General features: G+C 40.4%; 3 protein-coding genes and 1 long non-coding RNA gene across 11 annotated transcripts; all 4 read right to left on the minus strand.

The window, feature by feature from the left end:
* Positions 1-1,347: 1,347 nt before the first annotated feature.
* On the minus strand, positions 1,348-110,570 carry LOC144017270 (uncharacterized). Its single transcript, XM_077518641.1, has 5 exons — positions 110,560-110,570; positions 39,415-39,475; positions 25,672-25,796; positions 2,203-2,324; positions 1,348-1,533 (listed from the first exon to the last, which is right to left on the minus strand). The coding sequence occupies exons 2-4, from the start codon at positions 39,472-39,474 to the stop codon at positions 2,204-2,206; spliced, it is 306 nt and encodes a 101-aa protein (XP_077374767.1). The 5' UTR covers position 39,475; positions 110,560-110,570; the 3' UTR covers positions 1,348-1,533; position 2,203.
* Positions 49,553-51,169, minus strand: LOC144017433 (uncharacterized). Its single transcript, XR_013283188.1, has 3 exons — positions 50,959-51,169; positions 50,027-50,270; positions 49,553-49,926 (listed from the first exon to the last, which is right to left on the minus strand). It is a non-coding gene; the product is annotated as an uncharacterized LOC144017433 (long non-coding RNA).
* Positions 53,512-59,152, minus strand: LOC144017095 (uncharacterized). Its single transcript, XM_077518347.1, has 2 exons — positions 57,794-59,152; positions 53,512-53,591 (listed from the first exon to the last, which is right to left on the minus strand). Exons 1-2 carry the CDS (start codon positions 58,905-58,907, stop codon positions 53,512-53,514), a joined length of 1,194 nt encoding a protein of 397 aa, XP_077374473.1. The 5' UTR covers positions 58,908-59,152.
* A 22,878-nt stretch (positions 110,571-133,448) lies between the features above and the next one.
* Positions 133,449-432,238, minus strand: zfhx3b (zinc finger homeobox 3b). Of its 8 annotated transcripts, XM_077518496.1 has the most exons (15): positions 400,410-400,469; positions 370,294-370,334; positions 349,490-349,542; positions 345,163-345,219; positions 315,662-316,019; positions 242,512-245,022; positions 239,965-240,544; positions 235,889-236,385; positions 205,054-205,285; positions 160,147-160,254; positions 149,315-149,451; positions 148,624-148,824; positions 146,582-146,699; positions 140,924-146,395; positions 133,449-139,917 (listed from the first exon to the last, which is right to left on the minus strand). In XM_077518496.1, exons 6-15 carry the CDS (start codon positions 244,984-244,986, stop codon positions 138,179-138,181), a joined length of 11,559 nt encoding a protein of 3,852 aa, XP_077374622.1. In that variant the 5' UTR covers positions 244,987-245,022; positions 315,662-316,019; positions 345,163-345,219; positions 349,490-349,542; positions 370,294-370,334; positions 400,410-400,469; the 3' UTR covers positions 133,449-138,178. The 8 variants fall into 8 exon arrangements, with proteins under 8 accessions (XP_077374622.1, XP_077374625.1, XP_077374624.1 ...); XM_077518499.1 differs by lacking the exons at positions 349,490-349,542; positions 400,410-400,469 and adding an exon at positions 432,033-432,238 and having other exon boundaries at positions 235,889-236,382; XM_077518498.1 differs by lacking the exons at positions 349,490-349,542; positions 400,410-400,469 and adding an exon at positions 432,033-432,238 and having other exon boundaries at positions 149,315-149,448.
* Positions 432,239-576,716: the final 144,478 nt, after the last annotated feature.

Below are 576,716 nucleotides of genomic sequence, written 5' to 3' on the forward strand. Positions count from 1 at the left end.
AGATTCATGAGATTTGATTCTAAATACGTTACATATACAGTTTTGAAGATAATTATTAAAAATAGTTTTAAAAATTGTTGAGGACAGCAAAGTATTGAGATACATAGGCATTTAACTTTTTTTTTTTTTTTTCTCTCTCACCATTTTTGGGCGTTTAGGACTCAAACAAGTAGGAGTGCATGGCCATAAGAAATATGATGAAAGTAGCATCTTTATTAAGTGGAACATAGGTAAAGTGTATTCAGTGGACACGCCCACAGCGTTTGAGAGAGGAGACACATGCTTGTTTTTTTTTTTTAGTTTGTTTTAAACAATTTTGAAGCATTTTTTTTTCATACAGTGGAACCCCACATATTATATACTATATAGTTACTTGCTCTTTGAACGTGAGGCATATTTTATTCAGCAATGTCAGAAGATAGCTCACGTAGCATCATTGGTTTTATTTCTGGCTCGTTTGCTGGAAACCTGCATCACTATAATGACAAGGTGCATCAGTAGAAAACTTAAAAATAAAGGCATACAATGTTTTGCATAGGTGTCACTATAACACTTTCTCAAATATAATAAAAATAATAATAACAAATAATAATAATAATAATAATAATAATAATAATAATAATAATAATAATAATAATAATAATAATAATAAATACAGTTCTGGGAACTGGGATTGCTTCATGTTCTAATAATTTACTCTTAATTTGAAAAGAAAAACAGACTGTTATTCTCATCAATGTCCAGCATGAAACGCTAATGCCACCTAGTAGCAGAACAATTCTGTGCACATTTATCTCAACAAATCTGACAAAATTTTTACACTCCTTTGATTGGTAATGTATCTTTTTAACTTCAGATAACGTTGAATTACTTTAAAAAGTACTTAATGAAATAAAAGACAACAATATTTCTATGACGTAAACTTATATAGACTTAGACTAATCAACGGCTGGCCTGGATAGATAGATAGATAGATAGATAGATAGATAGATAGATAGATAGATAGATAGATAGATAGATAGATAGATAGATAGATAGATAGATAGATAGATAGATAGATAGATTGTTTTTTTTGCTGTAATTTTATTTAATTTTGGCACAATAGCACAATAATGGCACACAGTTTTAAGGTCAAAGATCTCCTATTGTATCCCACTTCTGGTCTTCTGATTAATTTCCAAGTAAGCTGCTTGGATTGTGGCGACATTAGCATAACATTTCCACGCATCAAGACCAACTATGAAAGCATTTTATCAAGCTCCTTGTCAAATAGCAAATTTCTCATTTTGTTTGTAATATCACTTCCATACTGGGTTCTGATGGCTGCAGACATGGCGGTGAGGGGTATTAGAGAATTGTTATTCCAAGGATAAATGGAGTCATCAATCAAAATTAATAAACCCTCTAGGTTGGGAATGATGCAAGCACACAGTCATGCATGCATGCTTACATATGCACATGCAGCCAAGGTCAGAGGTGGGAGAAGGTGGGTAGCAGTGGAGGAGGGGTGACCATTGGCTTGGTTTGATCTGGCTAAAAAAACAAAAAACAAACAAAAAAACAACAACAAAAAAGCCCATTTTAATCTTTCATCTTTGGCACTTGAAGTCAGCAGCTTCACTGTCAAGTACGGCTATCTATCAACGTACAAGGCAGAACAAACTCATCAAAAACATGTCACTCTGCCTCCATAAATAATTGGAACCGCTGCTTTGATTACAAATTGTCACCGGTGCCTCACCCTCCAAACTGCCACGCTCCACAATTAATTGTGAAAAATAAGGACGAAGAGTGTTGGAAGGGGGTGAATGTAAATAAGGCTGCTGAATCAATGCATTTTAATCATTTATCCATCTAAAGAACTACCGTATATTGTAAAGCGATCAAGGTGGATAAAGATTAGAATGAATGTACAATGCCCAGATATGTGTGCTGTAATTAAATGATACAAATTGTCATTCAGGCTGTGCTGTTAATTGACACCTTGAAAGAGGAGATTGTGACACCTTTGATCAACTGTCATGTCACCCACAACAACAAAATTCATTAGTCACTGACAATTCATAATACTAAGCTAAACACCTAGCACAAATTCAAAGTCATAAACCTCAAACTGCTTGTGAATTCCATTTTTTTTGTTGGGTGTGCAATATTACAGCCTCACTGTTTGCTCTAAACTGATGATGTAAGTGGTCCGCTCACCTTAATTCGGTGTAGGCAGCGAATCCGTATATGTGTTCTGTGATTGACTGGTTACCAAGTCCTTTGTGATGTTTGCCTTTCGCCTGAAGTCAGCTGGGACAGGTTCCAGCTCGGCCGTCACCCTGAAAGGAATAAGCGGTATTGAAAATATACGAATTCAATCATTTGTAAGGACTACAGATTTTCCTGGATGATTGACTTTTTTTCCCCCTTAAAATTCTCATGATTGACTATATCCAAGACATTGGACAATAACAAGAGGAGGGTGTTAAAGCATAGATACAACCAATGTCACACACAGCAGACAACAACAAATAGTCTTCAGCTCTCTTGTTTTTTGTCAACGCTTTTCATCTTCAGTGAGCCATTATCTGAAGAGTTTAAGTAAATACTACATAAGCAATTACTAAAAAGCCTACACCCCACCTCACACATTTGTTTTTTTTTTTTGGTGTTTGTGTCTGGCAGGATAGAGTGGGGCCAAGTGCCCTTCAGCAAAAATGAATTTTCCAATTTCAGATTTCAGTTAGTTCTTCCATGAATAAATAAACACATGAATAATTGAAAAGAGCAACATAAATAAATAACATCACAAACATTTTCGCTGGTACTCATAAGTATTCTGTAGATAACGCAAGCTGCATATTAATGGTAAAACAGTACATGTAGCACTTTGAGATGCATTATTCACCTTTCAGCTCTAAACCAAATTAAACTTCTCTCAAGGAACTCCAAAATTCTCAGCGATGATGTTTCAGGTTGGTGCAATTTATGACATGCAAGGACACTGGAAAACAAATGAGTGACCAGTCAAATGGAAGGGGAAATAAATAAACCAGCAAAAAGCCGGCAGACATTAAAATGATTTCTCCAGTGCTCTCAGTAAAATAGACTTTTTGGGACATTTGGACATAAAGGTAGTGAGAAAATTGTCTGTGATGGACCCAAGGTTCCATCCATCCATCCATTTTCTTGACTGCTTATTCCTCACAAGGGTCGCGGGGGGTGCTGGAGCCTATCTCAGCTGGCTTTGGGCAGTAGGCGGGGTACACCCTGAACTGGTTGCCAGCCAATCACAGGGCACGGATCCAAGGTTGTGTTTTATAAAACTGTGTGGACAAATCTACTGCAACAAATGATAGAGGAGCCCAGCAATGAGGGGAGGGGGATGATCACAATTAGCAGATCACATTTATTTATTTTTAACAGTATTAAACTGCTGGTCCTATATTATGGGTGCCACTGCTAGAATATCCACCAGGATTTAACTTGGATTATAAATGTAATGAATATGTGTTGTCTTATCTTGTGCAACATGGATTAGACAACACAAGGATTTAAAACAATTTCATACTATTATGAAGATTAACGACCTCATCAAGAACGATCTCATTACATGAAGAAAGGATTGCCTGTATAATGTGCTCGTCCCCAATTGGGAAGGAGGTGGTGGAGGTGACGTTCCTACTGAATGAGGAGTTAAACACTGATTACGATTGGAATGATATTAGAATAGCCCTGCTTTTGGCTGGCAACCAGTCCAGGGTGTCCCCCGCCTACTGCCCAGAGCCAGCTGAGATAGGCGCCAGCACCCCCCGCGACCCTTGTGAGGAATAAGCGGTCAAGAAAATGGATGGATGGATGGGATGATATTAGAATAAAGAAGAGCGCATCGACAAACAATGGAAGTAGTTGCCCTTTGTCCTCTGTTGGGCTCCTTTTCCACAAAGCTCATTAAGGGATATTGCTAACACGCCTTCAAAGCTCAAAATGTTAATTAAAAACGAGCCGGCTAGTATACATTTTAACGCCTTGCTTATGAATGCCACAGACACAGAAAAAAACAACTAATTTCCTCTGTGGTTCTGTTGATTGCGGTCTGACACGGTGTTGAAGTTAATTACAATCCTTTCATGTGATGTGATGAGGGGCATGACCGCATGGCACGCTGCCACCAGCTCCCCTCCCTCGCCACCACAACAGCAAACACCCCCGACCTCTTCATAATTACTGTGGAAGAGTTTGCAGATCTTGTTCAGATTCAAGGTCCCCATCTAAATTCAAGTCATCAACCTTTACGGACATTCCAGAGCCTGAGGATCTGGTTCTGTTCCAACTAATGCCAATCTTGGACCAAGACCAGACTAGGTTGTTTATTTGGAGCAGTATAGTTCTGTTCTGTGAAAATGTGCATTTTCAAATAGACACTTAACAACTGATATTACACGGCAAATTTAAACCTTATGATTGTATATGTCATCAGCCAACAAAATTGGACAGGAATTCAATGAAAAGAAAACAAAATTCAATATACAGACTGCCAAAAGTCACTATTTGAGTCATTTTTATTCAGTTTCAGGTATCATGCAAACAAATGTGAGACCATCAGCATTTGATAGTGGAAGTTTTGCAGTTTTTGTTGACACATTATTCCATCGCCTATGGCTTGCAAATTAACATTGAGCAGTGTTGCAAATTTGCCATTGGGCAATACAGTTTCCTCTCCCTGACTGCAGTTCTGTGCCACTCTGCTCTAACGCTTTGTACAAAGTACAATTCCTGCTATCCATGGCAAGTTTGTCGAACAATGATCTGATCCTGACAAACCAAGCCATGGAAAATCCTGCCACACCAACTGCTAATGAAAACACCCAACTCCTATAGCAGGCATTTTGGCAAAGCCAAGGACAGTCTATCCGGAGGTCTGCACTGTATAACTCAATATCAACAAAAGCTCATTTCAGCAGATGTTGTTGAGAGTGATAAAGCTTCTCAATGGCTTCAAGTTGAAGACGCTGAACAACCTACATAGCATTAACTGCACTACACGTTGGAGCCAAAGTTCTCAAACTGGCACATACTGCAGTCTGGGAAAAAAATAAACAAAAAAGCACTGGAACTGCAAGTGTATGGAGTAATCGCCGTCCTATTCTCCACACCATAGAATAGCTAGTTGGAAACATTGCTACTGCCATGACCTTCAATCATCTGTGTATTGTGTTGTGAGAGAGCCTCAGAGACTTCATTAAAACAACACGTCTGTCAGAACGCTGATAAGTTTTTGCAAAAGCAACACCCAAAGAGGAGGTGGCATCACTTTTATGAAGTGACAAACTCACACAGTGGCAAGATCAGCCCATAAAAGTCCACCGCGGATGAAATGAGCGAGTGTTCGCTAGCGTGATAATATACTGTGGTGTGCACCTCTGCGGACCCTTCAATTAATCAACCTGTCCGCACTTTGTTTTGAGAGTAATCTCGGCCAATCACCCCAGAGGCACTCAGCAATAAGTGCTGTGCTTTGAAGGCCGTTGGTTTACCGCGTGCGCTGTAAAAACACCTCGACTCAAATGCCATACTTTCCTTGCACGAATGTGAACCACCAGCGAATTTGGCAAGCCCATCAAAATGATCTCTTGTAAGGGTTTCGTAACCCTCGGCTGCAATTCTAAGAAGAGGCTCTGACATTAAAATTAAGATTTGCATATTAGGACCAAAACTGCCAAAATTAAAAATAAACAAATGAACTACAACAAGATAGTTGTTGCTGGAGGTTTCCATGCAAGCCGATGAGACTTCCTTGTTCGTCAACCCGTTCATTCGACCATGGAAAGGCGGAGTCCAATCTAAGAAAAGTTAAGGACCGCCCCCTCATTTAAATAACGCTTTTTGCTGACAGTGTCTGCCACATTGAATAAATAAATGTGACAGCGTGTATTTATTTATTGATTTATTACTATTTATATATTTATTTTTTATTTAATTCCACCTTTATTTATGTATATTTTGTTTCGTTTTGTTTTTATTTCCATTTATATTTATTTTTTGCATTTAATTTTCGAATTATTTTATATCCCTTTTTATTTTCACTTTTATTTAGTTATTTATTTATTTTTACTTACTTACTTACTTACATACTTACTTATGGCTTCGTTTTATTCCATATAAAATTTAATTTATTATTATTATTATTATTATTATTATTATTATTATTATTATTATTATTATTACTATTATTACTATTGTCATCAACAGGTAATTTTAGAAGATTCATTTCTAATTTCTATTTATAATCTTCATCTCATCTCCATATCAAACTTCCTGCGATTCATGTGTAGTTTACAGACTACCGGTAGTAAACCTTACTACTCCACAATGTTTAATGGTGATGTTTAAAGGATGATGTTGACTATAGCTAATGGCATAATAATTAGCCCTCTTGACTTATGAATGGATCTTGATTGTCACAGCACATGCAGACTGAGCAATGAACTAGTCGAACAGTTGACTAGCAGCTAGTCAATGTCAACTGGACTTCATCACATTTATGTAGACTTTAAAAAAAATCTGAAGTCATGCAAAAAATAGGGAGAAAGTCTGATGGTCCCAGTTTTCAACCATGCACGTGCATTGCACAACATTTTCACTCATAACCAAAACATGACGATATCCATCAAAGATGTTGAGTGAGACAGGGTCAAAGGTTGTTTTTTTTTGTCAGCACTCTAATGGCCACATTTCCAATTCCGCAGGCTGCAGCACCCGCAAGAGTAATGGTCATTAGATATTTCAGTCTTTCCCTGACATTTCGGGAGCTACTATGTTAAGAAATTATACTGAGGTGACTGCAGGCTTGAATGGGCAATAGAGAACACAATTTGCTATTGCAAAGGAAATTAAATTTCAAGCTGGAATGACTGTGTGTGAAGCCAGCCTTAGAAAGTGATTGCTCTTAAAATGGATGACCTCCTGCCTCTCACGACCATGAAGGATTACTGCGGACCATTCTCTAAATATTTGACCAGCATATGCGAATATACCATTCATTCGTCGAGGCCATAGAGAATGAATGTTTTCCTCCTGCACTCGCTTTGAAAAGAGCTTCTGACCTCCATCCTGAAGGCAACATACGTACAGTATGTGGCAGCTCTTTTTAAAGTGGGAACTTCATTTTCCTTGAAAAGGAGAGGTCAGGAGGTCAAAACATTCCAAAGTCACTGTTTTGTATGAAAAATGGAAATAACATCAATGAAACCAAGGCAAAAGCCACACATGGTTAAATACAGGACATAAAGTACTCAACATAAATGAGTACATTCTGACATTTTTGTTAGAAAGCCACAAGTTGCCTTAGGTGAGTAGCTACCATTCGACAAAATACTCTCACAAATGTGGGCCATTGCAATTTTATTTAAACCAAGTCCTTTAACATTACAATTATGAATAAACACTAATATATGCTAACTCACACCATACTAGAAAATTCATGTACATCCAAAATGTCTTCTTCTTTTTGTTTTAACATCTATCCGCTTTATAGATGAGTTATTTTGCCTCCTCTAAAAAAAACAAAAAATAAATTAAAACAAAACAACAAAAACAAAAACAAAACAGCAGTATGGGATTGAATCTGTCTCAATTTTTTATAAAAGTGTAAGCACACCTTACTGTTTTGCGTAATGCATATCACACCTCTGAGATGATCCATTAGCAGGTTACTGCCAGAAAGCTCAAGCAATAAGCTGACGAGACACACTACAGTGGCTGCAGACACACGCACACACTGGGTGGGATCGTCCCTGTGGGGCAAACTTATGTGTCGCTGCATTTAAAAACCACTTTTCCTGGGCTCTGACCTTACATCGCCTCCGGAGAAAGACAAAGTGTGCGAGATTAAGAAAAAGAGAAATAAAGCCGAGGATGAACATGGAGAAGAAGCCCGATTGGGAAAACACAAGTAGGAACTCCCCCACACCTTTTTTCCACCCTGCACTGCAGACACTGATGTATAATTTTAATATCTCTAATTTCCACAGCCGGGGCCATTTTCCAAATGTCATTTTCCAATTTGTGTCAAACCGGGTGACCATTTTTCTTAATACAGCTTATGACAAGCTTGGTGGCGAGGCAGATATGCAATTCAGATGGAGCGTCTTACAGGCGCAACAGCAGACACACTGGGGTGTTTGCGTGTTTATCTTTATCAGTGTCAGCTCTCAATGTTGTTTGGCCAACGACCCAGCCAAATATGTGCCTTCGGGGAAAACAACCATAATTCCGTCATAAATGGGATAATCATCTTTATCATAATAAGAGTTACAATGGTGGTAATGAGAATGCATTACAATAAGAATTGACATTAGGGGCTTGAAATGGAGCGACGGAAGATTTGTAATGTTAATTAAAACAGAACCTGCTTTTTAGGTAAATATTGTTGTGATAAGACACATGAAGCAAATATTAGAATGACATGAATATTATAATGACACATCACAGGAAACATATGATATGCTAATAATCTTGATGCGACATTTTGATGATCCAGAAATAACTGACCAGTGGTGGTTTTAGATCTGAACCTTACCTTGAAAAAGTAACTCACCTACTTTACTGATTATCTGCTTTAAACGTAACTAATTTAGATTACAAGTACTTTAATAGTTACATTCAGCAAATACCTACAACCCTGCTTAAAGTAAAAAAAAAAACAAAAAAACACTTGACAGCACAGTGTACAACAAACTTTAATATTTTTGTTTTTAACTGACACAAAGTCAAAATAGTGGCTATACTTTCAGCTTGAAAATGTGAATCTCTCTTCTTCCTCTATTGCTGTTTTGAATACACATACATGCATGTGAGTCGCCAGTGCTGAAAACAATAATGTCACTCACTCAGAGTGAATGGGAATTTGAATACTCCCACAATGCGCTTCATTGTGTTCAATATCGGAGTTCTCCTTTCTCATGTGATCTATCTATCTATCTATCTATCTATCTATCTATCTATCTATCTATCTATATCCAACCATCCATCCATCCATCATCCATATATATATATATATATATACATAATCGCATAAAATTGAGTTAAAATCAAAAAGATGTACGGTACTGTAAAAGTGTGATAATGTTTTTGTTGAGGTCATTTTTCTGCCACTAGATGGCATAATTGCATTTGAAAGATGTTGATAAGAGCTTAGTGCATTTTTCTTTATATATGCATTATTATTAGGCTACATTTATTACTGCTAAATTTTGACATGCACGTGTCTGCTGCATTGAAGCTGGAATTCCCCCAGTACAGGCTTTCCAAGTAAGGGGCAGTCATTAATTGTGCGTAAAAAGAAAAAAAAAATGTGGCGTGAAAGGAACCTTAAATTAACGGAAAATTAACACACTAATTTTGACACCCCTAGTTTTAGTGACTTTAGTATACAGTACAGTGTTAGGAATCAGGTATTTTACAATACAATTTTACAATGGAATACGTGTATGAGATGGGCACCATGTCTGTGATGTATGTGTTGTTTATTTAAGTCTTGTCAATTTTCTCTCACTGTTGTATTCTGCTGGCAGTAGTTTCACCTGATTGCAATGATGAGAGCTACCACTTTTATCTATTTTTCTTTCTACCTACAGAACAACCGAAAGTGATGTTGGAGAAGTCACCGTACTCAGGTTACCAAGTGGAAAAAATAACATTTTAGATTACGTTTTGAATAACGCGCTACTTAGTCATGCATTAATGGCATCAATGTTAACCAGTCCCTGTGAGGACACTCACCTCTGGACAGCCAACACAAGATCCCAATAGTGTAGTGGAGATGGATGGGGGTCAAAATAACAAATAGTGCAGGGGGGCGGGGTGGTGAGGGGTCAAAATAACAAGAACAAGTTGCTGGAAATGAAATTTCAATTCATCCAAGTCCCTTTTCGACACAGTTGCGAGAGGCTGTCGTTGAGAGGGAGGGATCAATAGAGTTTAGACAGCAGGGCAGCTTTTCTAAGCGCCAGATCAATAGGAAGGAGAGAGGAAAAAAGACCCTGGCTTTTCTTTGCCTGTTGTAGTAAATACGGACAAATCAGTGGCCTAAGGCTAAATGGATTGATCAGCTGTTTCCGAGTTCTGTGTTGTAAATAAAGATCCATTCTGAAGTCTGTAAGTGAGGCCCATGGGCGAGCGTGTGACCATTTGGACCAGTTTCTGAAAGTGCTCTCAGACTCAGACAACACCGGTATATCTAACACATCTGTGAATTCTCGACTCCTGTTTTCCTCCTAAAAAGTTTCAAAGTGACTTATTCAAAATCGTTCACTTGCATTTGGGGGGGGGGGGGGGGGGGGGAGTCTAATCTAATTTTCTGGCTGATACACATTTTCAACAGGCGTGAAATGTGACCTTTTCCCCAACTTGTCTACTGGGCCGTGACATAGGCGGCTGTGGCAGATTAAAGCCTCCGCCAATATGTTGGGTGATAATCAGAGGCTAAGATCCTGACAGGATGACTGATCACATGCCTGCTTTGCCTCACCTCTGGACTTATTAAAGAACAACACCACCAGGCCACGCTTTCACGAAATGTATTGGTCAACCAAAGTGAAACGTGTGTGGGGAAATTCGTCACGATAAACGCAAAGAAAACTGCTGTTCGTCTTTGTACCCGAAGAAGATGTTTGTGTATGTCAGATGTGAATGGAGAGGGTTGGTAGTAGGGCGACAAGAGCAAATAGAAATAAAAGACAAATGTTGGCTTTTCCTCTTAGAAAATGTGTCCATGTGTCTGAATTCCTTTCCCTGTTGCTTTGTTTCCTGATACAAAGGTCACGGCTAAATTGCAACATACTAACTCGGACTTGTATATAGATAGAAGAAGGTCTTTGGACTCAAACTATAATTGACATCCTGCATGCTTCTCTTAGAATTACAGTAGATTTACAGACTACAAATGATGTCAGGTTTTTGTGATATAACCGAATAAGACCAAGGCAAATCATTTTAAACATTTTTCACCATTAATGTGATGTTGTGATCTGTTACCTGTAAAAGTCACTAGGGAAAAAAAAAATACACATGGAAAGTAAAATTAAACTGCAATGATTTGGTTGCTCAAGTGTGCACACCTGCTTATAAATAGGGATATGTCTGTGGTCAGAATTAACCAATCACATTCAATCGCATGTTAAATGGGTGTGTGCAAAAACATCTGCCAACATTTAAAGATCCTACTAGAACATCTGAAATTAATTTGTGGTTAATCAGGAGACACTTTATATGGTGAAAAGCTGACTCCCATTTAACATGAATTTTAATGCAGTTGGTTCATTCTGAACACAGCTACATCACCGTTTAAAGGAGGGTGTGCACACTTGTCCAAATCACTTTATCTCAGGTTTTTTTTTTTTTGTTGCACAAAACGATTCCAGTTTGTTTTCTTCAAATTAATTGTATAGGTTATAGGTCACAATAATGGCGGAAATGTTTTGAATTGATTTGTCTTTTTGTCATTTTTAATATCACAAAACCTGGCATTTCAGCAGGGGTGTGGAGACTTTTTATATCCACCGTCAGACAGAAAAGCTAGTTGTATTTTGACTTCATTCCAAAAATCATCCAACCATTAAATGGCTTAAGAGCTGTAGCTAATATTTCACATTATAGTGTTAAAGCATAACTTTTATGTGGGCACACATTTATGCTTTTGTACATATATCTCGCATATTAACATACAATAATAAGCCTCCAGAGGTTACAACACAACACAACTCGCTGGCTTCCTGAACACATTACTTTAATAATGTCATTCTTCTAATATATGTATGCATCACATTTTGAAAAGAAGCAGCAACAATATCTATTAAAATGCTGAAATGTCTCCAGGAGCTATTTACAGAAGCAATAGATATTTATTTAAACAAAAACAAAAAAAAACAAAAAAGGTGGGGCAGCCTGACATAAGAGTGACAGCCCTGGCTCGCTTCCTTCACCAAACGCAATGACAAAGTCGTCACACAGGAGCGGTCATTAAAAATTTAGATTACAGCTTCCTCCTCCTGCCTGTGAGAAAGAATTGTCTTTCTCTGTTTGTTAATAGCATTGTTTTTCTTTCAATATTAACATGCTGGTGGTGACAGATAGTGAGCCAGCTGCCTGCTTGCGTATCTGATCAAACCTCATTTACTTGACTGGGAGATTGAATGAAGCTTGTGATCATTAACAACATGTCTTCCTATAAAAGGAGGGCTGGATGTTTGCTACCAACACATTTCATCTCCTGGTGCATCTCACTTGAAGCTGCTCTTTTCCATGTTGTCATTCAGTGAACCCAAATACATCCTTAACAAACTTAAAGCAAGAAGAATATGATGTACATCAATGTCTTGATGCCGTCTCATGTCAGCGCTAACGTCTTCTTAGCTAATGCTACAGTTGTGATACAGATCCATCTTATGAATAGCTTACTAATTAAATGTAATCAATGTAAATCATTAATGAAAGACCTGTTTAATAATCGGAAGTTGGCTCACTAACTGGCTAGTCTAAGATAAAAGTTACTGTAAGCTATTACCTTTTTTATTTTAGTATAATAGCTAATTGCCTTAGTCATTTTTAACTTATAGTATATTATACAAAAGAATTTTTTATTTTTTTTTCATTATGTCTAGTGATTTATGACAAGTAAAAAGAATTATGAAATGTAAATGCACTTAACTTTTTATAACTAGAGCACTACATGTGGGATAACTATTTGCAAAAGAGGAGGTCACTCTTGCTGCTAATTACAGTAAGATTATTAAGCCTGAACAACATATTTACATATGAATTCAAAAGCATCTGACAGTATAGCCACTAGTTGAACTCTAAGGAGTATATCACTAAGAATGCGCTGCATCCGGTAATAGCGTGGAATATTGCACCACAACTGCACGCGCGGTCTGCGCCCAGTTACCCACCTATTCACTAAGGATATTGCTCTAATCATCTACCGGCGCAAACACGCCCACAAAACTGACAGCGTGGAGCAAATTTGCGCCTGATTTACCACACATGGAAATGGATTTACGCCAACAACATGGTTGTTATAGTAACAGTTGCGAGAAAGATGACATTATCAGAAAGCGAGGTTGGATCGAGAGTAAGGGTTTAGAGCGTCATTTTAAGCTGCACAGAGCAGAGAGGACGACAACGACGTCATTAATTCATAAAGTACAAATTATTGGTGCTATCGTTTAAAAAAAAAAAATGTTTTCAGAGGTTGGCGTGGGCGTACAGTATGATTTGGCACGTAAAAATTATCGTAAAATGCCTCCTCGCCATTGCCGTTCAGCCCGGGTTACGCTACGTGTCTTGAACCAACATAGGGACATGTCTGTCTGTCTCTGTCTCTCTCTCTCTCTTTCTCTCTTTCTCTCTCCATTTTTACCGGTTAGCGCCGTGCAAAGGCGACACAAGACTTTAGTGAATAGGCCCCTCAGTTGTTAATTAAAGCTCGAATTAATCTGCTTGCGGGTCAAGCTGTTTCCACCATAAAAACTTTTAACAATCTTTAGTAGTAATTCAACATACTGTTATATTCCAAACTGTTGTTACTTTTGTGTTAATGGACCACCCTGGTAAGATGTTTTCTGACATTTTCTTACTAAAATATTAAAACCACCTCTACTCTCATACTGTTACACTCTGATGATCGGCACATCTCAATGAGTGCTTCGTCATTTGGTCAAGTCCCCACAGACTATCTGTTCCATATCGCCTCTTTCCACCCAACTGTTTTGAGGTATTTGGTGTATTCTTGGGAGGAGAGATGAGCTATTGAGTGTTTATGTTCCTGACTTGTAGAGTGCCTTCTAATATGTAACACAGCACACTTTGGTATTCAGATGCCTGGGGCTATTCTCTAAGTGGTCTTTACTTTGAAAACACAGGAGCCCTCCAGGGGGCGACGAGCAGTGGTTGTGTGCTTGTGAGCGTACGCATGAGAAGGTGGTAATCTGGGAGGGAAGATAAAGAAGATGAGGAGTCGGAATAATATATCCATAAACTATCGGTCCGTGTCGGACCGTGATAGGGATTGGCGGTCTTATGGAATCCACTGAGGCTTTATCTGTCATAATACATTCTTCTGATGCATATGGGGGGATTGACATGGACTCCGTTGGGAAAATCATTCAACATGCATTGTCACTGGGTCACACCGCATCGGATTTGAACGAAAACCATTCAGATATGACAGATGTGAAGATTGCGTGAACTTTTTGAACAAATAGTGTGATAGCCTGTGGCGGCTAGTCAATATAGGGCACTAGGGCGCCACAACATTGCTCGGATGAGTCACGCTGAAAAACACAAAATGAAGTCATCATAATGAAATATTATAATCATAATATATGAATGTGTGTACAGTATATATTTATCAATGTTTAGTTGAGCAGGATTGTCAATGATGCGTAGAGTTGTTTTAATCAACTGATTTTATGATGTATTTGTGGTCTGGGCTGCACGATTCTTTATCCATTGACTCTTGTTAAAATTTTTTACATGTGCTTTAGCTCCTCTTCAATTAAATTTTGTCCATGTCTGTCTTTAAAAAATAAAATAAAATCCACTGCCCTGCTGCTTCAGTTTGTTTTGATAAAAACTCAAGGTGTAACTATAGATTTTCTTCAATAATTTATTTCATGTTTTGGTAATAAGATCATGATGTACTTTGCAATTGCCATCCTTAATTGCATGTCTTCTCATTGCTTGGTATCAATGCTTCTAAAAGGAGAACATCAATGGAGATAGAGGAAGAACACATATGAAACATATCAAACCTCTCTGGCATTTTTTTGTAGCTCTAATTAATCAAGAGTTCAACAGATACAGCACAAGCACAAGAGCAGAGACGAGACGGTGACCCAATTAAAATCAACTTGAAACTCAGACTCACTCATCAAAGTAAGTGTGGCGCACAATGAACAAGAATACAAGGAGAACAAGCTCCATCGGTACCTGAAAAGACTCGCTGCATTAATATTCCAACCTAATGAAAGCAGTCACCCCTTTCCAATTCCCTTGCACTTATCTGCCGGTGTTTGGCTCACAAATATTGCGTCTTATAATGATCATCACGTCCCCCCACAGATATGAAGATAGGATCAGAGACCATTACCAGAATGACAGGTTAAATTAGAAAATGCTGTGAAAAAAGGTTGCCAAGGTAAGTTGACCAAAAAAAAAAAAAAAAAAGCCTATTAAACTTTGGCCATTTGCCCACCATTTGGACAAGGGGATCCTTAATGGCAAGCTCTAAATTTCATCCATCCATCCATCTATTTTCTTGACCGCCTATTCCTCACAAGGGTCGCGGTGGGTGCTGGCGCCTATCTCAGCTGGCTTTGGGCAGTAGGCAGGGGACACCCTGGACTGTTTGCCAGCCAATCGCAGGGCACACAGAGACGAACAACCATCCACACTCACAAGCACACCGAGGGACAATTCGGAGCGCCCAATTAACCTACCATGCATGTCTTTGGAATGTGGGAGGAGACCGGAGTACCCGGAGAAGATCCACGCGGGCACGGGGAAACATGCAAACTCCACCCAGGAAGGCCGGAGCCTGGACTCGAACCGGAGTCCTCAGAACTGGGAGACGGACGCGCTAACCACTCAATCACCGTGCCGCCAAGCTCTAAATTAATTGGAGAAAAAAAAATGAAAAAAATAAATAAAAGTTGGAACTGGTACATTATAGTCAAAGTTGACTCACTACAAAACCCTTTAAATATAGTATGGAAAGGTTTTTTTTTTTTTTTTTTTGGGTATGGTGGCCGTAATTGGGCCTAACAGTATACGAGGTGGGAGAATATTAGCAAAAAAGGAAATAGGATGTCAGTTAAAGAAAAATGCAACACAATTTTTGGTCATTGGATGTACACGTTAAGACATTTGGGACATTTTAAATTATGGGGTGAAAAAAAAGGAATAATATGCCTTACTTAACTATAAAATACCAACAGTTTTGTCCTGTATGTATGCGAGATGTAACAAAATACAACTAAGATTCGTCATCAACAGTCACATTTTAGAATCACAAAATATTTGATTTTATACATATATATAATGCAATGTATGAAAGCCATTCAAAATGTGATGATATACTGTAGTGGCACTGACTTTCCAGAAGTAATAAAGTGACAGCAAATATACTGTAGGCCAACATGAAGGTACAGTTTTCTTATCTGGCTGCTATTTGCATCATAACACAGTCTGCAATATTAATTCCCGAGTTTACTGCTTATTGGAAATGCAACGTATGAAAAGCCATTAAGGCTCCAAATAAGAAAGCAATTCGCCATCGCGTGGATTCGGCTCTATTAAAAAGAAAAATCTTGTTAACCATTTGGAATTAGAGTCATTTGCCAACAAGCATTCTGCTGCACTCTAGTAAAATAAGTAATTATGCTTCTCTACCTTCTATCTGGCTCCCCCCAATCTGCACAAGCAAAGTGGGAAATGGCGGGACGCGAGCGGGCGTGAATGCAAAGGTAATTAAAGTGCTCGCTATCGGTTTGTTTAATGTCGGCTTCAGGCCGGCTGGAGGCGAAGCAAGATGAGAAACATGCTCATTGTTCTGTCTCTGTCAACAAGCCACAGGCTAACCCTCTGCAGGCCTATACATCACTTATTCTGCGCCCACAATTTTAAAAATTAAATGGGGAACTATCTGCATGATAAACTTAATCTGACGATTTCTCTGGCCTTATCTGGCTAATCGAGTGCAATTGCATTATCGGTTTTCTCGTACTGATCACTTAAAACATCCAACAGGCCTAAGAATTTTAACAAATTTTCTACTTTTTCACCTTATAAAACTATGCTAGGTATCCTTGCAATGTGACCACTAACTACAACTTCTATAATGATTAGAGTACATAAAGGTAAAAATAATCGTCAAACATTGGCCGTTTGGCCGATGATTTTGGTCGATGTTTGAGAGGCTGTAGTCGGCTAATTTAATTGGCTAGCCGATTAATTCGTCCGGCCCTCAGACTCCTTTTTCCACAAAGGATAAATAATATATGTCTGTAAATATTGTTATATCGCCTGTCTATATGAGTTGTACCACTACTTGTGTAAACATATCTGTTGCTTAACCCAATCATCATATCAACGTATCATATTAAATACAAGGCATTTTGAGCCTTCTATTTCATGAGCATATATTTTTTTCCCATTAAAACCCTGACGTATATGATCTGAAACATGCATTGCATGGATAATCCTTTAGAGGGCAGTATCACCCAGCTGATGGCTTTTCCAGCGACCTTGCAAGATCGCCTCAATTGAGAAAGGAAGAGACACCGATACTTATTAATAGTGGGAACTGTTCTTTCTGATTTTTGGAAATAATTATATGTTTGATATGTCTGTTTATTATATATTAATTGTTATAAATTTACAAATTTAAAGCATTGTGACTGGATGTATCATATGACACAAAAGTCTTATGTAGAAAAAAATGTTTGTCTGTTCAAAAGGACCAATAAATACTCTATTGTATTTACAAAGAATCAGAATTCTCTCTCATAAATTTCATGGTTCAAGCTTTACAGGGTTAAAGAGTAAAAATGTGATACCAAACAACATATATCGCAATTCTATGTTGCTTTTTGTCAAGTTATTGAGTTTGGTTCACTGCCACTGTGCAGCATACTGTATGTATCTCAAATTTAAGAGGATGGATGTTTGGATGGATGGATGGATGGATGGATGGATGGATGGATGGATGGATGGATGGATGGATGGATGGATGGATGGATGGATGGATGGATTTTTTTCTTCTAAGCTTCTTGTCAAGAAACTACAATGACCTTCAATGGAGAAAGACTTTTTGTTGAAGTATAAATTAGTGCACTCTCAGTAAAAAGATCCACAGCTGAGGACCCCTTAAAGTTCACATCTCAGAATTGCTCCGGAGATACAATTTCTTCATTTAAAATAATAGCAGTAGAACATAAAAGGCTTCCAAGTGTCTGCCATTTTGGAAGCACTTTCTACTGTTATTAGGGATGTAACAATAACCGCAATATCGTGTTATTGTGATATTAAAATTGCCACAATATTGTCGTTGTCATGCTACGATATTTAAAACACAACATTTCCCTCAAAAAGTTAAACAGAACAGTGGACTATTATTGAATATTAGAGTGTGTTATGTAAAGATTAAAAAAAAACAACAACAATAACAACAACTTTGCCAAAGTTACAAGTAGCTTGAGTGAACAGAGGAATTGCTGGGTTGTCCTGTGACTCCTTACTTATCATCTTCCTGACTTAATGGGTGACCCGTCCGCGATGTTTTCAGCCCTGCTCATTCTGTCATGGGAGACAAAGTAAAAAAGGTGACTTATGGTGTGGCATGTACGGCCTCTAAGGTGTTTTATGGCTGGACCTTCAGGGCCTATTTAGGAGGCCCCGCGTGCTCCGTCCTGACCACAGGTATTGATTGTCAGCAACGGCCGTGGCATGGCGACTACTTAAAGCCCTGCGTGTGCGGATGAGCAGGGAGAGGAGACCACAGAGACGGAGAAGGAATTAAATCATTGCTTTGCTCTTTGAGGAGAGACACGTTGCAGCTAGCCATGCTTGGCCGCTTAATGCCGGCTCTGTTTTTGAGAAGGAAATTAAAACGAGAGCAAGGAGAGAGTGAAAGGAGGAAAGGGAGATAAATGGGTGTATGTGAAGGCGGTAAATGAGAGCATCCTGATGCAAAGAGCTGTGAGCGGATGTCCCTAATAGGAAAAGGCTGGTGTGAGCTGACCACTATGTTTACGCGCAACCTTGTTTCCGATAGCCCACACTGGGTCCTCGCAGCAGTGAGATAACCACACTTCATGCTCATTGGCAAAAAAACGGCAGCGTATAACAAACAGAGGAGATATAGGTCTAATTTGAAAGCGGGCGAAACGATGGATGAAACGCTTCTAATCATACGAAGGGTATTTTCTAGTCTGCCAAGCCAGAGGCCTCCCCCTGCCTCAAGAGAGCAACAAACCTCCACTGCGGTTTATCTTCAAGTTACGCACACACATCTTGCTTTAGGTCATCATTAGCAAAAGCTATAATTCCGGTCACTATAAGTCTCAATTTCATTGTCTACCACTGGGTGCACATCACAAAATAAATAAATAAATAAATAAATAAATAAATAAATAAACAGATAAATAAATAAATATATATATGTGCCCGCGTGGGTCTCCTCCCACATTCCAAAGACATGCATGGCAGGTTAATTGGGCGCTCCGAATTGTCCCTAGGTGTGCGTGTGAGTGTGGATGGTTGTTCGTCTCTGTGTGCCCTGCGATTGGTTGGCAACCAGTCCAGGGTGTCCCCCGCCAGCTGAGATAGGCGCCAGCAGCCCCCGCGACCCTTGTGAGGAATAAGCGGTCAAGAAAATGGATGGATGGATGGATGGATGGATGCAAAGGAAGCAGGTACCAAACAACAACACAAAGGCTTTTCTAGCTTTTTTCCCCTCTATGGATGTTTGTCACAAATGTAATAAAATTCAGTCACTCTGTGCCTATGAACGTGAACTACAAGCTTAATTTGAGAGTGGTATGATGTATGTGAATTAGACAATCATACCAAGTGACACTTCCTCTCTAAATGCTCAGCGAACCAAATAAAATAGAAGCAATGGTGGGTGGGAGGATACCAATTAGTGACCTTGCATTGTGTTAGTCAAAGCACAATAACACCTTCAGCTAAAATATAAAACGAATGATCACATATCGTCACTGTCAGACAGAACCTTGCATGTCCAAATATTTCTTTATGTCATCATATTTAAAAAAAAATTCGCACATTATTTACTAATTTAAAGTGTATAAAATAGCTTGACAACATATCTTTTATTTCTAATTTCACCACGTTTTCATTGTTGGAGAGCCTTGCAGAATTATGTTGTCTCAAGATTGTAAAGTCTGGATGCTTTTTATACAATATGAGTGAACATACCCAGATTTGACACATTTGAGTAGGGCCACTTTTTTGTTTCAAAAGGAAGCCAGGCAGCCACAAAGGTAAATTTGTGTGCAGATTACAATCCGACAATTATGCTGTTTAGTTAGCTCATCATTGTTTTATTGCATCTCTCATGGCTTTTAGAGCTTTTCAAAAGAGTTTAGGGAGAGGATATAAGCACAGTTGTTTTTCTCCTGTATTAAAGGTTTATAATTTCCTTTAGATGGTGGAAAGCACAACATGTAGCTCCCAAACTCACTTCAATGTAGTTCCTGGGAACCGCAATAGCACAAGATGGTGGAAAAGCACTATCAAACTCATAAACTCACTTCAAAGTAATTTCTTGGCCACAACATGGCACCAAAGCAAGACTTTTATGTTAAACAGATTTGGACTGAGCACAAAAAACAGGTGAGTCCCTATGTAGTGGACCATGAATATATGTGGAACATGAACATTTTTGTAATGTAGTTTTTAATGAAAAAAAAAATAGCACTCTATAATATTTGACTTTATAAAAACAAACAGTAACCAACATAGTCAAATTGAATGTAAAGAATTAAACAGTTTTCCCAGCTTTTTTGCTTCAATTCAAATTCAATAAGCATTGTGCTGCTCCTTCTGGTGCATGTCTTGGCCATTTGGGAGCAATATAATACAGACATAGTGACACACAAGGAAAAACACGGCGCACCGTGACGCAATCTGTTCGGCAGAGCACTTAGTGACGGATTTCCCCATCTGCGCGTGTTTAGTGAATTAGGTGATCCCTAAATGCTCCATTTTTTCCAGTTAGCGCGGTCAAAGGCGGCGCAAACCTTTAGTGAATAGGCCCCTCTGTGCGCTGCCAACCAGATTGTGCCACGGTGCGCTGGTGTTATTTGCGTGTATGTAAATTAGGTAATTTGGATACATTTGACGCAAACTATGCCCACCCCAATGCAAATGAGACTCATTGATATGCAGCGTCTATTCACTAACGCCAGCGCAAATAGCCACACAGAGTTTGCGTGACGCAAATAACGTTTTTGGAAAGCATGTATAAGCTTGTATTGGTTCCATACTAGATAGAGCACAGGTAGACCTGGAAAAGACTTTGTACTGCCTTTTCGTTTCACCTCAGTGGCCTCATTAAGTAAGCCCTCTTTCACATCATTAAGAGGTTTGTGGTGAAATTAACTAAAAGGCAGATTTAAAATAAATTAAGAAAAATGCATTGAAAAATGTGCGCACACACTTCATAAATCACTAGGGCAAAGCTGGAGCTGGCTTTCCATAATTAACTGCAGACTATTTATTTTATCCTGACGGCCTGTCTACAATGCGGAACTATGCTGAGGGGAGTGTGGAATATTTAAAGAACAGGGAGAAAGTGTGTGCTAATGATAATACAGTATGGTAAGGCAGACATTATGTTAATGCATACGAAGCAGAAAGAGACATTTCTGTTGTGTGGAATAAGTATTTACTCAAGTAGTGCACAAAGAAACAATAGACCGGATCAGTAAAGTGCAAATAATTCCACTATTGGAGGAAATTTACTGATCCACCACCCACCCCACCATAAAATTTCAACTAATCCACGCTCAAGCTAACTGCTGCGATCTTAACATGTTTTCAGACATAACTATTTTAACCGTTACTCATGTGATCAGAAAAAGATATTTATGTATTATTTATTTTTATGTTTACTTATTTTCCAACTTGGTTTGTTTTTGATAAGTTTGCACAACAGATACAGATAGCACACGATCAAAAACTTAATTACAACTGATTCACAACTCTGTTACTGTAATAAAAGGGTAGGTATGTATTCAAATTAAATTTATTTTTAATCAAATGTACATGATTATTTGAAGATGTATACAAGCTAACAGCACTATTTACACAAAAGTAGCGCCTTCTTTTATGGAGCACCTTTGAAAACATGTTTACTAAGTGCATTGACAGGCACAATAGGATATAACTCATAATAAAATATCAAATGGAAAGCTGTCGTATCATTTAAAACCTTTCAACAACAACAACAACAACAAAATAAAAATTGATGACAAACCCATGCAGATTAACGTGTAATCTGTTTGTTTGTCTTGTCGCTCCCTTGATGGGTCAATTTAAATTAAGTCATACAATTTTATTTTTACAATTAAGAAATGTAATTTTATAGTTATGTTAAAAATTTGGACTTCTTTGAAAACCATTTTCCAGGAAAAGATTTGAAATTGATTTTTTGGGATTCACATTTTTGTGGAGTAGTGCCTCACTAGTCATGAACCTCATCCCGCACGTCGCTGTAAAAAGTGTACCATTAACGATTGAGCTGCAAGAATCATATATCATTGTTTAGGTCCTGTTTTTCTTGAAACCATAACAAAAATTGAGGGAAATAAATGGTACGTTAAAAAATAAAAATATTCTGCATTGACCCCAAACAATGACTGTCATTTTCCAGTGATGTCGTCATGGCGCACTGACTGCGTCATATCATAACCTGACTACTTCACATGTAAATGCCGACTGGACCACTCCTCCAAGTCAGCTTCAACCCTTTCCTGCCTCTCCTCACATACGTGGGATTCGGGCCCTGCTACCGTCTGCGTGTCTCTTTGCCACAGTCGGTACTGCCTCCTCGTGGGCACAGTGCCCAGCCTGGCAGCGAGCCACATCAGTAACACCATCTTCTCTCTCGTTACATCCTTACATCAGACTGCCTGTGGCTCCTTCCTCTGACTTTATTCCGCACCACAGCTGCGATCAACACTTTGAAAGCATGCCCTCCAACCACTCAGGGAAAAATAACACAATCTCTGCTATTGGGAACAAATAGAGCGCTCGCACATTTGATTTGCTCGATTATTATGCAATCACACTGAAGGCAAGTTATTCATAAACAATGTTACATCAAGGCAGGATGCCAGGTGTAGCAGGTGCAAATGCTTGGGTATGAGCCCACGCTGTGTGCGTGAAGATGAATTCAGTTTTGCACATTTTTATGAATCAACACAAAAGGATGGAAATTGAGCTTCATGTTGTTGTTTGGCAGTATTTACACAGACATGACAGGAACCCTGCCAGCGGCACATTCAAAGTTGTAGGAGGTACAGTATTATTTGATCTTTGTTTCAGCCTACAGCTAAGGTGTATGTGCTTTATTGAAGATGCAATCACTGATCTTAAAACTTCCAAACAGTAAAAAAGAACTACTTGAAAAGTATTGAAAATGTAGTTTTTGTAATCATTTTTATTGTGTTGTATCATAACCTTTTAAGGCTTTTGCACTCTGTTGTGCTTTTTTTCACACAACGACACACTTGACTTAGAAGAAATGAGTGAATAAGCTTTTTATTATCTGGCAATATTTAAGTATGTGATAGAAAATGCCGCCACTCACACATTTAATTGAAAACCCGTTGGTCTATGTTACAGGGTTGTAGTGTATTACCACTCATTGGCTCAAACATTCTTCACACTTTCACAGTCTAATTAGGTCCAAACTTAAGTTCAATATCCAAAAGTTTGAACTAACCAATGTTAAATTCACTGTGTTATCTGAGAGGTATTTTGGAAATCTCATTCCTTACGTTGAACCAAAATTTGGCCAATGCTAAATATATTTCACTATAGGCTACCGTTACATCAATACATCTCCAGTAGCAGGCAGCGTGGGTTCAGCACCTTCTCAGTGAGCGTGAGGGTTCTATTTTTGTAGACTGGCGCTGGGTGTAGGAGCAGATGCATCTTCATTGTCGTTCTGGGACAAAGTCTAGCTCTATTTGGAACTGCATTGCGGCTGGTGTTCCAGTGTTCACAGCTGGTAATTTGGTGACAAAAAGTAGTCTAGGTTTTAGACTGGATAAAACTAGGTCTAACTTGTGGCGCAGATGGAGTAACGCAATTTTGGTGGATTTGATTGAGGCACAAACAGACAGATTCGCTCTGCAGATGTATGTGGTGAATGTCATCGTATTTCATTAATAAATATCACAACAGTGTGGGACAATCTCTCTGATTCATTGTAGAAATTAATTTCATTGGAAAAATTATTATCATTATCATCTTAACACACAGCACCACTATTATGGGGGTTTTGTACCTTACCCACATCACATTCGTGGCCGATTACATCATCCGCAAGGGGATATCTTGGAGTTAACCTACATAAACACAAACGGACTCCAGCGAGTCAATTTCTGTCTCTGCCTCAACCGCGCTGATTTTGAAGAGAATGAAGGGAGCTCCTTCGATTGGTGAGAGTGAACTGTGTTCCATCCCATAATGGTGCACAATGTCCGTGCTAGTCATGCAAAACACCAAAAGAAAGCAAACTCCATCCATGTGCACAATCGGACTCCGAATGGCACTTGACTTGAGCCTGGCATGAAAATAGGGCCCTGCATCTGTATCTATATTGTGTGCTTCGACTGACTGGCGACAAGTCCAGTTTGCCTTTTGCCTAAAGTCACCTGTGATAGGCTCCAGTTCCCTGTGTCATGTGTCTACACACCCAGAACAAACAAAAACCCAACAACCCACAGAACTGAAACATGACACCCTGTGACTTGAACCACGATAAGCAGTATAGAAAACATAGATGGATAAGACTTTTCCTGTTATGCCATGTCTGTCAAAACTGAACATTTGGATCTCTGACAAACCTAGCTTGAATGACACCCTGTGCAAGACCACCTTCCCACAACAGAGACTTCTGAGCTAACCCCAAAACATAGAGATTTTAATACAACAGATCTGTCATACTACCTTGAATTAATAACCTCTTATTTGAACTTATATTAGCAAAATCCTTGAAGAAATTCACAAGGGCGCACAAATTCCCCATACAAATTGTATCATCACTCTAATAGTAAACATACCATAGTTTAACATAGCATTTTTGGGAGGGTGGCACGGGAATGCTGCTGGTATCACACATACCAGAAACTACCATTGATTAGGAATTATGTAAAGCCACCTTTTTGATATCATTATTGCAGTGGGTCTCATTTTAACGTGTTATTGTGTAATGTGATGATTCAGCACTGTGACTGACTGGAGACCAGTGCAGTGTGCCCTGCCTCTAGCCCATCGTCAGCTGGAATAAACTCCTAACCCTAATGAGGACAAGTAGCACTGAGGATGGATGGATGGATGGATGGATGGATGGATGGATGGATGGATGGATGGATGGATGGATGGATGGATGGATGGATGCTGCACTTTGGCGCACTATAGGGGTAAAGCTAAGCGGAAAAAAAAATCTGAAAATACTGCTTGGCCGTCTTGAAATATCACAAATACTGTAGAAACAAAACACCTGCATATTTGTAGAAGCACAATGCAAAATTTCAACAGACACTGCACGAAAAACAAGTGTGTCTGCCTCAGATTTATAATTTGGTTTCCCGGGTGAGTAAAAAGCCTTGGAGGTGAGTGCATGCACAGCAGTCATGTTTGTTAAGATACATGGTGAGAGTCTCCCCTTTTTCCTCAAAGAAAATAAATATACACTCATTACATTCTGCACACTGCATATTTCCACATCCTTAACATATTGCACAGGCTGAGAGCAAATGTGCATTGCTGCACATGGGGAAATACATACCATGAAAAATGACAACAGAGTGGGATAACTGCGGACCTGGAATATAATGGGGCGGTGGAGCGGAGGAGAAATAATCATACCGTGAGGTGGGGGGGATGTAGGAGCAGTGGGAGGAGCGAGAAGATGAGTCTTTGGCCCGTGGCGGGGGAAATGGAGCTCTACTGCTCTGCTGCTGACTGCCTGGTTCCCCCAATAAGGCTCCCTTCTATGTGGAGACAAAAGGAGACACACACAGATAGGCTGCAATATTGTTGTGATATTGTCCATACTGTACAGTTAATCAGTGAGGTCGTTAGAAAGATCCAAAGCAGACAAATCACATTCTAATTACAGTGTCGGTAAAAGGCAGCAGTGTTCTCGCTGGCCCCACGGAGCCATAATCACCCTGCAGTTCATGCTGTGAACATTAGGTGTCTCTCTTTCACTTTGCAAGGCTTGACCCAAGCCTCTGAGTGGAGCTCTCTGCTCCTGAACTCCCATCTCCACATAATATATACGCCATCATTTGAAAATGGCAGCTTTTTGAAAATTCACCTTGATTATCAGACATTAAAAGTGACTTCTCCAGAGCTGAGTGTCTGGCTAGGGGGATGGCTGCAGACAGCGGAACAATACAGCACGCTTGGTATTAATGCCTGGCTGGGGTGTGCAGGGAGAAGAGAGGAGCCAGCCCTTTGTTCTCTCCTCTAGCCAATTATTTTTTACGTGTGCCTCTTTTCACAACAGCAAGAGAGAATTTAATTTTAATGCACTGTCCGGAAAAAGGGGAGCAAAAACATCTACAGTGTTCCTAAACAGATACGAGGACTATATAGTATCAGCAGCTAAATATACGTATGTACATGCACACATCTCTGAGGCATAGATGGATGACAAGGGCAACTAGGATGACATCAACCCCAACGCACACTCACAGAAAGAGTGAGGGAATAGCATGAAATATAAAACAAACACCGCCTCGCTTCCAAACTCGTGCCAAAACACAACATGGGTGCAGCCCAAACCTTAGACGAAAAAAGAAGAAAGACACCAAAATAATACCAGGCATGTTTCTTTATACCACATCGGGGTGAAGTGATGGGGACCACATTAACATGTGCATACCCAAGACACGGCGATAAGGAAGAAAGCTCCCTGTAAAAATAGCGAGGATTCCTGATCAAATGGCATGGAAAATAAATACCTACAAGTGCTGTCGGTAGGTATGTGGCCAAATATTTTTCTAATTGGGAGGGCACTTTATCTTGCTGTCAGACAAGCTGTAAAAAAAAAAAAAAAAAAAAAAGCAGAGCAGTTCCCAGAAGGAGAGAAGCACAGCTTGCTGGCCTTTTATTAGTGCTGGAGCTCTGATATATGCCGATGCTCCAGGCTTTCATCAGGAACCTGTACTATAAACACACACAAAAAAAACTTACAAGCCATTGTGAAAAACCAAGGCAACCACTCCTGAACATTTCGGCTGTATTTTCCAACATGCAATTAGTATGCACAGATTACTGCCGAAAGTTCTACAACACACTGCCAACTGCACAAAGGGCCATTTTTCAAGTTTACAGGTTAGCATAATGATAACACATCAAGTGCTCAAATGCAGAAGAAACATTAACATCCAAAAGCAACAGAGCAGAGAGAACAAACAAACACTGCTGTGCATCCGAAGCGTGAGACAGTATCGTAACAACCCGTGTAAAATGATTAAGTCACAAGAGAATCAAAAAACACACAATGCAGCTTGCACACAATCTACAAAAAAATAAAAATAAAAATAAAAAAATTCTTACAGTTCATGCAAAGCAAGTTTGGTGTTCCAAACTGACTCATGCAAAGACAGACAGACAAATGCATTTTGTGCACAACTCACACACCCACGGACACTGACAACACAGCAGCTAAATTAAATTTCAGTCCTTGGGCAGACAACTAAACTGCTTGTGTGTGGGACTCACTCTGAGGCACAGCAAAAGCAATTCTCTGGAGACGCTGAAATTAAAGGGCACAATCCCGCTTGTTTATGGTTCTCACTCTCCTCTCCTCTCAATCACATGTTTTATTAGCAATCATTCGGCCCTAAAAGTCATGCTTTTCGGCAGGCCACCAGCATGATGACAGCACTTGCTGGACTTAGCTTGCACGGAGCACTTGCATTTACTCACACCTGAAGCCTTCCATCGCCAAGAAGATCCAATCAAGCCCATGACAATCTTTTCACGAGAAAATACTTAAGCCTGAGATGCGACCAGTTTGTCAACACAATTGTATAATCTGTGTGTAATTATTATTTTTAATGGTGGCTATGATTTTAAACAATTTCCCCTCAAAATGTTGTGCTATATAAGCACATAAAGGGAAAAAAATAAGCGAAGTTTGCGCTGGTAGAGACAGGTTGCTGCTGGTAAGATATATTACAACTAGACTTACCATGTTGAAAAATAATAAATATAATAATAATTACTATCATTACCAAGAAAATTGTTATTATTGGAGAACATACCAACAAAGGTTAAAAAAAAACAAACAAAAAACATTAGGAAACAAAAACAGTAAATCCCACTCCATTGCAGGTTCCAAGTTCACGGTACTGCTACTTGGCAGATTTGGTCAGAAAACTATTTTGGTGTCTTGTTTAAATTGGGTCTAATTCCAATGTTGACCACTAGATGGTGGTACGTCCATTTACTGGTAGTTTGCGATGTGAAAGAAGAACAAATCAGGAAGTATTCAAGTTTTCATAAGGGTCAGCATTCACTGTAATCCTGCTTTTTACACCGACAGAATGTTAAGTGCACTATCATGTAAAATGTGTAATATTCTGCAGAAGAAATGTTGACATACATAATGGTCAGTATATTTTTGTATATATGGTGCCGACCTCCAAAATTTGCCTGGATATTGTATTATTGAGGCATCTCTTTCTAAATTCCATCCCCCATCTACTGTAGCATTGCTTCTCTGTCCTCTGTCTGGAAGAAGAAATCTTCTTCTGAGCTAGCACTGTTGAGATTAGCTAATGACTGCAGATGGGATATATGCATCATTAAAGTGGAGAGAAGGCTGTAACACAAGTTCAAGTCAACAAAAGAAACACCTTCAAACTATTAGAGTAAAACTTTATTATTTCTCAACAAAACTCTACAAAACTTCACACATGAATGTACTTGGCCATGCTGAATTTCTCATGAAAATTATTTAAAGACGGGTTCTAGTCAAACATCCATCCATCCATCCATCCATCCATCCATCCATCCATCCATCCATCCATTTTCTTCATTGGTAACTTGGACAGGTCGACCACAAAAATTGATCGACACAAACATTTCTGCCTCAAAACTATAATTATTAATGTTAAAGCTATATTTACGGCACTGGAAACAAATGTTTGGCCACTGTGGTGTTTCCGCACAAACATTTGTTGCTGACAGACCATGTACGACTTCCTTCCTTCCAATAGAGTCATTCTCAAAAATGAAAAAGATGAAGGTTTGGGGACATTTTAAATTAAAAAGGAAACACTTTTATGAAATTACTGCAAATACATGCACCATGTACACCTGACTAGTCAGCCGCCACTTGGTGGATATCTGTTGCTTGAGGTAAATAACAACTCAGTTGCGCACACTATACGTCCCATCACTATTCGGGGCGCGGATGACCCGAGTAATCAATGGAAACATCGATTCTAAAATTATTTGTTAGTGACAGCCCTAATATTATACAGCCCTAATATATGTGTTATAGTGGATAGTATATTTTGAGATTTATGAATAGTTTGGCTACTCATGACTATTATGGTTGTGATTTTTTATTTTTATTTTTCACAGAGCTTTGGTACAGCTGTGGTTGTTGTGACTGTGCTATATGAGTAAAGTTGAGGGCTGAGCTTAAAAACATACAGTCCAATAAAGTCAAGTGCTATAGAGGATGGAAGGACAAAATACACTCACCAGTCACAACAGTGGGTGTACCTGCATGTGCCATTTAATACCATAATATGGAAGGACCAATACTATAGTTTACACTAACCACCAAATTATTAGAGGAAGCTAAAATATTAACTTTCAGAAGGTAGAACCACAACCACAAAATAACATTAATACCTATCTGACAGTTCATTAAAGGCCAATATTTTGTATCCATCTTACCTGTAGTGTTCTCCCTAGTTCAGCTCTTTTGTTAGTTGCATGTTGGCTATAGCACTACTGCTACACCTGGAGTAAAGAATGAGACAAGCAAATAGTTAGAAGGAAATGTGTCAAATACATGGCAGACAGGTGGGGCTGTGCCATGAGTGCCCAGATGATCATTTATTTATTTATTTATTTATTTATTTATTTATTTATTTATGTGTCTGACAAGGCAAATCATTAAAGGTGAGGTGTCATCTAAATGTAATATATTTTTCATGGAGCACAGTGCAAGCAGTGCAATTTAATGCAAACAATTAAAAAAAATCTATATATATATCCAAAATATTGTTGCATTTTTATTTTTATGTTCATCTGGTATTAATGTCATCCTAAAATGTTTTGAGATGATGCATGCGGTAGCTTAAAACAAGTGTCCCTCAGAAGACACTTCATCAAGAAGCAACATGATGTTAATGCTGACCACATGGGCTCAAGGTCACTCGATTGAACCTTTTCTCAAGCCCTACAATAAGTTGCGACACCCACAAATGTCAGTTCAAACTTTACAGTGCCAAAAGGAAGCTTTTATGTTAACTGTGCCCAGGAGCACTATTGACTTCTATGTTCTCAGAGGCCTCTGGGAAAACATATCACACAGAGGACACGGCAGTTCCAGGAGAAATACAAATAAACATATGTTGTGTGCTATAAAAGTTGGAAGGATTAAGGTATGGCATTTGTACAGAGGCATTTTGGAGTGATGCAGAGAGAAAGGCTTAACTGAATGAGGAAAATGTTTAAATCCAATTATTTGAACATGCGTATGAGGTAGTTAGAAGGCCGCCAGCTATAATGAAACTATTTTTTTAAAGTTATCGAATAATCATCAAAACATCCACCCATCGCAGCAAATTCTAAACTTTTCTTCCTATTCTCTGGACCAAAAGTGCCAACATTAAATAAATACATAAATACACCATTAAATAATTAAATAAAAGTGTCATTAATTAATTAAATGTTTCATTAATTAATTAAATGTGTCATTAATTAATTAAATTCGCTCTGATTATTTATTTATTTATTTATTTATTTCTCTATTTATTTCTCTATTTAATTATTTCATGGTCACTGTGTTGCGGTGTTTCATGAATTTATTTTATCTGTCAAACTAGCCCATCAAAGTTAGTGGGCGGGTCCTAACACCTGATTGGTCAATCTGCTCACCAAGTCAAGGCAAATCCATTTCAGAATAGTCAATTGATGCGGAGTGAGTAGCCAGTAATCACAATTGATAAGCTGGTTGGCGCTTTTCACCTAAATAGCTGCGTTTCCTTTAGACATTAGATTTACGCTTTCATTAGGTGCTTTTTGAGACGTGCTGAAATGGAAGTTGTTCGCAAAATTTTAATGGAAACACTTTTTTTCCGCGTTTCCTACTAGTCATGTGACTCCGCCCGGTCATGGAGAAAAGGAAGTACAGGATCAGTGGCACAGCGAGAAGCCACAATGGTGGCCAGTCCGCCACTTTCTAAAATGCTCTATTGAACAACTGATGCAAGTCCAAAAACAAACATCACCAAAACGATCAAAACATTGCAAAAAACAAAAAACAAAAAAACAAAAAAAAAACGAAATTTGCATTTATGTATGTAAAACGTTACTAACAATAGTAGCCAATTTAAATTCAGCTCAACTTTATTTTGAGAGCACTTAAAAAAAAGTCGCTGCAATGAAAACTGCTGTAGCCAACATGGAATAAAAATCAAACATACGAAAACAATTAAAACATTAAATTAACAACATACAAACAGTAAACACTATCACATTCCAAAGCAATGTCCACACTCGTGTGGACCTGCATCTATCTATAATATTTTTCTAATAGAATTTGAGATATATTTAAAATCCCTTCAATATATCAAGTCTGAAACACGCAAACAATTTATTCTCGTGACATTGGATGATGCGACCGCCTACATGAACTGCAAGATCTCGCAAGAGTTGAGGCGGGACATTACGAGAACTACGCCTCAGAAGCAAATTACTCTTCAATGGAAGGCAAAATTGTACTTTATCGAAATAAAAGAAATATCGCTTTTATTTTGATGTTGGTTTTGCACAACAACAAGCCTCGATCACTCTATATCAGCAAAAAAATCCATCACCGTAGCCGCCATGTTGACAACCACTTCAGGTCAAAGCAGTCGCTTAGACAAGATCTGAGTGAATCAGGCCTCAGCCCCGCCCACTAACTTTGACGAGCGAGCTTCACAGATAAAATAAATTCACGAAACACCGCAAAACAGCGACCATGAAATAATTAAATGGAGAAATACATAAATGAATAAATAAATGAATAAATAAATAAATACAGTCTTCCCTCGCTATAGCGCGGTTCACTTTTCGCGGTCTCGCTGTATCGCAGATTTTTTTTAAGTGCAATTTTGCATATTTTTTTGCAGTAATATACCCATTTTATAAAATTTATGAAGTTTTGAACATTATCAATGTTTGAACAAGAGAGAAATGTGAGAACATGTAAATGCCTCAATGAGAAAAGTGTCTAAATTGTGTGGTAGGGGATTTTAGAGCCTTAAAACATTTATAAGAATTGTATATTGTATATATATATATATATATATATATATATATATATATATATATATATATATATATATATATATATATATATATATATAATCACGGGGAATTTAATTAATTAATGACACTTTTGTTTAATTATTTAATGGTGTATTTATTTATTTAATGTTGGCACTCTTTTGGTCCTCCATGCATACCACCGCCCACACTAGCCATTCAAACAAACATCCGTTCACACTATATTCATTGCCAAAGTTTGCACTACTTTTGGTCATCTTGTCAAGTTCCTGCACCAAATTAATGGCACACTCTGTGACAAATAATAAAACTCAACTTATTCATTCTGCACCATCTTCGTTTAATTAGTGAGCAATACCGTAAATTATCACTGCATCTGTATTTAGCCTGTTTTTAACCTTTTATTCACCATGTGATCATTTGAAATATTAAGTACAGTAACTATATCCCCATTCTTAATTGCCTAAATAAATAAATAAATAAATAAATAAATAAATAAATCATTTAATAATAATGTAATAATTTAATAAAGCCTATGTGTAATGGATACCAAATCCAGACTAAATTATTAATTATTGTATCACAGTTTCGAGTTTGCCCCTCTCATGCTGCTAAATACGGCAACCAAAAATATTAGAAGCAAACTATTACAAAAGCCTTAACCCACATTTTCTACTGGACAAGTTATTTATTTATTTATTTATTGTACTGATTTGGACCCTTTTCCTACATAAGAACAACATAAAAAAAAGTGTTTGGGGTTTTCTCATGCTTTTATTTGTTACAGCGGACGCCAGGATACTGTAGTATGGCTGTAACATGTTGTAAACCTACCAAGCTTGCAAATCAACTTGCGATTGTGGTTAGCTCGGATCCAATCATGAACCAGAAATTATGTTTTTTTTTTTTTTTTTTTTTTTTTTAATTGGTTTACTTTAGTCATGCAAATATGTCATGTCCACTGCACTCCAAAGGGGTTAAAGCGTGGTTATAAACCACCACTATAATTATTATTATAACAACCCAGTTTTCCAAAACACCCTGGCAGTTTCAAGCAAACAATCGAGTATCATTATCATTTTAAAGGCAGAATTTGGATTGGATTGTGCATAAAACGCACCATATATGCATTATGTCTATCAAAAACATGTTCAGTGAACAAGTAACTATCACAGGGAAATACAAAAAGAAGAACATTGTTATGCTCAGCACACACTGGTAAAGATGAGAATATGAAACGTGATGGTTCTTAGGCCTACAGGAAAGACCAGGGCCTTGCAGAGAGCACTGTGCCTGCATGTTGAATTCCCGAACCTGGTGGCCGGGCTCTGAAGCTACCATTGGTAAAGCTGCAATCAACTATGTTCCTCAGTAGTTCATGTTTGATCTCCGTTCTTCCGAATAGTACTGAGACATCAGTGCTCCTGTTTGTCCAACTTATTGAACCACAAAAAGAGGCAGGGCAGCGGTTTGGTGGAAAATCAATCCACCAAACCTATCCTCAGACAGCATATTCACACTGTGGTGTGAATGCGCAGCATACACCTTACATGTATATACTTGATAAAGATAAAGAAATGCCAGTATATTAAGTACAAACCTGGAACTGCTTGTTTTGTGTCAGGGGGTTGTAGAAAATGCTGATAAAACAGATTAGTGTCTTTGATCTGATCTTATCCTAAGATCGCAATTTCTCATTCAGTTATGATGGACTTATACTGTTTGAAAATCTTGATTCACTAAAAAACTGCAAACTGGAACTCAATGTTATAAACAATGTCAAGGAATCCACGTAGCTATGAACAACGTTGTTTTCTATGGCGAGCTATACGGCATACAGTTGCCAATCCAGCGTCAACAACAATAAACAGGCTACTAATTAATACAATGATGCTCTACTCAATAACATGAGAGGATGGGATGGAAGGAGGAGAGAGTGAGCCAAGGATGATGCGAGAGAGAGAGAGAGAGAGAGAGGAAGAGCAGGGAGGGAAAACGGAAAGGATGGCAGCAAGACAACACGGCAAACAGACCTAGATTCAGCTTGACTTGGACCCTTTTGCCCAGTGCGTCCGAGGCTGCGACATCATCGACGAAATGACGGCCAAACAAAATGGAGACTCAATCTGGAAGCAAACCAAACAATTTCTGAGCTTCTGCATACAGCCTTGGCAAGTATTCCATGGAATTAATAAAAATCCTGAATTAAAAAAAATTGAGACACTTTCCATCTCCGTCCTGTTAAAAGCATCATTGCTGTTCCAAGTCAAACAAAAGAGCCTGGTGCTTATTCCTGAATTGTCATTAAAGATTATGCAAAAAGCTATTTTGCGGATTCACTTAAAACGTGTCTCATCCGTTAGCGCTCTCTTTCTGTGTGCGATCCACACGATAACCCTGGTCTTGCTGTCTTTGCCTCACAATCGCTCCCTCTCTCTCTATTCTCCCCAACTGATCAATACTTCATTTAAATCCTGACATTAGCACGCTAATAACGGACAAAGGAGACGAAAACAAATACAAGCAAATGTGCAGTATTAGGTGACACAAGAATGGGTGTTTTATGACATTTGTAGATTTCATGAAAATATGTGACGTGGGGAAAAATAAGGCACAACTATGGTATATGCAAGTATGGGGAGGCTCCACCGCTGTTTTGATTTGAGCTCCTGAGACTGATCAATACACATTTAAATCCAGACGGTGGAGAGCGACCGCAATATCTCGTCTCATCAGGAAAAAAGGCAAACACGCCATCCCAATTATCATCTCAAATGACTGGTGTCGAGGAGACACAAGTTGGATGCTGATAGAAGCATATTTCATATTTATTCAGCAGAATTTTTACATTAGCACCTGGGCTCATAATTGGCTAATATATATGCACGCTCACACTTTTATCTATTCACATAATTCACAATGAGCACAATCAATACTGCCCTCTCCATACGCCATGCTCCACACTCATAAAGTGTGTCTGCATTAGATCATATAATAAGCCGTTCAGAAAAACCCAGACGAGACCAGCTAATTTCTTGGCGCTCAGCGAAATTGCCAGCGAGTGTAACTAGCTAATCTCCCCGCTCGTCATTAAATCCGTATATTTACCTGAGGAGCCTGGAAGTCACGGGCCTGCGCGAGAGAGACGCATCTCATTGCAATCTCATCCCATCGAGATAACTGAACAGATCCTTGTAAAGTCAGGTTTTGTCCATTGCGGACACAGACAGATGGCGGCAAGAACGAGGCATAGACAGAAGAGAACAAGCCAAACACCGGGTCGAAAGTGTTACGAAACGGAGGCAAAGACGAAGGTTACGCTGTGGAACATGCACTTGCAAATGGTCTGGCGGCAATGTCGACCAATGAGCAATTAGGAAGACAAGACTTAGGTTATTGATCCTGGTTTCAGGGTTTTTTTCTCTGGGCTAAAAAAGCTGCTGGGGGTTGTGTGATGGCTGCTGAAGCTAAAAAAAAAAAAAAAAAAGAGAGAGAGAGAGAAAAGCAGTAGAAGAAGAAGCAGGAGGAAGGGCAGGTCTTTCTCTCCCAGGCCTTGAGCTCTTGAAATGGGTTGTGGGCATTCGGTCGGTCGGCTGTCATTGATTACATCAGACTTAGGCCATGAACACACATACTATACATGCATATTGTCAAAAAGAAACAGACTTCTATACAGTATATTTCATTGTTTTGATCATTTGCCCACACATGAATGCAACTTTTGGTCCTAAGAAACTGAGCTTGTGGAAAGCACTGGCTGAAATCATTTTAGCTTGTGTCATTTGAAAATTGAAAATTTATGTCATTTGAAATGTGCAACAAGATGTAATGTTTTGACACTTAATTTTACAATAGAACATGTCCAATGATGCCAGTTCCTAATGGGTTTGGATTTCATTTTGTGCAATGTGTACTGTGTGACGCGCAGCGCACAAATAGCTGACTAAAAATATATTCACTTCATCTCCTGGGCTCCGTATACACATGCTCAGAATTTTAAACACGAATCACATCTAGCATGGCAGAGGTGTCTGAAATGCGCTGCTGAGTCAGCTGTCGTTGCTGTTTCAGGCTTATGATTACAATTGAGAGCTTTGTTTTCATCTTCCTAAAATCCTGTTTTTGTGTGTCTTGATCTCATCAGCTGCATAAAAATCGCCTATATGAACCACTAGATGACCAGTGACCCTCAGTCATCGCAGGGAGTTCTTCTTCTTCTGAAGCCCGGTAACCCTGTGACAAATCTAATGCTACGTTTTCCAAGAGACATAAAAAACAATGACCAACATGGGGAGACAGACATTACCTCTTTAGGCTTGGCTCCATCAGTGCAGGCTCAGTCACCAGGCACTCACCATTGAGCCTCACCTCCAGGCCTGGATGCAAAGGCATCCATCCGTCCGTTTTTCCACTTATCTGGGGTAGGATCTTGGGGGCAGCAGCTTTAGCACGGAAGCCCCGACTTTCTTCTCCCCAACCACTTCATACAGCTCTTCTTCGAGAATCCCAAAGCATTCCAAGGCCTGTCAAGAGACATAGTCTAGTGTGTCCTGCCTCCTCCCGATGGGATATGCCTGGAACACCTCACCATGAGGCATCCATCCTAACCAGATGCCCGAGCCACCTCATCTGGCTCTACTCTGACCCCAAATAGTCAGTTAAATAAAGGTTCTGCCAAGGTCATAAGTAAAAAAAAAAAAAGAAAAAACAAAACAAAACCCAGTAATATTTAGAATGGAAATCCTGTGGATGAAAACCGAACGAACAAACATGACATTCTGTAGAAAGGGTGCATTTCCCAAAATTGACCAAGGCTTGCCCCTTTTAATTACGGCTATGGTGTTCTGCGTCTGTGTTTTCTTTTTGAAATCACTTCCAATATGTCAAAAGATAAATGAGAATCACTCTGAGGTGATTGCTCATTCCTCCTCCATCGCCTTCTGAAAGAGGACACCTTCAACATTTGGACCTGTCACGTCACTCTCGGCTAAATCCCTAGCAACCACCATAGCAACGGCTGAACTTGAGGATGAACGTGAAACGCATGGCAAGTTCCCTCCTGCCACCAGGCAGAGAGAAAAAAAAAAGGCTCAGTAAGAGAGAGGCAGATATTCCTGAAATACCTGTATTATATGTTACATAGAAGACAAGTGTATTCAGTACACAAAAACTATGCCCCACTGTATTGATAACCTCAAATGATTATGTGACATCCACCCAATCGTGAACAGCAATAGGATAGCGCTACTTTGACCAGGCTAGATTTACTGCAGGCTGTTTGAGATAAATGATTATTTTTTCAGTGACATTACCTTTGAAATGTAAAGACCTGAGTGTTTATTGGCCATTGATAAGATCCCATGTGTATATTTCCCACATTGACTCGCATTGCTGTATATGTGTAAAATAATAATAAGAATAATATAGAAAGCTTTTCCTTTTATCAGAACAAACTATTCAGGTTTGACAATAAAGTCTATGCAAAGGAGAATTCACTGCATTAAACTATTTGAAAAAGAAACCATCCTTTTAAAATGAGAAAGGGTAAACCTTACATAGTCCTTCAGTGTTTATTGGCAGTCAGGGCAAAAATACACTCACTAAAGTACTCTGAGTAGTTATTAAACAAGCGTGGAAGTGACCTCCGGTTTGAAGCGTTTTTCTGAGAGCCAAAGCTGCAGAGGCCATCTTAAATGGATTTCCTAAAGTTTCATTCTGGATTTCAGAGACAAGACAACCTGACAAAAGGCTTTGTTCTGGTCATGGTGCACTTTAATTGAATTTTGTTCACATATTACAATATTATATTGTAAAAACTGCAGAAAAAAAATCATGCAAATGTAGCCCTATATCAAAAGAGTAACACAAGAAAAAAAAATAGTACTTATATGCACTAAATATCTGGTACATTTTCCATTGTCATTTGCAGAACCTATCGTCCATCTATAGATATGTATCTATAATATGATTACCATTCAAAATGTATTATTCAAGAATGTGAATAGTTGGTTTGAAACTCAATCTGACCTGAAATGAAAGGTGCTGAATGTTTTTATACTAATCCACAATGTGGCCAAACTTTCAAAGGTAAATGAAAAACAGGAATGTTAATACCCTCCACTAGCCTTTGAGGCGTCTGTGCCTTTGTATCGTGAAAGCTGAGGAAAGCAAGTTCTGATTCAGCTAGATTGCGTCCGTTCTTAAATGCAATTAATGAAGCTCACAAAGGCGGTTTATGCTGACAGGATTTTTTTTTTTTTTTTTTTTAACAACAATGCAGTAAACACTGCAGGTAACACACACACACACACACACACACACACACACACACACACACACACACACACACACACACACACACACACACACACACACACACACACACACACACACACACACACACCACGGGTGCTTCTCAAGTTAAAGCGCAACTTATTTCATCTCTGTTGTTATCAAATACTTTATTATTTGCAATGCAGTTTTACATTATATTCACTGTCCCTTTGAGATCATTTTACAGGCTTTGTTTCTCATCTTCATATTTCCCCCCTACCTGCAGCCGAAAATAATGTGAAAGCAGCATCTCAATCAGAAGCAGTGAACTTTGCAGAGGAATGATAATGTTTACCTTGCTTCAGCATTTAGCTCAAATGGCAATCCGGAGAGGTCTGGCATTTGTTGGGGCAATGCAAAATCAAATTAGTGAAAGCAATGTTAATTTCAAGCAGCATTTCATTAAAACAGAATATTATCGGAAACAAAGTCTCCAAGTCCTCTTGACTAATCTAATAATGTTTAGTTTGTTGGCTTTAATCACATTAAACCATGAAGAAGCAGAGACAAGGCTAAATCAAACAGGCAGAGGATTCCGTAATCTGTCTGTCATGGCCACCATTTGATTTCCTGACATTCGTCACAGTGTGGAGTGCATGAATCACTTCAATAGCATAATCATTAAACAAAAATAGAAATAAAGGGGAAAAAATGAGATGGTTGCCATTCGCCCAATAGTCATGTTTTTAATTTTGTAAAATAAGGAGCACAATTGTAGGCCTACTGTACATGTGCCATTCGTCTCACCTGAGAGTGATGCAGTTCTGCACCTTCACCACTTGAGGCCTTGAGCTCAGGGGACTGCATGCTGAGAAAATGACATCAGAGACAATTGTTAACTGTGACATATTAATCTTTCCTTTTTAAGCTTTCTTATGTTTATATGGCATTACAATCCTGTGGCTTTGGATACAAAAAAAAAAAAAAAAAGTCGATACCCCACTGTTTAAATACCAATTTGTTTGTAATAGAAACAAAATACGACCAAGATTTTAAAAGAATTTCTGCCATTAATTTGATATTTCTAAAAAAAAAAAAAATCTTTTTTTTTTTTGTGAAGGGGAGCAAAAATAAAAAATCTACTGAAATAATGTGCAATAAAGTGTACACACCCACCTATAACGGAGGATAAATTAACCACATTCAAGTGTATGTTAAATGGCTCACTTGTCCTCATTTATAGTGCCTCTGATCACCCCCAAATGAAGTTCTAGTAGGCTTTTTCAGACCTTTGCTTTCTGGTAGAAGCTGCCACCTTGTCTAAGGCCCCAGTTGCAGTTTTTAAGAAAAACAGCCCAAAATCATAATGCTTTGCTTTAGGTATATTAAATTGTGGCAGGTGTATGTAGGCTCCCATTTAACATGAGTTTGAATGTGACCAGTTCATTCTGATCACAGCCACATCCAAGCTACAAGAGGGTGTGGAGCTAGATTATCACAGTTGTTTATTTTGACTCCCACGCTCTAAATTCACTTGATTGTAAAATTTAAAAGTCACATTACTGCAGAAAAAAAAGCTTTGAAATGATTTATTTCTGTGTCATTTATTTACGTCAAGAAAACCTAGCATTTGAACAAGGGTGTGTAGACCTTTTATACCCACTTTAGTTGGCACAGCTATCACCGTGCTGCTTAAACTTCTTATGGTTCCCAAACTGTGATTAAATTTATTGATCCGAACTGTATCATCTTGTAAACTGAAGTGTGGCACATCCCTTGATGGGAACACAACTTTAGTTAACAGCTGTTTTTATTTTATATACAGTACAGTGCAGATATTTTATTTTTCCTGTTACTGAGCATTTAGAAACACAAATTTTACACATTTTGCACGTTTTGAAAGAAAATAATGCAACTTAGTAGAGGACAGTGTTCCCTGAAGACCAAAATAGTGATGTTAAATACATAAGATAAAGAGAACAGGACAAAGCTGAGTTTGTGGGAAATTGAATGTCTATTAGCAGACATGTGCTGTAGTTTAAAAAAAAAAAAAAAAAAAAAAAAAAAAAAAAAAAAAAGGCAACCGTGAATCACATTTTTAATATTCCACTCCAGTCCTGTAGATGGTAGTGAAGCATATTAAAAGCTGGTTGTCAACCACCTGCTAAGCAAATCGAGTCAGTTAGGAGAAAATAAATAAATAAATAAATCCCAGATCCGCACCTTTAACCAAATCTGTGTGATAATTTAAGGGACTTTTTTAAAATTCGTCTTTTAGTGGAGATTGAAAACGATATGGCCGTTTTTCTAGAATGAAACAGGGAATCACCAACTGTGTTGATTTACTGTTCTTGCTGTGTTAATTCTCTATGACTCAACATTCTTTTCCACTCTCTAGATAGAAATAAATACAAACAGGTAACAATGTTTTAATTTCACTGCAAAAGAGAAACAGAATATGGGCTATATCTGTGAAGGGGAATGTTTGCTGAATAAGGAATTGGTAATGAAAATGCTTCTGATGAATTTATAAAAAGAAAGGAAAGGGGGGTGGACCTTCATCAGATCCTGCTCCCCGAAGAAAAAATAAATAAACTAACTCATTCCCCATCAGTGCATACGATCACTTGAATGGAATCAATCAACTGTGTTCCGCTTGGCTTTGCTCTTCGTTTCCAAATCCAATCTCTTCTGTCATCTCAGAGCACATTTATAAGGGCCCAGCCTCTTGATTATCTCCCTCCCTCGCCTCAACTCCCCCGCTTCTGCATGCTCCAATGTATTAAATTAAATGAGGTGTCTGTCCAGGTCACCCTCACCCCAGCTTCACATAGCCCTACCCTTACCGCTGGTAATCAAGGAAGAGGACCCCTCCCTGCGAGTGTTGTGCCAGCCAGGCTGCATAAATTAGCATTAATGAGGGCTGGAGAGACCTGCCGTAAAGGAGACAGAAAGGAAGAAGAGAGAGTATTGGAGATATGATGCATTTACAGCTTCAAACATCCACAAAGGGATTCTTTATCATTTACAGTGTAAAAAAAGACATTGCAATTTCTTTTTAACAATGTGGGACATATTTTTCTTGAAAAATCCCATTTGTGCTTTCCTATTTGAGCTTGTAGATTCGAAAATAATGCATCACTGCAAACTAAAAACCGAACACAATCATCCTGAATTCAATGTTAGACATCTGACAAATAGAGTCAAAGAAAAATAACATACACACACTAGATATTAACATATCTATTGAAATACTCCCCTGTCTGTAAATACTCTGTACTCTGTAAATCTACTGAAATGCTCCTTAAAAGTGACACAAATACTCATCTGAGCCTGGAAGGGGGATTTCCACATTTGCGTTCCTTCTCGAGGTTTCTTATTTTTCCCCTGATGTCATTAATATTTGTCAACTGTGGTTCTGTAAAGCCCTTTGAGACTCTTTTTTTAGGCTATACAAATAAACTTGACTTGACCAACTGAAAATGTTAAATTGAAATATATAGTTTTAAATCTTTTATTGTTCAAACTTGTCTAAACCTGCCTAAATACTTCCTAAATTACCCAAATCTATCAAAATACTGTACTACCAAAAGTGACCTAAATATTTCTAAATCTACTGAAGAAATTCCCAGAAAAGTCATTTAAATATAGTACTCTTAAATTTTACATAAAGACTCCCTTAAAGTGACTCACCTGTATACACTCAAATACTTCTTAAATGTTACCATAATATTCCTATCTCTACTAAAATATTGTAAATTTATATTGTGCCCAGTGACTATTATGTATTCAACAGTAGCTCATAAAAACGTGTTATGGCATGTTAAAAATAATTTTAATGGCTGTAAAGGTGCAGAGGAAAAGAAGTTACATTAATTTAAAGATAATGGGGCGGGGTGCGATTGTTGGAACGCGGCCAGCAGTGTCCGAAAACGGCACTGTTGTGTGAAACCCGGAAGTAGGAAGTCCATGTCATCACCCTCATACTGGACCATTTTGACAGCATAGCCTGTTAGCTCCTAGCCTAGCTTGTGTTTCAGTTGCTTAGAGAGTGAATAAGTGGCAGTGAAACTTAAACCTTGAATCACAGAAAACAAAAACATTTTTAAGTGACCAAGGGACACACTCCTGCAGTGTACACGCATCTGCAGTCAGCCATTACTCAGTTGTGGTCTTCTCTTGACAGTAGCTTCAAGAGTGGCCATTATTAAGCAGATGCCAAGAGCCTACAGTGCTTGAGCTACGGAGCGCAATAAAAATTCTTTTTTTCTTTAATTAACTTTTACGAGCTATGAGGAGAACATGCTGTCACCTGACTACAGCTCCAGCACTGATTATTTTTTGCCTTGCCTCTTTTCTGCTTTACTTGAAGCACTGGAGTAAATAATAACATAAAAATGGGCATTAACATAAAGCAAATTTCTGATAAAACAGCTGCAGTGAGGTTATATGAGTCAAATAACATTAAGAAGTGTTGGTGCTTTAATGTATAATTTCCAAGAAGAAAAAAAAAACACTTCTTACACACCCACATGCACATTTTTGACAGAATGTGATGGATAATCTTCAAATGAAAAGGCATTTACAAAGCAATAGCACGGAGTTCAGCTGCAGCTATGAATGTCACACCTCCATAGAAATTTTAATTAATATTTCTCAGTCAGCAGCATAGCAACCCGCTTCTTTCTTACAAACAAATAAAAGCAGACATCTTTTCATCTTGAAGTAAAATGCATAGGTCTTGCTGATCAAAATGGCTACTCTCTGCTTAGTTCATTTCCTCTATCTTGTAAGGTATAATAAAAGGAACGTTATAAAGGAGCGGAAATTGCATTTGTGACAAGCCTGGGCTGAAAAGAAAGAAAAATACATTTATATAATGGACAACATTTACATCAATATTTGACATGGACAGTGCTTTTCAACTGCTGAATACACCAAGATGTTAATATTCTGACTTAACTGACTATATGTTATATATCCTTTTTGTATTGGATGCTATGGGTAGTAAGGCAGCACTACATACAGTACAGTCTATAATAGTGTATTTGTCCATATGAGAACTTAATTAAATCTTGTTCATGAATTCCCTTCGTCTTTGGTGTAGCATTCATACTAAAAATAAATGTTGGGCTGTTTCATCTATGGGCGGCACGGTGCATGAGTGGAACAAACAAACAAACCTAACAGAGGCTGCAATTAATTCTGTCCTTGCAGAATTACTCACCTTTCCTTGTTGAATGTTAACAGTGAGAGGTGCTTCGTGCATTTTATCTGGTAAAGATGTCAGTGCTTTTTTTTTTTTTTTTCTAAGACAAGATCGAAGATATTTCCATCCGTCGCCGTGATTGGTCAAAACGTGCACAAGATGCCACATTGTCCAATCAGCTCAAAGTATTGTACAGAATAGACATCCATTCCCGAATGGATCTACCAAGTGAAGTTCCAGATTGATAATGTGAAGAACTCCCTTAAGTGAATCACAATTATCAACCTGGCTTGTGAGGTTATCATGACGTCATTGAGCCGTCACATTATCTGATTTCCATCCATTCATTCAACCTGAAGTTTCCGCACCTTGCCAGTCTAAGCTCTGTGAGGGTGCAAATTACTACCTGGAGAACCTACCCTAATAGTGAGGTAAATTAATGATTTTGTGGACATTATATATTTAATTTGCATTGTCTGTTTTGTGTTACCTACTAAAGCAGCTGTACTTTTTAAGATGAAACTTGCCACACACCAAGGTTAATTAATTTTACTGTATTTAATAAAGTTGTATTAAAACAATTTCTATGAAATGTTTCCCAAAAAGTTTAAAAAAGAGAAAAAGAAGGGACACTAATTGATGGTCAATGACGAGCAATTAGAAATATTGATTAAATCCTCCATTACAAAGCATGCTGATGGAACCAATTACAGCACAGTAAACATTTCACTGCACTCTTCTTTAATGAAAGGGAAACTGTTACCGTTATCGCCATTATGTTCAAAGCACATCCTCTGGGCATCCAAAAACAAGGTAATACTATCCTCTAAATGAAATAATGTCATCCGACCAATATTATACTAATTATTTGATTGGAAAACACAATCTCAATAAAAAAAGAAACAATTTGTTACAAAACAACAGTGGCAACAAAAGACAGTAGCTCTACATTCTGGTCACAAATCAAGAAATTTGGTGTTTCTCATGTCAGACTCCTGTTATGATGGTTGGTATAAATAAACAATCAGCTGGACATTATTCTGCAGATAACATGAGGTAGTTATCTGTGTTGCAAATTTTATATAATGTGAAATCACGAAGCAGTCAGAGTGCCTGGACCTCTGCCAATGCTAAATAAATAAATAAATAAATACATAAATACAAAAAAGTCAATCTGCAAAAAGCATGACTGAAAGCCTACATGAACACAACATATAACATGATCAGTTTGGATTTGACAGAAATCAGACATTTAAACATTTGAAAATATTAAATGTGAAATATGTGTTCAAATACTAAACAATTTCACACAACTATACTGTACTAGTTTAACCATAATAAACAATAGTGCTTGTTTGCACAAAATAATGCTCGCCAATGGCTCTAAAATTTACAGACATAGTATGACCCAATCAGGATGTAATAATATTGATTTTTGGAATGGTGAGAAGAAATGGGATAGTACTGGATTTCAGTGCTGTACTGTATTTTGCAGAAAATGTGCAAGAAAATGTTGTCAAGCAACAAAAATGTCTCTGCACAATGGCTGACTATAAAAGCGGTGGAGGAATGGAATGAAAATGAGAGTGAGCCAAAGAGAGAGAGAAAGGTTGAAAGGCTGAGAAAAGAAATTAGTTTATGTATATTGCGGCCCATTCATACACACACATTCCATCTGCAATCCCATCAGCTGTCAAAATGGGAAAACGATGTGGATGTGAGATCTGCAGGAAGACCTGAACTTGGTGCACCACTGAGAGCTAATCAAAACACAATCACGTTCACTGCCAGAACAGATGCACACAGGCCTGCGTTTGTACACTCATTCGCTCTGCTCGCACTCACAGCCCAGAAAACGGCTCGTCTCTCCCTTTCGTTTTCACAAATCTGTACATAACTCACAGAAGAATATTAACTTGCAGTCACACGTGGGCACACATGTATTCCATTTGATTTTCCTTTCAAACTATCCAACATTCTAAAGTGGGAAAAGCCATATGAAACCAACATGTTGCCTTCATTCTAAAGTGGAACCTCTGGTTGTATCATTTGGCAAATATATACTGTTCCTCCAAATTTGCACTGAACTTTCCTCTTTCTACACCCGCGGGGACATGATATCACAAAATGTTAAGATTTGGGAATAGCATTGGTTAATGACTTTTTGGTAGTTTGGAACATTAAAATGTTACTATCAAATGATGGAACTGATTTTTAGCTACGATCTTTACATTATTCCTTAATCCTGATACAGTGGTGCGTTGAGTTATGTATTTAATTTGTCCCTTGACCACACTTGTAACCTAAAACATTCATATTTTCCAATTGAAATAAATGTAAATACCTTAAATCCATTCAAGCCTACCATTAAAAAACAGCATTGTATTTTAATAAAAAAATATCACTGTATTAATCAAACATACAGTAATGACATAATTAAAGACAATTAATAAGAATTCAACTGCTTATGTCACACTTTTTCAGTTCTGCTTCTTATTCTGGTGTGCATGTTTTTGCCACTTGGGGGCAGTGTAATAATGACACCAATGAATGGAGACCCAATTCATCTTGGCTCCTCAGTATGGTGGTTAAAATTAGTCACTCTTTGCAGAGGATAAAGACTATATGCCTGTGAGTATTCTCATACGGTCTGTCTACATGTGTTGCAGCAACGTTTGTGGTCAGATATTTGTTGATTAATTAAAGGGTAACAACACCACCACATACAGTAGATGCAAATTGTTAGCCCATGTGCATATTGAGTTTTCCAATGTTTATTAGCATTCAGATAGGGGAGAAATTGTGTTTGATTTCAATACGTATCGTGGAAGTTTTTTTTAATTTTTTTATCTTAATTAGTTTTACCTTTAGTTTAGAGTGGCAATCAACAGCTTGTAGCCTAATTTTGCAAAAAATATTTACCCGCAAATCGAATAATCTGCCAGTATAAAGCTCTCATATCCCAAGTTTCTGCTCACAAAACAAAGCAAAAATAAATAAAAAATCGATTGACAGGTCATATGCTGAGCAATTAATTTGACACTTGTATCTCCAAATTCTGTATTTTTCAAATTGCTTAAGAGTAGATCCAAGTGGATATAGCTTTTCATTTTATCTACCTGGACCCCTGGACAGTACAAATTGTACAGCCCAAGTTGAGGCAAGGATAAACTTACTCCCCACAGCATTCTAAATATAATATAAATGTCTGACAAGTGTACAAATGTCTGTTGCTACATCAGATAAGATGTACTGACTTTAAAGCCTTTTCCATTTGCTACCTTCCACTGAATTTGGCATCCTTTTCCTATGATGAGGTTTGGAGACTCAGCTTTGTTAAACAAATAATAATAATAATAATAATACAATGAAACAACAACAATAAAAAAAAATCAAATACAAAAGGTCCACAGCAGAAAGGAGAGGCTATTGAGAAATGCAAACCCTTGACATAGTAGTAATGCACAAAAATATGACCGTATAAAACAGACCTGTCATGAATAAAACAATATCCAGTGCACTTTAAAAAAATTCACAAAGCAAACCTTTGCCTCTACCTCTCAACATAATTGACATAACATACTACACTTATAAGTGGATCTGTCAGACAGTGAAGGAAAAATGAGATACCCGTTGGGATATTATTGTGATATTATATGGAAAGTGTAGATGGTTCACTGCCAAATCTTTACCGCTGCAATTAGATCTATATTGTGAAAATCATTTGTCCTATCTGTCAGGCACAAAAGGGTCAACTGAAAGTTTACATCTCCAATTTCTGTTCTCACTGTCTTCAGTTTAAGACCAGGAAACGTTGAAAATAAAGTGTTTTGAATGATCAATTTAAAAAGTTTTCACTTTCAACACTTATTTACCAAGTTATTTACTTATAGTTAGGTGCAAATAACACTTGTGGGGACTGACCAGTAGTGTGTATGTATGTATATATATATATAGTAGGGGTGTTAAAAAAAATCGATTCGGTAATATATCGCGATACTACATCGCACAATTCTCGAATCGATTCAATAGGCGGCTGAATCGATTTTTAAACTTCCATTTTTAAAGCCGCAGTGTGTAGCTCACGACCGCCATCTATCGGTCAAACAAGATCATGCAATGATTTTAAGCACACGAACTACGGCGTCCCAGAGAGACCCTACTTCAACAGCCTACCACCAATTTCACCGGAACAGAACGCAAACAACTTCTGGTATGATGATGACGTAAGTGAATTGCATTTGTTAGACATACTGTACAGATCCCTAATATTTGTGATTTAGTCATTTAATTTCAGAATTAATATTTTTGTCGGCATTGTTAGGAAATACTGTACGTCCGCTAATGATAATGGCTATCTATGTTCATATTTGTTAGTGCAACTAAACCATGCAACAGAGAACACACAGTTATGTTATATGTTTTATAGACATGTGGACCATCTCAAAGAGGGCGAGGAGGGGGCGAGGGAGACGACGAGGAAGAGAACGCGGAAGAGAACGCGGTGTCTCGTAACGTACAATTATGTCATCATGGAAAAATAATTCCATTCGAGCATGCATGTGAATGGCTCAAGACATACCTTTGCTTGGAATATGTGGTATTTAGATTACATCGTTTGCTGATATGTTTAGTATATCGTACAAAAATAATGGCGTTAACTGAACTACACATCTGCAACTCAGACTCGTAATTCCCCCCGTGTCTTGTTGCTACTAACCACTCAGAAAAGTGCTGCTTACAAAAACATTTGAAACCCTTTACTCAGATATCGATTTGTCACCATATTGAACAATTTTACCTAATAAATATCACTAAGCAACTTAATTAGATTTGATTGAAGATACAACAGCTTCCTTGTACTTCGATGTGCAGGAATTTACATGGCTTTCACAAATAGTCTTGCTCATGTAATAATGTACTTCATTGGCTCAGTGACTTTCAGTTCATTGTTTGGTACCTCATCTGACATACAATTGTTACCTTCTTGCAGAGACTCGTACAGGAAATGACCATGGAGGAACATGAAGATATCCAAGTCCAGCTGATAGACTGACACCAAGAAATACTTTTTGACACATTGGTGACACATCAGCACCACCATGATTTTCCTGTACCTGGATCCCACATCAGCACCACCATGATTTCCTGTACCTGGATCCCAGACTGCAGGACCTTGGTGGACTTGTGGCAAATAAGTGACACTTTCCCAGATCCTCGAGGACAATACAAAGGTTTTTTACCTGGCATATAATTAGTCCATGTCTGACACTTGTTGTTGTAGTTTGTATAACTTGTATATTGTTGTTGTGTGTTAATTTGTACATTTTGAATAACTAAAAAATACTATTTCCTTTGGCGTCAACATGCAGTGTTCATTCGACACCTAACCTAACACTATTTTACATGACCAGAAATGTAAAAAATCAAAAGCCTGGAGAATTATTATAAATGCTTGCAATGACAAGGAATTCTTCATTGGCCAATGAATGTAAGGTACAGTACATGAAAATGAATAAATAAAATAAAAGTACATGAAATGAACATATTAACTAAAAAAAAAAAAAAAAAAAAAAAATGCTGTTAGAATATAATGAGCTACATGAATTGCAGTTGTTCCAGAAATTTACTAATACGCTGTGCATTTCAAAATATGGAAAATAGACATACAGGTTTGGGCCAAAAGTAGTGTTACAGAGCAGGTATGTGTTGTACACAGCTAAAATATCTGATTACCTCAATACCATGATGTTTTTTTTTTGTGTGTGTGTGTGTGTGTGCTGACATTGTCCCCCATTAACATTGCAACATTCCTCAAACTCTCCCGAACACATAGTATGATCTGTAACACTACTTTTCGCCTACTCTATGATGTTATTGGGGCAAAATTAAGGAAGGCTTGTCCATTGATTGTGTGAACAGACTGCAGTAAAAATGAAGTCACTTCAATGTTTGCTGGTTTTATTAAGTTTGACATGCTCCTTGACTGCACAAGTACATGTTATGGAGTGAGGGCATGTTCCCACCAACGATATCATATTCTTCAAAGGCTTGCTGAGGAAAGTGAGGGAGGAGTCACTCCATGGCTTCAGACACCTGGTCAGCAGGTCCTGTGTAAAACAAGTGGTGCTTGTACATGTGACCATTCCGTATTGCTTCACACAAAAAGTTAATGTAGTGTGCAATGCCGTCCATATGTAAATGACATACCAAGACGTCGGCTGACTTCAGTTTGTTGCAGCTCAGATATTGTAGGTGGAGATACTGGTGGTACAACACCGAAGCCTTCTGGGGTCCTCCATTCAAGTGTCCTCATTCGGGGCATTCCAATTTGGCTGCTGACTCTCCCCTTGATATTTTTTTTTCTTGCAGGTCGGTGATGTATTTAAACGGTGCATGAATGCTTGTATACATCAGAATATGGTTCTGGAACCCCTCAAGTTTGGCTGTTGATCTAGTGTGACACAAACAAAAACACAATTATAAATAAAATAATTGATGATACTACTATATGTTACCAACTTTCCAACAAAGCCCCCAAAATAGAGGTAAGATCTTTAGTTTTTGGGCCCAAAACATTGTATTAGCTAGATAAAAGTAACTTGACTGCATAGAATATGCAAAGGCTGCTTGCTTGTCGAGTTTCCGTGGAAAACGTAGCAGCCTGTAAATTCTTGTGCACCCAATTACACAATGGACCAGTACACACTTGAGTGAGAGAGTTCAGACTAGCAGTGCTTACGGTACAGCCAGCATTTAAGTCCAGAAAGTTATTCCCTGCCGAAAATTAATTTCGAGAACACTATTTTCACCAACCACAACGAAAATAATTTTCAACTCCTCCACTAATACAGTATGCTTTAGATTCTCCATTGAAGTTATGGGCAAATATACCTCCGAAATCACAGTTACATTACATTACACAATAACTTGCGCATTTACTCTAAATATAACGTGCCAGCGGGAATCTTTTTTTTTTTTCAAAGCAAGTAGCTACATAACGAAATCGTTCGAGTGGTGCGGAGTTGCTAATCAACAGCTACAGTGATCGTAAAACAAAGGTACGAACATCGTATTAATTAGTACGGTGTATACTTTTTCTCTCGCTCTCAAAACGTAAACACAAATGTACTCTTACTTACCGGTCAAGTATAAAGCAGTCGAAGGCACCGGCACGTCCCAAACCTAGTCTGTTGCTCATTTCTCTCCATCTGGCAAATGCGGCTACAATATAAACTCTTGTTTTGTCGCGCTGAAATAAAATAAATTCCCAAAGCAACTGTGATGCTTGATAATGCTCTCTTCGGGGACCGGAAACTCTTCTTCTTCGTGTACATGCGGTCGCCATACAAACCGGAAGTGCGTCTGCAAAGGCGTTCCAAAAACGCGTTAAGAAATGGAGCGCTGAAATTTGTCTTTGACGGCACCCGTAGCAGAAAGATGCCGGCGAAACATGGCGGACACTAGCAGGCGAGGCGCGGTCATGTAAAATAATTAGTGATTTATATACTTACCGTTATATTTTAAAAAAGTATGTTTATGCGATACAACATATCTTTTTACTTACTACTAACACAAACATTTGTTTTTTTTAAATGAATGACTTTTTATTTCACCACTAGATGCCACTGTATAATACTGAGTGTACCTTTAAAGGAAAAATATTCAACAAAACGTCTTATTTCGGGTTAGGGTTCACACCTTAAGCATGGAAGAATGTTATATGAATGGAACATTAAGCCTTAATATTTTATTTTAATGCTGTTCAAACATGAAACAGATTACAAACTGTATAAGACTGGAGTTTCAGATAAATAAATAATACATTTTCATACAAATCTTACACTCCACAAGTTTACTGATTAGTATTTTCTAAATTTGAATGAAAAAAATCGCAACAATCGACTTATAAATTCGTATCGGGATTAATCGGTATCGAATTGAATCGTGACCTGTGAATCGTGATACGAATCGAATCGTCAGGTACTAGGCAATTCACACCCATAATATATAGTGTGGGTTGCAACCACCCTTGACGAGTAGAACTATTTCAGCTCATTGATCCAATCTCTCCAACCATTAAGTTCAAGTCACATTTTTTCCTCTTTTTTTTTTTTTTGGGCGGGACATGAGCGGACTGATCACCATGACTTGGCAGGGACCTGGGACAGACTTGGCAAGGCGTGGGCAAGCTTGGCAAGGCGTGGGCAAACTTTACATGACATGGGCAACTTGACCAGACGTGGACGAGGGTGAACTTGACAGAACGTGGGCTACTGAATGTGACAAAGATGAGTGGAAACTTGACTGGAGACCAACAAACAATAGTTCTTATAAGACTTGACTTGACTTGAGCAACAACACCAACACAACTAGACAAGACAAGACAATGCTCCCACACCACGTGAACAAACACCACTGACAAAATACACCAACACTAACGAGACACTAACAAGACACGCCTGGGAAACACAATAGGCTGAGGGCACTGATTGGTAACACATACTGGGAAGGGAAGACATGCAGGTGGACAAGGTTAATGATAACGAGACACGGGGAGAACACAGGACAAAACACCACAACACTTAAAACTAAACAAAACCCAAACACCCAGAACCAAAACATGACAAATACGAAGGTTACCGTTATTTAAATCAATAGGGGGGAGAGTCAGCCCAGGCCATGGTATTAATGGTATATAATATTTTACATTTATTTTATTTATTTATTTGTAGTGCTTGTGAATTGCAATTTATTTGAATTTTGCATTGTTGATGACATGCAAATATGACAAATTGTTGTCCACTACTAACTATACTGACCTTGTGAGTGTGGAAACTAAAACTCACTCAGTCATCAGAGTACTTTTCAAACAAAAACCTTTTGGGACACTGTATGATCACTTGATTATGTCAATGCCAACGTGAGTCTAGGCTACATTTATAATGTATTTACATATCATGTTGGTTGCATCACTTTTAACTACTCTGGGTGAAGAGACACAATGATTTTAAGACATCCATCCATCCATCCATTTTCTTGACCACTTATTCCTCACAAGGGTCGCCGGGGGTGCTGGCGCCTATCTCAGCTGGCTCTGGGCAGTAGGCGGGGGACACCCTGGACTGGTTGCCAACCAATCCACACCATCCACACTCACACACACACCTCGGGAAAATTCGGAGCGCCCAATTAATCTGCCATGCATGTCTTTGGAATGTGGGCGGAGACCGGAGTACCCGGAGAAGACCCACGCGGGCACGGGGAGAACATGCAAACTCCACCCAGGAAGGTCCGAGCCTGGACTCGAACCGGAGACCTCAGAACTGGGAAGCGGACGTGCTAACCACTCGACTACCGTGCCGCCCTGATTTTAAGACATCCATTGCCAATTTGAAACAATAAATTTATAATTATATTTGTTGACCCCCCCCCACACACAAAAAACAAACAAACAAACAAACAAACAAACAAACAAACAAACAAACAAAAACTTGCTTGCCCCTCCATATCCCATGGTAAAATTAGGGAATGTCTGAGGACATCTGCTGGACGGCATGAGAATGTAAGGTTTGTGGGAGTTAAATGTAAGTGTATACTGTATAGTGCACTTTATCAAAATACTACCCTCCTCCATCCTATGGCTGAGCAGTACAAATAGACAACCAGGACAATCACTTTTTTACGGCTGTATGTTACTTGTACACCATGCAGCCTTCATTGTCACAAGCACTAGATCTAACCTTGGTTATGTGTAACCTTGTTAGCGCCAACACTGCAAGGATAAAGAATAAGATAGCCAATGCCCTTAGTTTCCCCCCTTATGTATCAAAAGCACACGCACGCACATGCACACGCACTCAAACCACGCACTAACACACACATTCGCTCAAACAATCTGTTCCACTTGTATTTCCTAGTCTTTTGACCAGTGTTTACAGAGTTGAATAATTGTTCAATTATTCATGCTGTTAATAACCAGCTGAGTCTCGGTGGTACAGAGTATCCCTGTTCAAATATTGTAGGGTGTGTGTGTGTGTGTGTGTGTGTGTGCGCAGAGCACAAAGAAATTGAGAACAATGTTTGAACAGTGAGGTGAATGTGTACGTAGAATGTGTATGTGATCGCAGCATGAGTTATCACAGACTGAGCTGAATTGACTGATATGCTGCTTGAGGGTGGTTATAGGATGGGCTTCTGTGTCAACATAAAGGGAAACAGTTTTTGTCAAACTCAAGGTCACTCTACAGGCACAACACTAAAAAAAAAAAAAGCTCACATTCGCTCCACTCCCCTCCAAAAGTATTGGAACAGCATGGTCAATTCTTTTTTTTTTTTTTTTTTGACTGAGAATGGGTTTGGCATCAAGAGATGAATATGAGTCAAATCAATCAACATTTTACCATTGATTTCCTTATATTTAGGCCGTAATATTAGGGATGTCACGATAAGGGCAATATCGTGATATCGTGATATTAAAACTGCCACATTATTGTCGTCGTCATGTTCACAATATTTAAAAGAAACACATCTGTTAAAAAAGTCAGGTTGATTTCCATTTGTGCAGTTCTGGCACCCTCTAGTGGCTAGTTTATGAGTGCAATTTAATTTTCGATAGGGATATTTTGGCCTTCTATGTTTAAAATCTATGCTAATTGTCAGATGAAGGGCAACCTAATTTGCTTGTGAAGCGATCAATGTGTGCTTGCATTCACAAGTAAGTGCCTCAATATTGTTATTAGAGATTGTAGGTGGTTTATATGTATTGCTGTTATGTACAAAAGCACAGTATTGTGGATTTTTTTTTTTAGTATGAACTCTCTTTTTTACAATATTGTGATCTTTTTTTAAATATCGCCAACGCCCCCACAATATCATGATAATTATCGTATCGTGACCTTCAATCGCGATAATATCGTATCGTGATGTTTGGATATCGTTACATCCCTACGTAATATGACATTCAACTTACTAATATTATTTGTAACGAAACATTTTAATTGAGCAAAAGTATGGTGAACAACACCCGTCAGTGTTCAGTCAGGAAAATTCATGCTCAAATAATGTAGCTCACATGAACAGTGGGTGTATTAAAGGCACTGTAGATGTAAGCATCTTTAAATAAAAGCTCACATGGCAATCTTGCATCTCATATTCATCTACAGCAGAAAGAAGTGCTTGGCCTCAATGTTCCAAATCTTTTCTCTTTGTCAGTCTGAAACAAACAAAAAAAAAGTACCTTTTTTTTTTATTTTATTTTATTTTTTTTTAAATCTAACGTGAAATTTCAATTGGATGGAGCATTTGTAATGGCCGGTTGACGTATAGACAAAAGTATGACTACACTCAAACTGTCAGGGCTCGGAAGCGTGGTGGTGGACCCAAGTGCAGGAGGTGGAACGAGTCAGGGAGGCAGAGGTGCTCAAAAGGAGTCAATTTAATCAAACAAAAAACTAAAGTGGCAAACAGGCTTGGTGACAAAGAATAACAAAATACCGACAGGAAAAACTATACAAGAGTAGACTTAACTATGGCAAGCAAGAACGTAGGGAAACAGGAAAAACAGAACATAAACATGACAAACTCAAAACCCAACAAAAAGCAAAGCAAAAACCCACCCTAAACAGAACCAAAACATGACAGAACCCCCCCTTCAAGGGACAGCTCCCAGATGTCCCATAAGGTCCATAAACAAAAAAAACAGGCGGGAGGGTGCACGGCCCACAATCAAGGGTAGTCCAAAAAAACCAAACAAAATGCCAAAACCCTAGAGGTGGCCAGACGAGGAGTGCCCAGAGGGCCAGTCAGGTGGGCGTCCCGGACGCCAGACGAGGAGTGCCCAGCGGGGCCAGTCAGGTGGGCGTCCCGGACGCCAGACGAAGAGTGCCCAGAGGAGCCAGTCAGGTGGGCGTCCCGGACGCCAGACAAGAGAGTTCCGACGGAGCCGGTCAGGAGGGCGTCCTCGACGCCCGACGAAGAGAGCCCGGCGGGGCCAGTCAGGAGGGCGTCCCCGACGCCCGACGAGGAGGGCCCGGCGGGGCCAGTCAGGAGGGCGTCCCCGACGCCCGACGAGGAGGGCCCAGTCAGGAGGGCGTCCCCGACGCCCGACGAGGAGGGCCCGGCGGGGCCGGTCAGGAGGACGTCCTCGACGCCCGACGAGGAGGGACCGGCGGGGCCGGTCAGGAGGACGTCTTCGACGCCCGACGAGAAGGGACCGGCGGGGCCGGTCAGGAGGGCGTCCTCGACGCCCGATGAGAAGGAACCGGCGGGGCCGGTCAGGAGGGCGTCCTCGACGCCCGATGAGAAGGAACCGGCGGGGCCGGTCAGGAGGGCGTCCTCGACGCCCGACGAGGAGCAGAGGTGGCGGCGGGGTGTTCGCCGCCGGAACTGGTGCATGCGAAGGCGGCCGCTGACCGGGCGCCGCCGGAACTGATGCTGGCGAAGGCGGCCGCTGGCCGGGCGCCGCTGGAACTGATGCTGGCGAAGGCGGCCGCTGGCCGGGCGCCGCCGGAACTGGTGCATGCGAAGGCGGCCGCTGGCCGGGCGCCGCCGGAACTGGTGCATGCGAAGGCGGCCGCTGGCCGGGCGCCGCCGGAACTGGAGCAGGCGAAGGCGGCCGCTGGCCGAGCGCCGCCGGAACTAGTGCATGCGAAGGCGGCCGCTGGCCGAGCGCCGCCGGAACTAGTGCATGCGAAGGCGGCCGCTGGCCGAGCGCCGCCGGAACTGGTGGAGAAGGCGGCCGCTGGCCGGGCGCCGTCGGAACTGATGCTGGCGAAGGCGGCCGCTGGCCGGGCGCCGCCGGAACTGGTGCATGCGAAGGCGGCCGCTGGCCGGGCGCCGCCCGAACTGATGCTGGCGAAGGCGGCCGCTGGCCGGGCGCCGCCGGAACTGGTGCTGGCGAAGGCGGCCGCTGGCCGGGCGCCGCCGGAACTGGTGCTGGCGAAGGCGGCCGCTGGCCGGGCGCCGCTGGAACTGGTGGTGGAGATGGCGGCCGCTGGCCGGGCGCCGCCGGAACTAGTGCAGGCGAAGGCGGCCGCCGGCCGGGCGCCGCCGGAACTAGTGCAGGCGAAGGCGGCCGCCAACCGGGCGCCGCCGGAACTGGTGGAGAAGGCGGCCGCTGGCCGGGCGCCGCCGGAACTGATGCTGGCGAAGGCGGCCGCTGACCGGGCGCCGCCGGAACTGGTGGTGGAGAAGGCGGCCGCTGGCCGGGCGCCGCCGGAGCTGGTGCAAGAGGAGGCGGCCGCTGGCCAGGCGCCGCCGGAACTGATGCTGGCGAAGGCGGCCGCTGACCGGGCGCCGCCGGAACTGGTGGTGGAGAAGGCGGCCGCTGGCCGGGCGCCGCCGGAGCTGGTGCAAGAGGAGGCGGCCGCTGGCCAGGCGCCGCCGGTCGAGGGACCGGAGGTGGCGGCCGCAATCCATGCGCCGCCGGACGAGGAGCAGGAGATGGCGGCCGCTGGCCGGGCGCCGCCGGAACTGGTGCAGGCGGTGGCGGCCGCAATCCATGCGCCGCCTGACGAGGAACAGGAGGTGGCGGCCGCAATCCATGCGCCGCCTGACGAGGAACAGGAGGTGGCGGCCGCAATCCATGCGCCGCCTGACGAGGAACAGGAGGTGGCGGCCGCAATCCATGCGCCGCCTGACGAGGAACAGGAGGTGGCGGCCGCAATCCATGCGCCGCCTGACGAGGAACAGGAGGTGGCGGCCGCAATCCATGCGCCGCCTGACGAGGAACAGGAGGTGGCGGCCGCAATCCATGCGCCGCCTGACGAGGAACAGGAGGTGGCGGCCGCAATCCATGCGCCGCCCGACGAGGAACAGGAGGTGGCGGCCGCAATCCATGCGCCGCCTGACGAGGAACAGGAGGTGGCGGCCGCAATCCATGCGCCGCCTGACGAGGAACAGGAGGTGGCGGCCGCAATCCATGCGCCGCCTGACGAGGAACAGGAGGTGGCGGCCGCAATCCATGCGCCGCCTGACGAGGAACAGGAGGTGGCGGCCGCAATCCATGCGCCGCCTGACGAGGAACAGGAGGTGGCGGCCGCAATCCATGCGCCGCCTGACGAGGAACAGGAGGTGGAGATGGCGGCCGCTGGCCGGGCGCCGCCGGAACTGGTGCAGGCGAAGGCGGCCGCTGGCCGGGCGCCGCCGGAGCTAGTGTATGCGAAGGCGGCCGCTGGCCGGGCGCCGCCGGAACTGATGCTGGCGAAGGCGGCCGCCGACCAGGCGCCGCCGGAACTGGTGCAGGCGAAGGCGGCCGCTGGCCGGGCGCCGCCGGAACTGGTGGAGAAGGCGGCCGCTGGCCGGGCGCCACCGGTCGAGGAGCAGGAGGTTGCGGCCCAGGCAAAGCGGCCAGGGGCTGCGGCGGCAGCGGCGCAGGCGAAGCGGCCAGGGGCCGTGGCGGCAGCGGCGCAGGCGAAGCGGCCAGGGGCTGCGGCGGCAGCGGCGCAGGCGAAGAGGCCAGTGGCTGCGGCTGCAGCGGCGCAGGCTGCGGCTTGGATCGCCTCTGCCTCCTCCTTCGTTTTCGGGGAGCTGGGGCTGTCGTCACACCAGCCTGTTGACCAAGGGACCGGGGAACTCGAGACAACGGGGAACCAGGTGACGCGGAAACAGGTGCTACTTGACATGACGGGGAACGTGAAAACAAAAAACTATAAAAGCTATCACTCGCACTCCAACCAAAATCAGTGTGCTCACTCACTTCACAATCATCCTCTAACTCTGAATCAAAATCAAACTCGGGATCGTGGTCAACAAAAACGTGGGGTGACAAAATCGTGTCATAAGGAAGTGCCCGGGGAGACTTACTAGGTGAACAAAAACTGGTGTCAAAATCAGAAATGTTTAACTCAGTGTCTGTGACTTCCAAATCAGAATCACTTAAATAACTGTAACGGGAATCATAAGGTGGTGAACTGGGTAAATAGGTTTTAACAGGTGAGGGGAACACGGAGACACAGGAACTCGAAAAGAAAGCTGAACCTACACCGAGGGAACGGGGTTGGTCAACAGGCTGATGGCGTCTGGGAGCCGGCCGACGTCGTGCCGGTCGGCTCCGGCTGCTCCCTGCTGGGTCCTTTCGTGGTCGGTCCATTCTGTCAGGACTCGGAAGCGTGGTGGTGGACCCAAGTGCAGGAGGTGGAACGAGTCAGGGAGGCAGAGGTGCTCAAAAGGAGTCAATTTAATCAAACAAAAAACTAAAGTGGCAAACAGGCTTGGTGACAAAGAATAACAAAATACCGACAGGAAAAACTATACAAGAGTAGACTTAACTATGGCAAGCAAGAACGTAGGGAAACAGGAAAAACAGAACATAAACATGACAAACTCAAAACCCAACAAAAAGCAAAGCAAAAACCCACCCTAAACAGAACCAAAACATGACACAAACAGTCTGCGGAAAACATACGCAATATCAGTGCAAGACATTAATTGTTAAACATTCACCATAGTTATTGTTATTATCCTGCCCGATTGTGTGTTCTTTGTGTGCCTTTCTTTGTGACTTGGAATCAGCTAGACTGTCTGTCGTTGTCTTCAATATTTTCCAGCATGTCTGTTTTTTTTTTTTCTTTCAAGATGTGAGGTGCATGTTAAAGGCGGGGGCAATGGATGACCTTGGCAAATGTCTGAAGATTTGTGTAGATTGGCAATACTGATAATAATGGAGAAATTAATAAGCTAAGGTTGCACTGGCCTGAGGGATTGGCTCCAAGGTTGGAGGTGGGGGCGCAGGGCAGCGGCGGTCTGCAGTTATTGGGGATGATTGGGTTCGGGGTTGCAAGGCAAGAATCAGGAAAGGGTGGAGGGGGTCGGGAGGGAGACGGGCGCAAAGTGCACGATTTCCTTAGCAGCGGTGTGGTGCTGCAGTCCATGCTGTCACACGTCAAAGAGGGAGCAAATCAAAGGCAGCTCTTTTGATGAATATAAAACAGAGCCCTGCTGAGAACCACTCTCCCTCCCTGCTTTTCTAATCACAAGGCTGCAGAGGCGACGGGCTGCATCAGTCCCCCCACCCCTACCCCAACTCCCTGCAACCCCACCCCTGCCTGTGCGGCACAAAGTGAGCGAAAGCCAGAAACTAGGAGCGGAGGACAAACCGCACGAGCGATCACAACAATGGCTGCTTTATAATGACAGTAAACATTTGTGCTTTTGAGGCGTGTGCACAGACGGATGGGTTGGGGTGTGGCAAGATGCTACAGCTGGGTTTATGTTTTATCTATAAACATCAAACACTTACAGTTGCTCGCCTACCCGGCTTTTTTAAAACACGTCTGACATATGCTCAAAAATCTATTCTACGGAGAGAATAAGATGATTCTGATGTGAATTATTAGCTTGTTGTCTTTCACTAGGCAGGGATAAGACAGGTTTAACAAGCATTTCTAAACACCCTTCTTGATTTCCATTCCATCTGTTCTATTGTTAAAAATATTAGTGACATTCAATAAACCACATGGAATTCAATCTAGAGTAAGACCAGTTATTTTATCATCTAAAGGCGATGTCTCCTACATTCAACCTAAACCTCTTTTATTTTCCATTTCCATCTCAGATATTCTTTTATTATTTTTTTAAATCACATTTAGACACTCCTATTGAAAATACTGCATCACTAATCAGTTTCAATACGATGTAATGCTGTTCTGCTACCACCATCAAGAGCATTCAGTGCAAAACTTATTAGATTGTACAATTTTTTGAGAAATTATGCCTCTAAAGCAAGGTTATTTTAGTTAACTGAAACTAATGAAATAACTAAAACTAAAATTCAAAAAACATTTTCGTTAACAAAATAAAAAATGAAAATACTTTTAAAAAATGAAAACTAATTGAAACTACATTTTACATTTACAAAACTTCCTAAAGTTAACTATAATTACAGTGAAAATGTCTTTCATTTTCGTCTTTGGTAATTAATTTAATACATGAGCCTTTGGGGTTGATTTGAAATGTGATTTAAGTATATTTATTTTGATATTAACCGGAATAAGGATGTTTGAAAGTGTGTTGCACAGCAGCGACGTCATCTAGTAGCAGCCAATAGAAAAGCACCTTCAGATGATGTCGTTCCTAGGTTGATAATTTTGCGTGTTTGACTTTTGTCTCCAATGGCGCGCCTTGCCTGCTTTTCATTTAATTCAGCCGAAATGCAATGCTAGGTAAGAAGTGCATTACTTTTTTTATTTTATCGTTGTGTTTATTAGATCTTGCACACAAGTAATATGCTTTTTTTTTTTTTAATGAAAACTAATACTCAAACTAACAAAAAAATTAAATTAAGCATTTTTTTAAAATAACAAACTAATTTAAAAAATAAATAAAAAAAATAAAAAACGAACAGAGCAGCCCTGAAAACTAATTACAACTAACTAAAGTAAAAAAAATAAAAATGAAATAGAAACTAAATATAATGAAAATAACTACAAAAAAAAACTACAATAACTCTGCTCTAAAGTCATGCAAATGTTCAAACTGCTCTCAAGCGTGTTGTCACCAAACACTTATTGTGCAAGATCTTGTCAGACTTTGCAAGACCTTGCTGTTAAGGTTCCGGTGCGACCGGAGAGTGGATCCCAGAATCACAGAACACAGAGGAGTAAGCGAGAGATTTTATTCACCAAAACACGTGAATATGAACATAAAGCGCTGGACACAGCCAGGAAAAAGGTTAACAAAAGGTGCTTGCAAATTGCAAGGAGGGAAATTAACAACACAAAAAGACCCGAAGGCTACAAACCGCAAACACAAGAAAGCAACAACTTACTATAGCTATGAAACACGCCACATAAAAGTGGGAACAAAAAGAGACGTAGCAAAACTTACGTAGATGAAAATCGAGAATCTTGGACTATAATAATAATTAGCGAAGGCGAAAAACAGTAGAAACACTAGACGATGGCTGTGAGCAGACGGAGCAACGACCCGACAGTGGCTGCAAGGAGTCCCAGTCCTTATGAAGGCCTAATAGGTGATGCCCTGCAGGTGTGGTGCAGGGGACACGCCCCTCTCATTAATCAGGCACTGTGAGACAAGGAAAACACACTGAGAGCCCAGCAACATGACAGTACCCCCCACTCAACGGACGCCTCTTGGCGGACCACCTGGTTTTTCCGGATGTGCCGCATGGAACACACGCAGGAGGGACGGATCCAGGATCCAGGAGCGGGGAATCCACTGCCGCTCCTCAGGACCGTAGCCTTCCCAGTCGACCAGGTACTGGAACCCCCTGCCCCGAGCTCTAGAGTCCAAAATCTCCTTTACCGTGTAGATCGGTTCACCATCCAGAGTACGTGGAGCGGGAGGTGAAGCCGCCGGAGGGTTCAAGGTACTGGAGGATACCGGTTTGAGCAGAGAAAAGTGAAAGACAGGATGTACCTTTAGGGTCGGTGGAAGTCGCAGCTTCACAGAGACTGGGTTCATGATGGCCTCCACCTCGAACGGACCCACGAACCTCGGTCATAACTTCTTGGCCCCACCGGCCAGCCTGAGATCCTGTGACGACAGCCAGACCATGTCACCCGGCCTGTAGACAGGGGCCGGTCGACGGCGACGATCCGCCACCTGGCGGTTGCGCTGAGCAGTGCGGGAGAGAGCCGCACGGGCCTCCCGCCAGACCCGATGGGCTCGCTTCAGGTGCAATTGAATCGAGGGGAGGACCACCTGCCCTTCTTGGGAAGGGAACAGCGGAGGCTGATAGCCATGGGCAACATAGAAGGGTGATTGACCAGTGGCAGAGGAAACCTGAGTGTTGTGGGCATATTCAACCCAAGGCAAATGAATTGTCCTAGCAGTGTGATTATACTGGCATACGCACCGCAACATCGCTTCGAGGTCTTGGTTGGTTCTTTCAGTTTGTCCATTGGATTGCGGGTGGTATCCAGATGACAGGCTGTAGGTGGCCCCCAGGGACTTGCAGAACCTTTTCCAAACTTGAGAAACAAACTGTGGTCCACGATCTGACACAATATCCTGTGGTATGCCATGCAGATGGAAAACGTGCTTCACCAGTAAACGCGAGGTCTCCAAAGCGGATGGCAGCCGGGATAATGCGACGAAATGAGCAGACTTAGAGAATCTGTCCACAATAGTCAGGACCACGGAAGATCCCCGGGAGACCGGGAGGCCAGTCACAAAATCCAGAGCAATGTGTGACCATGGTCGAGACGGCACTGGCAGGGGATGGAGCAAGCCCGACGGAGGCTGGTGAGAAGCCTTTCCACATGCGCAGGCGGCGCATGCCTTAACGTAGTCCAGAACATCCTGCCTGAGAGCCACCAGAATCTTTGGGAAATAACCTCTCGCGTACGAGTCGCTCCAGGATGACAGGCCACCCTCGACTCGTGCCCCCACTGCAGGACCTCTCGTCGTAGTACGTCAGGGACAAAGAATAGACCTGCTGGGCATTCCGCAGGCACAGGTAAGTCTCGTAGAGCCTCCACCACCTTTTCCTCAATCCTCCAGCGCAGCGCCCCCACCACGCAGTGGACCGGAAGGATAGTCTCGTCCTCAGTAGCCTCTCCACGGCTTGAGTCAAACATCCTAGAGAGGGCGTCTGGCTTCTTGTTTTTAGTGCCCTGTCTGTAAGTGATAACAAAGTCAAAGCGTGTGAAAAGAAGCGCCCACCTGGCCTGTCGGGGATTCATCCGCTTGGCTGTTCGCAGATATTCCAGGTTACGGTGGTCTGTGAATACTGAATGGTTCCTTAGCTCCTTCCAAAAGGTGACGCTATTCCTGAAGTGCAGCGACAATGGCCAGAAGTTCACGGTTTCCCACATCGTAGTTTGCCTCGGCAGGTGTCAAACGTCTGGAGAAAAAGGCACAGGGGTGGAGCACCTCGTCGACCGGAGACCGCTGAGAGAGCACAGCCCCCACTCCTGAATCCGATGCGTCCACCTCAAGCACAAAAGGAAGAAGAGGGTCAGGGTGACGCAAAACAGGCGGGCAGGTAAATGCCCTCTTCAAATCATTAAAAGCCTCCTCTGCCGAGTCTAACCACTCAAAGCGAAGCTTAGGAGATGTTAACCTAGTAAGTGGTCCAACCTTCTGGCTATAATTGCGGATGAACCGACGGTAGAAGTTCACGAACCCTAAGAATCTCTGCAACTGCTTCCTCGAGGTTGGCCTTGGCCACTCGAGCACAGTGCGAATCTTCCCAGCATCAGCTCGGATTTGGCCATCCTCCACCACAAACCCCAAAAATTGTACGGAGGATGAATGGAACTCACACTTTTCAGCTTTAACGTATAGACGGTTAGCTAGCAAGCGTTGGAGAACCAGTCTAACGTGTTGTTGGTGTTCCTTAAGATCGCGGGAGTAGATTAGGATATCATCCAAATAGACAAAACAAAATACATTAATCATATCGCGCAAGACATCGTTCACAAAACATTGAAAGACTGCTGGAGCATTAGTTAGCCCGAAAGGCATCACCAAATATTCGAAGTGACCCAGGGGAGTCTTAAAGGCAGTTTTTCACTCATCCCCCTCCCTGACGCGGATAAGGTAGTAGGCACTACGTAAATCTAATTTTGAGAATATTTTGGTGGCTTGGAGGGAAGCGAAAGCTGAATCCAGCAACGGTAACGGGTACTTATTCTTTACAGTCATTTCGTTTAGGCCACGATAATCTACACAGGGGCGAAGTGATTTATCCTTCTTATCAACAAAGAAGAACCCAGCTCCCATAGGGGAAGTGGATGGCCGTATACGCCCTGCCGCTAGTGCGCTTGAAATATACTCCCGGAGGGCTGCCAGCTCAGGTTGGGAAACATGGTACAGCCGGGAACTAGGAAGTGGCATATTAGGAATTAAATCAATAGCACAGTCGTAGGGGCGATGGGGCGGTAACGTCTGTGTCCTCTCTTCACTGAAGACTTTACTCAAATCATGGTATTCGGGTGGTACGTTGTCTAGACAAAGAGTTTCCTCTGAGGAAATAGCAGGCAGACAACTGCCCCCCTCAGCAGCCCGCAGGCAATGTGCGTGACAGTAAACGCTCCAGTTTTCAAGTGAGGGTTTAGCCCAATTAATCTCAGGGTTATGTAACTTTAGCCAAGGCAAGCCCAACACCATTGGTGCCGATCGTGACGACATAATCAAAAAACTGAGAGACTCGACATGGTTACCTAAAAGACGTAAACGCAAAGGCTCAGTGGTGTGAGTTACTACCCCCAGAAGGCGCCCGTTGAGGTCGTAAACCCTACGTTCCTTCGGTAAGGCTGTAGGCTCGTAACCCAGGGCCGCTATTACACTTGGATCAACAAAATTATCGTCTGCCCCGGAATCGACCAGGGCCACCACCTTAATTCTTTTACAATTAAAAGCGACCTCTCCCGGGAGCTCAAGTCTCTTAGTCTCAGAGGAATGCGTGATTGAGGCAGCACGGTTGTACTCACACTGTGTTGTGGTGTGTGAAACTATGGTTGACTTGGGTCCGTCTGTAGCCTGCTGACTGCCCATCCTGACCAGTCGTGTGGAGTGACGAGCCGACAGCTGAGGACACTGTGCCACCAGATGGCCCCGCAATCCGCAGTAGTAGCATGCTCCATATCGGGCCCGGCGTCTCCTCTCCTCAGCCCGAAGCCGGCCAGCTCCCAGTTGCATGGGTTCCTGCCCCGCCTCGGGAAGTGCCCACACTGGGGCTGCAGCAACAACCTGAGAGCCGACGTCACCAACATGTCCATGCCTGGCAGGGTTGGCTGATTCGGACGAACGTTCCAAGTCCTTCTCCCGCTGTCTCTCATGGATCCTGTTATCCAAGCGAATGGATAGAGCAATGAGCTCCTCCAAGCTTCCAGTTTCGTCCCGTAAGGCCAGTTCATCTTTAACGCGAGAATTGAGTCCACGACGGAAAAGAACACACATGGAGGGCTCATTAAAGCAGCTCTCAGCGGCCAGCGAGCGGAACGTAATAGCATAGTCAGCTACGGAGTGATGGCCCTGAGTACAGTCCACGAGCTGATTACCGGCCTCCCTGCCTCGAATAGGATGGTCAAACACGCGGCGTAACTCGGCGGAAAACAGAGCAAAAGATGCTTTTAGGTCCGGACGAGTGTTGCTCACGGCCATGGCCCAGGTTGCCGCTCGGCCAGTCAAAAGACTCATCACGAAAGCCACTCGCGAGTTGTCGCTATGATAGGTGAGTGGCTGTTTTTCGAAAATTAGGGAGCAGTGATGAAGAAAGGTGCCGCAATCCCCAGGCTCCCCCCCATAGCATGACGGATGTGCGAGATTTGGCTCCCTAAGTGTTACCGGTGGGTTGGCGGGACCGACAGCAGCGGAGGCGTCTGTTCTGCCGCCAGCCCCCAACTGTCCAACCTGGGCACCGACTTCCTCCAGCCGGTGGGCCAGCAAGGTGACCATCTCCCTGAGCTCAGAGATGGTGGACTCCTGCTGACTCACTCGGCGATTTTGGCTGGCCAATGCGTGACGGACCTCCTTGTGTTCTGTAGGATCCATGGTCGGGTCGTTCTGTTAAGGTTCCGGTGCGACCGGAGAGTGGATCCCAGAATCACAGAACACAGAGGAGTAAGCGAGAGGTTTTATTCACCAAAACACGTGAATATGAACATAAAGCGCTGGACACAGCCAGGAAAAAGGTTAACAAAAGGTGCTTGCAAATTGCAAGGAGGGAAATTAACACAACACAAAAAGACCCGAAGGCTACAAACCGCAAACACAAGAAACACGGCACATAAAAGTGGGAACAAAAAGAGACGTAGCAAAACTTACGTAGATGAAAATCGAGAATCTTGGACTAATAATAATAATTAGCGAAGGCGAAAAACAGTAGAAACACTAGACGATGGCTGTGAGCAGACGGAGCAACGACCCGACAGTGGCTGCAAGGAGTCCCAGTCCTTATGAAGGCCTAATAGGTGATGCCCTGCAGGTGTGGTGCAGGGGACACGCCCCTCTCATTAATCAGGCACTGTGAGACAAGGAAAACACACTGAGAGCCCAGCAACATGACACTTGCCCAGCAAGCACAAAAACGGTTAACTGCATCTTTTGCTTGTTCAGTTTTCTTTCTTGGCGAATAAACCTTTCTAAGGTGACATGGTAGGCGAAAAAAACAACTTTGCGTTCCCTCGCAAAACAACTTTCTCTCGCAAAGATTGCATTCCCTCGCAGTCTTTGCAAGGGAACGCAAAGTTTTTTGGGTTTTTTTTTTCCTACCATGTCACCTTAGCGGCTCTGTATGTTATTTTCGAAGTGTGTCTAAAAAAAAAAAAAAAAGAAAGAAAAAAACAGTAAATATACAGTATGCAGTTTTTCACTATCACCCTAGGAACATAGCAGGGGTCCATGTTTTAAAATTTAATATTCACAGTGGATACTTTTTAGCCAAGAATACTGAAAAAGGAGCCGCATAAGGTGAGTATATTTTACTTTTGTACGTACATCATCATCAAAGTATGAGTTATTGCACTTACGTTTTAATATTAGCAGTGATGAACTTATTTTACACTTGAATTAAAGTGTCACTTGAGAAATTTGTACTGTTGTGAAACGCAAAGAAATTGGAGGTCAACGAGTATCGCTGAGGGTTATGTTCCACCCTTGAGGCTTCAATGTGCTATTACATCACTACCTCTCTGAAAGTGACATCATTAGCCTAACCCTATCAAGGAAATTAGGATTACATTGCTGCTATTTCTTTCAAAGTTATCAAAAAAAAAATCAGCAACGTACTGAGCATAAGAAACGATTCGATTCAAAAGTAAGCATTTGCTACAACCACACAATCTTGTCTAAAGTCTCACAGCCTGTAATAGTCAGTCAGAAGTCAGCTTCGGAAGCACTGCCTAGCATCTACTCCTCAGGGCAGTGTTCTACTTGTCCCAAGGCGGCATTTGTGTGTGACACCAAAGTCCACTCCCACCGAAGCTTTAGGCCCGGAAAGTGACACATGCATCGGTGTCACTGCTGTTTCACCTCTTGCCTGCTGAAGTATGAGGCAATTTCCTGTGAGTGGTGCATGGCGAGAGAGTGAGCGAGAGAGAGGGATGGTAGGTATAGCCCGGCTCTACCGTTCTCTTTGATACTGTCAAGGAAGAGTAATAGCTCTCCGCAGCAACAGCCACCACTAAACTAATGTAGTGTGACTTTGCTTCTCCGTTCCAACGCATTACCGTCGCAGTGAGTAAGAAGGGGGTGGCAAGACTATGAACAAAGTGTGAGCAGTAGGAGACAAGATACATGGTGGAAATCTTCACAATTAACGCTCACATTCAATTCTAAATCACTAAAGATTGGTTAGTACTTGCCAGATGGCTTTTACTTTTATCCACCAAACTATTGCACTCTACTGATCTGACCTGGCTAAACTTGCTCTGTTTGTCAGAACACTTTCTTTATAGTGATGTGTCATCTTTTTCTCAACACTTCACAACAAAAGTAGTCTAAGAGTTTCGTTCAGGCTGTTTTATGCCAAGCTGATGTTGATGATGCTGGTTAAAGTGATGGCAGATGCATGACGATTACTACCAAAATCTACCTTCCATCTATACTATCAGGCGGCAGTAGTGTGTCTTACTCGAAAAAAAAAAAAAAAAAAAATTAAAAAAAATAAAATAATAAAAAAAATACAGAAGCTCAACGCTAGAAAATCAAAATCTTATTGGCTTATTTTACCTTCATAATCGTAACCTGCATCCCAGCGGTCATTATAGCATTTCTCACCATATAAATTGATCCCTCACGATCTTGAAATAGCCAAGAAGATATCCTTGCATAACTCTAGTCGCACTTCTAAAAATATTCTGAAAATATCTTGACTTCAACGGTTATTAAAATTATGAAATATTGCTATCCATAAATATAGAATTAATGTGACAGTGATTCTCCAGAGATGCATTCAGATGTAAGGAGATGGTGGGTCTATAAGGCCTCAGAGCTAGGAGCCAGCCTATGATTCTGACCTTGACTTCTATAGTGCCATCATTAGAAATCCAATTAACAGGTTCCACAATGTTATAGTGCTGAGCCAGCTCTCCAACTATGTGACGTCTGCATTAAAAGGTAGCCCAATGCGAACATGATTTACTTATTAGGTCATTCCACTTTAGTTGCTGCACTGTGGCTCACTGTGATGCTGCGTTCTCACTAAAAGCGGGGGAAGGCATTCCGGCGGCGTGTTTGCATAGTAGTCAATGGAGCTCGCGCGCAACGGAATGAAAGTGCGTGGGGCGGCGCGGAGGACGTGTTTGGCGCGCTGGGACGCGGTGCGCCGCAGCGAAAATCCGCACATTAGTGACGAAAATCCGCACAATGGCATATTCGCCAAAGTTAAAAAAAAAAAGAAACTTTTTTCGCTTTTCGCCTCCCGGCAGCCAATCTGCTTCGAGTGCAGGCCACGTCACACACAGCGTCCACTCTATTGTCACCCCGAGCGCAACAACACGGCCAGCCGGGACAGAATGGTGAGCAAAGAAGCAGCATTCAAGTACTGGTAAGTCTGTTTACTTGCTAATGAACTGTAGCGAGGTAGCAGCAGTGTTTACCATCTATGTCAAAGCTATTTGTAGCACAAATGCCGCCAGATAGCCACTAAAAAAGCGAAAGTGCTGTCATGTACCTCAAAAAAGGAGAAAATAGTGCCACGGCTGTTTAGTCCCAGGAAAGAAGTGGAAGTAGTTGGTGGTGCTCACTTTTGGCTGACTCGCTAAAGTGCCCCACTTCCTTGTTCACGCCTCCTCCGCCCCGGGGCGCACGAAAGCGCAAATGAGTGGCAATTGTTACAAAAAAAATCTTTACGCGGCGAAACGCTCGCGAAGGAAGCATTCCGGTTCGCCTTTTCGGATTTGGTGAGAACCCAGCATGAGTGGTGGTTTCCCAGCTACATACACAAAATTCAATAAAGCAAGTTAATTTCATTTATTTGCACCAAAGGACAGTCCTCTGTGTGCACTCAAACGTGCTCTCTTGACACTTACTGTACATCCCATATGCTCTCGGCCAAGGCCTCCCACCTCTGGAAATCATGCACAGTGACCTCGGTCACGGCCTGCTTAAGCTTCTTTTCATTCACAATTTGACAAAGGTCTCTTTCCACTGTATCATTGCACCATCAGAGGTTTTGTGTTTCTGAATGGGCTATTATTACAGGTCATTATTTATGCCTTGGTGGCAGCCACAGCAGGCCTAGCTTACCATTTGAGTTCTTCTTAAAGCTCAGTACTAAGGAGGCTCTTTGATCTCTCGCCACTGCGACAAAGCAGTACCACCAGGCTTCCTAAATGAGCTTCGTACAACTCTAGGAGCAGACAGCTAAATCAAGTACAGCCCTGCAAAAACATATGCACATATAAAAAAAAATGCAGCGCTTTCGGTTCTAATTAAATATGATGAGCTTGGGGCAGATGTAAGACTTGGAAAGATAAAGCGAATACTGCCAAGTTTTTACACAAATGGCTCTGAAAATAATGTGTTTCCACAAATTTTATTTGGTTAAAGTTATTTGTTATCGCCCAGCACACATAGAGAAAACTATTTTTCAAATATTGTAGACTAGTGCCCATCAGGGGGGCGTGTACATTTTGAAATTAGGCACTCATACACTTTCACACACAGCATCTACTGTGTGTATTACTGCCATTAAAGAACATTCATGCTGTGGTTGCTAGCTCAGCAAAGCTGCCACCTGCACTTGTCATCAGCACTAGTTCTTTTTTCCAACCAGACACTTTGGCTTTAATGCCAGAGGCCCCTTTTCTCATTTAACAAGAAATCAAAATGATAATGACTCCTTATTAGAAATTCTATCTGGAAGGCCACATAGGAAACATCAAAAGGTGCTGACAGGGTGACTGGGGGCAAGCATGGGGCTTAATGATAATCCACATCAAAGCAGAGGCCAAGGGTGTGGGGACATCTATCAGGCAAGCAGGACTGTAACACAAAAATAAATACCCAGGCAAAAATTTCCAATCGGCGGCCGGGATAATTCACTGCTCTGAAATTGGAACAAATTATTGGTGACCGTTCCCAAAAGAAAAAGGCACTTCTGTGGGTCTGATGAGTCTAGTGAAGGAAAGCCTGTGCAGATGGAATGATGTTGTTTGGTAAATTATAAATGATAGCCCCTCTGAAATAGCATAAAGGAAATAATAAAATAAAACATGTGCTGGCGCCAGGATGACCGTGCACTGGAAATGTGCACTTCAGTAAACAATCAGCCAGGAGCAATTATATCAAATTGGACTTGTTATGGAGCATTGCTATTCTGGCCACAGCACAGTCAACCCTCCATTTTGAATTCCCAATAAGCACTTTTCACACAGATCCAACAAAGCATAGCTTGGCTAGGTCTTGAAAGTGACCTTTTTCCCAGGGAACTTAACCAACCATTACTCTGTCCATAGCTATGTGGGTACAACCTCTGGAGGAAATCTGACCTTCTTGCAGCTTTCACATCAGACACAGTGAAATGTGATTATCATTGCAAATCTCAGTACATGATTGCCAACCTGGAAACCTGCTACTTTTCTTTCAAATTTTTACCCCCGGTTTTGTTATTTTTCTAATAAATCACATGTGGTAGGATGGACAGTCGACACACACAAGTAAAAGTCTTTGCAATACATTGTGACATTCAAAAATATGTGGTCACAAATAATTTTGTTGTTGTTGGCTGGCAACCAGTCAGGGTGTCCCCTGCCTACTGCCCATAGCCAGCTGAGATAGGCTCCAGCACCCCCGCGACCCTTTTGAGGAGTAAGCGGTTCAGAAAATGGATGGATGGATGGATCATATTTTCTATTCATGATTTATTTTGTTATACAAAATGTAAAATTGAGTGAAAAAGTATCTTTCACATTTATGTTAACATGGGTAGGAAACAAAAGAACGGAACAAATATGTTTACGTGTTGTTTCGCCCAGGTTCCTACTTTGGTGAGGGAACTCGCTCTCCCCTCTCTTCAGAAGAAATTTGGGATGAAACCAGCTAGTTCATGTCTTCACTCCTTCTCCACATCACTTGTGGTGTACAGGCGTTTAGACGCCGAAACCAAAAATATGTTTGTTATCCGGGATTCCAAGGCTTTAGGACCAGTAACAACATTCACAGATCTGCACGTTCACTGACTGTAATTTGGCAGCTTGATGAGGAAGTGCTGCCTCCTCAAGTGAAAACACACCCAATATTGTCTTTAAGAGGGATCACCCCTAGTCATCATGACGATGAAAGTTGGTTGTTCTTGTGCTGTGCATTGGTTTTATTACTATAATACTTTGCATTTTAACAATTGAGATTACATCCACACAAGAATTTAATTGTACCATTAAACCAGCACAACACAAATGCTTTGCCAGGTAATAAAGAAATTAATATTTTTAAATGTAATAAACTGGCTTTCCGCCTAACGTAAAATTATGTCTACAGAGGAAACCCAAGCACAGCTGTTAAATAAAGAATGGTTGAAAGTTAGCTACTGCCTTGTGTATGATGTATTTCTTGAACATGAATGGTGCATTCAGTGCGAATGGATCCTACAGCAGCTGCACAATATCAGAAATATGTACCCTTATATGCAAGTTGGAGTAAAATCCAAACCTAGATAGGTGATGGATAGGTAACAATGTTGCCCTTGCTCACATAGTCTACTACTTAAACAATATTCTTCTGGACACTTGGGGAATTTTAATTAGTGGTCATATCAAAGCATACATTCCTCCTCTGATTACAAATGCATTTCAAAGAAAACATCATTATATCTTCCAGACCAGTATTTCACAAAGAATGTTGAAAGAAGCTTTATGCTGGCTCCCGGGGGCCACCTTCTCTTTCTCCGTTATGCTCTTATTAGCGTGTCTCCCCCAATGCCGGCTGGAGGATCCTGCTATTCATTCTCTGACTCTCTTGACCTCTGTGTGGATGGAATTTCTGGCTATCAATTGTTCGTTACATTACTTTGGAGATGAGCAGTTGTTATTTGATGCAGCTGTACATAAACACCATTACATTAAAAAAAAAAAAAAGCGCAGAAAGGAGTCATGTGAGAAGAGAAAAGCAAGGATAGGAAACTTTTCTATGGTGCTGATAAGCCTTCTCTCCATGGCGTAAACAGTCCCAAATGCATCGATAACCACCTGAAATAGCTTTGCTAACTAACAGCTTGGCCAACAAAACAAATGAGGCTAGGATTATTTTTCACTTTGTTCATAGTTCAGCCTAGGCAGGTATCTACTGAGTGGTATTCCAGATATGTATGGTCATCAAATCATTGCTAAAATAAGTGGTGGTGGATGGTGCATTTTGGTAACTGAGCTCTGGGTGGAGACTTACGGGTCATGAACTACCGCTTAAGGCCACCACTAGAATGAAACCAATTTTAGAAACCATTAATACTGTACAAAAATGTAATATAACACCACACAACTTTGCCACACACAGCAGTTCTGAATGAGTATTTATCAAATAAGGTGACAAAAACAAAACAAATGAAATACATCATACTCACCAGAGATGCTGATGATTAAATGTATTAATGTTTCACTTGCTCTGACCAACCATTCAGAGGATATGAAACTGCTGATGTTGCTCAACTTTGGGAGGACACATTTGAAATCTGATTGGTGAAAGAAACTTCCCGTTGCTGATATAGCTAAAGTTACATCAGGTAGCAGTATGATTCTGAAGGCCGTGGGTAGATTAGATTGACCTGGCAACACAGACAGGCTTAAGTATGATTGGACAGAAACATACACTACTGGAAACAGTGCAGCCAAAATAAATGCTATGAAATGAAGACAATTGAGTGGTGGGAATAAATTACTATAACTTCATTCAAACAAATATTAGAATTTGTGTAGGTTTGACAGTAGGTCAATGCATTGGATAGTGTTCGTGTCTTGCTAGCACTGATCTGCAGCCACCAAAAACAATCATGCTAGCACAAGCCTTCTGCATTGTTTACTCTTTTAAGAATGTATATGGTACATAAGAAAAATGGATATGACTAACTGTGGAGGTAAAATCTTTTAATTATTATGTACAAGGTACAAGTGTATTCTTGTTCTTTGCATTACAAGGCATTTTTTTCCACACTTCCCTTTTTTTATTATTTTTTTTTATTTTATTTTATTTTTTTGCAGGAGGTCGGTATCCAAAGTAGGATTGTTTAGTTGACGTGTTGATGAAAGACAAATGGAACAGGATGTTTGAATGAATAGAGGGGATTGAATGTAGTTTGACTGAGTAAGGGGGCTGACTTTTACTGCAGTAGTCTTAATGTCAAGCTTGAATGGCTAGCCTGGCTAGGACGCCAGCTTTGGACTTGATGAGGTAGTCCAGCTGAATGATATACATCGGCAGCCGCTGAGAGCTGTCCATTAGTTGCAGGGGCTGCTGTAATATCCAGCTCCACTACATTATTTCCAAATACATCAGTCAGCGTCGCGCAACACAGATAAATTCTAATGTGGAGGAAGTGTAATGCATTGCATAGTCTCACCACTGTTATATTACACTGCAGGTTAGGAGGGCAGTAAGAGCGAGGGGTGAAAAATGTAATTCATTTTACACCGCAGCCAGTATTCTTCCCATTAGCTTCAAACATGAAGTAAGTTATGGACTTTAACAAGCGCTTTTAACCACCAGAGCACGTGGCACACAAGAATGCACACACAAGAGGTTAGAAGCAGTGAAAATGTTGAAGACAGAATGGGTGATTTTCTAAAAACTTCAATTTGTTTTAGTGGTGAATCAACACAATGCCCACCTCATTCATTTTCTTTGTGTCTTTTTTTTTTGTTAAGTCATAGCTGAAATCATAGCACAATTTATCATTTTTCACGATGACATTTTTCTGCTTTGGTATAGCGAAATCAGCTCATTTGTTTTCTGAAGCTGAGCCATGATTGGCTGTTACCTAAGCCCTGACTAACTGATGGGATTTTCAGTCACCAGTAAGAGGCAAGAGGACAGAATATCACAGTTTGAGTCACTATGGGGTGGGTGAGTGGTTAGCACGTCCACCTCCCAGTTCTGAGGACTCGGGTTTGAGTCCAGGCTCCGGCCTTCCTGGGTGGAGTTTGCATGTTCTGCGTGGGTCTTCTCCGGGTACTCCGGTCTCCTCCCACATTCCAAAGACATGCATGGCAGGTTAATTGGGTGCTTCTTTTTATTTATTAATTTTTTATTATTTTTTTAAAGAGCTCAGAATTGTTCATTCGGTAGTCTTACCGATTCAACGTCTTATCATCATTGCTCTTTTTTTAATTTTTTTTTTATGTGTGTATGTGTGCGTGTGTTTGCGTGCGTTTGCGTTTGCGCGTGCGCGTGCGTGTGCGTGCAAATATGTATACATTTATACTCATTAATTCACCTAAAACCTTATAAATATCCCATTACCCTTCGCCTTAACCAGGTACTTCAGAGTCTTACCAGAGTCGTGAGGTTCAAATGGTCAGGAGACCAGAGAAAAGGTCAGAAAAAATAAAGAGAAAAGAAAGATAAATCAAAGTGAAATCCAGCACCGACCAAACACTTCCTGCCTTCCCCATGGTTACAAAATCAAAGTCTTACGCCAACCCCGGAAGCCTCTAAATTCCAACAAATTAACGAGATCTCAAGAGACCAGAGGAAAAACTAAAGAGAGGAAGGAGGGAAGGATCGATGAGGCAGAGTGAGATCCATAGAAGCCAGTACATCCAATCCATCAAAGTGAAATCCAGCACCAACCAAACCCCTCCTGCGTGGTTACAAAACCAGAGTCTTATGCCAACCCCAGAAACCTCAAACTTCCAATAAATTGAGATCTCAAGTGACCAGAGGAAAAACTAAAGAGAGGAAGGAGGGAAGGATAGATAAAGCAAAGTGAGATCCACAGACACCAGCACCCACTGATTCAAGGGGCTGTGGGAGGGAGAGGCAAATTCTGTTTGAGTTTCAGTACATGCTGGTGCGATGGATCTGGCATGCATAAGGACCACCACCAAAGAAAGAAGCCGTCAACCGCGGTCCAGCAAAGCGAGCACCGCCCCCACCCCCCCCAGAATCCCCAGGCCGCGGCAGCACCAAGGCCACCCCCACGCCACCCGAGGGGACACCGGTCGGCGAGCCGACCCAGACGCCCGGAACACCCCCGCCCCAGCCCCGGCCCACACCTCCGAGCCCAAGGCCGCAGAACGAGGACCGGCGGGTCCCCACAGCGCCCCACCGGTCCCCCCCGCACCCCACCCAAACCCGCCACCCGCCACGACCCAGGCCCCGCCACCCCAAACCCCCGAACACACCCCGACCCCCAACACCCATGCCCCCCACCCACCCATACCCCCCCCCCCCCCAAACAAGCCGCCACCCCCCCCGACCACAGCGCTGCCAGGCACTGCAGTCCATCCCCCCTGATGGCTCCCCGCCCCAACTCACCCCTCCCCTTGGACATGAAGTGCATTAAAATTGGAGAGGAGTTGAAGGGTGAAGACGGTGTTTCCACCCTTCCCCACCCCACCAAGAAATGTGTTGTGTGCCCTATGTGTATTAGGGGTGTGAATTGCCTAGTACCTGACGATTCGATTCGTATCACGATTCACAGGTCACGATTCGATTCGATACCGATTAATCCCGATACGAATTTATAAGTCGATTGTTGCGATTTTTTTCCATTCAAATTTAGAAAATACTAATCAGTAAGCTTGTAGAGTGTAAGATTTATATGAAAATGTATTATTTATTTATCTGAAATTTCAGTCTTATAGAGGTTGTAATCTGTTTCATGTTTGAACAGCATTAAAATAAAATATTAAGGCTTAATGTTCCGTTCATATAACATTCTTCCATGCTCAAGGTGTGAATCCTAAAAAAAATAAATAAAATAAATAAATAAATAAATAAATAAATAAATAAAAATAAAAAATCGATTCTGCCGATTATTGAATCGATTCGAGAATCGCACGATGTAGTATCGCGATATATCGCCGAATCGATTTTTTTTTAACACCCCTAATGTGTATATTTACAAAGTGTATAGTGCAAAACTAGTGAAGTGAGTAAGAGGAGAGACCAGCGGGGCCTCACCCAACCCAGCGGGTGTAGGTGGCAGGCCTGTCCCCCAGCATTTTTGCTATTTTTTTAGCAATAGTAAGGGCTATAAGTATAGATTGAGATTGTTTACATGGTAGCTCAGTTATTGTTAAGTCACCTAGTAAACACAATCTTGGAGATAAAGGAAGCCTACAGTTTAATATATCAGTGAGCTTTTCCAAGATTTTAGTCCAGAAATGCAACACTGGAGTACATGACCATAAAGCACGAAGATAAGTATCGGCAGTGTTTTGTGAGCACTGGAGACAAATGTTGGAGTCAGAGAGTCCCATTTTTTTCATCATATATTGTGTAATATATGTTCTATTAAGTATCTCATATTGGATAAGTTGCAAATTTGTCTGTTTGGTCATTTTAAATACATTTTCACAGATTTGGGTCCAAAAGTCTGGTTCCGGAACTATAGACAAGTCTTTTTCCCATTTTAAAGTCGGTAAATACGTTTTATTTGTGTATAAAAATAACTTATATATTTTTGATATTTTCTTTATTGTTGTTGGAGAAAGCTTTATAATATCTTTAGCTAAGACAGGCAGTTGGAGCGTATCCTGAAGTGTTGGGATTTGTTTCTTAACCATATTTTTAACTTGTAGATAATGTAAGAAATTTCCGTTTTTTATTTCATATTTTTGGACCAAGTTTGTATACGATATAAACTTATTATCTGAGAAAAGATGATAAAGGTGTGTAATTCCTTTCTGCTCCCATAAGCTTAAATGGAACGACTGATTATTAAGTTGAAAGTCGGGGTTATGCCAAATGGGAGAGAGCCCACAGGGCGCCAATTGGGAGTTTGTAATTTCTAATGCCTTCCACCAGGCAGTCAGGGTGGCAGCTATCATTGGGTTTTTAAAACAATTATGTCGTTTTATTGATTTTGTAATAAAGAGTAAATCTAACAGTCTAAGATTATTACAATCCTTCTGCTCCAATTCCAACCAACAGTTAGTATCTCTGTTGGGTTGTGTCCATAGCACAAGATATTGTAGTTGATTAGCTATATAATAGTACATAAAGTTTGGTGCCTCTAAACCTTCTTTAGATTTACTTTCCTGAAGAGTAGATAGACTAATTTTGGCTTTTTTTTTATTCCAATAGAATTTTATGATAGCAGAGTCCAGCGATTGGAACCAGTTAGTCGTAGGTTTAAATGGAATCATTGAAAATAAATAATTTATCTTTCGTAAAACTTTCATTTTTATAGTAGCTATCCGTCCTATTAAAGCGATCGGAAGATTATTCCAGCGCTCCAGGTCACTACGGATGCTATCCAATAATGGTAAAAAATTTAAAGAAGTTAATTCAGTTAACTTAGGTGAAATTTTAACACCTAAGTATTTTAAATTACCTGTAGGAAAGGAGTAGTGTGGATCCTGACTTGTAGGGTTCCATGAATTTTCTGTAATAGTTCTGTAAATGTTGATTTTGTCCAGTTAATAGAGTAATCTGATAAGTGAGAGAATTTAGTTATTAAGTTAAATGCTTCCCCTAGCGAGATAGCAGGTTCTTCTAAATAGAGTAATATATCATCGGCATATAGATTAATTTTATGTTCTATTGTCCCGGAGTGGATTTCTTGGATCCGTCTATCCTGACGTATAGCTAATGCAAGCGGCTCAATAAATATAGCAAATAATAAAGGAGACATTAGACACCCTTGTCTTGTACCCCTTTGTAGAGTAAAACTCTGTGATGTAATCCCATTAGTAGTAACTGTAGCTTTAGGAGAATCATATAATATTGAGACCCATTGAATGAATGACTCCCCGAAGCCGAATTTATTTAAGACAGCAAAGAGGAAGGACCAGTTAACTTTATCGAAGGCTTTTTCTGCATCCAGCGAAATAACAACTGCCTTTTTATCATACCGCTGTGACATACTAATCAAGTTAAAGAGCCTCCTAATATTATTAGTAGAATGACGACCTTTAATGAAACCTGTTTGATCGCTATGAATAATTGTCGAGATTACCGTCTCTAATCGAGATGCCAAGGCCTTAGCGATAATTTTAATATCGGTATTAATTAGTGATATCGGTCGGTAACTTGACGGGAGGGTAGGGTCTTTTTCTGGCTTTAATAAAAATTTAATTGCTGCTATATTCATATCTTGACGTATATCACCCTTACTTTTAATTTCAGTTACTACTCTTAGAAATAATGGAGCAAACATTAACCAGAAATGTTTAAAAAATATAGCCGGATAGCCGTCTGGACCAGGTGCTCTGCCATTAGGCATACTGTCTAAAGCACGATACAACTCATCTATAGTAAGCGGGGCATCTAGAATATCTTTATGTTCAGTAGATAACTGAGGTATATTTAAGCTATTTAGGAATACTTCAATATATTCAGGGTTAGGTCTATTAATTTCTGAGTATAGATTTTGATAATAGTTATAAAAAATATGGTTAATTTCTTCTGGTGATTGTGTGCATTCACCATTTATATCTTTAATAGCCGTTATAAGAGATTTTTCCCGATTCCGTTGAAGTTGATTTGCCAGAAATTTTCCTGATTTATTATTATGTTCAAAATTATTATATCTCAACTGTTGTATTATACTCTATCTTTTTATATAATTGGGCGCTTCTAAATTGTCCCTAGGTGTGCTTGTGAGTGTGGATGGTTGTCCGTCTCTGTGTGCCCTGTGATTGGCTGGCAACCAGTCCAGGGTGTACCCCACCTACTGCCCAAAGCCAGTTGAGATAGGCTCCAGCTACCCTTGTGAGGAATAAGCGGTCAAGAAAATGGATGGATGGAGTCACTATGGAACTGTCCATAGTGACCTGTCCATAATAATTGGGCCTTGGCGGTGGTCTGCACTCTACATTTGACTACATCCTAGTAGTATACTGCATTAACTTTTCAACTGAACTATTACACTTGAAATGTCCTACAAAGTCAGCTGAGCATTGAAGTGTCATGTCGCCTAGTCTAGTCATCATGTGCCAGCTCTGTTATTCCCAACAAATTCCCAGTGCCGGGCCTTTAACAGCAATGAATTATGAATAGGACAAGACGTTTAATTACTTCACCCACCCAATCTGAATAATGCAATATTCTGCTTTACAACCATGTTTGTGCACATTGCATGCAATAGTTAACATAATTGCTTAACACAGCTGTGTTCTCTTTGAAAGGTGTGTATTTCACGATTAGACTCAGAGATGTATTTGCATGCATGGACGTGTTTAATGCCAGTGAGTGTGGCATTTGTGTGCATGCTAAATGCAGCCGTTCAGGAGAGAGACATGTGGCAATGCACATGTTTACCCTCTGGCACTTGTCTATGGTTCACCAAACACGCGAAAACGGAGAGAAAAGAGTGACGCTCGGTGAAGCAGAAGACATGCCAAAATACACACACACTCTCTCTCAACGTTGACACATGCACATACCTGCACAGGAATTACCACGCGGCATTGTAAGAATACAGGTGTGCAAGCTGGATAGTGAGTTTATCTGTTATGCAACAGCGGCATGAGACAGTGCTCGACATGATGCACAACTTGGCTTTCAATTTGTCAAGAGAAAGCCTTTCTGCACTACTGATTTATGCATATAATCAGATTGAAGTTTCATTTTGCACTGACGAATACCCCGGTCTTTTTAGTCATTAACAACTGCAAAGTAATTTGTAGTTGTGCTGCTTTTCCATTTGTTTTGCAAAGATGGGACATGCCAACAAAGCTGTGTTGATGCTATATACAGTAATGTATAGTGTTTCCAAAACACATTAAATCCCAGGACCTCAAGTTTATGATCAGTAATCATTATGATAATCAGAGATATGGGTATTATTTTAGGACATATATATATATAATATATATATATATATATATATAGGGGTGTTAAAAAAAAATCGATTCGGCGATATATCGCGATACTACATCGCGCGATTCTCGAATCGATTCCCCACCAAAAAAATCGATTTTTTTTTTTTTTTTTTTTTTTTTGTGTGTGTGTGTGTGTGTGAATCGATTTTTAAACTTCCATTTTTAATGGAAAAATATTCAACAAACGTCTGACTTCGGGTTAGGATTCACACCTTGAGCATGGAAGAATGTTATATGAACGGAACATTAAGCCTTAATATTTTATTTTAATGCTGTTCAAACATGAAACAGATTACAACCTCTATAAGACTGAAATTTCAGATAAATAAATAATACATTTTCATATAAATCTTACACTCTACAAGCTTACTGATGAGTATTTTCAAAATTTGAATGAAAAAAAATCGCAACAATCGACTTTAAATTCGTATCGGGATTAATCGGTATCGAATCGAATCGTGACCTGTGAATCGTGATACGAATCGAATCGTCAGGTACTAGGCAATTCACACCCCTAATATATATATATATATATATATATATATATATATATATATATATATATATATATATATATATATATATATATATATATATATATATATATATATATACACACATATGACCTTTTGCATTAAGTTTTTAAAAGGTTGGTGACCTTTGCCCAAAAGTTTCCACTGTGGTGTTTAAAAAGTACTTCCCAGCAGACCATCATACCACTAACAATGTTTGTCAACTTTGGTGTAATATTTTATTTGTCGTTTGCAAAAAAAAAATCATTCATTTGCGGTACTGATGACAAAGATTGTCTCAAACATAAAAAAACAACAACAAAAACATAGGTTGCCATAAGTTATTGTTATTGCAGATGTGGGTTATTATTTGTAATGACAAAACATTTATAATAGACAGTTGAGTTCCACTAAAACTTGGAAGGCAGTTGCACAACAAAAAAAAGACATTTGTACAGAAATGTATTAAACATAAATTTAGTAAATCATTGGAAATATGAGGAAACTGTAGGCACAGCAATCAAAATAAACTTCAGAAAATGAAGAAAAAGTTGGTGCGTTCATTCAAAATTAGCCCTTTTCTCTTTATCCAAAACCATGGCATGGAAACAAATATAACAGACCAGTTTTTGACATATTGTTGCTATTGTTCACGTTAAGGACAATGTAATCCAAATTGATTTTTGCAAGCAAAATGCCTCTTTGTGCACACACTAAAGAACATGCAGTAGCTTGTCACATAAGAAGGAAAAGCAGACGGTCTTTTGGTAGAGAGAGGTGGGCACACAAACTGTATCCACAAGAATAGTTAACATTTAAGTTTGTCCTTTGCCAAGAGCCAGGAAGCAAGCATAGTTCCAAAAAAAGAAATGAGATTGAAATTTCAAGGAGGCCAACATTGATGTCCAAAATTAAGCGGAACGAAGTTGTGGAAATCTGTAATACAATCCCCCGTTTGTTGTCCTCTTTTGAGTTCAGAGTAACGTCCGTTCAGACCAATTATTACAATCGAGACGTCAAGTTAATTGCAGCAAATAGAATCCAGTTTGCGAATCAGAAGGACAAGCACTCGTCTTGGCTGCTCAAAGCATCAACCTCATCCACTTCTCCTTGGTTACCGTATCTGAACTGGGCTGGTGCTGGCACTGGTGCAGACTGACTAGAGCCCACATATGCGTACCTTCTGACTTTTGCTTCCTTCTCCTTGTATAGGCTATTGCTCTCTTGCATATATTCCATAAAGCTTTTTTTTTTTTTATCCAAAGAGGAAAGCGGTGACAAGAAAAAGTGAAAAATTGCAGAACAAACAAGGCAATGAGTCAAAAATTGTCGGTGCTCCACCCAGTCGAAATCCTCTGTCTTTGATTTTCTCTCCGGTTAATTTAGTTTCGCAGTCATTTTAGAGAATTAGCAACTGCTATTAAGCTTTTGTGGAGGGATTTGGGTACACCCTCCCCTAGAAATTTACCAATACCACCTCCCACTCCCCTTGCCAACCCCTTCAGCCCTCTATCAGTCTAGCACATAAGTTTTTTTTTTTACCCAGCCAGTCATCGCACCCTCTTTGTGGGTGTGCTCGTTTAGTTCTGTGTGGTCATGAGTGTGATGCGTGTTGTGCCAGCTTGGATAGGAGGAGAGAGAAGGAGGGAAATACCTCTTTGTAAGTTATGGGAAGGCTGTAAAAACAGCACAGCCGCTCATAAATTATGTGGACATTTGCATATTCCGCTCATAAGATATTATGCAAATACCAGCCATTTGCATAATGAATTCAGCTTGTTGCCTGCATTGCCGCGATATTAAAACAAACAATGGTCGGTTCACACCCAATGCAGCAGTTTGCCGCTGTTTTTTTTACTCGCCAGTAAGTTTTAAACTACATTACTGCAGTATCGCTAATTGTGAATGTTGATGAATCTCCCTAAATTAGTCGATTCAGTCTTGACTATTAAAGCAAGGGCAGCATTGCTAATTATGAGCAGTGGGCATTCCCCTCCTCTATATGGGGGGAGGGTATTAAATAATTAAACGACATCTCCGGTTTTTAATCAGTGCCTTACTAAACGAGCAGAATTAAGAGCTGGGGCAGAGACATGCAGACGTGAGTAAGATTTAATTATGCGGCAATGACAAAACCGCTAAACGAAGAAAGGAAGCGGTTTTATTGGGATCTTTGGCAAATCGACAAATACGCATTTGTTTACAACCTCATCTCTACGCCTTTTATGCATGTCTAATGAATGTTAACGACAAGGCAGATGGTCAAAAACGTAAAAGAAAAAAAAAGATACACGATCATGGTATGATGAAAGACAAAGGAGCACATTGTGTTACGGGCAATAATCAACTTCAATCAAATACAATCTAAAAAGGAGCTCGAAATTTTGCGATGGCATATTCAGACCCAGCCTTACGTTGCTTTTGTCGCATTGAGGTATGCCCACTGTGACTAGCGATTCTCTCTTTCTCCATCCAATGCGGAGGCAGGGCGACACACGAACGCGGCTAACGCCAGCTTTCACTCGTGCTTTTAGAATCAATTAACCCGCATGTTAATTAATGTCAAGTCCGTAGAACAAAAGAGGGCAGTGCTAGATGGGCGCACCGGGCATGTGGAAGGAAAGCAAGGAAGAGGAGGAGGGTGGGTGAGAGGGACTGCGAAAGGGGATGGGCAAATATGAAAAAAAAAATAAAAGAGCGAATGCGCTTGATGGCAGAGAGAAGTTGGCACAGTGCCAACCACTCAGTGGTAGCACCAAGCCAGACTTGCGTTCGCTCTCCAAGATAGGTGCTTAGATGGAGCTGGAAGTCAGAAGGGTATCACCATCATTTTGCTAGTCTCAAGAATCAGATACTTTCTGGGAACATATTCATGCCATCACGCCTAGCCACGGTGGACCGCAGAGTATCTGCTGATGGACATTGGAAGACATCATGAGAGAGGGAATTGTGCAATGGACTTGGCTGATCGAATAAGTTTCTTCACGCGCCACGATGGGATCGTGGCCACCCAGCAAAATACATACAGGAAGTGAATCCAGAGTCAAGGGTATTGCTAACGAGAGGATGACGATCATCTTGGCAGACCTTTGTTGGATTAATTTGACTGAAATTCTAAAACATAAACAATGGCATTGTTTTGTTTTTCTAATAATGAAGGGGGTGTGGTGGCGGCACAAAAGAAAACTCCTCCTACTCTTTCAGACGAGCTCTCTCTCTAACCATCTGAGGCACAGCGCTGTGTGCCAAGCAGCCAGTCGACCATCTGGGCAGGACACGCCATGCCAGTTTGTGTGGTTCTGTGGACATGGACGTTGGCGATCCACGCCATTTCCATGTCACAGTTGGCAGCGATGGACGGGATCGAAGGAACAGTCATTTGGCCTTGTCGGGTCGAAAACTGGTACGCCAAGCGGAGTCATACAACATCTGGCAAGACAAGTGATGAAGGACAAACAAAGCGGGACATGCACTACAACTTGTATCCCGATCGCCTCGTCGACCGCCGGATCTGTTGGATTCTGTCATTGGGTTGCGCGTCGCTTCACAAAAACAAAAGATAAAGGAACAAACAGAGGAGCGACAGCACCCGATATCACTAATTAGCGCAACATTTGCTTCGTTAATGAAGGTGGCGCTTCTGATCAAAGGAATAATCCAACAAAGAATCATTAACGGAAATTAAAAAATGAGATGAGTGGCAAACCGAAGCGGGTGCTGTGCCAAACCATGAAGATTTCCATTTGTTACTGCATTGGCTGGCAGCCATCTCAACCATGGCACTGCTTCAACAGATGCTGCCAGTCTTAATTGAGGACGGGGGAGGGTGGACCTGGGGGACTGATTGAAGCTCAATGGCAGCTGTTGAGGAAAACATGCAAATGAGAGGACGCATACTAATGAACTGGCAAAGCAATTTGTAATCAACAAAAGGACAAGATCGAATCCACTTTTGTTTCCAAAGTGATGGCATCTTTTCATAGATTATGGAAGTCGTACAAAGACAGTGGGGTTCTATCTCAGCAACAGCCAGAGCATTTTTTCAAAAATCAATATTTGCAGATATTACCTCAGGACTGGATCCCTACAGGCTGAGTACGTCAGACAGCAGGGATGGCACACCAGCAAAATGAATGGGTGCAGAAGGCACATTTCAAGAGGCACTAAGGGGGAGGTGCTGGCCTGTCTGCACCCAAACGGAGGCTAGTGAGGCCGTGGGAACTCATTACAGATCTCACACCCACATCTCCACCACTCTTTTTTTGTCCCCTTATTGCCAACCACCCAAAAGAAATGAACAAACTCCACCCTTTCAGGATTTTCCCCCTTGTGCTAAACTATCATAAGCAGATGCAATGCCGGCTTTACAGGGTTGACTTGGGAGATGGTGTGGGTCCGAAGGAGCAGTTCTTTGGTTCACGAGAGGTCTGCTGGCATCGGGCACTGAGTCAAGATTGGCATCGACGCAAAAGGCAGACAATGGAGGATTTTTATCAGCTTGGTTTTCACATTCGGAATTAAGGCGGAAATAAAATGTTAATCAGCAATGCTAGGATGCCCATCTGCATCCAACATTAACTCTTTTTTTTCCACTGGATTGAACAAGAGGCATGGTTGGGGAAAAAAATGAATAATTAAGGAAGTCATCCAAAGGGAGGGATTATCACATCTTTGTGCTTGCTTCTCTGCTATGGCATGCACAACCAACATGTCTGAAATTGGATGTACCATCATCAACGACGAAGGCATTGATTTTGAATTGTTTTCGCTCATCTCAAGCGCGATAATTGCGATCGCGACAAATACCATTAATTTCATTTTTAATTACAGTATTCTTTCGCCTTCACGGCGAAACGCTTGGATATTACAATCTTCGACGCTAATTAACTTTGGATAATCATCTTTTTATGTAATTCCATGGGGGATGCTAATTGCACAGTGTCTTCATTACGCAAATGGATTACAAAAAGGGGGGCTTGCACGAGCAAGCAGAATGGAAGGGGAGGTGGAGTGTGTGCATGCGAGTTTGCGAGAGGGAAAATGAGAGAGGGAGAAAAGAAACGCAAAAACAAGGATATGTTTCTTCCTTCGTTGTATTCCAGATGTGATTTAACTGTATTGGCAAACAAGCAGGGAAAAGCTGCGCTGCCAGTGACAAGAAGGGCTCCCCTTTTGGAAAACATTTTCTTTCTGCCTGCTCTCCAGAGTGCCAACTGTCACGTATAAAGACAGCTGCCTTTACTGCGCCTGGATCATACAATGCTGGAGCAAGAAGAACCCTGACTGGATTCTAAATTTCTCCTCAACTGGATTCTTCTCGTGCTATTAAATGGAGTCCATGAGAAATATAGATTTTAATTGTACTACGATGTTGGCGCTTGGGCGAAGCGGAACGCAAGGGAGAAAACCAGACTGTGGCGGGCACTGGCTAATGTCCTCTGTGCTTAATCATCCCACCGCAGAGTCGTTTTATGCATATTTCATTTGCATATCATTAAATCGCTAAGGCATACTGGCAAATGGTAGCGGGGAGTGAGGGGGTGGAAACAGAAATGGGTAAAATATTTATAGAAAAAAAGCCGACTCATTAGCCGATGACAATTCTTAACGCTTGTTAACTCTTAACCTGTGCCTGTTTTTTTTTGTTTTTTTCTCACTGTTAATTAAAAACATGCTCGGAAGCTTTACGGCTGATTCACTGGGAACTTTACAATGACCAATTTGCAATGAAAATCTCATATGCTGTTCATATCAAACTGATATGTTTGCGGTACACATGTTATATAGTAGACTTTACATTTGCTTCTTTTTTTTCACTTGATGACAAAAATGGTTATACAAGTGTACAATGCAGGTATCCCATAGGACACATGCTGAATACAGATTGAGAGCTTCAAGTAAGGGAAGTGACTGAAAATAAATACAAATATAAATAAAATATTTCATATAGTTCACAGCTAGCACATGCTAATGATTTATTTATTTATTTATTTACTTATTTACGTATTTATTTATTTATTTATTTATTTATTTATTTATTTATTTAATTTAATCAAGGGCAGGTCCTATTGAGAACATAATCAACGTTTTCTTATAGCACGCCTCATATCGCAAGCTTGAACTATTAGTAATTATTTTTCAAAGATGTCAGGATTTAAACGTGTAATAACACAAATCTGTTGCGCAGTGTGACAGACACATTGTTCATATTTTAAAACAATATATTACAGTATTAGAAGCGTTGAGAGCAATTCCACGGTGCAATTTATTCCACAGAGTCTTGTGTGTCTAATTGCGGATCCTCCCTTCTCCAGACATCCTTGCTTAATTCTCTCCCTATGCAAAGGCAAATCCCCCCCAAAGCCAGAATATTCAAATTAAGTGAGCTTCACGCCTCACACAATTAGCCATGTTTAGTAATTTGAGTAATGAGCGCCGCAGGGGATGTGGAGGAGGGGGCGGTACAGACGGTGGGCAAGGAAGGGAAGCCCAGCGAAGTGGGTGGGTATGAGCATGGCGCTTTGTAACCATGGCACATGCAGATGTCGCTGTAGTTCTTCCAAAAGCACCTACTGTACCAATCGAGTGGTAACGAGAATCTCGTTTGGGATCACACATCCACCGTGTGTTTCCTAGGGGTGTTGCATGTGAAGTGCAGTCTGGGAACGAGATGACGTGTGAGGAAATAGGGTGAGGGGAGATCCCTCGCCGTGTGTGGGAATGTGGATGCAAATAACTGTAATGTCTAGGCAAGGAAGGGTTATATCAGGAGGGTGTCTGGGAGTTTCTAGACAGAACATGGAGATATTATGCAGAGTGCTGGCATTAATATGCATGTGGCGCTCATTATTATTCAGCTCGGCAAGCAGTTACTGTATATCAGTGGGCTGTTTTGCCATGCTGTGGTTACTGTCTAAAACATGTTATCCATCTAGGACAAATGCACCTCACCCCCTCCCCTCCCTTTTTATTAAAATGTTTATTTGTCATATTAATAAGGAATGGGGATTTGGAGCAAAGCCAGCAACAATAAACAGCAGGATATAACAAACAATAAATCTATATAATCCACTAATAATGATTTGTATTTATGGAATCTTGTAAAAGGAAGGCTATGCCATTTGGAATTGTTGCATTGACCTAATTGAAAGTTGTGGTATGCTGAAAAATGGGGGGTTAAATTTTGAAAAGCTACCGTGTTCCACTGAAATCAACCCAGGCTCTTTTAATGAAATGTCATGTCTGATGTCATCAGATTAATTGCTACCTTGTAATTCCTTCCAATTAGCATTAATAGGTATCACTGGGGCAATCAAGTTGATCCACTGCATCTAGCCAGCTCCTTATAAACCTACGTGAAGGTCAACAGTCAATCAACAGACACAATATGATAATTTCATTCTCAAAGTCAGCACTAGGAAGCCATTAATAGCATCTGTAATGGCACATGGAACAATTGTTCGAATGAATATGTCCTATCCCATTGGCTAGAATATCTTTAAATAGGTTTGGGGTGGATCTGGCTAAAACCCAGCCTAAATGACATCAGCACTGTCCAGCAGACAGCCAAAAGAGCCATCAAACAAAAGAGGGTCGTTAGCAACATTTAGCAATATCAACTTCTGTTTATCATCATGTGTATCATTAGACATGTGATTGTGTATGATGCTGTCAGACAATTGGATACAGAAGCCTATACTTGGCAATACAGTAGTGCACGAGTGGTATGCGGATATGACTTAGTATTGAAAGGCCTGTCTTTGGTGTGAGGTTTCAATTTTGAAGAAAGAAAGAAAGAAAGAAAGAAAGAAAGAAAGAAAGAAAGAAAAGGAAAGAGGGAGTGATGAAGATCTAGTCTACTGAGGGTGTGCCTGTATGACCTGGGCAAAACGTCCTAAACCCTACTGACAAAGAAGGCTTTGCCATGTGAAGTAATCACTAAATGTCACTCTTGATTCCTATGTTAAAATCTTCAGGGATTTTGCCATGCATACATTTTGTTATTAGGGCAACACAAAATAAAATAAACAAATATATACAATATATGATAAGTTGCCTGTTAAGGTCCATATGTAATCCGAAAGGAAAGAAGCGGCTGTAGAAGGTGACGGCGAAGGAGGCAGAGGGAGCGTGAAAGACTTCATGAGGCGAGCTAGTGTGAAAGAAATGGTGTGTCAGTGCCGTGTCCCACTGGACTTGAACTGGGCAGCAAGCAAGGGAGCCATTACATGCGTGTCTTTGACAGCTCATTCTCATTACAGCAGCAGACAGTTAACACTCCTGCTCTCAGCCTCCAGGATTTTAATGCAGACTGCATCATCTCATTCTGGAAGGGTTTTGTAGTAGATTTGACAGGACTGGAGTGTGCAACCTTGTGTCTTAGCCATGTGGTGACATGGGGCAAAGATAAGGCCCTATTTTGCTACACAGGTGTGTGCTCGGTGTAAAAACTGGTGGATTGTCATTTTTGTGCCCAGTGTAAGTCTAGTTTACTGTGTTTGAGAATTTGGCTGACCGTGTTGTGCCTAACTGGGCATTCTGATGGACCGAGGGTGTTTTCTATTACGCGCCTCTGGCTCACCTGACAATTTGGTGACAGAAAGTAGACTAGAATATACACACAGGTGTAAGTTGTGGCGCAGGTGGTGTGACACCATTTTTGGTATGTTTAATTGAGGCTGCAGGCTAACAGATTATGAGATGTTTGTGGTGGATGCCATCGTATGTAATCGATAAATATGACAACAACATACATCAGTCCCACTGAATCATTGTAGAATTCAGTTCATTAACACTAGCTCCACAATTCAGTACTAGGTAGTTTGTAGTCTTATTTTGTAGAACTTATCGTCAAAATGTCTTGTATTTATACAACAATCTAAGATGTGTAGTTTCTATAGTAGTAGCATACAAAAGTCTGAATTGCCATGAGAGTTTATTTGGATTTCTAATGACAGGCTTTGAAGACTTTTTTTTTTTTTTAAGTTAGCGAGCTACATCCTGATTCTTGGAGGTTCACAAACAGATCGGTATTGCCGTAGTAGACTGTTTTAGCTATAGAGGCATCAAATGATGGTAATTGGGTTTTATCTGCACTTACAGTAGTATATCCAGATTCTTATTGAAATGTAAGAAAAAAAACAGCTATGTGCAATCTGCTGGTTCCTGGTGTCAAATTAAGTCCTGAGAAACATAAAAATTAGTAGTGACCTCAGATTCCCCCCCACATGATTTGGAGTAGGTATACATACATGTTTTGGGCACCATATACTGTAGTGTAGATAAAAGTGCTGGATAAAAAGTGATCCATTTAACATATATATATATATCCATCCATCTTCTTCCGCTTATCCGGGGTCGAGTCGCGGGGGCAGCAGCTTCAGGAGGGAAACCCAGACTTCCCTCTCCCCAGCCACTTCAACCAGCTCCTCCGGTGGGATCCCAAGGCGTTCCCAGGCCAGCCGAGAGACATAGTCTCTCCAGCGTGTCCTGGGTCGTCCCCGGGGCCTCCCACCGGTGGGACATGCCCGGAACACCTCCCCAGGGAGGTGTCCAGGAGGCATCCGAACCAGATGCCCGAGCCACCTCAGCTGGCTCCTCTCAACGCGGAGGAGCAGCGGCTCGACTCTGAGTCCCTCCCGGATGACCGAGCTTCTCACCCTATCTCTAAGGGAGAGCCCGGACACCCTGCGGAGGAAACTCATTTCGGCCGCCTGTATCCGGGATCTCGTTCTTTCGGTCACGACCCACAGCTCGTGACCATAGGTGAGGGTCGGAACGTAGATCGACCGGTTAATCGAAAGAGCTTTGCCTTTGGGCTCAGCTCTTTCTTTACCACGACGGACCGATACAGAGTCCGCATCACTGCAGACGTTGCACCGATCCGCCTGTCGATCTCCCGCTCCATCCTACCCTCACTCGTGAACAAGACCCCAAGATACTTGAACTCCTCCACTTGGGGCAGGATCCCATCCCCGACCTGCAGACGACACTCCACCCTTTTCCGACTGAGGACCATGGTCTCGGATTTGGAGGTGCTGATCCTCATCCCAACCGCTTCACACTCGGCTGCGAACCGCTCCAGTGAGAGTTGGAGGCCCCGGCTTGATGAAGCCAACAGCACCACATCATCTGCAAAGAGCAGAGATGCAATGCTGAGGCCACCAAACCGGAACCCCTCAACGCCTCGGCTGCGCCTAGAAATTCTGTCCATAAAAGTTTTGAACAGAATCGGTGACAAAGGGCAACCATGGCGGAGTCCAACCCTCACCGGAAACGAATCCGACTTACTGCCGGCAATGCGGACCAAACTCCGGCAACGGTCGTACAGGGACCGAACAGCCCGTATCAGGAGGCCCGGTACCCCGTACTCCCGAAGCACCCCCCACAGGACTCCCCGAGGGACACGGTCGAACGCCTTCTCCAAATCCACAAAACACATGTAGACTGGTTGAGCGAACTCCCACGCACCCTCAAGGATCCTGCTGAGGGTGTAGAGCTGGTCCACTGTTCCACGGCCAGGACGAAAACCACACTGCTCCTCCTGAATCCGAGATTCGACCTCCCGACGGACCCTCCTCTCCAGCACCCCTGAATAGACCTTACCAGGGAGGCTGAGGAGTGTGATCCCTCTGTAGTTGGAGCACACCCTCCGGTCCCCCTTCTTAAAAAGGGGGACCACCACCCCGGTCTGCCAATCCAGAGGCACTGTCCCCGATGTCCACGCGATGTTGTAGAGGCGTGTCAACCACGACAGCCCCACAACATCCATAGTCTTTTGGAACTCCGGGCGGATCTCATCCACCCCCGGGGCCCTGCCACCGAGGAGCTTTCCTCGGTGGCAGGGTATATATATATTAGGGGTGTGAATTGTCTAGTACCTGACGACTCGATTCGCATCACGATTCATAAGTCACGATTCGATTCGATACCGATTAATCCCGATTCGAATTCATAGGTCGATTGTTGCGATTTTTTTTCTTTGTATTAAAATTTAGAAAATACTAATCAGTAAACATGTACAGTGTAAGATTTGTATGAAATGTATTATTTATCTGAAACTTCAGTCTTATAGAGGTTGTAATCTGTTTCCTGTTTGAACAGCATTGAAATAAAATATTAAGACTTCTTTCATGCTTAAGGTGTGAATCCTAAGACGTTTTGGTGAATATTTTTCCATCAAATATGGATGTTTAAAAATCAATTCGGCCGCCTATTGAATCGATTCGAGAATTGTGCGATGTAATCTCGCGATATATTGCCGAATCAATTTTTTTTAACACCCCTAATATATATATATATATATATATATATATATATATATATATATATATATATATATATATATATATATATATATATATATATATAAGAACCAAATTGCATTAATCTTTCTTACCTTTAAGAGAACTCCTTATGCCAGCTGGATTACTCAGTTTTGCATGAATATATGCAGTCACACTAAATGTAAAAAACAAAAAAAACAAAAAACAGGGACTGGAAGGTGACACTCTACGGTGCTGCATCATTAAAAGTTTCAATACAAGTACTTAGTGCGGTATATGAATGCCATGCAGAAAAAGCTACTTTCTTGGTAGACTCTACTTGTCGTACAGTATCACACCCCGAGTTGATCGTGTTTCACATAAGTCTCCAGCATGACACTGAACACAAAAAATATTGAAACAATGAACTCTTGCCCCAAATATGCAGTTTTATAACCCAGAGGAGGACCTTTACAACCCACCAACAGGCAAAAGTATGTCCAGCACTGCCATGTAGTGTATGTCCTGAGGCAATGAAATTGTTTACTATTTGACTACTTTGCTCCTGTTCTGCTGCTGGGTGACTTGAAAATACTGTATATTGAATGTAAATGAAACAATAATTTTATGTGCAATGCTAAACCACTTTAAAGCGAGGTGAGTAAGTATTCACAACAAGGCCAGAGCCAGGAGCGAACACAAGTTTGTACTGCTTGAATACTTGATGACTGCTCCTAGAAAAATACTTTAATAACTCTTCTGACATTAATTGTTGAAAATGCAGGATTCATTGTATTTTGAAAGTATTATCTTGATGTAGTGGAGCTTTGAAAATGATTGTCAGAGTCCTGTGTTTTTATTTTTTGCTGAATTTCACATGAAAATGATGTTGCTGTGGCTCACTTTAATGGGGAAAGAAGTAGTAGGGTTACATTAGGTAACATGTTTAGTATAATTCAATAAAATATATACAGTACAAGACCAAACATAAAAAAGTTTGACTTGTGTCTATAGACTGGATAAAACTGCAATTACATTGACAAGAATTTAAGTTGTAATTAGAGCTACCAAACACTTAAATGTTTTAATCAGATTAATCACATCGTTAGCACGTCCGCCTCCCAGTACTGAGGATTCTGGAGTCCAGGCTCCGGCCTTCCTGGGTGGAGTTTGCATGTTCTCCCCTTGCCTGCGTGGGTCTTCTCTGGGTATCTCCGGTCTCCTCCCACATTCCAAAGACATGCATGGCAGGTTAATTGGGCGCTCCGAATTTGTCCCTGGATGTGCTTGTGCGTGTGGATGGTTGTTTGTCTCTGTGTGCCCCGTGATTGGCTGGCAACCAGTCCAAGGGTGTCCCCCGCCTACTACCCAGAGCAAGCTGGGATAGGCTCCAGCACCCCCCATGAAGAAGCAGTTCTGAAAATGGATGGATGGATAGATAATCACATCTTAGAATTTTGATTCATCATGAATAATCACTTAATTAAGAAGGCTTTTCATCAACATGTTTTCCCGCTAAATTTGGAGAGCACCTGTTATGTTAATTCTTTCTCCATTTAATGTTACGAGTACGTCTTCAACATGTTTTGATCCACTGCACTCTCATCCTCCTCTTTTTCAAACAAGTTAATTACTTGCATAATTTAAACTGAAAAAAAAATGACCCCAATGGTTTGACATGAACAAATATTCTGGATATCATATGGAAACATTTATTAAATGTTTTATTTTAATGCATATAATACCTGTGCAACCTTAATCATCCGCTGTCAAGCTAAAGGATCACCTGTGGTCAAAATCAATGGTGTGATTAATCTGTATTAATACATGATTAATGCGATAATTTTTTTGTGATTCATCAGTGAGTTCAAGCTTACTTTCACAGCATTTGTTGTATGAATAATGTTGTCCTGAACATGCCAAGAGATACAATGATAGGGAAACAGTAGCCTACTTTTTAGATCCCAAATATCCTCACTGACAATTCGGAATACTGTCTGTACCTCATCATAGAAAGAATGTTACAAAAAGTTTTGGTTTGTCTGGAAACACTGAAAGTCCTTAGCAAACCTCTCATTGTTTTATGCTGTTATACTGGTCAAGAGACCTTTGGCCAACAGCTTGACCGGATATCAGTGGCAAGCTGGAGGCTAAAGCGTCTTTCAGCACTCTCACTTGTGTTCACTGGTGTGGTACAGCTAGTAGCAATGCTTGACTTCCGCATGAACTCAAAAACCAAAACGGAAGAATCACACTATAGTGAACCTTCGTGATTCCTGAGGGTTAAGAGACAAGCCCAAGTAGGGGGGGGGGAATGTATTGCTGAAACATACTCCAAAATATGATCCCAAAACACACAAATAAAATTCATCTTGACGTTACTCTTAAATATAAATGGTTTACAGATACTCCAGAAGTGAGGACAAACTTTACTTTCCTATTAGCCATTATGTTTTTCAGTGATACATATTCTTGTTTTGCGCCTTAGATGGTGCAGTGCATTGGGCGACATCTTCGGGTGTTACAGAATGAGAAACCAGTATGTGGCTAGGTATGAATTTAGTAGGTGAGAAAAAAAAATGGTGATTCATGAAAGTAGTGGGGGCTTACTGTATTAGTAAGAGAATGTCAAAATTTGACATGTTAGTGTGGAAGTCTTGGCTCAACAAGTCAGTAGAGATCATGAAGTCCTTCCTTCCAAGTACCAAATATGACTATAAGATTGATTTTGATCTGCATGAAATATGTCTACTTCTGTTTAAAAAATACAGCAATTCAAACGTTCACTTTTTTCTTTACCCACCCATTTAAGAAACAAAAGTTTATTTAATATAAAATATGACTTTTTTAACAACAGATAGCTGAAGAATATACAGGACTAGTTTCCTTCTTCTTTTTTTTTTTTTTAATCCTGTAATTTTTTTTTATTGTCAAAAGATTTTAGTGAAACTAAGCCAAATATATGGGGGATCCTTGAAATGTACAATAAATGAATTAATGATTGTTCCAATTTAGCACTGTACCTTGTAAGTATATAAGCTTTATTGAAATGCCTTAATTGTTTTAATTGCTGCAGTATGTATGAGGGTTTTTTTTGTAAATAAATACACATTTATAGAATGTATTTGCAAAATGATTTAATATTGATTATTGAATGTTACACACCTATAGGCCTACAAAGCCTAAGAATATTTTTATGTATGTATGTATGTATGTATGTATGTATGTATGTATGTATTATTATTATTATTATTATTATTATTATTATTATTTTCAACCAATTTAATTAAAAAAATCGTGTAACTTCTAAGATCATACTCTATCCCTTCAATCTATCTATACAATATCAAACTGGACACATTTTATAATAGCATGTGGTACATGATTATAAAATAGTAAATTATATTTAACTTCCACCCTAAAATGTAAATTCAATTTAGACTCACTTTCAATTGCTGAAAAATGTAATAAAAATCATAGCACAGTAGCAATTAACCATGAGGCTGTTGGGGAAGAGCATGTTAGGGACGAACTAACAGTAATTAAGGGAATTGCGGGGAATCTGAATGTCTAACTTGTAATTTGAAATAATTGTACAATGTTTTAAAAAAAAAAATTTAACTTGTGGGTTTCAAATGACCAGCTAGTGTTGAAATCACATGAATAATTCATATGCAAATTTCTGAAACAGTGTTGTGTATGAGTCTCCTTGATGATTCTGTCATGTCAGACAGGACAAGGCGACATACACGCTGTTTTCAATGCCCCCCACCCCCGCCGCACAAACAGAGTCTGGTGGTGGCACAGCTTTCAAAGTCACCCATGAAATTCCTCTCCATAAAAGCTCCTGAATGTCCTTTTGTAATTCTGCTATGTATTATCAGTACATTGCAGCTAAGTGTTGTAATTAGACTCGGCCTTTTTCATGCAAATCGGTTTGACGGCACAACAATCAGTCAGTTATGCTATAGCTCCTGCTTCCTCCAACCTTTCCTTCTTTTCTACCTCATTTTCTCTGGCATTTATAGAGGTTGCTACATTTGAATTATTTATCATATAACGTGAGCAAATGTGCCACTAAAGGCCTTTACTTTTAAGCACAGATTTGCAAATGATAGATTCAATACTGTACGTATGTTGGCCTTCCTCATGCTCGAATGCATTCAGCACAAGAAAACATGATCAGATGATATTCAAATCAAATATGGTGTATTGTTGGCAGAACCCAGCTATTAAATTCATGAAAAAAAAAGGCATACAACGAACGCTAAGTACTCGCATTCCTCTCTTCAGCTTCAGACATTAACCCCGGGTTTTCACCGGATGCGGTTGCGGTGCGGTTGCGGTGCGGTGCGTCTTGACTGCGTGCTCCGGACGGGTACATTTTTTTGTCAATCCACACCGGCTCCGCACAGCTGCGGTCCGGCAGCTCCGTCGCCGCCCACTTCCCAACGTGTCTCGCGGGACCGCGCGCGCGCGATCATGTGGCATTTCACAACAACAAACATACAGAAAGTCTGTGCTCAACAGAGAAGCAGAAAGAGAGGTGGACTTCTTTTGATTTAACCTTTTCTTCTTCTTCTGCTATGAGATTCCATGCAGCATCCTTTTTTTGGTTGTCCTTGTAAAGTATATTAATAACGAGAGTCGGGTCAGTGCGGGTCCACTCTTTATTTCTGTCTTCCGGGTCCGGCTGCCGCTCAGTACGGCAAGCGAGACGGGCACAACAAGCAATCGCGAACATCAAACTCACAATACATTACAGTCCTTATAAAAAGGATGTGCCGTGTCATATATTATTTTGTGGTTTTCCACCTCCAATATAAACCTCTCCTCGTCCATGTTCGCTGGTGTCTAAACCGTGAATGAGCACATGGCCCGGCGACGCCCACGTCACGTTTTGCTGAAAAACTTGCGAAATAGGAGCTGGCGAGTGTTTTATTCTGAAAGGTAACCGGAAATTTATTTTGAAACTGCCTCGGTCTTCCTGTCCCGCTCGATGTGTTTTGTGCTAGCTTGCCATTTGCCGGAGGCCTACCGCTGCGGCGTCCGGCAAAAATAGAAAATAGGTCTATCCTTGCGGAAGGCTTGCGGCACGCCGCAGGCCTTCCGCAGTCGACACGCAACGCACCCGCAAGCGGTGTAAACTGCACCATTCGAATGAATGGAATCTAATTGCTTGCGTCGCCGGACCGCACCGCAACCGCACCGCAACCGCATCCGGTGAAAACCCGGGGTAATAATATCATGTTGCCAAGAGCCACTTGACAGGCAGCACATGTCTTTGTACCTAACGCAAATGGTCATTTTTAATGGCTCCTTGATGATATAGTAGATGAGAGTATATGAGAGTAATATGCTTAAATTGTGACCAGGATGGAAAAAAGTTAATTTAATTTTGCTTTCTTTTTGCTTTGTTTTTTGTTGCCATCAAATTTCTAATGTTTTTAAAATGTTTTGAGAGTGTCAAGCAAGTGTCTATGCAACATTTTGAAACATTGAACGTGTGCACACCCTCGCCGCTTGGTCAGATGTGCGCTTAATGAAGTGTCTTTTGAATGTTCATTGTTGATGAGCCAGCTTTAAGATCCTTGTTGTGATGCATTTGTGCTGTTGGATAGCTGCTTATTAAGAATATAAATAGATACTATTTGTCCTGAAGATGAATCCCATCAAGTCTCTTCATAGTCATGTGATGGATAGATGAGGCATCTTTGCCATTAAAATCTAATTTAGACGTTTAAGATAAATGGGGGCAAGCGTTATGAACAATAGCTGCTTAATCAACAATAAATGGAGAGTCAAAAAGGTGTTTTCGAAAATATGGTAGCTAAGATAGTTAAATGGTAAAATTCATTTTGTACAAGGATAATCAAGCATATGACTAACCGTTTTTCTGAAGTCCTGAAAGATACACTGGAATGATCTATTTAAGTAACTTTTGTAATAAATAGTGCTTGGCAAGAGTGCAACATACTTACACCTTCACTTGAGTATTTGTGTAAAAAAGTAAAACTACTTTTACTCTGTTATATACAGCTCCCTAAATTGCACTCGCTGCATCGCTATCTGATCTTGATTGCTGTCATGATCTGTGTTGTTTGGTTTGGTTTAGTGAGATTTTGTCATGCTTTCCTTGTGTCTCCCACGTCAAGTTTTATCAGGTCTACCTGTGCTTGTCATCCCAGTCTCTTGTGTCATCCAATCATCTCCCTCAGCCACATATATCTTGTCTAGGTGTCTCTCGTTGTGTCATTAGTATGTGTCTTTTTTTCCCTGCTTTTGTTCAGTCTTTGTTGGTTCAATGTCCAGTCTTGTTAATGTTATGTTCTTCCTATGTCTTGTCCCTTGTGTGGTTCTCATTTTTAATCTTGAATTTGTACTTTTGGATTTTCACTTTTTTGAATGCCCAAGCACCTTATTTGTGTTTTTGTTTAATTAAATTGCCTTTTTGAGTTCACACCTGCCTTGCCTCCATGCGTTTGTGTCCGGCACAACATGAATCCACACAATTGCGTGTGTGTCTTTAAAAACAAAAACAAAAACAAAACAAAAAAAGTCCACATTTCAGTCTACAAGAGCTCCACTTCGAGCTTGGAAAACAAGCTGTGATTTTCTGTGTAATCTCTGCCTGGTTATATTAATTATTATGCTGTTTCACAATTGTATAAATAATGTTTATTTAAGATGATTTATTGTGGCTGAATTTGCTGTAATGCATGTTATTTTGTAATGACTTTTTTCAATGTTTTAAAGTGACTTTATTGTGCAATATCACAACGTTGCAAAATCCCTTAATTTTAAAAAAAATCTGACCTTCATGCTATGATTTAAAAAAATAAATCAGAAATCTGAACTTACTCGACAATTACTCAGTACTTGAGTACTTTGTCATACTCAGGAAATTATTTGGATGATTGCTTTTTTTCCCCTATTATTATAAAGTACTAGTACCGTTATTTGTGTACTATTTTTGGCCACTCTACCTACCTAGAATATATGCAAAAAAAAATCATTCGTAAGACAATGTGAAGTAACCTTTATTCTACTATTTTTAAAGCACTAAGGTTGAACTGTGTACCTCCAAAGTAACATTTTGAGGTATTGATGGTGAAACAGAGCATATATAATAAAGTTTGATAAATGTCTGGTGTTCCCATTTTTGTGCCTAGTTTTGTATTTGCCAAAATAATTTGGCTTGTTCATTTTTATACTCGTTGCCATGTTTGGTGCGGATATGACGTCAACTCAGACAGGCCGTCACTCGCATCCATTAGTTACTATTGAGTGAGATGCCAGTTCGCTTCCCTATGGATTTAAGTCTGTCATTCTGACTCGATTATTTATTTATTATTATTATTTATTTAATTAAATGGAAAGGATTTAATCTGACCCAGCGTCCAGCTTTCATACAGGGGGGAGAATACTAACATACGTGATAGCACCTGTTGACTCTGAGAGTTGTGACTCATATTTTTCAAATTAATCAGAGGAGTCAGTTGAACCAAGATGGCATTCATTGTGGTTGACGTCACGGTTTCACTCCTCCCCAGTAAATATGCAAAATTGCGACCAGTAGCTGTCATGGCATCTCAACAAATACATTCTGGGAGCTATCGCTATTACAATCTTACAGCCAGTCACACCCGTCACCATGGGCGGGCCATAGGGGTCCGTGCCCGCCCACCAAGATGATTTTGCCCGCCCATTTGAGGCATGGATCTCTAAAATGGTTCTCCTTTTTTATCATTATATTTTTCCAATCATTCGGTTTAGCACTTATATCCGAGTGTCAGTAAACGCAACACAGGTCTCGCGGGGTCGGAGGTATGTTACGTTTGTTAGCTGCTTCAGTTCATTGCTTCTAATGCTCGCCCCTCGCCGAATTGTTCCTGTTTTTTTGGCGTCGGCTACGGCCAACGGTGGCCGTTTGTACAAGACAACTAAAAAGGGTGACATTTCCAAGTAACGTTTTCTGGCGGCATTCTTGCAAGATGTCACAATATGAAGAAATAGTTGTAGTTATCTGCAACAGCCATCACAGTCTTACTGAAAATAATGCTAGATATGCCTTACGCTGACTTATACGCATACGCGACAAATATGTCAATGTTGGCGTGCAATGCAAGAGTCATGTACATTTTGTACAAGTGAAGCTGCATGTTTCTGAGGACGCTGGCGCACAAGACAAGTGAGGAGGGACATACTACAAACTACTTTCGTGTCGGTAACTAAAGAGTCACTTGGAAAAAAAAAACAACCTACGGGACCCACATATCGTTTTGGCATCTACAATGAGGTAGGATTTTGCTTTCCTTTTTTCTTTTTAATTCTGCTGCCGACACCGTTCAAACAGGTGGCCTGTTCGAAGCAATATGTCAGCGCATCCGCCCTATTGGATGTGGCAATTGTATTTGCCATTACATCGGCAAAAATAGTAAGATTGACTTTGAATGGGATAATATAATCAAAGGTAATAATAATTCCTTATTAATCCAATGAGTTGTGGCTTTATGATACATCTCCAAGGAGAAACAGAAGGAGGCATCTTTACAAATAGCTTCACTTTGCCTCATCCAATATGGCTGCGGCGTCAACGTACTCACGACGCCACTGCAGTCTACTTTATGTGTGTGTACTGTAAATGCGGTCTATGATAAAACTGTCAGCGGGCGCCATTCAATGGATAGATGCACGACAGTGCTACATAAATTTATCCAAATATATTGGCCAAGTTAATGCTGTCAGTATGGTATTCACAATAATTGGGCCCGCCCATGCATTTCATGTGCCCCCCTTAAGCCTGGGCTCTGGTGACGGGTCTGCAGCCAGTGTTACAAAATACGTGTTTTGATGCACTTTTTCTTGTTAAATATTTCTCCTTCTGAGCACCACAGGCACACTTTAGGCTTGGTGTACTTTTGGGACCTAAATTACAAGTGCTTTGTAGGTATCCTAGTATAAACAGACAAAAAGACCAATTAATTTTAACTCATTGGTCTTTACAATATCTTCAAACTCACCCTGTCCAGAGTATTATTATATCGTTATTTTTAAGACCAAGCAGGGCGACCATAATAAGTCCATCTCTGCTACTCTTGGACAAGCGTGTTCATGCATGACCATGGGGCATTTTAGTCTTCCAGTGGTGGCGCCTCATTAATGACGGCCTACAAATGGGAGATAAATTCTCCCTTTCATCAAAGTCCATAGCTACTGTAAGTTCAGGGGCGAAATGGGGAGATAGCCAAGGAAAAATCATAAGGAAATAACTTCATGTGATCTTTTTTTCTTAGGGTCAAAAAAATTTATTCTGATATTGAGGGAGAATTTAATTCAAAGAGATTTAAAAAAAAATAAATAAATAAATAAAATACAGTGGTTGAGGTGTATATGTGTGGAAGAGGACATGGTGTGTGTGCCTTTAACATGGAGTCTCCAGTCTCACATAGTTTTGTTCCTTAAAAGGGAATCGGGGGCTTAGCTCCAGCCTTGCCTTGAAAGTCATGAATAAACATCAGGCTCCCTTTCTGTGCGTACATCATACATCACAAGATGACACAACCTAATGGAGGAGGAATCCTCACCCTCGGAAACATGAAAAGCTGTGAAATTACCCACCAAAACATGCAGCCGTATGGTTTTAAAATGGACCACTGAGCGAGAGAAAGGAAAAAAAAGGAATCTCTTATTAAAAATGGCTCCCTGAGATAACAGCGCTCTCTTGCATTCCCTCAGCTGTGATAACCACATTGCCTGTTCACACCAGAAAAATGATACATACACTACAATACTAATCATTTACTGTTACAATGAATTTTCCTCCTTTTCTGTGTCTCCTGGGACTGGTTCTCCTGCCATTTCTGCAGGTGTCATTTTTAACATAATGTGGCAGTCGCCATTTTAGACCAGGGTTATTTTTATTGTACAAGAAATTTAGAATCCCAGCCTTTGCACAAAGGTATTATTATTATTATTATTATTATTATTATTATTATTAATAATATTATTATTATTATTATTGATAGTTATGATTTCACAGCAAAGTTTCATTTGTATAAGATTCCAAAAGTGTTTATTCTATCCTGTTTGAGGTTGCAAGAGAGAGTTGAAATCCTGCGGAACCAAAGCATGTACATCGGGACTGATTGTTCAACTGGTGTCTGCTTGCTTGATGAAAACGGCAAAGGTGCCAAATCATATCTCATAGTGCCAGGTGCCTGGACAATGCTAATGCCAGCAGTTAAGATATCAAACTGTTACTGAACCAGACTAAATCAAAAGGGATAAAAAAAAAAAACTGGACTTGATTTTAGGGTGTTTAATACATTAAAACAAATCATTTTAAAGTGAACCTTTCATTCTTTTTGTATGCGACCCTAAAACGAAAAGGTTTGGACACCCTTGTTTTAGCTTCTTCCACAGGTGAACAGGATTTAGATCAAGGCTCATCAGAATAGTCTGATTTGCTCTTAGCCATTCCTGGGTATTTTGCAGTTTTGTGCATTAGTTTAATAAGCTGTTTGGGGACCTGTGACCTGCTCCAGAGACACACCTGTCTGATATTGGGCAGCACCTTTCACTCCAGAATGCCTTGAGATTTCAAGACACTTTGTGCTATATGTAGCAAAGCAGCCCTCGAGAATAACCCAGTCTCCTCTACGTGGCCAATAACTTGGATAATAGGGATGTCACGATAAGGGAAATATCGTGATATTGTGATATTAAAACTGCCACAATATCGTCATCGTCATGTTCACAATATTTAAAAGGAACACATCTGTTAAAAAAAGTCAGGTTGATTTCCATTTGTGCAGTTCTAGCACCCTCTAGTGGCTAGTTTATTAGTGCAATTTAATTTTCATTAGGGATGTTTTGGCCTTCCATGTTTAAAATCTAATTGCCAGATGAAGGCTCTTGTGAAGCGATCAATGTGTGCTTGCATTACCAAGTAAGTGCCTCACTATTGTTATTAGAGATTGTAGGTGGTTTATATGCATTGCTGTTGTGTGCAAAAGCACAATATTATTATTTTTTTTTTAGTATGAGCTCTCTTTTTTTTACTATATCGTGATCTTTTTTAAATATCGCCAACGCCCCCACAATATTGTGATAATTATCGTATCGTGACCTTCATATCGTGATAATATCGTATCGTGATGTTTGGATATCGTTACATCCCTATTGGATGATATACAGTGTTCCCTCGTTTTCCGCTGGGGTTAGGTTCCAAAAAATATCCGCAATAAATGAAATCCGCGAAGTAGTTAGCATTATGTTTTACAACTCTTATAAATGTTTTAAGGCTCTAAAATCCCCGACCGCACAATTTATACACTTTTCTCATTGAGGCATTTACATGTTCTCACATTTCTCTCTTGTTCAAACATTGACAATGTTCAAACCTTCATACATTTTATAAAATGGGTATATTACTGTAAGAAAATTGCACTTAAAAAAAAATCTGCGATACAGGGAGACCGCGAAAAGTGAACCGCGTTATAGAGAGGGAAGACTGTACATCAATGGGAAATAATTACAATATCCACGTCTGGCCATGAGTGTGGGTTCAGGCTTGTGTTTGTGTGTCAAAGAGGGGCGGCAAAGGGATGCAAAAGCAGGGAGGCGTGCAAGCAGTTTGTACCACCGGGTGCAGTCATTTCTTTGATCATTTTTAATGGACATTCTTTCATGCGAGGGTGCAGCTTGCATGCGACTTCTTGCAGGTGCCATCTCATTGATGCAGTTGTGGGATTAGTATGTGGCAGGTAATAATAAAAAATAAAAAAAAAGACAGGCCATTACACTGCACAGCACACATTGCATAATCTCAACACACTGGGATCATTACCTATTCAAAGGATGATAGTGTACAGTGAGACAAAGCGAGGGGAAAAAAGAGAAGGGAACAAAAGAGCTAAAATGGCAGTGAGGTTTCTAGATGGTACAGAGAGACTGAAACAAAAAAGGTCAATCAGTATTGCAAATAATTGCCATGAGGTAGGCAGGTAGAGGAAGATAATTCTCTCCTTGCATGCGCATAAGGACACACAAAAGACGGACCCAGTGATGAATATATTCCTAAATAATTCCATTTTAGAAAGGGAGAACAAATGTTGTTGTTTTTTCCGTTTGTTTTTGTTTTTAAGAGTGGCTCTATCAATTTGGTGTACATCCCTCAAGATTATTTGCTAATTCATAGCCATCTTTACGATATTAAAGAGATTTAACAACCCAGCACATTGGACTTGAGCAGCTGGCATATATTACTCTGACCCTAGACTACCTTAACATGAATGAAGTGGTATCAATTTTGATAATGAAAGAATGAACTTTATAACCAAGCAGTACGCACTACCATATACACCCACGTCCAATTGATTCAACATTCGCTGAATCTAAAGTCATTGAAGCAGCAGGCCTCCATCATTAATTTTTAGAAATAAATATAAATAAGCAGTTATGCAAAGCTTGACTTTTACATTGCAAAGTGAATTTGCCAGAATCTTCTATCGTAATAGTTTGTTTCTTGCTGTAAAATGTGCAAAAAATTATGCAATTACGGTATTCATTCATGGAAATATTGCTTTAAACTATTTTTTGCCTTTTCAGTGTTAAGGTTTTTTTTTAAAGGGGGTGTAAACTGTGCCATGTGACACGGTTTCGAGTCCAGTTTCACGGCAACAGTTACCCCTAAGGACGTAAGCTAGCAAGCTGTGCCTACGCTCCAAAAATACATTTTGCCTTTAGATAGCCAGTTGGTAAGACCGAAGAGCCGTTTTCTGCTGGGACTCAGCATGTCACGCCGAATGGAAAAAAAAACACAAAAAAAAGTCTGACGTTACAGCCAGCGTGTGGACTAGGGCTTCACACTGACATGGGTTTTTTAGAGCTCCTCATTGTTGTCCCACGTCGAGCCGGTGAGATATACAGTATTGCATTACAGCCACCAGAGGCTCTAAAGCGAAAGTAAACACAAAACTTTTCTTGGCAATAATAGGTTCTATGTAACGACGAGTCGAAACACGGTATTCTCATTAATATTGTGTTTGTGTAAAATGAGGTAAGCAGTTAAAAACAAAATAAAAAACAAAAAAACACCCAATTTAACCATTTTACCACTTCAAGTCAGCTGCGTAGTGATGAGTTGTGTAGTAACAACAACTGACAACATATTTGGGTTGACTTCCTTTTTAAGCGTATATATTTTTTGTGGCTCAAGCGTAGTTATGTGCAGGCATAAAATGATGCTAGACGAAGACATTGATATTTGACAGTTGAGTGTTTCTATGGCCTTCAGCTGACACGCCCACAGCGATTGAGGGCATATAAAATGTCTTGATTTTTCATGATTTTCAAGCCTCATTTTTTTCCAAATTTGGCAGGATTGTTAACAACCCTCTTATCTGTCTTCTTTTACTTTTCATTCAACTTGAAGTCTGTATTCTGTCCTCTGTGGAAGCCTGAGGCCTTAGATCTTGGATGGCCAATGTGGATCATTGACCCAAAGTATGCAGGATTGTTAAAAAAAAAAAAAAAAAAAAAAAAAAAGTCTCCAAAACCTCAACAGCTAAACTAGGCTATGTTTCTGTGCTCGTCTTGCTTGTCTTCCATGTTCATGCCTCTCTGAAGACTTCACAACACATTTGCACTTAACACCGCAATTAGCTGACACCCGGGAGATGCATAATGTGAGTGAGGCTTTACACTCAAAGCTGCTAAGTCTCAGTATTTTTCACTAAGCTCATAAATCACCAACAATCTGATGATATCAATTATTTCAGTAAATAAGTGAGTCGAGATCAAGCCCTTTCCCCTCACTCAATGCCAGCGCTGAATTAGCACACTGACAGCTTTAGGCAGCTAATTAAAGCAGAATGAAGCTTTCTAAAGGATTACTGGAGAATGTTTTGTGCTCCTGTATAAAGTAAGTACGTAATAAAGTAGCCAATAAAAAAAAAAAAAAAGATGCTTGGTTTGACTGCCTACAACATGTCCACAATCTTTGATAAATGCCTACAGTATAAAGTCATTAATATTTGATTCAATTGATCAGGCACACAATATCCCACTGGTTTATTTTATGGTTTATATACTTTCTGTGGGCTTTGGCCAGTCTGAGAAGTCTCCTTGCGATTCAGCATTGGCCTCTTTTTGGGTCAGAATGAATTATTTGAAGTAAAAACATCTGAAAGAGATGTCTGACAGGCGATCTGATTCCCTGGGTGCAGAAGTGGGGGGGCTCCCACTGGTCCGATAAAAGGCCTGGCTTCTTGCAGCAAACCATGCCTTTCTTCAAATGCATGTCTACGCTCCACTTTTAATTGGACGCTTTCTGTAGCTGTGAAACTTAATGACTTTGTTCCGGGATTAAAAGCCTCAGAGTGTTCAGGCAAAGGAAAGGTCCTAACCTTTTCTTGGCTGATCTGTCTCCCATCCCTATAACCCACCCTTTCCCTCGATTCGTATTCTTCTTTCCAAAACGTGCCCATTTTGTCTTACATAGTTGCACAGGACTGTACTTTAACTGTATGGAGGTTTGCCATTCTCTGTTCACTTTTTTTGCACAATAATTATTTCTGCTCATGATGCATTTGGACCTTCTACCCCAAGTTTAGCACCCTGTACTTTTTTGACCTTGCTGTCTATTTTTTGCTCATGGTTATAGAAATCTGCATGTATTCCAAATATTCCTTTCCTCTGCGTAGTGGAGAGAACATTGTGACCAATTAATACATGACCGAGGTGCTTGCACTCTAGAGCGGAAGCAAATGGGTTGTTAGTATTACTATGAGTCTGATAGTCACTAATTTGTCATTGCATTATATCAGCTTTACTTGGCTCTACTCACCAGTTGGGAGCAGGCAGTTTTTCTTATCAAAATAGTACTACAAGAACTCCATTGAAAACTCAAATAACTGTATTATAGACCATCATGATAGTTCATTTCGTAGCCTATCATTTACGCCACAAGAAAATAAAATGCCAACTTTACATTACAGACAGACTACCAATAAGGGCAGTGAATTTCCTTCAACAAAAGTTTAGCTTCTAAAAAAAAGTGGTGACAGCCTAATTTAAATAAATGTGACGGGAGTGCTTTTCATAGTTTACTTTTGGATAATAGTAGTTTCACACTCAATAGTGATCACCGTCATGTGATGGTTGAGAAGAGAGCAGTTCTATTCATTTTAAACAGTGCTGTCAACTCCTACAGTATGTTCAAAAGGAAGAACGTTTTGATCTTGCGTTGACCCGATGACATTTTCCACAAAAGTTAAGTAAAGGTGAGAAAGAGGTTAAGAGAGCTGACTTTCTGAAGAATCCCTAAGAACGGGAAAGCTTTGTCCGTCCACGTATGCCCTTTTCTCACATTTAATTCTAAAGTACTGAAAGTAAGCTTCTGTAACTGAATGTACATGTGCAGATGCTATGTTGTGTGTCCAATCATGAGGTCATTCTTCATCTGAATCAAGTCAAGTCAAATGTATTTATATAGCCCTTAATCATAAACGAGTCTCAAAGGGCTTCACTCACCCACAGTTGACAGTCCAGATGTCTGACCGGGCAAGTGCTAAGTGATAGCCTAATCGATGTGCTGCCTAATCAGACAGCTTAACGTTAATACCTTGAACAGGTCCACAACATTCTCATATCAGCATCCACACATTTTGAGGTGACAAAGAAGAGGCCAAAGATTAAACGTAATCTTGTAAAGAGGCAGATAGTTTTTTCTTTTCTCTTTTTTTTTTTTTTTTTTTAGCCTGACCCAAAAAAATCTAGACATGAATTCAGTGTCATTGTCATTTGTGCTTCGTGCAGCCAATAAACGTCTATTGAATGAGATTTTCCTTGTGAGAATTGTGATTGTAATATCTGCAATGTATTTGGCATTAAAATAAAATGCCCTGATTCACAAACCACTTCGTCAAAACGTGTGTTTTTAAATGACATTAAATAGAATTAAACCTTGCCCATGTGTGTGTATATATATATATATATATATATATATATATATATATATATATATATATATATATATATATATACATACATTGTTTTCTGCAGAGGATAAAGAATATATTACTGTGAGTACTGTTATACTATCTGTATGCATGTGTTGCCACACTATTTGAATTCAACTATCAGTTATTAAAGGATTTTAACACCACCACATAGATGCTAATCGTTGCTTGAGATCGCTCTTTTTTTTTTTTTCTTTTTGACAAATATTTACAGATTTAAAACGGTTACTTGTTTGTATAGGTGCATGTATGTGTGATGTATGTATGTTTGGTGCAAGGAGTCTTTAAAGTTTAATATGACCATTTTTAGTATGTATTTTGAAAACTCAGCCCGAATAGCTTTTACTTTCCAGTACAGATTTGCTTAAATTAGACTACTTGAAAATGAAAAGCAGTGGCATATAGTTGAGGCAAGAAATCATCATCAACTATAGTGTTTTAGAAGGCCAACAACTGTGCTGTCAACACAGTAATTGACATGCCAATCAATGGCGGGTGTGTGGCCGGCTTTTAGAAGGTCCCTAAGGTGGCTGCCTGGAGCACGCTCAGTTTAACACAGTGGAAATGCCAGAGTGTAAACAGAGACTACATATTGACTGTCTCATCAATGCTGGTGATCAATTAGTCAACATTATTTCCAGTTCTCTTCTCTCAGGTCTTTAACAAATACTCAATCGCCAGTTTGCAGCGCACACACCTGTCTCTAGAGGGAGACAGAGCAAAGAGCAACAAAAGTAATCCATGGATCAGGGCTTGGCCATATGAAAAACAAAATACTACTGATGCTGTTATCTGTTTTTTTTAATTTTTATTTTATTATTTTTTTAAAGATATGATATGAAGCTTCCCCCATTTCACAATTTATATTAATTGTCACAAGATATGGTCATTGCAAGGTCCCACCCAGGTTACTTGTAAGAAACCCTTGACTGCTAAGTTTTTTTTTTTTTGTTCCACACACAAAAAAACATCCTTTTTCTACAAATCACAGTGCAAAGTAGGCTCAAACATGTCACCATTGTTGCATTTCAATGTAAGTACAACAATTGGTTTTAAAAAATATATTATTCGCCAAGACAACCATAATAATATTTAATAAAATTTGTCTTTAAAAAATACATGTTCTTAGTTTTATTTAAAAAGGAACATTTCATCATTATTATTATTATTTTTTGTTTTAAATTTTCCTTTATTTGCAGCACTTTCAGCACATTTCATCTGTTTTTTGTTTTGTTTTTTTAACCAAAGTGCCCTATTAAGTTCAACTGAGTTTTAAGCACCATTCTTCAAATTGTATCACTGCTCGGTTAATTGATATCCTGTATATACAGCACGTCATTGATATAATGATGATAAGTGCTTCAAGTGTGCGCATGCTTTGCAAAGCCTCTTTTAAAATTAACAGCACCGAGTTACAAGGCAAAATCAGTCTCTACGACCCACTACTTCAATTATAAAACTGGCTGCATTCAATGTGTAACTTATATAAAAATCAAGGACACTCCTACACCAAGCTATCAGCTCTATTCTCTACACCCCAGAGACAGGAAAAGCATATTGGGTGCTTGCTCCACAGAAGAATTAACTTTTTTCTTTTTTTTTAAATATACATATATATATATATATATATATATATATATATATATATATATATATATATATATATATAACATAGGACCACAATCATTAGAGTATGCAGCAGTAGTAAAGAAAAAAAAATGTTTAACATGTAACCAGCTAGGTGCTATGTTCTCTCTGTTGGGTCATCATTTAAAAAAAAATAAAAAATAAAATCTATGTCACTATTTGATGATTAAATGTCCACAGGTGTGAATGTGAGTGTGAATAATTGACTACAGTAGCTTGTGATTGCTTAGTGCCCAATTGAGGGTGTTTCCTGGCCTCTTGCCCAAAGTCAGCTGAGATAGGTTACATCTCATGTGCTTCTCAATCTCATCACAAGGATGGATGGAAAATACTAATGCTCTTATGCTTAATCACGTAAGTAAAAATGCAAGTAAGTAACCTTTTGTAATATTGTTGCAATATTACCTTATCCATCCTGTTTCCATGTCTCCAACAGCCACCACAGGTGTTTCAAACAATCAGCTAATCAGCAAGCTCTGCATGAAGCCTGAAAATATTCAGCTGTGTTGGCTGTCATGGGGAAAACCTTGAGATATGACTCATTATTTTGAGATACGAGCTGCAGTTTGGCTATTTTTTATTTTTATTTTTTGCTATGACAGAGAAAGAATTAAGAAGAGTGCTGTAAGGTGGCAGTGAAGTAGTAGTGAACAATTATTATTAGGATTATTATTATTTTTTAAAAAGGTCCGAGCTGTGTATTTCCACACACAGTCAAAATCAAACTAAACAAACAATAAAAAAATAAATAAAAACATAAATGTTGTCTCAACCACATAGCTTTGTCTTACAAAAGTCGATTTGGCCTAATGCTTAAAAAAAAACCAAAAAAAAAACAGACGAGCTAACGAATTGCATTTGTAACTCTTTAAGCAATGGATAGAGCAACAAATGTTGAACATAACAGTAAATGCAGGCAAATACTGCATTCTGTATCTATGTGAAGAATTGCAACTATTGCGACATAAGTTGTGCAGTAGCACTTTTTTGTGTCTCTGTGTCTGTATTATCCTGCACCTAGAAAGAGCAGCACTAAGTCCATTGAATTGAAGAAAAAAAAGTGGCAATAATGGTTTAATTCATTAGATCGTTCTTAGTTATGACATACTGTATGTTTTTGTGAAGTGCAATATATTAAAGAGTGCTATTTTCTTATTAAAAACACATTACCAAAAAATGTGTTTTTTTTTCTTCTTTTTTTTTTGTTTTGTTTTTAGGGAGGCTTTCTATTTTTTTTCAATGGGAAAATTGATTATAGGTATGACTAATATTTTGAGTTCCAAAGATAGTTCTTTGGATTTCATAAGTTTCTTGCACTGGGTTAACTCACAAACTCACATGAAGCATACATGTACTGTATTCTCATGCTACTTGCCCTTACCCAGAAATATATTTTTTAAGAGTCTACACAGTGTTTTGCTCTCAATAATAGTTGCCATACACACAAAAGACAAAAAGGACAGAGTTGCATTATCTTTAGTTAAAAACAATCCTGGATAAATGGCTCCTAAATCTGCACAACCCTTGAAATCCATGATGAATTTTTATTTTTGCTCTCCTCTCAAAGCATCCACTTCAGATAGATGAAAGAGTAATATTCCAGCAATAAAGCTTGATTTACATCCCCTCCACCGTTCTCCTTCTTCCTTTTTTATTTGATCATTTAGACGGGATCATATAACTGTATATCAGACACAAATGAAATCAGGTTCCGTGCACATTAAGGCCATGTCTTTCTGCGGCTAACATCCCCTCCAAGCCAAGCAGGCAACTCTACGGCAAGCCAAGGGCAGAGTCCCATTCATTTTCAGGCCCATTTCCTCTTATGATTAGGCGATCAATCAATCCCAGCATTCAGTCTCATCAGGCGGACGGGATTATCTGCCCATCTTCCCCTCTCCCACTTTCAACTCCCACCCTCCCACACACAGAGCAGCACATTAACATCAGCTCAAGTATCAGCCAACAAAAGCAGCGTGCCACATCCCCTGACCGCAATCGCACTACCTCTCGTCTTAGTCATCCCTCAGTCAGCCATATATTCACCTTATACAGCCCCCGGTGGTGCTCACGCATACTCATGTACCTGCATAACACTTTGTGTGTGAGATGAGTCAACGCAACGGGAGTTAAAAATATATAACATTAATATATAACATAATACAACCCAAGCACACTCTACGGCACTTGTTAGACCTTTCCAAAAAAATGCTTATGCAATAATGCTATTCCAACTTGCGCTATAAAGTCATATAAGGTGATGGCAGATAAAGTGAGGATAGATGTAGCTGTTAAAAAGGCAATAACAATGCTAATTGGAATTGGAATATGGTCATATATCAGGGTTTGTGTTGGAAAAACAAATATACCTGACTAAATGTATTATTTCTTCTTCACAATCTATATTCCTGATGCCAACATACTTCACTTTTTTATAATACCTTATTTGAGAGCATTAACAACTAAGGTGTCAAAGAGAAATGGATCTATTAGTAATAAATATCGACTGAGAAGACATAAAAAAATTTAAATTACTTTTAAATGCCATCACTAATTTTTAATATTTATATTTCTTGCAGCTAACCACTTGCTAAAAAGGAACATTTTCCCTCCGCACTAAAAATAATCATTGAATTCCACTTAACAGCAAAAAGCTTTTTGATGTAGAAATGCTAATTCCGCACAGAACACTGTCACGCTTTCAATACACTAGCTTTTAGTGACCATGTTCTAGGTTAATAAAGTCTCACGCCTGAGAGACAACATTTCTTACTGTGCTAATGTCTCATGAAGGTAGAAAGCAATTGAATTATCACACTGCCCCACCCCCTCATGCACACCGAAAGAAAAGAAAATTAGCTTGTACATTGGAGCTAAGCAAGTGTAGCTTTAATACATAGAGAAAAATGTGGACTGTTTTTTTTTTTTTTTTTTTTTTACTTAAAATAAAGATGATGAAAACCTTGTAGACATGGTACACGGTTTCTTGTATGGTGTGCAATATGTATGGCTGCAACGTGCAAAAACACACAAAAAAAAATTCCATGTGAAACATTAAAATCATAATTACTGATGTCAGCAAGGTATGACTTCATCTTTGTTGGAAAATCTCTATGGGGGAACAAGCTAAGGTTAGATTGTTGTTGGTTGAAAGTGACTCAATGTAATGAATGCCCGCAATAATTTAGATGAAGAAAAAAAAAAAAAAAAAAAGCAATGACAAGTTGTGTATCAAATGAATTGACATTCCATCAAAGTAAGAGTAAGCATTTTCATTTTATTTCATTTTTTTTTTTAGGTAAAACGTAGGTGGGAAGTTGTAGGTCTACTGAAATTTTAACAGTTATGGCACTCAATATGCATTTAGTATATTGAATTAATGTTCTTAAAGGGGGATACACCAAAGTGGGAGGTCCCACACAGGTCGTACCATTCAAGGTAGAAATACCAATGTATTCAATAATGTTAAATAAAAATAAAACAAATAAAATTAATAGATTGATTGTGAAACCTTATTTGCCCAAGTTTTCTCTTCAATATATGAACGTAGCTATTGCTTGGACTTTGGTTGAAAGGATATTATGAGGTTAAAAAAAAAAAATAAAATAAAATCTAAGAAATTTATCATCAAGAAGCCGTGACCCGCAGAATGATCTTGATGTGGCTTCTGTAGATTTTATTCATATGGATACACTGCAAAGAGTGGCAGGGGTGTCAAACTGGGGGAAAAAAATGGAAGTACATTCCTAGGGCCCCAAGCTTGTGAGGGGCCCCAAGGATGGCCCCCACATTTCACCCCATCCCCAATAGGTTTGGGTTAGGGAATTTTAATTAAAAAAACATTCCAACATTTTTTTTTTATATTGTTTTGAGGGGAAGCTGAAACGGATTAATGGCATTTCCATTCTTTTCAGTGGTGAAGATGATTTAAGATACAAGTGTTTTATGTTACAATGGTGGTCAAGGAACAACTTTGTCATATCCCAAGGTACCGATTGTCTGGTGAAAAGGGAAGACCTCCAAAATGCTACAAGTTTGAATGAAAATAGCAGTTGTTTAAAATCTTGATGTTAAACAATCGTGATGGCTCGAAGAAATCATAAGATTAGTCAGATGTTTTTTTTTTATTCTTCTGCTTTTTTTTTTTTTTTTTTAAATCAGTGAAGTGCTCGGGGCAGGTGTGAATTAGCTGGCCGATAAGCCTCTCTAGGTTCATAATGGGACTATGACTTGGCAGCATCTTTGTTACAAACTAAGATTATTATCCTTTGGCAGCTCATTAGACCGTCAGCTCAGGCCATTCCCCCCCTACAGGCTTTAATTAAATTGTAATGATTATAAAAGTACAGATTAGTCAACAGCTATGTGACTGCCAGTCTTAACTGCATAATGCCAGCAGGCACACATTTTTAAACTTTTTTTTTTTTTTTTTTTTTTTTTCACGAAACAGTCAAAGCTTCCATGACTGTTAGTCCTCACAATGTTGATGTTCGCCATTGTCTCCATCCTCTTCATTTCATTTGGTACTCTGTCCTCTTGTGAATTGATGACGCCTTTATCTTCTTGCCAACACATTTGCAACAAATTTGATTTCTTTAAAACCTCATTGCAGATGAATAGATTATCTTCATTTGCCGTACATTTACACCCCGAGGTTACTGTGTTGCATGAGCTTCATATTGTGTATTTGACTTCAATAATACAATTAATTAAACTAAACAAAGATGAAAGAGCCTTTGTGATTTGAGCTATGGAACTATCTGCCTTGTGACCTCAGTCAGGCTACAATACATCTTTGTTTTATTATAAATCTCTTCTTAAAAGCTTACTTTTTCTTGCCTGTTTTTTGTTTTGTTTTTTTTTGTTTTTTAGTTAACTTCTACTTACTTTTTCATTTATTTTATTATTGTGGAAATGCTGAAGCATTCCCACGTTATTGTGATTTTTATTCTCCACACTTCTTTGCCACGTAACAACTCCTACATAATACTTCCAATTTACATTGTTCAAATTTCAACTAGCTTAAAAAATTCACGCCTCCCGGGGTACATATTGTCTGATTCCACATTACTTATGGTATTTGCACAATTTAACATTTAATATCAACCTTTCCCCATTCATTTTTAATGGGGCAGACATTGAACTTTTTCTAAGTATCACTTTCCACGCCCACTTCCATACTTATAAGTTATCATTACCAGGCATCTGATACTGCTCGGTGGCACAGTTGGCATTGTCCACTAACCAGAAGGTTGGAATTTCGTAATTTATCTCTCAATTTACTTCATAAGCATTCCGCATGCATTCAAATCTTAGCATTCAGCTTTCAGCACTCCCACGCAATTGTTCCAGAAATTGCACTTAGTGTAGTTTTTAATTTGTTATGGTTATTTGTGGAATGTAGAGCACTTTTTAAATTTGTTTTGAGAAGTGCTATTAACATTATTTATTATTTATTTCTTATTACCAACAACAGAAGCACTGCCTGAAACATTTGTTCCAAATTAATACATTGTTATATGGGGAAAAACTCTGTGACGCTCAGATGAAAAGAACACTCCCAAAAGGAGATGAAGGATGATATTGATCACCTAACAACAACCTAACAACAACCAATGCTCTTTGGTAGCATTGGATTCCACCTAAACAAGCGCTAAATGACTTTTTAAAATGGCAAAGTATTGATTATTCAATAGATGGAACTGCTAATGTACAGTTGATATATAGTCTACGCACCCATGTTCCAAAGGCAGATTTATTTATTTATTTATTATAAAAATGTGAGGTCAAGATAAGTCATTTCATAACTCTTCCCACCATTATGAGGATGATCAGTACAACTCAATTGAGAAAAAGAAAAAATATATATATTTTAGAGAAGTGAAATAAAAATAAACAACTAGGACTCACCCCGGGTTTACACCGGTTGCGGTTGCGGTGCGGCTGCGGTGCGGTGCGTCTTGACTGCGTGCTCCGGACGGGTCAATTTTTTGGCCAATCCACACCGGCTCCGCACAGCTGCGGTCCGGCAGCTCCGTCGCCGACCACTTCCCGCCGTGTCTCGCGTGACCGCGTGGTCATGTGGCATTAAAAACAACGACAAACACACAGAAAGTCTGTGCTCAACAGAGAAGCAGAAAGAGAGGTGGACTTTTTTTATTTTGTGGCTTTCTACCTCCAATATAAACCTCTCCTCGTCCATGTTCGCTGGTGTCTAAACCGTGAGCACCTCGCACGTTAACTCCAGGCCCGTCTACGCCCACATCACGTTTTGCTAGCATGCTTGCGAAATAGGAGCTGGCGAGTGTTTTATCTTGAAAGGTAACCGGAAATTTATTTCGAAACTGCGTCAGTCTTCCTGTCCCGCTCGATGTGTTTTGTGCTACCTTGCCATTTGCCGGAGGCCTACCGCTGCGGCGTCCGGCAAAAATAGAAAATAGGTCTATCCTTGCGGAAGGGCTGCGGCACGCCGCAGCTGAGACGCAGTCGACACGCAACGCACCCGCAAGCGGTGTAAACTGCACCATTCGAATGAATGGAATCTATTTGCTTGCGTCGCCGGAACGCACCGCAACCGCACCGCAACCGCACCACAACCGCAACTGGTGTAAACCCGGGGTCACAAGCGGGCACACCTGCCACCTTTTAAAGTGCCTTTGATTAACCCCAGGGATCCCCTTGTTCAGGAGAAGGTTACAAAATAATTTCCTTGGCATTAAATCTACCATGGAACACAGTAAGCACAGTCATCCTCAAGTGGAGAACATGTGGCACATCAGCGACATTACCAAGAACTGGATGCCCCTCAAAATTGATTAAAATAAGAGATGAACTGGTCAAGAAGGCTGCCAAGAGGCAGACATCAACACTGAAGGAGCTGCAGGAATTTCTGGCAAGTAATGGCTGTTTAATAGTTGAGATGTAACTCTCCCAACATATGTGAGAAATCTTCTTCAAAAACACATTTGAAATCTAATAAATGTGTTTTGGTCCGGATGAAACCAAGGGTGAACTTTTTGTCATAATTCCAAGATGCATTTTTGGCACAAAGACAACATTGCTCACCACTAAAAGAACATCATACTGAAGCATGGTGGTGGTAGCGGTATCATGCTTTGGGGCTGGTTTTTTTTTCAGCTTTACCTGGGGCTTTGTCAATATAGAGGGAATTAGACTTCAGATTTATGCCTGAAAGCAGAAAAATGCCAAGGAATGCTAACCAGAACATCTGAACTTAATTTGGGGTTAATCAGCAGGTATTTGCTGACTTTTTTATGTCTACACAACTGTATTCAAAAGCTCCCATATCCAACCAAGTATGTGACTACTGGGAAAAAAAAAATAACCGTCAAGTAGGATTGTCAGCCATTTTCCCTGCAGCCCCTGTTTAAGCTACAGTCAAAGCACAATCTGATTATGAATGTGATTAGTTTGCAGAGTGGTGTTTCTGCTTGGGCCTGACAAGATGGACCTGCCATTAGATGAGTGGAAAGTGACCTTGGATGCACCTCTAATCACTAACTATGTTAAAGGTAGAATTAAAGGTTTATACGACTTGGTACATGTGTTTGGAATAAGACTGGATTATCAATCTACTTTATATTTAAAAGTAATTAGAATTTGTCATTTCTTTCCAAGTCTGGGCTGAAAGACGTCGGGTGGTCTTGGTGGGGGTTGACAGGTTAATTGAGGAATAATACCCTTCAGAATGATGGATTTTGGTGACTTGAGATGTCAGAATCCATTATAGGGAAATTTAAAAGTGCAATTAATGGGGGAGGCTGCCTGCAAAATTCTTTATTTTTTAATTCCCCCTTGCCTCTCTTCTGTTATTATTAATGTTCTGCATTAAATGTCCAGACGCTCTCGTCTCTGTTTTGGCGCTCGCCCACCGTCCAATAGAGTTTGGCACAAACAAGGCTTAATTAATGATCTCATTCCTACGGTAAATCAAATAGCTCAGGTCTGAGCATGATGAGGGACATTTTATGAGATAAGTGAGTATATACAGATCATTGCGTTTCAAAAAACAGGACCAACATAAGACAGGAGTAGTCACAGCATAGTAGTAGCGTGAAATATTTCGACAGTGGGCCCCGCAAGATAATTTTCCAAGATGTTGTTTTCGTTCCGAAAGGACCAAGACGGTAATGTGACGCAGATAAACAGGTGATTACTGGAGCGGCCATATTTTCAACAACCGGGTGTTGGGTGTCAACACTTGTGTCAATAAATTTGAAGTGTGACATGTTTTACCACCTGCTACAGACTAAATTGTGTGTCACCGCAGCTCAGGAAAGGCTGATTTTAATGACACATCTTCTTAATCTTGTTATTGTTATCTCTGATGGCAGTATAGTGCCAGCATAAATTATGAATTATGCACACTGTGGTCGTTACTGGAGTATACACTAAAGATTCTAATTTTGTGGGTGGAAGAGGTGGTAATAAGTCTGATTTGATATTAAAGTTGACGTGGCAAATGAATTATGTCTTTTGCTGAGGCTGTGCTTGTATATACACACATGAAGATTATGCATAAGAGAACAAATGGTTGTCTTAATATCTATTAGATGCACTCTTCTCTCTCTCGTCTGCTCGTCCCCCATCATTCGGACAGCTGGAAACAAAATTCATCCGATTCGTTCTGCTGCTTTTCTCTCTCCCCACTGCCCCCACCATCCCCCCAATCCCCCTCACTGTCGTAATAGGATCTGCAGGAATCATTCAAAGGCTAGATATAATTTACTGCTTGCCGTGCACAATAACCCCTCCCACTTTCACCCCCTTTCCCAATCGCACAAGGTGCCCTGCGGATGAACTAATCATACTTGAAATATTATTTCTGCTTCTTATTCCTCCATTTTATGAACAGTGCCTTTTTTATGGTGCGATGGGTTTAACCCCTGCCTGGTCCTACCCACATCAGTCTGTAGGAGAGGGAGAGTGGGTGTGCGTGTGCGTAGGCCGCAGGAGACCGACAGAAAAAGCTATGGCATATATATTTCTTTGTTTACATACATGGTTTTGATTTATTTCTGTGGTATCGAGGAGATGGCTCTACAGTGAAAATAATATACTGTACACAGTGTAATAATACAACAATAAAATGTCATCAGAAAATGACAAAATAAAAACTATTTACAGGCCTCCATATTCATCTGCAGCCAATGGTCTTTCAAATGTACAATATGAACTGCAGTAAATGTCATTATTTTTATCACAAACTAAATTTAATCCTGTGCCTTTCAGATGATGGTGTACCACTAACCGCAGTACTTTAAACAGTTATTGATGTATCACTGAGGCAGACCCTACACATGTTTTGACAAAATTACAAATATCAAGCTTTTTGGACAAAATACAAGAGCTTTAGAAAAAAGTAAACATTACACCTCTGGCATAAACATGGAATCCACGAGAAAGGGAAGGACAAGGCAAAGAAGACCAAAGACACCTTGGAGGAGGTCAACCCAAGACTGCCAGTTGGAGGTGATGGCCCGAGATATAGTGATGCAGAGGTGCCTAATTAAAGACCTAAACCCCACCTGAGGCACAAGGGTCCAAGAAGAATGTTCTCATCTACCACACTTTCAGTTTACAGTACTGTAAAATCTGATCGGAGTCAGAGGTCAACCAACCTGGAGTCCAATCAATGTGATGAGATTGGAGGAGTCGGTAAAATTTACCATGCCCTATTTAAGAAAAAAAAAAGAAAAAAAAAAGATTAAGAAATGTTACCTTGCAGATGCTGGAAAGGATCACAAAAATCTCTAAAATCATTGTCGTTCATCACTCCATGTGACGATATACATTTCACAAGAGAAAGTTCAGATCTGTTACTAGTCTCCATGGAAGTGTCCACTCTGTAAAGATGACTGGAAGAGCACAATGCAGAATTGTTAATGAAGTGAAGAAGAGTCCTATAGTGTCGGCTAACGACTTACAGAAATCTCTGGTGCATGCATGTCTGTTGACAAATCTACGACGGATAAACAATAGACGAAATATCATGGATGTCTGGGAGAATACCCCATAAGAAGCCATTGCTGTGCAAAAACAAACAAAAAAAAGTTTGCAAATTAGCTGCTCCACGGTAATATACAAGAAAACATTGTGTAGACATTGACAGATAACTCCATCGTTACGCTATTTGGAAGGATCACCCAAACACTATCTGCAGAGGAAAAAAAAAAAGGTTGCTTTGCTTCCTCAGGGCTTGGACGAGTCCCTATAATCAACAGAAAATGAATCTTTGAATGTATCAAAGCATTTAACAGATCATCTGTCTGCTAAGTTAAGATCAACCGAGGACAAAGGACAAAAGTAAATCAACAATCCACCATTTTGGAGTGGCCCATTCAGAGTCCTGACCGCACAACCCAAGACCCCAATAGAGCGACTCATACCCGACTAGGAAGGGTTCAAAATCCCTCCTGACTATTATGTAGGCCTGATCTACAACAACAGGAATTTTTGGGTTGATACTATTTGATGCCAAAGAAGGCTCAGCCAGTTATTACATCCAAAAGTTTGCATACTTTTTAAGTACAACTTGATCATTTGAACAGAAAATAAGAGGACGTAAGGTCTAGTAGTCACTTTCAACAAATGATTTACTGTAAATAACTAACAGTTACATAAGAGAAGCAATTTTTTTTATGATTATTACGTATGCATAGTGGCTGAGCAGATGTGATAATACGATACAGGGTGGAAAAATGTGAAAAGAAGAAAAAAAAAGAGGCCAAACTAGACAAGGTAGACCACAGGCAGCCATCTGCTGTTCACTTGTACTTAGGGAACACATTTACTTCTCATTGATTCCCCAGCTTTAGTCAATTTCTTGTCACTTTTCATTGCCTGTGCATGTGATCTCAGTTTAGCCGCTAGTAGAAAAGAAACAACAAATGGATCATTTAGTCAAGAAAAGAAGCGAATAGTCCTCTTGATCAAAACTACACGGCGCTTATTTTGCATGTAAAATAAGACAATCAAATAAAACATCTGGAATATTATTGCGTAACGTGCAAATTATACGCTAGGGGGGAGTAAGTGTATATAGTAAGACCATCATAAAGCTCCTATAGCAGATTATGCCAGATGCAACTCAATAACTCAAACTCAGCAGTCAACTGCAGTTAGACAACAGATGTTCTGACCCAACACTTCCCATAAATCACTCGGAAGAGGTTATTATGGTTTAATTATTTTCTTTTCTTTGGTTATGACTGTCTTGTTTTCAGCTGCTTCTTTCACATTTGTTGTTTATGCTCTGAGCAATGAGCGTACACATTTGATTTTGTTCTTCAACCTATTACCTTTCAAGTTACATTTCTTGACACAAATATATTGTGGTACTAACCTGTATTTATTAATATGTTTATGGCTCATGTAGTAAATCAGATCCAAAATAGAAACACTTTTCAGTCGAATGTACTGCAGTCCGACTCAACCGTAGTTACAACCACAAAAATAAACACAACCAATAAATAATACTGCTCTGTTAGTATTGAGTATATATATATATATATATATATATATATATATATATATATATATATATATATATATATCCATCCATCCATTTTCTTGACCGCTTATTCCTCACAAGGGTCGCGGGGGGTGCTGGCGCCTATCTCAGCTGGCTCTGGGGCAGTAGGCGGGGGACACCCTGGACTGGTTGCCAGCCAATCGCAGTACATACATACATACATACATATATATATATATATATATATATATATATATATATATATATATATGGAAGCTATATCTCAATTTGAATAATGCACCTATAGAAACACATCCTACACACAGCCTCTCTATTTGGCATCACACTCCATGTTGACTGCAATGACATTAGCTACCACTGCTTGTTTGTGGCTCTAATGACAAGTAAGAGGGGGGCTGCTGTCGCCATAGCAACAGCCAAGATTTAATACATCATACCTTGTTATGGTCGTCAAGAGGGGATGTTTTGGTCAAAAATGAATATATCACAGGAAGGGGAACAGTGTGGGACGATTGCTCAGCATTCATCACAAGGTTGCTAATTGCAACATTAATTTAGTGCTGCGGAAAGAGGCAACGGTCCATAGTGGATGTTCAGTGACCTTGGCCTGATATGTTGAGAGTGTCATGTGTGCATGAGGAAGACAGTGAGGATGATAAAGAAGCTGAACAAAGATTGGGGTGTGTGCTACTGGGGGGTGGGGGTGGGCACAGGCTCCCGGCAGAGAATGCTGCACTTTAATTGCATATGATTCACAACTGGGCAAAAACAGACAGACTCATCTGCAGCTTGACTGAGGAACTGTTATTGTGTGGGTTTACGTGTTTACGATTAAATAAAAGTGGAGGTGAAAGAAATGTGATATTGTATGTTTGTCATTAGCTATAATGCTAGATATTCTTACTGTATTATCTTGGCTGGACAGATACAGACATGAAACACAAACTCCGGCTTACTCCTATATGTTGAGCAGCTGAATTAATGTTTTGTTTTGTTTTTCCACTTTTTTGTGCAGTAACTCATGTAGACAGACAATATAACAATATTCATAGGCACAATTCTTTATCCTCTGCAGAGAGTGACCAATCCTACTGCCATTTATTGTGTCACTAACAATAATTGACTAAAAGTGTTGTTCATGTGTCTGCATGACTGAATAATAATGCTATCTGCTGGCAAAGTCTCACATCAATCGACAAAAGAAAACTATTCTTTACATTTCTATCAAGCTATTACTACACTCTAAAAAAATGGTTGGGTCAGAAATAAATCAATATGGGTAAAAAAAAAAAGACTGGCCCAACTTTTTGAGTTCTTCATTTCACCTAAAATACAACATATTAAAGCTACTATATGGAGGATTTCCCCAAAAAATATCTTAACAATAGCCTTTTTATTTGACCATTTATGACATATTCAACATATTCTAATTAGTAGATCAACATCTTAGCTGTTCACAATGGGTACTCCTACAAGCCTCTGGACAATATTATTTAGGAAGCGTCCAGTCCGAATCCTTCGAATTTTCCGCCCTCTGTCTGCGGGATGTGACGTCATGCACTTTCTCGTCAGTTGTTTCCTGTAGTTGCGAAGACGGAACTAGTACAGATTTTCGCTGCCCCAGACACCTACTGTTACTCCGCGGAAGGCTGCTTTAAAAAAATGAAAACAATGTCAAGTGCCACGAAAACTAAAAAAAAATTAAACTTGATAGTGACCGACGCCGGGCAAGACCGAGAGTGAACATTGGTTTGACATTTCAGTGGTGGAGAGAGTTGAGATCGGACCTGGATTAGAAAAGTGATTCACAGCTGGCTTTCGTTCTACTCCAAAAGGTAAGAAGCGAGTATCTTGACATTTAGAAGAAAATGTGTTGTTTTCAAATAGCAGTAACCTCAAGATCGATTACTTCTCGGTCGTAACTATTGGGGTGAAAGTGAGGTGGACGGCAACATTTAGCGTGAAAGGGGTGGCAAAGTTGAATGTAATAGAACAGAATGACTTTATGAAGAACAGACGTTCCATTCCGCGGCGTTTCAATCAGGCTAAATGTTGCCTTATTTTCCTCCGTGAAAACAGCCTATTGTAGCTACATTATGCTAACGGAATGTGAACGGTACTACTGAATGGCGATAACATTCACGGCCGTATCACACTAAGTAGTGAATGGGTCTATATGTTTTTCACAATCGGCAATTTCCATAACTGACAGCCCACCTTTCGCCTAATGCACAATGACGTTAGCCTGGGGGCGACATATACTAATAATGACTAGAATCAGGTTGACGTCCGTCGAGCGTGGTGGCTATAATATGTAACTGCATATTAACATCAGAATGAGGTCCAATTAATTGACGTAATTTGCACATCATTTTGGAGTACAGCACAGGACTGGACTTCGACCGACTAAAGCAATATGATCTGCACGTCCCGTGGACATCGATTGTTTAGTGAGGATCGAGAGTCTCATTCCGTGAAGTGGCCAACTTTGTATAACATTATAAAACTTCTTACCTCTGAAAACATAGTTTAATTGGATATGAAGAGCCCAGTCTTCAGTGTTGAGGTCGTGCACGTACGAGTGCGCGCAGCGTGTACGAGCGTGCAGTTTGTTTTCGGCCACAGGTGGCAGTAGCGATTTGAAATTTTAAATCTTCCATATAGCTGCTTTAATGACCGACAAAAAAACAAACAAAAAAAACCACCTCATTTTGAGGGTTTAAATGAGTAACCTAAAGAGTGTTTTTACCGTGTACATGTTTCTATAAAGTATTTCATTATAGGATGCCATTTTCCTTATTTAAAAAAAAAAATGAATGAAATTAATGGAAATTATATGAATCCATCACCAGGAATGGATTCATATAATTTCCATTAATTTCAATAAGGAAAGATGATTTGAAGTGTTTGAAATTAAGAGGCTGGTCGTGGAATGAATTAAACATGTTTCTCAAGGCACCACTGTATTATATTCCTTACGATTATTTACTTACTGTCACTGCCATTGCTGACTGAACACATTTAAACCATAAGATTGATGTACCTAATGAAGTGTCCAGCGCGTGTACTGTATGTGTAGTCTTTTGTCTTCAAAACCCAACTTGTATAATTAGTGAAACAGTGTCTGCATTATTCCCTTGTACTCCCTTGCATGCTTGTTCATAATGTCGCCACTGTCATTAGCCCACATTCAGTGAGAATAATGAGCAATTCACTCACTTGACAAAAAGCCCTCAGTAGAACTCTGTTAGGTTTAATTATAGGATAATCTCAGGAAGACAATGGACAATGATGATAAGAAAGTCGCTGCTATTTGTGTGTAATCAATGTTTAATATGTAAAGGCTGTTGGAGATAAGGCGTTAAGTGGGACTTTTCCGCCTTGAGAAGCACTTCCTCATTTGAGGCTTTTTCCATTTGATTTACTGAGCTTCCAACGAGGGGGGGAAAAATGGAACGAGGGGGGAAAAATGGGACAAAATGATTCTCCCACAGGATTTGCTTGCAATACATTCTTGGAGTGTTCCTCTTAAGGGTTAAATTGTTGATGTTAAATGGCATCCTGGAATCTGCTATCTACCCGCTAATTAGATAGCAATTACAGCAGAGCTATGCGAGCCTGTCTGTTCCAATTAGAAACACTTTTAGCAGTCAGTCCGCCTGACCTTTGCTTTACTTTCTCTACTTTAAATTAATGGCAGATCCGAAGGGTAAAAATGTTCTTGGATGGTCAGTCTTGTTGCTAGGCAAACCAAATGTATTACCACGCACACGCTGAGATAAATAGTGATTCATAAGACAAATTCAGTACATATTTTTATCCATCTAGCTAGCCATCCATCCATCTATTTCCTGTACAGTGTATCCTCACTAAGGTCCATGTGAGCTGGAGCCTATCCCAGTTAACTTTGGGTGAGATGCACAGTGCTACCTGCAATTAGGGTTGCCAACTTTCTCATCCCGAAATAAGGGGCAGGTGCACGGCACGGTGCCATGGTGGTGTGAACATGATATGTGAAATCAGTGTATATTCTGATTAGATTCGAAATGCACAAAGTTTCTACATTCCCTTTAATCCTTACTGCAGGCCATTATTTTGTAACCTCACACTAAACCTCAAAGAAACCCCAATTTGTCTCTTTCCTTAAAAAAAATAAAAAATAAAAAATAAAAAAATGCAAAAGAGGAGCGTGACTCACCAAATTTACTTTTTCCTTGGATACTTGTAACAGCACAATCTTTTTTTTTTTGCCTTACAGGTTTATCCATTCTCTCTTCCTAACCGACCGGACAACACTACACATTTTCATTATTATTTTTAAGCCACATGTGCAGTATAAACCGCTACAACAAATGCACGTGACGATGCCTGATGCCTGTGATTGGCTGACAGGTGCCGTGCTTTGTGATATTGCCATTTTAGCTGATCTAGGACCTGTAGAGTGTAGTTTGCTGTGTTAAGCGCTGATTGCGAAACTTGCCAGCAAGCTAAATTCTCGCAGTATTTGTTCATAAATAGTACGAGAATACATCTTGTATTGCTCCCACTGATACGTTCGCAGCCGACGTATTAAGATTGGCGTTTAGAGTGTAGGTGACATGAAGCTGTGACGAAACCAGTAAGTGCCTTTTTCTCTCTCTAGTTGCCTCTCTTACCTTGCAAGATCTCCACATAACGTCACACCCAACGACTCATTTTATTGGCTACAAGCAACTTCCTTGTCACCTGTCAACCTACAGGAGCAGCCGTGGTCCAAAAATGGCAAAGATGTGGTTTGCTGCATTTCGTGGAAGAATTGAGAATTATTTTAGGGGACATTTGAGGTCCTGAACAGGACATCACAATTTAGCCCAAAGACGGTACGTTCCGGCTAATACGAGATAGTTGGCAACCGTCACCACACGACACATGTAGACAAACAACTGTTCACGCCTAAGGGCAATTTAGAGTTGTCAATTTCATTGTGTAAATAAAAATAGTTAAATTGAAGTCAGATCATTTTATCCCAAACTGTTATTTGAACACTCAGCTATTTAGGTAACACCCAACATCCACTCCAACACTCAAGGACATTTACTCTGAGTGTAACTTTTGATCCTAACAGTGATAAAATAACACTGCTTACTGCATATTTGAGCCAACACTGGAAAATTAACACTGGCCGATTTGCTGTGTCGCCGTTCCATTGGATAACACCAATTTAATTCGTTCTAACGTAAAAAAAAAAAAACAAAAAAAAAAAAAACGCTGTCTCTTTAGCCCACAGCAGGTTGCAGCCACTCTGTTTGGTGGTGGTTTGCCCTCCTTCTCACTGAGAGGAACTCTCCGAATGACTGAAGAGTGTCTCAGGCATCCACAGTCCACCTGGTCTCTATTATCTCTCCATTTCACAGGCTTGCACCCCCTAACAGGGCAGCCTGGGAATGGGTCTGGCTCTTTCATCTTCCAATCATTATAGCAGCCAGCTCAGGGTCATGGGCCCATGCAGGCTGACAGGCATTCCAGCAGCAATACACTACAAGTGATTTTGGTTAGGTTTTTGCAAAACACAAAAAAGCCGAAAAAGCCTGAGAAATATCCATATACCAACAAGTCTCAAAGCACTTATTGTATTAAGAATCCGTCTCAGAGTTCACATCCTATGTGAAATATGATGCTGCACCTCCAAGCTGTGCCTCTCGCTTCCCTAATAACAGCGCCCTTCCTCAGCCGTGGCCTAAATGGAGCCTTTTTTTGTATGTGGCACAAACACAGAGGCACACAGGAAAACCCAGACTAATTTTGTTTTTTAAAAACATCTTCCCATATGAAAGTGTTCTTTACATGTGTAAAGTGACATCATGTTGTCCCCCCCGCCCCTTTCTGCTGTTTTATTACTCTTAAATCATGTCCACCGAGGGACATTTGAAGACAGATCAAGGAGAAGCCAAATTCTTTCCCTTCAGCTTTAACGTCCAAAGGGATTTAACAGACTCTTCTCAGACAATCTGTGAAACACATTTATGGAGAAAGGATACACCACCTGATGGTTCGGCTCTGACATGGTACACCCATTATCATTTTGCATATGAGAGCAGAATGAGGTGTAATAATTGATCTCTCATGTACTTGCACTCACACTCGCACAACTGTCAGCGCGCCGTTGTTTCAAGGGGAACGCACTCACGAGCAGAGCGCACTAGAAGCCTTTTCAATGCATCATCACATTGAGGTTACAGAAATGACACGAAAGGCACTTTGAAGTTGAGGAAAATTCTGCTGTATTTCTGCCCCGACACATGATTTATTAAGGGCTAAACGTGGGCAAAGGAGACAAGGAAAGGGGCAGATAAAGGATAATGAAGGACAAACACATTCCCTGCACATATTCTCTTCATTATGAGTGATGGGGGGAGGCGGGAGCTGATCATTCAATTACCGACTGCCGTCACAGGCTAATATTCCTGCCTGTCAGGGCCCATTCGGACTCAGTTTTGGTCGGACTTTTTCTGATGGATCTCATTTCCTGTTAAACAGAACCAGAAGGTGCTGCGAAAATGCTGACACTTGATCCTGTGTTCAAGAGTCGGGAAATAAATGTTGAAGCACAGCCCCTCAGCTTGCTATGATGGGCAGCACACCTTCCCAGCATGCATCCTGGAGGGAAGCGAGTTTACCTGCCACTCACTCCAACAGCACAACTGGGGACTAACAATGTGTTTCTTTGAAAACGAATGGCTTGTTTGTATTTCAGTCTAAAAATGTGAGACTGAAATCAACCCACCATCATTTGTTTTTATTCATCTGCCGCATTACACTTGAAGGGGAGGTCAACCTTAAACATTTCTTCACAATAATATGTAATATATGATATATATCATTATGATTATTATGAATATATGACCTCACTAGTGTAAACATGACATTCTGATTAATATTACATTTGTTGAATATGAGCTATGCAGCAAAATCCACTCGTTTTTATCCATCTCAAGGGGCGGCCATTTTGCCACTTTCTGTCAACTGAAAATGACATCACAGTTGTGCAGGTCTCAGGCAACGACCAATCACAGTTGACCTGTTTTCTGACGCTATGATTGGTTGTTACCTGAGACCTGAGCAACTGTGATGTCATCCCGGCATCTCGACACTTCATGCTCAAACCTCCTCTTACTGTTTTGTTTGAAGACATCCATCCATCCAGTTTCTTCCACAGAGATAATAAATCACAGAACTTAATGTGGCATCCATCATGAATACATATAGCCAATTTACTAACCAAGTTACTATTTTTCAAGTGGGATGTTCTGTACTTCCTACCAGTCCTGCCTCTGCCAATGTCAATCAATCCTTAACTCATTATTTTGAGGGGGGGGGGGGGGGGGGGGGTGATGTTAAGGAGCGTTAAAGCTTGACGTTAAACCTTGCATCACAGTGCCATAAACAGCACTTTTTTTCTTTTTTTTTAAACCACACTTCATATGCTACATCACTGCCCTACTTGGTCCCAATACCAGCAGACTATAACAATTATGGGTTCCAATTATTAAAACGATGAATCAATATTGGTGCAGTTAAATATCATCACAATCATACATATTGGATAAAGGTTCATATTATCTACTTCACATTTGAGTATATATCCATCCATCCATTTTCTTGACCGCCTATTCCTCATAAGGGTCGCAGGGGGTGCTGGCGCCTATCTCAGCTGGGTCTTAGCAGTAGGCAGGGTACACCCTGAACTGGTTGCTAGCCAATCGCAGGGCACACAGAGACGAACAACCATCCACACTCACAAGCACACCTAGGGACAATTCGGAGCGCCCAATTAACCTGCCGTGCATGTCTTTGGAATGTGAGAGGAGACCGGAGTACCCGGAGAAGATCCACGCGGGCGCGGGGAGAACATGCAAACTCCACCCAGGAAGGCCAGAGCCCGGACTCGAACCGCAGTATTTGAGTATATAATAAGGTTGAAATGTTGGTATCCAAGTGCACTACTATATATTAGGAGTGCCCACGAAAGGGTTAAACCTTTCAGGGTAACATCATCCATCATGGTTAAAAAGAATGCCAAAGCAGAGGCAGTCCATCCAAAATAGACATGCTGTCCTTTTAAAAGACATATTTCAGTGTTTTTTGAGAATATGTCTAAATTTGACTGGTAAGAAAAGACAGCTGATGCCCCATCACATATTTACAATGAATGCCTTATTGAGGCACATTGAGAATTATAATTAAATATGGGGGCAAGTATTACAGAGGTGGGCTATTCTCCTCACACTGCCCAAGGCCTGTGTTAGGCCGAGGCGCTAACCCAATTTCACACTGTGTGACTTGGTCTGGCCTCTTTCAATGCACTATCACAGTGTGAGTGCCATCTGGTCCTGGCCTGTGAAGGAAATGGCCTTGCTTTTCACACAGATCAGATTAGGGTGTTTTTAATTCATTCGGGATGTGCCCTTGTGTGTTAATTGGCTCAACATGGCCAGTGTATCACGCCTGTTGTTTAACGAAGGACGGCCTCTGCTTTTGACGTGTAAGTATCCTTAAAACCCCCTCTTTTAAGCCACTTTCACACACTTCTTATAAATTATCTGTTGGACCTTTACCTGTATAAATGTGGAGTGTGGAGTGGAGTTCTTCTATGAAAACTTTTGTCAACTGTTTTTAATAAATTCAAAGATGGGTTTAGTAATGGCTTTTTGCATTGGTTGACCAGATATTTAGCTGTTACAGTATGTGGTCACAATGGTGGCAAGGTAATGTCAGCAAAGAAAATATAAACAAACCAATGAGTGGAATGAAAATGACACGATACCAGCAATTAAATATTTACGACTACGGATATTCTTCGCGACTAAGGTTGAATAAATTAGTTAAAGAGGAAGTCAACCCCCCCTAAAAAAATTGACAATATAGCTATGCAGCCCCACTAGTCTAAATACGGTATTTTGGTTAATATTGCGTACGTGGAATATGACTTAAGCATCAAAATCTAGGAGTTTTTAATCAATAAGGCGGCCATTTTGTCACTTGCTGTCGAGTGAAAAAGACATCACAGTTGCCCAGGTGTCAGGTAACAACCATTCACAGCTCAGCTTCAGAAAACATGTGAGCTGTGATTGGTCGTTGCCTGACCCCTGAGCAACTGTGATGTCATCTTCAGTCGACAACAAGTGGCAAAATGGCCGCCCCCTGCGATGGATAAAAACGACTGGATTTTGCCGCATAACTTATATTCTACAAATGTAATATTAATCAGATTGTCATGTTTAGACTAGTGAGGTCACATAGCTTGACAATAATTCAAGAAATGCTCAAGGTTGACTTCCTCTAACTATCCAATGGGTCTACTTTACTACTCTGCGTCTATATTTAGGCTCAAATTTCAGCAATTACGAATGCTGATGGTCTTAAAGCTGTAGTATACGTAGTATTGAAATTGCTACCAAAATTTGAAAGTAGCCTTCCTTACTGGCATGGCTGCTCAAAGTAATGCCCCCCAGCTTGCCATGACAGCTACCCTGCTAGCATGACTATGATGTAGTAGGCCTTTTGGCAAAAATTAAATGTTTCTGGCTATGTTGTATTTTTTGGAATGTACAATCAATTAAAAACATGAGAGGTGCCTCAAATAGCCTACCACCATTACTTCCCTTAACATAGAGCAGAAAGTCGTATGTAGCCGATCACAGTTTGCATACAGATGCGACTGCCAGGGTCCGTGTACCTTTCGGCCATTCGTTTTTCCTTCTGAAGCTAGGACACGGAAAATGGGAAACAAACCGATTTCCGTTTTTTGTTTTGATGTATATGAACAAATAACGGGAAACGAGTCGTCTCCTGTTTTGTTGAAATAAAAATGAAAATTAAAAACGGGAAACGAGCCGTTATCCGATGTTCTATTATGTGTTCATTTAGCACAAATCGGGAATTGAAATGTGGCCGTCAACCGTTTTTCGCAAGCTGGTTTCTCCTTGACCCGGAATTCAGCCGTTCATCTTTTGCGGCACGTCCCTGCTGCTGCTGCAGTGGAAGCTTGCTGCCCCCTAGTGTCTATTTTGAGGCCTCTGACAGACAATGATCTAAGAGCTGTGACATATTGCAATGTTGTTGTGCATGTGTCATGTGACTTCTGTATGGTGTTGAGAGCGCACGCCCAGCGAGACCCTGCAGTTCCGGGAGTGGCTCGTGGCATTGATTCCGTAAGCGGCTAAAATAAAAAGCAGATTGTTGAACGCAGTGCAGCACGACCTGTCGTTATTCCATGAGAAATAACACGAGCCACCTTTGGACATTTCTCTCCGAAAGTCCTCTTATAGGGCCGAATTGGCTACACAAATGTGCTGCGATTTCACTAGACGTCATGTCGTTATTTTTCATTTCCACTATCAAGTTGTGATAGCCATCAAAGCCATGTTTGGAAGTCCTGAAGTCTAGGCGCTAACGGTGGTCTCGAAATAGACACTAGGGGGCAGCAAGGTGCCACTGCAGCAGCAGCAGTCACGCCGCAAAAGATGAACGGCTTCCGGGTCAAGGAGAAACCAGCTTGCGAAAAACGGTTTACGGCCACATTTCATTTCCCGATTTGTGCTGAATAAACACGTAATAGAACATCGGATAACGGCTCGTTTCCCGTTTTTCATTTTCATTTTTATTTCAACAAAAATGGGAGACAACGTTTCCCGTTATTTGTTCATATACATCAAAACAAAAAACGGAAATCGGTTTGTTTCCCGTTTTCCGTGTCCTTGTTTCAGAAGGAAAAACGAATGGCCGAAAAGTACACGGACCCTGCCAGGCCTGCCTGTCTTGCATGGCTCCCACAAAGTACAACAACTCCATTCAGTGTCATGGTGAGCTGTAGGCTATTGTTGACAATTAGTTTTGGATGCACGTCCGTCAAAATATGTCTTTACATACTTGTATCGTGTCAACATTCAAGACCTCTGTACTGTGCTAAAAAAAAAATAATAATATCAACTACATCATTGATTAATCAACTTTGACTTGACTTTCATCACATTAAAGTTGACTACAAAAAAATCTTAAAAAAAGGAATCAATAAATATTAAAGTGTCAATTCTGCTTATGACATCACCATTTCATACATTACCAAATGTAAGCCTAGTTTAAGTTTTTGATCATATAGTATGTAAGCTTCAAGTTTTTGAACATATAGTATAGACTATAAAAAATAAAAAATTAGTAACAGAAATACAATTTGTTTCTGAGAATTAGCACAATCATACGATTATAAAGATTATAAGTTTTTAGTGTGACTCTAGTTCCAGGAAATTACTTTGTTGCTAATGTACAGTAAAACCACTCGGATGTGATTTTTCCTGTCAATTGTTCAATTTAAATATCAAAAATCTTTATCAAATTTATGCATCAAAATATTGCCCACTTACTCACTGGACACTCATTAGGTATAGTTTCACAATATGTCTTTATCGTTAGGCTTAGAGCTGTATCAAAAAGTGTTCCTTTACAAACAAACGTTTTGATCTTTTCATTTAACAATGTTTGTTTTTGTAGTCATATTGCCAAAGAAATGTCAGTCAAATGTCAGCATGATGCACATCAAACTAGCGTACATCTGTCCTGTCAATCAAAAGTGAGCATGATCTTTGTAAAGGAACAATTGTTGTTCTTGTATTGGATCTCATCAAAATGAGGTGTACCTAATTTTCTGTCCAGTGTGTGATGATTACAAAAAGGATGCATGAAATCAGAGAATGGGATGTATATATTGCGAGTAAAAGAGAGTAATGAGTCCAAAGGCCATGAGTCAATGCTCATACTTATTTTAATGTATCACAATGAGCAAGAAACATACTTGATGAAATATTTTCAAAGGAGTATATTCAATTAACATCTACAATCAACTAAACTAGGACAACAAGGTTTTGTGACAAAAGTTTCTTTAAAAGTCTGAAGTTCCATGTGGTTTGTATGTTTGTCAGTTTCCATGTCATTTGGTACAGTCTGGAAATCTTCATCATATAATTACAGTAACAAAAAAGCTAACAAGACTACAGTATAGAAAAGACATCAAGAACAACATTTTTGGTTTAACTTGCTCTTTTTTGTACATTGCAAGGCTGTTTTTTGTTTTTTTCTACCCTCAGCTGGGCTGCGTGGAGCCCCAGAGCCATGCTTATGAGGCTCGAACGAGGAGTCATCTCAGGAAACCAACAACAACAAAACAAAAAAAAGTCTAAAAGGTTTAAAAAACAAAACAAACCAAAACAAAACCAAATTGTGGCACCAGAAGTCACAAAAGGAACAAATCGCCCCAAGTAACAGTTCATCTTTGAAGTTGGAGCAAACGGTTGTTTGGTTGTTAGTTTGGTTGTTGATTTTGGTTAATACGCTTTTCTTTAAGTGTACAACTGCCTTTTTCCCCCACAAAAAATGACAGTTTGGAGAACCCGACGCCACCCTCTGCAGTTAATTCCTCTCTTTTCTTTTTCTTTGATGACAAAACAGAGAGAGGGTCGAGCTGCCGCGCGACGAGAGCTTTACTTGTCTAGCGAAGACAAGCGGAGGGGAAAGGGGAGACAGGTAGCAACGTGGAGGATGGGAAAGAGGCGAGCGTCTCTGTCCGTCCTGTCCTGAAATTTGGGAAACGTCCATCAGGGAGGCAGAAGCGGAGAAAGAAAAGAGGAAAGAGCAGCTGGAGACAAGATTCAGTTTTCTCTCTCTCTCTGTCCGTCGGTTCCAGAGTCCATTCTCGTTGTCACTAATCGGATAAGGAGGTGGTATTTAAAGCTGTTTCGGAGCCTGCCCTCGGCTCCCATGCCCAGTTTTGGTGTGCCCACAGCCTCTCCTGTCCTCCTGACAAGAGCTCCAAAGCTTCCCAGAGTCTTAGTTTGTTTTTGTTTTTTTTGTTTTTTTGTTTTTTTTCAGTCCTTCTTCATCTCAGAAACAAACAAACAAAAAGTGATGTCTTGTTTTAAATATATCTTTATCTGTATACTGGTACACAATCCTTTTCACAGTGGGCAAAGATGACCTCTACGGCATAACCTTGTCGCTTTTTGAATGTCCATCAAGTATCCCAATGAAGGTTTTGTGGAGACAGATATCCACAGTAACATTTCAATAAAATATACACTTCTTTTTTTTTTCTTTTTTTCTTTTTTTTAGGGGTGTGTGTACAAATGTTCTTTTGTTAACTGCAAAAAGCTTTGGCCACATTCATCTGATCAATGGAAGTGAAAGCTATCAAAGCCACTTTGATCATTTGATTTTCCCAATTACTCAGAATTGTGGTTCAGTTTGTTTTGATGTGTAACACATAAACATTAATCGGCTCTTATGAAACACGTGCACGTACACACATTCTAATTCGCTAACAGGCCATGCTGGGTGCATCTGATGTAGGGATTGGAACTTCCTCCACAAGAGAGCAAAAATGATTATGCTTGAACTTTGGAAGTAAGATATACTGGAAATAGCTTTGAAACAATTATACATATATTAAAAAAAAAAAAAAAAAAAAAATCAATAAAGTGACCAGGACATACTTTTGTATTTGTTTCCTAATTTTAAAGAATTAATTCAAAGCTAGTGTTAATTTATGATTTAAAAATAATATACTTAAACCACAAAAACATACAAATACTTATAAGAAAATTACATGTTGACGTTATAGGGAAATTAAAATATATTTAAGGGAGGAAAACAAGATAAGTTAATTTAAAAACCAAAAAAGTACACAATTTCAGGCAGACTGAATTTGAGAAGTGGCAAGTTTGCAATGTCAATCTTTGATCTTAACAACATGCTATGGTACCAACACCAAAAGGCATAAGAGATTATTGGGGCGTATACATATATCTATATAAATTGGCTGTACAATATTGGTCAAAAAGAAGTTCTTCACAAATTTAAATAAGTCTTGGTTTTGGTTGAAAAAATAGACATTTTTGTTTGCTATCAGTGAAAGGGCGGGGGTACCTATGCACATCAATTTCCATTGCGATACGATGAAGCGGGTGACTTCTTTGGGACACGAAAGCCTCCGAGCCGTTTGAACCGAGGGACATCTCCAAAAAAAGCTCCTAGCGAGCAGAAAGAATGCTTTGGAATGAAGATGCCCCTCAAGACCTGTAATCTATGCGTAAAAGTGGCACCCTGCTTACACACGGGACAAGTCATTGCTGGATTTCCCTTCAAGGAGGGGGGGCAATCGCACCACAGTTAAAAAGCTATCATTCGCCTTTGAAACTAGTATTATGTTGACTGGCAAAAATATGATTCAAACCTAGGAGACACATCAGTACCAGATGTATTATATACACTTTTTTGGTAACCACCATTACTTGCTTAACAAGTAAGCAACAATCACGACTGGATGGAGTATTCCACGCCTGCACAAGTGGATCTTTCAGTAAAAATGTACACAACAGTGGAAACATTGAGTGAAAATAGATTCATGACGGCTAAAAGAATTCAAATGGCAAAAAGATCAGTCCTTGCGTCTTAACAAAGAAAACATTGTGGTATTTGGAATGCACTGTTCTTCACAAACGTCATTGGCTTCAAAACATTGGTCTGTCCAAAAAAGAAAAATCAGCAAAATGTCCTTTGGAACATACATATTCACAGTCTTCAAAGTTCCGTTTTTGCAACAAGAAACAAAAAGGTGTTGCAGAGAGGCAAGGAATTGGTTTATTGTTTGTTTTCGTTAAAGCTTCGCCAAAAGCAAAATGAGCATGCATCTAGGTACTTTTTTTTTTCTTTCAAAATACTACATTAGCAGCAAAATGTATGTTCTTGAAGACCAGACCAAATACATAATCTTTAAAACAAACAAACAAACAAAAAAAATGGACATTTGAATGTGTCAAAAGTCAAAGAAAGATTCAGAACTATTATACAAACTGCAATGGCTCTGTAACGGTGCTACTCCACAATGCAAGGACGAGGGCCCTTTTTGGTTTTTGGTATTTACGTAAAAAAGCCACCTGTTTGCTTGCTAGGAAGCAAAAACGGCAACTCTGATGCGTACTCCTTTATCTTTTAAAACTTCTTTCCTTTAAAAACAGCAACAAATTATCAAGTATAAAGAAGCCTCTTTTCTCATCATTATGCACCAATGGTGAAAAGTGTTCAGTCTTTGGATTTTCTTTTTGTCTTAAAGCGTGAGAATTATTATTGGTATTCTTTTTTTCATTTTCATGAATGACGATAAAATAAAAAGTGTAGCCACACTACACGGACAACAGAGGACCTGCATCGCGTCGACAAATACAGGACAGCCAAGGGAAATAAGTGCGAAGGTAAGAACACGTAGAGTGAGAAATGAGAATTAGACAGTAATAAGTGCACAAAGGTAACAAAAAAAAATTAAATAAAATTAGAATTTCAGTATTTTTTTCACCCAGTTGATGCAGTACCAACTGACCCATACGTTTTAAATAACGCTTAAAGCGGTTCCTTCCTCGTCAGGAGGTGAATCTGGATGAATATCTCCCAAGAAGGTTATGAATAAGACAGAAATCTCATTTTGATAAATGACCTGCCCATCATCTAATCTATCGGAATGATCAAGACAATATCAAATGAAGCTAAATGTACACAAGTTATTTTTTTCTTTTTGGCTACCATACTGCTTCAATTCATTTCCAATCCAACAATCTACATAACACCAAACGTGTTTGGAACTTTTATAAATACTGAGGGTTGTTATTTTTTCCTTTGAAATCTAAATTATTCATGGCCCATTCTTATGTCTGCAAAGCTCTCTTTGTCTTGGTATGAATGGATAACAATTCTTCGCCATCGAGACTTTTGTTCAACAGTTAAACTCTGCCAATTAACTGCCATTTTAATGCCCAGAAAATGCCTTGTCAACTTCCACTTAAATTAAAATGTTGTGGTAAATCAAGATATGAAGAAAGCAAGCGTGTAAAACATGGATTTGTGTAACAGAACAAAACATTTGCGAGCCATTGACCTGAGAATAAAATAGACAATACATTATTATTTCACTTTTGCAAGCCATTGGTATCTGAATGCTTAAATAGCAAGAACATGGACTGGACCATTCTCCCATACAGTACATACTGGCTTTGTGTGAGTGTGCTATTAAATATAAATTATTACGAAACAAAATTTGGACTTGAAAATTTTCAAAGGGTTTCTTGGGTCATTTGTCAGCATTCCTCTGCATCAATCTTTTCCGTTCTGATATTATTATTATTATTATTATTATTATTATTATTATTATTATTATTATTATTATGCATGTGTTTCAGTTGAAAAAAACAAAAAAAAACAAAATGGAAACCAGCATGTTGATATGGGAAAACAATCCACTAACATTAAAGTTTTTGGTTACAAGCTTTGGAATTGCAGTAAGTCTTTACATCTTTTTTTTTTTTTTCTGAAATTGGTTTGTATACCTTTAACGTATTTAACATTGCTGCTTTTTCTGTTTTTTTTCCATTTGTGGTTTTTTTTTGGTCATTTTTGTCTTTTTTTAAACACTGTCCATCACCGAAAGCTCTTTTACAATCTGATGGAGTCTGTTCCTACACTAGCGAGATTACTACTACAAGTACTACTGTCTTTGACAAAGCCAGGTTGCTGCGGCTCGTCTGCCGTCCTGCCCAGTCTGTCTGCCGACTTCTGACTGCTGTCAGAGTCAGACTCGTCAGTAAAGACGTCTGTTGGTATCGAGGTCTGAACTCCTGAGGTGCTCAATGAACTTGAGGTAACCGTTGAGGGTGAGGACACTGGAGGAAAGAGGGAGGAAGCATAGGAGGGACTGGCATTGGGCTTGCCGACTAAAGCTCTGGAGAAAGGGGCCTGGGGCCAGGGTTTGCTGGCAGCTGTGGCGTTAAGCTGGGTAGCGGCGGAGGAGGAGCAAAGGGGGGTGGACACGGCAGATGATGGCATGGTGGCTGATGTCGTTGGCGGCGGAGTGGGGCTGCTGATGGGATGAGTGGCAGACTGCGAGGTAGATGTGGTGTTAGGAGTGGGGAAGCAGGCTGAAGAGTGAGGTAATAAACTAGGAGCGTGCTCTTTGGCATTTCTGGCTGATCGCTTGATTGTTCTGTGTTTGTGCAAAGCCGATTCCAGATGTTGACTGAGAGCTTTTTCCCCATCCAGCGTAGTGTCACAAGCCAGGCAGTCATAGAGACTCCCAGCCCCCGGACCCACGCCACTGGGGACACGCAGCAACATCTCTTGCAGGTTTGCCACAGACTGACCAAAAAAACAGTTAGACTTAAGGTGGGTAATAGCCGCTTCTTCCTTGGTGAAAACTGCTTGACACTTCCGGCATGCCAGTTTATACTGCACTTTGGGGACGATGAATTGGTCTAGATGGGGGTCCACAGCTTTGCCATCCAACTCATTCTGCTCAGCGCATATTTTATTATGAGTGGAGGAGGAGGAAGGCGTGGTGGGAGATGCACTGTGGTGGTTGCCCTTTTGCTCCTCTGCTTTCACTGGATCTTTGGCAGGTTCTTTCCGATCCCCCGAGGATTTAGAGGGAGCTTGAGTTTGGCTTGCCTTGGGTTGCTGGATCTGCTGAAGCTGCCGCTGCTGCTGCTGCAGTGCCTCCTGCAAGCTCTGCTGATATTGCTGGTAATGCTGCAGCAGGGAGCCTGGAGACAGGCCCATCAGTGCTTGTGACAATGCAGGGTTGTAGGGGAAGAGGCTTTCCATACCATACATCGGTTGCAGGTAACCACCTTGGAGAGCGCCAGGGATCTGTGGGGTGTAGTACGGGGAAAAGCCAGGCATGAAGTAGGGCAGGAACTGGTTTGTGAGAAGAGCTGTAGGGTCTGAAGCCAAAGCAGCCTGCAGGGCTTGAAGCTGGGCAGGATCTACCACGTACTCCATACCAGGTGTAGGCATAGAGGTGGCGGGAACAGCTGGGTCAGGCTTTTCCTTCTTGGCGCTGGCAGCAGAAGTAGAAGGGGCAGGGGTGCTTCCGGTTGATGACGGGGTTGAGGGCTTCTCTGTCTTTTCCTTGGGCTTTTCCTTTTCTCTTAACCTCTCCACTTCACGCTCTTTGGGCTGTTCAGACCGGGAGATGGACGAGGTGCTTGAGGAAGCGGAGTTGGATGTTGAGGTTGGGCTCGAGTGGGAGGCAGATGTGTTTGTCTGTGCTGGGCTGGATGTGGACAGAGACGATGATGATGGAGGCTTGTTGGGCAATCCAGATGTGGGCAAGCTTGGCGAGGGAACACTGGCACCAGGCATGTTCAGCAGGTTTGAAGGTTTAGGAGGAGTTAAAGCTGGTAGTACAAAACACAGAACAACAGAAAGGGCATTAACTGAGTTCAGGTAAGAGTATATCCCCTTAAGACAAATCTACTATCCAATACATAAACAAAAGACAAATACTTCCTTGCCCCAGTTTCTAATTACTTGCACCTTCAGAATTAGTTTGAGATGAATATAGGAGCTAATGGGAGCAAGATTCAAGATAGGTACTATGAGTTTTCTGCTTCTTTGACTTTGCACTACTAAATGTGAATATAAATATGTACATTGTACAGCATGTTTTCTTACATAGTTTACAATATAGTTTAGTTTACAACAGGTTACAGTAGTAGTTTACAATTTTTATGTATAGTTTAAACTATTCTTACTACTACGCTGTGAAGGCTATGCTATTCCTATTTTTTGTTTCTACCACTGTTTTGACACACTTCTCCTTCCACATAATTCATTCAATTCACACCATTCCAATTTTGAAGCATTCTAAAAATTCACAACATGGAGGTTTATATTTTTTTTCATTTAAATATTCAGTTTTCCATAATTCAACATTTTTTCACAAAAATTCCCCATTCATGCCAAGTGAAGCCAAATTTCCTCCCAAACCTATTTACCATTCATTTTCACTGGCATATTCAAAATAACAGGTTCACATAATTCCCATTTGAAATTTAAAACATTCTATTATTGAATTCACCTGATGAACAATTTTGAACATGCCACAATTTTGCACATACTAACAAATCCCCTTAAAAAAAATCCCATACCAAGACAAATTCTACATTATTCACTCCTTCCTCAAAATTACTTGACTGATTCAAATCATTCCAACTTCAAAATATTCAGATCATTCCATATCATTCCAAAATTATTCCACATACTTCATTCTTTTCCTTAAAATTTAGCATTCCAGCATTCAAATGCATTTTCTCCATAACTTTATCTAGAGATCTCTAGTATTTAGAATGAGATTTTTTTTTTTTTTTTTTTGTCATAGCATGCAAAATAACAGCAACATACCTGAGTTAGATGAGTTAAAGCTGGAAAGAGAGGGGCTTGCAACCCCTGGCAAGAGGACAGGTGGAATGCCTTGCAGATTGGAATAGGCTGACTGGAGATTCAGCGCCTGCATTGCAGGGTTATCAAACATTCCCTGTTGCTGCATGGCTTGCTGTTGCGCCAATCCTAAAACTTCATTGGCCTTCTTAATGCGGTCCATCTCTTGCTGAGCCATAAGTTGACGGACAGTGGCTGGGTCAAAGTATTCTTTTTCTTTGTCAATCTGACTACCAATGGTATCTTTCACCTTGGAGATGTGCTGCTGGGAGAATATGTGATCGCGAACAGAGAGGCGGGCACTGTATTTGACACCACACAAATTGCATTCAGTCTTCGGCCCCTCATAGGATGTCTGATTAATTCCAAAGTGCTTGGCCATGTTGAGCTTTGCCTTTTTTTCCTTGGCACGGGCATTTTGAAACCACACCTGAACCACTCTCTTTGGAAGTCCAATATCATTGCCAAGTACCTCACATTCCAACATGGTGGGAGTCCTGTAGTCATTGAAACAGGATTTCAATAATTTAAGCTGGAGATTTGTCATCTGGGTTCGGAAGCGCTTTTGACCAGGACGATCACCGCTGTCAATGCTCCTGGTGCCTGAAGCTCCAGGACTTGGCGAGCAAGGATCCGCCAGGCTAGATGTCTCACTGTGGTCAATTATATGTTCATTTTCACAGTCCTTAGCATAATAGCTTGTAGCAGGGCTTACGAGCCCCGAGGACATCTGGTCATCATTTTCAAGGATGGGGACAGTCCCCCCAGGCTTCGGCAGATACTCACTACTACTCTGGCTGTGTTTTGCATCAGCACTGTCGTTATCAGCGTTAGCCTCATCACCTGTAGTTGTATCTGTGATGGCTGTATTAACAGAGGAACAGTCGTCATTATCCAGTTTGTTTTGATCAAAGCTGAGGTTCACAGCAGACATCGCTGAGTTCTCAAAATCTTCCATTCCTTCAACTTTAATTGACGAAGGGCTCAGAAGTGCCCTGGGAGATGAATCCATTCCTCTATTTACAGGAGACATGGAGGAGCTTTGTCCATCCATATTTGAGGACACCATTTGGGAATATCCTGATGCCTCCAAGGCATCCAACTTTATTTGGATCCCCTCATGGTCAGGAAACATACCAGAGAGGGTTAAATTATAGCCAGCACGTTTGGCCTCGTGCCAATGACGAGAGCGAATGTGTGCCTCAAGGGCAGTTTTTGCTTTAAAAAGAGCTCTGCAAAAGGGGCATCTTCGATGAGCTTGAGCTGGCCCCACTGCTCTGAATTGGCCTTTTCTCTCTCTTGCTCTAGTATTTTGAAACCAGACTTGCACTACTCTCTTCTTCAGCCCCACCTCATGTGCAATGTGGTCAAGCATCTTGCGTGTTGGATTAGAATCCAGTAAGTACTTCTGATACAAAATCTCTAGCTGCTCAGGTGTGATGGTGGTTCTAAGCCGCTTGTCTCTATGTGGCTCTTCACTGTTTGTACTGTCATTTTCTCCTGGGCTAGTGCCAGCTTTCTCCTCCAACTTCCTCTTCAGGGAGTTCATTGTAGATGTGGGGGTGGATGGAGAAGTGGCAGAGCTGCTGGGGATCTGGGGCATTGCCCCGGAAAGTAACTGACCCGCCAAGAGAGGATTGCTCGGGTCAAATAGCATGAACGGCATGTCCATCGAACGGTCAATGAATTGTGGGTGGATGAACTGATTTTGCACAGAGAGGAAGTGTAACTGCTGGTGCTCCTGCCAGTGCTCAAAGGAGGGGAAGCCAATCTTGCACTGATCACACTGGTATGGAATTATTTGCTGTGCCATTTGTTGTGGAGCCGAACTCATGTGGGGATTGTGGCTCAAGTGAGAGCTTTGGGAGGCGGGCTGGCTTGTCTGAGAAGCAGATGGACCACACTGCAGTTGCTGTTGAGTAAAGGAAGAAGAAGAATGTTTGTTGGGCTTGGAAATAGGTTGGATATTGTCTTCTCTCTGATGTCTATGCTTTTGTGACTCTGATTGGGTTTGGGATATATTTTCCTGCTTAATAGAGGTCTTATTTGGGGGATCAGCTGAAATCTCTGGTGCCTCTTTTGACTTTTCCTCATGGAGGTTTGAGGTGGTTGCTGGTGTTGCCTCCTCCTTATCAGCTGAAGAGAGATGGGAGAATGCTGAAGTTGTAGGTGGAAGTGGGCAGAGACTTGAAGAGGAGGGCATTGGGGTGTGGCAAGAGGAACCAGAGGGAGTGTAACATTCATTAGGAAGATCAAATGAATCCTCATTGTGGCTGTCATACTGTCCATCCTCATCTTCATCTTTGTAGCACAACTTCTTTTGATGTTTTATGAGATCAAATATTCTCTGGAAGACCAAGTTGCATTTTTTGCACTGGTAGTTCAGATTTGAGGTGCGAATATATCGATCGTTTGAGAGTTCTCGTCTCTCGCCATCTTTCCCTCCATCAGCCTGGTTTTCATAATTCTTTCTTGCCTTCTGGCGAGCATTTTGGAACCAGACAACAATAACACGAGTGGGGAGGCTCAGAAGGTTGGAAAGCTGCTCAAACTCATCGTCCTTAGGATAAGCATTGGCATCAAAGAAATCTTGTAAGATTCTCAGCTGGTAGTCTGTAAATCTAGTCCTAGAAGATCTCTTACTTCCATAGAAGTCTTGCTTTTGTGGTTCAGGGGAAGGTGGTTTGGAGTCAATTTTAGTATCATCAAGTGTTGTGGTTGGTGGGTTATTGAAGTTGTATGGCGAGTCTTTGTTACGTTGTCTCTCTTTGAAAAGCGTGTTTCTGAACCAGTGCTTTATGACTTTTTGCTGCAGACCTGATTTATCTGCCATCTCTTTAATCTGATCTTCGTTAGGTGAATTGTTTATATCAAAGTACTGTCGCAGGACCCGGAGCTGGTCATCTGTGATACGGGTCCTTGGCCTCTTGTTCTGTTGCTGCTGCAGCATGGCCGGGGTGAGCTGTTGTTGGTAGAGCTGGGCCAAGTCTGAGGCCAGGCTGGGTTCAACAGAGGGTAGCTGAGGGGTCAGCTGGCTGGGCAAAGACTGGAGCGACATGGGCTGCATCATTAGTGGTGAAAAGATCGGCAAATCCATTGCCATGGGAATTTGAGCCATTGGAACAGGAGGCTGTGGAGTAGGTACAGTTGGAGGTGTGAGTGAGGGTGCAGACACAGGAATATTTGGTGTAGGAGCTCTTTGGGGTGGAGGGGGTGGGGGCGGAGGTGGAGGAGCTGGAGCAGCCTCTGGTGTAGGGGGTCTCAGTGGATATAGTTTATCATAATTCTCTCTGTATTCCTTGGCAAATCTCTCAAGGGATCGAAATGGGAAGAAAGCCTGGTGGATATGCTCCTGGTGGCTCTTTAGAATCAGTATATTTGAAAACAGCTTGCCACAGGCTTCACATTCCAGTTTCTCCAATCCCTCAATGGGATCCACCACTCTTGTGATCCCACCTGGTCCACTTGATCCTGTCGGGCCAGTTCCCCTTTTCTGGGCTTTTTGTTTATTTTCATTATACTGAATGACTAACTCAAACCCAAAATTTTCCAGCAGGGCTTTGGTTGCGTTTCCACGAGCATCTGAAGCAATCCTTGGCGGAAGTAAGCCGGAATCGTGGTTAATACTAGTTGAAATGTGTTGAATGTCCTTCCTTTCTTTTAGTTTTTCAATTGAATCTTTGTTGACATCCTCGTTTTTTTCAGTTGCATCTTTGTCTCTTTGAATATCTTTTTCGTTTTGCAAGGAGGGTGGCTTCTGCTTTTTTTCAACCTGCTGGTGGAGAGAAGCACTTTGTTGCAGCAATGCCATCTGTCCTTGTGCCTGTGAGTGAGGAGGTGGCTGCTGCTGCTGCTGTTGCTGCTGCTGTTGCACTTGCTGCTGAAGATGGTGATGCATCAGTTGCTGCTGCAAGCAGCTCTGTTGGGCTGAGTTCTTGAGATCTTCGAGCAGCGAGGAGGTGGTTGCTCCTGTTAGACCAAGTGCTGAATTACTGATGTTGATCTCTGGATTTAGCTGAAATTCTGCTCCAGGGATATAGAAAGGAAACAGCAACTGCTGTTGCTGTAAGGGGAGAAGTGCGTCAGTTGTCATGGGGAAGTGCTGCAGAAGTGCTGGGTTAAAGAGCTGGGATTGTAGAAGAGCAGCCTGCTGCTGGAGCTCTTGCTGAAGCTGAGCTTGGGCTTGAGCGTGAGCTAATTGCTGCTGTTGCTGAAGCTGCTGTTGTCCCCGTGAAGACAGCATATCTGCATATTTAGCCTTTTTTACATCATTGTTCTCTGATGGTGAGGACCGGCTGCTAACTAAGCTGCTAGTTTCGTGGCTTTGACTTTGGGAGGTGTTGTTTCCTCCAAGAATATTCAGAGCTGTTTGAGACCCAGAAGTGCCATGGTTGATAGAGTTTGTTGTTGAGTTGCTTGCTGGGCCTGGACTTGCCGTAGAAGTGCTGGTGATCGTACCTCCTCCACCTCCACCAGTAGCACTTGCAGAGCTAGTTATCCCTCCTGCGGCTTCAAGCTTGGCTGCCCTCGCTTTTGTTTGGTGTAGAACAGAGCGCATGTGGATCTCCAACGTGGAGCTCTGGCTATATGCCACATTACACGTGCTACACTTGAATGGCTTGTTGTCAGGGCTGCTCGTAGGCTCCGGCTGACCAGTGGTGGACTCCTGAAGAGCTCTCTTCACCTTATGGAGGTGGGAGACAGAGTTGTAGTGAACTAGAAGAATGTTCTTCTGTGTGAATGACTCTTTGCAGACAGTGCACTTGAATGGACGAGATGGATCTAAGAATTTCTCCATCGTAAAGTTAGGACCTTTTCTGAATGGCAAAGCACGTTTTGGTTCAGATCCAGAATCTTCCAGCAGTGAGCCAGAGTCACTCCCTGTTGGGCTTTGCTTTTCCTCTGGGTCACTCTCATCCCCGTCTTTGTCATCTTCTCCCAGACCGCCATGTTCTTCACCAAGGGCTGGGTCACCCATGACCATCATGTCACCGTTCATCAATAAGCCCCCATACAGCTGCTGGATATCAGCTTCACTCAGCTCCAGGTGGCTTGTTTCCAAATGTTTCTTCAAGGCTTGTAGCGTTCTGAAGCTCCTCTGGCAGAGGCAGCACATGGTTGCTGCTCGGATCACATGATACTGGGAATGGAGCTGGAGCTTCTCCACAGTTTTGAAGGCCAAACTGCATTGGTTACATCGATACTTGTACACATGGCGATCAGAAACAGGTAGCTGAGGCCTTTTGTTGTGGACTTCATTGAAGTGCATCTGGAGAGAGTTGGATGATTTAAACACTTGATTACAGCCTTTCTTCCAGCACAGAAATCCAGTTGCATCATCCTTCTCTGTTTGTTGATCCTCTTGAGGTGACTTGCGAGACTCAGCTATTTCTGTAGGAAGTGAAACTCCCTTCTCCAGATCAGCATCTAAAGCATCTGTGGAGAAAACAAGAGTATTGACAAATGTCAAACGCTAATCTGTACAAAATTGTGTATAGTCTAACTGAATTTACAAGCATACAAAATGTGATTTAAATCCTTATTTTTCCTAAAACCTGAAAAACGTGTGGAAAAAAAATAAATAAATAAAAAAAATCTTGTGTGACAAAGCCAGATACTAACCAGCTTGTTTTGTTGTATCTTCAGTGTTGGTAACAGCATGAGAGGAATTCTGAGACTCTCTTTCTGGACCAGGAACAGGTATGAACATGCTTGCTGGTAGGACATCGGTTGCTGTCACCTGAGGGAAGACAAAAAAAAACAAAAAAACATTCATTATTATCATTCCAGGTGCTAAAGCAGGGTGCCTAAACATTGTTGCCCAAGATTTACATTTCAATTAGTGCGCCCAGGGATCGAACCTCTGCAGCTACCATGACTCAGATTTTGGACCATAGAGCTTTACCAGTCAACTAAAGTAGCTCAGCACCTTATTTGAATTCTTATTTGGATGAGAAGCTGACTTCTTTATTTTTTTAATGTGGTCTACCAATATTACCTTTGCGATTGACTGGTCAATCGGGATTTAGCACCCCTGTTCTAAAGCATCCACAACTAATCTAATCGAAGCAGAGTGATTCTTATGGAACAGAGTTTAGTAGTGCTATATATTAAACAAAATGTTTAGAAAACTTATGATTAGTGGTAGGTAACACATTAAAAATTAACATACTGTAATAATTCATTCTGTGCCTCTCACTATTGTCTGGCAGAATGGAGCCGCAAACAAAAACAAAGCAGAATGATTTGAGACAACTACTTTATTAGGCTATTAGAGGAAAGAGCAAAGTATCCCAAGGTCACTTTTGAATTGGCCCGTCTAATTGGCAAACGTAGTTCAAAATGGCTATCATCCAGCCAGACCCAGAATTAATGAAGCTCATTTTCATTGCTGCAGTCTTACACAGACTGATAATGAAGCAGAGTGTGAGGGACGGCCGGGGGATATAAAGCACTGTTTGTAACTTGTATGCCCTTACACAAAAAACGTTTTGTTTAATTAGGAAATTCATATATGCGATTAAGAAAACAGCCGTACTAGTAGCCAAATAGCTGGGGGGTATAATTAAACATTTATACCAATTATATGATGATGAACTAGCATGAGGCTTTAATTAAAATCCTGTGCTAAAACATTGAAAACGCCCATGTGGGGGAATACAAGTGTCTGGAAACAAATCCTCGAAAGAGGCCCGAATGAATTTGGGTGGACAGAACTGAAGGAGGACGGGCGGGATGTGAAGACAATGGGATGATGAAAGGAAGGCGAGAGCATATCATTATGCATGCTTGGCAAGAAATAAGTCACCTATTTCAGAATTAATTATGCTCCTCTCCTTGTTGAGAGTAAAGGATAAAGTACTTTTCCATCTGCATTCACTAGTTATAAAAATGTGTTGGCTTTAATGTGTCTCCTATTACGGGTCTTCGTCATGCTACTCTGTAGTGGTTCAGTACATTACAACCTCTATAAAAGAAATAAATATTGCAGTCTACCATACTAATGTGCTTGCCATTTACTTTCAAGATGGGGGGGATGAAGATGGCCAGGCGGTAGATGGAGCAATGTTTTACTGTGTGATTGTCCGGCCAGCTATTGAGCCGTACAAGATAGAACAGAACAAAGATTTGCTCAGTGATTTACAAGAAAACGGGGCAAATAAAATTTTATTCCCCCTTTGATGAGCATTATTGGAAGCAAGGAGACTACTTTTGGTTGAGAACAATGCAGCAGTACACTGCAGTTGATATAAATCTTAACTACAGGCCTTAGTATCTCCCCTTCCATCTGTTTGTTTATGGAAGCAAGCTCACCGATTAATTAATTACTTAATCATTCAGGGGTTGGGGTTATTGTTCCCACTGAATTCTTCATCTTGCAGGGTATTTTGGACATTTTTTAGGTAAGGCTCTTTTCTGTTTCTGCCCACTTGGATAAGGTTAGTGCACTGCTCATCACTACAAAAGACAAAAACCTGCCATTTGAATCGGATGTGTTGTTGACTTTTTACATCCACTGTACTCAATTGCATTCAATTCCGCCGTCACTGGATGATAACAATAAATTACTTTGAATAACCTAAGCACAAGCGTGACATCCACCAGTCGCTGGCTGAAAAGGGTTGAATATAGGAGAACTCGTTCTGATGATGTCATAGACTTACTGTGGCGATGAGCTTGTCGACGCAGTCGGGCGCGACACTGTGCAGGTGCGTGAGGTGGAACTGCAGGTGGATCTTGTTGTTGAGCATGTCCTGGCACAGCGGGCAGCGTAACATGGGCTGGACAGAGTGCTGCGTCATCACGTGCATTCTGAGACGATTCAGGTCCGTGTTGGTGAACTTGCAGTAAGGGCACTGGTACATCTGAGTGAAAGCAGATGAGAAGGGTGGGGGGTATATTCACAGAGGGTTAACAGGGTGAAATGGCTTTGTGAGAGAAGAGAAGCTGTAGATGAGGAGGGTAGGGTGAGGCAAGCCTTCCCTCAAGCAACCAGATTCCTCTGATCACAGACAACTGTGTAATAGTGAGAACCACTCACTCTTGGCACCCACTTCAAAGTGCTCTCATCTGTCAAATACCTTATTGATTTTCCACCTTATACACAATTAGCAATGCGACTGCAGCAGAGAGGCTAAAATAATTTTGAGGAGAGTTGAAAAGAAAGTACTGAATACTATGAAAAGGCTCAGCAAGATTAATACAAAATTCATCCAAAGTCGTTCTACTCCTTCTAATTGGAGTTAAAGTTTTAAGCTGATAATGAGGGCTTACTAATTGGAAACCAAAAAAAGTCGGACTTTCATGAAGCGCATGCATGGGTGCTCCTAAACTTGTGTGATTTGTGGCGCTCACCTGCTCTGCAGCTCGCTTTTCAGCTGCCCGGGGACGCTTTGAGGACAGCGGGCTCTCAGAGGTCTCCGAGCGTGACGAGGGCCTTTTGCTAGGGATCGGGGAATCTGACTGGTGCTGTTCCGAATGGCCGGACACTGCTGAGCACACACACATGCACAGAGGGATAAAGAGGAGACGTCAAGATGAGTTGAAGGCTTGGCAGCACGAGACAGGTCAATCAATATCAGTGAGGGTAAAGAGCTAAAGGGCCGTCTTTCGTAAATGTGCCATATCTACATTTAATGGGAAACGGGCAGTATATCACACACATTTAATCCTTTTTTCACGCTGCTTTTAACGCCAGTGCTATAGACAACATCATATACAAATGTTAGTTTACCGCAGGGTGCAGCTTTAGGTTTCACCGCGCCTCATATTTTCAGTCCACATGAGTCTTTCAAATCAAGACAAAGTACATAAACACTAACCTTTTGGTTCATATCCATGTGCGAACTCTGTTATGTTCTGAAAAATCCTACGTATATATTCTTGTTAAAGCAACAGTATGCATCAACCTTTTTTAAAAAAAAAACAGCATCATACTAATTCTACAGTTTACCAGCTTGGAATAAAAGGAGGATGGATCGTTTGTTGTCATGGTGAAGTGGTCTATAACATGGATGGACCAGCACTCAAATGATGATTAAAATCATTGCATCATAAAACCATTAAGTACCATTGGTAATATTCTAATGGGATTCTCAAAATAAAAATAAACAGCCTACAGAAAGCAATAGTTAAATTTGACCAAATTCATGTGATGTTCCATACCTTCTGAGTGTAAATGACAACAATGCATATTAAAAGACCGATCCTATGTTTGAAGAGCAAAGTCTCACACCCGAGCAGGTGCAAAGCACTTTAAAACCCCTCAGCACTACAAAGAAAGAGAAAATGGAAGTGGCACAAAGTGAATCATCACACTTAAACGCTCAGTTAAGCTGGAGCTTACACAGGACCTGAATTCACTCAGAGCCAGAACGAGGACAGCTACAAATTCACGGAGGAACATAAGGAGGTGCCTTGCTACCCACTAACAAGCCCATAAAGAGTTAAAATTGGTCTGATTTGTACAGTCGTAGAAGGGCAAATTGAGAACAGAGGGCATTGGTAGGGTGGGGTGCTTTGGCAGAGGGTCAGGTTAAGCGGGGCTGACCACGCTCTCGCTCCAGACATTAAAATGTCACCTTCAATCAGGAGGAGTTGAGCTGATTACCCAGTGGGGAACCTGGCTTTGGACAACGCCGCCTGCTAGATCTCCCAGAGACACTGGGATCAGTCACCAAGACCCTGTTAGGGTCCAGTCACAGCCAATCCCATTAAACACATCCTTCTATAAACAATGGCAATGTTAAACAAAAGGAGACTCCCATTCCTGACACCAACCAACCGCTCAGTCATGGCACTATCCTCGCCAAATCTCCATCAACACTATTTTGGTACTCTCCACCTTCCTAATCTTGTGGTAAAGGCAGGCATGGTTGGTTTTCTAGTCAGCATTATTTGGCAAAAACAACACATTCCTGAAATGGAAACCATGAGTTGGGATTTCAGTATTTTCTGTGAATAATGCATGAAGTTGCTATCCTGAATGAATTCAGAGGCAGGCAATTTCCAGAAATTTGCTGTTCCGTTATTCGTCATCGGCTCGGGCACACTACTGTCATCGTCAGTCCATCATTTTATTACATATCCGTCATCACTTAGTCATCACTATTTTAGGGCATTTAGGGCAAAGTTGGGCATTCCGTCAGTACTGAAGGACTGAGACGTCTGTCGTTACTTGACCCGATTAGTGACAATTACACTGACGGATGAAAACCCAGGTTTGAAACCAAAGTTTCTCATCATTCGTCAGCAAAACAGGCATCCGTAGACTACTGATGTACTGATGGAAGACCACCTCTAGTAAAATTTGTAGCTGATCCATATTAAGTCCAGCATTTCAATCCTTCAAGTTAGGAATTCAATCTTTGCAGATGCCTGAACACTAAGTGACAAATTGCTATCCATGTGAACACCAAGTCCTTGTTCCCCTTGACTAACATGTCGTTCGCACCGTTTTAGTGCAAACTGCACGCAACAAGACAAATGCATCCTCCAAGCCTCATAATTAGAAGAATTAATAGGATTTATTCCAAGCCAATTCTACGTCAATTAGCGTGAGAAGTGACTGTTGAAAATGAGGGGCTGAGAGCTTCCCTCAAGGGACCTAACCGGCTTTCTATCACGGTGTGACACAGTGACTGGGAGCTGACAGTCTGGGGAAGCTTACTTGGGACACAGTGTCTCTGGTCATGGCCAATTGAGACGCCATAAAATGTGATCAGTTGATTTTCTCTTAGAATTCCTCCAGCCCAACGCCTTCACCAGCACCATGACTAACATCCAACTAGCGCATGTATCCTGTTTGTCCTTGTCGAGGGGAGGATGGAAATAAATGACCGTCAAAATGGAGAGGGTAGAGTGATGAAAACAGTTGGATATCGGTATCCGAGTGCTGTTCCGCACGTTAGACACGCATATCTGCTGTACAATATGAACAGGTGGTCACAACCAATGACCGCAACATTGACACCAGATAGAGAATTACTCTACTATAGCTTTTACAAGTGTTGACAAGAGGAAGCAGGAAGGAGACTGAGCTTGGTGACACATGCTAGGAAAATGGTGGAGAGAATATGTAGCAGAAAAATGAATCATTTTTGATATTTAACAACAGTTGATCTTGAGTATTCACAACTTTTGTCGTGTGTCCCCCATACAACCGCCATCCTTAGCAAATCTCTTTTGGCACATTGACAGTGTGGCACCCTGCTTGAAAGCACAAATGTCACAGCCAAAATGGAGTCAATTCGATGATTATTAATTCATGCGCATTTTCCATAAACCAGAGGCTTTGGTGCTGTTGAGTCCCATAAGTGAATTGGACGTTGGCACCTTGTCTCACCTCTCACTTGGCTGCAGTGTATTATTTAGGCAGCGGCGCACATTGCAAACGTGGCTAGAGTCTTGTTGTGCTTTCGAGAGGAACAAGAACGACTTCTGGACAAAAAGTGCGCTGACTGAAGGATCGGAAACAGGTCATCTGACGTTGAAATCCATCAGCGCAATCACAGGCCATCAATCTAGTTTGTCCTCTAGGGACAGTACGGCTCAGGTGGTAGATGGAACAGCTGTCCATCCATCCATCCATCCATCCATTTTCTTGACCGCTTACTCCTCACAAGGGTCGCGGGGGCTGCTGGCGCCTATCTCAGCTGGCTCTGGGCAGTAGGCGGGGGACACCCTGGACTGGTTGCCAACCAATCGCAGGGAACAGCTGTCCGTTCTTTGAAAAGTTGCTTGTTCAACTCCTGTGAGCAGCGGATTTGCAGTCTTTCTAGTTTCTTCTGATACACAGTCATCAGTGTGTGAATGAGTTTCGTGGATGTTTGGGTGAATTATCCATGTTTCATGTGGAGGTGCTGCTTGACGTTCTCACTTTTTATGAACACAGTCTTCCTATCTATCCGCACTCCGGTGCATGTATCCAATTGAAACCAGTTAAGACCATCAGGTCGCACCTATTCATACGGGCGAGGCTGAGCCGCCCCTCGTGTGTGTGGGCGGCCAAGACAGTATAAGAGGGGAGATAATTTAGAATAGATCAGACCTTCTTCTACACTCAGTAGAAAAGGCTCCATAGATGTGTACTCGGTTCTGGCATCTATAGGACAGAAAAACAGTGACGTGACGATGTCCATGCTTTATCTTTATTTTACAACAATTGATCGTGTTTATGTGCGTAAGAGACTTAAACTTGATCCAGATCCGGACTTCAGTCCACCAATTGTAGATACCTGCTGTAAACCTTTCTTGGTCATTAATCTTGAGTCAATTCGCACAATGACACAAGCTCTTCTCTTTTCGTAATGTTCCAACAATACCTAAATGTTGTCTTTTCTTATCCCCTGTATTTCTATCCAGTTTCTTAATCTTCTTGCCTGTGTCACTGCCCAGACCATTAAAGCTGTAATTATGGACTGAAAATATAAAATGGAAAAATATGCAGAACACATTTTTCAACCAATAAATGAAATCATTTCCTGTAACATGTCAGTTCCTTATTCAAACAAAATGACACACTTAACGGTAAAAGCAAGAGTGACTTGGGCATGACTAAGAGCATAGTCTCACAGTGGGCCAAATGAACATTATGACATGCATAGCAGCTATTAATTAGCAGGATTGTTATTCATCAGGCTGACTGGACAACAGGATGACGTGGCGTTCACCTTTACAGGACACACAACTGGAGCTGGGGCATTAGACAGCCTGCGCTACAACTCGTAAACAGCGAGCTTTCAGGGGCCTGGCTCGCAAACAAGGACAATTTACGGCCTATTATCTTCAAAGACAAAGGGAATTATAATTTGAAGGATGACAAGCATCCAGAGGATGCGTTATGAATATGTAAACATTTTATATTGCTTCGTCTCCTGATTTGTCATCCTACTTTGACTTTAACAGCAATCTCAAAGCCGGGCTGCAAAAAAAAATGCCTCGTCTTCATTCGATAGGAAGTCACCACAAGCAGGTAAACAGCTTATATTTGTCTGCTGTTTTATGCAAAACAGAGCCTAATATTTGTCTTGTGCCGAGGGAGCACAGACTGCAATGCCTCCGTGGTGTGTCTAGGGGATGCTAATTAGCATGTTCATTATTCTGCCGACATGCAGCTTCTGCACAGCAGCTTATGCGCTCCTTCAGAATCACACCTGGACATGCAAAAAGTGCATGGTGCAGGAACAGCCGGGCCAAGTTGCTGTGCTGCAGTGCTAGTTGTTTTTTTACTGTGAATATTTATTGTCACTTACCAGCAGAAACCAAATTTCTATATAGATAATGAATTGCTAAGCATGGCAGTGTAGGAAAAACGTTGTCAACCTAATTGCATGCCAAATAAAAACTTATCGAAAACGGTTAGGTAGAGCAACATGGACATTTTGGTCTGTGTGATCGGCACTGAAGCCACACTTAAAGTTAAAACGTTACAGATGCAGCCTCCACTAAGAGCTTCAGCATTAGAGCAAATGCGCACATGTGAGCGTCATGTTTTCAGTTAGGGCTGTCATTTGTTGTCTTGTAAAAATGTCAGAGTGTGTTTTGGACAAGAGACATTTAAAGTCCTCCACATGTGGGTGAAATCCAACAATTTCAATCCCCCCCCCCCCCCCCCCACACACACACACACACACACACACTTTCCGGGTCCCAAAGATCCAATGCAAGGAGCAAGGAATGAAAAATATTCTGCAACAAATCCCTCAGCAGGGTGTCGTCTAGCGTCGCCATCCTGCCTCATCTTGATTACGTCCTCATATGTGGATATATATACACAACTGCTTTAATGAAGGGACTGTCCTGATTCCTTTCCTTGTGTCAGATTGCTGTCTCAGCTAGGTACGAGGAGAGCAGCCTTATGGCTATTCCACATATACATATTTCATAGCCAGCATTAAAAATGACCTCGTGAATTGCTAACCACGGAAGGTGATTAAACAGCTGCGGCAGCCAGCATGCTATTACTTTACATCACTGTCCAAAATTTCGGTCTTTGATGGTACCTTGAGATACAAGTGAATTAATTCATGTGTTTGCGAGCAAAATTTTAACAGTGGTGCATGGTGGCAGCAACTCACTTGAAAATCAATCAAAGTAAACAAAAACAGTCAAATATTAAATGAATTGCTAATTTTGGGTAATCGATTTATCATTTAGAGACCTTGTTTTATTTAAAATTGCCCAAAACATTAGAATTTGAACTTTTCAACAGTTAATATTCTAAATGTCTGTCTGTATGAAAGCAAACTGATTATCCTTGTGATCAATCAAAATAAGATATTTGCAAACATCTGCTTTTACATTGGAGCACTGATCAGAATTTTTGTTTATTTTCTGACATGTTACAGACCAAATCTGTAACTGAACCTTAATACACTTCTGTTTGTGTATTTCCTGCACTGGCAATTTCAAATAATGTACTGATTTTGAATAAAGGAATTGTAATTTGAAACTTTTTTTTATCCGATTCTTTGATTAATCAGCAAACTAATTGTTAGTTGCATCCCTAATCTATAAAATAAACATAATAATTGCGCATTGTGTATTGAAAATAACCACACAACTTTGCCTTAAAGTTAGCTAGCTTAATGCTAACCAAAACGTCATAGAGCATTGGTGTTGTGGTATCATTTCTAGCAACACATTTTGGCGGAACAACACATGTACACAGACCACATACCAATACTTACATGGATATATTCTTTATTCTTTGTGAATAACTACTACTATTAATATTAGTTATTATATATTATAATGACTAATCTCTTCTCATGATTCTCATGTCATATAGTAATGTTTATTTTTGACTGACGCTGCATTCATCGATATACTTATCATTTGTGACTGTAATAGGTACATGCACACCTCATACAACCACAATAATAAGCAAACATTGTCAAAGTGTCAGTTAAAAAAAAATAAAAATAACAAAAAAAACGATCATTATCTTTGTGAACGCAGATTTTTTTTTTCATACAGCTATGGCTAGACCTCATTAGGCGTACCTAATGAAGTGACCGGTGTGTAATGATCACAGCAACCTGCCACGTGTCTACTACGTGCGCAGTAGATGACGTTTACTAGTGTCTGCATGGCGACAACGAGCGCATGAAGGCATCATCTTTGCGATAAACACAACTAAATAATGAAGGCATCTTTCAAAGTAAAATGACACACAGAAAACATATGCATTTTGCAGCCGCTTCTGATGTACTTTTAAATGATTTTAATGAACAGAGAGGAGCCGGAGAACAAAAAAAGGGAAAATGAGATTGACAGCGGCTTTGCGCCTTTCTTGTGTGCCGGCGAATGTCGCCTGCGTGACAGTGACTGTCATTTGTAAAGGAAAAATTGTGCCCTGCTCCGCCAGCTACATGACAATGATGAGAAGGAACACTCCAGTAGTTGTAAGGGTGAACTAAGAAGAAAAAAAAAAACAGTTGGGTGCCTGAGCACCTTTCAGATAACTAACAGCACTGCTGAGACATTTATTGGCCATATTGTAACCTGCGCAACATCTGTGTGCCGCCTGTGTAAACATCATCAGGCCAAACAAAGCGCTCGTCTGTTTACCGCATCCACCGCCGGGCGCAAAATATGCTTTTCTGCACTTGCTTTCAATGACCATTGTGTGCATCAGTCAAAAAAAAAAGAAGTTTCAAGCACAAACAGGGACTCTTGCATTAAAAGTACAGCTGTCTGCCTTTTGCTGACAACACGGCAGCCCAACCTCTCCACCCACCTTTTTCCCTGACATCAAACACAACCTCAGACCCGCTTTCCTAATGCACATGCTATTTTTAACTAAGCGTTTCTAATAAGCTGCTGGGAAGCTGTAAATTTTTCATATGCAAGCACATATTTCCTTTGTGAAAACACAGAAACACACTTATTTGGTGATTAGCGGCTGACAGAGGGGAGGAAAAGAAGGCAATGTATCAAATTGCATGCCTTTCAAAAAAAGGACGAATCCTAATGCGAGCCGTCATCTTCCTGCGCACACCAGGTACGAGTGAATTATTAATCGGCCGGCTCATTTTAATGCTTTTTAAAGTGCTTTATTTTGATGTGCTAAAACATACTTTTAGCCATATTCAGTCAGGCATGCATATCATTAGTTCTCCCATCAAAGAAGAGTGTCACCCTTTCAAAAGAGCACAAACAACTCAGCCTCATTTAAAATAGAAAGTTCCAATATCAAAGACGTTTTACAAAGAGCGGGCTTCAAACGCTGATGAAGTTTTTCTTTTCTTTTTGTTATTTTCCAGCACTTTATTAAAACACGGGGAAAAAAAAGGGCTGGATTTTTTCCCCAGCTCTTAACCTAACGAGTGTAAATCAAAACATGCTGCAGTCACACAAAAAAAAACGAAAAAAAAAAAAAAACTGACAAGTGAGATAGATCCACACAGGCCTGTTCTTGTGTTTAGTGCCACCATGATCAGAACTTTCCTATCCTCAGTGCCGCACCTGCAACGGCATTATTGATTTTATGACATTGTCAAAAACTAATATGTTGGATTTTGCGCTCAAATGTTTTGGGATACTTGGCAATATAGCACCAACAGGAATTAAACAATAAGGAAAAATGTTATACATTTGTGAGAACAGGCGTCCACAAAGAGGACCCAGCTCACAATCCCAGTTGTAGATGATTCCAAAATGCGTTCGATGGGGTTGAGGTCAGGTTCTGTGCATCAAACGGATTCCTTTTTTTTTTTTTTTTAACCCTGCTTGCACACTGGGAACAGAAAAGGACTTTGGACAACATGTGCCCATGAAGTTGTCAAAAATGTGTCAGAAAGATTGGCACTTAAGGTGTTGGTGAAAATAGCTCAAAAGTAATGGGACATCGTGATTTCCTAGCAATGCTGTCGAAGGGATGATTTAAACATGTAGAAATTTGTAGAAACTTACAAGAGGTTTCGAGAAACACTGTTGCATACTTATGTGCCATTTAAAAAAAATCTGCCACTAAAAATAAATAAATAAATAAATAAAAATCAGATTTTTTTTCCCCCTGCCAAATCTCAAAATTGTTGGCCTAAAAATAAATAAATAAATAAAATCCATACTGATCAGGCCTCAATTAACATGTTTAGTGTACAGTGGTACCCCTACTTATGAAATTAATTGGTTCTGGAAGAAAGTTCTTAAGTAGAAAATTTCGTAAGTAGAGAAGCATTTTCCATGTAAATGCCTTAATCGGTTCCAAGCCTCTCAAAATTCAGACATAAATGTTTTATAAAGCATAAAAATGCATGCAAACATGTAACATATACATGTTACAATAAGATTATTGCACAATAAATGAGAGTTGTGCATAATGTAAAAAACAAGTAATAAAGAATAAAAATGATGGTCATTTACCTTTTTAACTGCTGTCCTCTTCATTTTTTGCCCTCTTTGATTCATGTTCACTCTGTGTTTTTGCATGGTGTTTTGTAAAGAACTGATCCAATGATGTTCGGGTTTTTTTTTAACAATCTTGTTTATTTGTATTTTATTTATCTATTTATTTATATTTATCGCTCACTCACGCACGCTTACATCATGTAAGCCGCACATCATCTCCTGAAGGCAAGTGACGGTTCCACTCCTCCACCTGGAGCCCTTTTTTTGTTTTTTGTTTTTAACAATCCTTCGAAAATGTCCAAGGCAAACATCATCATAGTGAGCGATTGCCTGAATGGTGAAAACTTTTTCTGGGTGATTCTTTTCAATAAATTCCCAAACTTGATGGAAACTTCAGGTACGGTGAGGAATCTTTTTCCAAAAAGGCCCGTCTCGTCGCAATTAAAAACGTACTGTGCAACATAGCCTTCATCAATCGTTTGAATTTTTGCACAAATTCGTCGGCCGTTAGTTAATACATTTACGTAAAACTATATAAACGCCTCATGGCCCGAGGGGCGAATGACGAGGACACTACATAGACACATTCTATAATGTATCTATGGTCACATACGGTACAGGTCCCTTTTAGCCAATGGGATGCCAGGAAGATGCCAGTAATAGCCAATGGCAGAGCAGCTGTAAGTATGTTGCATTCAGGAAACTCTGGGAGCTGCGAGTAGCAGCCCATACTATATTTTTACCTTTCGTATCCTGAAACTTGTTTCGTAACAAGAGGCATTGTTTTCCTGTCGAGGAATTTCTTAACTTGAAAATTTCGTATGAACGGGCGTTCGTAAGTAGAGGTACCACTATATAGTGGTTATCGTTTTTTTTTTTAAGCTGAATTTCTTGTTAAAATCGTATTTTAAAAAAATTTGCAGGGGTATTTTGCCTCATTTTAACATTTTATTTTTTTTTTAAACCTGATATTCGTGGATTTTTTTTTTGTGGCTGTTTTTGGTACTGTATTTCCAAGCCTACTTATAAACATCACAGCAGGACAATTCAGACTCTCAAGACTTGCATTTCTCCAGAGTTGAATTTTTATGCTCACTGGCCAATTGAAGCATGCCAATGAATCAACTGGGGTGAAATAATTTGCTGCCAGATGAGAGATAATTGCCCATGCATTAATTATCCAATTGATTGGATCATTAATGATTAATTAATCAATTAATTGAATATTAATTAATCATACAATCACTGGATAATTAATTATTTATCCAATACATTGGATAATTAATTAGACAAAATCAGTAATTAATTTAGTTTTTTGCATTTTCTGCACTGTCAATTTGAAATGATGTACCTTTTTCGAAGCTAGAGAAAAAAGAATATTTTTTTTTAAATACAATACATGGATGAATCTACAAAATAATTAACAGATCAATTGACTTAAACTAATGCTTTGCTGTGAAAAAGTTACAAAAGTATATAAGTTGAATTTTGATTGTCCAAGTGCCAACTCAAACAATAAAAGAACACAAACTGCTCTGAAGCTCCGCTCAAGTCAAGTACAACAAGCCGTGCAACACATTAAACTCTCACTGGTGGGAACTGTCCAAGTGAAGTGTGTGAGTTTGTGTGAAGGGGGCGGTACTAAACACGCACGTGTTACAATTAGCACCAACAGCGCACAAACGAGCTCTCGCGATGTTGTTGAAATATGCTTCAGTTGGACAAAAGGCCTCATTATGTGCGGCACTATTCAGGTGTGGGGTCCCCACATCGCTCCCCACCCACTTGCAGCGCTCCCCGAGAAGTGTGTGTTTGGGAAATGTCGGCCTTACCTGTCCCTTTGGTGAGCTCCTTCTCCCCCCCACTTTCTCTGTCTTTGGTTTGGTCCTCCTGGTCTGTGGTGGTCTCACTAGCAGCCTCCACATCCTCACTCAGCTCTCCTGAAGGGGGAGGGAGGACGGCAAATGTAAATCAACCAAGCCATCAGAATCGGTGGAAGCACTTAAAGGGACGGCGGCGTTTTGTTTCTATAGGAGCCGGCAACAATTACATTTGCTGACACGCGCTTACCAGGCTTGCAAACAAAGAGGACACAATTTGCTGCCTGCTTTCACTCGTATGCCTCAATTGGAAATATATTCAAAGAGAAAATGTTTTATTTTTTTTTGCGGTCAACTCAATTTTGTTTTAATGAAAGACCAAAAATCATAAATATTTAAACCTCTCAGGGTTTCAACTCCTTTGACTTTATTTCAAGTCAATCCCCATCTTAAAAGCCTGCGCTCGATATATCAGACCATTTAGCTTGCGTCGAAGTCCAAACAATGGATCTCCGATAATGATGTTTGTAAGTAACACACAAAGGAAAAAGATAGCGAAAACAGATAATAAAAAGGCCATCAATCACCTTTATTTCCCTCCAGTGCCCTTTCAAAATCCCCTTTGCCTGTAAACTTTGTTTAAAAGTAGCGGGACGCCGCTCGCACGCAACCGTGCATTGATCCGACAACAGTAAACTAGGCCGCGTGGTCAATAAGCCTTATCAGTTATTACGCAAGTCAGCTAATTCTCAGCAAATGTGCTTAAATGCTCTTTGGAAAATGCTTTCATGCTCAGGTCCCGACGATATTGACGTATTGACGACGTTACAAGAGCCGTACTGAAATATCCTGTTCAAGTATTCAGCCCTGCGGTCATCACATGGCCCGGCTCAACTCGCCACATGACTAGCCGCAGTCAAAACCACTTTTATGATGATCCCCCACACTTATTGTTTATACCCGCGGTGGTCAAATGCTACAAGAGGGGATGTCGTTATGAATCGTTTGACAGACATATGCAAAAAAATTGTCAAGAAATGTTGTTGCAAAAGGTGCCTCATAAAGGACAGCTCAGACATGAATATTACAGGAAATTAAGTGTTAAACTATAAATAGCACATAAAACAATAGGTGTGGCATGCCAAATAATTTGCTGAACGAGTCAAAGGGACGTTTATCGAGGTCGGTGTCAGGCCACATCCGATAATAATGCAACCTAAATAGTAAAGTCATAACTTTTTTTCTTCAATTCTTTAAAACAACAAAATTAAAATGTAATTTATAAAATGAACAAAAAAGAAAACATGAACCCTTTCAAACATGTTTATTTTTAAATGTGCTATTTGCAATAACAATGCAGTTTTTATTATCTTTTCACACCTTATTACATTTTCACTGATCATGTCAAATTTGACAGACGATGTAATATTAGGGGTGTAACGATATCCAAACATCACGATACTATATTATCATGATATGAAGGTCACGATACAATAATTAGAACGATATTGTGGGAGGGTTGGCGATATTAAAAAAAGATCACAATATCCATCCATCCATCCATTTTCTTGACCGCTTATTCCTCACAAGGGTCACGGGAAGATCACAAAAAACAGTAAAAAAAATAAAAATAAATAATAATTAAAAAAAAAAAAAAAAAAAAAAGAGCTCATACTAATAAAAGCACAATATTGTGCTTTTGTACATAACAACAATGCATATAAACAACCTACAATCTCTAATAACAATATTGAGGCACTTATTTGCTAATGCAAGCACACGTTGATCTCTTCACAAGCATATTAGGTTCCCCTTCATCTGACAATTAGCATAGATTTTAAACATAGAAGGCCAAAACATCCCTAATGAAAATTACATTGCACTAATAATTAGCCACTAGAGGGTGCTAGAACTGCACAAATGGAAATCAACCTGACTATTTTTAACAGATGTGTTCCTTTTAAATATTGTGAACATGACGACGACGATATTGTGGCAGTTTTAATATCACGATATCACGATATTGCCCTTACCGTTACGTCCCTATGTAATACTGTATATACGTTCATTTTCAGTCCAAAGTTCAACATTTTGAGTCTTGAAAATCCAAGAATTTTATATCACAGCAACAATTGGTGTATTAAAATGTTGGTGTTAAATGTTTCAGAGTTGATGTCAATCCCCGGGCTATATCTTTAACATTGTCTGATTTAAATGGAGATTAGTGTTCGAGTTCATTGACAGAGTTGATTTATTTAGTATTAAACTAACTCTTCAGAGAGTTAATCAAAGTAAGCTCCGCCCATGTGATTAGAACTGCTCTGCCGTTAAGACTTCTGGGAAATGATATCATATATATGATGTAATGAAGTAGTTTTAATGCATTGTTGGTGAAATTATTACATTATTGGTTTTTATTACATTTTTGATCAAGTTAAGTGCAAATTTATTACACATTCAGGAAATTATTCAATTATTGGATGCTACGGGCTTGACTCTAGAGTGTGTGCTGATGCATGTATTTGTGTGTAGTTTTCTAAGAAACTAGAAGTACAGGAAAAACATTGGGAAGTGAACCCAGACATACGTTGAATAAGAAAAATTATTACAAAAAAAGATAAAGTTATCAAAAGCGACTTTTGCCACAAAAACATGACATAAACACAATCATTTGTCACACACTCGTGGGCACACCCCCAGAAAGCACCCCCTTCGTAATGTGCCCGCAAATGCATGACAAATATTTGATTGACACCTCATAGGTTTCGGCTTCTGTCACTGATTGGTTGTTTTTCCACGGATGTGGTGGTTCCCAGTATATCAAATTTAGATGGGATTTAGATGTCACTGATTGTTTTTTATTATTATGTTCTAGTGTTTTAACAAATATGACAATGTGATGTTTTTTACATTTTATATGACACAGTATGTACATGTTTAGACTTAGACTTGACTTTATTGATCCCTTTGGGATGGCTCCCTCTGGGAAATTTACATTTCCAGCAGCAATAAGAACAGATAATAAAATAAAAAACAATTCAATCAATCAATAAATAAGACCAGATTGAATGAATAATAATAATAATAATAATAATAATAATAATAACAATAATAATAATAATAATAATAATAATAATAATAATAAAAATAAAAATTAATCAATCAATAAATAAGGTTATTACACTAGAGATTGAATTAATAATAATAACAATAATAATAATAATAATAATAATAATAATAAAAATAAAAATTAATCAATCAATAAATAAGGTTATTACACTAGAGATTGAATTAATAATAATAACAATAATAATAATAATAATAACAATAATAATAATAATAATAAAAACAAAAATTCAATCAATCAATAAATAAGGTTATTACACCGGAGATTGAATTAAATAAATTAAAATAAATACAGTACAGTACAGTAAAGTGCCATATTTGTGAAGTGCACTCTACACCAAAAAAAAATAAAAAATAAATCACAAATGCTTGATAAAAAGATTAAAGCCATGAAGACCACAATTAACAAAAGGTCAAAAGTGGCCTAAGAGTAAAAGGTCGGCAAGAGAATGAAAATGGTAAAAACGTGGCCCTCCAACACTCCAAGCAATGGCGGCAGGCCACTCCTAACCCAAATTTGGGATATGCAAAACGCGATGGCCCCAAGGTTGCCTTGTAATTAATTGTCTTCATTAAACGTCCTAATACAAGCAAATGAAGCACTTCCATTAATCCAATCATGCAGGCTGAATAAACTCATGGCTGACACACAGATTACACTCATTTGTTCCAAGCAGACCAGCATCAGATTTGCTCTGCCACTCACTCTGTGGGGACAGTCCACACTCACACGCACAGCAGACATCGAGCAGCTTTCCTTACTCTTGTGTGTGTGACAGCGGTGAGTGCAGGGGCTTAATCAGGCCCATAGGTGTCACTCTTTACAAGCCGGGAGAACTCACACACACTAATGAGGTGCACAGAGGGGGAGGGGGGAGAGGGGGGAGCAAGAGAGAGAGAGTAAGGGGAGGGAAGAAAAAAAACCCAGCAGAAATGTTTGGAGATGACAAAAGCAGATGCTATGCAAAGGACGTCCGGTGAAGATGAGACTGAAAAAAAAAGAAAAAAATATTACCTTCATGATGAGCGGGAACGGCCTTGGTTTCCCCCACCCTCACACACGCGCAGTGATTACACTGACGCTAATCAGACTGACAAGCACAAACGTCCCTAATAAATAATTGATGGTGAGCACCGCACTTTCCACTATTCCTCCTTCCCAGACTGTGCAGAAGACGAGCGGCAAGTAATAATCGTCAGCGGGGATATCTTGGACTAGGTCAGGCTCCGCCCACCCTGCTGTGGGCCTCGGCAGAGATGTGCGCTCCTACCTGGGAAGGGTTGCGGCGCTTCCTAAATACTGTACGCACTCTCGTCTCTTATGATCACCGAGGATGCAATCGTTTGAACCAGGTGGCTGCTGTCTAACTCACAGGTGAGCTTGCATTGCCTTATCCCGACTTCGACAACTTCCTTTTTTTTTTTGGGGGGGGGGGGGGGGGGGGGGGTTTACCACCACACTGTCAGATAAAAAGCAATCTTATTTCACAGTTCATAGACCCTTTCTCTCCCCCAATATCTCCATGATGCCTCGCACCCCTTTCCTGGTATCAAAGTTGTCCTGACTCCAGACTGGAGGGTGCAAAATGGTAGTGACAGGAGGGGCAGGGCAGGACAATGAAACACAGGAGGCATGCTGGGGGTCTTTCATGGATTGTCCTCATATCAGCACCTCCGCACCACACATGTGCAACATGAACACCCCTCCCAACACGCTCGCATATAAACAGAAGGACAACCCCCTTCCGATACACACTGACAAGCTGTTGGACTTAAACTCGCCATTTATGGGGAGCCAAATTTAAAATAGGGCTCGACTAATATGGATTTGTTGAGGCTGATGCTGATTCTGATATTTGGTGGAATAAAATGTAGATAAGTGATTAATTACTACTTAAAACTAGGGATGGGTGAGTACCAACACCCGGTGTCAGTATCAGGCCTTCTTTCACGAGATCGGTACTTTCACCATACTGTGGCCATTTTACAATCAGGAATTACAAATTAGAAATAAGAAGAATAAACAAATGTTATTAAGTTCATGCAATTTTAAGAAAAACAAATGGGCATCTTTCTTTACAATTATTCTGTCATTATTGTTGTTGTTGTTTTGATGTGTCAAAAGTACCAGTGGTATCAGTACTTGGTATCATATTGGACTACTCAAGAGTTGAGTACTTGTATCAGTCTGAAAAAAATGGTATCAAACATCCCTACTTAAAACAATAAACATATGCAATACAGACAGAACAGTTGACTGTTTTGTAATACCTTTTTCTTTTGTAACAGAGAAAAATCGGTAACAAATCGGCCGATTTTTTTTTACTGATTTTGTATCATTCTGAAAAAAGTTGCATCATACATCCCTATTTAAAACAATAAATATATTAATTATATAGACAGAACATTTGTTTCACAATTCTTTGTCCTTTTTTATTTTTTTTATACTACAACAGAGAAAAAAATGTCAAAAATCCGCTGATTTTTTGCTGATTTTGTTTCGATCTTAAAAAAAGTTGTATCATGCATCCCTATTTAAAATAATACGTTTATAAATTCTAGGCAGAACATTTGACTGTTTCACAATACTTTGGACCTTTGTATTTGTTCAACTACAACAGAGAAAAATCCATCAAAATTGGCTGATTTTTGCAGATTTTTGGGGGGCAGAGAATCTTTGAATATCATATTTGTCTTATGTTGTAATATTTGCTATACTTAAATAAATGCTAGAAAATGAAGTATTTCCAAATTTAAAAGAGCAATTAAATCAACTGACCGATTAATCGGTCAGGCCCTAGTTAAAACGTGCAGAGGAGCTTACAAAGTGGCCAAATATATTGTACTGACTCAGTCAGGCTCGAACGTCCTTCGTCATGTTAGCAGATTATTTTTGGACAGCTATGTGGGGACAGTTTGGGGAAGGCCCTTTTTCTGTTCCCATGGGGAGGAGTTTGCTGTGGAAGAACCTGGCAAACATGACCTAGACTGATCCAGATCTGAGACGTTGAGTCAGGACACGCGTCACAGACGCCATCCAGCATATTGTACAACAGCTTGCCAGACAGATCCATATTTTCTCCTGTAGGTGTCCCTATATGTTTGGCTACATAATGCAAAATGTGGAATGTTACAGGAAAAAACGATTTGTGGATACTCGCCACTCGCCAGCTCCCACACATTTTCTCATACAGGAAAGAAGCTACCTCAGCGCTGCAGCTCAACGTTACGTGTTAGATTCCTGACCTGTCTATTGAAAGGGGAGCACAACGCAGGCACGCACGCACGCAGGCAGGCATCTCCCTCTCGCCGCTGGCCCTGCTGTGACCTCAGGATCTAAATGTGAATGAATACTTTGTGTCTCCATGGGGCCGAGGGCGAGCGTTGAGGAGGGAGGGAGGAGCCTCGCAAGATGGAGGAGGGGGGACGAGGTTTAGGGCAGCTAATAACTAAAACAACTTTAAAGGGCAAGTTAATCACAAACAGCAGCCGTAGCTCACACCGACCCCCCCGTATGCCCCCTCTGCTCATCACACATGAGCCCCACAGGTCTTCTACTCAAAGCTCATCATCTTCATCCCCCTTGTCTATACATCCAATTTTGAGCAACTATATGAATGAATGAATGGAAATGTCATTAATCCGTTGAAGTTTCCAGCACAAAAAACTTGTCATGTGTTTTATAATAAGGGATAATGGCACTCTCTAATATTGTGTTTTATAAAAACAGTAATAAGATAGTAATAACAACTAAATGGACTATAAAACAATTCAACAATGTGTGCCTTGTGACAAATTTGTTGTAGCTCATTCCGGTGTATGTGACTTAGCCGCAAGGTGGCAGGACAATATAGACATGCAGACACAAAGTAGAAGAGTTTCACAACTACTGCAAGAGACTCAGTGAGCTGCAATTATACTAATTTCCCGGATGATAAAGAATATGTGACTGAGTCTTGTTAGATTGTGTGTCTGCATATGTTGATACATCTTAAAGGGTTGTAACTCCACATTAGCCCATCTATGGTGTTTTCCATTATGTGATAGCATTAAGCTAGCAGACTTTTTTTTTTTTCATTGTAGAGCTTTGTTGAAGATGTTTGAGTAAGAATTGTACAACACAACAAATTCCTTTTTTTTTCCTTTTTGTTTTTACACGTTCCAATACAAATTAAGACATTTGCATAACTCAGTACATTAATTCACCCTAATAAGAACTAAAATGTTCACTTTAGTATGTTGTAAACAACAAGCTAGCAGACTAAGGCAAAGTGGTTGTTTTCAGGTTACAACTTGTAATTCTATGTTTATTTTAACAATAAATGTCACCTGGGAGTAAAGAAGTACAGCTAGATGACATTTTTTTCAATAATTGCTGACTTTAGGGGTCATACATCTTAAGGCAAGTAATTAAATTAAATATTTAAAACAACTTCACAATGTCCCCAATGGCCCATGTTGATGTTACCACGAGAATCATTTGCTAAATTATTATTATTACTATTATTATTATTATTAGTAGTAGTAGTAGTATTATTAGTAGTAGTAAATTTATTTTGAGATTTGAGAGAAATTACAATAAAAAAGTTTAAGAATTTTGAAAGATTGTTTTAACATGATTTAAGACAAAGTATGACTTAAAACGATTTAAGACATTTTAATGCCAATTAAGGATTCACTGCTTTTTATATCTCAAATTTTTGCAAAAAAATAAAAAATCTGAACATCGGCCCGAATCTTGAAAAACTTTGCATCTCAAAGCACGGCTGTTTGTCTTCAAATGAAGAGCTGTTATTTAGCAACAGGCAAGATGAATTTGATATTTTCCCCCTAAAGTGGTGTGTCTCCCATGGGAAATATCGCTAATTAGAAATAGTTCACCATAATGGCATGTTTAGATACATTACCCCCCACCAAAAAAAAAAGAAGAAAAAAAAAAGAAAAAAAAAAAGTGAGTGGCGCTCTACTTGTCTTTGTGTTGAGTGATGAAGGAGAAGGATCTAGGTTAATGTGGCTGCCCAGGGAGTGAGCATTCAGGGACTGCTCACTCTTCTGCCCCACCACACACCCCCACACACACCCCCACACACACCCCCACACACACACTGTGGATTCCTTGAACGTCCGCTCACTAACAAATATGATGTCCACAAAGGGGGGAATGCTGGCTGTACTTTTGCCTGCTGTAAGATGTGCAACTAAAAGCCTGCATTGGGGCAAAAGCATGACTGGCCGCTGCTCTTCCATCTACTGTGCCCGAGGGACAATGTCCCGCACAAAGGGTCATTCTGGCTGGGTGCCACCCCTCCCGTGCATGTTTGCGCTCGTTCTCTTCTGCCTCCTCTTAAATCACCCTCCTTGTATTAATGCATCTTTTTTCACACTACAATGCTTTCACCTATTTGCAGTTATTCAATAGGACCTTACAGAATTGAAGTGTGGGGGGAGGGAGGTGGTGAGGAGGGCTGAAGGGGTGTCTGGGAAAAAAAAAAAAAAAAAAAAACGCTGTCATGAAGGGCAATCACATCAAGTCTGAAATATTCACCAGTGGCTTGGAAAATGCGATGGTACAGTTATGACAGGCGAACAGGCCACTCTCACCCCCCCCCCACACACACACACACATGCCCCCGCCCTCCCCATTCAGCACGGTGGACACTCTTTATATATGTATAGCCCGGAAAATGTATTGATTTTTCATTTGGCAACAACTAAAAAAAAAAAAAAAAAAAAAAAAAAAAAAAAGGACACACTCATGCACAAAAATCATCTAACCTGAAACTGTCACAACTCTTTTGTTCATATCTCATCTCTCCTGATGTTTGGCTTTTGCCACAAACTCTCTTTAATTACCAGGTACAGCCCGCCCGCTTCACAGCCTCCCCTCCACTGAGACGCAGCCACATACAGCCTGCTGGGCTTAACAAGACAGCCCACATCTATTATATATGACATACACCCAGCAGCTTTTGTCTCATATCTGACTAATAAGTGCGCCCGATATGACTATACCTACTGTTTGTTTTGCTATTATACAAAAGGTATACCTGCTTACGCGGGAGGAAAACTTGACAATTAAAAGTGCAGACTGCTGCGAGGAAAGAAGCACTTTTAATGTTCTCTGCTGCAGTGCTCATTTTGGAAAAGGCAAACAATTACATTATTTTAATAATCGATTCAACTGACAATTGCTTTTTCGACTAATTGACGAATTGGATTAAAAAAAACTGTTTTTAATTTCCATCCCTTTTCCAAAAGAGGAAATTATTAATACATTTTATTGACATAAATGACGACATAAATGGATTACACTAGTTTTGCATCAGTCAGAAAATCAGCAACAAAAGTTGATCATTGCTTATAATCAGATGTTTGCAAATATTTCTTTAAGAAACACAAAGATAATCGTCTGTTTTCAATGCATGACATAAGAAATCAGAGAATATTTCATGTTGAGAGGCTAAAATTTGGATATGTTTGTTTTACAAGGTCTTTAAAACAATGTATCTATTATTAAAATAGTTGAAGATTAATTTGATAACTGTTTAGTTGTTGATTAATCAATTAATTTTTCCACGTCTACAAACAATATATAACGGCAACAAGCAAGTAAGACTCCAGCATGTAACTGCGACCCTAATGATATTAGGCGTACAGAAAATGGATAGATGGACGACAACAATGACGAAAATAATAACAATAACAACCACAATAATAATAATAATGATAATTATCACTTCTGGAGGAATTACCCCTTTCAGTTGAACCTTCTTTTCTCAAACTTAACGAATGCCTCCCATCGATCTTGCCGCCAACAGACGCAAACGTGTACGCGTGTGTCCATTAACAGGTGCTTATCTGTTTATCTCCACTTTTAGGCACCGCAGACCAATAGAGTGGACGGCGCTGACTGAAAAAGATCTCCGCCTGTCGATTTATTGAATGTGTCATTTGCATATCTTTGTAGTACATCCATCTGCCTGTGGACTGTTGTGTGGAGGTATTAGCGGGGAAAATCAATGTTGCCATGGCCGGGAGTATGTAAGCGGCCAAGCCGACGCATGTTAGGTGTCCGTCTAGCAGCTCTCGCGCAGAGCTTATTAGCATACTGGGCCATTCATTCAGTGTTTGTAAAGTCGAAGTAAACACACAAGTTTCTTAGTATGCCCGTCCATCGTGGGCTGCTATGGTCATCCCGCCCGCCTGATCCACAGCCGTGGGCCTGACGGGTTGTTTGTTTATGAGAGCGCAGGCTGAGATAAAAGAGACTCGGCTGAGTTATGAATATCAATTTTGCTAATCAATTTAATTTCAAATATAGGGCATCATTGATGTGTGTTTGCTCTCCGAACTTTAACAACTTGCGAAGTAGAGATTTTCAATGATACATACAAGTGGAGGAGAAGTGGAGGATGGAAATTCAACTTTTTACCTTAGCCAGAGAGAATTTTTACCGCTGTTTGTTTTTCAGGTAAAACTGGAAGGGATAATTACAGCTCCAGTACTACAAGGTGTATTATTAGGGCTGCACTGAAAAGAACAAAAATACCAGAGGAAAAAAAAACAACTAAACCTATGACAATGTCATAATATCACAAGTAAAAAAGATGTTTATTTATTTATTCTGCACTTCCTAATAGAGTATAGTGGTGCCTTGATATATTGAGGTATTTAAATTGAGGTATTTATAATTTCAATAATTAAACGTGCTGCTCCCTCTGATGTTTCATTCTATACAGAAGACAAAGAATATGCCTATGAGTATTGTTATATTTTCCATGCATCACTGTTCGTGTTTAAATATCCGGGTTAGGAATCCAGGTCCAAAAAGTAAAAAGATGCTTCTACTCAAATGGCAGGTAAATGATCTCATCTCCACCAGTTAAGTGGAAGCACCTGTGGCTAAAGCAAAACTGTTTCAGGTCTTTTATTTTTTGTACCCGGATTATCCAACCCTGTTTAATATCTATGGTTAAAGCATGGTTAGGGAACCCTGGTCTTCTGTTTGCCATGCCTCCCTCCTCCAACACAGCTGACTCATATTGTCAACTCATCAGCAAGCTCCGTAGAAGCCTGATAACAATCATCAAATCAGGTGTGTTGGTGGTTGTGTGGTTCAAGGACCAGGGTTCCCTACCCCTGGCTTAAAGAGTTAAAAGACAGCAACACCAAAGCTATACATTAGCTAGTCTAGGACATTTCCCATTATATGTTAGCATTAAGTTAGCTGACCTGAAAGCAACGATTCTCTTTGTTTAATTTGACGGTAAACTTCAACTAAGAAAGCCCGATGCCTCCTTTATGAAGTTATTTACTATCTGCCAAACGTGAAGTTTAGCTCGTAAGTCAAAGCAAAAAAAAATCATCCAGATGTCTTCCCATATTAAAAAAAAAGTCATTACTGGATTGACTGACCCGCATCGCAAGGCACTACTCTTCTCATTTGTAGGCTAAAAGTGCAGAAGCAGCACTTTTTTTCCTGACAAACTGTCGGCATATACAGGAAACGGGTGTCTATGAAGGCGTACAGTTTAGCGTTCCCAATTAGGATTGTTTGGCCTTGGTGGAGGTCTGCGCTGTATTCATTACATCGCGCAGGGGGGCATATAATGGATATAGGGTACATTTTTCTCCAGGAGAATGGAGTGGCTAAACCGGGCAACCTTTCTTCTAACAAGCACCCTTGCTGGTTGCTCATAGCTAATTGCTAAAGAAATCCAATGATTACACTGCACAGGCACTTAAACCATCCATGAGAGTGCTCGCACTTACTGAAAAAAGCTCTCTCTACCTCGATCCATTCCTAATACAAATCAAACACGGGGGGCTTTCTTTCACCATTTGTCTTTCTTTCGGTTCCTCTTTGCATAGCCCATCCATTACTTTCACATGAAATATGAAAAGGCAATATCCTCTCTGTGTTTGTACTGAAGCGTAATGCGATTGTGTTGTCATTTATAAGAAATAATCGCAAACCTCTCTTTCATTTTCCAGTTCAAATAACCATGAAAAATTAGCCTTCAATGTCAGGGAGGACAACAAAGGGATGCACACAGACGATTGCTTCACCACTGCGCTTGACATTTCTCCTTAATAGGAAACCGGCTGGTTGTTCCTATCTTGCCTTTTCAATCTAACCTTTTTTTTTTTTTTTTTTTTTTTTTTTTAACCCAATTAAAAAGCTCTGTACTCAGATCTTTGCAAATGTTTCCTTCATTCTTTATTCATTGTGGAGGGTCTGGAGGTTAGGAAGGATATGGAGTGGATTACAATACTCTGGCCCCGCTCATTAGCACCCTTGCCACAGTCCGCTAATGGCCACTGTCGGAGGGAGACGTCAGTAGACGAGCGCTACGGGCCCTCGGTCGCTGTGACTACCGTCCGGCAGACAGATAAATAATTCAAAAGCTATAAGACGCCCCGGTAGCGGGGGGAGCGGTCCCCCCAAAAACACACACTGAAGTGCTAGCTTGCGGAGGACGCGCTGAGGAGCTAGCTTGCGCGGGCCACCCTCACTGATAGGCATTTAGCCCTCACTCGTGATGTACAGCCAGATTTCAGGACACACAATTAGACTTGCTAGTAGTCAGAGGATGCTTTTCATTGGCAGACATCTTTAGTTTTAGTATGTGCAGCAAAGTAATGATAATTGCTAAGTGTGCTGCTGCCATTAAAGGCTTAAAAGGCTGGTTGTTTCCCACTGTAATTATGTACGAAATGATCAACTTTGCAGTGCAATTAGGTGATGTAATTATGTTTTTGGCCAAAGTATGGAGAGAATGAAAGCAACCAAATATCACTGTAAGATTGTTTGTCTTTTTAAGTGGTATGTAAGTCAAAATCTTTTACATCTTGTGACTGCCACTGACAGTTTTGATTCACAAACAGATCATGTAACACAATGGTTCTTAACCTGGGTTTGATCGATCCAGGGGTTTAGTGAGTCAGTTTCAGGGGTTTGACGGAGGTCAAGAGACACCCGACTTATGATTTGTGATGATATGCCTCTCTTGGCAATCATTGGCTGGAGTTGATCACGCTACATTGCTTGACCAATTGTGACTGTTGTATTTCGTGTGATTTTGTTATTATTGTAACTTTGTTGAGCAAAAAATGAAAGTGGTCAGACGAGTTTGTGCAATTTGAATTCATATGTATCACGGAATGTATGGCGTTTCACAGGGTTCAATTCTCGTCTTCTCGAGCAAAACTAAAGGAACACTTAAGCTTCATGAAGATGGGGAATATAAGAACGAATCACTTTCTGAATTCTGTTCATTTTGTTTACCAGTAAACCCTATTTCTATGTCTCGAATTTGGGAAAAAAAAAAAAAAAAAAAAGTCTTTTTTTTTTTGTTCTTGTCAGTTTGTTCGGTGAATGTGCATTGTAAACAGGTAGTGATCACTTCCGACAAGGTTAAGAACCACTGATGTAGCTGTTTAGTAATAGTGCATTATTGTAGTAGAACTGAATGGCGGCATTATAAAATGAACACCTAATCAATACGGATCATTGTTTCTGCAGGTGTACCGGATATTGTGGTTTGTGTCGCTCAACTTGACTTGTGCTCGCATATTCCTGTCTTCTTGATTTCATCTGCGCGTATGCCTCGTGATGCATATAATGAAATTCCCTCGGAAAAGCCTAATGAAAAAGACTTGCATCATGCAATTAGCTGCTCCTTAATTCCTTTCTGGTAATGTATTAATTCATTATCACAATAATTGCGTCCGTATGATTTATTTATTTATTTATTTACTTGATTATAACTACAAAACCGACTCGGATCCAGCCGACGAGGATGCATTGTACCAACTCAACCGTTATTTTGGAACTAGTTATGCTATTCTCTGTGGTACTTTCAGCTTTAATCAGTATGCCGATCTGTGCTTTAGGCTTTCAATTTCACCTGAGATTCAAAAATGCCCCTGAACGACACTTGACAGAACGCGCCCACACAGTTCATTGTGTATGAGGGCTTCGTTTTTTTCCTATCTCCCTTTTTAGTTTTATTAAATGACTAGTTGTACCACTTCAGAAGAGCGTACCCTCTCACAGCAGGTCATATTTACTTACTCTCTAAGCACAATTTGATTTGAGCCAATTCTGAGAGGATCCAACAGTCCGAACGACATCAAGATAAAGAGGCGAACGTTCTTGTGCATTAAATGAGATAAGTGTGCATAAGTTATCTTCCCCTGATTCTCCACGAACGCACCACGATGCCGTGGAAGTGGGCCGAAAACTCTCGGAGGTTTGGAACTGTGCTGCCCGCTGTGCTGCTCTCCAGAGGAACAGACTTGGAGTGATTACAGTCAAACTCAGTTATCTTTGGCGAAGCCACAGGAGAGGCAGAGTAAAAGACAGTAAAGGGAAAAAATTAAACTGATGATGTGGCTTAAACGTGAACCGGCTGTTTGAAAATACACAAAGCAACTACTTCTGTACTGTTCTTGCACTGTGATATTTGGAGCAATACTAAATTGTACATCTTGAAATGCATACACCTTGTACACCTTTTGTGTAGACTATAACACTGGAGAACATTTTGAAAAACAATTTAAGTATATATCCCTAGGGTATGTCAACTTTCAGACAACTAAGTTCTATTTGTTTTATGTTATTTTAGTTTTCAAAGCTTGTAACTATTCAATCTTAGTCTTTTATTTACATACATACACATTTATTTCATATTTTCAATCAGGTATCCTACTGTTCAAAAACTTAACGTGATCAGTTTTGGATTCCGCACCAAATAACGAGTTCAAACCAGCACATCTAGCAACTTGGCCAACAGCGTTTGGAGGCTCCACATGCAATACATTGTGTTGTATTATTTTTTGCTGAACCACAAAAACATGGTGTGATTGTCAAGGAAGAAGCGGACTGGAACAAAAAGAGGACAAAAAAGGAGAGGGTGGGTAACAGACGCTCCACTCGACACGTTGATAACTGAAATAAATATCACGACTCAAAGCAGAAAATAAAGTCAAACTCCCCGTTATGCTTGCTCATACATAAGAATATACACAGGCACTAGTGAGACATTCCACCTGCCAGTTACTAATGACAAATGTCACCTAACACAATAGAGATAAACAGAACACCTTGAATTACTGGTAATAAAAAGGGAAGCTGCATGAACTTGTATTGTGTATTGTTTTATTAAGCGATGGAGCATACAAAGGTCTGGATTAGCAGCAAAATGTTAGATTTTCTTCCTTAGTTGTATGTATACAGTACAGCAAATACTGCATCCTGTCATATGGAAAAATATTTCGAAATACCATGACCAAAACAATTTCCTCCGCCATTACAGCGTAACATGTTAAAAATCTTAAAAGAGACCCTCGAAACCCCCCCAAATGTGGTGTACGCTCATTCATCCTACACACTGCTGCAAGAGACGATATTATTCAAGTGAATTTCAAAATGCCCTTGGATTCTCAAGTGGAAGCCAATTAAAAAAGCTTTGCAACAGCCATTTTGTGCCAAGTGAACAGGTATGAGCAGGGAAGGGGGGCGGAGGTTGGGGGGGGTAGTGATTTGATGGATGCAGCAGTGGAGACGGGAGATTGCACAGGCAGGTGCCGTGCCCGATTTGCTCTGCCAAATCACGACACTCAATGGCTTTTTAATTCATGCACATTGTGGAACGTTATATTTAAAGTAACTTCGACTTGAATGAATGTCACATGGGCAGCATTTGTTAAATGTATTTTTTCCCCTTCTAGCTTTGGTGCTGACCAGGCACATAGACATGGAAATGAGAACTTATTTTAATTCTAACCTCTATAAGGCATTGTGAGGGATTAATAACCGCTGCCCTGTGGCTATGCTCTCCTATTTTTTATTGCATGCACGACCGTGTGTTCGTGTGTATGTGTGTTTTTACAGCAGGTCATTCACTCATTAGTCAGAGTTGGGAGAGTTTGGGGTGAAAGCCCAATAAGACAGCAAATTAATTATTCATTTGTGCTCCTGGTGTTGCTGGGTGCTGCATGGGGCCTAACGAACAGAGGTCGGCCCCGGGAGGACTGCTGGAATAAACACTTTGGACAAATTGTATATTGTAGGTGTCAGTAAACCAGGAAAATGCAAACACTAATCACCAAACTCATCATTAAAACAAGCCGCTGACAATAATGTGGCCCTGTGCGCATTGTTGCTTCCTCCCCTGTGAGCTGATCCAGCATCCTAATGCTCCATCATGCCCTCAGTGTACAGCAAGCCATTGGCTTGTGAATGGAACCAGATACACCCTCCTTCCTCTCCATCCAGCCCAGGACCAGCGGCCTCCTGAGAAGGCTGTGATAAGAATTCATTTCTCCCTATTATGTGCACTTGTCCGTTGCCTCAGTTCATCAGTCCAGTGCAGCCAAGTCAATGAAAGGCCCTGTAATGAAGCAATCAGATGCAGCCTGCTTGTCTGGGCCCGCCACTCCATTGTCAGCTCGCGGGCCCGAGCTCCCAGTGCAGGCCGTGGGTTGAGGCAACATGGACGCCGCCTGCACGCGGGCATTAATTCAAGATCTTGCTTTTCATTGAGCACAGGATAAGCTGCTCTTACGTGTGCTTCACACCAGGTTCACCGCGTCCTGTGGGCACGCAGAATCATCCACTTTTAGAGAGCTCCATTAGTTTAAACAGGCTTCTAGATTTCCGCTAAACCAGTAAGTCAGGTTGCTGTGGGATTCCACACTCAGATTACCAGTGGAAGTGGTCGGATGGAGAAACTTCTATCTACCGTCTCCGCTCTCCTTAGTGCCACCTCTTACACAGCTTCGACATGTGGAAACTATTAAGAGGATTTGGTGGGAGGAATGTATGTGTTGAAGCTTAAGCTGCTCCTCAAAGTAGAGGATTCTGTGTCTCATTTGTTTTATATTGCTATGGAAGTTTCTTTTCAAATTAAAAAGAGGAACTTTTTGATCTAACTTATATTGTTATTTCTACCTTCAGGGGCTGGAAATGGCTTAAATGTTGATGGTATGGGGTTGTGGAGCAATCATTGTTTGACAAGATGAAAGTCACGGGGTGCTGTAGAAAATCATTTTGAGGACACTGACAAATTGTAGAGGCATGTGATGCTGAGAAAAAGCCTGGACGCTATTTCACCCCCTACAGAATTTGGATTACTGATTTTTAAACTCAAGTCAACTCAACAAGCACTTTCAAGGGATACTTGACTCATTGAACCATTTTCAGCAGTAAAAAGTTAATATTTTGCCCAGAATATATTTGATAACTTCATTATTTTTCATGTACAATTAATACCTTTAAAAGGTATTTTTTCCACTTGCTGTTGACTGAAGATGACAACACCTGTGCTGAGGAAGTAAGTAACGACCAATCATGGCTCACCTGTTTTTTGGGTTTAGTCAGCAAACTGAGCCATGATTGGTCAGCACAGGTGATGTCATTTTCAGTCGACAGCAAGTGGAAAAAAAAAACGTTTTTAAAGGTATTACGTGTACATGAAAACTGAAAATTAATTATGGAGAAAATAACTTTTTACTGCTGAAAATGGCTCAGTGAGTCAAATGTCCCTTTAAAAACAGTTTAAACAAAGTGCAGTATCAAATATAGGACAAAAGACACAAAAATAAGGGCTCAAGCATCATGCTGTGTTGAACTCCAATAAGTGTTTTAGGTGGCTTGAGATTTGATCATAAATAGCATAATCTTAACCAGTGGAGCAAGATCACAATAGGAATTACTGTATATGCTCCCTCTTATGTGTTGCAGTTAAGTATGTGCAATTTGCCCTTCGAAGCAAAAGTGTCCCCTCTTGCAACCAGCAGCCAAATTTAGCAAAAAAAAAAAAAAAAAAAAAAAAAAGACCCCACAGCAGCATTCTACCTGACAGCGGCTCCTTAACAAGCAGCAGTCCTTAACCTCAGGAGCAGGCAGCTGCCATGTGATGTAGTACACTCGGCCCACTGCAGAAGGGCCCTATTGATCCCAGACATACTTGGTGCCTTCCTGGATGTCTCTAATCAATATGCAAATGGCCCACGGCATCGATTCAATATTAATTTTCAATTAGGGAATTCTCAGTGGGTCTTGAGGGGTCAATACAGACGTATTCAGAGCAAAGGCTTAAGCAAGTTGCAGGCATTGACGTTCCTCTGCCCAAGACAACTTACTTACTGTTTATTTAGCCGGCCCCGCTGTACATCCTGATTAAGGCTTCGAGTAACAGGCCGAGAGATAGATGGGCCTTTCCGCACTATCCCAACTAATAAGTCATCATCTTACACTTTTTGCTCAGATTCGCTGTCTTGTTTAGTCTGCTACTTAGGAAACACAATTGTGGATTTTTCAAATATCGCTAATATATACGCCTACATGCAGACAGTTTCCACAATTTAAATATAAACCGTTGTATATTTATTATACAATAATATGTTTTAGATGAGCTTCCATAATTAATTTAAACAGCCATCTGAGATTCAAGTAAGTGATTAGAGCAGGCAATAAGTCACGACTAAGCACAATCTTTTCCAAAGTCTCATACTTCCTTAAACATCAGCTTTTTGCTCTAACAAAACACGTCATATTTTTCCTTGAAGCTACAACGGTTGAAAATCACTCACGAACAATAACAACAATACAAGTTTGCATTTCAGGTGTGGACAACCCCTCCTCTAAATAACTCAAGGTAAAACAATGACGGCATTTAAGCCTTCTATTGTGCGTCAATCCAAAAGCCTCGCTGCTTGACGCTTGGCTCTGACTCACTGTCATGTTATGTGTTGCAACTGTCACGGCAATCAGGTTCTTGTGGCTCTGGATTCTTGCCATCAGCACGTATCAACACTTAACCTAAACTACTTGTAATATTTATAATTACACATATAATTGGACATCGTTAAAAAGTATAAATGGGAGGGAAAAAAAAAAAACAATGACTAAAGAGCAGTAAAGGAGGGCGGGAGAGATAAAAACATAGAACAGAGATAACCTGGTCTTACTTGCTGCAGATACACTGCCCAAGGTAATTGGTTTAGGGATAACATTAATTACCACATTGCTCATTAATGGCCGACGCCTTTATTGGCTGCATTGATCAACAGGACCTGTTAGCCATCATCCCAAGCAATGGTGGATGTAACAAGCTTACATATTGGCATACCAATTAATGCAATCAATTCCTGTCTAGATGTTGCTATTACCCTTGTCTACCCACCCCCATTACAATTGCCCCTTGTTTCTCCTATATTAACTTCACAGTAAATGTCACAAAAAAACTAAAAATGAATTCCCTGTCAGGGAATCTTATTTATAATGCAAACAACCTTTTTACATGAGAAAAAAATGTCATTGCACACCAACAAACAACAATACTGAAATAATGATGATCTTGTCTCAATTTACTCACAAATTGACTTTCTCGCCATGAAATCCGGGCCTGTTTAATTGAACACAATACTAAAATACTTCCAAGAGGCTACAACTTTTTTCACTTATATGAGTGGCAAACATGTTTATTGTATCATCTAATTGTTCTGCCTGTCACTATATGTCGCAGGCATATATAGATGAACAAATGTATTTTATAATGATTGAAACATGGTCTGGACATTTTTTCGGGAATCACTGACATTGCACGTACTCCAAAAAATGTCCTTCCTTATTACAGAATGCGATAAAAGATTGTGAATACACACCTGCTTCTTTTGCTGCTTCTATGCTTCTTTTCCTGTTATTAAGCATTTTGTGTTTACATTTCACAGCAATAATATTTTTAAAAAAAATGGCAGTATGTGCCGCCTCACATTCACATTGCGACTTTATAATGATGGTTAATATGGAATGCTTTATTGGTTATGTCTATTACTATTAAGAGTTATTGATTAATGTTTACACTTCGATTATAAAGTCCCTTTAAAGTCAATTCATACATTTGTTTTTAAACATACTATACATGTTGGATGATAATTGCTGAAAAGACAATGTACTATGTAGTACAGAATTGTGGACATATAGCAAGGAACTGAGCACTCCCTGCCCCTCCCCATTATATAAATACTTTGTATTGACATAAATATGTTTGACCTGTTTAATGATAGCCCAGTTGCAAGTGTCTCATGTTAGTTGAAGCCATACAAATAGATTTTGTCGACTTCTAAGTGGAAATGGATAAATTCCATTCTGGTGTAGACTGAAAGGAGCGAGGTTGATTTTCAGAGTTCAGTGTCTTCTGGTTCATAACTGGATTCTGGCTCTGATGGCTCAAACATGAAGGAATGTATAGGCATACAAAAGTTGCTAAACAAAGAAGTGTCCACCTTTTAGGGTCATAGTATTGTGGACTTTGATTGGCAGCTGACCGAGGCCCGGTGAGAACGTAGACAACAACCTAGAATTTCACGTTGAGAGGAGGGCTGAGTGACACAGCCTTAATTTAAAAATTAAAAACACACTTTTGCTCTGCCTCTAACTCAATAAGTAAACCTTGCAAGCCCACCCACACAGATCAATGTACTTTTAAAGGAGTCATTGATTACAAGTTGAAATCCGCGTCACTCACAGGAGCCGCTTTCTAAAGAACACAAAACGGCGTGTGGCGTTGTGAAATGAGTAGAACACTGGCAATGAATGAGGGTGCGCGGTGCGATAACTGAGAGCACACCATGACAAAGTGAAAGGATTTACCGTTGGGCCCGGAGCACTTCATTTGCTTAATAACAGATGATTCTATAAGAAAGTAGCTGCTCCGAGGCGGGATATCACCCAACGAGGATGTCTCACTCGCAGAAATCCTATTTGAAGACAACACCTTCCGAGCACTCATCCTCCTCCGCGCCTAAGACGATCAACGTGCATGACAGGCCCCATTAATATGACGCCCCGTGTAACTTTGCTCTTTCCCCCTCATCCAACAGGAACAAAACTGATATCCACGTAAGGCGCTGCATTATGTTGTGTGTGAGCATGTGTTCATTTTAAAGAGATGCCTCACGTATCCCGTTCTGGCAAACACGTCACAAAAGGTGAGGGAGAGCTGAAAAGTGAGATGGCCCACAAAAAGCTTTGGACTCAAGTCACAGCTCACCAAAACATTTTTATCTTCATTTTACAGCAACAACCGGAACAACCAGCAACCCATTGAAATGAACTGAAACCTACACTAACAGTTAGGGATGTTCAAAACCATTTCATTTTAGGACTCAACCGTAGCATAGTCGCCGATACTGATACCAACTATCTAGTGCTTTTGATACATAAAATTGCCCCCAAAAAAGAAAGTCTTATACATTGCTCATTTAAATTGCATGCAATTAATGGCATTTTCAATTATTTTTTTTGCATTTGTTCATAAAATACTTATTTTTTATAGAACACACAAAAAATAAATATAGTAATTACATGAATTCTTAATGGTCATCTGTCAGACATGTGTGCCTTATGTGCCTGATTGTAAAACAGCCACAAGAGAGTATCAATACCTAGGTATCGGTACTCCCCCATCCGTACTAAAATTATATTATAAACACATACTTTTCTATTATGTTTTTGGTCAGTGTGGGAGAAAATAATTTCTAGAAACAAACAACACAAAATTTAGGGGTTTTTTTTTTCTTAGAAGAATTGAATAGATTGAATAAAATGAATTATTTATTGTTCTAATTTTGAACAATTTCACTGATTGGTCACATTTGCATTTCCAGGAAATAAAATGCAAACATTCACAGGAATATATTAACTGTAAAATGAACACCTACACCTACAACATTAGAAAAAATAAATAAATACCCACATCCTAATACTATACTTTATCTTGAAATATAATAATTAAAATTCTTTGGAGAGGTTATATTTTTCACATATTTGCAATGTCCTTCATTCCTAACTGTATTTTAAGTTTATTATCGTAAAAAACAAAACAAAACAAAAACAGTGTAGATTCCTTGAAAAGTGGTTGTACTAGCAAATATTTTGCACGGTATTTTTCCATTGGATAGTTGCATCTGATTGAATATTTTAAATGTTTTTTATTAGGTGGGGAAAAGATTGCATTTAATTTTATGTCATTTTAAGGAATTACAATATATCTGGATATATATCGATATGGAAATATAAAATGAGTATGTATCAGGATTTTTCCTTTTCCCTATGGCACAGTGTTACTAGCTGGAGCCCACACTTGCCCACTGTGGGACCTCCTGAAGCAATGCACAAGTGGGCTGAGCAATTAACAATTTCATGCCGATTGCCTGAAGCATGTTTTTCTATGCCATAAAGATAATAACGTGATGGGTGCTGTGCAGCGTAACCCCTCTTCCTCCCTCCACCCCCGGCCGCCTCCCACCACCTCTGCTCTTCCTCTATTGCTTCCATCTCTCAATTCTCTGCCGTGCAATTCACATGTTGGAATGACGCTTGCCTGCTTGCTTTATTAAAGACACTCTCCCTGCTTAGACGGCGCATTTAAGAAAAAAAATCAGAAAGATGACTCCCTGAAGAGTAAACAGGGATGATTATTAAAGGGAAGGAGAAAACTAGTGTCGCGGTCCCCCACTGGCTTCTTGATTTGAAAGTCTAATTTGGCAGCCGCACACGACAGGCAGGTAGACAAAAACAAACAGGTTCCATTTTCCCAAGACAAATGGAGCATGCTCGGAGGGGCCGCCGGTGACCGCCCTCGGAGTCCTCATTCTCCTCCCCACCACGACGTGACAGAAATCCACTCCGAACCGCGGACCTTGACGCTGTGCGACGGGGAAATGTGTGCCACCTATTTTGTCTGTAGAACACAAAAGGCTGCAAGGACATGACGTGTGACTTTTTCCCCTAAGTGATGTTTGCAGCTGAACAAAAAACGGAAAGGTCCAGCTGATAAAGACTGATTTCATGTGTGAATCAGACTACAGTAGTCAAGTAAGAGGCTAAGATAAATTGAGTAACGGTGCAGTTTGGTGCCTCTTTTTTGAGTTGAAGTTGACAAAGAATGACTTTTTTATTTTAAAGATTACATATTTGATTAGTAATATTGCTTATGTGTTTATAACGCTACTTGAGCGCAACAAATGTTCTCTCTTCAATATTGAGAGTTATGAATTGTCGTGTGATGATTAAATGTTCTTTCAGAAAACAACACATTTATTAGACCACCTGCCCAAATTTGCCACACCATGAAGTGTCTTAACGCAGACTCCTGCACTTCTGTGATATTGATGTTTTACCATCTTTAACAGGAATGAGTCATTTCACTTGATTTTTTTTTTAAGGCAAATTTGATGCAGAAAGACATTAATTCACCATAACATTCTAAATGATTTCTGCACAGAAATGCAGTAAATTACTATAATGTAATTTGAAATCTGTAATTTTAAAACTTACTATTAAATATTAGCATTTTTTCCCAGTTTTTATAGTAAAAACAATCAGTTTGAGAAGAGCATTTACAAAGTGGAATCGATTAGTACTTTAAAATACAAATAACCTGACGTAACAGTTTTTAAAGATGTGAGATGTCATTTGGTTAATTTTTTCTTTGACTTGCAAAAATTTGACATTCAAGTCTTGTATGGTGGCAGTGAACTAAAATCACTTCACAATAAGCAGCAGTTTGATAGATAATTAATAGCCGTCGGCTATGTTGAATTAAAGAGATGCTAAAATTAAGTAAATAATACACGGGGATGGGCGAGCACCATTAATGTATCGGTATCCAGCCGATACGCTCTGCCTTATTTCAAAATATCGGTATCAATACTGTGGCCATTTTATGATCACAAACTAGGAATTAGAAATTAGAATAGAACATTTCAATCAATTTCATGCAATATAATATATATATATATATATATATATATATATATATATATATATATATATATATATATATATATATATATATATATATATAAGTTGTCTGAAAGATGTTTGTGTTGCTGGATTAGTGCTCTCTGTTCCTGTGTACAGCTCTCTTAATTTCTGCCTCTCAGTGTGAATAAATAGATAAAATCTTATTTGTGTCTGCACTTTGGGATCCAAACCTCTCAGCACACAACAGAAATCACTTAATTCGCGGATTGATCGCACAGATTATGACGTTACAGTCGATCACCGATTTTGCATAAAATGGAAAATATCTCGATCTAGTTGATCATATGGGGAAAATGGATAACATCAGTCTTGAAGTACATGTTACTTGCTAAAGAACTGAGACTGTCACCATGTGTCCTTATTATGCTTCTCCCTGGTGGCCAAGAGGTGTATACCAAAAGGAGCAGTCCAATGTCCATTGAATTTAATGCTTAATTTTCTTTAGTAAGAATATAAGCAAATCAGGGGAGCGTATAATCCATGAGTACAAAGCAAAATCACCTTTTTAAGGGCAATTTTCAGGGTCCGTATAATATACAATTGTGTTATTCTCAATATTACAGAATCATGTTGGGATTAAGCAATGCTGTTAATTTAGAGCAGCAGTGGCATAAAGCTGAAATTGGTTGATGGTGTAATACATTTGTTCAGCACTGAGGGGAACATATTCAGTACCATAAACAATTGGGGGATCTCCAGTGGGACACATTGTGCATTTGCAGTTAACATAGCATCTTACTGCATTCTACCGACCACGTAAAACTGTATTATTGTTCTCTGTAATGATGTGAACAGCTGAAAGAATATGATATCCCCCGCGGAAGTAGGAAGTTACGAGGCGTCTTGCCAATTAAAAATATAGAATATACAATTTCCAACTTTGCAGGTGCATTTGATAGGATTTTCAAAGAAAGCAAGCGAGCACAACAAATGCGAATACAAGAGTGAATAGAACTGAGGGCCATCTAAGTGTCCAGGCGTCAGCGTTATTAATCACGTACCGCCAGCATCATTGTTCCTGCGATGTGAAAACAAGGCCTAAAGACATAAGGAGGAGCTGCGGACAAAGGGTAGCGGCACCAGCCCCCTCAGACACGCCCCCGCCGTGACCCCCCCGATCACCTTCCAGGCTTCTGGGGCTGCGTGTGAATGTCCAGCTGGCGGACTGAGCGCACACACCGGAAGCAAACACAGATGCAAAAATCCTTTTTTTTTTATGATATGACTGAATTTTAAATGTATTCAGAGTGTTTGTGTGTTCACTTATAGGACACAACAGCGCATCCTCACACTTATAAATTGCAGTCACATCCTCCGCGCAAGAAGGGGATGATAATTGCGGACAGCCAATAAATTACTGTTGCCTCCACATCAATTATAAGCATCACGTCTGGCAATGAGGAAAATGAGATCTTGTGACAAATTTCATGAGGCTGGGCTGCCCGGCAGCCTTTCTTAACATGCTACAGATAGCAATCCCTTATCTAGCCTCTGTAATGGGGAGCTACGGATAGAGAGATGGAGCTGCAGCCATTTAATTAAAAAAGCTGGGGGTAGGGGGTGGAGAGGTGTAATTCATTGAAAAAGGCACAGGAAGGAGACAAAGCCTTTGTCTCAATACATATTTTGCTCGATATTGTCACTCATCAGAGGCCAGCTTTATTTGTGACACATTCAGGAGTCTTTTTGCTCCTGCTTTGTGCACGTCTTTCCTCTTCTTTTTTTTCTGCTCCTTGCCATTTTCTCCTCTTGTTTTTTATATTTCCCAGGAGTCTGCCGCAAGGTTTCTCCATTGGGACACCTTTTTTTTTTCTTTTTTTAAACAAATGACTGCTGCGGACAGACAGAGGCACTGAATGAAATGGCCCCTGCATCTAATTGTATTCCCACCTGGGGATGGTAGGCAAGGGCAGAGGCTTCAAGAGCACAGCAATGAGGATTTATGGCAGATGAGGAGACGGGAAAATAAAACACCAAAAGGGATGTCTCTTAAATCTCATTTCCAGCGCAATATTCATTGTAGTTGCAATTGGGTACGCTGATAGAGAGCTGAAAAAAACGACCGCTGTGTTCAAATTATAGCTGTACTCTCTACTAACATTTAACATCATTAGAAAATCATTAGAAAACCGTCATAAAAACTGGGATTATGACCAGAGCATTAAACACAATGATTATGCAGTGTGTTCCTTCTCTGCTTTGCCTTGTAAATGTGATTTGCTGTGCTGTGGCACCCGTAGCCAAGAACTAAGAATATTTTCCATAATTACTGCAACATTTGGAAAACATTGGCATGCATAAACTTATATACCATTATGCATTTGTCTGCGCAAAGAAATATTTTCTAAGAGATTATGTATGGGATATCATGAATCCATTTCCATGGTAATATCTGTAAGAATAATAACAATATTCCAATAAACCAACTTAATGGCATACATAAAATAAAGCCTTTTTGCTGTGTTTTGTCCTATCGCTACTATTAGCGGACTGTAGCAGACTTTGTTAAAGGAACCATTACGAGCATCTTCAAAATCATTTTGAGAGTACATTGATGTAATAAGAAGAATAGTGACCCGGAACTAGCTATTATTAGTTGTTTTTAAGTTTCCCAACCTTGATTGAAAAATCTCACTGCACACCACCAAACAGTCGGTGTCCAAATTGACAAATTCAATTCACAAATTGACTAAACGGTGTGAAAGCTGGGCCTGTTCAATTGAATATCAAGCTGATACTCTCGCAACAAGCTTTGACTTAATGTTCTATAAATGGCAACAGGTGCTTTATTGTACTTTCTGCCATCATCGGGCGGCGTGGCTCAGTGGTATGGCGGTTTTCTCCCAACCCAGAGGTTGTGGGTTCGATTCCATGTCATTGACCACGTCGAAGTATCCTTGAGCAAGATACTGAACCCCCAACTGCTCCTGGTGCTGCGTCATCAGTAGGTGAATGGGTAGTCAAAATGTAAGGCGCTTTGAGGGCCTTATAAGGTGGAAAAGCGCTATATAAATGAAGTGCCGTTTACCAGTGCCATTTGCCATCTAATGGGAGGGCATTAAATTGTTCTGTCTGACGCTAAACATATCTGGCATAGAGAGCCAGTACAGCATTTGTAATTAATAAATAATAGTCTCTGGGCAAATCAAGTGAAATCGGATTGTTGTGTGGAACATGGTATGCTAACATTAGCATCTGTGCCTCAATGTTATTATTGCTTTGTTGCACATTAAAATGATTTGACAATGTTTACTAATTGGCCTCGTGAACTTATTTTTCAGTTAACAGATACAGTTTTAATGATTTGTATTTTCTATTGTAACTGAAAAGGTTACAATTTTTTGAAATTATGAGTTAGCACTTGGGTAAAGATTTATGCAAAGCGTTACCAGCTTGATGCACACTATTGACATAACAAAATGGCTCAAGTTACCTTTATTAGGAATGTTTGATAACACTTATTTTTTAGGCTGATACCAATACGAGCATAACTCTTGAGCAGTCATTGATACCGACACCAAGTGCTGATACCACTTTTGATACATACAATTTTCCCAAAAACAATGGCATATACTTTTAAGGAAAGAACTATAAATGACAATGTAGCATATTTCCTTAAAATTGCAAATTAATGGCTAGTCCAGTTTCTTGTTCCAGATTGTAAAATGTCAACATGATGGCTCTCACGAGTACCGATACCTTGTATCAGTGCTTGTCCATCTCGAACCTTTACATATTACTAATAATCAATGATATTCGTCTATGTAAAGAAACTGATGGTGTTAATAATTTATTACAATATGTATCAACAATGATTTAAGAAGGTGGCAAACATATAAATACAAATATCCAACACTTTATTTCTACAAAACCAAATTATTTCTAATGATCAATTCTACAACATTCCTTGGAAATTATAATGTCCCATCACTGGTGATGGTACTGGCTACTCATGTGGTTCTTAGTGACACCCTGTTGCTCAAACTAGAAGTTACTGGGCTGGGACTCGTAAGAATGGCACAAAATGCAAACATTTTCAAAATAACAGCTTTTTTTCACTTACTGCCACTATTTCGTGTCATAAATGTATTTGAATATAACTATAAGTAGATTATACTTTAAAGGGCGTGAAGATATTGATTATATTACAGCAAATTACTATATCACAATAAATATGCATCATACATGAATTGTTGCATATACAAATTGCTTCTTAAACGTGTTGTACCGCAGTGCATGTGCAGGATACATGATCGGTGTTCTTTGAGGTGTAGTTACCGTGGCTGACATCTGCATTCATCACCACTCATTACATTGCATGTTTTGCTTACAATGTCTATATGCAGCTCATAAATGCTAAGTGGGTCCTAAAGTAAAGTATCAATGGACGCATATCTGCTTTTTGAAGCAGCAAATACGTCTATACGTTTGCTATACTCTGTGATGTATGGCTCTACTTAAAGCGTGCCAATAGTGTCAGAGTTGAGTCTTCACTTTTTGGGATTTCTCGGCAGCCCCATTATCAGGAGCAGCCATCAGCACAAAGATAAAAGATCCTAATGGAGCTGGCCCTCGTGGAGATGAAAGGTGCAGAGATGGCACACAGTTATGAATCTCTAATGCAGCCCATGTTTGGACGCTAATGACTGACACAATAGGACGCATGCAGTGCAGAGATCCTCTTCCTTGTCACTAAAGAGTAGTCTGGAAAATCACCAGTCTAAGATGGGAAATAAGATGTATGTCTATTCTTGTTTACTAGCTAGACCGCTCCATAATTGACTGCTAAATAATGCTTATTTTATATATATTTGATTGAAGCTAACAGGAGATGGTTTAATTTCATTGTCAGCCATATTGTACGGAAGGCGAATATATAGGCGCAAATCGTCGTCGAGCTTCTCAGCGTAATTGAAGTGACACTTATGAGAGGCAATGTTCTTTTGAAAGCGTTACTTGGCAGATATTCAGCTTTTGTCCCTTCAACTTTGCCAGCGAGAAATTACATTCATTGAATGACAGGCAGAGGTGGAAATATACACGGTGAGAAAGAGCAAGTCGTCTCCCCCACCCCGTCCCTTTCACAGAACCTAATGGATTGTGAGCACTTAATGCATTAATCAATCAATATCTCTCACTGTACATCAACAGTACGACCAAGTTATGAATGACCTTTCTAACAAAAAAAGGACACTTTAATGCAGAGAAAATGACTCCTGGGTTAGTGACTTGGTCCCGGGTTTTGTCACGCGTGATTACACCTTCACAAGGCGCAGGGCCATTAACGAAGCACTAACTGGACTCGTCAGGCTCATGCAACTTGCATCAGCTGCTGACTGGAGGTGGAGCGAGCCTGTAACCTTGGTCGAGGCCTCATTCAATCACCTGTTACGAGGGCTTTGTTGTCACCGCGCAAGACCAAATTCGTATAATTTACTGCGCCATTATGAGGCCGCAATGTCTTGTTCACATCATCTGCATCATGAAATGCTTTCAATAACAGGCACAATATACAAGAATTGGGCCGAGAAGACATCATGAAAGGTACAGTGCGTTAAGTACACTTCTTTGCAGCATATGAATACTTTTGTAACTCCTGTAAAAGAACACGGATAAAAAGCTTGAGTTGAGAGATGCCATATTGGATGCCCATTGTGAGTCATGTTCAGAGTTATTTTGCTATGTTTTATTGAATGTCATGTTTGGAAAACTCGTAGCTACTATACATTGATTTTGATTTACCTTTTCAAGACTTTCTGACCTTTAGCGCAATCAGTTATAATAATTTATACAACAGTTAGTTGCGACCAAGCAAGTGGAAAAGAATCATTCCATGGATGATGATAATACGAGTATATCTAGTGCACTGGGACTTTTTACTTTACATATCACCCTGTCGTAAAGCGAGGGCTGTCAAAATTATTTGATTAATCTACAGTAATAAATTATCAAATTAATCGACAACTATTAATCGTGTAATCAGTTGGAGCCATTTTTTAATTTAACATTGTCCAAATCCTCTGATTTCAGCATATCAACAGTAATTGGTTACTGATTTCTGTAGTCCTAAATGGGAAAAAAAAGAAAAAAAGAAAAAAGAAAGAGACTGTGTTTAATAAAAATAAGACATTTAAAAATATCAGTTTATACTTTGGAAAACAATGACCAAACCGGTACAACTGTACATCAATTCCCCCTTTTTAATCACTATATCAATACAAAATGCGAATGAAACACCAATCACCAGTTAATAAACAGTAATCAGGGAAAAACATGCTTTTGTAACACATTTTAATGCAAAATTAAAGAGAATGTGATTAGTCGCTTAATCGATTAAATGAGATTAGATTCATTGACTCTAAAATGATTTAATAGGGATGGCACAATGACAAACCCTATAGAAGAATACCGTAATTTCCGGACTGTAAGCCGCAACTTTTTTTCCACACGCTTTCAACCCTGCGGCTTATACAATGATGCGGCTAATTTATGCATTTTTTTCTAACGACCGCCAGGGGCGCTCGAGCAGAAAAGGTAAAAGTGAGACAGGTGGAATACATGTGTCGAGGAAGATGCAAGTTTAATGTAACCGCGCTTTGTGCGTGAATAAAATTAGCATGAACAGACCCTCATCATGGAAAATACAAGACGTCTCAGTCTCAGTGACTTTTACCGGTATGTTCTTTTTAAGCAGCCTTAGTTAGTTATTACCGTATTGCTGCTGTGTTACTGCCGTGTCACAGGCACTGTTTGGAAAGAAATGTTAAGGTATATTATTAAACCTGTGAAAACTCTTTCTGTGTACCGTCTTTCTTTGTAAATATCTCATGTTTCAATGAAGGCATATGCGGCTTATAGACAGGTGTGGCTTATGTATGTACAAAATGCTTTTTCATTCAGAAATGTACCGGGTGCGGCTTATAATCAGGTGCGCCTTATTGTCCATAAATTACGGTCCGTTTTTTTTATTTATTTTTTTATTTTTTATTATTTTTTTTTTATATATAATAAAAGACTGCACTGTATCGCCCCAATGCGAGGGATTACGTGGAAAAATAGCCAACTGGCTTTATTTGCCTGTCAGAGTCCACACTTTGGCTAGCTATCATGTGCTAACTGCTACCTCTGCGACTGACGCCACTGTTTTCTGCTATTCATGTTGGTGGTGTTTAAAGACAGACGTTCCCAAAATGTACAGTCTATGGTTAGCTTAAGTTGTGTCAAATGTTGTTGTTGATGTTGTTTTATTCATTGTCAATTGTCACTGATATGTTAGTTGCACTGATGCTAATTTCAAAATCGTGTTGTAGCGTTAGATGGCATTTATTCATCCAAATGTGGCTGCTGCAAAGGCAAGGTTTTCTCATGTGGGTGTTGAGGTACACCACTTTGGTAAATGCTGTGGTGACGGTGGGGAAGAAGGTGATCGTGATGGGGGGTATCTTTCCTAGCCGCTTCCTCAGCACTGGTGGAGCGTGGAAGTGAAGCAAAGAGACAGAGTGGAACGGATATGAGCTGACTGCAGAGAACTGGAGAAAAGAAGGGCAAAAACTAATGCTATTGTGGCCGTTGCACAATGGATCTGGCAAAGTGACTGCAGAGGACCGTTAAACAAAGACGCCATTGCCATTCCGTGCTCCCCCAGCCAATTAGATTCTTTTGCACCATTTTACATGACAAAAACGGCCTATTTTTCCTAATTCGGGCTGCCATGCCGGCCCCCGCGCAACCTTAAATCTAGCCTCAGAACATTAGCCTGTTGGACTGACGGTGACATGTGACATGGACGCCAACACACGCACTCCATTGTATGCCTCACACACCAACATGTGCCCCATCTCACTTTCCCAAGTGCTTGAAATATTTAACATATACATGCCAGGCTCTCATTTCCAGTATACCTGCACACATCAGGCACAGATAACACCTCATACGTCACACTTCTTGTGTGTGCAGATTTTCATGGGAGAAACAGATTTCATGAAACAGATTTCCAGCAAAATAAATGTTTCATTCAATATTGTTTAAAGCTATATAAAATATGAGGTATCACCATTTCTACTTTTTACGGGAATAAATATGAGTTTTAGATCAGTCTCATGTAATTAGATGGGAAAATATGTTGCATAGAATTAATATGTAAGCATTTTACACATGTAAACACTCCACTCAGTACATCAATGGGTAAAACATTTTTATTTCCTATTTATAAGCTGAATAATTCATCGCCTTATGTTCTTGGAGAAACATCAGCATGCTCATTTCCAGAGCTACACATATCATTACAACACGGCAACGTCCACAAAGTGAGAGTGACAATCCTCAGTGGAAAATAGAGGGAGATTATTTTTTTATTTATTTTTTTATTGCAGCTCTTCTTATAGCCAAATAACTCCAACGGGGGAACAGGAATTGCAAGCCCTTGACTCTCAACAGTGCACTGCAGCTGAACTTAATCGATGCGCTCTGCTGTTTGCTTACTGAGCAAGTAGCATGAAAATTGACCTTTGCTTGCTTTCTAAACAGTGGATTATTCATCGTAATGCTTAGAGATGACTTTCTTCTCCTGGTCCCAAATATTTCCCCATTTCTATTTAATAATCAACTGCCGAATTGCTTTTAAAGGACAAGACATCTTTAAGGAATACTAATATATGTGCAGTCTCAGTTTAAAATCATGGGAAGCTATATTGAGCTGAACTTGAACTCATAACTTATAACTTGAACTCTGGCTATATTTTAATTGTTTTGTGTACACACTGTGCTTATATGCTTCAAGTATGTTCTGTTTACCTTGTTCTAAGTTTGCTCTGAATTTACAATGTAATGATCTTTTACATATGTCAGAATCAGCGTCATTTTTATTGGTCAAGTAGATAAAAAAAAACACGAGAGATTGTTCTCTGGTAGTTTCAGCCACTCTAGTATTACAGCAACAAGCAACTATATTGATAAGAACAATTAGGATGTAACACAAAGAGAGAGATTTGACAATGATAATCATACATTTTTAGATGCTACCAAAGAGTTGTGCAGTGGTGTAGAATACATTGTAGCATGCTGAGAAAGCTTTCTTTTTTTTTTTGCTACTATTTTCAAGTTCTATAAAAACAGTGGCCGTTTCTCAATTTGTGAGAGTACAGTCTCGTGAACCCGCCAGTCTTCCTACGAACGTATACGAGAAGTCTCTATAAATTGGAATGACTGTGTACTTATTAACTCTGACGTGTTTCCGTGATAACAGCACAAAAAGCATCTTGGGATATTTTGCTAGCCAAACCTTCATAATTAATCAACCGAAGCATTCTTGGTTTAAGCTATAGCTTACAAGAACAACATTCCAGGCGTTCTTGCTTTATGCGTACTTTCAACTGGAACAGTAGGCTACTTGGGCCGTGACTGATGAGTCATCAGTGATGACGTTTCAGGAGTTCACAAGGACATAAGAATGGACAAGAACACAAATTCAAAAATTGCTAACGTCATCCTGCTTGCTAGCTTGCTGTCATCTGACAATACACGATACAAGGACAGTGAAACTCGGAGAGCTCACCCATAGCGTAATACGGCTCGAATTATGAAAATGTCTGTTATTCGCCTTTGTAACATACACCTGCGTCCATTTACAACAAATAGTGCTCAGTGACACAGGCATGCTAATGGTTAGCCAGCAGAATTAGCAGGGGCAGGAGGGTGAAGCAGTACAACTAGAGGTATATTTCTTCATTTGAGGAGGGTTACCCCAAATGTCATTTTCCGCCATCACTGAGCTGACGTGCGGCAGTTTTCCTCCCACTACTTTTGTGATTTTTTTTTTTTTTTAGCAAAACTCAACCATTTCTCTTCACGCACCCTCCTCTTCCCTCCTCAGGTGCTGCGCTGTCGGCCACGGCGTGAATCAATGGCTGATGCTCACGCCCACAGGTAAAGGTTAGAGAGGTTCTCTACTGAATTATTTCTGCACCTCTCCCATCGCTGCCATCTGCCCGACTGCTTTTATTTGATATGGTTGAGAAGCTGGAGAGGACTCATTTTGCTAATGCGAGACAAGGACGTGTGCGGTTTTGTGTGTGCGCGCAACAACCACGATAGAGTCCATGTTGTTTGGCTGTAGGGATGTTTTACACTTATCCGCGTTGCGCAGGCTCATGTGTCAGAGTGGATAATGAATCACAACGTCTGTGCTTTCACATAAGTCTTTGTTTCATCTGGCTTCATTCTACAGGGGCCTTGGAAGTGTGAGGGCAACATGCTGCAGTATAGGGCATCCTTCACTCTCTGGTTTTGTTTGGCTGTCAGCGAGGCCAGTCGTCTCCTCTGGGCCCAAGGGTGAGCTCATCCATAGTACAGATCACGGCCTTTGATCCAACACATCTCTTGGGGAGCACAAACGGCCTTATTAAAAATGCCTAAATAAAACTTTCCGAGCCTAAACTCAATAGTTCCCAAACTCAAGCCGTACTTCTTCCCTCACGGTGCCTATGGCCAAATTGAGACTTGTGTGCATCACTGTTCACTCAATAATGCAAAACTGTTAGTAGACTCTCAGAAACTAAAGTACATGATTGTACTTTTAGGGGCAAGTGGCTTGTCACTGGGGTGGCACATTCTAATGTAATACTTTTGTAGCCTTGAAATTTGGAGTTTTAGGTAAGTTTTCACAAAAGCATAATTCAGCCTTTAACCTATTTGGTCGCGGAAATAGTACAACACATTAACAAGTCTGAAAAATGAGACCCATGGGATGCATTAGTGTGGACTGACCTTGAAATAGAGGAGCAACGACTGTGCCCCTATTTCTGAGAAGGTAAACGCCACTAGTTTTATGATCGATATTCTATAATTTTCTCACTTTTTCCTTGGATGCATGTACTTATATTCAACTGACATGGCATGGCTGCTTCTATAACGCAAGCTTCCCCCAACCATTATGTCTTTGTCACCTAATCTGCTCGCTCTTCTGCTGTCTCTGTCTTTCCCGAGCCACTGACTTCTATCCTGCACTCCTGAGTGACAGCCCCTCAGGGGGCTGTGGTCACTCCGTGTGAGTGGCATGCAGGGCTCCTAGCTTGCATTACTTCCTTCTGCTCAAGATCCTACAACCAGGCAACTCACACCCACCGCCGTCACCTCTGCGCCGATATTCAGCGGCAAAGTGTCTGCGCCTGAAAATAGAACTCATTAACAACTAAGAACAAATGAGATGACTGTCTCCTGATGGACTGTCTATCTTTTGGATCAGTTTTCAAAGAGAGCCTGGTCTAGTCATGATGAGCCAGGGAAACCAATATTATAATGTGCTGCCAGGCCCCTCTGAAAGTGGGCTTGATGACAGGCAGAGCCCCTCGTACCCTGACAGAGCCCAATCTGACACCATGTGTATGCTGATATTATACAGGATGTCGGTATGCCAGTTTGAAGGATTTAACATGGCTGGTATTTACAATGTGGCATAAACGGTGGCAGAATAAGGCAATGGGTCGTATTGCTTTTTCTAACCTGTGCTTAGCAGCTTATTAGCATCATTATTAGCATAGTGAAAAATAGACGTTTTCACGCTTCTCCCGACTGGTAACAGTGAGAATGAATACACTAAGTGCTGTGTGAAAAGGCCTTTTCACTGCTGACTGGGTGAAGGTTAGATTACAGTGTTTTACTTAAGTCATTTGCTGTGCTAGGCCACTTTTAAATTTGATTATGTCTATCAATTAATTATTCTGCGGCACGGTGGCTTGACTGGTTAACACGTCCGCCTCCCAGTACTGAGGATGCAAGATCGAGTCCAGGCTCCGGCCTTCCTGGGTGGAGTTTGCGTGTTCTCCCTGTGCCTGCATGGGTCTTCTCCGGGTACTCCGGTCTCCTCCCACATTCCAAAGACATGCATGGCAGGTTAATTGGGCACTCTGAATTGTCCCTAGGTGTGTTTGTGAGTATGGATGGTTGTTCGTCTCTGTGTGCCCTGCGATTGGCTAGCAACCAGTTCAGGGTGTACCCCGCCTACTGCCCGAAGCTGGCTGGGATAGGGCCGAACACCCCTGCGACCCCAGTGAGGAAAAGCGGTGAAGAAAATGGATGGAAGGATGAAATTAATTCTTCTTTTAATATAAAGTCTGATATATAATCATTGTTTCTTTCGTTGGCTGACATATGTGAAACTGTATCCACAGCACAAAACTGGACACAATAATAGCTTACATAGTGGCTTTTCTTTTTTGATGCGGGATTGGATTCAAACCAAAGTGGATGGTAAAGGGAACAGAAGACTCGCTTGTATTGGGAAAAGCAAGGGGTTCATCCAAATGCTGATAGGGAAATCTTTAAAGCCATCATTTTGGCTTTTTAATAAACATTGTGTGTTTTGTAACATTTTCAAAAAGAAACGTAAAAGAGCATTTCTGAATTTCCTGGCACGTTCCGTGGACAGCAAACAATTTCCTACGCCGTCTCGATGCCCTTCGGACAGGGATTAGGAGGCAGGCGGCTGACGGAGGTCTGACTGAGCTGCAGGCCCCTCTGGGGCCCGGACTCATCCCAGCCCGCACGGTCGTCATCCTCATATCCACTCTGCATCACCAGGGCAATAACCCGCCTTTATTAAAAGCGCATTGCACCACTGTCTGACTATGCAACGCGCTTTCACATTGGTCATAATGTGGCATGGATAGGATTCTGGTGGTTAGGAGCTACAATATCCTGTTTCTGGAAAGGTTTACTTTGCTTTTTTAACAGGCCTGAATTTAAGAGGACATTCCAGAAAGGGCTACTGTCTGTTTTGCTCTCGTCTGTGGGGAGAAAAAGCTTAGGTATGACCCCTTGCACGCCATCAGAGCGTGGCTTGGCTCAACTCTGATATTACCTGGCTCTTTCAGCTTTAGCCTGGCCACTGGACATGCAGATAGTTCATCTTTAATAGCAACAGCGGGTAGCCAGGCATGTTGTGTGATGGAACGAAACAAAAGGACAAATACGCATAGTCCAATAAAATGGCGTTTGTTAAGAGATCCGAGTGAAAGCATGTGATCTGCTAGTGACTTCCTTGCATTTGCTTCATTAGAGAAGGCATTCTTTGTCACGGCCTATTTTGCAGCTTTTTGAATGTCTCAAGAATTATGCATGAGACAAAAGGGGGGAGGGAAGAGAAATGCATCTGTTGTCAGGACAGGCCTCGCTATTAGGTGTGTGACCCTGGAAGTGCACCCCTTTTAGTGAAACAAGTAATGGATCTCATTTTGGATACCGCTATTATGCAGTCATTTGTATGCATCCTTTCGTCTCATTTCCATTTAATAATGCACATGGCTCCACTGGCCAGTTTCTCAAACTGGTCATTAAAAGTAACACTGATCTAAACTGGAGGTTTAGACTCCACTTACAAGCTCCGGTGGTGTGGTGGATGAAACAACTGCAGGGTGGCAGTATAATAAGCCCCTCTCCAAACCAGTCCTTTCCCTTGAAGACCCCAGGCTCCTGTGTCTACACACTCGGCTAACAATGACTTTTGGCCGTCCGTGTCGCCGAGCTCCAACCTTCTCCTCCCCGGCCTCCTCAGCTCACAGAGGCAGGGATTTCCTCCCGTGCTGAGAGCCAAGCCGTCACAACCCAGAGATCAAGAGCCTGCCATCTGTGACTGTGGCAGATTTACAGCAGGAGCTAATCCACTGTCAGCCACGTTTGTTCTCCATCTTTGCTTCCACCATACACACGTACGCAAACACACATACGCATGCTGGATGTCACCAATGAAACAGAAAAAAAAAAAGACAAAACTTTTGTGGAGCATCCATCACTGCCATTTAGTTTGTTCTGCTCACAACACTAAGTTGAGTAAATGCTAAAACAAGGACCCTTGTGTGATCTGTACCCCCATCATAAGCATCCATTAAAAAAACGGGTCACTACTCCCCAAATGAGTTCTTTAAACTAGTTTTGCACCATGTTATATGCTATGCACAGTGTTTTTCAAAAAATATTTATACACTCCTTTGATGCTTCATTAGGTACAACTGCAACATTTAGAGGGAGTATCAAGGCATTTTCATCACAGACCAGAGACCTTCAGAAGGTGATTAAATCTTTACTAGTGGCACAGTGGACCTGAAATTTTAGGGGTGCACACTGTAAAGTAACAAAGGTAAATATTCACGTCCACACATTTTCACTCTATTACTGATGAATGTGCTAAAGTGTGCAGCAAAGGTTTGTCAGCAAAAATAAATAAATAAATACATAAATGTTTTTTTGGTTTTTGTTTTGTTTTTTTTGGTCACACGCTTAGTAACCTGACCTCTTCACAATATTACTTGCTCCTGTATTTGATTGTTATTATACGCACATGCCCAGTGTACGCCATTATAATACACCTGAACTTCCCCTATGGGCATCATCAAAAACGTTTTTAAGAAAAGTAAAATATGATGCCCTATTCTTTTTTTTCTTTTCTTGTCAATGTTTTGTTTTTTATTTACGGTGCATTACATATAAATCAGGGGCGTTTAAGGGGGCAGACATTTCAAATGTATGCACTTATTGTCTTTCTTTTGATGTTTTAACGACTATAACTATTTTTAGAACATTTTTTCTCGAGAGTTTTCAACTTAAAATGGGTAAAGTTGACCCAAACGAAGGGATCTAATGAAAATAAATGCTTATAAAACCTTGAAGAAGTGAAGAAAAATCGCAATTTGGTAAACAGATGTTATGCCAAAATGGAAAAAATAAATAAATAAATGTACTTCATTGTATTTGCATTAGTGGGCCACATAAAATCATTCGGTGAGTCGAACAACATCCAACACAGCTACATTACAATACGTATTATTGGTATTCATCGTCAGAGACTAGTGTTGAATTGTACTGCATCATACTATGGGTAATGTATTAAAATATTTTGGCCCTCGTGTGTAGCTCCTGTAAATGATTACCACGACTGGAAGGAGCCCTCGCGATGACAATGTTCGAAACCTGATTGATCAGGTGTGCCAAATTTTGTACCCAGTGAGTGTATAAACGTACATGAACCTAAAAAGAGACATTTCCCTAGCTACATTATGTTCTGACCAACTAAATATGAACAATAACTATATGAAAGAGAATGTACAAACTATTAGGAATAGTCCAGCACAATTAAAGCCTCGCAAATGGCCATTACATCAAAATGCAAGGGAAAGTGAACTTTTGAAAAGAGTTGCTCTTTGGGTGTACCTAATTAAATGCAGACTAAGTGCATTTCTGCTAATGGCCTATTTTGGCCCAGTGTGTGCAGGAGTTGTAGTAAAAAAAAATAAAAAAAGTGGCTTTTCGTCAGGCGTCTGTGCACAAAGGGCAGCTGTGTGGCTGGGCTCCCACTGAGGCCTCCTTTGTTTCACCCCTAGATAAAGGGTTAAAGAAGACAAATGGAGGCGGGGCCACACAGCAACTTGCCTCAGCAGCACATTGTCACTATGAGTAAGAGTTAAAACAATGCAAGCCTTTATTCCCGTGTAAGTCTAATTGGAAAGAAGCTCATTTCTGCTGTATTTGCTCTCCTCAGACATCCACCAATTGAGGGAATATGTGGCACTAAATCCCTGGAGCCTGCATTTCCTGCACCCACATTGGGAGCATTAATATGCAAAGTGGGTGGATGTAAAAAACACACAAGGCTGCACATGGGCCCATCTCATTTCAGTCTATTACTCATGGAAATGTCATGGAAAGGTATCAGTTGACGACCGCAGATATTTGACGCTTCTCCGGCTCCATTGTGTAATGTTGGGCGTTTTTGGGAGGGGAACGCAAACAGCAACTAACACCCAAACCGCTCCCAGAATCACAAAACAGCAGCAGCAGGCCACGGAATTACCGTGTAGGTGACCCACAATTCCAGGGGCAACTTTGTTTTAACAAGCCAGGCAATGTTCCACCACTTAGCAAGTATGCCTCGACCACAAAAGAGAGCCATGTGTCGCACAAGTACTAATGGAGAGGAAATTAAATATTACACTAAGAGGGAATAAAAGGTTGAGCCGTGTGAGGGGGTGGAGCTAAGAGGAGGTCTGGGGCAGTTTATAGGAGACATTACACTGCGGGAACTTGCCAAGTGGAATGAAAGTTTACAGGGACGGACATTTAAACCAACTCTGTTTTCACTACAGTCGACCCTTACAATTTGCTGTAATCGCTTTGCTGAGACTATTGCAACATAAATCCTGATCTTGCCAATGCGGAGAAAACAGAATACGGCTTTAGTTGTGCTGCTCTTTCGGTTGACATTGCGGTAGAATCTGTCACAAAAGTCGATTTATGAGTGTGGGCTATTAATAAGCGTGGAGCCAGAGACATCAGTTTTTCATCAAAAGTACAGACCACTGCAGAGGTTATTATTTAGTGAAGGAGGCCGTATTGTGGGTGGGTTAGATCATCAGAACATAGTTAAACACACTCCAAACCTTCAAGGCACAATAAAATGACACACAAGTCCCTATGGTGGAGAAACTCCCTTTTGGTGTCAAGCCAATTGGACGGTGAAAAGGTCATGTACAATGGAACACTGGGATGGCGTAATTTTAAGACAAAATTAATTTTAGCTACTTGGCAATTTTAGATGCACTTCAGTGACTGCATTGCAACACTTTTAAAGCCATTTTCAGCTATCAATATCAATGCGTTTGAGTCGTAGCTGTGTCCACGACACAAGTAGTGTAGCATCATTGACACAGTGTTACCAGATACATTAAATACCGAACAGGAATGTCAACAAGGGTTTTGGTTAATTTTGATTAGCTTTAGTATTAGTTTATTATTTTTTTGTTGAAAAGAATGATACTCAATTTAATTTCATCAAGTGACTGCAGAGGGATCACACTACACCTGACTCAGCCTCTCTGGTAAGGTCTATTCGGGGGTGCTGGAGAGGAGGGTCCGTCGGGAAGTCGAATCTCGGATTCATGAGGAGCAATGTGGTTTTCGTCCTGGCCGTGGAACAGTGGACCAGCTCTACATCCTCAGCAGGATCCTCGAGGGTGCGTGGGAGTTCGCTCAACCAGTCCACATGTGTTTTGTGGATTTAGAGAAGGCGTTCGACCGTGTCCCTCGGGGAGTCCTGTGGGGAGTGCTTCGGGAGTACGGGGTACCGGGCCCCCTGATACAGGTTGTTCGGTCCCTGTACGACCGTTGCCAGAGTCTGGTCCGCATTGCCGGCAGTAAGTCGGATTCGTTTCCAGCGGTTGGACTCCGCCAAGGTTGCCCTTTGTCACCGATTCTGTTCATAACTTTTATGGACAGAATTTCTCGGCGCAGCCGAGGCGTTGAGGGGTTCCGGTTTGGTGGCCTCAGCATTGCATCTCTGCTCTTTGCAGATGATGTGGTGCTGTTGGCTTCATCAAGCCGGGATCTCCAACTCTCACTGGAGCGGTTCGCAGCCGAGTGTGAAGCGGTTGGGATAAAGATCAGCACCTCCAAATCCGAGACCATGGCCCTCAGTCGGAAAAGGGTGGAGTGCCTTCTCCGGGTCGGGGATGAGATCCTGCCCTAAGTGGAGGAGTTCAAGTATCTTGGTGTCTTGTTCACGAGTGAGGGCAGGATGGAGCGGGAGATCGACAGGCGGATCGGTGCAGCGTCTGCAGTGATGTGGACTCTGTATCGGTCCGTCGTGGTGAAGAAAGAGCTGAGCCAAAAGGTGAAGCTCTCGATTTACCGGTCGATCTACGTTCCAACCCTCACCTATGGTCACAAGCTGTGGGTCGTAACCGAAAGAACAAGATCCTGGATACAAGCGGCCAAAATGAGTTTCCTCCGCAGGGTGTCCGGGCTCTCCCTTAGAGATAGGGTGAGAAAATCGGTCATCCGGGAGGGATGAGTCGAGCCGCTGCTCCTCCGCATTGAGAGGAGCCAGCTGAGGTGGCTCGGTCATCTGGTTCGGATGCCTCCTGGACGAGTTCCTGGGGAGGTGTTCCGGGCATATCCCACCGGCGGGAGGCCCCGGGGACGACCCAGGACATGCTGAAGAGACTATGTCTCTCGGCTGGCCTGGGAACGCCTTGGGATCCTGCCGGCAGAGCTGGTTGAAGTGGCTGGGGAGAGGGAGGTCTGGGTTTCCCTCCTAAAGCTGCTGCCCCTGCGACCCGACCTTGGATAAGCGGTAGTAAATGGATGGATGGATGGATGGATGGAAGTGATTACAGGAAATAAAACCATCTGGCTCCAGATACATTTTGGAAACTATACATCTACTTAAAAATGTTTCTGGATCCAGATTATTCTATTGTATGCAACCACTTGACTAAATAAAATTGAGTAAATTCAACACACCATTTTTTCAAGTGTAGGATTATAGTACAGTGGGTGCTTTGCACACAGATTTTTTTCAATAGGCTGTTTATTTTCTTAGTTATTTTTATTTTGTATTATTTTTGTAAACCACCGTTTTTAATTGAAAACACGTTTTGGAATTTTTAACATTGTGGGGGAATAAATAAACACATGCATAATAAATAAATGCATTTATTATTATTATTATTATTATTATTAGTAGTAGTAGTAGTAGTAGTAGTAGTAGTAGTAGTAGTCGTAGTAGTTATGACCCTCATGAAGATACACAGTTCAGATAATGGATGAATGGAATGGATGATGGGTGGATGGATAGATGATTTATTTAATTATAATTTTTAACAAAAACTCCACACTGTACCGAACAGTTCTAAATTCATCAACTAAAGCTGCTTTAGCTGCTTGTTTGGAAAAGAAGGCATCAATTGTATTTTTCATGGCCTGTCCTCACAGCCGCATTACTATGAGACTACAACTGAAGTGACTCTACAGAGGAGACCTGCAGGCAGTTGTGTGTGCATGAGTGCGATACAATCCCCGTACAGCCACACCAAAGGGCTCCATTAGCTCTAACCTTACACTTTCATCCCTCAAAGAGGTTAAAATGGGCAACAAGCACATCAAAGAATGAATAAGAAAACAACAAAAAACGGATTGATAAGCACATCCGCCAAGAGAAAAAAACCATGTAAGTACAAACTGTGCCTTCACTCTCATCTGCTTGAGAGGAAAAGTAAATTCCCAACCCTTTTAACCTAAATAGCCTTTCCTCTTGCCATTGCATGTTCGCTTGTCCACTGTACTGTAGTCATTAACATATTTGGAGTGCAGTGAGCAGAAAGCTTAATTGTCCCTAATTGCTCAGCTAAATATGTTCTCTAATGATTTGCTTCAGATCTGTGACTGCCTTTTGCGCAATTTCCCGGCCGCTGGCTTCATTATCCCTGCCTCCATGGAACAAAGCGTCTTCACAGTCTGGCCTTTTTTCTTCCGTAACACAGACAGTGAGTATGTGTGCGAGGGATGTAATGGCTCCCTCTTGCCGGGACACACAATAGAGCCCCTTTGTGAGGGCACCCGAGTTAAAGTGATTAGAAAACCAAATCTCTGCTAAGAAAGCGTGTTAATTGACCACAGTTCGCTCATCCTAATCAGTCCATAATAAATGAGCAGTCTGGCCACTTTGTTTTAGCCCTGCGAGTGTGTTTTGTCTACTGATGGCCTTTTCCTTGCTGCAGCTGCCTCTTGACTTTGCACTCTTTCCGTCTTTAGCATCAATGCTCTTTCTTGTCCCCTTGTGTCTTAAAGAGCCTGTAAGGTGAACTCAGGGAGTTTTGAAATACCTTGTATATGTTTGAAGATAACTGCTGAAAACGTATGCAAAGACTGAGAATTACAGTATTTTGTATGAAACTGTGGGGATATAGCGTACTGCTTTTGCCATTTTAGTTTTCCTGATTTCTTGGCGAAAATGGCACTACACAGTGCACTCAAGAATCCAACAAGAGTTGCTCCTTCGACACTACATAAGAATTTGAACACCTTTGTTTACATCAGCAGTTATCCACCACATTAGCCACTTAAGCGTGCCTCGTAGTTGGCCATGAGTGTGCACACATCACACAGAGAGAGGTGGAAAAGCGAGAAGGGTGAAATGTAAGTAAGTAGGCCAGGACTTTGCACAGGGCTGGCTGCTTTAGAGCGCCTCGTTGCAGGCTCTGAGTGTCTGCATGAAGAGCAAGGTTTTTTTTTTTTCTTAGAAGTCGAACTTGACAGCCAACATGTGGACAGGGGCTTCACGCTGACATGACTGCTTAGAGCGCCTCATTGTCTCAGTATGGAAAAGCACTTTCAGCAACATGCCTACAGCATTCGAGCATGATTTGACACGGTTTTGAAGCCTCATTTTGGCAACTTGGCAACTCTTTTAATCATCCAAATGTGGCAGGATTTTTAACAATACCCTTCTCTGCTATGGGACAAATTTACAAGACATTTATTTTCAGTTTTCAGGGACTTTAAATAGATGAAAATACATAGCTATAGTTCTAAATATAAGGGACCACTTCACCCTGCCTAAGTGATAAAACCTTAATTATATTGTCATACAGAAAATGTAGGCCTCAGGATTTTTGTTCTTGTCCAAGTTCGGCCCAGAATGAATACAATTGTCACTATGTTAGGTCAAAAAATGGTGAATTTAACACATGTATATTATATAGAAAAAAAACATTGCAGCACAGATAAACTAACTAATCAATTGGGGTTTGTTTGACCATTTACTTTCAATTATTCAACTCACAGACACAAAACTTTGAAGGAAGCCTTTGAGGAAGGCCCTTTTCCTGTTTCCACTGCAAAATGCAAGGCCAACAAGGGCATGCTTGGATTTGATTGGATCAGAAGAACCTGAGAACCCTTACTTATACCCTATTAAAAACCTCTGACTTGGCATCTACACCACACATTGTGAGCCTGACTTTCAAGGCTTTCAAGTCCAACATCATCAACAAACAAAAACTGCCATGAACACTCCAACATCTAGAAGAACTTCTTCCTATAAGACAGGGCAGTTGACCCAAAAGTTTTGTCCACACAGTGAATGTAAAACATTGTAGACATGTGATAGGCAACAGAAGATGTCTAACCTGTATCTGAAGAGGGGCATTTGCGAATGGTGAAGATGGAGCTGAGGTCTTCGTCGTCCTCGGGCAGGCCCTTCTGCAAGCGCTGCAGCTTCCTGAGGCTCTCGCTGCGCTGGTGCTTCATGGAGCGCACATGCTGGATCAGGTTGAGCTTGGCCTTGGTAGAGTAGTTGCACAGCACGCAGTGGTAGTAGCAGGCATCACCCTCCACCGCGTTTTCGTGCTGCTGCAGGTGCTGTAGGAGGAAACAGAGATAGAGAGAGAGAGAGAGCGAGGAGAGAAAAAAGTGAGAAAGCGCTTCTCGTGGACGGCGCTTTCGCTCACACAGTTGGCAAATGAACAAATCAATTCCCAATCACGGTCCTGTTGTTTAACATCCAGACCTCTTCCACTTCAGAACAACTGTTTGGACTGCGCACTTTGTCTGCATTGAGTGTCTGTATCAACGCGCTAACAGGACAGGAGAGGCCTGAGGCCCCCCCGCCACACAAATCTCGGCGGACGGCAATGGCATCAGCTAGCCTTCAGAAGCAGCCCGGCGGATGGAAAGAACATTGATTCCCTTCACTCAACACAAGCCTCCCGCCTCTGAAAAGGAAACTCCAAACATCTGCCTGTTTCACGCTTGGGATACTAAATATTGATCACGGCAAGTTAAATCCCAGCTTTATCATAGAGCGAGGCACGCAGGCCTTGGGAGGCAGCAGGGCGACCGGAACATTCCGCAACAGGAGGACAAGCGTCAGAGGACAGTAAATCAGCATCGGTATTGACCTGTCAACCCCATCACTTCCTCGTGGCTAAACAGGGACCCTCGTGCTAGCCTTCACCCAGCAGTATCAAAATACACCCCCGAGTGACGCCACACTGCCACAAAGTCTTGTCACACCATAGCCTCAAGTCTAATTACCTCCTGCATTGCTCAATCAATGATGCAAGACCGGACCTGGCGTGAGCAAGTCAGTTATTGACCATTATCCTAAAGTATCACACTGGCTGCTTCTGTCATGTGACACCTCAACATCACACTCCGGGGGCGTCCAGCTGGGCATTTGATGTGACTGCAATCAATGTCAATCAGCAGACGTTTTCCATTTGGTCTGGGTTGAGAGAAAGAAATATACTCTGGAACCTCGATTTAACAGATCCGGAACCAACAAACTCTGGATTTGACGGATATATCTGCATAAAGTATGTCCGAATGGAATTCCAAATGTGAATTGACGGCTTTTTGTGGCACAATCAGAAGACAGCTTGGTAGCTTATAGTTCCTCATGATGATGTTGGCCGCATGCTCAACAGCCGCTGTTTAATTGAGCGGACATCTTGTAAACACATTTCTACATCATTCTATACTGATTTTGCTATAGTAAGTATACAGTTTCCATTTCAAAAGCTCTACACTAGGTTTTTAAACATAACAAATGTGCGAAAAAGCAACACTAACCTTAGTATTGGTGACCAATCGGAACTCAAGTTAACTTATGTTAGCCATTTCCATGGAAATGTCTTTTTTTGGAGGGGATGGAACATATTAATGGCTTCTTAATTCATTTCTATAGGGAAAATGATTTGACATATGCATACATTTACCCCTTGGGGGTTTGTTTCCTTAATTTTGCTTAGATTTTATCATGTTTTCCTTGTGTCCCTTTCTTTTTGTCTGTGTCGTTAAGGTTTTGTATCCACCTGTGCTCATCAACCCAGTCCCTTGTATCAACCAATCGGCTCCCTCGGCCACTTGTGTCTTGTCTCGGTGTTTGTCATTATCTTGACAGTTTGCTTGTATTTAGTTACCTGGTTCCTTTCACTTGTTGTCGGTTCATTTTCCTTGTTACGTCTGTTCAGTTTGGCACTCTGAACTTAGTTATTTTTTACTTATAATGATTATTATTATCATTATTATTATTATTATTATTATTATTATATATTTTTTTATTAATCCTAGTACCTTGTTTGCTTTTGAGTCGCTTCAAATTATTTTTTTGAGCGCATCCCTGCAACACCTTCATGCTTCCCTGCAATTTGGGTCCTCAACCCCACACACCCCATGATATTTGAAATCCAAGGTCCTTTGTATAATAATGGACAGCTTTAATCGAGGTAGTAATTTAACAATATATGTATTATCATGTTTACCCATTGCAGGTGTGCAGATGTATCTAATACTATGACCAGATTATGAATACAGTCCGATATATATTTTTTTCTATTTATCTAATTAATAGCGGTAAAGATTCAAGTTGCAATAAAGCCGAGTCTACTTTGCACTGCCAACATTTTCCCCCGCATCCTGCAAAGCTTGAACCTCTCTACAAGATCATTAATCTCCACCCTCGTCCTCATATAAAGTCTCTGAAGGCAAGAAGAAACCGAGCTAGATGTCCTGCACACATCAGCAATTTAATCGCATTCCATTCAAATCAGATTGCTTACAAACTGAAAGGGGGGAAAGAGGGGGGGATTCTAATAATGTTAAATGTCCTTGACAGTCTTGTGTCGCTATCTCCCACTGTTTTTTTTGTTTTTTTTTCTGGTAATCTTGTAATATTGCCATGAGGCGTTATGAGAGATTGTATTTCATTGTTTTTTGTTTCATATTTGTCTGTTTAACACCTAAAACGTGTATTAATATGCCGCTTCCAGGAAAAAAGAACATCTCTTTTTTTTTTCCACCTCCTTTTTTGTGAGCCCCACAGTGCAGTGTAATAGAGTTATTAGGTGATTGCAAAAGGATCTGTCTCTGCATGCTCTCTTTTCTCTCCTCATTTTAAGCTATGCATGATGTCATGAATAGGTGTTGCTGGATATTATGAGGAACCCCCAGCCCCCTCCGCTTTTCCTCTGTGCGCAAATATTGAATCGGAAGAGAGGCAGAGAAACCTGAGAGATTTGGTAATAGACAACACCAAATCCATCAATGTAAACTGCTCTTAGTCCTCACAGATGTCCTGAATTAAAACAAAAAATTTAAACTGCAAATGACTCACAGCTCCAGAAATCTACGTGAAGTCAAGTTGGAGGGGAAAAAAATGACAGCACCTGACTAAAACTTCAAAGCTAGTCTCAGGAGGTAGGAGAAAAATGCTGGGAGTTTTATAGTTTCCCATAAAAAGCCTGGGGTTTATATAGGAGTAAACCTGAGACCGCCTGCTCCACCATCAGCCATAATTCACTGGTCGACTGACTGGCCAGGACTGTGGCCTCAACAGAGCTAAAAGCGGCTCGCTCCAGCGCCTGTAGCTCTGTCTCCAACATCAAACGCTTCGACCTGTAAAGCAGCACTTGCACCACCTCTGCTCCGGCCATGACCCCCGGCAGCTGGGGGCAGCTCCGAGTCAGTCAACATGGTGGGAAGCTCAACCAGGAGGATCATCAGTGAGGAGACTGTTGCACACTTGCATAAATTGTAAAACTACTAAGGTGACATGATAGAACTGAAAGATTTGCATTAACAAACACTACGAAATTGTATTTTTCTGGAAAAAAAAGTGCCCAAAGACAGTAAACAGAGTTTGCCCGACCTCCCCCTCAATTTCACATGTGCACACGAACATAATGCACAAGACAGACAGAACTGTGTCTGTTTCCTATGAATCTGCAATGAAGCCCCTAGTTGATAAATCACCTCCAACTGTTGTGCAGGAATTTACCAGCTTAATGAAAAAGTCATGTTAGGCTGGAAGGAGTTGTTCTGCATGGCTCTGGGCTTTCTAATCACCCAACGGAGGCCCCAACTGAAGGGGTGCTGAGGAGCATAGGGCAGCAGGGAGAGGCTTGCCATGTGAATGGCATGGATTCAATAAATGTGTGACTGCCCCAAATGCATTCAACACAAGTACATGTGTGTACGGTATGCTAATATCATCATCCTTAATCATTTGTGTGATTGATAAGACAAGAAACTAAAGCTTTGGGGCACTTATGCTGACTAAGAGAAATAGTAAGTCCTGAAATTTATTCTAAATGCAGCTCACCAGTAATCAGACATAAAAAAAAAAATACAACATGAGAAAGATATTGACGTTAAAACACCCCTTCCCCCCTGAAAAAAAAAAATGCATTTTTTCTCTCTGTTGTAAAGTTCAGTAGATATTGAAGGAAGTCATTCATTTTTTTTAAATCAGCCGATTAAATAGTTATTGGAACTTTATTCTTCAAAATATTTTAATTGGCATTGGCTTAATAGGGAAATCAAGCCAAAAATGTTCTTTACAATAAAGTTCTATGCAGCTCCACTAGTCTAAAACGATATTCTGATATTACATTTGTGGAATATGAGATAAGTAGCAAATTCCACATGTTTTCATCCGTCTCAGGGAGCGGCCATTTTGTCATTTGCTGTCGACTGAAAATGACATCACAGTTGTTCAGGGCTCAGGTCATGACCAATCATGGCTCAGGTTGCCAACGTCACTTGACCAAGCCCAAAAAACAGGCGAGTCGTGATTGGCCACTATCTGAGCCCCAAGCAACTGTGATGCCATTTTCAGTTGACAGTAAGTGGCAAAATGGCCGCCGCCTGAGATGAATTAAAAACAGGTGGATTTTGCTACAGGGAGAATTCAGATTCCACAAACACAATATTCATCAGAATGCCGTTTTTAGTGAGGGCACATACAAAATATTGTAAATACATTTTTTAATTGACTTTCTCTTTTTTTTTTTTTTATCCATATTGGCTGGCATATCTACTGTACATTAAAATCAGCATGTTCCTCAATATAATTGGCCTCTAAAATCACAAGTCGGTTAGATGACTTCAAATTACCTTTCATATGCTCAAATATGTTCTCATTTGTCGTTCTCGTGAGGTGCTCTTCAACATTTCAGTTAACGCTGAAGTGTTTTTTCAAACTTAAAAAAACTCTATGATGGCTTATCAAAGCTCTTTCCACGGAACACCTTCCCTCTCTGTGTGGAGGCTGAGGCAGTTGCTCTCTGCTTTTTCAGGTAAAGTGAGAGAGGGACGGGGCGGTGTGGGCACCACCCCATCCTCTCGCTCACAACTCCACAGTGCACCTTGGCCTTTGAGTGGGCACCACGCGCCTGTATCGGTTTCACCACCCACCTAGAGCACGGCATACATCTGCATTTCCATCCACTTAAACGCGCAAGTAAAAGTGCACCTTTAACACAAAACTGTGTGCTTGCTGAGAGAGTCGGACTCACGCAAGATGGAGGTGGGTATTACTGGAAGGGTGGATGGGAGACGGAGAGACGGTAATTCCGGAGAATGGCTCCCGATGGAGCTTTATAATACAGCGCGCACACACAGACACAAATAAAAGTATAGACAAAAAGCACTACAATATATAAACACACATGCACAGACAGACTTGTGCACGCACACAAAACCACAAGCCATTAAGTTCATACCCTAATTTCCACCATTACATTTGGCAGTGCTGTTAATACAAAATTAATGCATTAAAACAGATGGCTATCTGTGAGCTAAATAGCTATCAATTCCAAGGGAGCTGCCAAACCTCCCCCTGTTAGAGAGCCAGACAGGCTCTGCTTTGCAATTGCTTTGCTTTTGTCCCCCCAACCTCTAAGTTTTCTCTTTCAACTGGTGGCACAGGTTCGAATGCGGCTGCATGGAAGTCCGAATACCTCTTTGTTGTATTTCAGTCAGTAATGGTTACAGTTTACTCGTGTAGAAAATGTATTTCATGCTGAAAGGATAAAATCTGCCCATTGGGATGATGAAAAAAAAAAAAGAAAGAAAAAGCTGCGGTTTAAGTCTCTCTGTCGGACAAACAAATCTGTGGGGTGTATTTTGTTGCTTCCTGTTACATCCAAAAGCAGAAAAAAAACATCAGTGAGTGTTTGTACAACTGGTGCCAAATTGCCAAGGGTTCTAAATCAGGATTATTTATCTATTTTAATAGCGATGATGAATGTTGGGAGAGAAGACGCTTGAGGGTACGCAGTGACTGCATTTGTACACTGAATGCGACTCTGGGATTCCCCTGGAATGAAAGCAGGTTATTTAGCGAAGCAAAGCAGAGCGGAGCTTGGCCCGGGATTCCGGGTCTGCCAGCAGCACGAACAACAGCTCGCAACCGCAGAGGCCCCGCTGGGTTCCAAGTGTGGTGGCTGCTTTGAATTAGACCCAGCAAGCTGCAACATGCCTCAGAGATAGCTTATGGAGTATTCCAGGACTCAAGTGGCAACAGAAAGCCTCCTGTATCTCATTTGCACTCTTCCTTTACTCCCCCTAATGCGTGTCATCCCTCCACCCAATACTGGTCCTCTCTCAAAAAAAGTGCTTCCTCTACTTGCTTAGACATGATCCATCACTGACAGCGAATAAAAACAAGCTGTATATTTATCTTGGGGAGGAGGGGGAGAAACAAAATGGACCTGTGGGCAGAGAGGTAAAGATGGATGTCTTCAGGTGTCCTTAGAGAGGATGCCTTAACGCAAAGCCATGAAATAAAGTAGTAAGGGAGGACGCTTGGGGGGTGAAAGACACTTAAAGACAAAGCAGCTAGCGACCCGTGCTCCGCACCCACCACTCTTACTTACGTTAACATTAAATAAAGCAATAATTATTGAATTCTGTTCAAATGAGTAAGATGCTGGAAAGTAAACAATGGGAACATAATTGCAGAAGGAAGGCAATCAATGCAGGTAGTAATTTGGGCCATGCTGATTGTTTATGCTTGTGTGTGTTTGTATATTTGTGTAGCATAGCTATAGCTAAATGAAGTTGAAGCTCCAAAATCCCTATGTTAAAGGAAATCAAAAAGTTACCCAACACCACAATCATATATCAAACATTAACACATCACTCGTGCTGTCACTATCAAATATTTTTAGAATCGATTACTCTATCAATTATTCAATCTGATTATTTTTCCCCTGATTACTGTTTATTAACCAGTGATTGGTGTTTATTTCATACTTCATATTCGTATAGTGATAAAAAAGGGAGGGATTGATGTTGCACTATGTTAACGTTTTGGTCATTGTTTTCCAAAATAAAGACATATGTTAACAAATGTCATTGTTGATTAAACACAGAAGATAATTTGGACCATGTTTCCACGCAACAGCGACAACATCTATATCTGCTGTCACAAGACCTGAGTAATGCACTCACCCATAAGCGCGCACAGAACAAGGATTGGGTAATCCCTCCTTCAATAATGACCCTGGCTTCTAAAAGATGGCTCTCAATCACATGATCAATGTGTCCACATAATTCATGTGCAAGTCTGTCTTTGAGAGGCCAGGAGGGGGATAAGCATGCATGTGGCGATGAGATCAATGCCCCTGTGTGGTGATAACGAGCCTGAGCCCATGCCCACAGGAGCCTCACGACGCCATCCAGGGTCTCGCTCATTAGGAACATTTGGATAAGCATGGCCATACATACATAATGTGCACTTGTAATCGGATACTTCTTAATGAGCAGGGCCTTGCTTTTGTAACCCACCACACTGGCAACACAACAGACAGGAAATTATGTCAACACCCAAATAAAAAAAAGAAAAAAAGAAAAAAACACAAATTATCAGCAAGCTGTTGCCTTTCTCTGAAGGTAGCTAATTAACAGCTTAACCTCCTAATGCTTTTATTAAATCGGTGCCTGCACAAGAAAACTGTAGTACAATGTGTTTGCCTGCAGGGGGTTATAAGAGGGTGGAGCCAGCGGGAGCACCCAAACAACGGTTGCAGACAGCTGACTAAGTACTGGCAAGGTACCATCTGGAAGCTGAAGGGGACAACTCAGGACTTGCCCGGCTCCTTTGCTCTATTACCAACGATTGTGACACAACATCCTTCCCTTCAAGATTGCTGAGCTAATTAATGGTGTGGCTTATACAGTATGTTCCCGATATATGATTCTGGATAATATTCCTTGCCTGCCACAATAAATGGTGAGATTGGTAAGGGCTGACTAAAAAAGAATAATCTTTCAATAAAACGTTGCTTTCCACATTGAGAATTAGATGGAAACATGAGCAAGAAACACAATTGAAAACTTCCAAGAAAATGACTACACCCATAAAGCATTAATATTACACTCCCTTTCTTCTGGCTATGAAGTTGGGCCAGCAAAGACACTTTGAATGTGAGTGACATTTCGCGCATAAGTGCTGTCTTTTCTGTGGAAGAGAATGTTTGTAATGATAATGACCTGAATTGTGCTAGCCTGTAGGCATGCAAAGCTACAAATCTAACGGAATGTTTTCGCTCATGCGTGATGAAAACATAAGTTTGTGTCAAAAACATTGTAAATTGTCACCTGAACAGATCGCTTTAGGCTGCTAAAAAGTCCCTGTGAAGTGAAATAAATGTGCCTTCTAAATTTGGCACACCACAAAGAAGAATGCTGTTAACAACTTTGCCAAATTTGGTTTAAAAAAAAAATAAATCACCAAGTACATAAAATGAGGCTTGAAAATCGAGTATTATCTCGGTCTCAAACGCTGTAGGAGTGCCCACTAAATGTGCTGAAACCACAGCAAATGACAAATGTCAATCAAATTCAAATACTCTGAACAGACAAAAAGGATGTGACATCATCTAGCGTCATTATTATGTCTCACGTCCATGTTTGAGCCGTGGAAATATATCTATAACTATTCGCCGTGACAAGAGGCAAACCTGTACATTTGTCAAGACCATCAAAATCGAACTAATTTTTATCAATCAGTGGTTCTTAACCCCTTAAATGACCACCGCTGATTTCTTAAGATGGAACCCCGGGGTAGCAGATACAATAAAAACAGAAGAGGCCCCAGAATTGAACCCTGTGGAACACCATATGTTCCGTGATACATGTGAATTCCTATTTTACATATTTGTCCGACCACTTTCTTTTTTGCTCGACATAGGTAGTCTGAAAATATTAATAAATAAATAACATGATTTACAATCACAACAGTCACAAGTCGACTACTAAAAGCAAAAAAATTCCCTGCAGCACAGATAGGCCAAGCAATGTGATCACCTGCAGCCAATGATGGCCAAGCAAGGTGTATCATCACGAATAATTAGAGTCAGGTTTGTCTCTTGTATCAACGAGCCCCTGGGGTTCGATCAAATTCAGGTTCAGAACCACTGTGCTAACTGCATCTGTGCTAAAACAGAACGTGGCTCGAAATTTGCAAGGCCCTGTTGGCAAAAAACAAAATGTTTAATGAAGGCCAGAAATGTTGTGATTTAAGGAGCTAGTAGGTTTGGTAACGAAGGGGTGTTGGATTAAGGCACGAGCAAACACCACTTGCAATGATTAATGCAGTCAATGTGAATTAAATGCAGAGCAGGAACATGACCCAAACACAATTAGTCTGGGCGAACAAACATCACATGGACATGAATGCAGATTCATTGCTACACGTTCTTCAGCCAATCAGCAAAACTAAATGAAAAGGATTGTCCTAATCTGGATGTGCAAGCGGACACGTCTCCATGTTGTGCGTCCACTCCCTTAGAGTTCACCGGTTAGCATGACCCAAAAAGCCCTCGGGGGTGCCAGAAGCCATAATTACAAATTGGCCCACGCTCTTGGCTTTGTAGCAGCTTGTATTAATTGAGCTCGTGTTCCGTGTTTTTGCAAACACAAGAGTAGAAAGGAGACACAGAATACCGCCTCCTCAGGCTCATATTATCTAGCTTTCACCCCTGGTGTCCTTGGTTTGGTAGTGTAAATATTTCATTACCACTTAATTGGTTGTTGCTTCAGGTTACATAATAAGGCTGTGGTAGCTGGAATGCTGTATGTTTTCTAACTAACCCGTATCCAGTTTTATGTCAAATTCATGGCAAAGTGTTAAGCGGAGACTCGGGTGCAAGCTGGCTACACGCAATCTTATTAAGAACAGCGATTATGTGTTCAGATAGCGTCAATATTTAACTCTCGTCTTATGCGGCTATCTTTATTAGAAGCTTTGCCATGACAAAAGCAACATGGTCTTGGAGAGGTGCCTCTTCTTAAAATGAAAATTAATGAGTGGGGTTGAGTGGAGGTGAAAACATAGAGTGGGTCTATATGTGGGCTTATTTGCATGGAGCGTGAAGTGCTCAGTTGGAGTGAAAACGGCAGCTGAGGGTTCTTCACACAATTCGTACACCAAACACCCACTAGCTCCACCGGTCAGCACTTCTCCGCTGGGAAAACACAAAGCTGCAACTTACATGAGTGCACAGCTTACAGTGCACTTACTTGCTGCAGTCTTTACATTATAAAAGGGCCATTTAAAGTTACACTTCGAAAAATGTTCAGGGGAAATAAAACACTAGTTTAAAGATGCATCACTTTAGTGTGTTGTCACGGTTGGTTTGGATTGCTTAACATGCTTGGAGTTTATTCAGGTTTGTTTTGACATTTTAGCTATTTCCTATGAACAGAGTCAAACTTTGGGAATTTATTTGGGGGTGGTTACTCAGTAAATTAGGAATGTGTGGCCGGCATCTGTCATTTGTTTATATTCAGTATGTGTAACAGAAAAAGTTTTTCAGCAAAACAAGTTCCATTAATAATAAGGTTAACTTTTTCATTTTAAATGATAATAAATATAACTCTGTCAAAACCCTTATTGGTAGTGTTATGACCACCCAGCGTTCACACAGGATTCAAATAAAAGTGACCTGTGCTGGTTGTGGCTATGAATCTGATTTGTCCAACACAGTGAAAATCAATGCCTTAATCGCTAACTTCTCTGGTAGCATACATCATGTATCTGAACATCATTGGAAAGTTTTTTGAAATAGAAGCCAGAGTTTGGCAGATTTTCTGCCTTGACCTGTGAGCAAAACTTTGAGATACGAGCACTAGATGGTGGTAGCAAACTGAACTCACTTCACAACAAGCAGTAGTTTAGCAAAGAATAAAGAATTCTTACAAACTGGGCCTAAAAGCTGTTTGTTGCCACTCCCAGTTGAATTTGAATGTTGTCGATTGTGTATTTAAAACCACACAACTTTGCCTTTGGGGATTGCCCGCTAGCTTCATACTATGAAAAACACCATAGACAGACGAACATACAGAATTATTGTCGCAGTGTTTTAAGAAAAAGCATATATATATATATATATATATATATATATATATATATATATATATATATATATATATATATATATATATATATATATATATATATATATATATATATATTTTTTTTTTTTTTCTTTCTTTATCGTCACCTTTTGACCTTCACCCACAGTATAGAAGTGCACTTGTGTTGACAAATGATTCTCTAAAAAGTCCAACCCCCTTTATCCCATGAGTATTAGCAACTCTGTCACTCTAATACACATGGGCCTTATGTGGCAATGCACATTTACAAGGCAATTCTATTGGTGTGGTCATTAGCCAAGGAGAGAAAAAAAAAACACACTATAATTTCACTTTCCATATGAAAGAAACAAAAGTGCTCATTGATCAGGAGGATCAATGGAGGATCAATAAACTAAACCCTCATCATTCCCAGAGCAGTGTAATTGCTGCTGAGATGTAGTTGTCATCACTAAAAATCAAACACAGGCTCGACTAATTGGAGGAGGCCGTTTGCTTTTGGTCGTGCTTGCAAAAAGCGCTTCCAAGTCCCAGAAAAGAATTGTGACGACTATTCAGCTGCTCAGTGTGCTGAGTGTGAGCGGGGCAGGCGCCATTACGCTGGCTGCCTTTCAGGCCTCGTATACACAGAAGAGTTTTTCACATCTCAAATAACTATTTCTCTGTGACAAACAGCACACCAAGATATAAAATCAATCATTTAACAGTTCTGGTCATGCTGTGTGTGTGGTCAAGCTCTGATAATCTCAGTGTTGAAACATTGTGTGAGCACACCTGACTGAGCCGATATTTCCTGAATGTTTCTGTAGAGGATCACAGGTGGGAGCATTGTGGCAATATCAGTAAGAAAAGACTTACTTTGGAAAATACTTCTTGGTGTGTAAACAACATCGGGTAACAACATCACTTCTTTGACTGGCTATATTCGGTTCATGTCACAGTCCATGGAGTCACATGACTTGGCAAGAGCGTTTCCCAAACAATCGAAGATTTTTGGCCATAATTATTGAACAATTAATATTTAAGGTTGTTATCCCCAACCCATTTTGTACGCTATTATTGGGACAAATCCACTCTTAACATACTTCAGACCAAAGATGGACAATCTTAGAGGATGGTCGGACATTTGATGTCCTTTGGTCATGTACCTGGCCTAAGATCAAATCAAGCACAACTTGTGATTTTTAGATAATGTCCTTATTAGACAGTTTGGCATTTCCCACTGAGTCGAGAGCTGCAGATTTATTTCTTATGAAGCAACGGAAAAGCAAAGAGGCGTGCCTGATCTCACATCTGATAGATATTTTACAGGCTGGCATCCCACACAGGCAAACAGCACATAAACTGCTTGAAAAAGCCTTCAAACTGCGGTTCAAAGACGACCACTTTGCCCATTCCTGTTTATTGATTACATAGCGCTCCTGTTGGGTAATTGTGCAGTAAATCAAGCATGGTGAGCACTAATCTCAACCCCGGGAGGAAAGTGTTAAAGGTAAAACCTGCTGAAAAGTGCATAATGATGGCGCAGTGTTGAGCCAGGAGAGACTCTATGAGGCTCCTCCCTCTCACATTTCTCACTCACTGCCTGCCTGCCTGCCTGCACAACCAAAGACAGAAAGGAGAGTGCTTGGCAAGAGGAGCAATGGGAAGAGTATACAGTTTCTAACCACCTCGCACTCTCTCACTTACTCTTCCAGTCCCTGTCAGTGCATTCCCAACCAAAGCGCCGGGGGCGCCATGCTTGTAAAGAAACCACAGCCTTTTTAAGGGCTTCTTGTATTTACAAAGGGAGGCATGTCGGAATCAAAGGCATTACCACATGACACAACACATTAAACAGTTGGCAGATTGAGAATTTATAGACTAAGAAGATAGCGAAGTGGGTAAACAGGAGTAATAAGAGTGTTGGAGGAGTTGAACTTACCTAAAGAGAGTAAGTAGTAATGGAGCCGCCCTCTGCTTTGCCTTCCCGCAGCAGACCATACGGCTCACGCTGTACTCCAGGTGGAGACAGCTATCATTTTCCCATCAACTTCCTGTTTCTCTCGTCTCCCCACCCCCCTTTCCTCGCTGCTCTCTCACTCGCAGCTGCACAACTTGATTTTCAGTGCCAGGTTTGAGGAAATACAAAGCTCTGCCTTTCACCCATCTTCTGAAATAGCTCACAAGCTGCACTTAAGAGACTTTTTTTCCCCCCTGCTCCCTCCCTCTCCACTGTTATCCTCCTGCCCCCGTGTTGCTGCTCGCCCTAATCTCGCCTCAGTTTTTACTTCACCTTCATCAGCACAGACCTAAAAATACATGATGAATGGAATATGATATTTTAAAGTCTTATCTCGCTTCTATCTGTTCGTACAGTGCGAATAATAGGGTAGTTAATCCTGCAGGTCCGACTCAAATTGATTAATCAGCACATGCGGACAATCAAATAAATGATTAATATTCCTCAGTCCTGTGGTCGGACAGTTACCCCCGAAACCTTCAGTAATAATTCAGTAACCCTTCGCAGACCACGGGCTGCAGCTAGTCAGCCTCACTCAGCATCAGCCCTCTGATGTTGAGCAGGACTTTGAACTCTCCACACACAAACAGAGACACGGCAGCGTGAAAACAATCTGCAGTCTACGCTCACTGCAATCCTCCTATGATGGCTGATTGTCTGATCAGGCTTACGTATCATAAACCATACAAACAGGTGGAGTGAGTGCTCAGCTTATTACTGTAAGATCAGTAACATTTTTTCCAGTTATTAAAAAAAATGTGCATGTACAGTGAGCACATGGTTAAGAATCACTGTTCTAAGGCAATCTGTTTAAATGTTTTTTGTTTTTGTTTTTTTGTTTTTTTAAACTGAACATGCTCAAGTCCAAATTCGGAGTTACACACTTTCACTTTAGCACCAAGCTGTGCCCCAACATACCAAGCAGCACCACGCTCTACTGGATGTACTGTATCACCTCATCCCTTAAGCATGATGGTGGTTGCATGGGCATGTATAGCTGCCAGTAGAACTGGTTCCCCTTGTATTTAATAATGACGTGGCTGCTGACAAAATTACCACGATGAATTCTGAAGTGTTTCAGATAATATTATCTGCTCATATTCAGCCAAATTCTTCTGAACTTATTGGGCGGCGCTTCACAGTGCAGATGGACAATGACCCCAAGCATAATGTGAAATCAAATAAAGAGTTTTTTATGGCAATAATAATAATAATATGTATATAACACATCAACACAGTTCTGAGAAGTATAGATGTGACAGGTGAGGGAGAGGAAGCATAGAAGCATCGCCATGTTTGCACACCCAGAGAAGCAGATGTTACATGGCACTACACTGACGGAGCAGCAACTGCACCAGGCCTAACCGCACGGATGAAGCGCAGCTTGTCCCTTACGCTGTAGGACAAAAAATTGAGAAGAGGTGTGAGCTTTCTCTCTCTCTCTCTCTCTCTCTCTCTCTCTCTCTCTCTCTCTCTCTCTCTCTCTCTCTCTCTCTCTTTCTCCGTCTCTCTCTCTCTCTCCCCCAACTCCCCCTCCCATTACCAATGCTACTCTTCCTCCCACAGAGGTCAGTGAGCAGCCATCTTCATCATGCTCCTCTGTTGGAGCTGTGATTAATCAAGGAGAGGGCTATAGGTGAGAGAGAGTACCTTTTGGCACGAGGATAAATTTGATGGGGGCTGGGCCACGACATGGTAAATCCATGTATATTTATATCCAGCTTCTTTTTTCACACTCCAATATTTGGTCGTACAATGTTATGCAAGCCTCAATACATGCATAGGCTAAACACACAGGTACTTGACCCCCTTCCTAATCCCTTGTAACTGTACAGGAGACTTGACCTTTGTGTTGCGTCTGACCAGCTGGCTGCCAAAATCAGCATGTGCAGCTGTCCGCTGTGACAAATGCTAGCACACCACCACCGGTACACGCCGACTCGTCCTCCCTGCACTGCTACTGTAACAACGCCAGAACACATCTAAAAAGTACCTCGCTTCTAACAGAAGTCAGTATTTCGGTAAATACACCTTGGATTGGTACAGGGCGTGCATTAAAAGTTAGATTGGCCAATAGGGATTGTGATATATTGTATTGTCATTAATAGGAGCCCCCAAAAAAGGGTTTATCGAAACATCACCGCTCACTTTCATCTCGTCTCTTGTTCAACTGTTTATAAATCAGCTGCACAAATATTTATGTGCTGAACGAGGGAAATGGCTGGTCTGGGTTCTATCTCTGCCCGCCTTCCCTCCCTCCATTCTTCCTGTGTGTATGTGTGCACGAGGCCACCACAGACGCAATATGTCAAGGCTCCAGTCTTCATCCATCATATCTGCTCTGTCACGGGCTATTGTGTGGCTCCTGAAAAGGCTGACTGGACCACAGCAAGTTTAAGGAGCTGTTTAAGAACAAAAATATACACATAATGGACAGACAAACTAGATAAGATGATGTGTAATAGCACAAAATTTAGGTGACGTTCTTTAATCACATTAAAGTAAATTCAATACACAGTTTCTTGGTCTAAAGCTAAGCAACTCAAACCACAAACATGACTGTGTTGTAATACTGTGGTTAATCATTTTAGTGGTTGAAAACGTTGTTACAAGAACTGCAAACAACCAGCCTGGTCCACATAGTATCACGTACCACTAATTTTCAATAATTTGCCATGACAATGACAGACAGATTTTATTCTTAAACGGATAGTTCAGATTTTTTTACATGAATCTCTATTTCATCCTCATCTCCAGTGGCGTGCGATCACCACTGACTTACCCTGACCGCGTTCTGTGACACGAGTTCTGGTCCGGTTTTGCTCGAGAGGAAAATAGTCCGTCATGTTGGCTGGGATCGAGTAAATAAAGTGTTTTTCTTCTGAAAACAATTTATGTTCAAAAGAGTGATATATTTGCATCACAAAACTTCGCCCTAAAAAAAAGTCAGACTCCATTACCCCCGGGCACTATTTTTCTGTTTGTTCGTATCACTGGGCGGCACCCCGCATACAGCTGATAGACGCGCACTAATCTACAAGTTGTTTGTCTTTTCGAAGGCGGAAGGCAAGACTATCAGCTGTCTGCAGCGCGTCTATCAGCTGTCTACAGGGCGATGCGCAGTGATGCGAACGAACAGAAAAATAGTGCCCGATGGTAATGGAGTCTGACTTTTTTTTTTAGGGTGAAGTTTTGTGATGCAAAACCGGACCAGAAATCGTGTCACAGAACGCTGTCAGGGGTAAGTCAGTGCTGATCGCACGCCACTAGAGGTGAGGATGAACTAGAGATTCATGTCAAAAAATCTGAACTATTTATTAGATAGATAACTATTTATTTATCTTTCTTTTCATTTTATCTTTTCTGACCTTTTCTCTGGTCTCCTGACCATTTGAACCTCACGACTCTGACGAGACTCTGAAGTACCTGGTTAAGGTGAAGGGTAATGGGATTTTTATAAGGTTTTAGGTGAACTAATGAGTATAAATTTATACATATTTGCACGCACACGCGCACACACGCAAACGCACGCACACAAACGCACGCACGCACGCACACATACAAAAAATAAAATAAAAAAATAAAAAATAAAATAAAATAAAAAAGGGCAATGATGATAAGACGTTGAATCGGTAAGACTACCGAATGAACAATTCTGAGCTCTTAAAAAAAAAAAAAAAAAAAAAAAAAAAAAAAAAAAAAAAAAAAAAAATCCGAACTATCTCTTTAATGATCTCCAGTATAGCAAACAATTGTTCATTCCAAAATGGTTTTGACATACAGTCTCTAAAACCATTGGACGCCAGTCATTCATACAGCAAATGCCCATAACTATGCAACAACATCAGTTGAAAAGCTTTAAAAATAATACAACCATGTTCAATACAGTCCATGGCCTCTGCTTCCCTTTTAGCTCACCTATCTGTTTCTGCCAACAGAACACACAATGGGACAGGCCCAGAGATTCTGGATCCATGCTGTGTAATTGCTCCCCTTAGCCCTGACCTCTGATCCAGATCACTGTGATACACAGCATCGCCGTTAAATTGGGAAGTGGGCAAATATTCTTCTAATGACCCTCACGACTACAAACCTAGATGAAAACAGAGAGGAGGGTGGAATCAATCTTTTCTTTTTTGTTGCCCTTCACTGACTCTATTAGTTTCATCTTTTTTTTATCTAAGGGTTGGCTCCCAAAACTGTGGTGGAGAGCTGAGCAGGGTGGAGTGTCTATTTTCAATCTGACAGGGCAGCGGACTTCACTGAGATGCATTACATTAACGAGGAGATAACCAAGCAATGCTCAGAAGGAAATATCTTTTAAACAGCATCTTGACTGCCTTTCCATGTACACATTGTGTGTGCTGAGCTGCCATTTAAAAAAAAGACAACCTTAATCTAAACTGTGCAGAATGTTGATCTTGCAATCTACACTCCAGATAATTAAAAAGATAAGTTGGTTCAAGCAGGGATAAAAACCAATTGGACGAGCTTTTTGCCATCACGCAACGTGGCTGGAGAACAACAAAGACGATGTTAATGCAATGCTGCATGTGTAGCGCGCACTGTACAGTAAGGGTGCATAAAACGTGCGTGTTTTCTGCGGGCAGGGGCGGGCGGGGGCCGACGGGGTGATAGTGGCGAGCTGGCTTGTCGATCGATGCAGTGATTGGCAGTTAATGGCTTTTCCTGTTCTGCCTTGGTAACCCTGGCCTGATGGCTGTTGCGTCTGATCAGGGATGGCAGATGGTGTTTGATTTTCGTATATAAACCTCTGACTTTGTGGAGATGGCTTCATCATGTTTAATGATTTAAAAGTTAAGTTGAAAACTGGGCGGAGTCCATTGCCGGGACGCTTATTTGAAAGCATTAGAGCCTCCAGATGTGAGCTGTTTTTCATACATGCAGGCATATATAGTCCTCCACTAACAATATTGTCAAAATGTCGTCGGTGTCGGGCGGAATCCTTGCACCTCCAAGTTGTTTATTCAATATTGCTACCATGTACCATTGCACACCAACATGATTACAACACTACCCCAAATAATGTTCAAGCGCTAATTTAATATGCTGTCACAAAAGGAAACAGTTATAGTTACAAATTCTTTTTCAAAGGTCTTAGAGCCATGAGTGATGCCATAAATAAAACGATGAGCTGGCTAAGCATTGTATTAGGTGGTAATGAATCTGAACACACCTTTATGGCTGACGAGTTATTTCTGCACTGAAACATTACACTAATCAATTTTTTTTTTTTTTTTTTTTTTTATACGAAACAGGCTTACAAAAATGTGTATCACCTAAAATCATCCATACTTTCTATCTTAAGGCAAATTCTACATAACGTCTCACTAAATTCAATTTAATGTTTGAAAACAGAAGAAATGGGGACAGACCAATAGTATTAATTTATAAAACAAACAAACAAACAAACAAACATGAAATTGACCAAATTTGGACATAGGGGCTTTCCACCAAACAGTAACAATATTTAATATCATATTATGAAGACATCTACACCTCATCCATATGTACAGTTCATCACATCTTTCTACATCTTGAGTACTTTCAAATGACATCATAGAAACACATTGGGAAAAAAAACCATGAACAATTTTAATTAACACATATAAGAAATGCATGAAAACTTATTGAAAACTTATTTTTCCATTCATACTGCTAACAAGCAAACTCACAGAGGAAATTATATCCTCCCTAGACAAGATTGTGTTTGTGTCTGTGTGTATTTCAGCATCAATCATTTGAGCCATAAAATGGATTCCAAATCTCACCATTTCCAATTTTGAACAGCTCCAAGAGCCGTCACTTTAACGGTAGCTGAGCAGACAGCCTGTATGCTTCAAATTATTTCAATATGGCAACTCCAATCTAACGAGCACATATTAAGGAAATTCCTAATTAGTGACAGAGCTATGTCATCTGAAGTGAGGATTTATGTTTGAATTATCCAGCTGTTCTTCATTTCAAGGTTATAGCTGACTTGACTTGTTGATATTGACTGACACAATAAAATGATCTGCCACGAAGGGCATCTTTGCGATTCTCGATTTGTTTGAGAAGTACTTAAAACTGCTTGCCTTCAAAAAAAAAAAAAAAAAACTCTTCTACCGCTTGCTCTTATCACCTCTGCCTGCTTTGTTTTCCAAATGAAAGCAGTAGAGTAAGTTGAAGGTGAGAAAAGATCAGATATGATATGTGGGTGTGACTTAAAATTGCCGTTATAGTAAGTAGCATGTGTTCAAAGCTCAAAATAAGTGGTTTAGCATCCCTGTTTGTGATTCAAAAATTTCATTTTGTGCCTCATCAAAACATATTGTATTACAAAACTGAGAATCATAGATTTTTAAGTTTTCCTACCACTGAAAGGCGGAGATAGTGCCAAAAAGTATCACGGGGCTGCACGCAACACGCTCACATCAACAAGCTCGGCACTACTTATTGTACGCGACAACAGTTAGCAAGCAATGGGCTTTGGCTGGCTAGCTAGTAGGGATGTCATGATAAGGGCAATATCGTGATATCGTGATATTAAAACTGCCACAATATCGTCGTAGTCACGTTCACAATACAGTATTTAAAAGGAACACATCTGTTTAAAAAAAACAAAGTCAGGTTGATTTCCATTTGTGCAGTTCTCGCACCCTCTAGTGGCGAGTTTATTAGTGCAATTTAATTTTCATGAGGGATGTTTTGGCCTTCTATGTTTAAAATCTATGCTAATTGTCAGATGAAGGGGAACCGAATCTGCTTGTGAAGCGATCAATGTGTGCTTGCATTAGCAAGTAAGTGCCTCAATATTGTTCGATTGTAGGTGGTTTATATGAATTGCTGTTATGTACAAAAGCACAATATTGTGCTTTTTTTTTAGTACGAGCTCTTTTTTTTTTTTTTTTACAATATTGTGATCTTTTTTTAAATATCGCCAACACCCCCACAATATCGTGATAATTATCGTATTGTGACCTTCATATCGTGATAATATCGTATCGTGATGTTTGCATATCGTTACAACCCTACTAGCTAGTGAGGCTAAACATGTAGTCGCTGCTCAATCAGTAATCCGCCTCCATGGTAGCGAATATGATATACTTCTGACAAGTAGCTATAGTTCTTACGTGATGGCAACAAGTAATTAACAGAAGATGGAAAAGCCATGCTAATTGCTAAGCTAACCTAAGATTGACATTGAATCCTGTTTGAGTGATCAGCATACACTTTTCACTGGCTGGAACAGTGTTAAAGTGCAGCATGTCCAACTTTGAACAGCAAAACAGGAGGTCGTTTAATAAAACTATTCAGAATAATGCTAGACAGCTACATAGGACCGGAAAGTGAGAATTAATTACATCACATTACAGCATACATCAGCCGGGAGTATTGGTCTACAAGTTTAAAAAGAATATATATTAATATTTATATTAGCACTAGTTTGTGTTTGTTTTCACAATCGATTCCTGAGTTTTGATTTTCACTTTTGTGATCTGCACAATAAATGTTTTCAATATTACATTACAGTAGATCTAAATCAATTCAGCTTCGCTAAGAGACTATACAACCATTCAGAAATACTGAGTTGAATGAAATTTGTATTTGTGTTTGAAATTGCCCCACTGAAAATGTTTCTAAACACACACAAAAAAAAAGGCAATTTGTGGATATTAACAATGTAATTTTGACAAATAAAAACCGTGGACGATATTTAAAAAAAAAAAAAAAAAAATGAAACCAATGTGTGTAATTTTTGTTGTTTAATGAATCACTTGCTCCAGGACTGCGCTTCACCTGCAAAAATATTGCTCCTCAAAATTACAAGGTTGCTCCTCAAATTAAGTCATTGATTAGCAAAACTGCTACTTAAAAGAAAATAAAGTTATTTTGAGCCCTGGTGTTTTTTTGGGGGTTTTTTTTCCCTTAGACTACCAAGTCTATTTTGGGTATCACTTTGTCATGGAGGAATGTGAAGGCCATAAAATATCAGCGCCCTTGAGAAGCTAAAGAGCATTCTTATCCCCAACTGTTCTTGCTGCCTCTCTCTTTCATTCACTATCACTTTCTCCCACTCAAACCTCTTCCTTCTTATTCTGGGAGAGGTTTAAAGTAAAACACAGGTGTAGAAGACGACACCCGTGGGAAAGATAACGTTTGGGAACATTCCTGGCGCTGAAAAAGAACTTTTCCCCCCGAAATACTTCATCTGAGGAACTATAAAATTGCCTCTATTCCAAGAGTATGCCTTTGACCCCTTTGAGCCTCCACCCAACGTTCCCCAGCGCTACTTCTGACATCACTACCTAATAATTTAAACAAGGGATTCTATTCACTATCCCTTTTCCATATTTTGTATTGAAGATTCAGAGACATGATGAGAAAACAAGATGCTAATGATATTTTCCAGAGGCCCCAATAAAAACCGCATGACACTCGGGGCTGTGTCGTTTAATTACTAAAGAATGAAATCTTTTCTTCTACATCTGGAGGAAACATCATCCACATAACACTGATAGATTTATAGTTCCCAATTTGAACCCTTGACTCCAGCACATGGCAAATTAGGCAAAACACGGATGAACAACCAGTACCAAACCAACTTAAAGTCTTGATTAGTCACAGAGATTTTATGTTCCAAAAAAAATCTGATTTGAGGAGTTAGATTGCATCAGGGTCTATGTGACACGTAAACAATAAACAGCCAAAGAGTGTTTTCCAATGCAAACGTACTTGATGCACCTAAATCTGGAGAAACTTTGGTCTTGTTGGAGCAAAGGGAAAGTGTGAAAAACTAGCAGGATTTTCCCTGTTATGGACTCTTAGAAATCAGAAACAAGGACACCGTAGCAGTCAATGTCTGTCCCTCTGGGTACAGTCCACACTAATGTTCCCCATTGGGCTACTGGTAATTATTTGACAAAAAAAAAATCAGTGCCCAGTACAGAGAATCAAAAGATATACCCATATGATTCCAAGCTAGAACCGTTGAGTATGCCATTCCAGTGACTAGCACTTGCTAGTACCGTAAAGGTACAATGACATTTTTTATTTTTTTTTTAAACATGTCATCACTGTTGAACCTGGCTGTTTCCACACCAGTCAAGAGGCAAGGAGTTATCCTCAGAAACAACTTTACCATTAAATACAGGCGGTTTAGGCTGTTATAGTGGTAAGCTAAATGCATAAACAAAATGAATTAGTGGCAAAACTCTTTATGATGATGCAGTACATTTCCTGTATATTTTGGACAAGTGAGAAAAGACCAACGGGAAATTGAAATGAATAAAAAGCAAGGTCTGGAGCCATTATTTTGCATAATATACTGTATGTGTCCCACAGCCCTACTCAGTAAGATAAGTCCAAACAGAACATTGGTCCCAGCGTGGTGCTCCTGGCTCAAAACGAGGAGGTATCCTGTCTCCTCATCAGTCTCCTCACCCTAACTTACTTTCATGTAAAGCCCTACTGAACACAGACCTCAGAGCTGAGTAGTTTTGCAGCTCCAACCACGCGGAGGCCATTAATCTGGTGGCTAAGCCACTGATGTATTGATGGCACAGAGCCGGTAAGCCTGCCCGCTTCACTCTCTCCATCCCTTCAGTTTAGGGACTACAAGGAGTCACAAGATTGTCCATCTGGCAAAACATTCAGCTGCCCATTGACACTGTCCATCAGGTGTGGTGGCCACAGGTCACTATAAAGACTGACTATAGTATCGCTTATAGACCCAACTGAGCCATGATGCAACTTCAAATGAAATTACATGTAAACAAAATATGTTGACTCAAAGCAGAAAAGAAACAGCCTGCTAAAATATTTATAGTGTTTTGTCCATATTGAACTGCACAGTCTCTCGGATTATAAGACATTCCAGAAGGTTTTAGTTGAAGAGTGGTCTGAAGAAAGGTTAAGCCCCAAATTAGACAAACAGGTTAACGGTCACAATTGGTTTAGTGGGTTAAAAGACTTGATCTGTATTTGGACTTGATTGACTTTTAACCTATTTAACTGTAGATAACAACAAGTGGGATGATGGCAAACACTTGTGCAAAACAAAATGAATCAGGAAGAAGTCCCCAATAAGTGATGATTAACTGTAATTTATAAGAGGTGTGTGGGTAGGTCTTCTTCTGTGTGCAATCAAAAGCTTATGCATGTAAAATGGGAGAATGGGCTGTCTCCCAGGATGTGCAGCAAGCGCTTTATTAGAGCGGTAGTACCAGTAAATCAGCGCTCAGCTCTTCCTGGAACTGCTGCAACCTTTCCCACTGAGCACTATTACTGAACAATCATAGGCAAGCCATGATAATTAGAGTATCTATCCTTCCCACCCTCCTGCCCCCCCCCAACCCTCTCTCCATCTTCCTCCTACACCTCCTCTTCATAGATGTCTAGAGGGTTAGGCCAAGCTCCGGCTGGACGTCACTTTGCGACGTAGCTTCTAACATTAACTTCAATCCTTTTTGCCTCATTTCACGTGCAAAATGATTAGAGTAAATTTAAAAGTTGCAACCCTAGGAAAAGATTCAAACTGGCCAGCGCAGAACAGCAGGGACAATAAGATTTGATAACCCTGATGACAGGAGTGAGCCATCTGCTTTACCAGCAGTGTTCATTTTATTGGCCATTTTTAAATTTAGGCTAATTTCAATATTGTTAGTTTTCATCACATTTAGTCAACCTAGACTGAACAGATTTTTAAACATTCAAACCGGGATGCAACATTAGCTAAGTCTAAATGCTAAATACTATCTTAGCTGACAGCCCTCACCATTATCCAACATTTTTTGCTTGGTCCCGAAAAAGTATTGAACGTTGTGTCGATGTCCAGGTGATTTGTGTTAACTATAATCGGCTTGCAGTGTCTCCATTAGCTCATAATTCTGTCAACTTTAACTAAACTTGCAATCCAACTGAAACCATAGTTGCCCGACTAGTATAACGTATCTCAGTTAGCACAAATTCAATTCCATACAATACCAACAAGTAGCTACTATCGTTGCATGCTACAAGCTAGTAAGTTATCAAGCATTAGTTTGTGGTCGGTTTAACATTATTGTTGTAACGTTATAGCGGTTGGTTAGTTATAAACTGTCATAATCCTGCTCTCAGTATGCGTGTCTGGTGTTTTTTTTTCTTCTCAGTGGGCAAGTGAAGGGGGCGTGTCCACCTGCGCCACACCAGAGGCACATTTCCACAATCTAGAGCTTTTGTTCTTGAATCTTAGTCTCGCGTTCTAGTATAGTCTTATTTTTGATTTGATAAGTTAGTATTTTTCACGTGTATCTGCCACGGCGCTTTCTGTTTTGTATATAGTTAGATTGTAGTGTGTGTTATTGTGTATTGATATAGCCTGCTTGCGTTGTAAGTATTTTTTGTTAAATCCTGTTTCTCCTTGCCTTTTGCAAGTGTTTTTTGTTATTTAACTTTTCCAGGTATTGTGCTCGCGCATTATGTTGTTTTTTCTCCTGGCATCTGAGCCAGCGTTTTGCGTATTGTGGGTTTGTGAATAAACCACGTCAAATTGTATTTTCTTGGCTGGGCCTATGTTTTTTGGGGATCCACTTTTTACCGACTTTAGTCGGATCGTAACAATAAACAACCACCACCAAAATTTTTAACTTACCATAAAGTCTTTGTTTTGAACTCTAATGTATTTTTTTCAGGTTTGTTGTGTTTTTTTGAGCTACCATGTGACCACATTTCATCCCTTCGACTAAAATCTAGCATACCTATTTTTCCTCCACTTTAATGTGTCCATATATCACATATTCTTTCTCCCAGGCCCCGTGCAAAGCACTGCAATTAATGCTTTACTTTTCACCTTTCACCGTAAATCCACCTCATGTTGTAGATTTGAAAGGGGAAGTGTAACAGTGTGTTAGTAGCGGATTATCGGAAACAGGATTTGACAAAATCATGGAATTTGTATCTCTTCTTTGTTCATGAATTAAAATGTCCATACATTGTAGCCCAGTCTTTATTTAGTGACCTAGAGATTCATCTTGTCTTCATTAGTCCATGAAAAACATAATGATTTAGTAACAATTGTTTATTCATGGAGGTTTAAGTCTTGTCCGGTCTAGTTTTCATTCGATGAAAATTATGTGTTGACGAAAATATTTTCGATTAGTTTTCCTTAACAAAATTAACACTATTTACCAGTCATACTTGCCCCTGTGTAACATGCCAAGTATGGAACTACAACTTACTTGCGGTAGTCCTACAAGCACAAGCTATAGCTCACTGCAGAAATCAATCGTGGCAGTTCTAATCACGGATGTAAAGAGATCATCCAACCTGCAAGCCAGTGAGCAGGATCATCAGTGAAACATGCTGATGCCATGCAGCTGCTAATCCCTTCATTTACTTTACAGTCTTTGCTCTGTGGATTCTTCAGATAGGTATTCTTCATGCTGCAGTGTACACTAATACATCTGGAACACACTGAAGTGTAAAATAATTGTGCGATCACCATCCAAGACAGATGTTTTGTGTTTGTTCATTGGCCAGGACCTGAGCTCCGTTTTACACTGTATGTTGGTATACATAAAGAGCAGATCACATGTTCACAAGTTCTGCATGAATGAGACGGACAGCAGATTTAAACTGTAGTGAGACACTTGAAAAGTTTGCATATGCTCAACAATGCAGGACCAAGCTTGGAGACATGGGTGTCAGGACTTTCAAGAAAGATCCCCCATTTGATAGTGACGGCACTCTCTGCCTCTCAGTCCTCGGCCAAGCGGCATCTGGAGTGGATTTTGTGCGAGCAGACACTGAGGAACATGATTACATTCAGCTAACTGCGCTCTAAACTGATTATGCAAGTGCCAAGCTAATGGACTACATTTGCAAGAAGAAAAATAACATTCAATCAATCTCAATTACCGCCGATTGCACCGGCCCGCGAGACAAGGAAGGTTGCCAGCTAACTCCCCCCCCCCCCCCCCCACCACCACCACACCACCCAAGATCCTCCCCTTTTCCCGAACCCTTGACTGGAAGCTGGGCTCTGGGTTGGCCCCACCCATTCTGTCTGGCCAGAGCCTAAGAGCTGGATTAGTTCCACTCATCTCACCTCCAAACTAACACATAGTTTGCCCTGAGGCTGGCTGTTAGTATGAGAGCTATCATATTCGCATGTACAACTAGAAAATGAGAACAGAGGGCTAGAGGACGTGGATATTCTGAAAACACTGTACACAAATTTTATTTTGAGAAGGGTCTTTATGAGGGCATGTGAGTGACTGTCATCATCGGAGCTGCATAAAACTATTGGGTCCACATTGCAAAGAAGAAATTCAGAGAGCATGTTGGCGGAGCCTACAGTACTTAGAATGGAATCTGTCATCAGAGAGCACAGTGCACTGCAGAAGAAGTCATCACACCCCCCAATGTGTGGTGGTCTGTGCGGTTAGGGTGACTTGCTGGATGTTTCTGTGGTCTTTTGGAACATTCCAATACATGAGGTGGTGGGGTTGATATTTTTAGAAAGCCCTAATATGGGCCACATACCACAGACTCTCAAATTATCCCATGCAGCTTAGCTCTAGGTTTCAACCTCCCTTTTTAATTCCAGTAATTACAGGCTCCAATTTATATAGAGCTGTGCACACAAAGGGCCCGTTTAATGCAAACCAGTTTGATTTTGGCAACGTATCCCAAGCGTCACCCACATCTTACACTCTGTTTATGCTGATTTGATTTATTTTCCCTACAACGGTTGAAAATTTTGCTATTTGTATCAGATTTATTTGGGGAGGAATAAATGTGTGGGGATTTTCCTTTTTTGTCCCGGCATAAAATGCCAAGTTGGGGGTTACAGGCATGGGCTAATGTGGGTTTGCGTCTGCCAGTATCTCCACCAGGACAGTAAATTCAACAGTGCTAAGACTGTGACACCAAGTGCAGAGTCAGTGCTGCCAAGAGGCCTTACAACCATGTACTTGTTGTCCGCTAATCACATTTGTAAGTCATAAAATACCAAGTCATAAAATAATACTTGTCAACAAGTATGCATCGTTGTTTTCTTGACTTTGGTTGAGGCGATCTTATGATATCCTGCAGGTAAGTTCTGGAGAGTTTTGCTCTGAAGATTCACTGGTTTTAAGAAACATGGAGCCAGCGTAAGAGGCTTAAGTCATAAAAATGATCATTCCTAGATGTGTTGTACATATTTAATCCCCCCACAGCCCGAGCAGCCGTATGACATATGTCTTCTCTTAAAAACTTGAGCGGAAAAAGAGACGAGAAGAAAATCTGGTTCTCTTTTTCTCTTGGGCTCTCTGCAAAGAGGAAATCACACATATAGTGTAATATAAAGTGCACATATCCTCTGAGACAAACACAATCCATCCCGCCCAAAAGGTGTGACTAGGAAAGAGAGGTTGCCAGAATCTAATCTGGTTTAAAGCAAGACTGTCATTAGAATGTGGGCCAGGGTACGTGCGGCAGAAAGGTCCACATGGATGTTATGTTGTCTGAGCAATGAGCTCTATGCATTTTTAAGGCACGTGTAAGACTGGGATTTCCCTGTTTTTCCAGGCTGAACTACCCTCCCCTCGTCCCCTGGACCTCTTTGATGACATTAGTTGGAGCCCGTCTCTCACCTTCCCGTTTAACCAAACCATGAACATTGATTTCTCTCTCATGTTGTTTTAGTACAAATGCCTCAGAGACACGAGCGCTGCATACTATGCCAGTGGTTGCAATAAAGTATTCATAAAGCAAAATTATTTTATGGACTTTGAGGACTTTGCAGATCGCTTTAAATTGAGCTTTTAATGTGATTGGACAGCACATTTGCTCACATGCCTTTTAATCTGTGCTTGTTAAAAAGGAAAATAAACCTATATAAAATGTAAACTAATGAAAACTTTTTTTCTGTAAAAGAACCACTTTAGGTGAGTGGACATTAAGCAAAGTCATATACAGTATATATATATATATATATATATATATATATATATATATATATATATATATATATATATATATATATATATATATATATATATATATATATATATATATATAAATAACCATCCATCCATCCATTTTCTTGACCGCTTATTCCTCACAAGGGTCGCGGGGGGTGCTGGCGCCTATCTCAGGTGGGTCTGGGCAGTATATATACATATATATATATATATATATATATATATATATATATATATATATATATATATATATATATATATATATATATATGTATAGTGTGTCTCAGATTATATTGCAGTGTATGTAAAGAGCGGATGTGTTATTTGTGCTTGTCCGTGATTTGTTGTGTGTGCTTATTCTATGTGTGTGTATGTGCCAGTTTAGGTTAAGTGTGGAGTGGTCAAACCGCAGACTCACAGGATAGGTACCTAAGTGGAATCAGGGCTGTTAGATTTATGGCCATTTGTTCGGAGAGTGTTCATCCATTGGCTATTATGGAATGATTAGAGGAGAAGGTGAAGCTCCAAGTCCAGCAAAAATCAATACGGCTGTCGAGAACGATTCAGCCTCTCCTGCTCCGGGGAGTATTAGCACCAAACCTCTGTCTACTCGCACTTCTTCATTCGTCTCCAAGTGATCCACCCCACGTCTAAGACCAGCTTTAGCTGCTGTGTTCCTCTCGTGGACATAATGTGACCTTGGTTCTAGGGAGCAAGCAGGTTACCCAACAATTGACCAACAATGCCTCAAAAGCATAGCTATTGGACGCTATTGCAATTACTGCGCTTCCAACTTCCAGTAAGAGTATCCTTTTGTCTCTGTAGTGTATATAGGAACCTCTACAGCCAAATCAACCTGAAGTTTTTAATTTTATCAAACGTTGGAATGAGGTGTCAGCATATAACAGACACACCATACTCTTAAAAAAAACAACCACACCAAGTTATGGACTGACTGTGGCCGTTACAATATCAACAGTTGTCCAATTTAAAGAGTGCATTTTATTCTTTGCACATTAGAAAAACACTTGGGTAAAAAAAATAAATAAATAATAACGCAATTTGGGTAAAAAATGTACCGATCCACTCCTTATTATATTTGACCCAACTTTCTGAGTTGCGTCAGACAAAGCAATCTAACCCCATTAAAAAAAAAAAATAAAATGTGAGAAAACCTGAATGCAGTTGTGACAGCAACAAAAATTGACCCAAGTAGTGGATTAGTTCATTATTGATCCAAAATGGGTTATTTCTGACCCAACAGATTTAAGAGTTGTGTAAACAAATAACATTATTCCGGTTAATAATTGACTGATCCACTACTTCGGTCAATTTGAATCAATGTTCTGGTTTGTTTTGCACAACCCCCAAAAAATTTGTTTAAACTGAGGGACTCTTTTCTACAAAATGACTAATGTTTTTTTTTTTTTTTTTTTTAATACTCAAATTGTTTTGTTTTTTTAGTTATTTGGTTATTTTATCAGTGAATGAAAAATTTGATGAATAAAAAAAGAGAAGTTTGATCCTGACACAAATTGTATTTTAGTTTTTCCGCTGTGTAGAATAGTTTGAAAATCCGAACCAAAAAAAAAAAAAAAAAGAGGTTGATCACCATTCCAAAAGTTTGGGTTCCATTTTGAATACTGAGAAGACGTTTTATTCCATTTCTTGCTCATAGTGCAACTGAACAACATTCCCAAATACTAGTAAGAAAGCACTTTGAAACACATGTTTTGAGAACATCCACGTATAGCCCATTGAGTATTATGTCTCAAAGTCAACTAACTTATGAGTATCAGAATTGGATAAAGTCACCTATATACTCAAATATTCGATCGATGCAACTAACATCCTAAGGCTCTCCATAACCCAAGTAATGCAGACAAAAGACAAAAGTCTCTGAACTGGACAATCACAGAAAAAAAGCAACTAAGGCGCTTGACCCTCAAGCCTAATTTATGCCTCCACGTTTGCGCTCGCGTTGATGACCGGCGTAGATCACATGATCTACGCGAGCCATGAATTTTAAGTCCCGCGTAGCTCGTGGCCGGTTACGGTGCACACGTCGCCAATCCTTGCACGCCGTAGATGGCGGGGCGTAGCTCGCTTCTGATTGGTCCGTTCAATGGCGTTTTTTTTTGTTTATTTTTCTCTCCCCACCCCCTGCCCAGATAGTTTCCGTGAAGGCAACTGGTGGCGCAAATCGACTTCCTGCTCGGAGACCACGGCTGTGCATGTGGATATGTGCCTGGGACGAGAGGCGGAAAACAACAATAACTTTTAAAAAAATAATTAAATAAATAAATAATGTTCGCTAAGCGCGTGGCTGTTGTGTTTTGGCGAGTTTACGGCCGACACCGGTGCAAATTGGCAATAATTAATTGCCACGGTGATTAACATACTCTCCCCCCGGCTTTGTTTCGTGTTTCTGAATTAAACTGAACTTCCTGAAACCGTCATAAAATGCAGAGGAATCTCCACTCTGTGGCGTCCCAGCCTTTGCGAGAGCGGGACTTGGTGTGAAAGTCCAGCAGACACCGATGTGTATTGCGCACAAGTTGGAATGCAAACGCACGAGCAGAGCTCCGCCGTGACGTCTCCGCGTGAGCCTCAAGCAGAAGTATACTGAGGCCTTCACTGGCCTTCACCAAGACAAATGCTTTGTAAATTTATTTGTGAAAGCTTGCATACATTTGGTGACTTACTCTCTCAAAGCTTTGCTTTTCCATCAGAGATACATATGAAATTGTAAATATTACATCTACTGTATAATGTACCACAATTTATAGGTGCAAGGTGACAAATTGCTTAGTGTATAGTGAGTGAAACAGTTTGAGGACCACTAACCTTGTAAAGTTTGAGGCTAGCCTCATGTCGGGAATTGACCGTGTGCATCCTCAACTTCTCCAAGCTGTTGGTGTAGTAGTCGCAAGCGTTGCACTTGAGGTGCACCGGATTGCCAATGGCCACACATTTCAGTCGCCATTCGTTGCCTTTGCCTCCCTCCTTAATATGGGCCACAAGCTGGTACTTTTGAACGTGCTTGTCCGTCTTGCAGTGCAGCTGGAAATTGGCCTTGAGTTGCGTGGTGTAGTGGCACAACTTGCACTGGTGAGAGTCGCCCACCACGGCGCGCCACTCCTCCTCTGGCAGGCTGCGCTCGGCCCCCATGTGGATGCCGAGCACATCCAGGTTGTCGGTGGTGAAGCGGTTGCACACGGCGCACTGGAAGAGTTTGAGCGAGGGGTCGCTAGTTTGCGACAGACTTTCTCCCAGGGTCATCAGCTCCTCTGACACCAACTGGCCGCTGCCCAGCCGCATATCCATCGGGAGCTCCCCACCTACTTGGATGTGTAGAAAACACAGACAGACAAGAACAACATATGAGAAGAAGGAAATAAAGACAATTTGATCAAATATTTCACGTTAAGAAAACAGGTGAAATGATATCAAAATAATGTATGATTCAAGTAAATATTTAAGGTCGATTGCGGCAGAAGTCGAGGCACCGTGTCAATCCTATCGCGGATAACATCATCAGTAAAGTAAAGCAGTTGTATTTTGTTTGATATATAATGAAAATTGACTTGTTTCTTGGAATGGAAAACGAAGAGACTCAAAGCCAGATTACCCGAAGATTTCAGTCAATTATCCATGCTGATTTGTTTGGCCTGATATATAAAAAGTACATGCTCAATCAGTATAGTCCATCAAAAATATTTTGTAGAGTTTCCAATTCATAATAACAAACTACTTTTGTTCTCTGATTGAGCTTATTTTAGCCAGATTGGCAAGAGAGTGCAAAGAGGAAAAACAGAACTCCATCATTTGGTATCAATCATAAACTGAGCAAATGAATAAAATAATGAGAGCATTTTTGCCTTTTCTTGCCGAGCCTGAAAAGTCACTCACCTGTAATTTCACACTACTAACTAAGCACTCATTTGGTGATGGGGGGGATACAAGTAAAACAAAGCACATTTTATGTTTTATGTTTATAAACGGACACAGGCCTTATATTATTTATACAACTACCAAGCTACCTACTCTGTAAGACGCTGATTTGTTGTGAAAATAAACAAACTTAATCCAAAATGTATTCTTCGTAAAGAATATAAATATTTAAGCAACATAAGGCACCCGTGGGAATAGACCAAAGTCAAGAAGTTATCCGATAGAAGTCCCCCCCCCCCCACCCTACCCCCATGCCCACAACCCCCGCTCCCCTTGTTGTTGTTTGTTTAAAGCTGTGTTTCCCAAATCAATGCTCTGGTAAGCAGATGTGTAATTGTTTTCCAAAAAAACTAATGTCAGCCCTTCCTCTTTTCAGCTCTCTCACGCACCATCATGTTTCCTCCTTGTACGACATCATGTAAGTGCTGGGAAGAAGGACTAGAAGGCAGGGAGTGTGTGATCTTACACATCCCACTCAACCCTTAATGTATATTATAGTATACAGTCATATGATTTTTTTTTCATATATCTGCTGTTGGAGGGTCAAGACATCCTCTATTGTGTGACCAAGGATGACACAGCTGACACTTATGAACCTAGCGTGTGTCATCATTGCCTCCCTAGTAACATGCTTATTAGAACTCACCTCACAGGAAAATGAACCAGATGGCGAAGAGGAAAAAACATTAGTCACAGCAATCAATTCCTGTTTGTGTCTTTGAACTCGGAACAGTTTAAGACAAGTCTGCACAAACGGTGGGGTTGTAACGGGCACGGCAAACATGTTGCTGCGGTGCTTAATTGCCCATGCTGAGCTATCTAACCTTTCTTCTTTGGCCATGACGAAATACGTACATAACTACACTTACAAAGCTGTCATAAAAATAAAGAAAGAAACAAGAGGAACTCCAATGGCAAGCTTTAGCAGCAGTTTGGGAATAATGATATTAAAAAGCTGAAACTAGCTGCCTTTGAGGAGGAAAGTGATGGGAAGGAAATGTTCCCCCCCAATTAACCTTTTACTAGCAGGACAATCGAGTATCACAAAGTAAACTGCTGTCACAAATGCCTCAATAGTGTCATCTAAAAGTGAAAAGAAAGACAAAGCCATGACCTTCTTCTCAGTAGGTTACTTTGTAAACTGTCACTGTTGACTTTACATATAAATTCAAAAAACGCTAATTTGCCAACGAGAACCAACACATCTCATATTAGAAGCTTGAGATACAATAAAAGCATCAGAAAATCCGATGTACAAACAAGGGATGTTCGATACCACTTTTTTTAGACCAATACCAGTACGAGTACTCATCCCTTAATTCCCAGGTTGACACCGATGCCAAATACCGATACTACTAGTACATAAACCTTCTCAAAAAACAATGACAGATGATTTACATTTTTCCTTAAAATGACATGAAATTAATGGCAATTGTCTCTTCTTCTAATTTCTAATTTTTAGTCCCTGATAGTAAAATGGCCACCAGAGGGCTAGTGGTATTGGCCACTGTCACAACTACCAATAACATAAAAGAAGCCAGTATCAGCACTGGTACTCGCCATCTTTAGTGCAAACATTTTTGCATGATCATTTTAAGTAGAAATGGGCATACAATACAAGGTATCAGTATCTGTCCAAAACACAGCCTTATTTCAAGGTATCGGTCCTTGCTACGGTGGACGATACCAGTATCGGACATCCTCTTGTGCTCGTTTGACGATCAGGAACTGAAGGCATAAATGTCTGACAGACGCTCCTCAAGATACAAGTTCTGTAAGTATATGTACCGAAACTAGAGCTGTCAAATTTAAAGGCACGGTCTTCCGTTTTCACTCAGGAAAATGCACTATATAAATACAGGATGTATACATATGAACTCCTTCTCAGTCTACACCTCTGCGCTTCTGTTAATGTGTGGTGGTGATTTTTTCCAAACCCCCCCTAGCCTGTATTTTGCCATTTTGTGTTTGTTTTGTCAACAGAGGGACGTTTCTGTGGACAGACAGTTGTTTACCCCTCCAGCCAATCGCAGAGCGGGGAGTGGCGGGGGGCATGTCGCAGATCGGGCTGGGCGAATTTGTTGGCTGCAAGTCACTCCCGCGGCAACTTGACGCACAGATTTTTTTTTTTTTCACTCACTCACTCACTCACTCACTCACTCACTCACTCACTCACTCACTCACTCACTCACTCACACTCACTCATCCGTGTGTGCTGTCAAGTTGCCGCGGGAGTGACGTCACGGTCCTGTCTGCAACACACACCCCGCCACCACCCCCGCTCTCCTGATTGAAAATGGAAGACCGTGCCTTTAAAGCGTTAACTCATTGATTCATTACAAAAAATATCGCATTCATCATGTATTAATGCAGATTAATACCACTATTAATTTTGACCGCATATGATCATTTATCTTGAAAGCGAATGGTTATCTTAAAGGTAGCACAGGTTGTTTGAGCAATAAACATAACTACATGCATTTAATAAATGTTTGCGTATGATATTCAGAATATTTGTTCTAATCAAAATATTAGGGTCTTTTTTTCGACAGAATTAACACGTAACAGGTGCTCTTTTCAATTTGATATTTATGAGAAAATTTTTTTTTTTAAAAAAGAATAGTGATTAATCATGATTAAACAAAATTCTAAAATGTGATTAATATGATTTAAATTTAATGTATCAAAAGTATGAATGGTATCGCTTGGAATCAGTAAAAAAAAAAAAAAAAAAAAAAAAGTGGCATTGAAGATCGCTAGTTTTAAGGCATCAACGTGTGAATGGAAAGACACACATTCATGTTGTAAATGAACAGGTTGAGTGAATATAGCTTGTGAAGTTTCATAGAACAGAAAATGTCATTTACGTTATATAGAGGAGATACTAATGTCGTATTAATGTAGATACTAATGACACGACTGGAGTGATTTTGCAGGGCAAGAGACATTTAATTAAAGCAGAAACTCACCCAGTGCAGGGGTCAATGCAGCCATGCTGGGATCTAAAGGAAAGCCCCCCATCAGGAACTGGGCCTCAGGTCCCGTCGGGTCAATCTTGAGGCCTGGTGGTAGGCTCATGTTCTGCGTCAGGTAATACTGGTAGAGCTCAGCCTCGGAGGGCGAGGGCATGGCTCCCAGCGCCAGTCGGCCGTGTTGCATCTGAGTCACGTTCTGCTGGAGGAGCATCATGTTGTGCATGTGCTTCTCGCTGGTCATGTGGATCCGGAGGTTTCGCGCCACGTTGGTTTCGTAGTCGCATACCTCACAGCGCCAAGTGGGTTTGCTCTTTGGCTTGGTCGGTGAGGGGGCCCCGCACGGTCCGCTTACGTGAGCGGAGGACTGTGTGGGGTGGTGGTGGGCAGGGTGGTGGCTACTGGCCTGGGTCGCCGAGGGCACGGCCACCACGCCTCCCGGGCCGTGTCCGAACACCTGGTCCTGTGCCGATCCGATAGTGCCTCCATTCTGGAGTGTCTGCATGTTGTTTAAGTGTTTATCCGACTGCATGTGGATGCTTAGGTTCCCCTTGGTTGTCGTTGAGTAGTTACACACCTGGAGAACATTGGGCAAATCAATCACACATCAGAATCAATGCACGCAACCACAGTGGTGCCTGCCCTTAAGATATGAGTTTAATTTGTTTCGCGATGATGACCATAACTCAAATCATATTTCCCTATGGAAATGAATGAAAATGCCATTAATGTGTTCCAACCTCCCCATAAAACAACAAAAAAAATATTGTGTATTTTAATGATCCATAATACAGTATTGTACTCCTAGTTTGACCACCTTGGTCAGCTGAGGGCAGTATATGACAGACAGACAGACAGACAGACATTGGGGCCATATTATGAATCTCTGTGTCGCCCAGCTGTAATATGATTGGCTGCTGCATGCAGTCCTGCCTGGGTGCAGCAGCCAATCATACTAGAGCTGTGTCTTGCCTAGAACTCAAGTGGGATTCACATCACCTCAACTCCTCTCTCATATCATTAGTACTTCACTAATACTAATTGTTCTGTAGAAGATAAAGGATACATTGAATGTGAGTGCTATTATATTGTTGGTGTATGTTGTTTCAATCTGTTGCTTCAAGGGTTAAAGAACCGCTAATGCTAATAAGTTTCATCATTACGCTAGTTGACTAAAATTCTAAGGTATGGTTGTTTTCAAGTAACAGTGTGTACAACTATTCAATGTTTCAATGGTCATTTTAAAAAAAATATATATACATATGTTCTATCTAGGGGTGTGAATTGCCTAGTACCTGACGATTCGATTCGTATCACGATTCACAGGTCACGATTCGATTCGATACCGATTAATCCTGATACGAATTTATAAGTCGATTGTTGCGATTTTTTTTCATTCAAATTTAGAAAATACTAATCAGTAAGCTTGTAGAGTGTAAGATTTATATGAAAATGTATTATTTATTTATCTGAAATTTCAGTCTTATAGAGGTTGTAATCTGTTTCATGTTTGAACAGCATTAAAATAAAATATTAAGGCTTAATGTTCCGTTCATATAACATTCTTCCATGCTCAAGGTGTGAATCCTAACCCGAAGTCAGACGTTTTGTTGAATATTTTTCCATTAAAAATGGAAGTTTAAAAATCGATTCACACACACACAAAAAAAAAAAAAAAAAAAAAGGCAATGATGATAAGACGTTGAATCGGTAAGACTCCCGAATGAACAATTCTGAGCTCTTAAAAAAAAAAAAAAAAAAAAAAAAAAAAAAGATTGTTTTTTATTGAATCGATTCGAGAATCGCGCGATGTAGTATCGCGATATATCACCGAATCGATTTTTTTTTTAACACCCCTAGTTCTATCACATTAACGTACATTTATTTTTTATATAAGCGTAGGTTGCTACAGGACCACTGTCATGGGACATGTTTTCCCACCATCTTTCTGCTACGTATCACCGAAGGAGAAGAACTTCGCAAACATAGTAATTGGTGGTAGGCTTGCAAAGTGTTGTCTCGCTGAGGCACTGTAGTCCACGTCCTTCAAAATGGACGTGCTTCAAACTTAGGTTGATGCATTCTATTAGTTACCTACTAGATGGTACTAAATTCTACACACTGTCCCTTTAAATACAATCTATAATCATGCCTGAAAACATTTTTTTTAATTTAGAAAAGCCTGTAACTCTTAATTATTAATATGATTTTAAAATTTATTGTAGCACTTTCAGATCGTGCTGATGAAATTTGCATTACAAATTGAATTTATTATTATTATTATTGTTATTATTATTATTATTATTATTATTTATTCAATTCAACTGAGATAGACTGCCACTACACAGCCATGATGTCTCAAATTTGTGCTCTCAAGTCAAAGCAACAAAATCATCCAAATTAAAATTTGTATCTTGAAAAAAAAATATTTTATCTCAATACACCATTGTACTTTGAAATTTAAACTACATAAGAAGAAAAAAAAAGTAAAACATGGCAAAAACATTCTTACAATGTCCTTATGAAGTTTAATATGTGACATACCTCGCATCGGAAAGGTTTGTATCCACACGTATAGCTTTCTCCACGCGCCAGACGAGGATGACTTTGACCGCTGCTGCAGTACATACAGGAGCCTCCGGAATCTGGATGCTTTTCTTTCATATGAGCCTCCAAAGTCTGTTGATATTTGTAATGCCAGTTGCATTTGGGACACTTGAGTGTCTTGCATGAGTTTCGCGAATGCATCATGGTCATGTGACCGCCCAAAGAGCGCGAGGAACCTAGGACGGTGTCGCATTTGGGGCATTCCACCCCGCTTCCGACAATGCCGCCGGGCCCGTGGTTCTGCGAACAGTCGTTCAAACCTGCCATGTCACAGGAACCGCCGGGTTGGGGGTGAATGTGTCCATGAGATGACGAATGGAGGTGATGATGATGGTGGTGCATGTGGTGTTGCTGCAGAAGGGATCCATTTTCCTCCTCTTCCTCAGCCGGGCAATCATTTGGTTCTGGAGCTGTGGCACTATCTCGATTGGCACTTTCGTCAGCAGCAGCGTTGGAGGACAGAGGTGAGGAGGAAGTGCCAGCAGTGTCCTCCTCACTTTTTCTGACGTTGGCTGCCGCCATTGCCATGGGAACGGTAGTTCCCTGGCAGTTAAAGCTCAGAGGGAGCTCTGAGGTTCTCCCCCCACCTTCTGTAGCTGAAACCTCCTCCTTGACAGAGGAAGAAGTGGAAGCGGGGGATTTGCTGCTGTGTGTGTAACTGAGCGCAGGGGTGCAGGCAGAAGGCTGGAGAGTGCTACTAGGCATTAATAAAGGAGATTTGGAAATGCTTTGGTTTGAGATAGCTGGTTCCCCTGCATCACCTCCACCACTGCTACTATTAACACCACTGGTCACTACCGCGCCTTCTGCCTCCACCCTATCTTCTTCCCCTAATAACGGATCACCTTCCCCTTCTTGTGAAACCCCCACCTGGCTAGATAGCTGTGTCGTACTGCCATGGCCCTCACTGGCCCCATCCTTCCCCTTATAAGCCAACTCTTTCCCCGTAGGCTCCTCTGTTCTCCCCCCATGTAAAGACAGGGCATTGGAGTCTTTGGCAGAGCCAGAGGGAAGAGTAGATGCTTTGGGAGTGCCCAGCCTTCCCAGAGACAAGACCGAGCTTAGTGGGGTTTGCTGTTGCTGCTGCTGGAGGCTAGCGTCAGAGTCTTTGTTCAGGAGCGTCTCGCTGCCTCCGCTGCTGCTTCCAGGCTCCAAATGGACACCACTAAATGTGCCGTAAAAGCTCTGGCCAGAGTTCATAGGAAGCAGGGGAGGTGGCACAGAAGTGCTCTTGTTTTTTGGTTCCAGGAAGCTGATGAGCGGCTCTTTGTCTTTCCCAATCCCCTGGATGATAGCGGATGCGTGGTTGTCCCCTAATAAACGGCGTTCGTCCTCACTCAGCGTCATGCGGTGGTCATGGACAGCATGCGTGGCAAAGGAACGCGCGTAACCAAAGGACAGCTTGCAGAGAAAACACATGAGGATTGGCTTTCCCTTGCCATAGAGGGCCAAACCATCAAATTTGGAGAAATCCACATTGTTAGGAACATCTTTGGAAACACAGGACTTCTTGGCAGACCCATCACTGTTCAGGTAATCCTTGTTACTTTTGTGCCGCACGTCAAAGACACGAAAACTGTGCAGGACAGGACTGAGGCCTGCCATGGATGAGGTATTGGAGAACCCTTGGTCAGAATTGCCAAACCACTTCCCAAAGGACGAGGCTATGTGGAACGTGTTGATGATCTGAGGGTAGACCGAGGATGACGTCCCAGCAGGTTCCCCCGGGGTCCCCCCACTATTGAGAGAGTTTGTGGGCAGCAGGCCGGGAAGCACACTCCCACCGCTTTGGATGAGCTGACTGAGGCTCTCGACGATGTAGGCCGAGCCGTCCGGTTGGTAGACGATCTCTCCAGCCAAGTTTTCCACATCACTACTCTCCTCTTCCTCTTCCTCCTCTCCTTCCTCACTTCCACTCTCAGGCCCACCTTGCCGTCGTGTGGGCTGATGACGCAGAAGAGTGGGCATGCCCCCGCCGCCTTGAGCCATCACTACCCCGGGAAAGGGTTGAAGACTCGGGAAACAGCTGTCGATTTCCATTTCATCCAGGTCCTCCGATTCTTCCTCTTCCCCACAGCTCAATCTGTCCCGCTCGTCTCCCTCACGGCCCTCCCGCTTGGAATGCGGCTGACCGGTGGCGGGGCTATCCCGGTGAGCCTGACTCGATGTTTGTTTTGGCTGGGACTGCAGGGACTGTAGTTCTCTCACCTCGTCATGAAGAGAGCAAGGGTTCGGGGCTTGAGAAGGATACGGGGCAGAAAACGACAGCGGGTCCAGGGAAGGGGCCTGGTTGGCGCAAGGAAGCTGCAAGCTAGGGTGATCGTTCCAGGGATGTGGAGGTTGCTGCTGCTGTTGCGAGGAGCTGAGCCCATCGTCTGTCCCAGAAAACACGGGAGACTCACAGCTGTCCATGCTGATGCCTACATGAGGCGGTCATCGCATCCAGGCCTGAGGACACACACAAATTAGAGATTAGAGTTCATTGGCTTGCTTCTTCTTGTTACCAAAGGGAACATGTTTTTTTTTTTTTCTGTACTAGAATAAATTGTAATTGCACATCCAGCACAGTAGGTGGCAGTGGCACTCTCATTGTCAGTGAGTGTGCAAGGAGTATTTATGATATTTATGTTTATGTACAGGGGCGGCACGGTAGTCGAGTGGTTAGCACGTCCGCTTCCCAGTTCTGAGGTCTCCGGTTCAGGTTAATTGGGCGCTCCGAATTGTCCCTAGGTGTGCGTGTGAGTGTGGATGGTTGTTTGTCTCTGTGTGCCCTGCGATTGGTTGGCAACCAGTCCAGGGTGTCCCCCGCCTACTGCCCAGAGCCAGCTGAGATAGGCGCCAGCAGCCCCCTTTGTGAGGAATAAGCGGTCAAGAAAATGGAAAAAAAAAAAAAATGTTTATGTACAGCAGTTTGTATACAGCAATGCCTGTTCTTAAAGCGCATTATAAATACAGTTGAGTTGAGTTGAGAGGCGCACTTGCAGCAATTTTAAAGACAAATCATACTGTTTGTAGTTGTGGCAGAGTGTTGGGGGCCAACGAGCTTATCCGCAAGGGGAGATCTGTATAAACGACTTTTGTGTTTGCCATTTTGCAATGCACGGACCAGGGAGTCTTTCTGCTTCCGCAACTCCAAGCTTTGGGCATGTAATTCGACCAACCTGATTTTAATGCAAATGAGGGAAGCTGCTACGAATGGCCAGGACTCGGCTACTTTCCATCTCATAATGGCACAATTGCCCCGTTATGCCCAATTCTACCTGCACAAAGTCTTAAGAAAATGCCAAAAGAAAATGCTTTACACTAGATTTGTTTTGGGATTGAAAATAGAGCCCATAATGTTCAAAACAAGAATCTATTTACTTTCTATTGAGACAAAGTTTAAAAGGGACAGTACTGTATATATGAAGAAAATTAAATGTGTTCTAGAAAACGACTAAATTAAAACTAAAAAGTCAATGTGTTCATTACGCTAAATTAGGCACCGAACCAATAGAATGATTCTTCTTCCTGCCATATCTGGAAAGTACAATCTTTTATCTTCACCTTCTAAACAACATTCTTAATATTATATGCTGCAAATCCTACATCTATTTTTAATTAACTTGCAGTCAGAAAAGGAGAAACAGCACAGTGTAATGGATCAAATAGATGTGAGATAATTAGACGCCATCGCATCAGCACTTTGAACATTTACATAACCTGCAGAAAAAGTGAAAACTGCGGCTAAAATTAAAGTTCTTAACTGTATCACCATTTACACTTCAAAATGGATATACTGAGACAGGTATTAACTATAGCAATGAAAGCATTTTCTATAAAACTTCAAACATCAGTGCGGCTGTGTTATGATCTTGCCTCCGCAGTTCAGCCTCATGACTAAACAATACAACCGTCCTCTCACCCTGAAAAAATAAATGGTAGCTGACCTTTTGGGATCTGGCTATCCCCCGAGCACCAGACACGGGTTTCAATGTAGAGCACAGAATAGATAAAATGATAACTCTAGATACTGCTGAGCTAATACTTCTTATTAAAGGATGCAGCCAGCATTGATTAAAGGGGGCAATCGGGCTAAAACCAATAACTCTTTGCTGCCCTTTAACCCCAACCCCCCCCCGTGCTGCATATTACATGAGCAAAGTTTCCCAGCACCAAGCCCGCCGTCATCCCCCGGCTGATTAGCACATTCATTGCTTGCACTTGATTTATTTACTTATTTACTTATGGATGCAAATTTTAGCCGGGGATTTTACCCCCACACCCAAACATATAAAGCAGAGAGGGAGAGGAGAGATTGATAATGTCTGTCTCACTTTTCATGAATGTCTGATGAGGCGCTCAGCCACACAACATACCTGAAATCTCTCATACAAAAAAATATTTATTCACTTTCAGCAATAACACGGAATATTATGAGGGCAAAGACAATACAGAATTGATGAAAGGAATAACTTAAAGAAATACAGCATGGGCCACTTTCAATAATGGTGTAGAGAGAGAAGCCAAAAACTGATATTTTCTGTATGGTCCACTTCATTATTATTTTGTTTACACTAAAAAAAAATTCACAGCCGTGGCCCTTGAATTGAATGAAAACACACTGTCAGGCTTTTTAGCCCAACTTGCTTAATATGGCAAAATATGATTTTGGGATATCTGCCTTATTGAATGTGGGAACTACTGGCCGGCATTTATTATCCACTGGATTAATAAGCAGCTATGGGCGCCGCACGCAGTCAAACTAATGGCAAAAGGGAATTGAAAGGAACGCTGAAAAAAAAATCTGCTTGTCTAGACAGTTACTCTTCTTCAAATTATACATTCATGAATAATTTGTTCACCACTTTGTAATGCACACTACTGCCACCTACAGGATCATTATCCACAACATACGCCGCTATTTCCCGATCCATTTCTGCATTGTGGACATCATCTTCCACAGCTAGCATTATTGATCAGCTTTGGCTAAAGTCTATCCAGTACCAAACTTTATGATCACTCTCTTTGCAAATTGTATATAAAGAACGCTTTAAACAAATGACTCCCCACATCTCAACACCGGAAAATCTAAATGAACCAACTATGTCAATGGAAACATGGCATTTGACCTCCAAAGGCTCCCTGATGAGTCGGAAAAAAAGGGGCTATCATTGTTGTATCTACAGTATACAGTACCCATCATTCAACAACAGTATAAGCTACCTAAAGTAATGAGAAGTGTACAGGGTGACACTTCAGTGCTACAGATACAGTATGCACCACTATGGTTGCATCCTCTGCTTACAGAAAACACAATTGGCCTTTAAAATCAAGATGGTGTAATTCAATAAAGGACAGTGGTAACTGATGAGCTATGGGATTGTCTGGAGACGGTAAGTCGCAGATGGGCCGGCTGATATAATGCTTGTCTCTGAGACTGTGCCTGGCTCAGTGACACCTGTTTAAGGGAGGGAAAAGCTTTAATCTCTCAGAGGCACCAAACAAGTCTAAGAGGCAGACAAAACGACTCGGTCAAACAAGACAGGAAGAGGAGGAGGCCGGCGTCTGCGCGCGCTGACTGTGTTAATAAGCGCAACTAAAAAGTGACTTTTTATCGTGGCATTTTGTCATGTACACAAGAAGTTATCATTTTCTTTTGAATGTAAGCTTGAGATGATGTCATGTCACCAGTGCGTCTGTACTCATGTAGAACTGTACAGAACCCAAACAAGCTTGAACTCACAATGAGAGATAATAGGTAGGAAGAAAAAGCCGAATTCCTTTGGCCACTCTCAGGGTCTGTTTTACAATCGTGTTGCCACCTGCCTTCAAAGCTTTATGTAAATCCCCCTTCTCCCCCTTAAAAGTCATACTTCACTTCTTTCCAATATGCTAACAAACGAGATAGAGTCAAGTAGAGAATAGGTCCTTTGACAAGAATGGAAAACGACGTTTAGTTATGCGTCCTTTCACCGGTGGGTGTTTTCTGGACAAATGAGGGTGGAATGCTGAAGGAAGTAGGTGATAATGTTGCCAAACCATGCTTCATAAGAGAGCAGCCTGTTTCTCCAAGTCGGTCTGCATGGATTATTTCATTTTTTTTTTAACCCATCCCCTATTATGAGCTCTGCTAAGTTGAGTTTACATCAAATATCTACATCAGGCTTACCCAATCCTGGTCCTCGGGATCTACATGAACAAAGTGGAAGTCCAAACTACGGTAGGCATGCACCAAGTATCGGTGCCAATACCGTACGCTAGCACTCCTACACAGTAAATTCTGTAGAGATAATTTGACTCTATTTAGATAGGGACCAAATAGACTCAGTTTTGTTTTGTTTTTTTAGCGCAACTGAACTGAGAAAGGAACGAATCAATTCCTCTGAAGTGATTGCATTCAGAACATTCGCTCAAGAGATTTGTCCATTTGAATGAGTCGTTTGTGAACGAAAACACGACTGCAACCCAGCCTATCACAAAGAAAATCTGAAATGCTCAATAGAATCTGGTGTGAGTTTAACATGTTCAGTATGCATGCGCACCTGCGCACCACTTATGTGCATCCCTTTTAAAACTGTAATGTTAAATGTGTTTTTTCTACAAAAGGGTTACACTTGAGTCAAACGTGCCATTATCAAGAAAAGTTTGTTTTGTGATTCTGACCAATATTTGATGAAAATAAAACACGTTTTTACGATGATTACAGTACTTAACGGCATTGTCAGATATCTGTACTTAGTAATTGGTAGGGCTCAAACGAAAGTGCTTCTACTGGGTCAAAAAATAAATGGTATCGTAGGATCCCCACTCCCAACAATGCCAAATGTGCATTTTTGTCCCTCTTTAATGTTGTGTCTGTGTGTCTGGTCTCTGAGCCTTCAGTGAGCTTGGACAGCCACCGCAGGGTAAAGGGCGCTTATTGGAAAATCAATGGCGCAAACGCTAAGCAAGTTACAGGAAGATGTGGGAAGGAAGGGTTCTTATTGATAAAGCAGGGGAAGGCCTTTGATGTTGCACTAGGGACATGCTCATTGATGGGGGGAACCATTGTACTCCTCAGGCAAATCGGAGCTGGGCTTTATCTGCTAAGTTAGTTCCAATGAATGGCTTATAAAAACGTCAGCGTGTTGTACTATTTAACATAAGTCAAAAGGTCACATTTTTTCACATTCTACTGTATATACCAATATCACCAACAGTTTTAATTAAGGGCTTATAGGCTGAATAAAAAATGATTACACACTTATTTTAGTGTACAAATTGCACAATATGCAACAATGGACATGTTCCTTTTATTACACTCTGCGGACACTTTCAAGTACACCTACACATTTAATAAGATCCAGTACAACAACATAAGCTAACATAGGGCTAAAAAATACTCATGCAGCTAAATTTCAAGGGTATGACAGCAGTTCAACAAAAACTGAAAATAATCTATCTAAAGCCTTTTTTCCCTATTGGTTTCTAGGTAATACTTTCTTAGTGGTACTTTTGACTTTAATACTTTGACCCAAAATAGAAAAAATTTTCAAATGTGTACAGACTGATTATCCCATAAAATAGTGCAAGTGTACAATTAATCGACAAGTATTGATTATCAAATTAATCGACAACTATTCTAATAATCAAGTTATCGTTCGGAGGCATTTTTCAATTTAAATTTGTCCAAATCCTTTGATTTCAGCATATCAACAGTGATTGTGCACTGATTTCTTTATCCTTCATGAAGGAAGACTGATTATATCCTAATCAAAATCAAAATTAGTTTAATCAAAATAAGACATTTGTAAACATCTGTTTTTACTTTGGAAAACAATGACGGGACAGGTATTATGGTACTACAAAAATATACAACCACACACACACACACACACCTTTTTTTCCTTTTTTTTTTTTTTAATCACTATACGAATGCAAAATAACCACCGGTTACACAATCACTGGTTAATAAACTAATCAGGGGAAACATGTTTTTGTAATGCACTATAATGCCAAATTAAAATAAATCCAATTAGTTGATTAATCAATTGAATAATTGATAGATTAATCGATAATAAAAATATTCAATAGTGACAGCACTAATGTTGTGGTCAGTGATTAAACTGTAATTATAGTAACAACAGTCTGTTTTATCAACCTATACACGGTACACAGTCTTGGTCCTCTGGTTGATTTAATTGTGCAGATTTACCCCTGAGAAACTGTCAATTAACCACACACAGCTACAGTACAGCATTGTTGTTTATTGCAGCTGTAATTATTTGCTCAACCATTTTGCTCATGCAGGCATAAAGGTACTTCAGTATTGTTCAAACTACAGGAGGCAAAAAGTCACCTCAGGTCGATGGCACTCAGCCTGTAAACAGGGCTTCCCGTAAAATCAATGATCTTCAGTAGGAGATATCAGTGTGGGGGAACAGAAATAGCCATGGTGGTGTTGAGTCTGAGGGAAGAACAGCGCTGGGTGTTTACACGAGAGTGTAGAGAGGAGGAGGGAGGGCTCACTAGCAACTCAGAGTATGTAGAAGAGATAGCTGAAGTGAGATCGAGCGAGCTTCCGTCAAGCTCTGGACACATAAAAGACAGCTCAAGTTGCTATGGAGACTTCAGATCTCCTATTGAATCACTTTGATGTACAGTGGAACGTCAGTTTTCGGGATTCATCCGTTACAAAAAGTCAGAGTAAATCGTACACAATCCAAAATACAGTAGTGTAGTACAGTGAGGGTATGGAAGGGATGGCACTACGAACGGTCTGTCGTATAAAAAGTGGGCCAACAGACAGCAATGCATATTTATCAATGCATATTCCAAACCGGGGACATTTTGACCAAAAAAAATTGTACAGTAAAAAATAAGAGGATTTCTCAGCATTAAGTGTACTGGCCAGAGAGTGGAAATTAAATTATTACCTTGGCCAAGGAGTTTATATGCCGTGACCAAGAACAGTCTCGCACCCAAATCCTTGTTCCTTAATCATGTTGACAGACGCCAACGAGTTTTGTTTGGATTATAATTAAAACTTGTATTTCAAAATGAAATGTTTGTTCTTCGGTGGTGACTCGAATTAAGATAAGAATTTGTGGATCAGAATTTTCAGATTTAAACCATAATACATCATTGACTGCTGTTGCACAAACTCAATTTCAGAAGGTGGTGGCAATGCACCAAATGTTTTGCCAACCACCAAAAGAAAGACAGAAATGAAAGAAGAAGAAAGAGAAAAAGTAGTCATGGCAAATAATGTGTTGTTAGCTTGTTGCCACATCTAATGGGAACAAATGAAGGTACCGTCTAGCTTGCTAGTTTAGCAACAACAAATCATTATTTTCAGCAGCAATAGGCTGACCAGGATTCTAGTTAAGCAATTTTAAGTTGCAGGACCAACTCAACGATGAAAACAAGCATGTGTTATTTGCCGAAATATGTGGTACATCTTTTTATTTCAAGAAAAATTTTCCACTTTGCCGTTAATGTATTCCTGATGTATGCAAAAAAAATCTCAATGAGCACATTCAAGCATACGCAGGAGCTGGGCATCAATAAAGTTGTACAATTTGGTGCTGGTCCAAATGATTCATATTTGGCTTTGGCAGAGGGAAGGGTTCTAATGCCTGCCATTGTAGTTTATGAGAGAACCATTTTCTGCATTTGTCATCACACTTATTGTATCTAACATAAGACACCTTTTAGAACGTAATACAATGTTAGTTTTAAATGAGTGCGTGATTGGGACCTGATCAGAACTCAAAACAACTCCCAGCGACCTCAATGAGTAATTTCTACTCGCGGCTGTTTCCCCAGTTTCTTTTGGTGCGATCGAAGCGGCGTGCTGGTGTAATTAGAAGTAGTTAATTAACTGTGGGTTAATTACTGGGTTCTGCAGCGTGCAAGCGAGAGACATGGCGGGTGGCAAAGCAAATGGAAGCGGTATACACACAGCAAGAAGCTCTACAATTAGCAACCAGCACAAAGGGGGGTTTGTTCGCTCAGATAATTTCACTCACCGAGGAGCTGGTGAGAACAGTTGAAGTAGATTATATTAATTTTACACGCATTTACAGTATGCTTGGTTTCAACAATTATAGTGAAGGTCAGTCATCAACTGTATGCATCATTCCTGTTATAAATTGGAAACAAAGAAATCATTGTATACATGTTTTGTTATTTGCTACATGGTGTAAGAAGGCAGATGACCAAGATGGAGAAAATTGTGTGACGGGGAAAAAAATAAATAAATCAGATTAGTAAGATAGACATCACAATTTGAGCCCAGCATACATGGATTGAAGGATTTGCTCCAGTCTAACGTGGAGCCTCTCATCAATTAGCATGCACTGCTGACTTTCCCATCATTTGGAATGCACAAACTCTGGGAAGACACTCACGACTTTGTACACTGCTCTGCCTGCCACACTAGCACTATTCTAGCTGATGCATCTTGGGAGAATTACTACAATATACAGACACCAAGACAGCGAGTAAAATGAGTGGGTAAAATGGACACATACAAGAGGATTTGAAAATGAGGGAAGAAAAGAGCTCGAAGGTCAGAGATGAAGGGGGAAGAGTAGCTGATCATAGTGTGCAAGCCCCAGGTCTTTCATTTCGACTAATTATAAAATCTGCCCCTATTTATATCTGCTGGAAGCAAACATTCTCTCATGAGAGGAAATATGCTAAAAGCTTTAAAAGCTTCTGTTTGCACTCACTCAGTTTCATTTTCACCACAGAAACAGCGTGAGGGTGGCAGTGAGGGTGAACCCAAGGTCAACGAAGCACACATCAGCATGCACTGAAAAACATCACCAAGGCGTGAGTACGGTAAAAAATATGAAGTATGAAATTGCAAAATTATACATGTGTAAAGTGCTACCGCCTAAAAAGAAGAGTGACACTTGCACACACCTTCCAGCAGGGTGGTAGTTAAGGAAACCACAAACACAGTTGTTAAAATGATCAATACCCTTGAAATATTAAACCATATGAAGCCACAATATTGATTAGGAGACCAATAATAAAATAGTTTACTTGTGACTATTGTAGGAGTTTAGGTAAATCTTCAAGATATCATTAGATGTAGCTTCATCCCTTGCAACCAAAATGACAAACACACACTGAGATTTGGACTAGATGAGTCTGTTTATTCTCCTTCCTGATGAATGGCTATTTTAGGATTGGTGATATGGCCTAAAATTCACATCCTGGTATAAGCCAAATACTTTGATGGTAATGGTACATATCATAATAAATTCTGTCTCTCTCTCTCTCTCTCTCTCTCTCTCTCTCTCTCTCTCTCTCTCTCTCTCTCTCTCTCTCTCTCTCTCTCTCTCTCTCTCTCTACGCATATATATATATATCTATATATATATATATATATATATATATATATATATATATATATATATATATATATATATATATATATATATGAATATATATATATCTATATCTATATACATATATATATACATATATATATATATACATATATATATATATATATATATATATACACATATACACATATACATATATATATATATATATATATACATATATATATATGAAATGGAAGCATTTAATATAATCCCTTAGCAAAGCTAAATTGATGGGAGAAAATAATGTAAAAAAAACAAAAACAAAAAAAAAACAAAAAAATCCATTCATTCTCTGAACCGCAAGGGTCACGGCAAAAACAACAAATAATGCAATTTTGAGAACATTTATTGTAGCTTACAGGTCTCAAAAATCGAAATGAAAATGGTTCAAAAGTGACACTAAACACAAATAACACGGCTGTCATCTGTCCATCCATTTGTCAGAAGTATATTTTTGATGTCCTTTGATGTTGTTAATGGTTTCAACTCCTGGTTATGCCTATGCAGTTTTCAGACATGCATATATGCTGTGTAACTGTTATATTATTTTCTGTCTAGACACTTAGGGTGTGTTCTGAAATTTATCTGACACTCAACTGTTTTTGAAACAGTCAAATTGAAGAAGAGCACGCTATCTGTACGCACCCTTAATAATTTACCTGTTCATTTGCTCTTCATAGTTGATTATGACACCGCTGTGATGTAGTTCCAGCCTAGCTTCTGGTAAAAGTGTACTTAACGATCTAAACACTTATTCTGGTGTTTCTCTAACCTACATTTCACATTAGCTTAGCAGTTAGCATACATTCTCCATCTTCTTCTGTTCTCTTCTTGCATGGTGACTCATTGTCCATATTTAGAATACAATACTTGTCAGAAGTCTCACATTATTTTGAGGAATAGTGACTTTAAGGTGTGGCTCCAAGCTAGCTAGCCAGTTCATAGCTACGCAGCGCAAATTAGCTTAGCATCCCCAATAGTGTCTGAGCCACTGGGAAACCTGTGAGGACGGGTGACTGTCAACACACATAAGGCCTATAGGTGGCAGCTCATCCAGCTCTATGGTCAAATGTGCTTGAAGCCATTTCCAAATTGAGGGAGCAACATCAAAAACAGATGCTGACGTGATTGGTCCGTAGAGTACAAATCTATACTGTTGGGCTAATTTATACTGGCTACCACATACTATTACACATTTTAAATTGATTTCATTAACACACTGTATACTAATTGAGAGGTTAGTGTTTGCAGTTTCTGTGTATGAGAACCTATTAAAAGTGTGGAAGCACAGCATTTGTTTCTTGCGAGAGTTTTTGTTTTACGATAATCTGGAGAACACAACAAACGTCCTGACTAAAAAAAAAAAAAAAAAAAAAAGAAAACCTGGCTATGGTCCTGAAGAGGGATCACGCCCTGACAGACAGAAAGGGGACGCGGATAAAGTGTCTATAATCCTACGCCTCTTTGTGTAATCTGGAAAACAAATACCTTAGTAATGACCCGGTCTTGCACCTGGTAAAACACTGTGTTCACTGGCACTTTGAATAAGACAAACAAAGCACTCTCAAGGGGACACCAGTCATGAGAAAAACCCTTCGTTACACAAAGCACCCATGTATTGATTAAAAGCATCCACTGTATGCGGGTGTAAAGTCAATTTGCAAATGAACACGTGGGCGGACGTGTCACCAGCGTGAGCTTTTGGTCTGGTCTTCACTTTTAGGTCTCGGCCTCAGCGGTGTGATGATCCCATTTACGAGGCATGTGAAGACCAAATGAGCGAAAAAGCAGCCTAATGTGGTTGGAAGCTGTCTAGGGTGAGAGCAGAGATGCGGAAAGTTGCACAGTATTTAAGTGTGGAAAAGGCTCAATTACTATCTTTTTGGTTGCACACTGATACTGAGAGGTGGTGAAGACTTATGCACAAATGTCAAACACACACAGTGTACACCAGGGATTAGAGGGTGTCCTAGTGCAAACATTCAGTGGAAATTATTTCTTTTTGAGGAAAAAAAATGCATGAAAGCCGTTGGTGAGCTGGCCTCTAATTCTAGAGTAGGATATCCTGGATAAATAATTAGAGGGCTTTTTTGACGACCTTGCACAGCCAAACCCTTTGCTCTCTCTGTGACATTTGCTAAAGTCATTAATGACAAAGACTTAGAAAGAAAAAGCTGAAATATGTTCACCACAGGAGAGGAAAAAAAAAAGGTTATTCACAAGGCCGGTTTTAAATTATTTTCTTTCTTAGCATGAGTTCTTATCATAATACCGACATTAATGGACACATCGCTGATAACATGGTTATTTTCGTACCATAGCAGCATACATCTCCAGCTAGCACTCACACTTTAACACCGTGAACCCTGTAATTAGCCGTACAATCACAGTATTGCATTCATCATATGCACTTATTCCTCCTTAAGAAAATACACTTAGCATTTACTAAAGTATGTAATACAAACTGCTCGAAGGCCAAACATTTGCATGCATTTTACATGCTGGTGGGATGGAAAATCTATACAGTGACAAATTATGAGCCAATGTGAGCAACTCTTACAAAGAGTGTAAGAGGACTGTAAAGTAAAGCATGAACATTGATGTTCCTTGGCCGTGCAGTGACAAGGATGTAACAATTGGGGGGTGAAACTTTTGCACTAAATATATAAAAGGCGGCCCAGAGGGGTACTTGTAAAAGATATGTACACATGACTGCATGACAAATACCAAACGGCATCTGTCCACGATGCTCTTAAAACCTTTGAGTGAACAAAACCAGTAGTTTGTCTTCAAATGAAAAAAAGGGCTAAATGTGACTAAAAGACAACGGGCCTGTTAGTCATTTTAAGCGTTCATGTGCGCTAAATCCAAGTCCTGTTCCTAGTCGGAGACCCCCGAGACCTCGTCTAACATGAGGGAGAGCTGCTGCCACACGACTACAACTGAAACCGACTAACCCAATTCTAAAATTCAAATGAAAACAATGAAACAGTTCATTCTAGCTCAGGAACGGGCAACTTAAATGATGGAGGGAGAAACTAATTTTTATCAGTGGTATTGTGGGTTCACACAGGACTGTACACTTCTAACCCGATGCATGCCAAGAACACAATTTGAAGTATGATTAAATGACAGCAAATGGACACAGTAACTCCTTACATGCTTTCAGCAAACTGTCAACAGTTCTTGTAGTGGGGTGGAATCGGTATTTGGGATATTTTTTTATTTATTTTTTTAGATCAGTTTTGTAGTTAGTGGTGACTTAGGTTGAAAACATTGATGGCTGAGTGTTAAGACACACAGATTTGTATGGAGGACCAAACCTGCCAAAATGTGAAATAAATAAATGACTAAATAAATAAATAAATAAATAAATAAATAAATGAATGAATAAATGACTAAAAATGTATAAAAAAAAATATAATTTGAAAATTGTATCTAAAAAAATAAATATAAATGGAAATAAATCCGTTTTTATTTTCACTTTTAGTCATGTATTTATTTTGTATTTAGTCATTTATTTATCTATTTATTTCGTCATTTAGTTATTTATTTAGTAATTTATTTATTTAGTCATTTATTTATTTTGAATTTTGGCAGTCGAAATGTTATACAAATGAGGTCTCGGTCCTAAGCGTGTCCTGGGTTGGACTCCGCCATTGCAAACTGCCTGTCATTGGCCGAGTGAGCAGCTCGGCGAACAAGGAAGTCTCGCAGGCTTGCAATGGTGAGCTCCAGCAATGGACGACGATCGTGTCCACTGTCATCTCAACTTGCGACTTGAGTTGTTAAACAACAAGTGAGAGAAGACTCCAACCCAAGACACGCTAAGGACCGCCCCCATATTTGAATAACATTTCGACTTAGCAGTATGGCCCAAAACTGCCAAAATTCAAAATGAATAAATGACTAAATCAATAGATAAATAAATGACTAAATAAATATAGAAATAAATGACTAAATAAATAAAAGACCTAAAGTGAAAATAAAAACGGATTTATTTCCATTTATATTTATTTTTTTTAGATATAATTTTCGTATTATGTTTTTTTTATATTCATTTTTATTTTCACTTTTAGTCATTTATTTATATATTTAGTCATTTATTTATTTCGAATTTTGGCAGTTTTGGTCCTCCATAGATTTGCATTTTAACTCGGTCAGCATACAACCCTATTTTACAGAGGTGGGTGGGCATCATCATTGACTGGAATTGATGGAATTGGTGGAGGTGCCCACCTTTTGGCGAGTGCTTCAGCAATGTCAGCAAATGCTTGATAATGCAAAGCCTCACAAAAATACACAGATTGAGAAGGACCGTTTGTACGCAACGAGATGGACAGAAATAATCCTGCTTCACTCGGTGTTCAGTCTGTACATTTTTTCAAGGCTTCGCATTATCATGCATTGGCTGAAAGTGCTGAAGCACACGCCAAAAGGTGGGCGCTTCCATCAATCATCAATTTCAGTCAATGACGATGCCCACCTTTGCTATTTTAATTACGGAAGAGACACAGTGGCTGCCTTAGTGGTGAATAATGTTATTACAAGTAAAGACTAATCAGGTAACATTTTTATAATTTTCAAAAATGAATCGAGGACCACTCTGAGCACTGTTCTAGCTACTCAAAATTAAGTAGATGGATGGCTGTGTGTGCATGTGTGGCATGAAGAGAGAGAAAGGAACTGGTGGCACACATCCCTCAACTGTGACAAATGGCACAAAGGTCAGAGTGAAAGCAGCTGGACAGTTGAGCACAAGACACAAATGTCAGAATGAAAATTCGCATAAGGAATAAGCGGTAAAGAACACTTTTATAATGTTTTTAAAGGAAAAATCGGAATGTGACAAATGTGAGTGATGGAAAAGCATAAAGCAATGTGATATTTTAAGAGTGTGTAAATAAATTCTTAATACCCCTCTCCCCTCCACCTCTCCTGCTCTGAATGTTGTGACAGCCTCAGTGGTGTGAAGCTATATTTGAGAAAGAGCAGCCCCCCCGTCCCTCATCTGCACAGACACATGCACACACTGCTGCCCTTGTTCATTTGCCTTAATAAAATGACCACATGCCTCCTGTCATCCCAGCGCACACTGAAGCACCTGGCAGATATAAATCAGGATGAGCGAGCTGTATTTGGGAAGTGAGGCATTAAGTATGACAGGGGCTGTCAAAGTTCAGATAGCAACAACCGCGACATATAGCGCCAACCACCGCCAAACAGACCCGAAAACTGAGGCCCGGCCCCAACCAGACCACTTATCTGCAGCATCTTGGGCTCGGCGTGACACAGCTGCCACATCTGGGGTCCAGCTGGGCAGCCTGCTGAGCGCAACTCAAGTTGGCCAGGGGATCACTTCAGCGAGCCCCCCAACGGCGCGCATCTTCCGGGGTAGACTTCCACATCCTCCAGGAAGACTTGACCCTGTGTTTGCTGCCGTATATTTTTTGCTTCCTTATCTGTGAGCTGAATTTCTAAGTGGTGTAGATTGTAATTCCAAGTAGGAGTGAGGAGATAAAATAAAAGTCGATGAGTGTGTGTATTGTTTCAGCGTAATATATGTATGTGTGTGGAATTTCAGTCATGTGAGTTCAGGGTCTGAAGGTCAAACTTTGCCAAGAGAGCCAACACATTCCTCCGAGGACAGGAACATATCTTAAGTGTGCGGGCATGTGTTTGCAAAGACTTCACTACATGTGTAAGTAAAATCTCTATTGCACTATATTTATATGTATATATATATATTAAATGTCACATCTCTGCGTGGCGCCTTTGCAGCCAACGAAAACACGACTACTGAGACACAACACTTATTCCCTTTGGGGATGGCCCAGACGACTTGAATCTTAATTCTTCATCTTGCCAAAACAGTTTGGATTATTTGATGCTTTCAGTTAGTTTCGAGGATGAATGACTAAAGATATTATGTAGTCAAGTACAATGTGATTTAAGTCAAGTTGAAAATGATTAATCAATGACATCATTGATTACACCATGCATCAGGTTCATGTAAAGACACATTTAGGGTGGATCGGCATCGAAATAAATTAAAACATAATAATAAATACATAAAATACAACTCCCCCGCTGAATGTAGTTGTCGTAATTAGTATGAGCCCCATGCGTGTTTTTCTCTTCAACAAGCTGGTTGTCTTCCGTAGCATAATTTGTTGTAAGATAATATCATAGCCAGGATCCATAAAATGAAGCATTTCTCTGTCTCACTGTTTTTGTATTTGATTTGTGCTTTGTTGGATTTGAGGATGGACTTGCATATTTTGCAAGCAACTCTACTACTAGTCTCATTCTTGGTGAAATATTTCACCACGCTTGTACAGGCTAAGGGCGGCACGGTGTACGAGTGGTTAGCACGTCCGCCTCCCAGCTCTGAGGACTCCGGTTCGAGTCCAGGCTCCGGCCTTCCTGGGTGGAGTTTGCATGTTCTCCCCGTGCCCGCGTGGGTCTTCTCTGGGTACTCCGGTCTCCTCCCACATTCCAAAGACATGCATGGCAGGTTAATTGGGCGCTCCAAATTGTCCCTAGGTGTGATTGTGAGCGTGGATGGTTGTTCGTCTCTGTGTGCCCTGCGATTGGCTGGCAACCAGTTCAGGGTGTCCCCCGCCTACTGCCCAGAGCCAGCTGAGATAGGCGCCAGCACCCCCCGCGACCCTTGTGAGGAATAAGCGGTCAAGAAAATGGATGGATGTACAGGCTTATGTCATACATGTTGCATCAGGTGACCACCTGACCATATCTTGACTTCCAAAAAAAGTTGGCCTCGAGATACTTAAATGATACTTGAAGTTAGAATTATTTTAACATACAGTACACTGTCTCTGGGTTGAAAATAAAACAAAAAAAAAACTTTATTTTGAAGTTTTACTTGACAAAAGAATGCACAATGTTCTAAGGCCAACCTTTGGATTGAGGTCAGGGACTTAACCTTCGCCATGACCACATCTCCGGTTTAGGAGCGTAGAGCGCTATCAGTGAGCTAAAATTCTGGGCCATCGACACAGCTCGGGACCATATTTGAATACTCATCCTTGCAGCAATAGCTTTTTTTAAATGGCACGAGTAGCACTGTTTTATTCTGTTTTATTTTATTTAAACAGCAGATTTTATTTTATTTTATAATGTGTGTGTTGGGAGAGAGTATTGAATGTTGTCCTGAATGCTAATGAAATTTTGTTTTTTATCTTGGACCAGACAAATAAAGCTCTATTATGTTCCCAGGAAGTGAGGTGCATGAAAAACTGGCCTTTTTTATTAAAATAAATAAATAAATAAATAAAATATATCAATAATAACATGCGCAAACAAAGCCTTTTTTCTATACACACCTTGCAATTAACTTGGGAGCAATCCACGGTCTACCATTAGCAGTAACAGTACGGTGTGCTCCACGTGCCATTTTTATGAATTAAAAAAATAATAATTAAAAAAAAAACAAAAAAACAAAAAAACGACCAAGATATATAAAAAAAAAAAAAAAGGTGGACATGTCTGGTAAAAGAGGACATTTTGGCACCCTATTTTTACAGGCATATTATTGGACAGAACATTTTGGCAACAAAAATGGTGCTTCACTGCGTGTTGCTGCCCATGTTCCTTTTCGCCATTTTAAAAGTGGCGGCAATCACAACAGCCGAGGATAACAAGACTAACCACGACTTGCATTAACAACTAACTTTTTTGTACTTTCCGCCCTGCTGGACAATGTTGCTGCTCCACAGAGCATTTTAGTCCAATTGCAAAAAAATGGGCAAGTCATAAGTCATAATTGGGCAACTGGAAGACGATGCCAAAAATCTGTGATTAGTTGGTTAGTTGACTTCAAAATTAAACGTCGATTAGTTCAACTCATACTTTTAACTTTGTTGGAACAGTTTGGGGAAGTTCCCACTGTACTAAGCAAAGACCGTAAAAAACCCGCTTGGATGAGTTTGGTGTGGAAGATTTCGCAAAGAGTCCTGATCTTAATACCATCAAGCACATCAAACACGGGGGTGCCAAAATCATCCCTACCATCTTTGGTTCCTCTGGTTGTTGCCCTTATATTTTTGTCTTAAAGTATTCAGTAAAAAACTGAGATCTTTCTCAAAAAGCAGATTGCAAAAGGACAAAGTTGGCCAAAGCATGAGCAAATATTTTCCGGGGGATTTGGTTGTGGGCTCTCCCAGATGATGGTGATGATGATGATGTCTCATGTCAGGACAATTCAAGCAGCCCTGCCTCGGCTCAACCCAACTGTAAATTAGAGTGTTGATAATGAGCTGCAGGATCAAGTCAATGACAGATGCATCTTGCAGGGGAAAAAGAAACCACGTGAAGAGGACCGCAGGATTACTTTTATGACACATAATATCAATTGATTCAGGCCTGTCGAGGAGGGAAGGCATGTGTCAAGGTCGTAAAAACTGCACCACGTTCTGGATAAAATATATTGAAGTTATCTTTGCCAGAGGTCAATAAAACATGCAGATTTGGAAAAGGAGGATGACCTGATAATGTCTATTTGTTGATTCTCTCACTCACTCACTAGCACTGCACTATATAACATTATAATTTAGCCCCAGATGACAAGGGCGACCACATTAAGAATTTGAAAGACTTAGAACACATGTGACCACACATAAATACTGCTGAATGACATCTATATAATCACTACTTACACTGCTACTAATGTCCCGGCTAAAAAAACAAACCAAAATGGAATTGTCACAGGATATAAACCTTTCAGCACTATTTAGTGGCCCTTGGAAAATGCACATTTAATGGTCAGTTGATTAACAATACCATTGTTTTGATAATTAAATAGAAGGACAACGGGCAAGATATCTATAGGAAGAATCATCTCTGGAAAGAAAATGATCGTAGTTTGCGTTGCTTGTAACACATTGTGGATGCACCTGATCACATTTTTTTTTCTTTTCTTTTTCTTTTTTTTTTCAGTACCGGAATGTGTATGACTAGATTTGATTCTGCCAAATATGAGTCCCAATCCAACACCTTAGATGTATGAAGAAAAATGTGTCCTAATAGATGGGAACCATTCTCATTGGAATTGGCAGGACAAAACTTGCTGATGAACATTTATGTACACCTCTTTGCACAATTGGGAGACCAGGAAAAACAAAACAAAAAAAAAAACATGTTAACAAGAAGATACGAATTTGAGCCGGGCCAACTGGCTCACCCTGAAAGTTCAAGTCGAGTGCCACTACAAATTACAAGTTGACAGGTTAAATTATCTCTCGTATGCTTGGTACAATGTACGTGCATGTTGGAGTCTGCTAAAGCAACTGCCTCAAGACAACTGTTCTGTATGAGGTATTTACATGTCAACCATCATCTCGCTCTGGGGCGGAAAAAAAAAAAAGTCAGAGAGAAAACACCATAAAAGCTCCTTTGAGCTTCCTTGACAGGAGCTTCCTCACCACCTTTTTCAAATGTGTCTGATACAACGCTGGCGCATCTCGAACAGATGCCCCCCTATTTGAGTTGTAACAAGGGGCTGCCCCGATGGTGTAAAATGAGACGATGACTAATTGGTTCATAACCTGTAATTGGAAGGATGTAATTGGAGTGGACCTCGAGATGCCAGGTGCACCTTTAGGAGCTGGGGCAGTGGTTTGCCCTTTGACTGGCTACCAAGGCGTGTGTTGGGGAGGGTAAAGGGGTGGGTAGGGTTAAATGTGGGCGGGAAAACAAAGCTCCTATGCAGAAGGTACCCCAAACAACAGAGCTTGGGTGTGGCGTGTGTTGATTAGGTTATTAAAACCACATGCAAGCCAAGCGTTGAAATGCAACTAGACACACGTATACAAATGCATTCACTCCAACAACACATCATACACACTCATTTGCTAAAATTAGAAACAGCTGTGCAATGTAATGGATCTAACAAAACATTTATGACCTTTACAAAGATAATGCTCAGATGTGATCGACACTGTCAGAATGATATTTCATTTAAAGTGCCTGTAAAGTGAAAATAAATTTGTAAGCCTTCTAAATTTGGCACACTATAGAGAGAAGTGTTTTTAACAGAACAGCTAAATCATTTGAAAGAAAATTCAAGCCGTTGTCTCTGCTCTCAAATCCTTTAGGTGGGTAAAACCCCAACCCTCTTCTGCTTAAACTTCAGTACCCACATCGTTCATATCCCTGAACATCCTTACATGATTATGTATCCTCTTGCAGTATTCGGTAGGTTTCCACGCTAAGACGAGAGGCACGAGCAACCAGCTAGCTCGTAAGCTAACATGCTCAGGCCTACTAATTATTAGTAAAATTGCACCATAACTGTTGTAAACAAAGATGTTCAAGTTCTTATACAGTGGGGGATGGGCTGGTTGGCCAAAAACTGAAATCGTGAAAAACCGGTACATACCGGGGTAGTTCACAGTCTGCACATTTCCAGCAATTATCTACAAACATGTATAACATACTTAGAAACAAATATTCAAATTCACTTTGCAGGGTCTTCAATATTTTTTTTGTTACTTCATTATTGCTTTTGTGCTTTTGACCATGCATGTGTAGCTAACGTTGTGGCCAAGCAGCTTCAAGTCCACCGTCATATTAATCCGCCGGCGGCTGTAAGAAATGTGAAGCTCAACAATTTCTCATGGTTCAGATGGTGGGTCAATGTGATCAATATGTTCACGACCCACCTAGCCAATACTACACGATAGCCAATCAATGTAATGGAGGCTGAGTGTTAATTGGTACAGAGTGAGAAGGAAGGTGGGTGATGGAACAATTGGTGTGCTTTTTTTGCAAAAGCATGAAAAATTAAGTATTGTGAACAGGTTGTCAGCGTGTTTGTGAAATGCTTGTCTTCTGAATGAACGTGAACAAAAAGGGGATGTGTGTGTGTTTTTTGGTAGTGCAAGGAGGGGGTTATTTGTGAGAACATCTGTTTTTCCACCTATCACCATATGATTTTCAGTAATTAGCCAGAACACCTGCACTTGCATGGGTTCGGTATTGCACTACTACCTTCTTTGGGCAGGTAGCTAAAGGTTTATGAAACAAACAACCTGTAAAATCTGAGCACACTATTCTTGGATTTGGAATTAGATTTACAATCTCACCTGAACAAAGAGAGAGAGAGAGAGAGAGAGAGAGAGAGAGAGAGAGAGAGAGAGAGAGAGAGAGAGAGAGAGAGAGAGACAGCGAGCATAAATAAATTAGGTCAGGATCACTCAAATAGTTGTATTTCTAGTTCAAATCAAATTTAATTCTTAAATTTAATTAGGTTTGTCCATGCGTCTGTTTAGCTAGTTAGTGGTCCAATTCAGTGAAACACAAAGTTTGAATTGAGGCAACTCGACTGTTGCTGTTTGTTCAAGGTAATTCACCTTTAATTCTAAATTTTTCTGAAGTTCTTTTTAAATGGAGCAAGGATAAGATGTATTGTTAAAAATGAAATATTTAGCCATCCTTTTTGAAACACGCTGATGAAATGAACAAATTAAACAAATCCACAGACTGAAGAGAGGGAAAGTGAGTGGGGGGGACAGATCTCAGAATAAACTGTTTACCAAACCTGGTGAGTGTTGGGGTGTTTTTTTTTTTGTGTGTGTGTGTGTGTGTGTGTGTGTGTGTGTGATGAGAGGCTGCAGCTGACAACGAAATATATGTAGAGCAAAGGGAAAAAAATGTCTAGCAGATACTGTGTCAGTTAACTGGAAGTGGGAATGTATGGTAGCATAAACATGCTTTAGTCTGGTGGAGGCCCATTGCGATGTCTGCCATCTTGTCCTGTGTTCACAGGCCTCCAGATGAGTCAGTGTGGCTTTGGATGCCGAAGAACACCATCCTGCATGTTTGTAAATGCAACTTGGTCACCCGCACTGCCTTTCGGCCAATATCCTGCCAGTAAATCATTGCAATGTTGCATAAAAACTATTACTCCAATTCGCTATAAATCTCATATGTGTTACCTACAAGTGAGGATATATGATGGAAATCTATTGATCCATCGCATCTTCGCTGTAATTTGAAGAAGATTAATTAGCATTTCCCCGTCGGTCTATCCTGCTGACACACTGAATACCATTGAATTAGAAGAAGCTCTGAAGTCAGACAAACTCGGCCCAAAAACGCTCCCCCCACGGGACCGTGGCATACCCCTATCCTCTAAATTACCTAAGATGACACCACTGGCCCAATTCTGTTCCATACTCCGGCCACTGGCTGAGCAGGTCAAGACCTCCCCTATTAGAGAGCAGGCCAAAGCCACATAACTCTTTACCGAAGGTGAGGGTCAGTGTGATGCTGTGTCTTGCCAGGGTCAACCAGAGGTTCCTGGCCACTGAGGTTCATGGCAATACAATAAAGTAATCAATCTGAGCGCCGGGTTCTCGTCAATAATATACTCCCAGACTGAGGAGGGTCACCACCTGTTCCCTGGCCTCTCCTTGGACTGTCCTGGCCTCTTGAAGTGCTTGTGTCTTAGATTTCACTGTCACTGTCCTGAAGGGGAAACTGGCGGTTGTAATCAAGCCCTGACACTGTGGCCGATTTAAAGACAAGGGAAGTTATTTGAAGAGGATTATGTTATCGTTAATTGGTGGTCAAAACAGAACGCAAACAACCAATAAGTATTCACATGTGCTGTGTTGTACTCACAATTCTTGAAACCACTATCCTACTTTTTGCAGAGATTGTCGCTACTCCTGCTTTCCTCTCATGCTTACTATGAATGGAAGACAGACAGCATTGTTGGCGGCTGCCAAGATGAGGCAGCAGTTAATTCTTGGCTGTCCTCCCTTCCCTACTTAAAAGACAGGTATAGAGTGTCGAGCAGCTCCAGATAGCTGGATACAATGAAGACGTGAGTGCACAGTTTCTAGCAGGTGAACTAAAAACCTCTCCTTCCTTCCCTTACAACCCAAACAGGCCGTCCAACAGTAGCACCATCGACATTTTATCAATTTCATCTTTTTTTTTTTTTTTTTAAACCACACCTTGCTTAATTTCCAGTTAAACCAACCCTGATGTCTTAAACATTTCCTGTCGAGCAGTCCCTGCTCCCTGGCTAGCAAGATGCAACAATGATTACAGAATCTAGTTGATCAACCTTCAACTCAGTTTTATTTATAGGGTACTTTAAAAACAACCACGGCTGAAACACAGTGCTGTACATTTAAAAAAAAAAAAAAAAAAAAAAAACTCAACATAAAAGACAACTGAACATAGCTTACAGTAATTAAAAAATGACAACAAAAAAATGAAAAAAAATCAATGCTGAAAAAAGGGCTCAAGTCCATGCAGTTTAACGCCAAGGAATAATTGTTTTTAAACTTGAAGTCAACCCAAACGTATGTTGTATGTGCCCCAACTAGTCTAAACACTTATTCTGATGAATATTGTGTTTGTGGAATATAAACGAAGCTGCAAAACCCACCCATTTGTATCCATCTCTGGGGCGGCCTTTTTGCCATTAGCTGTCAACTGAAAACAACATCAGAGTCCCGAAGGGCTCAGGTAATGTTCAATCATGTGCCACCTGTTTTCTGAATTTGGTCATGTGACGTTTGAAAGCTGAGCCATGAATGGTCCTGACCTGAGCCCTGAGTAACTGTGATGTCATTTTCAGTCGACAGCAAGTGGCAAAATGGCCGCCCCCTGAGATGGATAAAAGCCGTTGGATTTTGCTGCTTAATTCACATTCCACAAACACAATACTAACAAGAATAATGTGCTGTCTTTAGACTCGAGGGGTCCACATAAAACATACAAAGAACATTTTTAACTGGACTTCCACTTTAACGTGTATTTTAAAAATCTACTGTGAAAGGGGTTTGTCTAATGTGTAACATAACTTACTTCCATGTATGCTATTTCCATGGCCAAGTATAGAGGCAAGAGGTGGAAAAGCCAAATGCAACACAAGGAAACAAAAACACTACTACTGTATGAAACATGATATGACCAGATTTGCTTGACAATTAAGAGGAACAACAATGAACAGACACACACTGAAAGAAACCAGGAAACTAATGCTGCATTCAAGGATGGTCGGAAATCAGACTTTTCCAAGTTCAAACCAGTAAATGTGTAAGGGAACGCCCCCATGAACGCAGAAATTTCACTTGCGAAGTTGGAATAAAAAAAAAAGGACCCCGACTTCACCAGCGGACTACAATGTGACGTCATTCTGAATGGCAAAACACAATTTACTCGAATATAAAACTAGATAGCTTTCTTCATTCATAAATATTCGAACTAACTCCACGTAGCGCAACGTACTTGACAGTATTGCCGCTATCTCCCTGCATGAAATTATACGGTCAACAACTTAACTATATGGAACGCTTATGAAATAAGATTAAAACTATAAATGAAGCAAAATTGCAAAAAGGTAAGTTTTCTAGAGGTCAAAATGAGTTTTGAGGACCAAAATAAAAAAACAATTTATCACTATCCGCCATTTTGGTTGTTTACGTTCGCCTCGAACGCTTTCAGGTCGTAACTGGGAAAAAAACAACTCAGATATATCCGACTTCCAACCATCCTCACATGCAGCATAAACACAAACAAAATGATGAGATAATTAGTAGGGCTGTCAAAGTTAAAGCGTTAATAGATTAATTAATCACAGAAAATTATCGCATTAATCACGTATTAACGCAGATTAATCACACTATTTTTTTCGACCGCACTTGAGCCTTGAACGTAACCGCGGAGGGTTACATTGAAGGCTGCGCAGGTCAGTGATTAGGTCAATGCACAGCATTTCCTACGCCTGTTGTTCCAAAATGAGCGGGATGACTCCAGTTGATTTGTTCGGTGGTAAATTTCGCTTTAAAAAAACACCCCAACGGGACTTTAGATAAAACAAAAGTAATTTGTGTTTAATTAATTAATAATTGCTGAATTGCACCCAGTTGATATGATGCTATTATGTTTTGAGCAATACACGCATGCATGCAATTGCGTACATGCATTTAATCAATGTTTGCAAATGACATTTAGATAATAAAATGCATTAATGTCAAAATATTATGGTATTTTGTATTTTATATTACACGAACACGCAAGCAATTTAGCTGATTAATCGTGATTAATCAAAATTAAAAAGTGTGATTAATCAGATTAAAAATTTTAATCGTTTGACAGCACAAATAATTAGTCACACCTGGGCAAGACACAAGTGGCAGGAGGGACCTGATTGGTAGAGACAAGGAGCATGGCAGACGAGAACAGGTGGAAACGGAAACCTAACGACTAAGACAAGACATGAGGATGCAAAAAAATAAAACACAACATAAAGCAAAAAAATAAAAAAAAAATGCTAATTAACCAAAACACAGATAACAGTTTGGCACCAGACTTTGCTCTGGATTGGTCACTAGTCAAGCGCACACAGACAGAGTCACTTTCACGCCTACAGTCACTAACCCGAACTCCATTAGCCACGTGTATCACTACACAGCCAGTAACACGCCAAAGAAACAGTTGCCACGATAACCCTTAAACAAACGGTCATTTCCGCCAACCTGATTTATTTGCGGAAAAGGCAACAGAAAAATTGACAATGGCAGAGTGAGACAAAGTTTATTCCGTTCAAGTTCATTTTTTCTGTATAGTAGTGAAGTTAACAAAACAATAAGTTGCAATATTGTTTCCCAGAGGACGCACATACACAACATTTCTATACGCAAATGCTGACGAGAGTTTTTGGTCAGCCTTTCCAAAAAGTCGGATGACCTAAAAGGACTCTGGGTATTGACAAAAGGCCAAAAGGCACAGAATATTACATGTTTTAAAGAATACCCATTTTTGCGTGGGCACGACCTAAAAATATATTCCAAGGCAGGGAAAGCTGTAAATTATAAATTCACTATAAGCGGAGAGGCCGTTTGGTAATGCAACATTTTGTTTCTCAAGCTTAACTTTTTTTTTTTTTCTTTCCTCTTCAAGCTCCCTCCTGACAACATGTCATGTCATTAAGCAGCTCAATCTGCATGCTATTTGCATACATCTGTTGTGTTTTATTGATTGCTTCTCATTCTTTAAGATTCATGGAAGATAATTAATGACAGCCCCACTGGTGCCACGCCCGAGGGACAGCTAATTCCGCTGCACACCAAGGGCCTACCTCGTCACAGTGGGCACCGGGCCAGGTTCATTCCCGGTCCCGTCGCTGCCTCTGGCTGTCCTTGGTCTCAGCCAGCTCCCCTAACAAGGAGAGCCCTTCCTGGGCCATGTTAACTAAAAGGACAATTATCCTGAGAACAATGATGCTTTTCACAGAGGCTGTCTTGTCATCAATGCAGTGGATCGGGTTACAGCAAACAGCTTGACCTAATTAAGGTCTGCTATCTGTGGCGTCTCATTGTTTTCCCCAAAATCGAGACTTTTTTATATTCAAGAATAGGCATGTTGTGCTTGCCCTTATTAATTTGGCAATGTGTTTTCACATGACATAAAATGCGTCATTCAACATTTTATGCAGTTTTGTCAAAATCAAAGATTACATTGTTCTAATTATGCTACTCAAAGCGAAATAATTTGATTTGTTTCTGAAGCATTCTTTGTTACTCATGATGGCTGACCATCTTGAATGAAGTCTCTCCGTGTTTTCTACTGTTTGTCCTAAAAGTACACTATATGAACTAAAATATTAAGTCACACCTTTTAATCAGTGAGTTCCCCAATCAGTTGTTGGGTGACACATTCTAAATTGAAATATGTTAGCATAAGATAATTGTCCAATCACAGGATTTCCTTTTGTTTGGGAAGGAACATTTCTGTTCTAGAATTAACAGCTGTGATTATGAGCAAGACTCTTGACCCTTCCAGGTCACACAATTCTATTGTCCCTTCCTGTAGGTAATGGTCAGCTGGCCGAAAACTTAAGTTCTTCCCAACTGCCTCCTCTGGGAATTTCTGCTTTTCAATGACAGCTCACTTTTTTCCTCCTGCTGACTTGTTGGGGGCATTTAGTCACCAGTCACTCACCACTGACCAACAACACTAGGAAAACTGAATGAATAACAGAGCAGCCAAAGTGTATGTGCGCATGAAGTGTGTTGGACAAAGCGAGAGAGGGTTCCGACTCTGAAGAGGAATGGTGCTGAATGTTAAGATGAAGCATAAAATCATCCAAAGCCATTAGACAGCTCTAATGAAACATTTCTGCTGTCTCAGGACTCCGAGACAATAACAGGCAGTAGAGCAGCCAATCATATGGAATCTGGAGTCATAAAAAGCCACCTTGAAAGTCTGTTTATTTTCGGTCTCTAGGAGGTGTGTGGCGGTTCACTAGTTGGGAGGGTAAAAACATGCGCAAACAAAGACGCAGGAGATCTGGTTTGGCAAGTATATGTATATATAAATATATATGTGTCCTTACTTGCGGGGTATTGTGATTGTGATTGAAATGTCAACAAAGGGCGAGTTCAGAGAGAGGACGGGTATGTGAGTATGAGGGTTGATCCCCTGCACTCTTCCAGTTTTGTAAAAGCTTCTGAAATATTCCACAAAAAAAGAAAGAAAAAAGTTATCTAAGCGAAACTATTAGTAAATGAAGATTTACCTCCTACCCATGATGCCCATGTCTGGGGTCACCGTGACCCCATCGTGACTGCTCTTTGCATCAACAGCAACACTGCCTCTTCCATTTGCTCCACTTTTAGCTGCTCAACAAGAAAAATGTACTGTTTTAAGTAATCCTTGTTTGTACTGACCATAATTGATTGGGTAATCCTGGTTTAACATGCACTAAAGCCAGTGCTTAAGAATCTATTAAGAGGGCTAGCAGCTTAAAGAGGAAGGATCTATCTAACGTTGACTGCTAGATCTCTGTTTTAGTGCTTAGATATTGGAAAGTTGGAAGCGGACCATTCGCCACTGATCCAAAATAGGTCACGTTTCCAGGTCATGTGACCAATTCTGCCTTTTTATTGTCCATGCCGCTCACTTTCAGTCTATCTTCCTGCTGGTACGACGACACATACATACGCCAAAGTTTATCTCCAGGTCTCCATCAACAAATCTCTTGAAATTCTTCCATCAAGCTGCAGACACATTCCTGGTGATGTTTGGAGCCGGCTTCTACCTAGAGTCACAGGCACCCAAGTCTGTGTCAACTTGACATGACACATGCCACGCTGCACGCCCGTCACTGTGACAGCCCTGTCATAATCAACACAAATCTCTCAGCGTCAGCATGAGCAGCGAAGGTATTATGTGGCACGGCTAGGAGAGGAGGGGAAAGGCAGTGGCGCTAAGTACTGTACAGGTCACTGTGCTGTCGTCTCACTGGCTGTGGGCCGAATGTGCGCACAAGACCTGCGGGCTCGGACTGGGCTAATTCTCGCCGTTCCTCCTCCTACTCGGCCAGCGCTGTGGTTTGTGCATGACGTAGGATTGGGTGCCTAGGTCTGGCGCTTGCTCACACACACGAAAGACGAGTAGAAGAATAATCCCCACCAAGACCTTTACCCTAATGGGGCCCACTACTGTAATTACAAGGCACACATTTCAGATCAGGCACTTAAGTAGCCGGCGGAGAGTGCGCCGAAAACAAAAAGCTCTGTAATTATCGTCTGCCTGCTCTGTCCCCCATCGCAACTTGGGTTACCTGTCATGACGCTATTTTGTCGGGGAGTCCGTTGCTGCCTGGACTCACCCGAATCCATGGCTGCAAGCAGCCCTGCTAGTGCGCATGCCTGTGCAGGATGCACATTTCTACTTGCAGGGGCGAGTGACGACATGGCACACAAAGATAGGGGAAACCTGAGTACTCGTGAGCACATGAATGCATTTTTTTTTTTTTTTTTTTTTTACAAGAGAAGGGAGGATAAGGAGAAGGAGGGGGGTGTTCAGTTCGCTCCAGACAAAAGATCCATTGTGCAGTGAAACTTTATATACATATTAGAAACTTGACACCCATAGCCTCAGAAAGTAGGATTCTTGTAACTGTGAACAAGATAATATTACCTATTCTTTTCTTCTGTCCAAGACAAAAAGCGAAGCTTTCAAGCCTTTTTTCCCCCTCTCTCCATGCAAGGCTCTGATTCTTGGTGATGGACTCTTTGTTTTTGTGCACGGTCATCTAATATCAGTGATAAGAGAGCTGTGGTCTTCGGGCAGTTTTGTGGCCCATTAGGTAACACATTCCCTGGGCGGAGCAAAGCGCGACACACAACTTGTCGACAGAGATTTCATTTGCACTCGTTCTCTTTCACTACCTTACCCCCGACTCTCAGGTGTTTGAAAAGGAATGTGGAGTCCAAAACTCCACTGGCTCTCTCACCCTCTCCAGTCTGGAATGTATTCAAGCTTGTCGGACTCTTTGCAAACAAGAGCAACTTGTTTCTCTTAATGCTCCTTTTATTGCTGTAGTCCCCACCTCTTAATTGTGTTCCTTGCATTATCAGTGACCATGCAGAAAAAAAGTTAATGGAGTGTATTGTGAGTGAGTCACGGAAAGCAAACACATATACATGACACAATGATTCCTTTCATATCTTTTTGGAGTTGTTCTCACCTGATGTGCATGTGAATGCTACTTTACAGAAAGAACCACTTGACAACTACAGTGAAATGCAGGTTGCATCATGAGCATTTAGACGTTATTAAGACGAGACAAGCATGTAGCCAGAGGGACAGCTGGAGACTTATAATAATGACCTGATAAACTGTAATTATCTGTTGTTGTTGTTTTTTTAAGTGATGCATGACTGCAAACATGTACTGTGATTTCATTAAATTTGTTTTTTTGTCTTGAAGGCGTCACCAGTGCCAAGACATATTAAAAAGTACAATTAGATATAATAATATAAGGCGAATGATTCAAAATGTTTTATTGGTTGTTTAATACAATGAAAGTGAAATCAAAGTCAATTAATCAATGACATCATCGATAATTTTTCATCACGGTTAGAGTGATATGCAACCTATTTTTGCACTATGGACAGGTTTCACTTTAAGACATATTTTGATGGATTGGCATAAAAAATACAATCTAATGATTTGAAATACAACACACCATGACACGAATTATAGTTGTTGCAATTAGATGCAATTGCAATTTTAAAGTGTTGTGTAAAATAGATGACTGGAAAACGAAATGTCAAAATTGTGATTAACGATTAGTCCATTTCAATCCTTAAACATCAATGTGGTGTAGTAAAGTCAACTAGTCAAATACTCGACTAAACAGTTTGACCCCTTCCGTCTACTGTTTTGTAATGTTTCCATGGTACGTATAGCACAGAGCAAAAGAATATGTTGTTTTAAATAGCTTTTTCACAGAATGAATTTTGACTGGACAGTATAATTGTACAATAAACAAGAGTACACGTCACCAGAAGTTCCTCATGGTGAAGGAACAACTAGTTTATCAATCGAACCCGCCACAGCTTCTCATCTCATCATCCTACATGAAAAGCAGGTCCGCATTGACAGAGGTCAGTGAGCCATGTATTGCTGTCTTAATAATTTTGCACAGTATGTGTCTTGACTAAATGAGAGCAACCATTGAAAACACATCAACTCAATAAAAGGGCAGTAAGCCCTCGCCTTTATAATAATAGACAACAAACATAGGCGTGGGGTGACTAATCCTGGTGCTTTCCATTTTGGTTCTGGCTGAGTCTTTCTATCACAAAGACATTCAGTGAGTGTTTGGATAGCAGACAACTTCCATTTTTACAAGTTCTATTAATGTGGGCTCGAGGTGGATGATTCATGGAGAACAAGACCTGGAATTTGTCAGCCCAAATTCTTCCATGATACAGAGGTTAACTTTTTCCACTGATCTGGAGGTAGCTAATAACAGCTACGACCGGTACATATTAAGCTGATTTAAATGTTTATCGTGCACTGGTGAACTGAGCGTTATGATTATCCGCGTTCCAGGAAAAAGAAATATAACGGCGCAGGTTTGAGCGGAGAACAAACCGCTCGTATGATTTGTGAGTCTCGGAGGTTTCTGCATGTGGAACCGTGACATGACATCAAGTTAAATGATGGAACAGGGGTCTAATGGGAGGCAGCGGACGTGGCTGCCCTAGACTTACAGAAGTTCACGTTCATATCATTCAAAATGAACATCATATTGTCCAGGTTTTTATTACATTCGTGTTTGGACTGGCTGCTGTGGCATTGTCACACTGTAGCTGAAGGAAGTGGCTAGCATGAGTTGGTGTGATCTTAAAAGCCTTTAGAGAGCAAAGAGGGCTCTAAGTTAGTTTTAATAGGCACATTATTTCTCCCCCTAACACCCGCACAGGCTCCACTCTGAGCCAGTGGCTGTTTGAAGTTGGTAACAGCTGTAGTGTTCCAGCCTTTATTTAGAGGTCAGCACACTGACTTCACTTAAAAGCAGAGCAGGACTGAAGGAGAGAAAGAGAGAGATAGAAAAAAGAAGACAAAGCAGTGGGTGGAGAAATAAAGAGGGAGACTGAGGGAGAGGTGAAAGAATGAGTAAAGAAAAAAAAGAGAGAGTTACTAGTGCAGCCAGGGATTAGCGCAGGGAGAGGTTAAAAGTTTGTAGTGTTGCATCTGGCCTCCTGCCTGCTCTGTTGTTTATTGCCGCGGGCCTGAAGATTTTCTGCCAACATTAACCACACCTGAACCACTAGACAACACACACACACACGATCAAAACAGGAAGAGGCAAATGCAGCGCCTGCATTTTACTCCAAAGCTTTGGCAGGAAATATCCAGCTCGTCAAGTCTCCTCGTGCTACCAAATTGTGTGTGAATTCTCATGACTTCTCATGAGGTAATACTCCGTCACGTGACGCTATAGCATTGTGGCTGCACACCACTAATCCTAAACTCCCTCACACAGTCACTAAAAATTGTCCCAATTCAGACGCTACACCCCGAGGAATGGTGAAGTGGGCATTTGCGGAAAAATGACAGCTGATGAGAATGACGACTCTTCGCCACAGCTCAAGCAACTCGGGGACCACACATCTACTGAGACGCTGCAATGGGAAAACTGCAACCCTTTATCAGGTTTTGAGGCTCCACATACAGTACATCTTCTATTATTGTTTACTGAACCATAAGATCATGGTGCGATTGCAAAGGAAGAAGTGGATGGTCACAAAGAGGACATTGGAGAATGTTTACTGTTGGTAAAGATTGAGTGCCCCATGAATTGACTCCACCTGTTCAATTCTAAATATAGTTGAGTATTATTGTAAAATTGTAATTTACTCATGCATTTCTGATTGGCTGTTAGATCTGTGACTTTATGACACTGTTTGATTCGCAGCAAACTGTGTGACAGTTCAACTCGTTTCATCTGCATCGCCAAGCGTGCGGCTAGCATGTTAGCATAGAACATTTGACATCATAACATTTTAAGATGGTAAATGATCTAACAAGAACCAACCCAATTCAATGTAACCACCAAAGCTAAGCACCCAAAAAGTTGAAAATATTATGGAAGGGTGCGAATGATGGCAAAGTGGGAGAACATGGGGATAACCACATAACATTAAATCATCATTTCATGGGAACGGTTCTTGCTGCTCAGTATACTGTGAGAAACACCATTAATTAAATATCAATTACTGACACAAATTCAATTTAACCAGCAGAACATAAACAGTATCGCTGTTTAACACCTTCGTTATTCCCTCTCTGTCATTTTTAACACACGCGTAATTAGATTTTATTCCAGCTGTATTATAGCCCTGCAGTTGACTCGCAACCAGTCCAGGGTGTATCCCGCTTTTTGCTCGAACTTAGCTTCCCTTTCAGCTCACCCACAACCCATATGAGGACAAGCACAATAGAGATGGATGTATAGACAGTTTCTTTACATCTTTATTGTTATATCTTGTTTAAAAAAATACCTACAATGTTCATAAAGGCTTTGCAATAGTGACATTTATTATTTTGACTGATTTAATTCATTTTAAATCATGTTGTGGAATCAACAGTTTTTGACGTTAAACCAATTCTGAAGTAAACCAGCAGATTATCCTTGACTTTGGAGGCTGTACTTAAAATGTGTGCGCCCAAAATGTTTTTCAGAGCTCAGCAGTAACACACAAAGAATCTCGAGAGTGTGCTGCACTTAAAGAACTTTTCAACTGCTCGTGTATATGACGTCATCCGCCTTAAAAAATGCAGCCTACAAAAGTTGCCGCACATTAGTTGGGACAAGTGTTTCCTCTTAAGCCTCCACAAGAAGTTCAGTGAAGTCAAGGCACATGGGAGTTGTCATACTTCATATGGAAGTCGTATGAGCCACCAGGCAGCAATATATCACAGGCAGGGCCGGAGGGACACACAGAGTCACTGTGGGCAGAAATCACACACACAAAGAAGAATGTTCAGATGCCACCCACCACAGTTCCGGGGGACAAATCCTTCTCTGTTCAACCTCAGTCCTTTTGCTGGAAATTCCCTTAATGACATGCCATCTTACACGGTGTACATACGCAGAGGAGCATGCAAATAGTCGCGCTAATAAATGGTGAGGGCACATAAGGCCGGCGAAAAGAAAGGGAGAGGACATTTAAAAGATGTCAAGAAAGTAGGTTCTGGGTATTCCCTTTGCCTGAGGCTGTTGAGCCAATAGGCTGAAGCCACTCGTATAACACACACCCTCCCTTGCCCCAGTCCTCTTAACTTGGAGTGGCCAGTGCTGGAATGTTGAAGCCAGTTATGTTCACATGCACATCAAAAGTGATTAAGTACAAGCCTCGTGGATTAAGATGAGTCCGTAGACCTTCACATCTCTAGTTAACCTCCCCAAAGCGCTTGGCTTCCTCCGGCTACAACAGTATCCAAGTTCATCTTGGCCCTGACACTGGCTCCTCCTTTGCTTGTGGAAGTAATACCAGATTACAGAGCAACTGTTGTTAAATGTTGATATAATGTGTTTTTCTTCTTCTTTTTTCCCCTCCACTCTCTTTGTTTGGACAGCTGCACCGTAGCAGCGGGACTTCTAGCGCCGCCGCTTACTTTCAGCAGAACTGACATTTCACTTCAGTACAACATGTACCGCAGTTATGAAAAGGGAGCTTCTACTGGTCACAACATCTGATGAAATAAATGGTTTACATGGTAGTTATTCACCATTGCCTTCATTTCTAAAGCTTGTGTTCGTTAAGCCCAGCTGTGTCAGGATTGGCATACTCCAACGCGCTGTGTGGGTTAACTAATCCGTCTGTGACTCAGGTATATGGGGCAAGTCCAGACAGGATACACAAAACACTGACACACAGATATGCACGGTCCACACTAAGGGGGTATTTTCTCATGATGGTTTATGAAAACAAGGGACTAGAGGAGAATGTGAATACACAAAAAATTGGAATTATTGAGCCATTTAATCAAAATCACACAAGAAACCTCCAAAATATAAAACTCTAAACTCTCTCTCTCTCTCTCTCTCTCTCTATATATATATATATATATATATATATATATATATATATATATATATATATTTTTTTTTTTTTATGCCGGGTATGATGTGTTCAAAGTTTCAAAAGTTTTAGGCCGAGTTTAGACCCTCAAAAACTGCGTAGTTTTTTCTGTGTAAACAGTGCATTGCCACGGCAATAGCGTGCAACAAAATAAAAAGCTTTCAATAACTTTCATAGATGGAACACGCCAAGTTTGAAGATGGACAGATACATTAAGATATTACCCCTATAAAAGGCAAAAAAAAAAATGGTGACAAAATCCAAAGTAAATCAAAATGGCAAACTTCCTGTTAGGTTTTGCATATGGGCTTGCAGTTTGTAGGTGGATGTAGGTGAAACGTACAAGATTTTTGTCTTTGTTGTCACAAGTGTTGATGTGTACAGCCAAAGTTTGAAGTCTAGTGAGTTAACTGTCAAGGAGAATGGGACAACTAAATGGGCCAAAATTGTACATAAAAGTACTCGTACTTTTTTTTTAATAGTACTCATAACATCCTGTACATTTTATCGGGCCCTAACCAGGATCTCTAAGTGTGTTACTAGAACGGGAAAAGCCAAAACCCTCACCCTAATTCACCCCCCTCCCTTTCCATGTGAAAGCGTGTACATGTGACGACCCTTTTGCAGCTTGGAAGCTGTCCCGGGATTCAGATGGGCTCTGTCAACACAGAGATTCCAGAGAGGAAGCGGGGTTTTACGGCAGCGGCAGGCTGCGCACACAGCCAGGACCTGCAAAGACCGGGAGCCAGAAGAAGACAACCTGCTCCACATCAGCACAACCCTCCCAGTGTCGAGTTTGAGCCCCGTGGCTCAGTGAGCGTTAGCAGCGGCAGCGAGCCACATGCTTCCTTCCTTTCTTCTTTTTTCCACCTGCCACCGTCAAGAAGCAAATAGCTATTGGCTGCTCAATAACGTGGCTCTAGTGCATTGGCGTAAGCACCCCCTCTCTCTTATACACAAACACATACACACAAACACACTCGCCCTGCCTTGACAAGGTTGTATTGACAGAGCAGTTACACACGAACCCATTGGGGGAGATCCTCCACATTGTGCCCCAGGCAGCTGATAAATGGAACTCATAGAGTACCTGTAAGCATGATCTTCTGCGCATGGACGCGCAAAAGTACATTTGTGTGTACACGCAGCTCAATATTACTGTACTAATGCAGACATAAGTGAGGGGAGGGGCTTTATGATATATAATGCAATAAAGCCATGAAGCTGCAGGGAGGAGAAGAAGAAAAAAAAAAAAAACAGAGCTGCTGTGGTTGAGGCCACCTTCTGTGTGTTTGGCTCAATGCGGATGTTGTCATACAACAGCTGAAAGCTGTCTAGGCATGTTGTGCCTTAAGTGGAACTAAAGGAACGTCCTGACCAAGTAGCAGAGTTTACGTCACGTCACGGCATTGTGATTGGAAAACGCTGATATGACTGTGGCTGGCTGGCAATCGTAGTGTGACATCTCACCAGCATTACCTGTGTAACCTGCTAATGAATTCAAAGAGAAATGTGAAAGGAAAACAGAAGAGCACAATGATGAGAATCCAGCATTGTACTTTCTTGCCTCTTGGCAAATGTCTATTACAAGACGTGAACAAAGTACTTTTCTATTTTTCAAGTCTATTTATGATGTTGAAAGGAAGTGACAAGTTTTAGCTGAGCAATGAACAACCTGCAGTGTGCCTTTATCTATTTTACCATTATATTACATTACGAACAGCAGCGTATTAAATTATGATTGTATGCCAATGAAAATAATTTGCAATATCTATATTTCCATCCTTTTCCCCCTGCTTATCCATAGTTTGTGGTGCAAAGAAGCCCAGCCACATCGTCAAACTCTTTCTGGATGGTTCCGAGAAGTTCCCGGGCCAGCTGAGACACACAGTCTCTCCAGTGGTAATTTCCAGATTCTCTTCACGGTGGCACATGCCCGGAACACCTCACCAGGCAGGCATCACCAATTCCGGTCCTTGAAGGCCTCTATCCTGCAAGTTAGATGTCTCTAGCAAACTGCAGAAGCCTTATAACTTGCAGCATAGGGTCCTTCGAGGACCGGAGTTGGTGATCCCTGCTCTGTATTGTACTGCTTGGTGGATACTCTGGATTAAAGTCCTGGGTTTGCAAAGGTTGCATTGTCGATACGACTCAAACTCATCACTTGGTAAGACCATGAAGAAGAAGCACAAAGAATATCAGAAAAGTGAGCTGCCGCCCTGACACATTCAAGCAGAAGCCAAAATGGTCTTTTGGGAGAAGGCAAACCAAGAATTAGAGAAGGATGCTCCAACATGGGAGAGAAAAGTGCCTCTGTCTCTCTCTTTCATGTCGGATCTGCCACTGATAAATAGCTTGAGGTGCAGCACTTGCTTTCACTTTGTGATATGATGTCAGTAACCTTCATTGATCTGCAGGCAGGCAGCGGGCCTTATCACCGCCTCTGCCTCGTGATATACTGTTATCCAAGGCCCTGACTGCTTTTTAATACAGTGCACTTTAGGTAACGGTGTCACAGGCTAACCACCCTGCTTACTAACACCAGAGAGTGTATTTCAACAGCAGGGTCATTGGACGGGGCTAAAGTAAGAAAATTATGCCAGAGAAATTGTTTTACACCTTATATGTGATATAGCTACACAAAAGGATGTGGCCAGGTGTATTGAAAAGTGTATGTTCCCATGAAGATCATCTAATCTGAGAACCGCCAAGTCTTTCAAGACGGTGACTTTGTCAGCGGTGCAACCAGGGATGTATTCATAGGACAAATCAACACAAGTGTCAGAACATTGAGCTTGTGTTGACAGAGCACAGCACTCTTAGCCGGACAGAGTTAGCGCTGACAGCCACTTCCTCTCAGCAGATTTATACACACCTGAGCTGAATGTCAAGAGCCGGACTCTGTTTTATGTTCGCCCTTAAACCAATAAAAGGACACTGAATTCAGCCTCCTGTGAACTCAGACTGAGGCGTCCATGTGACCCTCACACATTAAGACGTGTATTTGGCAGAAGGCACCACATCTTGGAGATAGCAGCACTGAGAACTATAGAGAGAGAAAAATGAAGAAAACAGTTCTTAAGAAAGAGTATTGTACATGGTCACAATTGTAAGTCTAAATGGCAAAGACAGAAATAAAGGACAAACCTATCAAGGCAATCCCGAGATAGACACAGTAAGTTTCTGGTGTTACCAAGACATTATTGCACTTTTTTACTTGACCTTATCTTTTTATCATCTTTTAGATTCAAGCCAGTTGATTCAAGTAATAACTATAAATAACTTGAGTGATTAGTATTTAACTTTTGATTGAGTTTGAGAAATGTTGATGTAACAGTTCCAAACATAACATAATTTGGGTGGAGGTGTACTTCTAGCTAACCACCACATCCATATATATATATATATATATATATATATATATATATATATATATATATATATATATATATATATATATATATATATATATATATATATATATATATATATAAGTTGAGGAAAGCAGCAGATAAAGGAGACCGGACGACGAGCAGGAGAATTATCCCAACTATTGATTTTAGCTGTTGGGTATTACAGAAGGAAACAGCCGGTTTATCTGGCTAGGATCCCTCTGCACTTTCACTAACTAAACGAGTATTTTCAGAGCTTATCAGGAAAACAGCCTATTACTGATGGTCTCAGCCTCCCCCGCATCTGAAAGAAAGGTTGGTCACTTTTCTGTTACTTAGCAGAAGGATTTCTTGAGAGACCTTTAAGTCAGGTCCAAAACATATTTGAATTGTTATCTGGAAGATTACGCAAATATTGAGACAAAATCGTACTTTGTCTTCATTCTAAGACTTTTTGGAATATGTTGTGTAGGAACAGTTTGGAGGAGGTAAGAATTTGAGGACAAAGAACTTGACAGGCCCCGACCTCAACTCTGTCAAACAGAGATTGAGAGTCAACAGGACCTCTCTGAAGTCCAATATCAATCACCTCTGAGCTAGGTAAATATCCCCACAGACGCATTCAATCACCATATGTTCTTCCCTTTTCCTGTTTAATGCCCAATACCCTAATAGTCTTGTCCATATTGTATGTGCTCCCTATTCTCCACTGTATGCCGCTCACTGCAGGTCAATGCCATTGCTATGGCTTCTGACTAGAACCAGAGATAATAAGGAGTCCTGTAATCCCTTAGAGGAGCCCAATTCCAGCCTTAATCACAGGGAGAACTGTACGTTTTAATTACCAACTGAAAGATCCAGACAGATACGTGTGAGGTACCTTTGGCCGGATCCTTGCAACGTCTTATCTACAAAACGGAAAGACTGCGGGCGAGTGTGCCTCCATATAAGGTGTGATGCATTAAAAACAATATCATACCCAGAGACATTCAAAACGTGTAGCCATTTCCCAATATTAATAATGACGAAGAGGCGAGACGTGAAAATTTCCCTCAGCAATTACTGCAAAAATCTATATGTCCTGATCAATGTGCAATCCCGAGGATTGTCTTAATACATATAGAATATGGACAACACTGTGTGCATGTGTGTGTAAGAATTTACTGTGGCGTAAAATGAGCTCAACAATATGGGAATATTATTGAAGGAATAAAAGCTGGTTGTAATGATTTACATATTTCATCACAGGCTGCAATGAACACAAGTGATTAAACACATTCAATATGGGAGGGAAGGGAAAGAATATTGACAAGGATGAACAAGACAAAGTGCTGAACAGAAGAAAACGATAAAGAAATAAAACTACTTCCTATTTGGATGAGCCATGCTAAAAGTGTATCATGGTTCAATATGACATAGTGGATAAATATGTTCAAGATGCGCCTTACACTTATCCAAGCCAGTCTTGTCTTCACTGAAGACTTCATCAGCCAAGTCAACACTACAGTAGAGTTCTTTATGGCATACTCACCAAGCAGCAACCGTGCCACTAGCAAGGAAGCTAAGAAGGTGGCCCAATCAAGGGCGTCCCCACTTTTGACACCCACCAAGGGGAAGCGCTTTTCTGCCCACCAGCCTGCCTTTACCTCTCCATGTCAGCCCTGCAATTTGCTTGGGGCGGAGATAAATCTTATCTCGGAGACCTGATTAAGTTTTTAATTTACACTCCAATCAATAGCCCAGGTCTATTGGCAATGTGTCTAAAACTCTATTTACCAAAGGATTCCCTGCTATCAATTGATCAAGTACCCGGCAGCCATAAATTATGGGAACATGCGCAAGGGAGGAGGGGGTTTCAGACAGAAAGTAGTCTCGGGTGAGAAAGTGAGATTGCCAGGTCAAATGTGACTGATATTTAGGCGGGAACGGGGACGTGGGTTGGAGCACTACTGATTAGACTTCAGCAATTAAGGCTGGACAGCTGACAGGGAAACTGTTGGCGTTTGGTCCATGCAGATGAGTCAGGTTTCACTCAGTAATGCCGGTAACACATTAGACCAAAATGTGCACATTTTCAAGTAACGACTAATTTAATGCACTGCTATTTCCAGTCAAGTAATCATACTATAGTGACTCTTCTACTCTCAATAAAGCTACTTTATAAAAAATATATTTGCTGACAAGTAATATCAGTACTTGCAAGAGTAGCACCTTTTGCTACAAAAGGCAGTGGCACTTAATGACCGGCAAGATGCATCAGTTTGGGGGGGGGGGGAATCCAAGAGTTAAATGAACAGTCCCCGGTGCCATCCTCATGCATGGATTTTAATGTAAAACTAGTGAATAAGAAATTACAGAAAACACCTGAGTGATTTCTTAACAATATAGTACTCACTAAAGTCAAACAAATAACTGCACATTATAGAACACGTAAGAATGGGAAACTTCAGCATTTACAGCTTGAACATGGTGAAAAGCAATGTGAAAGTATTCAAATTGTGACATCGTTTTTCAGTGCACTGAGTCTCACCTGTCCTTAAAGCACAACGGAGAAGGGGTCAGAGAGATTCAGTACAGTCACTATTTTGAGTTTGTGTCAGCTAAAAACAAAACAATAAAAATGTTTTTATGTTAAGCAGGATTGTTGGGATTTGTGGAACGTAACTATTAAAATAACTTGTAATCTAACAGTTTTAAAATCAAGTACCGGTGATCAGTAAAGTAACCAAGTTACTTTTGAAAGAAAGTAATCTGTAAAGTAACTGTAAAGTAAACAAAGTAATTTATTTCTTTCACTGTTTACGCACTTTCAACCCCATCTAAAATTCAGATGGAGTGAGAATACTCATTTCTTGTGTTTTCTGTAAGACTGACGTGATCTGTTTACTCTTTCCCTAACAGAATTCCTCCATACTTTTCCCAATTTCATCCACTTTTCCTGAGAAACATGAGCAAAGGACTGCACAGGCAACCGCCACAACATCCAGGAAACGGCTATTTTGAGCCATCCAGATATTTGCTTAGGAGGAAAGAAGATGGGAGGATTAGCTACGCCTCTCTGGACCATCTGAAGTGTAAAGATCCAGTTAATCCTAACCGTCTTCACCTGATTTCAGAGTGGGGCTCACTGGGGATAATAAAGGTGGTACCAGCAGGCTTCAGAGTGAAGGGCACAGGCGCAGTTCAGGCCAAAGAACTGCACTGTTCCCATGCAGAGGAAGCAAAGGGGAGGGGAAAAGAGGGCAGCGTTATCACTGTTTGAGAGCGTCGTCATGGCGGTTCTGCACTGACCCTGCTGACTCGCCGATTTTAACATGAGATCATTTTGGACAGCTGACCTCAATATTGGCCTGAGGACGAAACGGATTCTATGGATCCTCTTTTGCCCCCGTACTGCTTAGCAAACATCCAGACTACAATTTAACAACCACAACAATGTTTGTTATTCAAACTGTCTTTCTTCACAGCATTAAGACATTCATCAGTGTTATGCCATTTGTGTGCGTACATTCCAGAAGTGGACACATCATAAAAACAGAACATTAGTTGTCGAGGACATGAAACTGCAGGTGAGACGAGCATTGCATGTGTTCCAACCGCCACTTAAAAATGCAACATATAATAATAATAACGCTGAAAACATTGCAGCAACAAATGTTTGGGAGGATGTCCCGAACTACTTTGTCATTAGTGGAGGAGCTGTCTGCTAACATCAGGCATAAACATGTCAGAATTACACGTAATTATAGGTGACGAACTTCCGTACCGCAGTATTAATCACCTGTACAGCTGGTTGTGTGGCGAGACGGAATAGAGCACAGTGCTCACCTTCAGATCTGTCCAAGGGAGAACTTACAGGGTTCATCAAGGACATGAAGGCTCACGCCAGGCCAAAGCGCTCGACTTGAGGGTCCTCTGCTGGATTAAGAGCCACCGACGGATCCGTGTAATCAGTCCTATCCTTGTGTTTCTCCCGCTCTGCCTCTCTGGCTAATGTCTCCGCCTGATTCGATTGAGGCAATTAGGCAGTAATCTATAGAGCCAGGGAGTGATGGAAACATTTCCCACTGTCCTCCTCATGTTTCTCAGAGCTGCTATAATTAGCTAACTTTGTTTCTCATTAAACATCAGAGCAGTATTTACATACCCAAATCCAATTTGGCTCTGCAGAGCCCATTCCTTTTAAACCATCTTGAAAAACCTGAAGCACATCTGTAAACAGACATAAAAGGGGGGAGCGTTCTAATCCGCAGTTATTTGAATCAAATATTTATATCCGATATCAAGAGAGACAATGTATCTGGAATGAACACATTCAAAACAAGTAAGGGTGTACTGTATGAATTATAATTTTGTGTTGCCGTGGTTGTGACTAACGTGTAAAAGGAAGTTTGTTTATAAAGAAAAAAAAAAGAGAGAAATGAGGTGATCCTTCATCACTGTATTCAATGACCCAACAGGAATTGGCCCACTAATATTTGTCTATGACTCATATAGTTTATATTAACAGGGAACATTAGGAGTGGTGGAACTGAAGTGAGCACTGTTATAAAGTCCTGTACATGTATTCATGTATTAATTAAGTTGCAAGTGTCTATTATATACATATAATATATATATATATACATATATATATATATATATATATATATATATATATATATATATATATATATATATATATATATATATAGAGAGAGAGAGAGAGAGAGAGAGAGAGAGAGAGAGAGAGAGAGAGAGAGAGAGAGAGAGAGAGAGAGAGAGAGAGATACTTATATATAATTCCTATGAAATTTCAATGTAAATTTTATGGTTTACAGCAGTGGTTCTTAACCTGGGTTTTTTAAAACCCCAGAGGTTCGTTGAATCAGTCTCAGGTTGTCGGCGGAGGTAGAAGCACACACCCAACTCGTGATTTGAGATGATACGCCCCCCCTTGGTCATCATTGACTGCTGTGATGGTAGGTCATGTGATTTCTTTATCATTGGAATCCTTTCATACTATGTGGAGCAAAAAAAAAAAAAAAAAGAAAGAAAATGGTCGGACGAATATGTGTGATATGATTTCACATGTATAACGGAACAAATGGTGTTCCACAAGGTTCACTTCTGGGGCCTCTGCTGTTTTCATTGTATCCGCTCACCCCTGGCTTCCATCTTAAAGAAGGGTTTGGTGAATGCGTATAGGAAACTGGTAGGGTTCAGCACCTCGAACACGGTCAAGAACCACTCTACAATATAATCTTCCCAGCATTCAAAAGAAATTTCACGAGGGCTTGTTAAAACATGTAAATAAGAAGCACAATGATGTATTTAAACGCGCACCATTGAAAGCTAAATCGTAAATTTCTCAAAATGAGTCACTTCCTCATTTAAGGCCACATGAGTACATCAAAAGAGGACATGAACAAACAAGCACTTGAACATCTAATTTGACTACATGAGGCCATTAATCACCTCATAGATCAAAACTATTTTAGCACATTTTGTTTGTTAAGTATGTTCCGACTCCCGACTGAGGTGTGAATCATATCTGATCATTTTGCACGGCCATGGTAATGTAGTGATTTACAATCATGTAACAATGGTGAAAGCATTTCCTCAACATCAACAAGGCAAGGATGTCCGAGTTTTAATTGCTTAATGTTTGGATTTGGATGAATCGCGTGTAAATCCAACGTAGTCCGCATGGGGGCCTATAGTGGGCTGTAGCTTGAAAACAGGCGTGCAGCCAAGACTGAAGAGAAGGGTAATTCAATCAGCGGCACTCCATCTTGACACAGATTCACTGTGTCAGTTCTGCCTCACCAGTAATTCATCTTTCTGGAAACTTACACTATCCCAACAGTCATTCCTTTCAACTGCAATACCTGCTAGAGGGGTGAAAACACCAGTGTCCCTTAAGATCCCAAGAATAAGTTTTATTTTCTTGATGTCTCTGAGAAAGAAGGACCTACTCATGGAAAGAACATTTGCATGTGCAAAATTTCTGCAATTATGCATTCACCTGCAAGTGGCCAAACTTTCATGTCGACAACACGAACACACTCACACTGTGACCACTGATGGAATGCATAAGTAAACAGCGGCAGGGTAGGGGTCCAGATGGGCAGTCAGGGAGGCCTGTCATGGGAAAGCTCTTGTCTTGAAAGCTACACACCCCTCTCTGGCCTTGTGTGCAGCACTGCTGTGAGCCTTACAGGGTTAACTGCTGTGCCCAGTCACAGGCGTGAAGTGAAACAATCAAATAATGGCCGTGAGTGAGCGCTCAAAGGCAGGGGGCAGGGCGGGGGCTCGCCATAGGCTGCTGCAGATGTTGCCGAGCTCGGGCAGGTCACACAATCACACGTATTAGCATTCCTGATGGAGGGAGCCTGGATTATGGCGCTGAATGCCTTTCTCTGCTCCGCTAGGGTTTGAACGTGGCAGAAAAGAAGGTGAGAAGTGTGGGGAGGAAATGTGGAGACAAGAGAGGAGCTGTCAGGAAGTTCCAGGCTTACAGCACAATGTTTACAGACAAAGGGAAGTTCAAAAAATAAAGGCACAGATGGATCGAAGGACTAATTGAGACTATTTGACTAAAACAAAGTGTTGAATGAGAAATATGAGAAATCAAGCAAGGTGTTGTGAGGTATATGCGTTGAAGACTTCGATTTGTGTTGTGAATGAGCTTGAACTCCTTTAATTCTTTATTTTTATTTTTTTACACACACTGAGTAGCACAAACAAGAACTAGTGTTTTTGCTGCCCGGTCCTTTTGACTTGTTTTCCAGCACAGAAGTCAATAGAGGCCTCATATTTCGGGCTGGCTACTGTCAGACAGGCCGGGGTGAGGAGCAGAGACAGCAAGGAGCAGCTGTTGCCTCACATTGGGCTTTTCCCCTTTTCAAAAAGTTATGAGACACCAGAATTACAGTGCTGATTCAGTTTTTGGTTCTCTTACATTGGGGTACAATAGGTAGTAGTACAGTACATAAAGTTTTTTTCTAGAGTTGTTTTGATCCGATACACAGTGTGCTTTAGTGGGCAGTGCATTTGTCCCAGAAGATTGTGTTAGAAATGGCCAAAATCTTTGAGCTCAGCTGCAGCTCGTTAAGGAAAAAGAGACACAGTGTGAGATGTGGAAACATTTTGCTTACACGGCTGAGAGTCGGGGCTGACATAAATGGTGGCCACTCGAAGTTCACTTGTGCTGGCCAAACCGGGCCACCAGTGCAATTTTTATAAATAAATGTGACAAATTCAACACGTTAGGGATAGACTGATTATCAACCGGGCTGATTGTCAGTGCCGATATTCAGCATTAAGGATCTGCCTTTTTGAAGAATCCTAATAGAGCAATTTAAAACTAATAATTTCAGGAAACTATTCATTTACTTTTTCAGATAACTTTATAAGAGATGCTGCTGACCCTGGAATACTCACACTTATGTTTTTATTTGAAATTAAAACTAGTATTAAAACAACATGAAGCTATTTACCTGTTTGTTTTTATTATGCTAATGACCCTGGAAGGTCCCTGAGTTTTTTGTTCCGATTTTAAAACAAAGATGTCTATTGACCAAGATTAATAATAAATCTAAGTCTATCTCTATTATTTGAAAATAATATTCAATATTTTTAGTTTTATCCACTTAAAAGTGATCATTCATCTTTGCTCTTTTTATCCCTGCTGTGCACATTTACCCCCATTCAACGCACCATGACTTTGTGACCACTGCGTGTACATGTTTCACTATTTCATCCACATATATATTTATAAATTTCATTAAGTATTATTTTAAATCACAATATCTATAAACTCAGGAGTGGAGAGTGTGGATATTTTTTTAAGCAGCTGCCTTGATCGCCCACTGCCACTACATACATTTTGGCTACTGAAACTACACACTTTCGATATTTCATCCACAGGTATTCATCCATATATAACTATGAATTTGGTTAAGTATTGTTTTAAATCACTGTCCTAGAAGGTCCACCAGAACTTGGCTCATGGTAGCCCGAGGAAAGGCTTTTTAATATCAGATCTTGGGGAAAATGACTACATTCAATCAATTGCCCAAGAATTTTAGTTAGCATACCAATGCAGTTAGTACCCTAACAAAAGAGTAGTACAGTGGTATACAGTAGTATAGATCTGTTGTTGTAGTATCTTTACAACTTGTGACTCTGGAATCCAAAAAATACGGAATGATGTCACACTATGACACAGCTATCACCATCCCGCCTACACACCCAGCTGTGGAAACAAAAGCTGGGTCAGGGTTTACTGTCCCAAATCATATTGTAGGGTGTTACCTGAATTGTTCTGCTTGAAATACTTGGATATGTGATATAATACACATATTATACTCCAATTCCAGCTCACTATAAGCACCTGGTTTGTGTGTTACTGCATACACACGCGTGAGAGGGAAGGACACATATGGTTGACAAAGCACAGAAAAAACAACAGTACACTTGAGGGAAGTTGAGCGGTAACACAAAGGCAGAAGTTTGCACTCTTTGCTCTTTCTTTGTTTTAGCACAAGCCAAATAATTCCATAAGAATGCTGCCTAGCGAGTTTGATACGGTTGTATATTCAGTCGAGATTTAGTATTACAAAAGGGCACTTACAACAAAGCACACAATGTGAAGTAGTTCCTGAAAAATAAATGTGAAAATTGCGAGAGAAACCAAATAGGAGCAAGGAAAAAAAAGAAGAAAATATTGATTTAAGGTGCTGCTTTTCAATTTGAGCTTTTCGAACAGGAGACAACCTGGCCTGTCTTTGCCCCTGTCTTTGCTCCTTGATCACATGATCAGATGAGTGTGAGCGCACATACACACTCGGCTTATTTACTGCATCTTCTCCATTTGCAATATTCACAAGAATCGTCTTTAATCATGAAACCCTTTTAACACAAAGATGCATCTGTGGCTCCATTGCTACAAATAGTAACCGTTGGGCTGCAGGAACATCTCTATTTCAGACACTCCTGACTTCTATAGAATTATTATTTTGGGGGGGGGGGCTTTAGGAGGGCTTCATGCTGTTCTGACTGACTCACAGAAGGAATAAAAACCCTCACATATGACAGGTGAGGCAGGCGTACCTTTGTCCCCATCCTTTGAATATCAGTGACTCTACAAGTTAATATTTGCTTCTGCCTGCTCATAAATTTGCATAGCATTAGTACCTGACCTAAATGCATTTTTATAAACCCACGTAATTAGCGGCGCATCAGCTGTAGGAGCGAATACTACGCTCGCTGCGTGTTCTGGCGGAGAGGTTTGGGGAGTAAAAGCAGTGGCGGGCCCACCTGATGAAAGAGGAAGTGAGCGGGCCAAATTGCTGGCCTTTATAATCTACTACATTAACTCCAGCGCCACAGGGGGAGGAGCTAGCGTGCCAGCAAACAGCCCGGCCACACAAAAAGGGGCGTGTCAATGAGGGGGTAATAAGGAAAGACAATGAGTAAACAAGCAGGGGAAGTCCGGGGCCGGCGTGCTCGCAAACTGCCAGCTTCTGACAGCCTGGCACACACAAAGGCCCCACTGTAATTAGCCGTCCCAATAGCTTGTTCACAATTTGCATATAAATGCCCGCACAGCAAACACTAAACACGCTGACACAAGCCATGCCCAAAACACACAATCGCCACACCTCTAGCCCCTCAAGCAGGCCTCAGGGGTCCACTTATGCTACACAGTACTAGTAGTCCTTTGAGATACAAGTTTCTGTAAAAAAATAAAAACTTATCTCAAATGCTTTTTCCCCACTAAAATGAAAATGCCATTAATATGTTCCAGCATTAAAAAAAAACACAAAAAATGTTGTAATGTGTATTTCAATAAGAAGGAATAGCACTCCATATATACTTTATAAAAAATATACAGTAATAAGAATATTAAATAATATAAAAAAAATAATTAAAACATTTTTGTCCCGTGAGCTCACCTGGGCCACCTGGCGATTTAAGACAGAGCGATGGTTATATTGTATATTTAGATGTTTCAACTCCTCACAGCTCATCAGTACAGCACTATAAATAGTTGTTCTTCGCAGAGGATAAAGAATACCCTAAGTAAAAGCCATTAATCGGTAACTAATCGATTAGCAAAAAAAAAAAAAATGCTAATTCTTTCTTATTTAAAAATTCAAAAATGCCCATATCCTCAGGCTTTCAGCTTTTCCTCCAATTACTGTAGTCCTCCATGCAAGCAAACTTCTTATCTTTGTGTTGAATCAAAATCAAAACAACACATTTTCAAACATTTGCTTTATCTTTCTAAAACAATTAACAGTTTTGCCTATTTTCTGACAGGTTGTCTGTCTATGTGTGTTGCTGCACTGTTTGTGTTCAATCAATTGCTTCAACCATTATAGCACTGCAACCTACATGCTATTTAGCATTGGCATTAACATTAGCAGTTTGGCAGCTACACTTTGTGTTTCTTTTAAATACACAACATATAATTCTTTTTTTCTTCATGTTTAGTTTGAAAGCAAACTTCAACTGGGAGTGCAAATAAATAAATAAATAAATAAATTTTCCGAAAGACGGTTGAGTTATCTCAAAGCAGCATGGTACTCGCCTTATGGTGGTACCCACTACAAAGCTGGCAGCGAATCGCACACCATAGCGCGTGTACTACTTGCTTCTTGTTTCTAGAAAGATTGTGAAACAGCGGGGCCCCTCCTTCCTGTTGAAGACCCACAGAGCCGCCTGACACGAGAGAGCAGATTTCACCCTGACCGCAGTACTCTACGAGACACAACGGGTGCAGGTGTCGCCCCCCCTCTTTGCTTCCACGCTATTTGGGAAAAGAGGAAACAAAGGCATACAGATATAGCACGGAGGACAAACATGCATGCGGGCACATGCGCACGTGACCGTGCTCAGAGATGTCCTGAGGAAGCAGCAGCAGGTCCGCGATGTGTGAGAAATGACTGTTGTCTCCGGATCAGGGTCAAAACATACGGTCTTGTTTTAGGTTGCCTGTCACATGGTGCGATGAGAAGTGCACTTTTGGCAAAACACACTGAGCTGATTAGCGAGATAGGCCACATTTACACAACGTTAACAGCTCGATAACAGACACGCTGTCACGTTTTATATACTCTGTCGTTTTTTTAAAGATTTAAACTGTTTTGATGGAAATTCAGCCTCAGTCCTCCACTTCCCTTTCTGCATAATGTTATTTTGACAATGATGATTCATAAAACAAAAGACCAATATAAAGGAAGGAAGTGATGGGACTTGTGTCTGCAACCCCCCTTTCCTGTCCCTGACCAATTCCTCACTCTCTGCAGCACTTCCTCTAAAGTCATATTTTCGATAGTGTAAACAAAGTTTGATATACAAAATTATTGGGACACCTTGCCAAAACACCCACAGGAAGTGAATTTGCAGCTCTCTAGGGAGAATATGTTCAAGAAGATTCTGGAGGTCGTCTGTGGGAATACTGCAGGTCAGAGGTCACACGTTTTGGATCACAATCGCTTCTCGTTCATACCACAACGTGCCTGAGGTGAAGTTCTTTCCCACCAAATTCATTTGAGCATGCCTTGTTTTGTGCACTGCCGAATAGTCAGTCTTCCTGCAATTTAAGACCAGTCCCATGAAGATTCAAGAGTAACTGAAGGCTCTCATCCTAAACAATTCGAACAGTTCATACTACTTCTGAAAGGCAACAAAAACATTCAAACTAGCAGTAGAACCTCATCTCTCACTATGACATATGACATCGGGGCAAGATCCGACAAGAGGAAACACCTGGCCGCAGCACAAAGCAAGCAGTGAGAGGGGCCCATTTCACTGTTTTCTATTCTCTGCATACAGATTCACACCTTGCGTGGATCTGCACCCATGTATGCCAAAATCAACTTTTTTGACACATAGGATGAGTCTGAGTTTGTCAATGTGTGTATGGAGGGGAAACTGTGTATTAAAGTTGTGTAAAAATCAGCATCCGCTTAGATTCGAGCTGTTCCGCAAGTTGATTTCCTACATGGCCTAACAAAACAATTTGAGCTTACCAGTGATATCAGACATTCTCAGACCTATCTGAAACAATGTGAATAGTCATAAATGACAAAACGTGCGCTCCTGCAATGGGAATATCTGAATAAACTAGCCTCCCTCTCCATCTTCCTTCATTAAGGCAAATGGATGCCATGGCGACCAGACGAGGTAAACGACATCACAAGGCCGAGGTCACCTGTCTGTCACGGTCGTCTGGCTCGGCTACACTCCCGCGGGACCTGACCCGGTCCCAGTGGACCACCGAGGCCCATCTCTGCTCTGTGCCACTGCACATCTGAATGAAAAGCAAGCAGTCAAGGGGAGCTCCATGTAAAATACTCGCATGGAAATCACACAGCAATGTCCCTGCTATGAGCCACTGGACCCAAAACAGTAAATTTGATCACATGCTGCTAGGGAAGGTGAAGAATGAGGGCCACATGCAAAAAAGTGCAGCGAAACCATATACACATACAGTAAAAGATTATGTTTGGTGGGAGACCGTGCAGTTCCCCATGTAGGCACATATTTTCTTGTGCTTTGTGGGAGCCTTCGCTTTAATCAATTTATTATGAGACACCAAGGTCCTCATGTTTGTTCATTTACAACAGGGAAAAGCAGACACCACATTTGTTTTGGGTACAGTGAGACCCATGGTGGGAAGCGCATATATTTCGGGAGAAGTGTGTGGCTAAAAACATAGCAGTAGAAGCACTGTGCAGTGGCGCCTTAACATCCAAGTGACCCCACTTGCGACGAGTCGTCGTTTAGCCGACATTTTGCTTTGGTTTGCAAGCAAAAAGAGGCTTCAAACTGTTTATTGACACTCCCACTTGAGGTTTATTGTCAACAAACAAAGCAGAGAATTATACCTTGTTGATTTAAAGCAAAGACATTGTTTTGCCTTAGTAAATCCCGTTTAGCTTAATTCTAACAAACAAAGCAAAAGGTCATGATGACATGGCTAATGAAGAGAATTGCCGTTGCTGTGTTATAACCCTTTAAACAGCAAATATTTCAACACAAAAGGTGGAGAAATATAGAAACAAAAAAATATTGACAGGCATTTATTGTTTATCCTCTGCAAAGAACAATACTAACTGTTTCAGTATGGTTGTATTATATTGTCCCCAAGTGGCCAAGGTGCAGCAGCATGGCTATTGAAATGATGCAAAAAAATGTCGCAAAAATTTTTAATTCCTTACATTCTAACATTCTGACGCTCCCCAAGTGCCGGACCAACAGATTAAAGAACTCTTTTTTTTTTTTTTTTTTTTTTGCCACCGTGCCATTGTACTCTACAACTCCTCACTGGGGGAGGAGGAGGGGGTAGCGTGCACTTTATATGGCACTTTACTGTACTTTAATTTATTTAATTCAATCTTCGGTGTACTGCGATTGGCTGGCAACCAGTCCAGGGTGTCCCCCGCCTACTGCCCAGAGCCAGCTGAGATAGGCGCCAGCAGCCCCCGTGACCCTTGTGAGGAATAAGCGGTCAAGAAAATGGATGGATGAATCTTCGGTGTAATAACCTTATTTATTGATTGATTGAATTTTTATTTTTTATTTTATTATTATTATTAATTCAATCTCTGGTGTAATAACCTTATTTATTGATTGATTGATTGAATTTTTATTTTATTTTATTATTATTATTATTATTATTATTATTATTATTATTATTATTAATTCAATCTCTGGTGTAATAACCCTATTTATTGATTGATTGAATTTTTTATTTATTTTATTATCTGTTCTCATTGCTGCTGGACATGTAAATTTCCCAGAGGGAGCCATCCCAAAGGGATCAATAAAGTCTAGTCTAAGTCTAAGCCTAAGTGTCATTACTGTATGTTTTTTTGTTTTGTTTGTTTTTTCAATAAAGTACAAAGAGTTCCTTATTAAAACATCAACACTAAAAATGAATTTACAAAAATGTTGTATGTGCCGCCACTAGTCTAAACGCGTCATTCTGATTAATATTGTGTTTGTGGAATATTAATTAAGCAGCATCATCCACTCATTTTTATCCATCGGAGGGAGCGGCCATTTTGCCACTTGCCGTCAACTAAAAATGACATCCAATTGCTCGGCGCTCAGGTAACGACCAATCACAGCTGAATTTCACAAAATAGGTAAGAATTGATTGGTCCTTATCTGAGCAACTGTGATATCAACTTCAGTCAACAGCAAGTAGCAAAATGGCCACTTCCTGATATGGATAAGGGGGATTTTGCTGCTTAACTCATATTCCTCAAAGATAATATTAATCAGAATGACATGTTTAGACTAGTGGGTCTAAATAGAAGATATTGTTAAGAAAAAAAATGGGCTGACTTCCACTTTACACAAACACATTGCAAAACTTTATTGCTTTTTTGGGGGTAGGCTATACATCTTTGTATATGATTTGAGATACTCAAGTTATAGTAGATCTACGGGCATGGCATATTTCTGTCCCTCAAAGGACAATCTACACAAATGTACCCAAGGTAAAGGAATTCAAGGTAAGTGGTAACTTTTACAAGGCCAAATATATTGCAACAAACTGTAAAAGTCAAGCATAAAGCAGACACCCCACTCAAGGCAATGGCAATGATTTCCTGAGTTCCACTGCGACATTATTGTGAATGTTGGTTTGATTATGGCCTGGTGTCACATTTAACACAGCCTGTGCTACACATGAAATAAAAGGTTTACACATTGAGGCTGTACCATTTATAATTCAGAAATATTTCATAAATCCACTGACACCCTTGCAACTATATGCTTATTTAACAATCTGGCATGGGGCGGCAGATACACAGAGTATCTTTTTTTTTTTTTTTAATTACGACGTCTGCGACGGTGGGCTATAAACAATCATCTCTGCAATCAAACGCGGCGCCGTCGACACAGTGCGTTGATGTCGTACATTCTCAAACCTGAAAAACTAAATTATTCATGATATTTACATCATTATTGTCACAAAAATCAAGCGAACGCGAGTGTAAAATAATATAACAGCCGGCAGATAGAAACGTAAGGCTGCAGTCTGCCGCAGCCTTAACATTTGCATTGCATTTGGCACACACGTAATAAAATACAATGAATGCAAATTCATGTAAAGAATTATCTTGGAGTTCAATAATTTGCCCTATGGGGTACATTAGTCTAGCCTTGACTCTTACTAATACAAACATTTCTGATAGTGTAAAAAAAAAGAAAAAAAAAGAAAAAAAAAATCATTTAGGCCTCTAACCATGATGAATAATATTGCAAGTATCTGCAAAGTGTGCATCTTGTCTGCTTCATCCAACACTAGAGATGCAAATATGCCTTCTGTGTTGCCTATTTGCATTCAGGAAAACTAACCTCACGCGGCAGAACAGCCTATATATTCTATCAGACAGAAAATATGTCAAATTAGTGAAAACATGCATGCAACCAAAAGAGAACTACAGCGATAGTACTATCCTTCGTCGACAGCACTTGGAGGCCATTTTATTGCTTGTGCTGTGGTCAAGTGAGGTGCATCAAGCTCAATTCCACCACAACAATAGCAAAGAGGGCCGCAGAGACAAAACCGGGCTAACCCTGCTCTTTAACCCCTTTAGTGCTGGCCTGACAGTCCGTCGCCTGGGGCACTGGAGATGACAAATAGGACATTTTATACACCTAGCATATGGTGCTTCTTATCCTTAATCTGTAAGACGGAAGAAAAAAAAAGAAAAAAAAAACAATAGAACTGCACCAAGCTCCCATGAATCCATCAAGGGGCGGATGGAGTTTTGTTTCCTGACCAGAAAGAGGCAGCCGGTAGCTTCACCTCAGCTTCTTCTCTCAGTGAAATACGCCGCCGTGCGCTCTTTATGTCGTTGCATCCCGGCCCCTCCCCTCTCTTCTTCCCTCGCTCACTTCCCTTCTCCCTCTGGTTCCCCCTCACATGCAGCATGGACATGGCTACTGCACATTTGCAAGTGAATTACACTTTTTGTCGGGATTTTATTGTGCGCGTGAATCGCCAAAAATGAGGAAAAGGATGCCAGAGCGAGAGGGCGCTCCAGCATCGGCTCTTTTCTTTTCTTCTCGCCGTAATCCCGAGGAGGATAAGCTGTAAAGTACACAGAGAGGAAGTGCCACAGACCTTGGGACCGGCACATCCGACCAGTACATTCCGATATCTCGCCTATCACGAGTGTGCATGGCGACAGAAATTATTTATTTATTCATTTATCAAAAAAAAAAATGTGAGTATGCACCTCTCAGTGAGGTATTTACTGTAAATTAAGGAATGATAGACTAGTTGTAAAATTATTTTAAAATATGATCTCAAATACTGCCTAAATCAGTTTAGATGCTATTTTTAGTAAAACAGCAATAAATATATTGTGTACACGATATTGTGGATATCTCGCTCACATTCATCCGGCACACAACAGATAAAAACACACACTGCATTTGCTCCTAATGGTAGTATGATGCTGCATGACCTCGCTGTAAATTAGCAATGAGGCAAAAAAAAAAATATATATATATATATATATATAGAAAATGACACCACAATTGCTTGAATAGCAAATCCAAGCTGCATTTAGCTATTTATGTCCCCACACAAAATGTAAGGTCAGCAAAGGGCTGTGTTAATAGTATTATCTAACCTTGGGTGAGGGCAATATTTTAAAATACAGTTAATAAAAATGCATAATACAAGAGCGTGAACAGTATGTATGAAATATTTCCTGTCCAGTTTGGTTACACAACACCGATTTCCCAGGCACTGATAAACAATGCCCGCGCGGTTATCACTCTGCAGAGAACAGTAACCGAAAGGAAGAGGAAGAGGATGACAAAGGAATAGGGGAGGATAAAAAGACGGCGTATGTGTCGTCAGAGTCACAGGCCAGAGGGGCCCACGTATTGTTCCCGGGCTCAGTACGGCCACAGAAAGCCGACCTGTCGAAGCGTCCTCCATATTTTATGCATTCTGTCCTTTGTGATGATAAGCGCCAGCGCGGAGGGTGGAATGCTGGCCTCCAGGGTCCAAGAGAGGGGTGGGCTTATGTGGTCCGTTGTGCGTGTGTGTGTTTTTTTTATGCAGCCCTCGGAGTCCGGTTCTTAGCCTAGTGTGTAATTGTGTTGTCTAATGATGCCAATCTGTCCTATCTCCCATCCCTCCACACTCCATGCGAGCTGCCGCGGCCCAAGATAGGATGTAGCTGCTATGCTACACACACACACTCTCTCTTTAATATGCGGCCACTTCTGAACAGGTCTCGATCACATTTACTCCCATCCATCGCCAGATTATTTTTTATTTTTTTTGGTAACATTAGAATACAGATTAGTAGAAATTCACCAGACATCACATTGCTGAATCTAAAAAAAAATATGCTCCCTTCTCACTGACAGTGAATTGTGAATAATGTGAGCATGCAGCGTCAGTGTAGGTCGGCTGATTCATCTGCATAGAAACACAAGTTTGTCTTTTTTGGGGGGTAAATCAATGCAAAAATATATAAAAAGGGGGAAGTCTCACAAGGCACCATGAGGCATTCTCGACCAATATGGTTTATGTTTCAAATCATACAAAGCAGTCTTAATGCAGCTGCACAAACACTCTGCTTTCGAGTCGTAAATCTAGGTGTCCTGTGGTGATTTAACCATGATTGTTAACATGAGAACATATTGGGAAAAGCAAACCACAGAAAAAGCTTGCCAGAGTTGCTTATATAAGGATGTCACTGACAAAGTAGGGGGGGAGAAAAAGAGGAGACAGGGAAGAATTTGGGAGAAAAGTGGAGGGGGAAGTGGCGTCTGTTTGGACACTGGCATTCAGGATCCAGCAGAGAACACACACACACCTGAGAGCACGGCAGTCATGTCATCCCACCCTCCTTTTCCCTCCCCCTGCCTCGACGCGAGGTCCTGCCCACCGCCGGCGTGTGACGCGTCACGCCGCCTCAGTTGCAGGACAACTGGAAGAACTGGTCTTTATCCCGTGTATGGCCTTGCGTATTCAAAATCAGGGGTCAGATTGAAACGGCCATCTGCATCCACGGCGCCCTCATCACTCACACGCACGTTTACAGGCAACGTTAGCTCCTATTTGACGTTTTGACCAATTTCACATATCGGTAGCATGTGTTTGTTGTTATTTACGGGGGCCTTAGCCTAGCGCTCAACCAAAGAGGACTCCCTCTGACCGAGGACATGTTAGCGAGCACCCCTGCTGGGCTAGTACCCGCCGACAGGAAGGTGGGAGGTAAAGAGTAAGCTACAGTATTTGGAGGCACAGCGAGGAGCAGATAGCCAGCGAGGGAGGGAGGGAAAAGGAGAGAAAGGGAGGGAAGGGGTTACGACTGCCAGAGGCGGCTACCTCCCTTGGCTCGGTGCTACCGCCATACTATGAAACAAGACTACCAATAGTCTCCACTAGTGCTCCGTCGCTCGCCAGATACACAAATACGCCGAGATCATCATGTGAAAAGAACAAAAAAAAAAAAATGCTCTATCGTTGTTGTGTCATATCAAAATGCTCCAAAATTACAAATGATCACAAAAGCATGCAGCATACTATTCACAAATTAAGGCATTTTTAAAAATATATATTTTTGTCTTTCCAATTAAATATTTTATTAATGATCTGTCCAACATTAATATAACAAAATGACAATGCAGTTTTTTTAAGAAAGCAAGATGAAATTGTTGAAAATAAATATGTTTCAGTTTAAATTGCATTAAATTAAGAGTGTGTATCAAATATCTTATAATGTTAATTTCCACATGCCATGAAAAAATTAAAATATATTTTAATTCTTGGCAAAGACAAATTATTAACATAACACTTGTGATGTGAATAACTCCTTACCACTAAGTCATGTGTGTAAAATTAAAATGGCAGCTTTTCAATTATTATTTCAGAAACGTCGTCTTCTGCAGCCATGCTGTCGTATTTAACTCCTTGCAACCCGGCAATTGGCAAAACAAACACACACTCTCACACACACACAGGCCATCATGCTACAATGCTATTCTGGAAGATTTTATAGGGTTTATAATCTACTGACAATATGACAAAGATGCAAGACAGAAAATATGTCTGAGGTAAATATTTCCGTGTGTGTGTTGCAACAAAAAAGGGAGACGAGGAGGAGGAGCAGGAAGAGGAGGAAGAGTGTTGGTGTGACAGGGGAGGAAGGCTGATCACTTGAAATCTACCTGCGTGTGTTTCACGCGCACATCACTGCGGTCCAAGCGTGCAAAAATCATCCGACATGCAAAAATGGCATACTTACATATACGTCCTGATTGATAAGAATAAAATAATAATAAATTGATCTTCAAATCTCAATGTGGATGCTTCTCTCCACTCTGAGAGGTAGATATGTTTATCTGACCTCTTCCCCTGATTCCTCCTCTATGGCCCTCAGCTATCTGACCCTAACCACCCCTAAAACATCCCCAAGACCCCCACCTTCCACTTTTTCCTCTTTGTGGCAATATATATTACAGCACTATTATTTCCCATCTTACCTCAACTACATGTAAAGTCTTACATCTACTGACAAGCACCAGTGTGTTTTGCTCTATCTGCCCCCCCCCCAAAATAACAACAATATCACCCTGTTCCTCCATGCAACAACCCCCCCCACTACCCCCGAGCCCTGACATAGTCCCACGGCTGTTTGGCGAGGGGGTTTCCTCTTCTAGCTTTTTTATCTGTGCACTCGCTCGGTGACCCTTGTTCCCCTTGTTTCTTGCTGTCTGACCTAAACCACCCCCCACCCCCACCCAAAACACACCAACCTCACTCCCTCTGTGTAAAATAGCCAAACCACTGCTGACAAATCCTCCTCTTGCTTCTCCGTCAACCAAAACTGACATTTTGTGTGTGTGCGTGTGTGTGGGTGTGTGTGTACTTTTTCCAGAAAGTGATTTTAAGCTATTCGTATTTTTTTGGTTACATATTTGTGCTTTTCCTCCAAAAGGTGCAATGTTGACATTATGCTTAAGTGCTTTTAAAATGTGACCTGCACAATGTCAAGGTTCCACTCCTGATGTCTATAAGATCAGAGGAGTGGGCCAATGTTTGGTTTGCAGTCCTCCAGGAGGTCTGCAGCCAAGTGCTTGCAGGAAAAGCAGTCGCTCGGCCCCATGTCGCCAGCGTGCACTTTGCAGGGCTGCTTGGCTGGCGGTCCCGCCTGATCCGCTGCTGTCATGAAGGAGAACCCGGGGCTCCCTTTTTTCATAGCCCGCACGCACGCACTTGCACGTCACGTGTACGCGCGAAGCGCTCACGCACGCACGCACACACACGCGGGATCGATTTGCACGGGATTTGGTCTGGGAACGGCTGAGAATCGACTTAAAAAAATACAAGGTTCGAAAGAAGCAAAGAGCCGGGGACGAGTGAGGGAGCCGAGCCGAGGTGGGATGAAGCCGATGGGGGGCAAAGAGTAGAGGCGAGTCGGGGCGGAGGGCTCGCACAAAAAGAAAGGGGGAAAAAATGATTCCAGGAGAAAGGATATCATAAAGCACCACACAGAAGCCCTACCATCCGAAAGGCATGTTTTGAAATGTTTTTTTCTGCACAAAACGCGAGAGCTGCGAGCTCCGCGAAAGAGTCGCCGGACCCTCGCCGAGCCAACAGGCTGGACTTGGAGCTCCTTCCCCGGGCTGCGCTCCGTGACGAGCCGCCGCTGCCCGACCCCCGCGAATCCCGTCGAAACACGTCTCTCGACACCCACGACCACTCCACGCACCTCCCCGTCCCCTCCGAAAAGCCCGAATCTGCTTGAAAAGAGCTTCTTTTTCGCCTGGTCTCGACTCGAAGGATCCGCTTGTTGTCGCCCGTTGACGAAGAGGAGAGGACGAGCGCTGATGTAAACACAGGTAACGACACAACGCCTTCGAGGCAGCCCAAAGATCTCGAATAAAGCTCGAAACTTGCATGAAACGAGCCTTCCTCGCACCCGGAACGCGAGTTTTTGAAAAAGGGGGGACCAGCTCCGCTACAAGTCCACCGCCATGGAGGAGGAAAGAGGCTGAGAGAGAGAATCGGATCGTGCAGCAACAACAACACAAAAAAAGGGGAGACAAAGTTGAAACTTACAATTTGCCGCTTTGTGATGTTCGCTTTTTAATCCAGTAGCGAGACGATGGAGCTAAAGATCCCATCAAGGCGAGAAGAGTCCCCTTTCGGTCAGTTTGCGCTCGGGGGTGGCCGAAAAAAAAGAAAGATCATTGTTGTTGCCGAGCGCTTGGCTGGAAAAAGGGGCGCAAGTAGGTAGCTATTAGTTGTTAAAGGCGATATCAAAAATAATTTGGATGCAAAGCAGCCGAGTCCGGAGTTGGCGGCGCGCGCGGAAGAGGTGAAAGTGAGATCTGATGATTGGGGGAAGAAAAAACTCTTTGGATCTTTATTCCTGCTAATTAGTTTCCTGCGAGAAAAAAATGGCTGTGATTAATTCAGTGCGCATGTGCTTCATTACACAGGCACGAAGGGAAGGGCTAATTAGCCGCCTTGTGGATCAATAAGATTCAGCAGAGGAGAGCCGACGGAGGGAGGGCGAGGAGGAGGGAGGAAGAGGAGGGAGGGAGGATGGATAGATACAAGGAAGGGCGAGAAAAAGAGGAAAGTAATGATCAGGAATAGAAAATATGGAATTAAGAGAGGCGGGAAGTAAGAGTTTGATTAGTGAAAGTGAACGCTGGCTGGCCGCCGAGCTCCATGCACGCTGCATGCGTGCGAGCCTTCGCTCGCATTCGGCTTGCTCGCCTCCGACACACTTTTCTCGCCTTTCAAACACACTTGTGACATATTGGTTTTTTAATACTTTTAACGCGCCTTTTGCACATGATCCGCACACTTAAAGCGACATGTTATGTTGTTTTTGTTTTTTTTTGTTTTTTTGTTTTTTCTCTCCTTCTTCCTTGAATACGTTCGCGACGATTTGTCACTATTGAACAGCTTTAAAAGTTTATATAAAATAAATAAATAAATAAAAAGGGGTCTGGGAAAGAGTATATTCAACATAAAACAAATGCTGTACTTTTTTTTTTAATCACGCTGTCATATAATCTATAGGGCAATTTTACGTGTGGATGCAAAGTGCATCCGTGATAAAAAGAATGAAGATGTAAATTGATAAACACACAATCGATGTTAAATTATCACCCAGTGGTGCACTGGAAATACCGTTACACATAGCCATATTTAAATCACAAGATATGATTATGATAACATTTTATTAAGTAACGTTAATGTAAAGTGTATTTAGGATCGACTTGGATAATAAATATGCATCCATTATGAACATACTGTATGATAAAAGTGGATGTATTTGCGAGAGGCGTGTCGATAGTGTACATCGGCCGTTTAGAATGCATTATTATTACAGTAGTGACGAGGAGCAAACAGTTTCAAATATGTTGGAGTGAAATGGACAATTCAGAAATGATGCTTTTGTATTTTGTGGGCTATAATGCATTTTGGTTTATTTGTGTTGCGTCTCAATGCAATGAGATTTTTCGCTTGTTAAAAAAAATAAAAATCTTTTGCATGGGGTTGGGGGTTGTAATCTATAGCTATTGGGAGAAGTGTCAGACATATGGAAGAGATGGGTCTGATAGGAACAAAAAGTATGTCATTGTGACACTGATTGTGAACAAATACTGTCAATAGTCTCTCTTTTTTAAGAAGTAAAATTTCACGACGCTATTTCCCTGTGGAAATAGCAAAACTCGCTTCTATGAGTAATATACGCTACAGTATTCCCCTTCTCTTGTATAATAAAGTATTTAATATTTATTCCCACTGTCCTCTGTGTCTATATTGCACATACTTATATTGAATGCATTGTGACGATGATGTGTTTGATTTTGTGCTATATTATGTCGTCCAGAAAGTCTAGCAGGCAGCTTGAAGTGATCACGTAAGGTGCCATGTTTACGGAAACAATGTGGATTGGATATTCTCCGCTGTAATGCATTCCAGCACAGGTCAGATCAGAGAGATGTAACGCACAGGGTTAGTCCAAACATGACTTACATGACACCGAAAGAATTTATTTTAAATGGATCGAGTGTAAAGCAGCGCGGGAGTCCATTTTATATTTACTTTATAAGCTTTAGCCCTCGATGTAGTAATCTTTAGGAACACCCCTTCCCTCTCCCCCTTGCTTAAAATATATGCTGCGTTGCATCCTGGCATTTCCAGCACACTTGCCATCCACAAGTTGAGACATGCAATGATACCTGTTTTTAAAGAGGAAAACACACTATAGCCTATACACACATCGTGTATGCATGGTTTCCACTTCTTTGGCAGAGTGCAGGAATCTGGAGGATTTGCGACATGTCTGCTCTCTCGGGAAGAAGACGTTGTAAAAGTGAATAGGTTGAAAATAGCGTGCGAGGGGCTAGGAGATAATAAAAGAGAGGCCGTTGTAATTTGAGGCATGTATGGGGGCAGTCCGGCAAAGCCCGTCAGTGCAAAAGCGGACTTTATGCAAAAAGGCCCGAGTGACATTAGTCCATCATCATCATTTTTTTGTAGGGGGACGGGACCCTTCATGCTTTTAGGGCCTCTCTGAAGGGGGAAAAAAGGGGGGGAGCGTGTTAAAAAAAAAAAAAAAAAAGTGGTGGGGGGGCTGCTTTTATGTGAGCAGCATTCAATTGCGCCTCTCTGTGGGAAGGGTAAGCGTCCACGTGCCAGCTTCAATAGGCGGCACATCCACCAGTGGCATTGCACACTCAACACAACCTGTGGCGAGACAACAGGCCGTGCACGTTACAAAGGCATCAACAGTGGCTTCAAGCGAAAAAAATAGTAAAAAAAAAAAATACACAATAACATATGAAGACAGCTTTTCATTATTATTATTATTATTATTATTATTATTATTATTATTATTATTATTATTATCAGTATTATTTGCATTTTTATTTTTTTCTGCATGTGTGTGCGTCAGGCAGGCGCGTGCACAAGCCTAACCCCAAACAAAGCACAAAGGAAACGCAGGGGTGAGTATTTAGGGATCAAACATTCTATCGAGACAAGCCATAACTTTCATTTCTGGATGATGATTGATATTTTATTTTTATGAAGCTATAGGCTAACGAGGAATGGGATTGTTAGATGTGTGATCATTTTATCAGTAAACATGAAAAAGACGTCCAACTGTAAGATGAATATTTAAAACAGTTTCAAAATAGAAACCGGACTGCATGTGCTTATGATGGAACACCAAATTGTATTTTTAAAATGTATTTTAAATGTAAGTTTTGCATCTGATGCATGAAGTTGATGCAAATTCAGCCTGAGAGGTGCTGTATTGGAAATGCAGGTTGATATAATTCAATATGCAAGGTGACACAATCATATTATAATTCATGTTGACATTGAAATATTATTCATAAATTGCTGTGATTTTATACGAATGTATTATTAAATACACTGTGCGATGTTTGTTTGTTTGCCGACGAAAAAGGCGAGTGTTTGTGTGCGTGCGCACCATGGACATGCTGGCCCATGTGAGGGGTCTCTTTCTCCCCCCCTTTGCACTTGGGCAGCCCGGCCAGGTGCAATGGGAGCGCCCTCTTATGTTCAGCCGGACCAGGGACCGTGCAGCGTGCATGACTGCAGCTCCACGGGAGACAAGCCCACGGACCTGCGCACTTGGGTCTCGCATATAGGAGCGAGTCGGACTGGTTCTGAGTGCAGGCCAACAACACAACAAGAACAACAACGACGACAACAACATGGGGTCGAAGAAGCATGCACTCGTGCATGCATGCATGGCGAAAAAAAATGATCGCGTCTCTTTTATCACCTATGGTTGAACTTATTAATCGACATTGTATTCATATAATTTAAATAAATTTGTAAACACATTTGAATTAATTAGAAATTAATTTTCAATCTGTTTAGAAAAATGCACATATGGTGCCTTTTTAATGATTCAGACCAAATTAAACATAAGAGCGTGCTTCTTTTGCCTTATTTTTGTTGTTTGTTTGTTTGTTTATAAATGATAAATATTCCTAATTTACATTCAATATATGCCTTTTGTTCTTTTGTCATTCTGTTTTCTCGCGTTTGGTATAGAATTGAATTGCTACACGACATTTTTTTTTTTTTTCAAATAGGCACGTCATACATGTCATTTCTGTATTTAAAACGTCTCGTTTATTGTCTTTGGGAGATGATGCATTCGAAATTACATGCGGAAATCGGCGTGTCTTGAGTGGGTTTATTTTGATACTTTGTCCAGCCATATTTTAAATATTTGTTTTTGTGACCCACTTATTACACGTTATAATTACCATTAATTCATTATGCATATGTTTATGAAATTCGACCATTACTGTTTTTTGGGTTTTGTTTTGTTTTTACATTTTATTTTATTATTTTTTATACAACGTTATTCATTTTGGAGTGATAATGTTAATGTGCACACACTATATTAAAATTGCGTTGACCAAGAGTTTATTAGCACTGTTTTGTTGTTGTTGTTTTTCGAAATGAGAATTGTTTCATATATGATTTGATGCATGTCAGCATAAAAACGCGTGTGCAGCTTGAGGTGAGAAATCAGGATGTGTCCTCCTGCTGTTGAGATGTTAAAAAAAAAAAAGCAAGTGGCCGTCTGGTCAGTCTGCCTCATTTACATAAGAAACAAGCAGCCATATCAATTCATCTCTCTCTACATCTATTTGTCCCGTCACCCTATTAATGATCACATGCATAATTCAATAACATTTTGAACGTTGGACTAACATTGTATTTTTTTTTAAAGACACACAATCCTTCCCAATAAGGGATGTAAAGATGTAACTATTTTAAAACCGAATATTTAAAAATAAATTCAGCGAAGTGACATCTGCGATAATTGTTTATTTCATCTTAAATAAAAAAAAATATATAAAGCAAAGCACATAAAATATACAGTAATTCGCCCAGATTAATTTGTGTTCGAGTGTGTGTGCGCGCGCACGTGTCTGCGTGAGGTACCTTAGTATATTTGCTCTTTTTATATAAAAACTGTATTTTTAATGAGCTACGTTAGATTTTATTTATTTGCTATTTTCCATGAAATAACACACAGAGAAAACACTAATTGTGTGTGTGTGCGGCCGTGCGCGCATGTGTGCGTGTTCCTATGCGTGTGCGTGCGTGTGAACCCCCTCTTCAACATCATCACACGTCCCCACATGCTTCAATGTCAGAATATTGTGAGGAAAACTGTCTGAAAACTGCTGGAAAATGTTTTGTTTTTGTTTGTTTTTCGTCGTGTTTGTACGTTCTAACGAAGGCCTTTGACGTTTTGTTTTGTTTTTCGCCAACTGGGAACTGTCAGATCTTGGTTTTTAGTGCACACATAACATTAAAACAAAAATCTCACACAATATGGGCAGGGGAAAAAAACGGGGAAAAAAATTTCAATTGAATGCATGTGGATATTTAAGAACAATTCCACAGAAATAAATCTGAAAAATATAATATGTCATTTTTTTGATATATGAATATGAAGAATTCCTGCAAGCTGCAGACAGGGTCGAGACTCGGACTTGACTTGTGTGGTTTTTTTTTTAATGCGCCTGGGAGAGGTTCACCGAGAAGGAGGGATCCCAAATCAGAGCCATATGAGCCCTCCAGGCAGGAGCAACACTAGCTGCTGGTAAGTCGACCCAAACAGAACAGAGGATAATCACTGCGCCACAATGCCAAAGCCATTAAAATGCCTCTTTGCTCTTGAATATACAAACTTAAAGCAAGTAATTTTCCTTCATGTCAAGAAGCCCCCTGGCCCCCCAATCCCAACTTCTCTCCCAAAAACATGATGAGATGAAAGTTGACATGTGGAAGAGATGCATGAGACAAATACAGATCAGGGATTATTGCCAGGGGTCAAATCCAAATTTTGCATCACAGGCTGCATGAGTGACAATGCGGATTGGGTCAAATTTTAAACAAAAGAGAATAAGGTCAAAATGTCACTTTACAAAATGTGTCCACACAATTTTTTTAAAATACAGTGTAATTATGCATCCATTTTAAAAAAATGTTAAATGGTTGAAAAAAGCTTAGGTGGACTAGCGAGCGAGCTAGCTGGTAAGCAAACTAGATAGAAAGCAATCTAGCGCGATAGCTAGACAGATCCGTAGCTCAGGGGTCACCAATGTGATGCTACGAGGTTGCCCACCATCCTTTACGAAATAGCTCACAAGTGATGGAACATTGTGATTTTCTAGCAATGTTGCTGACGTCATCATTTGAAAACGTAAAAACACTGGCAGGCAGAAACAGAAATAAAGTGTTACATATTTATATTTGCAGTAGCTGTTTCCTAACTATTGTCAAAAATCATTAACATGGTCAGTGTGTTTACATAACGATTATCATAATTTGACAGTTGCTTAAAAGTAGTTACAGTATGTTATTATTATTTCAAAAGTGTGTATGAAACTGGTAGCACTTTGCATTAATATCTACCCAAGACTATGAATTTTAAAAAGGTTAGTGACCCCTGCTGTGGCTTTACTGTGGGCTCAACATCATTGGCATTATGATGGCTAAGATAAATATTTAAACAAAAAAACACTTGATATTTTGCTTTATGAATGTGTCCGCAGAACTTGTATTTATATTTTAATGAGGAAAATGGGGGTTTAAAATGTTTTGAATAAGGCTAGAAGATCAGACGGACGGACGGACAGACAGGCAGGCAGGCAGGCAGGCAGGCAGACAGACAGACAGACAGACAGACAGACAGACAGACAGACAGACAGACAGACAGACAGATAGATAGATAGATGCACTCAAATTGATTTTTTCGTTTTATGAAATGTTTCCACAGAGCACTTTATATTACAATTTAGAAAAGGCGGGGTTAAAATGCTTGAAATCATGCTAATTAAGAAGGTCAGGCAGACAGGAATCATCATCTAGCTAGCCAGTTGGATAGCACGCTAGATGATCAGCTAGCCAGCTAGATAGCTAGACAGACAGACATACAGACAGGTAGCGCTCGTAAACACTGCTTGTGTGCAGGTGAGCCCACCCAAAGACTGACGTGGTGGGTGGACGGGGTCACTGGGAGCTGCTGTCCTTCAAGTGGCTTGCCTTCAGTCAAGAGGCCTCCTTTTGAGCATGCAGCATTTCCAGGGACCCATAAAACCTTGTGATTAGTGGAGCTGTTCCTATTTTAGGTGCTAGCTCATTAAAGGAGTTAATAGAGAAGGTGTTTACTTTTGCACGAGATGTGCACGTACGCACACGCGTACACACATAAACACACACGTGATTTCAAAAACTTGGAGTACACTGGATAACAATGCACTGGTCTCGGATTATGCTGATTTCTAAAATTGTACAGCACCAGCATGGGCATCTCAGAAGTGTATTTCGATAGCCTATTAGCAAAATTGCATGTGTCATTTTTAAGCATTTTCCGAAAACAAGAAAAAAACACAAGTTTAACAAACGAGAAGGGTTCAGTCGCTTCAACTCAACATTTGTGAACTACCGTGACTTTGGGTGACTGAGAATCTACACAAAGAAAAAACAAACAAAATTGCTAGCATGCACATTGTTATTTTTCCTATGGATTTTTTGACAGCAAGTTAAAATAAATGAGGCTATTAGGCTAACAATTTGTTTTTCGAATACAGTTGTACAACTGTGGAACAATTCAGAAGTTACTTCAAAATTTCAACTTTATGGCCAAAAAAAAAAACTACAACACAGAACTGGAGTGAAAATGTTAGTTATTAGTGATGATAGCAAAAGGGTAATAGCGACATTGGAACATGTTGCCAAATATAAATATTTACATTATAATAATGTGCGGTCATATCTTTAAATCAACAAATACGGAACACAGCTCCGAATCTACATTAAGACATAATTCAGGATATTTGGTTAAATTAACACTTTATTTTCTCCAATCAGGAGACAGCAGTGTGTTTAGTTCCACCCGCCACATGTGGGTTAACTGACCACTACCGTTACCAGAAAGGTGGCGTTTGGATTGGATATTTTGGGAGCTCTACAATGTACAACAATAAAATGAAGCAAACTGTACCACTTGATGGAAACTAAGCTTTATATTGTCGCTGTCGGGCGGAATCCCCGCATCTCCAATACAACTTATTTAGAGAAAATAAAAAAAGAAAACATAAAATGTTGCTTGAGTTACCAAACACAGAATGGTTAAAGTTGGCATTATAATTTACAGTGCATACAGTATATCCTGTTAGGCACCAACATTAACACAAAACCTTCCCATAATCCTGTTTAATCACTAATTTGCGAAAACTGTTAATTTATTATGATGTCTTTGATTAGAAATGTTGTGGACATATCATCTCTGCCAAAGTTAACAAGACAAAGCATATCTGAAAGGCAAGACTGTCAATTTTGAGGCAACATAATACTGCACGGCTCCAATCAGGAAGAGAGTTTTACGACACCTTTTATAAAGTGGAAGCATAAAAGAACGTTAATGGTTTAAACACTTCAAATTGTTTAATAAACGTTAAAAATAAAAGACTGTGTGGGAACTGCCCATTAGCATCGATTTGAAAATAATTAAATTGACTATATTTGGCCAGATGAGGTTTCCGCCCAACAGCAATGACATTCTAGACTTACATGATAATCAATAATGATAAAATCTAACATTACCTGTACAAAACGTTTAGAATGGTTTAACTACAAAAAATTGTGTTTCCACTCAAACGTTAAAAAAAAAAAAAAAACAGAAGGTCAAACAGCAGTATGGTGGCACTCAGAGGCTACTTGCACATCCCAGCTAAAAAGAAAATGATGTTTTCGAGCTAACAACCACTGACCCAGTTTCTGTGGTAGAAATTGAAGTAGCCCGTACATTGTGTTTGGTTGTGTCTAACAGGAGGCACAAGTGTTTTGGGGTTATCAAAACACACCTCGGTGCTAGCAAGCCTGCCATGTAGGTTCCTTTCTGCTCGGCTTCACAGTGTCAACACGCATTCACAAACGTGTGACGGACAGACATTCAGGACAGCGCACGGGCACTTTTAATTCTTTCAGATGTGCGGCGTGCTGAATAATTTGCGACGTTCATGCTGCAACTGTGCACAGTGTCAACCGTGTTGTTTTGATGCTCATACTGGCAAAAAGATATCAACGTGAAAAATTGTCTTTGGATTCCAAAAAGGTCACCCCCCCAACCCCCCCGTGGTCAAATGACAGTGATGTGATCTTCTCCTCCATAGCTCAGAGAATAAAACTCTGGGCATGAGATCACATAAAAAACATGACACTTAAAAATGTAACTACTGTCTTGCTTGTCTTGGACGTATAATTAATAGCACAACTAGCATGTAAGCTTTCCAAGCTGTTTCTAATTTTATTTTCCATTTAAAAATGCTATGTAATCAGTGGACCGTACCAGTATATATATATATATATATATATATATATATATATATATATATATATATATATATATATATATATATATATATATATATATATATATATATATATTTTTTTTTTAATTCGCTTGAATTGTCAAATTTCTCTCCACTGAACAAAAATAGTAGGCTGGTACATCAGAATGAGCATGTTAATTTTTCATGACAGGATAATGCAAAGATTGAGGCTCGTTCTGGTATGCATGATTTGGCCACCAGTGGCAGCATAATCCAGATATGCGGACACAAAGAAAGAAGAGTTTCACATCTACTGTGGGGAAGCAACTGACTCAGTTTTTCGCAGAGAAGAATAAATAGTAAATTCAAGTCTGCAACTGTGCGTATGATTATCATCCATCGACGGGAACGCGCAACCGAGGGGCACAATGTTGGTCGTTTCCAAAATCTGGTAATGTATTTTAGCGCGTGAAATCCTGCGCGAGTGGTGTCATGTCTTGGGTCACGCCTGGGTTAAGTTTGAGTTTGAGTTCATGACCGGTTAAGTTTGAGGTCAAGCGTCTGTTTTGAACTGATGAAACCATCATCTATTTTAAACTAGTTTTAGCCTATGTGATGTTAATCTTTCCTTTATTCATTTTTTTTTATTCCTTTACTTGCTACAACCAATCAGATCTATTCACTGTGTGTAGGTGCAGTCTGAGCATTGTGTGTGTTTTGCCGGATTATTGCTTTCTGTCCCTCTGTGCAACTCTCTTTGTTTCTCGTCTAGTCAAGTTTGTTCCATGTCTCTCGATGTAAATAAATAGCTAAAACCTTATTTGTGTCTGCGCTTTGGGATCCAACCTTCAGCACGTGACAAGTGGGTGACGTCAGTACGCTGGTGCACATCTAATATTGTGTTCAATGCGCCATGGAAAATCGTCAACCCTTCCACTTCCGCACAGTCACAACTTTGAAAGACGTGCATTGGCTCCGAAACATGGTACCGTTTGATTTTACGTGAATCGGTGCTTGGAAGTACCGACCCAAATCAGTCCACGCCACAAAAAGTACCGTCTTCGGTACCATCCCTACTCCAACCACACCTTTTTTTTCGTTAAATCAGTTGATCTAAAATGTCAACAGGATGAAATAATACATATGTTTAGACAATATATATTTTAAGGTAGTTGTATTACATTATATATATATATATATATATATATATATATATGTATCCCCCTTTTTTCTTCATTTGAATATGCACAAATACATCTCCTACGGGGGAAAAAAAATGGAGGTGGAGTGTTGGGTCACAGGAAACCGGTTTTACCGTGGTCTGTTTAGAATTGTAAATGTATCGCATAGGCCATGCTGTCAAATTATATATATCTTTCATGTATGAAATCATGCATGTCTTTTCCTCTAAAGGGGGGAGGGCTGCCACAAAGGGAGCGGGCCTTCATGCAGGAGAACAGTGTGCAGCCCTCATGAAAAATAAGCAAGTGTTGAAGCCCTGGGCGAGGAGCGCGGCTCCATCAGCACACAAGCCAGGGAGGGGAGACACAACCCACCACACACACACTCGCACAGGAGCTTTCTCCGCTCCTAACTCCTGCTGTCTAACCACTGACACAGTTGACCCCAACCGGGACTTCTAAGAAAATAAATACCCAAGACGATGATGTTAATTAGTTTCACTACAACATCTACTCCGTATTCAAGAATTTCAAGTATCTTATTTTTCACCTTATCAAAATGTCTTGTCCAAAGACGCACAGCAAGATAGAAGAAGCTTCTTTAGTTATTTATTACCTCAGCTCATTTCAGTTTGCCAAATTTTGTCAAATGACTGAGATTCTCAGAGCACAAAAGAACAAAGCTTTATCTCATATTGAATAGATAAATCAAGTCAGATCATTGCCTGGGAACAAACAACAATCATAACTTCATTTTAGAATGTAGAACAATTCAATAAACCATACTTCAGATCACCTGCAATATTTTAGTCACATAAGTGAACATGTGCTACCAAACCTGTGAAATGAATTGGAAATCAGAAGTATGAAACCGAGTTTAAATCAATTTAGCTGGTCACCCAGAATGGAAATACTCATTTCACAGCGACGTGCTACAAAGCCCAAAAATGCACATAACGATCACAAGGTGTAACTTTTGGATTTTGCCAAATTCAAGCCAAAATATATTATGCTTGTTTACGCAAATAATGACACACATCACACACTTTCATCTGTCCACACACTAGTTTGAAGATTATTTCTATCATGCTTGCCAACACCACATCGCACACACCCCCAAAAAATGCCATAACAAAATTACAGACATGCTAGAGTAGAGTTTAAACTGTGTGAAATGTTAAATAAAATGTGTTATAGTTGAAAAGATGTTCACGAAGAATGCAGTCTTACATAGGCCTACACAACAGAAATTAGATCAAAATACTAGAAACACCTCTCACTATTATCATCATTATATTATCATAACTTTTCACACTGAACTTATTTTTCTAGGTGTTCAACGCGGGTCCACATGCTCGCGTACAATGACGTCATTCTGGTCCAAGCTTGTCCATACTTGGGTTGGTCGACTGTGTGCTAGGTTCTGCTAAGTTCACTGTGAAAAGGCTTTACATTTTTTTTCTAAATATTTAGGATGTTTAAAGTTTTATACCTATTTTTTGAATCACTGCCTATCTTGGCCAGGGTACGCATACTAAATATTTTTTTTCCTTCTGCTTAAATACCAGTAGATATAAACAAAATCTTCAGGCTTTCACCAAAACAAAAAAATAAACATCAGGCAAAGCCTATGAGAACCAGTTTTTGGATAGCAAATGAGTTGTACTGTCATGAGTCACATTAATGGAAAATGTATCTTTGTCTTTTTTTTATGTCACAAATCTTGACATACTTGTTTAATTTTACCTAACTTAGAGGTAAAATAGGCTGTAGTTCTATACCACAGCAAACTACATGCTGTTAAATAAATCCATCTGCCAGTGCCGGTCAGTGTCAGTCATCACAACCAACGATTTCGTTTGTGATAACAGAATTTTCCATACGTCTTTTGGACTGGATCACATTAGATTGTGCAGGAGCTGCGTGATACTGCAAATACATGAAATGTTTGTCAATATTCCAGCAATGTGACACTGACAAGACCCGTAACAGCATCTAGTCATGCTACCAGCTTGTAGCACAGGCGGCTTTTGATCGGCAGCAACCGCACGGGTCCATCCAGTACAGGACTCCGCGAGCGGGTCTATTAGCCAAACAATGTCCACATATTGAGAGCCAAGTATCCAAAAGGAACAAACAAGTGAGCAGAACATGAAAGCGAGACATTTATCAGCCAGTAGTGTGTATGTGAACACAGAAGGGGAGCTAACAATGAAGAGGACAGAAACTGGGGATAAATGCTTTAAAAGCCCAGCAGACGGTAAAGGGCTGAGAATTTGGACAGCAGGGAGAGGAGATGGTCATCGCCTTACCTGATGGGATTTTTGGTCTCACTTCCTCCCACACCGACTCCTCTCTGGCAGCGCCGTCTTTTCAAGTGCGTGTTTGAAGCCAGCAGGCAGAAAGGTCACGTCCTCCTGGTCACAGTTGGCGCGTCCAAACAACGGTGGCCAACGCTGGATGGTCGGCAGCAATTGCCACTGTCTGTCTTTGTTGTGTTGGAAAAATCATACAGTCAAATGTAAAGCTATCAGTTTGGTGCCTGGGCACCTGAAAACATTTTGGTGATGTACTCCTAGAAGTTCAGGTATTTCCAGGGTTTTCCAAAGCTATGCTGAGATTTTAGGGACTCCCGGGTCCGAGAAGAACAACTCAGGATGAAAGCATCACCTGCAATGAAGAAAAAAAAAATGTTAGTTTAATAGACATTTCAATCCAGTGCTGTGAAGAGAGACATTTCTGTAAATCCGTCAGCGCTAATCAACAGTTCCTAAAACTAGAAAATGAGCCTCAATTCATTTGTGAGCGACTACGGGAAGACAGATTTTTGTGATTATATTTAATTTCTCTCCTCATACCGCTGCTGACTTTGAAAAGGAGAAATGACAAATATTTCCGGCGAAACTTAATTTTCTCGTAAGCAGAGCAAGACATATTCCTGTAATAGCATACATAATTGCCTGCTCTGCGCAGGATCTCTCACACATGACAACAAAGTCTCAGAGACAATACGTATTTATTCTGCTGTCAATTCCAATGGAGGGGGGGAAAAAAGCTTCTTTAAAAAAAAAAAAAAAAAAAAAAAAAGCTTTGAATTCCACATTGGGCCTGGTTTGTGAAGCAGGGTAAATATGCTTGTCATGTGTTCCAATAGTTCCTCAGCAACAGAGATTTAGTGAGGAATACAGGAGGGAGAGGCACACACAGTTTGTGATAAGTGAATAGCTCTTTTGAAGTCACTTCCATTTGGAAACATTGCGTGATTATTTTTACCTCTGTGGTTGTGACTCAAGTTAAAACCCCCGTTTAATTGTTCCCAAGAGTTCTTATTGTGTCGCTGATAAGGAGCCCAGGGAGCAGCGTTTAAAATTGTGTCAAAAATAACTTGACTTTGTGCTCATTGGCCACAGGTCTGAAAGAGTGACAAAGAAAGATGAGACTTGGATTGGATTGTAATGTGCGCTCTGCGTTTCTTAATGCTCTTTGTTTGAAATATCAATTCAAACAATGACCCCGAGCCATCATTAAAAAAAAGGCGGCGCAGTGCATTAGTAGCTAATCAATAGCAAACAATAATTTTACGAGTGTTTCGTCAGCAGTTTGCAGCTGACAGACAAAGTATCAACAATAATTTGTCGTCTCCCCCCTTTTCGCCTTCGCCGTCACTTCCAGGTTGGTCAATGCGACCTGTGGAAGCATGTTTGTCGGATCAATAGCCCACCCACAGCAGCGCCGCGGGCCATCCCTAACCCGGCTCATTGATTAGGCCTCGCTCAGCTGCCAATGGCAATGTGCTGCATGTGACACCAGGCTAAGGCAGGAGCACTGAGGAAGGGGGATGCTGGATTGCCGGTGGCAGCCCCACAGCACACCACAGATAAAAGTCAATTCCACTTAAGCAAATCATTGACAACTAAATAGTTAGCGCGCAGAAGAATTCCGAGAGTCTCTGACAGCAGCGGCTGGATGGCTTCGGGGATTTCCGAGACTATGACCCCGTGTCAATGGGACATGAGCGCTACTTCAATTTGTGCAGGTAGCATGACCCCCGGTCTCAGTGTTTAGTTCATTTAGACACCTCACTGTCAACATATATGCAAATAAACACCTGTCAAAACTAGCTACAGGTGCACTATCTGATGAGATCCAATGCAAAAGCTGTCATCAAAAGTCACCCTTTACAAAGAAAATACAACTCCGAAAACATTTAGTTGTAGATCATGGATGTATTCATTTCACCAAAGCTTACTATTGTGGGTGTAGTTTGCTGAAGTAGAGAATGGTAATGCATCATACTGCAAATCGGTTGTAATTTTTTGCCAACCCCCCCCCCCCCCCCCCCAAAAAAAAAACAGTATTTTGCCATCTGATGGCATCTTGGAGTCAAGAAGGATGTTCAAGTGAGCTGAGGAGTTTCATTCCGACATAAATAGTGCTTGGCCACCAACTTGTGGCATCTAGGCAACAATCAGAATCAGATTTATTGGCCAAGTATGAAAAAAGACACAATGAATTTGTCTTCACACTCACAGTCACAACCTGTCCAAGGAACATGAAAAATAACAATGACCAACAGAGGGAGACAGAACGGGAAGCCTGGCGGTTCGCTAATTAGTGTCCCAAGATTCTTAGATGAGAGGAAAAAATGAAACATAAGGAAGAAGGGAGGTAAAAACAAAAAACAAAAAAAAAACAAGGCCCAATATGTGCTCCTTAGCACAGTATGGACTGGAAACAAACAATGTTTAATGAAATAGTTTGTGTAATGGTAAAAAGTAGCACACTAATTTACCATTTTATTTACTGTTTATAATCATGTTTATGATCTAAAAGTTTTTTCATACAAACAATTATGGTAATTATAACTATGACTAGTTGAAACCGTACTCTGTCATAAACCGAGGTGTGTGAAAGCCAAAAGTGGATATATTTGCAGGAAGGCATGACTTAATCTGTTTTATGAATGATACCCAGATTTATTCTACCTTCTATCAAAAGATCAATTTTTTAATAATGAAATTTAGTTTTGTTTTTTTTAGACAAATTAGGTGAAATTGGATAATTTCTTAAGGCAACCCTTGACGATCTCTCCCGGCCCACTAGGGTGCCACAACACCCTAGTTAGGAATTACAGCTCCACAGTAGTGCTTTCCCCTAACTCTGCTGTAATAGATGATCAGGTGTGAAACAGGAAATTATCCAATTGTACTTAATTGGTCTGAAAATTGTCATCTTCAAATGTAAGTATGTCACCTTTGTGTTGAACTAAACAGGCGCCGATTTCAAATTGAGCAAGTAGTTTGGTGAATAAATGCAGGCAAAAATCATTATTATTCCGTGATGTATTCTTTCTGAGACATGTTTTGTTTGACTCAATAAAGGTTGGGAAATGTTGTTGCTGTTTGGTTATTTATGTAAATGAAGTACTATATGTTTTTTTTTTTGTTTTTTGTTTTTTTAATAGGAGAGCATCAACATTGACATCCCAGTCCCATTGAAGTTGTCACACTCCTTTTGATCCATCTTGCTCATAGCCATTAGCGCTCCATATTAGAGTAGTTTATATGTCACTTTACTGCTCCTTTCACTTGTGAATGTAATTCTGTGGCCAATACCTCTTTGTGCATTCACCTCCTATCTACGGCTCCATATCTCTCGCGGTAATTGCTGAGTGACAGAAAGGCAATAGTGACCACTTCATTATAAAGACAACCAGGCTGACTGGACGTCGGCCTATTGGCTTTAGGTCACGGCGGCCGCACTGACTTTATCTGCCCGGGTTGTCAGAGGTCAGTCCCCCAGACTCTATAAGGAACTTTACTGGATGTGTCATGGCTGCCGTACAGGAGGGTCTCCTGACCCTGGTGGGCTGCTTATATCCACTATTGATTGCACTTTGTCTCCTTCAGTTGAGGGTGGAGTCAAATCTCAACATTAGCGCAGTATCTTGAGTGTTTTAACAGCACATAATAGAAGAGCATTGACAAAGACTGCTTAGTTGCGGGGTATAAAGTTGGTTGGCGCACCATCACATTGACTGTGCAGACAGTTTTTCTTCCTGGTATTAAATTGGTATGGTTGGCAAATGTTTCTTGAGTCATTTTCTCGAGTTGGTCACACATTTTGATAAATAAAGACTACAACTGGCAGAGATAAATACAAACATACAAACCAGAGTTTGAACTATGGTTATTGGGAAAAAACATTTACATGAGATTTCTTTTCTGATTAGAAAGTACAGCAGTACCTTGAGATATGAGTGACCAAACATGCACATTTTTCAAGATATGAGCTGTATTTCGGCCTTTTTTTTTTCTTCTTTTTTTTTTTTTTTTGCTTTGACTTGGGAGCAAAAAAAATGTGATGCAAGCACTGTATGCTGGCAGTGAACTCTACTCGACCAACAAAACAAAAGCTGTTTATTGACACTTCTAGTTGAAGCTTAACGTAACATTAAATATGAAACAAAGCTGCTTTAGATAAGGCTGTTAAGATCATTGCCATATAAAAAAAAAAATGCAAAGCTATAGAAAAGCTAACAAACAGCATTAGTGTTGTGGTATGACCCTTTAGGCAATGAACCTAAACACACAAAATAACAATACTAACGGATGTATATTATTTATCCTATGCAAAGAATAATTAACCTTACTGTGGTTTAATGAGGAGTTTTGACTGGTGCTATATATGCCCGTTTGTTTACATTGAATATATGTGCACTCAACAAAAATATAAATGCAACACTTTTGTTTTTGCTCCCATTTTTTATGAAGAACTCAAATATCTAAAACCGTCAGTACTGATTGGTTTTCTGAGTCCCCAGACTCCCCTCCCTCCACCACTACCACCACCAATAAAACAAAACTGCACCTTTCAGAGTGGCATTTTATTGTGGGCAGTCTAAGACACACCTGTGCACTGATCATGGTGCCTAATCAGCATCTTGATATGGCACACCTGTGAGGTGGCATAGATAATTTCAGCAAAGGAGAAGTGCTTACTATCACAGATTTAGACTGACTTGGGAACAATATTTGAGATCAATTGTGATATTGTGTTGGCCTATGTGGAAAAAAGTTTAAGATCATTGAGTTCATCTAGTAAAAATGGGAGCAAAAACAAAAGTGTTGCGTTTATATATTTATTGAATATATTTAATGTCATCAGGTGGATAAAGTGTGCACACCAGAAGGAGCAGCACGTTTCCATTGAATTTGTCGTTTGTTAGAAACGTCAGACATGCAGTTATGATACCAGATGTGGCTTTTTAATTAAAAAAAAAAAAAGAGAGACAAAGATAAAAATAAATAAATAAATAACAGCTACAACAACAAACTTGACCTTATATTAAATATGTTTTCTTGCCAACACGTTGTTGAACAATGTGGAATTGATTGGAGCATAATTAAAAGCTTTGAAAACAAGTGTTTTAAATAATGTCAAAGTTGAAATATGGGCTAATATTGAGTTTTGGGTTGCCTCTGTAAGATTCTCTCAACAGCATTACAAAATAGATAGAGAGCTCTCACACTTCACGAATTAAGGAAAAATGATTTTTATGGCCAAGTACTTAAAAATATGGGAACACATAGCATGTTTAATAAAAGCCTATGGACTGATTGTGGGAGGCTTAGTTATACGAACAAACTTCTTCATGAGTGTAATATCATGCTTAACTTTTCTAAAACTCCCTAAATTTTCTTGAGAGAGCTCAGGCTTGGATGCTGCTCAATCTCCTCCATTATGCACTGAAGAACGTCACCAGCTCTCCCATGGAAAATGAAGGAATCCATTCGCTCGTGTTTACCATCGTTAGCATCGTCATATGGATGGAGGTGTGTGTAATTGTTTGTGCGAAACTAAATGCGTACCCGGGTTGCAATCGTCGCAGCTAGTGTCTGCGCGCGACCATTTATGTACACACTAAAGCATCCGTGATGCTCGTTAGATCTTGTCTCTCGGCAGCTGCGTGGCAGCGTTCGTATTAAATCACCACAATGGCAGATGAGCTCCAGCACTAGAGAGACAAGCATCTATTTGAAACTGCACTTTATTACACTTTGTTCCTTTTAATAAAAAAAAAAAAAAAGTACGGGAAAAGATAACCCGGTTTTAAGAATCCCGGATAAACAGCAACGATTGCATCTTTAAATAATAGATGACCCCCGCCTGTTACAGACGGGAATATAACTGAAAATAATTGAAGACAACAATGTCCTATAAGAGCACTACTCCAGCAGTGCTGATTCGGAATGTGCTACAACTTCAAACAGTCAGTCATAAACTATGGATAATCTGTACAAGAAAGGCAGGCGCCTGTTTACAATTTCCTTCTAATTAAGGCTACAGGATGAGTTCTACCTTTCGTCAAGTTGATGTGTGGTTGCTCGATTTACACGGTGTGAAGGTGTGGGGCGACTGTACCGATGGCAAATTAGGGTTGGGAAACAAAATGAAACAAACAATAACACTCTAATATGAACTGCAGTCAAAGAGATAAATATTTAACTATCTGTCTACATTTGACACACTTTAGGTGGAGAACAAATAGATCCTGAACAACACAATTCCAAACTTGCGACAATAACTCCTTTGACCACATTATTTAGAATTCTGCTTGTACTGTGATTGCAATCCGTCCTCATTATTTTGGCGAGTCAACGCCTCTGTTAATTCCGTCTCTAAAGGAATGACACCGATCTAGCACCAATCAAAACAAATCATGATGTTACAACAACAAAAACATTGCGCTCATTTGGGGAAATGCATAAATGTGGGGAAGAATTACTGAGTTGCAGAAGAATTCTTGTTGAATGTAAAACTTGTGCTTGTACTTGCTAATAGTGAATTACTGCTCTTTTATAAGTTGATATCTTTTCACTCTTAGGACATTAAAGAACATTTGTTTTAACTTTAGCAATAAAAGTCATGTCGCTGGGGCGGTACACAAAAAAGCCAATTTTCCAAAATACGTTGTTTCAGTTAAATATGGTACACAATTTATTTTTGTTGCCACTAGAAAAAGTTAACTAAATAAGTAAACAATACCGGTACTTGTGTTGCCCTCCCATTGGGTTACCAACATATTAGTCTACCTTAAAAATGGGAAACACACATTTTATTGCACTTGTGCCACACAATATCAGCTGCTACAACCAAGGCCGGACTGAGAGTCATTTTCAGGCACGGAGTTTTAGTGCTCTGACAGGCCCACTTTGGTCCATGTTTTATATTTTACAGTTATCAGTGTATCAATATAGCATTACCATTCTCTCCAACAATATTCATATTGCATTTGATCAAAAATTAAATGTACAATTGAATGTGTTTACAATATCACGATCAGTGTTTAGTTGGACAAGTATGAGAACGTAAAATGGCCAGTATGCAGCCAACACCATACTTCCTGTTAGTGCTCTCATTTTGTAACCTATTCACATCACTTCTGGTGCACTACTTAGCTGACTGATGCTAACTTGAAGACAGCAACAGTAATCAAAAGGGGTGTAATGGCATATGTGGGTGTATTAATACGTTTTGGTACGGCATGTTCGGTTCAACCCACTTGCGTACTGTTCCTCGTGGATTTTTCCCTCATTAAGTTTATGCTCCGCGGGGCTAAAGCTAGTAAGCGAGGTTTCACAAGGATGTTATTGACTGGTGGGGGCGCCAATGCACATGCTGTGCCAAGCCTGCCGGAAATTAAAGTACAAGAAGATGGTGATGATGTTATTGAGCATCTATCACCACCTGTTAATGTGTTATTGTTTCTAGTTGTGTATTAAATTGTTGCCACTTTTGGTACACCTAGTAACAAAATAGGCAGTCAGACTAGCACATTTGTACGAAAACAAGATTCAGATTTGAATGTTATGGATTATCTTTATTTACTTTACTTTATCAAAATGGATCTGCAGGTCAGAAATAACTAATGGGCAGGCTGGAGTAGCAACCCAACAGTTTATAATGCAGTCCAGCGCAGCAGGAATTCAGCAGAACGTCTAGATTAGGCAGGTCAGGCCTGGCTATCAACATATTGCATTTAGATAACCTGGAAAGAAAAAAAAACAAAGAAAAAAAAAAAACAGGGATTGGCGCATTTGCCGAAACCTATTAGACGGGAGGGCGTGGGTGCGTCAGACACCAGCAGACGTGTACCGAAAGGTATTTGTCTACGCAGGGTTAGGGGTGGGGCAGATGTGGGAGACGTTGGCCAACGTGCACCGAAAATTGGGTGTGTGACCGGTCCTGATGCGAGACAATTTCGACCGGGAATGGACCAACTGTACGGAATTTTCCAGATAAACTGATGTCTCGGCCATGTTTGCTATTAAGAAAACGTCTCCTTGCTGTCCACTGAGCTCTTGCTGCTCCGGTATGCCCTCCTCAATCATTTCAGTGGGGAAAGCTGATTTGGAATAGTCATTTCAGTATTTCAGTGCACAAATTAAACTTGTAAGTCAGGCACCACAGAAAAACTGTACCTCTAATACAAATTTTGTATCGTATCATGTACCATGACTGCGTAGATGCTCTTTTCGTATTCTGTGTGTGAAGCCGGGTGGCATTGTGGGAAGAGGAGGTGGGATAAAGCAGTATTTGATGATTAATCAGTGGACATAATAAAGCTTCTCACCATGAGTCCAGTGTCCAGCTGATTCCATGATACGATCGGAGGCGATTAGAAAGGAAAAATAATCATTCCTTACAGTGCATCGGTAGCACACTAATGACGCCATCTGATTGGACCGTGCGGAGAAGATAATAAAGGACCTTCTTCAGAATGGACTTGGAGATTATTTCTTTGCTTAACTTTTATGAAACAGGGCAATGAGCCTGGATGCTGCCGATTTGAGGATTAAGATAAAATGACCTTTCACATTATGTCGACATGTATAAAAGATGAAGTTTACAGTCCCTCATCACATTAGACCTTATCAATGGTTCGAGCCTCTTTGACGTCCCTTTGAACATTACAATAGTTTTTTTTTCAGGCCGCAATACAACAGGCCTTCACCCTTCACCCCCCGGTGTGGGATTATTGTTCCAGAGCGTGTATGTGTGTGTTAGCGGGGAGAGGCACGCTTGCTTTGTTTGGATGATGCTTTATTGCTAATCCAGGGTATGGGGGAAAAAAAAATCTAATCAAATCTTTTTTCATGATCATGTGAGTTGTATCACAATGAAAAAGTAGATCAAGATGGTTGAACATTTTGTTAAATGGCAGATTTTGTAACAAAAAAGCAACATATGGCTGAGTGTTGAACAATAACAGAGCAGGTTGGTCTACATTGCAGAGTAGATCATAGAAATATGGTTGTCATAAAAAGTAAGAACAAAAAAAAAATCAATATTAACAGTAGTCTTAAAAAAAAAAAAGCGTAAATAAAAATAACCGTCAAATAGAAGGCAAAGTATCAGTTGTTTCAAATGCAAACCAGCGTGTTTGTTGGATCAAGTTCAAGATGTTGTGTTCAAACTGAAGGGGTAGCTGTCACTTACAAGATCCTGTCACTTGTTTCGATGTCAAAGCCAGAGAAACTATATTTGAAACCAGTCAAGCGATCTCACCTCGTGGCACATCTGTTTTGTTTGGAAGCGAGAACAAAACTCAATTGGGGGTGCTGGTAAAGAGGTGCTCTTGGATTAGAACCGGCAGCCTCTCTCTCGTGCTGGTTCTGGGCTGAAACGTAGTCAATGTTTTACAGGCATCAGACAACTGGCCACCATCACCCTGCTCCTTTGATATGGGAGTTATTGTTTACCCCTATAACTTACAGCTCGGCTCTGCGGGGACTTATTTTTATAACCTCTATTATTTTCTGTCATAAATATTCAAATCCAGATCAGAAAACCTCAAGCTTAGCGAGGAGAATAGCCAAAAACAACACGCGGCTTTTCAGCTTCCCCCAGCTCTCAGTCTTCTATAGAAAATCATTAAGAAGATGAATAAAGAAATCAGACGGAATGCTGAGACGAGCGCATGCAAGGCCTGGTAAAAAGCACTCATGTGAAAGAGTCGGGATGGAAATTTTTGGCCAAGGATGCTCGGTTCTTTTGTTCTTTATTTGTTTGAGCGCTTCGTCACGTTCCACATTTCCTCCTTTTAGACAGTGAATTAATATTTGTGCTCGGAATATTAATCCTGATTCAGTTGTGGATTAGTTTGCTATTGTCCCCTCGGCGCTGAGCCATAAATAAAGGCGCTGACATGGAGAGGAAATCTATACCTCCCTGGCCTGCAAACAAAGACCTCTGCACCCCGAGATAACACATGTCCCTGCAACACGGACCCCCCTCCTTCGCCCACATGCCGGATCCCCCTCTGCCATCACCCCCACTTCCCCCTTCCACTCATCTTCCTCTTTCTCTTTCTCTTTCTCTCTCTCTCTCTCTCTCTCTCTCTCTCTCTCTCTCTCTCTCTCTCTCTCTCTCTCTCTCTCTCTCTCTCTCTCTCTCTCTCTCTCTCCTTCAGAAAAACTTTGCCATGGTAGATTTGCAAGGCAATTGTGCCCTTAAAGCGTGCCTCTTCCTCGGCTTATACCATGCATTTTCCAGAGTTTATCAAAGAATACAATGGGGTTACGCTTTCGCCATTATTCTCCAGGCAAGAACAGTAATTCAACTGCAGCGCTAGTACTGAGGCAGCCATGATGTCTCACTACGGAACACAGAGAGCGAGAGAGAAACGCAATGCATTACTTTGTTGACCTTTCCTGTTCCCATAGTTTACAAACAGCTGTGAAGCTCATTCCTCTGGGCTCTTTGTACATCAGAGGCAGCGAGTGATGGAGGCACGCCAGGCTTAAATGAAGGGCTTTTTCAAGCTCGCCTCCATCGTGGCTGACAAACACAACCTAACAAACGTGCGTCCGCTTTATCTCCGCCGCCAAAGCCATTGCGAGCATGCGGGGAGAAATACACAGCAAACAGATAGCATGACATCCTTTCATGTAAGTATATATTTTAACAGACAATCTGTTCAACAACAGAAGAAGAAATCTAAACATATCCACGCATCAGCGCAGCCACCCACACTTGCAGAAATAAGTTGCATTTGCTCATCCCGGACATCTAAAAGTAAACCGCATGTGCCTCTCCTCAATAAAAGTCATCATCAAACTGTATCAAAAAAAGTTAGTACGCCATCCAATGACACTTTTGATACACATTTTGCAGTGTTAATTCAACACTTACAGAGTTACATTTAACACCGTGTCCAAATGTAGTCCTTATCAGAAATGTTGTTAAAATAACTATTTCTACAGTGTTAAAATTAACTCAAAACTGAGTAAAAAAATAAAATAAAATAAAAGGCTAACATTGCACATTGTTAATTTAACATTACAGGTTAAATAACTCCAGAGAGGGTAAACATGACTCCCAGCAGTGTCGATTATATACTCTACTGTGGTCTCGTATGATGTCTATAAGAAGATAGGTTGTTAATATACTCACTTTTGTGAATGCATATGAGAACACCAATAACTGTACTTCACAGATTGAGTTCCCTCACAAGAGCCTGGAGTTCAATAGCAGGTCAGTATTTGGACAGAACTGATAGGAGAGTTTTGAGAATGAAGACCAAGGAATACCAAGGAAGATAATGACAGGAGAAAGGAGTCCAAAGAATATTTTTCATAGAAGCAAAGAAAAAGCTTTGGCAAGTGTTAACAAAACACTACAATACTCAAGCACCATATTTGTGTATATTGATAAATGTGTTAGTGAGTCATTTAGCAACTTGCTGGTTCATGGAGCTATAATGCTACAAACTTGAGGGGTGGTCTTAATAGTGATACTGTTTTGTTTTTTTGCTTTTATTTTTTCCAGTAATGCTACAGTTAATCAAATTGTTTTTTGACATTGAAAACAGTGCCCCTCCAATTTTAAGTCATACATTTCAAATAGCCACTACTTTTCTTTCTTGTGCCAGTTATTTATTTATTTATTTATTTATTTATTTATTTATTTATTTATTTTTATCATTTTTAAGATGATCCAGTAAGTTTGTCATCTTAGCCATTGCGTCATCCCTCTACAAAGTTTAATTGAATTATACTATGCATTCTTATGTAATCATTATAACCGCCGTTATCATCATCGCCGTAATCATTAGAACCGCCATTATAACCACTAATTAATTTAGTCTAACTCAATATCAAAATAAGAAGACATGTTTTCTACCATATTTAACTAATACAAAAATAATTTCTGGAAATGGTGACAATGGTGTCTTGAAAGGAAATAGTTGTGTGTTCAATGTCTGAGCATGGTATGAACCACCTCTTTCATTATATTAGAACTTGAGTATGAGTGCACATCAGCAGTTATCAGGTGCAATGACAACGTGTAGTCGGCCTTCGGATAGTCTGCTGGTGTGGCTGCTTTAGAGTGCCTCATTGAATGCATACACGTCACAGACAGAAAGGGGGTGGGGCAAAAAGTCCCACGTTACAACTTTATTTTGCAACTGTATAGACATGTTATTTTTTTAGGTTTGAGTACTTTTTTATATTACTGATTTAAATGATAAAATGATTTGATGATGACATTTGTTTTCCATAAATTCCATTTTTTCCCCCCCCACACATACTCCATTCAGAACAGTTTGGAGAATCCAAAGCTGGATGACTAAAAAGTAGAGTGCCGTAAACGTTGGAAGCTAACCATGCTGCAGACAAGAACGGGCAGCCACGATGATGCATGGTTAATCAATCCAGTTGTGTCTGCATGTCTGGGTGGGGAGTCGCTCACAGTCTGGAAGGGGTTAATGGGAAATCAATGAGGGGATGTGCTTATGAGCAGGACATGGAGAAGGAGGGACACTGGGGTGTGAGTGAGAGGAGAACGAGAGCAGGGGGAGAGAGCAACATTGTTTCCTGTGATAGTGGCACACTTCCCAGATGTTATCTATCACTCAGAGGACAACTCTGGTGACCAGATGTTTAGGCTCCGAGTGGTAGATTGGCTTTACATCTTATTAATGGATCAATATAGGTCAAGTGCAAGGCAACATTTACCACGAGGTTGCAAACAGAAGACATTGATGCATGGGAAAGACAGAAATGTGGGCAATATATTTGGGACCATACACACAGTTTCCATCTGTACAATATATGAAGTTATTTTCAAAAAATATTAAATATTTTTTCTATTATCCAAAGACAAATGGATGTCATATCAACCTCTTTTTTTTTCTTTTTTTTTCGGAGTATAAAAGATAGTCCTACACAGTAAATTTCAGAGGGTAAATTTTACTCTAAAAAGACTATATTTGGTATCAGTCTAAACAGACTTATTTGTTTACATGTATTGCTCCATGTTTGTTTTCATATCTGTTGCAAAAATGTTATTACGCCAAAGCCATCAATGCTAATTGTTATCCCCATTATGGAATTTTCCATTTTGTGTTAGCATTGTTAGCATTGTGTTAGCTGATAGATTCCTAAGACATAGATGTTTGATTGTTTTAACTATAAATTAGTGCTGTCAAAGTTAAAGCGTTAACTAATTAATTAATCACAAAAAATTATCGCATTAATCATTGTATTACCACAGATTAATCACACTATTAATTTTGACCGCAGATGATCCCTTTTAGCCGACAGTGCATGGTTACATTAAAGGTAGCTGTTGGAGTTTGAGCAATCAACATAACTACGTGCATTAAAGTAAAGCTTTTAATAAATGTTTACATATGCTGTAGGTCATTTTTTCCCATTTTAAATTATGCAAATAATTAATTGATTAGAAAAAGTAGGATTAGCGTGTGCAGCGGGCAAAAATGTTGGGGAAAAAAAAGCTTTTTTAAGACAGTGATTAATCGTGATTAATCAAAATTCTACGATGTGATTAATCTGATTAAAAAATTTAATCGTTTGACAGCTCTACTATAAATGTAATTCTCTTGGTTTTATGGCTGGATATTGATTCTAATTTCTTCAATCGATTCCATTTGATTCACATAAATTCAATATTAATTATGGAACATCAATTATTCTTAAATATCAAGGACATGATAAAAACAAAAACATTTTATTCCAAATTAAATTTTACGGAGGCAGCAACTGGTTAAATGATTTTGTTTATTAATGAAAGAACCACATATTACAAGTCAGGTCTTTCATAAATGTAAGAAAATACTTAAGTAAACTTAAGTAAATGTCAAGAAAACAGTAAAATACAAAAACGTAGCTTAAAATTATATTTTCTTATGAATTTATGGGAAAAAAATAGATAAAACAATTGATTCATGGTTTCATGAATCAATATCAGGCCCACAATGGAAAATCGATTCAATATTGATTATTTGAATTTTTTTTTAAATCCCAGCACTAATGTAAACTTCAACTGGTAGTGGCAATAAAAAGCTTGAAGACTCTTTTTCTTTTTTTCTTTTTCTTTTTTTAAGAATTGTTTACTATCAGGCAAACTGCTGCTTGTTGTGACGTTGCATTCACTACCACCACACAGCACTTATACTGCACGTTTGTGCTCCTAAGTACTAGCACAAAATTGGCTGACACCAGCTAAATGTATATATTTTTTTGGTGGTCTACTGGCCTGAATGTTTTCTCACTGATATGGATCACAATACATCCACCATGTCTCCTTTGTGTACATCCATTGCTGGTAACAAAGGGCAATGCTGATTTGAAAGGAAAGGTAAAAGAAATGCAGCAAGAAGCAGCCAAGCAGTCCTCCAATGGCCCCGGGGGCCATGAGGGGAGGTGGGTCGGTGCTTGGGAAGGGGGAACCCGGAGCAGGTCCCAGTGCAGTGAGGCTCTTTGTAGTTAGACCAAGCTGATCTTGCCAGAGGCTTTCTGCTCTAACCCGTACCACTCAGACTGTTTGGGGAAATTACACCACCGACTAATAATTAATCAAGTAAATGTTGAGTCGCTTTGATTTGGATTACATTAACATATGATCAATAATGTATTAATCAAACACAAATAAACACCTCCGTATAATAGCATACTTAACAGCATACAATTTCACGCTGATATTTGTCAATGGGAATGACGGCAGGCAATTACTTTGGCAACAAAGTGTTATGTGCTCCTGGAAGCATTGCTTCTTTGCACTTAAAACAGTAATATGTAGCAATTATAATGTATTTTATCAGCATTAAAGTCATCTTCGTAAGAGCAGAACTTTGTCTTTGTGGTCTGTGACACAGCAACCCGGATCACTTGAGCAGTTTTTAATAAGTGGGTGACAGTAGGAAAAGCTGGATTCACTTCTTATTGTTACAGTTTAGTAATCTGGTCCGACCAAAGCACTCAGTATGGTTTGTAACACAGATTTACTCCGGGTTCAATGAGAGTTCACACTGTTATTTTATTAGTTGTATGTGAAACATATGCAGAAAATCCCAGCCTAATTGTATCGTGTGATGACATCATGCAACCAAACTCCCGCTCTTTCTGGCGACACACAATTTTTACTTCATTTGGTGATATTTTTACTAGTTGCGATAAAAGCTTCTAAACGTTTTCTTAGAAAGGGAAATGAGTGGCACACACTGACATACAGATGGAGTTTGTGAGATGGAATGTGTCAATCTTATACTTGTGATTTCATTGGCATAAACTGAGAGGCAACTCAGCTTTCAATACATCAAGCATGTTCAGCAACATTTCCAAAAAAGGAGTTCACTTTGTAATGTTACTTTGCCGGTGCTAAATATACAGTTGATGTATTCACTGAAATGCTTAGCAAGCCAATGCCCATATTTTTGAAAATGATAAACATTTAATCATTATTTTTCAGACACAAGCTAAGAGATTTATGTTACTGTACATATGGGGCCTTCGTGGTCATTATAAAGCATAATAATAAATACATTTTCACCCCCATAAGAGGACTAATTAAATGGTTCTCAAGCTTGGGCAGTATTGTGGGAGGCTAAATATAATGCACGATAAAAACTTATTCCAAGACATAATGCAGATGAGTCATGTTAATATTTGTAGCATGTACATTGTCTTCATTTGTTGACAGATGAATGATAAATGATCAATTTGTTGTTATCACAGAAGATTAAAATTTAATGGTACGTTTGTATACAGGAGAGATGTAACCACCAACATTGCCAGCTTGCTTTATCCGTGCTTGAGCCATTCCAAGTGCTCAAAGCAGAAGGTAGGAATATCATGAATTCATGTATTTATTCTTAGCAACGGCAGACTGCATCTGACAGAATAAATAAAAACAGCACTAATGAAGAGTGGGAAACACAATGCATGCAATTTGTGCAAAGCTACTCCAAAAGTAGCCAAGTGGATTGAAGCAAATTGTTAGTTAGCGCTATCATTTGCAGAGGAGTCGAATCAGCACTGCTTGTGTATTTTTATATTTTTCACTTAAATGCGTGTTCTGTTTTCCTCAGATAAAGTTGTGCTGTTTAAATAAAAGCATCCATTGGCGCCTTACACTTTGTTCATCGGGGAACTTCATGCCCAGGGATTTTCTAAACACAATTCATCAAAGTGGAACAGCACTTTTTTTCTTTTTTGCATTCCTAATCCTTTTTGCTGCAGATGAGAGATTTGCTGTTCAGACTCATTAAGATTAAAGCATTTTGCCAGAGTTATTTAAGAATGCAAAGTTCCATGTGAGACCTTTCAGAGTTCAGAACAGAGGAAAATCCTATCAACATGCTTGGTGCACTGGGGGCGGGTCTTAGCCTATATTGCTATATTTGGTGTCAGTGATTGAATGATAGCATGTGAAATATTTTTCACAATGTATTATGGTTCCAATCACTTTTGCTTTCTCACCATCAGGAATGTAGGAGTGTGATTTCTCCTTTTCACTGTGTGAGATTAGATTTCTTTCTGGTGCTTTTTCTTTTTTTACAAGTTTGCTTGCGACATAATTTCCTGTTGTTTGGCATAAACTGAAAGACAAATCAGTTTTCTTGAGGGGAGCAATACATCAAGCGTATAATGTTTACCTGCGAGATTTTCAAGAAGGATTTTCACTTTCTAGTGTTACTCTGCCAGCACATCATGGTTGAATGCCTGCACTGAAATATTTGGTCGAAAAGAAACGATCATCCAAAGACACGTGTGTTGCCCATCTGCTTGAAAATGATTAACATTATTTTTTTTCAGCCAGCGGCTAAGCTCCGCAGCTCCAGTCTCAGCACCTCCGCGAAACTTTCCAACTCCAAGTGTCACAATCTGGTTCCATTTTACAGCTGGCCTTGGGATTGTAACAGAGCTCCTTTCTCTCCCCTCTGAACCGCATATTTAATCCCTACGCTTATGTCAAACTTAATTACAGGACCTTGTACGAAAAAATAACAAGTGAGCCTTGTAGGAGTGGGCGAGAGGAAAGGAAAGTATTAAGAGAGTGAGAGAAAGCGAGACCTAAAGAGAATGCTAAGAAGTGTGGGGAGGGGGGAAAGGAACAACAGAGAAATTTAATCTGTTGACTCAGTATGTTAAATAGCCCAATTCGCATCTTTGATGTTTTTTTTTCTTTTTTCCTCCTTGGAAACGACACTGTATGTATATAAAAATCACGACAGATTTGCTGAATCCATATTAATGCCCTTAAACATGTACTTGGGCTGACATACAGCATGGAGATGTCATCTGTTGCAACGAGAAGCCTCTGAAAACCTCAGGAGGTGTTTTAAGAGGCCCTAAGCACCATCTTTAACACTTACAAATCCCCCTGAAACCGCACGAGTCTAAAATAAATAGTCATTAAACCCTATTTGTGCCCGTAAAACTATTTACTCTGTAGAAGTGGAAAAGTCAGGAAGAGAGATGTTTAGTCTGTCAGTTTAGAACTATTATCTCTAACTCTGAAAACATCAGCGGAGTCTGTTGTGCACCGACAAGGAAAGACAGCACTCTGAAGAACACACCTTTGAAAAGTCAAAACCAATTTTTTATTTTTTTTTTGGGGGGGGTGGTGGTGGTGGTGTAGCATCAACACTTGACTGCAGTGCGGAAAAGCAGAGTTTTCTTATTCATATCATCTTCTTAAGACAAAACCGCATAAATGCTGTATACATGGAGTTTGAAAAAGGAGAAGCAGACAAAACACATCCTACGACCACCGCGGCCATACTTCCTTGCACTCGCCAAAACATTTTTCCCTTCCATGTTCTTCCGCCCACATTGAACACTCTTACCCTCTTCTCCTTTTGGCCGGTCTGGAGGCTAAATCCTTCCCAGACTCGCCTTGAGTGGCCAAGCAGTGGACCACAGGAGGTTCCCATGCCACTGGTGCTGCAACTCGCGCGCCACCCGGAGGTATTTATAGCAGGCCAGCACCAAAGGGCAGCGAGAGAGGGCACGCTTGTTTTCCTTTCCATTCCCTAGGCACTCTCGCTGGCCTCACATGTGGGTGTTAAATATATACCCAAATACTGGGAGCAACATACAAGGCTTTGGGTTCCTTGAAAACAGAAGTTAGTTTGGGGTGAACAGCGAGCGAAGATGGAGCGTGGAGACGGAAGCATGCAGCCTTGGCTTGTTGTTGTGAAAGCAAAAGAAATAAGAGGTGAAAGAAGGGTGCAGTCCAGCCAAAAGGGGAGGTGGTGCAGCAGCCCTGTTGTTGTCCTCGCCAACATCAAATAATATCCGGATCCAAAAACTTGCCTGACTGTCTCCATGTGCTTCTGTCTTTACGCTCTGTGATGTAGCTTTCTCCCTCCAACTCTTTGCACGAGAATCCCAGAGTGGCTTTATTACTATGATGAAACCAGACCCTATAAATACGGAGCACTGTGATGAATATAACAGCAATTATGGGATATGCGATAATTAGATCAGGACAGAAAGAAAGACTCATTGAAGTTGGCACTGTTTTTTTGTATTTGAGAATTCCTTTCAACCTTGAGTCTTAATGTATGAAGAATTACAGAGGCAACAGCGGTGTGGTAATCATGAGGGTCTCGACAAGGTCCTCATGGGACCCCGTCAGTGATTCGCTACACTGCTTTCGTGTTCGTCTCTGTCTCACGTCTACTATTTTAACGATGCCTGCCCAACAAACAATTAATAAGCTGACCTTCAAAAATGAACAGGCAGGGATGTGGGGTGCTCCCAAACGGGCCCATCAACCAGCTTGGTTTATCAGCTTTTAACCACGCCAACTGGCTCAAGTCCCAAGACTAGCTTCACTGTACAGGGGCCTTCCCGCTGCATGATTGCGTCAGAAAGATTCCATAGCCACAGCCTCTGTTTTTTTCATACTTGTGGGAAAATCACAGTTCATGTTTCCTTGGATGCTTCACACATTCCTCACCCTGTCTTCACATTGCAGGGCCCCTGAGACTGGGTAGGGCCAAAGGCACTCAGAGGGAGGTGCTTGGCAGATGAGAGGAGGGGCCAAATAAAAATAAGAGACATTTTTAATGTTTATTTAGGAGCAAGTTGCTATGCGATGTGCACTCAAAAAAGGCACTAATTACATTTCCCAGAGTTTTTGATGAGTTTAACAGAGCTTGGTCAGACTTTTTCCAGCCCATTTGACATCTCCGGACACAGGTGGGAATCATAGATAACAGAACATCTGGAAGCCACAAAAAGTACATCTGTAGGGTGTAATACAACCAATGAAAAAGTCACCACATCCTACAGTGAAGGACAACTCAAAATGACAGGTTTTGTCTTTAAAAGAAGAATCCGTCCTTGAACGCCATTCCAGATATTTGGGCAAAGGTTCATCAGGCATATAAACCATGCAGTCTGCTTAGTATTCCAAAAGAAGACCGAATCAGCGCTTGTGCAAAAGCCATCTAAAACAAAGATTCATCTTCATTTACCTGTAGTCACACATACACACAACTCGGATGAACTTGGCCACATTCAAGTTTGGTCTCATCCCAAATTCCTGACTTCCAAATTTCAAGACAAAGGTGATTAAGGCTGATTTATTCATGCGTCAGTGTAGGATGAAGGGAGCAGGACAGAGCAGCAAAGCAATTAATTCTGATGCTGAAAACATTATTAATGGTAATGTTTAAAACATCAAAGCACAGACTTGCAGAGACAAGGCATCCCGACTCTGACAAGATGGAACAGATGAGCTCACTTGAGTCAGTCAAGGTGAGGCACGGGAGAAAATGTAATTTGTCTCTCCACTGATTTTCATTAAGACTTCTTGGAGAAGGTGTTGTTCAAGCAGGAGGTTGAATTCAAGAATGGCCTTCCTTCAGCCTCATTGGCTTTGAGATGAACGGAATATATCATTGATCAATTAAACAATCAATCAGACGTTCAGACTTACGTGTATCTTAATTCTTCATTTTACTGAACATTAGACAATTCTATATTTCTGAGGCGCTTTTCTGTTTCCAGTGAATAAAAACAAGGTCCACAAATGCATGATGGATGACTTTCGTATGGAAGAACATTTACAGAACCCTGATTTGAACTCCATCAAACACCTTTGATATGAACTAAGGTGATGACAGAACTGAGTGAGTGAGTATAGTAAGACATTAGATTAGAGAGAAGAATGAGTAAATAATCATAAATGCGGGTAGACAAATACCACAATGGATGTGATGGGTGTGCTGGAGATCATCACCACGTTGAATATACCAGGTTGGATGAAAGTGGTAGAAACGTGATTTTAGCATTTTTAACAATATAAATGTTGGCCTAAAATAAAATATACGGTAAGATACATACTTCATTAAGTTCATTTGTGTCCTCCTTTCTGTTACAAGTAATTTATATTCAATCCAGTGGGAAAAGTCACCAGGCTATACTACCTGTTTGGTAGCTTAGCAACCAGTGCCAAATATGGACATGCTTACTACTTACTATTACTATTGTATTTGTGCTTTCCTGTGCCCAGGGTAGGGGAATCCAGGTCCAGAAAGAAAAATGTTAACCCTACCACAGATTAGCTTTAGCCACAGGTGCTTCTACTCAACTAGCAGGTAAAATAGCTCAAACTGTTTCAGGGTTTTTACTTACTGGACTTGCAATTCCGCTATGGTGAACATCATGAAAACCAAGTGCAATGTAAAAAGGCTTGAAGAAAGCGACACCTCCACGTGCACCTTTGAAAACACATAAACACTTAGCTATGACAACGCATTAGCATTATGCACATCGTAACAGAAATCATCTCATCGTGTGTCAACATCACTATTATTGCTGTCAGCAAAATAACCAATAGGGGAATTCCAAAACTTCCCACACACTCAGACTTCAAGTTATACTGTATGAGTCATTGCCAGGTGTCCTAATACCTTTGTTGACGATGTATTTTGACAAAACTACATTTTTTCCAATAACCGATGTTTGCCACGTGATAATTAGAGTCTCTTGAGATGAGAGGACTGACGCATTCAGCGCCGACGGGAATGCAGGATACAGGACAGCAGAGGACAAACGATAATGACTGATGGGGTAAATGAAGAGCCCCTCCCTGTCCGTGCCGACGCCTCAGTTCTCTCAGTAGCTTTGGGCAAAGGTATAACGCGCCTCTCACTTTGGCATATTCATTTACCCCCTACCATCGTAGCAATTGAACCAGCGAGTCTGGGGGACTCCGCATTGATATTCACAACACATCTCCATCCCCCAGCCACAACCATCCCACTGGAAAAATTATTTCATTACATATATTATGCAGTCAGTGTGAAGGAGCTGGTGGACGCGCAGCGTGCAGGCGCGTGGGTGAACTCAGACGCTTTGCTATGTATACATGTCTGTGGTAAAGTGTGTAAAAAAAAAAAAGAAGAGTTTTTTAAGGGTGTGCAAAAAGATATATAATGCTTCAGGGGCCCAATGTTAATGGTACTTAGTTTACTTTGTTAGAGGGAGTGAAGGCAAAATATTTATTTCCTAATGCTTTGTGTCAATGTTATAAAAGTGATGTAGACGTGTTTTTATTTTACGGTTGAAGTTTCCAACAGAGTTCTCCTCACACGCTGTGTACAATGTGTCATGTAGAGCAGAAAATGAATAATATGCCATCCATCACATGCCAGTGGCCGTGCACATTTGAGCGCTTCAACACTAGACGCTCTTGTTTGATTTGAACTGGAATCAATTTGGAAACGAAACCATTTCACCTCTGATTAAGCGCTGCTCGCTCGCTGCTGTGGCATGCTGACCTTTCCGGTCCGTCTTATGCTGCCAGGAGGGGCCGGCCAGCTGGGTGATATGCTCGGCTAATTAGGCTGACTGACGTGAGTAGGCGGGGCTTGAGAGTGGCTTGAAGTTGAACCCTGAGCCATCTGATGAATCACAACCATATCTCTGCAAGCATCCCACATAAAATCTTAAAAATCTGATTTTAAGGGCTAATTATACATACAAGGATGTGTCACAAGGTCGTAAATTCTTGGGGGGGGGTTCATAACCCTTGTCCAAAAGTCAAGTTCAAGTGGTTGCCAGAATGATTGTGTAGATTCTCAGCCATCCAGGTCATGGTAAATGTTGAATTGTTTGTTTAAGATGTTTTATATTTAATCCAAAAGGCTTCTTCAATTCTAAATGATGAGGTGTGGAGTCTCCCAATATATGTCTCTGGACGGTGATTCACAAACATAAATCTCACATTCAATGGAGGACGCTTCAGTGTGCTCCCTGTTTCTAAGTCTTGAGTGCATTTCATTCCAAAGTACAAGCCCAGTTGAAACTTTTAATAAAGCAAAATGCATGATCAAATGCTTCAATAAAATAACACAATATTGAATGCACCAGTATTTGAAGCACCCTGGCTTCTCCCCAGTGCTTCAGGTTGCCCGATGATTGACGTGTTGATATGATTTTCATCGGCTGCATCCTATGAGGAGCAGCCACTGACACCCCAATTTTCATTTAAAATAAATGCATGAGAAATGAAATGTAGTGATTTGGCGCTCTCGTGGATACTCCCAGAGAGTCCCGGTCGAACCAAACCTAACCTGCAGATCAAGTGGATTCCTCTTCTCTTCTATTTGTGCTCGTTTGGCTGCAGGGTGGAACATGCTCCACTTTGACCCGGGGGCACTCATCCAATCAGCTCGCTATCTGCTGCAAGGGCCTCCATAATAGTGACATTTTTCCACCTCGTCAATAAAGTGGTGAAAGCCACCCTCTACCTGCTACTTGACCGTTTAACTTCCCCATGAAAAGGCTCTTTCTTTGCGTCCGTCTCCATGTCTGGCTGAAATCAATAACAGCAGAGCAAAGGAAAGAGGACGATCCAGAGGTTGCGTTAACTGCTGTACGGCCCCCCGATACAAAGAGAAACTCCGGTTTGGCTCATTCACACTGCAGGAGGAAGACCAAACCTCGTGTTTACACACTCACTGCGGAGACAAAAGTGACACATACATTAACAGATGCAAACCGTCTACTCTTTAACGATCATTGCTTGCCGGGATCCATTTAGCTGCGGCAGTCACACATCAGCACGCGTCTGTAGTGAGTGACATAATGGCATCAGAGTGAGAACAAAATGTCTTCCGATGACGGCAGAATGAGAGAGATGGGTTACACCGAGGCCCGCGACGAAATGAGCACCGAGCTTTGTTTGGTTATGCTGTCTGAGCTGAAATTGATTTCTGCTGGAAGCATGCACCAAAGAGTCCCTGAATTCATATAAAATGAATAGCACGCACTCGAGCAGATGGGAAGGGCAGGTGGAGGAAGGAGCAGAAGGTGAAAAAATTGAAGAGGGAAATGGTGGCTGGAGTTCAAAATGAATATACAAATACAAAAAAATTGGTGCATGGGGAAGAGATGAAAGGACGGACGGTGAATGCCACGTACATACAGCATTAAAAAAAAAAAAAAACATGGACGAGTGACAGCTAAAACGAAAGTGGGAGAAGTGGAGGATGAGAGAAAGCCACACAACCGTCCTCAACCGCAAACAACATGACAAAGGACTCAGCTTCTTTACAGCCTGTTATGGTATGGCGAGTGTGTAATCACAACACTACTGTTTATAGGACACTTCCTAGAAATGTTTCAAGCTCTTATACAGTTGTCCATCATGGTCTGGTGTTTGTAAACTAGTGCGTGCTTAATTTCAGTGTGCTAATCTGTGGATAATTAAACAATCCAACACTCGTTTAACACCAACAACACGTTCAACAATGTGTTTAATAAACGTGATCGAAGATGGATTTAGTCTAGGCATCTGGACGTGCGGGTAGAAGGCAGACAGGGAGGGTGGAAATGGACACAGACTAATGCATACACAGACATGCACACCCACACCCACACACACGGCCATAGTTGGTCTTATGGCGGACAGATGTTCATCCTGTCCAACAAGAGCTGGGGCACAAGTTACATCACACTGAAAGTTACACTGTAATTATCTCCTCTGTGTAAAGAATCGGATTATACAGGAAAAGTATTACTGAAAAGGTCAGAAGCACCTCCCAAGCAGGCCTATCGCTATGGCACATTATTTTCCCAAGTCCAGCGACATATCCAACTAGTCGTCAATGTTTCACTACTTTTTGCACAACTTAGACTTGCACAACTTTCAAAATTCAAAACACAATTGGTCCATGAATAGACCAAGACATTTTCAAGTTCAATTAGAATGGATCATGGGAGTTTCTAGCCTATTTTGAGGGAGCTCAAACACCCCCAAAATTGAATGCCAGCCCCTCCTAAATTTTTAATAAATTGCTTGTTTGTTTTCCATGTGTCCTATTTAAACAAGCAAGACAATTTCATTTGCATATAGTGCTTTTTTTTTTCAAAATGTAATATTTTAACATCAAAATTACAACACCCTTTAGCTAGTGAAGGTTTCAGGTGAGTAGAAGCTGCATCCTCGTTCCCTTTTGAATCGGAATGGGAGAAGCTAACTGTTATGTCCTGTTAAATATTAGAGCTAAGGTGCTACTGACATCGAACTGATTGAATCCCCATGATTGAAGATTGATGCTTCTCTTCCATAAATGTGGGAATGAAATTGTGTTAAAATGCACAAAATGGTTGAACTGATCTTGGCCGGACATGTGACCATGACAACACTGAACAACTGATCAACAGTAGTTAGAGGCTTCAAACAGGATGTTTTCAGAGGGAAGTGGCTGAGCAGAGTGTCATCACAAAGACTGGAAGAGCCACAGAAAGGCATAGAAGAGGACTGATTCATTTAAGGACCAAAAACCATGTTGTGCATTTTGCCATTCAGTTCCTTCTTAACGAACAGCAAGAGTTATATAAAGTATTGAAACATTAAAGTTGGACAAGGGCAAATGTTTAGAAAAGTTGTCAAGATCAGACTATAGCTAAAAGAGGTTCTGGCCACTGTATACTAACTAAACTCACTTTTTATTATGTTGTCTGTCTCTACGGACAAAGATAATGACCCAGTCTGGCCTTTCTTATGGTACACAAACAGCATTCTGCAAACATCACAGACTTTGACCTCAGTGTGTGCTGTTGCGCTGCTAATTTTTGCTGATGATACCCAATGAGTCATTTTCTTTTGCAGCAAAGAAATTATGGAGCAACAAGACCTCCTCATGGATGGAACCCTCTTGACAACAAGTGCATGCTAGGCTAAGACTTTCCTATTCTCCTCCAAAATTCATGCTTTTAGGGAGATTGTATTGTATTGTATTGGCGACACGTGCAGGCAAGCTCTGGAGTGTTTTCCCGTTGAGAGGCAAGCCCGTGGTGACAAAATCATCGTTAAGGGTCGCCAGCAGGGTTGCTAATTTATGTAAATTAATTTCCCTGAGTCAAGTGAGAGGAGAGTGAGCGAGTGCCAAAGCTTGGCCAGCAGTCAACGTGGGGCAGCGCTCTGCTCTGGTGGTCCGGGAAGTTTCGCAGCGTGAGCCAAGGACGGCTGCACGGTGCCAAGCCACAGTGACGACGGCTCCAGGCGGTGTACCAGCCCTCTTCTTGGCAAGGCTGGCGGCCAATCAGGACAGTGATGGCTCTTTCGTCGAAGACTAACATGGCACGCCGGCCCTCTTGCCGCCCCGCCTCCTCTCCCCGCTACACCGCGGCTGCCCAGAAGGATTTTCTAAACATTTTGCCAGGGGATCAATACCTGTATTGATCAACCATTGTGAGAGTGATCCGTCTAAAACCCCGAGCAGCCTGGGAGCTGGGAGGAGCGAAAGAGAGTGGCTGCAGAGAGGATGGAGAAAGAGAGAGTCTGCAGCCACAGTGAAAGGGAGAAGAGGTACAAGGGAAGAGAGGGGGAATCCGAGCGAGCGGCGGACGCGGAGCCCGGCAGGTTGGGATGCTGGTTTCGGACCATGCTGCCAGGCCACTGGGATTGGGATGAAGCCTCTGGTAATTGCTTTCTCATTAAGCACAGGCAAGTGAGGCTGACTAATGACGACTGCGCAAAGTATGCGACTAAGTGATAGATGAAGCAATAATGCAAAGGTATGCATGTGTTTGTGTAAGACTGGAGGTCCACTCCTCACCTGAACTTGCTAATGCTTGGAATGCTCCCGGCCTGTTACGACAAACTCCCAGGTATATTGCTGCATGTGTGTGGAGAGCATGACTGCATGAGGCTACATGGGGAGTAGCTTAAAATAGGTAAGGTCAGGAGGCAGAGTTCCTAAAACTAACAAAACCATGGCAATGGATTTATTTACTACTCTTCTAAGACAGTTTTTGTTGTGTCTAGAGAGAAGTGCATCGATCATCTCTCTGCCTCTGAAACACAATTTGGACACAAGAGGCCCAGCTTATACTGAGCACACATGTTCAACTGCAGCAATTACACCTGAACTAGAAATGTTGGAGAAAATCATGGATCTGGTGGAAAGGAAGTGACTGCGTCCTGGATACAAACAACAGGAAGGAGGAAAAAAAAATGCTTCTATGAAGGTGTTCAATTGTTTTTTTTATTTTAAACTCAAGCATGAGATTCACTTTGTTTTGGGATTTTTATGGATCCGTCCAACATGGAATACAGGGATATTTTTCTGCTTCCTAGGTTTTGGGAATATCGTTTTTTTTTTTTTTTTTTTTTTGCTGGATTGAGTGGACTGTCCAACAAAAGCAATGAGCGGTCAATGCAAGGCCTTGAGCTGCACCTGAAGGAGGCTCTCCAAAACCCTCTGGGACGCTCTCCCACCCGCCCCAAATGATAAACCGAAATCAAGTTTGTATTGATTGGTTTTAAATGTGATGTCCTTGTGCATAATTGAGGATTTGAGAGAGGCAAGAAGCTGTCCAAGCAAGCTTTGTTGGAAAACCTTGTTGCCAATGGCACTGGAGCTGTGGTGTGGGAGAGAGCTTGTGTATTGTTGATTTTGAATGGAAATAAAGAATATTGTCCATCATAGACATTGTAAACATGGTGTACAGTTGTGGCTTATTTAAACAGGAAGCTCATCTGACAACAGGAAATGATAGCAGGTGGTTCACTCATGTATATAAATATATATAAAAGAACTGTGAGTAATGATACAGTTCTAATGCATTACAATCATGTAAATGTCAGAAGCTGACACATTATGTTGACAACGTAGCCAACTTAATTGACCAATTTGTATAGCATGTGTCACTGTTGGGCAAAAATCCAGAATGTTCAAATATTGTCAATTTTATGTTTTTACAGATTGATACTATTGGTCTGTCTCTACATTGTTATTTTCACATATTATTAATCAATTAAAAATGTTGAGAATAGCTTGAGAACAAGTGTCCTTGCAGAAGCTGTGCAGCATTATGTCACCTCAAGATTGAAAGTCTGAATGTTTTTAAGACAATAACAAGTGAAAATAGTTAGGCTTGATACATTATTAAAGTAAGCTTGTGTTGAATAATATAGTTTTTTTTGTTTGTTTTAAAATTTGAACACAAAAAGTAAGCTTGTTTAGTTAAAAATGATTTGGTGCAGAAGAAAGGAGTCGGCCACAAAGGTGGGTGCAGATTCATCTATGCCTAATAAAAACTGCTTAGTCAGCTCACTGTTTTAATTATTGCATCACTTAAAACTTTATGATGTTTGAGAAAGCATTTTGGACGATGATGCAAACACAGTCCTTTACATTTCTGATGAATTATAGTTTGGATTTGTTTTTGTTTTCTTGGCAGTTCGACGAGAGTGCAGACGTTGAATATTGTTTGTGAGTGTTGGTAATAAATCATTTTTGACGCATGTTAAACATTTGAAAGGGAACAGAATTTAGTATGGATTCCACAGGCAGCACATGACAGTTGTCGTTGAAATGACAGTTATCGCGTTGTGACACTTCCTATTCGGACAATATGTCAAAAGCTGTTGAGTTAAAACCCTAATGCTTAAATTCCAGTGGTGTGTAATTTCTTCCTAGTCACATCAGTGCCTCGCCATATAATAACAAGCTTCATTTCAAGGAGATAAACACTATTAAATGTTATCACCTTGCACATTTGATTCATTTACTTTCAAAGCAGCCTCTTCTTGTTTCCTTTCATCCCTTCCGTTTGATTCTGCTCTTGAATAAAGCGAACTCTTGGATGGGTGCCAAACAATAAATGAGTATCTTCATTAGACACACCACATCCAAATTAGCATTCAATTAACAGGTCAGTCAACCACAGCTAATCAAGCAATTAGGCCCTGCGTGTTGACAGAAAAGCTAACAAAAGCACACAAGTCCCGTGGGAAAGCGCCGAGACGCTGCTGCGGAGACACGGTGGGAGCGAGAGGCTCGTTCCAGAAAGACTGGAAGGAAGATGGGAAACTGGAAAAAAAAAAAAAAAACACTTTCGAAGGAAACGTCACATCCTGCTCAAGCTAGGCATACTTTAGGATATGAATTTAGCTAATTAGCTGTGCCTCATTCATAGGGTTTAACTTGTTGAAATTTGTTTTAAATGAGCAGCAGCAGGAAATTCATCATTCTTAACCCACGTGATTGGTTACTTTAGCTTGCATGCAAATGATCTAAATCTATTGGAATTATGACCAAAGCATACTGCAAAATATTTTTTCAAAAGAGATAAAGTGTGATAAAGTGGCTCTGTTCATTAAAAAAAATAAATAAATAATGTTTTGTCACATTTCTTCCAAGAGTCGTTATGACTTGACAGTAGAAAATCAGTTGTTTGTGGTCCCATTTTGTGCCTCTAATTTTATAACAGACCACTGTGTCTGATGAATAACAACCAATCAGAGACAGAAGGTGTAAATTCCATGGTGTTAATCACACCCGTGAAAAAAAATAAATAAATCTTCATACCGATAACATTTCATGTTTTAATAGCACACCCTTATGAATAAGAGGGAACAGTTGGGGTAAGTCAACCTTAAACATTTCTTGACAATAATGTGTTATCTGTGACCTCACTAGTCTACCCATGACATTCTGATTAATATTACAATTCTGAAATATAAGTTGTGAAGCAAAATCAGGCAAATTTTTATCCATCTCAAGGGGTGGCCATTTTACCACTTGCTGACGACTGAAGATGACTTCACAGTTGTTCGGGCAATGACCAATCACAGCTCACCTGTATTCTGAGCTGAGCTGTGATTGGTTGTTAACTGAGACCTGAGCAATTCTGATGTCATTTTCACTCAACAGCAAGTGGCAAAATGGCTGCCTTCTGGGAAAAATAGAAACTGATAAAAAAAAAAATAAGAAAAAAAAAATGCATGATTTTGCTGCTTAACTCATATTCCACTAACACAATTTTAACAAGAATACCATATTTAGATTAGTGGGGCTGCATAGAACATATTGTCCAAAACAAAACAAAAAATCTTATTTAAGTGTACATGGCGCACACACAGGTGCATTAGTCCACATTTTAATGGGAAATAGTCAAGTTTTAAGTGAATAAAGCTCTTTACTTTTCATCTGACTTTGTAGTGTGAAAGTCTGCTACTTAATGGCACGTACCTTTTGATCACGATAGTTTGCAGGCCATTCAAACGACAACCTCACAGACAGCAAAATCTACGAGAGAAACAAACGCTTCATGTCAGAAGGTAACAGGCAGGACAGCACGTTTCCCAAGCAGACAGTCTTTCTGATGTTCCTGCTTGGAATATACGCTCACCAATGACATTTTTTTTTTTTTTCCTTTCAACTAACCGCCCTAACATCTAAAGGTCTGGTGTCTTATGGTGCGCCGGTCCAGAGCGCAGTGGAGAATCCCATTAATGCAAAGAGTAAATGTCGGAACAAGGCCGTCTAATTGTGTCATTACTAATTCATGTTTATTAATGCAGTGATGTAAGATGGCCTCCAAAAGTGGACGAGGCTTGTCTGGAGTTGTCATGTAAGGCTAATTCTCGGCTGATGAGGTCTGCAGGCAATATGTGCCGCATATGGCGGCTGTGGGGCATCTGCTGCGTGTAGTGACAGTGCCAAGTGGTGTGTGAGTTAAACATGGAGGCAGTGGGGGTGACTGATGGCGCTGGTGTCTTCCATTGGCCCCGTGCCAGTCCCCCGCCGCCCCCTCACCCCGAGTCCCCAGTGCCCCAGCCCCTCACTACTCCAGAGCCTCTGGGCAAGTGCTCTGTTATTGTTTTCACTGGTAAGCAATTAGCAGCACTTAAGATTTATTTAGTCATGCTCTAATGTGCGCTGATTAGCTGGGGGCCCAAACAAGCCCCCTTCATCGCGTCACCTTGTCGCCCGCGTTGGCGTCAGACTGTGAGGGAATGCAAGGGAGGTTCGGGGAGGGGGCCGAGGTGGAGCAGAACGAGGAGGATTACATGAGCGCTAGTGCATCAGCACTTTTTTTTTTTTTTTTTTTAAGAGATCTTCAGGGGCCTGTTGGCAGAACACAGAGCAAGAGGAAAGGGCAAATACAGCCCAGTTACACTTTTATAGAATGCTTTGTGGAAAAACACCCCTGACGCCCTCCGTGTCCTGGCAGCTCCGTTTGTCATTTGGCCCGAGGGGCTCCGGTGGCCAGTCACATGACCACTGCAATGACCTTAAAGGGCAGCTTGAAGCCACGCCCACTAGCTGGACTGGAGGAGGCTGTTTGGGTGAGTGCATAATGCGAGATGCATAAGGCCCTCGGGGTGCCATCAAGAGAAAAAAGGGGGTGTGGTTACAAGAAACCAGGTCAAGAGATTATTCACAAGCTTCTAAGCAAAAGAAATGAAAGACAAAGAAAATGACAAATAATCTCATGTTGTTGGTATGTAATGCTTTGGGGGATTTCTGCACAATATCCACTAATATGAATTATTTTTATGTCATAAATTTGTTATACATGCCAGAGCATCCTTTATTAAGACAGAGGGATTTTGTGATTGGAGTTGCATTAGCTCTGGCTTTGTGTCTGATGCTTTCGGCAATTTACTGTTCAATTTGCTTTGCTTATTTGGGTTTATTGTCTCTTTCTGTTTTGCATGTTGGCCAAAAAAACACGTATTTGTAATTTCGTTCTTAATATAATCATTTTTTTTTAAAATAGTGAACAATACAAAAATTCAAACCAAGGTTATTGGCACTCCTAGTAGCTCCTATGTTTACTGTCAAACTAAACATAAAAATGAAAGTGATTTACTCAATTTGTATTGAAAACTACATAGCCTCCACAAGCTTAATGCTAATTAGAGATGCTCAATTCCACTTCTTTTTTTTTCAGCCCAATATCAGCATGATACTCAGTAGCAGATGAGGGTAGTAACGAGTTACATTTACTTCCGGTACATTTACTTAAGCAACTTCTTTGAAAAAAAAAAAAAAAAAAAAAAAGTACTTCTAAGAGTAGTTTTACCACACAATACTTTTTACTTTTACTTGAGTAAATGCGTGAAGAAGAAACGCTCCTCTTACTCTGCTATTGGGCTACACTAGAGTCGTTAGTCCATTTACCGTTTTCACGTAAACGCGCCGCTTGACTGACTGTGTGGGAGCATTTCCAAGGACACATCGCTTACATACAGGAAATGTGGCCCTGGTTGAAGACTGGAAGGCATGATGAGAACCCGAATGACTCAACTGGAAGATGACATCTTGGTCCTTTTGCTATAAGAAACTGCCACCTATGGTCGTTAGACTGGGAGGCAGCGCCGGGCGAGTTATGCCATAATTTGTGAATGGATTGTGCATGTTTGGGCTGACATGTCTGCTTAGACTGTTGTTCGAGCTCAAAAAATTATTTTTATTTTATTTTATGATTTGAAGACGCCAGCATTTGCACATAATTTTATGTTTTTGTCTGTCTGATGATGTTTTTAAAAATAAATCGACTTCATGTTCAAACACTTACTCAGTACTTGTGTATTCTTTTCAGCGAATACTTTTTTTACTTGTACTTGAGTGATTTTTTTTATGACTACTTTTTACTTTTACTTGAGTAATATTATTTTGAAGTAACACTACTCTTACTTGAGTACAATTTTAGGCTACTTTACCCATCTCTGCTCAATAGCCACCAACACCAAGTACCGACACAACTACTACTTTTGACACATTTAAAAAAAAGGAAGAAAAAAAAAGGACAGGTAATTTGAAAGAAAGACCAATATATCTATGTCTGTATTGTACTGGTGCCCTGCGATTGGCTGGCAACCAGTTCAGGGTGTACCCCGCCTACTGCCCAAAGCCATCTGAGATAGGCTCCAGCACCCCCCGCAATCCTTGTGAGGAGCAAGCGGTTCAGAAAATGGATGGATGGATGGATGGATGGATGGATGGATGGATGGATGGATGGATGGATGGATTGTACTGCTTATTGGTGATTAAAGCGCACACACTACAAGGAGCAACACAATTCAACTGAATTGAAACAAAAAGTGTAATTCTGTACATTTAATTATATTTTACTGTATGTTTTTACAATATAAAATATAGAGGTCTAATTTTTCCTCATTAAAAAAACACCCCCACCAGAGGCTGGAACAGATTAATGACTTTGCCTTTCATTTAATTGGGGAAAGATGATTTGAGATACAAATGATTTGTGTTACAAGCGTGTCACGGAACAAATTAAACTGACTCTAATGTCATATGGAGGCTGGAGAATAGAGCAGAATTGCGCTGCGTTCTAATTGCCACTATCTACTTGAATTGGAAATACATTTTCCTGTGGCAAATGTTCCAATAGCTGGGAGCAGATGGAGGTCAAACACAGGTTCAACTTCATGTGCACAGCTTATACACATGCATATAGAAAAGCCATCAATCTTTGTAGGTTGGAGTGGTAAGGAGAGAACTGAACGGCTAAAAAGCAAAGACAGAAAAAAATTGTCTGATGCAAGATTTTATCAGCAACATTTTTGTGTCGAGAGCTGGCTGTTAGATGCTCTCTAATCATCACACGACTGTACACCTCCTCGCTGAACTGTTGCCTAAAATCGCTGTGCAGTCTTGAGGAACGGTGCCGTAAATTAAAATATCGCTGTCCGCTTTATCTCAGGGAAGGGCGCGTGCTGCTCAAAACCAATCAGAATCTTACAGGCTAACCCTTGACCTTTTTCCATCTCAATATGACAAGCATTATCTTGCAGAAAATTAGAAGCGTCTTGCTATTGTTCGCAGGCAGAAGCAGGTGCGAGTTATTTCAAGATAATACATCTTGGCGTTCGCTACAAAGGAGCACCACGTACAAAGGAGAAATGCTCCTCCTTAAGTCATGTGACTGCATTCAGGCATATACATGTAAAGTGATTCATCTTGATTATTCACGACTACTGTCTCTCTCAGATTGTGAACCGGTGAACCATTTGTTGGGCAAGCGGGTTTCTCTGAATGCATTTGTAGAGTAGAATCACGTGAGCAGGTGAGGTGGGTGATTATATCACGTTCATGTTGTTGGTCTCCACAGGCAACTGGCTCATTGCTGGCATTCTGAACATGGATAGCGAGAGGGAAAATACCCCGGTGGTAAACAAAGTCAATTATGGGATGAATGTTAATGGGGCTGATGGAGGGTTGAAGTGACATCTGTGAGCATATTTCAAACAAAAAAAAAAAAAAAAACACTTCACAGTTATTTCAATTATGTACCTCAGCTAATAAAATTGTGTTTCAGTCATCAATATTTTTAGTCAGGTAATTAGCAGAAATTGGCCTTAATTACAGAACACATGTAACATATTACATTTTTATTGTCAGGTGAGAGAAAGTAGAGTTATTGTGGATTAAATGCTACAATTCCCTCAGCAATAAAAATATGCATCCTGTCCATTAAGCTCTGTGATTTCAAACCCAAACTACAAGTTTTCAACTTCTGAACAAATCATACTGGAGTCTAACGTACTTTCCGGAGCCTTCTGCAATGCCTTCATGCGCTTCAACTTCCTTCACGGCCATCTTGATGGGAAAGAGATGAAAAAAAAAAATAAAAAATACATGATGCCAGGTTCGGTGAGTAGAGAGGTTGCTTCAGCATTGTCCAGGAACTGTCAGATGCTCATGACATTGTCATGGTGAAGCAGTTCTATGAGTCCTGCCATAACTCTCGCCTCATGATCTCGTTGTTGACATGCTGTTTAAAAAAAAAAAAAAAAGTTTATTTTGAAAGGGGAAAACTTGGAGTTTGGGACTGAAATACTGCATTTAGTGGCACCAGTTGTGGAACTTTGATGACAGACCTCATAGTATTGTCATAATTTGCATATATTTTTTAAAACAAGTAAAATTTGAATAATTGAAAATTGTCATCAATCATGACATTAAGGAAAAATGCTATATTGGGATATAGATAAGATAGAGATAGATCATTGTTATTTTCTGGGGAAATTTTACATATCAAAAAAGTACTCGTGGTATCAGAACATGGTACTGTATTTGTGACTACTCAAGAGTTGAGTACTCATACTGGTATCGGTCTGAAAAATAGTGGTATTGATCATAATTAGAACTAATGAAACAATCAATCAAAGATATTTTAAATAATTCACATTTGAAGGTTTGTTATATGTTAAAAAAGTCAAACAGGCGACATGGCCATTTAACGTTACCTGCATTATATATTTTAAATTGATAATACATATTCCAAATGGAAGGAATCTATACATGTGCTTGCTGAATAAACAAAACACACAATTCAATTTCTGACTACAAAGGTTAAATCTAATTATTAATCATCTAAAATTACTCTGTTCAAATTGACACCAGTGATGAACTAATTTAACACTGTACAGTATTGTTGCAGTGTTGGAAAACTGCAGTTGGTCATACTGAGAGTCTCTAAGATACTGTCCCTCTACCGCATGTTTGCTGTATATGGTGAATAAATAAATGAAATTATAAATAAGGTAAATATGAAGAAGCACCTTTCAAAATGATATGGTGCAGTTCTACACCACTGCAAACCACAACTATATTAATAAATGTAATGTTCATATCTCTCTGTCAAAACTGAGCATTAATTTCAACGTATGAGCAGATTATGTATTACTGCTCTTGTGTTGAAAAATCGTATGGGTGAAAGGGGGATTATTTATTGCTTAAAATGTGCACCTTGATCAGGAAAATTAATGTTAAATGTATATTGGGAATGTTACTGAGCCATATAAAAAAAAAAAAAAAAAACTGGCCATGAATTTGAAGTAGCGAACAGACATGCAAATTTCTTCCTGTCCTCAAACAGCAGGAACTTGGTAGTTCTATCCAACACATGTCAACAGCGGGCTACGCTTCCAAAATAAGTGAATATATTAACATTTTTCTTCTCTTTCTGCACCTTTAGCATGCATTATTATCTATTATGCTGCATGTGTAATGTTACAGAGGGTCTCAGGCTAGTACTGTTTTAAATGTTATATTTCCATGATTGGTTCATTTTCTCCATTTCCTGTTCATTGTGGGAGAGCCGGCTTCATTGTCTGAGGTAGGATTCTGCCGGGCCCTCGGAGGGGCCATCCCCAGGGAGCACTGCATCTTTTATTAATCAGGGGCGCTGTGCTACAGCCCTGCTTATCTAATTTAGCAGCCCGCCTCGGCTTCAGCTACGTCGGGCTCGGTCTGGAAAGGAGGAGCCGGGGTGCGGGGTGCCGTCGGTTGGAGATTGGATGGGGGTTGGGAGTTTTTTATTTATTTATTTATTTTCATATTGTGGGTGATGCTCCCATATTGGGGGTGGTTGCAGCGGGGGCTAGCGCATTAGCAGACACCCCCGTCACCAAGTTTTAGAAGTGAATCACAATACAGCAAATTACCTTCTGCTGACAAGGAAAAATGAACGCGAAAAAAAAAAAAGGATTGTCAGGAAGAGGTGACACATTGATTGCTTAGTATGCACATGTAGAAGGCTTGGGTTCACCGGTAACCTCCTGCTATATATGTAGAAATGGTTCACGAGTGCACATGGTGAGGTAGCGGGTGAAAAATTGAAACGCCATGTTAGATAGGAGCTCCCTTATTTACGCCGCAAAATTGTCGCATGGCTGTCTGTCTGTCTGTTGAACGCCCATGAACCCGCCAATGAACAGAAGGCAGTTTGGAGTTCAGTTCACCATGTAGTGATAGTAAACAGAATATGCGTCCGCACCCCACCCCATCCACGGCCCACCCTCCCCCACTCTTTCTCATCTGTGTCATAGCGCAGATGAATCAGTGTCGCCGGTGTTGAGAGCACTTACTGTCAACCCTGGCGCCCCGGGCTATGCCACTGATGGACACAAACTATAAAATATCAGCCCCCTGGGGAGACATCGCTCAAACGCTGGTCCACAGCCCCGAGGGGGTGTGAGCCGGTCAGCGCGCGCGCTTGTGTGAGTGTGTTGGCCGACGTGTTTGGCTGTGTTATCGCGTAAAAATGGCCACGCGTGTCCACTCATGTGGAGCATTTGCATTAAGACCAAGAGCACTTAGAGAAGTGCAGACTTCCGTTAAGAACACAGCGGTAGATTCCTCCCTCCTGGCTTATCGGCTAGTGTCAAATTGTTCAGACAAAACAAACACAAAATAATCATCTCGTGCTCAGTGCATAATATGCGTTGTGGACTGTGCATTGGAGAGCACTTCCCAACTACCACTTTACTGAAGATGTCCTGTATCTGTGTTTTGAACTAATAACAAATGATATTACCTCACAGTTTATGAAGAAAGTGGAAAACACTTGACAAGCTGCTGATGACCACAACTCGCACTGAGTCACTCAACATGCAGACAGTTATCAGCTAATTCTACACTTTCATTTGCTGACACCCACGGCACTCACCAGGCAGGGGCCCTGCCTTTTAGCCACACGCAGTCACACATACTACAGTACAACAGACACAGATGGCATCAGATATAACTGGTGGACTAGTGGTTAGGATTCGGCACTCTCAGTGCTGAGGCCTGGGTTTGACTCCTTGTTAGGTAACCACTTGAAAGGTACTGAGGAAACTTTCACTTGCTCTTTTACATTTAATGGTCGTTACACAAACAGCAACTACCAGAGGGCTGTTTATTTACAGTTGAACTATTTAATGGATGCCAGAGAGATCGACACACAACCGTGGAGCCTTATATGACAGATGCGGAAGAAGGGCTAATCTATCCAAAATGGGTGCTTGTATTTGTATATATCTCTTTGCTATCCCATTTGATAATGTGTGACTCCACGGTATTACCTGGATTCAACAAGTACATGTGCTAAGACTGTGATAGCTAAGGAAAGTCAAGGAAGGTCACAATGACCTAACGGCCTAGTTCATATTTCTTTTTCTGTTCAGATCCATTGGTTAAAGTTGAACACACAACTGTGGACCAAACTGACTGGTCAGGTTACTTAGGCCAACTTTGCTCCATGGTGCATATATTAGTGTGGTTTTGTGCACAAGTCTTCAATCCAAGATTCTTACAAAGTCCGTTCCAATATATTTTGTTTCAACTGAGTGGGAGTATTGAAAGCAAACTACAAGACAACAATTAAAAAGATCTGAATCTGCACACCAAAAATGTCCTCTGCTCTTGAGAGACTCGGGATATTTTTTTGCCATTTGCATACCACAGTACAGATATCCGTGGGGACTTACTGACAAATTCCACGAGTCTTTATGAGCTTAGACCAAACTGCAAGCATCCAAGTGGAATCAATCAATAAAATCAATAGCTCTGTCTGTCATGTCCCATTTTAGCTGTTAGGTCTTTTAACCTCCTTTTCCAACTAGTCTGATTTCATGGTTTAAAAATAGAACTGGTAGATGTTAAAACACAAACCAACAGCAGAGAGGACACAAAGCCTCTGTCTCCAAAGGTCACCGGCTGCAAGGTCACCGCTTGACTGAACATATTTATGCATGAAGTCAACTTAATAATTATTATTAAGAATGCACCAAGCCTTAGATTGCATGAGATGAAATATTCTTGAGCACAGCGGCGAGGAAAAACTCCATTTACACAAATATAGACGTCTCTAAACGTTGCTTACTATTCTTCCAGGTATTGACTATTCAATTAGACTGTCTGCAGCTGCTTGATTGGCCTAATATAAGTATATTAGCAAGAATCCTTTGAGATTCAAGGACAAAGGCACTGATAGGAACATAATACTGTACTGCAATAAGACACATGACAGTGTTACACCTTTGTTCAAAGATGTACTGTATGCACAAAAGACATTCAGCCAAGGCGAACTAGATTAGCATCAAGTATAATAAGTGCTACCTGTATTGGCAAATAAATAAGGATGTTTTTCATTACATACGCAGCCTTGTAAGCTGAGGTAAAATTTGTTTGTAGGTAAAATTATTAGCTTTTATTTTTTTCCCCCATAAACAATACATCTTTAGCATGATATAATGCTCACGCTCAATGTTCTTCCGTTGGAAGGCTGAAGGGGTATTGCAGACCCTGAGAGTTACTTAAGTGAAGCACTCGCCTGCCAGGCCTGCCACCACACACTAAAATTCATCTATAATTTGTGACGAGTGTAATGCCATCTCCACTTTATGATGATGTGATATTCTTCACCTCCGCCACAGCCGGTGAGGCCAAGAACTGGCAGTCTTATAATGAGGTGCCTTAAGAGTTCATCTTAGGGGAAGGTGAGGCTGATGATTGCCATATTAACATAAAGTGGATATAAAAAGTCGACACACCCCTGTTCAAATGACAGGTTTTTGTGTTTAAAAAAAGACCACAATTAAAAAAAACAAAACAAAAACTTTTTCCGACTATTAACGTGACCTGTACAACTCATCATGCTTTAGGGCTGTTGTTTTTTTTTTCTTCTTCAGCTGGAAATGTGGCATTAAATAAGGTGAACATAATTAGAAACAGTTTGAAATCGCAGCCAGTAAACAGAACCTTCAGGCTTATGCTAGACAGCAACAATCAATAACAAATGTCAGGAAAAGCCTACTAGAAGAGCTGAACTATTTGGGGTTCACCAGAGGCACTTTAAATAGCATCAGGTGTGTTCCAACTTCCATTTAACACAAGTTTGAAAGTGATTGGTGAATTCTGTGCACAGCCACATTTCAGTTATAATAGGTTGTGCACGCTTGCAGTTGCTTACATAAGAGATAAAAATGTGATTTTATTCCGATGAGTTGTACAGGTTATAGGTCACATTAAAGTTTTCAAGTTTTTTTTTAAATGATTTGTCTGTATTTTTTTCACATTACATAAATATGGAATTTAAACAGAGGTGTGTACACTATTTAAAGTAGAAGTCAACCAATAATTTGTTATATGCGGCCTCACAAGTCTCAGCATGACATTTTTACATTTGTGGAAAATGAGTTATGCAGCAAAATCCAGCAGTTTTTTATCAATCTAACGGGGCGGCCATTTTGCCACTTGCTGTTGATTGAAGACAGTTGCTGAGGGCTCAGACAATGACCAATCAGAGTTCACCTGTTTTCTGAAGATCTGTCATTGTTTTTTACCTGAGACCTCAGCAACATGTTAAGTTGACAGCAAGTGGCAAGATAGCCGCCTTCTGATGTTGATTAAAAACTGCTGGATTTTGCTGCTTAGCTCATATTCCATTAACACAATATTAACCAAAATACAGTATTTAGACTTTTGGGGTTGCACTTTTGGGTGGTTGGATTCCGCTTTTAATCCAAGTTTCAGCCGAACCCTGGACATGATTTGCAAATATTTGCTAATTATGATGACCCACAAAAGATATGTGATGATGCTGACTTAAGAATCACAATGCATCATTCAGCCATACAATACTTTAGACACAGTATGTCACTTCCTGCGAAGTGCGCTGATTACACGTTAGCGTGGTGATTGTCAACACATATCCACACATGGCACCAAATGATGAGCCATTTATACGAGTTCAGGCACTTGACACTTGTATGTCACTGAATGGAATAAACAGCAGATGTGTCACAGTAGGTGGTACAAAGTATGTGTCGCAGTCTTGAGAAAAGAAGTCACAGTTTGGAATGACAAATGCCAGGTAACAAGGCCACAAAAAGGCAAAAAGAATGTTCAACTCGGGAAATGCAGTGAGTCAATAAAACATCACTCATGGAGCATTACTTAGTTGTATGTCAGTAAACAACTATTTTGCCATCAAAAGGCCTTTCTCTGTCTTTTTTTGTATATATACTTTTATACATTATCACAAAAACATCACATCGAAGTCACTGTTCCTTTTCATAAGACAAAGACAATTTTCTGCACTTTTTGTTTGAGAATCAGTGTGAAACCAATCAATGTTTTAGGTCAAATGTTTTGTATTTTTGTGACTAATCCCTCCAAGATATGACACTACGTTCTCAGTCTAATGAGACCTCATCAAAAGAAAAAAAAAAAAAAAAGAAAGAAAAAAAGAGCGGGCCATTAAATGTCTGCCCAGTGCTAGAGACACGGTCAAAAAAAAAAAAAACACTTGATAAAGGAGAGATGGCATCCGGGTTTTGCTGAGGATTATGCCCACCAGGGAGTTCTCACAAGGAAAACCTAATTTGCTGTGTGCATTGCTATGCGCCTATGTTGGATGTTATGAATAAGTAAATAACAACACTTTTTCCAGCCGTTTAATCTCCAAAGCGCTGCAATTAGTAAGTCTGTAGTTTGTGCTGGCTTTTTATCTGCACTTATTATTGTTATTGAAATATTGCACTCTTATTTAGTGCAAGGATAAATAATAAATAAGCTATAATTACTATCTTCAATGAGCTGACGGCTTGACTGGGCCATTGGTGAGAGGAGAAGCCCCCCACCAACACCCCAATACCTCCCCCCTCGCTCTCTCTTTAATTTGATCTTTGTAATTAGTTTCTCTGATGGATCTGGGAGGTCTGTGGCATCCTCTGCCATGTTCATTAGTGTTCCTGTAGGAGGGTGCAATTAAAAAAAAAAAAATCCCACTCTGTCCTTCAGATGTCATAACATGATACATATGATATGTTCAAAAGCAGCAAAAGCTCCATCATCTCAATCATTTTTCACCATTGAAATGAATGGAAAATGCCATTAATCTGTTCTAATCTCTCCACGAAAAAAATGATTTTAATAGGCAATATACTACTCAGATTTACTTCATAAAACATAATTCAATAACATAATTGAATAAAATGTAAAGGAATTAAACACTTTGTGTATCATTAAGTGTGATGTGCTCTAATGTGTGTGACTTGGCTACCAGGAGTCAGTAGAATACAGTCATGTAATGAAGACACAAACGAAGAAGACTTTCACCACTACTGTCGGTGTCTCTGTAAACTGCAGTGAAATGTGTCATTTTTAACTGATGATAAAGAAAATATGACACTGAACATTGCTACATTGTCTGTCTACATGTGTTGATGCACCTTTTGCACTCAAATGTGTTGCTCAATTTATTGCTTGTATAGTGTTTTGTATAGCGTGTTAGCATTAAGCTAGCAGAGAAAAATTATGTGGCTGTGGTTTTAAATGCAAGCATGGACAATCCACATACATACGCCAGAGACAATATGCAGCTCTATAATATTCAATCCCCCTCCAGCACCCCAACACCAGTACCCCCCATCCCTTTTTTTTCTCCCCTCCCTCCACTGGCCAGGCTACACTAGACATCTCTCCCTAATCAGCAGCCTTGTCTCGCTCAGACCGGTTGCCATAGTAATATGCTGGCTGGTCGACATGGCAACCGCTCTGAGGTCCACTATTAAATGAAAAAAAAAAAAAGAGAGGGAGGGGGAGAAGAGGAGAGACATCAGGGCCAGGGAGAGGTGGTCCAAGATGGGGCGAAGGAGTATTTATTTATTTATTTTTTATTTTTTATTTTTTATTTATTTATTTTTTTTGGGGGGGGGGGGGGTGAAAAGGGGGGGTGAGCAAAGAAAAAGCGACACAGAGAAGGAGGGGCAAGTGCTACTATACTAGTAGTTTGGTGCGCTGTAACTATTGCATTGTGTGCTATTAAAATCTGCTATATGCAACAATGCCATTAAGCTAATGCATGACGTCAGCTACTTAATGCTTAGAAAGTGATATACATGTAACATGCTTGCACAGCCCTATCCAATCTGGATAAAGGATCATAAACTAATAGCGTGTTTTAAGAGCTACTTATGTGATCATGGTCATTCCACATCAGACACGTGGAAAAATATGTAGTAAAAAAAATGAATATTTATAAAGTCTAACGGTTTTATGGACTGCAGACCCGTCATTATAATCAGGGAAGGGATGTAAAAACGTTTATGTCGAAAAACGATAAAATGGTCCATTTTACGACATGGCCAAATGAAGGAGTGCCGGGGTTATTTTTCCAACGCTTTCGCAGCTGGCAGCGTCCCACACGTGCTCCACTTGATATGTCACTTTAGGTGAAATATGTAAAATGGGTGCAATTCCCAGATCCAGCCGGATGTCGGATGCTTCCTGGAGACGTATTGTCATCGCTGCGGCACTCGTTCACAACTAAAGTGACATTTTGCCAGGGCTCGCACATGCGTCTCCGCTGTGATCTCCCTCAATCACTCTTAGCTCGCTGCCTCCGTCTTCATTTCTTATTTGCGCCTCACCTCTATCTCGCCACCGTCTACGGCTTTTTATCACAGCCGTTCGCTCCCTTTGACCACTTCTCTCTGTCTTGCCTTCCTGCAATGTATGACTCTTTAATGAATAAAATGTCAGTCCATGAAGATGCCAGCACAAAATAGCATTTGTTGCCACCTCGTGTGTCAAATTCCTCCATGAATTGGAGCCCTCGCTCGCATTTCCGCAGCCCCCCCCAAAGCAGCTTAGGAAAGATAGCTAATTGCATGTCCACATTGTGCCTTCAGTCCCCGCTTCCCCAGTGCACCATTCACAGGCAATTAAAGTGAGCTTAAACAGAGTAAGAAAGTGCGTCATCCTCTTAATGCAATTAAGAAAGTGTGCACACCAACATTGCAGTTATTCTCTGAAGCACAAAAACAGCAACGCACAGATGGAGCACATGGGAGGTTGGTTTCATTTATCAACAAGCCAATGTGGATTCATCCTATAGGAAGGTCATCGCAATCATTTTTCCAAAGCGGTTTTCACAACAATGAAATTCTTCTCAACCCTGCTGGCGTCGCCGATGTGGTAGCCCGCAAGGACCACATGAGCAGACGACGGGCCTGTTCGAAAGCTAGCTCGCCAGTGATGGGACATTGTGATTGCCTAGGAATGCTGTAGAAGTCGTCATTTGAAATTGTAAGCGCTTGAGGAGATTTACAGAAATTAAGTGTTGCATATGATATTTAAGCTTTTCCTATTTTTTGTGAGAAATCAAATATGATCAATTTCTTCACATGAATGAATATCATTAATGATTAACACCATACTGATTCATGATAACATTATTCAAGGTAAACTGAGCAAATGTGTGTATCAAACTGGTATTTATTGACATCTTACATCATATTAACATTAACATTTGTTTTTGTTCTTTTCTCTTCTCTTCTCTTCTCTTCTCTTCTCTTCTCTTCTCTTCTCTTCTCTTCTCTTCTCTTCTCTTCTCTTCTCTTTTCTCTTCTCTTCTCTTCTCTTCTCTTCTCTTCTCTTCTCTTCTCTTCTCTTCTCTTCTCTTCTCTTCTCTTCTCTTCTCTTCTCTTCTATTCTCTTTAGTAAGCTAACCAACAATTGTCACAGTCAAACTGGTCAATGTATTAGACCCCAGGGAGTGATTTGCAAATATTAAGGATTACAGCAGGGTTTGAAATTGAATTTAAACAGAAAATCAATTAGTGCCATGTTTCATCTGCAAAGCTGGACAAGCAGCTAATTACCCTCACTGCTTAAACATTAGGTACTGTATATTGCATAATCTAATGAACGCAACTATCAATAATTGTGACTCTACAAAGATAATAATGCTCACATTTAAATGACACTGTCAGATAGGTATTAGTGGTGTTACTCAACTACCTATCACTGCAAAATATTAGAAAAAGCTTTGATTTTATTTTTATTTTTTGTCTAGCACGACTAAAATCTGAACATGGCAGATGTATTTATCATTTAGAACAAGGTGTAATGTAATAAATGTGATGATAAATACTATGGGAACCTACATAATGTAGAAAATTACATAAAATTAGTAGCAAGAAGAGACAGACAACAAAAAGCCTCTAAAAGGGGCACTAAATGCAGTATGTTATAACTTGGAGTGACTAACGCTTCTATATGGTTTGAAATCATGTCCTTTTATCTCACAATATGTGAACCACTTATGTTGATTTTCATTGTTGCAAGAACGTACATGCGGCCTACTCACAGATGCATTATGATGGATGACTTGATTTAAATGGAGGCTTTTGCCACCTATGTTGCCCCCTCCCCTTCCCCAGCCCAAACACGGCCACGGCCATTTCCGCCACCAAATGTAAAGTCCGACTGCCCTCCAAATCCCTCCCAATTATAAAAGGTCCTTGAGTTGCTGTTTTGCCCCCTCTCCAGCTCCTGTCTGATTACTGAGTGTGGGGCATGCGCCGCAGGCAATCAGCCCCAAAGCACACAGGACCAAGAAGAGGGGGGGGGTTGGGGTGTCAAATCCAAAACCCTGCAAAAAAAAAAAAAAAAAAAAAAACTAAAATGGGACTTGCGGACCGCAATTACAGGCCATCGAGCCAGGCCTGAGCTCGAGCACTCAAGAGCGGCCGTGATTTCCAACAGGAAAGCTTATTAGTTTTTATTGGAGGAAATAGAAGCTAGGTGACTTAAAATGGAAAAGTAATGTTTTGGGGAAGGGGGGCTGAAAAGAGGTCCCTTGACTCAGGTCTCCTATGGGCCCCCGTGTACTGTCAGAGGGACACACTAACATTAGTGTACACTTTCCTCTTTAGATAGATGCATAGACAGATACATAAGATACTTTATTCATCCAAATGGGAAATTCACACATTTTCACATTTGGGAGATTGACAGGTTGAACATTCACGTTATAAGAGTGTGTGCACACTTGTGCAACTTTCCGTTGTTGTTGTTGTTGTTGTTGTTGTTGTTGTTTTTCATTGATTAGGGATAAGGCGCTGATATTGGGTATTTTGAAGAATATCGGTATCGGTCTCTTTCTTTTTAAATCTGAAGGCCAATAAAAAGTAGATTTAAAATCATTGTAATCTCAGGGAACCATTTATTTAAATATTCAGTCAACTTTATAAGAAGAGTTGCTGCTGACGCTGGAAACATTCTGAACCATCTGAAATGTGGAAGTTTAAGATTTCAAGTATTTTTTAATTTTGTAAAACAACATTTACTGTCGAAAACTATAGAGAGCTAAGGTATTTACTTGTTTCAGTTTCCATTTAACGTTTTCAGACATACTCATAACCTTAGGAGCTCCCTGAACATTTTGGTAGAAATTTAAAAGGATTTTGTCTAAGATTACAAAAAAAATCTACATTTTTAAAAGTCAGAAAATTTGTAAAATAAACACGCTTTAAGCCATTACAACGAAGTCAAGATTTTCATTTGTATAAAAAAATTTGTTTGTTAGCAGTAAGCTAAACCGAATTTCCTAAGGCAAAGCAAAAACATGTTGCTCATTTCAAATACGTGCAATTCTGTTGGTTTTATTGTGTGTTTCATTTGATAGTAAACCAACTGGGAGTGGCATTTAACAGATTGAAGCCTTTTTTTAAAAAAAATAATTTTTCACTGAATTGAGTTGAGACGAGTTCACTGCTATCATACGGTGCTTATATCTCACATTTTTGCTCACGAGTAATAGCAAAAAATAAAAAAAATTTGGCCATGTGACAGTTTGAAAGTTGGGTAACTCGTTTTTCAAGGCACCATTATATTCGGATTTACAGTAAACAGCTAGCATATGTAATCATAGCTGCATTTTAAAAATATTGTCCTCAAGATCCCCTTTTTTCAATCTGTTGTTTTGTGTTTATATAACTACAGCAATGAATGTTTGTAGTTAAAGTAAGTTAATACATTTTTTCAACACAAAAAATGCTTTCCTGCTTCTTTTTTTAAGCGATTTATTGTGAAAGAAAATGAAAAATCTCCTTGAAAATGCTATTTTTGCACATTTCAGCCCCTGTGTTAACCCAGAGATTATTTGTCATATTTATTTATTTACTTTTCTGTGTTTAGCGTTTAGAAAGAAAATATATCAAATATTTCACAAAAGGAAGACAGAGAAATAGGCAAAGTTGGGGCACGTATGGTAATGGCTTGTTATGACGGTATGGCAATATACTCCATGTTATGTAACATGTTCATTTAAATTGTAAAAGCAATCAAGTATTCTATTGTGCCGAAATAAGAAATATAGTCCAATTGTTCGGTTGGTAGACTTTATTTTTCATGTGTGCCTGTATCTACATTTTTATTTTTTTTTGTATTCTTTTATATGGTGCCTGGATGAGTTCAGTGGTTAAGAAGTGCAGTCCACATGTTTCAAAGAAAAACATTAGCATTTGAAGTGATAAAGCTTGTTTGTAATGTTGTTATAATCTGATTTATTTTATGTTTAGACCACAAGTCCTAATGAACACCTAAAAGACTGCAAGCTAAAATGTGTAGTGAGCTAACAGCTGTCTTACCTTTATTTTAGCATAAGCCTAACCTAAGATCAAAACACTTCTGTATAATATATCTGATATTGTTTATTGTTATACAGATTAATTTATTGCTTGTGTTTATCATAAAACAAAAAAAACATGGCAAGAGGACCTTGACAATAATAATTCATATTAAATTGTAATCGCAATATTGAGGGTGAAAAATTGCAATTAGAATATTTTGTTAATTTGTTTTTTAATTTGTACAACTACTGATGTAATAAATGGACACATTTTATCCTTGTGTCTGTATGCTTGTCAGCGCACGCACGCATCAACACAACAGTGGGACGTGCGAAAACATTTTGAGCGAGCATGGCTGCGGTATGTTTGCTCGACTCGCTGTAATGACTGCCTGCAGATTTCTCGTCACGAGCGTGCGGGTCCGAGGCTCCGAGAGGACGAGCGGAGTCGGCGACCATGTTTGCTTTTGTGCGGGGCCGCCGGTGTGTGTACCGTCCGGCGGGTGACGTTATTTCAGAGTGTGTAAGCTATGATGTTCCGCCAGCTGCCGGATGAAGTACTCGCGTGTCTGTGTGCTTTTCACGACCGGAGGAAATATTCTGAATCAACTGTTATTTTGTGACTCTGATGCAGCATTTCACTCACTTTGGTGTACACAACGCAATTATTCTTTTTAGGAGGGCGTAATAAATGAAGTCAATGCATCATACATTAATTGTATCAGTTCTGAGCGTGTGTTTGTCTTCATTGTGTTTGCAGCTGATACTCTCCTCTCCTAATCTGTATTCAAGGCAGGTGGGCCCCAGCACAGACCCGCAGCTCAGTAACTAATGGAGGGGCTGATGGGAGCCTGATGACGACCACAGGGCCATTTATACGCACATGCACGCACACACGCACTGTGGACATTAACAATCCTACAAACACGATGGTCATTTCCAAGCACATCCCTACCTATCGTACAGCAAGCCAGATAAGTTAATTACTTTCACTATTTAATATTTGGTGTGTGTGCGTGTGTGTGTGTGATCAATTCTTATTCTGAGCTTGTCAAATAGAGACAACCATGTTTCAGCATGTGTAAATGGTAAAGCAGGATTGGTGGTTTAGCTGTCTTTCCTTTAGGATACTTGAGCTTCCTTTTCATGTAAATATCGCAACTTAACTCAACTCAAGTTTATTTATAAAGCGCTTTAAGAACAGTCATTACTGTATACAAAGTGCTGTACATAAATATAAATATTGGTTGTGCAGTAAAGGTAACAAAACAAACATTTTGAAGTGCGTATACAAGTTTTTTTTTTTTTTTTTTTTTTAGAAGTAAATACATTTACATCAGTAAATTAATAAGAAATAGGCAAGTGAATAAATAAATAAATAAGTAGACTAAACATCAAACTCATACACCACAAAACACCAGGAACAAGTCTCATGGTGTGCTAAAAGCCAAAGAATACAGATGTGTTTTAAGACATGTTTTAAAAGAGGATAAAGAGGGGGATTGCCTAATAGTGGAAGGGTTCCAAAGGGAGGGACCGGCAACAGCAAAGGCTCGATCTCCTCTAAGCCTCCACTTGGCCCTCGGTACCGCCAATTGAGTCTGGTCTGCTGACCTGAGGCACCGGGCAGGTGTGGAGGGGTGCAAGAGCTCAGCGAGATAAGGTGGGGCAAGACCATTTAGAGATTTGAAAACAAAATAGAAGAAAATTTCACGGGCAGCCAGTGAAGAGAGGCCAGAATAGGGGTTATGTGTTCCCTCTTCCGGGCACCAGTAAGGAGACGAGCAGCAGCATTTTGGACAAGCTGGAGACGATTGAGAGAGGACTGGCTGATTCCAAAGTAAAGTGCATTACAGGAATCCAGCCAAGATGTAACAAAGACATGGATTACCGTTTCTAAGTGCTGCTGAGATAGATTTTTTACCTTAGTTACCTAAGATGAAAAAAGCTGGATTTGACAACAGCGGCAATTTGCCAGTCCAGTTTAAATATCGGGATATGTATTAACATTTTGATGAATTATTATTGTATTTTTAAATGTATACCTCAATAAAATGCAGCTAAATGTCCAATGCAAACATGTTTTATTCAGATATACTAATAAAATCTTCCCAAATACAGTAATAAGAGGACATTAGTGCTAAAAAGTTGTTTGCAACAACACGTGGTGGTGTGGCAGCTGACTTGACTCGTCTTCCTGGACTGGAAGTTGGAGCTCGGTTTGGTTTGGTTTGGTTTATTTTGTTCATTTTTCCTTTTGGACATCATTGTGACAATTTGAACATTTCATCATACAATTCCAACATATAAAATACCCGAAAAAAAAAAGGGCTGACAGGAAGAAGTCAAGGCTTATTGAATTCCGTCCCCATACTCTACTAGGACGCAAAAGATCAAGCAAATTGTTCATTAAAAGTTAGCTGTGGATGATTTTACGTTAATATTTCCATCAATTCATCTTTCCGGTGGTGTTAGTTGATCAAGTTGATTGAGTTTGGTGTCATTCGATTCAGTCCAATAAAGTTGTTAATAGTTAGATTAGTGCGTCTTCACAAATGATATTTGTGTATCACATGTTGATTGGGTTCCATGTAGATTGATTCAGTCCAGTAGCATTAGACAGCTGAGCACAAACGGCAGCCACGCATCCAGGCACCCTTCAGTCAGATCCATCTTCATCTCGATTCCTGTTCGCCGCTGTTTCACGTTGTGCTTTTCTCTCCAGATCAAGCGGTTTTGTGGCCATGTCTCTTCTCATTCTGGTCATGGCAACGTTGGATGCTGGTAGGTCGTTTTTCACCAGAGAAATATCATCAGAGGCCTTAGATAGGCCGGCTTGCACACCAGTGATGGTGCTCAGAGTGACCGTAGCCATTTCTGCTGCATTCTTCTGGCCACCACACATTTCTCTGAGCATACGAAGATGCCAGAAAGATCTGATTCCCAATGGATCAGTCCAGCCACCAGCGCAGCAAGCAGATAGATGTCCTCAACGTCTTCGACTTCCAGTGTGGTCAGACACAATGGCCGCCAACGTGCCCAACTGTCTTCAGCATATCCAGACATGAAAGTTCCACTTGGACATGGACGCTGACCAGGTCAAGGTTTCATCGTAGAAGTTTAAATTGCCGTCACAAACTGTCGCCACCAACATCAACACAAAATCTTCCAGAAATCACGTTCAATCACTATTTAAGGGCACTAAAAAAAAAGAATGAATTCTGCTGATATTGTAGTATGCGGCACTTGTTCCCAGTGTTAGGAGCTCGTGGCTAGTAGCTAGCCGTTAAGCACGTGCCCTATATGCTACAAGGATTTGTCGGACAGCTTTTCAAAAGGTAGTTTAATAGGCAAAAATGAATTGACACACTTTGATGATGATAGTTTGACACAGTTAGCGTTCCTGCTGTTACGTTTGTACCAAACCAGGCTAACTCAAATGTGCTGTTTTAGCCAGCCAAATTGTTACTGTGGCTGATGTCACAATGTCCCTCCCCTGAAATCTAACATAAGATTGGAAAACAGTTTGCTGCTCATTATTAAGTGAAAAACTTTTTTATTCCTCTTGCGTAGTTATAATTGCTCTTTAACTTTGCATTTATTTATTTATTTATTTATTTATTTTTTAAATCTGAAGGCTCAATAGAATTTTCAATAGGATATCCAAGGTGAGCCTCCGTGTATGTGTGTGTGCCTGGGATCTTTATGATGGTTGTTTGTCAACTGAAAATGTCAGGAAATATTGTTGTATATATGCTAAACTTTTAAAGCCTTGGATTAACCAGGAAATGTAAGTGGTTCAATGTCTTTTCCCGGTGTGCAATCAGTGTACTTGTGGACTCACTAGTTGAGTGACATACAGACACGGGCACGGTCGGGCATGGGGAGAACATGCAAACTCCACCCATGAAGGCCAAGCCTGGACTCGATCTTGCATCCTCAGCACTGGGAGGCGGACATGCTAACCAGTCAGCCACCGTGCCTGATCTAATCATACAGTACATAAGTACATACACGCACTTGAACAGCAAGATGGCGAAAGTGATAAGATGGGTTATTATTAGTGATTTAGGAATTTCGTCAACTCAATACTCCAAGCAACAACAATATTTTATTTTACATGAAAATTATTAAATTCACTGACATTATATATGTATAATGATGTTTGCTTTGAGTAATTAAACCCTTCAGTCTCCCTTTTAGCAGGTAAATAACATGCTCAATAGGGTTTAAAACTGGATATTGACTTGTCCATCATAAATGATGATAAACTCCTTTGTTGTATTGGCAGTCTTTTGGGTCATTGTCTTGCTGTATAGACACTTTTTTTATTTTATTTTTTATTTTTTTATTGGCAAACCAAATGTTTCTATGGACTTCTTAGATCATTTTTCAGCTGCTGTCATGTTGTTAATCAATGAAGATTAATGAGGCCAAGCAAACTCAAGCTACATGTGACATTGCCTCAAAGTTTCGCAGGTGAGCTTGTATGTTTGGTGTCATGAGTAAACCCTCTCCCCACCTCAAAATGTTTAGTCTTAAACGAAAGGAGATATGCATTATTATGATTATGATTATTATGATGATGATTATTATTATTTAAACAGTTCACAGGTGTCTCAATTGCTCTACTGCTTTTTTTTGTCAAAATGCCACCCACAAAAAAACAAAAAAAAAACAAAAAAAACAATGGTACACGTCACACATCCTATTTTCTGCTTGCCAAATTAGCAAACAAACTAACAGGCATGCTGGGTGATGAAGTGCTGACTCCATGAGGGAAAATAGTCCATATGACATCTTTGTAGGAGCTTGTGGATGCTGTGCAGTTCACACTTTTTTTTTTTTTTTTTTTTTTTTTTAGTTTCAGGGCTCAACTTCCAGCTCTCCCATTGTCAAGTAAGGAAATACTTACATTGGTCCAGCAGAATACGGGATAGGTGAGCACAAACGTAGTCAGAAGACCAGAGGTGGGTAATCCAGGTCCAGAAAGTAAAAACCCTGCCACAGTTTGGCTTTAGTCACAGGAGACTACTACTACTACTACTTGACCGATTGGTAAGTAACTTGTTTACCTGCTGGTTGATTAGATGCACCTGTGGCTAAAGCCAAACTGTGGCAGGTTTTTACTTTCTGGACCTGGATACCCACCTCTGCACAAGACATAGCTAACCCTTCAAAAGGGTTAGCTATGTCTAATGTGACTACGCTTGTGCTCACCTACCCTGTATTCTGCTGGACCAATGTGAGTATTTCCTTACTTGAAAATGAATAGTGGGAGAGCTAGAAGTTCAGCCCTGATTCTAAAAATAAAAAATAAAAAATGTGAACTGCACAGCATCCACAAGCTCCTACAAAGACATCATGGACTATTTTCCCTCATGGAGTCAGCACTTCATCACCCAGCATGCTTGTTAGTTTGTTTGAATAGTTGCTGTTAAATTAATGTGGGTTTTCCTACTATGAATTTAAATAGGACGTTTAAGCTATGATAAGAAAAAACATTGTTGTAATTGCTGTGCAAGACTAAACTGTCCTAACAACCAGTACACAAGTCTTCTTTCCTCCAGCCTAATCATATTTTCTCGTTTGCCTTCCTCTGGTTTCCCTTCCTGCTGCTTTGCTTTCCCTTTCTTCCTCCTCCTCTGCTGATCTCCGGCCAGCGAGTCGACTGCCTGTGTGACCTAGTGGCCTCCGAGGCTCTCGGGGAGCAAGGTAATGGGCCCAACCCCGGAACACAATCTCACTCTGGGTGCAACTCGGGGCTGCCGGCGACTTTGATCCGGTAGCCTCTGCTTAGGTCTCCTGACGCCCGCTGAGGAAATTCATAGGAACAACTGGAAGAGGCCTGTGTTTATTCAGCTCCTTTAATGAGGAGGGAGACGGATTATCAGGGGCTACAATCTCCCCCCCAAAAACAACACAGTGAAGGAAAACTGCTGCTCCTTCCAGATGTTGCTCTATCGCTGGTCACTCCAAAAGAAGCAGAGCGAGACAGAGCGAGAGAGAGAGAGAGCCATGGGGAAGTTAAAGTGTGCAATACGGTGAACTAGTGGTTGGAAAAGGGATTCCCCTGCATTGTATCTGCTTTGTCTGGCCACATGTGGAAGCAATTTGCTCTTTATTTAAAGCACTCTACAGATAAAAAGTCCTAATCAATTTAGCAATGTGGTTTTTTGTGTGTGATTTTTTGGAAATAAAAGTAACACTATTTTCCTATAACTCTGCAGCTACATAACAATCTTGGTAGCTCCTGCTTGAATTTTGTAGTTGCTTAGAAGGGTAACAGCAGATACAAAGGTATCTTGGCATTACCAGTCTTGGCTGCTTTATGATCAGATACTAAAACTGAACAATGAATAAAAATATTTTGGTGAAAACTCTCAAATTACAGGTGAAATGCAATCCTTAAAGCACATTCTTGATTATTTATTTCAAATATATTGTGATGCTGAAAATAAAGGGGAACTATTAGAAATTGCATTCAAGGGCTGCTCATGCTACATTTCACCTGCAGACATAACGCAGATGTAGACTTGCCTGTCACACTCTTGACCCTTTTGCCTGAAGCCCGACCAGATCAATACATTGCTCTATTGTCAAGTCATTTAGAAGAGGATGATGGGTCAGCCGCTGGTCACAAATTGACACAGAAGCCACAGGTCAGTCTGGGTGTCCTGTTTACATCTCATTTACATACCGTTTACATACATCAGCTCCTGTTAAGACGAACACCTGTGGTAACATGTTATGTTGGCTGTCTGGCCCAACAGAAGGACACTAATCAAGGAAACTAATATGTCAATACAATCAACATTTTTTGATGTGACTGTAGGAACATTACTCAGCTATTTTTGATAAGATGTCAGAAATTTTATTTGGTCTACTCAGAGAAGAGAAATCCATTGAAAGGCATGTACGAAAATGGTCTATGTCATTTTAATGTTAACGCCGACTTCCTTGGCTTATGTTACATGGCTCCACCAAGTTTCATTTAAAATGCTATTTTGAGTGGATTTATGTCACTATGTAATTGGTTCTATCCATCATATAACATATTGGCCTGTTATATTTAAATACCTCAGCCAAAATATCATGATTAGAAATATCAACACTATAGAAACATGCACTTACATGCATTAGGGAGAATATTTGACAGCATAGAGGGACAATATATTAGAAACCCCTCTCAGAATGGTTCAGTTTAGTTCTATACCACTGTAAAATGCAAACACAATACGCCTTTAGTCAAAGGAGGGCCATAGGTAATACACTACATTTACGCCATTAGAGTTAAGTAACAAAAGTAGTTTTAATGCTTCATATTACACAATTTTTAAGCTTGTGTTAAGAAGAAAAACATTGATCACAGTTTATGAAAAATTAGTAGTATATTATGTCATGCGCTGTCTTGCGTCTGCCTAAAAATGTTGATATTTCAGCCTACAACAGATTCCAGTTTTCTATGTAATCTCTGCAGGGTGAGCCTATTATGCTGTTTCTTGAGTGTAAGTAAAGAAAGTCAGTTTTAGCGATGATGTGATTTAATATTGTTTTAGGTAAAAGTGATATTGTTGGGCAATATCTGAAGCTGCACATTCCAATTTTAGATTTTTGTCTATTTGGCATTAAATGCTCTGATTACAAATAATCAATTATAAAAGTTCTTCACCAGTTACTCATTGCTTGAGGAGCTTTTCAGCTGATTAATTAATCAAGTTATTATTTGGAGGACTACTTTTCACTTTTGCTTGAGTTATGTTAGTCTAAAGCAAAAGCATGTTTGAGTACAATATTTGGTTAATTTCCAACTGTAGTGTTAGTCTTATGCGGTGTTGTAACTAGTGTGTATTGCAATCACAAGAAGACTTGAATCTAACTTGAACAGGTTGTCTTTCAAAATGAATTATTCAGGATGGAGACTGGATTTACTCCAAAAATGTTATTAAAACAATATTGCCATTGTAATTTTGCGCATTGCAAGGTAGAGTATGGGCAAACTTGAGGAAGGGGATGAACTGTATGAATTACCGTAGGCTATATCTGAAACAATAGGTTTATTTATCCATATTTTCTCCACGTTTTTTGGGAGAAATTAGACAACGTAGAAATTATACAAAAAAAAAAGTCTCAGAACAAAAAAGTTTTAAGGAAGCACTTACCAACCGTGAAGCAGAGGAGTGCTTCCCTCACTGTCCTACGCCTGCAAAACATAAGAGAAGTGCATCATTGTTGACATGCAGCCTGAAATCTCATATCCTTGACTGTATGCAAAGAAAAAAAAAACAGCAGTGAACCACAGGTCTTACCACCCATTGTACTTTCCTAACATTCCAATTCCCAAGCTCATGCCAACATCCATCTTACTGGCCAATAATATTTGCCTCAAAGCTGAATCTAGGTTGCATCACATTCTTACGTATGGATGGATACAATCTGAATAATAGGTTGAGAGTCATTATTATTATTATTATTATTATTATTATTATTATTATTATTATTATTATTATTATTATTATTATGCATTTCACTCAAACTGAGGGGCATGTTGTTTCTCATTAAGTTATACTGCAACCCGAGGGCCGGAAAATGACAGCAATAATGTGCTTGAAATACAGACAAGCCACAAACAAAGTGAAATAAAAGCTACTGATTCTCTCGTATTTCATTCTGAATCTTATTCAAAATATATACATTGGATATAAAAAGTGTAGATACCACTGTTTAAATACCAGGTTTTTGTCCATCCATCCATCCATCCATTTTCTTGACCGCTTATTCCTCACAAGGGTCGCGGGGGGTTCTGGCGCCTATCTCAGCTGGCTCTGGGCAGTAGGCAGGGGACACCCTGGACTGGTTGCCAGCCAATCGCAGGGCACACAGAGACGAACAACCATCCACACTCACACGCACACCTAGGGACAATTCGGAGCGCCCAATTAACCTGCAATGCATGTCTTTGGAATGTGGGAGGAGACTGGAGTACCCAGAGAAGACCCCAGGTTTTTGTGATTAAAAAAAAAAAAAAACATGAAAAATAAGGGCAATATCACTTTTTTTTGTTAAAAATGTCAGAAAACCTACTAGAACATCTGAACATTATAAAGTTAATCAGAGGCACATTTTTTTAGCTAATTCTGATCACAGCCTCATACCCAGTTATGAGGGTGTGCACACTTATGCAACCATATTTTTGAAAGATTTCTCCCTCCAATGACGTTATTGAGATTAAAGGTCGCAAGGCATTTGAGCTGGGGTGTGTAGACCTTTTATATCCACGTGGGGCGAGCATAGTATTCCTCCTCCAAACTCATTTTGGTCACAGCGCCTCAAACTCAGACTTTGTTAACATGGTAAAACTACAGATGAGTCAATGTATACTCTGTTACTATCCAATGGCAGCTTTCAATGCTGCACCTCAAAGACATTCTGCTACGGTCATTGCAAATACATCTGGTTTCTGTATTAAAACTTAATCACCATTTTTCAGATGGAGATTCAAACCTTGGAAACCTGACCTTGAAAATAATTTCCTTTCTTCTTTCATTTGTGAAGAAATAATTACAGATGACATTCCAGACTCCCTCGGTGAGCAATACATTATAGTTTAATTTTAGTGACTAATCTCAAGTTCAGGGAACTGAAAAGCTTACGTTGCACTGGAGCACTGCATCTCAAGATCAGATGAATTAAAGACAAAGTAAACTAGTGAGTACTAGCGAGTGGAGTGGAGACCTCCGCCATGGTCAGAGGGTTGTTAGCATTCCAGGCCGCTATGATGATACAGGTTTGGTCTTAGTATTCCAAGGGGAGCTATAGCATCCCCCTAAAAGGCCCCGGAAATTGCCATAGTGTGCATTACTAAACTTTTTTAAACTGATGTCTTACCTAGTATCCTCTTTTTAAATTACAGCCATTTTAGCCTGACTAGCTTTGTGTTTGATGGAGTCAACGGCATCACAGAACAGCTAATATGATGTCAAATCACCTTTTCCAATTGAAATGGATGAAAATGCCGTTAATCCGTTTAAGCCTTCCCTGCAAACACAACAAAAACGTTCTGTGTATTTTAATGAGGACAAAATCATACAGTAATGACATAATTGAATGCAATTAAAAGGAATTAGACTATTTTTTTGTCCACACTGCTTCAAATGAATGGCTGTGCTGCTCTTTTTGGTGTGCCCACCTTTGCCACTTGGAGGCAGTATAAAACAGACAGTTGGATATAACTGTTCATTGATCATCTCAAATCTTCTCAGCTAAACAGTTCAGCATTAATATTTGTCACTCTTAAATGTCAGTACTGTTAAATTGTCTGTCTGCTATGTGTCTGTTGCTGCCCCGCTTGTGTTCAGTGTTGCAAAGAGGGTTATAGCGCCTTAGCATTAGCATTAAGCTAGCCGAGTCTAAGGCTAAGCTGTGTGGCATACAGCACGCTATCATCAACAGGAATGTCTTTGTAACATCAAGCTAAATTACAAAAAATACATAGATTAGCCTCGCTAATACTGAACTTCAACCAACATTTTGTCTCACTTTGCAGTGCACTGGGATGACGGCAAGCAAAAGGAAGCTGAAACCTCAATCAGTCCTTAACCCCCCGCCCTAAGACCAGGTAAATCCATTCATTCCCTTGACTCCAGGTCAGTAAGTAAGCTTGCATTTTGGGATGGCTGCTGCCAATTGCGTATGCACTTTAATAAGCAGGCTGCAGGTCGGGCAGATTTATTGGCCCGTGGTGGGGTGGAGGAACCGGACTCCCTTGGCCTCCAGCTTCCCTCGGTGCCATTACGCCAGAGTGAGATATAGTGGGATATTGATCCCAATGCCACTTCATTTTGCAATAACTATTACACGATATTCTCCCGGGCTGCGCGCGGGCGCCTGATTTATGCCGCCTTGCTATTTACATTAACAGTAAGTGTTTTTCTATACCGGCTGGGGAGGGTCTTCCAGGCACACGGGTGGACATGTGGACATTCACATTCCATCCCATACCTGTGAGACTTTTGTAGCTTTTGAATCCTTTATGCACAGGCAGAGGTGCTGAGCACTTTGCAGTCCGCTACATGGGTAATGAAAGGTACAGACGTCAACATATTGCCGAGTACATCCCAGCCTTCATTACAGATGCACAGTTGTCCTTGAGGCAATGTTATTCAGTGTTATTAAATTGCATTTAGAGGATATGCGCTTCAAAATATGTGAAACATTTTAGGATGATTTCCCTCACACTACAGTGGGTAGAAAAAGTCTACACACCCTTGAAAATGAAAATGTTGGTAAAAAGAAAAAAAACTGAGAACAAGATGAATAATTTCTAAATGTTTTACACCATTATTTGTGCAGCTCAATTAATATAAAAAACTATTTTAATAAGAAATAAAAATGATCGTAATAGTGTGCACATCATGGACAAACCTGCATCCATATAGAGTGCTTCTGATTAACTCCCCCTCAAAATTCAGATGTTCTAGGAGGCTTTTCCTGACATTTATTGTTTCTTTAGCAGAAGTTTGTAGATTTGAAGTTAACACTGACTGCAATGCTGAACTGTTCATAATTCCCCCCATCTTGTCAAAGGCTCTCCATCCAGCTAAAGAAAAAATACCCCAATTTATGATGCAACTTCCACCATGCTCTATTGCAGGTTTGGTGTTCCTTTGGCTATATGAGCAGTGTTGTGTTTCTAGCAAACATACCATTTATTCCCTGGCTCCATCGTACAATATCAAAAATCTCCCAAATCCAAAAAAAAAAAAAAAAAAAGTGCTAAGGTGATTAAATTAAGGTTGGGAGGGTTTAGTTTGGCATAAGCAAAACACTGCCCAACACCAGAAAAACACCAACCTGCAGTTGGCCCTAAGAAAGGTGGGAGGAAGCTTCTGGTTGAAAACATAAAAAAATAATAATAAAATGACATTAAAAATAAATAAATAAATAAATAAATAAATGGGCGGCACGGTGATCGAGTGGTTAGCACGTCCGCCTCCCAGTTCTGAGAACTCCGGTTCGAGTCCAGGCTCCGGCCTTCCTGGGTGGAGTTTGCATGTTCTCCCCGTGCCCGCGTGGGTCTTCTCCGGGTACTCCGGTCTCCTCCCACATTCCAAAAGACATGCATGGCAGGTTAATTGGGCGCTTCGAATTGTCCTTAGGTGTACGTGTGAGTGTGGATGGTTGTTCGTCTCTGTGTGCCCTGCGGTTGGCTGGCAACCAGTCCATGGTGTCCCCCGCCTACTGCCCAGAGCCAGCTGAGATAGGCGCCAGCACCCCACGCGACCCTTGTGAGGAATAAGCGGCCAAGAAAATGGATGGATGGATGGATGGATGGATGGATGGATGGATAAATAAATAAATAAATAAATAAATAAATAAATAAAATAAAGCCAGGAAAAGCCTACTAAAAGATCTAAATTTCAGGAAAAGCCTACTAAAACATCTGAACTTAATTTAGCTTTCACCACAGGCACTTTAAATGATGGTAGGTATGTGCTGACTCTTATTTAGCAAGAGTTTACAATTACATGTGATTGATTCTGAACACATCCGAGTTATAAGAGGGTGTGCACACTTGTGCAACCACATTATTTCAGTTCAAAAAGCAAATTAATTTCAGATTATAGGCCACACTGGAAACATATTTAAAATGGTTTATCTTGGTCTCTGTATCAAAAAACTGGTATTTGAACAAGGGTGTGTAGCCTTTTGTTATCCACTGTGAATGGTCAATATTTAGCAACTTTGACAAAAAAAAAAAAATCATGCAAGCACTAATGTATGTAAAGAGCACATCATTTGAATCAAGTAGTGTTTTCTTCTGCTCCTCCAATAAATTTAAATAAGCACACCCACCATTGTGTCCCATTTACATTGCTATTGAGTGTTTAATTGAATGCTGCCAGTTGGCAAAGCCGCCCATTTGAAAGAAACTGATGAGACTAATTAGGATAAGCAGACTGGCGCCCGTTGACCCGGCATGTGCTGCAACCAGCTGCACACTCCAGAGCTGGGCCTTTGCCAAAGTGCTTTCCCATGCAGTGCCAGCCTGGCGCTGACTGTTTGTTTACACGCGCTGTGTCAATGGCAGCCGTGAATGAGGCGACGGCGGGGGGGGGAGTTAGCCCCACCTTGCATAAGTGCCGACATTCCCACAGGCAAATCCCCGCAGGGGTCACGGCGCCCCAGATGCTGTCGCTGTTACACGGTGCCACGAGACAAAACAAAAGGACTAATGACCCTTAATTACTTCGGTGCTGTTTCGAATCAGATGAGTGTTGCCTAAGCGGCAGTATGTAAATCAAATCCCCCTCCTCGCCCCACTTCCGAACCAACTCCCCAAGCGCTCTCCCCTGGCACAATCCAGTCTTTCTCTGATAAGGGGGCGGGCAGCGTAGCAGGCACGCTGCCAAGTGACGGGAACTGGCAAGCGCGGTAATGCGCGCACACTTGTTGCTACAATGGCAGCCTGTTACGCCGGCACATGACGGCGATGGGTGGACGTGTGCGAGGAACAGATGGGCATCCGAAAGCCTCCGCTTGTTTCCGCATTCGACGCGGCGGAAGAAAAGAAGTGTGCCCTGCGCTGTGTGTCCCGTTCATTAATAGGGCCATTCATATGCAACACTTAGTTTGATTGTAGACAAATGCCCCACTTGGGAGGAAGCGAATGCCAGTGAATTGAAATTAGTGTGTGTTTGTGTATCTATGAGGGCTTATTTGCATGTGCTTTACATATATTTAAGTTTGAGTTTGCAAAGAAAATACTTGTAAGTATGGCTTGTTGGAGGAGGTCAAGGACGTTTTAAAATAATGCCACTGAAATTAATTCCACTTGGTAAATGTGTATGTTTACAATTTGCACTTGCAGAACAAATTACCATATAAGATCCAAAAGAAAAATGTAGCCAAAGAGAAAAATATTGACCGCATAAGTATGCATACACCACTCAAAGAGAAAATTGCAGTCGGTGACTCTTCACCACACCGCAAGTCATTGAGCAAAACAAAGAAAAACTGGAAACTTGTTTCACGGTTTGAGGCTCCACATACAATACACTGCAATGTATTTCTTTTTTAATTGTACCACAAAAATATGGTGCGATTGTCAAAGAGGAAGCAGATTTCCACAAATACAAGAAACAAGTGAGAATATAGGCACGAGTGGGCATGGAAGCCAGGGGCAGCAGATACAATGAAAACAGCAGAGGCTCCAGAATTGAACCCTGTGGAACACCATATGTTCTGTTATACATGTGAATTTACAGGACTGTCTCAAAAAATTTGAATATTGTGATAAAAGCAATTATTTTCTGTAATGCAATTAAATAAGCATAAATGCCATACATTCTGGATTCATTACAAATCAACTGAAATATTGCAAGCCTTTTATTGTTTTAATATCGCTGATGATGGCAATTTTTTTTCCCTTAGTCTGACGAAATATTCTAATATTTTGAGATAGGATATTTGAGTTTTCTTAAGCTGTAAGCCATAATCAGCTATATTAAAATAATAAAAGGCTTCCAATATTTCAGTTGATTTGTAATGAATCCAGAATTTATGGCATTTTTGATTAGTTAATTGCATTACAGAAAATAATGGAATTTATCACAATAGCATAATTTTCTGAGACAGTCCTGTATATTGCATATATGCATGTATATTGTTTATCCGAACACATTATTTTATTTTAATTTTTATTTTATTTTTTTTACATACTTAGTATGAAGGGATTACTAATAAAGAAATCACATGATGTATATGTCACAACAGCTAATGTGTATTTTTCATTGGCTGTCGGATTTGAGGTAAAATTTCAGGATGAACCTAAAATAGATTATTTTAACATTATTTTTTTTCCCTATAAATTCATAATAGAATTTTATTTATTTATTTCCATATCATCCTTGCTGATGTCAATGTTTGTGTAACACTTAAGTGATTGTCTGGAGCCCCATTGAACTTATGATGAACTGTTAGTTGATGTCTGAGTTTCATGATGTCACAATGTGAACAGCATGATGGAGCGGACTTGAGGTTCACCCTAAAATTTCACCCAAAAGCCAAATACAACCAAGTTTGTTAAAATCTTCAGTGTGATGGATGCAGTGCAGTTCTACACCACTGAAATATATGCAATAACAATCTCATTATTAATATCAGCCTGTTAGTGACAGTGTCAATCACGTTATGTTGAGTGAGTCGCTGTCACGCAATAAGAGGAAGGTCTGCCATCGGCGGCTGGTGGCCCAGTGAGATGTGAGCGATGTGCCCCCGGGTGTCCCCCAGCTCCCGCCACACCCATTAACATCAAGCCTTAATGCATTTCCTATACCTGCATGCTTTTCCACGATATGGACCTCGCTGATGATTTAAAGACAGCAACAAACCTGTCCCATTTTCAGAGTGATATTATTGATAGACTGTCACTTCAAATTGTAGCTAACTGCTAATGGTTATTTTATGGCGGCCATGTCAGAACTGATGTATACATGCTTTTCGCCACCCCGCCTCTTTCCGCATATGACTCTGTTTTATTTGAGTGTAATGATTGCCTTGAGATCACTGTCCCACTTTTATTAGCGCAAACATGACTCCCCTTACAATGGACCAACATTAACAAATGTAACCTTTCAGATAAAATGACATACCATGTGCCAAATGGACTATCTATTTGAATTATTTAATAATTCAGTACAGCAAATGTGGACAAAAAAGAAAAATGAGAACGCGTAGCAAATATAGTTCATTAAAGGAGTCGTCGGGTCTATCTGTTTTGACTCCCAGGCTCCCCCTAGAGTTGTACTATCTTTCATGCTTATGCCTGAATCATTGGTACTTGTTTTGGCAACAATTTTCAATTTAATGTCCAATAACTACAGTAACTGACTTTATATTTAAATATAAACATGCCGTCAGAAGCAGAAATGTTGTTGCATGTGCGTTTTCTACACATTTTCTAACATCCTTCATGTTTCTCGAAATATTTTTATCTTTTCATGAAAAATGACACCAAGTTACAAACTGAAGTAGTAAAGCTTGTAGAGCAATGTACATTTACTGCCATTTCATGTTTAAATTGCTGGCAACAAAAGTGAGCACACCCCTCAGTGAAAATTCCCAATTTAGGACATTTCCAATTTTCATTTGGACATTTTCCCTACCCAGAGTCATTTGACCCGTTAGTGTCACAAGCTCTCACATGTGAATGGGGAGAAGGTGTGTTATTTATTTAGTTTTGTTGGTAAATATTTTATTATATCTTTTTAATGAACAACACTGAAAAAATGACACATTACTAGTGTAACGTGGCACATCTTTGATAAGAATGAATTTACTGGCTTCTGAAAATGACAAAATCCAGCCATAAATATACAAACTGCTGACAACAAAAGTGAGCATACCCCACAGTGAAAATGCCCAATTTTGGCTGAATTAGTAATTTTCCCTCTCCGGCATCATGTGAATCATTAATGTTACCAGGTCTCAGGTGTGAATGGGGAATAGGCGTGCTAAAATTGGTGTTATCACTCTTACACTCTGCCAAACTGGTCACTGCTGATTCAATATGACACCTGATGGCCAAGAACAAGAGCAGAATCAAAATGAGGAATTGTGAACTTATGTGAGCTACTCTATTCTGACTAACACTAGTTATAAAGTCCAACTTTAAACACATTCTCCAATAAAGGGTAAAGGAAGGCAAAAGGATTTTTTTTTCACAGAAGTCAAGAAGTTGGCACACATTTGTATAGTAATTCTTTACAAAGGGACAGACAATTTCTCATCTGGCAGCCATATTGTAGCGTTTTCAGTCATTGTTGCAGGTCGGAAGGATAAGTGATGGTTTTGACAATGCTGTCAGCTTGACACGAAACTTTACAAAAAAAAAAGACAAAGGTTTTAGCTTTTTACTTACATTTAACAGGCTATTTGTCCATTAACATTGCATTTGCAGTATGTCAGCATTCATGATGCATTTTGACTTAATGGTTAAAAGTTAATGTCAACTGTATATAGCCATTCCACCTAATGAGAGCAATTTGTGAACCCAGTTAATAAAATGAATAAATTAATAATAAAAGTAGCTGTAAAAAATATTAAACAAAATGTCCTGAACATTGATCAGATTCATTTACTTAAATACATTTTTTTTTAATTATTTAATAAATATATGTTTTTAAACTAGCAGAATAGAATTTGATCCCTGCTTGTCCCCGCTACCTAAAATTATATATGATATAATAATTTAAATGATTTAGATTTTTGTTAAAATCTATCCATCCATCCATTTTCTTGACCGCTTACTCCTCACAAGGGTTGCAAGGGGTGCTGGAGCCTATCTCAGCTGGCTCTGAGCAGTAGGCGGGGTACACCCTGGACTGGTTGCCAGTTAATCGCAGGGCATGTTAAAATATAATAATAATAATAATAATAATAATAATAATAATAATAATAATAATAATAATAATAATAATAATATTATTATTATTATTATTATTATTATTATTATTATTATTATTATTATTATTATTTTGCAAATTTGTGTCACTTCTTTTGCAGTATGTTAGCCTAACAAATTGCACCCTCTGAGAATTGTGATGTTTTCCACAAGTCACATGGTCCACAGGAAAATGCATCATTCAGATCCTTTGCAGGATGTGGGAATAAGTAAGTAATTTTTTTTTTTTTTTGTTCTGTACATTTGTTGATATTTCAATGCTCTTAGTCTCAACATGTTAGTAGCATCAATGCCATTTGGCTATCCGGTATTTCATGTAATGTAATGTTTCATGGGAAAAACTTGCTCCTGTTATATTCAGGTACTTTCAGCACAAAAAAAACACAACTAACATTAAAATAATTCAGTTACTTTAGATGGGCTAATACACATATTTCACGTAGTTCAGTAGTAATGTGTACGATCAAAATTAGAGTTGAAAAAAAAAACAGAAAATCAAAATCATGTTTATTCTGAGAGCTATCACAAGCAAAATGGACTGATTTTGTGGATTGGTCCATAAAATGTTGCTTTAAGGCAATCAAAAACGAGTCTTGCTTGTATGTTCATCATGTTGCTCTTTATCCACTCGACTGTTTCCTCCCTGCGTATGTCGACCCCCTCTTGTCATGGATTAGCTTCTCTACTTGCCTGAACAAAGACGCTCGGGCTTGTGTTTACGTACTGGTCCGTGCGCCGTGTGAAGAAGAGACACGTCCCCCACTTAAGTCCACATCTTAGAAGACCCCAATTTGCTAGTCATTAATCAGAACACCTGCTCTGAGAGGACCCAGTGCTTCTCCCACAGACTTTTGGCTCCGCCACTTGAGTCATCAGTGTCATTTGAATTACACGCAATGATTGTGCCCGAGACTAATTTGAGTATGCAAATGCTTTGCTGGGAAAAGGGCGCTGTGCATTACGTGGAGATTAAACAGCAATATGTCATTCGAGTGTTGGTCCAGCAAGCACGTATAAACATAGGCCACATTTAAATAAAGTTGAATTTGGCTTACAGCATTGACATGCTTTGTGGGGGGACAAAGCATGAGAGAGAACAATGCTGGTGTGGGGGGAGTAAAATACTCTGACAGGACAAGGAAGACTAGGCCGGGGGAAGAAAGGGCGTCTAAGAAAAGAGGTAGCAGAGGAAACAAATGAATAAATTCATGGGGCACAAAATGAAAGTGAAGATGGAGGGGAGCGGAGTGGAGAACAGGGGTCGGACTCATCAGTGGAAGATTTTTTTTTTTTTTTTTTTTTTTTTATTGTCCGGACACAGGAGATGCACACAAAAGCACAGGGAAGATTCAATTAAGTATCATATGCAGTGACCTTATTTCCATGGTTACGGAACAGTGGAAAATATTAATCAAGCCTGCACTCTCGACAGGGAGAAAGCTGGTGGAAGGAAAGGCGGAAGAAAAAAAGGCAAGGATTGCTTGGGAGCAAGGAGAGGAAGCAACATGGCGTCATTACCGCCACAAAACCTATTTGTGACCATGGACACTAAAAATTCAGTCTAATGCTGGAATTAAATTCAGTTAGCTTAACAAAATAAATCCCCAACCTATTTTGTGCAGTGCTGAACTTCATTCTTCTCAAAAGAATTGTTTTAACTTCAGGTTGGATTTCATTTCTTGATGCCTTTGTGGAGACAAAAAAAATAAAAAATAAAAAATGGAGTATCATCCTCACAAATGTTCGCCACACGACAATGTTTTTTATCCATCAATGAGTTTCCTTCCTATTTAGGGTGCACTTACTCCGAGCTGGGGAAAAAAAAGGCTTCTAAAAAAGCGCCGCTTGCATATCGTTAGAGACACAGACAGTAAAAAATTATGACAATGGTTTACAATCATATTCCATTACAATGCTGCTCTCAGTCACATTTCCCTGCACGCGGCAGAGGGGGAAAGTTGAAGATAGTCGTGTTTGATGAAGCTGTAGAGTGTTTGCTCGCTGTCTGCAGGGACTGTCTTGAAAACAATCTATCTGAAACTCCCCCGCTGTGCAAAATGTTAAATAAACAAAAGGCGAGGATAAACAAAATCACTCCATTTCAATGTCACCAAGAAGAAAGCCGACATTTCAATGTTGCCATGGTGAAAAGAAGGTGGCAGCCCTAACGTTTAAACTTTGGACACATGGTGAAATGTTTTTGTTTTTTGTTTTGTTTTTTCACAGAGTATATTTATTTATAAATATATTGGCAACACAAATGTGTTTTTTGTACTTTGTGGTGCTTAACAAAGAAAAAAAACACGATGAGGAAAAACAGTCGACTCAAAGTTTTTCCCATCTGCTTTTGGAAATGAGCTCTTTTGGATGCATAACAGTTTGAAATACTGTACACAGTACGTGAAGAAGTGTGAGTGTCACAGGTTTAGTGGCAAAAGGCATATATTTCCTTATAATTATTTTAGTCAAAGTTTTAGACCTTTGCAAGCAACTTCTTTTTCGATAACTCATCAAATGACTGATATATGCAGTAAACTATAAACACCCTGACTAGCCACAGTATTATAAACACACAATAGTTAAGTATTTTCTATGCTCAGTTTTGATCGAGACTATAATAAAAGGTACTCATTTAACAATTAAATTCTTATTATTATGGTAGCAGTGGTGCAGAAGTCTACTATATTATAACGCTAGATGAGTCCTTTTTTCTTTTGATCCCTCAAACGGAATTTCAATGTATACTTAGTATTGAGTTCTATCTATCTATCTATCTATCTATCTATCTATCTATCTATCTATCTATCTATCTATCTATCTATCTATCTATCTATCTATCTATCTATCTATCTATCTATCTATCTATCTATCTATCTATCTATCTATCTATCTACCTATCTATCTGTCTATCTATCTATCTATCTATCTATCTATCTATCTATCTATCTATCTATCTATCTATCTATCTCTCTGTCGACCTACCTACCTACCTATAAAAAAAATAAAAAATAAAAAAAACGCTAAAAAAAAATGTAATTAAATTAATTTAAAAAATTAAAACTACCTAAATTAAGGGGCGGGCGGCACGGTGGATGACTGGTTAGCACGTCCCCCACCCAGTTCTGAGGACTCGGTTCGAGTCCAGGCTCCGTCCTTCCTGGGTGGAATTTGCATGTCTTCTCCGGGTACTCCGGTCTCCTCCCACATCCCAAGACATGCATGGCAGGTTGATTGGGCGCTCCGAATTGTCCCTAGGTGTGATTGTGAGTGTGGGTGGTTGTTCGTCTCTGTGTCCCCTGCGATTGGCTGGCAACCAGTTCAGGGTGTACCCCGCCTAATACCCGAAGCCATCTGGGATAGGCTCCAGCACCCTTGTGAGGAGCAAGCTGTTAAGAAAATGGATGGATGGATAAATTAAGGGGTGGCATGGATCAGTGGTAGAATGGCCGTCTCCTATCAGTAAGGTTGTGGGTTCGATCCTCACCTCTGGTGGCAATGTTGACATGTCCTTGAGCAAGACATGAACCCTGATTTGCTCCCAGTGGACCTGGCAGCACCTTGCATGGCAGCAGCCGACCATTGGTGTATGAGTGTATGAGTGTGCATGAATGGGTGAATGTGATGCTTCAATTATAAAGCGCTTTGGGCACCATATTATGTAGATAAAAGCGCTATATAAAAAGCACTCCATTTACCGTTTACCATTTAAATTGAGAAAATAAAGAAAAGAAGAAGAAATAGCTATAATGAAAATGTCCAAGCGATTATAACCAACTTTTACTCAAAGTATGGCTTCTAGAAGTCCTCAAAATGTCCCTTCTTTTGAAGATGCCTATGAACTGCTGAATCTGAGTCAGAAGAAACTTCTGATCACATGCGTCTACCATCTGAAGTTAGTGCGCGTCATCAATGCCAAATATGGTTTCTTGACCTACAATGGACTTCACTGACATAGTTAACACACAAACTCAAACTTACAAGCAATTGTGTAAACAACAACAAAGGTTTAAATGAGAAGCATTCTTGATTTAAGATTGTCACATGTGAAACAGGGCCAATGGTGATCTTGATGGTGGGCACCAATGGGGGCAAGCATCCAGCAACGTGTACCCAGAGACCGCCCGAGCTGAGTGGCTGTTCAAGTGCCCGATGTGACCATGACCACTTCCAGAAACAATTTAATTCCAGCGCTTCAACCGTCTCCAGCTGATCTACTCCTCCAAGGTCATTAAGGGTGCCACCGAAGGTCACATGATTAATGAGTGACAGACCCTCCGGTGCAATAACGTGTATGAATGTGGCCCATTAATTAGACAGGAGGGCCAGAGAGAATGAATGGCCAGGGACAGCTTGGCCCCCTCACGACCCCATCCGTCCCAGAACCCATTTTTCATTTTCATCTGTACAAACACACACAGACACATGCTTCTATTAGTCCGAAATTTTAAAAAAAAAAAAAAAAAAAAAAGTACAATCCCCAGAAGTTGACCTGTATCTGCCCACAGACAAAATTCATGATGACTGAGCAACTGACAACCTGCTCTCATTAAAGAAAAAGAAAAACAATGAGAAAAAAAATGCAGTAGTCAAACACTATGAACACTTCCAAAAAATGGGTAAACCATAATTAGCGATTTGACAGATATTGGGAATATTTTTTTTTGTAATACATACATTTTATCTTTGTTAGACCTCTTTGAGCTCATATTTATGCTGAAGGAAATTACTTATAACCTAAAATATCTATACTAGTATAAAACAAAGTGTTTTGTTTTTTTAATTTCACCTGAATCAATGCTATTTTATTATGTTTTGTGCAACATTGAATTTACTGGTTCAAGTATATCTAAAATTGACAAACAATACATGTGATTAGTTTGGAAACATGTAATGTTTTCATTTAAAAATGTGGCTAAAGCAATCAAAGATATTGTAATAATAATAATGATGATGATGATGATGATGATGATGATGATGATGATGATGATGATGATGATGATGTTGATGATGATGATGATGATGATGATGATGATGATGATGATGATGATTAGTATTATTATTATTAACAATTAAACATCACATTGTCACTGTCCAAATTCTGCTGTTTAATTCATTTGTACTTTATTTGTCATTTTTAGTTACATTAAAGATAAAACTGAAAAAAAATAAATAAATCACAATTTGGCATCTTTCTTGGGAGGGGAGGGGGCAGTGTATATGTTCTTATTTGTAGTATTGTTATTTCCTGATTGAAACGTATTCCATTTGCAAATGGAATATGCTTATTTAACGGCACAGAGTCTAAAGTGGTTTTAAGGTAAAAAGATGACCCACTTAATATTTTTATTAGTCCTTTATACATGTAGTGTATATACAATGTAGACTACACAGGTAAAGTTATGTCTTAACGGGTCAACTTAGTGTATGAATATGGCAAAGTACTCAAAGTGGGAGTAAATCACTTTTTGTAACACTAGCTAAAACAGTAATTATGACTTGGCGGTGGCACATGATAAATATGATTGGAAAAACAAAACAAAAAAAATCAGCTGTTCCTGGCTTCATCTTGTGCCTCTAATGAGATATACTGTACAAGAAACTCCGCGACCCTTGTGAGGAATAAGCGGTCAAGAAAATGGATGGATGGATGGATGGATGGATGGATGGATGGATGGATGGATGGATGGATGGATGGATGGATGGATGGACAAGAAACTACAGGGCCCAAGAAAAACAACCAAAAAGAGAGACAGAAAGTATGATTTACAGTGTCAATCATTTATCATTCCATTGCAGACACAAATTGTTTACATAATGTTATTTCCAAAATGTAAACGAGTTGTCCAGCACTTATAAATTAAGCCGCTAATACCAATGAAAAACCGGCCCAAAACGGCAATCTTTTGATGATACAAGCAAGGCAGCACAAAATTATTAGAGGATTGTCCATGCATGTGCTGTTCTCGGACGAACCACTTGTTCTCTAAAGTTTTTTGTGCCTGAAAAGACCATCTGGTGCCGCATCTTCCACATTCATCAGTTTATTTAATAACAGTAAGGTTTAATTTTTTTTTAGGATCAACGCTATATGTATCATTGTGTAGCCTAGCTTAACGTTTACACGTATGTGATTGTTATATAGTGACATGTCAACAAACATGTTGGCCAGTGATGTTATTTTTAAAATAGTTTTGTTAAAGTTATTAAACCAGTGGTGTCCAAACTACGGCCCGAGGGCCATTTGCGGCCCGCAGCCATTTTTCAGTGGCCCGCGGCATATGCTAAAATTGGCATTTGACTCAGTTAAAATAAATGAACAAAAACAAAAAAATGTTTGGAGATGGTCAAAGTAAGAAGGGAGTGTATCGAAGAACAGGTGCCATTAAAAGGTTATTTTAGTTAACTAAACTAATTAAAAAAAAAAAATTAAAAAAACAATATTGTTACCGAAATAAAGTAAAAATAAAAATGCTTTTTAAAAAATGAAAACTAACTGAAATTTCATTTTATGTTTTCAAAACTAACTAAAACTATAAGTATAGCAAAAATGTCCTTTGTATTAGTCTTTGGTAATTAATTTAATACTTGAGCCTTTGAGGATGATTTTAAATGTGACTTTTAGTTTTATTTTGATATAAACCGGAATAGTGACATTTGAAAGTATGTCACACAGAAGTGACGTCATCTAGCTGCAGCCAATAGAAAAGCACCAAAAGATGACGTCGCTCCCATGGTGTTTTTTAAACAAGTAATACACATTTAAAAAAAACAAAACATCATCATGTTATCCAATTACAGTAAATATAGAACAAATATTAGCTTTTTACCGAAGCAAATGGAGAAAATACGTAAAGTATCCCTTTCATACATAAGACAAAAAGTGATTTTCTCTCAAACTCTCCCTTGAAATTTCCATACGATTTGACCCATGTACGGTGCCCCTCCCCAAATCAGAGCAACTGTTTCTTATGTGTTCCACTGCTGGCATGCTCCTCAGGTTGATCTGGTTATTAGACATCACAATGCTGGCTTTTTCCAGAGCTATAAGCCCTCTGCATTAGTGAGGACAATCTCCAGGAGGAAATGAAACATTCTGCTGCCACGGAGCGACTTTACTACAAAACAAAAAGGATGTAACGTTTACAGATGAGGACATTTAAATGGCCGACTGTCGACGCACTCTTTTCAAATAGGAGAGTGCGTCTAATCAACGTAATGCAACGCAATGATGATGTGAAGCCTTGTTCTGGTTTTATTTTCACAAATGTATAGCTTGCTAAGTATATTGGGCAATAATATCAGAATCCTGCGTATCCAGTGCATCCATTTCAATTTTACCTCCAAGTCATAGCATTATGGACACACCCCAGTGGGGCCATTAATCAAAAAAAGAAAAAAAATGAATGCATATCACAACCGGTAAGGGAGAGGCAGACTTCAGATGAGGTGGTGTGCAATATCAGGCGACACAATGGCTATCTATGTACACAATCTGATCAGTTCACACTCTGCACCTGGGTCACTTCTCTACAAACCCCAAACGCAACGTCAGCAGTGAGTAAACGCAGCAAAAAACACATTTTCAATTGTCCCAGAAACACAACAAGCAGTGACAGAGTGAGCCCGATCCAACGCAACAAAAAAAAAAGGGAAGCATTGAAAGATGCGCGTGTTTGTGAAATTACCCTAAAATGAATTCTAGGTCACAGAGATTTATTTGTAGTTATGAATATGGAGGAGAAATAATTTACGAGGCACGCCGACAGTAAAGATGAAATTGAAAGGTGCGGCTGATGCTATTTACCACGCCGCTTTTGAAAGAAGGAACAACCAAAATGATGATATTAAAAATATTCTTTCATACGTCAGACAGGGAGTGAACCCGTTGACCCTTCTGAATAAAGCCTCTCTCTGGAGATTTGACACACATCTCTCAGCGCACATCTGAAGACAGACATGGATGTTGTTTGCCCTCTGATATATTTTTAATATTCAGATCATATCAAATGTGTCCTCTTTCAATTATTGATCTATCTATCTACTCGCAACATAACACATGCTGAGCTCCGCCATGTGATTTCCACGGCCCAGTCAGTCGATCTTCTTATTCGACATGATAAGCGGAGGTGGGGCCGCATCTTGCGAGCGACGCGCTTGGCCGGGGGAACTACGGACGCACGCTCCATCAAACGCCGTCAACCGGATCGCCGTCAGCCCGTCACACACGTGACGGAGGCTAACGACTGCTGTGTCGGCGGCGCCATCTACGCCTTCTGACAGCAACGCGTTAAAACCAGATTATGACTAATATTTCTGACCTATTTTTCTAGAAATGCTCTTCTTAAAACACTCACTAACAAAAAAATGCAATTTTGATTCAATAATGCACTGGAGCTGTGTGTGCTATGAAGTGCAATATACTGTATGTAGTTCCATTGTTTTCAGTAATGTACTGTAGAACTAGACATGTTGCATATTTTGCCCAGTTCATCTGGTTAAAATATAAAAAAAAATTAAATACGAATGCCAAGTACAAAAATATATGTAGCAAGAGCTGCACAATTATAGAAAAAATAATAATCATGATTATTTGAGTCAATATTGTAATTGAGTTCATTAATTACAATTATGAATCATGTTACTTAACAATTATTAATCATGTTCATCAGTGAGTCAAAATGCTATTATCTTAGCAGTTAGCTTAACATACAAAAATAAATAAATAAATAAATAAATAAATAAATAAATAAATAAATAAATAAATGAATAAATACTGATATATTTCCAAGCACCTAACTCCTCCCCATGATGTTCCTTATCTCCATTTTTTCCTGTAATTTCCTCTCTTGCAACCAAGAGAGTGTCCACTTGTTATTTCAGTAAAACGAAGCCTTAACCATTATTTTGCCCCCTGGTGGTTGGATGACTACTGGTTGAGAAAATCTGTTATTAGACATGCAACAGAGCCCACATTTAAAAAGTAAATATTGCCAACAATTAGGTGAATTAAATCGTGGCAGTTAAAATTGTGACCACAATTAAAATTTGAGCAATTGTGCATCTGTACGTGTTTGTTACAGTGTAGACTGTGTGACACTAGTGGTGTACGGGCTCCCTCTAGTGGTATGTGTAACAAATATCGCTAAACTGAATTTCCAAACTGTTCCATCTATGGAAGTAAAATTGTTCAGTAGAGTTCAATTATTTTCCTGTTGAAGCATATTTTTATTATGTGAAATATCTGTTGTAGTATTTTTTTTTCTTCCCCAAGACAGGATACTTCAATGTAATTTGTTTGCATGTTATTTTGTGATGCACCACCTATAAGCTATTAAAATAATATCCCCTTCTTTTTTCCACTTGCTTTTAACAAATGCTGCACTGGACTGACAGACATAACAGGCATTATGTTGGGATATTTTTATTCAACACAATAATGGATTTGTTCTTTTTCTTTTCTTTTTATATTTGGTATCAGATCGGGACTCAGTATTGGCAAATACTCAAACTCAAGACTGACTCAGACTTATGTGCAAAAAAAAAAAAAAAAAGTACATTTTTACCTTTTAAATGAAATGTTATGTATGTACAGTTGGTGCATTTCCCCCATATTTATAGGGCAAGTTCAGTAACAAAATAAATTAATAAATAATAAAATAAAACTTTTTAACATGTTTTATGCGACCCCACCAGTCTAAACATATGTGCATTCTGATTAATATTGTGTTAGTTTGTGGAATATGAATTAAGCAGCAAAATCAACCCTTTTTTTAAATTTTTTTTATTATCCATCTTTGGGGTGGCCATTTTGATACGTTCTGTCGACTGAAAATGACCTCACAGTGCTGAAGGGCTCAAGTGGCAAAACAGTCGCCCCCTGAGATTTATAAGACGGGTTGATTTTGCTGCTTAATTCATCCGCCACAAATGATATATACCTGTATGACTTGACCTTTAAGCGTTGTGTTAATGTTTAAATTCTACATAATGTTAAAGTGGCTTACAATATGATTAAATATGCATTCAGTGAATAAAAATGTGGCCTCTTTTGGACAACCACTTGGAATGAACACTACACAAGTGTATTTTAATGATGGCCTCTATAGAGGCACTTGGATAGTTTTGTTTTGTTTTTAACAGTTTAGATATTACAGCAACTAGATGGTATTGCATATTGGATACTTCCAAATTTGAAAGGCTAAACAGCAGTTGCAGAACTATATATTCATGGTATATGATATATGATAACAGTCAATTTTACATGGAATATAAAGCGGCATAATGATATTTAATGGAGCGAACGTTTTCATGCAGTCTTTTGACCAACAGCATCTCCTGTGGTGGCTCATTTCCGTGCATGATGCTCCCACCCCACATGTCCGGCTTCCGGGGACACGCTGGAGCAGAAGGCGCAAAGTAGAGGACGGACACCACGCTGGGTGAAAGGAAACCTTCCATTCGCACGAGCGCGAGTGGCAAGAGGACATTTCGCGCTAATGGCGGCCGGGCCAATTGAAATGACTGCAACGCTGCATGATTTGAAGGTCAGGAGACAGCGGATTATATTCCAGTGATGGCGGAGTTGGGATTGGCGGAGTAAAATGGTGCCCCCCCCTTCACTCCGCCCCTTCTCGCATGCTCCTGAATTATTGCAGAAGAGCCAAGATTGAATCAACATAGCACCAAACGCCACCACCATTACTCTTACAGGTAGCACGCCATGAAACACGGGCAGGACCAGTACATCAAAATGAGAAATTCTGCTCAGGGAAATTTGAAAGTTGCGTTTTTCACACCATAAAACAAACAGTATGCTGCTTTTTTATAACACAATCATGATTAACATTTACTTTTTACTGTAGCTTCTTCTATTGTATGCACTAAAAATGAATTGATGGCAGATAATTGTTTTGCTAACTGATTGGGATTGCTCAGTTAGCGTTTTTAATTGTGGTTGAAAGCGCATTGCTAAAACAAACAATTAGATTTCTCCTTATAGACACAGACGACAGCCCGGATAAACGAGCAGGCCTGAAAAAGTGCAATCATTTGTCAGGATTGCAGCTGGGGGTGCAAAAGTTGCTCACACATAACAAAAGCATGGGAGTGATTATGCACATGACTGCAGTAATAAGCTCTAATAAGACGAGGAATGACCATTTGGTCCAGACATCGTGCAAGAGGGCCTAACATGATTACATCACATTTACATGTTGTTGATTTCAGGACCCCACAGGCCAGCACGGACACACCAATTTTGAAAAAAAAAAAAAATCAACAAGGATGTCAAGAAGCGTTTGGTGAAATCACCAACATTAATGTCATTAAACTAATTCTACGGATGCATCCAAGTCAGTTTGCATGCTTGAGAAACTTGCATGGCTTCACTCTACCCTGCATTTACACACTCTCTGCAACTTGTGATCCCAAAGTCAGCATATTGAATGTGATGGAACCCACTAACTAATGAAGCTACTTTGCTCACACAAGATCATTTCACATTTGATGAACATGTAAAGTGCTTTTACACAAACTATTGGTATAATTGAGATCAAAAGATGACAGCACAGTATATCTAAACAGACAATAACGGGAAAAAATTCACCTTGCACTTTCACATGCTACCAAAGGCCTGGACCTCGTCAAAGGCCTTGATAGGCATTTGACTACATTTCCTAGACTCCACTGTAGGTAAATGATCAATAAATTCATTTCGAAGGTTTTCTGAGTAGCACTGAACAAAATGTTGCCATGGACGTATGATTGCTCAACAGCACATACTTGACATCATGTTGTTCTTTGCATCATAAACTCAAAGGGATGTTCAATGCCACTGTCGGTACCATATGTGTTCGGCCTGCCAGATCCATTCGGGGGCTTTCGCGTCTGGTCGGCGCTTGCTGATGACGTCAGTACAGCAAGCGAGCAGTGTCAAATGTGTTCACGTTGGTTTGGTGTCCGAATTTTGCGGTTCACGTATCACAATACATCACAAAAACAGGCGTAATGATTATAGGAACACATTAGCACGTCAACTGACAATATTTCGTCCCATCGCAGTTTTACTTTTTTGCATTTATGTGCTATTTTACCTCCATTTTTTATATGTATTTTATCTAATGTATTTTTTCAATCTATTTCATTATTTAGTCAATCTTAAAGTATCCTGCTTTTATACTTACGTTTATTTACGTTTTGCAATCTCAGCCCATACATTTTGTTATTTAAATGACATCTTTAATATTTTCTTGCCAATGTCACCTCAGAGGTGACACTGCACTATGAGTTGCGGAGGGTCGTGCGTATTGCAGAAAATAATTACCATGATGATGATAATAAAATGATGGAATTATTGCCTGAGATGTGACATTTCCTCACCAATATGTTCTGTACTCAGCCTCAGGTTATTAGGTAACTACGAATTTATTTGTAACCTTCATGTGTGTGCATGTGTGTCTCATGGACTATTGATATAAATATTAATCAAAGGTAATGGCCTACTACCGTAAAGTCGAAACTCATAAGTTAACTTCATCAACTACAGTAGCACATTTTACTTTTTCTTTAAAGATGTCAAATGCATTAACAAATCAATGAATGACACATGAATGAATGAATGAATGAATGAATGAATGAATGAATGAATGAATGAATGAATGCACAACTTTTCTTTATATGTTCAGTATTTTTTTCCTTCCACAAAACAACAACAACAAACAAGTCTGAAAGGGTTTCACGGCAAACCTTTAATCCTAGACAAGGGAAGACGAGAGATCAATACATTAGAATAGCCACGGTGAGATGTAATTGATTGATGATGATTGATGAATGATTTTGACGCGTTACGAATCCTTGCCTTTTGGGTCGCCGAACAGTTTGATCCAGTAGTGCGGCTGTGATAAATAATAGATAAATAATAATAAATTTCTTCGTAAAAAGCGTCAATGTTTTCCCTCCAACGACTGGAAAGTTGCCTCACCAATCACAATCGTCGACATCTCAGCCAATCCTGTAGCGTAAAACGTCTCAGCCAATCCTGTAGCGTAACGTCATCTGTAGGCGAAGGACCCCGAATGGATCTGGCAGGCCGAATACATATGGTACCGACACCACTTCTTCTTTTTTTCAGACCAATACAAGCACGAGTACTCAACTCTTGTGTAGTCACCGATATCAAAGTCCAGATACCACAATACTTATGTACATTATGTAAAAGTTCCCCCCCTTCCCCAAAAAAAAAACAGATATAATTTTCAAGAAAGGCCTATTATATCCCACTAGTTCCATTTAAATTGCATGAAATCAATGGCAATTTTCTATTCTTCTCAATTATAATTTCTAGTTCCTGATTGTAAAACAGTGAGAGGATGGCCATCGTGGGTATGATTCCTTGAAATAAAGGCAGGTTATCAGCCCGATACCAAAACCATGCATCGGTACTCGCCCAACCCTGTAAACCAACAACATAGTGCACTCGATTTTTGCTTAAACCCAATAATAAACAGTTGTCAAAAATTTCCAACATTCGTATGATTATTCTGCTTATCCCTAAAGATGGGCCAAGGCATTTGTTGTTAGCCGAAGCACCAAATTTCCTACATTTTTCAATTAAAATAAAAATAAATACATAAATAAATAAATAAATGTTGAGATTTTTCTTTTATTCTTGCTGAATAGTGTATGTCACGGTGCAAACCGCCAATCAGAAAATTCTACAAAGTACTTTGTAAATCAGAAAATACTGCATAAAGAATTCACATTTTGATCATTGCTGTCTTCTTCTAATAATAAAACTATCTGTGAAATACAATTCTCCTGTTTTCGTATAAATGCAGTAAAACTATATTAACATCTCTAATACATCACGTTATTTTAAAATAATCCACAAAATGAAATAACTTTGCGTCAACTAAATCAAATGTATACTCTATGCAAGAAAATCCGCCAGTATGTTTGCTTGACAAGTATATGACAAAATATCATAAAATTCTGTCAATGTGTGTGTTTTTTTTTTAATCCATAATCATACTAATGATTTCCACCCTGTCACAACAGATGAACGTTGTCTCCAGGAAAGTGTAGGCGCTGATGATCTCCAACTTATTCTTGCTGCAGTCGACAGGCGCTAACAAGCAGCAAAGTCAATCCAGCGCATGTTTGAATGGCCGACCATGTTAAGCCTTTAAAGCAGCCGTTAATCCAGGATTTTAGGAGAACGTGTACGTTTGGCACATTATCATGGCCGAGTCCAGACCTTAGTCTAAGTTTAATCACTATGACCAGCAGCACTCAAAGTCTCACACAGACCTTAAAGCTGAGCAGGACACTTAAGAGGCGATGTCACCAGTGTTGTCATGCTTCAAAACTGCGTTTAAGTGGCTGACCGTTGTCTAATTAGATCAGCGGTTCAAAAACTTATTACACCAAGTACCACCTCAAATAAAAAAAAAAAAAAAAAAGTATTTTTATTTTTATATACCATGTGGAAAGAATAAGTCAGGGATGGGCAACTGGTGACCTGCACCACACGCTCAGTGGCCCCTTGATTAATCAACTCTTTTTATTTCATTATTATTGTTATTATTTTTACAAAATTAAATGATTCAAAACATTGAGAAACATTAAACATAAATTTTCCATAAATACGATGGCTAAATGCCGCAGGGAAAAAAAAAGCAACAACAGGGAAAAAAACATGTATTATATTTTATTTAGTTCTATTTTAATGGAAAAGAACTGGGGGGGAATCAGCAAAAATGCACATTTGCAGGTGCCAAATTGAAAATAGGTTACTTTTAAGTTGTAATATTACCATTCACCATTAGATGGCAGACACCACATCTTATACTCTATACTACAACATGAGTCGGCCTCTTTTTTTTTTTTTTTTTTTTTTTTTTTTTTTTGTGGATTTGAATGATATGATGATTTTTGTGAAACAATGCACAAAATGAGTTCTCCCACTTAATGTTGGTTTGCTCTTCAGCAATTTTGTGTTGTCCTTCAATGGTCATTTTTATGCAAAGGAGCCCTATGCACTGGGGGGAAAAATCACAGTATGTGGTTATTCAAACCATTTTTTGTTGGATTAGGATAGTGGATCTTTTATACACGAATTGAAAAATGTTAATGAAACATATCAAGAGCACTTATTTTGCATGTATGTATGCACGTATTTTGTACATATCTAAATTAGCATTTTTGTTCTACATCTGGCTAGGATGTGTGGTCCCATGTGCCCCCCCAATGGCACTGATGAATATTAATCGTAATATTAATAATAATATTGTGGCCTCTCCAACATTTAAATTGTTCATCCCTGGTCTCAGTATTTTTGAAATAACAACAGTTACATAACAGTTTTAAAAGATTGAATGCAAATGTATTGTACTTTAAAATTAAATACAACTGAAATGTACTGTAATGGATTAACAGCGTAATCACTATCATTACACACAGCTTGGTGATTTAATTCAGTAATTATTTTTGCATATGTATTCATTTTTAATTAATTCCAAATAATTTGCATAATTTAGATTTTTAAATGGTTTTTTTTTTTTTTATAATTCAAATAGTTATAAACGTAATTTTATAAATTACATTCAAATAAAGACATACACACACTATGTTGATCTAAGCATGATAAATGTGTTTCTGTGTGAATCATTTTCTTATCTAATGACAAAAATGCATTTCAAACAGTTATCAAATCCTTCCCAGATGAAATCATAGCCCTATGACTGCGATATGATTTCCTCCATTCTTGATGACTAAAGCAGCCAGACCGCAAACATGTTGGCTTGTGATGGCGCCCGAGTGACCTCTGTGGCCACTTCCCCAGACTGGCCTCAGCCCCCAGACGTGCGCAGGCCGCAGCAGACGGATGCATCGCTGCTGCCCTTGACTCCAGTTGCACGCGCAGGCCAGACACGCGCACGTCTAACAAAGCAACGCGTTAAGAGATGACAGCTCCAGCTCCGAACCATGCATCTGCATGACAGCCATCAGCCAATATGGCAGAATTCATGAGGAAACCTTCACGTGACTGAACCAGATCTCAGGGAGCAGTTGTGGACTCGGGTCAAGGTTTACAACGAGAGCTGGGGCTTTGCTAGTCGCTGGATGGAGGATATTAGTAGCAGTGGACGGACTGATAAATATGCCTGCACAGCGAATGGGACGTGACTTATCATGGAACATATGAAAAAATACCACAGAAGCTGTGGAGAAAAAAGAGGAAATGAAATGAAGAAGGAGAGCAAGCCCCCCCCCCCCCCCCCCTTTGCAGCCCAACACTGTAAACGCACACACACTCCATCAGTTTATGGATTTCAAATTTAAATATACATCACAATGAAGCAAAATGCAATTTTCAAAAGGCTGCATTTTGGAAATAAAAAACAAGCTTCATTTAATTGGCTTTATTTTACAGTATACTGTATATATATATATATATATATATATATATATATATATATATATATATATATATATATATATATATTATTATTATTATTATTATTATTATTTAACTAGTAGTGCCTAATTGTGTTCTAAAGTTCAGAGCTTAAGAAGTCTAGTCTATATGTTTACATGTCATTGTTTTATGAAATGTGAAAAGTTGAGTGATAAAGCCACAGATTTGTGTGCAATATTGTCATAATCTTACTTGTGACTGACTTATGGTTACACCACAGTTTGGTAGAATTTTGTGAAATTGTCATGGTGAACAATTAAAAGATTCCAAATCAACAAATCAAAGTGTTTCGACAGTTAACAACCAAGGTTATTTTAGTTAACTAAAATTAACGAAAAAACTAAAACTAAAATTCAAAAACAATTTTGTTCACAAAATAAAATTAAAATGAAAATGCTTTTTAAAAAACAAAAACTAACTAAAACTACATTTTATGTTTATAAAACTGCCTATAATTATAGGAAAAATGTCCTTCATTTTCGTCTTTGGTAATTAAGTTAATGCATGAGCCTTTGGGGATGATTTTAAATGTGATTTTAAGTAGATTTATTTTTATATTAACCGGAATAAGGACGATTGAAAATGTGTCACACAGAAGTGACGTCATCTAGCAGCAGCCAATAGAAAAGCACCTTCAGTTGACGTCGCTCGCATGGTAGTTTTTGAATATTGCGCACAAGTAATACACATTAAAATAAATGAGTAAATAAATAAATAAATAAATAAATAAATAGAAGCTAATACTAAAACTAAACTAAAAACACTTATGAAATAACTAAAACTAATCAAAACTAAAACTAAATCACACTGAAAACGAATTAAAACTAAATAAAAAATAAAAAAATAAAAAATGAAATAAAAACTAACTAAAATGAAAAATTCCAAAACTCTTAATTAGATTTCACTCGGGAACACATTTTTTTTTTTTTTTTTTTTTTTTTTTGAGTTAGGTCTGACAGCTTGTTTATAACAAAATTTTGGGTGCTGAATCCTAAATCTCAATTTTTCTCCATCACGTCAAGTTTTTTTTCGGATTCCCATTTTCTTAAATAATATGAAAAAATATTCTAAACAGTACTTAGCAGATATGTGTTCGTTTTATTAAAATGTTCAAATATTGACATACAATGAAATATGAAAGAAACAGGCATGACTGCAATATTTAATTCACGCTATTATGTTTCATAATTGCGTGCAAGTAGTTAAGGTCAAAATTTACATTGTGGATTGTTGAACTTGAGGGCTATCACATTTGATGCTAATCAGTGGAATTTTCCTTATTTGCAGGATCAGCTGTGGGGGGAGGACTTGAAAAGAACTGACTGCAATTTTTGAATTAGCATGCCAAGAATCAAATTCAACAGATTTTTTTAATCTTCAATTCTTTTTTTCTTTTTTTTTCCAAAATGATTCAGTCCTAGCTAAAAAGGTCCAAACTCGACACCGCCATGATAACGTGCTCTTTTCTGGGAGGGATGCATGACTCCACATCATCACTGACCTCCATCAATCAATAGAAAAGCACCTTCAGTTGACGTCGCTCGCATGGTAGTTTTTGAATATTGCGCACAAGTAATACACATTAAAATAAATGAGTAAATAAATAAATAAATAAATAAATAAATAGAAGCTAATACTAAAACTAAACTAAAAACACTTATGAAATAACTAAAACTAATCAAAACTAAAACTAAATCACACTGAAAACGAATTAAAACTAAATAAAAAATAAAAAAATAAAAAATGAAATAAAAACTAACTAAAATGAAAAATTCCAAAACTCTTAATTAGATTTCACTCGGGAACACATTTTTTTTTTTTTTTTTTTTTGTTTTGAGTTAGGTCTGACAGCTTGTTTATAACAAAATTTTGGGTGCTGAATCCTAAATCTCAATTTTTCTCCATCACGTCAAGTTTTTTTTCGGATTCCCATTTTCTTAAATAATATGAAAAAATATTCTAAACAGTACTTAGCAGATATGTGTTCGTTTTATTAAAATGTTCAAATATTGACATACAATGAAATATGAAAGAAACAGGCATGACTGCAATATTTAATTCACGCTATTATGTTTCATAATTGCGTGCAAGTAGTTAAGGTCAAAATTTACATTGTGGATTGTTGAACTTGAGGGCTATCACATTTGATGCTAATCAGTGGAATTTTCCTTATTTGCAGGATCAGCTGTGGGGGGAGGACTTGAAAAGAACTGACTGCAATTTTTGAATTAGCATGCCAAGAATCAAATTCAACAGATTTTTTTAATCTTCAATTCTTTTTTTCTTTTTTTTTCCAAAATGATTCAGTCCTAGCTAAAAAGGTCCAAACTCGACACCGCCATGATAACGTGCTCTTTTCTGGGAGGGATGCATGACTCCACATCATCACTGACCTCCATCAATCAAAGAAAGAAAGAAGCGCTACTTACTTTGCTTTGACTTCAAATATGACAGTAGCAATAAAGTCAAAAGTTGCTGTCTCAACACAGTCAAATATATCGTTCCACGCCTGCCATGGCAGCTCAGAAAATCCACAATTAACACTTAACTTTAAATAAATGTTTATTAATATTGTGTGTGAATCAAAACATGGTGTTGGGTGCTTGTGTGTGTGTGTGAGACGGTGAATGTGAGGAAGTGAGTGAGTTAGCGAGCGAGTCCAAATGGATTTCAAGCCGGGAATAAATCACTGTCGCCACAGAAACCGGCCGACACTTGTGATGGATGGCTGAAATTTTTGTGTTGATGTCTTTAGTATTGCTGACAATTTGGTCATAGCGGCTTTTTCGCTTTTGCGCCACACATTTAAATGCCGCCACGTATAGCGAAAGCGTGTTCCTCCCACCCCTGAGCAAAATTCTGCCATTAAGCCCTTTTTTTCCCTTCTTGACGGCACAAAATAAAAAGTGAATAAAATGAAGTGATTTTGTGTCATGGATATTTGCGGTTCATAGTGCAGCCACTTGGAATAAAAATAGACTAAAACTCACTTGGACACCATCTTGTGTGTGTCAGTGTGTCACGTGGACGCACTGACCCTTCCCATTGGACAACGTCACCGCATGACACACTGACTGGTTGCTGCGTTTGACAAATGCACACTCAAGGGTGGGCTCTTCCTATGAGGAAATTGTTTTTTTGGAATACCGGGTACTTTTTTTTTTTTTTTTTTTTTTTTTATCTGATATGACCCAATTTGGAAGTACGTTGATGTAATGTAAACTTATTTTTATCATGTTCAAAATGGCAACAATTCAAATACAGTTCCAGTTTACCTTTAGAACATTTATTAGGGATGTTTGATACCACTTTTTTCAGTATGAGTTCTAGTACTTTTGTTACATAAAATACCTATTTAAAAAAATATGAGAGAAATGAAAAAAAAAAGACTATGTATCCCAATATAGCACTTTTCCTTCAAATTGCAAGAAATGAATGGCAATTTTCTTTTTTTCTAATTCGTCACCCACTTAAAATAATTGTCTAAGTCATCTTTTTTGCAAAATTACTATTATTTTTGCCTAAATCATCTCCTTGTGGTGCAAATGGTTCATTTTTTTGTGTTTCTTGCAAAATCTGAAAACACAACTTTCTAGAATTTCTAGTTCCTGATACCTTGAAATAAGGTCCGATATTTGTTATTGGTGCTCGCCCATTCCTAATATGTTTCACGTACCACACACATACTCTGTACTTTTGCATCAAGTTCAACAAATACAAAACAACACTCAACTTTACTGTACAAGTTCCAAGCATTAAACACATCCATTTTGCAACTTGCATCAAGTTATGCAAACATTACACTTTCAAACATGGCAACTTCACCTTATTGTACATGATCCGAAGTTTAAAGCCTAATAGTGTCATTTTTAACTGTCAAAATATCTCTCAAAAATAACAATGTGCTTACTAAAAAAAAGATTCTTGGTCCTCCAGGTTGAATTAACATATTTGCTAAAATGTAAAAAAAAACAAAAACAAAAACAAAACAAAACAAAAAAAACACAGGCAGTTATATGTCCACACACAAAGTATACATCCTTACACCCACATGCAAAACTTCAGAGTTGGGCCACTCCAAGTTAACCCCACACCCCCCACCCCCCAACACACGCGCACACACACACACACACACACCCACACACACACACACACACCCACACACACTCCCCCCATCCCCTCCCTGAGAGCACCTAGGTCCAGTGCTCCCATGTGCCCTCAGCTGTCAGCCTCAAATCAGAGCAGGCTTGCCACAAACTTCAACAATCAATACTTGCAAATGCTCGCAACTCGACTTGACTCCGGCACAGCACACATGACAAAAGCTTTTTACTGACCTTACTGTCTTTTTCCCCCTCTATGTGGTTACAGTCCCCCTCTCTGCTGGTCCTCTACACCTCTAGCCTCAGTAAGTCATGCAGGAGCCGACTCGTGCTCCTGCTCAAGCCCCACGCATCTGTATGAGTCTGATTTCACAGTCCTGAAGAGTGGCGGTGGTGGTGGTGGAGTGGGGGGGGGGGAGGGGGGGGGCATGAACGTGCTGCTTATTTAGAAGCCGGCGCGCAATACCTGGGCTTGTAGGCAGCTGTTTAAAGCACGAGGCAACATCCAGGGTGCATAATACCCCCTCTTCCTTACACTCACACATACAGTCTCTCTCTCTCTCTTGCTCTCGCTCCAACACGTGCACACAACTCACTAGCCGGCCGCCTGGCTGGCTGGTTGGCTCACAACACACACACAGACAGAAAGTGAAATAGACAGAGGCAAGCAGCAGTGTGTCAGGTCTCTCTACCTGAGTCGGGACAGCGAGAAAGGCTGGCCGCTCCATCCCGTCTCCTTGTCTTTCTCCAAAGTGTTTAGAAGACAATTTCAACAAGGGATTGCTCCCAATCTTAGCAGGGTGATCCACATGGATGACTTATAATATGCTTGCCACTCTCTCACTCTCCATCTTCTTCCACTCCCTCGCTCTTCTCCTCTTTTTTTTCTCACTCTTTACTGCTCTAGCCTATCATCAAGCAGTCGCCGGACTCCCCCTGTTTCCCGATTCAATATTTCGAGCGAGCGGTGGGGCCAAAGAATGCCTCCACCTGAATGCGTATTAGTCAAATGCATTATTTAGTACAAAAGCTGCATTCATTCATTTTTTTTTTTTTTTTTTAATGCTGGTGGACATTATATTGGGGGATAGCAGGGACTGCATCAGCAGTGAAGGGGTATATAAGTGATATGTCAAGCTGGGGCTGGTGAGGGGTCAGGATTTGCCAGAGTGAGGGTCTGAGGGGAGGTGGGGGAAAAAACACATGGAATATGATTTTAATATATTTATTTATGCAGTGACTGGGATTGCCTTATCATCCCGGGTGATACTTCAGGGCATCATTCTCCAAGCCATCCCCAATGCCACTTTTTTTTTTTTTTCCCTTCATCAAAATGACTTCAATTTATTACACTTTGTGCCTGTGTGTGTGAGTGTGTGCATGACTGAAGGACAGAGACAAGAAAGAAAAAGGAAAAAAGAAAAATAGGAAGCTGGATCTAGAGAAAGAAATTCAAAGACAGAGAGATAGAAAAATAGAAAAGAAAGAAAGAAAGAAAGAAAGAAAGAAAGAAAGAAAGAAAGAAAGAAAGAAAGAAAGAAAGAACCAGAGAATGAAAAAGAAAACTGGCATCACAAAGACATAAAAAAAAAGTCTAATATCCTCACACACATAAAAGCTAGGAGGCCAAAATGTCATTTTCCAAATAAGGCATTAAATGTTTCATTAGATATTGTACAAAACCATTTTTATTATTTCCTAAAAGTTAATTTGCCCTTCTTCTCCATTTTAATTGTCATTAGGTGATTCGTTATCAGCATATGTTAATTACATTATCAACTTAAATCAAAAAGTTGCACTCCGGACTATTATTATTATTATTCAATCAAGGTTAATTTGCATTGTAAAATCTTTCAACTTATATTGAGTTTAATTAAACAGCTAGTTGCATATAATGCTTCTTATGATGAGACTAAAGCAAGATATTCACGTTGATATCAGGCTTCAAACTAAGCGACTTCCTCAACTGAAGGTGCACCAAGTGCCATTTTGTGTGAGAAATGTGGACGCCAGCCATCCAGCGAGCGATGTGGCCCAAGGCCCAGCCGGCCTCTTCTATCACCACCATTAGCCCAACTGGAAATGACTCCACTTGCATTAACAGTCCATCGCCATCATTTTAATACTAGCATAATGAGGTAGATGTCTAATATTTTTTTAAAGGCTTTGTGAGTTAAAAAGAATGGACTTTCATTTCCTTTACTGAACTACCTTAAAATGAGAAGCATGACTAGAGAGGATATGACACACATACACAAATGCACAACTTAACTTCTACCTGCTCTACCTGTGTGTTGAAGAGGAACTACATTAAAAAAAAACACTAGAATACAAAATAATTACTTATTGTTACTAAAACTACAACTAAAATACTACACAATGATAAGAGTGTCAGTTTCACTACTGACTCAACAGAGCCCCCACTGGTGGTGTGAAATGAAACATCCAGCATGTCCACCACTCCTGCCAAGTCGGGTCCACGACATTCCCGACACACTCCAATGTCATGAAACATAACAGCAGAAACAATCCTTTTCTTTCTTTCTTTCTTTTTTTTTTTTTTTTTTTTTTTTTTTTTTGGCGGCGACTTGAGATGTTCCTGAACGGCATTATTATGTTTTATTAATATCTCTGAATTATTACTCATTTCCCTCTTGGAATTGAGTGCTTTAATCCACATCTGAAGTACTCATCAAGGCTGTTGAGGGAAATCAGTGTGGAAGGATACATTATATTTGCAAAAATGCAAAGGACGAATTAAAAATATATGGCGAGAATGAAATATTAACTTTTAATTTTAAAAAGATAATTTACCCAGAAGATTTGATTTTTTTTTTTTTTTTTTTTTTTTTTAAGCCTAATGTATTTTTTTGGGGAAAAAATGTGATTATATTATAGTGACTATATTTTCACTATGCAAGTTCTTAAAAACATGGTTCATGCAGATGAAGATTTACATTTGACATTGGGGGGGAAAATGCAAAATCTAAATGCTTCCAAACGTGATAGTTTCAACTATCCTGCCTTCATGTTCACTCTTCATGTCCCCCCCCCCCCCACAATAGTGAACTGTAATTCCCATGATCACCCTTGAAAGCATGACCTTGTGCTGTGTGACGGCGAGATAGCTGCAGCATGAAGACAGGACGCCACTTATCATCAAGGGATGAGGTGGCTGTTTAATTTCACACCACCAGTGGCTAAAACCCCAGTTAGTGTTGAGCATCACAATGGCGGCTACTCTGGGGGAGCAGATGTCCCGGCGAGGGGGCGCAAAGAGGAGGAGGGAGGACAGGCGGTGGTGGTGTTGGGGAAGGGGGCTTGAAAAAAGTGTGCGGTAGAGTGCTTGCGCTGTCACCGTGTATTGTACTCAGAACAGTCCGACCCCTGTGGGCACGGGCCAGAAAAAAAACAGCATCTCTCTCTTTATGATGCACAATAAACACACAAATAGCCATCCGGGTGTAGTGGCTTATAACTAAAAGTAGTGGGATGCACCCACGGGGGACATGAACCGGATCGGGAGGAGCCAAAGGTGGCGGGAATGCGTTTTAACGATAGCACAACGGCGCACAGGCCCACATTAGCGAGTGGCCGACTGCTTTGTGACGAGCTTCTCATTGTCTGCAGTGATGAACTTGAGCTCTGGCCTCATGCCCCTGGCTCGCCTTTTGCTGCCCCTCCCTCACGCATCACACATACACGTCCACGGACAGACGGAACACACCCCGCGTGATGCCTGCGGGGCTGAACGGTGACCAGACCCCCCCCCCGCACAGCCCAATATCAAATACAAGAAAATGGCGGCCCTCGCAAACATGGCAGCTCTCATGGTGGTCACATGGAAACCAGGCAAGAAGAAGGTCACTTCTCTCATCTTTTAATACCCCCGCCCCCCATCTAGCATGCTATTCTTTTCTCCTGTACCCCTCCCAAATGTCTTTTCACCTTTTTTTGTACCACCTAAATCAGTATGCAGATGTTAAGTCTTATTATTTAAGAGACAAATGATGGGGAAGATGAGAAGAGACATGCGGCTGTATCTGAGTGATGAGAAAATTAGGAGAGTGAAAGCCATCTCCCAAGAGACCCCCCCCCCCCCCCTTTTTTTTTTTCATGGAAGGTAATAAAAATATAAAAATAGGAAAATACAAATAACGGTGACCCTGCCCTGTATTGAGCAAATCAGCAAGAAAAAACTGTGATTCTTCCACAGCACCATGCCCGGACTGAGTTCTCCAGCCCAGTCATACATATTCACCCCACCACCACAAACAGTACACTCCCGCCGCAGTATCATTTTTCTACATTTTCTTCATCAGTGGGTGATGTGCACAACATTCCAAATTCATTTAGACTATTTGATTTCTATTTTTATAATATCAGAACATCAAGTTAAAGAAAACAAATGTTTATTCAGCAGAGTAGGGAGCGCTGGTCCAATGTGGGGTGGGGGCTCATGCGAAATCAGTAAATCACTCCATCTGGAAGATGAACGGCATGTTTTGGACTTCATTGCCTTTCGTCTCAGCCGAGTGGTCAGTGTGCCGGCTGCGGTAGCGGGCCCAGCAAGCTTGAGTGGGAGGGTGGTGCGGGGGGTGACACGGAGTGTTCCGGGGGGGGCATATAATGAAACGCGGGACCGGCCATATTTGGCTTACCCCGCGTTCACCATGTTGCAAAACATGTAGCGTAGCATGTTTTGACACCTTCTCTATGACCAGTGAGCAGTGTCATCAGCTACTTTACAGATTACTTGATTTTAAAAGTCCGATTACAAGCTAACTTTGAGACAATCACGCAACATGAGACTTAAGGAAATAAATCATAGTACATGCTAAGCTAACATAGCATACTAACTTAACACATAACAAATCAGTACGACGCAACACTACACACACAAAATGAGAGCTTGAACTTTTCATAGACTCACAGTCCAGGAGTTTAAAAAAAAAATAAAATCTTTGTTAATGTAAAAAAAAACTGCTAGCTCACTAATTTAAATAACTGCTTCACTCACAATATTCTACTTTATGGTTCTCCCACCACGCTCTCTTTTTCACTCTTATCTACCGTGACGTCATTCAAGCAAGAGATAACCCAGAAAAAAAGTACCCACAACATTTGCCTGCCAAAAAAACATGACCAAGTCTATTGTACCCAATAATTATGTATTTATTTTTAATTCATCATAATTTATTTTTGTTTTCTCTCTGTCCATTTTTTAGAACTTGTCTTAAAAAACAATTTTATTCTTTCTCTTTTGACTCAGCAAGAGACTTGGAATTTTATTACTGCTAAGAGGTAACGTGTGCTTAACTCTTCATCAGAATAATCACCAACATCAAAATCAAGCCCTCGATAGACTCTCTTTTTCTTGCGCTCAGTGGGCATCATGAAGGCTGCATTAGCCACAAACACAGAGTTAACCATATTGTTAAAAAGTTAGTGGCGGTCCTTAGGTGTGTTAACTTTAACAGAAAGTTAACAGCTGGTTAAAGTTAACAGAGTTTTGAACAACAAGATAACAGTTCCGTTAAAGTTAACAGTCGGTCAAATCTACTTAACCAATGGCTAAAGCTATAACCGAGTTTTGAACAACCGGGCCCTGATAATCTGATAAGTTTATATTGAATGCACCAAACTTCGACAGACCTTCAGCTTCCCCATAATCAGCAACAGGGGGTAAAAAATAAATAAATAAATAAATTAAAATAAAATAAAATGCATGGACGGATGAATACTGTAGATCAGAAAATGTGGTACACTTCAATAATTACTGAAATAAGAGTTAGACCATGCTGAGTCAGACAGTTCCGAAATCAAGATGTGAATGTGATCCAAGTAAAACCACGACCGGTGTTCAACATACAAGGTCGGAGGATTCAAATACACCCCGAGTGGTATACAATTATTCCGTAGCATGTAGCTCTGTCCATAAGAATTGGCCCTGGGAACTTCTCTGGAGGCCCACATATTTGATATCAACACTTAAGGAGCAGAAATATGATAAATGGGGCCTTTTGCTGCAGAGAAGCCAGAACAAATCTGAAGCTTTATCAAAACTCCAAAGCCGTAATTGCTCAAGGCACAACAGCATTCACTCCTAAGCTCCTCACTACCTTGATGTTTGTCAAATTTAATTTTGAAAAGAAAGAGTAGACATACTAAAAAAAAAGCTTCCAAAAAAATAAACACATAGAAATATGTCAGAACCATGATCTCTCCTAGCAGTGGTGCCATTTCCAGATGATGCAACTGTCTTATGTCCATCAAAATATCAGAACACAATTTGTAGGATCACCAATCGAGGCTTTCTTATTGCCTGAAAAAAGGAAGATTTGTTCATATTTAAATAAATTGATCAAAATGATTGACTATGGCTTCCCATGCTAAATGAGAGCCATTTGAGTGGTAAAGGCAAGCCACATATTAGTAAAGGGAATGTTCTGTACTTGCTGGTGGACAGCCCTAAATTAAATATCCTCCGAATCCATTAGGCAAACAGCCCGCGGAAAGAATTTGTCTCAACAAGGAAAAATGACAGTAAACACAGGCAATCATGAGTCAATCAATTATGCATGAATTATATTTTTCTGCGTAAAATGTCCTCTGTTAATTCCCCTTTGTATACAACGTCCATTACATTAGACTGATGCGGCCGTGTGATCTAAATGAGCATTTGCCCGACAATTCATCAGGTTTGTGCTGCCAGCAGGAATAAAAACACTGGACAGTCAAACACACTGCAGGGACTACAAGTAAAGCTAACAGATTCTCAGTACTGATAGGGCTGTAATTCTCTCAAAGAAAATGTTCTTGAAAGTAAGTCTTAAGTGTGTGCTAAAGAGAAAAAGTCATTTAAAACGCAAGCTTGAAAGTATGGCTTGTTTAAAGAGGATCAGTGGTAGTGTAGTGATACACATAACTGACTTTCTTGCAGTTGACATGAGATATTTGGCCTCAATGCTTTGTGCTGTGATTGACAGGTAAACACTAATGTACAATACTAAAATACTATCCATAATACAATACAACAGCTCAATTAAAAATAGGCTTTTAAACGATGCAGATGCTGTTTATTATTCATTTAACCAAATGTTTGTCATTGTGGTTGTAATTTGTAGTCATGTAGAATGGCACTACTTGAGACTCAAGTGTTTTGCTTGTTTGTTTTTTCTGGTATAATTCCACTCAACATTGAACGACAATATCAAAAACGCTTAAGTTAATTTAAAAAAGGTGCGATTTGTCTGTGTGGATTTTTATTTTCGTCAGTTCGTATTAGATTGTGGGTGTACCTTCAGTTGTGGCAAATGAGTATTAAATGCAAAAGTGTGATTTTTAATGTTTGCAAGGATATGTGCGTACACACAATTAAATCTAATTTTACATAATTCACTCCTCCTCACTGCTTTCTAGCGCCCCCGACATCTCACTGATGCCCCACCCAACATGAAATGCAACACAATCCACCCTGACGCACTCATTTGTTTTCTTTGCTTCATTTTCTGTACTCACTGTAACAGACACTCAAATATACAAATGTAATTGAATCATTATCAAATTCAGATCCATATAGATTTGGCCCTGGTAGAAACAGAAGGCAGCAATATTGAAATACAACACTTGCTGTGTTGCTTCATTCTTTAGTCTGCAAGTGGCGCTTTGCTGCCATCAGACATGAGTTACCAGACAGGCACATTACAGCTAATAAGACACTGGCAAAACAGCCTTTATTAATGCATGAGGCCATGTTGGGCCTAGAGAAAATCATCAGTGTACTTGAGAAGACACAACTGGATGATTACCAATTCAAATAGTTACTGTTGTATATCAGAACAATGAAGCAAATGCAAGTATGATGCAGTTGTGGCAGTGAATACAAATCAGAAGTGCATGAATTGTCATTACAGTTCTGATTGACACTACATTTATTTTAAAAGTATTCATTACTGTGATTGTACATTCCAGTGGTGTAGAATTGCAGTGCACCATGGTGACTTTCCTTCATTTAGGGGATCAATTTATTTAATTGTGATTGTATTGTATGCAAGTAATATAGTGCAAAGATTACTCTTCATGGGGTTGCATCGTATACACTTTATACATTATTTACTTGGATAATGTCAAGAAATGTTTCCTCATCTGGTAGGAATCAATATTCTAGAAGTCTTACAGCACACAAATGATCCAAGGGAGACATTTTCAGTTTCACTGCTATCTGAATGTTTGTGGTTTTGACAGAACCTGTCATACTATGACATGTGAACATAAATCGAGAATGAGACACGTGACTGAGCTTTACTGAAGTGGCCAGACAGAGTAGTCATAGTAGTAGTTCCCCGCAGAAAGCCCGCAGGTGGACAGCGGGTAAGAGCTTTGCTGTGTCTCTTATTCGTAGCTGGAGGTGAAGACCCCTGTGCGAGTGACGGAGGGGCCACTACAAATTCATGAGCTATTTAAGATCAGTGTGATATATTCCCTGCATTTAGTCTGGATCTGGGAACCAATGGCGATGCTCCATTCTCATAATAAAATTCATTCTTGTAAACTTTATCTGGACGCGTGTACCTCATTAAATGTGTAGAAACGTAGTGAACATAAAACCCTGTCACGAAATTTACATTTCAAGTACACTTCACACCTATAATAAATAAAAGTTGCTAAATGAGATTTAATTTGAAAAAATAAGATTTTTCAGCTGATCTGACCATGCTTAGATTTGCATTTGACCTCGGCTACGAGAGCATACAAATCAACCTCCAGGGTCAAAGTTCACGTGTGTACAGAGACGGCATCCCAAACTGGCCTCAGCAAATGCAGAGGAACATCTGCTCTGTGTGCGTCACATAAAGCTGTCCCCTCAGAGACCCCGGCAGCCCCCACGAGTCCTGGGAACGGCTGAAAGTCAAGGGCAGCCTCCACGCTGATTGAGTGGACACAGCAACACGCTTGTCAGGCAGCAAGTTCAAATCATTATAGGAGACATTCGTTTAACTGACGACTGTTTTTTGTTGAAAATGTCATCTCAAGTAATATTATCGCAAAAAAATACTATTTAAGGCAACTGAATTTGACCATGTGTGCTTGGAAGATTTTGTTATTTTTGTATGTGGTCCAAACACAACACTGCTCATTGTTAGATTAGGCCTCTGAATAATTCGATCGGTGATTTGAGCTAGGTCATTGTGGCGCTGTGTCCTGTCCTGGTTCGACATCTTCCTATGTATCTGCACTATGGCACACATATCTAGTTAAAGGGCTCCACAGCTGTGGACTCAATTTTTCTGGCATCAAGTAAATAGTTCAAGGGAGAATATACCGTCTTCTGCTCATTATTGTTCACACTGTGAGCTTTAATGATAAAAGGACCAGGTGGCAGGTTTTCCCAGAACTTTTCAATTGGTGTCATGACCCGGATCCAAAAGGACACCAAACCAAAATCTGGCATTAAATTGTGTTTTTATATACATTGTAGATAACCAGAAATTCGAGGTCCTGATGACGTTAAAATATAGGCCACAACTTTCTCAATGTGTTATTAATTCCCCACTCAAAAAAAAAAAAAATAGACAAAAAATATTGGGAGTTGGACAGGTTAGAGGCCACATTAATGAAGAACACACTTTTGAAATGGTTTATATTAGTCTCATTTTTTTGCAGGACAAAAATCGTTTGAACTGGTATCCACTAGATGCATTTTTATTGACAAACATAAGACACATTAAGAATATAAAACAAAAGATTAATCAATCACTTTTTGTGTTTTGTTTTTAGCTTTTACTATTTAAAGTGTTAGTCAACCTTAGACATTTCTTGACAATAACATGTTATATATGTGACCTCACTGGTCTAAACATGACATTCTGATAATTATTACATTTGTGGAATAAGAGTTATGTATCAAAATCCTGTCATTTTTATCCATCTCAGGGGGCAGCCATTTTCCCAATTGCTATCAACTGAAGATGCTATCAATGTTGCAGACCATATTGAGAAAAGTGGGGCTGCATAGAACATATTAATGTCAAAAAGATTTTTTCAGGTTGACTATCCCCTTACGAGATATAAATAGCAAAATCTAAAAATTACACTTTTTTTTTTCACGTGAGCTGCAAAGGGCATATGCAACGTATCGTGCCATATTTAATTTTATTATGAACAATAGTTTTTGCAATTAAATGAATTTGAATTTTTTTTCTGTGTTTTGAAATTCCAAACAATCTGGGGTGAACATCTCAGAGGTTGTGTTCCGTTTAACACAAAAGGACTAGGTAGACTTTCAAAATCATTTTCAAAACATCAATTAAATTCAAATCAACAAGCTCAGTAAACGTGATACGGTCTTCCGAAGCCATGAAGGCAAAGCGGCTTCAACAGTAAGCCTGGTGGAGCTGCCTTACCTCAAGCAACGCTTAAATCGAGGTTGTGGACAGGATTTAGTCGATCTCTCAACACAAGACTAATCACGTAGCACATTAAACATGAGAGCCCTGACCACCCCTAAATACTTTCACTTGGCAGCCTGACACTGCGCTTGAAAGGAAACATCAAATGAAGTCAATAGCTGGATCAATAGCCATGGATGTGTGAGCTTGCCCTGCAGCCAAAAAACACCATTGCACAGATCCTCCTGGCCTTCGCTCTGGTCCTCATTGTGTACAGCCACCGCCGAGGGACGGGACGGTTGATGTACGTCTTCTTCCGCCAGACATCACCCCTTGAATGCCACAGTTGCTCAGTCTTTCTAATGTGTAGCTGATGTGCACCTGCTGGGACCCGGGTTGCATGGGTGCACTCTCCTCAATGACGGCATCAATCACTCAGTAGGACTTTTTATGGCCGTTTAAACATGCATTTCAGCGCTGTTACTCTTCCGCATAGCAAGTACGCAATGAGAGCGACTGCCGCCAGATTCTCTCGCTTTCTCTTCTGGCAGAATTAAGAGGCATGATTTGATTTTCCAGAGATAATACAAAGAATGTTCTCAGAGCTTGTTCTTAAAATAACATATTTGGATTTTAGACAGAAATAGACTGTCATCAGTAGAAAATGCGGTACATTTTTAGTTAGTTGAAAAACGTTTTTAAATACTGGCTCATGAAGATAACAACCTGCTTTCAATGCAGGCAAAATATAGCATTGTGTAACATAATACTGTAAGCCCCTGTAATGATTTTAGCATGACATGTTTGTGAGGTTGTTGTGACAGGATACGCTGTGGTTTTGTACTTCTATTTATGTATAAATGCCCAACTTTCTTTTTACTTTTCCAGCCTCTTTCTTTTGACTATTTTTTACATGTTTTGTATTGTGCTAAACCATTTGTAACATTTACAGCATTTTTAGTTGTGGCATTTTTTTTGTTTTTGGTATAAATACCGATGCTAGTTGGTGTGCGCCTATGAGTCAGCAGCCCATCAAAAAGAGCTCCGGTAACTTTCTCCTTTATTTCTGCTTCCACCCTTTATTCTTTTTGCGTCAGAGTAAAACGTTTTCCCTATAACAGTATCTTACCGGTGATATTTTTATGTGGAAAATATTGAAACTATTGGAGCTCTTTTCCACCATTTGTTCACGAGGAGCTGGCCGGCATCCCCTCAGCGAGGAATGCATCCAGGAGGAGATAAGAAGAGGGAGGACAGACGTTACTAAAGCGTAGTCAAGTAAAGCAAAAGGATGACAACATAAAGATGTAAAATGCAAAAACATATATCTACCATTTTAGCAATCCAAAATTTGTTTTGGATTTCTAAGTATTCTAAGTCAACAGTGAAGACTTCAGTAATGTTCCTCTCTCTCATCTCACCTAACTAACAGCTCCAGATAACATGTTTATCTGCAAAATGAGAGGTAATAACTGTGGCCCTCATTTAATCTCATGTGAATAGTTCTCTTGTTGTATATAGTAATCACCTCATTATGGGGGATGATATCGTTATACAGTATACTATCTAAATACTCCCTATGTGACTTTTACATCTAAAGGTCTTTATACATGATCTAATAAGCCTACAGTCATCACTTTCTGTAGGCATAAAAAGCAGGATTAACGAGGTTTTAACATTCAATAATCGTCAGCAAAAACTAGGATGAGCTTGAAATGGGCCTACTTCCTGTTTTCACTTTTATTTTTGCAATCTTACAGTGTCAAAAATATTGTGTCATCTAGTGACCAACAGTGGAATCACACCCAAGATAAACGAGTTGAAGAACAAAATTGAGTTGACTTATATTTCCATTAGAAAGGAAATGTATTTTATTTATTTTTTAGGTTCGATCTTGTGCACCATACTTTGTTACAGCTACCATTGTTTTTTAAGTGCTCTATATACATAATTGAGTTGATTTCCTTGATGTGGCTGACGTCTACTAAATTCCTGTGATTGCCATGCACACCTTCCCTAACAAAGAGTTGCATAAGCATATCGCAGATGAAAGGTTTGGGTGGTGAAAGTACGTACCATGAACCCAGGCCACTGCTTCCTCTGATATAAATTTAGTTTAACGTGACTGCAAATGTGCTGTTTTCTTGGCACACCACATAATTTTCAAGCACATTGTTAGCATGTGTAAGAAAAAAAAAGAAAAAAAAAAAGAAAAAAAAAAACGAGCAAGGCCATGTAGCCCACATACGTGGCTATTTGGAACAGCAGTAAAAATGTTAAAACACCATAGTGGTAGTGCAACCTGGATTCACAGTACATTTCTAATGCACTAATTTAATTATGTCAAAGTATTAACAACATGTCGCAATCGTCCAGCTTGTGAGGCCCATTTTAGAGAGAGCGCAACTCTGTGAGCTCTCAGGTGAGTTCAGTAACAGACAGATCTTCTTCTCCAATTCCCCTTCCATTCTCACCCAAAATTGAAAGTTGACAAATGTAGCCTTAATTACATTCTTCCAATCACAGCTTAAATGTAACCTTGTGACTCCCGCCCGCCCTCACTGACAGAGTGAAGTGCAATGCACCCTCCCCAGGTCTATATTTCACCAGAGGCAGTAAATGCATGTAAAGGACACGAGATGGATACATTATGTATATAGGACACACAAGTATGCGATTTAAGGAGCAGGATGCTGCGTCAGCACTGAAAATGCAAGCAGATCAAGGAACAAACAGGGCAGCGGAGCCCTCCTTATATACAGCCAGGCATGGTCTATTGACCCAAATGTAATTATTTTGCACACTCGCTGTCCTCCTCCAATCCATTCTTGGTTTCAGCATGTCAGACTTAGCACACATTTATATTTTAGGTGCGCAGTTAAGCCCAAAATGATTCATTAGCTGGCCCAAAAAAATTACTTTCAAATCGCTGTAATGTTATTCTTGTTTTGGATTTTTCATTAAAGTTAGTTTTTATTTCGTTTTGAGTTGTATTTTTTAAATTAAGTTTTAATTCGTTTTCAGGGGGTCCTGCAAGTTTTTATTAGTGTTAGTTATTTAAAAAAAAAAAAAAAGCTTAATTTTAGTTCAGTATTAGTTTTCCTTTAGTTTTTTAAAAACGTTTATTACTTGTGCACAATATTTAATAAACACCAAAAAATGGAAAAAAAAATAACGCATTTCTTACCTAGTGTTGCATTTCGTCTGAATTAAATGAAATATCAGGTGAGCCAAAAAAGTCAAACTTGTGGCCTAGGAGCCTTTTCTTCTGGCTGCTGATAGATGACGTCGCTTCTGTGAGACACACTTTCAGATGTCCTTATTTTAGTTAATATCAAAATAAATATTCTTAAAAATCACATTTGAAATCATTCCCAAAGGCTCATTTATTAAATTAATGACCAAAGGAATGAATGAAGGACATTTTCGCTATGATCATAGATAGTTTTAGTTTTGTAAACATAAAATGTTTTTAAAAAAAGCATTTTGGTTTGTATTATAATTCATGAACGAAACTGTTTTTTGAATTTTAGTTTTAGTTTTTCTTTGGTTAGTTTTTGTTAACTAAAATAACCTTGCAGTAAAGTGAATTCAGAGATTTGTTTCGGAATACATTTTACATTGTTTGAAGATAATTGCTGAAAACGTGCAGCAATTGAGAACTATGTTTACTGAATTGAGGAGATGCCGTTTGCTTCAAAACTATTTTTCACCATTTCATTTCCTGTTTATCTATTTATTTATTTATTTATTTATTTATTTATTTATTTATTTATTATTATTTTTTTAGTGTAGGGAATAAAACGCCAACCAGTGATGTATGCTAGCAGATATCGATTGAATAATTAAATATTCACTTTAACTCAGAGTATGAATATTTGTGCTTAACTGTACATCACAATTAATAATCATGAACTTACATAAAACCTGCAATATTGAATCGTATTGTATAATGTTAATAGGTTGGCTTCTTTATTTTTCACCAAAAGAGGGGAAAAATATACAAAATAGAATAAAATGTGCCTTTTAAAATGCAGAGTATCTACTGGATATTACACTGTCCAGGTGTATCTACTGTTGTCGCCTCTTAGTGCATGTGGCTTATACTGTGTTCAAATAAAAAATTAATATTAAAATTGTATCTGTCCATTCATCCATCCATTTTCCGAACCGCTTATCCTCATGATCTATTATCTATTTATTAATCACTGCTTTTCTGAAAGGGGATTTAAAATGTACTTCATGCATCAAGTTTATAAAATATAAAAGTGTAAAAACAAGCACCCTGCGGGGGGAAAAAAAAACTGTATAAATGTTCAAAACGTTGCAGTTTGTCCTTCCCGACACTGGTGTTGTCTTGAAAGGCCCCTCCTCTAGGCGGAGAAACAAACAAGGGGGTAGTACCATCCACACACAGCTATTTTCCATCCTCTCTAATCACATGATCAGGTTGACGGCGTCACGTCCTCGCAGCGGAAGGAGGGGCTAAACTGTGTGCCGCTCGCCGCCATTTTATGTTGGCTACCTAGCCCATTTGTTTACCTACATCGTCACGAGCATTCTAGACGTTGTGGCGCCATGTTTACACCCAGTGATGCTAAAAGGAGCACAAACGGGCGATGCAGAGCGTCGCGCTGGAGCTCGCTTTTTGGATTTCATGTCATGCTTTTCCCTCTGTGGGCTGTCCTGCTGCATGGGAGCCCGTCTCCTCCCCGCCGTCGGCCATGTGAGAGCCTCATATGGTGCAGTCAAATTGCTGTCTGCCGGATCATGCTTCTGAATGTCCAGACTTCATCAGGAGGATTAAAGAATGGGATCGGTGGGGGCGATAGAGGGATAGTTGCAGTGACTGGTTGGCTCTTTACAAAGAAAAAAGAAATCACACTGTCTTCCGAGTGTAGCTGAATGTACAGAAATCAACTCACTCACAGATTTTAATATTATATTACTATATGTTTGTCCTGCATTTCATTAAAAATCCCCAAATTAATAGGCATCTGTTTGAAAGTCAGCCCCCTCTGTATCATGGGTGTGCCAATTAGTTCACCAAATATGTTTGTAACATTAGTAAGATTTGAATATTTCCAAAGTGAGCTAACTTCTTCTTCACTTAAAACGAACTGCCAACATTTCTTGGTAGGATCACAGTTGTTGGTGTAGTTTTGATATTAGTGTTAGCAAACTAGGCAGGTAGCGTTGTGTTTAAACGGGTTGAATTTATAATCTACTTCCCATTTTACATGAAGACACCGATTTCTTGACCTAATTTAGTCCTGGCTTCTGGCCAGGAATTGTTCTCACTTCTTTGGTGGAGAATCTTTGCTTCAGAGGCACTCAAGTGATGTCTGCCATCTAATGGTGAACACTGTTATTACAACTTAAACCTGCACAATAACAGTAAACATGTCATGGTTTGGGTTGGATTTTGTTTGTTTTTTGTTTTTTGTTTTTGTTTTTTGCTTTTGTTGGGGTTCTAATTTTGAGGGGGTTTTGAGTTTGTAATCATGTTCCTTTATGTTTCTGTTATGATCTGTTATGTTCTGCTTTCCTTGTGTCTCTGAAGTCTTGTCAAGCCTTGTCTTGTCCACCTGTGGTCACCTGCCGCTTCCTCATGTGTCAACCAATCAGCACCTTCAGCCACTTGTGTCTTGCCCAGCTGTGTCTCGTTGTGTCAATTAGTGTGTGTATTTAGTCTATTGTCTTCTGTCGGTCTGTGTCAATTCATTGTGTTTTCATCCCGTAATGCCGCCGTTTTTTTTGCCTTGTGTCCCCCTATGTCTTTGTTTTGGAGTTCGTTTTTGTTTTGGCTTAATTAAATTTCCATTTTTATGTCACGTCTGCCTCCTTGCCCTGCTTCTCTGCCTTTGGGTCCACAACCACACCGCAAAACCTGACAAAACAAATGTATTTTCAATATGAATCAAGGGATACTCCGAGCGTGCCCGCGGGCTGCCAGATGCCCATACCTGCTCTGTGTCATTTTTGCCATGCCCCAAAAAATGGAAAGCTAAAAAAAAAAAAGAAAAACAGTTGAATGCTATATTCCAACATTTGTAGTACATAATTCTCAAATTGTCAGCATTTATCTTCATATATAGAAACAAATCTCCAAATTCTCTTTACAGAGATTTGAAGAAGTGACCATGGTGCAGTTATGTATGATTTTATTTTTTTTATAAGAACAAAAATGAAAGACAAAATGTGTCACAGCAGGCGGAGAGGTGCAAATGTGCTTGCCGAGGCAGGTTGTTACAGAGTCCGAGATTTTGGGAGCAAATGATTGCAGGATATTAAGGAGTAATGGAAGTCACAGCAGGCCCCTGTGACACATTCCCATATGCTTTCATCATGACACTGATCAAGGCACCAAGAAAGGTCCATTACTTGCTTTAGTAGCACTCGAGTTATTGCACAGAGAAAGTCATCCTGAAAGACGTACATTGGAGGGCAAAATGTTAATTGTGATGGTGGGCGATATCATGTACATCATCATAAATGAGAAAGAAATGAAGGGAGGATGCGGTATATGAAATGGAAATAACACAAAATCCAAATAATAGCTGCTTCAAGATCAGTTCGCTATGAGTGCATAAGGGTGAGATTTTTGTAGTGATCCTACTAAATTCCAGTAAATAAGTCTATATTCTGTGCTTTATTCTGGGATTTGCCAGACACAAGGTCTGGCCCTGCATTTGAGACAACAAAAGGCAGTCTTGACATCTTGCCCAGCCAGCAGATAATATTTGCTGTTCAGAGACTGGCTTTCTTTTGTTCCAGGTTCTTATAAGCCCAAGACACTTGAAATTTAAACTCAGTTCAAAAAATATTATTTGCCACAGGGCAAGGTAAATCTCTTGGCAGGACCTTTCAAAGGCTTGCCCTGGGTTTGTTTACAATTGATCTTATTTAAAAGTGGATTTTTTTTTTTTTGGTTTGTTTTGTTTTACTTTTCAAAGGCATACTTTCTGCCATGATCTTATGGGTCAAAAGGAACAATAGATGTGTTTTTATTCATTTAGGAAATACATAAAAAGTTATATAATCAGGAGATAATAAAACTGTTGCACTGTTTGTCTTTGACTTGTATTTGTTCAATTAAAAATGTATGCAAGATAACATCTGCCGCTGGAAATGGGAAAAAACAACCCGATGAGCACACTAATAAATTCATCTGCCTCAAACACACTCATATTTATACCTGCATAATATAATTAGAAACAATATGAAACATCCTGCCTTCACAATAATAATGATCAGTTTTCAGGGCGATATTGATTTTAAAATAAGTTCATTTTTATGGTGTAGAACTACAATGATGTTTCTAGAATTGTTCCCTCTCATATTTACTAAATAATCCAACAAAAATAAAAATAAAAAGAATGAATTCTCACAAAACCATAATAGTAGCAAAAAGTCTAATAAGAGTAAAATGGAATTGGCTCGACGTGTCCACCAATTTTTTGGAAACGTTTTCCTAATCATGCCAACAAAATGGTAGACATACTGTATAGTATAATCGGGTAAAACATTGCCTTTTTAAAAAAAAATAATAATAATGCATTGGTACCTTGACTTTCATCCGTGTTTGATTCCCCACCCTAAACATTGATAGTTCTTTCGCAGTCAGGGGCTTTCAAAAATACTTTTCAAGATGACAATAATAATTCATTCAATGAAATGATTTCCACTATGAATCTATGCTGTTTTTCATATTTATGAATTAAATAGGATGACATCCACCCCACACTTTCTCAGAGTTGAGAATCAGTCTGCCTGAGTCTACATCAAATCTATCAAGACCACAACACCACCTGCGCCACAACTTAGACCTCCTTTTAGCTGGTCTAAATTCTAGTCTACCATCTGTAACCAAATTGTCAGGTGTGCCAGTTTCATGTAATAACAAACGTTTCTCAGAGCACCCAGCGAGGCCCAACGTGGTCAGACAGATTCCCGAACACGGTAAAGTAAATTGTCTGGTACGAAAATGAAGATGTGTCAGATTTTACACTGGGCGCACGTGTACCTGTCTAACAAAAATAAGCTCCTTGGAGTCACTGTCGTTAAAAAACAAAGACCAAGTCCCAAACTTTGGCATACTGATAGATTTGGATCTGATTTTCAGCAGTCATATCAAATCAATCACTAAAAAAGCCTTTTACCAGCTGTAATAAAAAAAAAAAAAAAAAAAAATCTCCAGACAGTTGATGCTCCAAGCAGACCAGGGGAAATTATCCATGCTTTTTCCTCCAATAGACTTGAATATTATAACAGTCTTTGGACTTCCCTCAATAGAGCATCAAACAGCTGCAGCTCGGCTTCTGACCAGAACAAACACATTTCTCCAATCCTGTTTAATAAACGGCTAAAAGTGCATCAGGAATTGATGCACTACTTTGTTCAAGTGGCAGTGTATTGGAAGCTTCCTCCAATTTTGTCTCACAACAAACGTTATTTTATATTTTTGAAACTAGATCATCAGTTTAGCTGTTTTAAAGTGGAAGTCAACTCGTTTTTTTTCTTGACAATATTATGTTATAAGCTGCCCAACTAGTCTAAATATGTCATTCTGGTTAGTATTGCGTGACTTAAGCAGCAAAATCCAGCCATTTTTATCCAGCTCAGGGGCCGGCCATTTTGCCACGTGCTGCCGAGTGGAAATGACATCACAGCTGATAAGGTAACAACCAATCACAGAACAGCTTCAGAAAACAGATGAGCTGTGATTGGTTGTTACCTGAGCCCTGAGCAACATTGATGTCATCTTCAGTCAACAGCAAGTGGCAAAATCCATCCCCCAGGATGGATAAAAACGCCTGGATTTTGCTTCATAACTTATATTCCACAAATGTAATATTAATCAGAATGTCATTTTTACACTAGTGAGGTCAGATATGTCAGATATGCTGCTCATCTCCTTACTGGTGCCCGTAAGAGGGAACACATAACCCCTATTCTGGCCTCTCTTCACTGGCTGCCCGTGAAATTTAGAATCCATTTTAAGATTCTTCTATTTGTTATCAAATCTCTCAATGGTCTTGCCCCACCTTATCTCGCCGAGCTCTTGCACCCCTACACACCTGCCCGCTGCCTCAGGTCAGCATACCAGATTCAATTGGAGGTGCCGAGGGCTTAGAGGAGTTCGAGCCTTTGCTGTTGCTGGTCCCTCCCTTTGGAACGACCTACCAATAAATATTAGGCAGTCCCCCTCGTTATCCTATTTTAAAAGACGTCTTAAAACACATCTGTATTCTTTGGCTTTTGGCGCAACATGAGACTTGTTCTTGGTGTTTTGTGGTGTGGATGAGTTTGATGTTTAGTTTAGTCTACTTATTTATGTATTTATTTATCTCTTTATTCACTACTTTTTATTTATTTACTACTGTAAAATGTATTTACTTGTAAAAAAACAAAAAACAAACTTGTATTCGCACTTCAAAATGTTTGCTTTGTTCTTGTTTACTGTAAAACTGATATTTATGTCCATGTACAGCACTTTGTATACAGCAATGCCTGTTCTTAAAGCGCTTTATAAATAAAATTGAGTTGAGAGTTGAGTTGAGATATAACATATTATTGTCAAGAAATGTTTAAAGGTTGACCTCCACCTTAAGTTTACGAAGTTTAAGACGCTGATTAATGTTAATCAGTTGAACCTCATAGATGATTGTGAAGTTCTCAAACGTAAACTTCATTTTAAAAAAAATTGCAACGATAATGTTTCTATTAAGAACAGATTGCACAAGGCGTGGCAAGAGGCGGTTATAACTGTACGATATCCACAACCACCGTTACTAAGATTTTTGGTGCACATCTGTATCTGTCGTGGTTCGCATAAGCTTGGAAGAATCTCCCCAGGGGCGTCTTCATTTCCTCACAAACTCCCTTCAAGGCCGCGCAGGTTAATGTGTCCAGTTTGACTACCTGATCAATAGCTTGTAAAGGTATTCATGGCACCAGAGAGACAACTTTTGCAAGTGGCAGGTAAAAATCCAGCAAATCTAATGACCCGTGCTGAAATTTTACATCCTACACGTAGTTTTTTTTTTTCAAGTGTTAGCTGCATGAGAAGGCGATGAAGTCGGCTGCAGGGAGGCACCAAGTGGCCTTTCTGTACCTCTTTTGTTCTCAGAGGAAGAGGTGAAGCGAGTTCACTCGCACGCATCCCCAAAATACCACCCCCCCCCGAATGCTTCCTTGTGGCCCCTGAGTGGGAGTGTGTAAACTACCCTGGCAGAGTGCTGGCTAATGGGGAGCGCGGATTGGGGAGGGGGCCACGCTTTTGAGATGTATTCATGTGCGTGGCGTGGCGCCCGGACCCGGGGTGACACTCCTTCATCCCCGCTGCCTCGGGCCAGGATTAGGTGAGCGGGCAGCCCGTAATGCGGCGGCATCATTTTCATATTAAGCTCATCTCTTCTCCACGGGCCTGACGGTGGACAGGCCGCCTCTCGCTGCTGCTCAAATTATCTTCAATTACTGGGGAAAGGCCAGGCCAGGGGACGTCACCTAACCTTCACCATCTGTTAGGTTCAAAGACGCAGTGCTCGGCCGGCCAGCCCGTCTCCTGCACCCCCCTACTTCGACCTTTCCGCCTCGGCCTGCTCCTACTCCTATACGCCTGTGCACCCCCCCTCTCCGCCGCCCCTGATTGGCTAGCCAGCCCGTTCTGGACACAGCTGGGAAGTGCATGTGCACAAGGCGCATTAAGGGAGAAAAGGTTATGTCACGCTCCTTCGACAAGATGTGAATATTCAAAAGTACACACGCGCAGGGGTTAAGTCCATGTCCTCGGGATAACAGCATCAAATCAACTGCTGCTTTTTTTTAAAGTATAATTACACTGAAAGATTTTTTACAAATGCCCCTAGGATAGAGTTTGAACTATATATGAATTTTTAACTTAGGATCTACTGTACACCAGCTACCCACAATGTTATAACTAGAGCTGTCAAAATTAATTGACAAGTAATTGATGATCAAATTAATTGGGAAATATTTTAGTAATAATCGAGTAATCATTTGGAGCCATTTTTTTTTAATTTAAAATTGTCTAAATCCTCTGATTTCAGCATATCAACAATAATTGTTCACTGATTTCTGTAGTCCTTCATGATTATCTTCTGTGTTTAATCAAAATAAGACACTTGCAAACATTTGTTTCTAACTGGGAAAACAATAACCGCACCGGTAATATAGTCCAACATCACCCCCCCCCCCCTTTTTTTTAAATCACTATACAAATACAAAATAAAAACCAATCAATGGTTAATAAACAGTAATCAGGGGGGAAGAAATGCTTTTATAATAAACATTAATCCAAAATTAAACTGAATCCAATTAGTCGATTACTTGATTGAATAATGGCTAGATTAATCAATTCTAAAAATATTTGATAGTGACAGCACTAGTTATGACCAATTTCATAAGATGATGATGTGAAATATCCTGTTTTATGTTCAATGTTGATATTGTATAAATGCAACAATATTTTTGATTTCAGCATAATTTTTAGAACTGTACTGTATCATACTAATTTGTTATGAAAACAAAACACGACACCCAGCTATCATTGCTGTATGATGCAATACAGTTCAACACTCCTGAACTGCAAATACAAAAATACATTTACTGTTCAACTCACTGGTTCCCAAACATGTTACAAGTTGTGAAAGTACTGTGACATCATCATGCCCAACATTACAGTAAGGTAAAACCAAGACAAGTGTTATTACCAAAATGTATATTCGATATTTGTGAAGCATTGTAACATTATACACATTTTAAACATTCCACTGCACTTAAACATACAGTAATACGAAAACAATCAAACGTACTTAATTGATTCAACCTGTAGTGCAGCTACACGTTACCAAACAATGTAAATAAATAAAGGTAAAATATTAAAAAAAAATAAAATAAACTTAGTGAAGATTAAATGCAAATGTTTCAAAATTAAACATGTATTATAGAAAAGTTAAATACAATTAAACTGCATGCAGACATTTTTTTTAATGTTGATTTGATTTTTAATGTCTTTTTAAGATTATATATAAGATTATATGATAGGTTTTCTTTTAGAATTAAAGTTCAATCATTGTTAATTTTGGCCATACTAAAACAGCTAATGATATATTTGAATGTGTTGGGATATCAACAATCGGGCATGGGAATAATATTACAGCAGTACAAGTGCACTCCATTGACTATTTCTTGACCATTCCACTAAGCTGTTTTCATTCATTCCAAGCATGCATGTTGCGTTTGTGCAGTAAGAAGCGAGTATCATCTGGTGTTGATGGTTGGGCCTTTGCTCTACTGGGTGCCATTTCAGCTTTTAATAAAAGATGCCTATATGTGAGAGATCCTTTTAGTGCCTTGGTGAAATATAGTTTTTTTAGTCTTTGCTTACCTGTGCGGGCTAACTTGTCGTTAATTAAACATTCATCTATATTTGAAACTGCGCTTGTGAAATATTCACGAGCTCTTATTTCTGCAATGGTGAATGCGCCTCTTAATAATGCAGGCGCTGTTTTCTGTTTGTTTCCAGCCTGTGTGTTTTAGCGGCTGCTCCACTGTGTCCATTTGGGCTTTGCAGCCTGTCTGCCCACTCTGAGGCCCCCGATGGCAGGTCATCTGGCTTTGAAAATAACTTTTAATAAGGCTGCTGAATAATAGATGCACTGTTGGCTAAAATCAAGCGGGGAGGAGCGCGGCCGAGGACAGCAGGTTGCGGAGACAGACAGCGAGCAGGGGCCCAGACGCTTCCCTCTCCATCATCATCAACAGCCTATACCTCAGCCCCTCGCCAGACTCCGAGGTCAGAGGTCATGGACTTGACCTTGTGGGCCCCAGCAGAGAATGCTGACTTGATTCAGGGTATAATTTGGGATTTATTCAGGGGGAGACGGTCCCATCTCAGGCAGCTTTAGACCTCATTATCCAAGACTGCTTTTTGCTCTCATCAGTCTAATCATCACCTTCTAAGCATGGTAGTATATTGTGTTGTGTTTGCATGGCAATGATCAAAATATACACTTAGGATATAGCAGACAAAATATGCTCACCCTCGTTCGTCCCCCATTTTACATCTGTTCTAAATGTGTAACAATATGTACAATAAAATTGTTGTTGTTGTTTTTTAACAAAAGGAGACAAATATTCATCTAATTGAAATTGGCTGCATCTTTTACTCATCCGTACAGTAATTTAACTCATTCACTGCCAGTCATTATAGAAAATTTTTACATTTCCAATACTCACGTGATATTACATTCAATAATTATATATAAACCGAATCTACCAAATAACAGAATAGACTCCCTACTTTTTGTCCCGTCCCGTTCTTTTATAATTGACAGCAGAAAAATGTAGGTTTGCCAAAATACAGCCATTTCTCCCATGGACTCTGAAACTGTGTTTATTTCCTATAAAATGGGGCAATGATGTCATCTACCGGTGGTTGGGCATCAGTAAAGTTGTTTCCAAGTTTGATATTTACAGTGGAGCATGCTCAGATTCGCCCCCATTTAGCACCGCTCTAAAAAATACAATTGACAAGTATACTTGTCAAAGGCAGTGAATGAGGTAATAATAATTCATGAAATTGAGGTAATATTAAAACAAATGGACTGTACTGTAAAAAAAAACAAAAAAACAAGTGTGATATTGATTTGTGTTGATGTCATTTTCTGCCACTAGATTGCATAATTGCATCTGTAAGATGGTGACAGCTCAGTGCATTTTTTTATTTTATATTAAGAGCTATCTAATCTTTAACATCAAGTAACTTGTGAAATTCTATACACATTTTTCTAAAATTGCAAAATATTGAGCAGAGTCTCCACAAATATATGCATTATTATTGCTGCTTAATTTTGACGTGGACGTGTCTGCTGCATTGCAACTGGAATTACCACAGTATAGACTTTCCAAGGGGTGCTCATTGATTAATGGTGCATAAAAAAAAAAAATAGTTGCGCTAAAGGAACTGTAAATTAACTAAAAATTAACACACGTTTTGCCACCCCTAATATATATATATATATATATATATATATATATATATATATATATATATATATATATATATATATATATATATATATATATATATAATTATGTGTCGTTATTTTCATATGTTATTGTTTTAAAGGGTTATTTAAAAAATAAAATCAGAAATATATGGTTGAGCTTGTGTCATGGTGGAATATGTTGGCCCAGTCCTCTCATCTTATCTACATAAAGTTATTTATTTATGCAATAGAGAAAAAAGGGTGTATGAATGCTACTTTTAGTGACACAATAACATGTCATTTATGCTAATTAATTTATTTGAATTAAAGCAACATACACCTCCCAAATGACTTTAAATCCAGATGTATATCTTCTATTTCCCCATGTTTTTTTTTTCTCTGCAACGAAAGGGGAAAGTAGTATTCTAATTTTCTACTTTTTTTTTTTGAAAGAGAACACGTTTGTGGCCTATATGCAGCTAAGCTTTTCAAATGCTTGTCACTTACAGTGTAAAGTGGAGTGATAGCTTTCATATGCAAGCTAAAAAGACTGATCATTGCTATATGCGCCTCCCACTAAGTGGGTCCCTGTGGAGGACAATTTTGGAGAGATTTTCGCCTGATATGAAACAAGCCCTGCATGCATTAATATTACATTACAAGGCAGACGATCACACAGAGCGCCCTTCTTGCATGCAGGTATAGACGAGCTTCTCATCCGCGTTAATATTACACCTCTCATCAAAGAAACGCGAGGAAACCAGTGAAATTAGGAGATTTAAAAAAAAAAAGGGAAACAAATATTTAAGAGATGATTCAAATAGGCAGCACGGGCAATAAAATGCGTATTTAGGTCACACACACACAAAAAAAAAACATGAGACAAATGCCGCAGGAGGGGCGCCTCAAATGTGACACGCATGGCCGGCCAGGCACGTGCGCGCACACACACACACACACACACTCGCAAGAGAATGTGACAGGTGCAAGTGTGCGCACGCGCGGGCAGATTGTGTTCTATCTTGCTTGGAAAATGTAAAAACATTCAACAAAAAAAAAAAAAAAACCAGAAGCATATTTTAATTGCATATATTTCCCATGCAGTGGACATCGTGCCACAAATAACGCACACACATGCGCGCGCATATATCCACGCGTGTCACAAAAGGCGCCTCGGGGAGGTCGACGCGTGCGCCCGTGCCAAAATGTGTACCCTCTCATTTGAATGTGAATGCATGCAGAGCTTCCCAGGGCCTTAACACACACAAAAGCACACGCACACGCCAGCTTGTTGTTTTGTTTTTCGTTTTTTTCAATTAGTGCCACCCCCACCCGTACCAAACCTCCGCCCACCCTTCAGCACCTAATGGGGGCTAATTGGGCATCATTGCGGATTAATAGGCTGCGTTAATTGGCTGAGTGCAGAGGGGCGCACCAGTGGAGGAATTTGGCACGCGATCCGATCGGGAGTGACATGTTTATTCTGTCTATTTAGTATTCATCGCATTCTAATAGGACACTTGTTTGCACGCGTGGGATAATTAGGATCATTAAGGCAACAGGCTGGCAGCTGAAAATACGAACGGAAAAAAAAACACACTTCGATAGCGTGTTATTATTAATTTCGTTATGACAACATAAAAAAAAAACATTTTTTAAATATATATTTGTAGTGTTTGAAGCAGAGGCTTTTTTCGTCAATATAATTTGCTCTCTTTTTGTGCATGTTGTCACAGAGGATGCAAGTAAACATTTAAATAAACCACATTTTCATGTAAAAGAGTTTAGTATTAAAAGCTACATCTTCACTATATTTAATATATTTAAGTATTGTTGATAATCATAATATTAATACAAATAATATTTTTTTCAATAATTAGGCACACGTGGTATTTTTTTTTTCTTTTAATGTGCAATGACATCATCATAATAGCGACACATAATCTGGAGGCTTTAGAGGCAAAGGTGATCCATCCAACAACACAAATAGAAACATCGATGCAGGATGTAAGTGTATATTACTGCAATGAAGCCCGTTTGATCAACAATCAATCAGCATTTGTGAAACCAAATCCAGCACACGAAGGTAAATTTACCACACGCAACTTCAAATGACGAGAAATGGGCCCAAACATGCAATCACACCATTACAATATAGCAACTGCATATAGTCAGATTATTCCATAAAGGCCTGAGAGCACGTGCTGCAGACCATCTTGTGAAATCATACTGCAAACTGCCAGTGGAGACAATAATAATAATAATAATAATAATAATAAGAATAAGAATAATAATAATAATAATAATAATAATAATAATAACGAATTTAAAAAATACCAAGAACAGACATTACTGTGACGTCAACAAGAGTGACAGCAACTGAGACATATGGCTCTCAGCTGAAAGCACCATGCAGACCCCTACCTTCCTAAACCCCTATCACCCCGCCAACCCCCCAGCCCACCCTGGTGAAGTTCAAGGTCTCTGCAGTCAATGACCCACACACATGAAAATGGCACATTTTCAAAGCATTATTTAAATAATTTGTGCATTTTCTATTCAGCTTTTAAAACATTACTTCTTTTGTGATTAAATTACTATTATCATAATTCATTTAAAATTACTATAGCTTTACATGGAGTAGTTGATTAGCCCTGGAAATTATGCTATGATTTCTATTTAGGGTATACACAAAATAATATGCATAATATTATCGATTCTGAATTAAAAGCAACAATTGTAAAAGGCCCCTCTGTCTTGCACGACTTTCAGATCAAGTGGTCATAATTCATTTTGTTCTATAGCAAATTGTTAGCCCACTAGCATAATTGCTAAGTCAGCTTGAAACATTTTTTGATAACATGGAGAAAAAACACAAATTTAACAGACAAGAACAGTACCTGTAATGAACCTTTGCAGATTACCATAATTTGCATGATTGACAATCTACACAGAGATAACAAAAACAAAAAATCCACATTTTTGGTTACTGATATTGTGACATAATGATTTGGGTAATTGTACTATTTGCTTAACAAAATGGGGTCCAAAGTAATCACAGTATTGATAAGAATGTAACAATTTTAAGATTTAAACATTAAGGTGTTGAATAACCATTAAGCTTTTTTTTGCTCAGATTAAGTCATTGTGAATTTTGAAATCATATTTTTAATGGGGTTTTTTTGTTATTGTTTTTTTTGCCTGTAACTTCTCATTAGGATGGCCAACCTCTGTTAAAATAAGATTCGTTCTTAATTAAACAGACCATTTAATTATACATTTGAAATAAAATTATCAATCAAATCAGCATTTTTCGTGAGTTTTCTGGGTTGAATTTTGGCCATTATTTTAGTAAGGTTACAAAATGTTTAAAGGCTATATTAAACACATTCCAAACATATTCAACAAATTTATTTTATGACTACAAGAGCTGTAAAATGATGTTGCTCATATCAAAAACCATCCAGATTTTTAATTTAAATCAACTCATTAATTTTATCTGAATCATTAATTTACAGATTTACAAATTATGAGCAGAAATCAAGTCATATAAATATGAAAGCAAATTGGGCACACACATTTGGAACGGCAATAGTAAAATAACAGTTTATACTAGAATTGAACAATTCACATAATCTATTACATGTACTTCAATGTTGAAATGAGGACTAACAAACATTTGCGTGTCTGTGTACAAGATGGAAGGATGACAAAGGGCCAATCCAAGTTCAAATGTGATTCTTTGTCAACGGCCGAGACAAGAAAGCAACAAGGGTGAGGCACTGATGGAGGAGAGAGAGGATGCTAGGTGGTCCCAGGTGTGTGTAATGTCATCAGAGGGGCGAGACATCCTGCGTGTGCGCGCCGAAGTAAGAGATCCAGTTTCCTTTAGAAGGTCTCTTCATGAGAGGCAGGTCACGGCCACTCGCCTCCTCCTGACACGTAATTGCTGATATTGATTATAGGTTATCATATGCTGCGGGCCATTTGGAGGATAATGCTGCAGGGGTTAATTTGTCAGCCATTAACATCCTGGTTCGCTTCATATCAACATGTAAATTAAGTTTAGAACAACTTCGTAATGGCCCACTTAGCCTCATCTAATAAAAGGAAATGGATTTAAGTGATACAACACCTTACATGATGCACATTTGGAAAACGGAAAATCTGCTCTTTTCTCTCCAAATCAACGCCACTTCTGATGCGTCCTATAAGGGCAGCGCTTGCCATAAATTCCAGTGCTGACCCTTGCAAAAAAAAATATCCTCCACATGGAAAAATGAGAGTGGCATTTCCAGGAAACGCCTTTTCCCTTTTCACCCATCTGTGAAAGAGCCGCACGCAGGCAGAACGCAATTCTGTCAGAGCACTGAAATGACCGCTTGAAAAGCAAGAAACACTTTGAACTTTGCAGCTGTTTCGAGTATTTTATGAATTTTATCTTGAGTTGACTCTCCAGACAGATGCAGGACAGTTGTACGGCGCTGAAAACTACAAACACAAGAAATGTTTAAATTAACCTAGCTGACAGTATCAATCAAAACTGAGCATTATGGTCTCGATAAAAGTGTAGTTTGAGCGTCCAGTGAGTTGATGGAAACATTCAAGCTGCAAATGGATACAAATGCATTGATGAATGTAGCCTCAGATTTAATCGTTGTCAAAATCGGTATCTGTATCGAACCAATTTACTTAAATTTTGGGGATCTGTGATTAGCCAATCCTTAAAATGAAAACAAACTCTTGTACCAATTTCTTTCCATCCTCAGAGTTCTGAAAAAGTCAGCCATTGTTCTCTTCTGCTGTGAGGTGACTAATACACTCTTAAAACTGCCAGGTCAAAAATAACCCAATTTTGGTCAACAAATGGAACGACCCGGTGCTTGGGTTCGGTTGGGCTGTTTTGTAAGCCCAAAGTTGAGTCAAATTGACCCAAGTCGCCGGTCAGTCCAATTGTTGAACATAATTGGCGTATTTTTGACCCAGCAGTTTTAACTTCAGTTTTTTACTTCACCTGGAGTTAAAACAACCCACTTTTATGTTTTTTGAAAGCTGTTGGTTATGAATTAAACATGGGGATTAGCAGAAACCGGGATCAGTCGGTCTAGATTTTTATAGATATGGGATTAGTGATCAGCCAGAAAATTGTGATAGGTGCACCCGTACAAGTATATATATTCTACTAAAATTATGAGTCATTAGCCTAATAGCAGGGGTGTCCAAACTTTTGTCATTTGAGGGCCACATACAGAAAATCAGAAGGACGCAAGTGCCACATAATGTTATGAAGACAAATTGTGTTTAGTCCTAAAAATTGTACAAATAATTTAGTTGTGCTTTTGCATATTTAGAAAAATGCTACAGTATATAAACCAATTTATTTGTAATATGGCAGTAGGATTATTCCAGTTTTGGAATTTTTCAATTTAGTTAGTTTTTATTAGTTATCAGGGTGGTTCTGTTCGTTTTTATTAGTTTAGTTCTTTAAAAAATGCTTAGTTTTAGTTTAGTTTGTTAGTTTGAGTATTAGTACTTTTTTTAAAATGTGTATTACTTGTGCGCAATATTAAAAAAAACACCATGGGAGCAACGTCATCTGAAGGTGCTTTTCTATTGGCTGCTGCTAGATGACGTCACTTCTGTTTGACATACTTTGAAACGTCATTATTCCGGTTTATATCAAAATAAATCTACTAAAAATCACATTTAAAATCCTCAAAGGCTCATGCATTAAATTAATTTCCAAAGACTAAAGCAAAGGGGGCGGCACGGTGGACGAGTGGTTAGCACGTCTGCCTCCCAGTTCTGAGGACGCCGGTTCGAGTCCTGGGTGGAGTTTGCATGTTCTCCCCATGCCCGCGTGGTCTTCTCCGGGTACTCCGGTCACCTCCCACATTCCAAAGACATGCATGGCAGGTTAATTGGACGCTCCGAATTGTCCCTAGGTGTGCTTGTGAGTGTGGATGGTTGTTCGTCTCTGTGTGCCCTGCGATTGGCTGGCAACCAGTCCAGGGTGTCCCCCGCCTGCTGCCCAGAGCTAGCTGAGATAGGCGCCAGCACCCCCCGCGACCCTTGTGAGGAGTAAGCGGTCAAGAAAATGGATGGATGGATGGATAAAACAAAGGAAATGTTTGCTATAATTATAGTTCGTTTTAGTTAGTTTTGTAAACATAAAATGTAGCTTCAGTTAGTTTTCGTTTTTTAAAAAGCATTTTCGTTTTCGGTAACAATATTGTTTTTTGAATTTTAGTTTTTCCATTAGTTTTCGTTAACTAGAATAACCTTTAAATGGCACCTGTTTTTCGATATCCTCCATTTCTTACTTTAACATTTTTGTTTTGTTTTGTTTATTTTATTTGAACTGAATCAAATGCCATTTTTAGCATATGTCGCGGGCCACTGAAAAATGGACGGCGGGTCGCAAATGGCGCCCGGGCCGTAGTCTGGACACTACTGGCCTAACAGCATAATTGTCATTTTTCATTATTGTCACTAATAATAATAATAATTATAATAATAATAATATTTTTAAAAGTGTGACTTTCTTTATCTCTGCATAGATTCTCAGTCATCTAAAATTGAATGAAGTTAACTGTTTTGTTGCAATGCTACCAAAATGTAGTCATTAGAATCTCCACTGACATTTGCAGCCTTTATGCCAAGCCATGCATTGTCAAATATGTTTGTAAATTTCAACAATCACCTCAGGGTATATAATGCAGCAAAAGCCGTCTGACAGATTTAACTGCCTCACAATCATCACGCTTGTTCACACATTTCTTTTTTTCCCCACCCTTTCTTTTTTCCAGCAAGGAATCGCACATCAAATACACAAAAATCACAGAAGAGAGAAACGCGCTAACCTTTGAGAGAGTCGATCAGAAGGTGCGCAGGCACCTAGTACAGCCCAGAGCAGTAAAGACAACCCACTTGTACTTCAAAAACATGACATTTGCCACCTCAGAGCACCAAACATGTCTCTCTAAGTCTACACCTGTAAAGCTGCAAACCCACACAATGTAGATCAAGAGCTTTCCTTGCTCAAGCAAACACTATTAAAAGTTACCAGTACCTTTGCCATATGTGTGTGTCTGTGATAGGACTGAACAATTTTGAAAATGTGATATTTTTTTTTTCATTTATTTATTGCAACTGTAATTTACCATGCGATATTTTTTTAAGGTCCACTTCCCATGTATCAATAAATACAAACAATAAATACTATAATAATATCATTCAACTTTCTACGACATGGCTGAGAGAGAGAGAGAGAGAGAGAGAGAGAGAGAGAGAGAGAGAGAGAGAGAGAGAGAGAGAGAGAGAGAGAGAGAGAGAGAGAGAATAATGTGAGTGGGTGCTGGTCAGTAAATCAGTCAGTCAGCGAAACAGTTGTTGGATATCACAAAAAAAAAAAAAAAAAAAAAAAAAAAAAAAAAGGAAGGCCTGCATACCTGTTTGCAGCAAAGCGACGGCAGGGTCAGACCTTGACGTGGCCTGCTGGCACCTTGCGTTAATTATCCTCCCGGAAAGATGCTAGCTGTGGCGTCATCCCTCCCGAGGTGGCACTGCTACTGTCCCGCGGTCGGAGGATGGAGGTGAGCGGAAGGAGAGAGGAGTGGAGGGAAGAGAGCGAGTCAGAACCGGCGGCGGGCCCTTGCACACCATGACTGGCCCGTGTGAGATTGATCGCGCATGCTGAGGGCCTCTGTGGCGAAAAGGGGGGGAACTGTCGGGAGAGCTCCGCGCTTTGTGTAGCCCGGGGATACGGCCGGTCGCACGCACCGTCACGCGCACACGTATAGATGTCACTCGAGCTCTGTTAGCATTTGAGCTAACGCAAAAACAGTGATGAAAAGTCGGCTGTGTGTTTGTATGTCATCATCCAGGCTGATGGAGGCCCTCATTAGCATTCACTGACAACCGCCTGCACATCTGCTCTCTATAATATGTGTGTTAGCTCACTGGGCAGCTGAAACCGGACAGGCAAATAAAAAAGGTCAAAAGTCTGGCGGGGAGAAGGGGAGAGGACGGTGATTACAAACAATGGGCTATAAAAGAGATGCATATGAGTGGCGGGAGTGAGCCTGCATGGCCCATCAACCTTTGGGAGGACTCGGTGCGGCTAATTACATGAATAAGCGCACATATAGCTAACAAAACAACAGTCATAAAGTCTGAAAATCAAATTGACAGTAGTGGTATAGCGTATGGTGGCATGAAATAACTTGACTTGACTTAAACTCAACTCACTTCACAACAAGCAGCAGTTTGGCAGATAGTGAACAATTCAATTAAACAATTAAACAAAAAAAAAGTCACTTTGAGCTGTTTAATACCACTCCCAGTTCAAGTTTACTGTCAAACTAAATAGTAACTCATTGACACAGCCATTTTCATTGAAGAAATCTTTTGACAGATTTTGCAAGGCCCACAGAATATTGTGTTTTATTGCTATAAAAACATGGAACCTACAAAAAGAAAGATTAGCCTCTTCTTTCATCAAGGGAAAAAAAAAACTGTATTTGTATATGCTTCCATTTTGCAGCCATTAGCATTAGAATATAGCTAAGTTTTATCAATATTCACATTCCTGGTGAAAACACTGACAAACAGAGCTTGTTGCAACATGGCCCTGGCTGATCTCTTATACTCTGCTGCCAGCTGCTGGCCGTGTTTTTAATAACTGCCATTGCTTTAAGCCACCTCTTCATGTCAAACGCTGCATCAAAGTCTTCTGTATGATCTTGCATTAAAAAAATAAAAATAAAAAACGCGTAAACACGTTTTTGGGAGTGAATGACAAAGTATTAAAAAAAAAAATACACATTTTTGGGCTTGAATGAGTTAAGCAAAGAAAATTTATTTAGCTTAACGCTCCTGAACGCAGAAAAGTCCATTTTTAATCACTACTGCCACCTGCTGACAAAAAAATGAAACTGCACACATCTTTCTTCACGTACACAATGCGCACACGACGTCACATTAGTAGACAGAGGGTGGGAAATTCAAACCCGAATCCAGACTGATAGCAATTGGCCAAAGGCTTGCCGGAGTACCCATTGTGAATATTTTATTTGGAGCACACTCGTAAAATACACGGTGAGAATAATCTCACTGGACTGTGATGAGTTTCTCTCAATTGCATTCAGTTTAATTCCACTTCCTGCTATTCAAATTCAACATCCTGTGGGGTGCAGTCAATTCAAATTTAAATTCATTCATTGAATTCTGAAATGCTGAATTTCACACAGCGCTGGTTTAATTATGTCATGACAGTATATTTTTATAAATTGTAACATTGAGTACAATTTTACTTGTTAAAAAAAATACAAACACACAATTTCCATTCCTTTTATTGGATGCAGACAATTTGAGATACAAGATGTTTTTAGTTAAATTTGTTCCATGACTGTACTCATATCTCAAAGCCCCACTGCATCTATTTGAGCTTCATCACTTATTTCAGCCTAATTTTCTTATTTTAATGAATTATTTGACTGCAAGCGTCCATTACAAGTCAAATAAACATGAGACCGGGGAGATATAGGCAGCAGTGATGATGTTGAAAATCAATTTGCATTGCATTAAGCAAATATAAAGGCCAGCGGTTGAGTTCTCTGCAGCTTAGAGAAATCACATTTCCCAACTCAAGCATCCCATTCAGCCATCTTCTCCAGTCTGTCTCAGCCTGCCTGGCCCAGTATGCAGATTGATCCAGATGGACATGGCGCCTAGACCGCCAGTCCCCATAGACCCTCTGGCTGAACTTGACTACCAGTCCTACAGATGGGAAGGAGGAACCTTCACCTTTGGTGAACCCTGGTCTGTGACACCCTCACCCCCACCGCACCGTGCGCTATCCTCTCGTAGCAATCGGATTGAATTCAGGTCGCATTCCCAGCAGCTATCATCATGGATACCTGATCAATACTGGGGAATCATCACAGAAGGCTTCCTCAAACGTGGCGTCAACACGCGAGTGTTGAGCACATAGCGTGCATGTGATCACTGAGCCGTGGCCGAGTGGCGGACCCTTATAAGACGGAGAGCCCCTTGCAGAGCCTTTTAGGGGGTGGGTTTGAACGGCCATGTCGCTAAGCATGCTGTGCTACAACTTCAAACGACATCAGAAAGCTTTTTTTGTTTTTTGTTTTTTTGGTCTAGCCTAATCTCTAATTGATTGATTTATTAATTAATTAAGAAGTGTAGTATCGCTACACCCCACAAGTTTGATCTGGGTTCTTCAAATGGCGGTCAACAGAGAGAAAAGGGCGATTGAAGGATTGCTTTATGAATTATTAAGGTTAAAATCTCACTCGCATTATCCAGCTTTACCTCCTTCCGTTCCATTTTCTTCCACCATTTTATTTTTGAGTTGAATTTGAAACATTTATATTGCCCTGTTTCAGAGTAAATGAGCTGAGGGCAGATTTTCCATTAAAAGTCTAAGTTGAAGAGACGGGAAAAGAGAAGTAGTACGTATCTCGGTGCGTTTTGGGTTTTAGTCATCTTTAATCAATTCTGTGTTTCTGCACAAGGGGGAGAAAAAAAAAAAAACAGATGAAACAGCCAAGTCATTTTTTCACCTCAAAGCCAGTCTTGGAGATTGGAAACGTAAAAGGAGAGTAAAAAGAAATACCTTCCTCCCTTTTATTGTCATTGTTAGTGAGTCCTTGCTCATCCTTGCTTTTGTTTGCTGGTTTAAGTGAATTTTCACCTGATTTTGAAAAATAAGGCATTAACCATGTACATTTTCCGAGGTCAGCTACTTCTGAATGGTGGATTCAATTCTGAAAGCGGGCGTATTTTAATGATGTTCTGTGTGTACCAAAGAGGCCTTCAACCCGTGATATCATCTGTTTCTCTTCTTCATTGTACCTGCATATGCAATACCTTCTGCTAGAAATTGCATTCAATCGTCAGGGTAAAGAAAGAAAAAAACAAACAGGTCTCGAAAGCAGTGGTGTTCTGATAAATGTAATAAGGAAGGCCGTCAATCAAAAAAGACAATGCCTTATTTGACAAAGCTGTCAGGACGAACGCGATTGCAAACTAAAGTTCAAACAAGACCTCTCTTTAAGTGCCTGCAAGATGTTTAAATTTGCAGCTCACTCAAATCAAAGGCTCCATCATCGGAATTCAACCTGTGAAAGTGTGGAGATGAGCAATCTGTTTGATATTTAATCCAAACCGGGGAAATGAAAGAAAAGCATGTCAAAATAAGAAACGTTATTCTGAAAATGAGTCTAAATTGGTCAAAGCAAAGAAGCGCGTCACTTCTTGTTCTTCTGTCTAGTCAATTTATACAAAGCACACAGCGGCCATAAAGATGCTAGGGATCATTATTCAGCGAGATGACCCGAGAATGGTGTGTGACTCTTCTCTTCTCTGAAGGGCCATCATAACTATAGCATAAGGTCAAAGGTCCCGGAGGCCCCATAGGAGCCATCAAGAGCCCAGAAATAACCCAAGCGCTCCATGGAGGGCGCTCATCTTCGTCCTGAGCGAGTTAGCTGCATCCTAGCAGCAGAACCAGCGTTCAGATCTCACGCGCAGCTTGCGGTTTCCGGCTTGCTTACTTGTGATGCAGATATGATCCACGGGGCTCACGGTGTGGTCATACATCCTAAGTAGTGTGTGTTAAAATGTGCTCTTAATAAAATATTTCTGGGGCAGCGGCGAGTCGCGCTCCCCGCGCTCGTTAGAGGTCTCCGACCAGCTTGATAAGTGCAGCTCCGCTCCGTGATGATTTATTAAGGCTGGGAGGGCTTCCCGGTCCAAAGCGCCTCAGGACACTCCAACCGCAGAGACATTTGAGGGTAAAGGCTCGGAATAGGGGGTGCCTCGGAGCAGATTTACATCATCCAAGATGCATTTCCAAATGAATTATGTAAGGCCAAATTGAAATACATCAGAGTCTCACAAATTTTGCGGGCCCGGATCTTTTATCTACTCTCGCTTCCTTGCTCGTCTGCATTGCCGTGAGGTAAATTTGTGGCCATTCGGTTCTTATAGCAAGCTGTTAACTGATGTGTAGGAGAATATAAGGGATATCTTTTGAAAATAAATGTAACAGAAATAGTTTAACGTGAGCAAACAAACAAGCCTGACTAATTGACGGGTAGGTTAGGCAGGTCCATGATGAATATGGATTCTCTATAGGTCAGGTTGTCTATGGTGAATCATTTTGCGGTCTCCAGCCACACTGTGTTCATGTGAAGGGCAAGACTGACACCGCTTTGAAACCGCACAGTCCTGACTTGACTCAGATCAGCTTGGTTTCGGACGACTGGTTTTCCAACTTAAAGTGAGTACAGTGGTGCTGTGACTTACGCGATACCAGTGCTAAGCAGTGCTATATGGAAGTGAACTCACACTTCAGGACAAACAGCACTTTGGCAGATAGATTATCATCATCTTTTTCTTCAAAAGAGGCTTCAATGTGTTTGAAGAGATGCCTAGAAGTTTACTGTCAAATCAAACATAAAATCAAAAGAGAATTACGCATTGTGCATTTAAAACAATCTGAGGCCACTTAGTTTAATGCTAACAAACGATACAAAAAGCCATAGACAGGCTAACAAATAACATCTATGTGACAATGACCATAAGGCTTTAAAGGGACACTTGACTCATTGAGCCGTTTTCAGCAGTAAAAAGTTAATATTTTGTCTAAAATTAATGCGGTAACTTTATTATTTTTCATGTACAACTTCAAAAGTATTTTTTTACTTGCTGTTGCCTGATGATGACGTCACCTTTGCTGAGGAAGTAGGTAACAACCAATCATGGCTCAGTTTGCTGACCAACCCCAGAAACCAGGTGAACCATGATTGGTCTTCCTCAGCACAGGTGATGTCATCATCAGTCGACAGCAAGTAGAAAAATTACTTTTTAAAGGTATTCATTGTACATGAAAATGAAGTTAACACATTAATTATCAACAAAATATGAACTTTTTACCCCTGAAAATGACTCAACGAATCAAGTATCCCTTTAAGCAACAGATACTTGAATGCAAACAGTGCAGTAGGGATGTCCACTTTTTTCAGAACGATATCAGTATGAGTCACTGATGCCGATACAAAGTACCATTTGCACTAGTACTTTTGATACATAAAAAAAAAAAACTGTGACAAATAGCTTTAAAGAAAGGCTTTTCTTTAGCTTAAAATTGCATGAAATGAATGTCGTCTATTCTTCTAATTTCTCATTTCTAGTTCCTGACCATAAACAGCCACAAGATGATGCCCCCGTAATTGCCCATCCCTACATTAAGCAACACATGTAGACAATGTAAAAAAAAAAAAAAAAAACACACACAAAAAAAAAACTTATATGCATACACTCTTTATCCTTTGTGAGAAACTACTATTACTGCAGCTTACTGAGTCACAGTCGTGAAACTCATGTTTGTTTGTGTCTTCATGTGTTATACTGCCCCCAGTGGCCACGTCACACATGCCAAAGTAGCTGCAATCAATCAATCATGATTCATAAAATTGATTCATTCTGGCTGAAGCAGAAAATTATATTTCTATTCATCTCAATGGAGACACATGATTTGAGATTGTTTCGAGATACACACGTGATCAAACGATTTAATCTCCTATCTTAAGGCACTCCTGTACAAACTTGAAATTCCACCCCTTCACTCTTTGGTTCTGATGTTTTTAAATGACAAATGATGTAGAACTGACATTCTGATGTAAATAATTGGTATCAATCCAATTAAAATTTTAAGGTAGTTTAAGATTAATTGCTCTTGTTAAGTCAACTAAAAGTCAAACACATTGTATATTATCCTCGTCTGACAGGCTCCATAAATCACATTAGGACATCTTCAACTAACCCAAAGGGTTGTGTCCAGGGCTACTACATTTCTTTGTTTAGGTCGCTCCCATTCGTAGCAGTGTGTGAACAGGTGTGAGCTGGAGTGCTCAGCAGACATCATGAGAGAAGTGAGTCTTGAAGACGTCTCTACAGAGAAACGCTTGGTATCCTCCAAGAAAGGAAACAGGCTTAGTGGTTGGAGGATAGATCGTTTTTCCCCTTTGCCACAGTTAATTTTCAAATCTCCAACATCCTATGGCTGTCTGTTTTTCTTCTCCTTATGTTTTTCCCCTGCTTTCATTCTTTTCTTTTGAAATGAAACTGGAGCTGGGGCGTGATAGTGATAGATGGCTCAGCGCTCTAACACTTTATCCAATCCGGCGCAGATTTCATCCAATAAAGAATCACTTGTGCACTCTCAAACTAAATAGAAGTCAGGCAGCGGAGAGAAAGGCTCTGCCATGTGTTTCTGTGCTGCGAAAATCAAATTTTCGTAAAGCTGCCGCAGCGGTGGCTGGCGGACAAGGCAGCAACAGCCATGACTGGCCGGGGCCGCAACGTCTGCACACACAATTTAATCCATCACAGAGCGCTTGACACCGTATCAATCAACCTTTCATCAGCAGGCCCCTCCCAAATAAAAGAAAAAAATAGAATATTTATATTCAGTCACCTCTGACTGTGCTGGGCTGGGCTTACAGTTCAATGTCCATTGAAGCGAGAGGCGAATATCAGCATTTAGTAAAGATATTCAGAAATAAAAGCTCTTCTTAAGTAGGTGCAATATGGTGAATATACAATAAAACTATTTCAATATCAGTTTAATGATAAAGCAGCAATATTTTTGGATTTGAGAGTTTTTGAAAACCTCTTTAAAAACATTAATGAAGTGCAATGTGTATTTACTTGACTTTTCTCCATTTCCTTGAGCTTGTGGTTACCTATAGCACAATTTATTTACCACAATTTGCTATTTGATATTCAGCAGATGAAATAATAACGAATAAAATTAACATATGTATTGTAAAGCCATTCTTCCTAAACCTTTTAAGGCCTAGATACACCAATCCGACATCGGGATTTTGACAGTGTTGGGCCGACGGCATGCATCAGTTGTCGTAAAGTTGGATCGAGTTTGAATACGTCGGGGAGGCGTTTCCAGCAAATTCGACATGTTGAATCGCCGTCGGGGCATTTGATCACTGTGATTGGTTACACTGTGAATAGTCAAGAAGGGGAAGTGACGAAAGCGAATAAACAGTACAGGTGGAAAGCTTGGACCTTGGTTTTTTTTTGTGCTCATTTTGCGCATCATCACCCTGCATTTGAACATCCAAAGTCTATCTGGACAGAAGATCGGGAAGATAACTTCATCTCTTTGGTTCAAGAGAGACCGGCATTCTATGATACTACCGTTAAAGGGTATGCCGACAAAGGTATGAAAGCCAAACCATGGCATGACATGGGGATGCGACTGGATATAGCAGGGAGGATTTACTTTTATATACGATACTGTGCAAAAAGCCGGAGGTTTTCATTCACGTGGCAGAACATTGTGAGAAAAAGTAACCGGTATGCATTGTTTACGTTTTTATATCACGCCCCCGTAAAGAGTTTTCCGGGTGCCTTTAGGAATTTGACTACCGCCGCCGATGGTATGGAGGAGAATTCTCGTACATGCACTGCAGGTACGTAATAGTCGGGGTCGTGCGGTGTATATTTACGTCATTTTTCTACGTGACGTGCTGACGTCTGGGCCGACGACACAGGGGTAGGCGTCGGTCACATTTGGCCGACGTCAGATTGGTGTATCTAGGCCTTTAAAGGTATTTCCAATTCAACACATGACTTATATAAAAGCTTGTCTGCATCTGTAAAAGTGGTGGCAGACATAAAATAATATTTCAGGTGGTGCATAGCACAAAGAAACACCCCAACATTTCTCATAATTGAAAGGACGTGTACAAATTTTCATTTCTTAAACATTTTTGCTTCATGACTCCTTCCCGCCATTCTCTTCAACTCTCCGCCTCACCCCCTCCTATGGCTGTTCTTTGTTCCGGGAATACAGTCCCTTTTAGCCCCTCTGTATCCCACAGGCTGTGGCTCCAGTGGCCTATGATTTATAATTCATAGGGGCCGCTTTTATATGGGACCTTGGTCTACCTGATACTCTGCCACTGGGCCCGTCCTGGGACGGCGCAATTGGGGCTCTTCGTTACGCCTGGCACCAAAATATTAACATGACACCCGTTTCTTTGAAGCATAGTTTCTCTATGTAAATTTGACATAATAATCGATTTTTCCCAGATAAGAACCGGAGATGTCTTCTTTTTTCCATTTGTCTTGATCAACTGTAGAGCTTGCAAGCATTAAACGATTCTCAGTCTGGTGAACTGAAATTTCTTTTTAAGTTCATTTTCTACTACCTGGCACCTGTGAACCTGAGCTCTCAAGGTGATCCACGTTCCCCATCGGCCTCACTCCCTGCTCTGACCTCGCCATATGGCACTGAGGTCTGCACTCTTGGCCTTGGGCTCCGCTGGCTGCTTAAAAAACCCTGTTGAGGCTCCGAAAGGCCAAACGCTGCTTGTTGTGGATGCTCCACCACCCACCAGTGTCTGTGCTGCTACACAGGGAAGGTGATTGGGCCTTGTCTGATTGCCAGCAGCGGCTCACGTAACAAACAGTCAACAGCCCAGCTCGATTCAGGCATGCGTATTGTTGTTGTCTCAAAGTGCTCTTGACTAATTATTCCTCCCTCATTTGCAAACATGGCTCTCTCTCGTTTACATTTCAATAGGGTACAACCATAGGGTATGATGTCAAGGAGTTAAGCGTGTGGCTCTGATGCTCATATCTCCGCCCTCCCTTCCGTCCAGTACCCACATCACCAGCATGACACCTCCTGCTGAGTTAGCCTTAATAAACAGCCAAAACAGAATGGAAGATGCGCTGTTGTTTGTGCGAAGGACAGCAAAGGGCGATTGTGGGTGGTGGTGGGGGGTTGGTTAGATTGACATAGCAAAGAGCTCAGTCAAATCAGCGGGTTGCCCCTGGATTAGTTCAGTTGTTGCACAACTCGGCGCTCCGTGGAGATCATTTATGCAATTATCAAGAACAAGGCCGGCCGTGGCGCCAAGCATCTCACTTCAAAGGCCGACACCAGATGAACAGTTACAGCACGCTGCTCTATTTCCATACAAGCCGGCCCATCCCTCCTTGTTCGCCTTCACTCTCCGTGCCTGCAGGCGATTTGACTGGGCTAATGAACATTGGGCCCATTCCCCACCCAAACACACGCTCGCATGATTAGAGGTCCATGTTGCGCACTGCAGGCACAAAGAGAAGCGCGCCCCAGTGAAGGGCAACTGGGCCTGTCACACTCCCGCCTCCTCACATCGCTTCTAAGAAACGGACTGGCTTTAGGATTTCTGAATTTGATGTCTCTGTAGTTTATGAAGCCGTTTTGATGGGTTGCAGAATGTATGGGTTGCATACTGTATCATGGTTGCTATGAATCATGAGATGTGCCTTAAATGGTGGGCTGTACTTTTAAGGGGAAGTCAACCCAATTATTTTCTTTACAATATGTTCTATGCAACCCCACTACTGTAAACACAGCATTCTGATTAATATTACATTTGGAGAACATGAACTAAGCAGCAAAACACACCAGTTCCCCCCCCCCCCCCCCCCATCTCAGGGGGCGGCCATTTTGCCACTTGCTGTCGACTGAAAATGACACTGTAGCTCAGGGCTCAGGTAATGACCAATCACGGCACACTTGTTTTCTGAGTTTAGTCGTGTGACGTTCACAATCTGAGCCGTGACTGGTTATTACCTCAGCTGAGAAACATTGAGAATGTCATTTTTAGTCTATGCCAAGTATCAAAATGGCCATCCCCTGAGATGGGTAAAAAATGCTGGACAAATTGTTTAGACTGGTGGGTCTGCATAACATAGTACATATCGTAAATATTTTTTTGCGGTGGACTTTCCTTTTAAGAGATGGTAGAAAAGGCGTATTGTTCCAAATTGAGATTTCTACCACAAATGTACAAAAATCAACATCACATTATTGTGGAATGAGAAGAGCAATAAAGATGGGCATTGTTATAAACAAGTATTTGCTAGTTACACGATCAACACCAAGATCAAAATAATTCATGCCAACTCTTGTATTGTATCTCATTAATTATGCAGGTATGCCTAATGTTGGGGAAGATTTGAAGAAAATGTCTTGGCTTGATTGTCAGTTGAAATGTTTTGTAGATGCTGCTGTGCAACATCGACTTCGGTAAACATACAAAAGCAGAAATTTCACAGCAACCCAGCTGATGACAGCTGATTAGATTCACTGATAAAAACTTTAAGGTACCATCACAATCTGAAAATTGAAATCCACAGGGAACTGATATTAAAAAATATATATTTTGTGTGACCAAGATGTCTAAAACGTCTCACCGAGCAGTGACAACATAATTTTGTGATAAATTGCAATCGTAGTGGCTCAGTTAGGTCTACGAAAACAAAAAAACAAAAAAACCTTCATAGATACTGCACCACCTGCATATGCCTGGACTTGATTATTAAAGGTGGGCATACAAGGGCCAACAACTTTGTAAAAAGTATGTTTCCTGGAATTTAGCAGCGCCAAGAGACGGAACAGAGTCCAAACATGCAATGTTTGGAACGAATACAACTATCCTTGTTTCTAGGGAACGACACTCGTGTTGTTTTCTGTCACGATGTGGCGGTGTTGGAGGCAGGACCCAAATGCAGGGGGCAACAAAAACAGGGCAAGGCACGGATGCAAGTAAAAAAGGGATTTAATTAACAAAAAATGTAAACAAGGGACTATGGAAAAAATTAACAAGATCAAAAACAAACAAGGCATGGCATGGAAAACAGGGACATGAACATGAACAGGCACAATGACTCCACAAGAACCGAACGGAAAACAGGTGACTAAATACACACAGGCTAATTGACAATGACTAGACACAGCTGGGCAAGACACAAGTGGCAAGGGAAGCTGATTGGTGGATACACTGGGAAGGGAAGACAAACACTGTCACGACGAGGAGAGGTAGGACCCAGACGCAGGATAAAGGTAGGCCACAAAGGCAACAGGTTTATTGCCGGTCAGCAGCTGTCTCCTCTCTCACTGAGAGGAGAAAGGGGAATCAAAAAGTGGAGAACTAAAAACGCTCCACTGGGGAGGAAAAAACAGGCAAAAGGTATAGGGGACAACAAAAGGCGCTCCGCTAGGGAGGAACAAGGCTCAAGGTAAAAGGGGTAACTAAAGGCGCTCCGCTGGGGAGGACAAGGCACAAAAACAAGGCAAGACAACAAGGCACCGGGAACAAGGACTCGAGGACTGTGGGACGCTTCCATGCACTGACTGTGTGTGACACTTCGGCCACGGAGGGGAGAATGCAGGTGGCTTTTATTGCTGTAGGTGATTGGTGGCAGGTGGTGATAATCAAGGGCGGGGACCGGTAATTATGGAGCGGCAGGAAGGGCAAGTGACCTGGGGTGAGATGAGAGTTAGGGTTTTCAAAGTAAAACAGGAAACATGGATAACAAAACAAAAGCATGGACCGTCACGCCGGTGGCGGCGTGACAGTACCCCCCCCTCAATGGCCGGCTCCTGACGGCCATCCGACACAAAGAGTCCAAAAACAATGGCGGGCGGAAGGGGGCACGGAGGTGGGAACACGGCCCACCCATCCGTCCCAGACCAAAGGCAGTTCAGGAGGGCGTCCATGACGCCCGACGAGAGAGTCCCAGCGGGGCCAGTCAGGTGGGCGTCCTCGACGCCCAACGAGAGGTGAAGGCAGCCGCAGGGCTTGCGCCGCCGGGACTTTGGGCGGCGCCTGGCGAGGTTCCGGGACTTTGGGCGGCGCCTGGCGAGGTTCCGGGACTTTGGGCGGCGCCTGGCGAGGTTCCGGGACTTTGGGCGGCGCCTGGCGAGGTTCCGGGACTTTGGGCGGCGCCTGGCGAGGTTCCGGGGACTTTGGGCGGCGCCTGGCGAGGCTCCGGGTCTTTGGGCGGCGCCTGGCGAGGCTCAGGGTCTTTGGGCGGCGCCTGGCGAGGCTCAGGGTCTTTGGGCGGCGCCTGGCGAGGCTCAGGGTCTTTGGGCGGCGCCTGGCGAGGCTCAGGGTCTTTGGGCGGCGCCTGGCGAGGCTCAGGGTCTTTGGGCGGCGCCTGGCGAGGTTCAGGGGCGAGAGGCTGCAGCAGACGAGGTTCAGGGGCGAGAGGCTGCAGCAGGCGAGGTTCAGGGGCGAGAGGCTGCAGCAGGCGAGGTTCAGGGGCGAGAGGCTGCAGCAGGCGAGGTTCAGGGGCGAGAGGCTGCAGCAGGCGAGGTTCAGGGGCGAGAGGCTGCAGCAGGCGAGGTTCAGGGGCGAAAGGCTGCAGCAGGCGAGGTTCAGGGGCGAAAGGCTGCAGCAGGCGAGGTTCAGGGGCGAGAGGCTGCAGCAGGCAAGGTTCAGGGGCGAGAGGCTGCAGCAGGCGAGGTCCAGGGGCGAGAGGCTGCAGCAGGCGAGGTTCAGGGGCTTGAGGCTGCAGCAGACGAGGCTCAGGGGCGAGAGGCTGCAGCAGGCGAGGTTCAGGGGCGAGAGGCTGCAGCAGGCGAGGTCCAGGGGCGAGAGGCTGCAGCAGGCGAGGTTCAGGGTCCTGAGGCCAGTCTGACCCATCACTCCAGACGCCACGGACCAAAGCCAGTACTTCCTTTAGCCCGGCAATGGCTCGGGCGCCGGCTTCAAGCCCCTTCCTCTGCCAGGGCTCCAATTCGGACATTCCTGCTGGGTCCATGCTGGCCGAAGTGTACTAACACGACGAGGAGAGGTAGGACCCAGACGCAGGATAAAGGTAGGCCACAAAGGCAACAGGTTTATTGCCGGTCAGCAGCTGTCTCCTCTCTCACTGAGAGGAGAAAGGGGAATCAAAAAGTGGAGAACTAAAAACGCTCCACTGGGGAGGAAAAAACAGGCAAAAGGTATAGGGGACAACAAAAGGCGCTCCGCTAGGGAGGAAAAAGGCTCAAGGTAAAAGGGGTAACTAAAGGCGCTCCGCTGGGGAGGACAAGGCACAAAAACAAGGCAAGACAACAAGGCACCGGGAACAAGGACTCGAGGACTGTGGGACGCTTCCATGCACTGACTGTGTGTGACACTTCGGCCACGGAGGGGAGAATGCAGGTGGCTTTTATTGCTGTAGGTGATTGGTGGCAGGTGGTGATAATCAAGGGCGGGGACCGGTAATTATGGAGCGGCAGGAAGGGCAAGTGACCTGGGTGAGATGAGAGTTAGGGTTTTCAAAGTAAAACAGGAAACATGGATAACAAAACAAAAGCATGGACCGTCACGCCGGTGGCGGCGTGACACACTCAGGTGGACGTGGTTTGACATAACGGGACAAGGGAAGAGACAAGGAACACATGACAAACAACCAAAAACACCAAAAGAAAACAAAATCCCACCCCCCACACAAACCAAAACATGACAGACCCCCCCCCCCTCAAGGGACGGCTTCCAGATGTCCCACCAACATAAAAAGTCCAAAAACAAGGGCGGGCGGAAGGGGGCAAGGAGGTGGGAACACGGCCCACCCATCCGTCCCAGACAAAAGGCAGTTCAGGAGGGCGTCCATGACGCCAGACGAGAGTCCCGTTCAGGAGGGCGCCCTCGACGCCCGACGAGAGGTGAAGGCAGCCGCAGGGCTTGCACCGCCGGGACTTTGGGCGGCGCCTGACGAGGTTCCGGGACTTTGGGCGGCGCCTGGCGAGGCTCCCGGACTTTGGGCGGCGCCTGGCGAGGCTCCCGGACTTTGGGCGGCGCCTGGCGAGGCTCCCGGACTTTGGGCGGCGCCTGGCGAGGCTCCCGGACTTTGGGCGGCGCCTGGCGAGGCTCAGGGTCTTTGGGCGGCGCCTGGCGAGGCTCAGGGTCTTTGGGCGGCGCCTGGCGAGGCTCAGGGTCTTTGGGCGGCGCCTGGCGAGGCTCAGGGTCTTTGGGCGGCGCCTGGCGAGGCTCGGGGTCTTTGGGCGGCGCCTGGCGAGGCTCGGGGTCTTTGGGCGGCGCCTGGCGAGGTTCAGGTGCAAGAGGCTGCAGCAGGCGAGGTTCAGGGGCGAAAGGCTGCAGCAGGCGAGGTTCAGGGGCGAGAGGCTGCAGCAGGCGAGGTTCAGGGGCGAGAGGCTGCAGCAGACAAGGCTCGGGAACGAGAGGCCGCAGAAGACGAGGTTCAGGGGCGAGAGGCTGCAGCAGGCGAGGTTCAGGGGCGAGAGGCTGCAGCAGGCGAGGTTCAGGGGCTTGAGGCTGCAGCAGACGAGGTTCAGGGCATTGAGGCCTGTCTGACCAGTCACTCCAGACGCCACGGACCAAAGCCAGTGCTTCCTTCCAATGGCTCGGTCACAGGCTTCAAGCCCCTCCTTCTCCCAGGGCTCCCATTCGGACATTGCCCCCGCTGGGTCCAGTTCTGGTGGAGTCATTCTGTCACGATGTGGCGGTGTTGGAGGCAGGACCCAAATGCAGGGGGCAACAAAAACAGGGCAAGGCAGGGATGCAAGTAAAAAAGGGATTTAATTAACAAAAAATGTAAACAAGGGACTATGGAAAAAATTAACAAGATCAAAAACAAACACAAGGCATGGCATGGCATGGAAAACAGGGACATGAACATGAACAGGCACAATGACTCCACAAGAACCGAACGGAAAACAGGTGACTAAATACACACAGGCTAATTGACAATGACTAGACACAGCTGGGCAAGACACAAGTGGCAAGGGAAGCTGATTGGTGGATACACTGGGAAGGGAAGACACACTCAGGTGGACGTGGTTTGACATAACGGGACAAGGGAAGAGACAAGGAACACATGACAAACAACCAAAAACACCAAAAGAAAACAAAATCCCACCCCCCACAAAACCAAAACATGACAGTTTTCCAACCTTGCACCGTGCCCCCTTGATCCAGAACTACACTTAAGTCTACTGGGTTCTTCTTCAGTCTATGCCGCACACCTTTATAAAGTTGGCAGAGGGAAATAAAATTACAAAATAACTATATTCTCCACGCTAGGCCTATCTAATATCCAAACCTAATACCCAACTTAACACTCGCCCCCAACAAGTTCTGTACTATCTATCTAATCAGATGGAGCCATGTTTTATTGTAAAGAAAGATCAAGACAAACATACAAGCAACAAGATCCACCATCTTGGATAGAGTCTCTAATCAGCACTATAAATTATTCAGTTTCGAAAGACCTTCCTTCTCCGACTGTTTATTGATGCAGCATGGACAGTGTCAGCACCCTGACATGGATATGGATGTTGCCATCAAAGTTCTGCGGACGGTGCGGGGTGAGGCCAGAGTTGGGCCGGGTCACGAAGCCGAGGAGAGAGAGGCAGCAAGTCAGATGAAAGGCTGAACATCAGCAGTGGAACTAATCGATGGACTCCAAGGATGCGGACACGAGACCAGACGGATCATTTAAATGTAGTAAATGCAGATGATAAAGCAGAGGCACCAGACTTCAATCGATAGATTTATAGCACAACTCTGATTTCGATTGAGTCATTTCAAGAGTGCAAATTAACTGTGAGGCTGCTCGTTTCTGTTCATGAGGCTTTTTTATGTTTATTTTGTCAATAGTATAATTTTAATCCAACAATGACAACCTGACTTCATTATACAAGAGACATAAATATGTTATAGTGGACTATTTAACAATATAAAAAGGGATTACAGTTAAAACCTACAGGAAGTGGCCAAATGGTGAGATGAAATCTTAATTTCAAATTTAAATATTTCCCCCTACTCTTTTCATATTTTACCAGTTTGTCATATTTTACCAATAAGTTTCATTTATTAAAGTTTGTTGCAAAATTTGGGGTTTTACGGCGCTAATGTGTCATAGGAAAATGTTGTCAATGTTTAATGAGTAAATGAAAAAGTGAAAACTTGGTGGGTTGAATGGAACCATTTACTAATTTTAACTGTCGTTCATTTGTTTGCTCTGCCTTTCTAATTAGAACCTCCAAAAAAGTGAATAAATTGCTTGTGGAAGCTACATAAAGTAACATAGGCAAACAACATTGTTTTTGTTTTCTAGAATTAAAAAATAATTGAATGAATCCACTAATGCAGTTATACTCATACAAATAATAATCAACTTTTTTTTCTCTGTAGTATTTTATGGAAAAATATTAATTAGACAAGTGAATCTGTGTACGTATGTGTATGGCAGTCATGTGCAGGCAAGTGAGCTTTGATGATAGATCTGTTTTGTTTTCTTTACGCTTTGATTTGAGCACTGTTAGTGACAATGCTGTGTAACAACACAAAAAAACAAAACAAAACAAAACTGTTTGAATGTGTCATATTGCACAATTCTACTTCAGGTGAACTTGAGTGTTGAGAAAAAGATAGTGTGAACCATTTATCTTGGAGATTATGTGAAAATCCACAATATAGAGAGATTCTTTTTTTGTTTTGCTTAGTTTTACCCCTACCACATGCTTTAATCAAACTTAAACTTACACTTTTAAAGAATTCCTCAGCGCTGGTTCTCAATCTCAGAGAGTTATGCTAAAAAAGATGCAAAAGTGTCTGCAAGTTGTTTGGCACTCCAATTTTAAATTAACTGTGAATATGACACATAAAACAAAAGACAATAAAGTGTTTTTAAACACCAAAATGTTCTTTGTGATTTCATGTAACAAAAGTCCACTAGCTTAACACCACAGTGTTAGTAAATTAGAAAGTAAAGTAAATTAGCATATATGTCACATACATAATAAACTGCTGTACTGCAATTTCATGACATTCTTTAATTAATGCAAGTGCATCATTGCACTATTATTGTTCTATATGTCGATACTTTAACCAGCTTTACAATCTGAAACGTTGGCCTTCTCAATGTCAGATGTTACTGCTGAGTGAAAATCATGCTCTACCACAACGCTGGCACGCCAGAGCCGGTTCGTGTATCTCACGCAACGCGCTAGCCCATCCCCGCAGGAGCACTCTGACCCTCTCATCTAAATATTGCATGAATTACAAGTGCTGAGTTTCCCACTACGACTTAACCACCGCTGATAAAGACAGATGCTCATCTCATCATCTCTGTTGAGGGACCTGCTAAATTTAGCTACTCCCAGATGGGTTCCTTGTGATATACAGCGGTGTGGAGAACACAGATGAGGAGGCTGTGGGCAGCGGCAAGTTTGCAAGAAATGGCATCACACTCAATCGTTCACTTCTCCGGTACTTGCGAGACTCGAGGCGGGGTGAGTGAGCCAACAATTATCTGCTGAGAGTGTTTTATAATGCTGACATAAAGATATCAACTAAGACCATGTGATCAGGACGCATTAGATGTATTGCCTGGAAGCAAGGCCCGCACGCTGAAAGTTTAATCCTGCTGATCTATATGAGTAATTGTGGTGCATTACTTCTAATTATGGCAGCAGCAGTGATAATCCCCTTAATACCAATCAGATAGTCGGCGCAATGAGATTCGGGGAAGGCAAGTGGGAAGACGGGAGGGAGGGGGATGCAGCAAGAATGAGAAAAAAAAATAAAGAGTAAGGAGTACACTAAGTCAGACTTGCATTAGCAGCAAGTTTTAGTTAAAGAGCTCAATGTCCAGATATCCTTTGCTAAACATCCAATTAAAACCTGTCCTACTGTATAGGCTAATGTTGTTTTTAGCAAGTACTCTATATTGGATGCCAGAACTGTGCTTCACTGTACTTTCTGGTCCGATCACATCAACCCAATTAACTTTTTGTATCACACCAAGTACCAATGACAATGGATAAGAAAATGGCACTCTACATTGTTGTACATTAGGAAAACATACATAATGACATAATTAAACACAATGCAAAGAATTAAACTGTTTTCGCCACACTTTCTGCCTCACTTCAACAGGTATTGTGCATCTCCTTCTGCTGTGTGCATCATGGCCACCTGGGGGCGGTGTACAGTCACACTGACAATACTGTACTGTACTGAGATGAAGAAGACAACCACAGCTTCAAGTAAGCTGCAATTACATTAGATGTTCTTCACAGAGGATAAAGAATAGATGCCTGGGAGTACAGTATTGTTATGTTATGTTTACATGTGTTGCTCCACCCCCAAATATATGTTACTTAAAGGATACTTGACTCATTGAACAATTTTCAGCAATGAAAAGTTCATATTTTGTACAGAATGAATTTGATAATTTTATTATTTTTCATGTACAATTAATACCTTTCCAAACTATTTTTTCCTCCTGCTTTTGACTGATGATGACATCACCTGTGCTGAGGAAGTAGGTACCGACCAATCATTTACTGGGGTTGGTCAGCAAACTAAGCCATGATTGGTCATTACCCACATCCTCAGCACAGGTGATGTCATCTTCAGTCAACAGTAAGTGGAAAAATTTGTTTTGAAAGGTCTTAATTGTACATGAAAAATAATGAAGTTACCACATTAATTATAGACAAAATATTTACGTTTTACTGCTGAAAATGGCTCAATGAGTCAAGTATCCCTTTAAAGGGATATAACAACATTGATGCTATATATAGCCTGTGTTTGACATTTTTCATTGTTCGGCAGCATTTGGTGAAGCAAACTTATCAAACGCAAAGTAAGTGGTTGTTTAAAATAAAGTGTAATTCTCTTCATGTTTTTTGTTTGACAGTAAACCTCAACTGGGAGGAGCATAAATGGCTTGAAGCATATTTTTGGGATAAATAGTTTTCTACAAGTCAGAGCAATATATATATATATATATATATATATATATATATATATATATATATATATATATATATATATATATATATATATATATATATATATATATATTAGGGGTGTTAAAAATCGATTCGGCAATATATCGCGATACTACATCGCGCGATTCTCGAATCGATTCAATAGGCGGCTGAATCGATTTTTTTATTTTATTTTTTTTAAGAGCTCAGAATTGTTAATTCGGTAGTCTTACCGATTCAACGTCTTATCATCATTGCCCTTTTTTTTTTTTGTGTGTGTGTGTGTGTGTGTGAATCGATTTTTAAACTTCCATTTTTAATGGAAAAATATTCAACAAAACATCTGACTTCGGGTTAGGATTCACACCTTGAGCATGGAAGAATGTTATATGAACGGAACATTAAGCCTTAATATTTTATTTTAATGCTGTTCAAACATGAAACAGATTACAACCTCTATAAGACTGAAATTTCAGATAAATAAATAATACATTTTCATATAAATCTTACACTCTACAAGCTTACTGATTAGTATTTTCTAAATTTGAATGAAAAAAAATCGCAACAATCGACTTATAAATTCGTATCGGGATTAATCGGTATCGAATCGAATCGTGACCTGTGAATCGTGATACGAATCGAATCGTCAGGTACTAGGCAATTCACACCCCTAATATATATATATATATATATATATATATATGTATATAAATATATATATTAAAAATCAGTTCACTAATTGAAAATCAGATCACTCATATTAAGGAACCACATTTCCCCTATTAATACAAGCTGAGAAAAAAGTTTTGGTTCACATGTATCAGTTGATCATAATATTGCATTTATTTAGTCCTTGCTCAGTCGAAGACTTCAGATGTTTGCTTAAAGATCCCAAAACATTTGAAATGCACATTTGCAACATTGTGGTGTCTGTGAAAAGATTTGTATCGACATTGTATTGGTGCTAAATCTGTCTAATAGTAGCAATTTGTGGTGTGTTTTCATTATGAAATGCTTTACTATATTGCGCCTGGAAAAAAAACAAACAGTAAAGTGACAGTGTCATCGAACAGCAATGATATGTTTCTTTTAATAATCTTCTTATTGTTTTTGTTGGTGTCACAAACTATTGAAGTCAGATGTAGATGATGGACAAGGTCCTTGCCCGATCCACATTGTTGTTCCCTCTTGTCCTCTAACTGCTGGTTGCACATTTCCAATCTATTCCATAACCTCCCCCATCTCACACTGCCCATAAGGGACATGCTGCAAGGAAAGGCAAAAAAAAAAAGATGATTTTAAACATGAGGCTGGGTGACATCTGATGGCAGGCTGGTGATAAAAAAGCAACACAGAAAAAGGATGAAAGGCAAAGAAAACAGATGAAGATCAGCAGCGGAGGCAAATCCCTCCCTTCTCCATCTAAATGAGTCAGAAGGGGTCCAAACAAAATGGCCTCCATTTGCCCATTTACAATTCAAGTAGCACACAGTGTGATATTAAAATGCTTCGATATTGCAAGTACCCGGAATTAGAGGGGCGTAGCAGGATCAACATCAGGGAAAACAATGCATGTAAGCAGGAAATGCTATACAATGAAAAAAAAAAAAGTTAACTTTCACCTGTTTGTTTTTTTCTGCTTGCCTGGGGAACAATGTTGGTGGAAGAGCGAAGAAAAGTCATGTGACGCTTGAGCTCCTTCATCCTGTTTATTACAGTGCCGGCCCGGCCGGCTTTGTCCTCAAGCCTCTCTGCTCACCACTATTTAACTACACCTGTCATTTGCGCTCCAGTCATTTTTACCTCTCTGCTCGCCTCTCTTTCCCCTGCTCGCAGGGACCGTTAACTGGGCCTGTCTGTCATGCTGGGCTGGGGTTTAGGTTAGATTTAGGCTCGGGTGAGCGGCGAGGGTGCGGAAGGTGGGGACGGGAGAGATTTTTGGAGGGGAGGGTTGCTGAGCCCCGCTATGGGAGCGCCGCATGGTTTTTCTGGCCACTGTGAGGCAGCCATCTTAACACATTGAACAAGACAGGCAACATAAACAAAATAAATAAATACATACCATTGTCTTAAATGATATTGAAATCACAATTAATAAATATGATTATTTTAAAAAAATTATTTAACTACCAAAAATTTAATTCGAATACAAAGCAGCTTACAAAGAAAAAAAAAATATATATTAATAATATATAATAGCAATTTATAAAAACTTTGTTGTTCCTGCTGTGCACACCTTGGACTCTTGGGGGCAGTGTGGTGCATCGAGGTACCCTTACATTACGATAAGGAGTAGATGACGAAAATCACAGTTAAACTGAATACAAGTTGTTTTTCCACAGATTAGGAAGAATACGTATGCCTGTCAGTATTGTTGACTGTATTTGTTCCTACAACTTTTGTGCGTGAATATTTGTTTTATTATTAATGCTAGTTTTTGCTAGCCCTTCAATGGAGTTTTCCATTGACTGTTAGCAACAAGCTGGCAAAGTTTCAACAACAAAGTACATATATTTAAATACACGATGTGTGTAATGCTTTTTAGTGTGAGCTTTCTTTGAGCGTAAACACCAACTGGGGCATCAATAAACATCTTAAAGCACGCTCTGGGAGAGTGGAATAATATTTGTCACATGCTTGCTACTGAAAGGAGCACAAGGGTGCTTTTACAACACAAGAACTTAGCATAAACAGACCACACCATTCGGCACATAAATAGTTTGTCTTCGACTATGTTTTTATAACCGTGAGAAGTCAAAATCATGATTACATTTTGATTAATTGCCCGACACTAGGAAGTGAAGCTTATACAATGTTAAGGCATGGAAGATAACTTTATTTATATTTCTTTTTTTTTTTCATTTAACGTTTATTTAATCAGGTTGGTTTCATTGGATTAAAAACCTCTTTTTCAAGAGAGACCTGGCCAAGACAGGCAAGCAACAAAAGAACACAAAGTTACAGACATACAGTACAGAGCGAGACAAATTAAAAATGTGGAAATTACCGGTACAACATTTTGGTTTAAATAATCATATACATTTGGAATAAATAAATCAATAATTGTATGTATATAGCGCATTTCATACAAAATGTGCTTTACATGATTAAACATTGAAAAGCAAAGAAGTAAAAAAAAAAAAAAAAGTACAGATATAGCTTACTAAAATTAAAAGAAAATACAGTGCAAGAAAAATATTTTAACCTTTTTTTTTCATGCTTGATACTTTTTTCAATCTAGTAGGCCTACTTTAAATTTGTTCCTCATTAATTCATTCAAAAATCTAATGTCCTTCCCTTTGTGAAAAAAAAATTGGGAAACTATTTCAAATTGGTAGTGCAGAAAATGCACAAATATGAATAATTATAATTCAGTAAATGGTCAGAAAATAAGTCAGATGTCAGAAAATAGTCAAAAATGTTGCTCAATGTTTTACAAAGTAAAATCAGTTGTTTGCAAATCTCTTAGTTTAAGAAATTTAAAAATATTTACTGTTGAGAGGCTGAAATTATGAGTATATATATTTTTTTTAATTATCAGACTTTTAAGCACAGTATTACTGTGGATATAATATTAAATAAACTTTTTAGGAAATCTGTCTCGTTTTTGATGAGACTACAGCCTCCACGCTTTAATATTGCTCGTGATGGTGCTACTCGGATTATTTGAGTGCATGGTAATTGGTATAAAAAGAGAAACATTGCTCTAAACAATTAATCAGTCATCAAAAGAAATGTCAATTTGATAACGATTAGTTTCTGATTGGGTTGCACCTCTAAATTGTACTAAATAATAAACTTAAAAAATATATACAGCAAATCGTGGACTGATGTTGTATTTACGACTTTGCTGATAGATAACAGACTATAAACTGCAGCTCAAGAGTAACTAACTTTTTCCACATCCCCAAGCACCTGTATCAAGAAAGTGAATTTGAACTTTCCCTTTACAACATAATGCGACAAAAGCTTCCATTAGCTCTGAACAGACCCTTAACAAAAAGCCGAGTGTCTGCTTGCCTCTTTGTCTCCACTTTCTGCCCCACATACACCTCGGTGTTGTTGCTCTATTATTACATTAAGTGTAAATCCTGTCTGTGCCATTTCGCCCCAGCCTGGTCCAGCCCTGCCACTCCACCCTCAGCAGGTTAAATTATAATTTAATTACCATGCCTTAGCTGCATAAGCTGCTTGGGAGCACTTGCCCCCCAGAATAATTTGAAAAGATTGTGTCTTCCCCTCATGATCCACCAGAGTTGAGCCCCCTGGAGGCCCACTTCAATATCCCACCTAATTATCTCAGTTAAATCAGCCACCTATTACGCAGAAATATCAGTAATTAAGTTGGAAGGAAAGGGGGAGGGAAAAAAAGGGAGAATTCCTTTTCCTTTTAGTTTTTTTTTTTTTTTTTTTTCCTGGAGAGCTGGTTATGAGTGCCCTGCGGAAAGGTTCTTCCAGAATTTACAGTTGTGGCAGTGTTCCTTTGGCACGACATACAGATGAAATGTATTGTTGTCAGCGATCCCACACACTTTTTGATTCACGTTTCTGTTTCCTGGACAGACTTGGAAAACAAATGCATTACTTAATGAGTTCTGATAAAGTGTCACATTTTCAAACTGTGGAAGAATAATTGGGTTTGTCTGCAACATGGCTCCCCCTACAGTTGTGACCAATACTTTTCTTTTGAGCATTGTATGATAAACAGTGGTTAATAGTTAAGTCAATAAATTATGTCAGATGATGATGAACAAACGTGCAGTTTATCACTTCAACTTTTCTTGTTTCATGAAATAATGACAAATACTTGTACACTGTAGACATAAAAATAAACAAAGCCGCCTAGCAACCGACCACATATAGGTAGAGTTTTGTTTTATTTGTTGCCCAATTGTAGCCTTTGTAATTTGAAAATAAAATTCTACTACAATGTGACGTCGAATAGAATTTGATTGTCAAACTGTCACTTTTCTTCCACTTAAACCCCCTTTTCAGGATGCTTTGTTTGGTAAAACGTTCGAGAAATAAAGATGGCCACTGGTGAACTAATGTGGTTTACAGCAACACAAACAAAGCCATTTTCTCACCTGGAATCAGAGAGAACCTGGTGTATTGTTAAATAGCAAAGACAGAAATTGACTGTGCGTCTGCAGCGTGAGTGACATCATGTCAAATTGTCAGATGGTGGAAAAAGAAAAAAAAAAAAAAAAAGCTGTAAATCAGCTTTGATAGTCTTTGAGGGGACAATGACATCAATGTTTTACCGTGTGGCAAACATCTTTTCATATGAACGGCCCTCGTCTGCATTTATTTGAATGTAAATACAACTGGGCTCATACTGCTTTATTATTCCTTGTCAGATGATCTCTCACCAAGAATGAATCATTTATGAGGAGATTTATTTTCAAAGAGAAACAAAACCATAAACTCCTACAGTATGGCATATGTTGTATTATACAGTAGATAATTTGCTTGTCCTTGAAAAAGGAATAATTGCCTTTGCGCTAATACAGGCCTGGAAAATTGGAATTTTCAGCCAGATAAGAGATTTTTATTACATTTATTCAATTTAATCAGTAAAGTTTTATTTGTTGTTGATGTATTTCCTCGACTGGCTTTTGTCTGTTATTGCAAATGAACTTGAATAACTCTGTTTTATTAGACAAGCAATGAAGAGATGAAAGTAATCATTTGCTTTTCCTTCTGCTTTCACAACATAACTACAGGTTAAGTTTAACTCAAGCGTGAAGTTTAGCAGCATCCTTTTAACACGTCTTACTCGCTGTGAGAAGCGTGCGCACGAGCCGAGTAAATACAGAGGAGATAATGAATAGACAAGAAAATGAGCATTACTGCTCTGCGCTGTTCAATCTTCGGGCACAATTGCAGTATTTTAGATAAAATTGCTTGCACCCACCACACCCTCGTCACACATACGCACACTCCATCCTCACCACCGCACACCCCCCCAGCCTTTTTCATCCTATAATACTCCAAGCAAAGTCCCCTCTCTGTCCATACAGACCCCCTACAAGGAGGGACCCTGCCATGGCAAATTAGAGAGGGGCTGGGTGTGTAGTTCTTTTGTTTTGCAGTACTCAGCAAAACACAGAAAAGAACCGAAGTTAAAAAAAAAAAAAAAAAAATCCAAATTATGTCTTGAACTGGAGCAATTTGGCATGCTGTGATAACTGCTCTGTCACAAACTTCTTTGGCATGACTGAAAGAGATTTTTTTTTTCAACCAGCGGCGTCATCAAAAGCGCTAGCGACTCATTAGGCTGCTTAATTACAGCTTGTGCACGTCTTTGGCCGTCATCCTTGTCAAAACGGAGGTGAAAACAAACTGTCCCCATCAGAAGAAGTCCATATTTCATCTTTTGTCCAGCCCACTCAACCCTGTCTCGTCACAATGGCTCATCTGTCTTTTACCTTTTCTCGTCTCTTTTGTACTTGGCCTTATTTTACAAGTGGAACAACGATCACCTTATGCTCAATCTATCACTGTCCTTTGTGTTTCCCTCCAAACTCGTCAGTTGAATTGTTGGCGAGGTGCTGCTGCAGTAAGCCCCACTTGCCTTTTTAGGGATGTCATGTTTTGTTTGTCCTACCTTGTACTACTTGCCAATAGTAACTTCTGAAGCCAAAGCTTGGCGCCACTGGATGTACAATCACAAATACAAAGTACAAAAGCAATCAGATTGACTGACAGGAGACACAATGCGTCTTTGCAGATGAAGACAGTTGATTGTGGCCACGATGAACATAATGGTAGTTGATGTGAGGTCACATGTTCGCATGCATGAATATGTTCCACGCAGGTTTCCGTTGTAAGTTAATATTCATTGCACGTGAATTGTGAGTGCTAGAGAGCTGACGATGAAATGTTAGCTATTAAAACAAAGTCTGACCTTCAAACATGTTAAATTTTTTTGCTTTGCCTTTGAGCATGCCCTGCGATTGGCTGGCAACCAGTCCAGGGTGTCCCCCGCCTACTGCCCAGAGCCAGCTGAGATGGGCGCCAGCACCCCCCGCGACCCTTGTGATGAATAAGCAGTCAAGAAAATGGATGGATGGATGGATGGATGCCTTTGAGCAATAATGGTGAAAATATGCTAAAAATAGAGTGTATACCACTGATTTAGTTGAAGGATTTCAGGCTAGCATTTGAAGATGTTACTACAAGCACCCAGGTCGACCAGCATTAAAGCTCAGGTTGATTTGTTGTTTGTTTGTTTGTTTTTGGATATGTGCCATTCCCCTAAATTAGTGATATTTGCATTCCCAGGAAATATATATATATATATATATATATATATATATATATATATGGTTAGCACGTCCGCTTCCCAGTTCTGAGGTCTCCGGTTCGAGTCCAGGCTCGGACCTTCCTGGGTGGAGTTTGCATGTTCTCCCCGTGCCTGCGTGGGTCTTCTCCGGGTACTCCGGTCTCCTCCCACATTCCAAAGACATGCATGGCAGGTTAATTGGGCGCTCCGAATTGTCCCTAGGTGTGCGTGTGAGTGTGGATGGTTGTTTGTCTCTGTGTGCCCTGCGATTGGTTGGCAACCGGTCCAGGGTGTCCCCCGCCTACTGCCCAGAGCCAGCTGAGATAGGCGCCAGCAGCCCCCGCGACCCTTGTGAGGAATAAGCGGTCAAGAAAATGGATGGATATATATATATATATATATATATATATATATATATATATATATATATAAATATATATATATATATATATATATATATATATATTGATGATAATGATGTTCTGGGGTTGGATCCCAAAAATGCAGACACAAATAAGAGTTTAACACTTTATTCGCATTACATCAAAGGGCGTGGAACTAACTTGACTTGACCAGAAACAACGAGAAGACATCGAGGAAATGAGAAGCAGGTGGCCAGCTGGACAGAGGTAATAATCCGACAAAAACACACTTCTCAGTCAGGCTTATAAAGACAGCGACTCGATCTGATTGGTTGTAGCTAGACATGCGGGAAACAGTACTGACAAGGAATTATCTGGGCTGTTGACCAGATAAAGAGATTAAAGATCCTGACATCACATAGCTTCTGACGTCACATAGCGTCTTACCAGTTGACACTAGATGCTGGTTACATCAGTTCAAAACAGACACTTCACGGTCATGACCCAAACATAACCTTTGCATGACCCTAGTCATGACAGTATATATAACCCTTACATGACCCTAGTCACAATAGTAAATATAACCCTTACATGACCCTAGTCATAACAGTAAGCATAACCCTTACATGACCCAAACATAAACCTGTCATGCCCTTGCATGACCCAAACATAACCCTGGCATGACCCAGTCATGACACGTTTTGTGTGCCTTTTTTTTTCTTTTTTTTCTTTTTTTTTTTTTTAATGAATTAACACTACCTTGGACACTGACAAAACAGCATTTATTGCATGTCCCAAAATTAGACTCTGATTAAATATAAATATATCCTTTAAAGATGTTGAATTTTTACATCTTCATGTTACTTTTTTTATTTCTGATGTTAAGCCTACAGTTCATAATTAGTGCTATTTCTCAACTCCAGTCCCCATATTATTCCACAAGTTACCTGGCCCACATATCTTCAGCAAGTCATGGAAAAGCCAAAAGCTCATTAATTTATTTTTATGTACATTTAGTATTTAAACTATGACTAGAGTAGTTAAAATCTTGGCACAGTCTTGTTATCTTAATAAATGTTCAGATTTTTTTGTTTGTCTTTTGTTTTTTAGTCACTGTCCATTTCTTTGGCTTGTTTGTTGTTGTTTTTTTTAATCACTGTCCAGTCACTCAAACTCAAAACGTTTCAGCAAAATAAAAAAAGGACATAAAAAAAATAGTCTTGGCTGACACATCTCAGTAGTTTGATGTGTATCCTTAGATTTTGAGTTGGAAAAACAAAATTGAAATTTGAGATACAGTGATACCTCGGCTCACGAACTTAATTGGTTCCCAGAGAGTGTGTGTAAGCCGAAAAGTTCTTCTTCCGAACATTTATTTCCCATAAGAAACCATTAAAATGAGAATAATCCATTCCCAGGTCCCTATAAAACATAATTTTATACTAAATAAGCCTTAAAACTACACAAAAATATACCTTATTTTATGTATAATAAATGTGCTATTGTATTGTAATTAAAGAAATAAATTGTACTGTATAATAAAGTCGTTTTATTTACCTTTGTGATGGCAGTTCTTAAGGATAGTAGCAATGGTAGACTTACTTCATTCGCGAGCTTTTCACCGCGTAGAGTGTTTATGGAACGGTTGCCGCTCATTCGCGCTTTCGTGCTCACCGGAGCGGAGGAGGCGTGTCCCTTGGTGAACAAGGAAGTGGAGCACTTTAGCGAGTCAACAAAAAGTGAGCACCGCCAACTACTTTCACCTCTTTCCTGGGACTAAACAGCCGTGGCACGATTTTCTCCTTTTTTGAGGTACGTGATGGCACTTTCGCTTTTTTTAGTGGCGCGAACTCCATTGACTACAATGCAAACGCGCCGCCGAATCACCGTCCCTCGCTGGTAAGCATTAGGCTTAACACTAGCCTCTGGTGGGGTCTTTTTCGGTCGCATAATAGCAAAAGTACACTCAAAATGTCTATCAAACACAAACCGCGTCCGCACTAAAAGAAAGGGGGTGACGAACTGGGATGCCGTGAGCGTGCGTCAGCTTCTCGTGGCCGCCACTGTGGTGCTGTTCAACCGCGTGGTTTGGTTCGTCCGCCGAAAAGTAGTTCGTCAGCAGAGACTAAATTCTCGCGAATTTAATGTTCGTGAGGCGAAAAGTTCGTGAGCTAAAGCGTTCGTCAGCCGAGGTATCACTGTATTTACAAAAAGCAAATAGCATTGATATTTGATGAATAATTTGTTTGGTGTAGTTGAGATGCAATCTTTTAGTGCTGAGAATAATATTTTGAGGAAAAACATGTACCTATCAATCTCGCTCAAAATGAATAGGATTCGACAAGATGTAGAGAAGGACGAGGCTTTTTGTAGTCCAGTCACGTCACAGGGATCACAAGTGTTTCTCTTTCTCATATTCTCGTGGGTAAATAAATTCCTATGAATGGCATGAAATGTGCGTTAACTGGCAGTACGTTTACCCAAAGTCCAAAAATCACAGAATAAGGCAACAATTGCCCCATGTGAGACACTTTAGCGACTTCATTGCTTGGCACTTTGAGATGGTTCACTTTGAATGACATCACTGAAAAAAAGCCTTTTGAGTTTTGTTTTGTATTTTTTATTAAAACCTGCATCATAAAATTGAGATGTTTTAACGAACGAACAAACAAAATATTATCAAGAATGTCGAAGGTCAAGGTATGGCCAATGGAAAAATAAGATATGTCCTTCAAAGGAGATCACACTTAAAAAAACAAAACAAAAACCTGTCAAAGATATTTCTCACATCGTATGCTCAATAAACTCGACAGCATCAGTTGTATTTTTCTTAAAGCACTCAATATCTAAATCAAATTGTTTCCTTCAAAACATGCCCCCCACCCTATTAGATCAATGTATTTTACATTCTTCTGGCCTGTCGGTCAATATCAATGATGGAAGCACATCAATAAAGACAGCCACATTTGTACGTGTATCATTTCAAAAAGGGAATCTATTCCTCTCTTGCCCTCTACTCCCTTCGTCTTCATCGGCTAGCAGCCACACGGCTCATGCTCAGCCAGGCGCACAGGATATTAGTGTCTCCACCAGCAAATTTGCTTTTCACATCTATTTCTTTCTTCTTCTAACCACTTCTTGGATGGCTTGTTATTGAGCTCAGTGTCCACAAATGCCATTGATCTGAGCCACAACTGAGATCCATACTCAGGCACTTTAACACTCTCTCAGCGTGTCAGTAATACTAATCCTGCTCCTCCGGCAGGCCCATTGATTTGATAGATTTCCCCCCAAAGTTGTGATAATGATATATCATTGTTAAATTTGGTAGAACAAACTGCTTTCCCGATTTATCAATGCGTGTTGGCGGCTGTGATTCAAGGCGGCCCACGCTTAATGCGATACCTCCATCCAGTAGCTAATGCCTTATGTTTAACTCTATAGCTTGAGTTCTGGCTTGTGAAGAGAGCTCTACAAGGTAAAGACCCAGATAAAGTTATATAAACACAAATCGGAAGTCATCTATATGTAGAATGCAATTAAATTAAAACAGAAAAGCTTAAATTAATGGCTTTTTAAAGGCTACATCCGAAAGATATAACCATAAGGAGGGGCAGGCAAAATGAGAGAAGACTTGTTTGCTTGTGTAAATAAATAAATAAATAAATAAATAAATAAAATGTCACATACAAAAATTACTGCAACATATCTATTCAGCAATGCAATTTTAAAGCATCTAAATAATCGAAGGGCTGATTCGGAGCAAGTCAAAAGGAGTCATGCAATTTCATGAAAAAACTTAAAATTTGACTACTTTTTACTTTTACTTGAGTAATATTATTTTGAAGTAATGCTACTCTTACTTGAGTACAATTTTTTGGCTACTCTACCCGCCTCTGACTGTTTCTCACAAATTGAGAAGAGGAGGCCTCAATTATTCTACATTTTCTGACTTGAGGTTTATTGTCGCACAATTTAAAAACCTGTGCTGGACTAAAATCAAAATAAATATGGAACCTAAACATGATTAGAAAAATAGGGGCGAGATGCAAAATAATTAAAGCTAGTGTATTAAGAATAAAGTATCCTAATAAATCTTTGTTACAATTTCACATAGGCTTTCAATAAAGAGAATGTCTGTCATTAGCATGATTAAATAACATGTTGCTTATGATAGTTGATCTAGAATAGACACTTAAGTTGATGATCAGAGTTGGCTGCACAATTCAACCTCTTAGCATGTCAACAAATGCATCCTTTTACTAAAGTGGCTTCTGAAACTTCCATATCTAACACTTCACAAGTACCAGAAGAAACCTGGAGGAAGGGGAAGAAAATGTGTCTTACTTCTGCATTTAAGTTGGAAAGAGTAGGAAAGAGCAGCTGGAGGTGAAAGAATTTTGGCAAGACTGGGTGGCAGTGAGGTAGTCCAAGGTAGAAGCGCAGGGAATAGTGAGGCCTGAAGAGACAACTAATGGGCAGAACAGTAAACGCTCCAACCCAAGGCACAGCAAGGCAGCAGTGGCCTAACACAGCTGAAGGTCTCAGAGGAGAGGCAGGCCTATTAAAGCAAGATAAGGGTCTGTTTGGAGAAGGCATTCTCTTAAGGGTGTAGCGACTAGCATCACAGACACGGACATCAATTAAAGAGAGAAAATATGACACCGGAGTAGCAGCGCATTAAATAAAAACAACAAACTGCCAGGACTACTTCCCTCCCCACTGGAAAGGCGAGGGATGGGCAGGGAGCGTCGGAGCTGAAATATGGTCGATTTATTCTCGGCAGAATAGTTGAGTGGGGGTGGATATGATGAGGTGTGATGTAAAGGGGAGAAAAGAAATGAGGCTGGATGCCTTCTGGACACACAACTGCACAAGTAGATGAAAGATGAGACATGCAGACTCACCTGAAAACTTACAATCTTTAAAAAAAAAAACTGCAAGTAGATGGCTTCAATGATTCCTAATTTAGCGTTACAGTCACCTTTCCCTCTAGGCGGGAGCGGATGTGCTCTGCTGCGGCGGCCTAGATTCTCTCCCGTGTGTGGACATTGACATCGAATCACGTGAGCTGTCTGAAAAGCCAACGCCAATGACAGCAGGTTCTCTAAATTACACCCCTCCGATTAACGTTATTGAGCGTCTGAGTAGGTCAAGCAGCCATCATTGCCCAAAGCCCTTTTGAAACCTCATCAGCCCGAGGAGGTGTGGGTGGCAGAAGGCCTCGGCGAAGCGACGGTAAACAACGATGAGCCGGACTGACACGGCCGGCCGACGAAGGGGAGAAACGCAAAGATTCTCCCGTTGTTTTGTTTAGACGCAACGCGCGCGAGTACGTGGGCTTTGCTTTCGGTTCGGGCCGGGTTAATGTGATTTCCGTTCCGCTTGTCGGTTCCGGAGAGCCGGCTTTGTGAGCGGTGGTCAGGTGAAGCTCGGACTCAGCCCCCTATGGCCATTAGTGTGGAAAGAAGACAACCCAATAAACAGAGGGAAGCTTGATGTGCACAGGTCACTGCACAACTAGCAGTCAAAAAGCATTTGGCCCAGGAGATTTTTCTTTAAAGCAATAACATGCATCATAGGAATCTGAGGACCTTCATTACCGGTCCCCTTGCTCACTGAAAAAGAGGCAAGAGAGATTGGAACTAACCCGAAGAGGAGGTGTTGATGCTGATCTGTGGAAACATGGTACAGCAAACAGGCACGGCAAGTCATTTTGAGACTTTCAAGTTAAATATTATTCCCTTGACAATTATTTTGCGGTTCTGTTTGTATTTACCAAACTCCCATTTTCACTCCGCGTTATCTTGCCCTTTTAAAAAACACTGAGAGCAAAGCCGGCAGTAAATCTTTAAGGATTTGACTTGCAAAAAGCACCTCATATATTGTTTATGAAAAAAAAAGGCAGATGTTCCCATCCCTTCACCTGCCTCTGAGCATGTTAGATTTATTCTCCTTATTTTTAGACTTGCACTAGTTAAGGAGGAGAGGCACACTTGTCTGACTGCATCTATACAAATAAAGACAGGCCGTGTCCTCATCTGTCATTTCTCATAAGGGGAGTCAAAACAATTCTGTTCACGTTAACTTTCTTAGGTTGGATCTTGATTTGAGTCGGAAAATGTCGTTTTAAAGTTGTATTACCCTTAAGAAAGAACACAAATGAGAGCTCGATTTAATAAAAATGCAGAAAATGCCATCATAACATTGAAATATTACTGGGGGGTAGGGGCATAAGATTCCAAAAAGAATCTGTCATCGTGTGTCAACTTGATCCATCCTGCGGAAACACTCTTTTGTTTGGGGATCTTTGAGGCAGATGACAAAAATTACGCTGTCTAATTGGCAGACTGATCATAGACAGGCATGACAGCTGAACAATACAGCCTTTAAATTATCTGCATTTACATCTTTGTATCTGTCATTTTGAGCCACCACTGCAAGATAAACCAAGAAGTGCTTTACTTTCTTCTGTGTACTCAATGGGGCCTCGAGACACAAATGACCCAAGTCTGAGTTTTTTGAGATACAATTCGTCTTCAGTCAATCTTTTGCTTTAACTTGCAAGCGCAAATTTGAGATATGAGCATACAGGGAGTCCTCGAGTTACAGTTGTGATCAAATCTTTACATACACTTATAAAGAACATAATGTCATGGCTCTCCTGAGTTACCAGTTATTTCTACAACTCTGTTTTTTGTCTGATCGAATGATTGGAACAGATACTTCTTTGTCACAAAAAAAAAACATCCATAAAGTTTGGTTCTTTTAAGACTTTATTATTGGTTTAAGAGAAAAGGTGACCAAATCTGCTGCGTCAAAAATATACATACAGCAACATGAATTAGCAATTTATGGTAACTTAAAAAGTTTGTCAATGAAATGAGCTTCATACCATTGACTCTTACCTTCTTGTGTGTGATTTTGACTGATTGCAACTTCTTTTGAAATATGGCCACAGTTCCTCATTACACATTACAGCACTTTGGAAACTAGTGAACAATTCTTCAAAAAAAAGAGGTTTCGAGATTTTTATTGGCACTCTCAAATGAAGTTTAATGTTAAGCTAAACAACCACATTGAAAGACATTAAAAGAGAACTCAGTCTTTATCCTCTGCAAAGAACAACTGAAATTACTGCTGAAGAGTTGCGATGTTTCCTCTGTCTCTATGAATCTGTATGATACTGCATAACAGAATGAGAAGCAATGTGCATTGATTGAATTACAATGTGACAATAAAATGTTTAAATGTCATTAATGTATGTTTTCAAGAAATAACGTATTATAGAGTGCTATTTTTTCTCATTAACATACAAATGACATTTCCATTCATTTCAATGGGGAAATATAATTTGGAATAGAGTTGTTTTGAGTTGCAAATTCACATCTGAAGGCACCGCTCTATTTGTGCGGTTTTCTTCATCACGCTTCCTCCTAATCATGACCTTGCCACAAAAGCACCACAACGGCCCACGGTATTAGATGATGTAGTAAGTGTGCTTTGGCTGTTATCATAAGGGCACAGGAAAAAGTGAGCTGTCAGATAGGGACAGTATTCCACGTTTTAACATGCATGGCCTCAACAAGACAACACTGTCCATAGCGCATAATGGGGAGAGAACAGCTGAGTCGTCGACTTTGGCATGGCTAGTTGATGGCGTGGAGCGACGAGAGAAAGCCCTTTTGGCCCCATTATTTATCCGAGCACAGGATGCTTTTTGAGAGTCAGCAACATGCAACACACTAAGCACACATGGACAAACATCGTGTGCGCTAAACAATGTGTGAATGAGGGTGAGGTGAGAGAGGTCAGGTGAGCCAAGTTAAAAGTAAATCTCTTAAAAATAAAAACAGTCTAATAAAATAACATGCTACCTTATACAATTTATTTGGCTTCATGCAAGTTCATGGATTTTAGCAAGGTACCCCGTAATCTTGACAACTCTCATGATGAGGGTTCTACCTTTAAGATATCGTGCAACTTTTGAGGCATATTTATCATAATTTATCAAACATTCACTTGACCATTCTGTTCTTTAACATTTCAGAACAATTTCATGATCAAGAGTCCTGTGATATTTGCTACATTTACTGCGTTTTATCCTGACCAAGGGTTAACATTGATTTTTTTTTTTTCTGAATATAATGGCTCAATAAATCATTTGTTAATTTATTGTTGAACAATTTTACATATGCATGCAGCATTTAATGTTTTCCTTATCATGAATCTAAATAAATATAATTATAAAAAAGCATGTTATTTAAACTCTTTGTTGCATTAATATAGCTGTTTTTGCTATTGATTCATTTATCTGAAATAATTTATTAATTTATTTTGAACAATTTCACATCTAGTCCACCTCATTAAATTGTTTTTAAAATTACAATTACAGTGCATGAATTTAAAATATTAAAGATTGAGCATGAATTATTTATTACACTTTTGTTGCTAAAATGTAACCATTATATTCATACAATTGTTTAATAAACATGCATTGATTCATGTTTATGTTTTGTAATAACTGATATCTTTAAATAATTTATTTTCATTATTTGTTTACAAACATTGGACAATTAAAAATATATCAATTAATCTAATTAATATACTGTATATATATTAGATTCTTAGTTTATTCAATATGTGTTTCCATTCACATTATACATCTAAACGTTTGCCCACCTTTGACACTAATGGGCCTCTAAAGTGCAACATAAAATAAATGGACAGGTGGATTGTAATATGTGATGAAGTGTGAGTATGTTGTCGTATAAGAAAGTAATATGTCTAATTGGAACGGGAAATACAATACAAATATTTTTCCGATGATGATGTCCATCCCAACACATAATTGTTCAGTTATTGACACGTTGGGGAAAAATCCTCAGTGTCACAATAAAACTCTAAAATTGAACAATGGAAAATAGATAGTATCAGACCTCTGGTATATTAAAACAAAAATAAACGAACACACACACACACACACACACACAAATCACATAACTGAAACAACAGTTATTGATTAGACATATTCCACGTGAGAAATGTAATATACAATTCACTTGAAATTTCCTTCCAAGTTTTTGTTACATTAACACCATGTATTCAAGCTCCTACAAAAGCTCTTCTCACTTTGAAAACGAGCCTTGGGAATGACCATGTACCTGGATACAGGTAAAATGTTCACCACACAAGCACAGCAACTACACGGCTAACATACTCCTTGTAAAGGATCAAATTGTCTTCAACACCCTTCCCTGTTATTACCCAGAACACTCCATTGGAGGTAGTGAGTGGATTCTTTGTGCAGCTGATGGCGCATCTCTCATTAGTTCCCAATGTGCTGCTAAGGGGCAGCATGGTGGTGTTTTTTTTTTTTTTTTTTTTAATGGTTAATTTGATATATGGTCCTGAAGAGACGGTAGTCTGGCCCCAGACAAGAGTAGACGACAGAGGTCACTGAGGTCCAGGTCAGAAAAATTACAAGTAGCCATGCACATGAACACGTGTGCCCTTACAAAGCACAAGCCCCGATTGCACAGATGTTTCCATCAGGAGCTTTTTAATATAGGTGTAGATAAAGTGCTACATAAAAATCAGTCAATTTACCTTTTTTTATTTTTTTTTTAGTACTTTATTTTTATCTATTACAGCAGGATAGTCGCCACCATTTCATATAATTTCACAATTTAGTTTCAAAAATTGCATTTATTGTCCTATTACACACGAGGCGAGGCTATTTAGAGGTGCAGAGGTCACTAATCACCTTTTGTGGCTTATTGCAGTCATTTGCACCTCCACACATGCGCCCTTTCAAATAGTGGCACTGTCAACCCCACCACCCACACACCCTTGCACATTTCAAGGACAAAGTGCAGTGGTGACTGACACTCAATGCAGGAGCTCATTATCACCTTTCGCCGGCTGCAAATGGCTGCCTGTCCGGGTACCACGCAGGTTCATGGCGACGGGCCACTGCAGCAGGTCAAGCGAAAGAGGCGATTCGCACAGGCAATACAGTGATGTCTTGAGATACGAGTCACTCGACTTACGATGTTTTGCTTTGAGATAAAAGTGTGATATCGAGGCAGTGAATTCAACACACTTCACACTAAGCAGCAATTTGGCAAATAATGAACATACTGTATGTGACTAAATCAACACTTTTTGTGTTTGTGATTTGGAAAAATGACCATCATAAACATGACAATGTCACAAAAAAAAAAAAAAAAAAAAAAAAAAGAAAGAATCACCTGCTTTAAACTAATCTGTGATGTAGACATCTCTATTTCTTCTGGTGTTCCTCACAGCTCTACCTTAGGCCCCATTTTGACCTCCCTCTTAGAGTGACAGAAATACTTAAAGCCTAACTTTAGATTTATGTAACATGTTTACGTGACAAATTCCCATTTACTTTTTTTTTTTTAGATGATTTTAACACAAACCTACCAAATAAATCTTACATGATACATATTCATTAGTCTAATAAAACCTACTTATTTGAAGTACATAATCCGCAATTTAGTATTAAGAAAGAAGAATTACTCTAAATTAATGAGAGTATTTATTTAAAATACATAAAGTATATTGTTTATAATCCTTGTCAATTGGAAAAATAAACAATCTCTAAATATCGACCACTGGTTAAACTTACTAATAAATTATATCTCAATGGAAAAAATCTCTGCCTTAAATAAAAATCAAGTATCAAGATTTAAACAAATATGGTCTATGTACATAGAATATTTTAATCTCAATTTGGCAACTTAATCCTGCCAAGATTCTGCCTGTTAACGAGAGCCACCACATCGTTACAACTTCTGTTTTCGCTGCTCCTGTATTTGGTATTTTGTATCTGATTGTTTTTATTTTTATATAGTCAGGAACCTAGTTGCTGCTAGTGGGCTCGAGCATACCACACTGTCACGCCGAGGAGAGGTAGGACCCAGACGCAGGATAAGGTAAGCCACCAAGGCAGCAGGTTTATTTCCGGCCAACCAGCGTCTCCTCTCAAGCTGAGAGGAGAACGGGGAAGCAAAAAGGTGGAGAACAAAAAACGCTCCACTGGGGAGGAAAAAAACAGGCAAAAGGTATAGGGGACAACAAAAGGCGCTCCGCTAGGGAGGAAAAAGGCTCAAGGCAAAAAGGGGTAACTCAAGGCGCTCCGCTGGGGAGGACAAGGCACAAAAACAAGACAAGGCACAAAAACAAGGCAAGACAATAAGGTACCGGGAACAAGGACTCGAGGACTGTGGGACGCTTCCATGCACTAACTGTGTGTGACACTTCGGCACAGAGGGGAGGAATCAGGTGGCTTTTATGTCCGGGTTGATTGGGAACAGGTGGTGGTGATCATGGGCGTGGACCGGTAATCAGTGAGCTGCAGGAAGGGTAAGTGACCTGGGGTGAGAGGAGAGTTAGGGTTTTCAAAGTAAAACAGGAAACATGGATAACAAAAACAAAAGCATGGGCCGTCACGCCGGTGGCGGCGTGACAGTACCCCCCCCTCAAGGGCCGGCTCCTGACGGCCCTTCAATATCAAAAAGTCCAAAAAACAAGGGCGGGCGGAAGGGGGCACGGAGGTGGGAACACGGCCCACCCATCCGTCCCAGACAAAAAGCAGTTCAGGAGGGCGTCCTCGACGCCCGACAAGAGAGTCCCAGCGGGGCCAGTCAGGAGGGCGTCCTCGACGCCCGACAAGGAGCAGAGGTGGCGGCGGGGTGTTCGCTGCCAGATGAGGAGCAGGAGGCGGCCGCTGGCCGGGCGCCGCCGGAACTGGTGCAGGCGATGGCGGCCGCTGGCCGGGCGCCGCCGGAACTGGTGCAGGCGATGGCGGCCGCTGGCCGGGCGCCGCCGGAACTGGAGCAGGCGATGGCGGCCGCTGGCCGGGCGCCGCCGGAACTGGTGCAGGCGATGGCGGCCGCTGGCCGGGCGCCGCCGGAACCTGTGCAGGCGATGGCGGCCGCTGGCCGGGCGCCGCCGGAACTGGTGCAGGCGATGGCGGCCGCTGGCCGGGCGCCGCCGGAACTGGTGCAGGCGATGGCGGCCGCTGGCCGGGCGCCGCCGGAACTGGTGCAAGAGAAGGCGGCCGCTGGCCGGGCGCCGCCGGTCGAGGAATCGGAGGTGGCGGCCGCAATCCATGCTCCGCCGGACGAGAAACAGGAGGTGGCGGCCGCAATCCATGCTCCGCCGGACGAGAAACAGGCGGTGGCGGCCGCAATCCATGCGCCGCCGGACGAGAAACAGGCGGTGGCGGCCGCAATCCATGCGCCGCCGGACGAGAAACAGGCGGTGGCGGCCGCAATCCATGCGCCGCCGGACGAGAAACAGGCGGTGGCGGCCGCAATCCATGCGCCGCCGGACGAGGAACAGGAGGTGGCGGCCGCAATCCATGCGCCGCCTGACGAGGAACAGGAGGTGGCGGCCGCAATCCATGCGCCGCCTGACGAGGAACAGGAGGTGGCGGCCGCAATCCATGCGGCGCCTGACGAGGAACAGGAGGTGGCGGCCGCAATCCATGCGGCGCCTGACGAGGAACAGGAGGTGGCGGCCGCAATCCATGCGGCGCCTGACGAGGAACAGGAGGTGGCGGCCGCAATCCATGCGGCGCCTGACGAGGAACAGGAGGTGGCGGCCGCAATCCATGCGGCGCCTGACGAGGAACAGGAGGTGGCGGCCGCAATCCATGCGGCGCCTGACGAGGAACAGGAGGTGGCGGCCGCAATCCATGCGGCGCCTGACGAGGAACAGGAGGTGGCGGCCGCAATCCATGCGGCGCCTGACGAGGAACAGGAGGTGGCGGCCGCAATCCATGCGGCGCCTGACGAGGAACAGGAGGTGGCGGCCGCAATCCATGCGCCGCCTGACGAGGAACAGGAGGTGGAGGCCGCATTCCATGCGCCGCCTGACGAGGAACAGGAGGTGGCGGCAGCAATCCATGCGCCGCCTGACGAAGAACAGGAGGTGGCGGCCGCATTCTATGCGCCGCCGGACGAGGAACAGGTGGTGGCGACCGCAATCCATGCGCCGCCTGACGAGCAACGGGAGGTAGCGGCCCAGGCGAAGCGGCCAGGGGCTGCGGCGGCAGCGGCCCAGGCGAAGCGGCCAGGGACTGCGGCGGCAGCGGCCCAGGCGAAGCGGCCAGGGGCTGCGGCGGCAGAGGCACAGGCGAAGCGGCCAGGGGCTGCGGCGGCAGCGGCACAGGCGAAGCGGCCAGGGGCTGCGGCGGCAGCAGACAAGGTTCCGGAGCGAGAGGCTGCAGCAGACGAGGTTCAGGGGCGAGAAGCTGCATCAGACGAGGTTCAGGGGCGAGAGGCTGCAGCAGACAAGGTTCAGGAGCGAGAGGCTGCAGCAGACAAGGTTCAGGGGCGAGAGGCTGCAGCAGACAAGGTTCAGGGTCCTGAGGCCAGTCCGACCCATCACTCCACTCGCCACGGACCAATGCCAGTAATTCTTTTAGCTCGGCAATGGCTCGGGCGTTGGCTTCAAGCCTCTGCCAGGGCTCCAATTTGGACATACCTGCTGGGTCCATGCTGGCCGAAGTGTACTGTCACGCCGAGGAGAGGTAGGACCCAGACGCAGGATAAGGTAAGCCACCAAGGCAGCAGGTTTATTTCCGGCCAACCAGCGTCTCCTCTCAAGCTGAGAGGAGAACGGGGAAGCAAAAAGGTGGAGAACAAAAAACGCTCCACTGGGGAGGAAAAAAACAGGCAAAAGGTATAGGGGACAACAAAAGGCGCTCCGCTAGGGAGGAAAAAGGCTCAAGGCAAAAAGGGGTAACTCAAGGCGCTCCGCTGGGGAGGACAAGGCACAAAAACAAGACAAGGCACAAAAACAAGGCAAGACAATAAGGTACCGGGAACAAGGACTCGAGGACTGTGGGACGCTTCCATGCACTAACTGTGTGTGACACTTCGGCACAGAGGGGAGGAATCAGGTGGCTTTTATGTCCGGGTTGATTGGGAACAGGTGGTGGTGATCATGGGCGTGGACCGGTAATCAGTGAGCTGCAGGAAGGGTAAGTGACCTGGGGTGAGAGGAGAGTTAGGGTTTTCAAAGTAAAACAGGAAACATGGATAACAATAACAAAAGCATGGGCCGTCACGCCGGTGGCGGCGTGACACACACTATACGACACTATACTCAATAACTCCTTAAGATCTATTTCTAGTGGGCACTAAGCATCAACACTTGGTGTTACTGCATGCTAATTAGTCAATTTTCTTGACGCCGTCCCCTGTGGTCGGGCGGGGGTGGTTCTGCCCCCCCCCGTTGTCTGCTCGGTGGCGGTTGCGTCTTGGCCGCTCCCTGGGCCCCCTGTGGGGTGCGGTGTTGGGGTGCTTCCCCTGGTGCCCGGGGCGGTGCCGTCCCGGCGCGGTCCGCTGCTCCGTGCCCGGCGGCGCGGTTCGGGGTGGGTGGGCCTCCGGTGTGCCCCGTGGTTCCCTCTCCCCTCCCCCTTCCTCCCCCCCGTCGCCTCTCCCTCCTCGCCTCCTCCCGCCCATCCTCCTCTGCCTCCCGGTCCCTTTTCCCTTGTCGCCCTCCCTCCTCCTCTCCCCCCCCGCCTCCTGCCCTGCAGCCGCCCTTTCGCCTTCTTGTCGTCTTCTCCCCGCTTCCCCCGCCCCCCCCCCCCCCCCTTCCCTGTCTGCCCTGCGGCCCCTCCCCCTCCCTCTCCCTGGGCCTGGGGCTCCCTCCCCCGGCCCGGCCGTCGGGCTCCGGGGGCCGGGCGAGGGTTTGGGGCCTGCCCCACTCCGGTATAACTCCTGGCGCCCCGGGCGGGCTCCGGTGGCCGGTGGGCTGTCCGGTAGCCCTGCTGCGCTGGCTGTCCGCCCATTATGGTGCCGGGTGGATGAGGTGGGGGGCGGCGGGGGGTGGGGGTGCTGGGGGGCGGGCGTGTCACCTACACCCGCCGGGTTGGGTGAGGCCCCGCTGGTCGCTCCTCTTACTCACTTCACTAGCTTGCACTATACACTTTGTAAATATACACATAGGGCACACAACACATTTCTTGGTGGGGTGGGGAAGGGTGGAAACACCGTCTTCACCCTTAAACTCCCCTCCAATTTTAATGCACCTCACGTCCAAGGGGAGGGGTGAGTTGGGGCGGGGAGCCATCAGAGGGGATGGACTGCAGTGCCTGGCAGCGCTGTGGTCCCCCCCATTTGGGTCCCTGCCCCACCACTTTGTCCCTCCATTCCCTTTTTTAATGCACCACACATATACATATTCATTTTTTTGGGGGGGATACGGGTGTGTCGGAGTAGGGGAAATTTTTTCCCTCTGCTCCGACTCACCTGCTCCCAATTTTAATGCACCACACGCACACACTTGTATATACACTGGGTGGGGCCACATTCACGGTGTAAGGGTAGAGCTCGCCAGTCGGCGAGCTGGCGGACTCAGTAACAGGGTTAGGTGTCACTAGTACTCTGGCGTGACGACCGGGGCCTCTCCCCACCGGGCTCGGTGTTCTGGTGTTCCGCCTTCTCCCCTGGTGCTTCCTCCTCTGCTTCCCCCCTCCCGCCGCTGTGCAAATCTCGCGCGGCTGGAGGTGGGGTGGGCACATCTTCCCTCTCTGCGCTGCTGCCCGGTGCCGGTTTCCGGGGGGGGGTGGGGGGTTCTCGCGGGGGGCCGGGTTCGCGGGGGGGGGGGGGGGGGTGGCGGCCGTCGGGGGGGGGCGGCTTGTTTGGGGGGGGGGGGGGGGGGTGGAGGTATGGGTGGGTGGGGGGTTGGGTGCTGGGGGTCGGGGTGTGTTCGGGGGTTTGGGGGTCGGGGGTGGTGGGGCCTGGGTCGTGGTGGATGGCGGGTTTGGGTGGGGTGCGGGGGGGTCGTGGGGGGATGGGGGCTGGGGACCGGTGGGGCGCTGTGGGGGCCCGCTGGGCCTCGTTCTGCGGCCTTGGGCTCGGGGGTGTGGGCCGGGGCTGGGGCGGGGGTGTTCCGGGTGTCTGGGTCGGCTCGCCGACCGGTGTCCGCTCGGGTGGCTTGGGGGTGGCCTTGGTGCTGCCGCGGCCTGGGGATTCCGGGGGCGGTGCTCGCTTTGCTGGACCGCGGTTGACGGCTTCTTTCTTTGGTGGTGGTCCTTATGCATGCCAGATCCGTCGCACCAGCATCTACTGAAACTCAACAGAAGTACCCTCTCCCTCCCACAGCCCCTTGAATCAGTTGGTGCTGGTGTCTGTGGTTCTCACTTTTCTTTATCTATCCTTCCCTCCTTCCTCTCTTTAGTTTTTCCTCTGGTCACTTGAGATCTTAATTTATTAGAAGTATGAGGTTTCTGGGGTTGGCATAAGACTCCGGTTTTGTAACCACGCAGGAGGGGTCTTGTTGGTGCTGGACTTCACTTTGATGGATTGGATGTACTGGCTTCTATTGATCTCACTCTGCCTTATCGATCCTTCCCTCCTTCCTCTCTTTAGTTTTTCCTCTGGGCTCTTGAGATCTCGCTAAATTTGCTGGAATTTAGAGGCTTCCGGGGTTGGCGTAAGACTTTGATTTTGTAATCATGGGGAAGGCAGGAAGTGTTTGGTCGGTGCTGGATGTCACTTTGATTTACCTTTCTTTTCTCTTTATTTCTTTTTTTTCTGACCTTTTCTCTGGTCTCCTGACCATTTAAATCTCACGACTCTGGCAAGATTCTGAAGTACCTGGTTAAGGCGAAGGGTAATGGGATATTTATAAGGTTTTAGGTGAATGAATGAGTATAAATTTATACGTATTTGCACGCACGCACGCAAACGCACGCAAACGCACACACGCAAACGCACGCACGCACGCAAACGCACGCACGCAAACGCACGCACACATACACACACACAAAAAAAAAAAAAAAAAAAAAAAAAAAAAAAAAAAAAAAAGGAAAAGAGCAATGATGACAAGACGTTGAATCGGTAAGACTACCGAATGAACAATTCTGAGCTCTTCAAAAAAAAAAAAAAAAAAAAAAAAAAAAAAAAAAAAAAAAAAAAAAAAAAAAAAAAAAAAAAAAAAATAGAGGCTTCCGGGGTTGGCGTAAGACTTTGATTTTGTAATCATGGGGAAGGCAGGAAGTGTTTGGTCGGTGCTGGATGTCACTTTGATTTACCTTTCTTTTCTCTTTATTTCTTTTTTTTTCTGACCTTTTCTCTGGTCTCCTGACCATTTAAATCTCACGACTCTGGCAAGATTCTGAAGTACCTGGTTAAGGCGAAGGGTAATGGGATATTTATAAGGTTTTAGGTGAATGAATGAGTATAAATTTATACGTATTTGCACGCACGCACACGCACGCACGCAAACGCACGCACACGCACGCACGCAAACGCACGCAAACGCACACACGCAAACGCACGCACGCACGCGCACATACAAAAAAAAAAAAACAAAAAAAAAAAAAAGAGCAATGATGACAAGACGTTGAATCGGTAAGACTACCGAATGAACAATTCTGAGCTCTTCAAAAAAAATAAAAAAGAAAAAAAAGAAAAAAAAAGAAAAAAAAAAGAAAGAAGATTTACTCTAAATTAATGAGAGTATTTATTTAAAATACATAAAGTATATTGTTTGAATTGCATAATAATCAGGTTACTTATACACGATAAATATACAGCTATGTGGAAAAATGTCCTTTTTATTTGTATTTTTATTTTTATTTTTTTTACATTTTTATGTTTTGGGGATGAAACGGAATGCAGACATCCCAAAAATGCAAAAATAAAAATATAAAAAAAGTAATTATATTTGATTAATACTAAATACATAAACCTGAGGATAATGCATTTCAAATGAATAGGCTTTATTAGACTAATGAATATGTATCATATAAGTTTTATTTGGTAGGCTTGTGTTAAAATTACCAAAAAAAAAAAAAGTAAATGGGAATTTATGTTAAAAAAAAAAACATTTCTGTGAGTGTAGCTATTTACAATCACTTTCAAACTTTTGCATTTTTTTTTTAATTATGTCAAAATTGTATGCTTTCATAAAGTGCAATATTTATGAACAGATATTTTTCCTCATTAAAATATTTATTACAACAATTGTTTTGGGGAGGAAAAGACGATTTGAGATGTAATTGCAACTTTGTTTCAGCATGAAGACGTGCTGGGAAGAGGGCAACTACCAGTCAAAGCTGGCAGGAATAATGGCACTGAAAATCACTCTAAATCTGCTCCTAAAGGATCCCAGGGCACAAGACACGTCAAGGGATTGCATGACGGAACTGTGTTAGGGATGTAGTCTAGCTTTACACTTCACTCAAAAGGCATACACACCAACTCACACACTCGAAGCATTTGTGTACATAGATACAGTACTGTAGACACACGTCTACCGGAGAGACAATAGATAAGCTGTAGGGCTGACTCTGCAGGTTTTCCTTGTGGCGTCAAGTCCACTCAACTGAGAAGACACTTCCTCATTAGCCAACCTCAGCTTCAGACAGCGCTGGGGCTCAGAGAGCGTTCGTGACAGTGTGAGGGAGTAAAGTGTGTCTGTGAGATGGAACATGGATCATAGACTTGTGTATTAGCAAGTGTGCACAAATGAATGGAAGTGGCGATATGCTCCGAATATTGCTGAAAAGAAAAACAACAACTGAAAAAAAATTCAGGGCGCTCAGTTTGACCTTTTCGCCAGCATCTTTGACCCATCATCGCTACATTGCCAACCCTGACCCACGGAGGTGCAGGGCTTTTGCAACCTATGCTTTCCAATCCAGGCTAGGTTACGTTCCTGGACACAGAAGGCGAGTCAAGGCCAGGGCGGAAGCTCTGAGAAAGGTGTTACTGTATGTATTTTCGCATGCCCCGCTCCGACAGAGTGCGAGAGAGATGAGAAGATATGTGAGAGATAAATCACTAAGTGCCTCACCTTGGGTCACCAATCACACCAAAGGCCACAGGCCAATCTCGATTTGAGACACTGAATTTGCTGCTTGGGGGCTTTGCACTCTGGCCTTGCTATAAATCAACATGCACCATCTAACCCCGCTGATCCTGTTTCACCACATATTCCATGTTTACTTAAGTTGAAAATTACATCGTAGATTTGCCATGTTAAAATCCTGCTCAATAATAAAGAAAGTGGGTTGAAATCATTCAAATTAATTTGGGTACATAATTTGTATCTAAAAATAAACGATGTCCATGAAAGCCTATTTGCCTGTCAATAAAGAAAACAGTAGCAATAACAATAGGACACTTAGAGCCAAGGCCAATTGCTTAATTCAAATTTGCAAGTGAAAGCCTCATGTACACCCAGACAACATGAGATGTTATATATGTCTGAATTTTTCATAAAGGGCCAAGCAATATTTCCTGAGAAATTAATGAAAATGTCATGAAGTGCCATTTCTCACAATGTTCCTTCAATCTGTCTCTTAATCCAGATTGAAATGTAATGAGTTCTCCCTCTATCCAAATTTGATATTTGGTCTGCTGCATTCGGTTGAGAATTTTTTTCAAAATTAAGATGAAAGGGGAAATAGGTGTGAAGTTAACAGTTCCATGAAATGTATTCTGGTAACCCTTAACAATCTTTATTGGCTTGTCTCTGACACACTAGTAAGTAGTAACGTGGCGACTGCAAACACAGATCAATAAGTGTGAGGGTAGGGGAAGACTTTTATTTTATTTATTTTTTTATTTTATTTTATTTATTTTTTTTATTTATTTTTTTTTATAATTTTTGGAACACAATATGGTGGTCATCATGGGAATAGGCAATAAATAATGCCTAGCATGGAGCCATTCAAATTGCATCGTCAAAGAGAACAAGCCATTTTCAACACTTTAGACTGGTCTATAATTTGTAAAATAAATAAATAAATAAATAAAACACGTGAGGAACCACCATTGGTCAAGATTTGTGGAAAAAAATGTGAAGCTGAACAAATTTGGACATACTGCAGAAGGTCTCAGCCTGATGCCATCTTATTCATAATTTGCCTTTCCCATTTTCTCACCCACCTTCTGAGACAGCCCTAAGCTGAATGATTCCAATATGCCTGTATTATTATTATTTTTTTGCCACTTCTATGCTGTCAGTTATATTAGTGACTACGTCAAATAATACTTTTCTTCACTAAATTTGTGGTTTTGCAAAATGATAATCATAATCATTACACTTGTCACAGAAAGAATAATCTGCTTTTAGGAAGCTACCAAACTGTGATAATGAAATGATTTTTTATTTTTTGGACGACATCTTCCCTTTCTTTTGGCATTCCTCACAGCTCTATCCTATGCCCCATTTTGTACATGTCACTCTTAGGTATTTACACTTACTTTTGAAAGGCTCATGTCTTTAAAGAAAAATGGTTGTCTGGCATAAAGTAAAGAAAGTGTTAAATTGGTTGATTGTACATCTTAGCACAGCACAAGGTCTTCTGTAAGATGCATTTCTGTTTTAGTGTAACTACATTTGACAGCATCATATTTGGTTGCCTGCTGTTTCACAGAAGGCCTCGAGATGTTGCGATACATTAAAAGACTCCTTAACATCACTGTGCTCTGAGCCAGTAAGTCTATTCCTAAAATTACATATTCAAGACACTTTTTTTTCCTGATTGATACATTATGCAGATGAGTAGTATTACATAGTGACGAATGTGTGAATAGGTGCAAATGTGCAAAACTTGCATACTGATATGAGTAATACTTCATCTAAAAATGCTGTTTTTGAAGACTCCATAAATACCAAATTTACACCTAAGATTTAATCTACAAAATGCTCACACCCAGTAGTAAGTATGAATATTATTAGTGTTTGCTGTCTATCTTTTTGACTTAGATAACAACTACGCAACTTAAAAGTCTGCATATAAGCGTGAAATGCTGTCCAATCTAAGAAAAATCCCACTTCTGGAGTTGGCTGTCTCCAAGCGATATTTGTCCCCACCCTGCCGGAAGGAAAGTCTGTCAAGCTTGTATATCCTTAAGTGTGACTGTTCTCCTCCTTTTCTCTCCCCCATTCTCTCCTTAGGTGCCATAATGTCAGCAGACCAAGCCTTGATGGACGCGAGATGGGAGTAATAAAGAATGATCCGCGGGGGGCAATGTGGGGGGTGTCACATGTACAGCAGTATTGTGGTTGGGAGCAGCAGGCCTCTATGCATCAGGAGAACACGTTTACTCTGAAGGAATGCTGCAGGTGTTACATGCAATTACATGACATCTAGAACTCTGACAGGCAGCAGCCATGTTTTGCGTCTGTGTGCGCAGGGACAGCAGAAAACTAAGAGAGACGAAACAAACAAAGAATGGGATACAGTAGATTTCTCCAAAAAAGAAAAATCAGCATCCTATTAAGAGTGGAAAATTAGTTCTCACAAAAGGATCTGCATCAGCCATTCAGCATGAATGCTAATAATAATAATAAAAGCACTCGGGGAAAAGAATAAAGAACTTAAGGCGATAAGAAACACGAGTGCCTTCAAATATACTCGTGATTGAGGAAAAAAGAGGTATGGATAAAAGTCTGTCAAAGGGGGAGAAAAAGAATATTACTCCCTCTATTAACCTGCCGTGATTACAAAAGCCTGATGGGCTGCCTTATTTCATGGAATATTAATTTCAAATGTGACTGAGAAGAAAGGACACTATATCCTCTCAATGAAACCTCAGGAGCCTGCAACAGGCCAAGCAGCCTTCTTCTGGTCTGGTTAGTTTCTTTTTTCTTTCTTTCATATTTTCTGAACTCTTGCACCTTCTCAGTGTCAATCAACTCTTGAAAGAACAGTTATTAAAAAATACACAAAGAAATAGCTTCTATTCAGAAATGATGCCACAGCTCCAAAAACTACTCAAATTATAGTTTCATTGTTAGTTTTTAATTCATTTAAATATAAGAGTAAATAAAAGTGGAAAAAATAAGACGTACACTTTTCCATTCATCTAAGGAAGCAGGTGATCTTAACTGTAAAAGGCAATTGATTTTTCAGGCATAAGGTCATTGTTAATGGAAGGGTGGTTACAAGTGCTGAAAACAGTTGTCTCACTTTAGGAACAACGGAAAAGCGTTGGCTTGAAACACATTTCATGGCTGGAGACTTTACTTTGCCTGGTTAGCTCAAAGTATTTAACAAAACATTACTTTCAACCTTCTTGTTGTCTTCACACTGAACAAAAAAAGATACTGACTATACAGTGGCGCCTTGAGATATGTTTAATTCCTTCCGTGACGAGGTTGGTAAAGCAAAAAATTTGTATCGCAAATATTCAATCTGTTCCAGCATCCCACACATGAAAAGAAATTGTGAAAAAAAATGTATTTTAATGAAGAAGAATAGCAGTCATCATTTGTATTTACAATTTTAAAAAATTGAACAAACAATTTTTCCTCAGGGCATTAATTGAACGGCCATTGTGCTGCTCTTTCTGGTTGCTCGTCTGGAGGACATTTTGAGACAGATGGGTATAATGTTCAAGACATCTCAACTTCTCTCATGTCATAAGTACGGCACTAATATAGCTGTTCTTCGCAGAGGATAAAGCATATATTGCCGTTGTGTTGTCTGCTTAAATGTGTTAGGTGCAGTTTGGGTTTAGTCTGACGCTTCAATGGTTATAGTACCGCAACTAAAAGCTAACTGACTGTAAGGTTAGGTTGTAGTAATAAGAACGCATCAGATTTATATGTGTGGATTTATATGTTTAGTTTGACAGTAAATGTCAACAGGGAATGGCCTTACCATAACACCTTGGAGACACTTTTAAAAAATATATTTTTCATTATTTGCCAAAGTGTTGTTTGTTGTGAAGTCACCTGACTTAAGTTCACTGCAACCAATAGTTTATACTTAACACAAACTAAAACTGATTGACCAAAGAAAAAATAATAATCCAATCCACACTATATGAATCTCCACAGAAACAGAATTTGACCAACCTAACCTTGAGCACCGAGATTTGGCACTGGGTGCCGGTAATTACATTGCAATGCAAAATGTCCAAACACAATAGGATTGCACAAACACTCTTTAAAAATACAATGCAGTAGTTTTCTTTCAGGACCGAGTTGTTATTTTGTAACCCTGGTTGCATTTATAGCAGCACTGCTTGTATGCGACAACTCATCCCGCCATTAGCAACACAGCAAAGTCGACATAAGAGGCGATATAACGAACAGGGAGGGGGCGGGGGACACTTGAGCTACACTCAACATCTTATTTTAACGATTCATTCAAACGTCTGGAAAAACTGGACTTATGCCGCCTCATTTCACAAATGTACCTCAGACATTTGGTCCTCTTTTTTTTAACACTTCATCACTGGAGAAAAACACAGCTGTAATGTAATGTTGAGAGGAAATGAAGTTAGAAGGCAAAGTGATCATTAGTCTGCAGATGAAATCAGACGGGAGTGGGTGTTCAAGCATCATTATACGGCCTGGGCTTTTATGTGCAAACATGGTGCCTTCGTACGGGATGCAAAATAAGCACCTCTACTTCTCTTCTATCAGCTTGGATCTACACTATTAGCTTCCGGAGTGCAACACCGCACAAGACCCGACCTCTTCGTCTTGAAAAAAATATTCCTTTTGTCAAAACACGCATGGAAACATTATCCTTAACTTATTCACTTCTATGTACGTTTATAATCGTCAATTGGAATCTAACCATTTACTAGCACAGTGGCGCTCCTGCCATTCAGCGGATTAAGCAGATGCGAGGGGCGCTCGTGAGCAAAAAGGGCGACAGGGAGAAGAGAAGTTTTGTTTTTTGTTTTTTGTTTATCCTCAAAAGCTGTTCCGGTGAGCGCTGCTCATTCACGGACTTACATATATTATAGAAGCCCTGCGCTCATCACATCACCATGCCCACGCATAATCCAATATTCATATAGATCTGTGCTTCGAGAGAGAAGCGCGCACACGTCATTCAAGTCATCTGCTGTAAACGTGATGCTACCTAGCCCGATGCTAGCTGAACCACACGTGTGTACAACCATAGCTCTTTAGTTAAGAAAATGAAATGAAAACACTACTATGCTGTCCTGGCTCAAAGCTTCGAAAAAAAGATCATGGTCAGACTCAGGTGGATTCGCAGGCTGATACAGCACGGACATAATAAATAAACTGGGCTTTTCATGCTGTAGCGAAAAGTGAAGCCGGCGGCGGCCATCTTGCGTTGCAACACTTACCATAAGTTGCGTGCTTTCCACATTATTTTCTTCCTCTACAGTGAAAATACCACTGTCTGACGTCCGGTTGTACCAATAAGTATAAAATAAGTGTGGAGATGCTCTAAATGCAGATTTCATCAGTAAGAATGTGAATATAAATTTTCTCTCATAAGGTACTGAGCGCTATTCAGATTGGTCTGCATCATCAGAACCAGTTATCAGAACCATCAACAATGAAATGAAAACAAAGTACACAAGAAAAAAAACAATTCTTGTGAAATGTAAACCTAACATCTGCAAGTCCCGATTCACGATACTGAGATAATACAATGAAAGGTTGGTGCAAACAAATAAGTTTGTTCTTTGCTAGCTCTCATTATCGCATACAGGAATTTATTTGGGGGGGGGCACTATTCACAGAAATCCTGCCTCGGGTACCAAGTTGCGTAGGAACGCCACTGTACTAGCACCAACGTATGCATTAGTCAAGGACATTTTTTAACTGGTAGGCGAGGAAGAGGGTTCTAAAGTGGCTTGTATGTAAACATCCAGGTTTTTAAACCACGATGACTAACAAATCCCTGTAGAGGGCGACATTGCATACCTTTGGATTTGGGATCAGCAGAGCTTTTGAGTAGAAGATAAAGATTTGGATGGGAATCTTGGCTAAAGTCACGTTAATTACAAGGGAACAAAATGCCAATATGTTGAGAGTCAGAAAATTTTAGTCTCCTTACACTTGGGCAGAATATATTCATGTGTGGTATACACCGTTCATGGAGTGATTGAACATTTATTACATTCTACAGGTGGCACACCTGCATCCAAACCGATGACCATTATAAGAGAATGTTCTTTTATTATTATGTGGAATAGACTGTGGTGAGATGATCTTGTTTTGTGCTGTAATAGTCCTATACAGAAAACAGAAAAAGCATAATCCGTAACTCTGATTCAACATCATCTTCCACACAGGAAATATCACACAGTGCTATTCTGACCACAGTTTCATAAACCCCCAAAATTATGTATAGTATATTGTTAAGATAAGATGCAAATCTCTATATTCTCTTTTCCAACAAATGACACACTGAATAAAAGTATTGGGGAAGCTTTTATAAAGATAACAACAAATTCTCAGGGTTCAGCAGAGAAAATTACAATGCAACCTCCTGATGCCGACCGGTTGAGACCAATAATACCAAATTTGTGGAAAGTCTTTTGTTATTTTTCTTTTTCCCTGCATCCTTCTAAAAATCAGTCAGCTCACCAAATTCCATAAAATTCTTGCATTAAATTGAGATTAATTGTGCGAATGAAGTTGTTTGCACATTCACACGACTTGAATCCTCGATGTTATAACGAGATGACTTGTTTATGGGATTGAAAACCACCACAAACTTTTTTTCTTCGCCACCAGAATATTTAATGATTCTCTGCAGCAGGTATGTATGATTGTGTATCTTATTCGCAAGGCTGTTGTGATATATTGATTAAGATTATATTCAAAATAACATGCCATTTAAGATTATGTATCACATAGCTCACTAGGCTGATTATAATTGCATACCCTTTTTAAACACAGCAGCTAAAGGGCAAACAAAATTGTGATGTGCTAACCCGTAGAATAATATCATTTAAATACCACCATAGGTGTGATTGATAAGGATTTATGGTTTGAAGATTTTGCGTTGTGGAATATTCTCTGACATTTATAAATGCCTGCAATTTTACATGCTCAAGGGCAAACTTGAGGCTTCAAGACATTTAAACATACATTAGGATCCAATATAAGAGCTCTAAGGATCATGTTTTTTTTTAATACTGTCAGAAAGTTCTTTATTTCATATATTCAGTTGTGCAACTGCTCTGCAGCATACATATGAAGGTGCTTACATAATGCACATTGATTGTGTACAGGGAGGACAGGCATCACAGTGTAAACTTGCCCCTATTTGATGCATGAAGTAGCTGGGTACCTTTTCCTGTTGGTTTGGATCGATATTAGGCCACAACAAGACAAAATGTATTCATTACCGTTTTAGAAGATAGTACTGCTTTTTACTTATAAAAAAAGAAGTACGAGATAAGCAGCAGCTACATTAAAAGAGGGTATGGTTCATCAATGCATCAGTCTTCTGAGTTTGGGTATGTGATGTTTGCAAAATCAATTCAAACAGCTGTAAAAAATGGTTTACTGTCCATATCGAATGCAACTTTACCTCCCGAGCCCGACTTTGAACAGCTCCCCCTTTCTCCACTCTGTGCTTAAAAGAGACAAAGTGGTTTTGTTCCATTTCCTCTTTACAATAGGCTTTTATCAGATATTATTGGTGTGATACACAAGTCCGTGTTTGTGTTATTTGTTTTACTGAAGACCCGAGGCCTGCAATACGTGTGCATTCAACACTGGAGTTTCGCTTCTTTTCTCTCAGGCCCCTCTCTCGCAGGCTAGAGATCCTCCAAACTAAAGTTTCCTTTCCAATAAAACAGTGCTACTCCCATAAATGCACCAGCTCAAAAAAAAAAAAAAAAAAAAAATCAATTTGACCAAGTTTTTTTCCCAAGAAAGAACTGACTAAAATTACTGATGCAAATCCATAGTCACTTGCCACAGTGCATTCCCTTCAATCCTCTTTTTCATATGTTACGAATATTCCTATGTAACATGTCAACATGCATTCAACTGGTATTGAAATCCAAGTCAGATTTAAATATTGCACGGCAGAGACCTTTCTGCTTTAGCATCCGTCTCCCTTTATGGCTCTCTACCGGCTGATTAACTTTTTCCTTCTCATCTGATTCTTTCATCATTTGACCTGTGGGGGTGACTCAGTTGTGTTCCAGGTTGAGCTGGAGTTAATAGGAAACAAAGTGAACATGCTGGTGGTAGCATATAGGTGTTGAAAGGGGCAAGCAAGAAAACACCACTCACAAGTAACCTTTAAGCAACGTGGTCATTAACACCTCCATTACCAGCCATTCTCCATGAGCAGTTAGTCATTCGGAGCCCACGCTAGTCTCTGAGACAGCCGTGCATGGTTTGAAGAAAGCAGCAGGAAACAAGATCTGAGCGAGGAAACTACAGATATAACACTACTGATTGATTTATTTGAATGGTTTGTCACAGAAAAACGATGAAAATTGTGTTTCATAACTTCTATTTTAACTCATTCACTCCCAGCATTTTCACTGAAGCAACCCCCTTCGCTCCCAGCCGTTTTACTGCATTTTGAGTGATTTTGCAAGGCTCACGGAATATTGTGTTCTATTGCTATAAAAACATGGAACCTACCAAAAGAAAGATTAGTCTCTTCTTTCATCACGGAAAAAAAAGTGTATTTCTATCTGTTTCCGTTTTGCAGCAATTAGCATTAGAATGTAGCTAAGTTTCATCATTATGCACAAATCTGTTTAGAACTGTGGGGAAATCAGCTTGTTTGCAACATGGCCCTGGTTGATCTCTTATACTCTGCTGCCACCTGCTGGCCGTTTTTTTTTTTTTTATTACTACCTTTGCTTTACCTGTTCTCTGCAGTTCAGAGGCTGCATCAGAACCTTCTGTATGATCTAGCATTAAAAATAAACAAAATATATAAATACATCTTTTGGGACAAAATTTAAAATAGAATATATTTATACGTTTTTGGGAGCAAATGAGTTAATATAAGGATTGATCACTTATTTGATGAGCTGATTATTCACATTTAAGTTGAAGGTTTTTACTTATTCTCCATCCTCATTTTCAAACCGTTTTCACATTGATGCATTTAAGAATGACCATTTCATTTAAGCATCCCTGAAAAAACTTCTTTTTTTTTTTTTTTAATTGGGTACATAGCTTATCTTTCCCCTTACTAAGGGAAGAAGTCATTCACTGAAAAGAACAAGGTGCCATCAACACCTTTACCAGATGTAATGAAAAAAGAATTAATTTGAGACCTGAAAATAGTTGTTTTTCATCCCTTAATTGCTGGTTTGAAGAACAATATCTAACAGCTTCAAAAGTGGCTTGTGCATCATGCTAACTAGGCCTGCAATGGACCTGCAATGGAAAAGACTCTCAAATTACAAAGGTGCATACATAACCTGTGATGCGCCAACATTAATAACACAGTACATAGACTGACAGTTTTTTCCGAGCCATTTTCATATCCAGTTACAAAGTAAGCTTTCTTTCACTGTAATTTTAAACTATGTTTAGCATATTACTAAATCCTCCACTTGGAATTATACACTCCGGTTTTCCAAACTTGTTCTGCCCGATACACACATTTTAAATTGTTTCTGTCCAGCCAGGACCCGAAAATATACAATGTATTGCCAAAATATGTACAGAAACATACGCTAATGACTAATGATAAAACAGCCAAGATTTTAATTTTAAGATTTTAACATAAATGAATTAAAATGTCCTGAGTGACACTGAGTATCAGTACAAAGAATTCTTAGAAATCTACCTGGATGGAGTTGAGAGTCGTCATAAAACTTAAGCAATACAACAAAAGTGAAGCTTTTGAAAGTACCAATAAATGTTGCAAAAGCATTTTTTTTTTTACTTTGGAAAAAATTGTTTGTGAAGATTCAAGTTAATACAATTATTAAACTAATAATAAAATAATTAATAACATAAATAATTAATTATAATTAATAATTAATTATTAAAAAAATACTATTAAAGAGGTTTAAATAACCTCACTGTCAGATATTGAGACTATACTGAAAAACTCAAATGAATTGCTGTAAAATAGTAGCAACATTTTTTTTCATTATTTTATTTATAAATGCCATTAAAAAATGAATGTTTGTTTTTTACCTACTATTTGAATTGCAATCCTAATTTGTTTAAAAATAATAATTGCAGTGATACAAATGACCATTTGGAAACCAGTGAAATAAAATGTGTATCTGCACATAGGCATATTGGATGCCAAATAGATTTTTTTTTTTATTTGGTGTTTTTTTTTTTTTTTTTAATTTTATTTTTTTTAGGAAAACACATGCGGCAGTGCAATTTACAACACAAACACAGAGCTAGACTGACTGGAACAAAAGAGCACACACCACACCTAAAGACAAAATCTTTTGCAAATACTGCCAAAGTCAATTTCAGATGAGGTCGTGCATGGTGATGCACTCTCTGATATTGTAGTGGTCACGGTCTATGTGTCTGTGCGGTGGACGAGAGTGGATCCTGCCAGGGGAGTTAGTACCGGGGTGGAGATGGGGTGGGAGGGGGATGCTGGATGGGCCGAAGGTTCCTTTGAAGTCTGGATTCCAATTAAACCCCTGACTGAGTTCTAAGCGCACAAGAAAAATGGCTAAGGTACATGACATGGCCGGGTCCCCCCGTCCAGCAAAGCCTTTCCATTTTAGCCCTTTTGTCTCCCTGCAGCTCCTGATATTTATGATCACCCCCCGACATAACCCCCGCATTGGGTCTACCGCCCCCCCAACACCCCAATAAAGCAAAGTCAAAACGATTTATTTATAGCGCACCTTTTTATTTATTTATTTATTTTTTTTGCACAGGAGAGCTCGAATAAATGGGAGGAGACTTGATGGCCAGAAGAGAAACCCATCCTCAGTTTACTATCAAAAGTAATATGCTGTTAGATTAATTCTTATAAGGGGGGGGGGGGGGGGGGGGGGGGGGCTGGGGGGGGGGGGGGATTGAGCAGCTGACAAGGAATATGACTAAAAAAAGGGAAAGATGAATTTAAAAAAAAATGGTGTGTAACAAAACTAATTTGAATTGGAAAATCTGTTTTGATTAAAAGGATGTGAGTGTATCGCACGGAACCGAATTATCACACTTTAAAATGTACCAAATTCAACAAAAAGCAATACACTGGCTATGATTTATAGTCCACTGGATCTCCACAGCTATCCCCTCGAACATAAAGATGTTTGAGGTTTAAGGCACTGCGATAACCCCTTACAAACATGTATCTGACTGCTACTTCTTGTAGTTTTGTCTTCTTTGAAGAAAGTAATAGTGGAAACAGGGAAGTTGCACCTTCTCTGTGTGGCATACTTCTCTTTCAAGGGAACGTAGAGAAATGGCGGAAATCCGAATATTCAGCGCTGCAAGGCAACTGCAGGCGATTTCATACAGTACCCGACACGATGCCGAAAAGCCACTGCAGTTTTTCTGTTTTATTTTGGCACATGAATTCCAATCACTCACTCACACGGGCTGGAAAACACACAGGAGGTAACGCTACATTCTCCATAATTCATTCAGCATTGAATTTCATTTCCTTTCCTCTTAAAAGTAAACACAGCCGCAGTCTACACCACACAGACGTACAAAGAGCAAAAGTATGTGCATGCATTTCTTCTCTCGGAGCCGAGAAAACAACACGACAGTGGGAGTTCACACACTAAACACACAAACATGCTACTGAAAAGTGTCGCAGACACCTGGTCAAATGCTCATAAGATTTCCAAAGAAACCACCCGGCATAAATGGCTTCCTTGGGGAGAAAATGGATGCGGCTAACAGGATTTGGGCAGGTTTATATTCCGTCTGTTCCTAGCGGAGACGGAGCTGGAGGTGGGATGAAGGAGGAAAGGGTTAAGACGGGGAGCAAGAAACATTTTATCACACCGGAGGGGGACAGGGAGCTGCGGGGCGAGGAACGGTAAATATTTCAAGATGATAGGTGACACGAACAAAAGGTTTATTCTCATCCTCACTTTTTAAGGTGCAAAATTTGGGCTCGGTAATCCATAACAGCAGTCCTGGCTGACACGCGGATACGGCACTGAGGAATAGGCCTCTGCATCACAACCCCACCACCACTAAAAATACCACTACTTATACAGTCAGTTAGCAACAAAAATACAATATCAAGAATCAAATATGAGGAACAGTGTTATATGTATAAATATGAAAATGCATATATAAGTATATGTATTGCTTTTTGGTTGGGAGAGGCAGGAAGTTATTGGAATTTGTGGGGAAAAAAACAGTTATTGTGCAGCCCTAGTTCGTACATAATTTGGCGTTGAATATATCCATGCTTTTGTAGGATGCCATTTAGTTAACTCTTTTGACACTTCACAAACTGTTAATAGTTGTTGAGATTTGTAGTCTAGTGACAACTTGGGTTGAAAGATTTTATGGCTGATAACGTCTCAAAGCAAATTAGGTAGATAAGTTTCCCTTTCAACCCGGTGAAATCGGGGGTTTTCCTGTGTACAAAATTCAGAGGAGGCCACCTCCACCTAATTTGCTCCCCACCTCCAGCCTGAGCCACTGATATCGCTCAACTCCAGGTGTGTTGATTGACCTCGGCAGGAACACATTTTAACTGCAGTTGCAGTGTTGTGCAATTATGGAGGCGCTATATCAACAGCAGTGCACTGGATAGACCTGAAGTAACAACCGAAGAAGAAACATCTTTCTTTCTTTTTTTTTTATTTTATTTTTTTTTAAATTTAATGTAACTAACCAGCCCTTGACAAAGTCATAAAAACACAGTCACTACAATAAATATAACAGTGTTTTACAACAACGCTGAACTATAGTTACAATTTAATATGTACTAGTGGATGCATTTTTAATTATTGTAGTTTTAAAAAATGGCAAAAAAAATAATGGAAACTTTGTATTCGTATAATTTCTAATTTCTAGTCCCTGGTCGTAAAATGGCTGCAACAGGGCGGCACATAATAGTATTGGTCACCACCAGGAGTACCGATACCTTAAAATAAGACTGGTATTGGGACCGATACGATACCTGGTATCGGTAGTCACCCATTATATTCAGGGTGATACCGCCTCTGCCTCAATTTGAGCTAGGAAAAACCCTGCATCTGCTTCCTATTTTACTTCAACGACAGCAATCTCACTTCTTCTCTGGTGGTGAACTACATTCTTAGGTTTGACGGTGCACTTGCGAGATGTCTGCCATCTAGTGATAAACACTGTTATTACAACTTGAAACTGCTCCACTCCAGTAAACATTTTCATTTTCGAAACTGGCACTGAGTACATGCTGCCAGTTACCCATCCCTAGTTTAATAGATGCAGGTTCCAAATAAATTAAGCTGCTTTGACTTTTACTACCATCACAATTTACGACACCATCTCTTACTTTCCCAAATGTAAACCCGTTTGAGCAACTTTTTAGGATTTTTTTTTCTTCTGTTAATAAATGAATGGAGTTCTTGGCTGTCAAAGACACAGCACTCGCTCCCTGTTCAGAGCCACAGAGCGGTCTGTCACTGCGCCTGTGAAAGCCAGATAACCCTTTGATGGAGAGTACGGGTGCTTATTGTTGTCTGCAGCCTCCACCTTGCCTCAAACACATATGAAGATTTATTGAAGGAGCGGGCCGAGCAGCAGGAGCCCGCAGAAACGTGACGGGCTACGACGGCAACAGGAAAAGCGGGCAAGGAGGAGAAGGGGAAACGCACAGGTGTCGGGGAGGACTCCTGTGACCTGCCTGTGGAGGACACAATGCTCCTGCTCGAGATGACCGCGATTATCTGACTATTTAAAGGAGGACAAATGATAGTGGAAGTGCTCTCGTTGCTTGTCCTCCTTTGCAACAAAGGAGCAGCAAGTATCACACAAGTCGGAGGAGAAGAAAGAAACGAGTTGAGGATCATAAAAAGAAAAAAGAAAAAAAAGTTGAGTAAAGTTTCAAGGCGGTTTGGAAAGAAATTATGTTTTGGAATACAAGAGACAAATGTGTCGACCTTAAGCAACAGAAACGTAAAAAAAAAAAAATGTAGTTTCATGGATGAAACATGTTCACAATTCTATAAAACTGCACTTTTAAATGAAAAATCGTCATCAAAATATGAAGCACATCATTTTAGATATAAATGCTAATTTACATTAAGAACATTCATTACAAGAAAAAGTTAATAAGAATAATGTCATTAAATTTTACTGGAGTAAAAGGAGTTACTATCATAAAGTGTCTTTCAGGCTTTTCAATTGCACCTTCAAAAAAAGCAGAGATTTTACATTTTACATCACTGTTGAAACACATATGTGTAATACATTCAAAATATGTGAGCTTGCTGACAGGGTGGACAATTTTGGCTAATGTTAGCATTTATGAGCACATGGTGGACCTTCACTTAATATAATATACAATAATGATACAAATATATTTGAAATTTCTGTTGTTGTTGTTTTGTCCATCCATCCATTTTCTGGATCGCTTGCTCCTCGCGCGCGGGTCGCGGGGGGTGCTGGAGCCTATCCCAGCTGGCTATGGGCAGTAGGCGGGGTACACCCTGAACTGGTTGCCAGCCAATCGTAGGTTGTTGTTTTGTTTTCTTTTTAATCAGGTGTTAGTCAACTAAGAGAGTGGACATGTTAAGACTGACACCATTCAAATAATCAAAGAATAGGATGAAACTTATGTAACTTAAGTGTATAATTTATTTTAAAACTCTCAACTGTTTCAGCCTCCATCGAAGAGAAAAAATTCTGCTCAAAATTTCACACACACACACACACACACACACCCCCACACCCACACACACACACACACACACACACACAAAAGAGGTCTTCTTGTCAAACGGTTACCACATAATGACAGGGTGGACAGCAATTTCAGGGAAATATACAAAATTTTTAATATCATGAAAATAGAACACGTGATCAGAATGACTCATTTGATCAACTATTGTGTTAAGAACAATAAAACCATACAAAGTGCTTTTTTTTTTTGTTTGTTTGTTTTATTTATCATTATAGCACTTACTATGTGGAAAGTTTTGGCCACTTACAATACGACCTCTGAGTCTCATTTTTGTCACATTTTTAATTATGATCGTGATTGTGACACCAAAGGCACTTTATTTGTGATATTGACCCAGATTAACATTAATGGGCAAACGATTATCTTTAATAAAGTCAGAAACCTATTTTTATTTTTATTTGAAAAATCTATTATTCAAGCAATATTACTAAAATCAAATGTGTCCTTCAATGTATAGTTATTCTTACACTAGCCACGTCTTTTTAAAATGTGCTAACCCATACATTGCTCACATGTAAAATACACAGTAATGAATTCCATATGAATGAAAGAATAATGATGCTTATGTACAGAATTCAGGTGTCAGCTGAATATTAAATGTTCCTTTCTACACCTGCGAATGAAGCCAAGTATCAAGTATCGACATTTACACAACTATGCATATTTTCAGTGGCCACCTGTGTATTCTTCCCCCATGACAGATTCAGTTTGGCTATAGCTTCAAAATACCAAAAAAAATAAAATAAATTAAAAGTGTTGTTACTGAGTGAAGACAAGTATGTGAGAGCAAGCAGACAGGAAAGAAAAAAAAAAGATATTTCAGAGAATGCTGATCAGCGACTCATAGTGCCCTCTTCTGATCACATGCTGAATGGTGCACAATAATGTGAAGCACCTGAAACAGTAAACCTCCCTGCTCGCTCTTTTATAATCAGACAGAATAAACGTTTACAACAAAATACACAATCAAATCGTTGCACAAAAGAGTATTGGAGAGGTGGTTAAAATAGCAGTGTAAACAATGAAATGCATTGTTGTCTTTTGAAGTCCAGCTGTGGAATAATGCACAAAACTAGAACATGTTTTTCAAGAAGACTGACTCCAACAAATAAAACAAGATTACAACTGTCTTCTGTTTGTGTGATCTGAAGCAGTAAGTCATATGTTAAAAGGTCAAGACTGTAATGTATGTCTTATTTTATGTCATTTTTTTACTTAATTTTTGTTGTTCTCAAAATCCCTTATAGGTTTGACATAATGGCCACAATTACATGTCAGGATGGCTGAGAGGTCGAAGGCATTGCTTTTAGGTCGCAGTTTCCCCTGGAGGCGTGGGTCTCAAAACGGCATTCTCTCCTTTTTGTTGTGTCTGAAACAATGACAATAGAGGATATCCTCTCCTATTCCATGATGCGTCAGCCCCCCACAAATGTGTTGCTTAGGCACTGAATGAAATCCATGTTAGAGTGGCAGAGAAGTTTTGCCAATCATTGACTTCGTGTGAGGAGCAACTTTGTAATTTTAAGAATATATTTTTTTGCAGGTTCATCTCAAGTAGCTGAGCAAATATTTTATTAAACATTACAAATATGAGAATATAATGAATGAACAATTGTTTGTAAAATTTACATTGGCATAACAACAAACTGTGTTATCTTATCTAGAAATATTTGCACTGGGGCAACGCCACAAAAATAAATGTCCGTTTAAATGTATTTCCGAATGGCCTGTATGGCCTTTAGCGAGGCTAAACTGAAAGGTAGAAGAAGAAAAAAGGAAAAAAAAGCTACTGTAATGTAATTTTGCAAACATTTATTTATTGTGCAGGCCTCAAAAGTCTAAATCAAAACTCAGGACTAATCTGAAATCAAACAAATATATGCTACGATAAATATCGATGTAGACTTTAATACTAATACTAAACTCTCTTACGGTTTATGGTTCTAGTCCTGTTAAGCTCCATTATGTAACATTTTGTCTCGAGACACTGTTCAAAGCAGAATACAACCCACTTCAACGCAATTCCAGCCATACTACTGTGAAAAGTGTACTCGCTCAGCCAAGTACTATATACTGGTGTTAAACTATTACGTGTCAATTTTAGGTTATCTTAGCAATTAGCATGACTTCTCTGCCATTCCTTGTGATGCCTTCGATAAGAACAATACTAGTCTGATTGTATCTTATTCGCAGCTGTGGAGGTGATGATTTCTAATTTAATAGTAACTCTGCGATGTGTTTAGCCACACTAGCAAGCCATCTGAAGCTTATTGCTAGCTAGCTGATGCTGCGTAAATAGCACAGAGCTTGCGTAAATAGCACAGAGCTTGCCTCGACTTGATATTATTCACACAGAGGTGACGTGAGTGCAGTTCGGCAGTTTATTTACCAGGAAAAAGTTGATTGCAAATCTGTGATGCTCAAGATTGTTATTCAATGTCTTTTGAAGAGGCACAAGATGTTAATTTTGACTGGGAGACTGTGATGCGAAATGGGTCATTTCGAGCCTTGGATTACATACAGTACATACAGAGTCTACTATCCGTATCTCATCTGAAGTAACGAATGGCAACCCGACATCTGGCTATATAACGAGAACCCATTTTTAAATCCGCCTTTGATTACCTGGTTTTATTAAAAGTGGATCCAAAGAGACCCGTTCCCCATTTGAATTTAATGAAGGTTGCGCTGTCTGTCTGACAGAAGGCTTTTGATTTATACATTGATATTAAATTCAACAAGAGTGGCAGCCAGCTAAGCAGGAGAGAGCAGGACCACAGATCTTGGCCCCACACCAGGTACATCTCGCCTTCCTCCGAACCCCCAACCCCCATCTGCTCCCCTCACTTGGAGGAGCTCGGTAGCCGACAAGAGCCAAGGACACATGCTGCGTGGCACCCCTCTCTCATACCTCCCTCCTCCTCTCATACCTCTTCCATTATTCATACTAAAATACAAGTGATGTAAAGATGAATAATAAATGCAGTCAACACAAAACAAAAGTTGGCAGGCCAGCGCTGTCATGATGGTCACTTGACAAAAATAAAGAAAAACATGGTGAGCCTAATAACATAATTGCCTAAATCAGCGGTTCTTAACCTGGGTTCGATCAAATTCAGGGCTTTGGTCACTCACCCTGCCTTCACGTGCTATGGGAAAGATGAACGTTACCACTCGGAAACTCCTAATTACGACAGAGTTCTGTTCATGAGATTTTGTTGTTATAACAAAATTAATAGCGTAAATTGTGTATGCTAGGTAATTATATAGATTATACAACAGCCTTATAAGTGTCCTTCTGCACTCTCCGCCATGTTGAAAAGTAAAAAGTTCTCTCAACTCGAAACTCAGGTATCAAAATAAATTCCCAGTTGTCCAGTAGAAAATACAACATGAGGGGGCATTCATGTGAAATTTTCTACTCGACATGTGGTATTTACCATAATTACGATACCACATGAAGGCAGCATCAGTCTCAGGGGTCCGGCGAAGGTCAAGACACATACCCGACTCAAATGATTTGTGATGATCCACCCCCCTTGGGCATCAGTGGCTGCAGGTGATCTGTGCTGCAGGGAATTTGGTGCACTCAGTAGTCGACTTGTGGTTGTTGTGATGGTACATCGTGTGACTTCTTTATTATTGTAATCATTTCATACTATGTCGAGCAAAAAAAGAAAGTGGTCAGACAAAATATGTGCCTTAAACCAATTTTGTTGTATTTTTTGATGCAAAGAACAAGCCTAAATGCAGTTAGGAAACGCAATCCAGAGTCAGCGTTACTGCCAAACAGCTGTCGTACCAAAGCACAAGTCCAAAAATCACAATCCTGACCAGAAGAGGCGCATTAGACAACTTGAAGGAACAAAGAATCACGGCTGTATCTCAAGACAGTCAGGTGGAAGGGAGGGGCGCTTGAGTTTTTCTGCTCTTGTTTGAGAAGCCACCAGAAGGGACAGCCACGCGCTGAACCTCACAGTCAAGAGAAAAAAAGAGTAGAAGAGCATATTTTCTTGTGCCATGCAGACAAAAAAAAAAAACTAAAAGACGGAGAAAACTGATTTCAGGTCCTCTTTAAGATGATTACATCGGGGCCTCTTTTCTTCAAATGTGTTGTGTATAAATGCTGTCGTTTATTGCCAGCATTTCAGACAGCATGAATCAAAACGTCCTTGATGTTTGCTTAGCGATTAATATTGTGTACATTTGTCATGTGTGGCGTCTGGCAATTAATATGGGATCCGTGTGCCGAATGTCTGCCTGAATATCTAATATAAAAGAAAAATGGGTGAGGATTGCATTTTGTTTTTAATGTTTTGCTCGAGCGGAGCACTGCTGTCACGCCTGCATTTTTTTTTTCTGGATGTCAGACAAAAAGAAAGGCGAGATAGAGAGGGAGGGATCCTGGAGGATGGAGGCGGGGGGGTGGAGGGGAACGGAGGGGCTACTGACATGCACTTGTCTCCAATCTCTTCGAATCCATTGCACAATTCATCTGCTTTGTCTCTAATGCCACGACTGAGGACAATCAGACCAGACGCCCATTAGATTCCTCATACTGGCTCCCCCCCACCATGCAGACCCCTCCCTTATACCTTCCAACACCTTTTTTTTTTTCTCCATGTGACATGCTGACTGAACGAGAGGCAAGGCAATTCACCAACGCGCCAGACCAAAAATACCCCCCCGAACAAAAAAACAGGGGTATGTCAGGAAGGCAACCACATCAAAAGCATGTTGTCATGGTGATATACTACGGTCAACGAATCACACACCAACGCAGAGGGAGCCACAAAATACAGCAAATATGCACACAGGCCTTGATGTGCAAGATTGGGTTAAAAAAAAATAAAATGGAGCTAAACTTTAAGTGGAAAATCTGTCACAGGGATACTTGCATCCTCATTTATTTATTTATTTTTTAAATATGGTGACAGCAGTGACAGTTCACATTATTTTTTTTAAACTAAAATACCCCCCCACCACCACAAGGTACACTCGGTACTATCACTATCAAATATTTTTAGAATCATTTATTCTGTTGATTATAGTCATTTAACCGAACAATCTGATACATTTTTATTTTGCATTAAAGTGTGTTACAAAAGCATTTTGCCCTAATTACTGTTTACTAATGATTGTTGTTTATTTCGTATTGTTGAGTGATTTAAAAAGGAGGGATTGACTCACTAACCTTTTTAAAACTGCTTCAGTTACTGGATCGGTCTTTGCTTTGTAAATTAAAAACAAATGTTTGCAAATGGCTTATTTTGATCAATTTTAAGCTATAAAAATGGCTTCAAACAATTACTGCATTATTAAAATTGTTGATTAATTTGATAATCATTTACTTGTTTATTAATCGATTAATTGTGATAGAGCTAGCTACATTACAATTGTTAAGAAGGTGAATAACAGTTTTAGTTTGTGCAAATGTTTTCTAAGATTACTGCTATACAGGATACATTACATTGCTTAATTAACGACTTTCTGTATTTTTGCATTTATGTACTTAATGCATGTTTCGGTCTGTTTTTTTGTTTTTTTGTTTTTTTTTGTTTTAAGATAATTGGCTACTAAATCTGATTCCGATTCAGACTACAGAAATCAAAGTTTTACAACTATTCAGCATTTCTATGAAAATAGAGCATGTTGCTTGTGGATGCCCAACAAAGCTGCCAAAATGCTTCCTCTTTCAAGGTCATGTGACCGCAATGCCCATCCACAGAAGCCGTTTGTCAGCCAATAGCGTCAACAGACAGAAAAAGAAGAAGTCTTCCTAGAACGCTTGGCATTTCGATGATCTTCTCGCAAAAAGGGGCAGTGAGAACGAGTGAAGGGAGGAGGAAAAAAAATGAAGATCTAAAATGTGCTCCTTCACCTCACTTGTTCAGGACGCTGGCAGCACTTGACTTCAGCTTTTGAGCAGAACTACACCAGAGCTCGAGCCTCGTACAAGAGGATCCTCCATCCCAACGGCTCGCTGGGGTCACTTTATTGAGGTTACTCTGCTGTGCACTACATAAAAAGGGGCGAGATTGAGGGATATTAATGGTAAATGTGGCATAGCTGCGGCATTAAAACCCCTTCTTTGTCCTCCCTTTTTTCTTTGTTTGGCCAGCAGAGCTGAAGGCTTAGGGATAAAGGTAGCGCTGGAATCATGAGACAGGGATAAAAGCCAGGGAGAGATAGTGAGCTCGGACCAAACGACAGAGCAGGATAATTAAAACACCCAGGGCCCCTCAAGTTCCCCCAACCATCCATCTCCGCTATCCCCTCTTAAAAACACACTTAAATGTTCACAAAGAAAAAAAAAAACCATACAGGCCGACACATATGTACACTCCCGTCGTTCTTACAGTGGCTCCCTGCTTTATAAAAATCCACAGAAACGGAAGTGCGCATACCTCTCACTGCTGGTTTCTGTTTATTTTTCATTTGTACATTTTTAAGGATCATGAAAGACTATTGTTTTTATCTGATTACTCCCAGACTGGCTGCCTCCACTGCCTCAAAATGGCCCACAACCATCAACCATATGGACGTTTTCATTTTTCAAATGCACCTTCTAATGTATTTACTTCAGATTGCATTATTTTTCATAAAATTCAGCTGTGTACGTTAAAATATAGATGCAAGCCAAATACGATGAAAATACAAGTAATTAGCAACTACATGACGAAAATACAAACACAGTAGTAAATCTTCAAACAGGACATGAAGTACCTCTAAGAAATGTTTTTTTTTGTTTTTTTTTAACAGTATAGAAAAAAAAAACTCGTTACATTATGCAGGAGCTGTGTGTTTATGTCTGTCTTGTTGGTGATCAAGCCCATATAGTCCAGCTGTCAGGCCACACTGCCCTCTGTTGGCGGCCAAGCATCAAAGCAGCTTCAAACCTTACACAACGACAGTTCACATTTTCACTAGATCTTGTCATTTAGACAATTTAAAAGACAATAATCTCAACAACAACAAAAATCCCCACATACGGTCCTATTTCCAGTACTTGATGAGGTGTGGGTGACTAGCGGGCTCCATATGTCGCTGGTGTGGTCAATGACCTCGTGTGGGAGAGCGGCGCAGCGCCATATGAAAAGCCGGTGAATAAGGACGTGTTAAAGCAGCATGTTGATGGGGGAATAGCAGCTAAAAGGATCTCCGCACTTTGCCCACACTGAAGTCATTACCAGCGGCCCTTTGATTTCCACATGCAAAAAGCTCAGGTTGTGAGAGGGCCCCATGTGCTGCTCGGGAGGAGCACGTTTTCCACCGCCGTCTTCATGTGGTGTTAATGCCCGCGCTAGTCAGGACCAGATCAGGGAAGGAGGGGGAAAAAAAGAGGGTAAAGTGCTTGCTCAGATGTTTTTTGATCATTTTGAAAATGTTTAAAAGATCTGTAGGATGGCCGTCGCACCCAAGGCATATACCGATTCTTCTTTTTTCAAGTATATGGTTACTAAACAAGGATTCAGCGCGGATGTGCCGACAGTGAAGGGACAATCAGTGCAGGAGGTGTCTGCGTTCTGCATGATTAAGATTTGGTTGGCTACAGCCAAAACGGGGGCAAGCAGAGGTCAAGGGGCGTGAGAAAAACAATCACCTGCTGTTCACTTAACCGCTTGGTCAACACCGAACAGGGCCGACTCTTTGGCTTGATGCGTTTGTGCTATGTGTCACGTAGGTGATTGGAAACAGAAGGCAGTGCTTAGAAAGATCTCCGTATTACCATCTATCCATTTTCTTGACCGCTTATTCCTCACAAGGGTCGCGGGCTCCGTATTACAATATATATTTTTAATTATTAACCTTTTTTTCCTGCATTTAGCTGCTTTAAAATATGAAATGAATCACAAATTATCTGCCGGAACGATTATCGACACCAATATTGAGCACTTTGATAAAAAATGCTTTTTTTTTTTTTTCTTTTTTTTTCTTTAAATCTGATGGCCGGAAATTGATCAATTCAAAACAGTGTCAACTACAGTGAGGTATTTATTTAAATTTTCTATTAATTTTAAGAGATGCTAGAGATCCTGGGAACTTTCTGCACTTTGTGTTTGTTTGAAATTAAAACCAAAATAAGTGAAAATTTAACATTTTAGATATGTTGAAATTTTAGGAAAACTTTATTTACTGTACAAAACAATAGGGATCTACTGTTTGAAGTTTTCATTTAACTTTTTAAGAAATGCTGATGAGCCAGGGTGCCCCCCTGAGCTTTTGTTAGAATTCGAAATCAAAGATGTAATTTGTCTAAGAAAAGAAAAACTTAAAAAATTTGCAAATTTGAAAATGTGTTCGATAAAAAATGTACTGAAAGACAATAATTAATTGTTACAGTTTGCATGTATTTATTTATTTATTTATTTATTTATTTATTTGACACCAATGTTTTTCCTTTTATTGAAAGTCAATATTGGCTCCAAATTATTGGCCTCTTGACAACTAATAATTAGTAGCCCTTAAAAAGAAAGGAAAAAAAAACAGACACCTTCTTAAAATAACCATGTCATTTTTTCAGATTGTTCAGGAAACACAAAAAAAACTGAACCATTTGCATCATGAGGTAATGATTTAGGCAAAACTATATTTTTTGCAAGAAAAAAAAATAACAGGGTGACAATATCAGTCTCTCTCTAAATTGTCATTTTTTTCTGATATAAAGGAACAAGTGACATGCATATGCTAGCCTAATAGCATAGTGGCCCGAGTAATATTCAATCATCTTGTTTTTTCTATTATATTTTTTTTAATTGATACTGAAACAGCAAGTTAAAAAAATGACTTGGGCTGAAGATACATTATGTAACGTTTCATACCCTAATATTCTAAACGTGTTTGTTCGAGATTCACCTGCTTGTGATGCATCAGACTCAAAAATAATTGTTAAAGAATCGGTAGTGCTGCTCCCTTCACACCTGACTTCGGTAGAGGGTTAACGTCAGCGAGACCGGATCCGACAGCTTTAGTCTCCAGAACAGCCAGCTTACACAGATAAGTGGGCCAGGCCGGATAAGCCTCACTCAAGTATTCTATTATGGTGCCAATTACTTCTCCGTAAATAATATAACTACTGTATGTGGAAGAAACTACAAACAAGTTAAAATATATACTGTATATATACTATATATACACACATATAATCTTGTAAATAGCTATTGTAGTTTTTTTTAATTGAAAGCTCATGTGAATGTATTTGTTTCATGACACCATGTGGTGGTCACTTGAAGCCTGCTTGCCATCCAGGCCCAAGCACGCCTCCCGTCGCAGACTCCCACAAAGCTGGTTCTCTAATGGGGACAAATTGGCAATGTCTGTACGGGCTGGTGCTGTGTGCTCGGAGCTGTGAATTGATAGTGATGCCTAATGATCCCCCTGGGTAGATCAATACCAATAATCCCCTTTCCCACCTATCCTCGTCATTGACTATAGTGAAACTGGAGGAGCAGCACGGGGGAAAGTGCTGGCCCCAGCGCCGGGGTCAGAAGTTCAAGGGCCGCAACATGTCACAAGTGCACGTAAACTTGTGTTTTGGCCAAGCAGGGAGATGAACGCGAAAGCACTAATTGTGTGAATTCCGATTTATTTAGTCTGAGTATTTTTCATAATTTTTAAACCATCCGGGTTCACATCATTCTAATTTCAACATGCTTCAAAAATTTACGCCAACCAGGCTCATATTTCTCTCATTCCGCCGATGTACACTTTTTGCACAATTTATTGTTTAATAGAGATCCACGATACCCAAACACACCACGATACGATATCACGATATGAAGGTCACGATATTGTGGGGGCGTTGGCGATATTTACAAAAGATCACAATATTGTAAAAAAAAAAAAAAAAAAAAAGAGCTCATACTAAAAAAAGCACAATATTATGCTTTTGTACATAACAGCAATGCATATAAACCACCTACAATCTCTAATAACAACAGTGAGGCTCTTACTTGCTAATGCGAGCACACATTGATTGCTTCACAAGCAAATTAGGTTCGCCTTTATCTGACAATTAGCATAGATTTTAAACATAGAAGGACAAAACATCCCAAATAAAAATTAAATTGAGCTAACAAAATAGCCACTAGATCTGCACAAATGGAAATCAACCTGACTTTTTTTAACAGATGTGTTCCTTTTAAATATTGTGAACATGACGACGACGATATTGTGGCAGTTTTAATATCACGTTATCACGATATTGCACTTATCGTGACATCCCTATTGTTTAATGTAAAAAAAATAAAATAAAATACCTGCCATTCAATTTTAATGGAAGAGACATTCAACTTTCTCAGGAATAATTCCACTCCCTTATATTGTATATCATGCATCATCATCCCAAAATGTTTGATACTTCCCAGTGGCTCAGTTGGTGACCCAAGACCATGGGGTCGGTGGTTCAAATCCCATCTCCGACTGTACATTGCAAATGTATCCATGTGCATCACACTAGATATATGCATACTGCACCTAATGAAAATCATATCGTGACATTGTTATGATTCACTTAAATCTATAAATGCATATCCCGCCCCCGCCCCCAGTCTCGTTCAACAGCATTCAATATTACTCCACAACATTCAATACAATTATGCAGTGTTTAACATTTTAGTCTTCTATAGCTCAATGGTTAAAGCAGAAGACTAGTGTGTGGGAGACCAGGGTTTGTATCCCAGTTGGAGCAGACTTTAGTCCAAGTTCATATAATAATCATTGTCCAATTATTGAACATTTGAACATTCAAATATTATTATTTAGTTTTCAGCATTCACACGCAATTTCACCACAAATTGAACATGTCTTTGTTATGTCACATTTCCATTTATGAAATGAATTCTCTTCCTGACTTTGCTAATATTGGAAGCATGTATTGGAAGAAAACATTTTCAGGGTAAAAATTTAAATCAAAGGACGTGTTCACTAGTGCAAGAGTGAGATGAAGCGTGGCGTCCCTATGGACCTTAGCGTGCGTGTGTGCGTGTGAATGCGTTGTCTGCGTGTCCGTGAGCTCTGCAGTCATAAAGCCTCACATCACCCCCTCGAACCCCATGGTCAGCAGCTGATTACTCCCACCAAACGCATCCGTACGCTTTATCCCAGCTGTCATAGCGCATACTCATTACAGGCCGCACCGGCCAGCTGACACCATGCGGCCACGCCCGCCCGGACGCGGCCGCGGGGCCAGGCTGGGCTGGGGGGGGCAGCAGCCACAAATCAGAAAGCAGCAGAATAAATGAGTGCTCTTGCTTTTTAAATTCACTATTAGGACCACATGACGTTTTGGTGTTGATCCTTGTTTTTTGTGGATGGGCTACATCTGCAAATGTTGACGTTAGTTTTTTTGTTGGAGTTCTATAAATTAATAATAACGCTACATTAAACGATATGGTGTCATTAACTATTGATTGAGATTCCCACGTCGATTCTAACATTAAGAGAACTCAAACAAGAACAACAGAATGGAAGTTTAAAGAAATCAATCTCCTCAACTCGTCTTCTTGATGCCCATATTGTGGCTATCCCAAATGCTGCATGTGCGTGCGTTTGTATGAGCAGGAAGGGTCCTATCAAAGGGACGCTACAGCGATGACAAGGGTGCCACGCTCCAGGTGCTGTCACACAGTAGGTGTTTTTCTCCATAGCAACTCAGATGTAGCATCTCACATCTTTTCTGTTTTAGCCCGTGCGTCAATCGATGTTCCGTATGCTTTGATCCACACCGCACACGGTCACTGTTTGTTGCTCCAGTCGAACGGCCATTCATAAACATTTTTATTTTTTTTTTGCCAATGCTAAAAGCAAATACATCTTCAAAACCAGAGGTGTAAAAATCAGTCGATTAAGCAACAATTAATCGACTACTAATTGAATTGACAACTCCAAGTAATCAATTATAGCCATTTTTTTAAACTTATAAATGTCCAAATGTTCTGATTTCAGCCTCGTACCTACAATCAAATCCTTCGGGTGATATTACTTAATTGTTTTGTTTTTTTTATCACTAAACTATACCAAATAAACAATAAAATTAGGTTCATAAATGAAATGTAATCAGTAAAAAATAAATGCAAAATACTATTCGATTAATCAATGGAAAATGATTAAATAATCAATTACAAAAATATTCGATAGTGACAGCCCTTCTTAAAACACATAAGAATTGCTATACAGTAATTTAATGTCAAGCAAGTAAAAAAAGAAAATGAAAAACACTCCACTCACTAAAAATAAACATTCCATCTATTTGTACATAGTTATTTTTAAAATATTCCAACAATGGCAATGAACTACTGTAATTTTGTTACTAATTAAACTGCCTATTGTACACTGCAAGTTGTAAATGATGTACTTGAAATAGTACAATTGATGACGATGGTAATCAAAAGGATGATTATGGGAGGGAAAAAATTGCTAAAATATGTAAATACAATTAAACTCCCCGCAAACTCATTTGTAATATAATCAAATCAAGAGGGAAAGGTTATTTCAATCAGCATCTCAGAGATGAGCGTCAAAGAAAACATGCCAAGCATGTGTGCCCCCCCCCCCCCCCCCCCGACGCCCCCATCCTTGCCTCCCAGGACAGCAGAGTGCAGAGCTTAAACAGGAGCTTTTAATTCATTACATCATTATGTCATCTCATCCTAATCTGTGCAGTGGCCTCCACTGCTTTGACATGCAAATGGCTTGGAAAAATGTCTAGGGGAGGTGAAGAGGGAGGAGGGGAGGCACAAAATAGCAATCATCACATCTTGTCAACGAGTTGAAAATATGCCCTAAAGCACATTTGCCTTTTTTTTTTTTTTTTTTTTTTAAACCCTCCTCTCCGCAACTGTGAGTTGATTCCCTCCGCGTTCCGGGCGTCGCTCGTCTTCCGCCATTTTTGTCAGCGAATGCCCTAAACAAAGCGGTGGCAAGATCACACTGGGAGGCGGCAATCTGTTGAGGATGGGGCTCCCGACGGGAGAACGTATAAACAGTACAACGCGTGGCCAGCCCCCTCCGGTTTACGCGTGCCCCTCATCTGCATATTCACAAGAAAAAAAGGCCCCTCTGGCTTCCCCCTCATCAGTAAACCCCTCCCCGCGACATCATCAGCACACGCCGCTTTCACTCAGGAAAGCCAGCTGACAGTGTGCCGAATGGGACCCCGCACACAAAAACACACCCGTGTACATTTTTACCGCACACGGCATACTGGCATAGTAAACAGAGAAATCAGAGAGAGACTTAGTTAGATGTGGCGATGGGTGTATTGGCCGCCCTCATCTAATTTCCATTCCGCCTAGCCCCCCTCCTCCCTCCCCTCAATCTTCCTCCTCCCCATCCTCATCCCCCGTCTCCCCCTCCTCTCATCATCAGGTACCTGGTGACGAGCGGCCCGTGATAATCCACAGCCTCTAACCAATCAATCAGCAGCATCGTAATCAGCGGCAGAGAAAAGGAGAGTGAGAAAGAGAGAGAGAGAGAGAGAGAGAGAAAAGAAGCCCATAACTTACCGCCGGTCGCCTCCAGTCTGCCGAGCACAAGTGGAGAGTTCTGCTCGGGGCTTTTGGCTGCAGCTACGTGGACATGACACCTTTGGGTGATTCTTAAAAAAATAAAAATAAATTGATATTTTTCACTGCATATAAACATGTAAGCAACATATAAAAGAACTTCCCCCTCCCTTTTCCTATTTCAGTCCGACTCTCTACCTTTCTCCCTCTCTTGCTGTCACTCTCTCTCCCTTGCTCCCTATTTGCCTCTCTCCTCCCTCAGTGTGTGCCTGTTGCAATAGTGTGGACATATACAAGCCATACAGTGGAGATATGTATTAGGAAGCATGTGCAGACCATAAAAAAAAAAAAAAAAAAGCCTGGCTGGTGTGATAGCCTGCAGATCAGCTGGACCTTGCGAGTCTGTTGGTGGGAGGGAGGAACTGAGGCAAGGGAGGGTCAAAGCTAAATGTTCTACAAAGAACACAGGGACCAAAATTCTTTGAATCAAACACATATTCCCCCACCTCCCTCCCATCGGCTTCTATTCGCTAACCCCCCCGCCCCCTCCCGTCACCCCTCAACCCCATCCCAAACCTCCCTTCCCTTCCCCGTTTCTGCTCATAGGCATTCCCTCCGCAGACATCCTTTGAGGGGGTTAGTCGTCTCGAAGAAGAGGTAATGCCGCCAAGCAGCCCCATACATTTTGCCTTGAGGGTGAGAGCAGAAAAGCCATGCCTGCTATCAACCTTTTTTTTTTTTTTTTTTAGGCAAAGACAAGAAAAACGTAGTGGTTTTACACACCTTCCCAAAAAGATCTGATGCCGAATTTAGCATAGGATTACACAAAACCTCTCCGGTGCACCAGGTGAACAGAACCCAGGTTTCTCCGCACTGTGATTCCTCTCCTCCCTTCAGCAAAGGCAGCGCACAAGCAGCAGCTGGGGCACGGTGCCTAAGTTTAGTTCTACAACAGAGAGCTGTGCCGTGAATGAAATGTAGTCTTCCAGGAGCCTCTCCGTGGAGATATTCCTAAAAGAGAACACTCGGTGTATTTGTATCACTGCCTGCCAGTCCTGTGGTGCTGGGATGTCAATACTTGAGACAGCGTGGTGAGGCGCACTCTGGAGGCCTCATGCAGGAAAAAAAAAACACAGGTGCTGATTGCATAGTATTATGACTAAAGGGAAAACAGAGCCTAAATGCAAACCTGTGCCCTGATAGGGATCCACCTCATGGCATTTCCGCCTCACCACTGGTGATCCTCAGGGCTGCATGCTAAGCCCCCTTCTACTCACTATACTGACTCATCATGGCCGCTTATCTCAAAATTAAACATTTTCACATTGGACAATCCAGCTGTAGTTTGGTAAAATACCAATGGGGATAAATCTGCAATGAGGCAGTACAAACACCTGGAGAGAACAACTTCAACAGGAAGAAGACCAAGGAACTGATTGTGAACCGTGGGAGGACCAAACATCGTCCTTCAACCCTGGAGAAGTTGTAGCACTGGTCTTCATATTCAAGACCTGGGGCTCCCCATTCAACCAAGACGTCAACCTGAAATTGGCTAAGAAGGCACGCCAGTATCAATGCAAAACCGATAAATAAATAAATAGATTAGAATATGGCAAGTCGAGATTGTTCAATGAGGCCCCTGTAGTCTATTCTGATTAATATTGTGTTTTTGGAACATGAATTAAGCAGTAAAATTCACCCATTTATATACATCTCAGGGGGGCCATTTTGACACTTGCTGATTGAAAATGACTCACAGTTGTTCATTGCTCAGGTAACAACCCGTCACAGCTCAGCATGCACACATCACATGACCAAACTCAGAAAACAGATGTCATTACAATAAAATGCTGTAAAAAGTGGTCCACTTATCTGACCAATCCTATCTGGTCAGTCTGGTTGGGTTAGGGGGTCAGATATGTGGGCTGGAAATGCATTATAGATTTAGAAGACATTTTTAGAGTCAGCCTCATATAATTAGGTCCAAATGGGTGAAATCCAAAAGTATGATAGTAAAACAAAACAAAACAAAACGTTTCTGTTTGTGCACACATTCTTGCGCCCAGGCATAACAGGTGAAATGAATAAAATTCCCCTTAAATGTGCTGGGTGACTTACATGCGTATTGTAGATGCGGGCCAAGCTGCCTTCTTGTCTAAAGAAAGGCTGGCAGCCGTCCCAGTGTGAGTTCCCCATCTGTAAGAAGACATTCGTATGAAGAAGTTATGGAATGCCATACCTGCCTGCTATTTCTTTTATTATTATTATTATTATTATTATTATTATTATTATTATTATTATTATTATTATTCCGTACTGAACATCAATAAAACAAAACCCTCAGCGAGGTTACACAGGTGCCACCAAAATCTATTTAGATTTAGGCCAAATGATTTTACTGGAAACACAAGATTTGCCTGGGGTGCAAAACTAGCCAGAACATCCTCTGACTAGCATACATTCACACAGTTCTAGCTGGCATCTGTTGCAACATAGCCTACATGTAAATTGTGCTAACTCTTCTATACAACTGTATATGCTCAGTTTGCATTTTCCTGGATTGGTCCTTAAATTGGCTAATTTCCCTGCTAACTAGCAAGCTAACTGGCTATTAAGCTAACAAACCAAACCAACTAGCTAGCTGGGAAGCTCAAATGAGGCCTTGTGAACAATATGAACTGATTCGGTAAATGGCAGAGGGGAAAAAAAACAAAAACAGAAAAGCTATACCAGTGTGTATTTCAATGATAATGGTTAAATTGTTAGCTATGCTAGTTACTACTTCAATAAATAATGAAACACAGACAAGGTGAATTATAAACACAGTGGGCACAAAATCATGAATTTACCATGCAAAGAGGATTAGTTCTCCTGCTGGTAACTTGTGCCCCTTACAGAGCCTGGACTGGTCAGGTGTCAAAATTAAAGCTGATTGGGTTGATGGAAATCTGCTAAGGTGGTTCGCAGCACAACAAGCCATCTGCTGTGTCACTACCAGATGTGCTGTAAATAAATTAATCCATAGGTGAAACATTTCATAACTCCAGACTTGACCCAGCATTTTATATATATTTTTTTTTAAATAGTGTGTAACGTTTCAGTGGTTGTGTTATGCTAAGAAGCTACTGCCATTTTGCTATGGAAGTTACAGTTGAAAGCTCAAATTTGACTCTATGAGTAATTAAAGCCATAACACTTAAAATTATACACCTACATCGACCAAATTGTATCAGAAGATGGGGTGAATAGAGTTTGTGAGTCATTGTCATCAGTGCAAAACTGCACACACTCCACCAATTACAATCTGTTGTCGGTGTTTTGCTTCCGTAGTGTATGTATTGCGACGTCCATATTTTGTCCCACCCACCTGTGAGTGGACTGCACCTTCAGGACGTCTCAGTCAGCACCAGGCATCCACGGTAAACACCTCTGAGGACAACATGATGCGCTGACCGCACTCAGCGCTGTTGGCGAAAAGACACACGGGAGACGCCAGGGTCCCCATCAAAATGGATGACTAGCCTACATGCGAATGTCATTAGAAAACTCCAGAGATGAATGTACGCAGGGGTAGGGAAGCTAAAGTGCACTGGTGTCTTGCTACATGAGAAGCCTCCATGTTCTCAATGAGGAGAGACAGAATTTACGCAACATGGCAGCTCTGTGTTGTAATGCATCAAGCCTACTGAGAGCAGCACTGTCACTACCACTCTTCATCATCAGCAGGAGCAAAACAACAGCCATGCATTGTCTTTTGGGCAAGAAAAATGTGTGTGTTTGCGAGTGTGCCTGAGTACAAGTGTGTATGTGTGGCGGCGTTTGTGTTTATGAATGTATATATATACGTGTCCGCCTCCACTGCATCCATATTAAACAGTTTTGGAGGTGAATGTGCTTCCCTGGGTGTCATGAATATAAGAGAAAGCATCCATCTTCCAGAATACAATTTCACAGGTAGTGACAGTAAAACCGACTCTGACTCTCGGACACACACCAACACAGGCGCACAAGCGCACACGCACAAAATGGAGAAGGGAAAGATATGGACACAAGCAGCCTGCCATCTTCTGATTTTGGAAGTGTGATAGCTCTCGCGGCAGCAGCAGCCCGTATTAAACCTATTATCTCCTCAATGGCTAAATTCCAATAAAGGCAAACCCTGCTGATTGATTCAAGTCGATTCAACACATGCTGACCTCAGTTCCTTGAAATGGACCTAATACCTGTTTCACTCTCATCAGGGAGCCATATTATGGTCACTTTACCAATTCTGGTACATGCTAAACGAGTGATTACAATTTCAGGGGTGAAAATGTCCCATTCAGAGTTACTGTACAGAAAGTCGCGTATATTTTTTTATGATTTAAAAGTAACGGTATTAATGCTGAGGAAATTCACATTCCCATTGAGCCATCTTCTTCTGACATCTCCATTCACTGTCATTTTTCATTAATGGTGTGAAAGTGGAATTGCAGGTGGGAATTATACCTGGGTTATAATTGTGCATAATTAATTTCATTAACTAATGAAGGGAAATCCTTCATGACAAGATAAAAAAAAAAAAAAAAAAAATGCAGTATAGTATTTAACACTGGGGTTAATTATCTTAATCATGCACTTGATAATGAAGTAATTTAGGCAATTAAATCACAATTAGATACTTATGTATATGTGATTATGTATTCATAGAGACAGAGGTGACTTGTGAAGAATGACCGAAAAAAAAAAAAAAGTACTACCCTCTGGGGTGCAATGAAATACAGAATCTAAGCGAAAAAATGACTCCTACCATGTTCTCCTCAAACCCTGCACGTCTAAGAAAACCTTGTGTATGGACAATAACTCATGTCAGTCACACACATACACACACACAAAAAAAAAAATGTCAAGTGTACTCACTGTTCTGTTTTTTGCCTGTTTGTTAAGCCGACTCGCTTCTAAAATATGAATGTTGCTTCAGAGCATTGCAGACGTTTTTACTACAACACTTGTGTTTCAGTACTGTTGTTTTTCTGTTGGTACACAACTGCTGGGCTGATCTCATGGACACACGGATGTTGTGTTTGTGTTGTTCTCCAGCTCGGCTTGGACTGTTTTGGGGCCTCCGCGTTCGCTCCAGTACACACGGGAGTCGCCACATGCTTCGTGCACACCACTTGATGAAAAACATGAGTGACAAGATTCATGGCTATCAGAGCAGCTGATGAAAATGCTCTGGCGAGAGTCGGATTGAGGGGGGAGACGCTCTTAAATTTCTATTTTTTTATTTCAATTTTATATATATTTTTCTGATCAAATGTGTATTAGATATTTTAAATAAATTAATGTGGTGTTATTTAAAATATTCTTTGTCCTCCAAATGCTGTAATATTTTTGCTTTTTAGTTTTAAATTATATTTTTACACATTCCACAGACAGATCCTCTGATATTATTTAGAACATGTACTGCATTGTAAAATGTAAACATGTCATGCTAATTATTTGCCACAAAAAAACAATATACAAACCTAAATTTAAAAAAGAAAATTAAAAAAAAAGAAGATGGCCTTTACATTTGCTCAGTTGCCTGCTGTTGATGTTATATTCTAGTTGAGCTGGCCGTAGCAATGATTCCATCACGCTCGACTTTACAGGCACACGGGGGACCGCGTGAGGCCGCTCGCCTTGAGACTGCGGCACTTGGGCCGGCGTGAAAGCACAAAACAGCATCTTTCACTTTCAGCTCTCCGAGCGAGGTCGGCCGATTGCAACCTCAGGCATTTGGACAGAAAAGATAGCATTACACTCATTCAGGGCATGACCCTCTACTAGGTTTACATATAGTAATTAAAAAAAAAAAAAAAAAAAAGTACAATTTAGGTGTAAAATATCTTACATCTATTTTCGGAGTTGGGACCCTAAATTAGTAAAAGCAAAATAACATGTATGATGCAAAATACGTTTCAATATACAACCAGCGCGCCATGTGACAATATAAGGTGTCCGATGTGAAATGGCACGCGTCGCGTCACCTGTGCAGCCGCCGCCTGATTTGGCTCTTCAGCCAGGGGGGCGAGCGGCTCTGGGGACAGAGCGAGGAAATGGCTGCTGTGGTTGTTTGAGATGAGGTTAGCAGAGCGGCTGGCTGGCTGGATGCCGCCGTGGCCCACATTTTCTCCAATCCCCATTTGTCCGCTCCCTCCATGTCTACTGGTTTCACTCAGAATGTTGTTTTGTGTTTACGGCGCTGGCACAAGAAAAAAAAAAAAAAAAAACATATCCGACATTCTGGGTTAAGACAGGCTGATGTTTTTGTTGTTGTTGTTGTTGTTTCCCTCTAGATGTCTGTTATTTAATCGGTCAACTATCATCTAGCAGTGTTGCCTCTCGGTATCATAGCACACCAAATCTAAATTTATTTGGTCCAGACAGAAATTACGTTTGCTTTGATGGCCAAGGAACACAAAAGAAAGTAAAATCTTTCAAATCTACATGAATGCAGACATACAATTTGGGTTAGAGGTAATAAAAGTGAAAGTGCAGCCTTTTAAATCCCACAGTGTAACCATCATTTGCGACCTTTCTGGCCTCCTGCTTGGAGGAAGGCCACAGATATTGAAATACATCTGGAAGAAAAAAAAAAGACTTAACAGCGTAAGTGTCACTATTAGTAGTCGTTTAACATATGTCATGATTTGTCGGTGTGTTGTCAAATTGATGTAAGCTCTGTGGCATTATTTCGGTTTTATACATTTTCCAATGCAGACGCCGATGCCTCAAGAGCGAAAAGAACATTTGCCGACATGAATAACAGTAAAAGCAGCAAGTCCAAGCAACATTAGAGATGACTGTGATTTCCTGTCAGCAAAGCATACACAAGCAGGATGTATCACTTTTGGGCAATAATTTGGGCTCTGCTCAGATGGGAGTCTTAAAAAAAAAAAAAAAACATCTTGCAGAAAATAAAAGACTAGGTTCTCCAGGTGATGCCCTATTCGGTGTGCGTTTCTTTTAAGTGAAAACTTAAAAGCATCCGGAGACAAGGAAAACAGGGATTTATTTATTTATTTGTTTATTTTTTTTTCTTGTCATTTATGTAAGCATTACATTTTGTAAATTGTGGAATCAGTGTCAAATACAGTCCGAGGGCCCTCAGATTGCACACGCGGGCGAAATAGGGGCATAAACTTGAAGCATTACCATGATTCTAAACAACATTTCCCATATTTCCTTCTCTTGGATGAGCAATTTCAATGGCTCTTCTTCTATGCCAGAAGCACGGGTAGACATAAAAGCCACGACGAGCTTTTGCAGTCTCTGTTGCCTTCTTTGTTTTCTGGATTGAAGAACACCATCAAGCTCTGCTTGTGTGCATGTTCAATGAAGTGTATACAGCAACCATGCAAGTGCATGTGCGTACACAAGACTGAAAAGGAAAGCTCCATAAAAAGGGAGAGGACACTGATGTTCAATATGCTTGCTGCGGTCAAGTGACTTTGTGCAGGCGGCATAATGTCAAATAAAATTGGAGGTTTATGACAGGATGATAAAGTAAGGGATACACAAATAAAATAAAAAGAATTGCACCTTATTGCTATTTTAATTTGAACTCAAATCAGCTCAGTGGCATTGCGGTTTAATAATGCACCTGAGCCTTTCACTTTTTGGCATTCATGAAATCAGAAATATTTCTCTTAAAACAAAACAAACAAACAAAAAAAAGAGAAAAATGATTCATTACATTTGTGTGGGCAGTGTTGCTTCAAAAGTGTTGTTATAATGTCAGGGGGATGTCATATTTAAGACTGAGTCGGTGGGTTATCCTCGTGTCAAGCAATATAAATTCATCTCATATTCATCAGAGTGGTTGTTCTCTGCGGGGGGGCTCATGGCGCTACCTATCCCACTCTTTCTTTTCTCTTTGATTTGGCTCATTTGAGCAGTGCGGTCCCCGGCAGCTTGTTAGAACTGCCACCTCGGTGACTCTGCCCCCTGGATGGAGGGAAGGGGGGAGGGGGGGATGGCGAGAGAGATGGAAAGGGTGCTCAGAAGGGTGTGTGTAGGATGATGCCTACCCCACAGTGCTTTCGCAAGTCATGGGTGAGCGAGAAAGGTTTAGTAAGCCGGTACAAAAGTGAACAAGAGACACAGACGCCATCTACTGATAAGGCGGTGGTACTGCGGTGTTCTGGAAGGAGAAATCACTCCCGTCACTGTATACAGTAGGGTCACTATTAAAACATGTCTGACTGTTGACATGGACATTGAAAACTGAACAATAATCCCCCCCAAAAAATAACTTGACTTATCTTGATCAAGTTTGGATTGGTGCAGTTCTGATTAATTGTAAACAAAAGGTCATTATTTAGCTCTCCAAAAAGAAAAGAAAAGATGTTCCAAAAGGGAGCTGGTCCTGTTTGATTATTAGTGACAGGCTGCAAAAATGATCCCTTTAGGTCAAAGGGACAAGAGCCATAACTGCCGAAATTGCCTATAATGGCTCACACATGTGGCCAGGGCTTCAATTCTGCCTCAATAAATTTCAAAAGCTCAAACACACAGACAAAAAAAAACCTGGACAAGAGCATGGTGCACATTTGCCATGTACCTGCCCAGTGCAGGCTACATAAGAGATTTAAAATAAATAAATAAATTCACATCATTGTTCCTCAACCTTTTCTATTTCCCAAGGTCGTGTTCATTTATCACAGCGGGATGTGCTGTGAAGACTGGACAAAGGCTTGAATATATAATCAAAGCTGTTGAAAAAATGCATCGTGTGAGGCTATGAGGTGCACAACACATCCAACAGGGGCCTGATGGGATGTCCAGACGTGCGACAGTATAACCTTGGGGAGAAAGGTGGGTGAAAGAGGGGGATGAGGGGTGGAGCCAAACCAGTTAAATGCAGGACATGAAGCATACTGCTGTATGCAAAATTGAAATCAACACAATAGAAACCGTAAACTGCACTTTGTCAAAATGGTGATCATCTGTTTGTGTGCATGTACATAGCAGCCTGATGGAAAACAAAATATTTGATTGAACTTTATTGCTGATGATCATGAATCATGATTGGAAAAATATTTCAACTTTAATGGCATCCCAACATGATTAAATATATCACTATTGTAATAGTAATTTCAAGTCAATGTTTGGTATACATGAAAATTTAGATTCTTCTGTTTACAATGTCTAATATATAAAGTTGACAAAACCAAATTCCAGTTGTTATAATGCTTAAAGGTGGGAGTATCGGTCATTTGTTTAGTCTTTTTAATGATCATACTGACAACCATGATAATTTTGCTCACTGTAAACATAACGTGAAATGTCCATATTGTTTCATTTCGAACACAAAGGGTTTGCAAACTCAATCATATACACAACTTCCATTCTTACAGATGCACCATTATTCCCAATTTATGTAAAAAGGTGCAAATAAAGTTTAAACAAAACTAACATTTCGATGAAAATGGTATAGATTTTGTGGAAATCAATATATTAATCGTGAATGCACAGTACATTCAGTAGATGTTAGGGCTGTGCAATTAATCAAAAGTCTATATATATATATATATATATATATATATATATATATATATATATATATATATATATATATATACACACACACACACACACACACACACACACATGAACTGTAATACGAATTTGAGTTGTTTAAATTTACATTTTAAATTAATTTAATACATTTTGTTTCATCCAAAAGAAAATCCAAAAGGACTATAGTGTTTCAAAGAATTGTATTTGTCTTAATATTTTTTACGTTTAAACATTTTCTTGTTTTGTAACAAAAAAAATTATTGTCCTAATTGTGGTTTCAATTATTACCTACTGCACAGTGCACAGGCTACACTCCAACTCTAAGTTTTTGCTAACATTAAATGATATATATATATATATATATATATATATATATATATATATATATATATATATATATATATTGTGTTTGTTATAATGTAATATAATTTTTTTTTAAATTGGTCTTAACATTTTTATTTTTATTTTTTTTTTCCAAAAACAATTGTTTGAATAATCGTGATTTCAATTATTGCCAAAATAATCGTGATTGTTTTTTTATTTTCCTATAATGGAGCAGCACTCGTAGAGGCATAACAAAAGATTCATAACAGCACTTGTCAAAAAGAAAGTATAGCTAATATATGAGAATGAGTACAGAGTCATTAGTGGCTCATTTTAAGTGTCTAAAGTGGCAAAAACATGAAAGGCCTCCAAGAAGTAACCCAAAATCGAACATGTCTGACCACCATGATGGTCCTGATCTCCAGCTGTGTGAAAGGAAGCAAGGAGGAAGGTTGAGCTTCCGAAGGTCAGCAGCCAGAGACAACATGACTGCTATTGGGCAGCTTTGTGGAGCTGGAGTTAATAGAGGTTTCAAACAACTTCAGGCCAGAGGAGATAGGCAACTAAATTACAACATTGTTTTTCCCCCAATGAATCTGAATAACTTTTTCATTAGCTGTGTCACAGAGATCAGCAGTTATCAGTAGCTCTGGAGGGAATGCCAAAAGGGGAGGAGGACAATCACTGATTCTTTCAACATCTAATTTCCGACCGTGCATTTCGAAACAAAATTAATTTCCTCGGCTATCTAATAAATCAGAAACAAGTGATTGCAGTTGGTGCCAATCCGGGCAGTCACAATGAGAACGCTCTGGTTCAGTCTGACAGAACGAATTGCGCTTCGCTTGGGATCTCCCCCATCAGCTGCCACATCACCATCACATAGTCTCGCTCAAACAATGGCTTCTGTGCCACTTTTACCAGAATAAAAACACATTCAACACAGAGATACATGTACAGTATGCTGCCACAATCAAGTGTAAAAGTCATGCTTGGACATACTATTCAGTCTTAACACACTTTTTTAAGAGTACAGCATATACAGTTAACATTAAAGTTATGCAAATGACACACAATCTATCAATTTAACAAATCAGTTATCCAAGCATCAAAACTGTGCTTTAAAGAAATCAATAATTTGATGATTGGTAGTTTACCACTACAGTATTCAGATAAAACTGTAAAACCAGGCCTTGGCTCCCAGTACTTTAGTGACAAGGTCTCTCATGACATACAGCAGCTGCTGTGGATTGCTTTGCACTAAGTGAGGAACCTTGGTATCAACTTGGAGAGGGATTTATCTTTCACTTCCAACAAACAAGTTTCAACTGTCAAGGACAGCATTTTTTCTTTTTCTTTTTTTTCTCTCCACTTACAACCTACCAATTGTAATTTCGTTCAGCAAGCGAATGCTGAAAAAAAAACAGCATATGCTGACCTCTCAGCTGGGTTATTATAACGCTATCATTAGTGCTGTACTGCTGTCACTATCGAATATCTTTAGAATCGATTAATCTATCGGCTATTCAATTGATTAATCGACTAATCGGATTGATTTTAATTTTACATTTAAACCGCATTACAAAATTTTGTATTACATTACAAGTAGAGATGCATTTTCCATGTAAATGCCTTAATCCGTTCCAAGCCTCCCAAAATTCAGACATAAATCTTTTATAAAGCATAATAATGCATCCAAACATGTAACAAATACATGTTACAATTAGATTATTGCACAATAAATGAGAGTTGTGCATAATGTAAAAAATAAAGAATAGAGTAAAGAATAAAAATGATGGTCATTTACCTTTTTAACTGCTGTCCTCTTTGTTTTTTGCCCTCTTTTTGGTTCATGTTCTCTCTCAGAAGTGTTTTGTCTCAGAACTGACCCAAGGACGTTTTTTTTTTTTTTAACAATCTTATTTTAATCACTCACTCACTCACTCACTCACTCACTCACTCACTCACTCACTCACTCACTCACTCACTCACTCACTCACTCTTACATCATGTAAGCGGCACATGATCTCCCAGGCGGATAAGTGAACCCACGCCATCCGGCACCGAAAGCAAGTGACGGTTCCACTCCTCCACCTGGAGCCCTTGTTTTTTTGTTTTTTAAACAATCCTTCGAAAATGTACAAGGCAAACATCATCATAGTGAGCGATCGCCCAAATTGTGAATACTTTTTCTGGGTGATTCTTTTCAATAAATTCCGAAACTTGAAGGAAACTTCCGGTACGGCGAGGCATCTTTTTCCAAAAAAGGCCCGTCTCGTCGCAATTAAAAACTTACTGTGTAACATAGCCTTCATCAATCACCAATTGTTTGAATTTTTGCACAAATTTGTCGGCCGTTAGTTAATACATTTACGGAAAACTATCTGAACACCTCATGGCCCGAGGGGCGAATGACGAGGATGCTACATAGACACATTCTATAATGTATCTATCGTCACATACCGTACAGGTCCCTCTTAGCCAATGGGATGCCAGGAAGATGCCAGTAATAGCCAATGGCAGAGCAGCTGTAAGTATGTTACGTTCAGTAAACTCAGGGAGCTGCGAGTAGCGGCCCTTACTGTAGTTCTACCTTTTCTATCCTGAAACTTCTTTCATAACAAGAGGCAATATTTTCCTGTTGAGGAGTTTCGTAACTTGAAAATTTTGTATTAAGGGACGTTTGTAAGTAGAGGTACCACTGTATAGTGATTTTAAAAAAGTGGGATGGATGTTGTACTATGTTACCAGTTTGGTCATTGTTTTCCAAAGTTGAAAAAACAAAACAAACAAAAAAACAAAACAGATGATTGCAAATGTCTTATTTTGATTAAACACAGAAGATAATCAGTCGTCTTTCATGGACTACAGAAATCGACTACAGAAATCAGTGAACAATTACTGTTGATATGCTGAAATCAGAGGATTTGAAAAATTCTAAATTAAAAAATGGCTCCAAACGATTACCGTATTTTCCGCACTATAAGGCACACCTCATTATAAGGCGGACCTTCAATGAATGACATATTTTAAAACTTGTTTTCATATATAAGGCGCTACAGTAGAGGCTGGGGTTACGTTATGCATCCATTAGATGGTGCTGCGCTAAAGGGAATGTCAACAAAACAGTCAGATAGGTCAGTCAAACTTTATTAATAGATTACAAAGCAGCTTTCTGACAACTCCATTCACTCCCAAAATGAATAAACAGCTGTTTTATTATTTTCTCTGAGGTAAAGTATTAGTATTAGCTAGCGATCCAAGATGGAGGGATCTTCTGTGCATGCGCGTCACCGATCGTGCAGGGTCACGATAGCGTCTTGACAGCGAGACCTGTTGCGGCTCAATATTGATCCATATATAACTACTTGATGGGTCTTAATGAAACTAAATACACTTTATGTTGGTCATAAGTTTTATTGATTAAATTTACAAAGAAAAGTACAAATATTTGTTGGGTCTATGACAGATTTTCATAAACGTTCAATATATCCACCTGTGACTCTGCACACATCGAGTCGGTATTCGAGCTCGTGCCAAAAAGGGCCCTTTTCTTGAAATCTTTGGTGCCAGGTCCTAATTTGTTTTGTAATTGGTGCCTTCTTTGCAAAATTTGTGAAGAAGCCACGCTGCACTGTCTTCGGTGACTGAGTCCGAGCATACTCTAAAACACAAAATGCCTTTTCTTTTGAAGTGAACGGCATTTCTTAAAAAGCTACACACAAAAACTTGAAACGTTTCTACACAAGCTGTGAAAATTTGAGGTCATTCCAACGAAAATTGTCAAAATTATTGGCCTACGAAATGGGGTCAACCATTTTGGAACACCCTGTCTGTTGGTCCAAACGATCTCGCAATTGCAATAGAATGCTGAACATAGGATCCTTGTATGGACTGGAAAAAGACGATGCTAACAAATCCTCATGAATGGCCTGAAGAACAAGAGAAGGGACCACCAGAGAAGATGCAACTCCTCTGATTTGCTTTATACTGTAATACTGCATGTTTTCTACATGACTTCCATCTGAAACAACCGGAGGGTTTTGAAGATCAGCCATATGCTAAAGTGCCTCAAGCAATCTTTACGGGGTGATAGAGCATTAAGAGTAGCAACGCACACTGAGGGAGGTGAGGAAGCCAACCCATCCCATACACTTGAACTCGACCTAAGCTCTCGGTGCACTTCTCTGGTGAAGCCTTCATCGGCGTGAGGGGCAGCGTTGAGTGGATAGGAAGTGTTAAATAACAGCGTTGGAAAACATTTATCTGCATCCGATAGAGCATTAGATAGACTGAAGCTCACTTCCTGTCAATACAAAATTAACCGACCTCCGGTCATAACATACACACAGTCTATGATCCTTTTCCACCAACTTATTGATTTTAACCTCCAGAGACAATGACTACGTTTACATGCACAAATGAGTCTCCTAGCTGAAATACTGAAGGTTGTTCTCACAACTTTGCACACTTGCATGCACTTTGAAAGTGTGTTGCTACATGCTAACTTGGATGTATATAGTGGTAAATATGATAACGCTACAATCCTGTACAACTCGTGTGAGGGAAGGTTTTCATTTTGTACAAAGGCGATTTGTCTTGGCTCTTTTTGGTTATGGTGAAAGGCAAAGAAAATAAACAGTTTCTGGAATGTTTCATCTTGGATAACTACCGTCTATGAAGCCCCACTTATTATTTGATCCTTATCAAAAGTCAAGGTTGTAGATTAAATAGATTCTGTTGGCTTGCTTAAATTAAGTACTTGAAAAGAAAATCTTTGCTAACCCAGCCCATCACTTTAAATGCATTCTTCTGTTACATGTTCATGGTGTTGTATCACCGTTTATGTGTACATTTTTACTTTACTAAATTAACTTCATCAGATTCACTATACTATAGTAGTTGATACATGCAGGCAGACTAGACTAATTTGTCATCTCACTGTTAAAAAATAAATAAATAAAAATAAATAAATAAATAAATAAAAAATTAATTGCTGTCTGGCTACTTTCCAAACACGTATGTTTTTCCTTTAAATACCTTCTTTCAGCTGATGCGGCATACATTCCACACAGCTTCATTCGAGTTAAGGTCAGCCATCGTTCGGCCCCAGAGTCAAATCAGATACTCAATTGAAGTGTATACATACAAGAAGAATTTGCTTTCTAATTGAATAGTCTCTGTATTATGCCAACATTTGCCAGGTGGTTTCATTTCTTTTTTAAGTAATAGGCCAGCTTTCTTTAGTGCATGTAAAGGTACAGAATGTGCCCCTGAAGGGCAGGTTATTATGTGGAACTCTCAATGAAATTACACCTGCATTGAAAAGTTTACAGTCAAACATGCTGGACAAATAGAAAGTTACATTTAGTCATTTTAGCCACATGCATTAGACGCAGGTGCTTTGGCAATCACAGCTGTTTTCTATGACATGCACCTGCTTTCTTGAGTTTCAAAAATATATTTTTCCAAATGATTTGATTTATGTAGCATTTTCTACTATTGATCAAAAGTGACAGCTGAGGAACAAAGAGCATGCGATGCCACGATAGGGGCTCCCCCAGACTTGCCTCAAGAAAATAATTTATGGTGAACAACGCAAATCGTTTACAGAAAAGTAAGAATAATCCATAAGGATAAAAACGGAATGAATTCAAATTAACTGGATTCACTCAAAGCCAAAAGAACAACAACAAAAAAACAAAAAACTGAATTAAGATTTTTCTGACGGAGACCATCTTCTCTTTAAGCGTGTCGGAGTGTCACTGTTTTCTAGTGTTAATTTCGTCAACGAAAACTAAACAAAAATAATTTTGTCAACAAAACTAGACTAGACTAGACTAAAACCCTCATTAATAATTAATAATAGGCACTATCTCAGTATGCATTTTCGGCGACTAATGAAGACGAGACGAAAATGTATTTCACTTTATAAAAACTGGACAAAAATTGATGGATATTTTACTTCATGAACAAAAACGAGATGAAAATGATATGTTTTTGTGCAATCTTGTCTCTGCTAATCTGTCACTGTGACGCTGTCACGTGTAGGGATGTAACAAGCACAATATCGTGATATTGTGATATTAAAACTGCCACAATATCGTTGTCGCCATGTTCACGATATTTAAATGCAACATATCTGTTAAAAAAAAAAAGTCAGGTTGATAGCCATTTGTGCAGTTCTAGCACCCTCTGGTGGCTAGTTTTTTAGTGCAATTTAATTTTCATTAGGGATGTTTTGGCCCTTCTATGTTTAAAATCTACACTAATTGTCAGATGAAGGAGAACATAATGTGCCTGTGAAGCAAGTCAATATGTGGAGGAACTCAATATGTGTGTGCATTAACAACAACAACAACATAATAATAATAATAATAATAATAATAATAATAATAATAATAATAATAATAATAATAATAATAATAATAATAATAATAATATATTAATGTTATGTACAAAAGCACAATATTGTGCATTTTTTTTAGTATGAGCTCTTTTTTTTACAATATTGTGACCTTTTTTAAATATCGTCAACCTTCCCACAATATCGTGATAATTATCGTATTGTGAGCTTCACATCGTGATAATATCGTATCGTGACATTTGGCTATCGTTACATCCCTAGTCACATGTAGGGATGGGTACCGAAGTCGGTACTTTTGTAGTATGGACCGATTTGGGTCGACACTTCCGAACACCGATTCACGTAAAATCAAACGGTGCCTTGTTTCGGTTCTGAAGCACGTCATTCTAAGTTGTGACGGTGCAGGAGTTGAAGAGTTGACAATTTTCCATGGCGCACATTGTGCGTACACCAGGCTACTGACGTCACCAACTGCACAAGAAATAAAGAAACAAAAAAAAAGATTTAAAAAAGTACCAAAAATTGGTACCGTTGAGTACCGGTATCGATTCCCAGGTACCGAGAATTGGAACAATACCGGTTCAAATGTGAAAGGTACCCATCCCTAGTCATGTGACACACAGTGACACACCCCCTTTCAAATCTGCAGCTAGCGAGTGCAACATGCACAAACACATGCAACAAACAGGAGGTGGATTCACGGTGAACAGTTAAAAAAAAAAAAAGTCAATTATAGTTATAATGCAACATTAATCCAACGGCTATAAATTCCAACAATAATGCTAATCTGACCGCAAACTAATGCTAGCTAATTTACTAGCTCATAGCATGGAGCCATAGTAGCCACTTGTTGTTATACTGCAATAGTGTGTCAAGTTGTTTTCATTAAAAAGATGAGGAAAATTGTATGTGAAATAGTTTTAGATCCAAAATGTTCAACATTATATGCTAATAAATAAATAAATATAAATAAATATATATATATATATATATATTTATATATATATATATATATATATATATACTCCTCCCACATTCCAAAGACATGCATGGCAGGTTAATTGGACGCTCCGAATTGTCCCTAGGTGTGCTTGTGTGCGTGGATGGTTGTTTGTCTCTGTGTGCCCTGCGATCAGTCAGTCCAGGGTGTCCCCCCCGATACCCTTGTGAGGAATAAGCGGTCAAGAAAATTGATGGATGGATGGATGGATGGATGGATGGATGGATGGATGGATGGATGGATGGATGGATGGATGGATGGATGGATGGATGGATGGATATATATGTACAGGGGTAAAATGATTGTTCTGACTAAAACGTTGACAGTTTCTGTTAACTAAAACTAGACGAATAAAATTGTTTTCTCGTACTAAAATAAAGACAAATACTAGATCTATAGCTGACTAGAAATGGACTAAATAAAAATGGGATGAGGCTGACTATGTTAAAAACTAACAAGCGTGATTGACGCTGGATTAAAACAGACGGAATTTTAAAATGACTGATGAAATTAACACTACTTTGTTGCTTTCCTGCGTGTAAGAGGGTCACTCGTTCAAGGACTGCAACTTTAATGGTCTGTGTCCAATCAAGAATTACTGAAAGACAACAGCCTTGAGGAGAGACTCAATGGAATCGGCAAAAAGATTCTCATAAAAGCCTGTAAAAATGTAAGACAGCAGTGTCACAATAAAATGTCTGTCTTTCTGTATGCCACACGGTGATCATTCAGAAGGTAGCAACCCTAAATCGAACACAGCTTCTTGGTTAAAATATAATAGATGGAAGATATCATGGCAGAGGGTATCGGTACATCTGTGGAGGAAGTCAGTGATAATAAACCTTCCTCAACTGCACTACACCTGGATATATCGTCTCTCTTCAATTGTTTCCCCAGCTCCAGTCACTCCTAGTAAAACTAGCTCTCAACACCAGCACTCACTGACCTCAGGATAGCCCTGTAAACATAAAAGAGCTTTGATATGAACCAGGTGTGGGCTGGCTGCGTGTCAGGGGAAAGTGACAGAGATGAACATGTATGTAGATGATATAGGATTCAGACAGCGGTACAGTTGCTGAGTTCCAAATTGCAAGCATGTGGTAGCAATAGGACAGCCCGTTTAGAGCCATTATCATGTACCCAGACAGACACTGCGCGTTTCTGCTTTGTGTTAAAATCAGATTGCTCGTCAAAGTATCAGACAGAGAGTCCAATACGTCTCAGTTGACAACTTCATCCGATTTTGGTGGCTGTTGCTGTCTTGTCAATTACAGGACCTAAGATTTGACTCACTTTAAATGAAATTATGACGTTGCTATTTTGTGGTAGATAGATATGTTTTTTGTTTGTTTTAATAGCGATAAACGATTAAAACAACTTTTCAAATTTTCAACATGTTGATGATTTTTCTTTTAATTTTCATCATATAGAGAATAGATAGTTTTGTTTTAAAAATACAACAAAAATTGAAGGGAGCTTCCAGTGTCATCAGTAGGTGTTTAGCGCATTAAAGTTTTCTACAGTAAAAATTTGTTTCCCACCATTTCAACATAACTGTTAAATGTTAAACTTTGACTTAGTTTTGTTTTAAAGTTTTAAATGTATTTATTTTCAATAACAAAAAGTGCAGGGAGTGCCCCAGCGTCAGCAACGTATTTTATAAAATAGAAAAAGGAAAAAAAATTAAAATAAAATAAATAAATAAAAAGTTCCCTGAGGTTAGCTCAGTTTAAAATTGATTGATATGATAGTAGTTTTTGATTTTTCATTGTTTATTTTAGAACCCCACTATAAATTTCAATGATATACAAAAAAGAAAAAGAAAAACAAAAAAAACATTTTTATATAATCGTAGATCTAGTAATGGCTAACTATATGACATGGCTGACATGTTTTCTGAAGAGCAGAAATTTAGCGTACGTAGTCATTGGTGGTAGGCTTGGGAAGTGTGGTCCCTTCTCGGGTCGTTGTGTTCTAGTAGTTCACCACTAGATGGCACTAAATTCTACACTGTCACTTTAAGCTGCTATCTGATTGAGCTGTGATTGCTTGTGAACGTAGTGAATTGTGAGTTGTCGTCAGCATTTTTTAAATGTTTCAAAAGTCTGAACATGTCAAAATGTCTTTGTATCAAGTGAAATCTGGTTGTGAACATCTTTGCAACATTTTACAAATCCTGGAGAAAACCCAAAATTTGCTACGTTTGCAAGCATTTGCTGCTCAATGAGATATCGGATTTACCGGACTTTGTATTGTAAAAATGACTGATGCAGATATTTGTCAAAACGCCAAATATCGGCCTGGTCAGTAATCGGTCCATCCCTATTGCTATTAAACAAGTAACACATTCGTGTTGTTGAGCTACGCTCTGCAGGGAAGCAGCCACGTCGGCTACCCCCTTCCTGTCACTCTGTCTGGTTTCAGGTTAAACTTGACCCCTCACACTTGACCTTGGGGGCTTGGCCTAGCGATGGTTGAGCGGAGAGGGCACAGCTGTTAGGGAGGGTCTACAACGGGACCGACTCCTGGCTGACAAAAGGAAGAAATTCAATTGCAGCGTGTTAGTGTCCGAGTCATTGAGTATCACTCATTTTGGCTAACTGGAAACATCTTTTTGCTCTGCACTCAAGGCAACTTCCATTAACCTCAAAAGAAGAGTGAGGGCATGGTGGTTGTGGAGGAAGGTGGCGGGGTGGGTCTCACAGTGGCTTCCCCAGCTTCAAGTTTCAACACTCCTTAGCGGTGCTCTATTTTTAACGCCTGATACATATTGCTGTGGTCATTATTTTTCAATGCCTTCGTCCTGCACTGTCAAACGCCTTGCGGGTTTGATGCATGAACGGGGGTCCATCACTTACATTGTTCCTCAGGACAAGCAATGTGCGTGTGGTTCCCTGTAGTGGCAAAGACAAAGACAGATAGATGGGCTCGGGCTCAGGCCACAGGTACCTGGGGACACTTTGCAGGACAGCTTACAAATAGGACGGAGAAGGAAGGGACCGGTCTGAATAAAGGCTCAACCCATAACTGTCACCTCTGCAGATTGAACAGCTACCCTAAATGAAGACAAACTATCGATCCACAGAGTAATATCTGCCATTTGGTATGTCTACAACCCGAATAAGAGACGCCGGAAAAATATTCACTCGCCATGTGAATATTGATCTCAACGGTGACATGTAGACTTTATAAACATGGCAGCAAAGCGACATGCGGTAGATCCGAGTTTGTCTGTGAGCTGCTTTATAGCAAATTAAAAACAAGGAGGAAATCATACTGGAATTGGGTCCCAGCTTGCGGCGGCGGCCCTCCAACCCCCACGTCTTCGCCCCCTGCCATCCCCAATGTCTCTTTTCTCCACAATCAGTGTCAGAAGAAGCGGCGAGGAACGGTTTGTGAGAAACACTTATCTAGCACAGCGGCAGAGCCCTGTTCCTCCACCCTTTATCTCACCAGGAGATGGAATTCAATATACAAAAAACCCCATCATGCAGCAGCATCACGCCTATGCCGGGGATAAGGCCAGGGTTGCCAGGTAATTGGTTGGTGGTGGACGAACACAAGGTTTGAGACTACCCGTGGAGGAGTGGAGATTACAGCAAGGGGTGGAGGGACTGGGTAACTAGGAGTCTGTGGAAGGGGGGGGGGTCTTCTTGACAATCTTTCGCCATCCCCCCAAACCCCCTTTCTCCTGCAGCCACACATCTCACCCCCACCTTCTCATGTAATCTCCAACAGCACAAATGTACGTGTGTTGGTGTTTTCTGGCTCCAGAAGGAACAACAAAGCGCTTTCGTGCAGTGCCGACGTCACAATGCAACCCACACATTCACAAGTGACTTTTCTCTAAACATGCATCCCCCCCCCCAAAAAAAAAAGCTCATATTCATGACATTTCAATTGAAATTAGACCCGATAACGTCATAACAAGAAGTGAATATCATTACGGAGCAAAAACAATTTAATTCCTCTGAGATATTCTCAAAAGGGGGGTTCGGAAGGTGCTCATCGAGTCGCGCACAGCCACTCCATTTCCCGTCTTCCAGCATCTTCTACAGATAACCGTTGCAGAAGACGGAGAGATAAAGAAACACGTGAGGAAAGAAGAAAAAGTCATTTCTCTGATTTATTTATGACGCGGCGAGGTATGCTGAACGCATCAGAACATGCAGCAGTGGTCATACTGTCAAAGACGATGAAGTGTCTTCATAGTCGACTGAGCAAAAGAGCGGGGAAAAGAAAGAGGGGGAAAATTAGAGGGGCGAGAGATGAGGATACTGCAGAAGGGTGTTAACCACCTCATCTCTACCGCATCACCCCGTTCGCCACAAAATGGCTACTTCGCTCTTTCTGACAGGCGGCGGCGGCGGAAGGGAGGGGGCTATCCGAAGCGTCGCTGTGTCATCTTGAACCTTTCTCGCTTGTTCCTCAACCTCGACTTGGCACCGTTTCAATGTTGGACAGAACTACTTTTGAGTTTTAACTCACAAAATTCCATATTTTACTAATCATGTCTATGCTCCTGTGCTACAACATGAACCACTGTTATGGATCTAATAGACCATTCCATGATTTGAATTTATCAAGTTCATTTTCAAGCTCTGTCTAATTATCAGGAAAATACATGCACCCAAAAAATTAGATGCAAGTTGTTAGAGTTGTAATATGATCTTGTACTTAAGATCTGCAAAGCAAACCATTAAGCAGCAAGGGGGGTGACTCATTGCAGTGCCACTTTTAAAACAGAGGCTGCAAGCTTTTGTTCAGTGCAACATCCCCCTCTGCAGGCAAAGAGAATACAACCATTCTCCACAAAAGACCTGCTTTTTGATATGAAAATAAGATGGAACTTTGGTGGCCATTCCCCATGTCACATTAGTTTAATGGGTATGGATGACTGTGAAGCCGAAGAGATTGTGTTCACCTATATTTGCAGACTCAGCCGAAGTTTGGCCCCTCCAGTCCTCATTACATAAGTATGTCAGCTAAGCAATTTCCAGCTGAAACGATTTCAACCCAACACCTATTTAAGTTTATATTCTGCCTTCCATATTGCCCGAGCTACATATTACCCAATTAAATGTCCATTAGTTCACACTAAACTTTGTGTGTACCTCTAAATTGGGCCTTTAATTGAAAAAGGCGCCACAAACTGACGGCATTAAATATGATTGACAGACCCGAACCTGAAGTTGGTCTGACAATTTTCAAGAACTTGGACCAAATGTCATCATCACATAATGGCTCCGTAGGCATGTGTTATGAGGACCATGCCGATTTTAAAATAAGTTTAATAAATATAGCTGAAGCGAAAATCAACCCAAAACTGTTCTCTACAATAATAAGTTGTATGTGCCCCACTAGTGTAAACACGGCATCCTGATTAATATTGCATTTATGGAAAATTAACGAAGCAGCAAAATCCACCCGTTTTTAGCCATCTCAGCGATTTTGCAACTTGCTGTTGACTGAAAAACATCACAATTGCTTCAGGGCTCAGGTAACAACCAATCATGACTCAGCTTCATTAAACAGGTGAGCCGTGATTGGTCTTTACCTGAGCAACTGTGATGTCACTTTCAAGTGGCAAAATGGCCGCCAACTGAGATGGCTAAATGGCTTTATACGGTATATTTTCCACCACCAAACAGGTAGTAGCATCTTCATTTTTATAGGGGAGAGGCCCAAAAGTAGCATAAGTGAGAACACAGATTTTCTGGTTGTGAAACGCAAACAGCATTTAAATTTAAGAGAAATGTATTTGACATCAATGTTGACTGCTCCCAAAAGTTAAAACTCAAACTTACAATTTCAACCATGTGGTGAATGCACAATCTTGCTTTGATTCTCATTCTGGTCCGAAAATTTAAACGTTTAAAAATAATCAAAATCTCTTCCGCTTGCATGGCACAACGGTTTTGGAGCAATTTATCCAGCGATTGACCTTGCGCTTCTCCCTCTGTGTTACGGCCGACTTTGCAGCTGAGCCTTTGAATCAACTGATGCTTTAGCACAAGCCTCCAACTCCAAGGTTATTTCTTCAGGATTTCATCTAAGTTCTCTCAAGAGCCACGAGCATTTGGAATATATATATTATACATAAAAATTCAGTCTAATAAACCAACAAAAGTTAGGGGCTCAGAAGCATAAAAGCATTCCTGGATTGGCTCGAACCACATGATGAGCCTGGTGTCTTTGTGAGCAGAAGCTCCTAGAGGTCCTGCGAATTTTGGAGCCGGGCTTTTTCAAAGATTATCTTTTGGTCTTTGAAGTGCACAACCCCACCTGCTTCAACCCCCCCCAAAAAAAACTCACTTGTGCTTTGGGTTCCAGGACGTAGTCTCACATAACATAAACAACAATAAGCTGACCCTCAGGGAATTGCTGTTTATTACCAAATCTTTGCAGAAGCTCTGCACGCAACTTGAAGAAAAATAAAAACACATGAACCATGCACCCTATGAAAGGGGAATTGCTTGCAAAAATGTCTAAATAATTTATAACAACATCTAATCAATATTGTTTTTCATGGTGGATATTAATCCATTTTAGCCACCACTCTACAAAGTCCACAGTTTTTATAAGTTCAACTGTTGGTAGACTCATGTTTTCATAGAAGTACAGCTTCTGTTAATTAACATGACTCGTTGCAAAAAAAACTTTCCGAAGTCATTTTATTAGGCATCTTTAAAAGAAGTAACAATTTGGTATGATTGTATTCAAGCCTCACATTCAACTTGACTGAGTTTCATCCTTTAACGACGCAAAACATAACTCAGTCACACTAATACACTAACTTTGTGTTGAATACTCCCATGTAGGTGTTAGATAAACAATTATGAAAAAAAATAAAATAATAAGGTTTACACCATTATTGTGTGATGGCTGATTGGCTGAAGGCTTATTCTACACCTTCAACTTTATTGTATTTTATGGTAATTACATTTAAATAATTTCCATTTGAAATTCAACACATTCACCTCATTCACTTCACCTTAGTAAGAATTTCTAACATTCCATACATTCACACAAACCAGAGATTTCACAATTTTTACAGTAGTTTTCCTACATTCACCCCAAAAAAATTCACAAATTTACATACTCATTGATCACGTCCATCCGTCCGCCCCCCACCCACCACCACCACCACCACATTCATTCACCAATTTACACCATTCCAATTTCAACACATTCCAAAATTTCATGCTATTCAGGACTACTATTTTTATAATTCCAAAAATTCACTTCTTTCTCAAAATTCAACACTTTCCCACCAAAAATAAATAAATAAATCCCAATGGCATATTCAGGTTCAAATCTTTCACATTTAAAATTTTAAACATTCAGTTCATTTAATTCCCGATTTCCAAAGTCCCATTTTCCATAAATGTTCACCACTAAAATACCCGCAAAAAGTGTTTGTCCTAATGTCTGCATTTTTTTTTTACCAATTTAAAGTGTTACAACTTCAAACTGCTAATCTTATCCGTACCTCAGAATGTTTTCAAAATTGCAAAATAAAAAAAAATTAAAAAAAATGACTCATTTCTTTGTTATTCTCCTAATTTCTACATATTTTGACTAATTCAAAATGTTCCAAGTTTAATCAATCTGCTCATCTTATTCCTGCTATAATTTCTTCTTAAATTTCAAAATAAGTGTTTTGGTTTTCTCATTTAATTTCAACTTTTTTAAACTGATTCAAACCGTTCCAACTTTAAACTGTTCAGTTTATCCTATCACATTTTTTTTTTTCAAAATAAAAGACAAATTATTTATTTTTGTTGTTGTTGTTTTTCTCCTCTAAATTTTCATTTTTTACCAATTTAAACGGTTCCAACTTCAACATGTTCGGCTTCATTCCAGGTCATTCAATATCATTCTACATCATTCCACATTTTTTTCTTCAATCTCTCTTTTTTTAAAAAATATGATTTAAATGAAGGTACACAAACTTTGCTCCCGTTTTAACTTTGGTGCTTTGTTCATTGAGGCACAAACTGAAGACAAATGAGACCTCCTCCACTGCCAGGCTTTGTGTCACTGTCCTGATTACCCTGCAGTGCGACACCGAGGCAAATGGGCGAGCGGCGATGGGAGGGAGTGGGGCGGGCTTGTGCGAATGAGATGCTCACTGACCCTGCCATCATCACAAAGCGCCATTCTCATCTAATATCCCTACTGGCTGAGTGACTGGACGGGCTTGCTGCATATTAGGCTTACAGTGCCGAGCCCAAGCCCTTGTTTTAGCATCAAGCGCTCACCAATTAAGGAGCATCCATCAGAGACTAACAACTGTAAAAGCAGGTTAAGTTAGTAACTTTTTTTCTGCAGTGCAACCGTGGAGAAGCATTATCTATGCAGCACACATTCAGAGCATATTTCCTCATAACTGCTGTCTGCATAAGGTGGTGCCACTTTGAAGGTTAACAAATCAATATTCCAGAAGCTTGTCGTTTATTAACACAGGAGATGGGGTTGGATAATGATACGTGAGCAGACATGGAGCGACAGTTCTGTGCGAAGAGGCTATTAAGCATTGCACACACCATAAAGTGGAGAAAGGCTCTCTAATTGAGAGTATGATTATTTGTCTGCAGCACAGTCCCCTCAAATATCACAAAGCGCTTCTCCAGAGCGAGACCTGTCAGCCACATTTGCGTCCACGCGCCACGGTCTGAACCTCTGTAAAGTTCAATGCTTGCTAAGCAGCAAATTAGAACAACTTAATTTTTTAATTCGCTCACGAAAAGTTTGCTCCCCGCCACAAAGTTAAGTGCGCACAGCTTTGGATTTGCTCAGCCAAGTTGCAAAGGCGGTCTGCACAGACAGCCCAGTCAGCGAAACAGAGAGGAGCGCGAGGGGCCGGACGCATCCCCGCGTCTATTCGCATCAGATGAGAGGCTGACGATGTTAATTAGGCAGCGCAAATTTACATGGGGCAAATTATGTAAGCAGCTCGGAGAGTAACAAAGCGTGATACCAGCTAAATCACAGCTTGGCTGACGCTGGCTTGCCACTTCATGCTGATGTGGCCATGCTCGATCAAGCAGAGAAGCCTCAAATGCCAATTAGACATGAGTGGGTAATTGTGTCGGGGGGGGCTGGTGGCACAGGGGACAATTTGTTACAATGTCCTGAGGCATTTTGCGTTTCCAACCTTTTCCTACATTGCAAGTGACACATCGGATACTCACAAAAACGCACAAATGCACATTTGCGTAGATTTTGGCGAATTATTCATTAGGTGGGACTGTAAATGATCCAGATTAGGTGCAATACAGCCATCTTAATTCATTTTCAAAGCAGATTTTGTATATTGGCAACCATTTTAGAGTATTTTGACTGCTCTTCAAGAGCCACAGAATACTAAATTCTGTAACAATGCAAGAATTTCCTCTTCCTCTTTCACCTTTGCGAAATGTTCAAACAACTTTGGCAACCTTGCAAATCAAATTATGTGAGAACCACAAACTTCTTACAATGTTATAAATAACAGGTAATCATAGCCTTGAACAGGTTTTTAGTACATGGCCAATATATCTTGGTAGGAGAAAGGATGTGCTTAGTTCTCCAACTCCAAGCTGACACCCCAGCTGTGATGTCCTCGCAGTGGGACCTGGTGGCCAAGGATGCCCACCCACATCTCCGCCTTTCTGGAATGCTCTTGATTCTAATTGGCCTGGACCCGCTTTATGCCTCTGAAGTCCTCGCATGTTAATACTCCCACTGTAACACTCAGTCACCGATTGGCTGCCGCGCAGTGAGAGGCCTTTTCAGCCACATTACTTCTTATTGAGTTACAGAGCCCCCATCGTTGCAAATACGACAAATTTAATTGATCCGGTCTATAAAAATCACTGCCGCTGTGAAGGACTTGAGTTTCTTTATTTATATATTCACTCGATTTTTTTTTTTTCACTCGATTTTCCCACCTTGCAGAGTGAGCCACTGCATGAGGCACGGGGAAATTAGGTTTATGTGGCACCGCAGATAAAGGAAAGTTTGCAGGGAAGGAATTAGAGGCTTTCAAAATTAGATCAATGGTTTCAACAATCTATCAAAGGGTGGTTCCACAGGAATCAGCTTGTGCTGTAAGCTAAAAATCAACCTTGAAAACAGCAGGTAGAAAGTCCATTCACAAGTGAATCATGTAGGGGGCAGCAAAAAACACAGTTGGCATATACATGCTCAAAGCAGGAGGAATATTAGCTCTTTTTACACAACTTGCACAAGCCGGTATTTTTATGCCCCAAATCCCCCCCCCCCCCCCCTTTTTTTTTTTTTTTTAAAGCATGTGTCGCTATTACATAAAAATATAAAAGTGCACACAGATTGGGTAAGAGGTTCATCAGGTATCCTTCTGAGGCACTATCAGAAGGTGAGCCAATGCTGGGACACTCTCCAGCCTACCCCTACACTGTATTTAAAAAAATATATGTAAAATAAAAAAAAACTTTAATATAACAGAATTTTATTTTTTATTTTACAGTTTTTTCCTGTATTTTAGAACGATCATTTAATGTACAAGAATAAACAGATTTTAAATGTCAAATGTAAAATAACATGAAATCACTAACATAAACACAATATTTCTGTTCTTTTACAAAATAAATACTCCATTAGAAATACAAATAATTGTTAAAATACATTCAAAAATTGTATCATAATTTGACAAATATTTGTCTGTTGTGTAATGGAATAAAATGTCAAATTCAACTTTAAAACACACAGACAAAAAAACATTTCTATTTACTTAGAAATAAACAGTAAAAATTTGTAATTTTACCATAATTTCTTTGTGAATTAACAAGTGAAAATAACTAAAATTTATGTCATGTCCTAGATGGTAAAATTCATTGTATTAACATTTATTTTTTTTAAAGTAATATAAAGGGGAAAGCTTGAGAGGGTGAATAAGAGCGCCCAATTAATCTGCCAAGCATGTTTTTGGAACGTGGGAGAAGACCCACGCAGGCACAGGAGAACGTACAAAATCCACCCAGGAAGGCCGGCGCCTGGACTCGAACCCGAGTCCTCAGTACTGGGAGGCGGGCATGCTAACCACTCATCCACTGTACCACCTTCACATTTCATGAAATCTAAAATTCTAAACAACAGTGGCAGCAGGGAACTGGTGGTAGAGTGGTCATCTGGTATCCCTGAGATTGTGGGTTCAATCCCCTTGGTCAACATGTTGAAGTATCCTAGTGCAGAATACTGAACTCCTAATGCTGTGTCATCAGAAGGTGAATGACTAGTCAAAATGTAAAGCGGTTTGAGAGCCTTGTAAAAGGGAGGAAAATGCCAATATAATTGAATTACTGTAACAGTAAACTGTTGAAATTTTAAACCCAATATCTAGTTTTTCAACAGTTTTTGGCCATGTTTTGAAAGATTAATCACATTATTTTTTGTCTTATACTGTTATATTACTGTACATACAATCTTGTTAAAATTTGTTAACTTTTTACAAGCAGGTAATTTTTTGTTATTTCACAGGTTTTTTTTTTTGTTTTTGGTTTTTTTTAACAGTGTAGCCACACGTCCATATGAAATTAGTAATATAGTTAAGTATTATTCTAAAACACTGTGAAAGTTCATTTAATCAGCTGTTATACCTGTAACATTTTGATGCCATTCATTAGTGATTACAATTTTGAATCACAACTAAACCAGTGACCGATTAGCCACAATGAAAAGTTGCTGCCAAACCTCGTCCAATCGGATTCAGCGATGTCGTTCCATGCGTGACAGGTCTAGAAAGCTGCCATGTTTTTACATCATAACATTTTTTCCCCATTTTTAATGAAGTTGAGTATGTATGTCAAAAGTTTTTCTGCCCTGACTTTCACCTATGGAACACATAATCCAACTGCTACTACAGACGGTAGGTAAAAGGGATTGAACACTGAAACACTGGTCTTAACTCGGCTATAAAAATGTGATAGGAGAGAAATGGTGGGCAAATTCTGAAGTAATCCAAGCAACTGAGTGCTTCCCCTGTGATTTCACAATTCCCAGCAACTATTGTGCATGCTATACCACAGAGCAAAAATATGTGCACTTGAGCAGGTATACCCTCTATCTCTTATTGAAAAGGTTGTGTTGCTATACAAGCATTGTTTTTCTATGTGTAGTATTTTACTGAAAACAGATATGACTTACCATCCATCAGTTAAATAATTATCACGCTTATTGCTGTGGTGTTGTCATGTTTTCTAACTACCTCATTAGTTTATGCCCTTTTTCTGCCTTCAATTGCAGCAAGATTTGGGTTTAATAAAGGAAATAGTTGGAGGTAGAATATGGAATTAGTGTTCAAACTCTTGCATAAAATGAATACTAATTAACTACAGGAGAGTCTACTTGAAGAAATGGGGAATGGGGCAATTAACGAAAGCCTGGAGCAACTTTACAGAGGACAAGGCTTCCAGTCTTCCTAATTAAATTCTCTCGCAGACACCTGGCCTTTCACCTCCTCCTCCATTTCCCTCATCTCCCATGTGGCTGTCACAAAGAGGGGCATCTCTTAAGCTTTGTGCACCTCTATTTTATCCGGAAAGTACAAAAATCTTCTGTTTCTCATGGTCAAACTCTCTCCTCAGCTAATGACAGAAATAATGAACAGTGGTACAAAGGATTTTTTTTTTTTTTTTGAGCAAGACCGGTGGGCCTCGTCTTATTTGGTCACCTCAGCTCGTACCTTCTTGCTGCATTTTAGTTATTTTAATCGAACAGAAGAATACCAACAAAAAAAAAAAAAAACCTGAAGCTTGCTTAACTGGACACTCGATCAGATTATGTCCCAAGAGATTGTTTCATGCCAGCGCCATCGCATAAATGTCTTACAATTACCAAAGAAGAATTTTAAAGAATTTAAAAAAAAAATAAAAATAAAAAAATAATTGGAAATGCTCCGACTTTTAGTTCTGAAAAAGCTTTTTTGCGCGCAGACTAATGAACCTCGAAGCATATTTCACTGTGGCTTCCCATTTATAACACATTGACACCATCTCAACGATAACTTGTCATATTAAACATCATAGAAATCTCCAAGTTATAGATACATCAATCAATAGGCCAACTTTATTCAGCAACTCATTAACATAAGGAAGGGTGGGCAGACACTTCAAAGACACACCTATTTGTATACAAGAAATTAAAGTCAATTTCCATATCTGTCCCCTTTGAAGTAACCCACAAAAAGGGAAAATATTTTGCCCAAAGGGTGGCACGGTGGTTAGCACGTCCGCCTCCCAGTTCTGTGGACTCCGGTTCGAGTCCAGGTTCCGGCCTTCCTGGGTGGAATTTGCATGTTTTCCCCGTGCCCGCGTGGGTCTTCTCCGGGTACTCTGGTCTCCTCCCACATTCCAAAGACATGCACGGCAGGTTAATTGGGTGCTCCGAATTGTCCAGAGCCAGCTGAGATAGGCGCCAGCACCCCCGTGACCCTTGTGAGGAATAAGCGGTCAAGGAGATGGATGGATTTTGCCCAAAGGTTGTCTCGTTTTTTTTTGGGGGGGGGGGTTTAGTCGTGTTTCCTTTTGATCTGAATTTTAATTCATTAGTGGTTCATTTAGGCCATTTGTGATTAAGCTATTTTTAGAGAATTAACAACTGCCTTTTTAATGAACAGTTTTAGGGTTAATTGATGTGCGGGTACGGATGATAGAATAAGGGCACGCGGTTTCATGAAGAAAGAGGTTGTGAAATTTTACATGAATAGCACATGGGTTTACTTGGACTTTTTTTCTTTTTTTTCTTTTTTTTTAAATTATTAATTGTTATCCGAGCGGCACGGTAGTCGAGTGGTTAGCACGTCCGCTTCCCAGTTCTGAGGTGTCCGGTTCGAGTCCAGGCTCGGACCTTCCTGGGTGGAGTTTGCATGTTCTCCCCGTGCCCGCGTGGGTCTTCTCCGGGTACTCCGGGCTCCTCCAACATTCCAAAGACATGCATGGCAGGTTAATTGGGCGCTCCGAATTGTCCCTAGGTGTGCGTGTGCGTGTGAGTGTGGATGGTTGTTTGTCTATGTGTGCCCTGCGATTGGTTGGCAACCAGTCCAGGGTGTCCCCCGCCTACTGCCCAGAGCCAGCTGAGATAGGTGCCAGCAGCCCCCGCGACCATTGTGAGGAATAAGCGGTCAAGAAAATGGATGGATGGATGGAATTGTTATACGTTAGTTGAAACTTTGACACTGTGTACCTAAAAGACTGCTACCTAAAAAAGATCAGGGGAGAGCTCTAAAATTTTAACACTTCCCACCCTCCTGAAAACTCCTGCCCACCTTCTTTAATTCCTTCTCAAAGTTACTTTGCAACACAAAATTATTAAATGTGTTGTTTACCTACCTCCAAAAGCTAGTCAATAACTTGGAGATCAAGCAGCCCGTCTTTATTAGTGAAAATCTACACTCAAACTGAACACAATTAAGTTTGAACTAATGAAGCAATGCTAAACTTTAAAAGCAGAGGCTGTATTATTCTTCACCAGCCTTGTTTAAACTTATGGAAATAGTTAATGTCACAGATGCTCATACAGACCACATTAATGTTACACGTACAAGTAACTGTAGGGAAAGGAATGTTTGCTATGTAGCTAGCGCAACAGCTAGCACAGAACCATTAGGAACAAAAAAAAGGAACTTGCGTTTATGACAACATAATCGAAGGTGGACTAAAGGTCCTCCTACACTAGTGGATAAAACAGCAATGTTTTAAAGCCATATTTTAAGGAATATGTTTGCCATTTAGCTCCAATTGTTATTGAAGAGGAAAGTTGTGGGAAAAGTACTGGAAAACCTAACACAGTTGGTCAATCAAAAGTTTAGAGAACATCAATTGAAGTTCATCTGTAAAGGTTACAGTGTATTTTAGGCTCATCCTAAAAGTTCACAGCAACCTTTTTTGGTAGTACTGTATATATTCCCCTGAATAATAATTATTCAAATATAGAATGCTTCACATTCATTAGCAGTGTGACAAGTGTTGCAGGTAGGAGGGAGTTTAAAATTCAGTGGTGTCAGATACTCGATGAATTAGAAGCAAGGACAGCTTGGCTGGGTCGCTGTGCCCCAGGTTGGCCCTGACTGAAGCGGACCCAGCCTTCATAGAGAGGTGCTCCGTCTAATCTGGCCTCATTTTATGCCTCTTTAACCGTGACCAACGTATTTAAATGGCTGTTTCTTTGACAGATGCTCAGTTCAAATCATTCCTCACTGGGAATTTGTAGGAGTGATATTAAAAGTCCTTCGGGCCAGGCAGCCTGAAGAGAACATTGGAACATCAAAAGGCCAAACACTTCAAAAACTTCAGCTAATGATGCTAGGCTAGCGCACCTCCGGGGACAAGGAGGGCTTCAACTTTGTCCAACACACCCCTAGCTGCCGAGAGAGGGAAAAAAAATCCACTCCTTTAAAACAGAGATTTGGCTGTTCCCCCAATTCTACTTGCTCTGCATTTAGATGTGATTCAGCATGAGATACATGATGTATTCCTCCCTATCTCTGAATCCGCGGGGGAGCAGTCCAGGGGAACATGTGCTGTCTTATCCAACACATCTTAACCTGCTCTTACCAAATATATACAACAAGAAAAGCACAATGAAAGACATGAAGTTGCACTCTTGCAGCTAAATTTGCACTGGGGACTTCATCCTCAAATACTTGAAAATGGTTTGTGTACTCCACCGCTGAACGAGCTGCACCACCGACCTAAGATGCAGTCTATGTTGTAAGACAGGTGGAAGTAGACAGAAAGTGAAACAGATGTGGGGAAATTAGGAGTCAAGAAAAGCAGCTGGCAACATTCACTTTTTAAGCCTGATGGGAGGCGACAGCCCTAATTAGGCAATAACAAACCACGAGATGAGTGGGGTGAACATAGAGACACACCTGGTGTGACCGCTTCACATCTTATGTACTCCAGAACACACGACGAACATTCTTTTCTGCGTAGTTCTTAATTGCAACACTGAAAGCAAGTATGTAAAGAACAGTGGCGCCTTGAGATGAGTGACCTGACGTATGACTTTGCTTTGACTTGCGAGCAAAATTTGAAGATATGAGCATTATACAGCAGCAGTACACTCGTATTTGGCTAGCAACACTTTGAGCAATTCTTCAAAACAGGTGTCAAGCTCTAGTTCAGAGGTGTCAAACTCATATTGGCTCAGGGGCTGCATGGAAGAAAAACTAAGTGGGCCAGATCGGTAAAATAATGGTATATAACAAAAACAATTGCCGTCAATTATACGCAGATTTTGGGGATTTTTGGGTCAGCCCTAAATTACGCAATTCAACTGTAATCTATTGTTTCAAAAAATAACTCGAATGTAAATGAAAAGCAGCAACACTTTGCCTGTATGAGTTCCAGACATGTTAAATCTACCCGTTTTGCATATATATCCTACTGACTACCGGGAAAAAAATATTGTCCAATCATGTTTATTTTGATATTCCCCAATGTTTGTGAAGTAACTGGAATACTGCAAAAGAAATTTTTGGTAAAAGAAAAAAAAAGTTTTTATTTTTAAGCTATGATGCGTCCACTACAGAGGACATTTTTTAAAACTTAAATGCTAGGCTCAAATACAGTTAAAATAATTCAAACAATACTTTAATGTGTTCTTAAGAGTCTTATAGAACACATGCTAACAACATTTAAAGCCTAAATTTGTTCAATAAAAAAGTGTTATACACTTTTCCTCTTCCCTAAAAAGTGCTTGCACTGAGGGAAGCCATTTTCTTTTATGATGCAATCAAAGGTGGCAAAGCCCCACCCCTCCACATTTGGTATCGTTGAAAAGCTCTGAATGTCATCGATAGAGCACAAAAGGAGTTAATTCAATCATATGAACTGGGTGTGAGATATTCAGGTTTAAAAAGGTCCACTACAGAGGACAAATTTGAATTGCTAGTAGTCATTGTGTGGCGCAGTTAATTAAGTTATAAGGACGTTAATCCTTGTGATATGTATTTGTGTTACCAGTAATTGAATTTGTGTTGTATTTAACACATTTTTGTTGGTCTATGATTTAAAAAAAAAAAAAAAAAACATTTTTTTAAACAAACCATAACTTTAAGTTGTATAATAAAATAATGACTTCCAGGGCTATTCAGTGTACAAGTTACATTACTCATCTGAGGACTGCTTGTGAAATTACAAATTTATATATTTGATTGTGGCTGGCTGATTAATTGGTCCCACGTTACAATTTTTTTTTTACTTTACAAAATTGTCTCGCAGGTCGGATTAAACCCCTTTGTGGGCCTCATCCGGCCCGCGGGCCGTATGTGTGACACCCATTCTCTAGTTAGTTTAATATCAAACTTAAAAACAGTATTTAAAACAGCCTCCATAGCTTTGCCTTGTGAAGTCTGCTTAGCTTAATGCTAACACCACTGTTTCCTCCAGTGCTTCATAAACGTGGCAGGCCACCAGGCTTTCCTAACTAAGAGACATCACACAGTTGCAAACTTAATAGAAGTTTGGTTGTTGTTGTTTTTTCCCCTGAAAGGTTGTCATTTGTCAGCACGAGGATTTTGTCCGACGATGTCGATATGCACAGTTCATCTCCCATTCAAACATTTACTGCAGACTCCATTTAAAAAGGAAAATGATACTGAATTACTTGTCTAGCATCTTGGATACAAAACAACCGGCAGAATTCCCCCAAAAATCATTCACTTAATCAACCTCAAAATAAATGTGAGTTTCTTCATGTTTCATTACAAATCTGCACGATGCCTACAAGCATAAAAAGTGTACCAACTTTGAGTTTCTTCTCACCAAAAACTGTTTTTTGGCTCTAGCTAGCACCAATGTGCTCAAGTTTTTAAAGTGAAGTTCTAAGGATGACGCAGCCATGGTTAAAAGTCGACTGCAGTGTCTAAGTAAATCTATTTAATAACAGTGTTGTACCTTTTCTAATAGCTTGTACATAGTCGGGTCTGTTATGTGCACATAGTTGTAAACAACGAGCTGCAGGTATGCACCGAAACTAAACATCAGTTCCCCCTGAAGAAAATCCATTAAAATAAATTTGGCTAGATGAAAACCTGCAAGCATTAACCTTAAACAGCTGTCCTCAAGAACTGCAGGGCCTGCCCTCAGAATAATAAGCCAACAACCCCGTTAGCCGCATGCCGCATGTGTTTAATTTCCAACATCTGCCGGCTTCACGCTTGTGTGCTTTTCCATTCCCGCTGCACATTCTTCACAAATCCAGTAGCTTCCTACTGCTGCATTTGTAAACGTTGCTGATGGTGGAAACGTTCCATGTTTACTTTGAATCCCGGGTCATTTGCGAGCTGGCTGGAATTACCTGCAGCTGCTCACTTTGCTGCTTTCACTGCTTATAGTCTTCCAAAAAAAGACTTAACCATTGTAAAGTAAATTGTTACCAGTAGTTGAACTGCATTTATGCGAGTGTTCTGCCGGCACTTGCCGAGTCAACTACTTGAGGCACCTTCACCGATTCACCCACACGCACTTTTACATCCGACTGGATCAATTGAGGAAATCTCCAAACTCTTCTTTTTCACTACCACTTTTTTTTAATGATAAAAGCATGGAATAATTTTACGCATTTACAAGTGGCCTAAAAAAACTACAAGAAAATTAGTAGAGTGACATTCTACGCTGAACAAAAACAGCGTTTTTCAACTTTGATCGTAGTATTGTCCTGTGGAACATCTATATTTATCACCACACACTTCTACCAGACAACTTAATGGTGAGGGAAGTTGAAAGAAAACGAAACTTAAGGACCAGTCGACTGCTGTTCGCCCGAGGACCTCGTCTGCTCTCACTCGCTCTGTTTGGCAGCAGTGGAAAAGCAAATTTTACACTGTCTGGGACACAAATTGGCATTCCGAACTCCGGTTATTCCTCCACTCTAATTTAATTACGAGACACTTCTGTCAGTCGGGGAAGAAATCAGAGCATTATGAAGTTTGACTGACGGACAGACATAAAAGTGTTAGCAATTTCACTACATGCCGTGCATGAGTGGAAAACTTCAGAGGCTCGGCTAAAGGCTTTGAATTGGTCCGACGCCATGCTCACTGGCGACTTGAAGTAGAACCTGAAGAATGGAATCAAGTTACGACATTGTCAGCTTTGAACTTCAGTCAAAGATCTTGTGACAACCTCGAAAAATACAAGTCAGAAATTGAAGTGAACATTATGTGAGAATAACGTCAGTTTTACTCGATTTTCACAAAATCCATTTTTATTTAATATTTTCCTGATTCATTTGACCATATTTTGATTTCCAAAAAATAGGACACTCAAAGTTTTATAACAATTTTTTTTATTGATATATGCCTCCTCTGTATTAGGTAGAAACTATAACAAAAAAATGTTGTGAAGTATTATTCATCCATCCATTTTCCTGACCGCTTATTCCTCACAAGGGTTGCAGGGGGTGCTGGTACCTATCTCAGCTGGCAGTAGTTTTTGAAGTATTATTGACAAATAAATTTAAAAAATGACAATGTTCTAAGCCCAGCTTTTCTTGATCGAACGGCAATCACATCTCCACTTTGGGAGCACAGAGCGCTACCAGTGAGCTAAAATTCTGGACTGCTGAGACAGGACCTTATTTGAATGCTCAGGAAATTAGCTACTTTTTTCTTTTTTAAAAATGAAATTATACACACACACAAAACCTTCCTTTTTTTTTCTCTACACCTCTCGTGATCAACCTGGGAGGAATCAACCAGTCGTGGTAACACAGTGCTATGTCTCCCATTTGGCCCACAATGACATTCACCAATTTATTTAAGGAAAAAAAAAACCCTATTTGACAACTACATTGTAAGACCAAAAAGGCAGGAAAGTAAATCAAACAATACAATAATACCAAATACCGTTACAACTACTACATAACCCCCCCCCCCCCCCCCCCAAGAAAAAAGACAGATAATTTTAAAGAAAGACCTGCATGTGTTCCAATATCGTATTTTTCCTTGAAAAAAAAAAATCCCGATTTGTGACAGTAGACCAATACTACTGATTGCAATAATTTGTAAATTTGTCTCAACATTTAAAACAGCCTTTTAAATAAGATAAGGATTTAATTTATTAATTTTTAATATTCAAATTCTTGCGCTCTCAGTGAAGTCTTCAAGACAGGCCACCATTACTACTGTCACGCCGCCACCAGGCGTGGCGGCTCATGCTTTTATTTTTGTGTCTCTGTTTCCCGTTTTACTCTGAAATCCTAACTCTCCTCTCACCCCAGGTCACTTGCCCTTCCTGCCGCTCACTCATTACCGGTCCCCGCCCATGATTATCACCACCTGCCACCAATCAACCCACACAATAAAAGCCACCTGCATTCTCCCCTCCGTTGCCGAAGTGTCACCGTCAGTGCATGGAAGCGTCCACAGTCCTTATGTCCTCGTTCATGTTGCCTAGCGTTGTTGCCTTGTTTTTGTGCCTTTTCCTCCCTTTTGGAGCGCCTTTAGTTACCCCTTTTGCCTTGTGCCCTTTTTCCTCCCTAGCGGAGCGCTTTCTGTTGTCCCCAGTACCTTTTGCCTGTTTTTTCCTCCCTAGTGGAGCGCTTTTTGTTCTCCACTTTTTCCCCTCCCTGTTCTCCTCTCAGTTTGAGAGGAGACCACTGTTGGCCGGAAATAAACCTGCTGCCTTGGTGGCCTACCTTACGCCTGCGTCTGAGTCCTACTTGACCCCGCCTTGTCAGTACACTTCGGCCAGCATGGACCCAGCAGGCATGGTCGAGGCCGCACTGCAGAGCCAGGAGGCCCGGCTCAACAACCAGGACCGGACCCAACAGACCATGCTGTCCCGGATGGAGGAATTGACCAGCCAGGTCCACGAGCTGGTAGGCCTTTCACGGCATCGAGCGCCAGCTCCCACTGGACAGATTCCTCACCCTGAGTTCTCTGTACCGACCACGCCATTCACCGGGGTAGGATTGAGACTGGCCTCCCCAGAACGATACTCCGGTGAACCCGGACGCTGTCAGACTTTCCTCACAGAATGTGACATTCATTTTGAACAGTTACCACAGGCATTTCCCACAGCCCGATCCCGAGTGGCCTTCATGTTGTCTCACCTGACGGGACGGGCCAAAACCTGGGCGACCGCGGAATGGGCCAGGGGTTCCTCGGTCTGCCAAAGCGTACAGGACTTTCGAATCGCTTTGCGCCAAGTCTTTGATCCAGAAAACAATGACCGAGAGAAGGCACGAGCACTGAGCCGACTTCAGCAAGGCAACGAATCTGTCAGCGACTATGCAGTTCGCTTTCGAACGTTGGCAACGAGCAGTGGCTGGAACGCCATCGCACTTCACGACCATTTTCTGAAAGGACTCTCACCCGCCATTCAAGAGCTTCTGGTTCCCGTAGATCTCCCCGCGGACTTGGACGCCTTGATTTCCCTCACCATCCGCACCGATCATCGTCGCCGGGAACTGGCTAAGATCGGCGGACTCCGAAGGAGGGAGGAACCCACCCCCTGGTCACGACCACCGGGGCCCGGAAGGCCGCAACCCATCCTTCCTTCCCGACCTGAACCAGGAGAGGTGGACTTCGCCAGAGAGGAACCCAGGCAACTGGGAAGGGCCCGGCTAACGCCCGAGGAGCGACAGCGCCGCCGCCGAGAGGGCCGATGCTTCTATTGTGGTGGTCTTGGCCACCTAGTGGGATCCTGCACCACGAAGAGCGGGTCACCGGTGAGTCCTCCGTCACCCCGACCCGCCAAGAACCACAGGCTCACGCAAATGCAGATAAACCACCACAATGTCACCACAAATCTGTCAGCCCTCATCGATTCCGGTTCCGACGAGAGCCTCATGGACTGGGAGCTCGTGAGGCAACTACGAGTCTCCACCGAGCCACTTCTGTCAACCATCCAGGCTCGAGCGCTGAACGGCAAGGAACTTTTCAGAATCACTCACATCACTGAACCTCTGGAAGTGCACATCGGACAGCACCTCGAGACCCTTCGCTTCCATGTGTTCCATTCTGCTTCCCCCACTTTGGTTCTGGGTCACCCTTGGCTGCGTCTACATAATCCCAGAATCGACTGGAACTCTGGAGTCATTCTGGAGTGGGGAAAGGACTGCATGACTCACAGATTGGAACAACCCGCACCCCGGAACACCACAGCCCAGGTTCACCAGGTGTCCCTCGCCTCGTCCGCTCAAGAGGAATACCCGAACCTGCACACCGTTCCCTCCTGCTACCACCACCTGCGGGAGGTTTTCAGCAAAACCAAGGCCATGACTCTTCCTCCCCATCGACCGTATGACTGCCCGATTGACCTGATCCCCGGATCAACCATCCCCAAGGGGAGACTGTACTCGGTCTCAGGACCCGAACGCCAAGCCATGAACAATTATATTGACGACTCCTTGAAGGCCGGCCTCATCCGACCGTCTTCCTCACCTGCAGGCGCAGGTTTTTTCTTCGTGAGTAAAAAGGATGGATCCCTACGCCCATGCATTGATTACAGTCCCCTGAATGACATCACTGTTAAGAACCGGTACCCCTTGCCATTGATGTCCTCTGTGTTTGACCAGCTGCAACAAGCTAGAATCTTCACGAAGCTCGATCTCCGCAACGCCTATCACCTCATCCGGATCCGCGAGGGAGATGAATGGAAGACTGGTTTTAACACTCCCCGGGGACATTACGAGTACCTGGTCATGCCTTTCGGCCTCACGAACGCTCCCGCAGTCTTCCAGGCCATGATTAACGAAGTACTCAAAGATTTCATCGACCACTTTGTGTATGTCTACCTGGATGATATCCTAATCTACTCTCCTGACCAAGCAAGCCATCGAAGCCACGTGGACCGAGTCTTGCAACGCCTGCTGGATCACCAGCTTTACGTGAAGGCAGAAAAGAGCCTGTTCCACGTCAACTCCATCTCCTTCTTGGGATTCGTCGTGTCACCCGGAAAAGTGGAGATGGAAGCGGACAAGGTCAGCGCCGTGCGGGATTGGCCCACGCCGGACTCACGAAAGAAGGTACAACAATTCCTCGGATTCGCCAACTTCTACCGGCGATTTATCAGAAACTTCAGCACCATTGCTGCCCCCCTGCACGCCTTGACCTCCCCGCAAGTTCGATTTAGGTGGAACACGGAAGCTGAAGGGGCATTCAAGGACTTAAAAGCTCGCTTCACTAATGCCCCTATCCTCAGAGTCCCTGACCCCAAGCGCCAGTTCGTGGTGGAGGTGGACGCCTCGAGTATTGGTATTGGGGCAGTCCTGTCCCAGCGTTGTCAAGAGGACGGCAAGACACATCCCTGCGCTTTCCTCTCACGAAAATTATCAAAAGCGGAACGCAACTACTCGGTCGGTGATCGGGAGCTCCTAGCTGTGAAGGTGGCTCTCGAAGAATGGAGACACTGGCTGGAAGGCGCCGAACTCCCCTTCGTGATTTGGACCGACCACCGAAATCTGGAATACTTACGCCAGGCCAAAAGACTCAACCCTCGACAGGCCAGATGGTCTTTGTTTTTTAACCGCTTCGTTTTCTCTCTGACCTACAGACCCGGCAGTAAGAACATCAAGGCTGACGCTTTATCAAGAATTCACGAGTCCGAACCACTGGAAGCCGAGCCTGAGACCATTCTGCCCCGGGACTGCATAGTCGGGGCCATGAGGTGGCAAATTGAGGACGACGTCAAAGAGGCACTACGGAACGTCACTCCCCCCACGTCATGCCCACCACGCCGACTCTTTGTGCCTGAGGAACTGAGGGCCCAGGTAATACACTGGGCCCATACTTCACGATTATTTTGCCACCCTGGAGTTCGCAGGACCGTGTATGCTGTCGCCCGGAGATTCTGGTGGCCGGCAATGGAGACCACAATCAAGGACTACGTAGCTGCTTGTCCTACCTGTGCCCGCAACAAGACGTCAAACCAGTCCCGGATGGGTCTACTCCAGCCACTACCAATTCCATCCAGACCATGGGCGGAAATTTCAGTGGATTTTGTGACCGGACTACCACCATCCCATGGTAAAACCACAATCCTCACAGTCGTCGACAGATTCTCTAAGATGGTTCGTTTCATCCCATTAACCAAGCTCCCATCCGCCAAGACCACAGCCGACATCATGATCCACCACATATTCAGGTTTTATGGTTTCCCCTTACACATCGTTTCCGACCGTGGACCACAGTTCGTCTCCCGATTTTGGACTCAATTTTGCAAAGCCCTAGGTGCCAAAGCCAACCTGACTTCTGGGTACCATCCTGAGGCCAATGGGCAGGCAGAACGGCTGAACCAGCAGCTCGAAACCGGTCTCCGATGCCTCGTCTCCCAGAACCCGACAACCTGGAGCAAGTATCTAGTATGGGTCGAGCTCGCGCACAACTCTTTGCCCACATCTGCCACAGGTCTCACCCCGTTCAAGTGTGTCCATGGCTACGATCCCCCATTCTTCGCCGAACTGGAAGAGGAGGTAACGGTCCCCTCGGTCAAAGCCATGATCCGTCGGTGCCACAAGGTCTGGTCGGCGGCCCGGACGGCGCTTCAACGCCAGGGAGACCGGGTAAAGAGGGCCGCCGACCGGAAGAGGAGACCGGCTCCAGAATACCGTCCAGGCCAGCGAGTTTGGCTATCAGCCAAACACCTCAGGCTCAAGGTACCATGTCCAAAGTTGGCCCCGCGATTTGTGGGGCCTTTTCCAGTAACCAAGTCCATAGGACCTGCCGCCGTTCGACTCCGTCTGCCACGATCCCTCAGAGTTCATCCTACATTCCACGTCAGCCAAGTCAAGCCTGTTCATGAAAGCACACTGGTGCCCTCCGAACCCGACCCACCCCCCCCGGAGATGATTGAAGGCGGCCCCGTTTACAAGGTTAGAAAACTTTTGGATGTTCGTAATCGGGGCCGCGGAAGACAATACCTGGTGGACTGGGAGGGATACGGCCCGGAGGAAAGGCAATGGGTCCCCTCCCGGTTCATCGTGGATCCCTCGTTAATTGATGAATTTTATGAAGATCACCCTGACATTCCTGGGCCGTCAAGAGCCGGCCGTTGAGGGGGGGGTACTGTCACGCCGCCACCAGGCGTGGCGGCTCATGCTTTTATTTTTGTGTCTCTGTTTCCCGTTTTACTCTGAAATCCTAACTCTCCTCTCACCCCAGGTCACTTGCCCTTCCTGCCGCTCACTCATTACCGGTCCCCGCCCATGATTATCACCACCTGCCACCAATCAACCCACACAATAAAAGCCACCTGCATTCTCCCCTCCGTTGCCGAAGTGTCACCGTCAGTGCATGGAAGCGTCCACAGTCCTTATGTCCTCGTTCATGTTGCCTAGCGTTGTTGCCTTGTTTTTGTGCCTTTTCCTCCCTTTTGGAGCGCCTTTAGTTACCCCTTTTGCCTTGTGCCCTTTTTCCTCCCTAGCGGAGCGCTTTCTGTTGTCCCCAGTACCTTTTGCCTGTTTTTTCCTCCCTAGTGGAGCGCTTTTTGTTCTCCACTTTTTCCCCTCCCTGTTCTCCTCTCAGTTTGAGAGGAGACCACTGTTGGCCGGAAATAAACCTGCTGCCTTGGTGGCCTACCTTACGCCTGCGTCTGAGTCCTACTTGACCCCGCCTTGTCAACTACAGATTGGCCATCAGTGATGTCGCAGTAATTCTCTAAATTACAAACCATCATCGTACCACTGGTGTTATTTCAAGGTAAAATAACTACAAATTACTGCATTACAGCCCTTTAATTGGCCTTTTCCAATAAGGTGCCCTTTTTGGGGGACTAAATTGAAATTCAAACAAAAGGGCAAGATTCTCTCATTTCGCACTTGAATCTTTGCGCGTAGAAGGAGATAATATACTATATAGCCTCGATCGTAAATTTACAACCTCTTAACAGACTATACGGAATCATTGTGCTCTTCAAAATGTCAAGGGCAGGTGTCTGAGGTGTTAATGGCAATAGTAAAACAAGACAGAGAGGTCATAGACATTTTTGACAGTGTACGTAGCACAGAACATATTAGCTGGGGATTTGCTCTATCTGGAGAATTTATACTTCTGGGGAGACTTGAGCTGTAAACATGGAGGAAATGTCCATCTTGATTGAGCCATAAAAACGAATGAGGTCAAACAATGACAATGCATCATTGTTGTAATTAGGTCGATGTGCTAAAACCAGACGGATTTAATTGCACTTCCGATACGCCCCGTATTGAAGGAATACATTACTGGTCACCTGCCATGTAATTATCACTAGTGTACATCATTTAGGACTAATCGTTGTGCTATGTACCATTTTTAGTCCAATTACAATTGATTGGTCAAATGTTCCTAGTAATGTTAGATTGGTGAAAAGCGCAATAATAAATGCTCGTACATAAGAATACAAGGTGAGCGCGGATTTTTGCTTAATGTAACAGTAAAAGTAGTCTTTCTTCATAAAAATGTTACAGTTAAAATTGTGTTGCACTAAAATTACTCAAGTACACGTTAAAAAATTACTGAATATGTAGTCCATAATGGAGGTAACATGCTATAAAATGTGGGTACATAAAAATGGCTGAAAAGATACAAAGAAAAATTGTAGTGCCTAAAACTTAATTTAAGCCAAATACTAGATTTTTTTTTTTTCCCCTGAACATTAATATAACAGCAGGAAAATAATGTGGTGTGTGTCTTCCGCTCATTGTGGTCCATTGTTCTGTTCATGATTCCCAACGCTAAATTTCCTGAGACTCTAATGAGAAGGAATGAAAGAAAGCCAAGCATGAAAATGGTTCCATGTTTCCATTTGCTTCCTCTCTCCTCGTGGATGGTTTTTATTAATTTCATTTAATTATCCCACACTGCTTTTTTTATGTGTGTTTTTAATACTGGGCCATCTCTGCTCTCCTCCCATCATGTGATCTTTTGTAATTAAATAAAGCCTCATTTGAGTGAGAAGTTGATTAAAGAAATTAAGCTCCAGTGGTCACCACAGCTGCCGTCCTCCCAATTTCATAAAAACCTTCAATATTTCACATTATGAACATGTCAAGCAGAAATTATCACCACAGGACACGTTCCACATCATGTCGGTAACTGCAAACGCCAATAAAAGGAATATCTCACTTAAACATGGCGAGTGACAGAAAGAATAGAAAACCTTTCACGTTGTTGTAAGGCTTTTCTTTTTCCTTTTGACCCTGATGTCATTCATTTTCCATCCATCGGTTACGTTTTTGTTTTCATTTTCAACTACCTCCAACACCAGAATTTTGCTGTATAAATCTGTTCTGAATGTATTTTCTTATACTTAAACCGTTTTAGGTTGAATGATGACACTGCTTTGCAATACTCGGAGGAGAAATGAGGAAACATCCCAGCTTACTGCCCTCTGCTTGGTTTTGCTGTAATTGCATCAAAAGTAATTACTGAAACCCCGCCCCAAGTTATCCCCATCTATGGCGCAACATAAACAAAACAAATTGAAAGCAATATGCAATATCTACAGAGCGGCATACAGTTAAATAGCTTATTAACGCTGGGGAGACAATTAACGCTTGAAAATGATAGCCGAGATCTAGTGGCAGTTTTGAACCATAAGTTATTGATTTGGAAATGAAAACCTGTGCTGTTCAAGGTTACAGCCAGCCCAGCCTCATTACTGCTCTGTCCTTGAGAGGCCCGCACCAGCGTGGAGAAGGAGCGCTTTAATGAAGGTGAATTTAATGGGATTTAATGTAGCTGGGGGCAATGGAGCGGCGGAGATATGGTTTTAACAAAGAGCAAGGGACCAAGGGTACAGCCAAGAGAGCAGTCATTTCCCTTTTCTTTTATATTTATTTATTTATTTAATTTTCCCATTTGGCCAAGCAAAGTAAAAACCGTGCCACGTTGTCAACTAAGTAATCCGGGAGTTACAGAAAGAGGACAGTACAGGGATATTTTGTTATGGTCTGATGAGACCTAGGTTGACCCTTTTGGCCATTATTCCAAAATGCATGTGGTTTGTCCATTATTATTATTATTATTATTATTATTTTTTTTTTTTTTATTATTATTTTTTTTGCATTAACAACCTGGTATTTGAACAGGGGTGTGTAGACTTTTTATACCCACTTGGATTGTATGTTGACATTTTCTTGCTTTGAATTCCAGAAGGGAAGTTTCGTCATAAACCTCTGAACATATTAATTTTGATTTTTGTTTTTAATGACGATCCAGTTTGATCATTACAGCTAAGTTTTTGGCAGATGGATGTTTGTCTGTTGCCATTTCCGATATTTGACAGAATAAAATACTGATAACTATACTGATGTAATTAATAATGGTCTCTTACAATAATAAAGAAATGAATTGCAAGCAGAATACTTGACTGTTTAATACTTTTTAACTTAAAGTGAAAAATCAACGAAAAACGGTCAATTTTTCACCTCCTTTTTTTGCGAGGATGGATATGTTATTCTGTGTATAAAAAAAAAACACACAAACAAAAAAACACGGATTTGAAAAGAGCTAATTTTTGTCGATTATAACAGCCATGGCTGGGCCATATTTTTGTGTTTAAAAATAAATAAATAAATAAAAATGTTATTACATTTGCGGGAATAAAAGGGCCTTTTAAAAAATTAAGTTAAATACCACCTGGGATATATCACAAACTGGAATAAGTTGCATGTAATTAAAATAAATAGACAAAAAAACAGACAATCTCATGCCACAGAAACCTAGGGATGTAACGATAAGCGTGATATCGTGATAGTAAAACTGCCACAATATCGTCGTCGTCATGTTCACGATATTTAAATGTAACACATCTGTTAAAAAAATTTAAAAAGTCAGGTTGATTTCCATTTGTGCAGTCATAGCACCCTCTGGTGGCTAGTTTTTTAGTGCACTTTAATTTTCATTAGGCAGGTTTTGGCCCTTCTACATTTAAAATGTACACTAATTGTTAGATGAAGGGGAAAGTAATATGCCTGTGAAGCAAGTCAATATGTGGAGGAAATCAATGTGTGTATGCATTAACAACATAACATAATAATAATAATAACATAATAATAATAATAAAACATAATAATGATAACATTGATGTTATGTCCAAAAGCACAATATTGTGGGTTTTTTTTGTTTTGTTTTTTTTGTTTTTTTAGTATGAGCATATTTTTCTTTACAATATTGTGACCTTTTTTTAAATATTACCAACCTCCCCACAATATCGTGATAATTATCGTATCGTGAACTTCATATCGTGATATCGTATCGTGACATTTGGATATCGTTACATCCCTACTGAAACCTAACCCATCTTAGGGGAAGAAATAATGCACATATTCAATGTGGAGAAACTAATGTGACACAACTGACAGCAAGTGGGCGTTAATGTGACGATAAAAAAAGCTCCTCCAACTTCACAATCATGTGAAAAATCTCTTTAGGGACCGTACTGCAGAAATCTGTTACAAAGGTGTATTCAATTCACACCCCTCTTTTGCATCTGCGGTTTAGCATTTTGCATATGCCTTGGGCTTCAGGACACGCACTTTTATATTCATAACCTGCTTCTGATATGATGTACATATTGCTCTCAGACTGTCTTAGCTCTTCAGCAACAAGCTCACCATCACATGGCCGTGCTTTCAGCTTGATGTGAAAATGTATTTGTGCAAATGATATTAAATGGACAAGGGGATCGCAAAAGGGTTGGGGGGCGGGGGGGGGGTGTTTGGTGAAGACACATTCATACCTGATCTTGAAGTCCTTACGAAGTCATTTTTGCTATTATTTTCTTCATGCCTCCAAACACCATCCAGAGAGCTGACAGGGAGCTAATTCGCAAATGTGAAGAGAGGGAGTGAAAAGATGTGATTAAAGATGCCAAAGTTATGATATAATAATATCAGCAGAAGTACTTAGCAATCAGGCAGTACTGACGGCCAAACTCATTACGATCATTGCCTGCTTATGAAAAGCTTGTATAATCCTTGTTTTTGTTCCACTCTTTCAGTCAATTCTCAAGCATATAAGATGATTTGTCCTTGACTAAGTACTTCCATAAAGGATGCATTTGACTGCTAATGAACCACTACACCACACGCTGAATAGTTTCAATGGAAAGCCTTCCTGGAATAGCTAATATATTTCATTTCAATTGAATATAGGTTGAGTGGATGTCAAGTCGTATGGGTTGTAGTACGGTGACCATATTTTCATTTCCAAAACAAGAGGACATAAAGTCTACTCAAAGATGCCATACATTATAATTATTTTAATGTATGCCTCCGCTCTATGGGTAGATTTGAAGTCTTATTCGACAAATGAATAAATAATGACATAATGTTATAAGTCTTTCTTGCTCCCGTGATTGTTTTTTTTTTTCTTCTTTTGGGGAGGGAAGGGATTGAACACACCCCCTTTGGTTTGTCAGTGCACAGCGTTACGAATGAGCTAAACTGCTCGCACAGACAAAACTCGCCTTCCTTTTCACCCTACATCATTCGCAACTTGACTTTGCGCTACCAGTCACGGCAACAACATGATGCACTCTGACTCCCATTTTTCGCTCAATGAAAACCGGATATTTACATTCATTTATATTTTTAATAAACAAATATTCTGAATGTCATACACAAACATTTATTAAATGCTTTACATTAATGCATGTAGTTATGTTCGTTGCTCAAACGCAACCTGCTCTACTTTTAACGTAACCAGCCGCTGACAGCTAAAGGATAATTTGCAGTCAAAATGAATAGTGTGATTAAGCTGCGTTAATACATGATTAATGCAATAGTTTTTTGGTCATTAATTAATTAGTTTATGCTTTAACTTTGACAGCGCTAATTTTAACATTCAACTGCTTATTTTTTTGCTACACATACACAAGGTATTTCAGTTATGCAGTATCTCAGCCAGAACACTAGGGGGCACTATGTAATATGATTAAAAACTATTAAGCAAAGGTGTGTCTCAGTTAAAGGAGTTAATTTGTGGAATAACTTGGGAACTCACCTGAAAATATGTAATTCACTTGTTGAATTTAAAAAAAAATTTAAAAGCAAAGTTCAATATTATTATTTAAATCAGACATGAGTTAAAAAAATGTAGAAATTATTTATTTATTTATTTACTTTTCTTTGATGTATCAATATGAGTGTAATGAGAATTGTATACGAGTATGTTGATGTATTATTATTGTGTATTTATATTAATTTTATTTGCATACACTACATGAGTAGGATTATATATTTTCTTTTATTAAAATGTAATCTATTGTATCAGATATGAAATAAGTGATAGGATACGAAGAATAAGGAGTAGGACTGGATAAGTTTTCAACTTCTTCCTACTCCCTTGAACATATAAATTGGCATTTATTGGATGTTTCTTTTATTTTACTTTTAACTTTCTTTGTTATTTGTTTATGTGTTTATATATATATATATATATGTTCAATAAACTTCACATTTCATAAAAACAGTAGATGAGAGAAAAAGAAATAAGAATGAAGAGTAGTAGATACAAAGAAGTAGCAATATGGACGCCTTGTTACTACTGTGAGTTAACTATGAAATAAGGTCACTAAATTTATGGCAGATGTAATCACTTTAATGATTCCTATGGACAAACAGTTTTCAAAGTCTCTCCTACAAATTAGGAATTTGCAATCTATCTAAATCAATAGTACGACTTCTAGATTTAAAAAAAAAAAGAGACAAAAACTCTGCCACACAGCTGCCTGCCAAACAAAAATATGCCTGAAAGAAGAAGTCATCTTTCTGATAAGTGGACAAGCAGATTCTTGTCAAAAGCGGTTAGTTATTGCAAAAGAACTAAAATGTTGTGATAGTTATAAAAACAGAGCACATTGTACTCACATCTGCTGTTGTCATCAACTTCCATTGCAGCTGTCTGTCATCCCTAAAATATGACTAATGCGACGGTTTGGCAACAAGTGGTTTTAATTAAACAGTTTCAAAGTGGAAAAATACTTTTTTTCAGAGCGGCCTCCAACTTTTTGTCCATGGACACACTTCATAAGCAACAGCAAATTGTGTACAAGTCAAAAGGTCCGTTTCTTCTTCTGTGTGTATATTGATGTAACTTCAAACTGTTATTGATCCTGACACTCACAATCTCCAACCGCTCTTATGATGTTGGCTGTGCCATTATTAACACAACAAGAAAGAAAAAAGCACTTGAAACAGATGGGCAGCATGTGAAGCTATCTGAAGTGGGGCCGGCCAGCAAAGAATTGCTTGATTAATTCCGACAAGAAAAGCGGCATAAAGGGCCCCGCACTTGATCCATTTTTGAACTTCTGCTAGCAGTAAATTGTTCAACCCAAAGTCTCAGATTACTTAATTGATTCCACTTGAAGTAATTCCAAGTTCAAGATCAGGAGTACTCAAAATATATTATGAATGGTTTTGATGCCTCATATTTGTTGTACGTGCGCGCAAGTATCCGACGAGGGTGACCTAAGTTAAAAAAAAACAGGTCAACATAGAAGAAAAACATTTTAATTAGCTTCTCGGTAAGAAGAGAAGCCAATGTTCAATGAACAAAAACTATCATCACGAAAACTGGTGTTTTTCACATAACCAAACTCTGAGCAGTGACCTTCTGGAGGAGCACCCGGTTGCCTAGCAACATACCTCCCGGGACAACACGTCAGAGAATCACCTAGCCGAGGAAAAAGAATTCATAACAAATGACAAATCTATCACCTGATGGTCCATATTGTCAGATTGTCCTATATTAGAGCCCCAATTCCCATCACGCATTATCGTGACGTCACGTTCAGCCCACCAAGCTCTATATGAGCCGTCATGCTGTTTGGGAGGATATTGGGGGTGGTTGTCCAAGCAGTAGAAAGATTGATAAGTTGAATGAGTTGTTCACGTCAGCCTAACTTACAGATTCCTCATCTGAATGAGATCTGTGCTCATTAGAATGTCTGCTCGTTTGACTGTGTTGCCTTGCAGCACATTAGTAACTGTTCCTTTTTACAGGGGCTACGTGTGCAGGTATTTATTTATTTTTTAATAACACTTTTTAATGCACCTGTGGTAGATTAAAAGACGAAGTCCACATGAATGGCAATTTGGAAAAAACTGTGTAGATATTATGTGGCAAGGAATAATTTAAACGATGTTGACAACTGATGAACACATTAGAAAAGTGTAAAGTATCCTACAAATCAAGTTGGTAAGTTGTTGGTATTTTTTTTTTCACTCACTCACTCACACAAGGTTGAGTGAGTGGGGAAAAAAAATAAAAATCTGCGCGTGATGTCAACTTGCCGCGGAAGTGATGTCATGCAGCCGACAAATTCGCCCGGCCCCGTCTGCCGACAGTGAGTGACACGAGTAACTTTTTTCCACTACTAGCGCCAAGTTTGTCCTATTAGTCTGCAATTAAGTCTTCCTAGACATCTGTTACTAAAACGTGTTGCGAAATCTGCTGGGGGCCAAAGTTCACAGTAGGGCCAGATCGATTAATCGGCCCCCGATTAATCAGTCAATTATTGGCCTTCAAACATCGGCCAATTGGGCCAAATGGCCAATTATTTTCCCCTTAAAACTTTATCGAAGAAAAACAAAGTTTACGATGCTGTGAAAGTATATTGAATACACCATTTTGCTTGCATAGCGTTAGCAACCAGCAAGTGTGTAGTGTGTTATTCTGGTCATTCTGTTGTCCCTTAGTGTCTTTTACGCCGTTTATGACAACACAATTGGAGTTAACTGTAAAACATGATGTTAAGAATTACATTCACTGTATATTTAAATGCAAAACATGCTTGGTTTTTAAAACATTGCTAGCCTAGCGCTAATGCTAAAGGCGAAGAGAGGGTCCCATTCAAATGCTAACAGGAAGTTAGCAGCGACTTCGGGAGTGTTTTTCCTTCAAATAACGAACATCCACACACAAATCTTGTGGGAACACATACCCACAGATGAGATAACACCATGCAAAGGCACAAATTCTTCCCAATGTGTGAAAAACAAGTTATTTTAAATAACAGAATAGAAATCAATCGCAACTTTCTTCTGTACTCACTTTAAGTGTGTATGCCATGGATACACGGCAACACACTGCCCCCAAGAGACCAAAACGCACAGGAACAGTCTCTATTTGTTCTTTAAAAAATAATTCAGTTGCTATTATTTTAGTTTATTCTATTCTTATTTCACTTTCTTATTCATTTCATTTTGTCATTGTCCTTTTAAGTATATTATTAACACAATCTATACAACAACCTTGTATACTTCGTGACATTTTTTGATCAGGTCACACTATGGACTTGTCATTCAAAGCAGAGAATCTGAATAGTGACAGTTTTTACGTAAGTGCCACCCATTGACAAGGAATTGGGGAGGGGGTTAATTTATATATATATATATATATATATATATATATATATATATATATATATATATATATATATATATATACATATATTTATTTCCGATTAATCGGTAATCAGGGTTTTTTTCCTGCCAAAAATCGGCATCGACTTAAAAAAAAAAATGCATATCGGTCGAGCCTTAGTTCACCGAATTGCGTGTTCCAGGCCTTTGTGTCCCTCTCATCTGCTTGTGTAGCCGTAAGCTTCGCTAAGTCTGCATCTCTGCTTTGCTGCTAACATAATCCATCCCTGGGTACCGCTCTAAAGATTGAGTTTGGGAGCGGCAAAGACAAAGCACTTGTCACCCATGGAAGGCTCAAATGTATCCATCTGGAAAAGACATCGGAACAAAAGAGGCTCCAGGGGCAACTGGAGGTTCTCTAGCTCCAAATGGCTCCCAGGCTTGCTGGGGACTGTGACAGGGCCTCTCCCGGTGAACCAGCCTCCATGATGAATGACCACCTCTCCGCTTTTTATCGCCACACTAAATCAAGCGCTTACCCGGCTTTTATGACCAATTTTTGCTGCTTTGTTTGACTTTCCCCACTCGTTTTTGAATGCAACTCCAAAAGGCAGTGGATTCAATCTCGGATAGTGTGCAATGTTCAAGTGGAGATTTGCGATCTGTGTTAATCCAATCCATTGAGACAAAATGTAGTCGAGCTTGTTTGGACAGAGAGAATGTTCTTATCGGGGAAAAAATGTGTATACAGAATATTTTATTGAGTTTATTCTATTCCTGTCTTTTACCCTCGGAGAATACCTCCCAGTGCAGACGGTGACATGGTGAATGTAATTCTGGCAAAGTATAAATTATTTATGTGAGTGCGGGTCACACTTGGACTTGGTTGGATTCTGGCCGGGGAGATTGACAGGCAGGCTGAGGAAGAAGGTCTAAGAAAAGACAGCTCTCTCTACAAAGACGTAATCACATTACGAGCACACAATAGAGCTGGTCTTCTTTATGCGGACCAGCTTTTCTCTTTCAGCGCTTTGTGTCTCTGTGCACGTTAAAGCACTATTACCATTTGACAGTTTTTACCACACATCATGTAATATACAGTACGGGCATGATTGAGTAAGGGAAAAGTCAGCCAACAGCTCTTATTAGACAATTCAGGTCAAATGAAGAAGACCAAAGTGCAACATCAACATTGACAGAATTTTTTGTTCAAAAGTCCTTATGATTAACTCTGCATGAGTAATACAATATTTTGATTTGATTGATATCGGCTTGTAAAGGAAACTCAATTCGATATCGATTATTAGATTTTTTTAAAACCAGCCACACATTTTACATACATTTGAACGAACTAAATGTGCCATTTCCTTTTACGATATATATCGATATATTTCAAAGTGGGACCATTCAATTTGGCTTGGTTCAATGCATTTGCATTTTTTAAATCATGAAATGATTTTCTTGTTCAAACCCGTGTTTGTTACACCCCTAATATATGTATTTATATGTCTTTAAAATGTCTTAATAACCGTTAATTTCTTAAGAGAATTCGTTTTGGATGAAATACCTTGAGCGTTTGCAGCAAGCGTGAACATGATAATGAGACATAGTTTAACTTTTAAGCTAAGACAAATATGTAATTCATTGATGTCATGGCACATTTTATTCATATTTTGTTTAGTTTTTTTCCTCAAAACAGCTTCCTACATCCATTCATGAAGTGGATTGCATTTGGGTAAAATCATTACCTATGAACGGAACAGTACTTGTTTCAACATGCTGAAGTTTGGTGCTGGATGGCTGAATTTAGTGTACTGTGTCTCCCCCTAATGGCCATACATGGTTCTCCAAGTCGAAATGATGCTCATATAACAGAAATATAATCAACTGTAACAGCATCCAGACATAATCTAGTAAATGTTTGGGAAGAGATTAAAATTCATAAGAATCTAATAGTGTACAGTAAAATGCTCCAAATATATTTACTGTTATAGCTGTCAGCAAGCAAGGCATTCAGTATTCAAGGGTGATTTTTTTTTTCCCCCTCTCCTTTATTTGATAGAATTAAGCAGTGCCGAGTAACCTATTTGGCAGTCATTTTTGGCATTTGCTGTTTTTTATGACCTATCAATCACCCAACAAAGCTGACGTGTGCGAGGCAGTGGGGGCCGGGGGACGGGGTTCTGACCTACGGCCCTGTGTGCCATTCAAGGAGGGAGTGCTGCTCACCCAGGAAATCCCATTACATCAAAGTATGATGGATATCGGGTCCGTGCAGCTCATATGTGGGCTGACATATAATTTGTTTTAAATTTGTACAAAAAAATGGTGTGTCCACATTCACCTTTATGCCTGTCTTTCATTTTTTCAAATTTCTGTCCTAACCCGGACTGAAATCAGGAGTGACAGCAGGAGGACTCATCTGTCTTTGAATTTGGTATCGTCTTGACGACATAAATGCTGAGTTGGACTTTTTAATGGAACAAACTGGTTGATTTCATAACACTTTATTGTCCATACTGCTTTCGCCTCTCATTTATGTTTAGGATAATCTCACATATCTCATCTCTGACAATGTCGGCGATTGTGAAGGATGGTAAGATGGATGGATGGATAATGTTTGTGAATTGTTTCGCTACCCATGAAGTCACTGATTTGTTTCTCAGTTGCTTTTACAGTACATTAAGAAATCGTTTGAATGACTTTTTGCTTCCACTTAGTAAATATTCTTTAAAAGGAGCTTTCAATTTGTTTGTCACTCTCAGTTGAACTGTACTGTCAAACTAAACATAAAACAAAGAGAATTACATGTAGTGTATTGAAAACAACTACATAATATTGTCTCAATGGCTGATAGATTAGTGCTAATACATGCACAAGCCAACAATTAGCATCAATGTTGCCATGTGAAAACCAATAAAACAAAGGATAACTTAATAAAATTGGTGCAGAAATGCATGTAGACAGACAATATAACAATACTCACAGGAGTATATTCTTTATCCTCTGAAGACAAAAACAAATATTATAACTTGTTGAGAAGCTGGGAATGTCTCCATGTACAGTATTTCTATATTGCCTGTCTTATACTGCCCCCAGGTGGCCAAGGTGCAAACACCAGAATGAGCAGTACAATGTACATTAAAGAAGAAATTGTGACAAAAAAATATTTCTAATTAATTGCCATTTCTATGTGGTTTTATAACATTATAGATTACTACTGTAATTTCCTCATTAAAATTTTTTTTTTTTTTAAACACACACAGAAAAGTTTTTGTTGTTTTTTGCAGCAGCTTTAACGGATTAATGACCATCCCATTCATTTCAATTGGGATGGATCAACAAATGAAACGTTTAACTTGATTGGTGGGACATACATATCAAGTTAAGAAAGGTGCACAAAGTTAAAAAGAAGAGAAATATGTTCGTAAAATGGACCTCCACTGAGAAAATGTCACTTGAGCCGTTTGAAATGAGGTACGATGATGTTGAATATCTTATCCTAAAACTAAAGCTAAAGGTTAATCAGCCACTGGCCAGACAATTATTAAAAGGTCTCCCTCTCTGAGCACTTTATCACTATTGCGTCTCCAATCGATTGTACAGGAAAGAATAACACCATAAACGGTTTTTACTAAATTGGATAAAGAGACATTCAAGCATGCAGTCTTTGGTCTTGTCTTGATGACATTTAGCTTCATAATGAACTCTGCAATGGTATTTCGCCAAAACAATTCTCAGTGTGAGAGAACTACTATCACAAGGTAACGCACAGCAGATCTTCAGAATATTCTCATGCACTGCCTGCCTAGTGGGGATGTTGGTAAATTACGTATGTAAACCATTTCTTCCTGGGAACCTAATCATATATACTATGTATGATTGTGATCATTCTAATAAAGATCCTTGACCAAAAATGGACATTATCTGACAATTACCAATCATTCTTATAATGGGCCAAATTCAAAGTCAATTTCCAAAAAGCTAATAGGTTGCTGGTTTCCCCAATCGATAGCTACACTAATCTTTTTAGCTCCATGTACATTTTCTGATTGCATTTCCCTTGTAATCTTATTCTCTGCTTCTAATTAGTGCTGGAGTTGAATTAGACCATTGACTTGCCACTTCACCGCTAAATGAAGAAGCTTCACCAACAGACCTCTCCTCAAATCCAGATCACTGCGAGGCAAATGGATTCTAATCTCTTTTAATTCAATCGAACTGATCTTTGACCACAGAAAACATTTCCTAGTTAAATTGTAATCCCTAGCTGCTTCATTTTCCTCAACTAAGCATGCAATTTACATACGTTATAGCCCGAGGTATCAACAGTCTGAGCATCAGTGCAGGAAGACTGCTCCCTCAGTGTGCTTTTTAAGGAGACACAATCTGGCAGCAATCAAGCATTGCTCGATGCAATTTAGAGCAACATAGATGGAGGCTTGATTTCAAAATGTAAAGAGACTTGTGGATTTTGGATTGCCCCTGACATCCGAGTGCTTCCATTTAAATGAGTTTTCTCATCCTGCTGCCGTGTAATAATGAGCAGTGTTTCTTGGAGACGCTCACATTTCTACCTATTGCTTTGCTTTATCGTCACCATCATCCGCTCTGCTCTGAAAAGACATATGAAGCGTGTGTCCTAAAGGCCTTAAACTCGCTGCATCGAAACCTCTGTGTCATGGCGGTCCTGTACGATTTTGTTATGTGTGATGCTTACTTTTGTGATTTAGGTCACATGGGTGTTATTTTCTTACCTGGGATCTGGTGAGGGTTTGTGTTTAAACTTAGGAGAACGCCAGGAGGCGTTCTTTGGGTTGGGCTACTGTCATGGCCTGGGACGCATGCGCCTGAGTTCATGACCTGTTATGTGTCTGTTTAGGTACTGATGTAACAATTGTCTGTTTACAAAATGTGATGTTCGTGATGTCAACCTTTAATCCTTTAGGTTATGTCTGGACCTATGTGATGTCGTTCTTTAGTCCTTTACGATTCACTGTCTGTGGGTACAGTGAGAATTGTATGTGGTTTGCCGGATTATTGTCCAACTGTCCTGTGTATAGCGTCTCTGAGTTTCTGCCTCTCGATGTGAATAAATAGATAAAATCTTATTTGTGTGTGCGTTCTGGGATCCAATCCTTCAGTACACAACACTCTGTCTCGCTTATTTTTTCAGATTCATTACATGCTTTCAGTGATGAAAGAGAACTTGGATGAATTTCTCTGAATGTTCCCAACAAATATTCTTTCATCAGTGTCATATACTGCTATGACATACCACACTGAGTCACTTTTTTTTTTTTTTTTTTAAACTTGCCATTACTGACATTTCAAAACATGTTTTCCTCACAGTCTTTAAAGTGGCCAGTGACATGACATTTCACTGATGTGAAGTCTCAGTTTGAACACTAGGGGGCACTATGTAGAAGGAGTACACCCAGTAGCAAAGAGATGAAGAAGAATGTAAAGTCTGGAAGGATGCCGCAACAAAATATAGTGATTTGTACCACAAAGGATACCACAAATGATCAAATAAACTGTGACAGGACAAGTGAAGTGATACTTTATCACAACAATGCTTACTTTTCTTTACTTGACATTTCGTCGAGCATCACCTGCGCAGCTTTATGACTGGACCACGGCTGGCTCAGCCTCCGTCGGCCGTCGCCACCAGAAAAGAGTTCAACATCCATTTTGCAGAGCACAACTTTCAATTGGCAGTATCTGTAGGGTAGTATTAGAGCAAGTCGGTGTACAATGAACAGCATAGGGACCAATATGGTACTTTGTGATTTCATTATTATTCAAATGTAATGAGTTAAAATTAAATTAAAATAGTTTGTTTCTTCCACTGTACTGTATCTTAACTTTCAATAACTGACACAATCGTCATCTCACTAGGACTGTAAACTAATTGTGATGGAATCAACAATGCCGCCGCTAGACAAGTACCCTAATTTAGTGGTTGAAATAAACTCAACCGAATGAACGGCCCAGATAGAAATGCAGGATTTGCTTAAGTTCCTGATTTAGTTTTATGAGTTTTTGTGTGGTGTCAAGGGACTCTGTAAGAAAACCCATCTTACAACAGAAAAACAACTTGAAAGTCATTAATACTGTGGTACAACAAAGCCCAACCATGAAAATGATAACAGGGACAAATAGAGAAAGCAGAATAGTGAAATGCAGCTGAAGGGCCCTTCTTTCCAATGTGAGTGCATAATGACTCGTCATACATCTGCCCTTATGTCATCTTTCAACAAATAGGAAAACCACAATTACCTGAAAAGGGCTGACAGTATGTGAACCTTGTGTACATACATGCACGGTGTATTCTCAACGTTTGACAGACTGATGGACAAGGACAGAAAGAAGCAGTGTTGTTCATGTAGACCAGCGTTTGAAAAGATGGTGAGTGAAATTATACAACGTGTTTATTGAAGCTGCTCTGTTGCCATTGCCAGGTATATTTTTCTTTAGTGGCCTATTCTCACCGTGGCTTCCACTAAGAAGGGAGTACAGCAATTTCCATTTACATGAGAATGTTTGCAAATGAATGTTGACAAAAACTGTATCTTTTTTTTTTTTTTTGGGTGATTGAAATGACAGTTCAATTTCTCTAGCCTGTGAGAGTAGAGTTACTCACGACATATTTTGAAGTTTGTGGAAAAAATGAGACTATTTTTAGCAAGCACAATTGTTTTGTTTTGTTTTTCTTGACTTGAAACGGTAAATTAAAAATAACTTTACAGATTACACTTAATCACTGGAAATGGCAGTCAAATGTCATCCTATGTCATCCAAACCTATCACGTGAATGGAGATCATTCTGATAACATTGTAGACTCTTACGGAAACTTTTCCAAGACATGGGGGGGTCCATTTATCGTTTTTTGATGTCACTCTCATGTAAATGTACCATTATTAACATACCAGAGCATTGAAATATGTGCTTTTCGGGGGGGGTTTCAAGATTTCTCTACAACCCTCAAGCACACCAATGCAGTTATAATTTCAAATAATCCTCCAGGCCTATTTTTGGTTTCAGGCTGGCTGTAATTTACATTCAAGGTCTCAGGTATGTCCTGGGAGCTACTCATTTCTGTTTTAAAGGACAAATCTGTATAAAGGGATGGCAATTGATGCTAAGATATTTTCCAAAATAAAAGCAACATGAATGGAGCGAGCTTGAGAAAGCAAAAATTTTACGTTTTGGTGACACAACAGGTCTTTTTTCCCCCCTAAAATCATCAACATATATGAGTGTAAAATGTAGGTTGTCTTGTAGTCAACCGTTCAGAGTAAGAGGGATCGCATCAGCATTCTCAGAAGCAAAGAAATTAGAAAGGGCCTAGCAGCTACACCAGGTACAGTTTTCACAAAGTTGCACAATAATGAGGAAGGTGTAGGTCGCATTAAAATTCTAGCTGTAGGCTGGACTCAGAAATGACTTAATTGCCCTGGGAACCTATCAAATCACAACCAAATTAATTGCACCATTAGCTCAGTGATTGTGTTTCTGTGTTCATAAATTTGCATAACCACCACCTGCATAGCGAATACATCCGATGATTGACAAACGTGATCCTTCGCAGCTCTCAGAAACTTACTCACCTTGTCAACCGTCGCCCTCAGTTTATACGCAGTCCCACATTGTGATATTACCTGTGCTGACTAACTTGACGTTAGTGACTCCAGTAGGATAGCCTGCATGGGAGACATGTTTAGAGTCCATGAAGCAGCAACGCCTCCTACTGGTGAAATGTGATAAACTGAGTTTTATAGCCACTTAACAAATGATACGGCAGTGATTGGTTAAAAACCATTGTGTTGCAGGATATTAGATCAGATGCTGTAGGGACTTATTCAATTTTACTTAACTAGTTTTGTTTTTTGTTTTTGTTTTTTTTAATGCAATGATTTGGTATGAAAATTATCTCTATTATTTTGTTTCATTTAGCCAGTGCCATTTATTGTCAGGCAGAGCAATAAGATGGCAAAAGTTGCTCTGTCCCAGTTTCCATTCATACAACAGAAAAACTGACACATCAGCACACAGGAATAGTTGGAAGTGAGTTCTCATAATGGCTGTGACAAGTCAGGTGAGGAGCATAGGCGATATTAGATTCTGACATTATGATAATCGTGAGCAAAAAGATTGTGATATCACAATATCAAAATTACAGGTCCAAGATGACAGTTGTTGTTGTTGATAATCTAGATAAATATAAAGAGATTTTGTTTTTCATTGAACATAATCTCTTATTTTTAACAAAATATAGAGTATTTAGTACATTAAGAAACATGTATTATGTATCACATGTATCATGTGTATCATGTATCATGTTGTATCATCTTCTTACCAAGTCTCAGTGGTGAGCTATTTTTTAAAACAGATCCATAGGCTACTCATTTTGTCCTTGGGGCTCACTAGTACCTGTTGGCACCATTTTTGTTGTGTCTCGTGTGTTTAACCTCCCTCCATCTCCCTTCCTCCTTCTCCCTTCTCTGATCACAGAGGAGGGGAAAAAAATAGAGGAAAATAACTTTGAAGAAACTGCTCATCTATTCAACACTGCAAGCAGCCAAACATATTGTGCCCTGCTTAGAAGTCCCCTCGAAAAAGAAAAGAAGTGCCCATTGACGGTTACAGCCAGTATTAACGGTTACTGCAACCTTGACTTTTTTAAACCCCACAGTAAACCATCAAACCGTACCTAGTAGTTAACTTCAATGATAAGATAAAGAGTCTATGATGTTTGGGAAAGTATTATTATTGATTTTGTTGTAGCAAAACACCAAACAACCACAGGGAGAGGCCACCTTGCTAAGGTAGAACTTGTAGTCTGGGGTGCAAGTCATAAGTAAGTCACATCTCAAGCAAGTCCCAAGTTGATGTGGGAAAAATCTAGCAAGTTGAGTCCTCACTAAATTTCAAGCACGGGTTAATAAGCCAGTCATAATTCAAGTCATATAATCTTGTTCAATCATAACATGTATTCAAATATTAGCCACTTTGTACTCAGGGGGCTTCATTCACTATTAAAAGCATACAAGTTTCAATCTGATCCTTCATTATTTGGGCATATGAGTTTGAAGATGTTCTAAATGTGTTTGGTTATTAAAAAAAAAAAAAAAAAAAAATGAAGACCATAATGAATCACATCAAATGTGCATCAAATGTTGGTACACGATATTTGCACAAATTTTTGTGTACACATTGTTCATGAATGAGGCCCAGTATATGCTTGCGTTAGTTTGTTGGACCAACACATCCAAAATTATTTTTATTTTACTTTGTGATAAGCAGTCTCCATTTTGTCTTGCCATACACCCTGCAGAGTATGGCTTGACAAATGGTGGACACTCCGTCGAGCGCAGCTGTTTAGTAAAGCAAAGACGAGGCAGGATGGACTCCTGTCCATCCTGCCTCGTCTGACTTCCTAGTCAAAGGTGAGCAGATCTGTGTGTGGGTGAGGGCCACTCGAAAATGGTGCTGAACCCAATCTGTCTTGGAGTGTCATGTTACATTCCTATCCTCACATCTGTCTGTCTGGCCAGCCGACCCAGTTCTTCCGTGGTTTACCCACTCAGGCTAGCACTGAGGTGTACAGACTCAAAATGACCAAAAGCAAAAAGTAACAAATCAATTTGTGGGTAGAAGTGTGTTGGGGAAAAAATACACTCATTCTACAAATGAGTCATTTAGCACGATCATCATTCATTTCCTTTTTTCAGGATTTTGTATGAGCGTTGACGTGCAAGAACAACGTCCATCAGCAGGGGGTGCCCAAAGACTGCAGGAACCACAAGAGAAGCGTTTCCATTCATTTTCACTGCACAGCTCCAGCACCGCACTTTGTTTACAGTGTAAAAATAGAAGGTTAGAACCCTGGTAACTCTGTTATCCAAGTTCACAGTTTGGTGTGGGATGGAGAAGCAAACTAGCGTCAGATGACCGCACCTTCCCGGAAGGAGAGTAGGCCTACGGTTGGAGGAGGTCAGTTATGTATGGTGAGGCCAAGGCTTGGAGGGATTTGTGTGCACGGAATAAATAGGAATAAAGACTAGATGTGACGCAGGGAAAAGTCACGACTGTTTTCCAGATGTCCCTTTTTTAAGCTTCAGCAGTAGGTCACAGTGCTGGGCTACATTTTCTGTGGCTCTTTCTAGGGAATGTGCTAAATTTTTTAGCTTGATTTTAAAATTGTTGGCTGTAAAATGACAGATTTGCTTTGATTCCCTTTACAGCGCCGACCAAGTCATATTTACATTACTTACAAAAAGCGAAGGGTAATTGAACTTTTGGGGTGAAATTTCATCATGAATAAAAAATACACTAACTTAATTTGATCTTCTCTAAACTTTTGAATACATGTGTTCAACTGTTCAGTGTTTCCGTGTTTTTTGCACAACTTGCTGTTCTGTAATCAGAAACAGAAGAGCAAAATTCACAACAGGTGTTTGATTCATGATTGGACCAATTCATTTCCTGGTTCAATTTGATTGGTATTTAAACAATCCTCTTTGTCATGTTGTTCACATTTTGCTATCATGAGAGCAAAACAACAAAACAATTGATCAACAGTACCTCACCATCAAACGAGATCTTCTCAGATGGGGAAGTGAACATTGAACTTAGAGTGTCACAGGGTCATCAGAGGTGGCTGATGTTTTGCCATCCAGCTTCCCAAGAATAGAACACATCTTATTAAAAACCCTGTAGAGTAAATTCAGAGGTTTGTTTCTAAATACATTGAAGATAATTGTTGAAAACATGAAAAGAATGAGAGCTACTCAGTTGTGGAGAAGATACACACACACACACACACACACACACACACACACACGCACACACACACACACCCACACACACACACACACACACACACACACACAGCTGATAGTATTTAACTGTTGTAGTGTTCCTGATTGTTTTAGAGGCGTGGCTAAAATGGTGAACCGTGACGCACTTTGGTGTTTGGCATGAGCGCCACCTGCCCAAGTATTTAAGAACTTGAGGGCCTTAGATCGCATCAGTGGTTATCCGGAAAATTGTGAGTTACAGTACAGTACTTTCGTTGCGGTGTGGAAAGTCCCACGATGACCCGGTGGGATACATTTCTTCAACTTCAAGTGTAAATATTTCCATGGCAGAACCATGTACGGTGTGTAGGCATAAGAAAGTTGATAGACGTAGTAGCATCACGGGTGTGGTTTCTCACATGAATCAGAGTGGGGCCAATGGCTTAGTTTTTAACAATTTTGAAGCCTCATTTTATATTCTTGGCAATTTGTATGTCACTCTGAAAACCCTCTTGTATGCTCGCCTAATCTTCTTAACGTTCAAGTCCGTTTCTAGAGGTCATAAATGGTACCTCAAAGTTTCATGTCAATACAGAGGTGTCAGGCGCTAAAAATATTTTTTAATCGTAATCAATTGCATGTTTTCATTAGTTAACTCACAATTAATCTCAAATTTTAAATCTGTTCTAAATGTATAGTAAAATGTGCCATAAATATTTTTTCTAAGTTGCCATAATTCTTAACATAAATATGGTTGCATCTTTTAGTCATTGATACAGTAATTTCTAGGGATGTAACGATAAGCACAAGATCATGATATTGTGATATTAAAACTGCCACAATATCATCGTTGTCATGTTCATGATATTTAAATGCAACACATCTGTTAAAAATGTCAGGTTGATCTCCATTTCTGCAGGTCTAGCACCCTCTGGTGGCTATTTTTTTAGTGAAATTTAATTTTCATTAGGGATGTTTTGGCCCTTCTATGTTGAAAATCTACACTAATTGTCAGATGAAGGGGAACGTAAGATGCCCGTGAAGCAAGTCAATATGTGGAGGAACTCAATGTGTGCGTGCATTAACAACATAACATAATAATAATAACGTAATAATAATAAAACATAATAATATAACATTGATGTTATATACACAAGCAAAATATTGTGCTTTTTTAGTATGAGCTCTTTTTTTTTTCTTTTTTTTTTACAATATTGTGACCTTTTTTAAATATCTCCACAATATCGTGATAATTATCGTATTGTGAGCTTCATATCGTGTTAATATCGTATTGTGACATTTGGATATCGTTACATCCCTAGTAAAAATTGAGTGATTTTGATTTGTGTTGAGGTCATTTTCTGCCACTACAGGGCATAATTGCATTTGTAAGACGTTGGTGACAGCTCGGTGCATTTTTCTTTTCATATTAAGAGCTATCTAATCTTTAACATCGAGTAACTCGTGAAATTCTGTACATTTTGAAAATTGTAAACTACAACTTGACCCCAGTCTCCACAAATATTTATTATTAAATTTCTAACTGCTAATTTTTGACGTGGATGTATCTGCTGTGTTGCGACTGGAATTCCCTCAGTACAGGCTTTCCAAGTAAGGGGCAGGCATTAATTTAAAAAAAATTGTGGCATACTTTAACTCAAAATTAACACACAAATTTTGACACCCCTGAAGCAATGATCACTGTTTTTTCTTAAACCAAGAGAACGGCATATGAATCCTGTCTGAGTAAGGGATGAGTGTTGATGAGTCCCTATTAGAAAGGGGCTGAAGGGCCTCCACGTCTCAGAGTGGGCTGCATTCACTTATTTTATCAACTTGCTGGCAAATGCGTTTTCATTACGAAAGCTTTTCTCCTCCGTTTGTTTTCCCATGTTAATCACAGATATCTTACAAAAACAGACTAACAACTCAAACTTGTGTTTATCCCTCAAGCCGATGGCAACTAAATCCACAGCAGTGCGTATAATCTAAACAACGTTTTACGTTGGCAAGATTCATGCTTACTGAAAAATGCTAGAGCAAGACAGCAATCATCTTAGCAAAATAGTGATGCATTGTCTTCCCTACTGAGCTGCCAGTATCAGGCCTGTGACATCAGCTGTACCCAATTAGTGGAATAATGTTTCAGTTGGTTATATAACATTATATAATCCCATCAAACTATGAGGTTCAGTGTTGGGATAGAAGGTCTCCTCATCGCAGATGGTGTGGGTCTTCCCAAGTTTAAATTTTCACTGACATTGGTCGCACCCAAATCAGTGTTTCATCCTATAGACTCGTCTCTTCTTAACTGGGTATAGGCGCAGTTTAATGTAGAGGGCAGTGTTGCCACAGTTACCTTGAAAAAGTAACTTAGTTACTTTACTGATTACTTGGTTTTAAAAGTAACTAAATTGCGTTACTGATTACTTGATTTTAAAAGTAACTAAGTTAGATTAAAAGTTACTTTTTTAGTTACTTTCAGCAGCTGCCGATAACACCATCTCAACATAAAAATAATGCAGTAGAAACGGAGTTCCAAATACTTTATTGAAAGTGCATTTTTAACATGAAAATAAAGTTTTTTTTTATGAAAAACAAAATAGGCAGTCTCTCTTGACTTCTTGTAACGTAAATACTTTTTATAAAACAAAAAATAAAAATCTATCCAGGTTGAAAATGAAAATCCCCTAAATTCCTCTATTGTTTGTTTGTTCCGCTATTCCAGTGTGTACACATGTATCAGTTTAAATATTTATTAGTAGTTATTGACAGTTATAATTGTTTTTTGGTTTGTTTGTTTTTTCTCTTCAAAATAAGGATCAGGAAAACAAAAGGTTGATAATTTAATGTTAAATATAAATATTTAACCTTTAGACAGACACCAACACAATTAAACAGAATATTTGCACATTGTGAAGTATTTCAGAAACATAAATTTAAGACATGAAATAAACCTACCGTCCAGCCAAAAGAAATATGAAGCCACCTTATGGAACAATAAATCTATCAAACACATTTTAACCACTTAATATATGCAAAAATATTTCCAAAAGTTCATTTCCCTTTTTAATCAACAATTTTTGTATTTAACAATTTTTTTTTCTTTTGTCATCACTTTCATTTTCGGTTAATGTATGACATCTTTTTTTGTTTTTTTAATCTGAGACACGATGATGACCACAGAATCACTACTGTTTATATTTTGTTTTTTGGGCTGTCGTAATCGCGGGCACGTCTCAGTTCTCCTATCTGCTGCTCATGCTAGTTGTAGACATTGACAGGGAGCCACAAACTGAGAAATGAGATACTTGCAGTGTGCTTTTAGCTTAGCTGGTGTGTTGGCTGTGGGACATACCTGTGTCGTTTGAATCCATGCATTGGATCGTCACGGGAGTTATTCTTTTTGGCTCGCGCGCAGTACCAACGCCGGCCCGGGACATACAAGTGCACCGAGAGGACTCGATAGCCATGGGAAATACCGAGATGTACGGCACCGGCTTCTGCTAACTGTCTCCATTTGTATGTTGTCACTCGTTGCGCGCGTGCGCGCGCGGAAACACGGAAGTAGCTTGAATGGTGATGCTACTGAAATGTAAACAAAACAAGTAGAGCACGGCGCAGAACTCTTGCTATTGTTATGAAAACCATAAAGCCTCACTCGCAACCGATACGGTCGTTTAGCTCCCCTTGACGAACGATGGTTCGGTCGAATCGTTTTTTTGTTCCACCCCTACTGAAAACGTGTCTTGTCTGACGTCACTCCCCCTGGCGAGAGGGCTGAGACGACCTCATCCCATAATGCTTCACGGACCAGTTGAGGATGGAAATAAATTATTTTTTTTACCACTTTTATGGTCCATAATGCACACCTTTTTTGTTGTGTTGTGTGCCCGTTGGTTAATAAAACTAGTAGTAAAAGTATCATCACTTTTGTTTTGAATGTGCAAACCATTCATGACCAGACCATGGCTGAATTCAGTGTGGTGATCAATGACTTCTGCCTCATCTTCGTAGTTAGCAATAGTTGTTTGTGACTGTTACAACAGTGAGATAGTTTGCCTTCTTCATGAAAATGTGGAATAACGCATTGGTTCTCTGGACAGTAACTTTAATCAGACTACTTTGTAGAATAAAGTAACGCGCTAGACTATTAGTTACTTTAGAAAGCAACTTTTTGAGTAACGCGTTACCGGCAACACTGGTAGAGGGGGTATAGCGAGGAAAGCTGGAGGAGATTGGGGAAAAAATGCACTTTTGGAAGAACACGTTCATAATACTGCCAGCATGGGAGATTATTTTACAACGTATGCGGCTCAGGCACAGCCTACTTGAGATAAGCAGTAATAGAAAAGAGATGGATACAAATTATGTGTGAAAATGAGTCTGTTACGCTGTCAGCTCCCAGGCAGAGGAGGGGTTAGGGGCTTTCAGTCTTTTATTATGTTATTATTAAATATTACCAGATTTTCCGCTGGATCTTGAGCCTGACATTTTATAGGGAATGCGCTGCTTTGCATAACAGCATTAAAAATTACATAGCTATTTGAACATTGATGCCATTTGTGACGAGCTACGGAGCCAGGCAGTTAAAAACCACACTGGCACCTAAATTTGAATGATTAAAAAACAGCAATTAAAAAATAGCGGCGTTTCTATGGTTAGCACGAGTGCCTCATTACAAAAACATTTCTAGGTCACATCAATGTCAACATGGACCTTCTGTGTAGAATCTGCATATCGTAACTTCACATGATTCAGAGACGGACAGATTTTTACCTTTCATTGGCATGAACCAAGTCACACAACACAATTAGACAATATTTGTGACACACTATTTTGCAGTGTTATTGTCAAGGCTACACCAACCGAGACCAAGACATGATCGAGACTCAAGAGTGTCTTACTTTCACAGCGTCGGAAACGTCGGTGTTCTTCGATAACGTTTTAAGAGGAAGATAATTAGCCATTTGGCCCAATTGGCCGATTGTTTTGGCTGATATTTGAAGGCGAATAATCGGCCAATTATAATAGGAGGCCGATTAATCGGTCGGGTCCTGCACTATACGTATACGTGACTACCTCCATGGCCTAATGAGCGAGTGTCTCACCTGAGGCTGGGAGATTGTGGGTTCAATCCTTGGCCGGGTCATACCAAAGACTATAAAAATGGGATCCAATTACCTCCCTGCTTGATCCCAAGCATTTTGGGTCGGAATTGGGGGGTTAGATTCCCAAACGCAGCCACTATTGCTGCTCACTGCTCCCTCAGTGAATGGGTTAAATGCGGAGAACAAATTTCAGCCCACTTGGGTGGGTGTGACAATCAGTGGTACTTTTTTTCAGCCTCTAAAACAGATTAATCAATCTCTTGGTCAGAATGACCAATTTGTATCAGTTGGCCCAATCACCAATATGTATTTGGTTGAAAACACCCACCATTTTCCATTCTTTCTTTTGGTAGGTTCCATGTTTTTATAGCAATAGAACACAATATTCTGTGGGGGTTGCAAAATCAGTCAAAATCCAATAAAAGGGGTTTGTTTCAGTGAAAATGGCTGGGAGTCAATGCGTTAATATAGTGCATGGAGCTCAGACACGAACAGTATGAATCTCTAGTTTCATACAGGGTGTTTTGGTTAACAGGGGATTAGCAGCAATATAACTGTCTGTCAAACTGTAGCCTTAAATTGTACTGCTTAGTTTGTTTTGAACAAATTAAGTTAATCAAAGACGTGCTGTCATCCTGACCAAATAAACCTTACTCAGATGGCAGTACAGAACATTCTGATCGAGCTCTAACTACTCTAAACAGTTAATTGGACTTCTTAAACAGAACACGAGATGGTGGTGGCTTGTTACACTTGAGTTTCATTGTTGCAACGTTGTTGTCTTTCCCAGGGGTCCGCTGTGTCGGCATTCTATTGATCTGGCAGGCTCAAAGAGAGCACAGTGGTCGACACTCAAAGCTCAACATTTGCTCTCGGTTAACATTGTTTTACACAAATTTATGCAAAGTCCTCACATTAGTTCCATTTTCTGCATCACTGAGAGAGTTTCAACACAGAGGCAGCCAAACATTGTGGAGTCCCTTAGATGTCTGGCCATGAATAAATATTGTGTAATCTTCAAAAGTTGCCATCTACGCACAAGTCATGCTGATTAGGTTGGTGTGGAAAGGTTTTGCCGGGAAAGAGTTTGGACACAGTTGGGACAGTTGGGAAACACTGACATCATTAAATCAAAGGTAATTACATCCAAAATTGTGTATGTCAAACTCAATCATCATGTTGAACTTGTGAACCTTTTGTTTTGGATCACCCAAACATGTGACTAGAATCAACTTTGGGAAAACACTAACTGAAAACCAACACGTGCTTTATTCATATGCCACTGCTCAGAAAAAAAAATGTGAATGGCAAATGTCTATAAAGAAATGCTACATGAAAAACAGAGCCAGCTGATTTCTTTTTACACCTTCTTAAAGCATCATATTGGATATCCAATGCCTGTCACAAGCCCAAATAAATGCGAGGATTTCATCGGGAAGGGAAGTCAGCATAAAAAGTGAGCCATATAAATCATGCAAGTTGAAAACATGACTCGTTGCGGCGACCCCTGATGAGAGTAGCGGAAAGAAGAGGCCGTAAAGTTTGAATGGGAACATCTTTGCACAATTTTGGCAGCTCGCAAATCTAACCAGCAGAATGCAAAACCGCCGAGTAACATTTAGTTTTGATTTGAGATCTTCTGTTTTGTATGTTTTGCAATTTGAAGTTTACATGCACATAGAAATGTGCTGTTTTTAGGCATTCTATTTTACTATCTATCCAATATTAAACTTAAAACTTTCCCTTGTGATAAAGCTCATAGTCAGGGATGACTCTAGCTTCGGGTTTTCTCGTCCCTCCCCTGGCTACTCAATACCAGTCTACTCCGGTCGCCCCACAGAACCTGGGTTCTGTCCGAGGTTTCTTCCTTCAAAAGGACTTTTTCGTTGCCTTTGTGCTTGCTCATGTGGGGTTCAGTCGACTTTCTCATATTCTTAAAGGAGAAGAGTGTTATTCTTGATCTGCTCCATGTGTAAAATGCCGTGAGATCACTTCTGTTGTGAACTGTTGCTCTATAAATAACTTTGACTTGACTTATCCCTGGATTTCAAAACAGGTTAATCTTAAAAAATAATAATTTTAGAATATCCCAACAGTTCAACTTCAAATAGCCTGTGCTCAAGTTGGAAGCAATTTTAATATCCCCAGCCAAAAAGGTGACCCAGGCTCGTTTGTTCAGGCATGATTAATAGATCACATAAATGTCATTCCAATGGTAGTAATGGGCTTTTCCTTTCATATGACCCGATGACAGCCAAGGAAGTTTGCATTTCCAATGGTTATCCATATTCATCCTTTAATAAACAAGTCAGTTCAGTTGGAGGGAGAGGGATCTCTGGAAAAAAAAAAAAGTCAGGCCTATGAAGTCCAGTGTCCAAATGTTTTTACGAGCCTCTCAAGTGGTGGAGACAGACAACAGTCTTCTTTGTGTTATGCATTCATGACTGGAAACTGCTTCTAACTAAACATAGATGCCCCTTGCCTCGGTCTCAAGAGTTAATATAATTAGTTCTACTACATTATTATTGTGATTATTATTATTATTATTCTTATTATTATTATTAGAGTTGAGAGGAGCAAGCTAAGGTGGCTCGGGCATCTGGTTCGGATGCCTCCTGGACGCCTCCCTGGGGAGGTGTTCCGGGCATGTCCCACTGGCGGGAGGCCCCGGGGACGACCGAGGACACGCTGGAGAGACTATGTCTCTCGGCTGGCCTGGGAACGCTTTGGGATCCTGCCGGAGGAGCTGGTTGAAGTGGCTGGGGAGAGGGAAGTCTGGGTTTCCCTCCTAAAGCTGCTGCCCCCACGACCCGACCTCGGATAAGCGGTAGAAGATGGATGGATGGATGGATATTATTATTAGTATTATTGTTGTTGTTATTATTATTATTATTATTATTATTATTATTATTATTATTATTATTATTATGTTTGTCATGAAAAAATGTTTTTCTCAAATGTTTTTTTTTCTTTGTATTATTTCCACCATATAAATGTTAATATAATCAAACAACATGCTATTTTCATTTTCACCTAAACTAACTGGTAGGACCACTCTCAGCTGAAACAAATTAAATCAAGGAAATCAAGCATTTTGGCTATGCCCTCCAAAACTTTATTTTATTTTATTTTATTTTATTTTTTTTATTTTATTTTAATGCATTTTAAAGGCATTCAGAAGTCTGCTTGCGATTTTGTTTTGAATAGTCAACCTAATAGAGAAACCAAGCAGTAGGCCTGCACAATATATCTAAAATAAAATATCAATATTGTGATACT

This window comes from Festucalex cinctus, chromosome 4 (assembly GCF_051991245.1).
Source record: "Festucalex cinctus isolate MCC-2025b chromosome 4, RoL_Fcin_1.0, whole genome shotgun sequence".
NCBI lineage: Eukaryota > Metazoa > Chordata > Actinopteri > Syngnathiformes > Syngnathidae > Festucalex > Festucalex cinctus.

Coding starts and splice junctions, on each gene's coding strand:
- LOC144017270 (XM_077518641.1), bottom strand. CDS start 39,474: ATGCAGTCCCCTGAGCTCAAGGCCTCAAGTGGTGAAGGTGCAGAACTG. Junction 25,797..39,414: donor CAGAACTGCATCACTCTCAG/GTGAGACGAATG, acceptor GTCTCCACATAG/AAGGGAGCCTTATTGGGGGA. Junction 2,325..25,671: donor TACATCCCCCCCACCTCACG/GTATGATTATTT, acceptor TATTCCTTTCAG/GGTGACGGCCGAGCTGGAAC.
- LOC144017095 (XM_077518347.1), bottom strand. CDS start 58,907: ATGGACCGACCACGAAAGGACCCAGCAGGGAGCAGCCGGAGCCGACCG. Junction 53,592..57,793: donor GCCGCCACCTCCTGTTCCTC/GTCAGGCGGCGC, acceptor TTATCCTTGCAG/TGTTGGCGCTAACAAGGTTA.
- zfhx3b (XM_077518492.1), bottom strand. CDS start 244,986: ATGGACAGCTGTGAGTCTCCCGTGTTTTCTGGGACAGACGATGGGCTC. Junction 240,545..242,511: donor ACAAACCTTTCCGATGCGAG/GTATGTCACATA, acceptor AATGTTCTCCAG/GTGTGTAACTACTCAACGAC. Junction 146,396..146,581: donor AGATACAACAAAACAAGCTG/GTTAGTATCTGG, acceptor TTTTCTCCACAG/ATGCTTTAGATGCTGATCTG.